This window comes from Pinus tabuliformis, chromosome J (assembly GCF_031772625.1).
Source record: "Pinus tabuliformis cultivar Carrire ecotype Pingquan chromosome J, CPIR1, whole genome shotgun sequence".
NCBI lineage: Eukaryota > Viridiplantae > Streptophyta > Pinopsida > Pinales > Pinaceae > Pinus > Pinus tabuliformis.
The window spans coordinates 1352551016-1353127731 of record NC_142295.1 but is presented as its reverse complement, the minus strand read 5'-3'; the positions used below and the strand labels follow the sequence as shown (position 1 = coordinate 1353127731).

The 576716-nt window shown below is 39.2% G+C and overlaps 1 protein-coding gene and 1 pseudogene across 2 annotated transcripts; both read left to right on the top strand.

The window, feature by feature from the left end:
• Positions 1 to 52193: 52193 nt before the first annotated feature.
• On the top strand, positions 52194 to 53140 carry LOC149232387 (polypyrimidine tract-binding protein homolog 2 pseudogene; annotated as a pseudogene).
• A 76898-nt stretch (positions 53141 to 130038) lies between these two features.
• LOC149232386 (uncharacterized) lies at positions 130039 to 409708 on the top strand. 2 transcript variants are annotated; one of them, XM_089379399.1, is made up of 8 exons: positions 130039 to 130821; positions 132397 to 132496; positions 205473 to 205541; positions 343688 to 343805; positions 356556 to 356638; positions 407961 to 408022; positions 408828 to 408924; positions 409203 to 409708. In XM_089379399.1, the coding sequence occupies exons 1-8, from the start codon at positions 130640 to 130642 to the stop codon at positions 409251 to 409253; spliced, it is 762 nt and encodes a 253-aa protein (XP_089235525.1). In that variant the 5' UTR covers positions 130039 to 130639; the 3' UTR covers positions 409254 to 409708. The 2 variants fall into 2 exon arrangements, with proteins under 2 accessions (XP_089235525.1, XP_089235526.1); XM_089379400.1 differs by having other exon boundaries at positions 130042 to 130821; positions 409168 to 409708.
• Positions 409709 to 576716: the final 167008 nt, after the last annotated feature.

Here is a 576716-nt window from a genome sequence, read left to right as displayed (position 1 = left end):
TGGGCTATACGGATGCCTATCAGCTCTTGCACCAAAATTTCTTGTTTGGGAAAATAAACAGATCGCGTTTCTAGGAGCATACGGTGTTTGTTTCATGTGAAACGAGTTGCGTCGGATTCAAGATGATGAGCACTACGCAGTATTTCAGGTTCCACACCATTCTAACAACTTTGATTTTTGAGCATAATTTTGAGCACCTGATCACTCCTCCCCATTGGAAGCCTTTTGGACCCCAAAATATCACTTTCAGTTGTCCAGCAGGTGAGGGTACAGTTCCCTCACCTTTCCAATCTTGATCCATTTATCACTAACTTGGAACTTGTAATTTACACAATGCTTGTCATGCCTTGCTTTGTACTTGCCTTTTCCTTGTTCAAGTTGATCTTGTACTGTTTGATGTACCATTTGGATTTGTTCAATGAACTCTTTGGCTTTGTCCATGTTACTATCAGTAGCAACATCCTTCCTACCAAGATGATACAACACATTATAATGCAAACGGTAAAAAAATTCCTCTACTTGATTCCTTTGACTCAAGCTTGAATTTACATCTTGAAAGTATGTATTTTTCTGAACATAACTTTCATGTAAAACAACATGATGCTTGAGGAAAGTAGTTATACAAAATATAGGCCTAGAAAGTACATCAACAAACTTGTCGTTTATACCTTTCTTATACCTTTTGACCATGCGGAATAGTATAAGAAAACCCATCCAATGGAATTGCCTTTGTCGCTGCAACTTAAACACTTCACCATTGAAAATTTTTGAATGGAAAGAAATGAGTTTACCACATTGCATAAAGATTGCGCCCGTGGCATAGTCGCATATATCAACCTGAAACTTAAATGACTTTTTCAAGTTTAGAAGAACAATTATAAAGGCTGAACTTATCTTTTGTCTTAAAGCATAAAATGCCTCTTGTTGTTTGCCTCCCCACTGGAAGACCTTTTGCACAACTTCCAAAGAATGCAAATGAGCTACAATAGAAGAAAAATTAACAAAATCTTTCCTCCAACATTGGGCTTCTCCCAAAAAACCTCTTATCCAAATGACTATCTTGAGCATTGACCAATCCATAATGGCATCAATCTTGGAGAAGTCTAACTTCAACTCATCTTCTCCAATATCATGGCCCAAGTACATCAAAGAAGTTTTATCCAACATATACTTTGACATCTTCAATAAAAAATGTTCTTGACATAAGACATCAAGTATTTCTTTCTCATACATGACATGTTCATACTGAAATTTTTTGAAAAATGGAAATGTCATCCAAGTAGACTATCATGTCTAGAACTGGCTGCAATACATATTTCTTCATATGCATGAAAGTAGTAGGAGCAAGGCAAAGGCCAAAAAGCATAACAAGTCATTCAAACAAACCTTGCTTGGTTTTGAATGTTGTCTTCCATATGTCTCCTTCGACAACTCTACTTTGATGAAAACCACTTCTTGAATCCCATTCAATGAAATTCTTACCATTCTTCTTGGGCATCAAAACAAGAGGTGCACCAGATGGTAAAGGAGAAGTTTGAATGATTCTTTTATTCAACAATACTTGGATTTGTTTTGTTATTTCTGCACTTTCCATTCTTAACATCTTGTGCATGTCAATGTTAGGAAGAATACACTTTTGCTACAATGGTATTTCATGTTGGATTCTTCTCTTGGAAGGAAATCCTTTTGCTTCTGAAACACCTCATCATCATGGTTAACTACATCAACCAAACCAATTTTCAAGTTTTAATTACTACCATCAAACGCTTCATAATCAATATCAACGTTGGGTTTGATCATAAGAACCATTAAATTCTTATTTGAATTCACTAGTCTTTTCATTTTCCCTACATTAACTAATGAAAGATTTAGTTTCTTGCGATGAGCTCTCACAATATACTCCACATTGATGGGTCTAAACTGCGGATGCAAATTAGAGTTTCATTTACTATCAATCCGAATAAGTAAACGTCGAGGATCATCCAATGTATATGGACTTCGAGACAAACTAAACTAAGCTAGGTGAAGAAATGCCAAAGCTCCCTTACAGGAGGTCTTTCATTGGGATCTCCAACACCTATTTATTCATTTAACAAAATCAAATCTAAAGACATTATGGCAAGTGTAAGAAATATTAAAGCTCCCTTACAGGAGACTGTTCATTAATATTTCTAATCATCTTAATCAACAAACTATTTAAACTAATGAAATCAAACATTAAATAACAAATCAGATTCATTGAAAGAAACATTAATACTTTCTTATGAAAGGTCATTCCTTAATATTTTCAAACATATGAACCTAATGAAATTTACAAACAAACATAAAATGAAAACTTATCAAAACAAAAGTGTACTTGCTAAACAATGGGGGCCCTTCCAAGGATTCACAAGCACATCAAAAGAGAAGTCAAATGTAGAAGATCAAAGAAGCTCCATTTTATTTATCTTCAATTGCAAATTGCAATTACAAGTTCTACATTCCAAGAGGTTCTAAAATCTCCATTACAATGATTCCAAATTCTAACTTCTCATTACAAACTTAGGTTCTAAATTCTAACTTCTCAATTCTAAATTCTAAATTCCAAAATTACAAATGAAGGAGATAACACTCCTATTTATACAAAAATTATGATAACAAACTCATAAATGTGGATCCACTATTCCCTCTTCAAATCCACATATCTCTCAACCAATGGTGACACATAACCCTATCCTCCATGATCTTCTCCATGAGGTCCATGATCTTATCCATGAGGTCCATGATCTCCTCAAATTCGAATTTGAACATAGAGTGCCACTTAAGGTTGCCTTAGAAGCTTCCTTTGTACCTACACATGTCAACAAACTCATTCTAATTGTTAGGTATAAGAATATGGATATTATTTTCCAAAGTTCAACCACAAATTCACATAAAAATACTAAGAATTAATAATGTTTTGGAAAACACAATGGTAACCCATTTAATGATGAAAGTGAAGCTGATGTGGTGACATGGTGGTGGAATAGAGGTGAGAAAATGTGTGAATGGAGTGAAAGTGGATGTATTTAAAGGATATTTCTTAGGCCCAACACACATCATCCTTGAACAAGTGGTACTTGTTTTCATGACGATATAAGATTGCTTTTCTATCATAAAGGTAAGGACTACCCAAAACAATTCCTGATATATCAAGTGGTACAACATCTAATTCAACTTCATCAATAAAGTTTGTTGTGATTGAAAACTGAAGAATACATTTTATTGTAACCTGTAAGTTTGTGTCCTTGCATATCCAACCCAATGGATATGGCTTGGGATGTAAATGATTTCAAGATTAAGTTTCTTGACTAACTCATCAAATATCAAATTAGCTTGAGACGCACTAACAAAAAGTGTGTCGATTTTCGTATGTTTGAGATTACCCTAACATGAAATAATTCAATCCTTGTTTCTTCATTTGGAGTACTAGTGTGACAATTTGATATGCTAGTGCTAACAATGGATTATTTTCCTTTGATACCCATGTCTGTAATTTTAGTTTCATCACCCGAATTGGATCCCAAATCCTCTTGAATGACGGCAGTTGTCTTTTCTTTTCCTTTGTTGTTGAATTTTTTTGGTTTCATTTCGGGATGAAGCTTCCAACAATGAGCTTCATCGTGATCCTCTCTGGAACAATGTTTACATATTTTTTTCTCTTCTTCGTTTTTAATGGATGCATTTTTCTTTCCCTTGAAACCCTTTTCTTTCTCTTTACCCTTAAATAGATTTTTACTACCTTCTTCTGGAGTGTTTTTCCCTCTTGCTTCAAGATGAGTGGCTTGCACACACACATCATCTAGATTATTGGGATTAAACATTAAGATAGTATGCCTAAGGTAACTGTGTAAACCCCCTATGTACTTCAGCAATGTGTCCTGTGATTGCAAATCTACACCTAACATCAAAGACCTTTTTCTGAATTCTTGGGTGTAATCTTGCACATTTTGACCTTTAAGTTGTCTAAAGTTCTGCCAATTCATGATGGCTTTCTGCATATAAGCTATAGGGTAGAATTGTCTTTTGATTGCAGCAATGAAATCATTCCAAGAAATTGAGATCTTACCGTGTTTTTAAATCTCCTCTTGGATCTTTGATTCCCACCATACTAGTGTTGCACCCTCCATTCCCAAGGAAGCTAACTGAATCTTTATGTCATCCTCTTGAAGGTTTTGAATCCTGCAATAGACCTCCAACTGATGAATCCAATTATCAAGATTCTCTGCATTCACTTCACAATTATACATGGGTAGCTCAAATTTAACATCAAGTTTAAAAAAATATGATTTACTGGTTCCTTTTGAAGTATGATGATGAGTATGAGTAAGGGTTGTGTTAGTGAAAGAGGGTGAAGATGCTTGTGAAGAAGAAGATGAAGAATATGGTGGAGAGGGTGGAGGTTTGTCTCCATTTCCATTATCTCCTCCTGAAGAGCCTTCTCCTTTGGGAGGTTTAGAACTTCCCCTTTCAACCTGGTATTCCTCTCTTCGTAGAGGACCTTTACCATCTCTATCATATCAAAGAAATCATTTTTGAAGGCCTTCTCATCTTCTATCATGTTTGTAGGCTCTCCTTCATGCGACATGATCTAGGAGTCTCAACTACAACTCGAGGTTGAACTGGTGTTGGAGATTGTGGTAACCTTGCTCTCCTTCCCCTTGACTCAACTTCAGTGCTTCCAACCAACTTCCCTTCTCCTCTTTTGAATTTTAACCTTGTAAGCATGACATAAACTTGTAAACATTTAAATCCTTCTTTAACAAAGAAAACCTAGATCTCTCATACCAAAATAATCTGATTTAGAATATTAGATTATTGTGCTAAGATCCTCCTCAGATTAGAAACAAAATGCTTTCATTGTGATTAACGATTCATGAATTTTTGCAAGTGAAATGATGAGTTTTTACGTTAATTTTATGAGCAATTTAACATAAATAAGGGACTAAACAATAGCATAAACATTTACAGAACAGCATCAAAAACACATTACAACAGGAACATGATAAAGGAGTTCACCCCTCCTGGGCTATGTCTCCTTGGTCCAGCTTCTAATGGCTTGGGCCTATCTATTATGCTCAAAAGTGTAAAAATATGTGTTTACAATGCTCAAATGCTTCTGCAACTTGCTCCAATGAGTCCAAAATGTCCAAAAATGGTACCCTAGCCTCTTTCTTCTTGTCATTTGGTGGAAAATTGCCTTAGTTATGACTTATGCCAGTCTTTCCACAATTTCCTCCTCCAAATCTGACTAACTACCAATTAAATTCATTATCTGGAGTTAATTCTGGTACTTCCATCGAAATTGGCAGTCCCACCAACTTCCCCGCCTATCTTGCGATTAAGGCTGAGTGGTCACATGCAAGGTGGTTAGGTCTGGTGGTTAAGGTGACGGTTATGGAAGTTCCATCACAAATCGCAATCAGTGAGAATCAGTGGATCTTATGCTTTGTGAACGTGGTCGTGGGCGATATGCGATTGCGATAAGCGGCGGACCCAATGGAACTATCAACTGCAGTATAATTTGTATCGTATCCAGGATATATCGCAATCGGCGAAGTAAGAGCTATATATATATATATATATATATATATATATATATATATATATATATATATATATATATATATATATATATATATATATACGGTACTTTGCAATGTGCAACCTGCCATTGCGAGATCGCATCACAACCTGTTGTATGTTAGTTAAGAATCAATGCATAGGTAGAGTGGTTAGTCCTTTGGTCGCGGGGTCGAGCCCGGCCTCTGACCTATCTTGCCAACAAAATTTTGATCAACCATTAGGAGGACATGTGGCAGCCTTCGACTTAGCCACGTGTCACTTCCTTATTGAAATTTTGACACTTGTCACCTTCCGATTCGCCACCTACAAGGAATATTCTGAGGATATTCCACACAATATTCTAAGGAATATTATTTTTGTTGACTGGGCTATACGGATGGACTATCAACATCCCTATTAGCTCCTGCACCAAATTTTCCTGTTTAGGAAAACAAACAAATCGCGTTTCTGGGAGCATACCTTGTTCGTTTTGCGCGAAATGAGTTGCACCAAATTCAAGATGATGAGCACTACGTAGTCACTCAGGTTCCACACCATTCTGACAACTTTTAATTTTGAGCATAATTTTGAGCACTTGATCAACCATCTTCATTAATTTCACTATATTTTGATCATGTTTTTCATCAACGATGTCTTCACGAGGGTGATATTAATGACCTTTCTTTAGCCCAACTCTGGTACCATGTTATCGCTCTCCTCTGCTACTGTGTTGAACGCGTGACCTAGCCTAGGCTCATGCTGCCCACCAACGGCCTCTTGTCGCATCAATGGATCAAATGGACTCTCCAGAAGATGGAGATCCATCATCAAATCATCAACAGGAGCATGAAGACTCTGCAAATGTGTTTGCATCCCTCATCTCTGCAACGGGACCTGCAAAAAACATTCCATCACTGACCAAGTTTGTAAAGAGACTAGATGATATTCCTGAGATCTCCCTTCCATCGACTCTCCCTCGACGAGCAGCGTTGTCCCTTGCAGAACGTGGCGTGGTTGGCTAGTTCACAGGTTTATGCCCATCAGCCAAATCTATTTAGAAATGGGTAGAAAGAAACTGGACATCATCAATCAATGGGAAAATGTCCATAAGGTTTTGTGGAAGAGGGTATTATACCTTCCATTTCGAAACAAAAGAAGATCGTGATTTAATCTTCAAGAATGGCCCATACTTCATGGACATGAGAGGATTATATTTAAATCGATGGACCCCTGATTTTGACCCTGAAATAGATGTCCCCGGTGCTGTGACAGTATGGGTTAGATTACCACATCTTCCTCTTCACTCCTAGGGAGATGAACCAGTAAAAGTTATTGGGAATGCAGTGGGGAAATACATTGATAGATGTGAACCAAATGAGAACATGCATGTGTGTGCCAAGATCTGCGTGTAAGTGGACTTAGGGAAAGGCCTCCCGGAAGCAATAAATATCAAAGTCGACCAATGGACACATATACAACAGCTGGACTATGAACAAATCCCCTTCAAGTGCAAGGTATGTCATGAATATGATCATTTTGCAAATAGATGTCCAAAAAAGAAAGAAAATGAAAATGCAGAAGAACCTGAAAACAAATGGGAACAAGTCAAGCAGAAGAAATCATCCAACAAACAGCCCCTTCCTTCCTCATCACAACCTCAAGCATCCACTGAACCTTCCCCGTCCTCACCTAACACAGAAATCCCCTCATCTCTTATAAACCCCAACCCCTTTGGTCCCTTGGAAGAGCCCTCAGCTCCCCCCTCTTCCCCCCCACATCCACCCAGCTCCCCTATCATGCCATCAATCCCTATAAACCTCTGCTCTCCCCCTCCCCCATCAGTGGATCAAATATTAACCAGAAATCAATCCAAGGAGTCCCTCCAAACCTTTGAACACCAAAAAAAGTAGGAAGAAAATCTAACAAGGAGCTGAGAGATGAAGCAGCAGCTAAGGAGATGGCACTAGGCACGTAGCAACCCATGGATTCCTTCTTTGGAAAAAGCTCTGGGAATAATGAAAAAAATCAAAATCAGCATAGAGGGAAAGGTCCCTCATCCCATCAAACAAACAAGTAATGATCGTGGTCTCCTGGAATTGTCGTGGACTGGGAACACCCTTCAAAGTGAATGCAGCAAGAGATATATTAGCAAAAGAAACCCCAGATATATTTATGATCCAGGAGACCAAAACAAGCAGCCAAGAATCAGGAAAAAATAAATTAATTAATTAAATAAAATTTAAAAAAATAATAATAATAATAATAAAATAAATAAAAAATAATGATAAAAATAAAAATAAAAAATTATGAAGGAACGCCAGTACAGGCCATAGGGGCCTCAGGAGGAATCTGTACACTATGGAAGAAAGGAAAATGGGAAATGATGCAGCAAAAAAATGAGCAACATTAGATCTGAACAGACCTAAAGGAAATAAACACCAAGGAGCAATACAACTTTATCAACATTTATGCCCCAAACCACTACAGGGAAAAAGAACAATGTTGGAGCACAGTGCAAGAAACTCTAAATCAAACTCAAAATAGAAAAGTGATCCTGGGAGGGGATCTTAACTTGGTTCAAAATATTGAAGAAAAATTTGGAGGGTCCTAAACCATCCAGGAAGGCTCTGGAAACAATCATGGAACAAAACAAGTTAATTAATATCCCACCAAGCAATGGGAAGTACACATGGAATAATAAAAGGGTGGGAAAAAGTAATATAAAAGAGAGGTTGGATCATATATTGGTTCAAGAAAACATCGTATCAAGTTTCAACTCAGCAAGATCAAAAATTCTTCACACCACGGCATCTGACCACAAGCCGGTGGCAATCATTCTCGGCAAAATGGATAACCAAGGGCCTTTACCTTTTAAATACAACCCAATATGGGACTACAATGAAGATTTTATAAATCTAATTTTAGAAGTGTGGGCACAGAAGGTCATAGGTTTGCCTCACTTTGTGTGGGAAACCAAATTAAAAAATTTGAGATTAGAAGTGAAAACTTGGGCAAGGGAAAATGAAAAGCAAAAAAAAAAAAACTAACTAAGCTGATTAAAAAAATGGATAGCATGCAAGAGGCAAAGAAAAATAACGAGGAGGATAAACAAGATTATTTACAAGAAAATGAATTTTTTTGGGAAATTTACAAAGAAAATAGAAAAGAAGAAGAAGGGATGAGATTGAAATCAAGAAGTCTTTGGCTGAATGCAGGGGACAAAAACACAGCATTTTGTCACAATTCCATGCAAATAAGAAGAGCAAGAAACCAAATTGACAAAATCCAAGTGGATGGACAAGAAATTAAGGGAGCGGAGGAGCTAAAAAAAGCAGCACATAATCACTTTAAAAACCTCATGACAATGAATGAAGAAATAGCAAACTATGAGAATTTCCTACAGCACATTCAAAAAAAGATAGGAGAAGGACAGAATGCAGAAATAATGAAAGAAATATCAAAAGAAGAAGTAAAGGAAGCAATATGGAGCCTCCACCCAGATAAGGCACCAGACCCAGATGGATTCATAATAGCCTTTTATAGGCAGCATTGGCAAACTATAAAAAAAAGACTTCTTAAGAATGGTAAGGAACGTATTCAAAACAAACAAACAAAAATTGGGAGGCAACACAAAATCTTCTTATTTGGCATTAATTCCAAAGGAATCCAATCCCTCCACTTTCAGTAGATTCCGACCAATCTCCCTATGCAACTCTTCCTATAATATAGTAACAAAGATCATAGCAAATAGAATCAAGAAAGTTCTTTTGGAAATAATATCAGATAATCAGGGAGGGGGAGGCTTTGTTCCAAGCACGCAGATCATCGATAATGTTATTGTTTTCCAGGAAGCCATTCACTCAAGCATGCAAAGAAAAGAAAAAGGAATTATCATAAAACTAGATATGGCTAATGCTTTTGATAGGGTCAGCCTACCATATCTCATGGTTGTTCTAAAGAAATTCGGGTTCTCAAAAGAAATTATAGAGGTCATCTAGGCATGCATCACGGACCCTTGGATAGCACCACTTATAAACGGAAGACCAAGTGACTTCTTCCAAAGTTCAAGAGGATTGAGATAGGGGTGTCCTCTATCTCCTTTCCTCTATATCATAATGGCATATACTCTAAGTAGAGCACTAGAAAAACAAAGGAGAGAAAGAACCATAGCTTGACTTCAAATCTCAAAAGGAATCAAAAGCATTAACCACTCTCTATTTGCGGATGACACACTCTTGTTGGGAGGTGGCTCAAGCATAATTGCTCGAAGATTTAAAAAAGTTTTGGGTAATTTTTTGCAGGTATCTGGCAGTCTCTTAAACAACACTAAGTGCAGACTTTATGGTTGGAATACCTCTCCTACAACCATGCAACAAATCTCACAGATCCTTGAGATCCCTATCCAAGAAAGATGGACTCACTTATTTTATCTTGGACTACCTATCTCAAAAGATAATCTGAAAGCAGAGCTATGGATCAAATAAAATGAAAAAATGAAAGAGAAAATCCAAAAGTGGGGTATGATGTGGCTAAACATGGTAGGCAAGGTAATTCTAATTAAATCCTTACTCACGGCGCTCCCAATATATCAGTATGCTACAATTTTTGCATCAGCAAGTGCACACAAGCAAATGGAATTAATAATAAGAGGCTTCCTCTAGCAGGGAGGGAAACAAGAGAACAAAAAGTTTAGTTTGGTAAAATGGGAGCAAGTAACTTTGCCGTATGAAAAAGGAGGCTTATCTATAAGACTGCCTGGCCTAATGAATGCTGCATTAGGAATGAAAATCATATGGAGAATGATAACAGGTAAGGAGAGTTGGTGGAAAAAAACTCTAGCCACAAAATATATGAACCACCCAAGAACAAATTTACTAACTGAAAATATTCCAACAAGACCATGCACACAAGTTTGGAAGCTTGTGAAGAAGATGATACCTCTAATCAGCAAACATATATCTAAAATTCCAGGCAATGGTAAAATTGTCTTGATATGGGAGGATAGAATTATGGGGAAGGAACCTTATCCCTCCACTCGGGCCATGAAGACATTCAAAAATGGATGAATGATAGAGGCCTGAAAACTCTACATTCAATCTCCAGATGGGAAAATCAAAATTGGCAAGAATGGCACATTACAAGAATTCCCCTACATCTGAAAGGTCAATGGGATAGCCTTCGGCAGCACCTCAAAGGAGCAGCACCAACAAGCATTGAGGAAGAAGACACTTTTGCATGGGATCCAAGTGGAGGATGCTACACAGTTAAGACAGGCTACACAGCCCTTCAAGAACAGCAAAACCAACAAGAGTGGACACCATGGAAGTCAGTATGGAAGATTGAAAGCCTCCCTAAAATCAAAATCTTCATATGGACCCTGTTAAAAGGGAAATTCTCACCACTGAAAACCTCAAAAAAAAAGTTTCTATGGTCCATCCAGGTGTCTGATGTGCCTGAAGGAAGAAGAGACTATTCAACATCTCTTTCTAGACTGCACGGTAACAAAAGAGTGTTGGAAACAACTATCAAGCCCCTTGGAAATCAACTTAAATTTCTCCAAAACTTTTTTGGATTTCTTCCGAGAATGGAAAAAGACATACCCCTACTCAACAAAGAAAAAGGCAACGATAAATAGGTTCTGGGAATGTCTCCCAGCAGTTCTTTGTTGGAAAATTTGGCTCTCAAGGAACAAGAGCATCTTCAAAGATCAGGCACCAAAAATAGGGAGAATATTATCAAAAACATGGGGTCTTACATCTGAATTCCTAAATATGAAAGGCACTATAGAAATTGACAACAACATCCTACAGCAAGAAGAAAGGGACTGGATTAGTAAAGCAACAATAAAAAACAACGGAAATAAAAGTCTCAGGAACACTCCTACAGCACAGAACTGGAAGATCTGACTAAATGAAGAAGAATTTACATCCTGGAAAGAAAACGAAAAAATATTTTGCTTGTTCTTTGATGGGGCATCTCAAAATAACCCAGGGAAAGCAGGTGTTGGAGGTATTATAATTGACCCCTGGGGGAAAATGATCGTCTTCTATGAATGGGGTGATCTGAAAATCACTTATGTATAATCTCAGTTAATTAATGTAGGTATTACAGACTCATCTGCTGGTGTGCCTATGTTATTTAAGCAACGGATCGATAAGATTGTGAAATACACAGGCATTGGAAAACAGTAAGAGAAACACAGCAAGCAAATGCAAAAACACAACAATTTAATAAGGAGTTCACCCAATCCTCCTAGGCTATGTCTCCTGGTCCAGCTTTCAATGGTGGCCTTCTTTCATTGTGTCTTTAAGCAGAGTTTTTACAATGAGGAGCTCAATTTGAATCTCCTATAATAGATGATGCTTAGTAGGGTGGTACTTGGATTCCCCAAGCCACTAGAGTACACAGACCCCCCCTTACCAAGTCTCGACCTCAACTGGTCTAATGGGATGAGTCCAATTTGGTACTCAGTTCTCGACAGATATCCTCACATGGATTGCTTGAACCTCTCAAGCCTTCTCGGTTATGTCTGCTCGATGCTACCTTAGCTCTGCAGGTCAGCTCGACTTCTCCATTCTCTGCTTCTTGCTCTTCTATCTCATTGTCTCCGCTCTATTCTCTGTCTGTTCATGGCTTAAAGCCAATCCGTCCCTTGACTGTTCACTTCCTCTTCTGGCTCTTCGGATCGCCTGCCTCTGTCCACTGGAATTCCCTGCTTCTGTGTCATCGCCACTGTGTAACATTTCACAGAGAGGTGGCCACTTGTCTCCTTACGAACTGAGCGCTAGCTCTTCCTCGAATGGTCGTTATTTCAGTTACTCTGCGAAATGATTCATCTGCCAGCTCAGCGGTCATGTCAAACCCCAAATTTCATATGCCTCAGCCTATTCTTCCGCCAAATCCAGTCTCCCATCGGGTGCAATCTCCGCCGTTTGATCTGGGGCCTCCAGATCCTACGGTCATCACTTTTATCGCGCGGTTGACTTGCTCGACTGTTAGCCCGCAATGAGAGTAGTTTTCTCTCTCATCCGCCAGACACGCGTCATTCAATGTATGGCATCACTCGGTCCTCTGACAAACCCGCTTACTGCCCGAAATGCCTCCAATATTCCATCGGTTTTGGAGCGTGGGACCCGCCTGTTGGTTTTAGCGCTTTTCCCACTGTTTTCCCTGTTTTTCACATGACCGGGTGCTGGGGATTTTCCTTCTCTGAGGTTTTTATCTTGCGATGTCGCTAATCACGCATCAGAAATGGCCTCTGTTTTCTTATCTGGACTCCCTATTTGCTAGTTTGCGCCATTGTGTGGTCTCCATGGGCCAAAGGTCAACGTGCTTTAACCAAGGGTCCTCGTTGTTCCGTGTTCGCTGCAACTGCCACTATCCAGAGGTCCTTCCTGATAGCTCATTATTTACAAGATTTTGAAGTTCGACATAATTTGAAACAGTCATAAAGACTCTGATAATTTTTAAGGATCCAATTCGGATCATGGGGACTGGGGGAAACTACAAACAACAAAGCAGAAGCCAACAATTTGTTGTTGGGCTCACAAATCCTTAAAGAAAGATCCATCAATGACCCTATAATATTCAGAGACTCAGCGATCATTATTGAAGCAATGGCAAGCAATAAAAATCCCACAAATGCAGCCATGAATAGGATATTTAAGCAAATAAGGAACAACCTGGACAATGCAGGCAAAGTCACATTTAAGCATATATTAAGAGAGCATAACAAAACAGCAGACCATTATGCTAATAAGGCAACAAACAGAAGGGAAGGATATATCAGAGAAAATGAGGAGCTCTATCACAATCCAATCCCTTAGTTATATCAAATCAGTTATCATGATAAAAAACACACTCCTCAAAAAAAGCCAAAAGATCAACAAAAATATTATTCAAAGGACAACAAAAAATCAGTTCAGAGATATTCCAGCAGCTCACTTCACAAGGAAATCACGTGAACCACACCAAAAAATCTTGAGAGTATCCAATTTTGATATCAATCCGAAGATTAAGGTGGATAAGCATCTCATTCACTGGCACGGTGGCACGAATCGTTTTCTCCATGACAGTCATTGTTGTAGCCTCCCCTCTTTAAATCACGAGCACTCCCCTTCATCTCTCAATAGCAGCCTTGTCAAAGAGAAATCTGAAGCCATTGTTTTTCATCCCTCTCATCGACCTCAAGAAATATTTGCCTCACACTCTCCCCATTTGATTAATACTCTGAGTCCCTCCCCCATTAATTCCCATCCATCAAGTCATCGCGAAGAGCCTTCCTCCATAAGTGTATACACTGGATATATTTCTCTGTGTGCAAAGGATCTTAAGAAGAGTTCATATGATAGTTATCTCCACTGCCCTCCCTTTTCAAAGCACGAGATTTCCCCTCCATCATTCAACTATAATTGCGCTAAGGAGATCATTGTAGCCTCTATTTCTAGTTTGCCCCATCGACTCCCCAGATCCTCAGTACATAAAAATCTGAGCTCCTCTCCCATCAATCCTCTGTCAGTCATCCATATCGACCACTCTGTCTCTCTGTGTGATAAGGATATTAAGAAAGAGCTCTCTTTCAATCTCGAAGTCTTCAGGGCAGCTCAACTCAAAGCCAATAGAGCTTCTAAGCCTAGCAGTAAGGAAGTTTTACAGCGCTCTTCAATAGCACAAAGGGAAAGGGAAAAATAAATCAGACAGCAGAAAGCAAAGGAAGAATCACCATTTCAAGCAAAGCGAAAAAAGACTAAGGAACAGCACACATAGGAAATACAGGAATCATTCCAAAACCACAGAGAAACAAGCTATAAACACGGAATTTAATCCAGTGGAGAAAGCTGCTAGGAATGACGGTTGTGCCACCTGCAAAGCCAACAAATTTATGATAAGCAGGCTCCAAGAAGCAACATAGGATCTCAGATCATAGATAAAGATGGAGAGTAGCTACCAAAAGAAGAACTTTGAAAACCAGAAAGCGAAAATCATTGCATTAAAAAGTGTGTGCATCTAGAAGAGGCTGTGGCTTTCAGCAAAAACTCCACTCTGAGTCAGGAGGGAGAAAACTCACTTTTTCAAAGCAAAAAGAAAAGATCCTATCAAGAGCACTCAATAAACAAATACTAAGCGATTTCAAGCACTACAATAGATATCAAGTAATATGTTTTGTAAATTTGTCTTGTTAGCAGGCCAATATGTAAGGCAATATGCCAGAATAGTCTTAGGCACTAAAAGAATTTTGGGATTCAAGCACTCAAGTATCAAGGACTACGCTCCCATTTCCTTCTAAAGCTTGACTCCAAGCTCTCTCAAATGTAACAGGAGCACGCTCCTCTTTTTCTTTTTGGAAATACAAACTTAACCGATGTTGTCAAAAAAAAAACTCTGGTACCATGTTAATTTTTAGGCCTAGATTGTTCTCTACTGAAGATAATTGCATTTATGAATTTTTCATCCATCTCACATTACATTTTTCCATATAACATTCACCCCATATCATATCTGTTATAGGCCATTTTCTCACATCTGGTTAATAGGCCTACAAACTAGATCAATCAACATCCATGAACACCTTGTCATCATCCTTACACAAAGCCCTAAGCACAACTCTCTCCAATCCTTTATTTTATGATCTTGACTGCTTCATTCTAGTTCTTTTAAGGCCCAGTGCACCTTGACCCTTTAGGGACCTGCGTTTAGCAACAAGTTTCTCACTTTTTCACCTCCTCTGATTAGAGCAGGTTGTCCCTTGCTAGGGGTGTGTTGATTCTAGAAATTCAGGAAAAATAAAAATATTCTCGAAGCTTCCTCTTCTAGAAGCTTCCAAGAGTTGTTACAACCATTTATCTTGGATAACAAATTCAAATCCTATCCCATCCTACCTTGTAGATTTCACCTCTTATCCCTTAATCTCATCCTCCCATCAAGAGTGGATCTCAAGCCTATATTGATATATGGATAAGAATTCCTAAATTACCATCCTCTCCTATATATTTATTGTCATCCACAAGCTAGATGTTTGCTTTTGGAGACTAATCATACCGTTATGTTATTGCTTTAACCATAAGAGAGTTATCATTCCCATGCATTAGGGTGACCTTGAGGTGTACATTATGGCAAGGAAGGACAAGTCAACTTGGGGAGATCTCTACAAGATCAACTTCCACTTTTGGTTGTAAACTCTCTCCCTTTCATATTAATACAAAGAGTATATTATTTTCCTATATGTGTTATGTTATGTTTACATTCATATATTTCAATGCTATGTTGATCCATTGAATAGAGTGATTGGATAATTCTACATAGGTGTCATAGATCTTTGGCTTAGGTTGTTTGTTTGTGCAGTGTCTAATTATAGCAATCAAAGCTACAATTGGAGCTTACAATCCAATAGGATAGAAGAGCTTGCGACGGGTCACAAGTAAGCACCTTTCAATTCTCCAATTCCTCTAAGGGGAACTTTATAATCTTTGATTTATGTTGTTCTAGACCAGGCCACTAGGTCTAGGGAAGATACTTTTTTCCACAATCATAGACTTCGTATAAAAAATTGGCGACTCCACTAGGGATCGATTCATTCCCTTAGTGGTTTCCTTGAATTTATCCCTTGTTACACCTCTTGAACATACCTCCAATGCCTCACTCAATTTGAATTGACCCTAGGAATACATTTCATTGAGTTGCATTTGATTTTTAGTATCGGAAACTAGCTTTTCCTTAATCAGTGCACCCCTTGGTCTACTGACAGAGCGTTGCAGAGCACTGGTAGCCTATATACACCTGCTTTGACCCTTGTTTCATGCAAAAAATTACCTTTTATGAGTTGTTCTCTAATTAAATTTGTTCCAGTTGGTCCTCCTTGTGTCTCTGAGTGTGTCCTTGTCTCTTTAAAGCCAATACAACACTTGATTTTGTGTGAAATTGATTGAATTTTCCTTTGGTCATTATTCAGAAGTTTGCTTCAATTTTGAGTGTTTTTGCTTTCATTTTTGCAAAAAAACATCCCCCTCAATCGTTCGGGGGGGGGGGGGGGGGGCCTAAATTGTGTATGAGTGTTGATCGCCTCTAAGTGTCATCACCTTTTTTTATTAGATTTTGTTTTGTTCTTTGTTTCTTATTGTCAAATCAAGTTTGTATCCATAGATTGATTGTTGAATTTGAAAAGTAACTTTTACATTATAGTTAAAGTCTATGTGGTTTCTTTTCGTTAGCGATCAAGTTACAATCATATGTTTCTTTGCATTTGAAACATTAAAAGAAAAGAAAAGAAAAACCATTGTTTGCATAACATATGGTGCTTTGGTTTTGATTGGAATAGTGAAGTTGAGGAGATCGATTGTTGCATCACTTATTTGTTGCATTGTTTATTGATTTCTTCTTCCCCTACTTAGTTAGGCCTTTCACTGTTAAAAGGAAAAATAAAAGAGTTATTTTTATCATATTAGTTGCATCATAGGTGTTTTTAGGTGACATCGAGTTTTGAGCCTTGAAATTGAAACCTACTTCAAGATAAACTCTAAAATTCACCTCAATTAACCTAAGGAGCATTTGAAACTTAACGACAAACATAGAGGTCTAGGCTAGACACATGTTCCAACGTCTTTAAACGTATGAGTTATCATTATTTTCAAGTGTTTCATTCCGGGGGTGATATCTCGTTCCACGTATGTAAGTGTATCAGATCATTCTCCATGTACCTTCGGGTATATCAGATAGCGTTCCACGCATGGAAAGTATATGGGAACACTCTCATCATACGGTTACACATTAGACAACACTACTATGGACTGCACTTCCACGTACCTCTGAGTATATTTTGGAATTACACCATAGGTTGTTATCCCGCCTTAGGTAACCGAATCGGTCGCCTTGCACACTGTGATACACCAAACACAATATTCAGGGAGATTTTCTATCCTTACGTAAATCCTTGGTTCACCAAGGTGGTATATTGCAGTTCACCGTTGCTTGGTAATCCGTTTTTCGTAGTTACCCCTTTGTTTTATCTTGTGTCTTTAATTTTTAAAATCAATTAATTGACCATGAAACAAAATCCTTACCGTGGGATGCCTCCTTAATGGATGTTAGGTTGATACTAATGGCGATAGTTCCTGGGTCTACCAATCAGGGAAACCCCTCTGATGGGAATCCTAATCCTTTTCCTTATTTTGGAAATATTGGTGCTCCTTATATAACAACGTTGTCCCTTCCCGAATTTAACATTGGTTTTCCAGTTTGGTTGTTCTCTACCCCTATGGTTCTAAATCCCCAAACTGCTCCTCAACTAAGTATTCCTCCACCTGAACAAAATCAACCTCAAGTTGATCCTAAAGTTGAACCTTTGCCTTCTTCGCATGTTTTTTCTTCATCACTTTCTTCCTCCTCACTTGGTGAAAGTCTTGATTCTAGTAACCAGGAGGCTAAGAAGAAAAGGAAGCAAAATAAGCAAGGGGACAACCAAGCAACCATTTCTACCCATGCAACTAGTATGGAGGAACTGTAGAAATTTTGAATAATTTAACACATATTCAATGGAGATTATCCTGATCATGTACTAATGCGGAAAACATACACAATACATCTGCTCCTCTACGTTGATCAAGAATATAGCAGCATCAATAACAATAAAACATCAAGAGCATTCACACATTAACACAGTATGTATCACGGGGAAAGCACCTCGCTAAAAACCCCACACTATCTGTATATTAATGATTGAGTCATGTAACATTACACAGCATAATACTTCTCACAAGTATCTCCACCTCTGTTACACACAATACAGCTCAGATCTGATCTCCAAATCTCTTCCACTGCTTGCCTGCCTCCACTGCTCAATACCTGCTCAAGAACTGATGAGAATTGCTTCCCAAACTCGATTTTCACCTGCAAAATAGTCACTCACTCTTTGTGGACGTGAGCAAAGGCTAAAATGCGGGCCAAATACGTGAGCAAACTCATTGGCATACTCAATCCCTTGATTGTGCAAGATCTGGTGCACAACTATAGTCACAACTGATAGCAATCTGATTCTCTACCACCTGTCCCTGTTGAACTGAACATGCACTGACATGCAATTGAGTTAACTGATGTATTCTTTAGTTGTATTATGAGTTAATAATTAGTTTAACAACTCATCATTAGTCTATCTGCAGTTAGACTAACTACAACCAGTTTAACTAAGTTAAACTGAACACAACTCCATCAACTGTACCTCCAGTCCACTAAACTCAACTCACTTGAGTTCTAACTGAAGTCATGCATGCAACGACTCAACTGACTCATAAGAAAAACGAATTTCCTTCTGACAGCTGCATGTGCCACTTCCGTAGCTCAAACTGAAGTGCTCCAAGAGAATAAGATTAAGTTTATAGTCCAAATATTATTGTGAGATAATAATATTTGACTTTTCTATTTTTGACAGCCAGTCTAAAAATAGACTTGATCACTCACACTTTCATCAAAAATAGAAGTCCATCTATTTTTCCCAACTTTATCAATCATCCATAAACATAGACATGATCCATATGTCTAAAAATAGACATAGTCTAAAAATAGACTTGCGCCAAAAATAGCCTGCGGGCCCACTTAGTGAAGGCGACTCTTTTCACTAAGCTCCATCATCTTGTTGCAATCTCAACACTCCCTCTCGACAAGATATGGATTATCAGCAACCCCTATCCTGCCTCGGTGGTACTCGAATTTGCTCCTGGTGAGAGCCTTCGTCAGAATATCAGCATCCTGATCCTCCGTTGGAATGTACGAAAGTAACATGATCCTCCGCTGCACACAATCTCTGATATGATGGTACCTGATGTCAATATGTTTAGATCTATCATGAAATACAGGATTAGCCGAGAGTTTAATGCAACTCTGGTTATCACAGTAAATCACAGTAGGATCCAAATGAGAACCGAACAAACCAACCAGGATCTTCCTCATCCATATAGCCTCGCATGCAGCCAAACTTGCTGCCATATACTCGGCCTCCGCTGAACTGAGTGCCACAGATCTCTGCTTCCTGCTGTACCAAGAAACTGTTGTCGATCCGATACTGAAGACCCCTCCTGATGTGCTCTTTTTGTCTGTTGGGCTCCCTGCCCAATCTGCATCCGTGAAGCCACATAGCTTCACCTCATCCTCCTGTCTGTACCACAAACCATATCCCGATGTGCCTCTCAAGTAGCGCAATACATGCTTGCCCGCCTTCCAGAAGAGCTTGGTAGGCTTAACCATAGCTTGTGAAAGCTGGTTAACTGCATAGCATATATCAGGTCGTGTATTGACCAAATACATCAGCGACCCCACCAACTGTCGATAAACAGTGGCATCCACTTCTTCTCCCGAAGTGGCATCCTCCTTCCTCCAACCTCCAGGAAGAGGAGTATCAACAGGCTTGCAGCCATGCATGTTGAACTTCTCCAGTATCTCCCGAGCATACTTGCCCTGAGAAACAAACAGTCCACCACTGCGCTGCCATATTTCCAATCCTAGGAAATAGTGAAGGAGGCCCAAATCCTTCATCTCAACCTCTGTAGCAAGATCCTTCTTGCATGACAGTATCAACAGCTCATCACCCGTTAGAATCAAATCATCAACATACAGTACAATGATAAGCAACTTACCCTCCACCACAATCTTGTATAGGTTCGGATCCGCCTCGCTCTTGGAGAATCCAAGTCCTGTGAAATAGTTGTCTATCCGTGTGTACCAAGCACGTGGTGCTTGCTTCAACCCATACAGCGCTCTCTTGAGCCTGCACACATGCGACTCGCTGCTGAAGACTTCAAAGCCTTCGGGTTGCTCAATGTACACCTCCTCCTCAATGACTCCGTTGAGGGACGCAGTCTTCACATCCATCTGATGAATGTGCCATCCCATCTGCGCTGAGAGAGCAAGAATCGTCCGTATGGAAGAATACCTTGCGACAGGTGCAAAGGTCTCCTCATAATCGATCCCCTCAATCTGTGAAAAGCCTCGGGCAACAAATCTTGCCTTGTACTTCTCCACACTCCCGTCAGCTGCCTGCTTAACTTTGTAGATCCATCTCGAACCTACCACTGATTTCCCTTCCGGTCCAGGAACAATCTCCCATGCACTATTTCTGACAATAGAATCATACTCTTCCACCATGGCGTCTACCCATGCGGGATCCTCCACAGCTTCCTCGAAAGAGGATGGCTCAGTCACAACACACTTGCTCATAAGAGCCATGTATCCAGTGTACCGATCAGGTGACTGTCTCTGCCTGCGTTGGGCTGTAGGTGGTCCTACAACTTTCTCTGCATCTTGAGCCAGTCGCTCAGCTTCTGTCAAGCGCTTTCGCCCTCTGATGGTTGGCGCTGCATGAGTGGTCTCTTCCACTCCATGAACCTCGTCCTGTGGCTGATCCACGTCCTGAAGCTCATCCTTAGGAACTAATAGCTCCTCATCTGCATGCAAGTGTAGCTCCCTCTCAAGCGAACACTTCATGGCTTTCTCCTCCTGAAATTTTATATCCCGTCGCACAACAGTTTTACCACTATCTGGCAAATACACACGATAGTTGTGGGGCGTATCAGTGTACCCCACAAATATCCCAACCTCTGCAGTCGGCTCCAACTTCTTTCTGGCATCCTTCGTCACATGCATGTAAACGTTAGCACCAAAAATCCTCAAATGAGAAAGATTAGGCTTCTTACCAGAATAAGCCTCCTCGGGTGTACTCATGCCAAGTATCCTATGAGGACAACGGTTCTGCACATAAACTGTTGTATTGCATGCTTCCGCCCACAAGTGAAGGGGTAGGCCCTGATCATGCAACATTGCCCGTGCAGCACCCACAATCGTTCTGTTCTTCCGCTCAGCTACCCCGTTCTGCTGTGGGTTATGGGGAGCTATGAGCTCTCTACAAATCCCTTCTGCCTTGCAGAAATCCTTGAACTCGTCCGAGATGTATTCACCACCATTATCGCTCCTAAGAGCCTTCACCTTCTTCCCCGACTCCTTCTCGACCAGTGCTTTGAATTCACAGAACTTTGAATATGTCTCGCTCTTCTTCTGCATGAAGAAGATCCAGCACTTACGAGAGAAATCATCAACAAAAATCACATAATACCTGTGTTTTGCTGTCGAAGCAACTGAGAAAGGTCCACACACGTCTATGTGAATTCTCTCAAGGATCGTCGTGGTGCGACTATCCTTCTCGTGAAAGGTGGCTTTCACAAACTTCCCCAAAGTACACCCCTTGCATTGATCTGACTGCGCAAGTGTGCCTTTAGGAAGCCCTGTAGTGATCTGCTGCAGTATCTTCAAGGCTCCATGGTGAAGGTGACCCAATCTCCTGTGCCACAACTCGCCATCATCCCGGCTCACCAATCCTTCTGCCTTGCCTGCCATTGCTGCGCATCCATCTACATGCAACTGATAAAGGTTCCTCACTCGAACCCCTATCTTCCGGGTCTCACCAGTTGTCTTGCTGCGCAGGAAGGCCTTTCCCTCGCTGAAAACAACATCATACCCCTTGTCTTCTAACATCGCCACTGAGATGAGATTCTTCTTCAATCCTGGAACATGCATGACTTCCTTCAATACAAAAGGTTTACCAGACTCCCTCTCAAAGGAAATGGTACCGATACCGGTCGCACTGTATCTACCATCATCGCCCATCTCGATGTGCACTCCAAGATCTTTGTCCTCCAGATCAGAGAACAAATCTCTATCTCCCGTCATGTGAAAAGACGCACCACTGTCCAGAAACCACACTGATCCCATCACACTTGAAACCAAGCATGCGATCAATGAAAAATCAAGCTCAAACTGAGAAGCTAAAGCCTCTCCCCCTGCAGATCCAGCAGCTTGCTTGTTCTTCTTCTTCTGCGGACAATTTGTGGCATAGTGTCCATGCTGGTGACAGTGAAAACACTTCACCTTGGACATATCCTGCTTCTTGCCTTTCGCACCAGACTGAGAAGCTTTCTTGCTCTTCCCTTTCTTTGCTTTGGCAGCCAAAGCACAATTCTCTTCATCAGCTCCCTTTGACGAAGATCCGTCCCTGGTACTCCTCCTGCACAAGATCTGACCATAGTCTTTCCCATCCTGGCAACTTCTCCCGACCATTGACAGAGTCCTGATAGGAATGCCAACTCTTCGGAAGACCAAGGAGAGCCAAGCTCACCAAGTCCTCATCATCGACAGTAACCCCCACACTTCCCAGCTCATCTCGACACTGAGTGAACTTCGTGAGATACTTGGGAATACTGTCTCCCTTCTCGCATTTGATGTTTCTGAGTTTATCTTTGAGCGCCAGCTTCCTCTGATCGCTCTTGCTTTGGAATAATTATGTTAATGATTTCCACATCAAATATGGAGTAGCCTTTCCATGGAGGCTGGACACAATGTGATCCTTCACGCCCTCCAATAGAATTCTTCGACATTTTGCGATCTTCTTTTGCCAAGCATCAGCTTGAGTAGCATCAGTAGGCTTTGGGATATCCGTATCTATGAATTCCTTCAGCCCGTTATCATCCAATACTGCCTCCATCCTGTCCTTCCATGCAATATAGTTTGAGCTGCCCTCAAGAGCATACTCCAATCGCAATCCGTTGAAAGACATTGCTGCGTTGTCACCAAGAAAACACTGCTGCAAATTCGAATTCCACCAGCAACCAACTCAACTGCTTCCGATCAACCCTCGCTTGATATCCTGTAAAAATCTCTTCTACAAATCAAGCTGCTCCGATACCATGTAGAAACTTTTTCTACAATTATCTAGCTCTGATACCATGTAGAAATTTTGAATAATTTAACACATATTCAATGGAGATTATCCTGATCATGTACTAATGCGGAAAACATACACAATACATAAGCTCCTCTACGTTGATCAAGAATATAGCAGCATCAATAACAATAAAACATCAAGAGCATTCACACATTAACACAGTATGTATCACGGGGAAAGCATCTCGCTAAAAACCCCACACTATCTGTATATTAATGATTGAGTCATGTAACATTACACAGCATAATACTTCTCACAAGTATCTCCACCTCTGTTACACACAATACAGCTCAGATCTGATCTCCAAATCTCTTCCACTGCTTGCCTGCCTCCACTGCTCAATACCTGCTCAAGAACTGATGAGAATTGCTTCCCAAACTCGATTTTCACCTGCAAAATAGTCACTCACTCTTTGTGGACGTGAGAAAAAGGCTAAAATGCGGGCCAAATACATGAGAAAACTCATTGGCATACTCAATCCCTTGATTGTGCAAGATCTGGTGCACAACTATAGTCACAACTGATAGCAATCTGATTCTCTACCACCTGTCCCTGTTGAATTGAACATGCACTGACATGCAACTGAGTTAACTGATGTATTCTTTAGTTGTATTATGAGTTAATAATTAGTTTAACAACTCATCATTAGTCTATCTGCAGTTAGACTAACTACAACCAGTTTAACTAAGTTAAACTGAACACAACTCCATCAACTGTACCTCCAGTCCACTAAACTCAACTCACTTGAGTTCTAACTGAAGTCATGCATGCAACGACTCAACTGACTCATAAGAGAAACGAATTTCCTTCTGACAGCTGCATGTGCCACTTCCGTAGCTCAAACTGAAGTGCTCCAAGAGAATAAGATTAAGTTTATAGTCCAAATATTATTGTGAGATAATAATATTTGACTTTTCTATTTTTGACAGCCAGTCTAAAAATAGACTTGATCACTCACACTGTGATCACTCACACTTTCATCAAAAATAGAAGTCCATCTATTTTTCCCAACTTTATCAATCATCCATAAACATAGACATGATCCATATGTCTAAAAATAGACATAGTCTAAAAATAGACTTGCGCCAAAAATAGCCTGCGGGCCCACTTAGTGAAGGCGACTCTTTTCACTAAGCTCCATCATCTTGTTGCAATCTCAACAGGAACCTTCCAATCGACCCCACATAGTTAAATTCCCTTTAAAGTTATGTAAGGGTGACCACCTTGATAGAGATTGTCCTGGCATTCCCAAGGTATTATAAGTTTGGTCCACCAGCTCAAATTCGCCTTTGTCGTCAACTTATGGAGATCATGCTGGTGACAGAGCATTGACTAGTGAGCATAAGGTTCACGGGAAAAGGGGTAAAGTTAATTTCCTTGTAATTTATGTGAAAGGAATCATCCAATTCACCTTTTCCCTTATTTGGATGAAGCATCCAAAGTTTTGGGAAATATTATTTTTCTCAATCGCAACTTCCAGCTGGCTACCGAAAGCTTTCCCCTAATCCTCCACTAGTTGATGAAGTGATTCATCAGAATCTATTTCGATTCAATCCCACTCTCTCTGAACATGAATCCCATGAGTCCTTTCCCGACCAACCATCGATTGAGAAAATAGTTGACTTGACTCTACCTTCAGTTGATCATACCTTTCCCATAAAGAGTGAACTTTGTATTGCTCAGGTTCTTCTTGCTTCTTCAGATTCTAATGAACTAGGGGAAATCCTCTTGTTCCAACGGCATAGGGGGACAATCCTCTTATTCCCACAGCATAGGGGGGAAATCTCCCCATTCCTATAGCATAGGGTAGAAATTCTCCCATTCCCATAGCACAAGGGGGCAGTTCTCTCGTTCCCATAGAACCCCATCCAAGTAGTATGGTCACTTCCTTTGATTGGAGTCGAATGGAAGGATATCATATTCCTCCTTACGTGCCCTTCCAAATCATAGTACAGGCTTATAATATGCCCATACCTGGAACAGTCATAAACGAAGTATCTGTTAGTATTTTGTCCTCAACTACTTGGAAGGCTTTCGATTCTCTGCAGCTTATGCATGTTACCCAGAATCTGTTGGTTTTTAACAGAGGAACCATTCAGCCGTTAGGGATCCTTCCTCAATTTCCTATTACTTTGGGAGGAAATATCGTGTATAAAGACATGATGGTAGTCCAAGGCCCTTTGGATTTTAATTTACTCCTTGGGCATGACCATGTTTACGACATAGGAGCTCTTGTCTCTTCACTCTTTCGTGTTATGTGTTTCCCACATGAAGGAAGAATCGCGACCATTAACCATCTTTCAGTCGTTAGTCCTAATTTGACTCCCAATCAACCAGCTTCCCTAAATGGTCCTTATGTGCAAGTGGTATCTCCCTCACCACAAGTTAATTATGTGGCAACATGTTCCATGCCCACGTCTACTAATAATCTAGTAGTTGATGTAGTGCATCATTTCCTAGGAGCATAGGAGTCTGATATTTCCATTGGATCCTTCGATACCTTCCATAACATTGTTCTCCCATCTGATGAGAACCTATTGGAAACCATTTCCTTCTGCAGGTCATGATCAAGGTCCCTGGGCAGAGTTCCTTTTGTTGTGTCAAGGTCATTAAAAAATAAAACAAGGTCCTGGAGCACAGTTCCTTTTATTATGTCAAGCTCGTTAAAAAATAAAACAAATTCCCTTGAGCATAGTTCTTTTCATGTGTCAAGCTCGTTAAAAAATGAAACATATCCCCTTCCAATTCGAGCCTTTGATTAGATCTCGTAAATTCCCAGTCGAGTCTTTCACTTGATCTCGTAAATGAGCCTTCATTCCATCCACCTATTAGTAACTAATATTTTACTTAGGCGAATGAAATGAAGCTTGGGAGGCATGTACCTTGAATTGGGTCATTATGCTGGGACATGCAAACTTATTTCAAGCATATTTTATCTATGTTTCAAGCTTGTGTAAAAATGAAACCATTCTCGTCCTATCTCCTGTGATTGCCATTTTTTATCAGCCTGCTTATTCCATATGAGCCTTGGTTTTCTCTTTCCAACGTCACCATCTGCTTGGTCAATCATACACTTTCACTTGGTTGTTTTTTACCCTTACCTGGGGAATAGTTGTGATGAGTGGTCTTATTAGCTAGCCTCTTAACCTTTGCATGTTTTGAGTAGTTCCATCATGTCCGAAACTAGTTGCTATTCTTTTATACCATTCATTCCTCCAGGTGGAGTCCTTTCTAGCTATTTTCAGACTACCAAAATATGAAAAGATTGTTTATCACTTGTCTTTTTGAACTCGTTAAAGTAAATGAAGATACTTCTACTCAGTATAAGTTTAACCCTTTTCAGAACTGAGATGGACTAATTACGAAAAAGGAATACCTTAGTCAAGCATGGCTAAGAGGTTCTCTTGAGTATTGTTTTCCACCTTTTTGAACTCAAGAGACTATTTACGAAAAGGAACCTTTGGAGTTTTATTTTCCCCTCTTTTTCAAACTCTCTAAACATGAAAAAGTAGATGAGTTAGACCTTCATTGGACTCGTAAAAACATCAAAAAACGATGGATTCGTCGAACATGACGGGACCGAACCACTCCTTCTCAGGGTTTGTTAAACATACTCAGAGGGATTCATCCAAAGGATGAACTTACAGATCAAGCATATGTTATCCTCCTCAAGCTTGTTAAAAAATAAAGAGGTATTGACCAGCAATGGTTGGGGAAATTGGGAAAATGGGATACTCCACTTATTATGGCAGTGAGTTGCTCTTGAACATGACACTCTTCCACTTCATCTCTGTGGTTGTTCGGTTGGGAAATATGCTTGTTTTTTGGTGCATCACAGCATTTTAGAGCCTCCATTTTCGGTTTTGGGTCATCCTACTAACTCCATTCAGTGTCACCAATGTGTTAAAGAGAAGTCACCCAGTTGATATCTACTACAATACTCTTAAGCCTTCATTCCATTTATGTCGTTCTTGAACCAGTTCCACATTGATGTCATTATGTCTTGAATCATGATACCCATTTCATGTCGTTGATGGAGGATACATCAAGGCCCTCCTGCAATGGGTCACTTCCTATCAACATCAGCTCATTATCTAGGAAGTTGACTTAGAAACTCTTCCTTCAATACCTTGGGGCTTGCATACATCAATAGAAAATTTCCTTGCTCTCAGTGATAGTTTTTCATCATTGGCCTTCGATTAATAGATTTTGTGTGGTGTTCAACTTCAACTCATGCATTCACACCATACAGATTGTAATGTGGTACCTTGAGAGCCATTGACCTCATCAGTGGTTTCTCTCACATCTGTTAATGACTTACATCATTGGTGAGTAATCAGATGGTGTCTTCCATGTTTGACTCCAGCTTCTTTATTCGCATGGTTAGACTCATACGTTGGACGATCAAGTGAACGAGATAGAAGACCTTGGATCTAGTTTCATCCATCTAGGCTGCGATTTCAGGATTAATGCGAGATTATAAAGCATGATGGCTATGATCATACAGACAATCAAATAATCATCATTCCACTCTTTGTCATCAGTGGACATGTCTTCTTGATCATTGTACATGTAATGTTATCTTATGTGTTGAGCATGGGTATCCCTCCCTCAGCAAAGATATCATGATGAAAATGCATTGTCACAGATGATGATTCGACCAGTTATTCTTGATCTGAACATGTCACAATGTAAATGACTTCAGTCATCAATTGTTGTTTCTGAATTTGTGCTTTAGGGGGAAATTTGTTATAATCCATTGTGTCACATATGGTCAATAGGCCTACAAAATAGATCAATCAACATCCATGAACACCTTATCATCATTCCTACACAAAGTCCTAAGCATGACTCTCTCCAATCCCTAAGTTTCTAATCTTGACTGCTTCATTTTAGTGCTTTTAAGGCCCAGCGCACCCTGACCCTTTAGGGACCTACGTTCAGCAACAGGTTGCTCAATTCTACACCTGCTCTGATCAGAGCAGGTTGTCCCTTGTTGGGGGTGTGTTGATTCTAGAAATTCGAGAAAAATAAAAATAATTCCAAAGCTTCCTCTTCTAGAAGCTTCTAGGAGTTGTTACAACCATTTACCTTGGATAAGAACTTTGAATCCTATCTCATTCTACCTTGGAGATTTCACCTCTTATCCCTTGAGCTCATCCTCCTATCAAGAGTGGATCTCAAGCCTAGATTGGTAAATGGATAAGAATTCCTAAACTACCATCCTCTCCTATATATTTACTGCCATCCACAAGCTATAGGTTGGATTTTGGAGACTAATCATACCCTTATGTTGTTGCTTTAATCATAAGAGAGTTATCCTTCCCATGAATTAGGGTGATCTTGAGGTGTACATTGTGGCAAGGAAGGAGAGTTATCCTTCCCATGCATTAGGGTGATCTTGAGGTGTACAAGATCATCTTTCACTTTTGGTTGTAAACTCTCTCCCTTTCATATTAATATAAAGAGTATGATGTTTCCTATATGTGCTTTGTTATGTTTCATTCTTATATTTCAATGCTATGTTGATCCATTGAATAGAGTGATTAGATAATGCTACATGGATGTCGTAGATCTTTGGCTTGTGTTGTGTGTTTGTGTAGGTTCTAATTATAGTGATCGGAGCTACAGTTGGAGCTTACAATCCAAGAGGAGAGAAGAGTTTGCGATATATCACAAATAAGCATCTTTCCATACTCCAATTCCTCTAAGAAGAGCTTTATAATTTTTTATTTTGGTTGTTCTAGACTAGGCCACTGGGTCTAGAGAAGATACTTTTGTCCGCAGTCTTCGAGTCCGTATAATAATAGCATTGTTAGAAATTATTTAGAGAGAACAATAAACATCAACAATGCAGTGAAATAGTAAAAAATAGAAGAAGAAAAGCATGCACAATTGAGACGCTAGGAGTTAGGTCAAATACCAAGGCAAAAATCCACAAGGGGGAAAACCCATATAGATTCTTCTTCTATTAAATTTCATCAATTGTTCAGCTGATATACATAGTATAATAAGAATACATCACATCAGGCCTCTTAGGTCCAACCTAATTCATTTCACAACTTCGTTTATGAACTAAACGAAACAAGTCCAAGAGAGTTGTTATCATGTCACTGTCAAGTACTACCACCAATCACTATTATGTACACACTAATATAAAAGTTTGATTCCATGTCAAGGTAATTGCAATAAATTCACTGTCAGGATCACTATCATATAGGGTTACTGATATGCCATGGTTCACTGCCATGTTGAAGTCAACACAATCTCTTTAAACATTGTCACCATCAAACCCTATTGTCTAGATCATCATCTTACTTCCATCACCGTCTCATTGTTCCTTAGGTCATTGTACCATTGATACATAGGTTATTGTATCATTTTTACTTACGTTACTTCCATATCTATGGTTACTTTTATACATCAAAGGATATTGTTATGTAAAGCATTGTCACACTAACTTATTGTCCATGATATTGTCTTAATGTATACAATATTGTCATCATACTTAGTCATGCTATCAATATAACCTACAGTTATGCAAGCTCACTTCAATATTGTTCATACACCATAATACAAGACACAACAAAATAGAAAACGAACAACATATGAATGCAAGCCATGGTAATCAAGCCAATGTAGAATAGATCCATTGTATACAAGTCAATGCAAAGAGAGCAACGAGCCACTGTGCGATGTAATAATGAAACACAAATATAAGGTGCCACATACGAACCATTGTAATGTCAGATCGTAAAGATCTTTGTATTATGGGTGACCTTAGAGTATAGCAACATATGACACCACAGAGTAGTGTATGATGCCACAACATAACAATGTATGACACCACTAAGTAGTGTATGATGTTACAACGTATACAATCTCAGTGTATAGTGTATGCCACATTGCATGACTTGCCAACATGCTACAATGTCAATCCACAAAGTATCTTTTGCCATAGAGTGATGCCATACCAAGTGTGATGCCACAGTGTGAAGCCATACCAAGTGTCATGCCATTAAACGATACAATGCCACAATTAGATCGAGTCTTAGAGAAAACCACCAAAATGTATATATGTGAGTCTTGTAGATTATAGAGAAGTGATTCAATATACAGAGTGTATATGTGAGGGGATGTGAGCCTTGATAAATCCAAGCCACTGTAAGAGTGTGATCTATAAAGTGAGTTATTTGTACATGAAGCATGCCACACACACAGAGTATACAAGCCATAAGGAAGATTTGTGAACTGCAAAGATGATATATGAACCACCAAGGATAAATATAAGCCACAATCATCATAGGTTCGAGCCACCATAAGATAACGCAATCCACAGTGAATATAGTGATGCACTGAATATATAGTGAGCCAAAAATATAACCATACAAGCCAGAGATAGAATGTGAACTTTTGGAAAGCGAGCTTTAGAGAATATTATTCGATACTCTATTTCAAATTAATCTCAAGGGCTCTCTTTATATGCAATTTGATGGGGTTCCTAATGAGGCACTTCATTTGAGGTCGACTTATTAATTTGGAGGGAAAATATAAAATACTCAAATTAAAAAATTGCTCATAACATTAAATATATTTTCTTTGACTAGTTTGGATTCTTCCTTGGGGCTTTTGTTGGGGAAGTTGGGTTCCTATGGGAAATTCATTCCATAACTACAAAAATTTCAATATTTCCTTCGAGAATATCATATGGTTGTCTTGAAAGTGTTTCTTCTAAAGGTCCAAAAATTATTCTCCTAAACATAGAGAAGAATCCATTTCAAATTTGATAGAAATATAAGGGGGCATTATGTCTCCACAAAGTAGGGTACTAGAATGATACTAGTTCCCTTTCAAAATCAACATGATAATAGTAAGTCTTTGAAGATATGGAAATATACTATTGCATAGACTAAATAGGGAGACACATAACATGTATTCATTCTCTGATGATTTTCTAGTTGAAATTGTAAGAATTGAGCATAAGCACAAGCGAGACAAAATGTGGGTGAAAAGGTTTAAGCCATTATCAACAAATTGTATTGATATCACGTTACAAATTTATAGTACATGAATTTGACAATTTTAGATCTCACTTACAACTCATTAGTGTATCATGACACCCCCTCAACAAAGATAAGGTTTACAAATCATTACAATGTTCTTTTAGATTTTGTGATTGTCTAAGGACTCATAATCTAACATTCCCTCCCCCTCCAATTGCATGGCTAAATAGTTGTGCCAATAAGATAATAATAACTAGTATCATCTTCAATCTAAATTTGTTGAATTGAGATTTGATGAAGATATGCCTAAAAACCATAAATATATAGAAGTGAACATCTTCCATGTCTAGACATTCCCAATGAATAGCTAAAATGATTTTTGATTTCCTATTGAGGATGTTAGTTGATATGTTGGAATTCCCAAATGTTGATTGAATTTTAACTTAATAATAGGAATTTAAATATTGAAGCCTACCTATCCTTAGTGATATCTAGTATTCCTCCCTTTTAGGTGCAAGGTGAGATGTTAATTAAAGGGATCCAAGCTTGAGCTTTAGATTCTTATGTTCTTCAATAATTCATTTTTGAAAGGATCCTAGTTGGAGATTTCGATTCTTTATGTGGTGGTTTTGTTGGTTTACCATAACCAGATTCACTTCATTTGGTGTTTTTTGGTTGATCAGTAACCATAGTCCATTGATATTGGTGGTTTTTGGTTTACCACTATTAATTTTCTTAAACAATGTGGTCGTTTTGGGTGACCACTAACCATTTTAATTTGAATAATGTGGTGGTTTTAGTTTACAAGTAAACATGTATACTCCCCTCCTTAAGGTGCAAGGTATTTTCATCATCGTACTCCCCTTGAATCTATAAGATAGTATCTTTTCAACAATGTGATCCCCCCGTTGTGGTGTGAAGACAACCATCTTTGAGTTTAGATAACATATAGAATTGGACCTAGGTCATGCCCAAAATTATTTGAAATAATTTTGTATAGCTTTTTACTTTTGTCATTTCTTATTTTTTCTATGTCTTTGCCTTTGCCTTAACTAGATGGTAAGAATTATGTAATTTCTTTACTTTCTAATTCCATCTCCAAGAATTTATCCATCCATAACGAATTGTAGTCTTAATCTACTTCGGTTTTTGACATTTTCTAGATAGGCAATTTTTCTTCCCACAATGAAGACTAGGATGGAGATCAAAACACTCTCTCCATATGACCAACTCTTTGACAATGTTGGCACTTATTACCAAGATTTTGAACATCTTCAAGAAATCCCACTCTCACAAACTAAATTATTTTGGGGTAATATGAAATATGCAACTTGTTTCCTTTATCATATCCCAAGTCATGTCAATTTATATTGAATGATAATTCTTCCGAGGGTCTAACAAACATATTGTAAATATCATCCTGTAACTCTTAATGTTGTTCCTTTGATTTTTCAAATTCGTTTTTGCTATCGCTACTAATATGATTATTTGCTTATCCTTGTGACCTATCCTTAATAATTGTTTTCTTCATCAATTTATTGGAAGAATCCATCTCCATTAAGTCTTATATCTCACAATCAACATCAACTGCCTTATTATGTCTTGTATGTCACAAGTCGCATCAACCTTTCATAGTATCTCATCTATATCATATGTTACATCAAACTCTTGAACAAGCTCATTTGTATCACATGTTGCAACAATCTTTTGGATAAGCTCCTCTTTAGCACAACTTACATCAACCTTTGGATGAGTTCATCTATGTTACAAGTTGCATAAATATTTAGTATTAAATCATCTATGTCACAAATTGAATCAAAATTTTGCATGAGGTTATTTGTTGCATCAATTTGATTCTTCCTTTCTCTTAATTTTAACTAAAGTGCATCAATAAATTGATCCTTCGTATTTATTTTAATTTGAATATTAATAAGCCAATTATGCAATTCATGTTTATATTCTTGTAATTTCTTGATTTCATGAGAGGCGTTTTGTAAATGCTTTCTTGATTTACCCATTTATTATTTTTCAATTGACACACTTGTTTGTAATGCTTTCCAATACTCACTTCCTTGTACTTTGTTTCACTTGTATCACAATCGGTTGATTTTAAATCACCTTAGGATGTTGGGTATTAATGGACCTTTCAATTACCTCCTAATTATTTAGCAGACAATTGAAGAGCTATACATTTTATTAATCATTTGAGGTTCATGTGGAACTTGCAAATTGTTGTGCACCATATATGCTATTACAATATGTTATATGCTATCGTAGTTGTAGTATTCTAAATGAATGTTAGAGGAAAATATATTAGGATGCTTTCCCAAGTCACCAAGTGAAAACCACACCACACTTGCAAACAAACCATTCTTGTAGGAAATTAAACACACTTGCAAGAAATTAAACACACTACCATTAAAGGGTGACTTCTTCAAGTGTTTAGATGATCTTGAATTTTGTAATAGGAATTGACATGAAATGCAATGGCTAAAAATTATAAAATAAATCACAAGCTATGAGATATTCAAAGCATGTCGTGCCACACATAATCACACCACGAAAATAATTGCAATTTGTGGAAAACAAGGTAAAATAGAAGGTAAATTTGTAAACTAAGAAACTAGCTAAAACTGCAAAACAAAGTATTGTAATGTTAATTGCAAAGTTGCAACAATAACCTAAACTATTGGTTACAACTATGATTTCACATAAATTACAACAATAGTCATTTCAATGTTAGAATAGTATGAGTTGCAACTATCTATATGATAAAGAGTTGCAAAAATATGTAAATAATTGAATTGAATGTGAGAGTTGCAACATTTTCTAAATAGCATAACTAAATATTAGAGTTTCATTTAGAAAGGAAATGCTATAAATTAAAGAATGTAAATGAAACTACAACTACACTATAGAGTTATAAACAATGACTGGCTAAGGAGGGGGATCTACCTCCTAAGGTAAGGTACTGATTAAAGGAACAACAGAGTGCTAATCAGTCAACACATCATCAACTCAAATCGGAAAGGAACAAAAATTCATATTGCAGAAATTAAATTAAAGTTACAAACTAGCTAATTTTCTCCCTCTCTATAGATATCTCTATTTATCCCCTATTGTTCTATTAGCGTTGTATTTTATCAAAATGTATAAAATAAATCAAGAATTCAATTGATAGTCGTGAGAATCTTGTCATTCCATCTAGTTACAACGAATTCATCAGAAGTTAGAAAAATCAAGAAAATGCTTACCCGTTCAACTGGATGACACATGGAAATTGGTGTTATAGCTTAAAAAGTTTGCCCCTTGGGTCTACTAGAAGGGAACAACATCATGGAATACATGATGCAATAGAGGCAGGAAAAACAACACATGATAAAGTGCTTCTAAATTGAAAACACAGAGGCTTCATTAAGATAAGTCATCACCATTGTCTGAGTGAACAATTAGTTATTTGTGAGAGGAGGACCATAGGCAAAGACTGTAGAGAGCACGACATTGTATCACATTGCTTTTGGTATAATATAAACATCACATGTTTCTCCCTATTCATTCTCTCGTGTTGGTTTTATGCTAATATGTTGACTATGAATATGTGTTAATGCTAACAGGTTTTTGTGGGACATAGTGTTTGGTAACATGTTTTTTGTGTGGAAGTATTCAGTATAGGAGCAAGGATGGAGCAAAGATCTCTGATGATCCCCCAATTTGGTTGCACCAATTGACGAACTTATCTCGATAGAAGGTATGTTTCCTTTTCCCTCTTTGTGATAGATATATATATATATATATATATATATATATGCATGCATGTTTTTGGATTGGCATGATTGACCTTGATTGCAAATCTTCCCATCTGGGCAAGCCTTGGGAAGGCTTGTTGGGTTAAAGTAGGTTACCATTGTAAGTGAAATTTCACCTTAAATAGAATTTGAAACTCCACTGGGGATATCTTAATGGGTGCTTTCTTGTAATATTTGTCTATGTTTGTAACAACATTTCTTCAATTTCCTCAATGTTATATAATGTTTAAGAGTCATAGGATAAGTTTGGATTTGAAGCCTTACTATTGGAAAACTCAAGATCTAGGTTTTCCCCTACCATTTCCCTCTACAGTTTAGATTAGAGCATTGTTAGGCCTTCAATTGCTCAGTCTACTCTACACCAAAGCATTGTTAGCCTTTTGTTGCTTAGTTTACTCTGTGACAGAGCATTTAAACCTCCAACCAAGGGTTTTGGTAGGGTTTCTTTTGTAAATTCTTCAGTTTTCCTGAACATATTTTTTCCCAGTTGGTGTTTTTATTCATATTCATTTTCTTGTGTCTTCTTTGTTATGTAGAACACTCATATACACTTCTAATAAGGGGATTTATTTTCCCTTTTCTAGGGTTTTGAATCCTCTTTGGTTTGATTCCAAACAAATACATTGGTGGATGGATACTTCTCTATCATCATTGTCCTACCAACCCTTTTCTTTTTGCTTGCTTTTGAATGTGTCTGAATGATTGGATTTTTTTCTATTAGTGCATGCTTGCTTGTTGCGAGGGTTTGGTTTTGAGTAGGTTTTCTGTGTGTTTCCTTTGGTTTCTTTTGCTATATTTTTGTAGCTATGATTATAATATGCATTATATGTCGAAGTGATCAATGACAGGGTGTAAGGATTACATTCATATTTGCATTTAAAAAGACCCTACCTTTTTTTAGCTAGTTTTCATTGAAAAGAAGAGCTTACATGAGCATTTTTGCACCATTTTTCCTTGAAGACAAATCACAAATACCATACAAGTTTCATGCCATATACATATGACTTAATAAACAACCCTTAAAATCAACACATAATAAAATTAATTCGAGATTTTTCTTTTCTCTGGTAACACACCCATAATAGCTTAGGCTAGGGTCTTGGAATAGATTGGTGTGGTAAACTTTCCATGGCCATGAAAACAAACATAGAATCTTGAGCTAGGAAGGTAAAATCCATTTTCAGTGGCATGTTTCCTGGGAAGCCCTTGTGTAATACCCCTAACCGTTTTATGATAATGTAAATATATGTATTTTTTTATTAGTCTGGTGAGCTGAAGTTACATTATGGGCCTATGTGCCTATGTATCTATGTTGTGCATTTTTGGGCTAGCATGCCTGGATATATATATATGCCTTTAAGGGCTACGAGGCCACAGAGCCAGATTTGTAACTATGATGTAATTAAACATTTATTAATAATAATAAATATAGGCTGGTTGCATAACACTCTATGGTAAAGAGTGATAGGGGGTGCAACTCCATGTTGACAGGAAATGGAGCATTTGGTGATAGGTGTCAGTGAGAGAGTGCATAGGGGCCCACGTAGCTTCAAGGGTGCCACTTAGCAGGGCAGAGCCATGCAAAGTGAAAAGTATATATATAATGTCTGTAGAGGACATGGATTATTATGATGACTATTATGAAGATTATTACTCTAAGGAGGAGGAGGATTGCACATACACGGTTATGACCTAGTTGGTAAGCCTAGTGAGGGGGTATGGAACTTACCAAGGATTGTTGTCGATGACCCTTGCACATAGACTCTGGAACCGATAGTATTTTTGGAAACTGGTTGGTGAGCCCTAGAAGGTGGGAAATCTAGAGGGATTTTCTAGTCCCAAAGAAGGTTGTGCCACTTAGGTCTTGGAATTGACCAACGATCCAGATTGCTTATGGCCTGGAAGCCTTGGAAGTAGCATGAGCTCCTAGACCCCCATTGTTAATAAGTTCTCGGCTATCCGTAAGGTGCCCTGGAAGGTGTCCCGAAGAAGGGTGTGCCACTTGGGAACAGGTTTAGGGAAGCAGAGCACAGAGATTGGAATTGTGGTTGTTGGGTTGTTGCCTTAGTAATGGAGCCGTTGTTACAATTGGTAACCATTGCCTATGGAGATTGCAGCCCCGACTTGGGGGTGACCTGTGGTTGAAATTGAAAAACCATGACGTTTGTGGTTGGGTGGAACATGGATATCCCGCAACCAATCAATATTTTTATGTAGATAAGTGTTTTTACCTGATGTTGTATTGATTTACGTTTTTATGGTTAAAACCTAGTTTCAGGGTTTTGTATTATTATGACTTAAATCCCTTATATTATATTGTGCATGTTTAATTCATGAATAAATAGTTACATGTGCCTCATTAAATGTTGGGCTATGGTTAATTAATTTTTTTCCTTGTGCCCTCTATCACGATCATTTATTTTGCTATTACATGAAAATAAATGATATGTTATGCAATTATATGTGGTCTAGTAATTACATATGTATATTATTCTAATTGCATAAGATTAATATGTTATATCAAAACCATAACCATGTGCAAATAATAATGGGTGAAGCGTAGCATTAATTTCTTATTAATTATACATGTTTTAATAAACAACCCAGGAGATAATTACAGTGAAAATTTACACAATTATTGGTGGGCCCTGGTAGTAAGCTAGGGATCATTACCGTAAATTAAGAATTATGAGCTTCCGCAGATTAATTGATGGAATTAATTGATAAAATTTGGGTCATGTATTACATAGTGTTTCCTGGATGGTGGTCGGGGACATTACAAAATGGTATCAGAGCCCAGTTTACAACACTAAGCTTGATTAGGCTAGGTCAGGAGGAAAAGTTTTACGGGTTACAAGTTACAAGATATGTTTTCGACAAAAGTGATAACAATGGGAATAAGAAAATTTTCTCCCTAAGTTTGAAAATATATGCCACATAAGGGTATTTGGTAGGTTTACAAGGAATGACAAGTTAAAATTTGATGGGTTCTAGGCTTGATTGAGTCAAAATTTAGGTCAGACTGAAGAATTTTAGGTTTTTCACCATTTATTCGACAAAATTAGGAATGTTGTGAATGGTGAAAAATTTGTTACACGTGCCAAGAAAATCTAAATTCCAACGTTCCCAATTTTATTTTGATATATATTTTATCAGAAGAAAAACTGTAATTTTTATTAAGAGAAATAAAAATTACATTGTGTATGTGCAAGATGCACTCAAGGCAAGCAAAGTTTTTCCAATGTCCAAATATACAAAACTAATTGGTTGTTCAAAAACAGGCCAAAACCTAAGAGAATATAAGACAATACATATTGTGATCATAATAAATACATAACAGGACTACAACCTTATTGACTTCAAAAAACCAACATACAAACAAACTGTGATGAACCTACCATAAGACAAAAAGAGCTCCAAAAAACATCAATAAAAGAATAGATCTGAGGAATTTCCACCTGTAACCCTTCAATGAAGAGTCTATGGAAGTATTATGTAGAAACCCCATTCAATTGCTCGATAACTTTCCATACCCCCAAAGCTTTTGCAAAACCTACCTTAGAGAGTGCATATGTGACATGGTTCCGCTCCCTGTAAATATGGCTACAACAAACCTTATCAAAAGATTGTTTGAGTTGTAAAACCTCCTTAAGAATGGGACTCAATGTGTGAATGTCACAACATTGAATCTCATTAAACAAATTAATTATGATCATTGAATCACCAAATATCTGCAAAGAGTGATATTATTTTTCAATTGCAAAGAGGAGAAGGAGTTTTAGGTTAAGAAGTTTCGCTAGTTGTTTGTTCCCCTCCCCAGACCACTTTGTATCTTATAAAAATGATTTTCATTGTTATATATAACCACCCCCCCCTTCGCATTCACCATTTTCTGAAGATGCACCATCAAAATATGCCCAAGTTTCAGACCTGACAACCTCCTCCATAACCACATTCCATGGAGCATGTGAAACTTCTTCAATAGGTATGAGCTGTTCATAGTTATCAACTACCTTGGATGCCAGCTTATCTAGAATAGAGAATTTCTCTTTGAATATGGCTATGTTCCTCGCATTCCATATGCCCCAGTATACCAGAGGCAGAATGTTCCTATACTACTTAGGAGAGACCTTGTCCCACCATTCCTTCGATACATGTCGAAAGGATACTCCTTGCCAGTTCTGAACAACTCCAAGATGATTATTTATGGAATTCCAAACTACCTTAATGAAAGGATAGAAAATAAATAGGCATTCAACAGATGCGTCTACACTTTTGCATTGAGCACACCACCCCAGACCCTTCATACACCTCCTTTGAAGGTTATCCTAGGTCAGTGCTTTATTTTCTAACAGGCACCAGAGGCAGAGACAAGTTTTTTTTGGGCGGGGGGGGTTAATTTCCAAAGTTTCTCCCACCACCATACAATAGCCTCTGGTTGTCTATCATTGCATATAAAAACATACCCATATTTTGGAGAGTATCCCCCTCAGGCAGGGTGTACCCAGCAAAGAGAATCAACTTCCTCTCTAAGTCGTACAAGTGCAATGTTTAAAGACACTATATAATTTTTTCAAAAAACATGAAATTCACAAGGTAAATTTAATTATTGAGTGTTGGCCCATTCTTGTGCCCAAATTTTCATGCTAAGCAAGTCAACAACATGATATAGGGTATGCCTACATTGGCCAATTAGAAATTGGACCATTTCATGTGGTAGTCAAAAATTGTCTCCACTTCGAACCCATGAATCAAGGCCTATTTTCAAATTTTTGTCATTCCCAACTTTCCATGCAAACACATTTTCCACAATAGGTAGAGAAGATAAAATTTCTTTCCAAATTATGGATATCTTGGGCCTCTTATTATCTAGATACCAGAGACAATCTTCCATGGAGCTAGGGAAGATATACTTCGTGTGGGAAACTATTGTCCAAAGACTTTCTATAGAAAACAACCTCCATCCAACTTTGCTAGCCAGAGCCTTTGCGAAAGAAGTGGGGCTTTACAAACCCCACTCTCTCAAGCCTTTGGGCAGTGAAATCATGTCCCACCTGACCCATGGGAAGACCTTTCCATCTTTACTTCCCATCCACAGGAACCTGCTGCATAATTTTCGAATGAAATTCAAAACCCCAAATGGAATCCAAGACAAAGACATCCAGAATATCAATTTTATTCCCTTGAACTGTGATTTCTCTAATATTATTCTTCCAAATTCGATTTCTTTCTTGATTTTGGAAGAATTTATAATTTCTATCGCATGCTTGAAACCAAAAACTATGGGATTTAAGCCTCCACCATTCTTCCTCTTCTTTCAACGCAGCATTGTAAAGTTCAAACTCATTTTTTTCTTGCAAGAGGAGCTCGTGGGACATAGTATTGCATTCTAGCACAATTATGTTGCTTCTAACCTACTTTGAAGATGGGAGATCTTGGACAGTGAATTTTCCTTATGTGCCTTAGCCCAAATTGTCATAGGTTCTTTGAGAAGTTTAATTTTCTTCTCCCAAATGGAAATTTGGCTACCTGTAATCCACTATCTCCAAACATTTTTGACTAAATCACTAAATCCTCTTACCTGATCCAAATGGGGAAAAATCAGAAGGGCATAGGACCGTAGTCATAGCTCTCAGTAATTTCAAGTGAAATAGTTCAATGACCCAAGTTGCATGAATGGGGAATTTTGGAAGAAAATAAAAGTCTTGTGCCAATAAGGAATTTGCCACTAAAAAATTATCTAATACGGCAACAATATGGTCAGGGCCCAACCTTCTATTGCTCCAAGTGAACTTATTAGAAGAGAGCTTGACATCCAGGAGATTTAATTTCCTAATCATATCCTCCATATGTTCTTGAAATTGGTCTCTAATTATAGAGCCTCCCTTTGTTTCTCATGGATGCAATGTAGTATTAAAGTCTCCACCAATTATATAATCTAGTCCATAATAATAATCTCCTAATTCCAAGAGAGATGCCTGACACTAATTCTTCACGAAAATGAACTAGCATATATAAATTGACCACATAACATACCTTTTGAGAGGAGAGGTGCAAGAATCTTGTTGTTATCTAGAAAGGAGGGTAGGACTGGTCCAAAAGTTGGAGAACTAAGGGTGCCCAGAGAGTGCAGAGGTGGCCTAAATCTCCTCTTGAATTAACCACCAAAATACCACTACCATGCCATAACTTAAATTGTTTTTGGAAGATCTCTTTGACCCAAGTGGAAAGTGGTATTCACCCATGGTATCCACTCGTGGTATTTACCTTTCAAAAAGATATATTATTCTTCCTTCATGATATAGTTGAAAAAGTTTTCATTCAATATAGAATTGGATTTTATAGAGTATCTTGTTCTCTTTTCATGACTGATATCATTCAATATAGAATTGGATTTACCAAAATACCTTATTCTCTTGTCATGGTAGATATAATAATTTTTTTCCTCCTCTCTCAGCATTCAAGCATTCAAGATCTTAACTTCCAAGATCTCAAATGAGTGGTATCAGAGCATGTTACCACTCCATGGAAACCATGGTTTGGACAAAGGGCGAAGTGGTTGAATTCATTTGTAGAAAGAAAGAAAGAAAGAAATTATTTTTAACGTCCACGAGGCTAAACATAGCCTATGGGATAGATTTCTTCTTCATCTGCTTGATGTATTCGGCCCTTTTTTCTGTGAAGCTTCAAAATAAACGCTCCCAACTTCTCGACAAACCCCTCGCTAAATAGATTATCCCAAGAGCTAGCTGCCAGCGTATCTGCATAACTTTCCTTGTTGTCTTTGAAAGCCTCACATTCTAAAATGAAATGTTTTTTCTGTTTCCACTTTTTTGGAAGAACAAAAAATGCATACTCTTTCCTCCCACATTTCCTTTGGCCTTTTTCAGCACCCTGTTTCACAACGTAGTTGATGAGAATTAGTCCTTAATTGAGCAATAAGAATTTTGGCTCTCCAAGAGATATTGGCCTCTATGTATGCCTTTGGTTGATGACTATGAGTGGGATTAAACACATGAGAATTAGTCCTTAACTGAGCAATAAGACTTTTGGATCTCCAAGAGATATTGGCCTCTATGTATGCCTTTGGTTGATGACTATGAGTGGGATTAAACACTTCAATATAGTAATTTCTTTCTTCCTAGCTCCTTATCCAAAATATGCTTGTGGAACTTTTCCATGACAAAAGCTTTTATCTCTTTGTTGTTTATGGGACACGCATTCAAACAAATACCCCATTTACTAAACCATTTGTTATTTTTTTGCATCCAAGTTTTTTTGCTCTTGCACAATCTATCATTAAAGACAACCTTAGGCCATCTACCCTCTTTCATTTGCTCAATTTTTTTAAATACCTTATGACTCACACCATAGCAATTGCTTCAATAGGAGCGGTCCCTTTTTCACTTAGCAAGATATCATAAGGAACTGCACTTTTAATCTTAAATTTGTTTGTAATCAAACGCTTCTGAATTTTCTCAATTTGTCTCCACTACATGTCGGATGTATTGTTGGCCCATAGTTCACAATTGTAGAATTTTCTCTACAAATCAGCTAGCTCACTGTTATCATGTAGAAATTTCACCTGCAGATCAAATTGATATATGCAATGTACTAAAGCATAATACTAGATCTACATCTACCATAAACTTAGCGGAGACTTAATTAAACATGAGAAACATCAAGCATGAACACATATAACTGATAAGAAGGAATCAATCACACATAACACAGAATATATCACTGGGGAAAGCACCAGCATAAAACCCCAACTCTGTATTATCAATCAAGTGGAAATCCTCAACAACATACAAAAAGAATCAGCTCAAAAGCTATCCTACTCTCTTTGTACTCTGATGATGTAGCTGATGGAATACCTAGCCCTGTATATAAAGGTTGCACCTCAGTTCCAAGCTCCTATTTCCTTGCGCAGTTTTGATTGGGGTCCAATTACAAAACACATGTAAATTGGCTTGATCATACCTGTTGTCACCTCGGGTCCAAGTACGCAATCATAGAAGGAAGAAGCTTCCTTCCCCATGCAAGGAATACTTACTAGAAATATCCTAGCATCTGACAGTACACTGTCCCACATCTGATCTCAACTGGGTCTCTGACAGAACTGACATGCATCAGTTATCCGTGAGTGAATATGCAGTTATCTGAAAATAACAATTGTCACATGCATGCAAGCATCAACAAACTGTATCTCATTAAATTAACAACTTGTTAAATTAATCTAATTGAACTTGACTAAGTTAAACTAAGTCAACTAATCCTCTCAATATAGAACTCATCCTTAATTCCTCAACCAGTGGAGCAAATCAAGGACACATCCCCCAATTAGTGGAGAAATAATTGCATGTTCTGACAAAGACTTCAAGTTTGCTTTTCCTTAACTAATTAACTCATGGAGAATTAATTAATTAATATTCCAAACTGTTGGTAAGACCAAATTCGAATTTACTTCATATAGATAGACCAGGGACTGCTATAAATAAGAAGGGACCGAGAAATGCTATTTTTAGAAGATGTTATTTTTAGCAGTTTCACCTCTCACCCAAGGTGGCCAAAATGCTCACTAGGCAAACTGCTATTTTTAGAAGTGCTATTTTTAGCACTTCCTAAATTTAGAATTTCTTGTTGCACACTTTTCAACACTCCCTCTCAACAAGAAAGGCTTCCTCTCGAACCCGATCCTATAGCTTTGGAATGTTCTGCATGCAAAACGTCTACCAAGTGCGGTTGCTCCAGCAACACTCAGATCAAAAAAACTCCAAACTGACCTCTCTGTTGGGCTAAAAACATACTCTGATGCTGAAGCTCTACTTGCTGCTGACAAGTGTTCCCTCTCTGACCTCTGCGCTAGTGCAACATCTCCATGCATCTCGCATCGTTGCACCCTTCTCTGTGCTACCCTGCACTATGCAACACACTTGTGCCTCTCGCATTGTTGCAGCCTGCATGCTCTGCGTTGTCTTGGGATTCCTTGCACTATAGCTCTCTCTGTCACTCCATCCGCATCTATCTCTACCCAATCAGTCAGTTCCTGCTACTCCACATTGGGGCTCCCATAGCAAGGTCTCATCCAAGAGGTTGGGTACCTCAATGATCTTGCCCTTCTTCCTTGGGACGATCACTCTATATCGCCCCACCTCCTACCTAGATGTATGGTTGCATGTGATCCCTCTTTCCACCTGGCTCGAAGTTTCCCCCTACTGGAGGTCTCTGCATGAGTATATGTCTCTACTCAATCTCCACCCAGCTTCCCCTGTTGTGGCTGCTCCACAACCTCCTGAAGCTGCTGCACCAATCGTGGCTCCTCCACAATCTTCTGAGACTTCTTCTGGCGCTGCATGTTGAGAGGTAACATACTCTCCCTCTCAACCACCAAGTCTCCATCAGTTTCATTGCTGCTCAAGGCTTTGCATGCATCTTGAACCTCAAGAGCATACAAGTTCTTGACCCGTGAACCAATCTTCTTCACCTGTCTAGTGATGATGTGTCTAAGGAAAAACTTTCCCTTACTGAAGACTACATCATAGCCTCTGTCTTCCAACATTGCGATTGACACCAAGGTTCTCTTCAGTCCTAGTACATACTTGACATCGGTCAAGGTAAGGCAAGCTCCATGCTCCCTCTGAAAAATAACCGTGCCTACACCTGAGACGCTATACTTTTCATCATTACCCATCACTTTGAGTATCTGGAGATCTTTCTCCTCCAAAGTACTGAACAAACTCTTGTCCCCGGTCATGTGGAAAGAAGCTCCTCTGTCAAGAAACCAACCACTTCCCACCATGGATGAAACCATGCATGCGAAGAGTGTGAAATCCAACTCGAACTATGAAGCAAGTGCCTCACCTTCAAATCCTTCCCCGTATCCCTTCTTGGATTTCCTTAGTGGACAATTTGTAACAAAATGGCCCACCTCATAACAACGAAAGCATCGCACTTTCGATTTGTCAAACTTCTTCCCGCCATGGGAAGAACTGGACTCGAAAAGAGAAACCTTCTCCTTCCCCTTCTTCGCCTTACTTGCTAAGGCACATTTTTCTTCATTGTCCATGGATGAAGAACCGTCTCTGGTGCTCCATCTAATCTCCTCCTGCATCAAATCCGACCATAGTCGTTCCCAATCTGGCAGTTTCTCCCTTCCATTAACCGAGTCCTGGTAGCTATGCCAGCTCTTAGGAAGGCCAAGGAGTGCTAGACTCACCATATCATCATCAGTTGTCACGACCCCTACACTTGCAAGCTCATCCCTGCATGTGATGAGCTTGGTCAGATACATAGAGATCGTCTCATCCTTTTCACACTTGATCTTTCGAAGTTTGTCCTTCAGTGCCAGCTTCCTCTAATCATTGTTATTCTGATATAAATCTTTCAATGTTTTCCACATTGCAAATGGAGTCTCCTTCCCATGGAGGCTCAAGACAATGTGATCTCACACTCCCTCCAAGAGAATTCTCCTAGCTCTAGCCACACACTTCTTCCATTCCGCCAGTTGAGTAGCATCAGTAGGCTTAGGGACTTCTTGATCAATGAAGTCCTTAAGGTCGTTATCTTCCAATACTGCCTCCATGTGATCCTTCCAAGCTATATAGTTTGAGTTGCCATCAAGGGCATACTCAAGCCTCAAACCATAGAACGCCATCAGTGAAATAGATGTGATAAGAACTTGAGATCTATATCACGAATAATAAACTTCGAATTCCTTCTTGTATACTATTCTTCCTTGATCACCTGTGCTCCGATACCATGTAGAATTTTCTCTACAAATCAGCTAGCTCACTGATATCATGTAGAAATTTCACCTGCAGATCCAACTGATATATGCAATGTACTAAAGCATAATACTAGATCTACATCTACCATAAACTTAGCAGAAGCTTAATTGAACATGAGCAACATCAAGCATGAACACATATAACTGATAAGAAGGAATCAATCACACATAACACAGAATATATCACTGGTGAAAGTACCAGCATAAAACCCCAACTCTGTATTATCAATCAAGTGGAAATCCTCAACAACATACAAAAAGAATTAGCTCAAAAGCTATCCTGCTCTCTCTGTACTCTGATGATGTAGCTCATGGACTACCTAGCCCTGTATACAAAGGCTGCACGTCAGGTCCAAGCTCCTATTTCCTTGCGCAGTTTTGATTGGGGTCCAATTACAAAACACATGTAAATTGGCTTGATCATACATGTTGTCACCTCAGGTCCAACTACGCAGTCATAGAAGGAAGAAGTTTCCTTCCCCATGCAAGGAATACTTACTAGAAATATCCTAGCATCTGATAGTACATTGTCCCACATCTGATCTCAAATGGGTCTCTGACAGAACTGACATGCATCAGTTATCCATGAGTGAATACACAGTTATCTGAAAATAACAGTTGTCACATGCATGGAAGCATCAACAAACTGTATCTCATTAATTTAACAACTTGTTAAATTAATCTAACTGAACTTGACTAAGTTAAACTAAGTAAACTGATCCTCTCAATATAAAACTGATCCTTAATTCCTCAATCAGGGGAGAAAATCAAGGACACATTCCCCAATTAGTGGAGAAATAATTGCATGTTCTCACAAAGACTTCAAGTTTGCTTTTCCTTAACTAATTAACTCATGGAGAATTAATTAATTAATATTCCAAACTGCTAGTAAGACCAAATTCGAATTTACTTCCTATAGATAGACCAGGGACTGCCATAAATAGGAAGGGACCCAGAAATTCTATTTTTAGAAGATGTTATTTTTAGCAGTTTCACCTCTCACCCAAGGTGGCCAAAATGCTCAATGGCCAAACTGCTATTTTTAGAAGTGTTATTTTTAGCAGTTCTATTTTTAGCACTTCCTAAATTTAGCATTTCTTGTTGCACACTTTTCAACAACAACCATAGAGAATTACCAGAATCACTAGAATCCCAAAAAGAGTTTGAGTGGTGTTCTAATCCCATAACTCTGTCTTTCTACACCTATTTTGAAAAGCATAAAATGCTTTCCAACCCCCCAAAGTTCTTTTATTTCTACAACCATTCCAGCTTAGATTTTTGTTGAAGTCAAATTTGAGGTATTTATAGTCCGCAACTTTTTCTAGAATGTTACCTTCAATAGTAAAACTTATGCTGGTTATGTTTTCTTTTCTTAGAGAAGACCACTACTTTCGTTTTGCTGATATTAACTTGCATCCCCACAGTTTTACAAAAATGCTCAAGGGATAATAAGTGCTCTTGTAAACCAAGAGCTGATTTAGCAATCAGATAAGGTCATCTGCATACAAAAGAAGCCTTATAACAAACTTGCCCAAATAGATACCATCACCCCCTTGTGAATTTAACCACTCCTCAAGTTTGTCGATGTATAAACCAAAAAGGGTAGGAGATAGTGGGCAACCTTGCTTAACCCCGATATCGCTTCTAAAACTTTCAGAAATGCATGCTAAAGTTGTAATTTTGGCTCTCACCTCTTCATACAGCCTATGCACAACTGCTCTCAAATGTTTAGGAACCCCAAGTTCCTCCATTCTATGCCAAATCTTATCCCTAGGAACCGAGTCAAACGCTTTTCTGAAATCAACAAAGCAACAAAAGGCTTCTTCCTTTTTCTCCCACCCTTTTTCAATGATGTGCCTTAAAGTTATACAATGATCAACTGTGGAATGTTTAGGTCTAAAACCGGCTTGCCCTTTAGCACGCTTATCTCTTTCTTCTGCCCACTTGCTAGTTTTGTTTTCTAGCATGCTTCCAAATAGCTTTGCAAACAAATGGTTTATCATGATGGTCCTATAATTGGAGGGATTATTGACATCACCGCTCTTGAAAAGAGGTATTGCCAGAGTAGTTGTCCAATCTGTGGGGAGCCCTTGTTGTATGATGTTGCTGAAGATTTTTGTAATGTGAGAGGCAAGAATCTTTGAGCCCCACTTAGATATTTTGCTTGGATTTCAGCTAAGTCTTTTTCTTTTCCAACACCCACCTTCTTGATACCCATCTCTACCTCTTGTACCATGAAGAGTTCAGTATCAGTGTTAACCAAGGGGGGAGGATCAACCTTGGGAACCTGCTCATAGAGTTGTCTTGCATAGTCAAACCATTTAGAAGTTGTAATATTATTTCCAATTTGCATCTTTTTCGGTTGGAGTTCCTTCCAAAATAATTTGGGATTATTTTTCCCAAGAAATATTAGTTCTTCCCTCCTTAAAGCCATGAAATCAGCATTTTTCTTGCTTAATAATTGCTTGTAGGCTTTGAGCTTTATGTTATCCTTGTTTGACTCTTTCCACATTCTCCTTGCCTTTGTGCATTCCTTGTCAAACCAAGCATTAACTGGAAAGAAATTTGTTTCAAACTTCTTAATTTTTGCTTTTTTGCACTTTGTGAGTGCACATTGAATTAAATATGTTAATTCATGACTATGAGCGCTGTGAATTGTAATTTTCTCCTTCCCGAAGAGCCTCTCTAGCATCATTTTGAAGGTATTACAATTTTCTGGGGTCAAAAGAACTCTGCCCTGTGGGAGATTTTGTGAGACATGCTGAATTTTTTACTCTAATTGTTTCTTTCCAATCCAAGAGAAACATAGATAAATTGGTTTTTGATCTGATTTCAAGTCACACAGCTGATCTCCAATCAAAACTTCCTCCATTTCCTCACACAAACCATGCGAGCAAAGTACATAATATACCACGCTTGCTCCATTGTAAGTACTGCAAGTGAAATTACCAGACTTTTCCCATCTAGTCAAGCCATTACAAATGACTAAATCAAAGGCCCCACATAGAGTAAGCAATTGTTCACCAAATATATTGCAGCCCTTGTCCTCTAAGTTTTTTTCCCACTGATGATTACTTTCTTCTGTAAGCCAAATAGGGTCACAATCATCTTTACAACAAAGAATGCTAGCTTGCTCACTTGTAGTCCTAGCATTGAAATCACCCACTATAAGGACTTCACCTAGCTGCGAATATGTTGCAATATCTGCTTTTAAAGCTGCAAATGGATATTTGTGATCAAGCCCTCTACCTTTGTAGATTTTTGAAACCTGCGGCACAAAATAGCATGCTGCAATTCTGATGTGGTTTCCATTTTCTGATATTTTAAACCAAATGAATTGCTTATTTGCGTCTTCTTTTTATACCTAAATGAGATGACCTTCTTTCTCCCTTACTAAAACCATGATACCCCAGTGCCCTTTGCCATTCCCTGCTGCCCTATTCCACACTACCATCTTCCAATATCCTTCAAACAGAGGTGTCTTCCACCCTTCATGCTCATGTGTTTCTATGAGGCAAATTATGTCTCTATCTTCCGCAATAGGCCCTAACCCAGGTCCTCGTCCCCATGGGTAACCTCTGCAGTTCCAACAAACTAATCTTAAGGAAACCTAGGTATGACTTGATTGCTATTTATTTTGACATGCAAGACTCACATTTGACTCTTTGTCCCTCCTTTCCCGTACTAACCTTGCTTTCTGATTTCCTATTGAAGAGTTTTTTGCCTCTTCTTTATTACCATCTTGCTGCTCTATTTTGGAAGGAGGTCCAATTTGCGCTATCACAGCTTTGCCTTATAAATCCATGCTCTCTTGCCTTCATCTCTTGCTGCCCTAACCTTTAAAATTTCCTCCCTTCTTTCCTCCTGTTGCTTTACAGTTAAATCTTCTTCTAGGAAAAAGCAAGAACCCCTCAAGAGATGCTTCTTGCTTAGAATGATGTATTTATCACCCAAGCTAGGCATAATGACTTTAATGGGCCTGGCTCTCTCCCCGTTAAACTTACCCACCCTCCATGCTTGGCATATTTTTCCTTGCCATAGCAACTTGTCTTTCAAGAAGTCTCTTGCAAGGTCAAGAGTACTTTCATTTTTCCCATATTCTTTCACCCCTTAATAATTATGTTTGCTACCCTATTTTGTCTTTCCTTGCCTTCACTATCTTGCATGTTGTCAACCTTAATATTTGTTTCTCATTCCTTATTAGTAGAATTGCTAATAACTTGAGCCCAAGTTTTTGAAACTTTGGTGGAATCTCCTTTTGTTTCTTCTCTTGTGTTCTCTTCGTGGTTGTTTATTTGGGCAATCATTCTCCCTTTATCTTGGGATGGTTTCACATTCACCACCTCTGTACTTTCCACTACAGATTTCTTTATGTTTTTCACCTCCGCCTTCATGCGATGCCATTCTGCCTTCCCTAGCAATAGAGATTCCTGTAGCAATGCCACTTGTTGTTTTAAAATTTTATTACTTTCTGCTAAAACCTTGTTCTCAACTGTTTCACATGAATATGTGTAATTCTCTTAGCAGAAGAATATGTGTAATTCTCTATGTTATTGATTTTATTAATATTGTTATGGAGTTTCAAGCATGGTGGTGCGAGAGGCCTCTCGAGTTAAAGGTTTTTGTTGGGAAGATTCCTCCAAGTCATGAAGGCCTCAGCATCTGAGGGAATGGAAAAGTTCAAATCACGACTGGTCAACTTCATCTATTTCTTGAGATCTTCCTCAATTACCTGGGATGCGTTCTATGACCTTACGGCCTCAATTCAATGAATGCAATGGGGGTTTGATAGCCCCCTATAGTGCATCCTTTGCATTCTATGTGACCTTCCAAAACCCTTCTCTACACTAAAGGGAAATAGGGGCTCGCCTAATCATGAATGGTCATTCATATAGCTACGCATTTGCATCTTTCCCAGGGCATTCTCTAGGCGCTCCTTGAAAACCCACATATACATGCTCTCCTATGTTGCATGATTTTCTAGAACGTGGGAACGTTGGGAACTTGGGTACGAGTGTCAGGAATGGCTAGAGGTTTCCCCAAAATTTACAGGAAACGGCTAATCGGGAACAGTAATATTATATAAAAGATATATATATCTATATATATATATATATATCTATATATATATATATATATATATATATATATATATATATATATATATATATATATATATATATTATATAATTATATGATAATCAAAATTAATATTTAATCAAAATATTCAAATATTAAAATCAATTTAAATATATAATCTCTCTTATATATAAATATATTCTCTGGGTGTCTCTCTTCCTGAGTCTCTCCCTTTATATATATAAAATATTAAAATGTCAAGTTCATTATCAGTTCTTTGACACATGACCAGTATTTGAAACAATCTGCCTTAAAAATACAAAGGAACAATTTCTTATGAGAAAAAGTAAAGCGACTCTAATGGTTAAGCATTGACTGGCACATACAATACGCACACAATCTTCTGCGATACATATATATAAACGAAAAAATAAATACTCATCAGCATGACATCCCAAATATCACCCTTACATTGAGGTGTCACACACTTCCTTAACCTATTAAGAGATTGCTCCAGTTTCTCAATTAAGGATATCGGTGTTAAGGATGTCTTTAGCCTTTCTTCCTATGAAGGTTTCAACAAAGCCTCATGTTTTGTGGGCAGTTCAACATATTTGTCTACATGCTTTGTATTCCCCAACCCCAGAGAACGTGGGAACTCCAAAAAAAATAGTCTTCAAAGCTCCCGGAACTTTCCCAAGCTCCCATTGCAGCTCCCATAGAAAATGGAACGTTCCCATACAATTCCAAAGCTTCCGGGAGTGCAGGAACCACTAGAACGGGTTTCCCACCTCTAGGGAGCGGTTCCCGTGTAACAAATATGCTCTCTATGTCATACTAGAACAGGAATAGGTCCAAGCGCAGGTTTACTTGTTGAAGACAACCATGGGTTTTACAGAAGGGTCGGTGCCAAGCTTGTTCTTGTCCTTGTCGGTCAAGGCGAGCTTGAAGTAGAAGCTAAAGAAGAAAGCATGGCGTCATCGACACACTAGATCCTTGTATTGTAAAGGCTTCTTATAAGTGGAAGAACAAGAACAATAATAAGGGTTTTATTATCTTCTTCCTGTGGCAGTCTAAGGTTCGAATCCCTCTTCGTTTCACTTGCAAATCCTTTATCCACAAGCCTTTTCCACATATCAATGGCTTCCTCAACCAGTTAGCCCAAATTTTGATACATGCAACCTACATTGAAGGTTCTACACCTCAAAAATATTCCCTGGGAATGCACTAAGCAGGAGCTTATTGAGTTGTGCAAACCATTCGAGAAAATTGTAAATACTAAGTGTAATGTGGGAGCCAACCATAGCTAGGATTTTGTTGAATCAAGCCATTGCAATAGTTTCGTATTATGCTTCATCACCAAAACCTGCTCAGCTTTTGGGTTCGTGCATAAGATTGCTATTTTCAAGAAGACTGCAGGTCTTCAGGCATTGGTGTAGTTTGGTGATGCAGATATTGTTGCTTCTACAAGAAGTGGCTCGGATGGACGAAGCATACCAAAATATTTGCTTCTAGAACATGTAGTATCATGCCATCTGTGGATATCATTTTCTACTCACTGACTTAAATGTCAAATTTTAGACTCATCGAAGACTACACAAATTCAAACCTACCTGTGAAGCCCTCCGCTATAGAGGAGTTGAGCAGTTTATTGTTGGACCTGATGGGAAAAGAAGGGAGAGAGAGTAATGTACTTCTTACATCCATCAAAAATATGCAATATGTAGTGATAGTTCACATTTTAACTGCAATATTTTCATCTTTTGATATGGTTCATAAAATTGCAATATTTGAGAAGAATGGAGGATTTCAGGCCGTCATACAATATGCAGATATTTCCTTCATTATGATAGCCAAGGAAGGCTTAGACTAACATTGCATATATGTTGGAGTATATTTTAAAATTCATCTATTTTATACTTGTAATACTAAACCCAATGTAAAAGGCAATAATGATCGAAGTAGAGACTACACAATTTCAGCATCTAGGATGCTTCAAGTTCAGCCCTCTTCTCTTGCAACAAATGCTCCAGGCACAATTGGTGGATGGAAAGGTCCCCCATCTACCCCAATAACGTACTCTGGAAATGAATTTAAGGGTAGTACTTGTTCACCACACTGAAGAAGCATTCCTAGCCCTCAACATTTGCAAGTATGGGAGTATGGTTGATCATAGATAACTTCTCAAACACCATGACCTGATGCTTTCTCATCTTCGACTTACGTAGGAAAAGATTTATCAAATGTTACTCTAGTCAGTGAGAGGAAGCTATAATGGAGCTATTGAGCTCCTTGGCTTTTGTGGCTTCTTCTCCAAAAGACACAATAAACAACCACATGCATAGGATCAATACAATCAAGCCTTTACTTGACTTATGTTGGTTATTTTTATTATGAGATGTTGCTATAAAATAGTGTTTGTTAAGTGGAATGTATGACGTTTCAAGCTACATTTTTGTACAAGGGACTTTATTTTACCTTATCTTCATTGGGACTTGATACATTGCAATCATCATGGTTATGGATCACCCACAAACCCACGGTTATGGGTAAACCACACAAAACCCTCTCTAAGCTTGCCATTGTCAACTTGATTATAGGTAATCCAAAAACCCACAGTTATAGATTAACCACACAAAACCTTTGCCTTCATTGGCTCTTGGCACATTGTAATCACTTAGTTATGGGTCATACACAAACCCACGGTTATGGGTTATGTTAGCTCTGCTACAGTTTAGCTCATTTTGGATTAAAATAGGTCAAACAGTGCTGGTTGGGTTGTGCAAGTCTGGCAGCAGTTTATTTAAACTCTCATTCATTGGTTTAGGGCTCTCTTAATTCCTTAATCCTCTGTTTCCTCCTTTTTCTCAAATTCCCCTTATATCCTTTTAAACCCTTCTATCTTTTTCCCACATTTCCCTTTAAAGCTCCCGGGCATATGTTATTTATAATGTTTTTAAACCCCCGAAAACCCTTATAACCCGGGCCCGCTCTCATCTGTCACATCACCTATCGCATCGCCCAAAGTGCGTGTCTTAACCCTCCACCATCCGATCCTCCGTTTGATGATCCAACCGTTATCGCTTTTCCCGCTCTACCAATCCGTTCGTCCTTTATCCCGCGGGGAAGCGGTTTCTCGCCTACCACGCATCTTCATGTTATCACATCACGCTCGCCTTTACGAAAACCGCCGCAGCACAAAGGTGGTGCGGGGAAACCACTTCCAGCCATCGTACCGGTTCCCCCACCCGTTAACCATCGCTCTCTTCTGACGCCTGATCGCCGTCAGATCTGCCCGGCCGTGATCCGATGGCCCTCTTTCACCCTGTTCATCCGCCTCCCAATAGTTTACTCTAAGCATGATCTCCACTGTCCATTTATCTAATCTAACGGCTCATATTCAAATCATGCCCTTGTGCCCTCCCATTGTCCTCCGTCAGCATATCTTAATCGTTCATGCAATCCATCCGATGGCCAGTGTTATTCCACGGCCCTTCGTTCATTGTTGATGTATATTGCCGTGTTTTTGGCCGATTTTGGGCGCGCGGAGAAGCAAGTTATCAGCCAGCTACCTGCATTTAATAATTAGATACCATAGTCAAGGAACAGCACGGTCCAAGACAGAAAGGACATCCTCGAGCAGTTCAACCATGCAGCAGTTATGGAAGTTTATCCAGTCAACATTCCACCTGTTCAAGGAGTACACCAAAGTGCCAATAAATGTCATTTGTCCATTAAAACATTCAGATTGTGGCAAAAGACCCATGTCTAACTGTAAATGCGGTTGGTGATCAATTAAGACACCTCCACGCATAACCCAGCAGAGATATTTTGTAAATAGACTCTATATATATCAAGAAAAACGATGTGATCAGTTTGATGAATGTGAGATGAGTGTTACTCTGTTGTAAGCTTCAACTTATGGAGACTGTAACTACTATGTAACCTACAGCTTCTGGTCTTCATTTCCAACTAATACAAGCTTCTTTTGCTGTCAGTTGCTCATTTTCCACTTCTTCTTCTGGTTCAAGGCTATGCCTGTTTTGCATCATTTCATGTGCTGTTGATTTTTAGCAGTAGAGGGGCTGTCATCCCACCTCTGTGTTAGAATTTAGCTGTTTCATTGAAATTGCTTGTAGGTTTCTGTTGTTTCAATGCATAGAGAGTTGTCATCTTGTCTGTGTGTTAAATAGCAGATTTACAGACCTCCTTACTAGTTGCAGCTAGCCATCACAGGGTCCTGTGTATCTGCTGGTGTAGTCAGTATTCTCCATCATCACATTTTGTTTAAACTGTGAGTAATTGGTGGTTAAAAGCCTTGTAGTTTGGGGGTGTTCACCCATGTCTGGGATCAAACATAGTAGAAGTGGTTATCTGGCTTGAATATGCAGCATTTCTTTCATTCATCCACCATTTATCCAACATTTTGTTGAATTTGTAATGTTCCTGAGCATCACTGATATACAACCTAGGTGAGTTTCTTGGGGTGATAACATTAATTAGCGCCGTTGCCGGGAGAGGAGAATTGAAGCTCAGATTCCCTGGGAGAATGACACAGTTTCAAGCTTTGATGACAGACAAGGTTTGAACACATATTTTGGTTGTAATCATCTGTATGGCGACTCCATTGGTGGACGACTATCCTTTGGCGACTCCACATTGAAGTTCTGGCTCAGTTTGTGAGACACACTCGAAGGAATCCTCAGAAATCTCCTGTTGAACCAGTGCCTAGACCTGAGAGGACTGCTAAATCGAAGAAAACTTCACAGAAAGGGGCATCAGGATTAGGTAAGCTTAAGAAGTCTCATGCATCTCTGAAAGATAAATTGAATGCTGAAGATTTACGGTTTGAAGGTTTAGAAGTCAGCACTGTTAATAAGGAAAAGCCTTCAGAAATTAGTTCAGCCCCTTGTGCAGTTAGTTCCCTTTGAATCTCAGTCCAAAGAAAGTCTCCCATTCAGTCCAGAACATCCCTTATTCATTGCCATCCATCACATTACGTCCTACTTCTTCATCTGTTAGTATTCTTCCAAATATTCCAATCATGGCAGGACAGCGAGCACCTACAAGAATAGAAAGAATTGTAGCTGCCAGATATGGACCTCTAGTGTTGCTTGTGCTGTTAAATCCTATGCCTGTGGGAGAATATCAAAAATATATGCCTAAATTCACTGGTACAGAGGGAGTAACAGCAGAAGAACACCTTGAAGCTTTTTACAGTTATGCTGATAATTTAGATATAAGTGAAAATGATGTGTGGATGAGAGTTTTTGTCCAGAGCCTTGATGGAGAGGCTAAGAAGTGGTTTAGAGAATTACCCCAGAGATCTATAACAGATATTGAATCATTAGATGATGCATTTTTGAAGCAATGGGGAGATAAAAAGGACTTATTGTATTATCATACTGAGTTTGGTAATTTGAAGAGGGAAAATGGTGAATCAATACCTGATTTTAAAAAAAGATTCAATCGTTTGTATAGTAGGATACCAGCTGAGGTAAAACCTACCCCCACCACTGCCAAACTCACTTATGCCAATGCTTTTGACTCTGATTTCTGCCTGTTATTGAGAGAAAGGAGATGTGCTACGTTGGCAGACATGTAGGATGCAGCCCTAGAAGTAGAGTCTAATATCATGGCTGCAGAGAAGCTAAAAGGTCAAGCTGACAGAAGAAGGCAGAGAAATCAAGCTTCTACTTCTTTTACATCTCCTTCAGAGCCAAAATTAGATAAAATGACTAAAATGATTGAGTCATTAGCCTCTGAAATTTCTAAGCTAAAAGTTGAACAGAATTCAGGGAAAACAAGGCAACAGAACACATTTGCTCCAAGAAATCAGAATCCGTTCAGAAGAGCAAATGAGCAGTTGCAGATAATGCAGAGGGGTGAAGAATGAAAAGAAGATCACAAAGTTAAAGCCCCTTTCCAAAATGTAGTCATGGAGGATGAACAATTTGAAGAAGATGAGGATGAAATTCACTACATGGAAGATAAAGGCAATGCTGCATTTTTGACATCGGCTAAGTATGAAGAATCCTTGCTGCATGAGCAAAACAGTCAGGAGTGGGATAGAGGAGTTGTTCTACAAACTGGTGACCAACAGAGATACAATTTGAGGCCCAATGCAAAAAATGTCAAAGATAATCCAGCCCAAAAAGCTGATGTCCAAACAGAACCATAGAATATCAAGAAGAGAAGACCAGCAACTGATCTAGTCATCCTCAAAGCTCCAGTTCAAGAGGTATTCTGATAAGTCATCTTCTTCCTTCAGCTTTGAGTCAGAGGTCCAAAAATTGAAAATATCTGTGCCTGTGGTTGAGTTGGTGAAGAGTGAATTATTTAGAAAGCCTATTCTTGAAGCCCTTGAGCTAGAAACCACACAAACCTCCACTAACTTTGTCAATTTGCAAGATGATAAGCCTGCCATTGTGCTCAGTCCCATGATTGAACCTGCTAATAATAATTCTCCATCTTTTTATGTCTCATTGACCATTCATGATAAAATACTCCACAATTGCCTGCTAGACACAGGGGCCAGCCACAATCTAATGCCTAAAGCTGTCATGGAAGAGTTGGGCCTTGATATCACTAGACCCTATCATGATTTATTTTCTTTTGATTCAAGGAAGGTGAAATGTCTGGGATTGATTAAAGATCTGGCCATTACCTTAACTCAGCTGCCTATGAAGAGTATCATGATGGATATGGTGGTAGCATATGTGCCTCCCAAGTTTGGCATGCTGTTGTCTCAAGGATGGATTAAGAGACTAGGTGGGACATTACAGAATGATTTATCTTATGCAACTGTCCCAGTTTTTGGAGGAGAGAGCAGGAGGCTATATAGAGAAGCACAGCTGGCATACATTATCAGTGATGAGAAGAACCCTACAAATCATCCTATATATGCAGTGGACACCGATTTTGGAGCATGTATTCTCCAAATAAAAGAATCTCAGAAGGCCGAAATGCAGATCAAGAAACCAACAACTCAGGCCGAAGAAGAGCAAGGAAGTCAGATTTGGGAGATGTTTTTTGATGGAGCATGTTCCAGAGAGACTGCAGGAGCAAGGGTGGTGCTAGTATCTCCACAAAAAGAAAGTATTCAGCTGTCTTTCAAGCTGGTTTTTCAGGCAACAAATAACATAGCAGAATATGAAGCTTTGTTGTTAGGACTTCATGCAGCAAAAGACAGAGGAATCAAGAATTTAAAGGTCTTTGGAGATGCTGATTTGATTATCCAGCAAGTGAATAAAACATTTCAAGCAAAGCACCCAAGGCTGAGAGCATACAGAGATGAGGTATGAAGAATCAGAGATTCTTTTGATTTCCTCTGTATTTCATATATTCCTAGAGCCCAAAATCAGCTTGATGATTCCCTTGTTGTCTCTGCTAGTATATTTATTCCTCCTATGCCTCCCAGACGGGTGTATAAAGTCCAAGTAAAGTACAGACCATCCTTGCTTGACAATGTCCTGCATTGGAAAGTTTTTAATAATGTGATGAGATTAATAGGTTCCTTCAAGTCATTGATGAATTTTCTGAGATGCAAATTGACCAAGAAAACGAAGCTTTGTTATAGAAACCCCAGTCCCAGCTTAGAAATAAGATTGGTAAAAACAACATAGTCCAGCTTCTTAGTAACCATATTCCTAAGGGCCTAATTCCTCTTGAAAGATTGTTTGACCAGAATGATGTGCCTTACAAGGCTGCCCAAAAAGAAGATCAATCTACAGTCTGTAAGCATGATATAGGAAGTCCTGGTCAGCCTAAATATTTGACTTTGTCCACTCGTTTGTCTGTTGATCAGAGTGCTGAATAGTGCAATTTAATGAGGCAATTTGCTGATGTGTTTGCGTGGGAATATAGTGATCTGAAAACATATGATAAGAATATAATTCAGCATAAAATCCCTCTGGAAAAAGACACGGTACCATTAAAACAGAAGCTGAGACCAATAAATCCTATGCTTCTTCCACAGATTGAAAAAGAAATTAAAAAATTGCTGGCTACCAAGATCATTGTCCCTCTCAGGTATTCAAAATGGGTAGCCAATCTAGTGGTGGTGAGGAAGAAGAGTGGAGAAATCAGACTGTGTGTTGACTTCAGAAATTTGAACAAATGCTCCAAGAAAGACAACTATCCTTTGCCGAAGATGGAGCACTTGCTACAAAAGGTCTCAGGAGCTAAAGTGATGTCATTTTCGATGGATTTTCATGCTTCAATCAGATTGTTGTGCACCCAGATGATCAAGAAAAGACTGCATTTACCACTCCTTGGGGCACTTTCATGTATGCCAAAATGCCATTTGGACTGATGAATGATGGAGCCACCTTTCAGAGAGCTATGGACATAGCATTTGTGGGAGAGAAGGACAAATTTTTCCTTATCTACCTTGATGATATAACTGTTTATTCCAGTAGCCATCAAAATCATTTGCAGCATCTGAAAAAAGTGTTCATGAAATGTAGGAAGTTTGGAATTTCATTCAATCCAAAGAAATCACAATTGTCTTTACAGGAAGGCAAGCTGTTAGGACATGTTGTGTCTGGTGCAGGTGTTCAGATTGACCCAGAAAGAATCAAAGCAATTCAGGCTTTGACTGTCCCTAGATCAAAGAAGGATATTCAGTCTTTTCTGGGCAAAATAAATTTTGTCAGGAGGTTTATACCAAATTTTGCAAAGTTGGTTAAACATGTGACCTCCATGTTGAGAAAAGGATCAGAGGTAAGATGGACTGATACAGCAAGGAAATCATTTGAGTCAATTAAAAAAGCAATTATGGAAGCTCCCACATTAACGAGTCCTGACTACAGTAAGGAGTTCTACATATTTTCTTTTGCCTCTAAAGACACTATTGCAGCTATTTTATTGCAGCAAGATGAAGAAGATTCAGAGCATCCAGTGGCATTTTTCAGCAAGAACCTAAGGGATGTTGAACTGAGGTATGATATTATAGAAAAGCGGGCATATGCTCTTATTAAATCCTTAAAGGCTTTCAGAGTATATATCTTGCATTCAAAAATAATTGCATATGTGCCTTCTGTTGCAATAAAATATGTCCTGACACAACCTGATGCTGATGGAAGAAGGGCTAAATGGATTGCTAAATGATTGAATTTAATATAGAGTTGAAGCCCACCAAGCTGGTCAGAGGTCAGGGGCTTGCCAAGTTATTGGCTGAAGAAAATTGCAGGCCATTAGATGTTGACTTCCTGTGCACAATTGCACAAAATGGTCAAGCATAAAAAGAGGAAATAGCTAAAACAGAGAAAAAACAGTCAGTGGCCGAGAATCTAGCTTCATGCAATTGGTATGCTGCAATAGTTAATTTCTTGCTGAAGCTAGAAATCCCTTCAGAATTTACTCAAAGTCAAGCCAGAACTTTAAAGCTTAGAGCAGAAAAATATTGCATTATGGAAAATCTGCTATACTGGAGGGATCCATCTGGAATATTTTTAAGGTGTCTGGACAAAGAACAATCAAAGGAAGTCATGCAACAATTTCATAACAGCATGTGTGGAGGGCATCATTATTGGAAAACTACAGCCCATAAAATTCTCAGAGCTGGGTACTATTAGCCCACTCTATTTTCTGATGTATTTGTTTTTATTAAGGCTTGTGACAGGTGCCAAAGATTTGAAGGAAAGCAGCAGCTGAGATCTCTACCCCTGAAACCAATAATTGCAAAAGGACCTTTTCAGCAGTGGGGCTTGGATTTCATTGGAGAAATCAATCCACATTCCAGTGGCCAGCACAGGTGGATATTAGTTGCCACTAGTTATTTCACTAAGTGGATTGAGGCAGTCCCTACCAGGAAGGCTGATCATAATGTGGTCATGAAGTTTTTGAGAGAAAATATTTCAGCAGATTTGGTTGTCCACAGAAATTAATAACAGATAATGCAGCAGCCTTTAGAGCTAAGGAATTGGTGGAAATGTGTGATTCAATGGGCATTAAACTTGTTCATTCCACCTCATATTATCCTCAGGGAAATGGTCTAGCAGAATCATCCAATAAGAGTCTGATCAGGATAATTAAAAAACTGTTAGAGGATAATAAAAAGAACTGGGATTCAAAGCTCAAGTATGCATTGTGGGCTGACAGAGTGACCATCAAGAAATCCACAGGGAGTTCTCCATTCAAGCTGGTATATGGCACTGATGTTGTATTCCCAATTCAATTAACTCTCCCGGTGGTAAAATTCCTTCAAGAAGAGTTGAATGAGGAAGAAGAAATGGCAAACAGAATCACTGATTTGACAGAGTTGCATCAGATTAGAGAACAACTGTTGGACAAGGCTGCAGCACATTAGAGAAGCGTCAAGGAAGCCTTTGACAAGAAGGCAAAAAGAAATAATTTTCAGACTGGTGATTTGGTGTTGAAATGGGATGCATTGAAGGAAAAGAAAGGCAATCATGGGAAATTTGATGCTTTGTGGACAGGGCCTTTCATCATTTCACAGGTTCAAGGGAACAACACCTTCATACTGAAAAGTATGGGAGGAGACACAGTTTTTGATGGCTCGGTTAACGGGCGATTTTTGAAAAGTTATGTGGTTTAAGGTCTTTGGCCTTAAAGGTTGTAAATATTTTGTTTTATCAGTTTTTGTGCAGGCAAGTAGACTCCATACCCAATGGAACACCAGGAATTTTTTCTAATGTGTTTTCAGCAGGAAAGGCAGTGGTCTGCAGGTTCTTGAGACCTCACAGGGAGGATTTCATCCCCAGAAGGAGCTAGTGTTAGCTCTGCTACAGTTTAGCTCTTGTTGGATTAAAATAGGTCAAATAGTGTTGGTTGGGTTGTGCAAGTATGGCAACAGTTTATTTAACCTCTCATTCATTGGTTTAGGGCTCTCTTAATTCCTTAATCCTTTGTTTCCTCCTTTTTCTCAAATTCCCCTTATATCCTTTTAAACCCTTCTATCTTTTTCCCATATTTCCCTTTAAAGCTCCCGGGCATATGTTGTTTATAATGTTTTAAACCCCCGAAAACCCTTATAACCCGGGCTCGTTCTCATCTATCACATCACCTGTCGCATCGCCCAAAGTGCGTGTCTTAACCCTCCACCGTCCGATCCTCCGTTTGATGATCCGACCGTTATCGCTTTTCCCACTCTGCCAATCTGTTCGTCCTTTATCCCGCAGGGAAGCGGTTTCCCGCCTGCCACGCGTCTTCATGTTATCACATCGCGCTCGCCTGTACGAAAACCGCCACAGTACAAAGGTGGTGCGGGGAAACCACTTCCCACCATCGTACCGGTTCCCCCGCCCATTAACCATCGCTCTCTTCTGACGCTCGATCACCGTCGGATCTGCCCGACCGCGATCCGACAGCCCTCTTTCACCCTGTTCATCCGCCTCCCAATAGTTTACTCTAAGCATGATCTCCGCCGTCCATTTATCTAATCTAATGGCTCATATTCAAATCATGCCCTTGTGCCCTCCCATTGTCCTCCGTCAGCATATCTCAATCGTTCATGCAATCCATCCGACGGCCAGTGTTATTCCACGACCCTTCGTTCATTGTTGATGGATATTGCTATGTTTTTGGCCGATTTTGGGCGCGCAGAGAAGCAAGTTATGAGCCAGCTACCTACATTTAATCATTAGCTACCACGGTCAAGGAAAAGCACAGTCCATGACAAAAAGGACACCCTCGAGCAGTTCAACCATGTAGCGGTTATGGAAGTTTATCCAGTCAACATTCCACCTGTTCAAGGAGTACACCAAAGTGCCAGTAAATGTCATTTGTCCATTAAAACATTCAGGTTGTGGCAGAAGACCCATGTCTAACTGTAAATTCGGTTGGTGATCAATTAAGACACCTCCACGCATAACCCAACAGAGATATTTTGTAAATAGACTCTATATATATATATATATATATATATATATATATATATATATATATATATATATATATATATCAAGAAAAACAATGTAATCAGTTTGATGAATGTGAGATGAGTGTTACTCTGTTGTAAGCTTCAACTTCTGGAGACTGTAACTACTATGTAACCTGCAACTTCTGGTCTTCATTTCCAACTAATACAAGCTTCTTTTGCTGTCAGTTGCTCATTTTCCACTTCTTCTTCTGGTTCAAGGTTGTGCCTGTTTTGAATTATTTCATGTGTTGTTGATTTTTAGTAGTAGAGGGGCTGTCATCCCACCTCTGTGTTAGAATTTAGTTGTTTCATTGAAATTGCTTGCAGGTTTCTGTTGTTTCAATGCATAGAGAGCTGTAATCATGTCTGTGTGTTAAATAGCAGATTTACAGACCTCCTCACTGGTTGCAGCTGGCCATCACAGGGTCCAGTGTATCTGCTGGTGTAGTCAGTATTCTCCATCATCACATTTTGTTTAAACTGTGAGTAATTGGTGGTTAAAATCCTTGTAGTTTGGGGGTGTTCACCCATGTCTGGGATCAAACATAGTAGAAGTGGTTATCTGGCTTGAATATGCAGCATTTCTTTCATTCATCCACCATTTATCCAACATTTTTTTGAATTTGTAATGTTCCCGAGCATCACTGATATACAACCTAGGTGAGTTTCTTGGGGTGATAACAAGTTAACCACACAAAACCCTTCTCTTCATTGAAACCTGCGTATGGGTCATCCACAAACCCATGGTTATGGGTTAACCACACAAAAACCTTGTTTTCAATGACACTTAGTTATGGGTCACCACGAACCCACGATTATGGGTCAACCACACAAAACCCTTTTCATCATCTCATATCATACTCAGCAAGGCATTTGGCTCACTAGGAGCCACATTCACCAAAAGCTTCTCATGAGGGAACTTGATGCAATAGAAACCATTGCCTCTTGAGGGGGAAGATTAATCTGAGTGGAAAGTGGTATCCACCCATGGTATTCACCCATTGTGTTTAAAATATCTAACTCATGGAGGCATTGAAAACATTTAAATATCGGGCCTCACCTTTCAAAAGGACAAATTATTCTTCCTTCATGATGTAGTTGTAAAAGTTTTCATTTAATATATAATTGGATTTGATCATAGTATCTTATTCTCTTTCATGGCAGATATCATTCAATATAGATTTGGATTTTATCATAGTATTTTTTCTCTTTTCGTAGCAAATATAATATTTTCTCTCCTCCTCTCTAAGCATTCAAGCTTTCAGGATCTTACCCCCAAGATTTGGATCACTCTTGATCCCCATTTTGGTCTTCTCAAGCAAGAGGATAAGGGGTTTTTCTTTTTTTACTAAATATTTAACCTCTGACATTCTCTTTTCAACCCTAAACCCCAACCATTCTAGGATATTATCCTCATCATTCACTATTGGATTTGGTGGAGGGGTTGAACTACCTCCTTTTCTTTGTTCTGATTCCATTTTATGGTATGAGGGTCCAAGATTCCTTGTTTTCCCAAGTCTTTATCCTTTTATGCTTTCAATCCAGATTTCTTTGTTTTTTTTGTCTCACCTTGTAATGAATCTAATCCTACTCATTTTCCTTCTCCATTTTTTATTTTTCATCTATGAAGCTACCAAGACATGGTCCCATACAAACCACCCTAGAGGATTGATACCCTTCCTCCTTAGTGGAGGAATCAACCTTGCCTAGTTTAGGGATGAGGGCATCTTCTTGCAGTGGCATGCCTTACTCATGAGACTTTGAATACTTTTCCAGGTGAAAATAAAACATTACTTGAGGGGATTTATCCTTCCTATTCAACCAAGTTTAAAGCCTTAAAACTATTGTTGTTTTCCATGACTACTTTTGGGTTACTAGGGCCTTCTTCGGGAGCTAGTTTTTCTTTTCCTAGGGATGTTGGACCCTTGCCCTTATTCCTAGTTGGATTCGTCTGCCTTATGTGGTTATTGGTTTGTTTAGCTAGACCCCTTCTTATTTTTGTTGTTGCCATTGATCACCTTCATCAACTTGCTTTTGTTGCTTCTCCATTTTATTTTTGCAACTCCTTACAAAGTATCCATACTCATGACAAACCATGCATTTGAAAGGAAGTTGTTCATAATCCAACTCTTAGATGTGTGACTAATTGTCCATATTAAGATTTATGGCAAATGGTAGTCCTTTGTCTAGATGTACCCACACAAAAATTATTGCATAATAAAGCAAACCCTCTTATGGTTAGGCACGATCAATACACTTACCTAAAGTGTTGTCAATGCTTTTGAAGGTAGCATCATTCCAGTAGTGCAAAGGGGGAATGGGATTATTACCCAAACCGAGATAGCAAATGGAACATCACATTAATGTTTAAAATTTGAACTCCAATGATCTAGATAGAGTCCCTGGGCACCCATGAAATATGATCTGCTCATGAAGATCGAGTCTTGATCCTCCTTGTGTTCAAAAAAAACTGTATAAAACCCTCTTCCGCAAAACGAAGGGGAAACCTGAACCTTGATAAGTGACTGCCAAGTTTTTTCGACCCATTGCTTCAAGGAGGGCAGGGATGGATAGGTCCCCATGAACTGGCCAACTAATATGCGTTGAGCAAGTTGTAAAGCCCTAGATCTAGACTGCAATGCATTGATCTCCACCTTGGGAATGTCCTCAAGTTTTTTAAGGAAGTGGGAGAGCTTTAGCTTCTTAAAATTCGAACCATTCACCACCACAACATTGAATGCATATATGTCTAGCATTAGTGGAGGGGGCGAAGAGGATGGGCTACCCAAGCTTGTAGCCATCAAGCTGCAAGAGACCTACTAAGCTCAACTGAACCCTCACAGATGCAAAGATGTAAGGCGTGACTTCAGATAGCTCTTAAAAGTGTTTGAAACCGATCTAATTCAATATATATGTATAGAATAAAAATTAATAAAAAAAAAATGTTGTGTGTTGTTGTGTGTGGGCAAGGGAGATGTCTGGCATTGCCCCTCTACCCATGGGGCTGGTGTGGGAGAGGGAAATGAATAACATCGCCCCTCCACACCATATTTTTAATGTTTTCTTTAATTTAAAAAAAAAAAAAAAACCAATAAATACATTTTTTTTATTTATTTATAGTCTTTTAAAATATAAATCATAATTTTATTTTTTTTATCTTTTATTTTTTAAAATTTGTTTTTACTTTATAATTTTTTTAAATATATTAATAATTTTTAAAGGTATTTTTATTTTTTATTTTTTAAAATGTTTTATTAATTTCTATTTTTTTGTTATTATTTCTTCCTTGATGGATGTCTTTATTGCAAAAGAAGGGTGAGGGGGGAGGCGATGGGTTACCACTTCGCCACCTAGCCTAGTAACCGAGGACATGGTAACACGCCCCCACAATAAGTTTTTATGACAATTGCAACTATGAAATCTCACATAAGACGAGTTGGCCATAGGACCATCAATCTCAAGCCTAAGCATTATCATAGCATTGAAGGGTCATCGTCTCTCCAAGACTGTGACGTTTCTGCTCATTTATCGATTGGTTTTAATTCAATTTGACTCATGGACCTCCCTTGGTGGTGATACTCTCATTTGGAGCGACTGGGTATTTGTTCCCCTTGCTTGCAATTTTTTTTGTCTCTTTTCAACACAAATTGGGTTCTTTGGCTGACCCACTTTTGTAAGCCTAGACTATGCCCTATCTCTTTAATTCATGTTTTATTAGGTTTTTTCAGGAATAGTCAATCTCCCCTCCTCATCTAGAGACCCAACAATGCTTTCCAATTGGATTCCTCATTTCTAGTCATGGTTCCAATGTTTCCCTTTCACAGTATGGCTGGTGCTCATGCCATGGATCATGACATAGATTCCTCCTGCATGTCAGTGTATAGTTCCTGTAGATACTAGACCTCTTCAACGGGAACCATCCTGATTGTTTAAGGTTTGTTATATTCTATTTGCATGAGTTATGTTTATATGGTTTTGAATTCCTCACTGTTACTCCTCTAGCCTACATTTTTTCCAGTCAATATCCTTATAATTCTTGGTCCACTCTTGAGGCTCTGTGTCCCTCCTATAGTATATTATTCACACCCTCTCATTTCCTTTTGCCCGCTTCCTTGATGGGCTCAAAATTCTCCTCGACATTCTCTCTCCCACTGACGTTTCCTTCCTATGGTAGGTTGACAATTTCCCCTTCCTCTGACTTCTAACATCATACAAATCCCTTCTATCAGGCCCCTTCTCCTCCCTACATGGCACACCTCTCTGAACTTGTTGCTTGTCCACTCGCCTCCCTGACAATTTGCCTTTGTATCCTTGTCTGGCCTTTCACTATGTCCCATCAACAAGCACGTCTCCACTAAGGGGCAGCTTACTACCAGGAGAGAGTTTCTTAGGGACACACATGTGCCCACCATCAATTGTATGAATTAACTACCAGGTTTCGAGATGTCATCCTGAGGCCCATCTAGGAAGAATTTGCTTGCATGGAACGTGAAGAGGCTTCCCAACAATAGTAGTTTTTAAAAACAGAGGTTCTCACTAAATTGACTAATTGGGTGTTTGATGTTGGACACATGCAAGGTCGTTTTAATTTGTACATGTACACCAACAACCTCTATTGGCATCTGAAGTTTCTCCTTGATAGAATTTTGATGAACCATTTCGAGCACCAGGAAAGCATCCTACACAATGGATCACCTACATCGTCAAGTGAGGGACATGGATCATCACTTGGACCGCATTGAGCAACATCTTAGCATTCCTCCCCTAGCAGGAAACACCCATGGCAACACTAAAGACCCCATTCAGATTTCCACTGCCGAATTTGATCCCTCAACATAGTCTTTTGCTATGCTTTGGTTTATTTTGCATTCTGACTACACAATTCACCCTAATGGCCAATCCAACCTGTTTTTCACTACATGTATCACCTATTTAGCCTTTTTCAATATCATGCTTTCCTATGCTTCTCTATGAAGAGTGCACTTTTGGTTATCGTATGACCTTCCGAATGAAAGACTAACTTAATATATTTAGTATGTCCATGTATATCTCAGTTTAGAAGGCAATACAATATTTATCCCAAAAAAAATTATTATTTTTAATTTTGAATGTTTTTTTGGTATTTTTTAATTTTTAAGTTAATTTTTTTTATTCTTTTATTTTTTGTATTTTAATGTTTTTTCCCTTAAAAAAAACTCGCTAATTTTTTTTAAATAGTGTTTTCAATATTTTTTATAATAGAAAGGTGATTTTTTTTAATTGTTTCCCCCCTTAGAAATGTGTGTGTGTGTTTCTTCAATTTTTTAATGTCAATTATTTTAAAAATAAATAATTAATCATTAAACAAAAGTTATGTAATGCCAGTTTTAGATTCACAATCTACTTTTTGTTTTCTATTTTGAACCATACCATTGGTTAAGGCTATAATGTCAATTAATTAGTATTTTTTTTTAACTAAAACGGTTATAATTTTATTGATTTGAAAACCTTGGGTCTATGCCCAAGCTGCTCCGGTTACATTACATTACATATTTCAGATTCCAGGGTGTTGCTGTTCTCAATCAGCGTGATGTTCAGGGCATTTGAATAGTGCTTTCAGTGTTTACAATTAGCAGTCCTTTCAGCAGGGAGCTGCCTTTGTTTGCAAGCTGGTCGGCTTCAGCGTTTGACTTTCTGAGTGTGTAGTAAAATTTACATGTATCAAAATCTAGAAGTACTCTCTTCAGCCTGTCCAGGATTTTATTGACGCTGGCATTTCTAAATAAGCTTCCCATCTTCAGGGTCTTGATTATTAACTCTGAGTCTCCGAAAACTTGAAGTTCTTTAACTCCTTTGTCTCTTGCAATGTGACAAGCTTTTAGCAGCCCAAGTATCTCTGCTTGATTGTTAGATTTATGGCTGAGTCCCCAGCTGAAGCAGTCTTTTGCTATCCCATCAATTGAGTATATGACCCCCCCTGCACCTGTGTCACCAGGATTCCCTTTGGATGCTCCGTCAAAGAAAATTTTGGTTAACTTTTGAGGCCGCCACCACAGTTGGAATTTGTCATTTTCTTCTCTTATGCACCAATCCTGATTTGCCTTTTGTGGAGAGAGGAGCTGCCTATGCGGCCTGGGCTCTAGCATGCCAATCCATCTTTTTTCTTCAGGCAAGAGCAATGGATCTTCTTTAACGTACTGTTGTTGAACTGCTTCTAGAAGGAATGATTTAGCTTTTGCTGCAACTTGCATTGGAGTGTGCTTTGTCTCTCTGAAGATCTGCTGATTTCTAGCAAGCCAGAGCTGCCAACACACGTACTTTGGGATTGTTGTCCATATTTTTTTCCAGATTGATTTAAGAGGGATGCTCTGGGGGTAGATACTGTTCCAAGTGGCAAATAGATCTGCAACAGAGGATGGTGAAGGCATAGTAATCTGAAAATTATATAAAATGATACTCCATACCTCTTTTGCAAAATGGCACTCCAGAAAAAGATGTTGGGTTGTTTCTGCATGGCTGCTACATAGTATACATCTGTGAGGTCCAGCTATGTTCCTTTTTTCGAGATTGTCTCCGGTCAAGACTTTATTATGGGCCAAAGTCCAGAAAAAGAAATTCACTTTTGGAAGGGCTAGAGGGTCCCAGACATTCTTCCAAAAGGCTGGGTTTTGACTACTATTTTTTGATTCTTGCAAAGCTCTATATCCTGCTGCTGTCGTGTACACTCCTGTCTGGCCCCAGCCCCATTTGTCGTTCATATATCTGTTGGTGGGCGCTGCTTCCTCCAGCAAGTCTTCTAGCATAGTTTGTTGATGTATTAACCTCTCTGGGACTCCATGGAAATCCCACCCTATCCAGTCACCACGTTGGTCCCATTTTGACAGTTCAAATATGGTATTAACTCCTGCCTGCTTCAGCCAATCGCTGAGATCAGCTATGTCCTCATTGTCCTTCAGAGGTTCTTTCCCCATAATTCTATCATTCCACAGTTGGGTGCACTTGCCATTGCCCGGAATCCTGTAGGCCTGTTTATTGAAAACTTGCTACTCCTACAGCATAATTTCCACACCTGCGTGCTGTTAGCTGCATTTACATTCTGGAGATTACTCAGGTCTTTGTTTGGTCTATATTTGGAGTTAAGCAATACGCTGGCTAGATGGGTAGGTTCATGGATCAATTTCCATAAAAATTTTCCTCCCATTTCTAAATTAACAAGAGCAGGATCTCTTATTTGCAAGCCTCCATCTGCTCTTGTTTTTTTGACAAATTCCCATTTCACCAGGTGCATTTTTTTTCATTTCCCTTTCCTCCTTGCCACAGGAAGTCTCTGAGCATTTTGGAAATTTTCTCCGAGACATTTCTTGGAGCTAAGAGAAAAGTTGCCTGATAGATTGGTAGCGCCGACAACACTGCTTTTATAATGATTACTTTGCCTCCTTTCGTCAGCCAATGGCCTCCCCACGCTGCAATTTTGGCTTTAAATTTCGAAATTATTTTTGTCCACAGCGTTCTTTTATTTGCACCTAATATTAGGGGAAGGCCCAGATACTTGAATCTTTCCCAATTTAATTGTCCTTTGAATCCAAGGAGAGAGGTAATGTCAGAGAGCTCCCTCTGTTCAACATTCCAACTATACACTTCAGTTTTGTTCTCATTAATTAATGCCCCAGAAACTCTGCAATAATTATTCAGGACTATTTTCATGGCTCTGGCTATTCTTAAGGATGCTCCGCCTAACAGGAGTGTATCGTCGGCGAACAGTGCGTGGTTCTGGGCTTCGGCTCCTTGGCTGGGCTTGAGACCTGGGATACTGCCTTTAAATTTTTCCGCAGACAATTTGCGACTGAGCGCTTCCGCCATCAAGATATACAGGGATGGGGAGAGGGGGCGCCCCTGTCTTATGCCCTTCTGGCTTTGGAAGAAATTCGTGGGGCGACCATTGACTAATGGGGCTATCTAGGGTTTGTCTATGCATGCTTTAATAAGGTTGACAAATTGTTGCGAAAATCCAAATGAGAGCAGGACTTTGCAGAGGAATGAGCGGTCCACTCTGTCAAAGGCACTTGCCATATCGAGCTTGACCAACATGCCTTTTTCACCCCGCAGCTTGCTGGAATGGATGATCTCCTGTACCTGAATTACGTTATCTATAATATGCCTGCCTTCAACAAAAGCGCCTTGAGGGGGAGAGATCAGATTTTTCAAGAGCGGCTTGATCCTGCCTGCAATCAATTTTGCCATGATTTTATAAGAGGCGTTGCACAGTGATATCGGCCTGAACCTTGCAAGGGTCTCCGGGTTGGTTTCTTTGGGGATCAGGGCGAGATATGTAGAGTTTGTTCCTCCGCCCACCTTTGCTTTACTCATGAACCAGCAAATCATCTTGCAGAGATTGGCCTTTATAATGTGCCAACACGATTTGTAGAAATGGATTGTAAATCCATCAAGCCCGGAAGCCTTGTCTGCGTGCATGGACCAGATGACATTTACAATTTCCTCCTTTGTGGTTGGCCTGCAGAGGGTTGCGTTCTCTTCAGCGCTGATAAGTGTGGGAATGTTAACAGTGAAGTCATCGGCTTCTTCGTTATAGCTGTGATTTTCAGTCCTGAAAAGGTTCCTGAAGTAGGTTTCAGTTGCTTATTTGATCTCTTTATAATCTTTGCAAATGATACCCTCTGGCGATTTGATCTATGCTATATGGTTCCTGGTTAGCCTCGCTCTATATTGACGATGGAAGAAGGATGTATTGCGATCTCCAGCCTTCAGCCACAAGCTCCTAGATTTTAATCGCCAATATTCTTCCTCTCTTCTGAAGGTTTGGTGTACTGTGCGTTGGGCTCTCGTTTCCTTCTCCAACAGCTCTGGAGTAATGTCTTTGTTTTCCATCCCTAATTGCAAAGTTTGCAGATGATCCGGATTTAAACAGGAACGCAACAAATTACAGAGATAACCATATACACAAAGATGCGATAACCATAAATACAGAGATGCAGCGGAAATAATACTTCATTTCATTACTGTAAAATACTGAAATGTGCTTACAAACAGAAATGGAAAGAAACCAGCTAGGGCGATGGTAGCTTATCTCTGAGAAGAGATGTGGCGGCTACATGCCTCTGAACTATTCTGAACCATATTACAATGAGGCTCGAAGGCCTATTTATTGTTGAGAAACAATGGAAAACCCTTCACATCCCGAAACCTAACCCTAGAAGATGAAACGCCAAATTGTGGGCCCCGTTTGGGTAAATTGGTACATCAATTTCCCGGGGTCGTAACTTTGGCATACGATCTCCGTTTGACGCGTACGATAGCTCGTTAGAAAGATCTATCCGAGTACTACCACTTTGGGAGGCAACATCAGTCCATGGACCCATGTTGCCCTAGAATCCCAAAAAAACGTCGTTTAGGGCCTCAAAACGGCTCTGGAAGTTCAGGACCCGAAAAACTGCTAAAAATAGTAAACTGTGCTACGATTTAGGAAACTGAAAAGACTGAAAGAGACAGTTGTGGGGGTCCAAATGGGTAGGTGGGTGGCCACCAACATCCACCTGGATCATTCCTCCCCCCTTAGGAAGCAATGGTCCCCATTGCGTTGAGTTCCTCCCTGAGATGAGGAAGCTTCTGCTGAGTTGGTTCTCTAGTGAGTTGTTCTGCAATCTCTGATGTGTCCAGAAATAGTGGAAAGCATGGTCGACGATGGTCCACATTGAATACTCGGTGCAAGCGAAGGAATGGAGGAATGTTGTGCTTCCAAGCATTGTTGCCCGTAGCCTTGGTACTGGTGTGAGGACCATGTCGGACTGGTCTAAGTTTCTGATGGGTTCTGGTAAGGCGTGCTCTCTGCAGATGCAACCAGACTTTGTTGCCCACCTGAAACTTGTGTGGTATCCCTGTGGATGAGGAGAAGTTGTTCCCGAGTTCTGTCATGACCGTATACCTTTTCTGCTGCTGCTGCGTAGAGGAACCCTTTGCAGGGGTCATGGATGTAGCAACGATCTTCCCCTTATTTTGGGAGCGAGCCAGACAGATGAATTTCCTGGTCTGTGAGATGAGCTTGCTGCCTTTCTTGGTAGTGATCAAAGATGTGGCGGTAGATGGGGCTACCTCTGGTATCCTGTATAATGAATCACCCAAAGAAATAATGATAGCGCGAGGCCTTGACTCATACACAGCATGTCGCCTCCACAAGTATGGTTGGCCTAGTAATACATCACAAACATCCAGAGGTGTAACATCACACAATACCTCGTCTGTGAACGGTTTGATGCTGTAGGAAAGGCGGCACTGCTGGCGAACTTTCAGATCTCGTCCTTTGTGAAGCCACCCGATACTGTATGGCTGCGGGTGCAGTGTAGTCGGTAGGCACAACCGCTTCACGACCTCTGCTAAAACCAGGTTCTTTTGGCTACCACTGTCGACAATGAATCACAGCGGTGAACCCTTCACCCACATCTGTGAGTGGAAAAGACGCTCCCCCTCCTCTGGATCTTCGGGCTCATTTTTCTTGATCTTGTCAGTGGCAACAGTGGCGCTGGGATCCGCATCAATGATCTGCTTCCCTTTGCAATTCCCCTTATCGGGTTCTGGCTCAAGGTCGGAACATGCATCTGATTCGGAAGCCTTCAACTCAGCCACCAGCGACTGCTTGGTCCGACACTCACTTGTGTTATGAGTGGGACTCTTGTGGAACTCACACCACTTTCCTGTGTCCTTCTTCGACTTCATGGTGTTGTTCTTTTCTTGCGGCTTCGACGGGTTGTCTTGGGTCACCCCGCCTTGGCTTTGTCCTTTGGGCTTCGGATTTGCAGATCCAAAGTCTCGCTTCTTCTGTTTGAACTTTTGTTCGATTTTGACAGCATATCGGTATGCTGTGCCGAGTGAGGAGATGTTCAAGAACCCCATCTCTTCCTGGATGTATCTGTGTAGGCAACCACGGTATTTGAGTACCAGATGCAACTCAGAATCTTTGATACCCAACTGTGTGCGAAGGGTATGAAAAATGTTTGTGAACTCTGGCACATCTTGGTCTCGTCCCTGCCGCAGTGTGGTCCATTTGATATATTTGTCCTCATAGCTTCCGACAGGGGAGTACTACTCCTTGATGGCATCCCGGAAGTCATTCCAAGTGGGCGCGGCTGAAAATAGTGAGCCTGTACTTTCATCCTTATGCTCGCAGTAGGTTTCCCACCAGTCCTTGACATGGGGGGCTGCTTTGAGAAGAGCAAAAACAATATTTTCCCGACTTGAAAATTCATGAACAGAAAAATACCCATCTAGCAGATTTAACCATTTATCTACGGCATCTGCGTCTATTTGACCCTCGAATATGGGGATTTCAAAATTAACTTGTACCTTGAACGGCGTGGTGTTTCCAGAGTCGCTGTTGGAAGCTGATGCGTCGCCTCTGGGTAGCCGCTGAAGGATCTGCGCAAAGCTATCCATCATCGCGTTCCTTTGCCGCTCGAGCGCTTCTTCGAGCAAGATTTTGATAGGATCTCCTGCCCCCTCGTCTTTCTTCTCATCCGCCATGGGAGGCCGTCGGGATTTGCGAGGCTGGTCTTGCAAAGGTTCGACCAGTTCAAGCCCTAACTCCTTATATCCCGACCTCGTTGGGGACATGCAAAGAAAAATAGAGAAAAAGCAGACCGCTCTGATACCACTGATCCGGATTTAAACAGGAACGCAACAAATTACAGAGATAACCATATACACAAAGATGCGATAACCATAAATACAGAGATGCAGCGGAAATAATACTTCATTTCATTACTGTAAAATACTGAAATGTGCTTACAAACAGAAATGGAAAGAAACCAGCTAGGGCGATGGTAGCTTATCTCTGAGAAGAGATGTGGCGGCTACATGCCTCTGAACTATTCTGAACCGTATTACAATGAGGCTCGAAGGCCTATTTATTGTTGAGAAACAATGGAAAACCCTTCACATCCCGAAACCTAACCCTAGAAGATGAAACGCCAAATTGTGGGCCCCGTTTGGGTAAATTGGTACATCAATTTCCCGGGGTCGTAACTTTGGCATACGATCTTCGTTTGACGCGTACGATAGCTCGTTAGAAAGATCTATCCGAGTACTACCACTTTGGGAGGCAACATGGGTCCAGAATCCCAAAAAAACGTCGTTTAGGGCCTCAAAACGGCTCCGGAAGTTCAGGACCCGAAAAACTGCTAAAAATAGTAAACTGTGCTACGATTTAGGAAACTGAAAAGACTGAAAGAGACAGTTGTGGGGGTCCAAATGGGTTGGTGGGTGGCCACCAACATCCATCTGGATCAGCAGACCATTAATTGATTCCTTTCTTTGCTCGGTAGGGGTGGATCCGGGTTTCTTAATCCAGTTCTTCAACGCAAATTTTGTTGCTTTTAACTTTTGCTCCCAGACATAACTAGGGGATCCCGTGAATGTATTGTCCCAAGCTGCCTTTACTGTCTCCGTGAAACCTTCCTTCTCGGTCCATAAGGGGCTGAATCGGAAAGGAATGGGCCCTAGGTCTTCTTCATCCTTCAGGAGGAGCTGGATGGGTTTATGGTCAGAAGCTAGCTTTGACAGGATTTTAGTAGTAATAATCTTCTTGTACATCAGAATGGAGCTTTGGACCATAAGTCTGTCTAAACAAGCTGAGATGTGGTCCTCTCCTGCTCTATTATTGGACCAGGTGTATAGGCCTCTAATGGGGTTTAAATCCAGCAAGTCCCACCGCTGAAAGAGTTCCTCTACTTCATCTAGCATGGGGTCTCTGTTACTTGCCCCTCCCCTCTTTTCTTTTGCTTTCATAACGATGTTAAGGTCCCATACTATTATAATGTTGCATGGGGAAGTCTGCTCTAGAAATGCTGAGAGGGAGTTCCAGCATTCTCTCTTTTCATTATAAGAAACAGGAACATAAAGATTGAAAAGGTTAATAGACAGCTTACTTGTTTTTTGGGTTAGTTCAGTTTGGATCCAGTGCTGAGTTTCCTTGTGGTTGTTCAACTGAAGGAGGTCGTCGTTCCAGAGCGTTGCCAGCCCTCGAGAGGTACCCCTTGAGTTGACCGCTTTACCTGCTCTTTTATTCCACTTTGTGCTGCTGATCTCTAGAGGGGCATGTCCTTCTATTTTGGTCTCTTGGAGCATGAGGATGTCTGAGGGCTCCGCTGTCATCAGATCCTTGACTGCTTCTATTTTAGAGGGGTTCCCCAGTCCTCTACAGTTCCAAGAGACTAGGTTCATTATTTACTTGAGGGGGTGTTGAGCCCTCCCTTGGAGGGCCTTGGTCTGGTATTTCGCCCAATAGACATTTCTATTGTAGCTTGGCTTCCTTGAGTTTTAAGTCTTTCTGCCTCCTCCTCCCTTTTTTCTTTACGGGATTTCCTTCCTGCTTTTTTCGGTTGGCGCTCATAGGTTTCGTCTTCTGAGGAGCCGGAGCTTTCGACTGGTTTTTTCCTTGCTATCTCTGCATATGAGGGGTTGGATGGGCTTCCCTGATTGGCCTCCCTTTGGATTGCTTCACCTACTTCTTTGTTTGGTGGGGGAATATCCACATGTTCTTCATTCTCTTGGGCTAGGGTATCTTGAGGGCTTTGAGCCTTCTCTACTCCTGTTGGGTTTACTTCTGTTTCCTGGTTTGCTTTGCTGCTGCTAGGGTCTCCTTCCTTGGTTCCTTTGCCGATGCCTTTTTTTTTATGTGTTCTTCTGGACCAGACTCCATTGTTCCCTGTTCTGTTTATCAGCTTGCTCCTCTGCTCTCTTCTTGCAATTCTTTGCAAAGTGGCCATGACTATGGCAATGTATGCATTTAAAAGGTAATTGTTTGTAGTCCAGTTCCTGGACATGCGTCCACCCAGCTACAGTAAGTTTGATGGCTTCCGGTAGCCCCTCCTCTAAATCCACTTCAACGCAGATACGGGCACATGAATACTAGTCTTTTCTCGCTGCCTGATCTATATGTTTTCCCAGGGCGTTGCCTATGATCTGAAGGGATTTTTGGTTCCAGCAGTGCAGAGGCAAATGAGGGAGTCTGACCCAGACCAGAACAGCTGATGGAATGTCCTGGGTGGGATCGAAGTCCGGGGACCATTTGTTCAAATAAAGGCCCTAAGGCCCCATGAAATACGGTCTGTTTCTGAAGATCAGGCCTTTGTCATCAGGGTTTTCAAAAACAAACACAAAGAATCCCTTACCTACGAAATAGCTTTTCACTTCTTCTTTGATCAGAGGCTTCCAGTTCCTTTGAATCCAATCCTCCACTGACTTAGGAGATGGCCAGAGGCCTGTGAACTGGCCTATCAGGCCTCTCTCTGCAAGATTCAACGCGGCTTTACAGGTTTCTTCTTCAGGTAACGCCACAGATGGGATCGAGTCCAGCTTTTTGACAAATTTCTGCTGAGAAACCGAAGGGGGGCGCTTTGGGCCTGAAGCGATCATTGCGCGAAATGCAATCACCTCTGGAGGAGTTGAAGGGGGATCAAGGTCCCCATTGCCCACCATTGGGGCGGTAGAGCGAAGCTCGATCAGCAGGACGCAGGGCACCGAGAGGAGAGACGGCCTGCAGCAGGCGGGGAGCAAAATGTTAATATAAGAAGCAACTCTGATTCTTAGAATCAAGAAGCAACTTCGAATCTAGAACACTCGAACTCCCAATTAATTAGTATTTTTAACCCAAAAAATAAAATAAAATAAAATAAAAGTTAGACATATTTGAAAAACACTTTTAAAAATGTATTACAAAAAGGAGGAGGAGGAGGAGGTGGTGGTGTTTAGATAAACTTTAGGTCCTAAGTTTTAGGATTTTTCATGCTCATGATAGTTGGTCTTTGCGCATAGTTGAAAAATGTTTAAATTTTAATCCTAAAGAAAAAGTGGGTGATGTTGCATCACCACTTTTGCATTTCAATGTGTTTTTTCGTGTCCTTCGTAGCCATGATATTTGGTCTTTAATGCCATGATCGAAAAATGTTTTAATTTAATCCTGCAAAAAAAGAGAGGAAATGTTGCATCACCACTTTTGCATTTTAACATGGTTTTTCATGTCGCTCGTAATCATGATATTTGGTTTCTAATTGCGTGGTTAAAAAATCTTGGAATATTAACCCTGAAATGAAAAAAGGGTGCCATTGCATCACCACTTTGAAGAATCAAGTGAAACTATAACTCAAGTCCTTCAAGTGGCCTCTCTCTTTCCATGCTTTGAAGAAGGTAATGACCAACTTATGGCTAAAGTCTCCAAGGCCAAATTAGGAGTCCTCCACTATTTTTAGAAGGGGAAGAGTCCAAACGTAGATGGGTTTCAAACAAAATTCTCTTTAGGCTGCTTTAACATTTTAGGAGATGATCTACTCCATGTCATAGAGTACTCTAGAAATTCAAGACAATTATTGGCTCCTTTCAACATAACTGATCCCTAAGTCAAACAACCCCACTTCCTTTAGGAAATTCAGGTTTATCTCCCTTTATAATGCAATCTACATAATTTATTCAAAAATCATAACCCTTCATTTGAAGGGCATCCTTTCATATAACATCTCTCTAGAACAATTTGGATTTTTATGAGGAAGAAAAATTCATGAGGCTATACGAATTGTTAAGGAAGGACTCCACACTATTCTCGTGACGCACTACAAAGTAGCAGTATGTAAGTTGGACTTATCCAATGCCTTTGACAAGGTAATCTAGCTCTATATCATATTTCTACTTCTTCATTTAAGCTTTTGTCACCCTTTTGTCTCATGGGTATTAAGCTACATCCATTCCACCTAATTCACAATATTTGTAAATGGAGCAACTTTCCCATTTTTTCATGTTAGATGGGGTCTAAAATAGGGTTTCCCGCTTTCCCCTCTCCACTCTATGTTAGTTGTAGAGAGCCTCAACAAACTCATTCATGATGCCTCTTGTAGACAAGCCTTCAAAGGAATATTGGTGGGGGGGAATTCCTCAATATCCCATCTCCTCTTCATAGATGACATCTTGATATTTTGTGAGGGAATGTGCATCTCCTTGAATAGTTGGGGATTCTTCTCGAAACATTCTACAATGCCATGAGAATAATCATAAAGAATAAAAAATGTTCCCTTTACACCCAATGTTCCTCTATTAAGGATATGATTGAAATCAACAATATTCTGGACTTGCGAATACAATAAATTCGAGACGGGTTCAAATATTTGTGTTTTACCTTGAAACTAAATTATTATATAAAATTAGACTAGTATTGTCTACTTGTAAAAATAGAGAAGAGGATAAACATTTGGTGCAACCACTAGTTATTCAAGGTAGGTAGATTGGTACTCGTGAAATATATCATTGAAGGTATACCAATCTATTGATCGTCTCTTGTTTGAATTCCAAAGGGCATATTATAAAATATTAGATGACTTTCTCTTCAATTCCTTTGGGAAGGCAGAGAGGAAAACATGCCCTTTGTTCTAGCCTCCTATAAATCTATAACAATTCCAAAAGCTCGAGGAGGATGTATTCTGAAATATATTCACATGTTTTCAAAGTCCCCCATGGTAAAAAGTTTTTGGCACCTTACATAAGGGGATGGTTTATGGACAAAATTTATCCACGCTAAATACATCAATCCTACCTCCGTTGATAGATTAGATCAAAAATTCCTCAACATCCTTTCGAAACGGTTCTATTTTCGAAAAAAAATACTACCAAAACCTTCTCCCTCGTATCAAAATGACTTTTTTTAAAAGTAGGGGATGTAACACAAATCCTTTTTAGGAAGGATCCCTAGATAGGGAATGAAAATAATCATATTTTTTACCAAACCAATTAATTCAATCTTTAAATAGAGAAGGCTACGTATATTTTAATCAAACTTCTCAAAGGGACATTATATCTAGCATCCAACATTGGGCCACTTGTAAAGAACTCCAACTAGAAGGAGACCAAACTTTGGCATGGGACTCTTACATTTATTATCTACATCTATCACATGCATCTATATTCGATCAACTTGAATAGCTCGTTTGGGCTCATGGCATTTTTACTAATTACAACCCCAAAGGCTTGATACACACACACACACACACATGTTAATTGCAGTTATCCCAGGTTCAATTCTCGCAAGTCACATGATGAACTTTGATGTAATAGATAGATTATATATATATATATAGATATATATATAACTTCTCTTATGTAGGACATTTGAGTTTCCACAATTTCTTTCCCCACCATGAAGGAGGTATATCACAAGAAAATCACCAGTAGCCTCCTTCATGGTGGGGAAAAAATTGTGGAAACTCAAATGTCCTACATAAGCGAAGTTGTTTATGTGACTTCTCTTAAACAATAAAGCACACACCTTAGATAATTTTTAGAATAAAACATTTCAAGGGTTGGGAAAATGCCCTCTTTGCTTACAAGCTTCAAAAACAATAGCCAACCTATTCGTTCATTATCCCTTTACTCAAGTTGTTTGGGTCGAGATCCAAAGTCTCTAAGGTCATAATTATACATGGGACAACCCATCTATAGAAGAGCGTATCAAAATTTGTTTATCTTCCCAAAAACAAAAGAAGCATTTACCCCTACTTCTCATAGTTGCTTGGGGGGTCTTGTTGGATAGAAACCAAACCATCTTTGAAGGAAAATATCCTTTTGCTCTCAAAATAGCAACTCAGAGTCTGAAAATACTAAAGGGGCATATCTAAAAATACAATCAAATAAGGAGTCTTATAGAGGAAGTTCAAATTCAATTTGACCACCCATGGAAAAAATTTGATGGGGTTGCTCAAGGGCCTCCTCTAATAGGTGGCATTTGGGGTGTCTTATTCATTTCAGATACACATAAATCTCCTTTTCAATTGGTATTGGCCTTAAAATTGTTTCGTTATATAGCACAAGAGTAAGCATTAACACACCTGCATATTTATGGGGATTATATACAAGTGATCAATCGAATGAACAAGTAATAGAGACTTCAACAAAACACACTTTAGCCACTTTTTCAAAACACATTATATCTTGAATAAAAAGATTCTAATATTACTTTTTGATCATATTTACAAGCACAATAACCAATTAGCTAACGATCTCTCCAAAATTGGTTTAGAATTATACCCTAACTATTAAAAAATTACAGCAAGAAAGGAAGGAACCCATGAAGGATATCTTCATGAACATTTAGCCCAGTTAGAGGCTCCTCAACACATATGATAGGGACATATGATAGGGGATTGGATTAGTCTACACTTTTAGATTTTATAAGGTCTTTTTTTCTTTTATATAGGAACATCTAAAGACTCTTTTTGAAGATGATTTTATAAGATTTTGTAAATACAGTTATATGTATATATGAATCTATGGGACATTCACACAAAAAGAGAGACATTTTACCTTTGCATTGTTTGTACACTTCGGGACAATATACAAGAGCTACAATATGCATCCAATTTTGAATGCCTGAGGTATGTATATATATATGTGTGTGTGTGTGTGTGTGTGTATATATATATATATATCACATGTTTTAAGTAGAAAAATAATAATTGTAAAAGCTTTTTTCTATTTGTTAGAGGTTTTTCTTCTTATTTTTCCTATTTCAATTTATTGCCTTTTAATTTTGATTTTTTCTATAAAAAAAATTTACATTTTTTCTATTTCTTCCTATTTAAAATTTAATAGTTGGTGCTTTGCAAAAAGGCTTTGATTCTCTCCACCAATAAAATTTTATAGAAATAAAATTTTAATTTATCACGAAATTTAAAAAATGATTTGCCTAATATTTTACATTTGTAAATAGATAATTATTTATAATTGAAACATAACTGATATAAAATCAATGACGAAGTGAACGCTATAGTCGCGACCTTCAAAGTGGACTAATAATGTTTATTACAGAAACATTATCTATATATATATATATATACATATAGAGAGAGAGAGAGAGAGAGAGAGAGAGAGAGAGAGAGATTTATAATTTACAATTGATATTAAATTGATACTTACATTTAAGTGATTAATTAATTTATTATTTGTTAAAGGTTATAACTTATATATTATTTTTGGGTTAATTGCATAAAGTAAGTCACTTATTTATGACCATATCCATGAGTATTAGTCTCAATTGACCAATTTCTCATGATTTTCTGATAGTCCATTTAGCACTCAATATATCAGGTGATGCTTATAAGGGGTGAAGAAGTGGGATTGATACTACTGAAATGAATCACGTAGTATCAATCATAATCTCTGAAGCTTGCACTTGGTAGGAGAAACTTCCCAAGAAGTCATTCATCTTAAGACTCCTCTGGCTCAAGCACACTTCATGGCAGATTTTTCCCCACAATCAAGCCCACTTAGCTTGCTACCCTATTTATAAAATCTTAGCAAGTATTATGCCTTATGAGCTTACTAAGGTTTTGCAAATGGGTTAGTAAGCTATGTGGGTTTGATTATTGGGGAAAGTCCACAGTTAAGTGCATTTGAGCTAGAGGAATATTGGGATGGGTGATGTCTTGAGAAGTCTTGGCTATTGGGTGCAATCCCTAAAGGCAATGGTTGATTCTACGTGATAATTTTACAAGTATCAATCCCTTTGCTTCACTGTTGTGGGCATCACCCAATGTAATGAGTGCTAAGTAGATTATTCAAAATCATGAGAAATTGGTCTACTAAGACTAATACTCATAGATATGGTAATAGATCAATACTATATGTAGTTACTCTGAAAATGGTATCTAATATTTGCACTATGAAACCCCTCAGTGCTTAAATAAAAGGATATAAGTTGATTTAGTTGATTTATAAAACTTGACAAGAATATTTTTATAATTCTTAAAGTTCCTGGATGAAATTTGTCATTTTCTGTTTACTTTCTTTTGATTTCATTTTATCTAACTCCTTGCTTGAAATTTATACCTACATTTAAATGATCTACCATTCTATTTGTAAAAGTTATATCACCATTTGTTCCATTATAAAACTTGGTAGGATATTTTTCTAATAAGTTGAAAAACACATGGACAAATGTCACTTTTTGTTATTTTTTCCTTTTTTCCTCACATTTTCTCTCAAATTCAATCTGCCTCTCATGGTTTCTCTCAATTTCAATCTAACTATCTCCTTTGTCAGGAATTGTTAAAGTTTTTATCACGTGTATTTTCTTTGCCTTGCTTAATTAAGTCACATGAATTATATCCCTCTTCAAATCCAAAAAATTTAATCCATGCCTACTCTTCCCTTTAACAAAATAGTATTATTTTTACAATGAAACTAATGAGATGAGAGTTGCCATCAAATCCATGGTAGTATCAATGTTTTTCCTACATCTTTTCAAATATCAAACAACTACATCTATATATATTTAATAGATAAATTCATATGTAAATTTATTTAATTTCATCCAAAAATTACCCATTTTCAAATCTTTATATATATAATTTAAATTTAAACTTATAACCTTCATATATCCATAATCAAAATACAACCTAACCTACATGTGGACAAAATATATATATAACTTCCCTAACACATCACAAATAACTTATAAAATATAAAATTTTCTAACATTTAAAATAAAACATCACTTAGTGAATCTAATACTTCGAACCATCTTATTACTTTTATAGGTATCTCTTTAAAAAATTCCTCAAAGATAAGGAGTCTTATAGAGGAAGTTCAAATTCAATTTGACCACCCAGGGAAGTTTTTTGATGGAGTTGCTCAAGGGCCTCCCCTAATAAGTGGCATTTGGGGTGTCTTATTCTTTTCAATACACATAAATCTCCTTTTCAATTGGTATTGGCCTTAAAACTGCTTCGTTATATAGCACAAGAGAAAGCATTAACACACCTGCAAATTTATGCGGATTATATACAAGTGATCAATCGAATGAACATGTAATAGAGACTTCAACACTACACACTTTAGCCACTTTTGCAAAACATATTATATCTTGAATAAAAAGATTTTAATATTACTTTCTGATCATATTTACAAGCACAATAACCAATTAGCTAACGATCTCTTCAAAATTGGTTTAGAATTATACCCTAACTATTAAAAAATTACAACAGGAAAGGAAAGGAAGGAACCCATGAAGAATATCTTCATGAACATTCAGCCCAATTAGAGGCTCCTCAACACATATGATAGGGATTGGATTAGTCTTCATTTTTAGATTTAATAAGGTCCTTTTTTATATATAGGAAAATCTAAAGACTCTTTTTGAAGATGATTTTATAAGATTTTGTAAATACAATTATATGTATATATGACTTTATGGGACATTCACTCAATGAGAGAGATATTTTACCTTTGCATTCTTTGCACACTTTGGGACAATATACAAAAGCTACAACATGCATTCAATTTTGAATGTGTGAGGTATATGATGTTGTATTTTATATATATATATATATATATCACAAGTTTCAAGATAATTGTAAAAGCGAGGTATATGATGTTGTATTATATATATATATATATATATATATATATCACAGGTTTTAAGTAGAGAAATACTAATTGTAAAAGCTTTTTTTTATTAATTGGAGGTTTTTCTTCTTAATTTATTGCCTTTTAATTTTGACTTTTTCTAATTTTTTTCTTTTTATATATTCTTCTATTTTTTCTATTTAAAATTCAATAGTTGGTGCTTTGTAAAAAGACTTTGATTCTCTCCACTAATAAAATTATATAGAAATAAAATTTTAATAATCACAAGATTAAAAAAAATGATTTTCCTAATATTCTACATTTGCAAATAGATAAATATTTATAGTCGAAACATAGCTAATACAAAATCAATGACGAAGTGATCACTATAGTCATGACCTTCAATCAGGGCTAATAATGTTTATTAAAGAAACTTTATATATATATATATATAGAGAGAGAGAGAGAGAGAGAGAGAGAGAGAGATTTATAATTTACAATTGATATTAAATTGATACTTACATTTAAGTGATTAATTAATTATTTATTTGTTAAAGGTTATAGCTTATATATTATTTTTGGGTTAATTGTATAAAGTAAGTCACTGATTTATGACCATATCCATGAGTATTAGTCTCAATTGACCAATTTCTCATGATTTTATGATAGTTCACTTAGCACTCAATACATCGGGTGATGCTTATAGGGGGTGAAGAAGTGGGATTGATACTACTGAAATGAATCATGTAGTATCAATCATCATCTTTGAAGCTTGTACTTGGTAGGAAAAACTTCCCAAGAAGTCATTCATCTTAAGACTCCTCTGGCTCAAGCACACTTAATCACGGAGTTTTCCCCACAATCAAGCCCACTTAGCTTGCTGCCCTATTTATAAAATCTTAGCAAGTATTATGCCTTATGAGCTTACTAAGGTTTTGCAAATGGGTTAGTAAGCTATGTGGGTTTGATTATGGGGAAAGTCCACATGTTAAGTGCATTTGAGCTAGAGGAATCTTGGGATGGGTGATGTCTTGAGAAGTCTTGGCTATTGGGTGCAATCCCTGAAGGCAATGGTTGATTATACGCGATAATTTTACAGGTATCAATCCCTTTGCTTCAATGTTGTGGGCATCACCCAATGTAATGAGTGCTAAGTAGACTATTCAAAACCATGAGAAACTGGTTTACTAGGAGTAATACTCATAGATATGGTAATAGATCAATACTATTTGTAGTTACTTTGAAAATTGATATCTAATACTTGCACTATGAAACCCCTCAGTGCTTAAATAAAAGGATATAAGTTGATTTAGTTGATTTATAAAACTTGACAAGAATATTTTTATAATTCTCAAAGTTCATGGATGAAATTTGTCATTTTCTTTTTACTTTCTTTTGATTTCATTTTATCTAACTCCTTCCTTGGGAAATTTATACCTACATTTAAATGATCTACCATTCTATTTGTAAAAGTTATATCACGATTTGTTCCATTTATAAAACTTGATAGGATATTTCTCTAATAATTTGAAAAACTCATGGACAAATGTCACTTTTTGCTATTTTTTTCCTTTTTTCCTCACATTTTCTCTCAATTTCAATCTAACCACCTCACATGGTTTCTCTCAATTTCAATATAACTAGCTCCTTTGTCAGGAATTGTTAAAGTTTCTATCACCTGTATTTTCTTCGCCTGGCTTAATCGAATCACATGAATTATGTCCCTCTCCAAATCCAAATTTTTTCATCCATTCCTACTCTTCCCTTTAACCTTTAACAAAATAGTATTTTTACCATGAAACTAATGAGATGAGAGTTGCCTTCAAATCCATAATGGTATCAATGTTTTTCCTACATCTTTTCAAATATCAGACAACTACATCTATCCTTATTTAATAGATAAATTCATATGTAAATTTATTTAGTTTCATCCAAAAAATAACTCAATTTCATATATATATATATATATATATATAAAATTTAAATTAAAACCTATAACCTTCATATATCCATAATCAAAATACAACTTAACCAAAAAAAAAATTGTATATATATATATATATATAATATATATATATATATATATATATATATATATATATATATATATATATATATATATATATATATATATATATATAACTTCCCCAACACATCACAAAGTAGTCGAAGGCGGAGGAATTCCTCGAATGGCCAAAAGTGGTTGGCATCCGGACAAAAAAATTTCAAAAAATCTTGTAGAAGCAGTGTTTGAATCATGTTTATGATAGTGGAAATAGATTCAGCACCATCAAAAACTTCTGGAACACCTAAAATCTTGAAATTTGACAACTTTAACTTGGATTTACAAAAATCCCTGCTAAATTTTTTCAAAATATATCATAACTTTCAAAACAAAAAACAATCTCGTTAAACTACTACTGCCATCACAAATAACTTATAAAATATATTATTTTATAACCTTTAAAATAAAACATCACTTAGTGAATCTAATACTTCGAGCCATCTTACTTTTATAGATATATCTTTAAAAAATTCCTCAAAGAATCAAAACCCTAATGCCACGTCTTAAAATAAAATATCAGTGTGAAGCTAATGCTTAGACGATCTTACTTTTTATGGAAATCTTTTTTTTTTCAATTCCTCATAAGAATCAAATCCCGAATGCACGTGTCATTAGCGATGTCGTCGTGTTAAAGATAAAGGGGGCACGTCCAAAAGTATCGGAGTGTTGAAGAAAAAATGGAGAATTTTTACCCTTCCCAAAAACGAAAAGCCAAATTTAACATTAAAATAAAATTATGAAGGGTCAAATATATTAAAATGTCGGACTAAAGTAAGCAAAAGACGCAGACCAATGGATGCCACGAAAAACATCGTAAAGATTAGCATTTAAAATTTACCTATTCATGGCTGTGCACCTACATATAATTTTATTAATGAAAAATTTAGTTATATTTTATTAAATGCTGAGCATATTTCATTTACTAATTAAGATGTTGAATATTGTTTATATATCTTTTTAAGGTGTAATTATTTAATTTGATAGGGTGGGTTTGATAATAACAAATCGTGCGTAGGGTGTACATCACTTTTTTAAAGAATCCACTTTGTGGAATATTTTAAGTTCATTTTACCGACTCAAATATTATTTCTTGTAAGTGTTGCTTTGAAAAATAGAATATTTTGATTTTATTAAAGAATATTGATTATTTATTTTAAATCGATGTGACATAAGAATTGCTATTGTTTAAGATTGGGAAAAAAATTCACTCGTTAGTTGTTTTTGTATTTAACATTTTGGTCGGTCCTGCTTAAATCTAATATAATTGATGATGACGATGATGAATCATCAAGACTAAGATGAATCACATTAGATGGTTTGAAACATAAAAATTCTATTGTGATTTTCGAAGTGAGTAATTTATATTACTCTCTGAAAAATATTTTATGAATAACCAATCTTTTACTGCCTTAGCTTGCCACTAGGGAAACCAGAACATTGACTAAAAAATAGATATTTTCTCTAAAATTTAACAAAAAGCAAGCATTGGTTAAACTAGTTGTCGTTATGCCTACTAACATCTATATAGTTGATAGCATATACATTAACATGTTGAGCATAAACAATAAAATATGACTTGCAAAAATTGTAAATCGATAACATATAATTGTTGAGATGGGAAATTAAACCAGCAAGATTGAAGCCCGTGAGAGCGATTCAAGAAGAGATGGAGACCCCAATGGGCTCAGCTAGGGTTCTTGGTGAAGTTAGACCTTTTCCACAATTCATAATGGCTTCAATTTGAGCCAACGAAAGAGCTATGTCCCTAAGTTTAAGGTCCATATCCCTATGCTCGATTTGGAGCACATCCAACCACAACATAATTTATCTTTTAGCCTCATTGCGCTCCAGAAGAACCTTGCTGAGAAGGACTTTGAATTTCTAGTAAATTTTAATGGTGCATAGGTATTGGTTTTGGCATCCTTGGGTGCGACCAGGATCGAGGACCCATTTGGGCACTAATGCCAATACCTATGCATCAGTAAGTTCATCCCTCTCTGTAAGAACCATTGTTAAAGCATGATAAATTTCTTGTTGAATGTTCTCGGGACTCTGGATCTAGTAATGGTGAGCCGCATTATGCACATGAAGGCGAGCTCTTGCGCTCCCTTCCACTTTGTTGGAGCAACCACAACAACTTTGGGCTCTTTTTCATGACATAGTAGAAGGGGAAAGGAGTGAAGGTGATCATGAGAGGGTGGATGCACAGAAAGCTTCCTCTGAGGTGCGATGAAGAAGAGATAGGGTAGTGAGGGGCTTGTGAAAGCTAAAACAAGGGAGATAAACAACTAGAAAACAAAGAAGAGAGAGGACCTCCCTAGGGCAATGACAATTGAGGAAGCGTGACCTCAATTAGGAAAAAGCTAACCTTCTGAAGCTTAGAATTAAGACTAGAGAAAATACCAAGATATAGATAAGCAAGGTAGCTAACTATCCAAAGCAATATAGAGCCGACAACAAGAGTGCCACCATACCAAACCACGATATTTCCAAAAATGAGGATGTTTCCAATAACACATAAATCTAGCAACCACAATAAATGTAAAATTAAGTACAAACATAATAAAGTCCTTGAAATACTTGAGTGCCAATGCATCCCTGAGTGTGGCCACCATGACAAATAGGTTATAGGGACCTAGTAGCCCTGCCAACCGAACTAGTAAGGGGCACTGCACACCTAGAGCAACCAACCTTCCCTCAAGAGTACTAAACATAGCCCAACAACCACCCTGGTCATAATCTCTGAAATTTCATTTTGCTTATCAAGTAAGAGTTGAATAACAACCTCAGTGGGGGAGCCTAGGTTAGGAGGACCTTCTCCTACCCCCCTCAGCAAAAGGGAAACAACAATGCAAGAGCAGAAACCAGGTCTGGATGGGGGATGTTTCCAGAATGAAAGGCACAAGAACAAATCGCTAAGGGTGAGAATGGTATTCCTTCGCTAGCCCAAGTTATACTTCACCATGTTATCATCAAGAGAGTTCTCTGGAATGCCACTTGGAGTCATTAAATAAGTATTGATTATGAGCATGTCGTGGATCATCATGGTAATGAAGGTGGTTCATGCAATGTGTGGGACAACCACACCTCCCCCCTCAAGTGAGCAGGGTGATGGCGGTGGAACCATCCCTTCCCACACTTCAATAATGTTTCTCACCCCATACATGGATGTTCATATAATTGTTGCATTTTTAAATACTTCATAATTTTATATGGTTGTTTTTTAAAAATAAAATTGGGGAGCATATATTATATAGAAAAGGATGCAACTAAGCTCACAACAAATTTACATTGTAATAGGATTCTAACCCAAATAAAACATAATTGTTTATTGCTTTGAAGTTGTATAGGATTTTCAATGATGGATAATTTCCAAAATTTTGGTGTTTTATAAATCCCGGATACATAAATCATACAGATAGTGTTGAAAATTGTAGTTATGGTTAGTATTTTCATTGTCAAAGTCAAAGGAAAAATATGTTGTTTTATAGTTGTCCAAGTCGGCTTCAACTTGGCAAGTTGGTCCCACCACTTGAAGGGGTTTCACCCAAAGATTAAAACCCACCACTTCACAATCATGTGTATTGGAATTCACTGGCCTTCATTTGACACCAATTTAACTCATCAATTTGACCTTCTACAAGGAATATTGTTCACACGTGCAAAGGAAGAAGAAGAAAAAAATTTCCAACAAAGTTTGACCTCTCTTATCTATGTTTTGACCAATGTTGACTTGGATCTTCTTGTTGTTGTTTGACCGAATTTTTTATTGAAATTGGAGGTCGAATATTCTCTGAATCTTGTGTTGATAAATGAAGTGCATTATAATATAACACTTAATTCCTCTTCTTGATAATTACTTGTGAATATTAGATATCTTCTTAATACTTATTATATCTTCTTCATCAAGCAATTATATATTTTTTCTATCATTCAAGAAAGATAGTGATTCGGATTTAAACAGGAATGCAAAAAATTACGATATAACCATAAATACAAAGATGCAGTAGAAATAACACTTCATTTCATTAATATCAAATACTAAAATATGCTTACAAACAGAATGGAAATAAGACTAGCTTAGGCGATGATAGCTTGTCTCTGAGAAGAGATGTGGCGGCTACATGCCTCTGAACTGCGTTACAATGAGGCTCAAGGGCCTTTTTATTATTGAACAATAAGAGCAAACCCTAAGCAACCAAAACCCTAACCCAGGGAGATGTAACACCAAGAGTTTATGGGCCTCGTTGGGGTTAGTTGGACAACCAACTTCTCGGGGTCGCGACTTGGTCATCTTATCTCTGTTTGACGAGTATGATACCCCGTTGGAAAGATCCCTCCGAGGACTACGACAGAAAAGACAATTTTAAATAATAAAATTGTTGGTACAAGATTTCCAAAAAAAAATGTCGTTTAGGGCCTCAAAACGGCTCTGGAAGTTTAGGACCTGAAAAATGTTAAAAATAGTAAATTGTGCTATAATTAAGGAAACTAAAAAACTAAAAGAAAAAATGGTGGGGGTCCAAGTGGAATTAGCGGGTGGCCACCAATATCCACCTGGATTATTCCTCCCCCTAGGAAGCAATGGTCCCCATTGCATTGAGTTCCTCCATGAGATGGGGAAACTTCTGTTGAACTTGGTCCCCGGTGAGCCACTTGCCCTGGTGAAGGAGTTGGCATGCTTTGACAACTCGATACAGTTGGATCTTCTGTTGGCGAGTGTGCTTGATTTGCGTGTCCATGATCCAATCAGTTGTGGCTTGTTCCATGCAATCTGGATTTAACTCTGTAGGTGTGAGTTGTTCTGCAATGTCTGATGTGTCTAGCAATGGTGGGAAGTATGGTCAAAGGCGGTCCACATTGAACACTGGGTGTAGGCCAAGGAATGGGGGAATGCTGAGCTCAAATGCATTGTCTCCCACAACCTTGGTAATGGTGTAAGGACCATATCAGAGTGGTCTGAGTTTCTGATAGGCTCCGGTAAGGCATTCCTTTTGCAAATGCAACTAGACTTTGTCGCCCACCTGAAACTTGTGTGGCACCCGATGTTGATCATGTCGCTGCTTGTACTTAGCATTTGATTTCTCTGGAATGTCATGGACCTGCTGGCAGATATGTTGGATGTGCTCAATGAAGCAATTTGCCTTATCGATTACGGATTGGACATGAGTCGAATTTCCCTGAGTCGCCGCAAATGGCATGGCCACATGAATGGGACATAGTGGTTAGAATCCCAAGCCCACCTGAAAAAGGTTGTGGACAATCGAGTAGTGGAGAGCCTGGTTATAGTTGTGTTGGACATAGGGGAGGCTCTGATCCCATGTGCGTGGATGCTTTGAGTTGTACATGTGCAAAATGTCTACGATCATCTTGTTGACGACCTCCGTCTGGCCATCAGTTTTGGGATGGAACGTTGTGGACTTAGTGAGCTTGGTGTCCAGCATCGACCAAAGACTGGACCAAAATGTACTAAGGAACCTGTTGTCCCGATCTGAGATGAGAGAATGTGGGATCCCAAAGTTTACCCACACTTGTTCAAAGAAGAGTTTAGCAATGGCTTTCGCTGTGATATTCTTCTTGCAGGCAGCCATAATGGCCATCTTCGAGAATCTGTCAAAGACCACAAAAACACAGTCATTGCCATGCTTAGTAGAAGGAAGGCCCGACATGTAATCCATGGAGATGGATTCCCAAGGTCAACTATGGGTACGTGGTGGAGTATAGAGGCCTTGCTTCTTGATGCTCAGTTTGGCAATGGCGCACACAGTGCAGGATCTGATGTACTTCCCGACATCCTGTCGAAGATTTGGCCAATAGAAATACTTCTGCAGTACTGCCATCGTTTTCTCGACCCCGACATTCCCAGTGGCCCGACTATAGTATGCTTCCCAAATCATCTTGGCACGCTCACTTGAAGGAACACAAAGGTGTCCTAGGTGGCATAATAGGGCATCCTGGAGGTGAAAATCTGGAACTTGTTGACCCTCCAAGAGCATCTGGTATGTGTGGCCGAATTATGGGTCGCTTTTGTAGAGAAGTGGCCAATCAGAAGTCTCGTGCCCACAAGAGTTGAGCACGGTGGTTAACGCCATGATCGGTGGTCGGTTGAGGCAATTGGCAACATTATTAGTGTTTCCCTTCTTATACTTGATGTTCAAATGGAACTGTTACAAGTATGTGGACCACTTCTGATGGCGATCATTCTGCAACTTCCCTTGCATCTATATGAACTGCAAGGGTTGATGGTTTGTGTGGATGACCGTTTCCTTCCCCAAAATGTGATACTTCCATTGTCGGCAGGCGCACAATGGAATACATCTCTTTGTCATAAGTGGGATACTTCCAGACTGTGTCTGAAAGTGTCTCACTATGATATGCCACTGGATGCCCCTGTTGAGTAAGGACTACCCCAATAGCATAGTCAAAGGCATTTGTCTCGATCTCAAATGGCTGTTGCAAGTCTGGTAATGTGAGCACTGGTGCAGAGTAGAGGCAATGTTTCAAATTTGTGAATGCCTTCTGTTGAGATTCAGACCAAAAGAATTATTCTTTCACTCCTCCCTTGGTGACTTGACTCAAGGGCCAAGTGATATGAGAGAATCCCAACATGAACCTACGATAGAAATTGGCAAGACCCATAAAGTTGTTGGCTTTGTCACAATGGTTGGAGTTAGCCAATACCGGATGACTTGGATCTTGGCTAGATCCACATGCACCCCCCATTCATCAATAATGTATCCCAGATACTGAACCTGGATCATGCCAAAAGTACATTTCTCCAAATTGGCACATAGCTTGTGTTGTCGCAGTGTTTGGAGAAGCTGTCAGATTGGTGGAGGTTCTCTTCCCAATTCTGGTTGAAGATCAGGATGTCATCCAAGTATACCACTACAAATGAGTTGGTGAATGGCCGCAACATGTCATCCATCAGCCTCATGAAGGTTGTAGGAGAATTTGTCAACCCGATAGGCATGACCAACCATTTGAAAAGGCCCTCCTTGGTTTTGAAGGCAATCTTCCACACATCGGAGGGTTCGATTGGTACCTGGTGATATCCCGATTTCAAGTCGATCTTGCTGAAATATTTTGCCCCCTTCAGTTGGTCTAGGAGGTCATCAATCCGTGGGATCAGGTACCTATTTCGGACAGCGATCTTGTTCAGCACCTGATAGTCAATACAGAGTCTCCAAGTCCCATCCTTCTTTTGTACCAACACGATCAGGCTCCCACAGGGTGATGAACTCAGATGGGTGTGACCTTTCTGCAACAACTCTTGAATCTACCTCTTGATTTCTTCGTTCTCCAAACAAAGTGTCGATAGATTGGTCCATTGGGCAGTGGCACACCTGGGGTTAGATCAATGCAATGCTTGACCTAACAGTGCAGAGGCACCCCTGCGGGGGAGGTGAAAATGTCCTCATACTCCTCCACGACCTTTTCCATATGTTGTTGTCGTGTGGAGGGGCCCTATCTGGAGGTTGTGGCCACTGTCTTCTTCTTTCCCTAAGGGCGTATCATCAAGAAAACAAATCTCCCAGTTTTGGAAATGCGCTTACTGCATTGTTTTGTAGTAACCAAAGAGATGGCGGTAGGAGGTGCTACCTCCGGTATCATGTACAACTTATTTCCCAAAGTAACAATAATAGCACGAGGCCTTGACTCATACACAACATGTCACTTCCATAAGTATGGTTGGCCTAATAATACATCACAAACTTCAAGGGGAGAAACATCACATAATACCTCATCCGTGAAGGGCTTGATGTTGTATGGAAGGCGACACTACTGGCTCACAGGCAAATCACATCCTTGGTGAAGCCACCTGATGGTGTATGGTTGTGGATGTGATGTGGTCGATAATCCCAACCGCTTCACGACCTCTGCCTAAATGAGGTTCTTTTGGCTCCCATTGTCCACAATGAAATGTAGCGGGGAACCCTTTACCCACATCTCGGAGTGGAAGAGGCACTCCTCCTCCTCTGGATCTTCGGGTTCCTCCTTTTGGATCTTCATAGTGGCAATGGTGGCGTTGGGCTCCGCATCGATAATCTACTTCCCTTTGTCATTCTCCTTGTCAGGTTTTGACTCAGAGTCGGAACATGCATCTAATTCTGAAGCCTTTAGCTCGACCACCAGTGACTGCTTGGCCCGACACTCACTTGTGTTGTGAGTGGAGCTCTTATCGAACTCACACCACTTTCCCATGTCCTTCTTTGACTTCGCAACATTTTTCTTTGCTTATGGCTTTGGTTGGTTGTCCTGGGCCGCCTCGCCTTGGCTTTGTCCTTTGTTCTGCGGTTTGGGGGCACCTTTCCCTTACTTCGGATTCACAGATCCAAAGTCTCGCTTCTTCTGTTTAAACTTTTTCTTGATCTTGACGACATATCGATATGCTGTGCCGAGCGAGGAGATATCCAGGAATTCTATCTCATCCTGGATGTACCTGTGCAGACAGCCGCAGTACTTGAGAATCAAATGCTTCTCAGAATCATTGATACCCAACTTTGTGAGAAGGGTATGAAAAACATTGGTAAACTTTAGCACATCTTGGTCCCTTCCCCGTCGCAGCGTTATCCACTTTATGAATTTATCCTCATAGCTCCCGATAGGGTAGTACTGCTCCTTGATGGCATGCCGGAACGAGTTCCAAGTGGGTGTGGCTGAAAACAGTGAGTTCGTACTTTCATCCTTCTTCTCACAGTAGGTTTCCCACCAGTCGTTGATGTGGGGGGATGCTTTGAAAGTGCAAAAGTGATCTTTTCTAGGATGGAATATTCATGAACGGAAAAATATCCTTCTAGCATATTTATCCATTTATCTACAGCATCTACATCTATCTGACTCTCAAATATGGGAATGTCAAAGTTAACTTGTACCTTAAAGGGTGTGGCACTTCCAGAGTAGCTTCCGGAAGTATATGTGTCGCCCTTGGGTAGCTGCTAAAGGATTTGGGCAAAGTTGTCCATCATTGCATTCCTTTATCGCTCGAGGGCTTCTTCGAGCAAGATTTTGATAGGATTTCCTGCCCCCTCGTCTTTCTTTTCATCTGCCATGGGAGGTCGATGGGATTTGCGAGGCTAGTCTTGAAAATGTTCAACCAGTTCAAGCCATAAATCCTTATATCCCGACCTCGTTGGGGACATGCAAACAAAAACAGAGAAAGCGCAAATCGCTCTGATACCACTGATCCGGATTTAAACAGGAATGCAACAAATTACATATATAACCATAAATACAAAGATTCAGTAGAAATAAAACTTCATTTCATTAATATCAAATACTAAAATATTCTTACAAACATAATGGAAATAAGACTTGCTCGGGTGATGGTAGCTTGTCTCTGAGAAGAGATGTGGCAGCTACATGCCTCTGAATTGTGTTACAATGAGGCTCAAGGGCCTTTTTATTATTGAACAATAAGAACAAACCCTAAACAACCAAAACCCTAACCCGAGGAGATGTAACACCAAGAGTTTATGGGCCCTGTTGGGGTTAGTTGGACAGCCAACTTCCCGGGGTTGCGACTTGGTCATATTATCTCCATTTGATGCGCATGATACCCCGTTGGAAAGATCCCTTCGAGGACTACGACAAAAAAGACAATTTTAGATAGAAAATTGTTGGTACAAGATTTCCAAAAAAACATCGTTTAGGGCCTCTTGGTTTCCCCTTGGGGCAAGTTGAGGCCACCCGGTTATCTGTGTGGTGTAAATTTGCCTAATATATAATAGAAAATGGATGGACATGTCAAGCTTTACAATATATATATATATATATATATATATATATATATATATATATATATATATATATATATATATATATATATATATTTCAATGTCAACATAAATAAACTAGCCTAATTATTATGCTCGTATCTATTTTAGAATAGGGCTTCCAATCTTTTTGTTTTTTGAATAAACATGGATGAGTGAGATTTAATAAAGAGGGTATATTCTTCATCGCCTTTAAACATAAAGCGATTAGATTAAAATCTAACCCTAATATTGGTATTTAATCAATTTTCCCTTTTTTATTTTATTTTAATGATTTCAACAATAACACATATGCACTTCATAACGATTACTGTAAAAAAAAGTAGGATTATATGAGTAAGATTAAAGTGGGAAGGAACCATTGAAAAAGTAGGATTAAAAGACAATATTGTGAGGGCTTTGCAGCACTCAACGAGTCTCCTGTAGCTCGATGGAAACTAGTTCAGGTGGCCTTACCTCCCTACCCCCTTCACCAACACCTGATATAGTCGCCTTCAATACTCTGATATTTAATGGGCCGAAATTTCAAATGACAAAGCCCTCACACTTTGTCAAAAATATTGAGGATATCTTGAAGGTAGAGATCAATGCTTCTCGGTCTAAAACAAGGGCTCTTCAACTTGCAAAATGAGGTTCAGTGGGCCAACTCATGGGAGTTTAGCCTTCCCTGTGCACCTTGAAGCAGTGGGTAAATAAAACTTGGCAGCCACTAATAAAGGGTCAATTTTCCTCTTTTTATGGGAGAGAGTTTTATACTTTCTTCTTCGAGAATAAGGAAGACCAAGAATTGATTTTCAAAACCGACCCTTCTTTCATGGGTGCCCGGGGTCTCAATATAAATTGATGGAGCCTAGATTTTCACCCAAAATGTGATGTTACTCAGCAATTCCAGTCTGGGTTAAACTCCCCTTCCTTCCTCTACATTGTTAGAACAATGCCACTTTTAAAAGTATTGGAAACACCATGGTTAAGTATATTTATTGTGTCGAGCCACAAGAACGTTTGTTTTTTGTGTCAATATTTGCGTGGAAGTAGATATGGAAAAGGGGCTTTGGGTCGCAATAAATCTCAACCTAGATAATTGGTCCCATATCCAAGAGATGGATTATGAACGACTTCCTTTTAAGTGCAAGGCTTATCATGAGTACAAACAGTTTGCTAGAAGCTACAAAAAGAAGATTGAGGAGCAACATAATTAGGTGGAAGAATGGGATCAATGGAAATGTCCCAAAAGGTGAAAAGGACCATAGAAACAGACTAATAACTAGCCATGACAAGCGATCTGATAGGTAACAAAGGCAAGGTATGAACCTCTCCAATCTAAGTGAAATTATCTCTAGGTGAGGTTACTAGCAATCATGGTGCAACAAAGGCTAATAACAATAGTTTCAAAGTGCTCAACCTGGTTGAAGAGGAATGTAATATTCCCTCAAGCAATATACCTCCCTCTCCTCATCAAGACTTTAAATCCTCTCTTGGTCTTCCCAAGTATGGAATTTTTCACCTTAGGGATGCCGCTGTCTATGTGATAACCGAGATTGACTCTTTCTCAGATGAGGCTGAATTCCACTCTCCTAGGGCGGCTTGAAATAACTACTCTCTTACTTTATCAACTGATGAAAAATTAAATACAGAGAAAGAGAAGGAACAAGATCACATTCATTCATTGCAATGTGGGAAGAAAATTGAATAGATAAGTTCGAAAAAAAAGAATAATAATAATAATAAAATAAACATTGGGAATACATGGTATTATGAATAGACACATCAGTGGGATATAAAGTACAAGGAAAGGAGGTATTTTAGGCCCCAATCAAGTGGAATTGGGAAGACGAGGTATTATGGATAGACACATCACAGGGAGATAAAGTACAAGGAAAGGAGGTATTTTAGGCCCCAATCAAGTGGCTACAAAATCTAAAAGACTAGGATGAAACTAATCTCCTGAAATTGTAGGGGGTTGGGGTCAAATAAAAGAATGTTAGAGGTTAAATAATTAGTTCAAAAAGGAAAACCACAAATTCTCCTACTCCGAGACTAAATTGAGGTCTTTGGTCAATAATTTGGTCTTTAATATGAAAGATTGAGTTGATTCTAGTAGGTCTAATGTTAGGTGTCTAGACTTGAAAGAGCTAGTGGATCTAGGGAAATATGTTGTAATCAAGGATTATATTTTGAAGTAGGTTATATGTACCACAAATTATGTTTATTTCTCGAGATCTATTGAAGTTATTCACCTCCAAATACCCATATATGCTTAGTATTAATTGTATTCCTTTTGAGAGGATAATTTTGGTTCAGGAGTTTGTAGATGATACTAAAGATGGGAGAAAATCATAATGTAACTCTCGAGGTACAACTGTCATCCATGCACATGTTTTGCAATTGATACAAATATTCTCATTAATACAAAAAATAAAAAGTAGGATTAGATAAATTTCACTTGATTGTATGAGGATACAATTTAAATCTAGTTGTTGGGCTAATTTATTGACTAAATTAACACAAGTATTTAATTATCAATCCGGGTTTGTAAAACTTGGAGGCAAATCCACTGTATATGGACATCAGATATAATCAAGTTTAGAAGATAAAATTTGAAGATTTAAAGAAGTACATATTACAAATATAAACCTATTTTAACAATTTCTAATTCACTTATGTAATATATGAGGGAAGAGGCTCCTAACTTAGGAGAACTAGGTTGTTCTTCCCTACAATACTACATTCATGAAGATAAATCTAAGAGCACTAATTAACAATGGCTTATGATGCAGAAGATGTAAAAGAAGATGCTCCTAACTAAGGAGGTCCAGATTGTCCTTCTTCACAATCCTACTATATCACAATCACCATTGCTTCAAATCAGAAATGCATAAATAACTTCAAATGAGAAATGGAGAATGAAATTCAGTTTTAGTTCAAGATCAAATAGAAGGAGAATTTAACTTAAATTCTTGTGTGTCCCTTCATATGTAGATTAGAATTAAACCAATATTCATTCAGCAATCATCACACATCTAAATACATTTGAAACAAAAACTAGTCTATGAAAACTATGAAAATTGAACCAAGAAGTGTACTTAGCTTGGTGTGGGAGCCCTCCACCCTTGCCTTGCACACTTGAAGAAATCTCAGCTACAGCAACTTTAGTAAATCAACCAAGCATGAACAACAAATTGGAATGAAAACAAGTTCTTCAAATTAGCTCCCAACTCAATTTATACAACAGTTACATACAAATTCCATTACAAAAGCCATCAAAGTCTTGGCTTTAAATAGAGGTTTAATGAAACAAACTGATCTATATTATCTCTAACACTCATATCTACTCATATCCACCTATCTAAGTCGAACTCATCCAATCCATCCCAAGAAATATGGTCAATCCCATAAAATCTCAAAACTGCCCTATTTCCTAGGGATTTTCTGGTGACTAGTCATGTTTGACCAGCCTTGACCGGGCCTAATAAAGCTTGTTCTGGCCGAACCAAGTGGAGTTAGCTTAGTCCTAGTTCCCAAGCTGTCCATCCATGCATCAAACTCGATCCCAAGTGTCCTGCAAATAGGTCATCCACATAGCTATTACGGGAATTTCTGATTCAGTCCAAAATTGCACTTGAAACTCAATTTTCATAAAAACTTCTAGAAATTGCAAAATTAAAATTAAACACCTGAATATGCATAAAATACATCAAAATGAGATGGATGTGATGGAAAATGGATGGAAAATATAAGGATTAAGTAGGTTTCCCTAAGCAAAAATAGACCAAAACTGAGGCCCAACACTAGTCATACTATACTTTTTTTCCATAGAAAAGTGACGCATAATATTATTCATCATAGAAGAAAAATTACATTTTTCATATGCGTTTCCGCTTTCCAAAAAAATTTACTACGAAGAATCCATCACCAAGAAACCCCAAATGGTTAGCATGAAAAGTTGTGGAAATTAGCCAAAACATTGGACTAATTTGATCCAAGGGGCGACACATACAAATCCCTAAATGGGCAGCTAGCAAAACAGGTAGGGCATAAACCTCAAAGAAACATCCACTAAAAAGTAGCAGAAAAATTACCCTTAGAAATACAATAACATGGCACGGGACACCTTGCCAACCTAAAAAATCATGCCCTAAAATGGGCGGCAAGAAATAGAGCCAAGGATCCCTGAAAAGACTCGACGAAGGAACATATGCCAACCAAAAATCCAAGGAGGAAAAGCTTGAAGTTGGGCATTGATAAATAGGTTTGGAAGGCCCAAAACATCCGATGAAAACCGCAATACCAGCAACCATAAATGCATCAAGAAATCCATAAAAGATTGTAGCCAAGGACATGGAAATGGTGAAAACCCAAGCAAACAACCCCATAGCAGAGCACACACAACTGCATAACACGACGAAACCCAAAAACACACAATTCTAATGCTCCACAAAAAGCCTCCACGAACCGTCATCCATAGCAACACTTGTAAAGAATAAAACTGTGACAGATAGAAATGCAAGGGAGTCATGAAACAAGGGTTAAGGTGGCTAGGGTTTAGTCATCCCGCCCCTGCTCCCTACAATTCAGTGATACTAGGCTTACCCACGTTAATTAATCCTCTAACTTATATGGTTCTTCTAGTATAAGTTAAATGGTTAATGAAGGTTAATAAGCTTAGGACATCAATGCAAGCAAGAAAGACAAATGTGGCAATAGGGTTAGCAAGAATTCAAATCTTAGTGTTGGAAGTTAGCTAAGCAAATACAAAGATCTTTTAATAAATAAAATAATCAAAAATTTTCATTTATGAAATGCAAGTAACATAATAAATTTAATCACAACCTTTCATTAAACCTTGACGATGAAGAATGTTCCTTTTATTAAATCTTGAACATTCACATAATATTTGTAATAAAAAAACTATAAATCTGAGCACTCTCTTTCTATTATAGACACACTTATCCACATAGGTATCTTTCTACTTTTCATATCAAGTAGATGTGTAACGCCTTCATTGTTTAATATGAGGTTAACATGTGATATCTAAAAAAAAAAAAATAACAAAACAAAATTTAATGTAAACCATAATAAAATATTTCAGTATCAATGTTAATTAAAATATCTTAATATCAACTTTCTAGATGTTTGTATGAGGCAAATGTGTAACTTATACCGTACTCAATATGGAGTTTGGCAAGTGTCATTTAAAAGAATTACAATGTCATAAGTAAAATAATTTTGATTTATTTTTCAATATGAGGGTTTTATTTTCTTTTCTTTTCAAATTTATACAAACTTTATAATCAGAATAATAATAATAATAATAATGGAGTGGTAGGAGCACGTGGTGGGGGGTGGGAAATTGAATACGAGTATCATGGAGTTTATAGGAATCCTCAAATAATTAAGAAGAGATGTATGTGCTCCTTCAAGGCTTTTTATTAGTCATGACATAATCAATAAGATCCATCATAATTATAGGTGATTCCAACAACACATTGAGGCATATTGCTCTCGGGACTAGTCCCTTTAATGCAAAATAATCACATTTTCACCAAAGAATCACCACACTAATAGATGTTGGAAATACTAAAGGTGGGGGGGTGGGGGGTTGAATCAATATTTCACTTTTTCTTACAATTGAATATCAAAACATAGATTAGAAACACATCAAAAGAAAAATCCAAAAAATGTATATATAAAATAATTTATTTATATTAGAAGGGAAGTTATGACTTTCGATTTACCAACTACAACTAGAAGGGCTCCAACCCTAATAAATTTACCAGCCACTCCTGGAAGGAATTACAACCCATGGTTTACCAACATCCATTAGAAGGAGGCGACAACCTCTTGAAGGAAGCTATAACTTCCTTTCCTAGCAACACCATACCACCCTTGACAATAAAATATAAAACAACAATTTTGCGCTCTCATACCAGAGACAATGGCCCACTTACATCAATGCTTACTCCTCTTCAACCAATTACGATCATGACACATTCACTTAACTATGTCATTGAACATCCATGCCTTCATTCATTCATAATTATATTGTTATTGTAATTCTTGTTTTTAACCAACTTCCACAAGTGAAATCCAATGTGCCATTGGTTTTCCCTATAACCAGTCTCTAGGTTTTCTCCAAGAAGTTTGCTTCCAAAGTTCTAAAAAATGCTCCAAATATGGTCTCAACTTAGCTCCAAAGATGGTCCTAGAAGTAACTTCAAAAGGTCTTTAGAATCAACTCTAAAACCAATTCCAAACTCTACTCCAAAAGATGCAAAGGGACTACTTCAGGAAAGTCCTCAAAGGTCTTCAATAAGGATTCTCTAAAGTGATCACTATTTTGTCCAACAATAATGATCCAAGTTTTTTCTAAGATTAAACCTAAAAAACAATGTCAATATTGAATCAATTTTTCTCCTTGAAGTCTCATTCAAAAGGTCCAAATTTCCTCATAGATGAGACTGAGTTAACAGACTTGCTTTCTTCCATAGAGAGGTTAAATTTTTGTCACAGATGAGAGGTCGATGTTTGTGCTTCCTCAGGGCCGAAGTTTGTTTGTCTCAAGTCCATAGTCTTCTAAATCTTGGGGCTGAAGTCTGAGGCTAATAATTGGTTTCCACTGACCTAAATCGGTCTTAAGGAGACTAATTTCTTATGATGGAAAGAGGTTGAATTCTCACCAAAGAGAAACTCCAAAATTTTCCAAAGACAAATCATAAAGCTCTTCAAAAAAATCTTAATCCAAAGATAGATTAGAAACCATAATTTATTCATTCAATTAGATCTAAGATTCATGGGATATGAACCTTCTCTATCTTCTCCACGGGTCTAAATCTCTTCTATTCTCACTTGCTTCAGGATGTGACTGAATGAGGGAGAAGAGCCATGAATTTATACAAGTCAAGTCACCATAAATGAGGCAGAACTTACTATAATCTTGGAGTCGACCTGTGTACCAGTTTTAATAGTTATTTTAATTTGTTTTAGGTAAATCTTCCACTGTGTTAGATGATTGCAGTTCGTTCAGACATAGATTGTTTGTATTTGATTTCAAAATTGTTTTTAATGCCTATTTGGGGATTGCAATATGCATATTGTATTTGATCTTACAATGCTTTGAATACCCATTTGAGTATTGTAATCTGCATCGATACGAACTAGACTAGCAAAAATATAAATTTCCCCTTTTCAGGATAGTTGAATTAACATTGATTGCCATGAAGTATTTTTTAGAAACAAGGCCCCCCCATGAAGCATCACCTTCAATAGTTATAGTCACTAATGTAGCTGCTAGAATTTTTCCCTGTGTGTAAATATCAATTAGCCTAAGACTCCCATTGAGTTTAGTCATGTTGCAATAAAGGTTGAGATGTTATAGGTGACCCCTTCTTGTAGGTACTACTGGTAGAAAGTAAATCCTTTTGCTTGGGCCATTAATTTCTCTCCAACCAGGAGGACCCACACATTGTGCCACCTATCAAACGAAATTGCACGAATAGGGAAAACTAATTAGAGTGATCTTGTATCCAAATTCATTGTCCTTTGCACACATATCGTCAAACAAGTGTAGGGGCATATTAGGGTTTCTTGATCTTTTTCAATGGCCCATTCACCCTTTGACATCAATGCTAACTGCATCCAACAATAGCTTTATTTCCAAACATCCATGTTAAGCACGTACTTAGAGTACTCAATAGTGCTTTCAATAATCTAGCCAACTAAGCAATCGAACTAGCACCTAGAACTATGATGATAAATGGAACCCAAAGGGAGGCTCTTATCCCATAGTCAATGATCATGACCACAAAAAATAGGTGCAAGCATCATAATGGCACTACATGCGTCGAGCATGGCATCAATGTAAACAAGTGGGAAGTAAGGTAATTACGTCACCAATTGAGGTTCACCCAAGATCATGTGACATCTGCCTCGTACCATGCCTACAACCATCCTCCAAATACAAAATCCTAAATAAAGCTAAGGACTAGCACTGTGTGACCTGAGTGGGATTTGTAGATGCACATATCCATTTTCACTGTGCAAATTCTTCATGGGGGAATGACGAACCAATGTGGGATAATAATGCAGGAGACATGGAGATTACGACTCACTAAATTGATAATGATGGTTTGGAATTTAAGATACTATGGATGATATGGAGAATGTAAAAATTCAATGGCAAAGTTGTAATACAGGGAAGGGGAACTTTCGGAGGGGGGGGGGCTTCACATAGCTGAGAGAAGTCGAAAATGGATGATTGGAGATAGGAGTCACATCACTTTTAGAGAAAATGGGGAGTAAAGGGAAGAAGCATCATGAAGCAACAAAGAGCCAAACGATCACAAAAGGGCTCAAAATGGAAATTGGTGTGGTTAACATGAAGGTGGATAAACTTGATGTCCTGATAGGAACTATGATTGGCATCCTCTCTTTGCATCGACAATAGCTCCACAATCTAAATCTTAAGCTCTAGTGCCTCCAATCTCAACTACAAAATTGGTTCTCCCAGAACTAGGGGGGGAACTTAGGGAGCGAGGGTGTAGGTTTCATTCATCAACACTGTTCAACTAGCTCAACCTAAGCATTTTGATCTCAACCGGGTAGCTCCCTAAATAAATTTCATAATTATAGATGATTAAACATGTAATTCATGTTTCTTTTGATTTATGCCATCTAAATGTGATTATATACTAGATAGATTTTCAATTTGTAATTGTATGGTGCACTTTAAGTGAACAAATCAGAAATTTGAAGGGTCATCCAATATTAGCCTTCAAATTATTTTCTTCTTACTACATTAGGAAAAAGTAATGTGTTCCTTTAGTGATCAAACACTTTTTTCTAACACAATTCTACATTGTTATTGCTAAAATAATAATAATAAGGTTACGACTAAGCCATACATAAAGTTGGTGTCTGAGACCATTTGTTTATGAGACAAATGACCCCCCTTCACATAATGATTTAATTGTTAAAGTTTAAGAAGGTGTATATGTTGTACCCCATTTCACTATTAAAGTTTACGAACATGTACATACTTGACCTCTTCTAGATACAAGAGAGAGATGGTCAAAAAAATATTTCAATATCATATATAGATAAAGTAATTGAAAAAAAAATCTTATATTTAAAATATTTCAATGGTGTGTCCTCGATGGGGGTGAGAAGAGAGATAATGGGTGGCCTAGACAATAGTTCCTACCACCTTCTGGATGTCAGCATTGAATTACATTAAAATGTGGGCGTGGCATGGCCACCCCCATGCTATTAGCCATATGATGCGTGTGATAATTTGGAAACTTTTGCGCGAGGTTTTAGTTTGGAGTTGTAGTTGGTGCAAAGGAATGTTTACTTTGTGTATTTAGGGTGGTAATCAGTGCCTCTCCCGTTAAGAACCTTAGAAAAGTATCCATGGCAATGTGGTGTAGCTAACGGGGGAGGCTGCGTGACCTAAAGACACTCCTTTGAAGGAAATTACATTGAGGATTAAGAGAGAATATTGTGCCTAGCCAAGAAATTTTTATTGGATTGGTGGTGCACCTCTGACGCTCAAAGACTATAGTGGGGACCAAAAGCGATAGAGTAGAGAAATTTAGGCATGACATGCCTCTAAAAGTGATGCACACCTTCATTTTTTGCAATTGCATCATCGTGCAGATGGTCTTTTTGTAACATCCCCGCGTTAAAAGTTCATGTAATAAAAGTTAATAAAGGAAAAATAAGACCAAGGTCAAGGGACACTTATTCCAAGCTGAATGTTGGGAAAAATATTTTAGTGGGCATCACTTTTGTGTTTATGGCCAAGGGTTGGCAAAGGCAATGACAAAGGCTTTGAAGAGGCAAAAATGAATTTTGGGCATTTTATTTATGGAAATAATGAATATTAGGAGAAAAGGGAGGTGAAAGGTCACAGGTTTCATGTGAGGAGGAGATTGAAGTAAAATAATGGAAAAATAAAGAAATTAGAGGCATTAATAATAAAAATACATCAGAGTATCAGTTGGTAGCCTTTTTGTCTATTCAATTTTGGAGTTAGTCTCAGAGAAGAGAAGAGCACCAAGAGGAGAATGAAATTAAGCAAGCAAAGGAAGGACAAGGAAAGCAAGGATCAAGCAAGAAAAAGTCAGATCAGGCAGCTTCAACAAGAATATTTGCAGGTAAGAGATTGCATGTATAGTCTCTTAATTGGTTTCAGCATGCATGGCATATGTATGTGTGTATTTTGGTTTCTCTGTTTTTGGTGGCATGGATTTTGTTGGATTTTAACAGTGGTTTCAGCCTTTCCTTGCCATTTCTGAATAGTCATGGTGTGATGGGATTCTTTCTCAGTTGAGCTATGGATTGACAAAAGGTTTTGGATCCGAGTGAGGTGGTCTCAAGAAAATCCCAAGGGTTGGGGGTGGAGATGGATTTCTCCGAGAAGCCATCAACAGGTGGGTGGAGATAGGAAGATTCCTCAAGGAATGGTGAAGATATTCTTAGGCATCCAAGCTCAGTTTGGTTTTGTGATCTCGCGATCGGTTTAAGTGATATCACGATATGGTGAGGGGTGGAGGTGGTTTAACCTCTAGATTCCCTTGGTTGTTTATGGATGGTTTTATCCCATGATATCCCATATTCATGCTTGGAATATGGCATGAGGGTGATTGGCTGAAAGAAAGATTTGGTTCAGCCCAATCTATGGTTGGGTGGTATGTGGAAGTCCCTGATTTGATTGGATTTTGCATATGGTTAATAAGAGCTAAGTTCCTCTTGCTTTTGATGAGTAAATGTACTTGTTATTATGCGGTTTATTGTTGTTCTCTCATTAGTATTTATCTAGTTATATGATGGTTATAAGCATGGTTAATTGACATATCTAAGTATGGATCTTAACACATTTCTATTAATCTATGTCTGGATAATGAATGCAAGACCTAATTGGTGTTATGACAACTATTTTAAAAAGGCATTGTTTCTTCTTGCTTATTCTTAGATAAGTTTTCAAATCATTATGTTCATATTTGCATTTATGACCTATAGGTTTCATGTTCACCATGTGTTTGATGGAATGTCAGTCCCGGTTGGGAGAGGTAAAGTCTTGTTTCAAGTTTTGGTTCATAAGCTTTGTTTATGTGTCATTTATCATTTCTAGAAGTTTTCATTAAGTTATGGGCAAAGTCCCAAGTCTCGGCCCTGGAAAAGTGGCTTAGAATTCAGGTTCGATGGCATAGAATTGAATGGAAAAGTCTACTTTCGCATGGAGGCAGGCCCATCAGTGCAACTGGAGGGATACAATCACTTCCATGCCTTAGCAAGGTAGCGATTGAGGCTCTAGGTCAGTGAAAAAGATAGTCAACTTAGGGGTTAGACACCTGGAGGGGTTGGGTAACTCCTCATGGTCTTGTAGCACTTGAGGAAGGTCAGTAAAGTCTTAATTTTTTGAATCCATTTCCTTAAGGTCACATAAGAGGTTGAGTCTTATCATAGTGACCATCAACTCATGTTTACCCCATGCAAACCGGTGAAAATGGGTAAATATGGGAGGAGGTGGGTTACAAAGTGGTATCAGAGCAGGTTGCACTCTCTTTGGGTAATATGTGATACCACAAGGTGGTATCAAAGTAGGTTGCACTCTCTATGAGTAAAGTATGATGTTATCATGGTTATGGTATGGTCATGCATGACGTTGTTATATTGATATGGTTATAATTATATATGTATCACGCTAATGTGGAATGATCTTGGAGATGAGATAAGCCTCCCCTTAAGATCAATGAGGTATGGATTTTATTTTGGTATCTATTTGGTTTATCTGACATGGCCTACTTGCAGGAAGAAGAGAATCAAAGATGATGAGAAAATTGGTAGACTACAGTTCCTGTGACTCTCATTATATATCAGTTGGGCAACAAGGGAGAGAGAATTATCCTTGTATAGTAGAAAGACTGAGGAGTTTGAGGGCAGAGATCAGAAGTTGCAAAGATTACAATGACAAGTTGGTTGAGGCTCAAGAAAGACTCACAAGGGCTCAAGAAAAGCAAGTAGAGGTCAATGTAGCAACTTTAGAGCTTGTTAGAGTTACAAAGACAGAGAAAGTTGAGGACTAGTCAAGAGAAGGAAGATAAAACTAATGGAGCCTATCGTAGCAGGTCTCAGTCCAGATGCAGGTTGGACAGAGGGTTGGATAGAGGGGATACAGTTAGAGGTGGTAGATCAATGGATACACCTAACAGGAGGACTAATATGTATGGGCATTATTCTAATTCCTCATCCATGAGACATCATCACAGTCATCATCGTCATCATCCTTATAGGAGGGTGAGTACTTGCCTGAGGAGTTCAAGAAAGTCAAGCCGCCTACGTTCGATGGAGATATAAATAAGTCAGAAGATGTAGAGGCATGGTTGCTTGGGATGAAGAAATTCTTCAGATTGCACAGTTATTCAAAGAACATGAAAGCCAAGATAACCACCTTTAGTCTCAAAGGGAAAGTAGATATTTGGTGGGAAGATGTGAATAATGCCAAGGGCATTCGAGAAGGAGAGTTGATATGGGATGATTTTGAGAGACTCTTCAAGAAGAAGTAACTATTGGAGAGGTACTATGATGACATAGCTAAGGAGTTTTATGAGTTGCAGATGGGTTCTATGACAAATGATGAGTATACTAGCAGGTTCCTGAAGTTGTTGAGGTATGTGCCTTATCTCAAGGATGAGAAGGCTAAGATTTAGAGTTTCATTATTGGATTTCCAACATCATATAGAGACCAGATTGACTTTGATGAGCCTAGATCATTGGAGGAGGCCATCAGGAAGCTAAAGAATTGTTATGAGTAGTCAAAGCGCAAAGCTGAGACCAAGCGTGACTTGAAGGGAAATGAGAAATTTAAAGGGAAGTGGCCACCAAAGCGGGGAAGACCTTGAGATGTAAGTGAGAAAGAAAATGTGGTTCCTTATAGGAAGGTTAATGCAGTTGAGAAGGAACATGGGTTGCAACCTAGAGAGCAGTAGACTAGAGGTGATGGTAGGGGACCATTGCAGTGTTGGATATGTGGCAAAGATCATCGCAAGAAGGATTGTCCATTGTACCAGGGTGGTAGGCCTCAGATCTATAGTGCTTAGGAGGTGCAGACAGTTGGGGATGTTGGTCATAGAATTCCTCATATTTATGTAGTTGTGGACAACAAGCAGGCAAATCATCAAGCATCCATTATTGAGATGGAAGGTAAACTCTGTGGTTGAGTTGTTTCTATTTTTATTGATCCTAGATCTAATTATAGTTATGTTAATATTGACCTGGTGGATAAGTGTAGCTTAAGAAAAGAAGTGAATGCAAAGTCTTGGTTGGTGCAGTTGGCTACAAGTACTAAGAAGAGAGTTCATCACTGGGTAAGAGCTTGTGCATTTGAGTTGAATGGTATGCCTACAACAACACATCTGAATGTACTTCCATTGGGATAATATAGTATGATTTTGGGTATGGATTACTTGTACCTTCATAGGACCAAAGGAGATTATTATGACAAAGCTACTAAGTGGTTGGATGATAATGGGGAAAAGATAATCTTGTAGGGAAAGAAGAAGCCTACATCAGTTAGGATGGTCACAACTATGCAGGTTAAGCGCAGTGGCAGGAAAGGGTGTGTAATGTTTGCAGTCCATATTTCCGGTGACAAGGGTAAGGATGTTAAGGATGCAAAAATATTCAAGAGGTACCTTGTATTACAATAGTTTTAGGATGTGTTTCCAGTAGAGATTCCAAATTTGCCTCCCCATAGGGAAGATGACTTTTCTATTGAGTTGGTACCAGGGGCAACACCAACATCAAAGGCACCTTACAAGATGAGCACTGATCCAGGTCCGAGTGTGACAAAGGACCCTTCCAAGACCTTTTACTTTCATGATGTGTTAAATTTCATTTTTTAAAAGAACATAAATGAATACATTTGCATGTTGTAAAGAAAAGGAACATGACATTCATCAACACATGAAAACATAAGCCGTTGATAACGGAGTTCGTCTAGGAGGGACTACATCTCCGGGCCCCGGTGTCAAGATGGTGTAGGCTGCTACATTAAGTGTTGTCAATAGTGATGATGTACATAAGAGGTGACGTCGCTATCATACAAGGAAAATTCCCTCATGCAGGAGTGGCTCCAAGAGATGTTCCGCTACAGGAACTCTCAGTCAAAAAAGGACTCCTATCAACATGACATAAACTCATGCATGATGATCATGAGCATCCCGCCAACATGGCATAAAAGGGATCTCACTGCGAACATACATAGCGACACATGAGTATCCCATCAACATAGAACAAAGGGATCTAAAAAAAAAAACATGACGAATCATGACAACAAGTACATCCCACAAATGATTTTGCATCACATCAAGCAGGAATCATGAAAACAAGTAAGAAAACAAGATCCCACATCAAACAAAAAACAAGGATCTATGCAGCATAATGCATAACAAAAAGAAGTACATGAACACAGTGCGTATACCTCACATCTTGAGGCCATCTGAAGAAAAGGATGTCATACTGCTGAAGCTGGCCGTACCATCAATCTCGCGGCGTCGAATCTCATGGAATGACTGCTTGCACATGGATGCTAACACCTGCACTCCACTTAGAAAAGTGGCCGAAAAATAGAATGAGCAAATGGGAAATCTGAATACACCATCACATTTGTGGCGTCGAATAGTGCAAATCGATTGTCAAATTTCTGAATTCTGAGAAAGTGGAAATCTGGGGCTTGAATCTTTTAGATTCCTCAATATTCCCTCCTCTGGGTCCTTTGCAAATCTGCTGCTCAAATCAGGAAATTGACTGCGCCATCGGGTTTGTGTCGCCGAGAGGTGTAAGATCGACATAAAATTTGTCCAATTTGGACACTGCGAAAATTTCACCCTCCTAAGAATTTTGCCCAATCATGGTTCCCCCTGCAATAAATTAATTAAAAAAATTATCGCCTTGATTTCCCTGTGCGCTCTTGCTCCTCCATGCTTAGGCGCATTAGGCAAATGAAGGTTTATATAAGTTTTTGGGTGGATGAAACAAGGAATGTCATTTAGGTGGATTAGTAAGGCAACAGATTATGAGGAGGAGGTCGAGTGGTCAAACCCCGACCCCTCCATATTAACCCAAAATCAATTTTAATAAACTGCATACCTTTTATTTTGGGGGTTAGGTCCGCATTGGGCAGCCCGCCTCCTATAAACTCCGCAGCAAAAGTCTTAATCGGGCATTGTTTGTATTAATGTTGCATATTACCGTTGGGCGCATTAATGTTTGGTTGGTGTGGTAGTATTATGGGGCCGCCCCACGTGAGCCGGGCGAGTTCAATCCCCGCCAGCCTCCACAAAAAACGTGATGGAAATTGTATGTTTATATGGAGAGGTGTGGGGTGGTGGGGGTGATGGCCCACCACCTCCTTTATATATTTTTTGTTTTTATATATAAGAATGTAATTTTGAAAATTCTTGAACATTGACTGAAGGAGTCTTTTTAACAAGGCGACAATTTCACCCTGAATCCGTCCGCTGGAAAAATTCTAAATTGTGTCTCCATTAAGCCTGTCTAGTCAACAAAAGTCAACCAAAACTTTGACTGGCTCATTCTCCCTCATACGATCTCGGATTGATGAACCGTTCGCATCGTTGCGATCAGGACAATGAGATTTACGCTCTGGTCCTAGTTCTAAAGCATCATGATCACTTTGATTTTCGAGCTTCCATAAGACCTCTTTGTCCTATGTGTGTCCCTGGAGCCACCTGGATCAAGCACACCAGAGTTAGTAGAGTTGAAGTTGCAACTAAAGGAATTGCTTGATAAGGGATACATTAGGCCAAGTGTATCACCTTGGGGTGCACCAATATTGTTTGTGAAGAAGGATGGTACTCTCGGGTTGTGCATTGATTATAGGGAGCTAAACAAGGTGATGATCAAGAATAGGTACCCATTGCCGAGGATTGATGATTTGTTTGACCAGTTGGAGGGAGCAGCAATGTTCTCAAAGATTGATCTAAGATCATGATATCATGAGGTACACATCAAAGAAGAGAACATCTACAATACTGCTTTCAGGACCAGGTATGGGAATTATGAGTTTGTTTTAGTTCCATTCAGTTTGACTAATGCTCCAGCTACTTTTATGTGCTTGATGAATAGTGTATTGTGTCCTTATCTGGATAATTTTGTTATTGTAATCATTGATGACATCTTGATATATTCTAAGAATGAGGAAGAACATGTCGAGCATTTAGCAGCAGTGTTAAGATTGCTAAGAGAGCATCAATTATATGCCAAGCTTAGCAAGTGCAATTTATTTTAGACAAAGGTGCATTACTTGGGACATGTTGTTTGCAAAAAAGGCATAGCAGTAGATCCAAAAAAGATAAGGGCTATCATGGAGTGGGCAGCTCCTAAGAATGTGGATGAAGTTATATCATTCATGGGGTTAGCAGGTTATTATGGGAGGTTCATCAGGAAATTCTGAAACATTGCCTATCCCATTACATCATTATAGAGGAAAGGTAAGAAATTTGAATGGACAAGGGAGTGTGCGACAAGTTTTGAGCGGTTGAAGCAATTGTTGACAAAATCTCTAGTTCCTAAGATTGTAGATCCAGATAAAGAGTTTGTGGTGTGTACAAATTCCTGCAAGAGAGGACTTTGTGGAGTCTTGATGTAGGAGGAACAGGTGGTATGATATGAGTTCAAGAAACTGAATGAGCACAAGCAGAACTATGTGAGTCATGATCTTGAGTTGGAAACTATTATCCATGCATTAAAGATGTGGATACATTATCTTCTTGACATGAGGTTTGTATTGATGAGCAATCACAGTGGGTTGAGCTATCTCTTTGACCAACATAATATGAATGTTGGGCAAGCTAGATGGTTGGCTACCCTTAGTTAGTTTGACTTTGAGATCAGATACGTCAAGGGTAAGGAAAACAGGGTTGCATATGCTCTCATCAGAGAGTGCATATGAACCATGTTGCAATAGTTAGCTCTTGTGGGACAAATTTACATGTTCAGATCTTATAGGCAGGATAACAATATAGGGTGCTTAGGCATAGGTTACAAAAATAGGGTACAGGTGATCATGATGTGGATTATCATCCCACATGAAAACATGGTTTGGTGAGATTTAGGAACAAGATTTATGTGTCGGGTGGCAGTGGGCTCAAGAAGCTTATCTTGAGGGAGTTTCATGTCAAGCCTTATTCAGGAAACCCATGATACTAGAAGACGTTGACAACTGTGAATAAGTTATACTATTAGCCAAATATGAAGAAGGAAGTGGCAGAGTTCATGGCTAGATGTTTGGACTGTTAGCAGGTGAAAGCAGAGTGTAATTATCCAGGTGGATTGCTTCAGCCTATTCCGATTCCAGGTCATGTCCATGGATTTCATTACAGGTCTTCCGAGTACATCGATGCAACATGATTCTATCATGGTTGTGGTTGAAATATTCAACAAGGTAGCTCACTTCATTCCAAGTGAAGACAACTTATTCAACTACTGAGGTGGTGATATGATTTAGAATCCACAATAAAAACCATTTTTCGTCAACGTTTCAAATCCCAACAGGGATCCATCATCAGGACTTCTTGAATGTAGATAGAAGAAGAGCTTGAATTAGGGTTTAAATAGTTTTGAGGAGAGAAGATTTAAGAGGATGTCGGCTGTTTTAATCTTTCATTTATTTTAATCATAATAAATAATTTTTAATAACTTATTATTTAATACAATTCTTAATGTAAAAATGAATAAATACTTTGATTATTTAATCTTTAACATCAATATTTATTATTGAATGTTTAATTTTTAATTTTAATTTTTTTTTAAATAATAATTAATAATACTAACAATTCATAAATAATAGTAATAGTTATTATCAAAATTATTATATTAAATATTTATTTTCATTTTTAATTATTTGTATTAATATTCAATATATATTAGTATGTGAATATATAAAAATGTACATTTAAATTATTATGACACTAAAAAGTGATATTGATATTAATATTAAATATTAAGTATTAAATATTAAATATTAAATAGTATTAATTATAATATTAATATTAATATTAATAATAATAATATTAATTATTAATATTAATATTAATAATAATAATATTAATTATTAATATTAATAATAATATTTAATATTTAATATTAATATTTAATATTTAATATTAATATATTAAATATTATTATTATTATTATTAATTAATATGCCCACGGGGCTTTGGATTGACGGTGAATGGGTGCGCTGTTAAGGCACTCCTTGCGATAGGTCACTGGTTCAATTCCCCGTGGGTACTTAGTTTAGTCTTAACCTAGCAAAAAAAAAAAATTAATATTATTATTATTAATATTAATATTAATAATAATATTATAATTAATAATATTTAATATTTAATATTATTAATTATAATATTATTATTAATATTTAATACTTAACATTTAATATCTAATATTAATATCAATACCAATATCAGTGTCATAATAATTTAAATATACATTTTTATATATTCACATACTAATATATATTAATAATTAAAAATGAAAATAATTATTTAATATAATAATTTTGATAATAACTATTACTATTATTTTATGAATTGTTAGTATTATTAATTATTATTTAAAAAAAAAATTAAAATTAAAAATTAATCATTCAATAATAAATATTGATGTTAAAGATTAAATAATCAAAGTATTTATTCATTTTTACATTAATAATTGTATTAAATAATAAGTTATTAAAAATTATTTATTATGATTAAAATAAATGAAAGATTAAAACAACCGACATCCTCTTAAATCTTCTCTCCTCAAAACTATTTAAACCCTAATTCAAACTCTTCTTCTATCTACATTCAAGAAGTCCTGATGATGGATCCCTGTTGGGATTTGAAACGTTGACGAAAAATGATTTTTACTGTGGGTTCTCCGCTTACTAAGTTAGAAGATATAAACCACAAAAGTCTTAAATCCATGATTTAGAATATTAGATTGTTGTGCTAAGATCCTCCTCAGATTAGAAACAAAATAATTTCATTGTGCTTAAGGATTCATGAACTTTTGCAAGTGAAATGATGAGTTTTTATGTTAATTTCATGAGCAATTTAACATAAATAAGAGATTGAACAGCAACATAAACATGTACAGAACATCATCAAAAACAAATTACAACAGGAACATGATAAAGGAGTTCACCCCTCCTAGGCTACGTCTCCTTGGTCCAACTTCCAATGGCTTTAGCCTCTTTATTATGCTCAAAAGTGTAAAAATATGTGTTTACAATGCTCAAATGCTTCTGAAACCTGCTGCAATGAGTCCAGAATATCCAAAAATAGCTATGTGGCCTCTTTTTTAATCCAATTTGGTGGAAAATTGAAGAAGTTATGACCTCTCCTAGTTTTCCCAATATTCGCTCCATAAATTGCACCATTCCCGGTATGATCCTACAATTTCGCTCCAAAAAAGCGCTAACTGGGCGAAAATTTCACTACACGATGACCATAAGCTATCGTCACTCACAACTCCATCGCAAATCACAATCGGCGAGAACCAACGAGCCTTATGGTTTGTGAACGTGACGTGGGTGATATGCGATTGCGATGAACGATGGACCCAACAAAACTATTAACTGAAACCCATAATCTTATCGCATCCAGGATCCATCGCAAATCGCAATCGGCGGAGTCAGGGGGTAACATATCGACGAGACTCTATATTGTGCGATCTATGATTGCGATTATTGCATCACAACCCGGTACGTTGGGGGCCAATTTCTGTAGTACTTCCCTTCTGTGATGTGTGATTGCGATTATTACATCGCACCCTGGCTTGTTCTAGGGTCGATTCTTTAACGTCGACCCGCCTGCAATTTGCAAAATGCAGGGCCAATGGTGGCCTGCCACTTGGTGCTTTCCCATTCGTTGAAGGGTCCTGCCACGTCATCTTCTCCTACCATCTGTCCAAGTCAAACCTTAACTTTGACTTGCTCTAACTTCTTCATATCAGCTCAGATTCGAGTTTTGTTCACACCATTGGAATCAGGATGACGAGCACTTTGATCTGAAGCTAAGTTTATCAAGATTCTGTCACTTTAAGTTTTGAGCCTGATTTTGAGCACCTGATTAGGTGGCACAGGTCTTTATGGGGGAGATTGTGAGATTGCATCGTGTTTCGAAGAAGATTGTGTCGGACAGGGATGCTAAGTTCACTTCCAAGTTTTGAAAGGAGTTGTTTGCAGGTTTGGGGACAGAGTTGGCCTTCATTACAACTTATCATCCGCAGACAAATGGAAAAGCATAGAGGGTCAATAGGATTCTAGAGGATATGCTAAGGATTTATGTCACACATCAACATAGGAGATGGGATGAGTACCTTCCATTGGTTGAGTTTGCTTACAACAATGGTAATCAAGAGTCACTAAGGATGAGTCAGTTTGAGGCACTGTATGGGCAAAGTTGTAATATTTCCATCAACTGGAGGGATCCAATGAACTAGGTATTGATAGGACTATACATGTTGGAAAACATGGAACATGAAATGCAGGTTATAAAGAAAAATTTAAAGGCAGCATAAGACAGGCATAAGAGTTATGCAGACCAACACAGGGCATTTAAGGAGTTTCAGGTTGGGGAGAATATGTATTTGCGCATCAAGCCCAAGAAGAGCTAGTTGAGGATTGGATCATGTGCCAAGTTGGCATCATGGTATTGCGGGCCTTTTGAGATCCTTGAGAGGATTGGATCAGTGGCCTACAAACTTGCACTACCTCTGACAGTGAAAGTCCACGATGTTTTCCATGTTTCATTACTTAAAATATATGTAAAGGATGTTGATCATGTTATTGATTGGTTTGTATTATAAGTGGAACCAGAAGGATAATTTCAGCCAGAACCTCAATGCATATTGCAGTGGAAACAACTCATGCTCTGGAACAGAGCAATCAAGCAAGTTAAAGTGTAGTGGAAGCACTTTGGGCCCGATGAAGCTACAAGGGAGATGGCTGATCAAATGTGGGCTATATGTTCTTCATTGTTTGCCAATGGAGGCAAATGAGTTTTTGGTATTTGTACATATTTATGTATGGTTTTTGTTGTAAATACCACAATGATTTGTGTTATAAAGCTCCAATAAGTGGTATGCTTGTCATATTATCATGTTGTCATGATGGTTTTTGCTTTTGAGCGTGTTGTTCATTGTAAATACTACAGCGAGATAAGTTATAAAGCTCCATGGGCATTATGTTTTGCTTTTCAGTGGTTTTTCTGGTTGTAGGTGTCATAGAACGCCGAGGATGATGTTTCGATAAGGGGGAGGGGTCTATAACAACCCCGGGTTAAAAGTTCATGTAATAAAAGTTAATAAAAACAAAATAATACCAAGGTCAAGGGATACTTATTCCAAGCTGAATGTTGGGCAAAATATCCTAGTGGGCATCACTTGTTGTATTTATGGCTAAGGAGAAATTGACAAAGGCCATGGAAAAGGCTTTGAAGAGGCAAAAAGACATTTTTGACATTTTATTTATGAAAATAATGGAAATTAGGAGAAAAGGGAGGTGAAAGGTCACAAGCTGCATGTGAGGAGGAAATTGAAGGAAAATAATGGAAAAATGAAGAAATTAGAGGTATCAATAATAACAAGACATCAAAGCATCAATTGGTAGCATTTTTGTCAGTTTAGTTTTGGAGTTAGTCTTGGAGAGGAGAAGAGCATCAAGAGGAGAAGGAAAGAAAGCAAACAAAGGAAGGAAAAACAAGCAAAGTAAGGACAAGGAAAGCAAGGATCAAGCAGCTTCAACAATAATACTTGCAGGTAACAGATCACATGTATGGTTATCTAGCTAGTTTTGGCATGCATGGCATATGCATGTGTGCATTTTGGTTTCTTTGTTGTCGGTGGCATGTATTTTGCCGGATTTTGACAATGTTTTCAGTCTTTCCTTGCCGTTTCCGGATAGCCATGGTGTGATTGGATTCTTTCTCGATTGAGTTATGGATTTTGAGAGATATTTCAGTAAAAATCACATAAAGAAACTATAAGTTGACACGTTTCGTACCATCTAGTGCAGTTCATTTTCAGGACAAGATGAAGAACCAAATCACTATTGTATATTCTTATTGAGTGGGAGGAGGAAGCTGCACCACCTTCTCTTAACTCTTTGGGTGGGGAAGGAAGGACAGCCGGGTTGAAAGGTTAACAGTTGGGTTGAAAGGTCGGGTTGAAAGGAAGGACAGTCATTCGCCCTTCTACCCCACTCTTCTCCACTAAAAGGAAGGACAGTCGGGCGGGGGCTGATACACCTTGGCATCAGATTAAATGGATGAAGAGAGATGTTTTCTAACCGTTAGAATATAACAACTAGTTTTGACTAAAGAATTATCATTAATTAATAAACATTTTTTTTAATTAAAATAAAGTAATAGATGGAAATTAGCTATAAATAAATAAATTTTTTTATTATTATTTGAATCAAAATGAAGCTCAATAACAATAAGGTCAAACTTAATTATTCTAAACAATGAATTTGGAAAATAATAAAGAAAGAAAATAATAATAATAAGGTCAAATTTAACTATTCTAAACAATAAAAATAAAAATAGTAATAAGAAAATGAAAAAATAAAATAAATAAAATATAAATCAAAATAATGAATTAACTCAATTTTATTATTTAAAAAAAAATATGGTAAAAAAAATGAATAGTAAATAAATAAGAAATAAAAGAATACCAGAAATTCTGATTAAAATAAATAAATAAAATAATTAATTAATTAATTAATTAGTATAAAAACTTAGGAATACAAGGTAGGGATCCAACACCTGCTAATACTCCAACCATCGTCTTTATTAAGATTGATAGGCCTCCTTTCAATTTCCAAGGCCTCCCTAAACTTACAATGATGAAAATGATCAATCCTTGCAATGATCCTCACCTTTTCAATGCAGATGTGATGATTTGTCTTTTTTGCATGTTCTGCCAAAGTGGAGTAGCGTGACCTTCCATGTTTGATGTCAGTTGTATGCTCAAGAATCCTTTGATTAATTAAGTGGCCAGTTTCACCAATGTACGGAGTCCCACATGAGCAAGAGATGACATAAACACCTTTCTCATCTTTAGGGTTCACAGGGTCCTTCACAGATCTTAGGGAGCTTTGTATAGTGTTTAGGGGCCTGAATGTCAAAGGAACCTTATGCTTATTTAGGATCTTGGCAATCTTGTGTGTGGTTCCTTGGATAAATGAAAGATGTACCCCTAAAAATCGATTTTTAAAATTATTTTTAATCTTAGGACCTTTTTCAACCTTAAGGAAGGCTCTAAGACATTGGAGCTTACTATAACAATTCTTATTAAAAACACTAAGGAAGGTTTTGGATCCGGGTGAGAGTGGTATTAGGAAAATCTCAAGGGTTGGGGTTGAAATGGTTTTCTCTGGGAAGCCTCAACAGGTGGGTGGCGACAAGAAAATTCCTCAATGGATGGTGAAGGAATTCTAAGGCATCCAAGCTCGATATGGTTTTGCGATCTCGGGACCAGTTTAGGTGAGAACACGATATGGTGATCGGGGTGGTGGTTTAACCTCTAGATTCCCTTAGTTGTTTATGGATGGTTTTATCCCATGAGATCTCATATCCATGCTTGGAATATGGCACAAGGGTGATTCACTGAAAGAAAGATTTGGTTTAGCCCAATCTATGGTCAGACGATACGTGGAAGTCCTTGACTTGGTTGACTTTTGCATATGGTTAATAAGAGCTAAGTTCCTCTTTCTTTTGATGAGTAAATGTACTTGTTATTATGTGGTTTAATGGTTCTTCTCTCATTAGTATTTATTTGGTTATATGCTGGTTATAAGCATGGTTAATTGACATATTTAAGTATGTATCTTAAAACATTTCTATAATGAATGTTTGGATAATGAATGCAAGACCTAATTGGTGTTATGACAACTATTCTAAGAATACATTGTTCATTCTTGCTTATTATCAGATAAGTTTTCAAATAATTATGCTCAAATTTATATTTATGACCTATAGGTTGCATGTTCACCATGTGTTTGATCAAATGTTAGTCTCGATTCAAAGATGTTAGGTCAAGTCCTAGTTCAAGTTTTGGTTTATAATCTTTGTTTTTGTGTCATTTATCATTTCTAGAAGTTTTCACTATGTTCTGGGCAGAGGCTTGAGTCTTGGCCCTAAAAAAGTGGCTTAGAATTTGGGGTCGCTAGCATAGAACTGAATGGAAAAGTCTATAGTCGCATGGAGGTAGGCTCATCAGTGTGACTAGAGGGCTACAATCATTTGCATGCCTTGTCAATGGAGCAACATAGGCGATAGGTCAGTGAAAAAGAGAGTCAACTCAGGGGTTGGACACCTAGAAGGGTTGGGTAACTCCTGGAGGTCTTGTATCCCCCGAGGAAGGTCAATAAAGTCTTAAGTTTTCGACTCCATTTCCTTAAGGTCACATAGGAGGTTGAGTCTTATCATAGTGACCCTCAACTCATGTTTACCTTGGGAAAATCGGTGAAAGTGGGTAAATATGGGAGGAGGGAGGTTACACTTTCCTCCTGGGGATTTTAATTTTCGATTTTAGTTGAAGTGTCTCTGGTAATATAGGTTGTGTCTGTCTAGTTTTTACCTATGGGGGTAGTTGTGTTTGGTTTCCCAGGGTTGTGTGTGCACAGGGATTTCTTTGGGTGAGAGGGCTTTCTTTTTTCTTGTTCTATTTGGAGAGATTGGTTAGGAGCCTAGGTATGGAATGTTTCTGGGGGGTGGTATGTCCTTTCCCCTTGACATTGACCATCAAGAAGTGTGGGTTAGCCACAGTGCAAGAACATAATAGAATCATTAGGGTTTTAATGCAAAGCAAAGCTAAGCAACCGCCTTGTTCAATCATTATACTCCTTGGATATTCCTTGGGGGTTGAGGCGCAAGCCAACCCACTTTGGGCGCATTGGTTGGGAATTTGCTCGCTCTTGCATTTGGCTCAAAGATGGAGTATATGTAGTTCGACCCCTGGAAAGTAATCTTATCTACCCACTAAGTGTACAAAGACTTATCAATGACACATCCCATGTATTTCTTTGTCACCAACACCACTGAGCTCTAGTGCATGAAACTTGGAGCCTATTAACTCGTATGATTGATCAATTTATGGCATTGTTTAACTGTTTTTGTTATGATAGTTTTGTAGACTCATTGGTAGATCTTTTGATATTATCTATGTTTCAATTTTGGACTTGCTACGATATAGACAAGTGACCAAAATTATATGGTTTCCCATTGGGCAGGTTGAGGCCACTTGGTGCAAATATGCATGGTTGATAATGAACATATAATGTAAAATTTTATCTTTTGGTAAATAGAAGGATCTACCCAGCTTACAAAAAAAATTCAATGGTGTGATGTGGGAGATGTGTAATTATCTCTATGGAATTATGACGTGACACACACATATAAAAAGAATTAGCATAACAATGGATTTATCATATATCAAGAGGGATTAAAACTTGAGAAACTGTTTGCACTTTTAGAGATTTGATTCCTCTTGACACATAATATATTTAGAGTTAAGATGATCTATGCTAGTTGAGTTGCACTAGAGGCATTCTCTAACCCATCATGGAAGAGATGTTGCAATGTCTTGTTGTTATGTAAATATTCTTACGTAGTCATATAAAAAATAAATTAAATTCAAATTATTTAATTTAAAAATATAATTTATAATTTATAACAAACTAATGCCTATAAATATTGTTACATAGTTTAGGTAAAATTGAAGTCATAGAGTCAATTTACTATTGGCAGTTTTTGGGCTCTAGGTTTTGACAACCCATGGTTTTGCTAATGGTACACACAAACAAACACACACGCACGCACACACACACACACACACACACACACACACACACACATATAACCAACTTAGATCCATCATAACTTCAAATCTATTAAGCATCCAGAGTGATCAAATCATCTCTAGAAGTAAGGACTTTTCCTCAAGTTTTGCACTAGAAAAAAAGGTTTTTACTTTGTGAGATTTGATTCCTCTTAACACTTAACTTTTCCTCAGGTTTTGCACTAAAAAAAGAGTTTTCACCTTGAGAGATTTGATTCCTCTCAACACTTCATAAATCTAGAATCAAAATGAATCTACACCGATATAATTTTACAGCTACTTTTTATTAACCAAGAACTCATCTTTTTTTTATTTAAAAAGATAAGTAATGATCTGAAATCCACAATATATAGCCAAGTGAAAACTACCCCTTACAGGAAGTTGAGAGGGGAATGGAGCGACGAGTGGAGAGCGGAGCACGAACAACTAGGGTTACAGATTGCTGAAGAGGTTTTTCTCAATGGAAGGGCGTAGAGGAGGGAGCTCCACTCCCTCCTACAAGGAGGCCGTGGCCAATAAGGGCAAGAAACCTCCAGAAAATGGTAGAGGTATTATTGAGGAAGGAAGAAGAAATAAGGAAGAGGAAATAGAAGGAACCAAAATGAAGGAGAATAAAAGCACAAAAGACAAGGAGGAAGATGACAAAAAACAGGGAACAAAAGACAAAAGACAAAAGGGACCTTGTAAACCCAAAGCTGAAATCACACCTAGAGTAGTTTTAAATGATCCAGCGCTGCAGGCGCACAGGGATCACATGCGACTTATGCAATCATCTACAAATTCATGGGTTTATGGCCCACTGAAAAAGCTTTACAAGCATGGATCAAATACCACTGGAAGCCTAAAGGGAGCATTGATCTACATCTGGGGTCCAAGGGATTCTTCACTAACATTGAAGATAAAGACATAGTGTTTGAAGGTGGGCCCTACTTCTATGCAGCAGCAGGTCTCTATATGTGGCCATGGATGATGAACTTTGTCCCAGAGAGGGAAACTTTTACGTCGGTCCCGGTCTGGGTAAGACTCTATTCTCTACCTCTTGATTATTGGCAAACGGAATCACTAGCTGCCATAGGCAATAAATTAGGTCGGTTTGTCAAAGCTTCTGAAGCCACAAGGAGGGGAAAATACACCTCCTTTGCAAGGATATGTGTGGAGATGGATCTATCCGGAGCTCTTCCGGATGAGGTAATCTTGGAGGTTTTTGATGAAGAATGGGTGCAAACAGTAGACTACGAGCATATTCCATTTAGATGTCGTAGATGCCATGAACATGGGCACCTACTCAGAGACTGCCCTCTCAGTAAAGCAGAGAACAAAAGCAAAACTAACACAATGAAAGACACTGACAGCTTTCACAAAGTAGTACATAAAGGAAAAAGCGGCAAAAGAGGGCCAAAGCAACACCAAAATGAAGGACAACAGGTTAGTCAGAACCAGTTCCAAGTTCTCGAAGAGGATGAAGAAATAACAGTAGAAGATCAAGCAATGAACGGATGTCCTGAGGAGAAGGAGAAAGAAGGAAACCAGAATCATTCACAGGAAAATGAAAAACAGAAAGGGATCATGATGAGTGATATAGAACTAGAAATGGATTAGGAAATGACTCAGAGTGAGATGGAACTGGAGGACCATGAGCTACAAGAGATTCTTGACAGAGAAAACCTAGATCTAGAAGGGTTCTTGATTCAGGGAACAACTGGCGGGGTAGAATCACTACCGCAAGAAGAGTTCAATAGAATACAACAGTTATTCTTATGGAAAACTCAGGCAAAGGGTTTGGAGGGAGAAAACAACATTGACAGGCAGAGTAATGAAGGTGTGAAAATGGTAAAAATGACTCTGGGATTAGCACCGAGAAATCCAGGAAAGAAAAGAGGCAGGAAAAATTAGAACGAGCTATTGATGGAGTGTGGAAAGCTTATGATAGACTCAGGTAAGATGAAAGATCTAACCAGTTACTCCTTTACCAATCTTTAATTATGAAGTTCACATCTTGGAATATTAGAGGTCTAGGCAGTAAAAGAAAACAGAGAATGCTGAGTAATAGAATGAAACAGGCAGCTCCGGATATAATTTTCATCCAAGAAACGAAATGTTCCATTCAAAAGTTAAGGCAAATTCATAGCAAATGGCTCAGTAGATTTGAGTTTCTAGAAGTTAAAGCAGAGAATACAGCAGGGGGTATCCTCACTCTCTGGAATCCCCAAAAAATTGGCATAATTGATGCGGAGGCATCGAGGAATTATTTATCAGTGGTTATACAACCTGTAGGAGATAGGGATACATATCTAATCACAAATGTTTACGGCCCTCAAAGGATAGATGACAAACTCAAGTTTATAGAGTCCCTTGTGGATCTACGGGTCAGACATGCAGGAATACCTTGGATCATGGGAGGGGACTTCAATATGATCAAATCACTCTCGGAAAAAAAAAGGGGGTACAAGATCTCTAAGTAAAGATTCTGTAGCCTTCCAAATCTTTTCAGAAAATATGAAGCTTGTTGACATTGAGACAAACAATGGCATCTTCACATGGAACAATAAAAGAGGAGGAGATTCCCAGGTAGCCTCCAAGTTAGATAGATTCATTATCTTTGAGGATCTCATGCTTATAGACAAGGAAATAATAGCAAGAGTTCTTCCTTTTGGAGGCTCAGATCACTGGCCGGTTCAAATGGAGATCCAAGGCATAGGCACCCCTAGGAATAAACCTTTTAGATTTGAGAATATTTGGCTTTCACACCCATAATTCATCAGCAATATTGAAAAATGGTGGGCAGAGGATTTGCATATTCAGGGATCAAGAATGTTCCTTCTACACAAAAGATTAAAGCACATCAAGCTGAGGTTGAAAGCTTGGAATAAGAATGAATTTGGCAATATTTTTGTAGGAAAGAAATCTGTGGAAAATAAAATTCAGGAACTCAACCAAGCTATGATCAAGGAAGGCTTTGATAAAAACAAAAATGATCAAGTAGAGAAGCATCATCAAGAATGGGAAAATTTGTGTAAACAAGAGGAAATTTTTTGGAGACAAAAATCTAGAGTTCAATGCCTAAAAGAAGGAGAATGTAACACTAAATTTTTCCACAGATCCACCATTGCGAACAGGACTCACAACAGGATCTCTTCGATCAAGGACGCGGATGGGCAGACACATCAATCCCATGAGGAGATAGAAGCAGTGTTAGTTCAGCACTTCTGAGGCATAGCTCTGGAAAACAATCCAGTAAGAGAACCTTTCATCAGGGACTTAACCAAACATATACCTAAGCTGGTATCTAGAGAGGATAACTTTAATCTTAACAGACCTGTGACTGAAAAGGAGGTCAGTGAGGTCCTCAAAGAAATGCAAAATGGCAAGGCTCGAGGCCCGGATGGATTCAATGTGGATTTCTTCAAAGCTTGCTGGAATATTGTTAAATAGGATATTTTAAAGGTATTGGAGGATTCCAGGCTAAACAGAACTATTTTGAAGGCACTCAATACCTCCTTCATCTCCCTGGTTCCCAAACAGGACAATGCTCAAACACCAGAAAGGTATAGGCCCATTTCTTTATGTAATGTAGTATACAAGGTAATATCCAAGGTAATGGCCAACAGACTCAAACCTCTGCTTCCTTCACTTGTTTCAGGGGAACAATCTAGTTATGTGGAAGGCAAACAAATACTAGATAATATCATTCAAGCTCATGAGGTGGTGCACTCATTAACTAGTAAGAGGAAAGCTGGTATGATCATGCAATTGGACATAGCCAAAGCTTATGATAAAGTGAACTGGGCATATATCAGAAAAGTGCTTACTGCGTTTGGATTTGATCATAACTGGGTCAGATGGGTCATGGCCCTGGTGACTTCTTCCAGCTTTTCAATACTAGTTAATGGCTCTCCCTCTGAGATTTTTCTTCCTTCAAGAGGCCTCAGATAGGGAGATCCACTCTCTCCTTTTCTCTTCATCCTCATGATGGAAGGACTGGGTCGGTCCATCAAGCATGCTAGAGTAATGGGAAAAATTCAAGGACTCCAACTATCGGAGAATGGACAGGCACTGACTCATCAACAATTTGTAGATGATACCATGTTACAGGGAATTCCCACAGTCAAGGAGGCTCTTGCTTACAAACAAATTTTGAATGACTTTTCTATGGCAATAGGTATGGAAGTTAATCTTTCCAAATCAAAAATATTTTTCTTTAACACCCATATTGCCATTCAGAGAAATATCTCCAGAATTCTTGGCTTTCAAAGAGATTCCCTCCCCTCTAAGTATTTGGGAGTTCCTCTAATGGCTAAACCTTTGCACAAGAGCATTTGGGAGCCATTAATCATTAAGATGCAAGATAAAGTAAGGAAATGGACCATCAGATCTTTAAATCTGGCTGGTAGATTGGTGCTAACAAAGGCGGTGCTCCAAGCTATCCCAGTTTTCATGCTATCAGCACTCCTAGCTCCAAAAGGAGTCTTACAACAATTCAGAAATATCCAAAGAGACTTTCTCTAGGGCAAGGAGGAAACAAGGAAAAAATGGGCTTTAGTCTCATGGGAGAAGATCTGTAAACCCAAGGACCAAGGAGGCCTAGGATTGGATGATCAAGAGATTCTCAGTAACGTTCTAGGGGCCAAACTATGGTGGCGTTGGGTCAAGGATCCAAAGGCTCAATGGGCAAGCATCTGGAAAGAAAAATATGCCAGCTCCTGGCAATCCTCTGATATCATAAGGATGTCTGGAAATATAAAGGGCTCTCCCATCTGGAATAAGGCCTGGGAGAACAGAGGTGTAGTTCAAAAAAACAGTTTCTGGGAAATCAGAGAGGGAGATCTAGCACTATTCTGGGAGGACAAATGGCAACAAGAACCAACACTATTAAAAGAGGAATTTTTGGGCCTCAAGCACGAGAAAGATACCCAAGGATTAGTTAAGGTAAAGGACTTTTGGGAGTATACTCACAATACAGGAAAATGGAGAACCTGGAGAAAAATAGATGGAAGGGAGGATAGAACCCTGAACATGAAAGCAGAGACCCTTAAGAGAATATTGGAACAGAGAATGATTTTAGTAACTGAAGGGCAGGATCAACTAAGATGGGGCAACAACAAAGAAGGAAACTTTAATATTAAGGAAGCAAAAGGTATTCTCCTTAGGTTGGAGTCCCATGCTCCGGATAGGATCTGGCAGAATCTATGGAGGCACCAAGGCTGGATGAAGATTAAACTCTTCATGTGGCTGGTTCATCACAAGAAAATCTTGACCTGGGACAATATTAGAAAGAGGGGTGTGCTGGGACCCTCCAGATGCCAGCTCTGTGAAGCCCAAGAGGAGACAATGGAACATCTTCTCAATAGTTGCATTTTCACCTCCAGGTTATGGGACACTTTTGCCACCATCTTCAAACAGTCCGACAGGGACAAAGAGAGTATCACTAACACCCTAAGCAGTTGGAGGAAAAATTTTTCGGACTATGAAGTTCTTAACTCTGCTTGGGCTCTTTTACCAAGCTTCATTATATGGAATGTTTGGAAAGAAAGGAACAAAAGGATCTTCAAAGAAGAGAAAAATCCCTCTCTTCGCCTGTTGGAGCAGATCTTAAAATAGCTTAAGGAGATGGTTGGCACCATAGTAAGGGATCTCCCCAAAAATCCTCCCTCAGAGGCTGAGATAAGGATTCTCAGGCAGCTAGGCATGCAAGGTCTCATTCCACAAGGCCTGGACAAGAAAGTAATCATGTTGGAAATGGTTAATGAGTTCTGGAATCCTCCTTCGAAAGGTTTTTTGAAATACAACATAGATGGAGCTTCAAAAGGTAACTCGGGAATGGCGGGCTTTGGAGGGGTTCTTCGGGATGACACTGGAAGCATTCTCTTCCTCTTCCATTGTCATTTAGGGAAAGCCACCAACAACATGGCGGAATTAATGGCTTTGGAGCAATGCTTAGAATTTCTGAAACAGGATAACTGCATAAATGTGATAATAGAAGCTGATTCGGAGTTAGTCATTAACTCGGCCAAGAGAATTAGTTGTGGAACAGGGCCGGAGAAAGTTTCAAAACACTGGAGGTTGATTCGGGTTCTCCATAGAATACAGGGTCATCTTCAGGGACTACGCATGGTTAGGTTCAACCATGTGCATCGAAAGGCCAACAAATTGGTGGATATTCTGGCCAACCAAGGTGTCAGCTGTAATGATAGCAGAATTTCGATGGAGTGGCAAGTAATGCCTCAGGGCAACCTAAAAGTACTATGCCACAACCAGGCGGAAGAGGATAAAGAAGTGTACTGGAACAAAGCTATGGAAGCTAAGTCTCAATGAGCAGCTATCTGTATGATTCACAAATTTTGGTTAGACAGGTCTATGATAGGAGGCTGGCCAAGGTCGGCCTCAGCAGCAATGGTAATTTTAACTCCAAAAATCCCCGGCATTTGTCGGCAGGTTTTCTCAGTCTAGTGGAAGGTTATGAGAAAAAAGGCGGGAATCATAACTTTTACGACGACAACATTATCCAAAATTACCATAGTCGGGAGACAAAACCGCTTCCCGAGTGGTTTATGGTTGATCACATCGCTCTCAAGCAAAAAGTGGTTTTGGAGATTTGGCAGCGATGCCATTCAGCTTCTGACACATGGTTGAGGGCCGGGACCGCAAACCACCCTCATCGCACACTAAAGTACGATGACATTGAGCCGTGCGATATTTATCTCATCCGTCCGATTTCGCAAGGCCGATCAACGATCAGGAATGATCGTGCGGTTTGGTGGGGTCGGGGGGTTAATCAACAGGCATCTTCTAGGGGCGATATGCATCTTCGTCATCAGATTGAGAAAGGGGAATGGATGGTAGCGATTAAAGAGGCAGGTTTGGCAAACGATTGCATGGGTATTTGCATGGATTTTTCTCGAGTCCCGCTTTTCTCGTAGCATAATTTTTGTATGTACTCTAAAGGGTTTGGAGGGTACATTTATAGGGTTGGAGGGTTATGTTTCAGGCGGGTAGCTTCCTGTTTTGCCTGAGTCCACAGGGTCTGTTGGACGTTTGTGCATTATGTAAAATAAGCTTGATTTAATGAAATAGAAGGTACGACTCTTGCTTTAGCAAAAAAAAAAGAAATCTACCCCTTACAAATATTGATAAGAATGAAAATCTTTTTTTTTTTCAGAAAGAAAAGCAATATATTATATTGAGTAAATATATACATCATATTCTAAGATAAGAGTGAAAATCTATCCCTAACAAACCATCAATAAATCATTTTAAATAAAATAAATTTTATTAAATAATAATCATTAACCACATTCCTTCACAATGTAGTAAAATTTACACATAAATCTAAGTGATGTATACCGTTAAATTGTAAAAATAAAAATCTATTTGTCACATACCATTAATAAATCATTTTAAATTACATATGTTATTTTAAATAATATTTTTTATTAGATTATAATAATCATTAACAATTTTATAAATAAAAATTAACAATAAGTAATGATTTTTTCATTTCCCCAAAACAAATTATAATACGCAGAAATATAAAATTTCAATAATTTTATCACTCCCAAAAAAATGTAATATAAAAATAATATAAAATTTCAATGTTACTAATTTATCTTGTAATATAAATATAATATAAAATTTCAATAATATTATTGTCTCCCAAAAAAAATTGTGTTATAAACCTGATATAAAATTTCAATGTTGCTCAATTATTTTAACGCATCACAATCCACAAATTTGATGACTATTTTGCCACCTTCAGCAGACAAAAATTGTATAAATTGTATAGTATAAATATAATATAAGATTTAACGCTACTAAATTATTTTGATACATCAAAACAAAATAAAAATTCAACGCAGAATTACACTGAAAACAAATCGAAATTGTAGAAAATTATCAAGGTTTATCTGCTCGTTAATATAATGGCCACATAAGCATTTCTCAAGTCAGAACGCATACTCGGTCACATGGTATGGGGTCCATGCGCACAAGACATTAGTTTCATAGATAGCACGATCAACCACACAAATAGAGCAAAAACTCTCCAGCAAATGATTACCAGAAGCCGAGTGTATGTACGACCTACGCTCTCTATATAAATTTCATTTCAGGTACAGTCGTCAATAGCTATCCAAATTTAGCACCAGATCCATGATAAAGACATCACAGGGTTTACAAATCCAGCTCCACAAAGCCTAGGGTATCACAATGGTACTACTAGGGTTTGAACAAAGTACTTGAAAGGTCTCTAAATGGACAATATGCCCTTCAACCGTTGGGGCAGTGCCCTTAAACTTGGAGGAAGTACATTATAAGTTTTCCTTGATAGCGTCAATTCCCGGGCAATGTCAGCTGCCTTGGACTCTCCTCATTTTAATTTTTCCCTTTTTCGGTTCCCGAAGACGGCCGCTGCATCGCCGAGGATGCTTTGCATTGAATAAAACCTTAAATTATAACTCCAATTCGTAAGCTGGAGTTGCACTGATGGTGGAGTTGACAAAATTTTCTCCTACGTTACGGCCCTGAATTTTTTTGGTCCAGGAGATTCTCAGGACTGGGTTAGGTTTTAACAAGAATTGGTGTGTAATGAGGTGACCATCGGGTGTTCAAGTAATAATGGCGGCCAATTGTGGCGCTGGTGGTCACCAGGGGTCTCCGTATAATGGAAATGCGAATAACAGCTCAAGTGCAGCAGCAGCAGGGAGTTCAGGGACTTCGCAAGGACTTAAACATAATCCGGGCCTTGCTATAGAGTGGTCAGCTGAAGAACAGTCCCTACTGGAAGATGGGCTTTCAAAGTATGTTTCTGAAACTCGACATCTTAGTACCCGTTTTTCCTTATCATTACTCTAACTTAGATTTATCTCAATCGTTTTTCAGTGTTATATGATTCAGTTGCATCAAAAACATCATTGCAGAACATTATTGACCATGTTTTATTCCCAATTATGTATGTTATGGCTTTTTTCCCCTAAACTTTTTAGTTTTTGCTGAGTCGATGCGTTAGCATTCTCCGTCACTTTGGTATAATGTTGTTAGCAGTTTCCATGGCATACTTTGTGGGTGGTCTTTGGCATGGCTTTGTGATCTAAGTGTTATGGTTTTGGGTTTGTGGTTGTTATCTATGTGATATTGTCACTACCTTAGTATTATTCTTGTGTATCTTTGTCTGGATTATATTTCACACTGATACTCCCCTTACATTTTTTAGTGGCTACTTACAAAACATTATTTCAATATGTATTTTTTTACCAATTATATTATGACATTATGACCTTTTTGGTTGAAGTTTTGACGTTTTAATGATATATAAATAAAATTGAGCTCACCCAAGGCATAATTAACTAAAAACAGTTATAATAAAAGACCATTTTCAAACCCTAGCTGGGTATCGGAACAGATCAACCTGTCCAACTATTTCTGTGCAGGTGGTGCTCCCGTGTATGTGTTTCCAAATTTGATTTAGATTTAGAGTTAACTTCTCTGTTGCTGTTGTCTCCTCTGGGAGGTGCTATACTCATTCCCTTCGTAGCTATTAGTGCATCTCATTGATCTATGTTGGTCATTCGTGAACAGTATCTAAATTTTAGATTTTCTAATGCGTTTGCCTGTCAAGAATAAAGACATTCAAGCTTCTGTGCTTTTACTTGCTCTATTGATGAGTTACCTACAATGGAAGTGACAAATGTTATCTTGTTCAAGCCCAGTTGGTGAATCGTTGATGTTCGTAAACATCTGTGATTCAGCGGAAGAATGAATGCATAAGTTTAGAAGTATAACAGGCTGGCGAAAACTATTTTTATTTATTTGTTTTTTTATTTTAATCTTGTCTAAAAACCTTTTAATTGCTCTTTTGAAATTTGATGCTTAATTGTTTCTCAATCGTGAAATTTTAGAGTCTAGAATGTTTCCAATTCAACTCCATTCAAGACTATTATGAAGTATCATTTTTGTCCTCCGTATCCATTATCTCAAACAGCCATCTTTCTTTATTAATGTAGCCCAGAAATCACTGGTGAAATGACAAACGAGAAAAGCAAAGAAAAGGATGACAACGCAGAAATATCATTACACATCTTCTTAAATAGCACATTTTGAGTTAAACAGGAGATTCTGTCTTGGTCTCCTTGAAAGTTTCATTGCCACTTATACATAAAAGTTAATGCTGTAAAAAAGCATATTTATTTTTGTTATTCTGCTATTATTTTATTGATTCTGCTCCTCGGGATGGTCATCTTAATATAAATTACTCTTTAAAGGGCAGAGCAAAATGGATAGTATCTAGAATGCTTATTATCTTGTGTTTCTTGGACTGTTTTCTCTTTAATATCAGAATGTACATCTTACCATTACTTTCCGTTGTACATTTTCAGATTTGCAAATGAATCAAGCATTTTAAGATGCATAAAAATTGCTGCACTGTTACCCGAAAAAAGTGTACGGGATGTGGCATTAAGATGCAGATGGATGTCAGTGAGTGCTTTTCCTCTCTTTTTTTTTATCCCCGATCAAATACATTATTTGTGGAAAGTTACATGACTTTGCTTATGTTTGATCTCTTTCATAACAGCAAATAATCAGGTGAAGCACTGATGTGTTCTTAGAGATCAACTCTAAATTGTTTTCTTTTTCAATTTCTTCCTTCTTTCATATCTGTAACTTACTAATTATGTCTTATTTGTTTAGCTAATATCCCTGCTCCATTCATTTCTGTGCGTCTATCTAAGAATGATGTTGATGAGCCAAATTATATCTTGATGTGTTCTAAATCCTTTTCTATGCAAAAGAAGAAAGTTACACCCATAGGAGAGTAGAATGCATAGTAGCTTCTTCTTGTCGTTGTTCTTATTATAATACAGGAAAAGTTCAGCATGTTATAAGTACCAAATTGTAAGTCAAAATGATGTCAAGCTGGTTGCGATCAAGTGGTTAAATCAACGCATTATTAGTGCTCTACCTAGGTTCAAACCCACCTAAAGGCATGTTGTCATGTTAAAGTGGTCAACTGAGTTAAGTTTTGCATCTGTGGTTGTCTGGAAATCCTGAAGCCCTTTGTTGTAAGATTTTTACATTCACATACATAGAAAACTTGTACAAAGAGAGGAAGGCATGTTGTTATGTTAATGTGGCCAATTGAGTTAAATGTTGCATCCAAGGCTGAGTGGAAATCCTGATGATCTTTACTATAAGATCTGTAGATGCAAATACATATATAACCTGGAGAGAGAGAGAGAGAGAGAGAGATGCTTGATACATCAATATATTATTCAATGTGTGATAACCAATGTAGATCCATCTTAACCTTGGATCTGTCAAGCATCAAGAGAGATCAAATCTATTGATGTGCAAACCTCTTTTAGGGTGCAAAAAAGGTTTACACCTTGAGAGATTTGATCCCTCTCAAGGCTTGATAGATTTGGGGTTAAGATAGATCTACACAGGTTATATGTATGTATGTGCCAATTCCATGTTGAGAATGAAAAGATTTACACATCTTCTTCATTTTAAAGCACACCAAAAATATTTTAACCATATGTTTTTTGTTTGTTTGTTTGTTTAAATTTTAAATTTTTATTTTCAATTGCTTTATATAATATATGCATAGCTAACATTGAAATATTTTACTTAACATTGGCATTGATTTTTTTTGAACTTTCTCTCTCTCTAACTATTCCCTCATACTATTTCTTTTTGTAAGCTTGGTGAGACATCTTCATCATGTCCAATATATCACCTCGATCAGGGCGGGGAATTGAACCGGTGGCTTTACATCAAGGAGTGCCTTAACAGAGCACACGATCAACGTCTATCCAAGACCCCATGAACAACTATTCACCCATACTATTATATACATTAAAATGTTTTGTTTTTTTGTTATCAATATTTTTAAATACACATCTCCCTCATACTGGGAATAGAAGGCATATATCTATGAAATAGAATCTCTCTCCCACCGCTCCCCCTCCCTCCCAACACACACATATATACATCCACACATATAGAAACACACATTTTTTAATTAATCAGAGAAAAAATTACATGTAGCCTAGCTTTTCAAAGTCCAGAAATTGCTTCCCCCAAGGAGGGTGCCCATAAAGAGGGGCATCCTCCACTAATTAAAATGAGTGTAAAGAAATTAATGAAGAGGGGCAAAGTTGCCACCAAATGGCACCTTGCATGTTCGATAGTTCACTTGCAACTGCGACATAACTTGTGTTGCGTGTGCGAGAGGACGAAGGCAATGGTTTTGGATGCATGGGAGTTCGAGAAGGGTAACTTGTTATGCACACAGACTCGAGGAGTTGATGAGTGATAATCATGAAAGAGTTTGGATGGATTATGTCATATGGTGATATTGGTTGGGCGAAGGTTGATGAGGAAAGGCGACCTGCAATTTATATAGTTGCTTGAGGACTTTCTTTTTCGCTAATCATGTGGGAAGTTGCTGTCCTCTGTGGACTTACAATTCTTGGGAAAGGAAAATTTAGGAAATAGTTGAACCAATGTGAGTTGGGGGATGGAGCTAGCTTTGCATGCATGGTTGGTAGTCGTTCTCAGTTGGAAGCTGGTTAGCCTAAAACACGCCATGTTGGGGGCACTGCAATTGCAGAGGAGTCGTCGTAGGCTCTCAATTTTTTTCTTTTCCATCTTGAACTTTTCCCGAGTCGTAGATGTGATGATATTAGTGTTTTTTGGGAATTTTGGTTTTATAGCATTTTGGTTTTATGTGCCCTCCCCGTGCTCTTTAATTTTGGTGGGGATTTATTGCATGGCGTTTTGAGTTGGTTTGTAAGCCTTGGTGCAACCTTTGTTTTTGCCTGGCCACCCCTTTTAGACTCTCGTCTTCCTAGTTTTTCTCTAGTTTTTCTTCCTAGGTTTACCTTTCCTTTCAATGGTCCCTCCTTGTGGTTTCCATCCCATTCTACCCAAACTCCCACCCCTCTTTGTGTTGTTTTGTATTCTATTTTCCACTCCTGTGTCTCCTGTCTTGAGGTGGAATTTGATAATCGGTTTGGCCTAATGACTAGGTGTCACTTTTCAGCCCCTCATTGTGGAGGGAGAAGATCCCCTCCTCCTATTGCTGTTCAAACCCGTGCACAGTTAGTTGCTCGTGTCACTATGGATAGATATAGAAGCATTATTCTTTAAGTAGTACAGAGAGCCATTCTAATGTGGAAGACCAGGTTCGATAGGGAAAAAGGTTTATTCCTGATAGACATGTTGAAAGAGAAACTTGAGATTGAATCCCTGATGTAGGTAGCTCTATTAGGGTTCGTTCCTCATCCTACACGCAGATGATCAACCTATGTTGGCACATTAAAACTCTGATGGGTAGGGTTTGTTATCTCAGTTTAGCTTCAGAGTATAAGGTTCAAAATTTTAAAATTTGTTTCTTGTTCAAAGGTTTAGGCGCGTTGACAGTTGGATTGCCAACGCTTATTTGAAAATATTGAATAAAGGCGATGACAGTTGGATTATCAATGAAAATTCAATAAAAGCAATAAACTAAAGGCATTGACAGTTGACTGTTGGATTGTTAGCGTAGATTTAAAATTTATTTATTTTTACTTGAAGATCAAAGCGTTGATAGATCACACATCAGGGAAGGAGCGAGTACCAAAACAAGCAAACACTGGCTAAATAAACCAGTGTTTTTAAAACCGGAACCGGTGACCGGACCGGTCCACCTAATGAACCGGTTTACCGACCGGAACCGGTCTAACCGGGACTGGTTTGGTCTAAACGAACCGGTTTTTAAAAAATACATTAAATAATTAATTTTTAATGAAACAAAACTATTTTTAAGATGTAAAACCATGATTCCAAGCCAATAGAGACAAAATATGCAAAGTTTGCTCATTTATATACCATGCAAAGGTGAATATATCAAAATGGCACCGAGTGCAATACATATCATCGACAAAATAGCAAAATACATAAGAAATGAGGCTCTAAATGGCCTATAAAGTCCAGAGGATCACAACTTCATAAAACTGCTGATCAAGCGCTGAAGGCATCTTGCTGGGTATCAGATCCTTCCTTTACTGCTGTTAGTACCTTGAAACCACTCTAGAACTAGCACTCTTTGCAATCAGATTTCTCGGGTGAGACATTGGAAGACAGATTTCATGACAAATCACTTTCTACAGCCAATATATTCCACGCACATTCTTATATAGCTTAGGCATTTGTAGCCCTGCTCCATGCAGATGTGCTTGCCTAGCATGCCACCAGGATGCAGTGCTGGGAGCTTTACAAGTGATCCATTCTCTGCCTCGAGGTACAATAAAGTGCCATCTAGTGATGGATTACCTCACGTTCCTATTTGAGCCCCCTTCATCTGAATTATCTATGCATGACATGCTGGGAATAATGATCGATTTTCAACCAACACTTAGATGTTCTTGCCATAAAACATCCTTCAAAAAGGGTTTGTCGAAAACAGCAGCCTTGTTTGTCTTTTACGAAAACCATTTACAGAGCTTTAGTGCTGAAGGAATGTCTCAAAAGATCATGCATTTTGAGGGCTAACAAGATTCATAGTGAAATGGTCATTGGAGTAACTTGAAAATGCCTTTGGGATGAGTAGATTGATAAAATTTGTGATACAAAGGAGGTTGAGAATGAATGTCTCCTTTCAATGTGCCATATCCTCAAAATGTAAGACATAACATTTACCCAGTTTCATAACTTAATTACTCTTCCGGATCTATTCAATTATGAAACCCATAATAACCTCGGTACTTTCATTTGCACCATGTTCAATTATAGAAATGACAATTTGAAGAATATTTATTTTGTTTCCCTTTATTTTTCTGGTAAATCTGTGCTCCATGCAGTCATATAGATAGTCTTTTACATCTAATTTTGATTTTATCAATCACTTACAAAAATCGTAAAAAAATCACGGTTTCCAAAGAACAAAAGAACAAATCCATGATATCTCACGTCAGATTACTGGACCATTGACCTGCAAAGAGTATCTTCGATCAAGAAAACCGCCCAAAACCCCTAAACCACCCCTAAACCACAAAACCGCTGCGATTTTTTCATTAATCGGCGGGCTGTCCATAAACCGGCCGGTTTGCTACAAACCGGCCGGTTCCGCCCTAAACCGGCCGGTTTTTACCGGTTAGGGCCGTTTTTTGGGCACACAAGGGTATAAACCGGGTTTGATAGGCCGGTTCGGACCGGCCAGGCCTCCAACCGGCCGGTTAGACCGGTTACCGGTTTTTGTGGCCGGTTTTTAAAACTATGAAATAAACGATGACATGTTGTTTCACGATTTTACATTGGAATTCACTTGAATTTACGCCATTGGAGGGTAATCATCATGGTAAATTAGTGGTGTAATTAATCATTTTTATGTATGATTGATTTACTGTCACGTTTAATCTCAAGTGTTTCTGGACAGTGGAAGTTATATTGTGTAGGGTTAAGAGTCGTGCAGGGTTAATCCATTATATTGTGTTATTCACCAAGGTTACTTTTTCAAACATAATGACACAAACTCAGCAGTGAAAGGGAAAAGATGCCAAAGCATGTTTTGTTTTCACTTGAAAAAACTCTGTTTTTTAGACTGTTTTAACTTTTTTCTTGTAAAAGACAACAACTTCAGATACGGTTTCTGAACAAATGTGAATGTATTTTTGAAAACCAAAAGAGGTTTTTGTCGGGAATGGACCCATTAACAAAAGCCTCCCTCAGATTTTACGCAACTACCATGTTTTGGAGATTCAAATGGCTCTTTGAAGCCTATTTTTCAGGAATTTGCTAGGAAAAAGCTCATGGACAGTTGTTGATGAGCCACCTCATCAATTCGATTTGGGCATAAAATCAATAGCTAGCACTAGTTGAGTATATCTTGGGCATTAAGATAGATCCAAATTCTCAGGCACAAAATCAGATCATCAAGTGAAGATTTTGATCCATATTTTAAGGCAGCAAGTGGAGCGCTATTGGCAAATGACAACTATGAGCATTTTTTAATCCAAGTAGATTTGACCAACAACCTTCAACGACACAACTATTCGAGGCCTTTTGCATCCATTTCTAACTATAGTTTTAGTTATTTATTATTTGACTTTCTTAACAGTTTGAGAAACTATTTTTATTTTTGTTTTTATTAAAAAAAACTATATTTACACTTGGAAAAGGCCTTGTAATTTTCCTTTAAATTCCAAAAATTGTAGGAGATCAGGCCCATATTCTTATCAACCTTGAGGACATTCGAACCAGCATTCCAGAAAACCTTGCAACTATTTTCCAAATTATCGAATTCCGGGTTAGACAACAAATGGCATAGTAGATCCAGTTTTCAAGGAAAGGAATGAGAAAACCGTTGTCACACCCCAGATTCAAAGGAATAATATTAATAGTCAAAGACACAAGTGGTAACATTTCAAGTTCGGCGACAGGTGGTGAAAATCAATCGATACGAAGAAATTTGTTTCAGATTTTGAGGCATAAGAGCAACTATAGTTCCACATTCAAAGGGCATTTACCTTAGTTTGCCTAGGCTTCTTGCAAACTGTTTAAGATTATTTTATTTTAAGTTTGTTGATAGAATTTGTTTCCGAGATGTTAGAGATAGATTAAGAATTGTTTTTCTTATAAATTTCATATTTTGGAATGTAATAAGGGTTGGGAATTTTTGGAGAAGAAAGATTGTGTGTTAGTCTTGATCAATATATTGCTATATGCAGTGTTACATATACAGTTTTGCAGAGATCCCTGTGTGTATAACTTCTTGTCTGTCTTTCCCCATTGGTATTTAGTTTCTTTTTATGCTACATATCTTGATCATTAAGTCTTCAGTACTTTGGATAAAGCATTATGAATTGAAATTCCTTATGAATGCTCTGATTTATGTTATCCGAATACTTTCCATGTTTTCTACTTAAATACCTATAAAAAAATCTTATTGCTCTGTTGTGATACTTATTTTCCGTATTTTGTCTCCAAATCTTGATGGTATCTTGTCGAAGAAGTTATATCCTATCTTGCCTTTATTAAGGGTTGTTTATGTATCTATACACCAAACTCCATGCCCAATGGTCCTTGTTCTCTTCTTTCCAAACCAGTTTCACCTTACACATTAAATCTGGCCAATGAGCTTAATGATCTACTGCTAAAGTGACCGTGAGTGATAGAGTTTTAAGGAGAGATCCCTCTCCAGATTGAAGGGCCTACTTTAAATATAAAGAGGTTAGAGGTTACCATAGTTTTTTCCCTCTACAGCCGGGGTTTTTTCTAAGTGATAACAAAGTACTGACTAACAAAGATGACACACAACAAGAGCTGATAATTTGCATGGCTGAAATTGTGGAGAAGGTTGATAAGCTTGAAAAGAAAGTCACAAGGTTTGCAAAGGCACTGGGGAATTATGATATTCCTTTTCTAACAATGATAGTGAACAACAACCACCTCTCTAGATGGATTCTCCTCTTGAATTATGATCGAGTGAGCCTATTGTCTGAAGAGAAGCACAACTCAGGGAGCTGTTATGTTTATGTTATTTATATTTCGTTTTAGTTCATAGTTTTAATTTTAGTTTGAAAGAAAATATGGCTATCCATAACACTTCTAATCGGAAATTTTGAACTTATGTTGTTGGTCTAGTTTCCCAAGTGGCAGACTGGTAGCCATTTTTGTTTTTCTATGTATATTTTCTTAGTTGTAATATAAAAGGCGTTACTTTACCAAAAAAAAGGTCCATAAACCACTGTTAATCATAAAAGGACTACAAATATTGTCTTATCAACCAAAGATACTTGTAAATATACTAATCGACAAAAAACTATCAGAGACTGACAATGACAATAATTACAACAAAGAACATACTTAGTCTCTGAAGATTCAGGAAGAAAACTTCATGGTTTTTTGGGTTGAGGAGGAGGAAATGCCTTCAACATTGGCTTGACTTTCCCTGAGTTGACTAGCTTTTCTCCATCTTCTTGGATCAAGGCTTTAATGCTCTCATGTCCCCTTTTCTATCCTCCTTGACTAGCTTGGTTGGATTTTTGAAAGATTACATATGAACTCCTAAATGGGGATTTGAAGAACTCAAACTAGATGAGCATTGTTTGTTTGACTCTTGGATTTGAGATATGCCCTATAAAGAGTCTCAACATGATGGTCTGGCATTGATTGCAGATCTTTATCGGGACATGCCTTTGCTAGAGCAAACAACCATGGATAATCTAGATCCTTGTCTTCTTGGAGGTTTTGAGTCTCATCCTCTTCCATTATTAAGCTAGTTGGCTCCTTTGGTAGAGAATTTTGCTGATTACCTTTTGGATTCTTTTTCTCGAGCTCTATTCGGGGTGGCAAAGACTTGCGAATACTTCCCGTAGTTGACTGGGGGACTGATAGATTATCTTCTTATGTTGGGGTCTTGTTCGAAGAGCAGAGAGACGTGAACCTATTTCTAAATCCGTGATTATAATTGTAATTTGTGGCTCTCTAAGGTCTCAAATTCATATTCCTTTGGGGGATTTTTTCAAAACTCTCTTGCTTTTTATGAATTGATTGATCTGCTAGTAAATCCTTTGTAATTAGAGCATAGTCTCTAAAAACATGTCCATATTCATGACAGCACTTGCATTTAAATGGGACATTTCATAATCTAGTGTCAATTTCCAAATTCTCTCCTAATAATAAATGTCTATTGAAGTTAGAAGAGGTTGCGAAGTATTCATGTAGACATTGATGCTTGCATAGGATGTGTATCTCCCTCTCTTTGTTGCCTCGTAATCCTTGGCAAAACTACTAATGGCATTGCCAATGCCTTAAGGATTTTTTCCTCTCAATATTTCTTTGGAAGAGAAAAGAGTCGAACCCATATTGGGGCAACAAGGAAGTATTCCTTCTCAGGATTGTATCACTCTTTCCAAAATTCAATGAAGAGCTCAACATTACTAAAAATGTAAAGGTCTCCTTTAAAAACCCTCATTCTATCCTCCAAGCTGGAAAAATTTAATGTGAAGAACCCATTTTCTCCTAGCTCCATATCTATTTGTCCATTGAGGTTCCATTTATTTTGGATCCAATTGATTAAGGACTTTTCAGAAGGCCATAATCCGATGAACTTGCAACTTAGAGCATGATCCTGCATATATTAGATGTATTCTGCAATCTTGTTGGATCTGACCTCATACTTTAGATCTTGCACTGCTTTTGGCAGGTAATACCCTTCAATTTTATTTTTCCAAAATGTTCCAAATAGTGGTTTCTCTGAGTGACCAAAATCTCCATTTCCTTCAGTTGAGGTTTGAAAAGGATGCGAATGATGAGGAGTTTGGGAGGGATTGTCGACCGATTCAACATTCCTACCAACTCATGAGACAATTTGATTGAAGGAGGGGGCCGAGCCCCCTCCTGTGCAAACTAGCCATGGAAAGTTATGCAGAAGAAACCCTAGTACGATCATTGAAATTTAACATTTCAAGTAGTCTTTATAATGTATCAATTGTTGTATAAGTTGTTTGATATAGCAAGTTGATATAATTTTTTTTTAAAGATAGGTGTTGAAATATTTTATTTATGGTTAATATTAAAATAATCATTATATAACAAGTCTCTCTCTATATAAGTATGTATGAAGTTGATATTGGAATATATTAATTAACATGGATATTCAAATATTTTATTTGAGCCTTGCATTAAAATATTTTTAAATAGTGAAGGAATTACACATCTCCCTTAAACTGAAAAGTGCAAATATAAGAATTTTTTCTACTCAATATTATTTTGTTTCTCTATTTTGTTAATTAATATGGACATTGAATTTTTTGGTTATATATATATATATTTATATTTTAAATACCACAGGTCAACTTTATATTGAACACAAAAGGAATTACACATCTCCATATTTGGGTGTAATATCAATAAAATTAACTAAATATGTATATTTTTTTTGTTTTGTTTTTTTGTTTATGACTAGACGAATCGACAACTGGACTGGTTTCGTACTCGCATGACACGGGGTTGATTTTGACCACTATTACTATAACCTCTAGGTGCTTACATATGCCTCTTTCACAGACAAAGGTAAATTGGGGGGATATGAACCTCGAATCTCTTGGTACATAACACTTCATTATCATGGTGATTGCCAATTGAGTTGCCCCTCGGGGGTTGTATATTTTTTGTTTTTGTTTTTTATTATAAGCTACATTGTTTTTTATTTATCGAGTGAGTATTTATCTTAGTTTTAAAAGTACACGTGTTAACGTCAGGTTGAGTACGGAAGGAATTATACATCTCCTTCATATTGGTTAGTAGAATGCACTTCTCGACGCAATGAATACGTCTATAATGATTTGTCTCATGAGTGATGTTATGCCTCCTTTTAGTAGGGGTACATATAGTAAAATTTTTGATGAACAAAGTAGTTTGTATCATGATCTAGTTGCATTATGATTTTTGGGTACTTTCACATTCCCCAATGTAGTTCACATTGTTTAAGGCACTTCACATATATCGAGGCATTGGTCACACCTCTCGAGGCAATTTTGGGGTTGTTAGTGGAATCTTGGATCTCTCCTATGCATGCCATGTGGAAGACCCATAAGCGTTGTCATATTTATCACTTTATGAGCTGATTTGTTCTTATTTTGAGGGCCGATTTGCACCTACAACACATCTGGCAGAAATTTGGGATACTTTGAATGATTTGGAGGGGTTGTATGGATGATGTGCCACTCTCTTAATGTGCTTGGATGATGTCGATGCGGCTTGGGCAAGATATCTTGAGGAGCAAGTGAGCTGGAAAGAGGACTAATTATATTTTGACATCACATGGTTGGATGGGGGTTTTATGACCCAAATTTTGACTTGTAGAAGCATCTTCCATGCTTCTTGGAGTGTCTTGACCTAAAGGCATGACCATGGGCCTTCATTTGGAGCATTAATTGGAGGTGTTTGATCATTATTTGACTTAATTTTGGAGTTGTTAGCATGATGCCACCCCTTTGATAGAGTATTGGCAAACTTTCTTGAGGTCGTTGCACTTGGAGTCTTTTTTACTTGGGAAGGCATTGGGCCATTCTCAAAGACACTTCACCATGTTTTGAGGATTGACTATGGACCATTTACATCAACTGTGGACCATTCTTGGGGCATATTCAAGTGAGCATTAACTGTTTGCACCAATCAAGGAGCCATTGGAGGAAAGGTGTTGGCATCCTGATCCATTTGTTCTCTTCTTGTGTGGATTGACCCCTCTTTTCAGGGTTTTACTCATCAAATCATTGTACATGTGGTTTGACCACTTTATTTTTATGTTGTGACATATCACTTGATTTTAGGAGTTAGTTAGATTTAGTTTTTCTAGGGTAGATCTAATGAATTAAATCAAATAATAATTTATTGTAAAGAGAGTAGACTTCACTCTATAAATAGAGAAGGGCTTCCTCATTTGTACTCATGGTTGGATTGTGAGAAAATTCCTCTCCTTGGAGCTCAATGGAAATATCTTTGTGGGTGTAATTTTAGTGTTAAGGGTTTATCTATATGGTGAATGTTTTGACTTAGAAGCTGCTCTTTCTTTGTTATTTCTTCTACATCATTAAATACATTATTTTGATTGTTCAAGGCTGCCATAAGACTACAACTATCAATTCGTTTGAAGGGCAACTTTGTCACTTTATGAGCTGATTTGTGTTGAAATGTGTAACTAGGTTCGGTCTTCACAATGTTTATTGTAATCATGATTTTCTATATTTGATATTAAAGAGAAAAGAAATTTATTATTGTCATTCATGATGCATGGGTTTCATGCTTAAGATAAATTTATCTGTAGGTCAAATGCCCATTGAGTGCCCCTAGGTTTGTCATAAAATTATGAAGTTAAAAGAGTCATTGTCATACATGTAAGACCCCTTTGGGCAATTTATATCTTGTAAATATATATATGTTTTAAAGTCAAAAGTGTCATAAAGACCCTCCAAGACCTTGTCAAACAAGTTGGCCTACAAGATGGATCAAGTCGGCCTCATGGACAACCATTCGACCTCGTAAGAAGCCTATATATAAGAGACGTCGACCTCACTTGAAGGCCATCCAAGCAACTCATAAGAAGTTCGATAAGGGAATAAAAAGAGACCTAAAAGATCAAAGAAGAGGAGGACTAGAAGAAGGAAAAGAATGAAGTCTTTGAAAGTTGTTTTTGGGCTATCATCTCGTCACACGTGCGAAGATTAGGGCTACATCACTACAACAAGATCAAATTGCAGAAAGGAGCTGAGTTAGGGCACCAAAAGGTTTACTTTGCAAGCCGAGTTCAATTGAAGGAAGAGCCAAGTCAAGCGAAGGAGAAGGTAGGAAGAAATCACCATCTTTTCCACATGTGCAAGAGCTAGTATTTTTGCAGTAATCGAAAAATTGCAGTTAAGAAGTTGTTGAGGTCAAAATTGTTGGGGTCCAAGTTGCTGCGGTCCAAGTTGCTGGAAGCTATGAAAGTTGACTTGGTCTTGGAGGGGTCTTAGGTTTTGGAATTCATCATTTGAAGTTCTATAAGAAGAGAAGAATTCTTGTGGGTTTTCCTCTTAAGAAGAGAGGTTTTGGCCCTGGCTTACAACCTACATTCTGTGTCCTCTTGTCTCATTGTTTTATTGTTTGGTAGCTATTTGATGATAAGAACACTAATGATAATCAAGTGAAAAAAGAAGCTAATCAAGTTAAGTAAAAATACATCACAAGTAGTTATCAAAATAAGAGAAATCACCTAATCTAGCTGCCCCTAGATTTCTCAACATGGTATCGGAGCTAAGGTGACAAGATAAGAAGAGGTAGCTTGAAAAAGATCACCCAATTGAAGAAGAATACTCAAGGACCGAGCACAAGGAGATCATCAAGAAGGACTAATCCACACATCATCTTGAAGGAAGGAACAAAGGAACATCAAAGAGGACTACCCATCTCACAAGGATCATATCATCTATAAGGATCAACACTTTGTAAAAGAAGAAGACCTCAAAGAACCTACCTCATTCAAAGAAGGACTCTATACCTGAAGCATTATTGGGAAGTTTACACATTCTGCGATTATTTAACAAGGAAGCAAGAAAGAGCACTTCATCATCAAAGTGATCTCCCTCACATTGAAGAAAGGATCACATCTCAATCATCCTTGTAGAAGATCATGAAGTCATCATCATCAAGAAGGCATCTTCAATAATCAACATCATCAAGAAGGCATTGAGGATATCATTATCAAGGAGCATCTTCACTTGAGAAGTATCTTTATATTTATGTTTGAATCTACTTTCAACATGACTTCATTCTACAAGGAAAGCAACAAACTGGTTGGGTCATCAAATTTCCTTGCATGGAAGAAGAGGATAGATTCGATCCTCATAGAAATGAAGTTATTGAATATTTAAGGGTTTAATATCCAAATGATCTCAAGAGCAAGCTTAAGCATTATCGACGTATATGAAAGGGGAAATAAGGGCTCAAAGAATCCTTATAGAATCAATCAAGGATTCCCTCATCCCTTATGTAGCAAAGTTGGAGAAATCGAAAGATATCTATGAAAAGTTGGTAGAATTGTTTTCCGTAAGCACTGCAGGAGAAGTTATATCATTGAGAACCAAATTATACAAAATGAAGGTATCTAAGGATGAAGGAGTAGCCTCATACCTTATGAGGGTATCTCAAATAAGAGATCAACTACAAGAATTAGGAGAAATAATGTTCGATAAATAAATGACCATTGTTGTGCTCAATGCACTAGCTGATGAATGGGGCAACTTTGTATCAAGTATCTATAAAGGAAGCCACTCCACTCAGTGAACTTTGGTCATTATGTAAGATTGAAGAGACTAGGTTGAAGACAAAAAGCGATGTTGGATCAAATGAACAAGTTCAAGCATATGCTGCCATGGCCAGGAGAAAAGGAAAGTTTGGAAAGTTCGATCCTTGAAAAAAGAAGAAGATCAATATGTCAAAGATACAATGCTATGTGTGTAATGAATATGACACTTTAAAAGGAATTGTCCTAAACTCAAGAAGGACAACAAGAAGATAAAGGAAAGAAATGAAGCCCATGTTACCGAAGAAGTGGAAGAATCAGAAAATAAGAAATCAAAGAAAGAGGAAGTGAAAGATCTCTACTATGACTGAGATAACCTCCTTCACTTAGTTCTTTTCAGTTACAGAATATGATATAAAGCATCACAAGTATGATAACATGCATTATAGCAAGGTAGAGATGGCATCATCATAGAGGCATGGAAGGATCGCTGAAGTAGAAAGTCTACATGGTTATAGAAAACATCATGATAGAAATGGCATCTCCAATGGAAGTATGCAAGGACAACAGAAGTAGCAGTATATATGGTTGGAGGAAAGTCATCTAGCAAGATAGAAGATAAAGAAATCATCATACATCATCATTAGGAAGGAGCATTTGCAGAATGAGGATCATCAAGATCCTCCATTGGAATCTTCATTAAAAGGTTCACCTCTACTAAGAAGAAGCAAGTGCCTCGCATATAGTTCACATTCCACCTTGTGTGGGATCCACTGGTAAGGTATGATGACGAAGATGTGCAACATGTTGAGTTGATTGAAGTACTTTCATCTTCAAGCAAGGAAATGAAGCTGCTTGAAGGAAGTCTAGATGACCAAAAGAAGTAAAATGTATATATATTTGATAGATAATGTCATGTCATCATATAGTTGCAGAACATGGTTGAATGCTCTATTTCATGAGCATGATCGAAGAAGAAGGATCTCTTCCATTAGAGTGATGCATGAAGGAATGTAGACAATGTGTCTTGAACTCTTCTACATATTGATAAGATGACATCAACATAATATGACCTCATATGGAAGATGAGGTGGTTGACAATTATGGTTCCTATGATGAAGGAGTTATGTATAGAAGTTCTTGGGGAAGCATTATGTGAAGAAAGGAAGAAGAGTTCGTGAAAGATGCAAATATAGTCATGTAAGATAAGATTGGTGATCAACATCCGATAACTAGAAGAATTAACTATGAAATCTCCAAGGAAGAAGAAGGTATGAAGACCCTTGGTATGAAGAATCTTGGTAATGAGCTTCTTGGAGATGGATCCATACATGTGCAGGATGTTGATATTGCAAGAAGCTGATGTCATGATGAAAGGCCATCATAAAGAGGTAACTTTGATTTATTGTTCATTTTGATTTTTGAAAGCATTTGGTTGGGTTGTTACAGGGCTACCGAAAAAAGGTTGTAGAAGTCACTTACAACTAATACTCATGTGATTGGATGAAAAGGTACTTGTATGAAGAAAAGCCAGATATGGACTAGAAAATCACTTTCCAATGAAGAGAAGGATGACATGACAATTGGTTCAACACTATGGTTCATTGGAGGGAAAGTGGTGGAGAAGATCGCTGATGCCCTACGATGAATAACGTTCCATGATGAAGAAGATGAAGTTCATGACATGATATCGAAATGAGGAGCCCTAAGAGAAACTGATAGTATGATGATCTCCACCAAAGAAGTAGAAAGTTGCTGTTGGAAACAAGTCCCTAGTTGAGAGGGAGCTTGGGCAAGTCCCTTGTTAAGAGGGAGCTTGGAAATATTCCTTTTATAGGAATGTGTAGATCCTCCCTAGTTGAGAGGGAGAGATAGACACAACATTCTTGTTTTCATGTTATGAAGAAATAATGGAGGATTGGGTAAGCATCTAAGATTGATTCCGATACTCTTTGAGGATGTGGTAGGGCATCCAATAGGCAAGAGTAGTCGAAGAGGAAATTCCTTGAGGATGTGTTATTCCAAGACAGGAATGGTCCTAAAAGGACATACCTTGTGAACATCCGGATGGGGTATGTGCCTTAAGAGACATTGATGATGGTGTCTATAGTCATTGCCTTGCCAGTGTTGTGCTGTAATCTTGTGGAGAGATAGAGTTGTTAGTCAAGGCCTTGCTATGTGACAATGCTGGTTGGTATGATGAGATGCAAAGAGATAAGCTGAAATAATAGCTTATAAAATGGCTTACCAATCCGACTCTTCTTATGAGAATTCTTTAATATGAGAATGTCCAAGCACCATGTATGGATTATGAATACCTCCCTAGTTAAGAGGGAGTGTTGAAATGTGTAACTAGATTCGGTCTTCATAATGTCTATTGTAATCATGATTTTATATATTTGATATTAAAGAGAAAAGAAATTTATTATTGTCATTCTTGATGCATGGGTTTCATGCTCAAGATAAATTTATTTGTAGGTCAAGCACCCATTGAGTGCTCCTAGGTTTGTCATAAAATTATGAAGTCAAAAGAGTCATTGTCATACATGTAAGACCCCTTTCGGCACGTTATATCTTGTAAATAATTTTTTTTAAAAAGTTAAAAGTGTCATAAAGACCCTCCAAGACCTTGTCAAACAAGTCGTCCTACAAGATGGATCAAGTCGGCCTCATTGAAAACAATTTGACCTCCTAAGAATCCTATATATAATAGACATTGACCTCACTTGAAGGCCATCAAAGCAACTCACAAGAAGTTCGATAAAGGAGGAAAAAGAGACCTAAAAGAGTGAAGAAGAGGAGGACTAGAAGAAGGAGAGGAATGAAGTCTTTGAAAGTTGTTTTTGGGCTATCATCTCTTGACACATGCGAAGATTAGGGCTACATCACTACAGCAAGATCGAATTGCAGAAAGGAGTTGAGTTAGGGCACCAAAAGGTTTACTTTGCAAGCTGAGTTCCAAAGAAGGAAGAACCAAGTCAAGCAAAGGAGAAAGTAGAAGAAATCACCATCTTTTCCACACATACAAGAGCTAGGATTTTTGCAGTAGCTGAAAAATTGCAGTCAAGAAGTTGCTGGGGTTGAAATTGCTGGAGAAGTTGCTGGGTTAAAGTTGTTAGAAAAGTTGCTGGACGCTGTGAAAGTTGACATGGTCTTGTAGGGGTCTTTGACAAGGGTCTTAGATCTTGGAATTAGTCATTTGAAGTTCTATAAGAAGAGAAGAATTCTTGTGGGTTTTCCTCTCAAGAGGAGAGGTTTTTGCCCTAACTTACAACCTACATTTTGTGTCCTCTTGTCTCATTGTTTTATTGTTTGGTAGTTGTTTGATGATAAGAACACTAATGATAATCAAGTGAAAGAAGAAGCTAATTAAGTGAAGTAAAAATACATCATAATCAATTATCAAAGTAAGAGAAATCACCTAGTTTAGCTGCCCCTAGATTTCTCAACATGGTATTAGAGCTAAAGCGACAAGACAAAAAGAGGCAACTTGAAGAAGATCATCCAATCGAAGAAGAGTACTCAAGGATTGAGCACAAGGAGATCATCAAGAAGGACTAGTCCACACATTGTCTTGAAGGAAGGAACTAAGGAACATCAAAGAGGACTACCCATCTCATGACAAGGATCCATACCATCTAGAAGGATCAACACTTTGTAAAAGAAGAATACCTCAAAGACCCTACCTCATTCAAGGGACTCTACACTTGAAGCATTCTTGGGAGGCTTACACATTCTACAATTATCTAATAAGGAAGTAAGAAGAGCATTACATCATCAAAGTGATCTCCCTCACATTGAAGAAAGGATCACATCTCAATCATCCTTGTAGAAGATCATCAAGTCATCATCATCAAGAAGGCATTCTCAATAATCAACATCATCAAGAAGGCATCAACTTGAAGATATCATCATCAAAGAGCCTCTTCACTTGACAAGTAAGTATCTTTATATTTATGTTTGAATCTACTATCAACATGAATTCATTATGTAAGGAAAGCAACAAACTGGTTGGGTCATCAAATTTCCTTGCATGGAAGAAGAGGATAGATTTGATCCTCGTAGAGAATGAAGTTATTGCATATGTTAAGGGTTCAATCTCCAAACCATCTCAAGAGCAAGCTCAAGCACTATCGAAGTATATGAAAGGGGAAATAAGGGCTTTGTTGTCGCACAGATTGTCTAAACACAACGACAACGCTCAGATTGAGGGCTGTCACCTTGATCCCGGATCTCTCCGTTTAAGCTGTTTCCCTACAACAAGCTAAGAGGAGTAGACCCTATGGATAAATGAGATGAAGGAGAACCAGCTGGGAATCAACCGGTTCGGGAGACACAGCGAGGCAACCAAATACTTTGATTAAGGCTCAGCAAGATTTATAATTTGATTTAAAAATGATTAATACCAGTGCCTTATGGAGTTAATGAAAACCAAGTGATTGATTAGCTACTGTTGCTTAGGAAATAGAAATATGAGAAACTCTTTAACAATTGCTTGAAAATATTTGCGGAATATGTAACAAGCCTTAAATGATCTAAGCAATGACGATTGATTTCACTAGATGCACAATGTCTTAGCAATTAAATTTCAAGATATATAGATCCCTTAATCAAACATGAAAATTAACAACTCACCGATTTTGATCCCTGAACTAAAAGACGTATGCTTAGAGAAGCAAATCCAGGAAAATTTCACCAGCTTCAATAGTTAATCTTTGGATAAAAAAAAAAATTACGCACATTTAACTATAGAGGAATGACAAAAATTACCTTTAGCACAAAGAAAATTTTTAAAATTTAACAACTTGATTACTTCTTAAGTAAATTTCTTCTAAATGTGCTAATTTTTTTTTAAAGATTATTTTTAATGATATATTTTTATTTTTTATTTTTGTTATATAAAAGTCAAAATAAAACAAAAATCAAAATCTAAACGAAAACAAAAAAGAAGTCGAAATTTTTTATGGAACCTAATGAATCCTAAATATAATGTTAATTTAATAAAAGTTAAAACATGTATGCGTAAACTAAACTAAAGTATATACAATACAAAAATGAAATCAAAATAAATGAACTAACCCTAACCCACGGTTATACAAATAAATTTTCATTGTTTTATTGCGTGTATGTGAAGGTGAGCCCGACGGCTTGGCTAGGGAGCTAAGAGCGACGTGGGGAGCAATGTAGCCACGGAGTGGGATTGCGTGTAGTTGGAATGGAGCCGCGTGAGGATGGCAGGCTGTCGAGGAGCGTAGGTGTAGCTACGAGGAAGGGAAGGGAATATTGTTGCAAGTGGACGGAAATGTTGAGGTTGAGGATTAATCAATGAATGAGCACCGCAGATGAAGAGTATGATTAGGCGAGGAGAGAAATGCGTGGGTAGGAATAGAGGAAACGCAGATTTGATGACAGGTATGCGATGGCAGAGAGATGCATAGAAGGGGACCGTAAGGAAGAGTGGTATAGGGAGGAGAACACAGGTTTTTGTAGGTATGGTAGTGTTGGAGAGCTGGGGCTGTGGAACACTGCGTGAGATGGACAGGCAGAAAGCGAAGGAAAGGGTAGACTTGCAGTGTTGAGGAAAGAAAGGCTGCGGGAGAAGGTGTGGTTGTTTTTGCAGGTTCGAAGAGTTCGACGGCGGTAGAGAAAAAAAAATCGAGCAAGGAGCCATGATGGAGTGGAGCTGCGGGTTGACTGTGTATGGAGACGCCGCAGAGGAGATGGGAGCGAAGCAGCACGTGGAGCAGTTATGAAGGTTGCGTGAATATTTGATTGCAAGTTGGATGACTTGGGAAAGGAGCTGCGCGGAGGGGTTGGCAGCAGATGAGTATTGATTGCGTGAGATGGACCGCGTGGGCAGGGTTTCGATGGCGATAGAGAGAAGGGATACACAGAGGAGAATGGGGGAGGTTGTAGCTGTAGGAAACGCGGATGAGTTTTACGCAGTACGCCTTAAAAGAAATTCGAATTTTTTCTGTAAAAATGAAACCCTAGGCAGCGGCAGATAGATGGCCCAGGAAACCCTTAAAACTCTCCAGAAATCTTAATAAAAATTTTAAATCCTTCTGCTTTAGATTCGCTTGATGAAAACCCCCAAATTTTTTTCCAGATCTGAAATAAATACTCTTGCAAGAGCTGATTCTGAGGCTAGATCTTACCCTCCAAGGCCTAGATCTGGCTTCAAACAAGAATTCCCCTTCAGATTTGCAATCTGCGATGACAAAAACAAAGCACCTAGAAAGAATATATACAATGATGAAATTAAAAACCCCCAAAACCCAGTTAAATAATTACAGTAGTTGCAAGCTAAAGGCTTTAAGTAGCCAGATCTATCATTATTATTATTATTTTTTTATTTATTTATTTATTTATTTATTTTTTTTTTTTTTCGATGTGGTTCACGGGGCACCGGAGGTGGGCCGCTACGTCCACGTAGACAGGCACGGCCATCAGGCCTACCCCCGAGGGCGTCGAGGAGATTTGACCCCGTGACCTCTCAAACCGGGAGAGTACTATCAACGGGAACTCGACCATTTGAGCTATCCCTCGGGGGCTCCAGATCTATCATTATGCCACACATATTTTTAAAATTTTTTAAAGTGAGGTACTTCAGAGAAAACTTTTCATGCATCAACAATGGAATTTCTAATGATAAGCTCGGAATTCAATCAAGCTGGGCTCTTCAAAAAATGCTGATCGGGAGTTGGCTGGTCCAATCCCCAACGCCCCACGATCTCAAAATCAAGAATTCCTTGCACAACTCAATTCAACCATTAACATAGAGAGAGAAAGCGATAATAAAATTCAGATTTAATGGAGATACCTGCCATTATATTTAGAATTTAAACTACCATTCAAACCCCAGTGATCAAACAAGATACCTGTGCTTAAATCACTCTTCATAAAGCTATCTTCAATGGCTGAAAAGAAATCTATGCATGAAAATAAAACATCTTACAACGTTTCCACGAAGAGTAACACCAACAGAAATTAACCCCAAAGTCTTTCTTTATTGCACATGAAAAATGATTACAAGAGAGCTTTCACTTAGCACATGACTCAAAGATCAAATGATCTCAACTGAAAACTGACCTCCTATTTAAAGACAAATCTTCCAACGGCTAGTTCGAGTGATCCTTGTCAAAGTGATCTCGACTGTTGATGAGATCAAAATTTCTTTTAATCTCATCCGTTGAAATTTTAAATTATTGAGGAAATTCGAAATTATCAATTAAATGCATTTTAATTAATTCAAAAATTAAATTTTTGAATTAATTTCTTCAAAATTTTGACTTTGACTTAACCCTAGGGACCAAGGGCATAAAATTTTAGCAAAATAATCAATTAACCTTAGTCCCTGGACCTTTTAAAATTTAATTTTTTAAAGGACCCTTGAATTTAACCTTTGGAAAATTTAAAATTACCTAGGACTTAGGACTTATGAGGGGATAAATTATTTTTCTAACCCTCAAGACATTTTACATCATGATTTTTTACATTTTTACATCTCAAGGGGGAAACCTGTTTGATATAGACCCTCCTAGACTACCCAATTCTGCGACACAAACATAATCTAGCAGATCAAGCAATTTGTAATAAAATAACCTAACCAAAAGAGTTAGGATTATTCCCAAATCACTTTTACATAGAATCAATCTAACACACTAGGACTCCCCTAAAATTGTAATGACAAAATCCATTCCGGCTTTGGGGTAAGGCTAAAGGAAAACTCTGTCGGTCATGGATTGGTGAGACAAAAAACCTTCCGGAATGTAGATCATCACTAGAAAATTAGGTTTACCTAGGCAATTACATACATGACACAGATCTGCTGAGATTATTTACAATTTACACATGCAAATTGGGTTTACAATATAACATGATCAGGCTGATGATGATAGTCGAACGACACGGACACATTGATCAAGCGCTATCCCTTTTGCGAAAAAAAGGGGGTGTACTGCTACGGGTTGTTGACACGTAGTGGTCAACAGGCTCAAAGGAAACTCATAGAATCAATCAAGGATTCCCTCATCCCTTATGTAGGAAAGTTGGAGAAATCAAAATATATCTCAACAATTTGTTCTTATTTTAAGGGCCGATTTGCACCTACAACACATCTGGCAACAATTTAGGGTACTTTGAATGATTCAAAGGGGTTGTATGGATGATGTGCCACTCTCTTAGTGTGCTTGGATGATGTCGATGTGGCTTGGGCAAGATATCTTGAAGAACACGTGAGCTAGAATGAGGACTAATTACATTTTGACATCACTTGGTTGGATGGGGGTTTTATGACCCAAATTTTGACTTGTAGAAGCATCTTCCATGCTTGTTGGAGTGTCTTGACCCAACGACATGACCATGGGTCTTCATTTGGAGCATTAATTGAAGGTGTTTGATCATTATTTCACTTAATTTTGGAGTTGTTAGCATGATGCCACCCCTTTGATAGAGTATTGGCACACTTTCTTGAGGTTATTGCCCTTGGAGTCTTCTTGACTTGGGAAGCCATTGGTCCATTCTCGAAGACACTTCACCATGTTTTAAGGATTGACTATGGACCATTTACATCAACTATGGACTATTCTTGGGGTATATTCAAGCAAGCATTAACTGTTTGCACCAATCAAGGATCCATTGGAGGTTAGGTGTTGGCATCTTGATCCATTTGTTCTCTTCTTGGGTGGATTGACCCGTCTTTTGAGGCTTTACTCATCAAACCATTCTACATGTGGTTTGACCACTTTATTTTTATGTTGTGACATATCACTTGATTTTAGGAGTTAGTTAGATTTAGTTTGCTAGACTAGATATAAGGAATTAAATCAAATAATAATTTATTGTTAAGGGAGTAAACTTCACTTTGTAAATAAAGAAGATCTTCCTCATTTGTACTCATGGTTGGATTGTGAGAACATTCCTCTCCTTGGAGCTTAATGGAAATATCTTTGTGGGAGTAATTTTGGTATTAAGGGTTTATCTATGTGGTAAATGTTTTTGACTTAGAAGCTGCTATTTCTTCGACATTATTAAAGGCATTATTTTGATTGTTCAAGACTACCATAAGACTACAAATATCAATTTGTTTGAAGGGCAACTTCATCACTTGGAGGGAGGACCAGAGGTGCGGCTCCCCCCCTTCGAATTGCGTCTAGAGCGCACTTCAAGTGGGAGCAACCCAAAAGCTTGCTCTCGAAATTCTCTCCCGCAAAAAAAAATCGCTCCCTGGTTTTTTCACAAATTTTTTGTCACAAAGATGTTCCAAACACAATTTTTTTCGAAGAAACAAGAGTTTTTTAGTAGGGCAACCTAATATTCAAGCTTATGGCCCTAATATTGATATGCAATTCATGGTAATGTTAAATTGTTAAAGTAAACTTTTACTTATATTTTTAACATTACCATGAAATGACTCGAGATGTTTGAGAAGGGTTCCAACCTCATTGGATTTCATATGGAGAAAGTAGAATTTTAGATCTCTCTCAAAATCCAACAGACTTATCAATTTTTTCAGTATTTCAAGATTGGGGGGAAGACAATGTTTCCATTGGATTTTGTCATGTACTATGGTGTAGGACTCATATTTAATCAAGAGCACCAAGCCTTCTATGTACCTTGATGTTAGTGACATTGGTTGTCGAACTCCTCTATTATGACCCTACTAAAAATGTACCCATCACTCAAACAAAATCTTGACTTGACATGCTACATTTTTTCTATCTTATGTTAATTTCTTAGAGGGTGATATTAATGACAGGGATCCCAAGATAGGCAATGCTTTTGATGATATGTAGCTATTTGTTGTAGCATGATATTTTTGGATGCTAGAGGCCATATAGAGCCTATTTGTTGACGTATTTTCGGTTCATAGATGGATTGCACTCTATGGTATTGTGGTTATGTGCATCCTTACATGTTATATAAATGAGAACTGGTAACTTGTGGACGTGGTTGATGAAGATTATAACTTCTATATGATTGATGTTACACAATTTCATTGATGTTTTTATGCTTTTTATATCTAATTCATCGTTCTACAGGTTTTTGTTGACATATATGCATCAAAATATATAAAAATTTGCTCCCGACCTGGGAACTTTTGAAAATGTCGCTCCCCGCTCTCGCTTTCCACTTCCACTTTCACTCCCCACTCTTGCTCCCCGCTTTCTCTCTCTGCTTTCGCTCTCGCTCCCAAGTAACCTTGGGCAGGACATCTAGAGGCTCTTCTCACATGCTCTCCTTTGTTGGTTTGGGGCAAGTTTAATCCTCCTTGCTAGCCGTTCTCCAAAGTTCCTTGATAAGGTTTTTTCACTGTATTTCATGCCATATTTGATTTTGTGGTTGGAGGCTTTCGCCTTGGAGGTATCCCTTTTGGTGTGGCCATGACTTCATGATTTTCCTTGATTAGTTGAGGGGTTAATTTAACTATTGGTTCTAAACTCTTATCCTAATCCAGTAGCACCGAGTAACTAACTTAAGAGGGTTTTCTTCATAATCTTATCTTGCATTTGATTTCTGTTGAATGCATAACCATAATAGGATATTGGCACTGATCTGCATATCCCTCCATCACCTTTTTTCCTCTTTTTTGCAGAAAACCCAAAAAATCTTTGAAAAATATGTTTTATTGAGGCTACCATGGACATCACCTTGTGCCTAATTGACCATGCCTTAGTGATCGTGATAGGGAATCCCCCTTGAGTTGGAGGAGATCAAACATAAAGCAAGAGGACAAGTTGTTGAGGTGACAGTGGGTGACCTTCCTAAAGGCTCCTGTTAGAGACACCAGGATTGGTCAAAGACCAGGGCAAAACTCACTATGGGGAAAACCCTTTCAAATTCTTCTTCTCCTTTTTAGATTGTCACTGAATGTTTCAACAAAAGAGAGAGTACAACAATCCATGTCTTCAACCATAATCCTATCCAACAATATCAACTAAACAACATTCATGAGATGAACCCAACAATGCTAATAATCAAAAGCCTACTTTAGAAGCTTGCGATCAACTATCACTGTTTGCGGTCAACAGTCGAACCCTACGGTCAATGATCGAAATTTGCGGTCATTTGATAAAACGAAACCTTAGGTCCCAACTGCACACAAAGAGTGATGTGCATGCGGTTGAAACCCTCCAACCGCACGCACAAACCTGCGTGCTTGCGGTTGTGACAGAAAACTGTCTGTGTCATGCTTGCGTACGTGCGAGCTTCGGATCCTACAATCTTGGACCTGTGCTAGCGAACTTCCACGAACCATCTCAGACCTGTGCGAGCCAAAACCAAAGAAAGAAAAATAGAAGAATGATTCATGGTGATATCCAAATAAGGGTCACTTGACTTTTATATATAACCATCCATGGGTGTCCACTTTATCTTTTGGGCTGACTTGATCAAATATGCACATATGGGACTTAATTCAAACATACACTTTCCCTTGTCCAAATTGAGTGCTTCAGTAGTCAAAATTGGTCTCTTGAAAATAGGAATCTCATCCCATGGTTGGAATTTGTCACTGAGCTACCAAAATTTTCACTCCTTCTCAGCTAGGGAGAAACTCCAACCGTATCGTGCAATCATCGCAAGTATCCTGTCCTCAAATCATATCCTATCTCAAGTATCTCGTCATCAAATGTTGTCATTGCTCATTTATGCTAATCTCTTGATTGTCTTTGCTCATACGCTGAACATTTTGAATCTAAAAGAAGAAGAATTTGATATAAGAAGAATAATTTGATATCGGAGGGGAGCCTAAGCTACCACCCTCTATCACGTCGGAGAGCACATCTCAATCCGAAATCACTGCCAGCGGGGAGCACATCTCAACCTGAAGCTACATCGGGGAGCAAATCTCAACCCGAAATACTGCAAGTGGGGAGTCCAATGCTACCACCCGGGAAACATCAGAGAGCTTATCATCAGGGAGCCTTGCTCAACCTGGAACCATATCGGGGAGCTCATTCTCAACCCGAAATCACAGTGAGGAAGGTCCTACGGGACACTCTCACCCCATGTCAAGCAATAGGCGAGATACCACTTACCAAGCAAGGATCACAACCATCCCATGATGCAATCAATGGGTGAGATACCACTTGCTATATGAGGTAAGGATCACAACCATCCTATTGCCTGTTGATCTTCCCAACAATGACACTCAATAGTCATGTGGTAGAACACCTGCATCATAATCAACTTGGGTTGTACACCTCCAAGCACTCTCTCAACCCGTTGGCTAGACGAGGAGCGGTATTCCCAACAAGCCTAGCTTGTGGGTATGATGCCAACTGGGGTATACTCTGCATAGACCAAGATAGGGGAGCTAACATCTCCGACCCTATGGGTGACAGATAGGGGAGAAACATCTATGACCCTATTGTCTAGAGATCCCTCAACCTTGTTGAAGGAAATGTAACTAGGTTCAGTCTTCATAGATGTAATTTTGATATTTGTATTTATTTAAGAAAAGAAATATTATTTTTATAATATATATCAATGAGTTTCTTGCTCATTGAAATCGGTCTAGCACATGACAAAGTGCTATAGGTGAGTCAAAGAGTCAAAAGAATTATGTTGAAGACCTTAAGGGTATGTTACCTTATGTATATTTATGTATAAAAGTCAAAGAAGACACCTCCAAGCAAAGTCAAGTCTCCTCCTATGCAAAGGCACCATCAAAGAGTCTCCTTCAAGCATGTGACATCACCAAAGAAACCATCCGAAGTAAGCATAACAAGTCAGCCCTCTAGTCAGCCTAAAAGGAGGGACCGTCCTTTATAAATAGAGGTTGTCCACTCCATTACAATGTCAACCAAGCAACTCTGAAATCTGCGAAGAGAAGAGGCTAGAAAAAGGGTAACGAAGGACGAAGAAGTGGTCTCCTAGGGCAGTGAAGGAAGGAGGAGAAAAGCTGAAGTGAAAAGGACCGTTTCTAGGGCTAGAAACAATCACATTGCGAAGAAAGGGTGGTCAAGTTTGCGGGTATGACAGCAAGGAAAAACAATCCATAAACTAGTGTTGATTGGGTTTTGAAACTAGGCATACAAGGCCTCCCAAGTCAAGCGAAGAAGCCTATCTCTCTAGCGAAGTAAAATGACTCTAATTCTCTAGGGTACCTCTCACACGTGCGAGAATTAGGGCTGCAGTGCTGTCACACTAAGGAAGAACAAAGTGCCGGGGAATGAAGTGCCGGAAGGAGGTGAACAAAGTACTGGGAAAACATAGTGCAGAGAAAAGGAAGGACTTGACTTGTGCTTGGAGGATCTTCTAATCAAGGGTCTAGGGTTTGGCATTAATCAACAAAGAAGCTTCAATTAGAGAAAATTTACTGAAGGGTTTTCCTCTCAAGAGAAGAGAGGTTTTGGCCCTGGCAGAGAGCCAACATCTTGTGTTCTTGTTTTATGTTTTGATAGCAATTTGATGAAGCACACACACATGCATTAAGAAGCAAAGAAGAAGATTAAGCTAACAAAGACAAATTGGAAAAAGACTTAACAAATTGTTATCTTGTCACAAAGAATCACTCTGCACCTAATTGCCCTAGATTCTTCAACAAACCCCAAGAGCCCTCCATTTCAATTCCTCATCTTGGGAGCTCAGACAAGGGGGAAGAGTTGGCTCAGTGTTCTCTATCAGCCCTGCTCTTTGTAGATCAAATACATATCATCGTGCTCATGTTTGGTATCAGAGTAATCATCATGTCGCAATAGTAGCAATCCCCTGTTCATGTAGGGAATCAGATCAAATATTATATTGGAACAAAATATATATCACAAAAAGGATACGTTTTTCATCTTCCCTCTTACGGAGGCGGCAACCACAAGCCTAAGTTTGCCTGGTACACCAACACTCGCTGAAGATATTGCAATCCCAGCTATATACGGGATTTTCTGCCAATCAAATCCCACTCGATATTATCGCAATGTATCCCTTTCATATCCAGATATGCTCAAACAACTCTCCAATGAGTTTCTTCAACTTGCCTCACAACTAGTCATGCCAACAACATCATACTCAACCTCGACTGTGCTTAAAGCTATGAAATTCTCATCCAAAAATATCACGGTAGATCTCATACTGAGGAAGCATCCAGATGTGCACATCTCATCAATAATAATCCCAAACAACATCATTACATCCATGTAGTCACATATCATAGGAAGAATATCTCAGACTAGAAACTGATCGTCCCATGCAAATATCTAGAAGGGTGTTTGGCAACAATCCAACGCGTATGAAGAGGCTCAAACATGAATTGACTTAGAATAAACAGACGGGTGTTCACACGAAACATCAATGCTTCAATCAACTGTCAGTTGTGAAGGCAAGTCGTACAATATTTGTGCGTAATTCAATCGGAGTGTCCAAGGATTTACCTTTCATATTTCCAACAACCCTTTAATAGCTTCACGATATAGATTTTCTTTTCCAAACTTCAGAAAGTTATTTTTCATGCCATCATTTGTCATTTCGAATTTTAGAGGCCAATTCCCTCTTACTTTGATCATCAGAGGCTCATTACCTGTCATAAATAGACCACTAGTATATAAAACCAAAATCAAAGTCATACCTTGGACCACTTTTGAAGTAGAGGTTTGGATTGGCACATCTTCCTTGCATCACTAGGTAACTGTCAATGCAGACATACTAGGCTTAGGGGAGCTCGCTTCATATAATGCCTTTTGAAAACATAACACTTGACCAAACTGATATACTCAACCTTGCACAAATCAACATTGTGCAATCAAATCAACTAAGTCAACTTATCAAATCAAAGCTAATATCAAAGTCATAAAAGTTTCTGCCAATATCACTGTGACAAACTCTTTGGACCAAGTGTTAGGTGGAGCTCTCATCCAAATACCAAGTTACAACAACCTTTTATTTACCAAGCATTATCCAATCAAACTTTATCAAGCCATCCTTATGATCATAGCATGAATAATTTCTGCCACTAAATATGAATGGATACATCAGGGACAAGTCATATAAGTTTCATGCATATACCATCCATTCATTGTGAGATTACTGCATATTGAATTACGACTGTTTATACTTCAACCAAAGTGGCAAAAAGAATGAGGCCAATAAAAAATCATTATTAAATACCAATATTAGTCACTGAAAGTTACTATGTCCACATAACATTGTCATCAAGGCAAATCATTAATTATCAAAAGTCCTAATTTGTTATCATAGTGAATTCAATCAGTTCATAACCCAAAACATATCTATGAGCTGTCAAGCATCATGCCATAACTCTAAAAATTGCTCATCTATACTAAGTTAAGTCAATAAGCCAAATTTTGTCAAACCCTTGCAATCAAATGTCATATACTAGCTTCAATGATCAAATCAAAATGGCATACGGATATGCATATTTTGGTCTCGTGCAAACACAAGTTTTGTCAACACATTCACATTCTCTATAGTAGGTCAAACATTCAAACTTCCTTGTTCACATGACTTTTTATTGTCTAATCTATGTCTGTAGGATTGTCATACTCCAGGTGCACTTGTGATTTCATGCATGAGGCTTCAAATTTTGTGACCTACAGGCACAACCGCATCCATAGACCTTCTTCCAAGCGGTTGTGAGGCTTATAAGCGCACTGATAAGCTTGCTTCCGTGCGGTTGGGGCTTAGACTCAGGGAAACCCTCTCTTCTCAGACCATAACTTGTTGCAGACCAACAATATCATATTTTTGTCTATTTATGTCAAAAATATTACTTAAATAGTAAAGAATCTTTTATACAAATGATAAATAGGTGTAGGGATCCTATGAAGGGTTTCTCCCTCTGAATGGGAATCCAATTAAGTCATCGTCATTCAAGTCATCAACCTGTTTATCATAATGCTATCATTCATCAACAAAACTGTTAGATCATAAAATTAACCTATATCAAGTTCTAAAAACATACATCCATCATGGTCATAACATGTTAGCTTCAGCTACTTCATCATGGCATCAAACTTTCATCAAGGGTTAGAGTCATATGATTAGGGCAACTGGCAGGTGTATCATCATACTTCAAAGATCATAATCACTACATCACTTCTTTATTTTATTATCCAATCATGAAGACAGGGCATCTAGATTTATCACATTGTCCAATTCACTAAGCTAATAAAAAATGAAGAGCCTGAATATCAATCTTATTGTTACTCTTCTATCATCATGGTTATTATGCTTATCACAAGCATTAACAATAATATCAAGTCACCATGTCAAAAACAATGTATCTGGCTTGCTTCATAAAATCTAGAAATCCATCAAGTCTAAAATGTAAGATGCTTTTCCAAATATCAAGTACACGAATATATCAAAAAATGAATGTTTCTAAGTAGCTTTACCATGACTTAAATAGAATGTAAGATACTTGTCCAATACCAAGTGCACCATCTCATGAATCAAACTTTCATATGCATTCATGAACCATTTGTGAAGGTGATATTCTCATCATACCTTAGAGCTTACCTTGCCATCCAATATTGCAGCTGAAACACTATACTATACATACCTTACAACATTCAAATACCTTTGCACTTCGTATCACTCACTTGTCATGGGCAACTGTAGCTCTTTTCTCCTTCCCTAGCCATCTTTTCCCGCACCACCAGATGATGCTCAAGAGGGATCTACTTAGCACATCTCATTAGAAGGTTAGAAGTATCCAAGGACTCAAATATACATGCACGAAGTATAATCAATGATCTAAACAAAAGTAAAGACATAAAAGAGTACATAAATTGAGAAAGTACTTATCTTCAATGAGAGGTGATCATCTCCCTCTTGAACCAACCTTCAAGAGTCGTGACTATCCATCATCCATATAACATTGCTGCCTTCAATATATTCATCAACTTCCTCAATAACCAAGGCCTAATTGAGGCCATTCCATCTAGGGCTACATCAAATCTATCACAAGTGCTTGAACATCTTCACATTGATCATGCTAGGTTTTCTAGATTGCATATCTCAAATCTTTTCCATAAATCTTTGCTTGTGGTGAAATTCCACTAAAGAGCAGGGGGGGAATTGCTGAGGTGATAGTGGCAATATCTTGTCATTGTTGTTATAGGGTTTGGCCCTTGTCTTTTGGATCCCCTCACAAGGCCTACTAGATTTTGCGGAAACAAGCACACTAAAAACAATTTAAAGGAACTCACATATAGGTAACAATCAAGGAGATTCATATGCAAGCACATGGAGAATTATTGAAATTGTACACTTATTGTACATTCATTTATTTTGTGGGAGAGTGAGCAATTTGGACCAAATTTCTAATAAAAGTTAAAACACAATAAAGTAGGTGAGTGATCAATTTGAACCAAGTCACTTAAAATGACAAAAGACAATATATGAATTATATAAAGTAAAACATCAACACATCAACAACTCCTTCCCATTTAGAGGAAATTGTCCCCGATTTTTATTGAAGACAAGGAATGAGAGTGTCTTTGTGACCCATTGAGTGATGATTTAACACAATCTAGTAGATCTCGTGCAAAAATCAAGAGGGCATCTATAGGAAGGAAACTTATTATCTTGATCCCTTCCAATGTAGCATGTGTGCTCTTATATGGCCTCGTGTTGACTTTGGCATCTATAAACCTACAAAGACAAAGCCTCAATGATGCACCTAGGACAAAATTCTCTTAAGAAAGAAACAAGGAACTTCACACAAATTAGAACAAGAAAATAGACAAGCTTTATTTCCAATACTATGCAACCATGATACAATGAGGAGGTGGCTCTTAGTTATAGATGAAGAGCTCAAAAACATCCAAATAAAATAATAATAAATCTCTAACTAATTTAGCTCAAAATACTAAATCCATCCAAATAAAATAATAATAAATCTCTAACTAATTAAGCTCAAAATACTAAATCCTTCGACTAGCTATAGAGAATGAGGTCAACAACAATTAAAAATGATGGAATAATGCTACATGTGCAATAACAAATAATAGATGGCTCAACGAAGTGAATTTCCTCCTCAAAATAGCAATAGAAGAGGCCAAACCAAAAACTAACTTTCTCCTTTTGGAGGTTTATGATATGAAACAGATTCAAACAAACTAACGGTTGTAAGACTCAATACCTACAAGATTAATTCGATAATTTATGAAGGAGGTTAGAACACTATGTAAAGTAATGCAAATGTAAAAGTTGAATTAGACATAATGAAAGTGACGAGGAAAAATGGGTGAATTAAATTATTAAAAATAAAATAAAATAGGAGAGAAGGTTGAGGAAGGGGAAACAAAAGGTCATGACTATTGTCCTTCCCCTTATCCCCTAACTCTCCCTAATTTTCCCTTCACTTTCACTCTCGATGGGTCTTTTGGCCAAGAGAGGAAGAGGCATAAAGAGCCATGAATGATTTTTAATCGAAGATTGTTGGAACGAATCACTGAGCCCCATTTGAATCTTGTTTTCCCATTTGGGTTTCTAGGGTAAAATTTTCAAATTCATGGTGATAATTGTGTTTGATTTCATTTTTGTGCAAATTTTGTGTATGAGATTATTGATGTCGTTACATATGTTTAATGGGTTTTTCTTAGTACTATTAATGGGTTAACATGATGAGTTTTGAATTTCATTTGATAGATTATAATTAAAAAATGTTTTATTTCGTATGTGATATGGATGCCAACAACTATAGAATATTCATTGTTCAATTCCGTTTGAAGCTTAAGATCAATGGCTATTAAAAAGTATCTATTGCAAATGTTCAAGAAGTTGCTAAATTGGTCTTTTCATCGCTGTTGGAGTATTTCCCTCACTTGCAAGTCACCACCTCACGAGTCACTTCTTGAGCTAGATTTTGTTTGCTAGTTGTGTTTTCACTTACCCCGTAGGTCGCTCACTCCCTTTGGGACACCATTTTGTTTTGCTGGCTGGTGTTTTATCCATTTCCTTGGGCGATACTTCCCTCTCACAAGGCTGAGTTTCTCATACCTGTCGTTCACTCTCTTTGGGCCACCATTTTGTTTTGCTGGCTGGTGTTTATCCATTTCCTTGGGTAATACTTCCCTCTCGCAAGTTTGAATTTCTCATAGTTGGGAATTAGTTTCTCATAGTCGGGTTGATTCCCACTTGCTTGGGCAATTTATTTCATAGTTGGATCGATTCCCACTTGCTTTGGTGATTCATCTCACAACTAGGATGATATCCAATTGTTTGGATTGTAGATACATTGTTTGAGCGAGCTCCACAAGCTTGGTTGATTTCCCTTTAGATTGGACAAGCCACTATTTACCTAGGTTGGGTTTTGCTACATTTTTCACTATTTCTTTGAGGGTTTTCTTCTACAGTTCTTTTCATTTGAATGGCGACAACCTCATTAAAGATTTTAGTGAATTTTATTGATTTCAAATTCTGGAAGAAACTTTGCATAATGTGAAGGTGTCTCTCTTGACTCCATGCCTTAAACCCAATCACTAGGGGTGCACCAACTCACTGCCATTGATTTAATTTACTTATCAAACCATCATCAAATTTATTAAGTACCAAATTTTCGAAAGCTTGTGTCATAGTTGTTGAAAATTGGTAGCTTTGGTTGGTATTTTCATTGGTAGAAGCAAGGAGAAAATTTGTATTTTTCATGGTGCCCAAGTCGGCCCCACTCATTGAATGGGTTTGACCCTATGGTCAAAACCCTCCTACCACTCATATAAATTGGAGTTTGATTGACCTCATTTGACACCTCACTCATCACACAATTCGAGCTGAAACAAGGAGAACAAGTCCATACGTGCGAAGGAGAAAAAAGAAGATCTGATCTGCGTTGACTAGCTATTTGACTTCTGTTTGACCATCATTGACTTGGGATTATTTGCTCATATAAATTGAAGTTCGATTGACCTCATTTGACACCTCACTCATCACACAATTCAATCTAAAACAAGAAGAACAAGTCCACATGTGTGAAGGAGAAAAAATATTTGATCTGCGTTGACCAGCTATTTGACTTTAGTTTGACCATCATTGACTTGGGATTATCTACTAAAGTTTGATTGACATCTTGAATGATTTTGGAGGCCGAGATTCTTTATGATTCGTTGACGCTGTTTGAATGAACTTTTGTTCTTGTTCTGGCTTGTTAATCGAGGGTTGACCACATGTCAACTTCTATGATTTGACCGAAATTCGATTGTGGTTCGTTGATTGTGATTTGATCGAATTTCAGCCCATGTTGACCAGTTACCTCAAGATGAAATTCGGCCTCTCTATTTCAAACTTTGACTTGGACCAACATTGACTATTTCTCTCTCTTTTGTGTTGAGAAATCGTTAGGGCAATAGTTAGTGTTTCTTATTAAATTGATTTCTCTTTTCTTGACAATTACTTGTGATTCTTTATTACTTCTTCTTTTGATTCTTATGTTCTTATCATCAAGATAATTGCCAAACAATGAAGATCACAAACAAAAGAAAGAGAGACACCAGAGATAGGCTCTAAGGCAAGGCAAAACCTCTCCAAGGGGAAAACCCAAAATAACTTCTCTTCTTATAGAATCACTTTCAAAGGAAACTTCCAAGACCTAAGACCCAAAACAAGATTTCTACCAAGACCAAGCTAGCCACCAAACAAACCTTCTTTAATGTCAACAAGGCAATATCCTTCTAAGTAAGAATTTCGTTCTTAAAATAAAGTCTGCAACCATTCCTGCACTTTTCGGCCCTGTGGAAACCTTAAAGACCACAGGGTATTTGTATGTATGGGCTGAACAAGGAGTAATTTTAGAGATCCGTTCCTTCAAGGCATTCTTTCTTCCTTTGCTGGACTTTTCCTTATCTTCTAAGGTTCTCATACTTCTTTTTCTATCATAGATCATATCAAGAGATATATGTGTTTTTCTTCTCCCAAGAGGTCGAAGTCCTCTTCTTTATATAGTCTTCACATTGCTCCTCAAGCCTACATTAGGCCGACTTCATGTAGGCTTAGCTGACTTGGTCTTGGGGTCTTTCTAGACTCATCTAAACATTAAAATATCTTTTTTTTCTTGTTACAAGTGCCCAATGGGGTATTTTACATCAAGATAATGACTTTGACTCAAGACAAAAACCCTAAAAGCACTCAATGGGTGCTTTGACCTAATGACCAGTGACCTTGAGCATGGAACTCATGCTTAAATAAATAATTTAAATATTTTTCTTTTTCTTCTTTTGACAAGGACATAAGAATTACATCATGTCATGAGCCAAATAGCAATTATGAAGACCGATACTAGTTACACTTCTCAAAACTCCCTCTTAACTAGGGAGGTATTCATAATTTATAAACTGGTACAAGGACAATACTCACTTTGAAAAGTTCTCCTAAGAAGAGTAACAACATATGCAATGCTAGGGATCAAGATACAATTACTACCAAGGTATCAACACAATAGAGACTAAGGTGTCATCAAGGCAACTCGCCACTATAGGTACCATCAGGCTACAACTCTAGTACCATCAATCCAACTAGATATAGATACCATCTAGGCCTCCATGCCAAGACACCAACCATCACAGGGATCTAGGTATCATCAAGTTCAAGATATCATCACTAAAACGAAGGTTCGCATCATCAAGACCAAGATGCCTTCCCACACAGGGATCTAGACACCATAAAGGCCAAACTATAACTAAGATCTCAATACCAACTAGGCCAAGATGTCCTCCCAAGTACCATCATACACGTTCGCAGCCTAAGTTACTCATCTCTCCCTTTCAACCAAATCAGAGATATCCACCAATCCAAGCATGCTTGTCAAATATTCAAACTTCTCAGGGAGAGATCAACACATACTTGTTCATCCATTAGAACATAATGTAGCTCCACGATCCCAACCGGTATTGTTGACACCTAATCCTTGTGATTGGGTAAATATATGTAAATAAATAAATGAGAAATATGAACAGTCATCGGGAGATGAACTGAACAGTCTCTCCCTCATGTATATAATAGACCTACCTGATGGAAACGGATCAATGTTTGCTTTGTGGAGTTATTGCCTAGCCTGACATGGTATCAGAGCCAGCTCCGTTTTTTAGCCTTCATGTCTTTGTAACTCCTGGTCTGCTCCACTGCTCCCCATATAATTCAGTGATTGAGTGTTTGTATGCATGTTGCCTGCGTTTTGTCTGCCATACCTGCGCTCTCTGTCCATAAACGTTCATAAATTCGCTGCCCATATAATTGTTGGTGTCAGTTGTCAGTTGTCTGACCTTTTCTGTCAAGCCTGCTACTGTTACGCTGCTCGCCTTGAATGCTGTTGCCTTTCTCCTAAACAAACCCTATCAGACAGCGCAACGGTATCGGTGTAGAGGAATTCATTCTAAATATCCATTAGCCGTAAATAATCGAAATTTTTTGTGGACTGAGGCAGCAGTTCCATCTGTGTCAAGTGAAATTCGATTTCAAACCATGGTGATTTGCTGTATTTTGGGTGAATTTTTTTGACAGTCAGATGTGATGTTGTGTGTTTCGGGAGAAAAAATCGAGTTTGCTGTAAGTTTTAGGCTAAATTACAAAAGTGGAGAGGTATTCTCTTCGAAAATCTGCACTCGAACTTCAGTTTGACATGCAGTTGAGTATATGTTTGAAGTTGTTAAATATGGTTAAAGCTTTCATTGTAGCAAGTCTCGGAACTTAGGCGGCATGAGATCAACAGGCTTCTTCAAAAACTTGCCCACACACCATTTGCCGAGTCTCAGTTTTGATCGCTAGACGCTTCTATTGTTGTGGTGTTGCAGCAGCTAGCAAATTGCTCCACCCCTCTGTCGCTTGATTTCTTGCTACTCCAGAACTTGCTCCAACAACAGACGCAGATTCATTCATTGCTGTGGATGCTAAGGACACTGCTGATTTCCAGCTATATTTCTTGTATGTAGCTGGGGCCAAAGTCTGTTCTTATAATGGTGCCATATAGTTGAACGCTGGCCTGAGGACACATCCAATAATTCCAAGATAATTTTCTCAGCAAGCATTTTTTAATTGTAGAAGTAGCATAATTGTTTTATTGAATTCTGACAGTACGCAATGCCAGTGGCAATATATAGTTCGCACTCAGAGCAAAGAAGGTCTTAACATTGTGAAAGCAAAACAACATTCAGTAACATTTTATTATATAATCCTATATTGGTATGGCAGAATGTTTGGTGGAGGCAAAACGTCCATGATGCGTTGAGATCTTTTAAAAGGAGGCCGTATGGTATGAAGAATTGAACTTAAGTGCTGTGTATGCATTGATTTTTTTATTGGTAGCCGTGTACGTTTTGAAGGTCATTTTTTCTCTGTGTATTGAAGTTGTGATGGCCGTGATTCAATGGGTACATGAAAGCCTTGTGTTAGAAGTTTTAGTGGACGATAATGCCCTTTGAGAATGCCCTTTTGAGTACATTTTTACTGTATATTGGTAGAAGTATTTTTTTCTATCAGCGAAAGTTTTTTTTACAGAATGCATTCAATCATATCCATGGTAGGAATAGTTCTCACTGGCAAGGAGAACTATCCTGAATGGTCCCGGATGATAAAACACACCCTCATTTTCAATGAGTTGTGGAAAGGAGTGTGTGTCGGAGAAGTAGACAATGACCCTGTACAGCCTACCTCAAACAAAGAGCTCGCTATTTGGGAAAACAAGAACAACAAAGCTTATGCATTAATCGCAGCATCTATAAATGAAGAGGTGAGTCGCCATATTTCGTCATATTCAACTGCCTTTGAAGCCTTACAAAAGCTGAAAGAACTCTATGACTCACATTGTGCACTTGAAGTTGTTCAACTCATGATTAAACTCTTCACTCTTGAACTGCAAAATAATGATCCTCTTGCTCTTGCATCTGAAGTAATCTATAATGCATGATATCAAATCCACTAAGGTTGAATTGGATATTCCTCTTATTGCTTTTCTCAAGGCACTTTATCCTACTTACTCCAATTATCTTGAGTCATTGCAAGCAAATGGAAACCTCAAAGATATAACCTTTGACTCTCTTGTGAAAAAGTTTTCTGAAAGAGAGAAAGCTTTTGGAAAGAAGACAGCCCCTGAATCTTCTGAAGAGACTGTGTGCCTTGCTCATAAAGAAAAGCATCCTGCTCAAGATTCTACAAGAGGAAGAGGTGGACGAAGAGGAAGAGGAAGATATTTCAGAGGCAGGGGGGTAGACATTCTCAAGGAGAAAAGGCAGATTTGCACTGCATTCGCTGCAAAAGAAATGGATCACATGATGTATCTACATGCAAGCTACCATGGGACAAAATTGAGCAGAAAAGAAATCAACAGAAAGGTAAAACTGATGATACAGACAAAGGTAAAGCACTTGAATCTGCTCACTATGTTGAGGCACAATGTAACATTGGAGTAAATGAAGATTTGTTTAATGCTTCACTTGCTTCTTGGAAAAATGATTGGTTGCTTGATTCAGGAGCAACCTGTCACATGACTCATAGAAAAGATTTTTTTGAAGATTTTACTGACAATGTTGATGGAGCAGTATACTTTGCAGATCAATCAAAAATCAAGCCATCAGGGCTTGGCACAATCAGGGTTAAACTGCCTGGTCTTCTAGACTTTCTTCTGGATCATGTTCTATATTTCCCACAACTCAAGAGAAACTTGCTGTCCTTGGTCCACATCCGCCAGCAAGGTCACTCCATTCATATGTTTGATGGCAAGCTTGAGGTAAGAAAAGTATCTGACCACTCACTTGTCATGAGGGGAATAGAAGAAGAAAGGCTTCTCAAACTGCAAGGAACCTCTGCTCATGCTCAACATTTCTCATACAATTCTCATCATGAAGAAGGTACACTTCCATCAAGTTTATTATGGCATGCTAGATTTGGACATTTGAACTATGACAGTCTCCGCTTGTTGAAGAAAAATGGTGTTGCTAGTTTGCCTACAATTCCTAGGAAACTTAAGCAATGTGATGCTTGCATTCTAGGAAAGCATAGCAAACAGTCTTTTCATGATTCACATTCGAGCACATATGAAACTTGAACTCATTCATTCAGATTTATGTGGTCCAATGCTTGTTCCTTCTGCAAATGGAAATAAATATATCATGACATTTATTGATGACTACACCAGAATGTGTTGGGTTTATTTATTGAAGAACAAATCTGATGCTTTTCAAACATTCAAGAATTTTCATAAATGGATTGAAAATGATGCACAATCTCATATTGGGTCTATTCGCACTGATAATGGAAAAGAATACACATCAAATGAATTTGAAAACTATCTTCGCCAACATGGGATCAAACATCAAACAACTGTGCCTTATAATCCCCAACAGAATGGTGTAGTTGAAAGAATGAATAGGACAATCTTAAATATGGTACGATCCATGCTCTTCTTCAAAAATGTAAAGATAATGTTTTGGGTTGATGCTGTTCTATGTGCTGCATATATAAAGAATAGATGTCCATCTAATGCTATAAGAAACAAGACTCCTTATGAAATGTGGTATGGACATGTTCCTTCGGTAAAACATCTCAGGGTCTTTGGTACCACCTGTTATGCTTTAATACCAAAGGTACATAGAAACAAACTTGGTGCTAGAAGTCGTAAGTGTATCTTCCTGGGATATTCAAACACCTCCAAAGCATACCGTCTCTATGATGAAGTAAATAAGAAGTTTGTTGTATCTAGAGATGTAATTTTTCTTGAATCATCCAAAACTGACAATGTTGTTGAGCGGAAACTTGATCGCTTGGATAGATTCGCAAAAAAAAATCATTTCAAGAATTTGATAATCAGATTCCACATCTTGAAGGGGGGATTCCTATATTAGATCAACATGTGGAATCTTCTTCTGAAGAACACTCTCCCCCGCATGAAACTCCAACAACGGATGATGCTTTAAGTGATGTAATTGATAGAATTGGGAGACTCAATCTTGATTCAGTCTCAACTCAATCAACGGAGCAGCCTGGACCATCTCAGAAAGGTCCCCCAAAGTGGCTGACAAAGACACTTGAAAGTGTTCATCCTGATGAAGTTGAAAAGACAGGAACCAGAAATTCAAACCGGCAAAATGGAAGTGATGTAGATGACTCTAATTCACCTGTTGATATGGATGTTTCTTATGATTGTGAATTGAACTTGTCTACAGATTTTGAACCAACTTCCTTCAAAGAAGCTGCTTCTTATGATGAATGGAAAGAAGCGATGCAAAAGGAGTATGATGCCCTCATAAAGAACGACACTTGGAAGTTGGTTGATCCTCCATTAGGAACCAAACCAATTGGGTGCAAGTGGGTCTACAAGAACAAGTATAAAGTTGATGACTCACTTGACAAGCACAAAGCTAGGCTTGTGGCAAAAGGTTTTGCACAGAAGCAAGGGGTCGATTATGAGGAGACTTTTGCCCCCACAGCAAAATGGGCTACCATCCGGACACTCTTTGCACTAGCAGCTCAGAACGGTTGGAAAGTCCATCAAATGGATGTAAAAACTGCTTTCTTGAATGGAGATCTAAAATAGAATGTTTTTATGTCCCAGCCTGAAGGATTTGCTGTGAAAGGACATGAACATAAAGTATGCAAACTTGTGAAGTCCTTGTATGGCCTCAAACAAGCACCGCGAGCCTGGTATGAAAAACTAACTGAGCATCTTCTGAAACTCAATTTCAATCATTTTGATCTTGATGATGCAACTTTATTTGTCAAGAAAGTTGGCAAAACAGTTGTATATCTTGTGGTATATGTAGATGATCTTTTAATGACAGGGAACAATGAAAGCTACATTGCATCCATAAAGAAGGAATTGGGGAAAAGTTTTGAAATGACTGATTTGGGCTATGTTCATTACCATCTTGGCATTGAAGTAACTCAACATCCAAAGTCCATATTTCTTTCTCAAAAGAAATACATTGGAGATCTGTTGAACGGGTTTGGCATGACAGAGTGCAATCTTCTTACTACTCCAATGGAACAAAACTTAAAGCTCACATCTATTGAAGGAAAAGAATTTGAGGATGCAACAAAGTATAGACAGCTTGTAGGAAGTCTCAACTACCTAACTACTACCAGACCAGACATTTCGTTTGCTGTTGGAATCCTTTCTAGGTTTATGCAAAAGCCTTGTGAGGGACATTGGTCTGCTGCAAAAAAGGTTCTAAGGTACTTGAAGGGAACTCAAGACTTTGGAATCAAGTATACACAGGTAGACGACTTCAGCTTGATTGGATACTCTGATTCAGACTTCGATGGAGACAAGGAAACTGGAGTATCAACTTCAGGATATGCTATGAGTCTTGGATCAGGAGCTGTCTCCTGGAGATCACGCAAACAATCAGTTCCAACAGATTCCACAACAGAAGCAGAATACGTGGCAGCAGCTGAAGCAACAAAAGAAATTGTGTGGCTCAGGAAAATTCTTGAAGATTTGCAGGTAAAACAAGTACAATCAACTCCACTCATGATTGACAATACCTCTGCAATAAAGTTGGCCAAGAACCCAAAGTTCCATGATCGAACGAAGCACATCAATATTAAATATCATCTGATTCGATATCATGTTGAGGCCAAAACAATCCATCTCCGTCATTGTTCCACAAATGAGCAAATTGCAGACATCTTCACCAAAGCGCTTGGAAGAGAAAAGCTTGAACGATTCAGAACGATGCTTGGACTCACCAACATCCCTTCAGATTAAGGGGGGGAATGTTGACACATAATCCTTGTGATTGGGTAAATATATGTAAATAAATAAATGAGAAATATGAACAATCATCGGGAGATGAACTGAACAATCTCTCCCTCATGTATATAATAGACCTACTTGATGGAATAGAAAACACGAATCAATCTTTGCTTTGTGGAGTTACTGCCTGGCCTGACAGGTATCAAACTTCCAATATATTGGTTCTTAATATCAATTTGCTAGCATAAAATCTAGGGTCCTTAACCATTCTGATGCTGCTTACAATATCCAATCAAATCTTGACAAACGCATCCTTTTCCAACTTCTCAAGCAACACCAAACTAAGGCTCAACACTTCTCAAAACAATCGAGTCTTATTCACGACACATCAATACTAACCACTGATAGTGCTTTAACTATTCTCCGATCTCATTCTCTCCTCATGGCATTTACTATATGTATGTGTTAAAATTGGCAACTAGGGCCAAACTCCATGTGGGTCATCTTATTAATGGAATCTGATATTTTTCTTGGATCCCTTTCATCGAGAGGTGTAGGATTGATCTAAAGATCATCCGGTTTCGATAAGTATTCATGGAGATATGAATTTATTTGTATTATGGGACAATTCATCAAGGTCGGCCAATGACCAAATAAACCCCACTTGTGCTCAACGTTTTAGTATAAATAGAGGTGGCCTTCAAGTCATTTCAACACACTTGGGATCTCTTCCTCTCTACTTGTCTTTGGGTTTTAGTAGGAGGAAAGATCCTAAGGGATAATGCTGCCTTAATCCAGAGGGCAGAAGCCGGAACTGCTGGGAATCGCTGAAACTGCCGGGAAAAGCCGAAACTACCGAGAATAGCTGAAACTGCTGGGAAAAGCCGAAACTGCCGAGAATCGCTGAAACTGCTGGGAAAAGCCAAAACTGCCGGGAATAGCCGGAATTGCTGGAACTGTCGGAATTGCCGGGAACAGCCGAAACTGCCGGAACTGCCGAGAATAGTTAGAATTTCCGGAACTGCCGGAATTGTCGGGAACAACCGAAATTGCCGAAACTGCCAAAACAGCCTAAGCATCTGTGTACGAAGGAGAGCAGCATGCAAGGGACAACTAACTAACATTGGGACAATTGTATGGTACTTAGTAGCAAATACACCAAGCATGCAATATTACAGCTAGCGTGCAAGGGACAACTAGCATACAACAACAAGCATGCAAATGACAACAAGCATGCTAGGGACAACAAGCAAGCAAGATGTAGCCAGCACATAGGTCAGTATGGCAACATGGTGCAACAATGGCACATAATGCGGTACAGTGATGGGTACAATCATGATTAATGAAGCATGATGAGATGCAACATAGTGATGATGGGTGCAGCATGGTGTAGCATGGTGAGGTGTAGCATGATGACGAAATGCAGCACAACGATAGGTGAAAGAGTCACCTTGGAGAATCAGTTGAAGCAGCATGTCTTCAACTGATCTCATGTATAATCTTCTTAGAGATGATCTATGCTCTTATCTAGATAAGTCAAAGTGTTGACTTCCATTGTAAACGTACTATCTTTCTCTCTCTCTGCTGAACTATTGAAGAACATATAAGAAGAATTGATCAAGGGTTTCCCCACATTGGGGCTTGTCCCTGGCTAGCGCCACATCTTGTGTCCTCTTGTCTTGGCTTGTCTTCTGCGATTTATGTTTATGTTCTATCTACAATTTACTTTAATGCTGATGTGATTGCTAATCTGGAAAAGATATTGAGCTAATTGTGAAAATTGAAATAAATTGCTCTAAGCATAGAACATACCTAAAATTAACAGTATGATTGTTAATCATGGCACATCATGTCTTCCCTCTCAACTATGAAGGATATATACTTTCCTTTATCCAAGCTCCCTCTCAACTTAGGGAGATAAATCCATAACTTTATTCTTCAAGCTACACAAGCTCTTTCTTTTGGATCACGATGTTATCGAAGAACTTCAGCCTTCTGGATCATCATTCCTTTTATCTTCATATGGCAACAAGGTCATTTTTCAATCATCAGTGTAAACTTCAATGTCACTAAGGTTCTTATAGTTCCCTCTTCCCATCATGCTCAACATCATCATAAAGTCATCATCAAGCACGAGGTAGACTTACAATTTTACAATTTTGTACTTGCAAATCTGTTAAAATTGGCAAATAGGGCGAAATTCTACTATTGGATAACTCATTTGATGGAGATGATTATTTCATTGAATTCCTCTTTTTCGATAGGACCAAAATCGACCTAAAGATCATCAAATTTGGACAAGAAGAAATGTGTTTTTGAATTTATGCCCACACGTGTGCAAATTGTTAAGGTCAGCGACATCTTCATGTAGGCTCACGGAGCCCAAGAGACATGTCACTTCATCCTCAACGATTTGAATAAATAATAGAGACCTCCAACCTCATTTGGCACCTCACTCACTCATACATCGTTATCTTCCCTCATTTGATTGGTTCGTACAACTTATTGGTCATCCCTTTTCCTCACACGTGTGGCAGCAGAAGGACGAATTACAAAGCCGAAATTTCAGACACTGTTGCAGGTTTGACCAGCGTTGACCGGGGGGTAAGTTTGACCTCCTTTCACTGCAGTTTTTGTACCAGAATTTCATTTTTGGCAGGCTACATCTATTGGCTCAGGGATCGAGGCATTTTGTTGACTTCAACCACAAACCAATCGCAGGGTTGACCGTATAGTTTGACCGATGTTTTCATGACTATTTTTGGGCTGACTTTGATCACTTCCGAAGGTCGAGTTTCATTGCATTTGACTGAGCTCCATAGAGGACTATTTGTTGATGCATTGACCATCATTGACTTTCTAGTTAGGGCAGAATTCAACTGTTGTTGACTGCAGATTTGATAGGGTTGTTTTGACTCTGATTTGGCAAGTCAATTTTGACTTTGGTACTCTCTCTCCCTCTGCTGAACATTTGATATAATAATAAGAATTGATCAAAGGGTTTTCCCATCTTGGGGTTTTTCCTTGGCATCCTCTTGTCGTGGTTTGTCTTTTGCATTTATGTTTGATGTTCTTTCATTAGTTACTGTCATACGATAATGGTTAATGTGATTGCTAATGGATTAATGGAATTAATAATGGGCTAGTAGATTAATGAAGTAACTAACCTAAGCAAATAACATGTTAACTAAAAAATTAACAAAATTTAATCAACAAATACAACAAACTATACATGTACAAGAGCATGAAGTTAACTCGTGTAAACATGTCATCACAAGGAGAGCATCTAGAGTTATAAAAGCTTTTAGATATCCAAAATCTAAACTTTGTTAGGGTTTTAGTCGAACGGAAGCATTTACATGTAGGGTTTCACTTTCATGCCCTAGGATCTTATATCAACCTCCACTAGGGTTTTGTCATAATCATCAAACCCTAAAAAGCTAGGGTTTCACTAAAGTGAACAAATAGCAAAAGATAACATTACAACGGTTGATCTAATCTAGAGATAAATAAGCCTGACAATCTAAGAATATTCATGATTCTATAGCAAAATCCTAGACATGAGAGAGTCATTAAAGTTTTAAAGATAGAATGATCATACCTTATTTTATGATGGAGAGCTGCTACAAATTTTACAAATTAAACATGCCTTGATTGGTTTCTTCTACAAACTTTGAAGGACTCCCTCTTGAAGGGGCTCCCTATGAACATCCTCATGGTCCATCTCCATATGAGCCTACCTTTATCTGAGTGCTCAAGGGATCACGTTACCATTCCTTCTATTCATCATGCTCTTCATGGCCTTAAGATCAACATATCTTTCTCATTTTGCTTTGTTCATTATGTACCTGTAATATTCATTGACAAGCACAACCAGGCAAAACATACAAGTACAAGAGCATGATGATAATATAGGGTTTTGATTAAATTTTAGAGGATGAATTCCTAGGGTTTTCAAACACAAACCCTGAATTCTTTGAAAGCAACAAATCTAGGGTTGTGATGTCATTTCATAGATTTTATTCAATCTAACCCTTGCTAGGGTTTACCATATACCCTAGATTATTTGCAAGCCCTAGGGTACTATGAAGGAACAAATAGATTAGGTAAATGGTTTTCTCACGTTTCTAGGGTTTCAAGCTTCATCAAGGGTTTACAATCCTTGGCTATCGACAACCTTCAACAAGATAAAGATCACAAACCCTAGAATCAAAAACATGTTATAAAAATTGTAATACATTTTTGTTAGACTCTTTATGCATAAAGTAATTATATGTACCTTAAGGACTTCATACCTTAGTCCACCTTGACATAGGCGCTGCTACAAAACCTTGTTTAAGATCTTCAAGAGTTTTTGCCATCTTGGTCTATCGGTGATCCTTCGGGATAATGATGTTTGTAAATTCACTTCAATAGGTCCCAAGATGCTTGATGCTTCCACCAAGGATTGCCTTCTGGAAATTTTAAACAAGAAAACTCTTTCAATTGTTTTCTTTCTCCCCAAGGTGATTAGATGCTGCTTGTGTGTACAATACTATTGCAACAACTGTTATAATTTTGTCTTTCTTTTGGATTTCAAATTATGGTTTGCTCCATGTCTTGATTGCGCTTGATACTCTTCCAAAGAATTGCCTTCAAATGATGTCAAATATAAGATGCTTCTTTTTTCTCTCCTACTTTTGATTTGAGAATACTATAGGAGATGCCGCAGGTCTTTGAATGACATTTAACTGTCTTTAGTAGAACTAATATGTATTCCTGGTCACTTGATTTCTGATATACCTGTGGCCTTTCACTGTTACTTCAATCCGCAAGCTAGGGATTTTCTTATAGTTATAAGAGTAGCTTTCTCTAAGACTGTGAAATTGATTCCTCTTTAGTGTTTCATAATTTGATGAATGGAAGGGATGTCAGTGGTTTTGAAGATGACTAATATCACTGAATGATGTGACAATGATCCTCTGGTTAGGCCTCACATATAGGCCTAATATGCCTTTCAAAGTCTAACCTTTAAGGTTGGCCTCTATGTCACTAATATGTCTCGGTCTTTCTTATATCAAAAATTTTCTTCCTTGATTAGTTTGCTTCCTTGATTAGTCCACAAGAGGCACCTTTGATTCAGTCAACCTTATGTTATTACACATAACCTTATACTTTTCGGATCTCTGAGATGATTTGAAGACCCTAATTCTTATGCTTAGGACTTCAGTCTTCTTCACAAAAACCTTGGTCTTAACTAGGCTCCCCGGATTTTCTGAAAAAAGATGACAAATGATGCTTAAGGAATGCTTCTCGACACTTTTACTCTCTTCGGCCTTCTAGCCTAGGTCTGTGGCCTAATCTTAGAGATAATGACTTGTGAACAAACCCAGAAAATATTCTTTTAGGTCTCGCTCCTCAAGGCTGATGTATATAGTGCACCCTTTATCCTTTCAAATAATGATCTTCTAGCTGCCTTATGCCACCGTCCTTGGCTCTGATACTATGTTGAGAAATCGTTAGGGCAACAATTAGTGTTTCTTATTAAATTGATTACTTTGTTCTTGATAATTACTTGTGATTTTTTATTACTTCTTCTTTTGATTCTTATGTTGATAAATGCCTTGTGGATTAATCACATTATTGGGATTTGGTCGACGTTTTGAACGAACTAATGTGGTCCAACCTCAGGACAAGGTGAAAAATCAATTGATCTTTAGGAATAAATAGCATGGATGCATCATTGCCAGAATTCGCTGTTGGTAAATTAGTTAATAAGGTAAGTAAAATATTATTTAAAAAATCAATGGTAAGGAGTTATCTATTAAAATATTATATATTTAGTTAAAAACTAGCTATTAGGAATAAATAAATATAAAATATTTTATTCCAATATTTTAATGATTAATTATTTAATAAGGTAAGTAAAATATTATTTAAAAATCAGTGGTAAGGAGTAATCTGTTAAAATATTATATATTTAGTTTACGCTTAATAACTTCTTTATATTTAAATAATAATATGTAACCTTTTTTTTCATTTTATATGTTATGATAAATTATTTCTAGAACCAACTCTTAACCTATAACTCTAGTTCTATATGTTGAAATTTCTAAGTATTACCCGTTAGAAATTTTATGTGTATTCTTCTGGTTTATTTCTCCTACTTGTTAATTATAAACAAGTTATTTAAACATATAAACATCGAAATAAACACAAAACAGTCTCAACCATCTACAGATCAACAGCTGAAAGAAATAGCAAACACACAAGTGACACCGTTATTTTTGGACAACTCGTCCCCAGAAAAACCCAATGGGGGAAATCGGTGCAACAATTCTGAGGGTTATATTATTATGCAGTGTATCCTTGAGTACGACTGGGTGCCAAATTGGCTCACCTGACAGAGAAAAATAAATGGCAGTAATACCTCTCTATTCGGAAGCAGATATTCATAAAATCTGCCCCACGAAACCCTCTCCAGCAACACTGAAGCACTGCGTCAGCCCTCCTGGCCTCTGCATCAGCGTCAGAACCCTCTGTGTCGCGCTCTGAGGCACTGCGCAGCCTCTGGGACCCTTTGCGTCACTCCTGCTGCACTTTGCGTGGATGGTGTAGGTCCTCTGGCCTTTGCATTGTCTTTGCTGGGCTCTGCGTGGCCTGCTCTGGCTTTTGCGTTTGCCTCTCTGCCTCTGCGCTGGTATCTCGACATTATCTCTGCCTCTTTGTCCAGTACTCACTGCCCCTCACTTTTGATCACTGATTCAACTTTACTTAGCAACCCCGCTCTATTAAATCGAATGACTGATCACTCTGGTGTATTCTCTAACTGACCCTCAAGCCTCCTCTTATACTTTTCCTGTTGGTCCTTCAACGACAGAGATTACATCTCTAATCAACGGCTAAGATTAGATTTGGCGTGATCCATGACTTTTGGAACCTTCTAACCCAGTTTTATATTAATACCCATTAATATTTTATTTTTCCTAAGTTTAGACTTAGGAACTCCATTAAAAATATTAATTATTTTAATATCTCCCAAACCGGTTAGAATCTGCCCAAACCATTTCTGGGTCTTGGATATCTCATGTGCTTTACCCTCTCCACCAATTTTCATGGCTGGAGCACATCCGATGCTACCCCAAATAAACACTCTCTCTTAGCGAGGACTGTGCTCTAGTAATACTCCACACTGAGCATCACTCTGATTATACGGCATCAGTACCTGTGCTGGTGCGGTACCTGGGTCCTGTGCTGATGCTAGGCTTCCCCGCCCAACATCCTCTGCACTGCTTCATCTTGTACTATTGACCATGGCCCTGCCACTGTCACTGCTGCATCCGTACGACAACTCCCTCGGCATTCATGCTGCTGCTGGTCCTTTCTCCCAACAATGCATCTACACTGCAACCCCCTCTCATCATGCTGCATCGTGCTACTGCTAACCGCTGCTGCATTGCAACTTAGTCACTGAGAAGTAAGTAACTGATCCACCTAACTACTGACATCCCTGTAAGGCTAGAAACACTCCTGATGCTGAAGCTCTCTCTATCGCTATCAAGTGCTCTCTCTATTGCCTCTGCGCTGCTTCAAAAACTCCCTGCATCTCGCACTGCTGCAAACCTCTTTGTGCCATCCTGCATTGTTGCAACCCTCTCTGTGCCTCTCACATTGTTGTAGCCTACTAGCCTTGCGCTGCCAGGGGACTCCTGCATTGTAGCACTCTCCACCGCTTCATCCGCATCTGTTTCTACCGATATCTGCCAGTCCTGCTACTCTCTCTTTGGGGCTCCCATAGCAAGGTATAATCCAAGAGGTTGGGTACCTCAAGGATCCTGTCCCTCATCACCTGTAGTCGTCCTGACTACAGCTCGATGTCTCCCCACCTCTTCTCTATAGGTACATGGGCACTCATGGCACAATCGTCGTCCTGTTCTACCTCCTTTTCCGCCTTTGCTGGCACTGCCTTGGAGTCAGATGCCTCTCCCTTGTTCTTCTTCCTCCGACACTGGTTCGCATAATGACCCAGTTCCCCACAGTGGAAACACTTAACATTGGAGAGGTCCTTTTTCTTCCTCTTCTCCTGCTACCCCCCCATATGCCAGAGTTGCATCCTCTTCCTCTTCCTTCTTGATCCGGGCTCCTTGGCTGCTACTTCCCGTCTTGTTCAACCGTCTGATCTCTTCTTGATGAAGAGCCGCCCACAAGTCTCCCCAATCTCGAAGATTCGCCCTGCCCATAATGCTTTGGAAAAATGTCTCCCACTCCTTGGAGACTGCGTTTAGAGTGGTCCTCACCAACATCTCTTGATCTAGCATGGCCCCTATGGAAGTCGGTCCCGGATCTCCTTCAATCTCCCGAGGAAGAGATCTATCTGCTCCCCCTTCTGCATCTGGTATGACCCCAACTGATTCTCAAGTAACATCTTCCTCTGCATGTAAGTATGCTTGTTAAGATTAGGTATGTTCTATGCTAGAGCAATTTATTTAAATTTTCACAGTTAGCAATCACATTAGCATTACGATAAACTGCAGATAGAACATAAATATAATATGCAGAAGACAAACCAAGACAAGAGGACACAAGATATGGCGCGAGCCAGGGACAAACCCCACAATGTGTGGGGAAACCCTTGATCAATTCTTCTTTTATCTTCAAAGTTCAGCAGAGAAAGAGAGAGAGAGTACATTTACAACAGAAGTCAACACTTTGACTTGTCTAGATCTAAGCATAGATCATCTCCTATAACAATGAGATCAGTTGAAGACATTTTGCTTCAACTGATACCTATCATCGTGCTACATCTGGTCCTCTAGTTGCACCACTGCATACTGCACCATGCTGCTGCCCATGTCCATGATCTTATCCATCATAATGCTGCTCAAACTAATGAGCATCATTATCATGCTGCTGCCCATGCTACTATATCATTGAACTGCCCATGCACATGATCTCATAGTGCTGCCCACCATGCTGCTGCCTCTGCCTTCTCGTTGCTTCATCATGCTGCAACAATTTGCCTCTGTTGATATCAGCCTTAACTGCTTGCTCATGTATCATGCTGCAACAATTTGCCTCTGTTGATATCAGCCTTAACTGCTTGCTCATGTATCATGCTGCTCATACTATTGATAATGTTGCCCATCATGCTGCTCATAATATTGCCCATCATGCCACTCATAATGCTGCCCATCATGCTATCTTTCTGTTGCTTCATTATGGAGTTGTATACATATCAGCCTTAGCTTCTTGCTATGGCTTGCAGGCTAGCAAAGCAGCTAGGCTATAGTTCCACGCAATACTCCACGCAGTCCCATTATTTTCCGTTTGCTGTGTTAATCAAGGATATGACTGTCTATATGACTGTATTCCATACACAGGTTATATATATGACTGTGTTCCATCATGAAGCATATATGTATGACTCTCTATATGACAACATTCCATACAACATATTCCTTACATTACGGCGTGTTCCTTACCTTACCTGCCCAACGTATACATAACCATGACTACCTAGCGTATATATAACCATGATTGCATTTACCTTTGATCATGAATATGACTGCGTCCCATGCGTTCACTGCGACTGCACCTCAGGACGTTAATATGAACCTGTGTGCTTCATGTTATTACTGCGACTTCCATGAACCTGCGTGCTATTATATTACTGCTCCTTCATGTTATTACTGCGGCTTCCATGAACCTGCGTGCTATTATATTACTGCTCCTTCATGTTATTACTGCGGCTTCCTTGAACCTGCGTGCTATTATATTACTGCTCCTTCATGTTATTACTGCGGCTTCCTTGAACTTGCGTTCACCATGACTGCGTATCACCTTCGCGCATCTTAGTCTCCAAATCCCTGAGAGTGGGCTCGATCAGTTCCCATCCGTTCGGATACTTAATGCGATTAGTTCGAACCTTCGGCATCGCAAATATCAATACAAATACAAATTTTACTCGAGAAAAACTCGAAAGAACTTGCAGCTAATATCCAACTCCAAGAACTTGTATTTCCTCAAGGCTGAGAGGGAGCAAGGGCAAGAAAGGTAGAGAGTACGTCCCGAAAGAAAGATTCTCATGCTCTATTATCGAACTGAAGGGTCGAGGGACTCACACGACTCCGCTCACGCCGATTTTCATGTTCTGTTACTGAAGCAAAGGGTCGAGAGACCCACACAGCTCAGCTCACGCAGATTTTCCTTCTGTATGAGTGAATCGAACTGTCAGGGGACGCATTGAACTCAGCTCACACCGCCTTGATAAATAACATATATAATAGCGAAGGGCCAGCGAAAAGCGTCAATATAATAACTGCTACCGCTGTCACCATAACAGTGTTTCACTATAATGCTACGGCTACCCAGATTACACACTGCCTGATGCGTAGGATTCTTCTTGCACTGAGTCTTCCATAGCTGTGTTTGGATTTAAATCATAATGCTACTGCAGTTAGGGCATCATAGCAAATACTCTTAGCGTTTTCTCCTTCTCCAAAAACCCAGACGTGGAGAGGAGATCACCTAAAGAGTGTCTCTAAATGACATCAAATCCTCTTATATTTATACTAAAATGAGGATGATGAATAGACACGTCGGCTGGGATTCTAGAGCCTACATAAGAGCTGGTCGGCTTGATAATAATTATATAAACAAAATAAATTCATATCTCCATAAATACTTATTGGAATCGGATGATCTTTGGATCAATCCTACACCTCTCGACGAGAGGGATCCAATGAAAATATCAGCTGCCATAAATAAGCCGACCCACATGGAGTTTGGCCCTAGTTGCCAATTTTAACAATGCTGGTACAATGTCTTCAAGGCGTCCCACATTTCCTTTACTGTCTCCTTCTCGGCAATATGTTGGACCACATGATCCTTGACCTCATCAAGGATGATACATTTCGCCTTGGCCATTGCCTCCTCGTACTTCTCACTATCAGCTGGGTCAACCGAGATCGTCACTATTCTCAAGGCGAAGGCCTTGATGTGATGTCTATCTAGAATGGACAGGATCCTTGCCTTCTAGACCACAGAGTTGGACGCCCCGTCTAGCCTGTCTTGATCCCTCAGCCCATTCATGGCCATCTCTCTGCTCTTTTTGTCGACTCCTTTGAGTCTCTATACTTCCCACTAGAAGTTCTTTCTTCGACTCCTGCTGAGTCTCTCTACTTCCCATCTGAAAGTTCTTTGTTAGACTCCCTCTGAGTCACGATTTCCTTTCTGGAAATCCTCCTGCTAATCGTCAAGTCGCACCTCTCCGATTTTCTGTGCACTTGCAACATTGATCTGGATTCCTTGGCTAGAAATCTGCATCGGTAGCGACTCCCTCTACCTTGGTTTTGCCCTGTTAAGTACTGTTCTGCCCACAGCTTCCTAAACCCCAACAACTGAAGGACTGAGCCTCTAGGCTTTGCACAATCTCGGCACTGGCTGAAATGCTCCCCCAGCCAATTGCGTCAACCCTCCTGGTCTCTGCGTGGCTCTGCGTGAGCCTTTTCTGCCCTCTTCAGCCTCTACGCTGGTCTCTCTCTTGCCCGGATTGATGATGCAGTCCCTCTGTGTCATCCCTTCTCCGCTGCTTTCTGCTAGGAACAACTTTTGTCACTCGAGACAGTGGTTTCTGCTGCAAATGCTCTGCTTCAGCTGGTGCCTTTAGCTCTTCTGTGATCTGCAACCATGCTTTGATACCATGTTGAAATTTCTAAGTATTACCCGTTAGAAATTTCCTCTGTATTCTTTTGGTTTATTTCTCCTACTTGTTAATTACAAACAAGTTATTTAAACATATAAACATCGAAATAAACACAATACAATCTCAACCATCTATAGATCAACAGCTGAAAGAAATAGCAAACACGTAAGTGACACCATTACTTTTGGACAACTCGTCCTCGGAAAAAACCCAATGCGGGAAAACCAGTGCAGAAATTCTGAGGGTTATATTATTATGCAATATATCCTTGAGTACAACTAGGTGCCAAACTGGCTCACTAGACAGAGAAAAAAACCGGCAATAATATCTCTCTATTCGGAAGCAGATATTTAGAAAATCTGCGCCACGAAACCCTCTCCAGCAACACTGAAGCACTGTGTCAGCCCTCTTGGCCTCTACGTCAGCCTCAGAACCCTCTACGTCAGTCCTCTGAGGCACTGTGCAACCTCTAGGACCCTCTGCGTCACTCCTGCTGCACTTTGCGTGGATGATGCAGGGCCTTTGGCCTCTATGCCAACTCTGCTGGGCTCTGTGTGGCATGCTGTGGCTTCTGTGTCTGCCTCTCTGCCTCTGCGCTAGTCTCTCGACACTATCTTTGCCTCTTTGTCCAGTACTCACTGCCCCTCGCTGCTCATCGCTGATTCGAGTTTACTTAGCAACCCCACTCTAGTAAATCGAATGACTGATCACTCTGGTGTATTCTCCAACTAACCCTCAATCCTCCTCTTACACTTTTCCTGTTGGTCCTTCAACGACCGAGATTACATCTCTAATCAATGGCTAAGATTGGATTTGGCTTTATCTATGACTTTTGGAACCTTCTAACCCAGTTTTATATTAATACCCATTAATATCTTATTTTTCCTAAGTTTAGACTTAGGAACTCCATTAAAAATATTAATTATTTTAATATCTCCCAAACCGGTTAGAATCTGCCCGAACGATTTTTGGGTCTTGGAGATCTCATGTGCTTTAGCCTCTTCACCAATTTTCATGGCTAGAGCACATCCGATGCTACCCGAAATCAACGCTATATAATTCAACATGGATATATTTTTATTTAATTGGAATATGTTAACCCCTAACAAATAATATTATATAAATTGATAATATCAATTATCTCTCACTACATAATTAATTATTAAAAGAGATGACCAATGAGGAAGGCCAAAGAGTACACTCCTTCCATCACATAGCATTTCTCGACGCATCTCACTTTAAAAATCTTTAAGACCCCTCAGGAAAGTAACTTTGGCATAGATCATTAGAGTGTCTAGCCTTTTTCCTTGCTTTGTTGATTAGGAGGCAGTCGAGGATCTCCTCAAGCCGGTTACGATGGGGGAGTGGGAGAATACTCTAAAATGGTTTAAGAGGGACAAGAGTCCTGGTCCCGATGGCTGGCCAGTTGAGTTCTATTTGGCTTTCTTTGACATTCTGGGGGAAGATCTGCTCCAAATCATTGAAGACTGTTGCTCCAGTGGTTGCATGTATGAGGCTTTCAATTCAACCTTCATAGTCCTCATCCCAAAATCTGATTGCCCTGAATCTTTCAACGAATTTTGACCTATCTCTCTCTGCAACTGCATCTATAAGATCATTGCTAAGATCATTGCCAATCGACTTAAACCCATTCTCTCTGCTCATATCTCCCTAGAACAATTTTCCTTTCTTAACAATTGACAAATACATGATGCCATTGGTACTGCACAAGAAATTTTACACTCCATCAAAATTAAGAAATTGAAAGGCATGATCCTTAAGATTGATCTTGCAAAGGCTTTTGATCGAACAAGTTGGCTTTACCTAAGAATGCTATTAACCCATTTGGGATTCCCACTAGAATTTGTCAGTTAGATCATGTGTTGCATCACTAAGGTATCTTTTAGTGTACTCATAATGGATCTGCCTCCCCTTTTTTTCATGCAGAAAGGGGTCTTCAACAGGACTCTCCCCTCTCCTATTCCTACTTGTTATGGAAGGTCTGAGCTGACTCATTACAAAAGAGCGCAGACTGGGACGTCTCTAAGGTATTAAGATCACCAACAATTGTATCTTAACTCATTTACTTTTTGTAGATGATGTTTTAATTTTTCTCAATGGGGGCATTGGCGATCTAACAGTCTTTCAATCTATTATGCATTTATTCTGTTTTGCTACTGGTATGGAGTGTAATGCCCAGAAATCTTCTATTACATCTTCTGGATGCTCAACTCATGAGATATAATTGGCTCTCCATAGATTCCCTTACTCTCTCCTATCTTTGGATGATGGTTTGACGTATCTTGGGTTTCGACATAAGCCCCTTCATTACAAGATTTCTGATTGGACTTCGCTGGTAGCCAAAGTTTCTGAGTTTACTTAGTTTAGAAACCCTTCATGCACTTTTTCTGATTTATTCCTACCTACTTGTTATTTTTTCTTTAACAAGTTATTTACAAAGTAAATACTGAAAATAAACACCAGTTGCATGCTCAACATATTACAGATCAGCGACTAAAATAAACAAGAACAAACACACCACATGACACCATTATTTTTGGACCAATGTCCCCGGAAAAACCCAATGCGGGAAAACCGGTGTAGCTATCTGAGGGTTTTCTTATTAAGCAATATCAGAGTACACTCTGGGTGTCGAAACTGGCCTACCCAACAGAGAATTTCCTTAGCAGCTATACCTCACAGTTTGAGAGAAATCTCTTGGCTGAAACCTCGGAAAATCCTTCCGGCAATTCCTCAGCACAAAACTGCTCTTGCAACCCTAGCGTCTGCCGAATCTAGATTGCGTCAGCCCCTCTCTGACCCACACTGGCCCTGCGTCAGCCCAGGAGGCCTTGCGTCAGCTCTGGGAACCTCTGCGTCAGCCCCAGGAGGCCCTGCGTCAGCTCTGGGAGCCTCTGTGTCAGTTGCGCTAGCCCCTCTGGTGCTCTGCGCAGAACTTGGCTGCCTCTGCATGGCCCTGCATGAGCCTTGTTGGCTCTGCGTCACCCTCCTTGGCTACTGTGCTGCTCTCCCGGCACAATCTCTGCCTTCTTTGTTTATCTGTACTCAATGCCCCTCAGCTGATCTCCCGATCACTGATTCTATCTCTCTTAGCAAACCCCATTCTAGAGAATAGAATGACTGATCATCTGGTGTATTCTCCAAGTCACCCTCAAGCCTCCTCTTATACTTTTCCTGTTGACATCTCAACGATCGAGATTAAGTCCCTAATCAATGGCTAAGATTAGGTCTAGCTTGATCCATGTCTTTTGGACCACTCTAACACAGATTCATATTAATACACATCAATATTTTATTTTCCCCAAGTTTTAAACTTAGGGACTCCATTAAAAATATTAATTATTTTAATATCTCCTGATTTGTTTAGAATCTGCCCAAACCCTTTCTGGGTATTGGAGATCTCATGTGCCCCAACCTGTCCACCAAATTTTGTGGCTAGAGCACATCCGATGTTACCACAAATGAACACTCCCTCTTAGCGAGGACTATGCTCTAGCAACACTCCTCACTGAGTATTACTCTGATCATTCGGCATCGGTACCTGTGCTGATGCTAAGCCTTCCTGCCCAACATCCTCTGCACTGTTGCCTCGTGTATGACAACTCCCTCATGGTTTTGCCACTGCCACTGCTGCATCTGTACGACACTCCCTCTACATCCGTGCTGCTGCTGGTCCTTTCTCCCAGCACTGCATCCGCACTGCACCTCCTCTCATCATGCTACATCGTGCTGCCCACTGCTGCATTGCAACTCAGTCACTGAGAAGTAAGTCACTGATCTCCCAACTGACCTCCCTGTTGGGCTAGAAACACCCTTGATGCTAAAGCTCCCTCTGCCGTTGACAAGTGCTCCCTCTTTGACCTTTGCGCTGCTGCAACAACTCCTTGCATCTCACATCGTTGCACGCTTCTCTGTGCCTTCCTGCATTGGTGCAACACTCTTGTGCCTCTCGCACTGCTGCAGCCTGCCAGCTTTGCACTGTCTCGGGATTCCTGCACTATAGCTCTCTCTGCTGCTCCATCTGCATCCGTCTCTACTCGACTTAGCCAGTCCTGCTACTCCTCTACGGGGCTCTTGTAGCAAGGTCTAATCCAAAAGGCTAGGTACCTCGAGGATCCTGCACCTCATCGCCTGTAGTCCGCCTGACTACAGCTCCATGTCTCCCCACTTCCACTCAAGTGGTGCGTGTGCACACATGGCACAATCATCATCTGTCAAAACTTCCTTCTCTGCCCGTGCTGACGCTGCCTTAGTCTCGGAAGACTTTCCCTTACTCTTCTTCCTTGGGCACTGGGTCGCATAATGACCCATCTCCCCATAGTGGAAGCACTTGATCTTGGAGGGATCTTTCTTCTTCCGCTTCTCCTGCTTTCCCTCAGATGCTAGGGCCACATCCTCCTCTTGTTGCTGAACTTTGATCCCTTTGTTGCTGCTACCTATCTTTGACTGCCGTCTGATCTCTTCGTAGTGAAGAGCTGCCCACATTTCGTCCCTAGGTATGAGAGTTCCTCTGCCCAGGATACTCTGGACAAACACTTCCCAATCTTCTGAGATAACATTCAGGGTTGTACTCACCATAAGCTCCTAATCTGGTGTCGTTCCTATAACAGTGAACTCATCTCAGATCTCATTCAGTCCTCTGAGGAAGGTGTCAATCAATTGACCCTTCTTCATCTGATACGACCTCATCTGGTTCTCAAGCAACATTCTTCTCTGCACACAAGTATGCTGGTACAGCCTACAGGTTCTTGAGAGCCTCCCACATCTCAAATGCCATTTCCTTCTCGGCTATATGTGGTACCACATGATCCTTGATCCCGTCAAGGATAATGCACTTGGCCCTCGCCATCACTTCTTCGTACTTGTTGTTATCATTGGGGTCGATTGGGATATCTATAACCTTCAAGGCGGAGTTCTTGACACGATTCCTGTCAAGCACTGATAAGATTATGGCCTTCGAGACTGCGAAGTTTGATGCTCCGTTTAGTCTATCCTGGTCTCTTACCCTGTATAGTGCCATGACACTCCTCTATTTCCCTCCTGGAAGTTCTCTGTTCAACTCCTCTGAGTCTCTACTTCTTGTTTGGAAGTTCTCTTCTGGACTCCCTCTGAGTCTTGATTTCTTTCCTGGAAATCCTTTTGCCGTTTGTCGAGATGCCCCCTACTCTGATCGTCTTGTGCAACTGCACTGTTGATCTTGGTTCCTCGTCTAGAAACCCTCGGTAACAACTCCTCTGGCCCTGCTCTGTTAGGTACTGTTCTGACTACAGTACCTCAACAGCTCCACTCTGCAATATTTCTGCAGCCTTCTAGACCCCAGCAACTGCCTCTCTGTGAATTGCGTCAGCCCCTCTTTGCCCCACACTGGCTCTGCGTCACCCTGGATGGGTCTGCGTCAGCCCTCTAGTCCTCTGCGTTAGCAATGCTGGCCTCTCTGAGGCTCTGCGCAGTTCCCGGCTTCTTCTGCGTGGCTTTGGCTGGCTCTGCGTCACACTTCCTTGGCTTCTGCGCTACTAGAAACAACTTCTGTCACCTCGGGACATCTATTTTCTACTGCTATTGCTCCGCTCGGCTGATGTCTTTTAGTCCTCCTGTGATCTACAATCACGCTCTGATACCATGTTGAAGTTTCTAAGTTTACTTAGTTTAGAAACCCTTCATGCACTTTTTCTGATTTATTTCTACCTACTTGTTATTTTTTCTTTAACAAGTTATTTACAAAGTAAAATACTGAAAATAACATATTATAGATCAACAACTAAAAGAAACAAGAACAAACACACCACATGACACCATTATTTTTGGACCAATGTCCTTGGAAAAACCCAATGCGGGAAAGCCGGTGCAACTATCTGAGGGTTTTCTTATTAAGCAATATCAGAGTACACTCTGGGTGCCAAAACTGGCCCACCCAACAGAGAATTTCCTTAGCAGCTATATCTCACAGTTTGAGAGAAACCTCCTGGCTGAAACCCCGGAAAATCCTTCCGGTAGTTCCTTAGCACAAAACTGCTCCTGCAACCCCAACATTTGCCCAATCTAGACTGCATCAGCCCCTCTCTGTCCCACGCCGGCCCTGCATCAACCCCAGGAGGCCCTGCGTCAGCTCTGGGAGCCTTTGCGTCCGTTGCGCTGGCCCCTTTGGTGCTCTGCGCAACACTTGGCTACCTCTGCGTGGCCCTGCATGAGCCCTTGCTGTCTTTGCATCACCCTCCTTGGCTACTGCGTTGCTCTCCCGGCACAATCTTTGCCTTCTCTGTTTCCCTATACTTAATGCCCCTCAACTGCTCACCCGATCACTGATTTGATCTCTCTTAGCAAACCCTGCTCTAGAGAAAAGAATGATTGATCATCTGGTGTATTCTCCAAGTGACCCTCAGGCTTCCTATTATACTTTTCCTGTTGACATCTCAACAATCGAGATTAAGTCCCTAATTAACGGCTAAGATTAGATCTGGCTTGATCCATGTCTTTTGGACCACTCTAACACAGATTCATATTAATACACATTAATATTTTATTTTCCCTAAGTTTAGACTTAGGGACTCCATTAAAAATATTAATTATATTAATATCTCCTGATTTGTTTAGAATCTGCCCAAACCCTTTCTAGGTATTGGAGATCTCATGTGCCCCAACCTCTCCACCAAATTTCGTGGCGAGAGCACATTCGATGCTACCCCAAATCAATCAAATACCTCTCCAGAGCTGGACGATTGGTTCTAATTAAATCCGTATTTGAGCGACCTCGGTTTACTGGATGTCCATGGCTTGGATCCCAAAAGGCATTCTCTCGCGGATCCAACAGTTGTGCTGCAAATTCTTATGGCAAGGGAGACAAGATGGTCACATCTATGCATGGGTTCGTTGGGATTTGATTGCACCTCCAAAGCAATGGGGTGGCTGGGGACTAAAAAACCTTGAGTCCTTCTCCAAAGCACTTGCAACCAAAATGAGTTGGCAGATTCTAACGACACAAAGCTTATGGACTGAGGTTGTTTATCAAAAATACCTCTGGCCCCTTCGCACACTTGAATGGATTCGGCTCCCTACTTCAAGATAGGAATATCATCCATATGAAGAGTTGTATTAAACTCTATATCATATGTTTGTGATGGACTCGCTTGGAGGATTAGGTCGGGCTCCTCAGTTTGTGTGGGTATGGATCCATGGTTCAGTAGTGGTAATGGCTTTAGACTACCACCTAAACTCATCCATTATTTATCTAATGCTGGTATTATCTATCTTGATCAAATTGCATACCCAAAAAACACTAATATTTCTTCACAGGCTTGGAAATTGGCATTACAACTTGGCATACCTGACATATGGCACCTAGACTGGCTCAGTTATACTAATGCTCTTACTGAATCACATGTCAAGATTCTTGAAGGTGAAGATGAACTAATTTGGGCACATGCTAAGAATGGTCATTACACTCCCAAGGATGGCTACATTGTTATATACTCTGCACATAAGCCACCAATCTCTGACTGGTGGTGGAGCTTATTATGGAAACTGAAAGCTCCCCCCCGCACCAGACTCTTCATGTGGACCATTCTTCGCCACAAAACTTCCACAGGGGATAACCTTATGAAGCGATATTTCCATGGTCCTACTTGGTGCTGTTTATGTCGACAAGCCTCTGAATCCATTGAGCATCTCTTCCTTCACTGTCCCATCATCATGGATTTTGGGCCTTGATTCTCTCCTCTCTCTCCATCACCTTCAGATGGCAGGGAAATGCCATCCTTGAAGCATGGCAAACTTGGTGGTCATCGGCCCAACCTCACAAAGCTAGAAATCTCCCATTACTGGTCTGCTGGGCCATCTGGTTGACTCAAAACAAATTCATATTCAATGATATTATGCCTCATTGGAACCAAGCTTGTGCTCATGTCTTGTCCATTTATTCCAATATACTTGAGGATGATAGACCTACCCCCCATCGATCCATTACCCCTGAAGTCATTGACAAAAGCATTCCATGGGCCTATTTCGATGGATCTGCCCAGGCTCAGGGCTGTGGTGGGGGAGCTTTATTACACCTATTAGAGAACCATTTCTTCAAAATTCAGATGGGTTTGGGCAATGGTACCAATAACTTTGCAAAATGGCTCACACACAGACATCTTTTGCAATTTGCTTTAGAAAAAGAGTGTAGGCACCTACAAGTTTTTGGTGACTCCAAGATTATCATAAATTGGTTCAACAACTTATCTATTTACCATGCACACACACTCAGGCACATATTGGATGATGCACTGCTTTTAAGGGCCCAATTTGACTCCATTGTTTGTCATCATATCTACAGGGAGTGCAACCAGATTTCCGACCAGCTTTCCAAGGAGGCTGCAGTCCGGCCTCAAGGTTCATGGATGATTTAGGAGCAGAAGGATATGGACCACTATTAGTACTATCATCGTCCATACATCAATCACAGAATATAGGGGCCTGAGAGGGCCTGTTTACATGAGTTTTGAGCTACTGCCAGTTCATATTTCACTGAACAGTTTTATGTATATATTTTATTTTTGATATGTAATTATGCACATACTATCAGTATACCTTACGGGTTTTTTTGTACATGAACATCTGAATGGTGGTCCGCCACAACATACAACATATGATTCTTCAAGCATCTACAACATGTAATTTTAAAAAATTAATGGAAATTACGATTTTTCCTTCGGAAAAAATAATTAATTATTAAAATATTAGAATAAAATATTTTATATTTATTTACTCCTAACAGCTAGTTTTAACTAAATATATAATAGTTTAATAGATTACTCCTTACCACTAATTTTTAAACAATATTTTACTTACCTTATTAAATAATTAATTATCAACTCCACGTGGCCCCTGCTTAGTGGTGACACGTGTCACACGGATTTGACCCATGAGGCTACCCAAAATGCCGAATCTAACTGTCACGTGTCCTTCGTATGGCCACGTCATGCTGACGTCATCTGCCACGGTCAGCCGCTGAGGACCAATCAATCGCCGCCATGTGTCCTATAGGAGGAGAGAGAAAGGGTTTCTGGTCCTTTGGTTTTTCAACGAATTCCTTTGTAATTCTTATTTCTCACAACCTCAACGCTTTCAAAGAATTGCAGTTATAAGGACTTACGAAAATCCGATTTCTGAAATGCCTAACTTCTCGAAGCTCCGAAGTTCCAAGGTTCTTGCCGGTTTTCGATATGACCATCTTTCTGAGGTTTCAGGCCTTCATGCCATTTCGGGTCCCTTTTAAATAAACCGCTGAGGTCCCAAGCCTTCGAGCTCTGATATTCAGCCCTTCCGATATCGAGTTCTGAAGTTCAGGATCCGATGTTCTGCCTGCTTCGATTGATTGAAACTCCTTCTGAGGTCTCGATATGCCAGCTTGCTCTGATATTTCGGCTTGCTTAGGACTTCAAGATCCTAACTGTCGCAGTCCATAACTTTTGATCCAGGAGGCCATTTGTAGACTTACACACAGCGTTGGAAATCTCTTTCTGAGCACTTTCCAATAGAGAGGGTTTGATGTAGGCTTTGAGCCTATTTGCTACCTGAGAAATGGCTACAAACTTTCTGTTGTTATTTGCACCTTGGCTCTTCTCTTGTGCCTGGAATCCTGGACTCCCAGCCACCATAGTCATCATTTTATGGCTTCTCCAATAAGCCTGCTATTATGGTGATTCTGTACCAGAGATTGCAACAACCATATGACTCCCTCTGAGCTTGACACATCAAGTCAAGCATATCAATGCTAGCCCAATTGCCATCACAGCTAGGCTAGTGGACATCAATGCCAACATATGCTGCCACAAACATCCATGCTTGTCTGGTTGACATCAATGCCAACACTCTTTTTAACAGACACACAATGCCAACTGCCCAACACATCTCCCAGTATGATTGTTGACATCAATGCCAACTTGCACCCACTAGCCATCCAGACAATGCCAATTGTCCAACAGTCACCTTCGATTAAGATACTGCCCTTGGGAAGGCCTGAGATCTACCCATTCCAAGGAAGGACAATAATAATGATGCTACAGAAAAACAAGATGAACCTCCTTCAGATGAACCTATGCCTGATGTTGAAGGGCCGATGGATCCCATTGATCCAACACCTAGTGATCCCTCTACCTCAAAGAAAAGACCTTTGTGGCTCAAAGATACTCTTGAAGATGCTGAGAGACATATTGCTCCAAGAGGGACATTTCGTGAAAGCAAGAAGCCAAACATGTATCAAGGGTACTTAGTTTTTATGAGTACTATTGTTTGATCTGAGCTGTGTACGTTCAAAGAAGCCATAAAACACCAAGTCTGGAAGGATGAACTGAATGAGGAATATGAATTTATCATGAAAAATGATGTCTGGGATGTGGTGCCTAGACCAAAGTACAAGTCCACAGTCACCTCAAAATGGCTATACAAAATTAAACATGGAGCTGATGGGAGTGCTGAAAAATATAAGGCCAGGTTCGTTGGTCGAGGCTTCTCTCAAAAGGAGGGAGTGGACTATGACGAGATAGTTGTACCGGTTGCTTGATATACCACTATTCGATCTATTATTGCTCTCGCCGCCTCTCAAGGATGGAGCTTACATCAAATGGACATTAAGACCGCCTTCTTACATGGCTCGCTTAAGGAGGAAGTCCTTGTAGAACAACCTGAGGGGTTTGAACTCTAAAGTACATGATCGAAGGACACACATATGTAGGTTGAAGCAAGCCCCTAGGGCTTGGTATGAAAGGATTGATAGCTATCTTATCAAGCTGGGATTTACAAGGAGCGAAGCTTATCCTAACCTATACTTCAAGGTTAAAAAGGACTTGCCTCTCATTTTTGTCCTTTATGTGGATAATCTCTTTCTGACAGGTACAGACTCTCTCATTTATCAATGCAAGAGGGAGTTGGCTTCCGAGTTCAAGATGACAGACATAGGTCTGATGCACTCAGTGTTGCAGGAATCGCCCCCCCCCGGATCCGAGGCCGGAATCGCGTCCCGTACGGAAGCGTTCCGGAACCTCTCCCCGAAGCGCGATTCCAATTTTCTGAAGCGCGATTCCGTTTTAAAAAAACGATTCCTGGAATTATGGAAGCGGCTGCCCGGATCCGCGCTTCGGAGGGCGCTTCGGGCCTCCGGAAGCGCAACGCTTCAGGCCCGGAAGCGCACGCTTCACGAGGCCCGGAAGCGCGCTTCCACTAACCTCCGCGCGGGCAGCATTTAACTTGGTTTTTTTTTTTAATTTTTTTAAAAAGTTCACTTAAGTTAGCATGAGGGGGTGGGTTAGGGTGAGGTTAGGGTTAGTTTAGGGTGAGTTTAGAAAAGAATAAAGCCCCCATTCTCTTCTCATTTTCTCACTTTGAGTTTATGAGAGTTGGAGAAGAGAAGAGAGGAAAGGAGAGGAGAAGAGAGGAGAGCTTGGAGGAGTGAAGAAGGAGGAGCTAGGAGAAGGAGGAGGAGCTTGGAGCAAGAGCTTGCAGGACTTCATCTACAAGAGCTAAAGAGGTAAGTTCAAACCCCAAACTCCCTTGTTTTTTTGAAAAAAAAATTGTATTTTTCTCCTCCCTCTCCTACTCTTTCCCATTGTTTCTACTTGCTCCTTTATTTACAGGTTGTCCACCACCTATATCCATATTCCAAGATGGTGTTCTTTTGGCTTCTATGTATCATTCCACTCTTGGTTTTAATGATGGCAAGGGTGAGGAATAGAGGGGAAGAGGAAGGGGATGAACTTGGTGACCCAATGTATGATGAGGAGGAAGGGTTTGAAGAGGAAGGGGATGAACTTGAAGGGGACACTGAAGCACAAGATGGGAAAGGTACAACAACACCCTTGTGGAACTATGTGACCAAACTTGATGGGGGAAAGGGTGGTGGATCTTACAAATGGATGTGCCCTCATGATTGTCATGGAGGAAAACCATATTGTGGTTCATATACCCGTCTGAGGAGGCATCTTTGTGGGGTGCTGGATAGTGATGAAAAAAAGGGTTCTGTGGGGGTACAAATTTGCCCAAAAATTTCAGCTGAACAAAGAACAAAATACATCCAAATAGAGATGGCTGCACAACAAAAAAACAAGAAACAAAAAACTCATTCTGAATCAAGTGCAACCTCTAAATTTGGTAGTTGCCCATCTCCTCATGGTACTTTTGCAACCTCTGGAGGTAGAAAAACAATAGGGGATTTCCTTAATGTTGCTGGGAGGGATGATGTGGATGGAAAGATAGTCCGTTTTCTTTGTGCTTGCGGTGTACCATTCAATGTGCTTCGCTCTCCCTATTGGCATGAAATGGTAAAGGCCATCAATGAAGCCCCAAAAGGATACAAGGCCCCCAACTATGAGAAAGCTAGAACAGTGTTATTAGAAAGAGAAAAAGCTAAGGTTCAAAGAGCTTTGACACGTTTTACACATGAGTGGGTGGATTCTGGGGTATCCATTGTATCAGATGGGTGGACAAATATTAGAAACCAACATTTGATAAATGTTCTTGGTGTTTCTTCTAGTGGTGCAGTATTTATTGCATCTCATGCCTCCTCCTCCATCAGTGCAACTGCACAAAACATTGCAGATCTCCTATTGAAATCAATCAAAGATGTTGGTCCGAATAATGTGGTTCAAGTGATCACAGATAATGCAGCAAATTGTAAGTTAGCAGGAAAAATTATTGAGCGTACTCATCCACACATCTTTTGGTCTGGGTGCCTAGTTCACACATTGAACCTTTTGATGCATGATATTGTGAAACACAAAGATTGTGGGTGGATTGCTGAGGTTTACAGGAAAGGGAAGCAGCTCATTAAATTCATCACAGGGCATACAAGGGTAAACTACTTCTATGGCACTTACTCCAAGTTGCAATTGCTTAAAATTGCAAAGACAAGATTTGCTAGTTATTACCTCACCTTTAGGCGGCTAGTGAGGGTGAGACAAGCTTTAACTAATCTGGTGTGTGCTGAAACATGGGATGAAATTAACACTGACACAGATGGTGCTAATGAAGTCAAGGACACTGTTCTTGACAGTTACTTTTGGTCACAGGTTAAATATGTTTTGCAATTCACCAAACCAATTTATTACATGATCAAGTTTGCAGATTCAGATCGACCAGTAATTGGGGAGGTGTATGAGCAAATGGATAGCATGTTGGGGCAGATTAAAGACATTGTTGAGCCTAGAGATACCACCTTGTACAATTATATTCGTGAAGAGGTGGAAAACCGATGGGATATGCTAAATGTTCCATTGCATGCATTAGCATATGTTTTGACACCTAAATACTATCATCCATCATGGCTTTCAAAACCAGCACCTGGGGGGGGAAGCAGGAAAAAACCACACCAAGATAAAGAGGTTCACGAAAAATATATGGCTGCATTGAGTAGATTAATCCCTGATAATGAGGAGGCTGCATTGGTACGGAGACAGGTGAGCAACTATACGAGCAACACTGGTCCATTTGGGAGCATGCATGCAATTCAAGATCGAGAGCATTTTTCTGCTCTTGAGTGGTGGAACATGCATGGAGGGCCTACTCCACTTCTACAGAGTTTGGCATTGCGGGTGCTATCACAGGTGGTAAACACTTCTTCTGCAGAGAGGTGTTGGAGCTCTTATTCTTTCATCCACAGTGTTAAAAGGAACAGGTTGAATTTAGACCGGGCAGAGAGCTTGGTTTATGTTCATTACAACTTGCGATTGTTGTCCCATTACTGTGAAGATGCAAAGTCTAATAAAGACTTGTTGACTTGGGACAAGAATCCAGAGGAGCCCAATTTGGAGGATGGAGTGTTGCGACTAGAGCAATTAGAGGATTCTCTTATCCAGGTATGTCCATTGTGGTATGAATTTTGCAATTTTCCCTTATAAAGCATTTCTCTAATTCATGTTTTTAATTTTTTTGTTAACTAGTGTTTTTTTTTTGCATGAATTTTTTGAGCGATTCTAGGATGATGACACGGGTGTTGATATGCCATTGCCACCACCCCCATCTGGTCCCTTGGTTTCTAGGTTCCATGGTTCAACACCAACGGCAGGGGGTTCTTCTTCATCAGTTCCAGTGCCACGACTTACACAGGGACCATCTTCTTCATTGCCACCACGTGGAGGCCCGCCATCACGTTCTATTCGTGGTGGAAGGAGGAGAGATTAGTAGATATATTCACAATCTACTTCTTTTTGTCATAGATTACTCATTAGACTTGTAGACTTGTGAATTTGAATTTTGAACCTTTTTGGCTTGGCGGTGACCAAGTGACATATTTTGTAAACATTATTATTTGAATTTTGGACATGACAAATGTTGACAGTTGCTCACTTGCTAGATAAATCATAATATGCTCTATGTTTTATGTTTTATAATATGCTTAAATGTTTTATGTTTTATAATATGCTTAAAAATTTGATGTATGTTTGTAATAGCTAGAATATAGATGATTGTTGTACATACTAGTAACTACAATGGAATCATGGATGCCATATCTATCTTGATTTATGCAAAAATATGCATGTTTTCATGTCTTCTACAATTAATTTGGTATTTGGGATGTTTGTTTTGAGTATAAATGCAAAAAAATATAAAAAAATATATATATATAGCAGACGCTTCCGCGGACGCTTCGCTTCCTAGATTTTTGGAAAATGACGCTTCCGCGCTCTGCGCTTCCGCTTCGCGCTTCCGCTTCGTGCAACATTGGATGCACTACTTCCTAGGTCTGGAAGGCTGGCAAAAGCCAGGTGAGATTTTCCTTTCTCAAGAAAATACATTGTGAAGTTGCTTGAGAGATGTGGGATGGTGGATTACAAGTATGTGTCTACTTCGATGCAACTCAACTTCAAGAAGCTATGTGGAAGCGTTGTTGGACTCGAATTGGAAAACCCTTCCGAATATAAGCAACTTGTGGTGGCCTTGATGTTCTTGGTAAACTCCCGTCCTGACATATGATTCACTGTGAATATGTTGAGTCAATTTGTGGTCAAGCTTCATCACATACATTAGATTGCTGCTAAGAATCTCTTGAGATATCTTCGTGGCACAATCAACTATGGACTGAGATACACTACCAAGAATTTGAGGCTACATGTATATGCTGATGTTGACTGGGTTGGTAGTGTTGTGGATCGTATGAGAACGTTTGGATGTTGCTTCTCATTAGGATCTGCTTCAATTTCTTGGATGAGTGGGAAGCAAAAATCAGTAGCTCTGAGCACTGCCGAGGCCGAATACATTGCAACTAGTATGGCCTGTTGTGAAGCTGTTTGGTTGAGGAAGCTCTTTAGTGAGCTATTTGAGCACATGCTCAATACCATTGTGATCTTCTACGACAACCAAAGTGGGATTCACCTTTTAGAGAATCCCATGTTCCACGACTGCTCCAAGCACATTGATATCAGGTACACTTTATTCTGGATGTGGTACAACGGGGAGCAATAAGGCTTTAACGCATCAGCACTAATGAGCAGGTTGCAGACATCCTCACGAAGCCCTCAGGGAAGGTCAAATTCTTAGCCTTCTGAGGGAGACTTGGAGTCGTGGAAAGATCCTCCTATGAGGGTCCTGCTTGAGTTGGACATTGAGCTCTAGGAGCTCCTAGGGGCTTGGGGTACTTCTTGGAGCTATATGAGCAACCATAGGTTGAGTGGTTCACCTTCCCCTATTGGTGCGTTGTGTGAAGGGTGAGTAGTTCACCTTCCCTTGTGATACCCCATGATGGTTGACTGTGTGTAGGGTGAGTGGTTTACCTTCCCATACGATTGACATATGCATAGGATGAGTGGTTCACCTTCTCCTATGGCATATGAGTAGGATGAGTGGTTCACCTTTTCCTATTGATGCCCCATCATACATCCTACCCATGTAGTCCGAGACTCATGGGAAGTAGCTCTCATCTGGCCAATGAGTTGGGAAACGTGGATAGGGACCATAACACTACCGATGGACGCGTCGTGTACTGTTGTACTACCTATGTATAGGATGCATAGTGTTCAACAACTTGATTTGGGATCAAGACTGGCATTTGTTAGTGGAGAGTGGTAAGGTCTTGTGACTCATTCTCGATCGATTCTTCTTCATTATTCATATCAGTGTTCAGCAGAGCAGAGATGAGATGAGACACAAAGATGGCACATGACGATAGGAGGGCATGATGATCAATGGAATTCTCCCTAGTTGAGAGGGAGTGTTAAAATTGGCAACTAGGGCCAAATTCCACCTTGGGCCAACTCATTTGATGGAGATGATGATTGCATTAAATTCCTCTTTCATCTCATTTGGACAAGCAGAAGTGTGATTTTGAATTTATACCCACATGTGCAAATTGTTCAGGTTGGCCACATCATCATGTAGGCTCATGAAGCCCAATGGACATGACTCTTCACCCTCTACAAATTGTATAAATACAAGTGACCTTTCACCTCATTTGGCATCTTCATCACTCACACATTCTCTCTCCTTCTCTCATTGGTTCATACAACATTGGGCATTCTCTCTCTTTGAATTTCAGAGCTAAATTACAGGGTCGAAATTACAGAGTTGACTGGAGTTTGACCAACATTGACTTTGACCTTCCAAGGAGAGTTTGAATTCAATTTTTTTGGGAGATTATCTGTTTGGGCAAGCCACATCTTTTGGCACAAAAACCAAGGTATTCTTAGCAATTTGACCGTATATTTCAGGACAACAATTTGACCAAGTTTCACTGTTGACTTTGTCACTGTTTTGACTTGACTTTGACCTCTTGATTAGGCCGAGTTTGACTAGGGAAGATCGAGCTGTTTTGAGGACATTCTATTGCTGCTTTGACCAACGTTGACTTTCTGGTTAGGGCTGTTGACTGCTGCAAAAAATTGCAGATTTGACAGGGTTGTTTTAAGTGATTTGGCAAGTCAATTTTGACTTTGACTCTTGTATTTGTACTCTCTCTTTGCTGAACATTTGATATAATAATAAGAAGATTTGATCAAATGGTTTTTCCCATCTTGGGCTTTTTCCCTGGCATCCACCAAATCTGGTGTTCTCTTGTCTTGTCTTGTGAGTGTTTGTTGGCTTATTATTATTATGTTATGTGTTTGTGTTATTGTGTTCTTCTTCATCAAGCAATTACCAAAATGTACATGAAGATCAAAAAGAAACAAAAGAACACAATATTTAGACACTCCAAGCCAAGGCCAAAACCCCACAAGGGTGAAAGCCCAAAAAAATTTCCTCTTCTTATAGAATCAGATCAAAGTGAGATATCCAAGGCCTAACATCAAGACCAAGACCTCCACATACGCCTTAAGTCATCCCTCCTTCAATCCTTCTTGCCGGTCAAAGTCAATGTTGGTCAAGCATATGAATTATGGTCAATTGCTGAAATTTTGGTCTCCTTGAAATCTTGGCCCTGCAATTCCGAGCTTGTAATACCACAAAAGCTGCCTCAGAAACTCACACGTGTGGACAGAAAAACTAGGGCAGAATAACAAACTTTATCTCTAGTTTGACTTCTCTCTTTCTCTCCTTTTACTTTGCTGAAATTCCCCTTCTTCTACACATAAATCGAAGTGGGTGATGTATGCTGAATGAGGTCAAAGTCTCTTGTATATATAGCTGTCCAGATGGCCAAATGGGTGCCTCTTTTAGGCCGACATGTCCTGGACGGCCAACTTGGTCTTGTGGGGACAATTTGGCTCTTTTGGCTCAATACTTTTTCTTTCTTTCTTTTCCTTACAAAGAATCTAGATGGACTTTAACTCAAATACATTTTCTTTTTGACTCAAATGACCCTAAGAGCATGAAGAACATGCTTTGACTAGGAAATAATAATCAAAATAATAATTCTTCTTTTTCTTCTTTCTGTCTTTTCATGAAATATGTAATGATACAAGTATAATAATAATTATGAAGACCGAACCTAGTTACATTTTTTAACAGTATCGACTACAAGGGTGCATTGTGGGTTGATTGATGATTCTGTCATGGCGATGTTTGAGCATTTTTTGGAGGACTTCATATCAACTTGATGTTGACTGTACCACTGTACAATCCTCATATCTCTCTTAGTTTTTGTAGCATCATATGTGTTCTAGTCATGAAACTTGGTGGAGGGGCTAGAATACATGAGACCTCTATAACCCAAAAATCGTTTCTGGAAATTCCACCTAGAGATGGCTTAATTAGATTATTAACTTATTTTTTAAAGTTTCCCAAGTCTAAACTTAGGAAAACTGGTTAATTGGTCATAATTAACTAAGTCAAGGTGAAAATTCTCTAGAAATTCACACTGATCGACTTTGATATAATCTTAGCCCTTGATTAAGTTTTAATCTTGGTTGTTGGTGCTCCAACAAAAGATTATAAGAAGTCAATGGGCGCTTGGAGAAGACCCTTGTGAGAACCATAGACAGTTCGATTTCCTTAGAGGGTTCGATTTTCAAAGAGCCAACAGTGCTAGAAGAATTCGAGCTTCAGTAGGGAGCCAAAGACAGTGAGGGGTAGGGACAGTGGGGTTGGAGGAAGTTTTCCAGATCCATCAAGTGCATTTGCAGAGAGGTTGAAGTTTCTCCAAGAAGGCAGTTCAATTTGTTGAGAAGGGAATATGTCTTCAATTCCAAAGGCTGGGAAGGAGTCCCAGAGTGTCGGAGAAGAATTTTCCCAGCTAGCAGTAGATAGGACGACTTGATTAGTCGACGAATGGGCCACAGTTGCAGCAGGTAGCTTTAGGTTGACACAAGGCCTGCGCAGACCCAGTTGGACGACTTTCTTTTCAGAGGTAGTCCAGTGCCAGAATTTCCCGGAGTGAGGGTAATTTCCCTCTAGATATTTTTGCCAGTATTTTCTATGCAGGGTAGCCAAATTTCGACATCCAAATTATTTTACTTAGAATTTCTCACTGCTGCATAATAATAAAAACCCTCATCTGTTAAGGGGGATTGTTGGGATGTAGTATTAACTTGGTCAAATATCTTTATGCCACCTTTTCCTTCTTTATCCCAAGTCGAGCTTAAAGAGGGATGTTGGTGTAATGATGGTTAAGCTTGATTTAGTCATCCCTTAGTGCTTATTAATGTCATTTATGTCTCACTCTTAGTGGGCAGTTATATCCCACATTAGTGGTTAGCAGGCGAGCTTTGTGGTCCCACATTTTATGGGTTTGGGGGAAGTCAATCTATATCCGAGACAGGTTGACGAGGATACTACTTTCTTGCCTCAATCTAGAAGGGTTGACCTTTCATAATGGAGGCTTTCTCTCATTTGTAATGTATCATGTGAGCTATCATTTGTGATTTCATTGATTATCTGGGTGTCAAGAATACCCACCAAATCTCTTTTTTCTCGGTTGTTCGTGTGTTCTGGGTGTGGACTTTGTAGACTCTACTTATGGCTGTAGCATTTTAAACTTCAACATTTTGACTTATTTGTAATTGTAATATTTTATCATTTACACAACTAATAGTTACATCATATATGACTGATATTTGCAGCTTTTTTGAGATGCCTTGGTTGGGAATCGGGATGTGTCTGAATGGATCTTGATTTGTCGAATCACCTCTATTTGAGTGTAGTTCTTGACATGATTGACTTCAACAACTCATTTTGAGTATATTTTTCTTAGAACAATTTCTACATCTAACAAAAATCTTGTACTAGAATGAAAATTTTATTAGATCAATATTTTCCCAACACATTTGTGAAATATTATTTTAATATGACCTTGCGTTTATGTGCTCAAGATAAGCAATCAACAAATCATGGATGCCGTGATAACTTGATGATGATGAAAATAAACCAATCGTATATGCAAGCTAATGTAATGCATATGCTGTTTTTACAATGAATCCATGAGAGACTAATGGTGCATAATTTGATTGCACCTTGCAATTTAACTATTAAAGGCCTACAGCTCAGATTTGGTAACATCCTTGCAACTTTTGCAATGGCGGTTATTGTTAATCTACTGCTATTGTTGCCTTGAAAAATGTATTTTGTTCCTTTCTACAGAGAGTAAAATCTTGCATTCTTTATCTTTGGTGCATGAGATGCCATTTTCTTTGGTGAATTGAATTTTGTTGTTGATTAGATATCCCTTGCTATTTTGAGGATTGTTGAACTTGAATCATGGTTGCAACTTGCAACTTAAGAGATGTTTTGTTGCATATTGCAAAAGTTAAGATTTTGTATTCCCACCTTAATCAAGACAGTCTCTTATCTTTTAAGTCTTTCTAAGTGAAAATTTTTCGTCTTTTGACTTCATCCTCAGTCCATTATATATAGCAAATTACATAGAAGGGAATTAATTGATTGTACTTCAAATATGATAAATCATAAAAGAGACATTATAACAAGTTTACATTGTCTACAGAGAAAGGAGAATGGGAAACGGCGGAAGGGAGAGGAGCAAAACTCAGCAAAGAAAATCAAGGACAAAAAGGTTTACAGTGATACATTGACTTGTATTTTTGAGGATAATTGTTTAACAAGGATGTGTCATAACAATCCTACCAGTAGTTTATAATTCCCTTTCTTGTCTCTTCTTTTCTGTTATTTTTATGGCTAGTTACGCCATTTTTGTATACTGTATAGTTGTACCAATTTATTGTAGAAGGATACAATAAAACGCAGCTTGATTTTCTCCTTTAAAGACCCTTCTTCCAAGTGTTCAGATTCATTATGGTTAGGTTAGGTTCAAGGTAGGGTTGATCTGCAACAAGTGTTGGGTCAATATGAAGCGAGGCTTCTGGATAAGAAAAATGTTTGCATGAAAGCTACTTCATGCTTCTATTATGATGATTTCTTGCTTTAAGTGTTTAATGATGGTAGCATGATTGGATGTTTCTCACTAAATGTAATACTTGTTTTTCATCATTTGAAATATTTTGGTCTTGATTTCTGTTTGATCAATAGTGAAGTTTTGTTTGTTAGATTTTCTAGATCATGGTAAACACACTATGCATTAAAATAGTTCTTTAAAAACTAGATAGCTGAAAGCTGAAAGCCATTCAAAACTTCGACTCTAATAATGCTCAAATCTATAGGTACATACTGCAGAAATATATAACAAAAATCAGTAGATGGACTCAAAACTGATTACTGCTTTTTCATTAATACTGTACTGAAATATGGTACAAGGAAAAAACAATGAATTAATTCACTGCTCACTGCTCAACTGAATGAATTGAACCTATACTGCTGTCTTCTCATTTATACATTAGAGGGTACAGTGAATCTGGACACATGTACAACAATGCTTCAATTGAAGGTATTAACTCCTAATTCTAATGCATCTTCATTGCATTGTTAGATGAACCAAGTAAAGTGCACATCTACTGGAGATGATATGAGATCCGTTTCCTTAACTGGACTGCATGCATCTTACCTAACAGAACTTAGACTTAAGTCAAAATAAAAAAACTGCTAGAATAAAACTGAACTAACACAGGCTAACAGTCATGCAAATGGCTGGGTATACGTGACATAACATCCTAACAGTTGAGGATAGATTGCTGGAAATAGAACAATAACTTGTACATAGTCTAATGTGATTAGCAAGTGTTCCCTCACTGTTGTTAGTTTTCCTGTGAACCTAGCATGCGACAAACCATTAACCTAGAAGATTACAGATCTACTAAATGAATTGCACAGCTATGTTCCCAACATTAATTAGTGGAAGCAAAACAGAACCATTCTCACAAAAATGATACAACAGATTCTGTTCAATCAAATCACTTCATCATTAAATTGATTTAGAACCTACTTCGGCTCCTGCCTTGGGATAATGGCCCAACTGAGAAAATACAAGTACAACACTGGATCTGATCCAACTGATAAAGCTCTCCTTGGCTGACCTGGATCTCCTTTCTGCCCCCCTTCCTTGGATTCAACACACTAGAGTATTGCACTCCTCACTGAGATGCCTCTCTCAGTCTTGTGCTTCAGTATGGCGTGTCTTCTTCTTCTCCTTAGCGTTGCTTTTATAACTCTTCGTTGAGCTAAATCCCTAACCCTTATCTCCAAAGGAATTGACAGCCGGGATTAGATCTCGCCTCACTTGAAATCCAGGGTTGAGATTAAACATAATGATAAAAGTAAATGCTTTAGTTTTTCTAATGTTCTTTTAGCTCAATTAGCCAATATAACGATTATGTGCTTTTCATGAGGTAGACTTAGGCTAAGTTACAAATGCAACTTGTTCACGCTAGAGCAAGTGTCTAAGGGGATCTTGGGTGACTTCTACACACCTAGACACTTCGGCATGTGCAGAAGTACCTTCCCGAGCTACAAACATCAGCAAATGTCTGGTTCGAACAACAGTAATTGATGCCCCCAGATATGTTCACAAGAGCACCTATGATTGCTGTACATGTGCCTCGGGTGTATAAGACTATTCGAGGTACAATCTAACACACCCTCTTATTGAGGAATCCAAGTGTCTCCTTGAACATCTTGAACTTCCCCTTTTCCAAGGGCTTAGTTAAGATAGTTGCAACCTAATTATTTGTCTGAATATTCTCTAGAGCAACTATTCCCTTTTAAACCATTTCCCTAAGAAAATGGTACCTTGTGTTAATGTGCTTGGAATGGTCATGGAACACTGTTAAAATTGGCAACTAGGGCCAAACTCCATATGGGTCACCTTATTTATGACAGCTGATATTTTTCTTGGATTCCTCTCTCCGAGAGGTGTAGGATTGATCTAAAGATCATCCGATTCCGAGATGTAAAAATGTAGATGTGAATTTATTTGTATTATTGACAAATTGTCAAGGTCAACCAGCAATCAAAACAGGGATTTTTACCCCTAGTTCATCCTCAACGTTGCATATAAAAGGAGGAGACCTCAAGTCATTATTCCATCATCTCATCTTCACTCATCTCTCTCTCCTCACTTGATTGGGTACGCAAATCGGGCAGCTTTCTCTCACACGTGCAAAGGAAGGAAGACTTTTCTGTTTGACTGCGTTGACCAGGTTTGACCAAGCTGCAAGGAGACTGTTTTGGGCTGCATTGACCAGCGTTGACCTCCCTTTGACTGCGCTTTGGGTGTGGTTGCTTCTCCTTGGTAGGCCGCAGATTTTGGCACGGAAACCGAGGTGATCTGACCTCTGGTTTGACCAGCGTTGACTGCCCTAGTTGCTGGCTACAGTTTGACTTTCGTTGACCAGCATTTGACTGGACTTTTGAGGGCTGTTTTGGACTGTTTGGGTTTATTGTTGGAGGCCAAAGGTCACTGGGTTTGACGGAGCTGCTTGAAGGAAGAATTCTGCCCTGTTTGACCAGCATTGACTTTTCTGGTTAGGGCTTTACTGCTGCTGTCATAAATGATCAGATTTGTAAATTTGTACTATCTCTCTTTGCTAAACTATTGAAGAATACAAGAAGAATTGATCAAGGGTTTCCCCACATTGGGGTTTGTCCCTGGTTGGTGCCATATCTTGTGTCCTTTTGTCCTGGCTTGTCTTCTACAGTTTATGTTTATGTTCTATCTGCATTTTACTATCATGTTGATGTGATTGCTAAACTGGATATTGATATTGGGCTAATTAAGAAATTGAAGTAAATTGCTCTCAAGCATAGAACATACAAAAAATTAACATGGTTTCAGAGCTAAGGTGAAGACAAAGCCCAAGCAAGAGTGAAAGAGCAATCACCGAAGACAGTTGGACAAGGACAAAGGCTCAATGGGTTCCTCATTACACTTCCCGGCTAAAGACAAGCTCCGTGAAAAGTCTGACTATCATGGATGGAATATGTCTCTTGATCTAACATTGGAAGAACAAAAAGTGTTGGACTATGTGGGGTAAAATCCCTGAGCCTCCTTCAAATGCACCGGCTGCTACAAAGAACAAGTACAAGGCTGAAGTGAAAGCGAAGAAGATTACCAAAGATTCCATTGACAAGCGTCTGGTGGCCTACATCTCCGATCTAAACACCTCCAAGGAGATCTATGACAGGTTGGTCAGCGTGTTCAAGGTTAGTGATGCAAATCAAATTTTATTTCTCAAAAATAAATTGAAGGATATTAAGAAGGGCAAGGACAAGGAGATTCAATCCTACTTCTTTAGGATCACTGAGATCAAAAATGATCTTCTATCGATTGGAGAAATCATTCCTGACAGGGAACTCACTATCACTACCCTTGGAGGACTCCCACCTGAATGGTATATATTAGAACCACTATTCTCAATAATGATCGAATTCCAGGATTTGAAGAAATAATGTCGAGATGCATTCAAGAAGAGTCAAGAATGGTGGAGCAAGAAATGCCTTCTAATAGAGGCAACCCAACTGCTTTCTCTGCTCATGCCAAAAGGTCATTTCAATGGAAAGCCTAGATCTAAGGGTGGAAGGAAGGGAAGGTGCTTTGTTTGCAATAAATTTGGCCACTATGCAAGGGAGTGTCCAACTAGAAGGGACACATCACATGATGATGATCACAATCCCTCCAAGGGAAACTTCAACAACAACAATCAAAGGAATGGCAGGTTCAATGGCAAAGGAAAAATGAATGCGAGACATCATGGAAATGGTCATCCCTCTAAGAAAGCAAGAAACTCCAGGTATGAAGAATCAAATGTTGTTAACAAGAAGCAAAAGGAATACTATCTTATATTGGCCCTCTCCACTACCTCTCCTCTGGACTCTTTGGGGAATTGGCTAATTGATAGTGGTGCCTCAAGGCATTTCACTAGGTACAAGGAAGATTTCTCTAATTTGATAGAGAAAGAGACAAACTTGGAGATTATTCTTGGAGACGATGCCACCTATCTTGTGAAGGGAGTAGGGAATGTTACCCTTAAATTGAATCAAGGTAATACGATTCTTTTACAAGAAGTTCTATATGTACCTGATCTCAAGAAGAATCTGGTATCCATTTCGGCAATGGAAGACAAATGATACAAGGTGGCATTCATCGATGGAAAGGTACGTGTTTGGAAAAGAAATTTTAAAGATGCTTTCTCTTGGGTTCCGGGTTGACACTTTGTATCAAGTTGGAGGAAGTCCATTGTGAGCCATGCTTGCGACATATCTCTTCAATCTGAGCTATGGCACCGAAGGTTTGCCCATCTTGTTGAAGTTTCTAAGTTTACTTACTTAGAAACCCTCCATGCACTTTATTTGATTTATTCCTACCTACTTGTTATTTTCCTTAACAAGTTATTTACAATGTAAATACTGAAAATAAACACTAGTGCATGCTCAACATATTATAGATCAACAACTAAAAGAAACAAGAACAAACACACCACATGACACCATTATTTTTGGACTAATGTCCCCTGAAAAACCCAATGTGGGAAAATTGGTGCAGCTATCTGAGGGTTTTCTTATTAAGCAATATCAGAGTACAATCTGGGTGTCGAAACTGACCTACCCAACAGAGAATTTCCTTAGCCGTAATACCTGTCGGTTTCTGACAAATCTATTGGCTGAAACCCCGGATAATCCTTTCGGCAGCTACTCAGCACCAATCTGCCCCAGAAACCCCAACGTCTGCCCAATTTGGACTGCGTCAACCTCTCCTAGACTAGCGCTGGCCCTGTGTCAGCTACGCTGGTCCCTCTGGTGCTCTGCGCAACACTTAGATGCCTCTGCGTGGCCCTGCATGAGCACTGGCTGCTCCTGCGTCTCTCTCTCTGGCTGCTCTGTTGCTATCCCGACACTATCTCTGCTTCTCTGTCTCTCTGTACTCAATGCCCCTCAGCTGCTCTCCCAATCACTGATTCTATCTCTCTTAGCAAACCCTGCACTAGAGAATATAATGACTCATCACTCTGGGGTGTTCTCCAAGTGACCCTCAAGCCTCCTCTTATACTTTTCCTGTTGACATATCAACAGCCTAGATTAAGTCCCTAATCAACGACTAAGATTAGATTCAGCTTGATCCATTTCTTTTGGACCATTCTAACACAGATTCATATTAATGCACATTAATATTTTATTTTCTTTAAGTTTAGACTTAGGGACTCCATTAAAAATATTAATTATTTTAATATCTCCTGATCTGTTTAGAATTTGCCCAAACCCTTTCTAGGTATTGGAGATCTCAGGTGCCCCAACCTCTCCACCAAATTTCGTGGCTAGAGTAGATCCGATGCTACCCCAAATTAACACATCTACATTATAAGGCTCTACTTGATGTGAGACAGATGGTGACAAGTAAGCCCGAATTCAAAGTAGAGCATGAAGGTGTATGTCTGGTATGTGCCAAAGGAAAACTTACAAGGGGACCATTCCCCTCAAGTAATAGCAAGACCACAGATATATTGCAGTTGATCCACTCCGACATATCTGGTATGATGCTCGTAAACTCTTTGGGAGGATACTTATATTATATCACCTTTACAGATGACTATTCTCGCAAGACTTGGATCTACTTCTTGAAAAAGAAGGATGAAGGGTTCACCTGGTTCCATCACTTCAAAGCCATGATTGAAAATCAATCTGAGAAGAGAATCAAGATATTGAGGATTGATAATGGGATCGAGTATGAATCCAATGAATTCCATGACTATTGCAGAGAAGCTGGCATTAAGAGGGAGACCACAACACCATACACTCCTGAGCAGTATGGTGTTGCTGAAAGGAAGAACCGTATTATTGTGGAAGTTGTTCATACCATGCTTTATGATCAAGGGCTTCTGAAGTTTCTATGGGCCGAAGCTGCGAATACCACTGTGTATGTTCAAAACCGATGCCTTCATCAAGCATTGGACTCCAAGACTCTCGAAGAAATTTTCACTGGTAAGAAACCCGATGTCTCTCACTTTATAATTTTTGGAAGTCCTGTATATTTGCATGTGTCGAAAGAGAAAAGAAGCAAATTGGGTGCATCTGGGAAGAAAGGAATCTTTGTGGGCTATAGCGAAAATTCCAAGGGCTATAGAATTTATGTGGCTGGTCAAAGCGAATTTGAGATAAGTAATGATGTGACCTTTGACGAAGATATAATCCTCAGCAAGATCAACAACCTTCGTATTCTAAGGAAGGACAAAGAAGCCAACACGGGAAAACAGAGTGAAAAAGAGGACGAGACAATGTCAGATGTTGATGAACCTATGGATCCTATTGATCCTCCTCCTGCAGGGCCCTCCTCCTTTAAGGGGAGACCCTCATGGCTTAGGGAGACTCTCAAAGATGCTGAGAAACATATTGCACCAAGGGGGACTTTCTGTGAAAGCAAGCAGCCGAACATGTATCAAGGATACTTAATCGTTATGAGCACTATCATTCAAAATGAGCCTTCATCATTTGAAGAAGCCGTGAAGCAACAAGTTTGGAAGGATGCTATGAATGAAGAATGCGAGTCTATTATGAAGAATGATGTTTGGGATGTGGTTCCTAGACCTTAGGACAAATCAGTTGTCACTTCTAAGTGGCTCTACAAAATCAAGCATGGAGTTGATGGAAGCGCAGAAAAGTTCAAGGGTCGCTTTGTTGCTCGAGGCTTCTCTCAAAAGGAAGGTGTAGATTACGATGAGCTATTTGCACTTGTTGCTCGATTCACCACCATCCGCTCGATCATAGCCTTTGCTGCCTCGCAAGGATGGAACCTACATCAAATGGATGTCAAGACCGCTTTTTTGCATGGTTCGATCAAAGAGGAAGTCTATGTGGAATAACCCAAGGGGTTTGAGGTTCATGACCGGGAATCTCATGTATGTAGGTTTAAGAAAGCTCTCTATGGCTTGAAGCAAGCACCTCGAGCTTGGTATGAGAGGATTGGCAGCTATCTGATGAAGCTGAAATTCACTAGAAGTGAAGCTGATCCGAACCTTTACTTTAAGGTTGAAGATGATAAACCTCTCATACTGGTACTTTATGTGGACAACCTCTTTCTGACAGGTGCAGATCCTATCATTCACAAATGTAAAAGGGAGTTGGCTTCTGAATTTGAGATGAAAGACCTTAGACTGATGCACTACTTCCTAGGGTTGCAAGTCTGGCAAAAGCTAGGAGAAATTTTCCTATCTCAAGGAAAATATGTTGTGAAGATATTGGAAAGATTTAGAATGGTGGACTGCAAGCCTGTGACTACCCCGATGGAGTTTAACTTCAAGAAGTTATGTGGTAGTGCTGCTGGACCTGAATTGGGAAATGCTTCTAAGTATCGTCAACTCATAGGAGCACTGATGTTCTTGGTGAACTCTTGTCCGGACATATGTTTTGCAGTTAATACGTTGAACCATTATATGGTTGAGCCTCATCATATACATTGGATTGGTGCCAAGAATCTTCTGAGATATCTTCGGGGCACAATCACTCATGGACTGAGATACGCTGTCGAAGATTTGAGGTTGCATGGTTATTCAGATGCTGATTGGGCTGATAGTGTGGTGGATCGCAAGAGCACTTCTGGGTGTTTTTTCTCTTTGGGTTCTGCTTCGATATCCTGGATGAGCATGAAGTAGAAATCGATTGCCTTGAGCACTAGTAAGGCCTAATAAATAGTTGCGAGTATGGCCTCATGTGAAGCTGTCTGGTTGAGGAAGCTCTTCAGTGCACTGTTTGGACATGTGCTGGATACCACCGTGATCCTTTGCGACAACCAGAGTGGGATTCGATTATTAGAGAATCTTGTATTTCATGATTGCTCCAAGCACATAGATATCAAGTACTACTTTATCCGGGATATGGTACAACGAGGAGCAATAAGGCTCCATCACATTGCGACTGATGAGTAGGTCGCCGACATTTTGACAAAGCCCCTGGGAATGGTCAAATTCTTGACTTCTTGAGAACGACTAGGAGTCGTGGAGAGACCCTATTCTAAGGGTCCTGTATGATATGGACATTGAGCTCTGGAAGCTTGGGGGGGCTTGGGGTACTTCTTGGAGCGATGAGAAACCATAGGGTGAGTGGTTCATTCTTCCCCTAGTGGTTTGCTGTGTATAGGGTGAGTGGTTCAACCTTCCCCTGTGATACCCCGTGGCGACATGTAGGCAGGATGAGTGGTTCATCCTTCTCCTGCTGAGACGTCCTACCCATGCAGTCTGGGACTCATGGGAAGTTCCTCTCATCTAGCCAATGAGTAGGGAAATGAGGATAGGGACCATAGTACTACCGATGGACGCATCGTGTACTACCGTACTCCCTATGCTAGGATGACCGATATTGATCTGGGATCAATTGGAACTGATTTCGGGTTAGTAAGAGTGGTATAAAACACTCTCTTTTGATTGGAACTAACTTCGGGTCAGTAAAAGTGGTATGACACACTCTCTTTCTAGGACTGACTTCGGGTCAATAGAGAATGGTATGATACATTCTTGATCACTTCTTCTTCTTCTTCATAGTTCAGTAGAGCAGAGAAGTGCATTGATGGAAAAGATAGTACCGACTGGTAGATGGATTAGCAGATGGAGTTCTCCCTAGTTGAGAGGGAGTGTTAAAATTGGAAACTAGGGCCAAACTCCATATGGGTCACCTTATTTATGACAACTGATATTTTTCTTGGATTCCTCTCTCTAAGAGGTGTAGGATTGATCTAAAGATCATCTGATTCCAACATGTAAAAATGTAGATATGAATTTATTTGTATTATTGAAAAATTGTCAAGGTCGGCTAGCAATCAAAACAAGCATTTTTACCCCCAGTTCATCCTCAACGTTGCATATAAAAGGAGGAGACCTCAAGTCATTATTCCATCATCTCATCTTCACTCATCTCTCTCTCCTCACTTGATTGGGTACTCAAATCGGGCAGCTTTATCTCACACGTGTGAAGGAGGGAAGACTTTTCTGTTTGAATGTGTTGACCAAGTTTGACCGAGCTGTAGGGAGACTGTTTTGGGTTGCGTTGACCAACGTTGACCTCCCTTTGACTGCGCTTTGGGTGTGGTTGCTTATCCTTGGCAGGCCGCAGATTTTGGCACGGAAATCAAGGTGATCTGACCACTGGTTTTACCAATGTTGACTGCCCTAGTTGTTGGCTACAATTTGACTTTACTTGACCAACATTTGATTGGACTTTTCAGGGCTGTTTTGGACTGTTTGGGTTTGCTTTTGGAGGCCAAAGTTGACTGGGTTTGACCGAGTTGCTTGAAGGAAGAATTCTGCTCTGTTTAACCAATGTTGACTTTTCTGGTTAGGGCTTTACTGCTGCTGTCATAAATGATCAGATTTGTAAATTTGTACTATCTCTCTTTGCTGAAATATTGAAGAATTGATCAAGGGTTTCCCCACATTGGGGTTTGTCCCTGGCTGGTGCCACATCTTGTGTCCTCTTGTCTTGGCTTGTCTTCTACAATTTATATTTATGTTCTATTTGCATTTTACTATCATGCTGATGTGATTGCTAAACTGGACATTGATATTGGGCTACTTAAGAAATTGAAGTAAATTGCTCTCAAGCATAGAACATACCAAAAATTAACAAATACTGAGTTCTTAGAGTTTGATACAGCTTTGATTGTCATTATGGATCACAACAAGTTCCAACATCTCACCTATTAGATATGCGATCAACTTGCAAAGTTGAATGGCTTCACAACTAAAGCAGTGTTGGTTGCCATGTACCCTCTTTCTGCTGAAATAAATGACAATGATTCTTGCTTCCCAATCACTTCTGAATCCAAATAAAAGCAACACCTTGAAGTACTCTTATTGTCACCTTCTCTCTTTCCCAGTGAGAAAATGAATCCATGTAGCGTCAACTCACCATAATGTCCTATGCCCTTTAATTATCATAGCGAATGTTTTGTAGCGATCTAGTGAATCTGCCTCTGCTCAACCATGAATTGGCTCAAGGCTTTCACTGTAAAATATATATCAGGTTTGGCATTGACTAGATACATGAAGGATCTAATCAACTGTCTATACATTGAAGGATCTACCAAAATTTAAATCCAAGTTACCTTGTAACTTTATATTTGACGTCATAGGTGCGGTCATGGGTTTATAAGTATCATTTGGAACCTTTTTAGGATCCCAGTTGTTTATTTTCCTCGCCCAAGGAAAACCTCACCTATAATTATTACTTTACCACACCTATACTCCCAAGAAATAGTGCATTGATCCAACTTCATGTCAAATTCTCATGCAAACTCAGCATTCCACCTTGTAATGAGCTTTTCTGAACTCACTATAAAAATACCTTCCTCTAGTGTCACCCTTCATTCACCTTCTAGTCTTCTTTTGGGTTCTTTGCTTGAAGGAACCAAATTTCTTTGCTAGAGTTTTAGATTTGAATGATTCTGTCTAGGAGAGGAGAGGAAATTCTATCCTTTCTTTGAATAGCATTGATAATTAGAGATGAGTTACCTAGGGTTGCAAATATTTTCAAAGCTTAGTGAGGATCTTCAGACCTTGTAGTGTCCCTAAAGCTTTAGTTTCACTGTTTGTTGTAACTCCAATACCCTAGGTGAATTGGACTTCTTTGTTTTCTTCAAGGTCAAAGATAATCCTCACCCTTCACACCCATGGCTGCTATTCGAAATTGTATTGCAGGAAGCTCCTCCGCCCTAAAACATTGTTTGGATTAGAAATAAAAATGAAATCAAATCTCCTTAGAAATGGCTCAAAAACTCATATAAATGTTTTTTCTTTGTTTCTTGGTTGTTTTCTAATTTGGAAATGTTTCAAGGCCGTTCCACTAATCGTTTCCTACTTTGAAAATATTTGCAAGCCACATTGCCTAACCATCTTCTATCGAGAGGAGGGTGTGCTTGAATCCCTACTGTTGGATTTCTATTAACCTAGAAAATGTATAGTGTTGATTTTTGGTAGTAGCGGACAAGTGTTCTAGTCTCTATAGTGTCTAAGAGGCTAAGGAGCACATTTTCTCTAGTACCCAGAAAAGGTTTCGCAAGAAACACCTCAATTAGATTAATTAGCCAATTAGTAAAAATTCCCCTAAATCTAACTTATGAAAATTAGTTAATTAAATCAAATTAATTGAGGGAAATCGATATTGCTCTAGAGACCTCTGGAAAGGTCACTTGATGGGGTCAAGATGATCTTAGCCATTAATTGTGATTAGATCATGGCCTTTGGTTGTTCAGCAAGAGATTATAAGAGCAAGTCGATGGGGCCTTGGAGATCATTCAAGTAGTTTGACTTACCAAGTTGCAACAAATAGCAAGGGTGCAGTTGAAGCAGAGGGAGACATTAACAATGGGGTTTCAACAGAGAATTTGGGAGAAAATTTTCGGAGAAAATTCCACAGATTTTATAGCGTTCCAGTGACAGGAAGGGAGGTCGAATTTATATGCAGAGAGGCCATACTAGGAAGTGCGAGTTAGCGAGTGTGGAGATCTAGGCAGTAGATCGATTTCCAGTTTTTGGAGATAGGTGCCAGAGGAAGTGCAAGTTGTCTAGTGCGAGTTGTAGGCAGATGAAGGGGTCGCAGGAACGATTTTCTTGTAGTAGTGCAAGTTCCAGTTTGGGCCGTTAGCATTTCCAATTTTTCCAGTTCGCAGAGCAGGAAGGAGGTGCGAATAACACTGAGGAGGCCAAGTTTGTTTTGCAGAGGAAACATGGGTTTCCAAATTTATTTGCCAATGGAGAAATTGTATGCCGGAGCTTTGCCAATAATGGGTGTAGAAATTTCTCATTTCCCACCCTGGTTTTCAGTTTCTCCTTATTTCTCCCATATAGTTAAATGCCCTTTCCCATAACCATACATTTAACCATAGTTTTTAAAACCGGAACCGGTGACCGGACCGGTCCACCTAATGAACCGGTTTACCGACCGGAACCGGTCTAACCGGGACTGGTTTGGTCTAAACGAACCGGTTTTAAAAAAAACATTAAATAATTAATTTTTAATGAAACAAAACTATTTTTAAGATGTAAAACCATGATTCCAAGCCAATACAGACAAAATATGCAAAGTTTGCTCATTTATATACCATGTAAAGGTGAATATATCAAAATGGCACCGAGTGCAATACATATCATAGACAAAATAGCAAAATACATAAGAAATGAGGCTCTAAATGGCCTATAAAGTCCAAAAACAATGGTGCAAGCTATGAGGCCATTGGCCTACAGTCCTTCCAATTTCACAAGTTCCTTTTTCACACCCAAATGTCAAAACCCTAGAGCCTTTGCTCATGTGATGAAGTCCATCACTGCTTCCAAATCACTGTAGCAACATTTTGTGCAAATAATGATCTTCATTATTCAGGCCTTAGCATTAGATTTCAGAACCTAAGTGTTCATAGTAGTAAATGCATATGGCATCAATCTTCAATCCAACATGTCCTTTATGTCTTTGGCCTGCTGCAAAAGATTTGACCTTTTCAAGGGAGGACCTTTGATTTCTCAAGTTTCAAGTTCATCATAGAACTGTAGAACTGCATGTACATCTTGTAAACCTTGACAGCCTTCTAACCAGTCACCAGTGGTATTTTATATGATCAGTAAACTGTTTCGTTTGGAATCTTCACCCGTGGTTTAATGCTGTACCTCGGCTACTTGAACCATCAGTGCCCTCTGGGCAAACTGAGAATTGTAATGAGGCTCTCCTGGAAAAGAAGACAAGTGACAAAAGTGCAATAGAGGCTGTGAAGAATGCTGAAGTAGCAATGGGAAATATCGCCATTGAAGGCAGTCAATCAGATGATGCCAGAAAGTCTATAAAAGTTTCACATGACAGAGGGAAGATGTCCACAAATTTAAGATAGTTTATCTCAAATTGGGGATTATGTCTCAACTTTGAAATGAAGGTAAAATCTGTGTTATCACACAACTATCTTGGATGGTGCTGCTGAAGAATTATAAGCCTCTCTTATTTTGCAGATAAGTTTGAAGGAAACAAGCATAATTGGTTGCTTTTGCATGGAATTTGGCACAACAAAGTGTAAGATCTGCCTGGTGTCTGCATCCCTTTTTCTCTTACCTGTTTAAGACTTGGAAAGTGTTAATGAGTGGTTTTAGGATTCTCAAGATCTTCTCCAGTTGTCATGATAACTTCAGACTGCATTCTGGTTCGCCAAATGTAAGGACACAACCTGTGCTCTGGCTTGCAAAGGGATCAAGTTGCAACCGTTTCCTCTTTGATAAAGATCAAGTTCTTTATCTTCTGAACATCCCTTTTTAAGGAAGTAGACTTACTGTTTGGGACATCCAGATAAGTTCTACAACTAGATGAAGGCATATTATTGAGTCTGAAGAGCATGCCTAAAACCGGCCGGTTTAGGACGGAACCGGCCGGTTTGATACAAACCGGCCGGTTCCGTCCTAAACCGGCCGGTTTTCCACCGGTTAGGGCAAAAACTGGGTGAAGGGGGCCTTCCAACCGGGTTTTTTGGCCGGTCTAGACCGGCGGCCTTGCTAACCGGCCGGTTAGACCGGTAACCGGTTTTTTAAAACGGTTTTGAAAACTATGCATTTAACAAGGAGGAAAAAATAAATTTGCTGAAAACACAAATTCTAGAAATTTTACAGAATGCTGGAAATTGCAGAAATAAAAATTAGCAGTAATAAACAGCCATGAAAACACATTTAAACACTGAGATTTTTGGTCAATGTGACCCTGGAAAAACCCCCTACAACTCTTGGGGAAAACCAGTTTGAGAGCTCTTCTTTATTTTTGGAAAATGCCTTTTTACAGTAAGAGTAATATTCAGCAAAAATCAGCAAGCAAACTTTTACAACTTATCTCAGCCTTGTTGAAACTCAGCCTTGTTGAAACTCCGCTGTACAGACTTGCTGAAACTCCGCCCTGCTGAAACTCTGCTACTGAAACTCCGCTTTGCTGAAACTCCGCTGCTGAAACTCCGCAGCTCACTGTCTAGAAATCTCCCTTGCTCTCTTGCTCTCCTTCTCTCAATCTGCTCATGAAAGAATGAATGACCTTTTCCTCATTTTCCTCCTTTAATCTAACCCCAAGTGACTTTTGGGTGATCCCTAAATCCAATGGCTGAAATAGATTGAGATCTAAGGCTGAGATTAAATGCTCATTTAAATCTCACTTTTTATTTTTTAATTCACCCCACTTTAATAAAGACCCACTTAGTCATTTATTTCCAAAGTCACTTTTCCTTTCTAATTTTTCATTGACTTTATAAAAGTCACTTTAAAATTAGACTTAGTAACTTTATCACTTAAAGTCACTTTTAAATTAGATTTAACTTTATAAAATTATAAAGTCACTTTAGGAGAAAAATTAAATTCTTTTGGACATTTTTCCCTAGGCCAAAGATCAAAGCCTAAGGGAACCATCTGTCCTCCGGTACCAAATTTCAACACTCCCTCTTACCGAGGAAGGTGTTCCTCACCACACCCATCTTGTCTCTGAAGTATACATGCTTGCCCCGTGGTAAGGCTTTGGTAAGAATATCTGCAACCTGCTCATTAGTGGAAATATACTCAAGCTTCACAGCTCCCTTCTGAACATAGTCTCTGATGAAATGATATCTGATCCCGATATGCTTTGACCTGTCATGAAATACTGGATTCTCCGTGAGTTTAATGCAACTCTGATTATCACAGTAAATCACTGAAGGTCTCAACGGCTGACCAAATAAGCCAAACAACATCTTGCGAAGCTAGATAGCCTCACAACTAACTAGACTGGCTGCCATATACTCTGCTTCCGCTGAACTCAGTGCTACTGACTGCTGCTTCCGGTTGAACCATGATACTACTGCTGAACCCAACCCAAAACAGCACCCTGAAGTGCTCTTCCTATCAGAAGCACAACCTGCCCAATTAGAATCAGTGTATCCTGCCAATCTCACTCCATCTCCCTGCCTGTAGTCCAGACCATAATCCACTGTCCCCTGCAAGTATCGCAAAATGTGTTTTGCAGCCACCCAGTGAACCTTCCTAGGCTCACACATAAACTGACTCATCGTGTTGACTGCAAAACAGATATTTGGTCTAGTGTTGACCAAATAGATCAAGGAACCAATCAGCTGCCTGTACAATGTGGGATCCACCAACTTGGAATCCGAAGCATGAAGCTTCTTCCAGTTGGTGATCATCGGTGTCGACATGCGTCTACAATCCTCCATGTGGAATCTGCTAAGGATGAACACAATATACTTCCCTTGCCCCAGGAAGAAATGCCCCTCCTCTTGCCACACCTCCAAGCCCAAAAAGTAATGCATCAAGCCGATGTCCTTCATCTCAAACTCCGTCGCAAGATCTCTCTTGCTGTGCTCTATGAGTCTCTCTGCACCTGTAATGACCAAGTCATCCACATACAGCACCAGAATGAGAGGCTCCTCACCAATCACAATAAAGTAAAGGATCTGCCTCACTCTTTGTGAAACCCATCCCCTGCAAATATGTATCTATCATGGAGTACCAAGCTCTGGGAGCTTGCTTCAGGCCATAAAGGGCCTTCTTCAGTCTGCACACATGGGACTCCTTCCCATGCACCTCAAAGCCCTGTGGCTGCTCAATGTACACCTCCTCTTGTATGAAGCCATTGAGAAATGCAGTCTTCACATCCATCTGGTGGATCTTCCAACCCATCTCTGCTGCTATCGATATAATGGAGTGGATCGAAGTATATCGAGCCACAGGAGCGAAGGTCTTCTCATAATCAACTCCCTCTACCTGGGAGAACCCTCTAGCCACAAACCTTGCTTTGAATTTCTCAATGCTGCCATCTGCAGCATGCTTTACCTTGTAAAGCCATCTGGAAGTAACCACGGATTTGCCCTCAGGCCTCGGCACCACCTCCCAAACATCATTCTTCATGATAGAAGAATACTCCTCCTGCATGGCCTCTCTCCAGACCTGCTGGCTAGCTGCCTCCTCATAGCTAGAAGGCTCAGAGTCAAGGATGCTGGTAACCATCGCCATATAGCTACAAAACCTCTCAGGTGGTCTACTCTCTCTGGCCGGCCTCTTCGGCTCAGCAACAGATGAGGCATCTCTCAAGGTGTCCTGAAGTCACTTGGGCTTCCTCTTCCCTGAGCGCACTTCTCCCACCGGAGAATGAAACTCCTCCTCATCATCATCAGGAGCTTGAACTCCTGACTGTCTGTCTGCTGTCCTCCTGCCTGCACTTGAACCTGTAGAAGCTGAGGTACCGTGTGAACTGTCCATCAGTGGACTCCCTAGTGAACTGCTCTACATGCTGCTTGGAGCACCACCCCTCTGGCTCGGTGAGCCACTGCTCACTGATGGACCTGACATCCTCATAGATGTACCTCCTGATCCTCCTGATCCTTGCCCACTGGATCCCTGCGACTGACTCAACTGCTGCTGAGGGTCTGGCTGATCCAGATACTCTAACTCCCGTGACCTCCTAAAGGCCCTGTCCTCCTCGAACTTCACATCCCGTCTGACAACAACTCTCCTCTATGCAGGAATGTAAATCCGAAAGGCCTTTGAGGTCTCACTGTAGCCCACAAAGATACCCTTTTCTACGGTGGGCTCTAGTTTGGTCCTCTTCTCCTTGGGTATATAGGAGTATGTAATGCATCCAAAGATATGAAGATGACCAATATCAGGCTTCTTCCCAGAGAAAGCCTCCTCCGGAGTCATGTGCCCCAAGGAACGATGCAGACTCCTGTTCTGCAAGTAAACAACTGTGTTGCAGGCCTCTGCCCACAAGAACAATGGCAATCCCTGATCATGTAACATGGCTTTGGCAGCCCCTATGATGGATCTGTTCTTCCTCTCTGCAACCCCGTTCTGCTGGGGGTTGTAAGGAACAGTGAACTCCCTCCTAATGCTTGCCTCCGCACAATAGTCAACAAACTCTCCAAGGGTGTACTCTCGTCCATTGTCCGACCTCAGGGACTTGATCTTTCGACCTGTCTGTGTCTCCACAAGAGTTCTGAACTCCTGAAACTGCTTGAAGACCTCACTCTTGGTCTTCAAAAAATAAATCCAGGTCCTCCTCGAGTGATCACCAATGAATAAAACATAGTACTCATATCCACTCAAGGAAACATGAGACATCCGACCGCTCACATCAGAATGAATCAAATCAAGTATCCCAGTCGCTCTGCTGTCACTGCTGGGAAAAGGGGATTTGGCAAACTTGCCCATCACACAACCTCTGCAAGTATCAAAGTGATCAGTACTGAAATCTGGCACACTTGTAGTGATCTCCCGCAATGTCCTCAAGGCTCCATGATACATATGTCCCATCCTGCGATGCCAAATCTCACACAGCTCAGAACTGCTAGCTCTGCTGTCGATACTACTGCTCAATGCCAAAAGGGGCTGGAATGCAAACTTGTACACCTTTGCATGGCGTACACCTATCACTCTAGCTGAATCAGCTGGAGTGCCCCTGGGATACATCAACACCTATCCTCCCCTGAACAGTACCTCATATCCTCTGTCCTCCAAAGCTGAGACGGATATGAGGTTCTTCCTCATCCCTGCAACATAAAGAACATCTGACACTTTCAAGGGAGGTTTGGACTCCCTCTGAATTGTTAGTGTCCCCACACCGACTGCTCTAACAACTCTGTCATCACCGAGTACTACCTCTATATCAGTGCCACTCTCTGAAAGCTCGGAGAAGTACTCACGGACTCCTGTCATGTGATGTGAAGCCCCACTGTCCACATACCAGATACCTAAAGATGCTCCGCTAATCGAGGGAAAAGCATGCTCCCTCTGAACCTGTGTGGCAGGTGATCCTGCACTACAGGACTCACGTACTGAACGCAAACTCCCGGTCAAAACGACCTGCAAAGTCCTCAATCTCTGCTGAAGCTGCCACGTTCTGGTTCTTCCCCTTTCTTCTTCTTCTTTTCCGGACACAACTGCATAGTGTCCCATCTTTTGACAATTCCAACACTTCACCTTGGAATAGTCCTTTTGTGTGTTCCCCTGTTTACCTTTACCTTTGCCTTTGCCCCCACCACTGCTTGTGGAACCCTGTTTCTTCCCTTTGCCTTTCTTGCCTCCTGCCACCAGTGCTACATCTTCATCCTGCTCAACTGGCTTGGCTGCCCCAAGCTGACCTTTCCTGATCTCTGTCTGAATGCAATCATCCCAAAAGCTCTCCCATGTGGGAAGGGTCTCACGTGCACAAACCCCATCAGCAAAGTTCAACCATGAACGGGAGAGGCCATTCACTGCAATCCGCACCAACTCAGTGGGTGGAATGGCCTCTCCAATCGCTGCCAACTCATCTCTCACATTAGTAATCTTTGTGAGATATCCAGCTGCACTATCATTACCCATCTTAATGTTCTTCAGCTTTTCCTTCAGGACCATCTTCCGGTTCTCATTGGTACTCTGGTAGAGATTGGACAATGCTGTCCACATCTCATGGGCATTGCTCTTTCCTCTCACATGAGGAATGCAATGGTCTTTGATTCCGTCTAGAATCAACCTCTTACCCTTGTTGTTCTTTTTATTATAAGCTGTCAACTGAGTAGCATCAGTAGGCACAACAACAGAGTTATGTGTGGTATGCACCATGATATCCCAGACTTCTGCCTCCTCAAAGATACTCTGCATTCTCTCCTTCCAAACGCTGTAATTTGTATGCCCATCCAGCCTATCCTCCACCCTTAATCCCAATGACATCCTGCTGTCCTAAAACTGAAAAATAGCATTGCAGTAGTAAAGATAAAACGTTTGTTTATGCAAAAAATCAGCTTGCTGGAATTTTTTGAGTGAAAAATCAGCAGCTGTAATTTTTCCTTTTGCTGTCCCAAACTGTCCATCAGCACTCAAGCTCTGATACCATGTAGAAATTTCTCATTTCCCACCCCGGTTTTTAATTTCTCCTTATTTCTCCCATATAGTTAAATGCCTTTTCCCATAACCATACATTTAACAAGCTGGAAAAAATAAATTTGCTGAAAACACAAATTCTGGAAATTTTACAGAATGCTGGAAATTGCAGAAATAAAAATCAGCAGTAATAAACAGCCATTAAAACACATTTAAACACTGAGATTTTTGGTCAATGTGACCCTGGAAAAACACCCTACAACTCTTGGGGAAAACCAGTTTGAGAGCTCTTCTTTATTTCTGGAAAATGCCTTTTACAGTAAGAGAAATATTCAGCAAAAATTAGCAAGCAAACTTTTACAACTTATCTCAGCCTTGCTGAAACTCAGCCTTGTTGAAACTCCGCCTTGCTGAAACTCCGCCCTGCTGAAACTCTGCTGTACAGACTTGTTGAAACTCCTTCTGCTGAAACTCCGCTCTGCTGAAACTCTGCTTTGCTGAAACTCTGCTGCTGAAACTCCACAGCTCACTGTTCAGAAATCTCCCTTGCTCTCTTGCTCTCCTTCTCTCAATCTGCTCATGAAAGAATGAATGACCTTTTCCTCCTTTAATCTAACCCCAAGTGACTTTTGGGTGATCCAAGTGACTTTTGGGTGATCCCTAAATTCAATGGCTGAAATAGATTGAGATCTAAGGCTGAGATTAAATGCTCATTTAAATCTCACTTTTTATTTTTTAATTCACTCCACTTTAATAAAGACCCACTTAGTCATTTATTTCCAAAGTCACTTTTCCTTTCTAATTTTTCATTGACTTTATAAAAGTCACTTTAAAATTAGACTTAGTAACTTTATCACTTAAAGTCACTTTTAAATTAGATTTAACTTTATAAAATTATAAAGTCACTTTAGGAGAAAAATTAAATTCTTTTGGACACTTTTCCCTAGGCCAAAGATCAAAGCCTAAGGGAACCACCTGTCCTCTGGTACCAAATTTCAATAACGGGCAAGTATTTGTATTTGTCAAATTGCTGAAAATTAATAATAAAACCCTCATCTACTGAATTAGTTTTCCCCACATTGGGGTTTTTCCAGGGACTATTCTACAAAATACATGTGTCAAATTTTTATGTGTGCTCATTATTTTCTTAGTTCCTGTATTTATTTGTGAAGATTGCGGTAGTGAATTAATCATTATTTGCCGAATTAATTTTTTGAAGACAAATAACCTACGTAAGTTAGAAGATTAAATTCCAGTTGCTACAATCAGGAAAATTTCACATATAATAGAGTGTTATTAAAGGCATTAACAAGTGGAGGAGACCTAGGGGTAAACAAAGATGATGTGTATGCCATGTGTGCAAGTCTATACACTAGTGAGACAACCCTCCAACAAAATTTTGTACAATAGTACAACAACTCCATAGAACCATCCTCTAACAATTTTATATACCAATAATGAGTACCTAGGGGCATTTATGGAGAGATAGATATAGGGTGCATGCATACATCATCCTCATTTTAGCTCTAGTTTAGATGCTTTTTATATTTAGCAGTTTCGTTCTATTTTTGGTTTTTCTTTAGTGAGTCTTTACATGCACAATCAAAGGATCCAATTCCTTAGTTAACCAAGGTGCTCATGCATGTGGATTCTACGTTGAGTTAGTGTGCATGTCTCTAGAAGGAAGCATGCTTGCATGTCTTAGTTCATCTCTAGAAGAGGTGCACTTTTGTTAGGCTCATCTATCTATGCACGTGTAGTATAAACTCAAAGATATAAAAGCAAGATGCATAATTTTTAATGGTGTGACGGATCGCATAATTCCTCACATATCAAGGAAGGATATTGGACAACAGATGTGGGTAGCTCTGACCAGTTTTTATCGGAGTTCAAATGTAAATAGAAAAATGCTGTTGCGAGAGAAATCAAACAACATAAAGATGAGCAGAATTGAGACTGCGACATCTTACCTCATGAGGATCCAACAGACTCGTGATGAGCTTTCAATTGTTGGGGAAATTGTAAATGATTCAGAGCTGGTGAAATTTGCTCTGAAAGGTTGCATTAAGGACTCAACCACCTTTGTGGATGGGATTTTTGCTAGGCAACAACTTCTTGATTGGAGCTGGTTGTGGGATGACTTCATCTAGAAAGAGATCTGAGAGAACTCATTGATCGAAGGACAACAAAATGGTGTTGAGGAGAAAGATGAGCTTGCTCTTGTTGCTCAAGCGAAAAAGGGCAAAGCGAAGGCCAAGCAGAACTAGAGTGGAGGAGGATTTTCACAGAACAAGAAGGAAAAGGACATGAGCAAAGCTAGTTGCTTTGCTTGTCACAAGTTTGGGCATTTGGCTAGTCAGTGTTCAAACAAGAAGAAAGGCAAGGGAAAGAATGCTACAACTACTACACAGATGGAAGAGATAACAAAGAAGTTTTATAAAAACCTTGCCTTAATGTCTTGCATTTATGGAACCGTCATGAGAGGTGTTTGGTTCGTGGATAGTGGAGCATTTCATCATATGACGAGTTCTCGAGACGTCTTCACTAGCATGACTAGGGGGCTCAGAGATGTACATGTGGAGCTTGGTGACAAAGCCAAGTATGCAGTAGAAGGCACTCAGAGTATGAGTTTTAGAAGGACTCAAGTGGCATCATGGAGGTGAACAAGGTGTTATATGTACCGAGGTCAAAGAAAAATATCCTTTAAGTTTTGGCCATTAAAGACAGAGGATTAGAGGTCAACTTTATAGGAGGTGAAGTGGCTGTTGGGCCGAAAGGAACTGATCTCAACAAGAAGCGGGTGATTGGAAGAAGGGAGAGGGATCTCTATCTGTTGAGAGGACAACCGGTGAAGGCTCTCATACATGAGAGTGACAACTAGAGTGAGATTTGGCATAGGATAATGGGACACCTACACTACAAAACTCTCCCTATGTTGCAGGGGATGGTTATTGGTTTTCCAAAGATTAGGGTGGAGCAGGATGCTGTGTGCAAAGGGTGTGCGCTTGGCAAGCAAGCCAAAGTTGTGCATCCTAACAATGAGACTAGGTCTAAGGGAGTGCTATACTTGGTGCACTCATATATTTGTGGTCCTATGTCTATGACATCGATCATAGGGTCCTTTTACTTTGTGACATTCATAGATGATTATTCCAGGAAAACTTGGATCTACTTCCTGAAGACTAAGGATGAGGTCTTCGATCGATTTTAGGAGTTCAAAGCTCTTTTGGAGAGCCAAACTATGAAGAAGGTTAAGGTGTTGAGATTGGATAATGGGGGCAAGTATACCTTCAACGAATTCCAAGATTTTTGCATGGAAGCAGGAATTAAGAAGGAACTCTTACAACCCTCAACACAATGGGGTTGCCGAGAGGAAGAAGAAGACCATAATGGAGGGAACAAGGGAAACGATCTATGATTAGGAATTTCCTATGTTTTTGTGGGCGGAGGCCTGCGATACAAATGTGTACGTGCATAATAGGAGTCCTCACAGGATAATGGAGGACGTGACTCCTGAAGAGCTGTTTATAGGAGTGAAACAGATTTGAGCCATGTGCATATTTGGTAGTCCGGTTTGTGTCCATGTTCGCACAAAGAAGAGGACTAAGTTGGAGCCCTTGTCATAAAGGGGCGTATTTGTGGGCTATAGTGAGGTCTCAAAGGCCTACCGAGTCTACATTCCAGGATAGAGGAAAGTGATCTTGAGTCGGGATGTCAGATTTGATGAGGGCAAGACACTTAGGAGATCTCATGAGAAAGAGCCAATAGTGGTAGAGGATCGAGAGTGAGAAGCTTCTAAGGCTGAACAGGGACTAGCAACAGGACACAATCAATAAATCCAGAGGATGAGTTGGATATTCCTTCGAGTTTTACCATAAGGAGGCGGAGATGGGTCGAGAAGACCTTTAGAGTTGTTGAGGAGCATGTGGAGGCTCTTAGTAATGCTTTTAGGCAGAGTAGACCACCTACTAGATTTTCCAGTTATTTGGCATTGTCGAGTAGCGCCAACGGGTCTAAGCTTTCCACTTTTGAGAAGGCTTTAGATGAGCATGTCTGGAGGCAGGCCATGGTACTCCAAACACCATGGTAGAGGAGTATAGCTCCATCATGAGCAATGATATATGGGATATAGTGTCGAGATAGGAGGGAAAGTTTGTGGTCACTTCTCGATGGATCTATAAGATCACACATGCAGCTGATGGCAGTATCGAGAAATATAAAGTGAGGTTCATTGTGATAGGGTTCTCCCAAAAGGAGGGAGTGGATTATGAGGAGATATTCGTACCTGTCACCAGATATGCATCCATTAGAGCAATTTTGTCCATTGCTTCAAAGATGGGGTGGAGGATACATTAGATGGTTGTGAAGATTGTTTTCCTCAATGGATTGTGTGAGGAGGTGTATATTGAGCAGCGTCAGGGCTTTGAGGTGTATGGGAGAGATTCCCATGTATGCAAGTTGAAGAAGTAACTTTATGGGTTGAAGCAGGCTCCACGTGCATGGTATTCCAGGATCGATGGATATCTTCTTGGTTTGGGCTTCACTAAGAGTGAGGCGGATACAACTTGTACTATGTACTTATTGAGGGTGAGCTTCTCATCTTGGTACTTTATGTGGATGATCTCTTCTTGACAGGATCGAAGAAACTCATAGGAATGTGCAAGGAGGATTTTGCTTTAGAGTTCGACATGAAGGACATCGACTTGATGCACTACTTTTTGGGATTGGAGGTGTGGCGACAACAAGGTTACTTGGGAGTGAGAGCGACATTTTCAGAAGCTCTCGGTTTGGGAGCAATTTCGGGAACCTTTTTTTATATAATAGATATATTTTTTATATTTTGATGCATATATTTCAACAAAAGCATGTAGAATGATGAATTAGATATAAAAAGCATAAAAAACATAGATTGAACCATATAACAACAATCATCTAGAAGTTATAATCTTCATCAACCACGTCCACAAGTTAGTAACATACAACATATTGAGTCTCATGATTCATCAATCTTAAAGTTTCAAGCTTTCAAAATTCAATATATAACATTTATCATAATTTATCACCAAAGTTGTACTTGTAAGCTAAGTGTAACCATTACAACAAAGAATATCTAACATGAAATGAAATGAAATGAAACAACTTTCAACTTTCACGAAGCATCATATTCATAATTCATTACCAATGGGTTATAATTGCTAACTTCAAACTTTAAACTTAAATTGTCATATATTGTTTACAAAAAACATCATAATAAATATGAAAGAGTCAACAGTTATTAAAACTACTAGAAACTAGAAAAGGCAAGTAAATCTATCATCTACAACTTCCTCTTGCCACCACGAGAAATGTTTAATTTCTAAGCAGGTCATGGTGGTCTTCTAGGAGTCCCCTCCCACACAGTAGCACGACCAGAACCAGAAGTCACATGCCCTCCATGTGAGGATGTACATGGAGGTGGTGATAGCAAAGGAACAAGACTTGGAACTCGAGCACTGGCACTGCTATTGGATGGTGGGGGTGGCATGGTTGTTGCTTTATCTTCATCTCTCATAAGTTCTGCTTCCAGTTCTTCAAGATGTATAGTGCCATCCTCCAAATTATCGTCCTCTTGGTGGTTGTCTTAAATTTTATATGTTGGATCCTCATAAGCCCGATCACAATAATGACTCAACAACCTCAAGTTGTAGTGCACATAAGCCAAGCTTTCTGCCTGGTTTTCATTGAGTCTATTTCTTCTCACATTATGTATAAAGCTGTAGGTGCTCCAACACCTCTCCGCAGAAGAAGTATTTACAACTTGTGAGAGAACTTTTTTTTGCCAATTTTGGAAAAAGTCCCATACCAAACAAACTAGTGCAACTGAAGTATCTGCCTAATTCAGAACGTAGATTAGCACGCTCCTCCCTGTTAGGTACCAACTAGTCTAAAGCTTGCATATATCTTGTAGATACCTCTGGATCTGTATGGGGTTTGACCCTAACCCCACCCCCAGGTGCAGGTTGGACCAACCGAGATGTAGAGTAGTATTTTGGCATAAGGATATACGCCAAGGCATGTTGTGGAACATTGAGTTTATTCCACCGTGTATACATTACAAGTTGGGATCATCTTTTTGAACAATATCTTTTATTTGCCCCAACATGGTATCCATCTGCTCATACACCTCCCCAATCACTGGTTTATCTGTATTTGCAAAAGGAATCATGTTATAAATGGGCTTGGTGAATTCCAATACTTGCCTCACACGTGCCCAAAACAGACCATCAAGAGTGGTCTCCTCCACCTGTTCAAAACCTTGCTTGTCAGCTACATTTGTAGCCCTTTCCTTTAATACCTGCCAGTGTGGACTTGAAGCCATGCTAGCCAATGACTCTTAGCTTCAAAAGGCGCTTGAAGGTGAGGTAATAGCTAGCAAATCTAGTCTTCACAATCTTCAACAACTCCAATCTTGAGTGACTGCGGAAAAGCCCATGGGTATGGTTTGTAATAAATTTTATCATTTGTTTGCCTCTCTTGTATAAATCACCAATCCATTTGTATTGTTGGTTTTTGTTCTTAATAATATCATGCATCCAAAAGGTTCATTGTGTGAACCAAACACCCAGACCAAAATATGTTGGGGTATATATCCTCAATGATTGCTCCCGTTGCCTTACAATTAGCAGCATTATCAGTGATGACTTGGATGGATGAAATTATATGGCCCAATACGTTCAATTGTTTCAAGTAATGGTTCTACAATGTTGATGCCAGTCTTGAACTTCTCTGAGTAATCATATGCTAAAAGAAAGATGGTACCACTAATAGACACAACAAGAACACTTATCAATGGCTTTCCTTTTACATTTGTCCATCCATCAGATATAATGGACACCCTATGCTTAGTCCAAGAATTTGTCATTCTACTCAAAGAATGTGATATTTTTTCTTTTTCATGATCAAGTCCAATGGTTCTAGCCTTATCATACCCAGGGCTCTTGTATCCTTTAGGGGCATCATTTATGGCAGAAACCATTTCATGCCAATAAGGTGAACGAAGAACATTGAATGGTATCCCACATGCATAGAGAAACTGTTAAATTTTCGAATCCACATCATTCCTACACCCTTCATCAAGGAAATCTGATATGGTTTTACGCCTTGAAGAGATGTTTGGTCCCGTTTCTCCATATCCACTGCCATGGGAGGATACTGAAGGAGTTCTTTGTGCATGTTGATGTGATTGTGAGCTATGTTCAAAGATACCCTTTGATTTTTTAGATTTGTATTGGGCTTCCCCCTCTCCCCTTATGTATTTGGCTCTATCTATTGCTAACACACTTGCACAAGTTTTGATTCCTATTGGTTTATCTTCATCCCATGGCCTTTTCCCATAGAGGTGCCTTCTGGCACGGGTGTATGAACCTATGTAAGTTTTGTTGCAATGGGGACAATCAAATTTAGTGGTTCTACCCCCTTTCACTCCTTCAAGCCTAGAAACATATTTCCACAATGGAGTTTGGTCTTGTTTATTTTTTTGGGCTGAATTATGTTCACTCTCTTCCTCCTCACCAAGATACTCCTCTCTGGGGTGTTGTAGCGGCTACAACAACCCTCCAAAATTTTGCCTTAGCCTGCTTTGGATCCTCCCCTACCAACCTTACACAAAACTTTGTTTTGCTTCATCAAGTACTCAAGCTTCAGTGTTTTCCTCACACAAGGTTAGCCTGTCGATCACAGTCGATCCATTCCCCTCATAGGGTGCTTACTCGGACTTGGTCCAGCTGCAGGATGAGCAACTTCCCCTTGAAAATTGTGCATTCCTGGAGGGCAACTAGCCTTCCCTCCAGGAATTGCGCAATACTCTCTGATAGCCTACTGGTCTTCAGAATTGTGCAATCCTGCTAGCCAACCCTCCCAGCAGGGTTTGCGCAATTTTTCCCAGCGGCAAGCTGTTCAACCTAGGATTTGCGCAAATCTGGGTAGCAGTCAGCTGTTGGGCCCAGAAATTGCGCAATCCCCTTGGGCAATCAGCCCAACTTACAGTGAGGAATGCACATTTTTCCCAAGCAGTTGAGCACTGGCATGCATGGACAAATTGGTTGACTAGTTCCACCAGGGAACGAGGAAACTTGACTTGCATGCATGCATGACTTCATCTTCCCGGAATAGCAAGAGACAACATGCAAAAATCATCCCATGATTTAGGGAGCTATGTTTAGTAGCTAGGGGTTACATGCAAAGTTGTTTTAGATGTTTCCCTCCAAGTGTCGCTTTTTCCTAGATTTGTGGCATGCGCGTCATGAAACTAAACTTATTTTTTCGACGCATGAAAGCTCATTCATTCACATCGATCTTGGAGCTTTGACATCCCACAGTGCTCTTCGACACATCCGACTCAGCTATTCACGGGTAAGTGGCCTCAACTTGTCTTTTTCAGCATTTCTGTCGCTTTTTGTGTATTCGGTTGTGTGAGTGTTGTTTGCTTGATTTCTTTGAACTCCTGCTGTCGTTTACATATATTCTAGCTTGTCCTAGCTCTGTTTCAATTTTCGTTGCTATCTCACTACTCTCGCATGCATGAAATTGTTTTGCACGGATGTTCACCCCACTGGCAAATGGCCTCACCCACATGCATGTTGATCTGTTTGCTCAATCTTTCAGTCATGTTTTGCATGCACTGTTTATCACTTTTGCTATCACTTAGTGTCACCATGCATTTCATCGACTTGCTTTCAGTTGCCTGTCGGTGAGTCGGGCCGACCTTGGCTCGGTCTCTACCTTCACCAAGGCTGCATTGCACAATCTGGAGAAGGAAGGCTCACATTCCTCTCCTGATTTGTGCATTCGGGCCCAGCACTGGCCTCTGGGACTGAATTGTGCATTTCTGGAGGTCAGTGGTTGCTTGGCCCAATAATTTGCGCAAATCTATCCCTGGGCCAGTTGTCTTTCTCAGCTGGAATCGTGCATTGTGCAATCCCAACAGCCACCTGCCCAATTGGATTGTGCATTTCGCAGATCCAGCAGCCAGTCCAGCCTCCTAGTTAGTCCAGACTGTCTTTTGTGCAGTCCTGGCAGCCAATCACTTAGCCTCCTAGTGAAATTTGCGCAGTCTTGCTCATTAGTTCCCCAGGTATGTGCTGTGTCCTTCCCCGAATTTGCTTTGTTTTCACTGACATATTTCTTGCCATGCATGTTGCTTGTTTCCAGATCTTTTAGGTGTTCATCTGTCTCAATGGCTTCCAAGAGAACAGGATCTCAGGACACTGATGGTATGGCAGCTAGAGCAGCAGCTGAGTAGGTGTCCTCTGGTTTGTCGATCTACGAAGATACGAAGTTGTATCTAGACAAGGACATCAAACTGAAGTGGCAAGAGGTGAATGAAACATTCGCAGGTACTTTTGGGGAAGACCTTGAAGACCGTCAGGTGTACGTGAACATTCATAAGTCTGGCTTGTACCAGATTGCATGTAGATACCCTGCGTTCCCATGTGCGGATATGATTCACTGGATCGTCTCTCACATTGACCCCGAGATGATGACCTTGAGCAGTGTCAATGGGACGAAGCTTGCAACCTTCTAGGCACGAGACTACGATGAGATGTATCAGATGAACGAGCCCATGACTGTCATGACTCCATTCAGCTTGCCCAACAGCAGAGGCCACTCTAGGGACATTCTGAAGGATTGGGTAAACAAGCCAGCTCGTTTCAAGATGACCACTAATCAGGTCTATAAGACGAAGATATTGAGGAAGGCATGCCAATACTTGGTCATATTTGCATGTCGACTGAGTGGCCAAGCGAGCACTGAAACCTTCCATCAAAGTTGGGTGGTCGCGCTGGACCAACTGGCTAGAGAAGGAAGACCATGCAACTGGTTTGGCATACTGGCTCATGAGCTGAAGGAGCAAGTCACGAAGGCTCGACAGTCACCCGAAGGCATGCATGCAGAGATTTACATGTCCGCCTACATTCTAGATGCAGTCTGTGCTCGACATAAGTTCCCGAGCTTAGAGTGGGCATGGTCACTGGGGGAGACTGTTGTGAGTAGATATTTCAAGTTATTGTCCGAGTGCAGCTTTAGAGGAGTGATCATACGGCTGTCCAACCATCTTGTCACCCTAGTGTACAGGTTGATATTCGAACAGGATCCACCCTGCATGTTAGAAGAAGTGATGAAGGCATTGTTAGGCATTGTGGATTGGTATGCCTCACCGGACGACACGTTCATCAGAGTGTTCAGTGCGGAGAAGCCTCCACATGTTCTGCCAAAGTTTGCTTTGGACGTGCTTGTCATGCAGGAAGTAGCGTATCATATCTCAGCAGGATTAATAGCTAGGCTGCAACGGAAGAAGAAGGCACCTTGGCCCACTCTTCCATTGCGGATTGGGTTATACGAGATCCAGAGCATCAAGCAAGCAGATGTCGAAGTTGAACAAATGAAGATGTACCCGTTCAAGCTCCAAAGCTTCAACATGTATGACCCACATTGCATTGTGCAGGATCACTGCATGAGAGTTCAGTTCAATTGGATCCATGGGGCATGTCATTAGGCCGAGGAGGACTCATGGAGGTATTGCTTCAATTCCTCCAGACCTAATGAACAGGTCGGTTTCACTGTAGAGTGGTTAGCACAACAGCGTAAAGCACCATCACAGACAACACCAGCAGTAGCAACAACAACAGAGGCAACAGAACCAAGCATACCTGTGTGCGACAAAGGGAAGAGAAAAATTATCGACTGCATGGAGGAGGAACAAAGCTGCAAGTTTCGAGTAGATCCACTTGTAGAACAAGCAACTATGGCTATTCAACAGAAGAGGCAGCAACATGACAAGCGAATCGCGCGAAGGCAAAGGGATAAGAAGAGAATGGAAGAAGCAGAGAGGGCGTTGCATGAGTTGAGGGAGCAACTCTGGAAAGAACAAGAGCTGCGCCAACATGAGAAGGAAGCGCAACAGCAACAGATTCAATAGGGGGCGCATCATGTGCAGACAGATGAAGCAGCGCCCATACAAGTAGTTGATTCTTCTGAACAGTTGGCATTAGGCGAACATGGTGAGCCCTCGTAGGGGCAAGACTTTGCTCATGAGATGGAATAGGCTCTTGAACAGATGGATGCAGACATGGAGTAGCAGGAGTTGGAACAGGATACCGACCTCATGCCTCACCATAGAGAGGTCGACTCACCCGCTTCAATTCATCCAGATGATGAGCAAGTCTCGAATGACTAAGGAGGCATTGAGATCCTTCGTGGTTAGTCAGAAGCAGAGATGTGTAACATCTCTTTTGATGAATCTCAACATAGAGTTGTACTTGCTGACAGAGTACCGACTCCGGAGGATCGAACATCCCCTGCGCAAGTTGAAGAACAAGTGATCGTGACTGATGTGCACAAGGACCCAACTACTTTGGCCGATGCAACTAATGTATGTCGAAGCCACTAGCTCCAGTGTTAGCTTCCTCATAGCTGAGAATGAGCGAATGACGAAGGAACTATAGGTGGCCAAGCAGGGAGGAGACTTGGTGAAATTGTCCGCCCGAGCTGAACTAGAGAAGGCAATACTGGATGAAGTATTGTCCTTGGACACAGTCATGCGAGCATTGTGCTCCAAGTTCGGTATTGTGCATCAAGCAGTCGTTCATCTTCACGGATGGCATCGATGTGTGAGAAGAGCTCACATCTTGAAGAACATACATGCTGCCATTGACAACATGCAAGCATGGATGATGAAGTACAAGGGAGCCCCACTTTATTTGCTGCCCAAGATGATGAGGGCCAATGCGGTTGAGTTGCAAGCACGTATCCGGAGTCAGATCCGGAACTATGAGGACCTACAACAACTCATCACTGGCATAAATGCTTCCCATGCACGAGTATTCAAGAGCAAGGAGGTTGTGGTGCACACACATGTGATTCCATCACTTGGGACTCTCGCCCAAGCGAAAACTAAGAAGCACGTCCAACGAGTTGATGCGCATCGCCACCGGCTCAGACTTGCCTATCAGTGCAGACATCATGTGCAAGTATGTTGTTGGTCCGACCACATTGAGGACAATGATGCGCATTCTTTCAGATGAGTTGGACAGAGGAGCCCGAGTAGTGTACCTGGATGCTATGGAGGCAAGGTTCAGGTTCTAGACTGATGTCACGGCGGACCACATGGACACTATCAGAGACTACCAATCTTGGCACCAATATGTTACTGTTGATCAGCATGAGGATGTCGAGCAGTTGGATTTCTATAGTTGTCTAAGTCAGAGGGGTGTCTAGTTTGGCTTGTTTAAGCCATTGTTCACATGGGTACATGTGCATTGTAATGTTGAGTCATGTCAAGTGTAAGTCAAGTGTGAAGAGTGAATGTAACAATCATAAGGTAGGTGAAGAGTCATGAGGGTAGTTGAATGGTCACAAAGGGGAATGTCAAGGGTCACCCCACCCTTTGCTATAAATAGTCCTTCATAACTCATTGTGTAGGCTTTTGGTCAGCCAAGCTTCTACTAAGACTATTTTGAAGAAGGCTTGGACAGTATTGTAATGCTCCTTGGCTTCTCCACTGCATGGAGCTAGTACATCTCTTTGGAGGAGCAGGCAGATGTGGCTGTAACGTTCCACTGTTGGGGCTAGCAGGTTTACATGGATGCACTGTATGATTGTGACTTATACTTCTTTATATAATAAGAGGCAACACATTTTCATGCATATGTTATTGTAGTTGGACTGTTTCGGTTGCCTTAATGATATATGTTGTTTAACTTACGTACTTGTGTATGAACTGATTTGTATGCAATTATATGAATCTTGTTGTTAATGTGTTGCATATGTTATTAATGCTGTCACCGTCCGTGTCGACTGCTTTGCCGAACATCAGACAGACCTTTCTCATGAACCTTGCTATATCAACCATCACACTCATCTCAGATTGATCCGTGAGTGTTGTTCATGTTATCTTACCTTGTATGTTGTGACTGTCGCATCCGAGTGGACTGCTCCGCTGGAAGCTGTGCATGTCCTTTGTGTGGTGTGTTCCTAGCCGAGTTGGGACTGATCCCTTTCAACCTGGAACTCACCTTCACCTTCCTCTCCCTTCGAAGTGTTGGAACCTCTTGTACACATTCCTTGACTCTCTGCATCAGTCACACCCTTGCTACTGACAGAGTTATCTTACTTGCCTCTGTGCGACATCGCGGTCAAGGCATTACCTTACGACCCACTGCTGGGACTCCTACACCAAACGGTCTGAGGTTTAATATGGACTTCTTACCGGGGAGATCCCCTTGACATGTTGGCGGGTCTAGCATCGTCAACACGGGGTTTTCATCAAATTCACTATAACCCACTTCTTCATCCTCTTCTTCATGATCAACCCTCCGTCTTCTACTCTCCAATACCATAATAACCAAAAAAGGAATGAAGAAGAAGAAAATGCCAAGCCATATAATCGTGATGTTTGAACTTTGAAGTTATGAGTCTGCAAAAAAAATGGAGGAATGGGAATGGGAAATAGAGAATTCTATTATTTATTTATTTAGCAATGAACATAAAAAATGCTAGATTAGAGTGTAGATCCTACCTCTTTCGCCTTCAATCCCAACCTCCAGTCTCCCCTTGGAAGCTCCTCCAAGCTCCAAACTCTCTCTCGCTCCAAACTCTCTTTCTCCTCTTGCGCGCAATGGATGAAGTGAATAATGGGAGGGGAGAGGGTCTTTTTATCTTCCTTCCGCCCCCTTTCCCTCCCATTCCTTTATCCTCTCCGCCGCTGGCCGTCGCCCTCCCTCTCGGTCACGTGGCCTTCTTTTTCGGTGTCGGCAGACGAGAGCGTCTTTTCAGAGGGGGAAGCGGTCGGGAGCGATTGCTCCCCGACCGCTCCCTCCTTTGAAAAAAAGCTCCTGGAGTGTATGGGAGCGGTCAAGGAGTGAACGCTCTGGACCGCTCCCGAATAACCAGGGAGTTTTTTTTTTTGTCGAGAGCGTGCTCCCGACTAGCTCCTGCCCAGGGTGTGAATTGGGAGGGGGGACGTGGGGGGAGGGTGCTCCCCTGCAACCTTGGGCGACAGTTAGGAGAGATTTTCCTTGGACAAGGTAAGTATGCAGTTGAGATCTTGAGGGGGTTCAAGATGGAGGATTGCAGGCCTATGTTTACGTCGATGACCACTGACTTGAAGAAGATGAGTGCTTATGAAGGTGAATTAGTGGATCCCACACTATACAGGCAACTAATCGGTTCCTTGATGTATGAGGTCAACATTAGGCTAGATATATGTTTTGTTGTGAACACACTCAGCTAGTTCATGGTGAAGCCGAGATAGGTTCATTGAGCCACAATGAAGCATGTGCTTAGGTCCTTGTGACGTATGGTAGTCTTTGGACTGAGATATGTTGGAGTTAGAGGAGTGGAGCTGTAGGGGTACATAGATTTTGATTGGGAAAAAAGTGTAGTGGACAGAAAGTCCACATTTGGATGTTGTTTCAGCTTCGGATCAACCATGATCTCATGGTTCAACACGTAACAACAATCAGTGGCACTCAATCTAACAGAGGTAGAGTACATGACAACGAGTATGGTGAGTTATAAGGAAGTGTGGCTTCGAAAGATGCTTGCAGGGCTATTTGATCTGTAGATGGGGCCAATAGTGATCCTTGGTGATAATCAGAGTTGCATTAAGCTCTCTTAGAATCTCGTGTTTCATAATCGGTCCAAGCACATCGAGATCTGATATCACTTCATTAGAGACAGGGTCTAGAGAGGCGTTGTGAGATTGTCGTACATTTCTATAGACGAGCAGGTGGCAGATGTTCTCACTAACCCTCTAGTGAAAGGGAAGTTTGTGAAGTACCAAGATAAACTAGGGGTGGTGGAGAATCCCTTCCTTGCTAGGAGGGAGTGTTGAAGCTAGTGGTAGCTTTGGAAGGTCTTTTACATAGGCTTGGTGTCTTAGCATGTGGAAGACATTATTTGCCTCTTCTAGGTACTTGCTTGGTGGAGTAAGTGATTTATGTCTTCTTTCCTAAGTCTAACTTAGGAAAAGTACAATAATTAGCGCCAATTAATTATTGTGGGCTATTAAGTTAGTTTTTAAGGATAACTATTTTAATTATTTAATTGAATTAGAAATAATCTGAACCGTTGATGTCCAAGATGTTTTAGAAGGGAGATTAGGGTTAGGAATTTGGGATTAACGAATATTATAAAAGAATCCCAACGAAGAGGTGAAGGCACACATAACTCATGTGAGTGAGTCATCATGAAGAGAAAGCAATTTTCTCTATGTGTGAGTGTCTCAGTGGACTGTAGCGTAGAGAAAGGGAAGTGCTATTGGATTGAGGGTGAATCCAGGAGGATGAGTGGAGGAGATTGCAGGGCTGAGTTGTTGGAGGGAGATCGATTTGATTTGGAGGAGGCCGAGTTGTTGGAGGGTCAAGTTTTCCTAGTGCGTAGTAGTGGTACGCAAGGAGGGCGTAGGTCGATTTTGCTGGTTGAGTATTTCGGTTGTTTTCTTCAGGCTGATTTCCTTGAGGCCGAATTCCTTAGGCCAAATTCATTCTATGGGAGCTGAGTTATAGGTTCCGGATATTGTATTTCTCCTTGTATCTTTGTGGGGCGAAAACCCAGATTTTCTAGATTAATAGATGAAAAAGAATTGTTGTGGGTGAATTTTTTTTGCAATGTATGACTGGTCTCTCTGATATAAATTCCGTTGGATATATTTATTTCTAAATGTAAAGAATACTAGTGATTTTATTTTTCCGTAATTCAGTGTTTATTTGAGTAAATAAATAAATTGTTGGGGATAAAATAAATTGCCGTGAGGAAATAAATCTAGCTGCTATTTGAAATTTAACAGGACCCTATTGTAAATACTGAGAGGGGGGTGAATCAATATTTCGTAAATTTTAACAATTTAAGTATCGAAACATTTAACCAATAACATCACATCAAATGAATACAAGATATGTATATATATATATATGTACAATATTTTTATATTACAAAGGAAGCTACAACTTCCAATTTACCAGCTACAACCCCATGATTTACTAGCTCCCACTGGAAGGAGGTGACAACCTTTTGAAGGAAGACACAACTTCCTTCCCTAGCACCACCATGCCACCCTATAGAATAAAAGATCGAACAAATCTTCTTGGGCTCTCGTACCAGGGACAATGGCCCAACTACAACAAAATCCAAGCACTACAGCAGTAGGCCTTTTCCTACTGCAGATCTGCATACCTTATATCATCAAAACATAGCTGCTCTTACCCTAGTCGACTTCAAGACTCGTCAAGACATCAATCTCTGCTTCTAGGGTTCCTTTAGACTTCAAGGTTTGCTCCAAAGATATGCCTCAAAACAAGTGTCAAAGTCTGCTACGGGAGAGGTTTGACACAACTATCAAGGTTTGCAACAAATCAAGTCTCAAGGTATGCTTTCAAATTAGCTCTCAAGGTTTACTTCAAATCATCAAAGGTTTGCTTCAAAAGACTTCAAGAATGCTCCAAAAATGCTGCTCCAAAGTGGTTATAGGACTGCTCCAAAAATATGCTTCAACAAGATTCAAGATTGCTCCAAAATTCTGCCTTAAGAATACCTCCAAAACATATCTAAAACCAACTCCATGTCTGCTCCAAACCAGGTCGAGTCTGCTCCTTCCACATGATGAGTCTACTCCTAAATGAAGGCCAAATATATGTTCTGATCAAAGCCCAAATTCTGTGGTTGTATATATCTAAACGAAATCGAATTTTGTGCCAAGGTAAGGCCAAATTATAGGGACAAATTCTATGAAAAGGTAAGGATGAATCACAGGAGCGAATTTTGTGAAAAAGGGGGCTGAGTCTATGGAAATTGCAGACTCTCCACAGGGTCAAGTTTCAAGCCTTCCATAGACCGAACCATAGAGCGAATTACAGAGCTATATGGAGGCCGAGATTTGAGTTGTACGAGGGCCGAAATCTCTTCAACAAATTATGCGAGTTCTCCTAAAAAATAGCCCAAAAGGGAGCTCCAAAATCTGATCTAAAGTGTCACCAAGAACCATAACCCAAGACCAAAAACTAGAAACCAATCCTTAGTATCTTCGATTTGTATTTCTTCAGATTTTCGATTTAGTGTAAGGTATCAATTTTTTTTTTTTTTTTGTTATCTCGGATTGCTCCTTGAACCTCAATAAATCACCGAATTCTCGCCCCTAGAATGCCAATGGCTGGTTTATAAACAATGATTGCGACGATCTATAATTGGGCTGAACTAAACCTTGAAAAGACACATTTATTCATTAGAGCCAACCTGAACCAATTAGGGTCGACATGAAGCAGGAGGATTAGACTTGATAAAAGAATTTGTTTTTCATAATGTCTCCTTTCTTGGATACTTGGCGATGGGAAGATTGATTACAAATTAGGCCTTCTTCTAAAGGCAATGATGAACCTTTGAAACTATGGCTTCTTGGGGCATGGACCAATTCGTTTGGGGCATCAATCTTTAACCTTCAATATTTCTTCAACCAAGATGACCTTTAAAGCATGTAACCTATCACATGAAATGGTCTGATGAGGGCTATCAATCTAGGTGGACATGCATCCAAAATCATAGACGTTTTGCAACCATATCGTTGTTGAATTTCCACGATCTTGGGTCTAGGATAGAATCTTAAAATCTCTGATGCTACCAAACCAAGAATCTCAACGATACTACTTTGCACAACGAAATATAAACTACAGTAAATCACATATGCACAAAATATAAACAACTTTTTACATTTTTCAACCCAACTTTGTTATATTAATCAATATATAACACAACCGTCTAGGGCTCTCATTCTAGGGATAATGGCCCTCATATATCCACTACTACAAGATACAAAACGGGGCTTGGTGTCAGTCCATGGAAAACCAATCTGCCCTCAACAAGATACTCCAACCATCTGGCTGATGAAGTCGACTCTCTCAGCTACCCTTGGTTGTACCCTGTACTTGTCCGGTCCTTCGGCTCTCGATTTGTAGCTCCTACCTCTATCAATGCTCCAAGCCCTTCTTGTGAAAATTTCTAAATAGAAATCCTATTGCAGTGATTAATATTATTTCTTCTACTTATTATCTCAGAAATAAGTTATTCACAGTATTCTTACGACAAATATCAAAATATATTCTACTGCAGCCTTCACAATTAAAACATTGCAGAAAGTAAATGTAAGGAAAAACACTGGCACAAATACAATCACAGTGACACAGTTATTTTGGATAATCGTCCCCAGAAAAACCCATGTGGGAAAACCCGTGCAACAGATGAGAGTTTTATTATTCTTCAACAAATTCTCATGTACAAATTACAACCGGCAAATTAGGAATGAGAAATTTTACAGACACTTCTTGATCAAGTTCTACCCCAGGTGAAGCACTTCTTCTTCTCTTGAATCCTTCTGATCCTCTCTGGGTCAAACTGCTCTCCCTGGCTCAGTGTCACGTTGCCCACGCAGGCTCTATGTCAAACTGCCTTTGCGCTGCCGCTTTCTACGTCACCCTATTCCTGCTTTGCGTCTCGCTGCCTTGCACTCTCTGAATATGTTGATGCCCTCTCTTCCTTTCTCACCTGCAACTCTCCCTCTGATTCGATTTTCTCTTGTCGAACTTCGACTAGTGAGAAAATCGATCTTACTCGGGTAACTGAGTATCTGCCTCTGGTGTGTTCTCCAAGTGCCCATCAAGTCTCCTCTTATAATCCTCTCGTTGATCAATCAACGACCCAGATTAGATTCTAATCAATGGTTAGGATCATTTGACTTGATCTCTGCCTTCTTCTAGAAGTTCCATCCACAGTTTAGATTAATACCCATTAATTATTTTAATTTCCTAAGTTTAGACTTAGGGTCCCATTAAAAATAATTAATTATTTTAATAAAATTGTTTCTGGGTGGAATTTCCCAAAACAATTTCTGGGTATTGGAGAATGCATGTGTCTAAGCCTTCTTGCAAATTTTGAGGCCTAGAGCACATCTGATGTTGCCCCTAATCAACACTCCCTCTTAGCGAGAAATGTGCTCTAGCAGTACATTGCTACTGTATACTACTTTGACTCTGAAGCATCGTCCTCTGCGCTGCTGATCACTGACATATTGTCCACCAACTACTGCGATGTTGCTGTAACTGTACTGCTGTTGACACTGTCACTGCCAACACTGCATCCGTACTACAACTCCCTCTAAATGTTTTCATCTGTGTTGCTGCTGGCACTGCCATTGCCAACTGTCCCTGCACTGCAAATTGCTACATTGAAACGAATTTTCTACAATACCCATCTGCTCTCTGAACTGAGTGAATTTTGCTCTTTTGAGAGCCTTTGTGAGTATATCGGCCAATTGCTCTCGTGTGGGGACATACTGTAGCTGTACTGCCCCATGCTGAACACAGTGTCTGATTATGTGACAACGGATATGTATATGTTTCGACCAATCATGAAATACTGGATTCTCAGAGAGTTTGATACAACTCTGATTATTGCAGTGAACCTTGGTCGCTTCCCTCCTTTTTCTGAATAAGCTCACAAGCAATTTTATGAGCCATATGGCTTCAGATGTAGCTATGCTGGCTACCATATATTTTGTTTCTGCTGAGCTCAGTGCTACCGATTTCTGCTTCCTGCTGCACCAAGATATCATCCCTGATCCAACACTGAAGCAGTACCCTAAGGTACTTTTTCGGTCTACTGAATTACCTGCCCAATCTGCATCAGTGAACCCATTCAAACTGACGTCCTCCCCTCGGGAGTACTTCAACCCATATCCAATTGTTCCGCGTACATACCTGAGAATGTGTCTTGCTGCTGCCCAATGCACCCTTTTTGGTTCCACCATGCACTGACTAAGAGTGTCAACAACAAAACAAATGTCTAGCCTAGTGTTGACTAGATACATAAGCGACCTAATGAGCTGCCTGTACAAGGTGGGATGTACTTCCTTGTCTTCTGATGCATCTATTTTCTTCCAGTTCGTGATCATGGGAGTAGCCATGGGTTGACAATCCTGCATTCTGAATCTTTTCAGAATTTCTGTAGTGTACCTTCCTTGTCCAAGGAAGATCTCCCCATTCTTCTGCCAAACATCCAACCCCAAAAAATAATGCATCAATCCCAGGCCCTTCATGTTGAATTCAGCTTCAAGATTCTTCTTGCAATCCTGGATGAGCTTGGATGACCTAGTTAGGAACAGGTCATCTACATACAATACCAAAATAAGTGGCTCATTCTCTACCAACAAATAGTAGAGATTGGGATCAACATCACTCTTGACAAATCCCAACTGCTGCAAGTAACTATCAATCCGACCATACCATGCTCTGGGTGCCTGCTTCAGCCCGTACAGGGCTTTCTTTAACCTGCAAACATGAGTTTTCTTCTCATGAGTTTCGAAGCCTTCGGGCTGTTCTATATACACCTCCTCTTCTATCACTCCATTCAAGAATGTTGTTTTGACATCCATCTGGTGAATCTCCCATCCCATTTGAGTTGCTAGGGATATAACAGACTTGATAGAGGTGTATTGAGAAACTGGGGCGAAGGTCTCTTCATATTCTATTCCTTATTTTTGAGCATACCCCTTTGCCATGAACCTTGCCTTGTACTGCTCTATACTATCGTTTGTTGCATACTTGATCTTGTATATCCATCGTGATCCTACAGCTGATCTATCTTTTGGTCTAGCTACTACTTCCCAAACATCATTCATCATGATGGAGTTGTATTCTTCCACCATGGCATCCACCCATTCTTGGTGTTGAACAACTTCCTGAATGCTAGATGGTTCTTCAACCTGAGCTACCAATGCTAGGTATCTATTTGGTTGTCAATGTTGCCTCTTCTTGGCTCTAGGAGCTCCAACAAATTCCTCTGCGTCCCTCAGTGTCTGCCGTACTTCTCTGCTCGTTCTACCACTGGTGGTGGGAAGCTCAACCAACTCCTCCTCATCCCGTCGTTCCGTCTGTTGAGAACCATCTGCATTTCCTGCTTCTGAGGAGATACTGGTACTGGTCACTGTACTCGATCCAGGTGTATGTCCTCCTACCTGTCCTCGTTGCTGCCCTTGCACTAACGGAACATCTCTTGATTGATCTTCTGCAGGCATCTCACGAGATTTCATGAAAGCTCTGTCCTCCATGAACTTTGCATCCCGTCTTACTACAATCTTCCTACTGTCAGGAATGTAGATTCTATATGCCTTTGAGGTCTCGTTGAATCTTACGAGATACCCCTTTTCTACAGTTTGATCCAATTTACTGTGCTTCTCGTCTGGAATGTGACAATAAGCCACACTTTCGAATATCTTGAGATGAATGACTTCCGACTTCTTCCCTGTGAAAACTCCTTCGGGTGTTCTCTTCCCCAATTCTCTATGAAGAGTTCTATTCTGGATATATACTACTGTGTTGCAAGCTTCTACCTATAGATACCTAGGTAGATCCTGATAATACAACATAGCTTTGGCTACCCCAACAATAGTTCTGTTTTTCCGTTCTGCTACTCCATTCTGCTCCGGATTATATGGAGCTGTCCACTCTCTTTTGATGCCCTCTTTTGCACAGAAATATGTGAAGTCTTTGTCTGTATATTCTCCATCATTATCTGAACGCAATACCTTCATCTTTTTCCCTGTCATATTTTCAACAAGAGCTTTAAACTCTCAGAAACTATCAAAGACCTCATCCTTGGTCTTTAAGAAATAGATCCAGGTCTTTCTGGAGTGATCATCGATAAAGGTGACGAAGTATTCGCCACCACTAAGAGCTCTCGTGGACATAGGACCGCAGATATCTGAGTGTATTAATCCTAGTACGCATTTTGCTCTATTGTTACTTCTGGAAAAAGTTGCTTTAGCATACTTTCCTAGCACACATCCTCTGCATAAGTCATCATGTTCACTACCAAGGACTGGTACCCCTGTAACAGTCTCTCTGAGCATACATTGTGCTCCATGGTGTAAATGCCCCATTCGTCTGTGCCATAATTCATTTCGCTCGTTTTCACCATTATAGTTGCTGCCTATCAATGCCATTGGTGATTTAAGCTGTAACCTATACAACTTGTTGCTTCGAATCCCAATTTGCCTTTTCTTCTTCCAGCTTGGATGCTTGACATATAGTTTCTTTCCCATAAAGTATACATCATATCCATTGTCCTGTAACTGGGACACTGAAATCAAGTTCATTCCTAATCCTAACACACGCAGAACATTGGTGGCTCGGATGTTGGTCCTTGCTTCCATCTGAAATGCTATGGTGCCTCTCCCTACTGGAGTACATTTTGCTCTGTTTCCCATTGTTATTTAGAAGACCATTTGTTCTTCTTGATAGCTCAAGAAATGTTCTCGTACTCCAGTCATATGGGCTGAAGCCCCACTATCAATGTACCGAACATCTACTGACTCTGAATTTGTTAGGCATGCAAATTCTTCATCTAATCTGGTAGATAAATCTGAGACACGAGTATCCATATTGTGCCTATTTTTGACGCCAACCTGTCCCAACAACTGCCGCAGGAAAAACTGCGTCTCACCTGAGACAACCCTCCTTGCTGAATCTTCTGTTGCGCTGCTCCTTCTACCACTGACAAATTTCGATTGGAAAGACTTACCTCTCCGTTGACTCACTCAAAGAGTTTTCCCACAAAATCCAATCCTCTCAGCTTGAACTGCCAACGCTCTGGGAGTTTCGAATTACTGCACCTGCAGGAATTTCGAATTCCCTTCTCCTTTCAACGTTGGGTCCTCCGACTTCTTCCTTTTGCTTCCCTTTAGCTCTAATACCATGTGAAAATTTCTAAATGGAAATCCTACTGCAGTGATTAATATTATTTCTTCTACTTATTATCTCAGAAATAAGTTATTCATAGTATTCTTACGACAAATATCGAAATATATTCTACTGCAGCCTTCACAATTAAAACATTGCAGAAAGTAAATGTAAGGAAAAATACTGGCACAAATACAATCACAATAACACAGTTATTTTGGACAATCGTCCCCGGAAAAACCCAATGTGAGAAAACCGGTGCAATAGATGAGGGTTTTATTATTCTTCAGCAAATTCTCATGTACAAATTACAGCGAATGAATTAAGAATGAGAAATTTTACAGACACTTCTTGACCAAGTTCTACCCTAGTTGAAACACTTCTTCTTCCCCAGAATTCTTCTGATCCTCTCTGTGTCAAACTGCACTCCCTGGCTCACCGTCAAGCTGCCCACACAGGCTCTGCGTCAAACTGCCTCTGCGCTGCCTCTTTCTGCGTCACCCTGTTCTTGCTCTGCGTCTTGCTGCCTTGCACTCTCTGAATATGCTGATGCCCTCTCTTCCTTTCTCACGTGCAAATCTCCCTTTGATTCGATTTTCTCTTGTCGAACTTCGACCAGTGAGAAAATTGATCTTACTCGGGTAATTGAGTATCTGCCTCTGTTGTGTTCTCCAAGTACCGATCAAGTCTCTTATAATCCTCTCGTTGATCAATCAACGACCCATATTAGATTCTAATCAATGGTTAGGATCATTTGACTCGATCTCTGCCTTCTTCTACAAGTTCCATCCACAGTTTAGATTCATACCATTAATTATTTTATTTTCCTAAGTTTAGACTTAGGGTCCCATTAAAAATAATTAATTATTTTAATAAAACTGTTTCCAGGTGGAATTTCCCAAAATGATTTTTGGGTATCAGAGAATGCATGCGTCTAAGCCTTCCTAGAAATTTTGAGGCCTAGAGCACATCCGATGCTACCCCAAATAACCACATCTGACCACTGAACCTCCACTATCAATCTGCTTACTATTTGTGCCTTAGTCCACCAAGGGCACAACAGACTCCTGTCGAGTTGTTCACAACTTCGTTTGTGAACAACTCTCAATCTGCCCATTACGGCTCCTTAGCTATTCAGGGACTTCAACCCACTATGGTCTTCCTGTGCTGCTCCAATGAAGACCAACATAGGGTACGGAGGGCTGCCAGCTATCACTTGAAGATGTCCATCTCCCACAATGAACATGGGCTAGGAGGACTACCCATCATCTGTTGTAGATGCCCTTCTCCACACACAAGTCTCGGGCTCCACAAACTACTCCTATTTGATTAGACCCTTGGGCTCAACAACTGCCTCTCTTGCAACTACCTTTGTCCATCAAGGTGTTGCTCACCGGGCTCCAACTTGGGCACTATCACGCTGTCCTCAAGCAGACCATAAGTGCTCAATCACGTCCACACTTGGTCCACTTTCACGCTACCCTCCAATAGGCCACGAGTGACCAATGTTGCTGTAGCATCTGCTCCTAGCTAGGGCATTCTCACACCTAGGAGATGCTTATGTTCGCTGCTAACAGACTTCTCCACATCTTCCCTTTGCTCTGCAATAGAGGAGCTATTGCACAAATCTAGGCTCCAATGTCCTGTTGCAACATCTGCCCATTGATTAGAAGATCTGACAATCCATGTGACCTCAATCACTTGGCTGCTATAGTCCTCCAACATTCATCATCCAAACTACTCAATACTTAACCCAACACTTGACCCAACATAAGTCACTGATGGAGGAGATACAAACTTCTGCAGTGTTGTTCCTGGGTAGAGTTTTGGTCACTAGTTAGGGCTCCCACTGTAACTTACAACAACCCAACCTCCTTACCCAAAACAACTTGTGAAAATTTCTGAATCTAACAAACTAGAAATCCTACTGCAGTAAACTGATTTGCCTTACCTACTTGTTCTTTAGTTTAACAAGTTATTTTCAAAACTATTCAGCAAATAGTAATTCAAATACACTGCAACCTACACTAATATACAGATCAAGTACTGAAAAATAAATGAGAAAATCACACAAAGGACACTTATTTTTGGACTAAATGTCCCCGGAAAAACCCAACGTGGGAAAACCGGTGCAATAGATATGTGGGTTTTATTATTAAGCAGATTTATGAATACAACTAGGGTGCCAAATCCGCCTCATCGAACAGAGAATAAACCCAACAGAGGTTCCTCTATACGGAGATAGATATTTTGGCGAATCCAACAACTGGATGAACAAACCCCACAGGTGACTGCGCTATCCATAGTTGTGTGTAGCGATCACTGCTCCCAACTCTGCGCTGGAACTATGTCATCTCCTCTAGGCGCTGCGTCACCTCCTCTAGGAGTTGTGTTACCTCCTCTAGGAGTTGCGTCACCCTCCCAGTGAGCCTTCCTGGCTCATAAATCGATTTGCTGAACTACTGCCTGATTTGCCTCACAAAAACCCTAGCACTGCCTCTAAGTGACTGCGTCAGCTCCTCTAGCCTCTATGTCACCCCTTCTGGAGCTGCGCTGTCTTTTACTGGTGCTGCTCAGCCTATTTGCTATGTATTCTCGGCCTCGGACGAAAGTCCCTCAGCGAAACTTCCCCTCTGCACTAGAAGCTCACTCTGAAATTCTCAGTAAACCATGCCCCAAAATTTCGATTTAGCGCTAGTGTTGCTCTCACTGTGTGTGTTCTCCAGCGGACCCCAAGCCTCCCTTTATACTTTTCCTGTTGAGAAATCAACGGTCGTGACCTAATCTCTAATTAACGACTAAGATTAAATTAGACTTGATCCTTGTCTCTTAGAAGCTTCTCACCCATAATTTTATTAATACCCATTAATATTTTAATTTTCCTAAGTTTAGACTTAGGAACCACATTAAAAATATTAATTATTTTAATAAAATACAATCCTAGTGGAATTTTGCCATACAATTTCCGGGTCCTGGATATCTCATGTGTTGTAGCCCCAGCACACACATCCGATGCTACCCAAAAATCAACACTCCTTAGCGAGGAATATGCTCTAGCAATACTTTCTAGCAGAAGTATCACACTGATCCATGACATCCTTACTCTGCGTTGCTGATGCTCGGCCTGCTGCCCTTCATCCACTGCGCTGTTGCAATCTTTATTGCTGCCCATGACACTGCCATTATCATCGCTGCATCCGTACTGCAACTCCCTCTCAATATACTGCATCATGTTGCCCATAGCACTGTCACTGCTAACTGCTGCTCTGCAATTCAGTAGCTGAGAAGTAAGCAACTGAAAAGCCACCCAAATGCTGACATGTTGGTAAGTCGGATGCCCCTTGATGCTGAAGCTACCTCTGCTACTAATCTGTGTTGACCCTTTGATGCTACTGCGCTGCTGTTGTATCTGCTTTGTGCCTTCCGCACTGCTGCAAGACGCCACTGCGCCGCTTTAGACTTTGGCACTCTAGCTCTGCCACTATTGCTCCATCATCCCTTGCACCAACTGACTCCCGTCATTCTGCTACTGTCATTAAGGGATCCCGTAGCCGTATGTGATCCAAGAGTTTGGGCACCTCAAGGATCCTGCCCCATTATGTAGTCCTCCCGACTACAACTCAATATCGCTCACCTCTTCTCTAGAGGTGCATGAGCACTCATGGCGCAATCATCATCGTCCTCTTTGTGAGCTTGTGCTGGAGCAGCCTTTGAGTCAGACTTCTCTTCTTTGACCTTCTTCTGAGGGCACTGTGTGGCGAAATTACCCTTTTCTCCACATCTGAAGCATCTGACTTTCGATATGTCCTTCTTTCGTTTTTGCTGCCCTTGTTGTCCTGCTGATGAGAGAGCTGCATCCTCCTCTTCCTCCTCCTTGATTCTGATCCTTTTGCTACTGCTTCCGGCCTTGGTCAACCGTCTGATCTCTTCCTGTCGAAGAGTTGCCCACATTTCCTCCCAATTGGGAAGAGAAGCTCTGCCCAAGATGATTTGGACAAAGGTTTCCTAGTCTTCAGTGACTGCATTTAGGGTAGTCCTGACCATAAATTCAGGATCTCGAGTAGCCCCTACAGAAGTTAGCTGGTCACGGATCCTTTGCAACCTAATGATCTGAAATCACCCCTAGGTGACCTCAGGAAATTAATGAAGGTATTACAGACTCATGCGCTGGGATATGCCTATGTTATTTTAAGCAACAGACCGATAAGATTGCGAAATACACAGGCATTGGAAAACAGTAAGCGAAACACAACAAGCAAATGCAAAACACAACAATTTAATAAGGAGTTCACCTAATCCTCTTAGGCTACGTCTCCTGGTCCAGCTTTCAGTGGTGGCCTTTTCTATTGTGTCTTTAAGCAGAGATTTTACAATGAGGAGCTCAATTTGAGTCTCCTGTAACAGATGATGCTCAGTAGGATGGTACTTGGATTCCCCAAGCCACTAGAGTACACAGACTCCCCCTTACCGAGTCTCAACCTCAGTTGGTCTTAATGGGATGAGTCCAATCTGGTACTCAGTTCCCGACCGATATCCTCATAGGGATTGCTTGAACCTCTCAAGCCTTCTCGGTTCTGTCTGCTTGATGTTGCCTTGGCTCTGCAGGCTAGCTCGTCTTCTCTGTTCTTTGCTTCTTGCTTCACTCTCTCTTTTGTCTCCCCTCTGCTCTTTGTCTGTTCGTGGCTTAAGGCTAATCTGTCCTGTGACTATTCGCTTCCTCTTCCGGCTCTTCGGATCACCTGCCTCTGTCCGCTAGAATTCCCTATTTTGTGTCATCTCCACTGTGTAAAATTTCACTGAGAGGTGGCCACTTGTCCCCTCACGAACTGAGCGCCAACTCTTCCTCGAACGGTCATTATTTCAGTTATTCTGTGAAATGATTCATCCGCCAGCTCAGCGGTCATGTCGGACCCCAAATTTCATATGCCTCAGCCTATTCTTTCGTCAAATCTGGTCTCCCATTGGGTGCAATCTCCGCCGTTGATCTGGGGCCTCTAGATCCTACGGTCATCGCTTTTATCGCACAGGTGAGTTGCTCGACCGTTACCTTGCGATGAGAGCGGTTTTCTCTCTCATCCGCCGGACACGCGTCATTCAGTGTATGGCATCGCTTGGTCCTCTGCCAAACCCGCTTACGCTTGAGGGGCTTGCAATATCCCGTCGGTTTTTGGGCGTGGGACCCACCTTCTAACGTTTCGGGTATTTTCGCACGTTTTTCCCTGTTTTTCACATGACCAGGTGTCGGGGCTTTTCCTTCTTTGAGGTTTTTATCCTGCGATATCAGAAACAACCTCTGTTTTCAGAACTGGACTCCCTATTTGCTAGTTTGCCCCACTGCGCGGTTTCCATGGGCCAACAGTTAGCGCGCTTTGACTGAGGGTCCTCGTTGTTCCGTGCTGGCTACAAACTGCCCTGTCCAAAGGTCTTTCTTGATAGCTCATTTAAAACAGTCATAGAAACTCTGATAATTTTCGATGATCTAATTCGGATCACGGCCTTCCCACTGAAAAAGCTTTTGGACCACCAAAAGTTGGTTTTCAAGCATCGACTGAGTGAGGATACAACTTTTTCACCTGTCCAATCTCTATCCATTTTGCACTGCTTGGCTTTGAACCCCTGAGCCCAATTCTAAGGTACTCAACATCTCCCCTGCGCGTCATTCTCACCTTCCTGTCTAGAACTATGTCTTCCTGCAATTCATTAAGATGTTCAGGTAACAGGTCATCAATAGAAGGTAATTGACTCTGCTCTTTAGGATCTTTAATTAACGAAGGTTCAAATAGTCTCACGCTGTCTGCACTGACGACTGAGTAGATGTGCATATAAGTTGGCAATTCAAGGCGAAAAGCATTCTCACCAATTTTCTCAAGGATCCTGAAAGGTCCATACCTTATTGGTTTTACCTTTTTACCTTCACCTTGCATCTTGTCCTTGCTGATATACAGCCAGACTTGATCACCAACTTCAAAACTATGCTCCATCCGATGCTTGTCATGCCTTGCCTTGTATTTGGCCTGGCTTTTCTAGCTGTTCCTGTACTGCATGATGGATCCCTTGGATTTGTTCAATGAACCTAGTTGCCTTGGCCACAACGTTGTGTCCCTCAACTATTGTGTCCTTACCAAAGACAAAATCCAAGGGAGTCCTTGGTGTGAAACCAAAGCAGGTATCAAAAGGAGATCTCTGTGTAGAAGAATGTTTGGCTCGGTTGTAAGCATGCTGCACATAACACAAATGTTCATCCCAAAGAGGATGCTTACTGCAATATCCCCTGAGCAACTGGATCACTGTCCTGTTGACTACTTTTGTCTGGCCATCAGTTTGTGGATGGAAAGCGGTGCTTTTCTTCAGTTTGGTGTCCATTAGTTCCCATAGACTTGACCAAAACTTTTCCACAAATCGGGTGTGTCGATCAGATATAATGGAAGTGGGTAATCCAAAATGAACCCATACATGTTGAAAGAACAGTTTTGCAGTTTGTTCAGCTGTAATCTGTTTATTACAAGGTATCAAAATACACATTTTGCTGAACCTATCCACAACAACATACAGATAATCATGACCTTTCCTAGATTTAGGCAATCCCTCAACAAAGTCCATGGAAACACTTTCCCAAGGATGAGAAGGAACTGGTAATGGAGTGTACAAGCCTAGTTTTCTATTGCTGGGCTAGCTTTGAGCACACATAGTACACCCTCTTACATATCTAGAAACTGTCTAGTTCATTTTTGGCCAATAACAAAATCTTTGCAGTTGTGCAACTGTTTTACTTACCCCAAAGTGACCTGATATTAGAGAAGTGTGTGCTTCTCAAATTATCTTTACTCTTTCAGTTTGTGGAATGCATAGCTTCCCACAATGATATAGGAGTCGGTCCTTAATATGATAATCCAATTCTTCTACTCGTTTGCCTTGACTTAAAGTTGTATATACATCTTTAAAATCTATATCTTGAGCATATTGTTCAATGTAGCTCTCATGTAACACAGAATTATGCTTAAGTATAGTAGATGCATTTATAATGGGTATAGATAACATATCTGCAACTTTATTGTGTATGCCCTTTTTATATCTGATGACTAAATGAAACTGTTGTAGAAAACCCATCCATCTATAGTGTCTTGATTGCTGCAACTTAGTTTGGGAGTGTAGATATTGAAGTGGTTGATGATCAGTATGTATAACTGTTTCTTTGCCCATTAAGTAATGTTTCCACTTTTTCACACTCTGTACTAATGCATACAATTCTTTATCATATGTGGGATAGTTAACTACTGCAGAATTAAATGTCTCAGAATGATAACATATGGGTTTATCGTGCTGTATCAACACTGCTCCCATGGCATAGTCATTGGCATCCGTTTGGATCTCAAACGGTCTTTGAAGATCTGGCAGTGCTAGTACTGGTGCTGTACTAATCTTTTCTTTCAAGGTGTCGAAGGCTTTTTGCTGTTTGCCTCCCCACTGAAACACCTTGTTCAATCCTGTTAAAGCATGTAAGGGAGCTGCAATTAAGGAAAAGTTATAAATGAACTTTCTCCAATATTGTGCTGCTCCTAAGAAGCTCCTAACTTCTGTAGCAGATTTGGGTTTAGGCTAGTTTACAATGACTACCACCTTAGAGGGATCTATCTTCAATGCACCACCCCCTACTATATGTCCCAAATAATTCAAGGATGTTTTGCCAAATTCACATTTTGAGAGTTTAACATAAAGTTCTTCTCTTTTCAAAACATCTAATGTCTGCTTAACATGCTTTAAATGTTTTTCCCACGTTTTGCTAAATATCAGAATGTCATCCAGATACACAATAACAAAATCATCAAGAAAAGGTTTGAGCACATCATTGATTATTCTCATGAAAGTAGCAGGAGCATTAGTTAAGCCAAAAGGCATAACTAGCGACTCATGCAATCCTTGCTTTGTTTTGAAAGAAGTCATCCATGCATCTTGTTCTGCAACTCTGACCTGATGATATCCACTATGAAAGTCTAACCTGGAAAAATAAATAGCTTCTTTCAATTGATCTAATAGATCCTTTATGCGAGGAAGGGGATAACGATTTTTGATTGTTATCTTATTCAGTGCTCGGTAATCAATGCACATTCTCCATGAACCATCTTTCTTTCTCACCAAAATGATTGGAGATCCACATGGTGATGTGCTAGGTCTAATGAACCCCTTCTCGAGAAACTCCTGCACCTGCGTCTTGATTCTTGCATTCTGTAAAGCGGACAACCTGTACATTCCAATGTTAGGCAATGGAGCATTTTGCTGCAAATTAATATCATGCACTATTTCCTTCTTGGGTGGTAGACCTTTAGGTTCTTGAAACAAGATATCATATTCTGAAACAACTTTTTCTAAATCAGCGTGCTGTTTAGCATCACAGCCCTCAAATACATTGGTTTTATTAGGTTTCTTTTCCTTTACAACCATCAATAAAAATTGTTTGCATGAATTTATAATTCGTTTCATCTGCCCTGAGTTTATGAGAGTGTAATTGTTTTTGAGCTTATGAGCTCTTACAAAGTATTCGATTCCATCTTTAACGAGTAGATACTTGTTCTCGACTTTATAGAAAATAGCTTTTCTGTCATACAAGTAAGGACTTCCTAAAACAATTCCACATATATCCAAAGGAATTATGTCTAACTCAACCTCACCTACAAAAGCTGACCCAAAAGAAAACTTGAGTTTGCATTGTCTAGTCACTTGTAGTTGTGCTGGCCAGCGGAATCTTGCTCTTATCTGAATCGATACTCTGCACTTTGCAATAAACATCATTTTGTTTAATCCAATTGTCCAGCTTTTCTACATTCAACTCTCCATCATATATTGGTATATCAAATTTAACATCTAGTTTAACCAAAAATGTCTTCTTTTTATGTTCAGGGCTATTAGGAGGTGTGAGAAAGTTTTCTTCTTTCCCTTTGCCTTTTGAATGGTCATGGAGGAGAGACTCTTCTTCTCCTTTATCTTGTTTGGAGTCTGATGAATCTTCATCTTTATGTTTTCTAAAGTCCTTATACATTTCCTCTACCATGGACCTTATGGCCAGGAAACTATCTATAAATTGAGGGTTTGGCCCCACAGAACCTTCCTCCGACATTGTCTTCTGAAGATAGACTCTTCCAATTTCAGGATTAGTTTCGACCAACTCTCCTTTTCCTAATTTGAGCTTTGATCTAGTTAGCATTCAACAGCTAAATCCAACACGAGCTTGTCTAACCTTTACAACCTATAGCTCTGATACCACTTGATCTGAAATCACCCCTAGGTGACCTCAGGAAATTAATGAAGGTATTACAGACTCATGCGCTGGGATATGCCTATGTTATTTTAAGCAACGGATTGATAAGATTGCGAAATACACAGGCATTGGAAAACAGTACGAGAAACACAACAAGCAAATGCAAAACACAACAATTTAATAATGAGTTTACCCATTCCTCCTGGGTTACGTCTCCTGGTCCAGCTTTCAGTGGTGGCCTTTTCTATTGTATCTTTAAGTAGAGTTTTTACAATGAGGAGCTCAATTTGAGTCCTATGTAACAGATGATGCTCAGTAGGGTGGTACTTGGATTCCCCAAGCTACTAGAGTACTTAGACTCCCCCTTACCGAGTCTTGACCTCAACTGGTATTTATGGTGTGAGTCCAATCTGGTACTGAGTTCTCGACCGATATCCTCACAGGGATTTCTTGAACCTCTCAAGCCTTCTTGGTTCTGTCTGCTCGATGCTGCCTTAGCTCTGCAGGTCAGATCGACTTCGCTGTTCTCTGCTTCTTGCTTCACTCTCTCTGCTATCTCCCCTCTGCTCTTTGTCTGTTCGTGGCTTAAAGCCAATCTGTCCTGCGACTGTGCGCTTCCTCTTCTGGCTCTTCGGATCGCCTACCTCTGTCTGCTGGAATTCCAGCTTTTGTGTCATCGCCACTGTGTAACATTTCACATAGAGGTAGCCACTTGTCCCTTCACGAACTGAGCACCAGCTCTTCCTCGAATGATCGTTATTTCCATTATTTTGTGAAATGATTCATCCGCCAGCTCAACAGTTATGTCGGACCCCAAATTTCATATGCCTCAGCCTATTCTTTCGTCAAATCTGGTCTCCCATCGGGTGCAATCTCCGCCATTGATCTGGGGCCTCCAGATCCTACGGTGATTGCTTTTATCACATGGGTGAGTTGCTCGATTGTTACCCTGCGATGAGAGCGGTTTTCTCTCTCATCCGCCGGACACGCGTCATTAAGTGTATGGCATCGCTTGGTCCTTTGCCAAACTCGCTTACCGCTTGAGGGGCTTGTGATATCCCGCCGGTTTATGGGCGCGGGACCCACCTTCTAACGCTTTAGGTATTTCCGCACGGTTTTACCTGTTTTTCACATGACCAGGTGTCGGGGCTTTTCCTTCTTTGAGGTTTTTATCCTGCGATATCAAAAACGACCTCTGTTTTCAGATCTGGACTCCCTATTTGCTAGTTTGCGCGGTCTCCATGGGCCAACGGTCAGCACACTTTGATCGAGGGCCCTCGTTGTTTCGTGTTGGGTACAAACTGCCCTGTCCAGAGGTCTTTTCTGATAGCTCATTTGAAACAGTCATAGAAACTCTGATAATTTTCAAGGATTCAATTCGGATCACCTGAGAAGGAAGGGATTGATTTCTTCTCCCTTTTGCATTTGAAATTGTCTCAGCGGACTCTCAAGCAACATCTTCCGCTGAACGAAAGGTCCCTCGTACAATGTGGTCAAGGCCTCCCACATTTCCCTTGCTGTGTCTTTCTTAGCAATATGTGGTATCACATGATCCTTAACCCTGTCCAAGATCATGCACTTTGCTTTTCCCTGAGCTTCCTCGTACTTCTTGAGAGGATCAACATCAACCAGAACAATAATCGTCCTCAAGACATAATCCTTGATGCGATTTTTATCCAAAACTACTAGGATCCTGGCCTTCCAGATGACGAAGTTGGATGCTCCATCCAACTTGTCCTGATCCCTCATTCCGTTAACGACCATCTCTGCTCAAATGAATGTCGAACTGGTTCTCTTTTCCCTCTTTCGTTGCTGCACCAACAAAACTCTGTTCTAGATTTCTTTGGCGCTAGAAATCCTCTAAGGAACAAGCTCCCTCTGAATTTCGATTTCCTTCACGAAAATCCTTCTGCCAACCACTGTCGAACCACCCCTCTGATCTCTCTTTGCTGTTGCTCAGCATTGGATCTAGATTTCTTGGCAAGAAATCTTCTGAGGGACTGGTTCCCTCTTCTTTGCTTCTGCGTCTCTAGGTACTGTTCTGCACCAACAAAATCAACACCTCACCAGCGACCTCAGATGAACTCTGCACTGCACCTCTAGCCACAACAACCGGAAAAACGAGACTCAATAGTCTTTGTGCTGGCCCAGTAGCCACTGCGATGCCCTCTGCAACAACAACGTCACCCAATTAGGCTGACACAGGCTCTGCGTGAGCCTTCCTTGGTGATTGTGTCACCCCTCCTCTGCCCTCTCGGCCAGAAACTGTGCTGTCTCACGGGACAACTGTTGTCATGCACAAATTTTCCACTGTCCTTTTGCTGATGGCTTTAGTCCTCCTTGATCTGCAATCGCTCTGATACCATGTGAAAATTTTTGAATTTAACAAACCAGAAATAGTACTGCAGTAAACCGATTTGCATTACCTACTTGTTCTTCAGTTTAACAAGTTACTTTTAGAACTATTTAAAAAATATTAATGCAAATACACAACAACCTACACCAATGTACAGATCAAGTATTGAAAAATAAATGAGACAATCACACAAAGGACACACTTATTTTTGGACTAAACGTCCCCGGAAAAACCCAATGTGGGAAAATTGGTGCAACAGATATGAGGATTTTATTATTAAGAAATTTTTTGAATACAACTAGGGTGCCAAATCCGGCTTACCCAACAGAGAATAAACCTGATAGAAGTACCTCTATCCGGAGACAGATATTTTGGCGAATCCAACAACTGAATGAACAAACCCCACAGGTGACTGCACTGTCCCCAGTGCTGTGCAGCGATGGCTGCTCCCAGCTTTGTGCTGGAACTATGTCACCTCCTCTAGGAGCTGCGTCATCCTCCTAGTGAGCCTTCCTGGCTCAGAAATCGATTTGCTGAACTGCTGCCCGATTTGCTTCATAAAAACCCCATCGCTGCCTCTAAGTGATTGCGTCAACTTCTCTAGCCTCTGCGTCACCCCTTATGGAGCTGTGTTGTCTCTCCCTAGTGCTACTCTGCCTCTCTGCTATGTATTGTCGACCTTGCATGGAAGTCCCTCTGTCGAACTGCCCCTCTCTGCACTAGAAGCTCACTCCGAAATTCTCAGCAAATTGCGCCCCAAAATTTCGATTTAGCTCAAGTGTTGCTCTCATTTTGTGTGTTCTCCAACTGACCCCAAGCCTCCCTTTATACTTTTCTTGTTGAGAAACCAACAGTCGTGATCTAATCTCTAATCAACGTCTAAGATTAAATTAGACCTGATCCTCGTCTCTTGGAAGCTTCTCACCCATATTTTTATTAATACCCATTTTAATTTTCTAAGTTTAGACTTATGAACCACATTAAAAATATTAATTATTTTAATAAAATACAATCCGGGTGGAATTTCACCAAACGATTATTGGGTCTTGGAGATCTCATGTGTTCTATCCCCTCCACAAAATTTCGGAGCTAGAGCACATCCAATGCTACACAAGAATCAACACTGCACCAAGCCGACCTTGACACTTCATTTGCAAACCCATTAAATAACTCAAAAATTCATATCTCCATTTCTACAACTCAGAATCAGATGATTCTCATTGCATCGGATTCGTCTTGACGAGAGCTATTATGTTCATCCATCACATGTCGAAATTTGCTCATGGTTTTGGCCCAAATCATGATGGGTGCGAAACCCCAAGATTGGGTTCCAAGCCCACAAAGCCACTTGTGGAGCTCCTTCCTCCAAACCCTCGATCCTCAAGGCTTGGAGTACCTCCCAAGCTACAAAAATCAGCAATTGTCATGATATCAAAAGCCCATTCTCCCTTTGACATCAATGACAAATTCTTCCAACAGACCCAACAGACTAGAGTCTCACACTCCTCATTTAAATGCCTCTCCCAATCTTGCACTGTTGTATGGTGTGTCTTCTCCTTCTCCTTAGCCTTACTTTTATGAGTTTTTGTTGAGCTAAATCCATAACCCTAATTTGCAAAGTCTATTGATGACTGAGATTTGATCTTTTCTAACTTGGATCAAGGGTTGAGATTAAAACATAATCATTAAAGTAAATACTTTACTTTTTCTAATGCTTTTTAACTCAATTAGCCATCATAATAATTTTTTTCTCTTCCTAAGTTAGACTTAGGCTAAGTTACAAATGAAACTTGTTCACATTAGAGCAAGTGTCTAAGGAGACTTTGGGTCACTTCTGCACACCTAGGCACGTAGACCTTTGTGCAAAAGTACTTGCTTGAGCTACAAACATCAACACTCTTTCTTAGTGAGGGAGGTACTTCTACCCTTTGGAACTGAGTTCGATCTTGGAATTGCATATGATGCCTTGGCGGCTCTCTTTGCAATGGAAGCCTTGTCTACCACTTGGTCTGGAAACATCGTCGAAGTCCTATTCCCCTTGGCCTCTTGGTCAAAGTTGTCATTGATGTCAATAGAATGATGTCATTGTTGAAGATAATGGAAACCCTTGGTCTATGCTAATTCCCCTGTTAATGCCCTAACACTTGCATTGCTCGTAAAGAAACCCTAACATGCCAAATTCACGATGCCCTAACCCTAGATCCCAAAGACATGAAATCCTGACATTGATGAAATTGATGAAACCCTAGTATTTCTTTAACATGAGCCTAATTAAAGATCTATCCCTAACCGTATTTTATAAAACCCTAAAAACTCTAATCTTGTCAAAATCCTAAATTCTTGTTCCTAATAACCTAAACCTAAAATTCCTAAAAACCAATGTTTTAAAACTCGGACTCCGACTTGGCCGAGTGTCGACTTCGACTCCAACTCTGACTCGGTTGGCTCGATTTCAATGACTCGATCGTTGTAAAAAATACATTATAATATATATATATATATATATATATATATATATATTTATAAAAAAGATAATTTTAAAGATTTTCATTCATGTTTCCAAACACAACATCACAATATAGATAGAAGACAACATATGATCAAAGTAGGCTCATGAATATATCCATTATATCAAAATGGCACCCAGTGCACTGTCCAATACATACATGATGATGATATAGAGATCAAAACAAAAACACGTAACCAAGGAGGCTAGAAATGGCCTCTACAACAAAAGTAAACTGTGACCAGTACTACTGGCTACTGCTAGAGGAGCCAAGATCACCTGGATCAATCTCTAGATCAGAGTCAGACAGGAGGCCCCATGGCTGCTCCTCATCATCATCTCCAACTGCAACTGTAAAAGTGGTAGCACTAGCACGCTGTGCAGCAGTTGCAAGCTGAGATAGATGAGACATGCGCTTCTGTCATGGTTGAGCAGAAGAAGCGCCTGCGATTGGAGGACTTGCTGGCTCTAAGGCTGAGACTGGTACAAGTGGATCAGGATCTGCATTCAACTGAACATGTTGTTTGAGTGATGCTATTGTCTGTGATTCATAATCAATATCCTCATCAGAACAAACTCTGCTGGATGACTCTCCACTACCCAATCTGATGTTGGATCAATGTCTTCCAACACAATGGGATCTGAATCAGGTCTTTTGTTCAGCAATTGGTTGTGTCACTGCCAGAGGTTGTATTGGACATAGACTAGATCATTTAACCATTTTTGATCCAAACGGTTTCTCTTCTTTGTGTGAATCCTCTCAAAGACAAGCCAATTGTGCTCACACCCAAGAGCACTGCAATTTTGACTCAAAATACGAATTGCAAACTTCTACAATTCAAAGCAATGGCTACCAAAAGCCTCCCACCATTGTGTTGCAAAAAACATAGGAGTGTAATGAGTTAGCTCAACAAAATTACAAATTATATCCAACTTTCAAATTATAAACGATTTAACAAAATAAGTATTAAGAATTTGAAAATTGAAATTTTTGTTTACCTGGCTCATCTGCTTCACTTGCAATCTTTGCTAGGTTCTTCCAAAAGGTACCTGAGGCATTGCTGAAGGTTGTGACTTGTCGGTTTATCTCCAGCTAATCACACTCCAATGGGATCATACGATCAATGCAGTCAATTAATCCATCTCTAACCCCCCCGTCCCCCCAAGCTCTTGTCGCCTTAGCTTTATAATGATACCATGGGTTCAAAAAATACCCAGCTGCATGTATAGGGCGATGGAGTTGATTGTTCCATCTTTTATCAATGATTGCCCAAATGGGCCCATACTTAGCCACTTTATCCTTGTATGCTCTCTTTATTTGCTCCTTTGCTTGATCCATAGCCTCATAAATGAAGCCCATAGCCAATCTTTCCCCATCCACCAACCGCAACACCTTAACCAGTGGCTCAGCGAGCTTCACAATCTCTGCTGCCTTTCTCCAAAATATTTCTTCATTAACTTTTTTTTTCAATTCTTAACCTTCCAGTTTGTGAGACCACTGGCTTTGATTCCATTCTTCATTGGAAAAAATCTTTTGCAAGTTTCTATGTTGTGAAAGCATAGATTGCAATGTCAAAAAATGAGTAGCAAATCTAGTGATGGCAGGCCTAATAATATCCCTGCCTGCTGTGTGTTTCCTCATCCGCCTCAAATACATGAATGATTGTAGATAAATTTTGTTATGCTTTTGGCATGATCTACAGTGTTTTTGACCCAATCTAATTTGACAATATCCTCAAGCATGAGGTCTATGCAATGTGCAACACATGGGGTCCAAAAGATGGTTTTGTGTTTTTCCTCTAACAATTTACCAACAAGAACATAGTTAGAGGCATTCTCTGTGATGACTTGAACAACATTAGCCACCCTCACCTCCTCAACAACCTCATCCAATAGCTGAAACAACAATTGTCCATCTTTTACCTTATCAAATGCATCAACTGATTTTAGAAACATGGTTCCTTGTGGGCAGAAGATAAGAAAGTTTATGATGGTACAGTTTCTTTGATTAGTCCATCCATCTGACATGATGGTACATCCTGTTCTTGCCCATGAGTCCTTTAAATCTTTCAAATACTCATTAATGGAGGCAATTTCTTTCTGCAAATGATACCCCCTTAGCTCATGCATAGTAGGGCCTTTGAGGCCTTTTCTAGCAGCATGTATGGCATCAAACATAGGCTCATAATATGGTGAACAGGAAGCATTGAAGGGGATATCAGCGTCATACCACCATCTACATATGTAATCACAAGCAGTCTCCCTCAATTCTTTCTTCCAATGGTCATCTAAAGTGGGCTGCATATTACTTCTACTAGCTTGAGGACCATGTGCATCTGATGGAGAGGAGGGTGTGACAGTGAAATAACTTTTGATATTCATTTAGCCCCTTTTCATTTTACCTTTACCCTTTTCTTGAATAGACTCAAAAGAGGGAGGAACATATCACAAGGGGTTGGATGCATCAGTACAAGGGATAGAGGAAGAACACTCAAAATCAAAATGGGGGTTGGTAGCCAACATATTTTGTATATTCCTCTTCCTCCCAATTTAAGCCTCTAACTCTTTTTGCCTAGCCTTATCTTTAAACTTCTTAGAGTTGGCTAACAAATATTTCCTAATCTCCCCAAATTCTGGTGAGGTACGTGGAGTAATTTGGCCTCTAATCCCTGCCAAGTGTTGTTACAGCCTATTAATGCCCCTAGGACCATCCTTAATTTTTCTATGGCAAAAATTTGCAGTGCATTTGACTATCAACCATTTCAACATATGCCCAAGTAGCATCTTTCACTCTAGGTGCCATTTTTTGACTTGGAAATGAAAGCAAAAAATCTGAAAATGAAAACAAAAAATATAGCATTGATTGAATGTTCATTTTTTTCACAAAAAACACTCTTTTCAATTTCCAAATTTGCACATAAAATTTAATAAGCAAAAGCGGATTTTTACAAGTGAAAAAAACCAACTCCTCAATGCTGCTCTAGATGGCTGCCCAAGAATCTCCTCATTCCAGCTACAATGCTTGCCCAAGACTCCTCACTGCTGCTCCAAAAAAGAACTCGACAACTCCTCACAAACTCTCACTGAAATTCTCACTCAAATGCATGAGATGGTTGTGAGGAAATGAGAGGGGTTGGGTGGGTTAAATAGGGTTTAAGAGAGGAGAATGGACCCCAAATACACAATAGACTAACTATAAACATGTTTGGAGTCCCCCAAAAGAAATATTTAAAAAAAAAATCATTGTTTTATGGGTTAATGGGCCACAGTTTCCAACCCAGCCGAGTAGGCCCGGACTCAGTCGAGCCGGTCGAGTTAATACCAAGCCGGCCGGGTTAACACCGAGCCGGCCGAGTTGTTAGACAACCCGGGTAGCTCGATATTAACTCGGCCGGCCGAATTGTTTCCTAGGCCGGGTCACTCGCGGAGGGTCTGGCTCGGACCAACTCAACCGAGTCGGTTCCGAGCTTGCCGTTTCTGAAAACATTGCTAAACACTAGCCTTAAATAATATTCATTTTGACTTCATAAAAAAAATAAAAAACTCTAATTTCTAAACCTTCTTATAAAATCCCTAAACCCTAACTATGCATTTACACTACCATAATTATCCTATGCTACCATATATTATCTTACATTATGCTACAATACACTACCATACATTTTAAAGAAAAAAAGAGCTTTATTACAAAGTCCCGTAATACCCTAAGTACATGCACATAAATTCCTTCCAACGTATACTATTCTGTTCCTAAAGAAAAATACACTCCTTATGTCGGCCTTTCCACTCACATGTCGACTTCCCTCCATACATATCAATTCGACAGTTAAAAGAATATAAATAACACATAAAGTCAATTGTTTGGAATATCTATCGTAGAGCAAGCTTCATTGGTCCATCGCAAAGCAAAATCAACGAGAACAACTTGAAGACTATTACACAACTCGTGAACTGCTAAAATACTAGTGGACCTGTAACAAAAATAATATTTTGGATCAATGGATTTTGAAATAGTTCTTGGACAAGAAATAATGACAATATTTTTTTTTGGACCACCGAATTTACTAGTAGCCCTGTGATATATAATTTTTGGAAGTGATATTTCTTAGACCTGCAATAAAAGGAAATTTTGGACCTATGGACTTTGAGGAGTATTTTTTTGAGATCTTTTGATAAAGATTTTTTTTGGATCTTTAGTCTTGTGATCTGAACCGACCAGTGTGAAACTTTGAAGTCCCTCTTGCAAATCTCTATTGCGGACTTGTAAAGTCACATACAAACCAACCTATTTATTGTGATTTCTTTGCAAGATTATAAACCTGTGGCTGGAAAATCTATCTTGAGGGACAACGTAGAACTGCTTGAGGAAGCTCGTTGATCTAAGGTGTCTTGGACTATTGAAAGCATTTGAAAAACCTCTTGTAAAATCCCTTGGAGAATTGGCTGAAGGCTTTAATGACATGATAAATTTTTGAGCATCTCAAGCATTGTGATATTGTGATTTGGAGCATATGTAGGAGAAGCCTTCATTGTCTTGGAGAACTCTTGGGGCAACGTATTGACACCTTGAGGTATTATTGAAGGCATTTGGAAGACTTATAGAATCTGATCTTAAAGGCAGCCTTGGAAACCTTGATGCATAACTAAAGGCCCTCATGGAGTAACCTTGAGAAGTCAACTCGTGTAAATATGTATTATGAAGAGTCATGGAGACACATTTTGAGATAGATAAAGTTGTCATTTAATGAGCCTAGTGATTAATTGAGAGAACTATTGAAGACATTGTTGAAGACATTGTCAAGGCTTGTTGCAGAAGTTTTTGGGAGGCCTTGAAGAACCATTCACCCTACATTGAAGAGCTGAAGCAGATTGATAGGGTTAGTGCCTTCGAGGATAGGTGTCCTCAAGAAAATCAGGTTGGAGCTTGTGCTAGTGGAGAGGGTGGGAGCCCTAGAGGTTGGAGCCTTGTGGAAGATAGGGTTGGAGCCCTAGAGGTTGGACCCTCATAAAGACCAAGTTGGAGCTTGTTATTATATAGCTTGGGGCCTAGTTGATTGAAGATTGGTGTCTTCATCTAGGGTTGGAGCTCTAAACATTATTGTACTTAATTTATTGTAAACAAGAGGATTGGAGTCCTCGTTATTTCTGATTAATAAAATTATTTATTCTATATTGTTCATTTTGTGTTCTGTTTATAAGTGATCTAAACTGGTAAAGTAACAATTGTAAAAGAAATACTGATTCACCCTGCCTCTCAGTATTTCCAACAATTGGTATCAGAGCCAATACCTTTAGTCTCAGCCTAACAGTTGGAAGGTAGATCCTTAGAACACAAATGGCAAGTTCAAGGAAGAAATGTTCCAAACCTTCTGAAGATGTCTCTTCCTTAGTAAAAAATTCAGATGAAAATCAGGTAGTCTTTTTGATGACTCAAGGTTTTGAAGTTTGGGAATCAGTGATTACTAGAAGCATGATGGAAGAAGAGTCCAAGGAACATAATGCAATAGCGATAAAGACAATCTTGAATGGCCTACCCGATCCTATAAAAGTCAAAATGGAGAAATGTTCATCAACGAAAGAGCTTTGGGAGAATCTTCAAGATCTTCATTCAAAAGGACTTTTGCTCATAACCCCAAATAATGAAATCCAAGAGCAAAAGGATGATTCAAAACCAGAGAAGATGGCCGAAAGCAAAGTTGAAGACACCAAGAGCAAGGAAGACCTAGAAGATAAAGAAAATCTCAAAAAATATCTCAAGGCAAAACTTGTAGCTGCTCTAGAAGAGATAAGCAGTTGAAATAGGAAAATGAGGAACTCAAGAAGTAAGCACAAGATGGGGACCATGACCTTGACAAGACAAGGAAGTTGACCTCTTCAAGCTTCAATTATAAGAAGCAGATAAGGATCTCACCAAGCTCAAGGAGAAATTGCATCAAAACAAGAAAATGCATCATGAAGAAGTTATATCCATGACAAATCAGTTGGATAAAGCAAAGAAAAGGGAAGACATTTTGTCAAGTCATCTTGAACAAAGACATGAGGACTTGAACAAACTTGAAGCAAAAATTGGTTAATACAAGGAAGAGGTCTCCTCCCTTAAATCTCAGCTGGAAGAAGCAAAGAAACAAGCACAAGGAGCTGAAAAGGTGATGGAAGTTTTGGCCCTCCTGGAAGGACAAGTTGATGAAGAAGAAAAGGAAAGAAATGACATGGCATGCCAACTAGAAGAAAAGGATGAAGAGATCTCCAAATTAAAATAAGATGTCACCTCTCTCAAGGCCCAATCATGTGAAGCAACAATGATGAAGAAATGGAGAACCATCTAGCAAAGAAGGATGAAGAATGCAAGAAGATGAAAGAATAAATTGATATCCTAAGGAAAGAATTTGATCAACTGAACAAGAATCTAAAGAGCTCTCAAACCCTAGATGACATCCTAAGTCATCAAATATCCCCCCTTGATAAATCAGGTCTTGGTTATGCAGGTGAACCCTGAAGCAAAAATGATGCAAACCCTAATGCATCAAACAACAAAGAGAATCTTGGAAGAAATATTGATGCCCCTAGTTCCAGCAAAAGCAAGGAGATTAATCAAGATAACCTTAAAAGAAACCCTACTCCAAGAAGGTGTGCAGAGGTTGTCAAGAATGCAAGATGCAATGGATATCATCAAAGGATTTCAAGGAAGAAAGACTTTAGAAGTTCATCAAGGCAAGCTCCATCCTTGAGGGTACCAAAGTATATTTTTTGGTTATTGCTATTCTTGTACAAATTTTGGGCACATGGCAAAGGATTGTATGACATACAATAAGGACAAATATAATGGCCCTCATCAGCCTCCTAAAAGAAACTTTGCAAGAAGAATTCATGCCTCCTCATTGATAAACAAGCCAAAATGCTTCAAATGCCATAACATCGGACATGTCACTTGACTTGGGTTCCTAAACAAGCTAAACCCATGATTACCAAGCAAGAAAATGAAAAACAAATTTGGAAAAGGAAGCATGTTGAACCAAAAGAAGAGCATGTGGAAAGTGTCAATCCATGTTGTTGATTTGATAAAAGCATCATAGGCAGATATGATATTCCAAGTATTGATGATGAGATTCTGCCTATCAAGAAAGATGATCATGCCCATTGTTAGGGGGAGGTTATGACATTGATTATTCTTACAAGATGCTATTGTTGGATGAACCTTGTGAAACCCTTGATGAGTCACACATGGACAATCATGCTATGAGACACATAAACATATCTCTTGATGGATCATCTCACAAAATTTTTGCAAAAAATCTTGTTTGACAAGTTGGTCTCTCTTGCATAAAAGATATCATTTACTTCATTCTTTTCAATGAAAGCATGCAAAGGCTTAGGGGGGAGTGAGTCCATTGAAGAAAAATCTTTTGTCTCCACTTCACATCCCATTGACCATTGCTGAAGATTCCTTTCACCCGAAGTAGTAATCTTTCTTGTCTTGGCTCCATAAGCAAAAAGGAGAGCAAGAAGAAGATTATGCAGGCAGAGGGAGTAGCTAATTGATCATATGAAGAAATGTAAATTGAGCATCTCTCTTGTTCCATATTGCCAAAAGAAGGGAAGCATGACGATAGGGGGAGCAACATGACAAACATGATAAGGGAAGCTCTTGATGTAAAAGGCGTTGTCAAGACACCCCATTTGCCATTGATGTCAAAGGGGGAGAAAGTGCTAAAAGGAGGAGAATATTGCCATCAATGACAAAGGGGGAGATTGTTGGTCAAAATTGTCATTGATGTCAATAGAATGATGCCATTGTTGAAGATAATGGCAACGGTAGGTCTATGCTAATGCCCTTGTTGATACCCTAACCCTTGCATTGGTTGTAAAGAAACCCTAAGATGCCAAATTCATGATGCCCTAACCCTAGATGTTGTGCAAACCCTAGATCCTAAATACATGAAATCCTGATATTGACGAAATTGATGAAACCCTAGTATTTCTTGAGCATGGGCTTAATTAAAGATCTATCCCTAACCCTATTTTATAAAACCCTAATCTTGTCAAAATCCTAAATTCTTGCTCCTAATACCCTAAACCTAAAATTCCTAAAAACTAGCCCTATATAATATTCATTTGACTTCATAAAACAATAATAAAATCCTAAATTTTAAACCTTCCTATAAAATCCCTAAACCCTAGCCATGAATTTACACTACCATAGATTATCCTATGCTACCATATATTATCTTACATTATGCTACAATACACTACCATACATTATTTAAAAAAAACTTTAGTTCAAAGTCCCATAATACCCTAAGTACATGCACATAATTTCCTTCCAACATATACTATTCTATTCCTAAAGAAAAATACACTCCTTATGTCGGCCTTTCCACTCACATGTCAACTTATCTTCATAGATATCAATTCGACAGTTAAAAGAATATAAATAACACATAAAGTCAATTGCTTGGAATATCTATTGTAGAGTAAGATACATTGGTCCATTGTAGAGCAAAATAAATGAGAACAACTTGAAGACTATTACACAACTCGTGAACTGATAAAAGACTAGCGGACCTATAACAAAAATATTTTTTTGGATCAACAGATTTTGAAGTAGTTCTTGGACAAGCAACAGTGACAAAATATTTTTTTTTTGGACCAACAAATTTACCAGTGGACTTGTGATATATATTTTTTGGAACTGTAATCTTTCTTAGACCTGCAACAAAAGGAAATTTTGGACTTGTGGACTTTGAGGAGTATTTTTTGAGATCATCTGACAAAGGTTTTTTTTTGATCTTCAGTCTTGTGATTTGAAACCAACCAGTGTGAAACTCTGAAGACCTGGGCAATGCCCCTCTTGGGAATCTCTATTACGGACCTGTAAAGTCACATACAAACCAACCTATTTATTGCGATTTCTCTGCAAGATTATAAACTCGTGGTTGGAAAATCTATCTTGAGGGACATTGCAAAACTGGTTGAGGAAGCTCGTTGATATGGGGTGTCTTAGACTATTGAAAGCATTTGAAAAACCTCTTGTAAAATACCTTAGAGAATTGGCCGAAGGCTTTAATGACATGAGAAATTTTTGAGCATCTCAAGCATTGTGATATTGTGATTTGGAGCGTATGTAGGAGAAGCCTTCATTGTCTTGGAGAACTCTTGGGGCAACGTATCGACACCTTGAGGTATTACTGAAGACATTTGGAAGACTTATAGAATCTGATCTTAAAGGCAGCCTTGGAAACCTTGATGCATAACTAAAGGCCCTCATGGAGTAATCTTGAGAAGTTAGCTTGGGTAATATGAAGAGTCATGGAGACACATTATGAGACAGATAAAGTTATCATTGATGAGCCTAGAGATTAATTGAGAGAACTATTGAAGACATTGTCAAGGCTTGTAGCAGAAGTTATTGGGAGGCCTTGAAGAACCATTCAACCTACATTGAAGAGTTGAAGCAGATTGATAGGGTTAGTGCCCTAGAGGATAGGTGTCCTTAAGAAGATTAGGTTGGAGCCTGTGCCAGTAGATAGGGTGGGAGCCCTAGAGGTTGGAGCCTCATAAAGACAATGTTGGAGCCTTGTGGAAGATACGGTTGGATCCCTAGAGGTTGGAGCCTCATAAAGACCAGTTGGAGTTTGGCATTATGTAGGTCGGAGCCTGGTTGATTGAAAATTGGTGTCTTCTTCTAGGGTTGGAGCTCTAAACATTATTGTACTTAATTTATTGTAAACAAGAGGATTGGAGTTCTCTTTATTTTTTATTAATTATTTATTCTAATTTTTCATTTTGTGTTCTGTTTATAAGTGATTTAAACTGGTAAAGTAACAATTGTAAAATAAACACTGATTCACTCCCCCCCTCAGTATTTCCAACATGGCCTAGTTCCTAGAAGCCTTCTCCTCTTGAACCTACTGTAAGGTCATGTCATACCTAGGGACCTTCTTGATAGATTTGAAGGAATCTTTCAACTGCTCTATCCCTTCTAAACTTGAAGGTTGACTCCCTCTGACTTGCTCAGTGACATGGGCAGTGTGAGAGCTAGATTCTTTGGGTCTGATCCATGCTTGCCCATCCTGGAAGGTTACACAAAACCCCTTCTTCTCAATCATTGTGACTGAGAGAAAACTCCACCTGAGTTCGAACACCCATAACGCATCTTTCACTTCCATCTTGCCCCCTGATTCAAGTCGAAATACCACAGTTCCAACTCCCTTTATTGCATGTTTGGCATCATCACCAAACCCCACATCGAATTTTGAGTCCCGCCTGGTTAGGCCTTCAAACTATTCCTGTGCTCTTGTCATATGTCTTGTGGCTCTACTATCTAGTAGCCACACACCAACTGGTAAGGTGTTCAAGAAAAGGTAGGAAACAATTGCGAACTTTGTTTCAAACTCCTGTTGAGCTTTTTCCAACACTATTAAGCTCAATTGTGTGCTTTTTCCTCCTTTCTTCCTCTCTGAACACCATGAAGCATAGTGTCATGTCTTATGACATGAGAAACGCTTAATCTTGGTCAAGTCCTCAATCCGATTCCTCTCATATGTAGTCATCTCTTAGCCTATCAAATGTGGGTATTTTATTTTGAGTACAAACTCCTCTGATGAACAGATCCCATGCCTCTGAGAATCCATGGAATGCCACATTTACTAGTTTTGACCCTTGAGTCTTCCACCTTTTCTTCCATTGCTATTAGCTAATCACAAATCTGCACAATCCTCATCAAATAACTCATCACTGAATCATACTTTGTCATCTGTGTAGTCTGGAGCATATCTTTCAATATCATCTTTTTGTTTATTGCATTGCTCTAGTATAATCCTACCAAGGCATTGGACATCTCCTTGACTGTTTGCTTCTCGGTTACGTGAGGGATCAAATGATCCTTCACGACATCGAGAGTACCCTCTGTGCCTTTATCTCCTTCTTTGTTAGGATGACCTCCGAAGGATATGACGGTTCCAGGATCTTAGTCTGAACAATCTCCTAGAGATCATTTTCCTTGAGAACCAAGGTGACACTAGCCTTCCAAGGTAGGAAGTTTGAAGCTCCATCTAACTTGTCTTCAAATTGAAGATTTTCTGCAGTCATCTTGCCAAATCTCCCAAAAGAATTTCTAAGGAATTTTTTGCTTGGTCCTTTAGGCTCCCAAATTTGCTTTTAAGTGTTACAATCCTTTGTTCCCTTTGCTTGATCACCATGCTACTATTTGGTGGTTGACACTTCTCTGCGACAAAATATCTGTCACCAGGATGTAGAAAGTGTCGCTAGGTTTGACACCTTATCCACCTTCTTGTTCTCCTTTTGTTTCTCAAAGAAAGTTTGGTATTGCTTGTAGTTATTTGCCACCTGGTTCTACAAGAGAGAACCCTTGGCTAGCTTCATTGCCCATTTGCCCTGCTACTCTGTTGCCCATGCTGCTGGCTAGTGGTTTCTTGTGCACATGACGCTGTTGTTCCCTACAATCTTATCACCATTGCCTTTGAGCTCTCGTCCTGACCTTAACCAATTGGCGACTGTTGGTTAGCAAGGCTTCCACCCTGATCTTTGTGTTGTGGCGACTTCCTATCATAGCCATGACCCTATCCTCGGTCGACTGCCATTTTTTGTTGCCTTGGCATCGACCAAACCCGTGCATTAATGTATTGACCTTTTACTGCTCATCCCATGCATTTTGTTGGTTGGTTGAGGACTTTGCGCACTGAATATCTTGGTCTACCAACACCCCGCAACACAGTGTGAACCATGTTGCTATCGACCACAAGTGTGTGGGGACCCTGACAGCTATGGGTGGGTTCGATGGGCCCATTAAGGGCTATTAGCCACCCCCCCCTTCCCCCCATTTTTATTATGTATATATATTTTATTCCCCTTTAATTTTTTTCCCAGTATATAAGTTGGCCTTGAGTCGTACAACGTATGGTACTATTTCTAGCCCCCTAAAAAAATTATGCCTTGTATGATTGCAGCCAAACTTGGCCTTGGCGGCCCTTTATGAACTTGGCACATTGAGATTGGTTCTCAGAGTTTATTGCCCTGATACGATGTTAATTCTCATGAAAACGTAGCACCCCAAAATCCATTGACCTAGTAGATTACAAGTAACAAATCTACTGAATGAAGGTACAATTAGGTTTTGAACATTAATTAGTGGAAGCAAAAACATAACCAATCTCAAAAAATGATAGAACATATATTTTGCCAATCATATCAGTTCTTCATTAGAAATATTTAGAACCTACTGGTGGTCCCGTTCTAATATAATGGCCCAACTGAAGAAACTACATGTACAACAACTGGAATTGATCCAACTATCCAAACCCTCCTTGGTTGATCTAGATCTCCTTGCTGCCCCGTTCCTCTGGCCCAACACACTAGAGTATCACACTCACTAAGATGCCTCCCTCAATCTTGTGTCACTGTATGGTGTGCCTTCTCCTTATCCTTAGCCTTGCTTTTATAACTTTTTGTTGAGCTCAATCCCTAATTCTAATCTCCAAAGTGTTTGATGGTCGATATTAAATCTCGCCTCACTTGAGATTAAGGGATAAGATTAAAACACAATCGTTAAGGTAAATACTTTACTTTCTAATGTTTCTTTAGCTTAGCTAGCCAACATAATAATTATATGCTTTTTCCTAAGTTAGACTTAGGCCAAGTTACAAATGAAACTTGCTCAGACTGCAGCAAGTGTTTAAGGAGACTTTGGACGACTTCGGCATGCCTAGACACAGGGCTATGTAGAAGTATTGCCTGAGCTACAAACATCAACAACTTTTCAGTTCAACTCTTAGTAGTTTCCTGTTTTTGTATTGCAGATTTCATTTTCAGAACTAACGAAGAGCACTAATAGGTTTTGATAATCAATTTATTGTGTTTTCGATATATAGATTCTATAGTATGTGTTGATAGATTCTAACATTAATTATAGATTGTAGTTTTGAGTAGCTATAAGTTGTTAACTTTTGGTTTTACTTTGAATGTGTTTTTTAGTGTGCTAGGTGTGCTACATGAGATTTGGGGTACATGCTGTTGGTTTAGCCCTTGGATTGTTTGAAATGGATTGGCACATGATAGATAGTCGTTGATGGATATGCATGTTTGAGATAACTTGCTTAGCGAATGGTTGACCTTAGATGGTTGCTAGCTTAGTGTCCTTCCATGAGGCATTGGAGTTCTCTTGATAGGTTAGTCTTAGCCCTTCATGGGGTCCTGTTACTGCAAAATCTAGTACCTTAGTGCTAGGTCGTGCTAAATCCCCAACAACAATGGGATCCACCACCACTATCACCTTACTAGTGAATTTTCCTGTTGTTTTGTGGGTAGATGTTATATTTGCAAGGGAGGTTTCCTTGGTAGGTATTGGAGATTAAGTAACCCAAGGATTCAAAGACTAAATACCCCTCCAAGGTTACTGCTATATAGACACCCCAAAATAATCTTCAATAAAATATGGCTCCAGGGGAGATGATGTAGTGAGGTGAAAGAACTGATGGCTCAAGATAGGCCTTGGATTTGCTCAAGCAAATTCCAAAACTCATGCTACTTTAAATTTAATGATTTTAAAGAATTGATAAAGTGATGGAGATAGGAGGATTAGTGCCCTAGCTCATTAATGAATTTTGTAATATCCCCAATTTTTATTTTCTGCATTAGAGAAGATTTTTGGAAGAGGGGGCAATTCTGACATTGAGACTTTGGAGGAAAAAGGGAAATTGCAACTCTAGTGGAGTGTGGGGCCCACAAGAGAGAGAAATTTTGCAAAGAAGGGAACTCGCATACTTGGAGGAGTGAGAGAGAGAGGAGGGGGTGTGAATTAGGAGAGAGAAAGAGTGGGGGTCACCAAGGGAGAGGAGGAGGCCAACAATTATAAATAAGGAGAAGGGGCCTTCATTTGTATCTTTTGTCAACATTAATTCTGAAGTTTGAACACAAGTTCTCTTGAGCTGTTTAGCCAAGACAACCAGTGTTGTTTAGCACAAGGAATTCCTAAGCAAGAATTCCACCTCTACCTTCAGTGAACTTCGAGTGTCACCCTAGGAGAGTAAGGGGGAGTTTGTTCCAGGTGTTTGAGGAGCTAATTTGCAGATCATTCATCAGCTTGGGCGTGTTTTTTCTTAGGGCGCAGAAAGGGAATTTGTGGGTTGAAAGGAGCTAGCAGGAAGTGGAGATTGGGTCGAAGATTTTGCAGGAATTTATCCATTGGAAGGGCAAGTTTCCTCTTGGTATTTTGTAGGGCTGAAACTGTTGTATTTGGAGGGCCAAGTTGTCTAAAATTTGGGCTTGCGTAGATATCATTGGACATCTACTAAGTAGCCATAGAGAGTAGGGACATTTCGTGGGAGTTGGGAAAGGAGAGATAAAGGGATTTAGAGGAGTGGTTGCAGGGGTTGGAGGAGATTTTCCAGGAATTGATTTGGCTTTCTACAACAAGATTCTTTCTACAGGGCATTTTTCCAACTAGTTGGATCCACACTCACTTCTTTGGGGTCATCGGGGCATGTTGGATTTAGCCCAAACACTTTCTAGGTTTTTGTGAGTTTGGTGGTAGGAGGCTTGGATTAATTTTACAGAATTTTCTGAGCACTTTTGAGGGAAGAATTCCTAGTTCCATTCAACAGGTAATAACAAAAGTTGTTGGAGGGGGGTGAAGTTTACTCTGGGACCATTTCCACCACTTGGTTTCGTGAAGTATTTCTAGGTTTTATCGGAGTTTGTGTGGAGAGCCTACATTTAATTTTGTAGATTTTTTAGAGTAGATTTGAGGGTCGAAATTTCAGTTCACCTACAACAATAGTGGCATTAATTTTTTGGGTTAGCACAAAGATTTTTTGGTGGAATCATTGCAACACTTGGGCATCACAATTCCTACTTGGATTTTGCCTAGCTTGCTATAGCAAGTCCAAGTTCTTCTGATCTCATTTATTGTACTCATATTTATTAGAATTAATACAATGGCTTAGAGGTTTTGTCCATATTTTCGTGTTCAAATGTGTATCGTTGTGCATTTATGATTTTAGTAGTTGTAGCTAGTTCATTGTTTCTGTTATCTATGGTATTTTTCCATTTGGAATATTTCAAATTTCTAGGCATATGGAGTCAGACAAGGAGTGAGTCAATGATTGAAGACCTTAGATGGAGTGGGAAAGAGAGAAAGATAACTTCTCATTCTAATTCTAGCAACTTTCCAAACTAGGAGACTTAAGGTCAAGCAATGCAATGCAATGCAGTTTCCTTAACGGATACTTGATGAAATTTTTTACATATGAAGAAATAGAGTTGATAGTAGATGTAGAATTTATTAAAAAGGTTAAAAAAAACACAAATTCAACAATTATACCAAAATGGAAGGTGCCTTTCATAACAAAATATCACTATTCATCCAAGCATCACTTCGTCAATCCAAAGAAAGTTCTTCCATTCAAAACATATCTTCCCCAAGACAATTCGCTCAACTTGAAATATACAAAGCCAAATTCTTACAAGGAAATATCCTAGAAAGTTTAGATTCTTGTGGTATTTCTCCTCCAAAATTCCATGAGAAAATTAGAGGAAGTGCACCTCTATTTATAAAGGAGGCGCTCAACTCCCCTTATGATAGAATAATAATTTCCCAAGTTAAAATCCCCTAAATTAGCCTTAGGAGGGGCAAAAGGCCCTCTTTATCAATCATAGTATTCAAACCGGAACTTGTGACTGAACTAATCCATCTATCAAATCGGGTTTTGAACCAAAACTGGAAAAACCGGGCTGGTCATATCTCAATGTGTTGAAATATGTAACTAGGTTCGGTCTTCATAATGACATATGTAATCATGATGTTTTGTATTTGATGTAAAGCGAAAAATAAAATTATTATTGTCATTCTTGAGGCATGGGTTTCATGCTCAAGGTTATTTGATTTATAGGTCAAGCATCCATTGAGTGCTTCTAGGGCTTATCATTGAGTCAACAAGTCAAATGAGTCATTGTCATGTATGGAAGACCCTCTTGGGCATCATGTATCAAGTTAAAGATATTTATTTGAGTTAAAATGGAGTCCGAGACCCCCTCCAAGACAATTCAGACTTCAGTCAAACAAGTCGGCCTACATAAAGTGACAAGTCGGCCTTCAAGCAGTGACATGAAGCCTATATATACAAGGAAGGTGATCACTCTTTAGAGCATCAATCCATCATCTAAGAAGTGCGAGAAAAGAAAAGAAGTCTATTGGGCCAACAACTTCACAAGAAGAAAACGAAGCTAATCAGGAACTGTTTTAGGGCTACATTACTACACACGTGTGAAAGAATTTTGGGAAACCTTCTATGGCAGCAAAATCATGAATTATAGTCACTTCAAGAGGTCGAAATAAGGTGTGAAAGGATCAGTTTGCAAAGTCGATTTATCAAGGAAGAAAGATTAACCCAAGCGATGAAGAGAAGTCTCACAAATATGCCTTGAATTGTCCACACGTGTGAAACAACAGAAATTACAGGCAAGCCGAGAATTGCATATTTGTAATAGAGGCCGAGATTTTGAAGAGGAGCCGAAATTTGTACTAAGGCAAGTTTGACTGCAATTGACCTTTAGAAGGAAAGCTCATAAGAAGGAGGTTTGACTTGGTCTTGGAGGGGTCTTGGTCAAGGGTCATAGGTCTTGGAATTCATCATTTGAAGTTCTATAAGAAGAGAAGAGTTCTTGTGGGTTTTCCTCTCAAGAGGAGACATTTTGGCCCTGGCTGATAGCCTATATCTTGTGTCCTCATGTTTCATTGTTCTTTATTGTTTGGTAGTTGTTTGATGATAAGAACACTAATTTTAGTCAAGTGAAGGAAGAAACTAATCAAGTTAAAGTAAAAACACATCACAAGCAGTTATCAAAGAAAGAGAAATCACCTTATCTAGCTACCTGTAGATTTCTCAACATGGTATCAAAGCTAAGGTGACTACGACAAGAAGAAAACGCAGCTTGAAGATCATTATTAAAGAAGGATACATAAGGGTCGGGTACAAGGAAATCATCGAGAAGGAATAACCCACTCATCATCTTGAAGGAATGAACCAAGTATCAAAGAAGACGTCAAAAATCCTAGCTCATTCAAAGAAGGATTTTACACTTGAAGCATTCTTGGGAAGTTCACACATTTTACAATCATCATCACAAGGAGAAGAAGACCTCAAGGACCCTACCTCCACTCAAAGAAAGAAGGACTACACATTGAAGCATCTTAAAGTCTCTACATCCAAGGGAAGCAAGAAGAAGCATTGCCATCATCATCATCATCAAGGTGATATCCCTCTCTTTAAAGAAAGGATCACATCTCAAAGTATATCATCTAAGATACACGTATTGTCATCTTTGAAGAAGATGTAATCAAAGAAGCAATCATATTCAAGAATGCATCTTCCATTTTCAATGTTATCAAGAAGTCATCAAGTTGAAGATATCATCATCTAGGAGCATGTTTACTTGACAAGTAAGTATCTTTATATATATGTCTGAATCTACTATCAAAATGACTTCATTTTGCAAGGAGAGCAACAAATTGGTTGGGTCATCAAACTTCCTTGCATGGAAAAAGAGGAGAGACTTGATCGTCACAGAGAATGAAGTTATTGAATATGTCAAGGGTAAAGTCTCTAAACCATCTCAAGGGCAAGCTCAATCACTATCAAAATATATGAAGGGAGAAATAAGGGCTCAAAGAATCCTTATAGAATCAATCAAGGATTCACTCATCCCCTATGTAGCAATGATAGAAACATCGAAGGAAATATATGAAAAGTTGGTAGAACCAAGGTTACTTGGGAGCGGGAGGAGAAGCGGGATTGGGGAGTGACATTTTCAAAAGATCCCTGTTCGAGAGCGAATTTTTATATAATATATATTTTTATATATTTTGATGCATATATGTCAACAAAAGCATGTAGAATGATGAGTTAGATATAAAAAACGTAAAAACGTGGATTGAACCATATAATGTCAATCACCTAGAATTATAATATTCATTAACCATGTCCACAAGTTAGTAACATAAAACATACTGAGTCTCATGATTCATCAATCTTAAAGTTTCAAGCTTTCAAAATTCAATATATAACATTTGTCATCATTTATCACTAAAGTTGTACTTGTAACCATTACCATTATGAAGTAACCAAACTATAACAAAGAATGTCTAACATGAAATGAAATGTTTCAACTTTCAACTTTCACGAAGCAGCATATTCATAATTCATTACCAATGAGTTATAAATGCCAACTTCAAACTTCAAACTTAAATTGTCATATATTGTTTACAAAAAATACCATAATATATACGAAAGAGTCAATGGTTATAAAAAGTACTAGAAACTAGAAAAAACAAGTAAACCTATTATCTAATGCTTGACCCTCTTGCCATGAGAAATTTCTAATTTCTTGTCTTGTGCTTTATTGGGAGTCTCCTCCTGCATAGTCGAACAACCTTGGCGCTCTTGATCATTGGAAGTCTCCCCCGCAAAGAGGGCTTGGTGTCTTGATTAAATACAAGTTCCATATCCTAGTACATGACAAAATCCAATGGAAACATTGCAATGCCCCACAATCCCGAAATCCTGAAAAAATGACAAGTCTGCTGGATTTTGAGTGAGATCTAAAATTCTACTTTTTCCATGTGAAATCAAATGAGGTCGAAGCCACTCTCAAACATCTTGAGTCATTTCATCGTAATGTTGATTCTTTTACTTTAAGAATTTAACATTACCATGAACTGCATATGTTGACACTAGGGCCATAGGATTGAACATTAGGTTGCCACACTCAAAAGAAATTGTAATAGCTCCCTCTATCACTCCTTAAAAGGTAGGGAGCAATTTTTTTTTTAGGGAGCGCGCTCCCGAGGCCTCTCCCGATGCGTTCTAAGAGAGGATTCGACCCGGGGGGGGGGCTGCCCAACAACCATGGGTCGAACTATTTTCCATAAGCACTGCAGGAGATGTTATATCGTTGAGAACTGAGCTATACAAGATGAAGGTATCAAAGGAAGAAGGGATAGTCTCATATCTTATGAGGGTGTCACAATAAGAGACCAACTACAAGAGTAAGGGGAAATAATGTCCAACAAAGTAATGACCACCGTTGTGCTGAATGCACTACCTGATGAATGGGGAAACTTTGTATCAAGCATCTATGGCAAGAAGGAAGCCACCCCATTCAGTGAATTTTGGTCATTATGTAAGATTGAAGAAACTGAGTTGACAGAAAAAGTGACGTGGGATCAAATGAACAGGTTCTAGTGTATAGTTAGGTAAAGTGTGTTTCTTTACTATGTACGTTCTGTAACTTACAATCTGACGGTCACAATATGTTCTAGACATGAAGTGATCCGACGGTTCATTCTCTCCTCGGTATTACAGATACTTGATCCGTGGCCTAACACCTGATTGGTCCATGATCTCTATTTAAAGAGCATGGAGGGTCATTTGTAAGGCGACCGTTCATGAGAAAAGCTTATGTAATTTTTCTTTCTTTTACATTAATAAATTGCCTGAAGTGGTCACGTTGGCTCAGGCCATGGACTGTTTCCCTCTTTGAGGGTTTTAACCATGTCAAGAATACTGGTGTACTGATCTGTGATCTGTTTGTAAGTGGTGTCCTTTGGTGTTCTATATAAGGAACTTACCCTATAAATTCCTACATCCAATGAGGTCGAAACCACTCTCAAACATCTTGAGTCATTTCATGGTAATGTTAATCCTTTTACTTTGAGAATTTAACATTACCATGAACTGCATATGTTGACACTAGGGCCATAGGATTGAACATTAGGCTGCCAAACTCAAATTGTTTTGTAATAGCTCCCTCTATCACTCCTTAAAAGGCAGGGAGATTTTTTTTTTAGGGAGCGCGCTCCCGGGGCTTCTCCCGATGCGCTTTGAGAGCGGATTCGACCTGGGGGCGGTTGGGGGGGGGGGCTGCCCCGCAACCATGGGTAGAAATATTTTCCATAAGCACTGCAGGAGATGTTATAGATGTTATATCTTTGAGAACTGAGCTATACAAGATGAAGGTATCAAAGGAAGAAGGGATAGCCTCATATCTTATGAGGGTGTCACAATAAGAGACCAACTACAAGAGTAAAGGGAAATAATATCCAACAAAGAAATGACCATCGTTGTACTCAATGCACTACCTAATGAATGGGGAAACTTTGTATCAAGCATCTATGGCAAGAAGGAAGCCACCCCATTTAGTGAATTTTGGTCATTATGTAAGATTGAAGAAACCGAGTTGAAGGAAAAAAGCGACGTGGGATCAAATGAATAGGTTCTAGTGTATAGTGAGGTAAAGTGTGTTTCTTTACTATGTACTTTTTGTAACTTACAATTTGATGGTCACGATATGTTCTAGACATGAAGTGATCTGACGGTTCATTCTCTCCTTGGTATTATTGACACTTGATCTGTGGCTTAACCCCTGATTGGTCCATGATCTCTATTTAAAGAGCATGGAGGGTCATTTGTAAGGAGACCGTTCATGAGAAAAGCTTATGTAAATTTTCTTTCGTTTACATTAATAAATTGCCTGAAGTGGTTGCATTGGCTTAGGCGGTGGACTGTTTTCCTCTTTGAGGGTTTTAACCATGTCAAGAATACTGGTGTACTGATCTGTGATCTGTTTGTGAGCGGTGTCCTTTGGTGTTCTATATGAGGAACTTACCCTGTAAATTCCTACATCCAATGAGGTCGAAACCACTCTCAAACATCCTGAATCATTTCATGGTAATGTTAATCCTTTTACTTTAAGAATTTAACATTACCATGAACTGCATATGTTGACACTAGGGCCATAGGATTGAACATTAGGCTGGCACACTCAATTTTTTTTGTAATAGCTCCCTCCGCACTGCTTAAAAGGTAGGGAGCAATTTTTTTTTTAGGGAGCGCTCTCCCAGGGCCTCTTCCGATGCGCTTTGAGAGCGGTTTCGACCTGGGGAGGGGGGGCGGCGCTTCCCTGCAACCATGGGTAGAACTATTTTCCGTAAGCACTGCAGGAGATGTTATATCTTTGAGAACTGAGCTATACAAGATCAAGGTATCAAAGGAAGAAGGAATAGCCTCATATCTTATGAGGGTGTCACAAATAAGAGACCAACTACAAGAGTAAAGGGAAATAATGTCCAACAAAGAAATGACCACCATTGTGCTCAATGCACTACTTGATGAATGGGGAAACTTTGTATCAAGCATCTATGGCAAGAAGGAAGCCACCCCATTCAGTGAATTTTGGTCATTATGTAAGATTGAATAAACTAGGTTGGAGGAAAAAAGCGACGTGGGATCAAATGAATAGGTTCTAGTGTATAGTTAGGTTAAGTGTGTTTCTTTACTATGTACTTTTTGTAACTTACAATCTAACAATGACGATATGTTTTAGACATGAAGTGATCCGACGACTCATTCTCTCCTCGGTATTACCGACACTTGATCTGTGGCTTAACACCTGATTGCTTCATGATCTCTATTTAAAGAGCATGGAGGGTCATTTGTAAAGCGACTGTTCATGAGAAAAGCTTATGCAAATTTTCTTTTTCTTACATTAATAAATTGTCTGAAGTGGCGGTGTTGGCTTAGACCGTGGACTGTTTCCGTCTTTGAGGTTTTTAACCATGTCAAGAATACTAGTGTACTGATCTGTGATCTGTTTGTGAGCGGTGTCCTTTGGTGTTCTATTTGAGGAACGAACTTTGTAAATTCCTACGCGGTATCAGCGCTATTTGAGGGCTGCATCCATTGGTGTTCCAAATCTGAAGTTGGTACAACTCCATCTGACTGTCATTTCTTATATCTACTATTTCTCACTGCTTTCGGGCTGAGAGGATTGCTCTATTGTGTTAGGAGCATGTGTCCCAGTGAGGAACCCCTTTTATTTCATGCGAAAAGGTTTCTGATAGCCTTAGTTACGACATTTTTAAGATCTGGAGGTATATAGTCTTTATTTGCAGTTTTAGTTATTTATATCTCTGTTTATTTCGGTTTTTTTATCTCTTTGTTTTTTATCTATACCTTTCATTTCTGCGTATCTCTTTGCCCCGCGACTATTTGCGATCTGGGCAAATTAGAAACAAAAAGGAAGGATTTTTTTTATGTGTATGCTCTTTTCCGCCTCGCCTTAGTGTGATCTCGGAAAATCAAAAACATTGAGGAAAATATTTTGTTTCCGGCGAAATCTAACTTCAAGCTGTAAGGTTTGGTTTTTTTCGCATGTCCATTTTGGGTTGTGTGTTTTTTTGTTTTGTAGGCAAAAAGGGCTTTCTCCAGTAAGCACGTACTCCAAAGCTTCAGTGACAAAAAAAAATGCTCTCTTTTCCAAAAATTACTAACTTTTTAAACTAGCTCACTTGGTCCAAAGTTACTTTATGAGAGCAGAGGTCTTGGGGTCAAGTCTTTCTTTTTGTTGAGTTACTTTTTAAAAAAACACATGTAACTTTTAAAAGTTACTTTATGTAAAAGTGTTTTTACCCATTATAAAAAGTGAGTCACTTATAATTCTAAAGTTTCTTTATCTTTTATTTACAACTAAGTTGCACGAAACGAGGAAATGGGTACGAGTTTCCGAAACGGGAAGCGATACGAAACGCGACCTCCCCAAATTTTGGATATATATATATATATATATATATGTGCAATCATAAAGCATAAATGATACATTATAATTTATTACACTTAAACATTAAGATTTAATTTACATCACATTTACTCATGAATGATCACATAATGAAAATAAAAATATTGGAATATCTGAAAGCAACCTTTATTATATATCCAAATCTCAAAATCAGCCTTTATTTATATTAATATATGAGGCTGCAAGTACAATAAAGACTATAAGGCTGCAAGAGAGAGATCCAAATCAGGATTTTTTTGCATCCACATCCCATTCTTTAGAAGGACCACTGTTGTATTGGGAGTCTCCTCCTACATAGTCGAACGACCTTAGTGCTCTTGACTAAATACACGTTTCATACCCTAGTACCCTACATGATCTTGATTATTGGGAGTTTCCCCTGCATAGAGGGCTTGGTTCTCTTGATTAAATACAAGTTCCATACCCTAGTAGATGATAAAATCCAATGGAAACATTGCAATCCTTCCAATCCTGAAATCCTAAAAAACAAATAAGTCTGTTGGATTTTGAGTGAGATCTAAAATTCTACGTTCTCCATATGAAATCCAATGAGGGCGAAACCACTCTCAAACATCCTGAGTCATTTCATGGTAATGTTAAAAATTTAAGTAAAAGGATGAAAATGAAAAATAAAGGAGAATATCACTTTTACTTTAAGAATTTAACATTACCATGAACTGCATATCCCTCAAACTTCCTGATGAACTGCATATCAACACTAGGGCAAAAATTCACTTTTATAACTTTAGACACGCATCTAGAAGCAACAAGAAGTCACTAACATACCCTAAAAGTAAATTAAAAAACAAATTAATTAAAAAAAAAAAAAACACAAAGTTAACAAGGAAACGTGGGTCGTACGGCCCTGAAACGCGTTTCCGGTCGTACTGGCCACGTTTCCATTTCGGGAAACGTGGCAGTACGGCCGGAAACGCGTTTCACGGCCGTACCAAACGCGTTTCCGCGTTTCGTACCCGTTTCCGTATGGAAACGGACCTCTATGCCACGTTTCCTGCAACATAGATTTACAATATAGTGGGTAGCTTATAAAGTACCATTGTAAAAGTGACTTTCACTTATTTATAAAAGTGGGTCACATAAAATATATATTTTTTTAAGAGAGCTAATTAGATTAAGTTTGGAAATGGCGGGTGGGTGGGGCATTTTTTTTTAAATATAACATTATCATTCACTTCTGCACATTTATGTACTTCGTTGGCATTTTCAACAACTTTTCTTCGAAAAGCCATAACTTCTTCATCTGGAAGCTGCTTTCAGAGCAATTTTTTTTAATCGGCCTAATTTTTCGAGATCTTTCCATTGGAACACTTAGCTTCAGCTTCTACAACTTCAGTTTTTGTTAAAATGGAAAGTCCATGCCAAGTTATTCTTGACAATACCAACTACTTCCAATGGTTGTCCTACATTGAGGATTTACTTAGAAGTAAAGGTCTTTATAGAATAGTCTCAGGCCTGGAGGCTAAACCTAAAGATGAAGATAAGCAAGCCAAATGAGAAAATAGGCAAGATCAAGCACGTGGGTTGATAGGGATGTCTATTTCTCTAGACCTTAGATTCCATATTGTAGAACTTGATACCCCTGATGAAGCAATGAAACAACTCAATAAAGTCTTTGGAATTAAAAATCAAATTAGAGTCTATCAACTCGAAAATGAGTTGCTTACGTTGGACTTCAATAATTTTTCTGCCATTGAAGATTTTTTGTCCAAGTTCAAGACCCTTATACTTCTCTTGGAAGGTGTTAAGGTTAAGAGAAAAGATGGTAGCCTTATCTGTTCCATTCTTACTAAGTTGGGACCAACCTACTCTGTTTGTTTCCACCTTCCATTCTACAAGAGAAGTCTTTATTTCTCAAGGACAAGACTACAAGTCCCTCTCTTTTGATGCCTTTTGTGATTCTTTAATAAGAGAACAAGAAAAACTCTTACATCTTGGTCTTCTTAATATTGGAAACTCTTCTAAGAAAGTCTTAGCAACAACCAAATTCAAAGAATCCTAAGAAGCAACATCCTAAAAAGAATGGTCCTAAACCAAACAAGGGTCCTAAGCAATTTCAGTCTCAAAATGAAAAATCAATTCAACAAAATGATAAGGAAAATAAAAACAAAGGGAAGAAGACTGATAGGCGTTGCAGCGTTTGTAATCGTGATGGCCACTTAGAATGCAAATGCTTTAAAAAGATGGAAGCCTTGGAAGCAGCGATGAAGAAGCATAACATCCATTTGGAGCACTCTTCAACTTCAACTTCATCTTCAGGAATAACACTTTTTGGATGTGTTTGTCAAGCATCTCGGTCTAGTTATGCACTAAATGTATCTTCTTCTTCTCATTCTCATGAGTGGCTCATTGATTCTGGAGCTTCTTATCACGTGGCCAAAAACAAAGCCATGTTTTCTTCTTTAAATGATTGTAACACCAAAAATATATATGTTGGTGATGATAGATCTCTTAGCTCTATAGGGATTGGAATTATTCATCTAGACAATGGTCAATTTAATGATGTATTATGTGTTCCTACCTTATTTTGCAACCTTCTATCTGTATATTAGATAACTCATTCAGATGAAGGTAAAACCATTGAATTTTCGCCTCATGGTGTTGTAATTAAGGGCCTAAGAGATCCTAGACAGATGTTAGCTACTGGCATTGTTGATGATTCTTCAAGGTTGTATAAGTTTAACAACTTTGGGTCATCAACTCTTCCCTCGGTATTTGTTGCTCATAATGATGAGGTGAGCAAACTTTGGCATAAGCGATTTGGTCACTTAAACTATTGCGTCCTTCAAAATCTATGTAAGGAAAATATGGTGTCAGGTCTTCCTATGGTATCTTGTAGAGATGGTGTTGTTCTGGATGTGTACTCGGTGTTTGTTCTGGATGTGTACTCGGAAAACATCATCGGGATAGTTTTGAAAAATGTGCCTCTTGGCATGCCTCAACCCCTTTACAGCGTGTGCATAGTGATTTATGTGGTCCACTTCCAGTTGTTTCATTCTTTGGCTACAAGTATTTCTTAAATTTCATTGATGATTTCTCCAGACGCAGTTGGATATACTTCTTAAAACTCAAGACTCAAGAGTGAAGTCTTTAACATGTTCTTGGCCTTTAAGGCATTTGTTGAGAAACAATCTGGACATCAAATTCTTAAGCTAAGATTTGATAATGGCGAAGAATATGTTAACAACAAATTCATCAACTTTTGCATTGAGCATGAAATTCAATTGCAACATACTGTTCCATATAGTCCACAACAAAATGGTGTAGCTGAAAGGAAGAATTGCACCTTAAAGGAAATGGCTAATTGTATGCTTCAATCTAAAGGGTTTAGTCTTAATTTTTGGGCATAAGCAATTAACTGTGCAAATTACATAGTAAATCGCACTCCTATTAAGGTTTTAAAGAATATCACTCCAAAAGAAGCATGGAGCTCAATTAAACCAGATATAAGTCACTTTCGTGTTTTTGTAAGTGAAGCATGGGCCCATATTCTTGATGAGAAACATAAAGCCTTAGAACCTAAGAGTGAAAAATGTATTTTTGTTGGATATTCTGAAGATGTCAAAGGATATAGACTTCTTCCACCTAAATCCAAAAATGTTATCATTAGAAGAGATGTAAAGTTTGCTGAAAATATATCGGCCTACGAGCTTAGTTCCGCGAATGTGCCACCTCTCTCTATCCTTTCTACTTTTGAAAATATTTCTTCTTCAAATGATGATAGCGAGGGTGACAAATCCTTCCCCACCTTCTCGGGATCCTTCTTCAGTTCCTCAGCTTCCAATATGGGTTCGTTCTACTCGGGATGCAACAGGGGCTCTTGCAGGTGATCCTACAGATCAACAACGCACACGTTCTTAGTTCGATATAGCCTCTTCTTTATTGGCTCAAGCTTTAGCGAATTATGATCCTGACACCTTTTCAGAAGTTTCAGGCCATCCAGATTGGGACACAGCTAATGAAGAATATTGTTCATTATTGGAAAATGATACATGGGATCTTGTTCCTCTTCCAAAGGGACGAAAACTTGTTAGATGAAAATGGGTTTACAGAACCAAGTTTGGACCAGATGGAAAAGTTGATAAACATAAATCTTGTCTTGTTGCTAAGGGTTTTTCACAAGTTGAAGGCATTGACTATACTGAAACCTTCTCCCCTGTTGCCAAAATGAGCTCTATCACCTTGTTCTTTCCCTTGCTGCCTCTTTCAAATGGGAAGTCCATCAGATGGATGTTAAATATACCTTCTTGCATGGGGACTTGCATGAAAAAATCTATATGGAACAACCTCTTGGCTTTATACAAACAAACTCCAACTTCGTATATCGGCTTAAGAAATCGCTTTATGGTCTCAAGCAAACCCCTCAAGCTTGGTATGCCAAAATTGATAACTTTCTTTTAGATACTGGCTTTTCTAGGTGTTATTCTGATAATACTGTCTACACTAAGAAAGTGGGTAAGTCTCTTATCATTCTTGTTTTTTATGTTGATGATCTTATCCTTACTGGTAGTGATCCCAACCTTATAAACCATGTGAAGTCCAGCCTTGAAAAGCAGTTTGAAATGACATACTTAGGACACTTGCATTATTTTCTTGGTCTCCAAGTCTTGCAATCCAAGGAAGGTATTTCCCTTTCCCAGTCCAAGAATGCTTGTGATCTTCTATGCCACTTTCACATGGAAGACTATAAGTGTTGAAGTTTCTATGTTTACTTACTTAGAAGCCCTCCACGCACTTTATCTGATTTATTCCTACCTACTTGTTATTTTCCTTAACAAGTTATTTACAATGTAAATATTGAAAATAAAAACTAGTGCATGCTCAACATATTACAGATCAGAAACTACAAAGAAACAGAAACAAACACACCATATGACACCATTATTTTTGGACTAATGTCCCCAGAAAAACCCAATGTGGGAAAACCGGTGCAACTCTCTGAGGGTTTTCTTATTAAGCAATATCAGAGTACAATCTAGGTGCCGAAACTGGCCTACCCAACAGAGAATTTCCTTGGCAATAATACCTCTTCGTTTCTGACAAATCTACTGGCTGAAACCCCGGATAATCCTTCTGGCCACTACTCAGCACCAATTTGCCCTAGAAACCCCAACATCTGCCCAATCTGGATTGTGTCAGCCTCTCCTAGCCCAGCGTTGGCCCTGCGTCAGCTCCAAAAGGCCCTGTGTTGACTCTCTGAGCCTCTACATCAGCTACGCTGGCCTCTCTGGTGCTTTGTGCAACACTTCGCTGCCTCTGCGTGGCCCTGCGTGAGCACTAGCTGCTTCTGCGTCACTTTCTTTGGCTTCTCTGTTGCTCTCTCGACACTATCTCTGACTCTCTGTCTCTCTGTACTCAATGCCCCTCAGCTGCTCTCCGATCACTGATTCTATCTCTCTTAGCAAACCCCGCTCTAGAGAATAGAATGAGTGATCACTCTGGTGTACTCTCCAAGTGACCCTCAAGCCTCTTCCTATACTTTTCCTGTTGGCATATCAACGGCCGAGATTAAGTCCCTAATCAACGGCTAAGATTAGGTCTGGCTTGATCCATGTCTTTTGGACCATTCTAACACAGATTCATATTAATACACATTAATATTTTATTTTCCCTAAGTTTAGACTTATGGACTCCATTAAAAATATTAATTATTTTAATATGTCTTGATTTGTTTAGAATCTGCGAAAACGTTTTCTGGGTATTGGAGATCTCATGTGCTCCAACCTCTCCACCAAATTTTGTGGATAGAGCACATCCGATGCTACCCAAATCAACAGTAAGCCAACCCCTTCTCCCTTTCAGTCTAGAGCCAAACTTTCAGTCACTTGTACTTCCCCTGAAGTTGATGGCAGATGCTACCTTATACCGTCAGGTTGTAGGAAAACTTTTGTATCTGACTCATACCCGTCTTGACTTTTCCTTTCCTGTTGGCGTTATTGCTCGGTTTGTGCAAAACCCACATGAAAGTCATTGGAAAGCAGCTAAAAGAATACTTTGTTATGTTCGAGGTACAGTTCAGTTTGGGATTCATCACAGTGTAGAAGCACCTCCTCTATTGGTTGGATGCACTGATTCCGATTGGGTTGGCGACCCTGATGATCGAAAGTCTACTGCAGGTTATGTCTTCACTCTTGGTTCTGGACCTATTACATGGGATTTTAAGAAACACAGTGCGATTTCTCTTTCTTTAGCAGAAGTAGAGTATCATGGCGCCGTAGAAGCTAGTAAGGAAGCCCTATGGCTTTGTCAGATCCTGTCAGAGTTTGGCTTTCAACGGCAGCATCCGACTACACTTTGATGTGATAATCAAAGTGCCATTCAACTATGCAAAGATCCAATCCAACATCAACGCAACAAACACATTGAACTACACATGCAACTCATCAGAAAGCTCATTCATGACCATGTTCTTGAAGTGAAATATTGTTCAACCGATGATCAAGTTGCAGGCATCTTTACCAAGGGTCTCATAGAGGCGAAGTTTACTAAACTTCGATTTATGGTTGGAGTTCAGGAAGTTGTCACTAAGGGGGGATAGGCTCTAATGCCTTCTTCCTTCTCCTATTGTGGCAAATTTGTACATCCTTCAATCCTATCTCAAGTTGTTCTTAAGGGGGGATGTTAGGATATTCTAACACATAGGAAATAGTTAAGTATAACTTGGTCCAGTGTATAGTTAGGTAAAGTGTGTTTCTTTACTATGTATTTTTTGTAACTTACAATCCGACGGTCATGATATCTTCTAGACATGAAGTGATTCGACGGTTCATTCTCTCCTCAGTAGTAGTGACACTTGATCCGTGGCTTAACACCCGGTTGGTCCATGATCTCTATTTAAAGAGCATGGAGGGTAATTTGTAAGGCGACCGTTCATGAGAAAAGCTTATGTAAATTTTCTTTCTTTTACATTAATAAATAGCCTGAAGTGGTCGTGTTGGCTCAGGCCGTGGACTGTTTCCCTCTTTGAGGGTTTTAACCATGTCAAGAATACTGGTGTACTGATCTGTGATTTGTTTGTGAGTGGTGCCCTTTGGTGTTCTATCTGAGGATCTTACCCTGTAAATTCCTACATCCAATGAGGTCGAAACCACTCTCAAACATCCTGAGTCATTTCATGGTAATGTTAATCCTTTTACTTTAAGAATTTAACATTACCATGAACTGCATATGTTGACACTAAGGCCATAGGAGTGATAGTTCCCTCTATCACTCCTTAAAAGGCAGGGAGCAAATTTCTTTTAGGGAGCATGCTCCTGGGGCCTCTCCCAATGCACTCTGAGAGTGGATTCAACCCGAGAGAGGGGGTGGGGGGGGGCACTCCGCCTCAACCATGGGTAGAACTATTTTATGTAAGCAGTGTAGGAGATGTTATATCTTTGAGAACTGAGCTATACAAGATGAAGGTATCAAAGGAAGAAGGGATATCCTCATATCTTATGAGGGTGTCACAAATAAGAGACCAACTACAAGAGTAAAGGGAAATAATGTCCAACAAAGCAATGACCACTGTTGTGCTGAATGCACTACCTGATGAATGGGGGAAACTTTGTATCAAGCATCTATGGCAAGAAGGAAGCCACCCCATTCAGTGAATTTTGGTCCTTATGTAAGATTGAAGAAATCGAGTTGAAAGAAAAAAGCAACGTGGGATCAAATGAACAGGTTCAAGCATTTGTTGCCATGGCCAAGAGAAATGCAAAGTTTGGAAAGTTTGGTCCTCAAAAAAGAAGAAGAACGACATGTCAAAGATCCATTGCTATGGATGTCAGGAATATGGGCATTTCAAGAGAGATTGTACTCAACTCAAGAAGGGCAACAAGAAAAGAAAAGAAAGGAATGAAGGCCATATCACGAAAGAAGTAGAAGAACCTGATGAGAAGAAACCCAGGACGGCAGAAGGGATAGATCTTCACTATTGAAATTTGAGACTTCTTACATTTTATCTTCAGGTACATAACAAGGAGAAGTAGGAGGTGAAAATATGTCTACTATGGTTAAAGATTGTAGTTAGAATGAGAAGCATTATAAGTATGACAGGATGCATCATATTAGAAGCATACGATTGAAGCAGAAAAGAGCTCATGACATTATTATAGAAGCTTGAAAGGTTAGCTGAAGTAGAAGTCTACATGGTTGTAGCAATCGTTATGATAGAAAGAAAGTAGCTCATGGTATCCTCGTTGAAAGCATGTAAAGGAAACCGAAGTAGTAGTATATATGGTTGGAAGAAAGTCATCTAGCATGATAAAAGATAGAAAGAAATCATCATACATCATCATCATTACGAAGGAGCATTTGCAGGATGAGGATAATCAAGATTCTCCATTGGAATCTTCATTAGAAGGTTCACCTCTACTTGGAAGAATCAAATGTCTCATTGATAGTTAACATTCCACCTTATGTGAGATCCATTGTTTAGAAGGATGATGGTATGGTGACAAGGGAGTGCAACATGGATGAAGTACTTTCAAGCAAGGAACGAAAGCTGGTGAAGGAAGTGTAGATGACCAAATGGAGAAAAGAGGTATGTATGTATTTGATAGATTAAGTCATGTGACCATATAGTTGCAGATAGCATGGTTGAATGCTCTATCTCATGAACGTGATAAAAAAGGAAGGATCTCTTACTTTAGAAAGATGCATGAAGGCATATGCCTTGAACTAGTTCACATATTGATAAGATGAAATCAACATAATATGTCCTCATATGGAATATGAGGTGGATGAGAAGATGAAGGAACTATGTATAGGAATTCTTGCGAAAGCAATATGTGAAGAAAGGAAGAAGAATATGTGAAAGATGCAACTATTGAGATAAGATAAACAATCAACCTCCAATGACTAGAAGAATTAACTATGACATATCGATAGAGAAAGATATGAAGACCTTGATAAAGTCTGTAAAGGAAGAAGACCCTTGACATTGAAATTCTTGGAGATGTGTTTATGAATGTGCAGGATGTTGATGTTGCAAGAAGCAGATGTCATGATGAAAGGCCATCATAAAAGGTAATTTTGATTTGTGAACAACATCTGGTTGTGTTGAAACATGGCTACCGAAAGAGAGTTGTAGATGTCACCTACAACTAGTACTCATGGGAATGGATGGAAGATCCTAAAAGAAACATGACTTGGAAGAGGTAGCTATATGAAGAAAAGCTAGATGTGGACTGGAAGATAAATTTCCGATAAAAAGAAGGATGACATGACTATTGGTTTTATCCTATGATTCATTGAAGGAAAGTGATGGATGGCTGATGCCCTACGAATAAGAACTAGAAGATGAAGGCTCCATAGTGAAGAAGATGAAGTTCATGACATCGAAAGGAGGAGCTCTACTAGCAGCTAATAGTACCATGATCTCCACCAAAGAGCAAATAGCTGCTGTTGGAATCAAGTGCCTAGTTAAGAGGGAGCTTGGGCAAGTCTTTGGTTAAGAGGGAGCTTGAGTAGATTCCTTTTATAGGAATGAGTATGTCCTCCCTAGTTGAGAGGGAGAATAGACACATCATTCTTGTCTTCATGTTATGGAGAAAGAATGGAGGATTGGGTAGGCATCTGAGATTGATTTCGATACTCTTTGAGGATGTGGTAAGGCATCCAATAGGCAAGAGTAGTCGAAGAGGAAATTCCTTGAGGATGTGTTATTCCAAGATAGGGATTGTCCTAAAAGGACATACCCTTTGAACACACAGGTGGGGTGTGCCTTGAGAGACAATGATGATGGTGTCTATTAATCATTAGTCTCGCCAGCATTGCGCTCTAATCTTGTGGAGAGATAGAGCTATTAGTCAAGGCCTTTCTATGTGATAATGTTGGTTAGTATGATGAGATGCACTGGTATAAGCTGATAAGATAGCTTATGAGATGGATTACTTATTTGACTCTTCTTATGAGAATTCTTCAGTTTGAGAATGTCCAAGTACCTTGTATGAATTATGAATACCTCCCTAGTTAAGAGGGAGTATTGAAATATGTAACTAGGTTCAATCTTTCTAATGACAGATGTAATCATGATGTAAAGAGAAAAAAATTATTATTATTCACTCTTGAGGCATGTGTTTCATGCTCAAGGTTATTTGATTTATAGGTCAAGCACCCATTGAGTGCTTCTAGGGCTTGTCATTGAGTCAACAAGTCAAATGAGTCATTGTCATGTATGGAAGACCCTCTTGGTCATCATGTATCAAGTCAAAGATATTTATTGGAGTTAAAATAGAGTCAAAGACACCCTCCAAGAGAAGTCGGCCTTTAGTCAAACAAGTTGGCCTACATAAAGTGACAAGTCGGCCTTCAAGTAGTGACATGAAGTTTATATATACAAGGAAGTCGATCACTCTTGAGAACATCAATTCATCATCCAGGAAGTGTGAGAGAGGAGAAAGAAGTCTATTGGGCCAAGAACTTCACAAGAAGAAAACTGAGCTAATCAGGAACTGTTTTAGGGCTACTTTCCTCCACATGTATGAAAGAATCTAGGGCAACCTTCTGTGGCAGCAGGATCAAGAATTACAGTCACTTCAAGAAGAAAAACAAGTTGTCAAAGGATCGGTTTGGAAAGACGATTTATCAAGGAAGAAAGATTAACCCAAGCGAGAAAGAGAAGTCTCACAAATATGCCCTGAACTGAAATGCCCACACGTGTGAAACCGCAGAAATTACAGGCAGACTGAGAATTGCAAACTTGTAAGAGAGGCTGAGATTTTGAAGAGGAGCCGAAGTTTGAAGGAGTAAGGCAAGTTTGACTGTGAACCTTTAGAAGGAAACCTCATAAGAAGGAGGTTTGACTTGGTCTTGGAAGGGTCTTGGTCAAGGGTCATAGGTCTTGGAATTCGTCATTTGAAGTTCTATAAGAAGAGAAGCATTCTTGTGGGTTTTCCTCTCAAGAGGAGAGGTTTTAGCCCTCGCTGATGGCCTATATCTTATGTCCTCTTGTTTCATTGTTCTTTATTGTTTTGTAGCTGTTTGATGATAAGAACACTAACTATAATCAAGCAAAGGAAGAAGGTAATCAAGTTAAAGTAAAACACATCACAAGCAGTTATCAAAGTAAGAGAAACTACTTAATCTCGCTGCCTCTAGATTTCTTAACACAATAAACCGACCTTTAAAAAATACATGAAATAATTAATTTTTAATGAAAAAAACTATTTCTAAGATTTAAAACCATGATACAAACTAATAGTGACAAAATATGCAAAATTTGTTCATCTATATACCATGTAACGATGAATATATCAAAATGGCATCGAGTGCAATACATATCAACGACAAAATACATAATTGATAAGGCTCTAAATGGCGTCTAGAGTCCAAAAGCAATGTTACAAGATATGGGTCCAATGGCCCACTACAAATCTACATATCAATGATCAACATGATCGCTCCTCATTGTTGGAAACACTGAGAGGGGGGTGAATCATTATTTCTTAGCAATTAGTATATTCTTAACTTCACAAAGCATTAATTGTTTTTTTTTTCTTTATCTGAATTTGTCTACTCCTATATTGATACAAAAATAAAATTACAGAGAGGCAGTGGCCTCAAGAAGTCTAGCCCAGAGATGCGGCATGCTCACAATACATCGCTTGAATACTGACCAAAAGATTTGCTGAAGACTGACTAGAAGAGCTTCCATGAAACAGAAAACACAAGTAACGACACTGAAGACTGACCAGAGGTATATCTAGACCAAAACAGGTTGACTGGGCCCGTATAAGTAAACAGTAAAGCGCTGCCCTTTCAAAACTGGAGTCTGACCCAAATAACAGCTTAATCCGAAACTGAGACCCAAAGACACAGTCAGGAGAGTGTTGCCCACGCAGGGAAACTGGCAATTTAACATTGGAAAAAAGGTCTGAGCCTGAGAACTGTAAATCATATAATGACTATAAACCAGGAGGGAATTGAGCATCTTCGAACAACAGAGAAACAAAAACCAATGAACGCAGACCTGATTAAGCTTCATGAGAGGTGGAAGGTGACTCTTCAACGATGCGACACCCATATTTGTAGGGGTCTTCATCCTCAGAGGGATGGCCCTCTTTGCCTGAAGAACCGCCATCAGTAGGGACGCTTGGACCGGCTTGAATGTTCATGTCCTAGGTTGCAGAGCCACCAGGATCCTTACTCTGCGTATTGTCAATCTGAGAAGTACCATGCTTGTCTTCCGCCCTCGTCTCCAGAGACACCCCTGGTGTAACAGCAACCGAACCAGAAGTATCCTCGCGAAGCTCAATGGTGACTGAAGCTATGAAGGAGGAATTACTGAGAGTGCAGGGGAACCGAAAACGAGCGGTGTGAGATTGGGAATTCTGAGAGCGCGCTGCTGTATTATGCTGCCCTCGACCCCGTCCACGACCACTCCTGGTAGCGGGATAGCTGTCATAGCAAAAGTCTGAGGCTTCAGACGAGGAGTCTGTGGTAGAGGAGGAGGGCTGGCGGGTGACGTGGCCTCGGGAACTTCCTCTCCTGCAGCTCATTCTCGGGCACAATCTAGGCATGTTGAAATGAGCAAGAAGGGCTGAATAGGTAGCAGAAGTGTAAAGGAAGGGGGGGGGGCGGAAAGGGACCTAACTTGAGCTTGCAGAGGAGCACTGGGAGAGACTGAGGAAGAGCGGCAGCTGAAATTGCAGAAAGTGCTATGTGAATCATAAAATCCTAGCGGAGAATTAGCACAACGTTCCAGAGCACGACGAATCCCTGGGCTGGCTCGAGAGCGAGGCTCTGCGACAACACTGGAACGACATGAGCGCAGGGGAGGAGCAAGAATGAAATTTAGGAGGGGCGCCATAACATATGAAATTGTAGGCAGAAGTGGGGGGACAAGCTGCATTAATGCAGCGTTGATGTTGTTGGCTGAAGACTTTAAAGCTGGCTTCATGCGAGGCCGGATGGCAGTGGTATTAAGCCACGCGCCAACCCACCAAGCCGCCCTCGTACATTTTGACAAGTTACACACCCGCATCCGGGAGAGATATATCTTGTTGCACCAAAAGAGTGCAGTCTTGTTTGAATTGTGCATCATTAGAACTGCTTATAGGACCGGAGAAGAATGGGAGCTGCTGATTGACGCCTTGACTAGCCAATCTGTCTGCTACCTTGTTAGCTGTACGCCAAATGTGCTTGAAGGTAATGCTACTGGATGCCCTGAGCCATTCTTCAATTTGTTCCAATCTGCTTAGAAGCCGCTAGCTCGAAGCGATCTTTGCTGCTGAGGTGCCTGAGTGAATCCGAGTAGCTGCTTCTATTAAGATTTGAGAATCCCCTTCTACTTCTAGAGGGAAATTTTTTTCTGTTTCTGCTATACAAATGCCTTTCCATAAGCCTTCAAGTTCTGCAGCGTTGTTGGTGTCTTTTCCAAGCGAACCATGATATATGTGCAGTGCTGAGCCAACAACGTCTCTGAAAATACCACCATAACCAGCCAGCCCAGGATTGCCCTTAGCAGCCCCGTCGAAGTTCAGTTTGTAAGAATGGGTGGCAGGAGGAGACCAGAATTGGGGAGAATCAGAATGGATGGAGGCGCTGGGCTTGACTTGAGCTAAAAAGGTGAGGTCCAAGTTCCAATTTTTCAGAATGAGGCATTCCTGGGGTGAAGTTGGCAAATCCGAATCTTGCCAGTGTCTTAGAGCTAGAATGTCTTGAAGGTTTTGTTTGAGAAGTAGCCACAGGGTGTCAAGGGGCTTATTGAGATTGTTAAAGATCCTGTTATTTCTCTCCTTCCAGATAATCCAATAGACAAAGCCCGGTAAGAGAATCCAGAGGGAATTGAGTAGAAGGCTTTGGAAAGGATGCCGAGGTCAGTTCCTGATGGTATTTATAATATCTCCCACACATCTGCCCGTTCTTTTGTTGCACTGTGCAGTTCTCTCCCAAAGTTGTGCTGCTAATGGGCAGGTGTCCAAGAGATGCAAGATGGTCTCTGTGTTAAGATTGCAATTAGGACATCTAGAAGGACCAGTAAATCCTCGCTTTTGTAGATTATCCCAAGTGAGGATTCGTTGTTTGCTTAGTAGCCAAAGGAAGGTAGAGACCTTAGGCCAGATGCTTGGTTGCCAGACTTGATCCCATAGCTGATCCTTTGTTATCTGCATGGGTTGATAGAGAAGATGGTATGCTTCCTTGGTAGTGAACATACCTTTGGGCGTATATCCCCATCGCACTTTGTCCTTTTGATCAGAGTGTTTAATTTTCCTGAGTTTGAGCTCTTGATCGATCTCTTCATATGTTTCCTCCTGCCAGTTAGCCTGCCAGGTGCCAGCTGATCTCCAAAGTTGAAAACCTTGAGGGGATTGCTGCTGCCAAAACTGATGGACATGGATTTGATTAGTATGCTGCATAGAAGCTTGCCACTTGGGTTTGTGGAAGAGTGAGGCTAGTTTGGGAAGTTGTTGCCAAGAGTCCTCCCAAAATCTTGCTGTGGTACCCGAATGGATTTCCTAGAAGCTGTGCGCTTGAATAAAGGCACTATGTTGCTTGACAACATTCCAAATCAACGAGCCAGGGGTGGTTGTGCTTATGCGTATGAGATCTTCCTGTTGACTGCCTGGAGCATATTTGGCCTGCTAGAGACGTGCCCAAGGAATGTGCGGTTTGGAGATCCAGTTCCACCAGATGCGGGCTCCCATGGTATTATTGCTGTGGAGGGGATCCCTTAGACCTAGCCCACCAACTGATTTCGGTAGACAAACCTCAGTCCATTTGACAAGAGCCCATTTTCTGTTGAGTCCTGAGGAACCCCAAAGAAAGTTTCTTTGAAGATTGCAAATTTTTTTAAGAACCCATTTAGGGGCTGCCAATATAGAAAATAAGTACAGAGGCATGGCTTGGAGAACGGATTTGATTAGGATAATCTTGCTAGCGATGTTGAGCGAGCGGTAGGTCCAGGCAGAGAGCCTAGTTTCTAAGTTGTCAAGGAGGGATCTCCAGGAAGCATGTTTGATGGCTGAGTCCAATAGGGGAGCTCCCAGATATTTCGAAGGAAGCACAACTATCGGGAAGCCCAAAATCCTGGCTATATTTCTCTGAGTAAGAATGGGAGTGTGGAAGAAGAAGAGCTGGGATTTGGAAGCATTGATGGTGGTGCCAGAAGCTTCTGAGAGGAGATTGAATAAGGACTTGAAGGCAGAGGCCTCTTGAGCTGACGGATGGCCGAAAAGCATGTTGTCATCGACAAACTATTGGTGGGAGAAGGGGGGTAGTCCATGAAGAGATATGCCCTTTAAGGAGTGTGAAGAGATAATAGAATGAAGGAGGCGACTTAGGCCTTCGGCCATGAGAACAAACAGGAACGGGGATAGAGGGTCGCCTTGTCGAATACCTCGGGAAGGACGAAAGGGCGCGGAAGGAGAGCCGTTAAGAAGGATGGAGAAACAGGGGGAGGAGATAAGATTCATAATCCAACGAGTCCAAGTAGCACTGAAGCCAAATGCTAATAACATTTGATTAATATAGGTCCAACTGAGTTTATCAAAAGCTTTAGAAAGATCTAACTTGAGAATCATACCTGGCTTTTTTAGAATCTTGAGTGAGTGGATCACTTCATTTGGGAGAATGATACCGTCCAGAATCTAGCGCCCTTCTACATAGCCTGTTTGCTCTGGCAAAATGAGGAGAGGGAGAAGAGGTTTGAGCCTGTTTGCCAGGACTTTAGATATGAGTTTGTAGATGACATTGCAAAGTGCAATGGGCCTATATTTATCAGGTGTATTGGATTCTTCCACTTTAGGTATGAGCGCTATGAAGGTCGTGTTAAGGGAAGGAAGGATCCAATGCATCGATCGCGATTCTTCCACTAGCTCCCAGACCTCTATTTTGATAAGCTCCCAGAAAGCATGAAAGAAATTGGCTGTGAAGCCATCAGGACCAGGCGCTTTTCCATCCTTGAGTTGGGCCATAACATCCTCCACTTCCTGCATAGAGATAGGCTGGAGAAGCATATTGTTGTGGTCCACCGTAATAATTTTAGGAATATGCTGCGTAATTGATCGAATGGCCTGATTTCTGCAACTCGGAGGCTCCCGAAGAATGTCCTGAAAGTGCTCTTTGAATTCCTGTTCCACTTCTTCATGCACCTCCAGTCGCTCCCCTTGCCGATTATTAATGAAGGCGATGTTATTGTGCATTCTCCTTTGAATAGTAGACCTGTGAAATTTTTTTGTATTTTTCTCCCCTTCCTTAAGCCATCTGACCCTGGATTTTTGATGCCACAGGATTTCTTCTTGTTGCCTTCGTTCTTCAATCTTGGTCAAGAGGGCCTTCTCCTGATCCGCATAGTCTTCCGTTCTTCCCTCAGAGATAATACACTGTTGCAATGTATTCATTTATTGCTCCAGCGCTTTCTGATGGTCAAAAATGTTTCCAAACTGTGTGTGATTCCATGATTTGAGAGCTTGTTTGAGGTGTTTTAACTTTTGTTGAAACTGGAACATCTTGGCTCCTTCAGGGGGAGTGAAGGATTTCCAGGCCTCATTGACTACTGCTTTGAAGTTAGGATGTGAAAACCAAAATGTTTCGAAGCGAAAAGGTCTATTACACCTAGAGCCCGGACGCGACCATTGTAGCATTATGGGCCAGTGATCAGAACCCACTTGAGGCATGATAGAGGCATGAAAGTCCCCGCCCAGGTGAATAGCATTATCTGACATAAGGAATCGATTCAGCCTGGAGGCTATATGATGTGGTCCCCTTCTTTTATTGGTCCAGGTATATATACCATTAGAGGTCTGTAGGTCCATTAACTGATTTCTGTGGATGAAGTCTTTGTAGCCAATGCTGTCTCCTTCCAACTTCGATCTTCCTACCGATTTTTCCTCCAAAGCTGTGATAATGTTGAAGTCACCACTGCAAATCCAAAGGGGAAAGCTCCTGACCAAGTTGAGAGCTGTGAGAGTGTCCAACAGATCCAACTTCTTTTGTAAATCTTGTGGGAAATACACATTAGAGAGATGACCATGGATATTGGTCCCGATTAGGTGGAAAGTTGTCTGAATAAAGTAGTGTGAGGCGTGGAAATCATGAAGGGAGAGAACTTGAGGATTCCAAATGATTGCTAGCCCTCCTGAAGCCCCTGAAGCATCCACTGAGATTGAATGACATCCAGACCAGGCTTTATTTAGGATCTTTTCCAGTGCTATGCTATTGCATTTTGTTTCTTGTAGATAAACTAATGAAGGCTTATCTTGCTGGATCATGTTTTTTAACATTCTGTGTTTTGCAGGGCTGTTAAGCCCTATTACGTTCCATGAGATGAGCTTCATGAGGAACCATGGGGAAGAGATTTGAAAAACTTGGTCAGCTTGGGGAATCTACCAGATTCCACCAACATATCTGCAATAATAATGGTCCTCTGTAGATCCGTTCTACACCCGCGTTTCTTCAATTCTTTCAGTATTTTTTTCCCGTCCCAAGGACTGCCTGCCTGAATACCAAGACATTTGTTTTGTTGTGCTCTGGCTAATACTACTTCAAGATTTTCAATTTGCCAGGGGGGTATAGCACTAAATTCTTTCTGTCAATAGGCTGTTTCCAGGCTGAGAATGTCCAGATCTCCCAGATCTATACTCTCAGGTTCCTCATCCATGTGAATCGGTATCTTCTTTTCTTCCTTGTTTGGCTTTTGATGGATACTGAGAGCAAGAGCTGCATCTATCTCCATGTTGGATGTTTGAAGGGCTTTATCTTGATCTTTATTATCAGAGGAGGCAGAGGCAAGGATGATGGTGAGATCGGAGGCTGAGAGCGGAGCTGAAGATTTTGGGAGGGGGGGGGAAGAAGTAGGAGGAGGATCTGAAGTAGAAGGGATAGAAAGGTGTTCCTCCAAGTTAATTTGAGAGGTCAGGATTTCGAAGCTGTTCCTTATGTCAGGTTTCTTGAGATTGTCAGGGGCGACTGGAGATTTCTTGGCATGCTTTCGTCTACTGGTGACTTTTGTGAATCCCTCGGCATCTTTGCTAGTCTCAGGAATAGGGGCTTTGGACCGAAGATTCAGAGGGCAATCCCTGAACAGGTGGCCATGTTCATGGCATTTCCTGCAGCAAAAAGGAACATGCTCGTAGTCTATTGTTTGAATCCATTCAAAATCGTCATGAAATAGACTTACCGAATCCGTGAGAGCTTTGGCTAGATGCATGTGGACGCAGATCCTGGCATAGGAGGTGTATCTTCGGTTTTTACTTTCCTCAGCGACTTTGATAAAAACCCCCAGGCCATTGCTTATGTCCTTTAAGGTTTCCTCGTCCTAGTATTCCAATGGGAGAGAGTACATACGGATCCATACTGGAGCCCAGTTGAAATCTTCTTTGTCTGGGTTGAATCTCTCTATCCAGTCCCGAAGGTACATGCCTGCAGAGTTGAAGAAGTATGGGCCTCCCTCAAAGATACGAGTTCTGTCCTCCAGATAGTTGAAAATACCAGTGAAGAAGCCTTTGGGACCAAGCTGCAGGGTAACTTGTCCTTTAGGCTTCCATTTGGAAGCAATCCATCCTTGCAAGGCCTTTTCAGTAGGCCAGAGTCCTAAGAACTTGCCTATGAGGGCATGATCCTTCATATATTGGATTTGACTGTTGATTCTGTGGCTAGGGAGATCTATTTTGGTTCTCTCTGAAGTTTTGGGGATGAATGTAGAAGAAGACGCCTTTGGCAGTGACGTCGAGTCATTCTGATCTATTCCTTTGTCTTTAGCGACTGCAGAGCCTGCAGCATTGTTGCTAGCATTGTCAGTAGCCGGATCGATGAAATGGGCGGCCGGTGGGGTGGAGCTGGGACTGGCATTCCTGTCTGCGCTTGCAGAGATGTCAGAAGAAGAATCGTTGGGGGGAGGGGAGGCCTTGCCCACCCCTCCGGAGGGCTGATTCATGGAGAAAGAATCAGCAGGAGAAGCTCGAGGCGTCGAGCGCCGAAACAGAGTGCGCGGAGGAACAGGGCATCAGGGTTTGCGCAGGAACCCTAGCATGAGCAGCGTCGGTGCATCACAAAGCATTAATTGTTATTAGCATTAGATAGACATAAATATTCATCAACACCATTCAATAATGAACAATAATAAAGACAGTAGACAAAGTTTTTTAGGTGGAAACCTCTTCAGGATAAAAACCACCGAACGGTTCTTAATATTTGTCTTTCAAAGATTTACATTAAGTTTTCAGCTCCAACCCCCTGATTTACAAGCTCCAACCTGTAGGACGCTCCAACGCCTTGTTTACCAACTGCAATTGGGAGGATGCTCCAGTGCCCTGGTTTATAGGCTCCAACCTGAAGGATGTTCTGACACCCTGTTTACCAGCTAAAACTGGACAAATGCTCCAACGTCCTATGCAAGCTCTAACTTGCTTTGCACCACCTTGCCACCCTAATTAGTTGACGGAACACCTTTCACCAAGGGTGAGGTCTTCAGTCGCTTTAAAGAGTTCAAAGCTCTTGTGGAAAAGCAGACAGGTAGGAAGATTTAGACCTCGAGGTCAGACAATGGTGGTGAGTACACCAATGGTGGGTTTTCTGACTTTTGTGCACAGGAGGGCATTAGGAGAGAGTTCACGGTTCCTTACAACCCCCAGCAGAATGGGGTGTCTGAAAGGAAAAACAGAGCTATTGTTGGGGCTGCTAGAGTGATGATTCATGATCAAGGGTTGCCTTTGTTTTTGTGGGTTGAGGCCTGCAATACTGTTGTTTATCTTCAGAACAGGAGTCCTCACAGAGTATTGGGGAATATGACTCCAGAGGAGGCTTTCATTGGAGAGAAGCCTCATGTGGGACATCTTCGTATCTTTGGATGTCTCACATATTCTTATATCCCCAAGGAGCAGAGGACGAAGCTGGAACCCATGGCAGAGAAGGGTATCTTTATGGGTTACAACGAGACTTCGAAGGCCTGTCAGAACTTCATTCCTTCTAAATAGAGAGTGGTGATTAGGAGGGATTTGAAGTTAGAGGAGGAGAGGGCCTATCGGAGATCACGGGAGTATGATGAGAGAGAGTCACAGACTTCTCCTCAGCAGGGAGGTCAGGTACAAGGAGCAGGACCTCAGGGTTCTGGATTGACTGGTATAGGAGGTACTTCAGTGTCAGTGACATCTGGGGCACCAGTGGCGAGTTCACGAAGCACTTCTTTAGGGAGTCCATTGGTACATAGTTCACATGGTACTTCAACTGACATAGGCACAGGTGCTAGTACAGGTTCTTCGAGGACAGGTGTTGATATAGGCACACTAGGGTCAGTTAGCAGACCTTCAGGTTCACTAAACTGGGGGGCAGAGGATGAGTTTCCCTATGGGGAAGCTTCTTCAGGGAAGAGGAGGCCCAAGTGGCTTCCAGACACCTTGAAGGAAGTGGAGTCTGTTGGTCCTTTGAAGATGGTGAATAGGGAGAGTGTGCCACCTGAGCAGTTTTGTAGTTATGTAGTCAAGGCTACCAACATTGTTGACTCTGAGCCTACTAGCTATGAGGAGGTTGCCAGCCAGGAGCTATGACGAGAGGCTATGGTGGAGGAGTATGCCTCTATCATTAAGAACAATGTCTGGGAAGTGGTGCCTAGGCCTGAGGGCAAGTCAGTTGTGACTTCCAGGTGGCTCTACAAGATCAAGCATGCTGCGGATGGCAACCTTGAGCAGTTCAAGGCGTGGTTTGTGGCTAGAGGGTTCTCATAGATAGAGGGAGTTGACTATGATGAGACCTTCGCTCCCATAGCTCGGTACACTTCTATTTGGTCCCTTATTTCTATTGCTGCAGAAATGGGTTGGTAGATCCATCAGATGGATGTGAAGACCACATTTCTGAATAGAGTTATAGCGGAATAGGTGTATGTTGAGCAACCACAGGGCTTTGAGGTACTTGGGCGGGAGACCCATGTATGCCAGTTGAGGCGAGCACTCTACGGACTTAAGTAAGATCCGAGTGCTTGGTATTCGAGGATTGATACTTACTTGCAGCAGATGGCTTTCACAAAGAGTGATGCAGATCCGAACCTATACTACATTGTTGTAGGGGATGATCCGCTCATTCTTGTGCTGTATGTTGATGACTTGTTCATTATTGGGGCAAAGAAATTGATTAGTGGTTGCAAGGAGGATCTTGCTATGTAGTTCGAGATGAAGGACATTGGGCTGATGGATTACTTTTTGGGGCTTGACGTGTGGCAGGAGGAGGGGCATATCTTTCTGCGGCAGGGATAGTATACTGTGGATATGTTAAGCAGATTTTACATGGCAAACTGTAGACCCATGTTTACACCTATGATCACCAACTGGAAGAAGCTTCATGCTTCAGATTCTAGTTTGGTGGATCCCACATTGTATAGGCAACTTATTGGGTCCTTGATGTATTTGGTCAATAGTAGGCCAGATATATGCTTTGCAATGAACACACTTAGCCAGTTCATGGTTGAGCCCAGGAGGGTGCAATGGGTAGTTGCAAAGCACATTCTTTGCTACATGTAGGGGATTATAGTGGACTATAGGCGGGGAGATGGAGTGAGGTTGGCAAGTTACCCAGATTCAGATTGGGAAGGGTGTGCTTCTGACGGGAAAAGCACTTCAGGGTGTAGCTTCAGATTGGGTTCGACAGTTGTGTCGTGGTTCAGTCGAAAGAAAAAGTCAGTTGTTTTGAGCTCTTCTGAGGCTGAGTATATGGCTGTTAGCTAGGTTAGTTGTGAGGCCATTTGGCTTCACAAGTTGTTGTATGGCCTATTTGATCAGGAGTTGAGACCGATCGTTATTCATTGTGATAATCAGAATTGCACTAAACTCACAGAGAATCTAGTGTTTCATGACAGGTCAAAACACATTGACATCAGATATCATTTCATCAGGGACTATGTTCAGAAGGGGGCAGTGAAGTTGGAGTATATACCAACACATGAACAAGTGGCCGATGTTCTCACGAAGTCCTTGCCAAGAGGCAAGCATGTCCATTTCAGGGAGAAGATGGGTGTGGTGAGAAACACTTTCCTCGGTAAGAGGGAGTGTTGATTTTTAATGTACCTTGGACAAGTGGTTTCCCATGGGTTAGTCTCTACCTAGGAAAAAGTGTCCAAAATAATTATTTTCCTAAGTGTGACTTTATAAAGTTAAAGTGACTTTATAAGTGGTAAAGTCAATGTTAAATTATAAAGTGAAAAGTGACTTTAGACGTAAAGTACAATGTAAGTACTTTATTTAATGGGTGAGTTAAAAAATAGAAAGTGAGAATTAAATGCACATTTATTCTCATCCCTTGATCTAAATGAATCTGAGCCATTAGATCTTAGGGTTGCCCAAAAGTCATTTAGGGAAACAAAATGCGGAAAAGAAAAGAGAGATTGTATTCATTCTTCATGAGCAGATTGTAGAAAGGAGGCTGAGGATTGGAGAAAAGTTTTGAAGGAGAAATTTGTTGTATCAAGTTGAAGGAGTGATTTCTGGGAAAGCTGCGCACAAAAATCAAGGCATAGAAGACAACAGAAGGTATAATACGAACAACATTTAATGTTGTGAGCTGCACACTATTTGAGAGAAGTTTTGAGATTTAAAAAAAATCCGTACAGCCTGTACAGCGGTACAGAAATCTATATAGTCTGTACGGAATCCATATAGTATAATCCGTATCCGTACAGTACATATTTTCAGCTTCAAGTGGGCATGAAAATCGAGGCAAAGTGGGCATGATTTTCAAGGAGTTTTGGGCTGAAGAGATGAGTTGTATTTTGTTGTTTTGTTTTGTTTGCAAATGTTTTTTCCTGAACTTGAAAGATAAATAAATTTGAAGACCTCTCTAATAGGGTTTCCCCAAAGAAAATTGAAGGGGTTTTGCTTGGGTCTAAGTTGACCAAAAATCTGTGTATTTTTATGTTTGTTGCTGGTCTTTTTATGTCCATATTTATTTTCAGCATGTGTTGACAGTCCTGTTGACCACTACGTGTCAACTTCCCAGCAGTACACCCCCTTTTCTTCGCAAAAAGGGATAGCACTTGATCGACATGTCCGTGCCATTTGACAGTCATCGTCGACTTGATCAATTTATGTTGTAAACCCAATCTGCATATTGAATTGTAAATAATCTTAGCAGAGTTGAGTCATGTATGTAAATTGCCTAGGTGGACCTAATTTTCTAGTGATAATCTACGTTCCGGAAGGTTTTTTGTCTCACCGATCTATGATCGGCAGAGTTTTCCTTCAGCCTAACCCCAAAGCTGGAATGGATTTTGTCATTAGAATCTTAGGAGAATCCTAGTGTGTTAATATGCTAGATTATAGTTTTGTCGTAGAACTGGGTGGTTTATGAGGGTCTATGTCAAATGGGTTCTCCTCCTTGAGATGTAAAGTTGTAAAAGTCATGATGTAAAGTGTCTTGAGGGTTAGAAAATGTTTTAATCCCCTCATAAGTCCTAAGTCCTAGGACCTAGGTGATTTTTCCAAAGGCTAAGTTCGAGGATCCATTTAAAAATAAATTAAAAAATTAAAAAAATAAAAAATAAAAATAAAAAATAATAAAATTTATAAAATAAATTAAAAAAATAAATAAAAATTTAAATAAAAAATAATAAATAAAGTAAAAACCTAAAAATAATAAAATAATAATATTTTTGAGTAAATAAATGCAGAATTTCAATTTTTAATGCATTAAAAAATTCGACGGATGAGATTAAGAGATGTCTTGATCCTCATCGACGGTCGAGATCATTTTGACATGGATCACTCGAACTAGCTATTGGGAATTTTTGCTTTAAATAGGGTGCTAGGGGTCATTTGAGATCAGTTTGGATCTTAGAGTCTGGTGCTAAAGAAAGCTCTCTTGTAGTCATTTTTTTTTTTTGTGCAATAAAGGAAGACTTTGGGGTTAAAAATCTTGCTGGTGTTACTCTTCTGAAAATGCTGTAAGATTGTTCTATTTTTTCTGCATAATTTTCTTTTCAGCCATTGATGATAGCTTAATGAAGATTGATCTAGGCACAGGTATCTTGTCTGATCTTTGGGGTTTGAATAATAGTTTAGATTCTGAAATATAGTGGCAGGTATCTCCATTTGATCGGGGTTTCACTATTGTTTTCTCCTTCTATGTTAATGGTTGATTTTAAGCTGTGCAGGAAATCCTTTTTTTAAATTACCGGGCGTTAGGGGAAGTTCTCGGCTGAACCAGCCAACTCCTGGGTTGTGTTTTGTGAAAGAGCCCAGCCAGTTCTTGATCCCGGGCTTATCATTCGAAATATTTTTATGAATGCATGCAGGGTTTTCTGAAGCGTTTTACATTAAAAATTAAAATTCTGAAAATATTTGTGGCATAACGAGAATCTGGCTATTTTAGAGCCTGCAAATTGTAAATGCTGTAAATTTGTAGCTGGTTTGTAGGGTTTTATTTTCAGTCCTTGCATATACTTTCTAGATTTTTTTGGGTTTTCCATTTGCAGGTTGCAGGTCTGAGATAAATTCTTGTGGAAAATTAGTTTCTGTTGCAGAGAGTCTCTGTTCTGGCTGTTCAAGGGTTCTAAATTTTTTGCCTTCAGATCTGAAATTCTATTGCGAGGGTTTTCATCTGCAATAAACTGAAGACAAAGGCTCAAGTAATTTCATCAAGGTTCCTGGAAAGTATCTTCTTGAATTGTGAGCTGCCTGGTGGAATTTGCAAAAGAATACCCGCAGTCTTTTATTAGTCTTCACGCATTTGCATTCTTCTATCTCTCCCACGTCCATCCTCACCACAGCAAGTCATATTTTCATTTGATTTCCCCAATGCTGCCCATTCAGTTGATCAAATCCGCATTTTAAAGAAAAGTTGCAGCCGTTTTTTTATTTTGAGGCCCTCCTCGACTTGCGTCTATGTTCATACTTTCTCCAGCAGCTTTCATTTAATTTTACAAATCCTGCGAATGTTCCCTTATCCGCCGTCACAAGTCTGCAAAGACAAATCCACGTTTTAATTTTTACAAGTCAGGGTTCTGTGCTGAGTTTCATTATACGTTGGATTTCTTATGCATCGCTGCTCAACTTACAGCCTTCTTTGCGTCCTCATACAGCCTCATCTCGCTGCATTTTTTCCAAATGCATGATCCCTGTGCATATCCCTGCCGTCTTGAAGCCTTCCTGCGTCTTCTACTCCCGTCGCCTCTCCAACTGGTAGCACGATTTCTCCATGAGCCGTCCAACAACTCTATCCTTACCGCCCCCGTCTCTTAAATCTGAGCCTTCACGCTGAGCATCGAAAACGCAGTGGTTTTCGACTTGTTTACTTGCACAAAGAAAGAAATACGTCGATTCCCTTTGCTCATCGAGCACAACCGCCACATCCGCGTACAAACAAGGGAGAATGCGGTAAAATGAAACATTAAGCGCAGGTGAGGTTGTTTATGTTTTACGGGTTAGTTTTCCTTTATGCGCACGCAGTAATGCAGACTTGAGTTTCATGTTTTTTTTTTGAAACGTAAGGTAATCGCTTTTTTCTTTTTGTGTTTTTGCTTAGGGGTAGGTTACGTCTTTTCTTTTAGGTATAGCTCAATTATCTTTTAGTTTAGGTTTAGGTTTCTTTTAATGGAATATATATATATATATATATATATATATATATATATATATATATATATAAATTTTAAAATTTATAAAAATTTTAAAACTTTACAAAATCCAAAAAAATCTAAAATATAAAAAGACATAAAAACTCCTTTTATTAGACTTTAGATTTAATGTAGATTTTAATAATTTTAAGTTTTTTATTTAGTTTAGAATAATTTTAAATTTTATTTTTTATTAAGATTTTAGTTTGTTTTATTCTTAGAAAATAAAAAATAAAAATATTTAAAAATATAAAAAATTAAATAAATATTAAAAAAAAATTGAAAATTTCAGTCTTGGCTCTGGAATTTCTTAGGTTTCATTCTTTTATACTGAGGCTAAAATTTTGACCTGGGAATTGGTGTTTAATATGATTCAATGTTCATCTGAGGATTAACTGCATGAATGTGATCCCTGGTTAATATTTTACGTGGTTGTTTAAAGCATTCATCTTTCGAAATTTTAATTGCTGAAATATTGTTAAACCATTGCGCGTTTATCAATTATCTCACATTTAGTAAAAGTTTGTTTGAGTTCTCTGATGATAAATGATTGTTTATGAGTTCATACTTCTGCAGCATTTGACAAGTAATCGTTTAATCATTTATCTCATAAGGCACTGGTCTGCTAATCTAATAAAATCTTTTAAGTGCTTGCTTCTTCGTGTCTCCCAACCCAACTGGTCCACAGTTGGTCTTCATCATCTCATAGGGTCTACCCTCCTTAGCCGCGGGAGATAGGCTTAAACGGAGAGATTGGGGATCAGGGTGACAGCCCCCGGTTTGAGCGTTGTCGTGACAATCTGTGCGACAACATTTTTTGGTGCCGTTGCCGGGGACAGAGTTTTTCTGTTCCTGGTGTTTCAACAACATTCATCTTCTCATTTCTCATCATTCTTTCATCTTTCTCATCTCTCATTTGAGCTGGCAGATTCAACATTTTTGGTTATCATTTGGATCTTTTATCGCCTTATCTTTCGTCATATCAGCAACTACTCTTCAGTTCATTTCTTGTTTGGGTGGCGACTCCATTTCTTTTCATTTTCCAGACAAGAAGCCTCTCTCATGTCTGCTTGTTGGTTGCTTTTTGGATCTTAGAATTAGATTCATTGTTCAAGTGGCGACTCCACTTCTTTCATCTCTTAATTTTCTTGAGCAGAAATCTCTTTCTATCATCCATTTGATCCTTTAATATTCATCATAAATTATTCATTTAAACCATGTCATTTTACTGATAATCTCCATGATTTTCCGAAAGAGGCCATTTCTAAAATATTTAAGTTCTCAGGTGGTGATTCGGTCGCTGTTAGACAGCATTTAAACAGGTTTACTTGTGTGATGATCATATATTGTAGACTTCCTCAATATAATCATGAAGATGTCAAGATGCGTCTATTTGTCCATTCTTTAAAGGGTGATGCTTTGAACTGGTTTAATAGTTGTCCTAAAGATTCCTTCATTTCTTTGCAAGACATTGTCGATGCTTTTAAAGATAGATATGGTGATCCAGATAGCTCGCCTTGTGCCCCTAAAATTGTGCAACAAAATGAAAGTAATCTTGTAAAAGGTCCAGCTGTCCAAGACAATTCTTCATATTAGAATGTGCCATCCACTTGTACCATTGCAGATCATAGTAGTGTTGACAATGAAAAGGAAGATCATAAGAAAATTATACAAGATCTATTGCTACTGGTAAGAAATATGGAGATAAATCAAACTAATTACGCCAATGATGTGAGAACTTTATGCACTCACCTTGAAAAGCATAATAGGGAGATGGAGATCATGCAAAATCAACATAGTAAGGAAATTGAAGCCATGAGGATTAATCATGACACAGAAATTAGTTTTATGCAAAGCAAGATGTCAGGCTTAGAGGAAAATATGATGACCATGCAAGCAAATCATAAAAAAGAGATAAACTCTATGCAACATTGCTTGATGACCATGGAAAAAGACCATGCTAGGGAAATCAGTGCTATAAGGGTTGAACACTCTAGTCAGATAGACGCCATTAAAATACAGTTTCAGAAATTTCAACAGCAGTCGGAAAATGAAGGGAACCAGGAAGAATTAATAGATTAAGAGCCTTCTCATCCGCTGCAACAAGCTCCATCTTACTATGAGGAGGTCATTGGTTCGATTGAAAGGTGGTTAATTGAAGGTGATCCAGATAGAATTAAAAATGATAAAGATCAGATGCAGGATAAAGAAAGACATGTCACGCATATCTTACATACTTCATCTGATAACTTTGAAGCAAAAAGTTCCATGTCATCAGTGATGCAGCCTGCCAGGAAGAAAAAGTGCAAAAGAAAGAGAATGAGAAGAAGATTTGATGCATCAGACAGCCGCTAGCAGCTTGATTTTCGGATAGGAAAAAGTCCTACCATATGTAGAATTGGACATGGCACATCCGACAAGCAGCCGACAGATTTGCCTGAAAGCAGGCAAATGCTCAATATACACTATATTGAACACATCTGATGCCATGGGGCATCCCCTGTATTTCTAACCTTACTCCTTGTTTTTTCAGCATTTTCATTTCTGTTTTAGGGTTAAGATTTACTTTTCATGTTACTAGATAGTTAATAAATGAAGAGCTTATATTTTTCCTGTGCTTAACGTTATATGATGATTTTTTGGATGGACGCTACTTATGTTTTGTTGTGTGTTGCATGCGTGTAGATTCTGGATTCTCACATTCCTACAGTGTAGCAACGTGTCCCCAAATGGAGCCAGATGTTGACCACTACGTGTCAACTTCCCAGCAGTACACCCCCTTTTCTTCGCAAAAAGGGATAGCGCTTGATCGACATGTCCGTGCCATTTGACAGTCATCGTCGGCTTGATCAATTTATGTTGTAAACCCAGTCTGCAAATTGAATTGTAAATAATCTTAGTAGAGTTGAGTCATGTATGTAAATTGCCTAGGTGGACCTAATTTTCTAGTGATAATCTACGTTCCGGAAGGTTTTTTGTCTCACCGATCTATGATCGGCAGAGTTTTCCTTCAGCCTAACCCCAAAGCCGGAATGGATTTTGTCATTAGAATCTTAGGAGAATCCTAGTGTGTTAATATGCTAGATTATAGTTGTGTTGCAGAATTGGGTGGTTTATGAGGGTCTATGTCAAATGGGTTCTCCCCCTTGAGATGTAAAGTTGTAAAAGTCATGATGTAAAGTGTTTTGAGGGTTAGAAAATGTTTTAATCCCCTCATAAGTCCTAAGTCCTAGGTCCTAGGTGATTTTTCCAAAGGCTAAGTTCGAGGATCCATTTAAAAATAAATTAAAAAATAAAAAAAAAAAAAAAAAAAATAATAAAATTTATAAAATAAATTAAAAAAATAAATAAAAATTTAAATAAAAAAATAATAAATAAAGTAAAAACCTAAAAATAATAAAATAATAATATTTTTGAGTAAATAAATGCAGAATTTCAATTTTTAATGCATTAAAAAATTCGACGGATGAGATTAAGAGATGTCTTGATCCTCATCGACGGTTGAGATCATTTTGACATGGATACTCGAACTAGCTATTGGGAAGTTTTGCTTTAAATAGGGTGCTAGGGGTCATTTGAGATCAGATTGGATCTAAGAGTCTGGTGCTAAAGAAAGCTCTCTTGTAGTCATTTTTTTTTGTGCAATAAAGGAAGGCTTTGGGGTTAAAAATCTTGTTGGTGTTACTCTTCTGAAAATGCTGTAAGATTGTTCTATTTTTTTCTGCATAATTTTATTTTCAGCCATTGATGATAGCTTAATGAAGATTGATCTAGGCACAAGTATCTTGTTTGATCTTTGGGGTTTGAATAATAGTTTAGATTCTGAAATATAGTGGCAGGTATCTCCATTTGATCGGGGTTTCACTATTGTTTTCTCCTTCTATGTTAATGGTTGATTTTAAGCTGTGCAGGAAATCCTTTTTTTAAATTACCGGGCGTTAGGGGAAGTTCTCAGCTGAACCAGCCAACTCCCGGGTTGTGTTTTGTGAAAGAGCCCAGCCAGTTCTTGATCCCGGGCTTATCATTTGAAATATTTTTATGAATGCATGCAGGGTTTTCTGAAGCGTTTTACATTAAAAATTAAAATTCTGAAAATATTTGTGGCATAACGAGAAATCTAGCTATTTTAGAGCCTGCAAATTGTAAATGCTGTAAATTTGTAGCTGGTTTGTAGGGTTTTATTTTCAATCCTTGCATATACTTTCTAGATTTTTTTGGGTTTTCCATTTGCAGGTTGCAGGTCTGAGATAAATTCTTGTGGAAAATTAGTTTCTGTTGCAGAGAGTCTCTGTTCTGGCTGTTCAAGGGTTCTAAATTTTTTGCCTTCAGATCTGGAATTCTATTGCGAGGGTTTTCATCTGCAATAAACTGAAGACAAAGGCTCAAGTAATTTCGTCAAGGTTCCTGGAAAGTATCTTCTTGAATTGTGAGCTGCCTGGTGGAATTTGCAAAAGAATACCCACAGTGTTTTATTAGTCTTCACGCATTTGCATTCTTCTATCTCTCCGACGTCCATCCTCACCACAACAAGTCATATTTTCATTTGATTTCCCCAACGCTGCCCATTCAGTTGATCAAATCCGCATTTTAAAAAAAAGTTGCAGCCGTTTTTTTTATTTTGAGGCCCTTCTCGACCTGCGTCTATGTTCATACTTTCTCCAGCAGCTTTCATTTAATTTTACAAATCCTGCAAATGTTCCCTTATCCGCCGTCACAAGTCTGCAAAGACAAATCCACGTTTTAATTTTTACAAGTCAGGGTTCTGTGCTGAGTTTCATTATACGCTGGATTTCTTATGCATCGCTGCTCAACTTACAGCCTTCTTTGCGTCCTCATACAGCCTCATCTCGCTGCATTTTTTCCAAATGCATGATCGCTGTGCATATCCCTGCCGTCTTGAAACCTTCCTGCGTCTTCTACTCCCGTCGCCTCTCCAACTCGTAGCACGATTTCTCCATGAGCCATCCAGCAGCTCTGTCCTTACCGCCCCTGTCTCTTAAATCTGAGCCTTCACGCTGAGCATCGAAAACGCAGTGGTTTTCGGCTTGTTTACTTGCACAAAGAAAGAAATACGTGGATTCCCTCTGCTCATCGAGCACAACTGCCACATCCGCGTACAAACAAGGGAGAATGCGGTAAAATGAAACATTAAGTGCAGGTGAGGTTGTTTATGTTTTACGGGTTAGTTTTCCTTTATGCGCATGCAGTAATGCAGACTTGAGTTTCATGTTTTTTTTTTGAAACGTAAGGTAATCGCTTTTTTCTTTTTGTGTTTTTGCTTAGGGGTAGGTTACGTCTTTTCTTTTAGGTATAGCTCAGTTATCTTTTAGTTTAGGTTTAGGTTTCTTTTAATGGAAATATATATATATATATATATATATATATATAAATTTAAAATTTATAAAAATTTTAAAACTTTACAAAATCCAAAAAAATCTAAAATATAAAAAGACATAAAAACTCCTTTTATTAGACTTTAGATTTAATGTAGATTTTAATAATTTTAAGTTTTTTTATTTAGTTTAGAATAATTTTAAATTTTATTTTTTATTAAGATTTTAGTTTGTTTTATTCTTAGAAAATAAAAAATAAAAATATTTAAAAATATAAAAAATTAAATAAATATTAAAAAAAAAAAATTGAAAATTTCAGTCTTGGCTCTGGAATTTCTTAGGTTTCATTCTTTTATGCTGAGGCTAAAATTTTGACCTGGGAATTGGTGTTTAATATGATTCAATGTTCATCTGAGGACTAACTGCATGAATGTGATCCCTGGTTAATATTTTACGTGGTTGTTTAAAGCATTCATCTTTCGAAATTTTAATTGCTGAAATATTGTTAAGCCATTGCGCGTTTATCGATTATCTCACTTTTAGTAAAAGTTTGTTTGAGTTCTCTGATGATAAATGATTGTTTATGAGTTCATACTTCTGCAACATTTGACAAGTAATCGTTTAATCATTTATCTCATAAGGCACTGGTCTGTTAATCTAATAAAATCTTTTTAGTGCTTGCTTCTTCTTGTCTCCCAACCCAACTGGTTCACAATTGGTCTTCATCATCTCATAGGGTCTACCCCCCTTAGCCGCGGGAGACAGGCTTAAACGGAGAGATTGGGTATCAGGGTGACAGCGCCCGGTCTGAGCGTTGTTGTGACAATCTATGCGACAACAAGTCCCATGTGTTTTAATCTGAAAAATTCATTTCCAGAATTCTATATGTTGAATGTATGTTTATGGGAAAGGGAATTTAACTGAATGGGAGTGATAAGGTGAAATTAAAACTGGGTTGGGATTGCAGGAAACTTTTTAGTCATCAAATTTCAACAACTCGAACCTTAGGAACAAAGTTATTGCCCTGGAGGGCCGAAACCACAAAAAAAGATAAAGAGATCACACAATTGGCAAATCCACACTTTAGATTGGTCTATTAATTGCTCAGAAATTTGCTCTTGAGGAGGCTGAGACCTTCTCCTTCAATGATAAGAGTAGCACATATATAGAGAATTAATGGAGTTGTAGAGAGATGAACTTTTATGCATAGAATGGTCATTCAACAAGGGTTGAAAAAAGGAAGAATTGCTTCACCTATAAAAGTATTGCCAAGCAAAATCCATACCAAAACAACGACAAAAAACGACCTTCCAGAAAACCCTCTTCGTTTGATCTTGCATTGTTCTATAGGAGTCATAGACATTTCAGACAAAGATCACTTCATAAGATATGGCATTTAATCCATGTCCGAGATAGTACAAATGGAACCCTTTAAATAGTTTTTGAAGGGTCATATGAAGACATCTGATAAGTTTTTTGGAGGGAGATTTTAATGATTAAAACTTAAAAAAATTGGAGGGAAAAACTCCTTTGGGGTTTTGACTTTTGACTTTTAATTTGTCTTTAAAAAAGAAAACCCCCCCTTGCTCTCGAAAATATTCACAATTAAGCCTTTCTCCACAAGATATGTTTTTTTAATTCTTGGTGAGGGGCCGCTTGACATGATCATTTGTTTTTGTTGACACCTGATCTTCATGATTGGGGAATTTGTAAAATAAATAAATCAGGAATGTGAACAGTCATCGGAAGATGAACTGAACAATCACTCCTAATGTATAAAACAATAACCTACCTATGGAATAATCAGACGAATCAGTTTTTTCTGCCTTTGGAGAGTTACTGCCTGGCCTGACATGGTATCAGACCCAGTTCTAAAAATAGTTGTAACTCCCTTCATTTCTGCCACTGCCTCTGTCCTGAGCGCTGCCACTGCCTCTGTCCTGAGCATTGCCACTGCCTCTTTCCTGAGCGCTACCACTGCCTCTGTCCTGAGCGCTGCTCTGCCTCTGCCTCTGTCACTCTCTGAACAGTTAGAGCCATGTCATAAACGTTTCAAAAAAAAAAGGGCTCTATTCCTCCTTTGATTATTCTGTGTACATTCCGTTGGAGAAACGGTTTGCTGCGCTACGTCAATGAATCGATTGGGTTAATTTTCCAGACATTGGCTCTCTGGAAACTGCAGCTGTAGACCTGAGCATTTCCTTGGAATGCAAAGATCGATATTCTTCATTCTGCATATTGATGGCGTCTCTCTGCCTCACCGGTGGTGAATCATGATTTATGTAACGAGCTGCTTGAAGATTTGAAGCGTATGTGAACTGATTGCTCGCACTGATAACTGGATTGCTGTGACTCGGGTCTACGTCGACGGAGTTTGCTGCGACGATGGTTTCGACTGCAATGTTAATATACGTGACATATGTGTAACTGCATTGTCATTGAAGACTTAGACACGGAGTTTGCTGCAACGATTGTTTCGACTGCAATGTTAATATACGTGACATATGTGTAATCGCATTGTCATTGAAGACTTAGACACTTCATGTTTGACATTACATTCAATGATGGCTGTCACTACAACACCCAAGTTCCAACCACGACTAGTTAACCGTTGGAAATGAATTTCGATGATATTGCCTTGTGATATGTGAATTTTGGGCTGCTCTCGGACTTCGAAACACGATATCCTTATTCTCTGTCGGCGTGACTGATGATTAGGTTTGGAATCCCAAGATTATTTAGTCTATATGAATTTTAATAATCCATGTTACAGAAGTTAGGTTGTCGAAATTACAGTGTCCAATTGGTGGGAATTAGATTTGGCAGGATCTTAAAAGAAAAAAAACCTAGTTATAGGTTAAGTTGTAGAGTTTAGGGCGCTCTACACGGCAGTGGATTATTATCTACAGATTGTTTGGTTGCAGAATTGTGGCTCTTAGCCTTACCTAGTGGGAAGGCGCTTCTTCAACGTGGGTCTTCATTGTAATAAGTATAAGGTGAAACCGAGTTTGCATCATTGTAATAAGTATTCAGATAATCTTGTAAGTATTGAAGTTATGTATGGATGAACAGCTGGTATTATTCTGGATGCTTTTATCTAACATTAGAGGGATTTGAAGAAAATATAGTGCATAAAGTTGTAGCGTAAGGAAGAGATTTGAAATCCTTTGAGAATGCCTTTTTGAGTGCAATTTCACTTTTTTATCAGCAGAAGTTTTTTTTTTTATCAGCAGAAGTAATTTTTTACAGAATGCATTCAATCATCTCTATGGTAGGAATAGTTCTCACTGGCAAGGAGAACTATCCTGAATGGTCCCGGATGATAAAACACACCCTCATCTTCAATGAGTTGTGGAAAGGAGTGTGTGTCGGAGAAGGAGACAATGACCCAGTGCAGCCTACATCAGACAGAGAGCTCGTCATTTGGGAAAACAAGAACAACAAAGCCTATGCATTAATCGCAGCATCTGTAAATGAAGAAGTAAGTCGCCATATTTCATCATATTCAACTGCCTTTGAAGCTTTACAAAAGCTGAAAGAACTCTATGACTCACATTCTGCACTTGAAGTTGTTCAGCTCATGATTAAACTCTTCACTCTTGAACTGAAAAATAATGATCCTCTTGCTCTTGCATCTGAAGTAAAGTCTATAATGCCTGATATCAAATCCACTAAGGTTGAGCTGGATATCCCTCTTATTGCTTTTCTCAAGGCACTCTATCCTACTTACTCCAATTATTTTGAGTCTTTACAAGCAAATGGAAATCTTAAAGATATAACCTTTGACTCTCTTGTGAAAAAGTTTGGTGAAAGAGAGAAAGCCTTTGGAAAGAAGACAGCCCCTGAATCTTCTGAAGAGACTGTGTGCCTTGCTCATAAAGAAAAGCATCCTGCTCAAGATTCTACAAGAGGAAGAGGTGGACGAAGAGGAAGAGGAAGAGGAAGATACTTCAGAGGCAGGGGGGGCAGACATTCTCAAGGAGAAAAGGCATATCTACATTGCATTCGCTGCAAACGAAGTGGATCACATGATGCTTCTACATGCAAGCTACCATGGGACAAAATTGAGCAGAAAAGAAACCAGAAGAAAGGTAAAACTGATGATACAGACAAAGGTAAAGCACCTGAATCCGCTCACTATATTGAGGCACAACGTAACATTGGAGTAAATGAAGATTTGTTTAATGCTTCACTTGCTTCTTCGAAAAATGATTGGTTGCTTGATTCAGGAGCAACCTGTCATATGACTCATAGGAAAGATTTTTTTGAAGATTTCACTGACAATGTTGATAGAGCAGTATACTTTGCAGATCAGTCAAAAATCAAGCCATCAGGGCTTGGCACAATCAGGCTTAAACTGCCTGGTCTTCCAGACTTTCTTCTGGATCATGTTCTATATCTCCCACAACTCAAGAGAAACTTGCTGTCCTTGGTTCACATCCGCCAGCAAGGTCACTCCATTCATATGTTTGATGGCAAGCTTGAGGTAAGAAAAGCATCTGACCACTCACTTGTCATGAGGGGAATAGAAGAAGAAAGACTTCTCAAACTGCAAGGAACCTCTGCTCATGCACAACATTTCTCATATATTTCTCATCATGAAGAAGGTACACTTCCATCAAGTTTATTATGGCATGCTAGATTTGGACATTTAAACTATGACAGTCTCCGCTTATTGAAGAAAAATGGTGTTGCTGGTTTGCCTACAATTCCTAGGAAACATAAGCAGTGTGATGCTTGCATTCTAGGAAAGCATAGCAAACAGTCTTTTCATGATTCACATTCAAGAGCACATAGGAAGCTTGAACTCATTCATTCAGAGTTATGTCGTCCAATGCCTGTTCCTTCTGCAAATGGAAATAAATATGTCATGACATTTATTGATGATTACACCAGAATGTGTTGGGTTTATTTATTGAAGAACAAATCTGATGCTTTTCAAACATTCAAGAATTTTCATAAATGGATTGAAAATGATGCACAATCTCATATTGGGTCTATTCGCACTGATAATGGAAAAGAATATACATCAAATGAATTTGAAAACTATCTTCGCCAACATGGGATCAAACATCAAACAACTGTGCCTATAATCCCCAACAGAATGGTGTAGCAGAAAGAATGAATAGAACAATCTTGAATATGGTACGATCCATGCTTTTCTTCAAAAATATAAAGATAATGTTTTGGGCTGATGCTGTTCTATGTGCTGCATATATAAAGAATAGATGTCCATCTAATGCTATAAGAAACAAGACTCCTTATGAATTGTGGTATGGACATGTTCCTTCAGTAAAACATCTCAAGATCTTTGGTTCCACCTGTTATGCTTTGATACCAAAGGTACATAGAAACAAACTTGGTGCTAGAAGTCGTAAGTGTATCTTCCTGGGATATTCAAACACCTCCAAAGCATACCGCCTCTATGATGAAGTAAATAAAAAATTTGTTGTATCTAGAGATGTAATTTTTCTTGAATCATCCAAATCTGACAATGTTGTTGAGCGGCAACTTGATCGCTTGGATAGATTCGCAAAAACGAAATCATTTCAAGAATTTGATAATCAGATTCCACATCTTGAAGGGGGGATTCCTATTCTAGATCGACGTGTGGAATCTTCTTCTGAAGAACACTCTCCCCCGAATGAAACTCCAACAATGGATGATGCTTTAAGTGATGTAATTGATAGAATTGGGAGACTCATTCTTGATTCAGTTCCAACTCAATCAACAGATCAGCCTGGACCATCTCAGAAAGGTCCCCCAAAGTGGCTGACAAAGACACTTGAAAGTGTTCATCCTGATGAAATTGGAAAAACAGGAACCAGAAATTCAAACCGACAAGATGGAGGTGATGTAGATGACTCTAATTCACCTGTTGATATGGATGTTATTTATGATTGTGAATTGAACCTGTCTACAGATTTTGAACCAACTTCCTTCAAAGAAGATGCTTCTCATGATGAATGGAAAGAAGCGATGCAAAAGGAGTATGATGCCCTCATAAAGAATGGCACTTGGAAGCTGGTTGATCCTCTATTTGGAACCAAACCAATTGGCTGCAAGTGGGTCTACAAGAACAAGTACAAAGCTGATGGCTCACTTGACAAGCACAAAGCTAGGCTTGTGGCAAAAGGTTTTGCACAGAAGGAAGGGGTCGATTATGAGGAAACTTTTGCCCCCACAGCAAAATGGGCCACCATCCGGACACTCTTTGCACTAGCTGCTCAGAACGGTTGGAAAGTCCATCAAATGGATGTAAAAACTGCATTCTTGAATGGAGATCTAAAAGAGAATGTTTTTATGTCCCAACCTGAAGGATTTGCTGTGAAAGGACATGAACATAAAGTATGCAAACTTGTGAAGTCCTTGTATGGCCTCAAACAAGCATCGCGAGCCTGGTATGAAAAACTAACTGAGCATCTTCTGAAACTCAACTTCAATCATTTTGATCTTGATGATGCAACTTTATTTGTCAAGAAAGTTGGCAAAACAGTTGTGTATCTTGTGGTATATGTAGATGATCTTTTAATGACAGGGAACAATGAAAACTACATTGCATCCATAAAGAAGGAATTGGGGAAAAGTTTTGAAATGAGTGATTTGGGCTATGTTCATTACTATCTTGGCATTGAAGTAACCCAACATCCAAAATCCATATTTCTTTCTCAAAAGAAATACATTGGAGATTTGTTAAACAGATTTGGCATGACAGAGTGCAATCCTCTTTCTACTCCACTGGAACAAAACTTAAAGCTCACATCTGTTGAAGTAAAGGAATTTGAGGATGCAACAAAGTATAGACAGCTTGTAGGAAGTCTCATCTACCTCACTACTACTAGACCAGACATTTCATTTACTGTTGGAATCCTCTCCAGGTTCATGCAAAAGCCTTGTGAGGGACATTGGTCTGCTGCAAAAAGAGTTCTACGGTACTTGAAGGGAACTCAAGACCTTGGAATCAAGTATACACAGGTGGACGACTTCAGCTTGATTGGATACTCTGATTCAGACTTCGATGGAGACAAAGAAACTGGGGTATCTACTTCAGGATATGCTATGAGTCTTGGATCTGGAGCTGTCTCCTGGAGATCACGCAAACAATCAGTTCCAGCAGATTCCACAACTGAAGTAGAGTACGTGGCAGCAGATGAAGCAACGAAAGAAATTGTGTGGCTCAGGAAAATTCTTGAAGATTTGCAGGTAAAACAAGTACAATCAACTCCACTCATGATTGATAACACCTCTGCAATAAAGTTGGCCAAGAATCCAAAGTTCCATGATCGAACAAAGCATATCAATACTAAATATCATCTGATTCGACATCATGTTGAGGCCAAAACAATCCATCTCCGTCATTGTTCCACAAATGAGCAAATTGCAGACATCTTCACCAAAGCACTTGGAAAGGAAAAGCTTGAACGATTCAGAATGATGCTTGGACTCACCAACATCCCTTCAGATTAAGGGGGGGAATGTTGACACCTAATCTTCATGATTGGGGAATTTGTAAAATAAATAAATCAGGAATGTGAACAGTCATCGGAAGATGAACTGAACAATCACTCCTAATGTATAAAACAATAACCTACCTATGGAATAATCAGACGAATTAGTTTTTTCTGTCTTTGGAGAGTTACTGCTTGGCCTGACAGTTTTGGCCAAGGAATAGGTGCCACATCTTCACCCTTTGGGGTTTTTGCCCACAAGTTGGGTCCATTATCTTCAAACGGGCATAACTCACAAACCGTGAGGGCTCTCGAGGCGTGCCACACACCACCGAAATCAGCTCGACGAGGATCTCCAAGGAAAATTCAGTGATTTTTAAAAAAAAACCTCCAACAAGTGCGAAGTCAACTCGACGAGGAGAATCCAATGGCAAGGATCTCCAAGGAAAATTCAATGATCTGCTTTGTCAAAAACCGCCAGCGAGTGTAGGGTATGTCCATCATCTTGGGAATCCAAACCTTAGAGCTAGGGTTTCTAGCCATCCTTTCATTGGAGCTTCCAATTTAATTTAATCCAAACATATATTAAGAGTTTTCATCAACGAACGTTGACATCAAGGACAACAACATTCAACAATCTTCCCCTTTGTCATTGATCGCAACACATACTCCCCTCGTAATCATTGCTCCCCCTGGCTTCATGCCTTGATCTCATTCTCCTGATTTCTCTCCCCCTTTGACGTCAATGGCAAAGCGTGACTCCCCTGACAATCTACCTGCTTTTCCTTTCCTGTAACATGCTAGTGTTCCCCGTGACAAATTGCCATCCTCTGTCTTCCTGCAAGATGCCTGTAAGCGTCGAAGTGCCTTCCTCAATACTTGTTGCAACAACCTGTCTCCCCTTGATATGCTGGGCTTTAAATGGTTTGGCATAGCTGATTTTACTTGTCAATATAAATCCATGACATGGGACCTTTTGTGATTCTGTCTTGCCAAAAATGCTCCATTGAAACTGCTCATAATGTTGAATGCCATCATAGAGACTTCTTCATATTTGCCAATTGTTAAGCTGTCAAAGATAGATCTTCAAAAGCATAGTTGCTGCTGCATAGACTCCCTCTTTTTCAATATTTAAAGGGAGTCAATATGTTGATCTTTCCAGAATAATGTGTGAACCAACTCTCCGGCTGGATCATCCTGAACTTCAACATATTCCATCGGAGATTCATCATGCCCTTTTGAAGCTTGACTGCTGAGAATTTCTCATTTGCTTGGTATTCTTGCATTTGTTTTCTTATCCATACCTTCCTGTAAGTGATGTTAGGGTTATCATTCATAGAAGATTCCATCATGTACTTGCAATTGTGAGCTATGTGCCCATAGTTATGGCATTTGTAACATTCAATGTTGGGCCTGAATGATTGAGCTAGTGACATGTACTTTCTACTGACGCGGTTTGTTTGAAATCTATTTTGTGATCTAGCAAGCCTGCTTCTAGGGTTTTGATAACGTCTTTGATAATCACACCTGTCATACATTCTACAATCGCTAGCCGTATGCCCATAGTTAGAACATGAAAAGCAATATCCATTAAATGCACTAAGGTATCTGGATGTGTTGTCTCATCTTGTGGATCTTTCAAAGTCGTCCTTCTTTGGAGCAGGTGCAGCTTTTTGTTGATTATTTCTTGGAGGTATAGTATTTTTAACCTTCTTTTGTCCTTCATTTTGATTTCGCCTCTAAGGGTTCCTGTTATCAATCTTGCGCTTTGGGTACTTGGAGCTTGTACCTTCATCGCATGGGACTTTACCTTCTTTTTTTACATTCATCTTCAATTTAGCCATGTCGTTATTCTTCCTTTCTTCATCCAACAATCTCTCCTTCTTGAGCTTTCTATTTTAGATAGGGCAGCGTCAAGTTCTCCTTGCTTTTGATCAATATCTTCTTGAAGCCAAATTTTAAGATTTTCCTTCTTTCTTCAACTTCTTCTACTTTTAGCTTTAAAAGAGTGACATTTCTTGCTTCTCTGTTAAGAACTTATATTTGTTCTTTCTGACTTTCATTTTCTTTCTTGAGCCTGTCTACTTCTGCAACAGTTGTATCTAGCTCCTTTTGCTTTTGGTTGATTTCTGCCTCATGCTTTTGAACAAATTCTTCTAATCGACCTGTCAAGATTTCCTCATTCTTCCTTGCTTCTTGTACTTGATGCCTTAGAAGGGAAACCTCTTGTTCGAGTGTCTGGTTTTGCTTCCCTACTTTTCTTAGGTCAGATACGGCGTTGATCAATTTTGCCTCTACATCAACTACTCCTCTTTCTTTATTGTCAGATTCTTCGACCTGAGAATGATCTTCATCATCATCTTGACTTAATGCTTTTGACCTTCAAAGAGATATTGAAGTTTCTCCCAAAGATGTTTGGCTGTTAAGCATTGACCAACTTTTGATTTCACAGTGTCTGGCAGAGTATTAAGGATTAGATTAATGGCTTTTTTTATTGTACCCTCTGGATTCGTTGGTAGATATTTCTCTACAGACAATAGAGTGTCGTACGTCATATTAGTGAGCTTGCAAATAGGCTTCCATTCTTCCTTTCCAAAATACAAAACCTAATTCATTGAATATAGCAATTGGATTAATCAGTTTCTCTTCATCAATAGTAATAGGATCTGAAATTATTTCAATACCTGGAACTTGCTTTGAATGCTTGGCGGCTTGCTTCTTTTGTTTTTCCATCTCTGCACTCTGAGATCTGCCTTCCAGCGGTTAAATTTGTTGGAGGAAATGTAACTAGGATTAGTATTCATATATGTAATTTTGATATTTGTACTTATTCAAGAAAAGAGAAATTATTTTGATATTATTTGTCAATTAGTTTCTTGCTCATTGAAAATAGGTCAAGCACATTTTGAAGTGCTTCTAGAGAGTCAAAGTCAAAATGTAATTATGATAAGACCCTTTGAGGGCATGCTACATCATGTATGACATCATACAAGGTCATGGGAACACCTCCAAGACAAGTCAAGTCCTCTACTAGCATTAACGAAGTCTCCAAGCAGCAAATAATGAATAAAAATGAATTAAAGGGCAATTTGTCAAGTCGGCCTAAATGACAGTCATGTCGGCTTGAATAGGAGGGACAAACCTCTATTTATAGAGGTTGTCCACTCCTCAAAAGGACAACGAATTCACTCTGAAATCTGTGAAGGAGTAAGGTAAGAAGAAGACAAGGGAAGAAGCCTCCAAATCAGTGCGAAGAAGAAGGAAGAGACACCGAAGGTTTAAGGACTATTGTAGGGCTAAAGGATAGTCACACGTGCGAAGAAGGAAAGGGTCTACCTGCTGCTGTAACAACCCTCTACCACAGATATACAAACTGCATTGTTTGGGTATAGATCATAGGCTTAAAGAACCTCCTACTCAAGCGAGAAAGAAAGGGAAGAAAGTGAAGTGAATAGGGCTAATCTGAAGCATATAACAACCACACGTGCGAGAAAAAAAGGACAACCTGCAGTCATCACAACAACACTGTCACAGTCATATATATCTCTTTGTTGAAGGCTCAAACTAGGCCTACAAAGCCTCTCTCTCAAGCATGGAAGAAGGGAATACAAGCAAGGAAAGTCTAACATAGTTTTGGAGGAGAAAACACTCTCACGTGTGAAGGATTAGGGCTTCACTGCTGCTGCCCTAAGTCTGCAACAGTTGCTGGAAGAAGTGCTGGAGGGAAGAAGACAAAAGTGCTGCAAGAAGAATCTATCTTGAAAAGACTTGACTTGTGCTTGGAGGATCTCATTGTCAGGGGTCTAGGGTTTGGCATTGATCAATAAGAAGCTTCAATAAGAGAAGACTTACCAAGGGTTTTCCTCTCAAGAGTGGAGAGGGTTTGTCCCTGGCAGAGAGCCAAATTTTGTGTTCTTGTTATTTTGTTTTGGTAGCAGTTTGATGAAGCACACACATATGCACTAATAAGAAGAAGAAGAAGTATAAGCTAATAAGAAAAGTAAAAAGACTTCACAAATTGTTATCAAGTCATAGAGAATCATCACAACACTACTTTGCCCTAGATTCTCCAACAAAATTGCTATTGAAGGACCTTGCTCTGATACCAATTATTGGATATATTGAGAGGGGGCTGAATCAATATTTCTTAGCAATTCTTATATTTTTAAATTCACATAGCATTAATTGTTATTAACATTAGATAATCATAAAAATCCATCAACACCATTCAATAATGCACAATAATAAAGACAATAGATAGAGTTTTTTAGGTGGAAACCCCTCTAGGACAAAAACTACTGAACGCTTCTTAATATTTGTCTTTCAAAGATTTACATCAAGTTTTCAGCTCCAATTGAAGGAGGCTCCAACCCCTGATTTACATGTTCCAACCTGTAGGATGTTCCAATGCCTTGTTTACCAACTGCAACTGGGAGGATGCTCCAGTGCGTTGGTTTACAGACTCCATCATGAAGGATGCTTCGACACCCTGTTTACCAACTGCAACTGGGAGGATGCTCCAGTGCGTTGGTTTACAGACTCCATCATGAAGGATGCTCCGACACCCTGTTTACCAACTGCAAATGGACATATGCACCAACGCCTTGTGTAGGCTCCAACTTGCCCTAGCACTACCCTTCTGCCCTAAAGTGTTCTTAGGCACCACCCTGAAGGGGACTCCACTCTCCTGTGTTGCACCACCCTGATTAGCCGATAGACCACGTTTCACAATTTACAGACTGGATCCATCTGCGCTTAAAATCAATATAAAAGAACTACAATACAATCATTGTCAATCTGCACATCAACCCTAGTACTAAATGTTGGAAAAAGTAACTATGTTCAGTCGTCAATAATGTGCTTGAGTCATTATGTAATGTACTTGTCAAAAGAATAAATATTTTTTTTTTATTATTATTGTTGTGACTTATTAAAGTATGGGTTTCATGCTTGGGTCACCATGTTTAAGGTCAAAGTCCCCATTGAGAACTTCTAGGATTTATTTTGAGTCTATAGAATTATTGTACATTTAAAGAGACTGTTCTTGGGCTTTTGAATCATGTAAATCAGTTTAGTATTGAGTCAAATATGAATTATGGAGCCTCCACACCATGTTGGCCCAAGAGAAGATCAACTCAGCAGAAGGACCTATTCTACCCCACAAGAAGCCTATAAAAGGAAGGACTACGAATTCATTTGGAGCATCACTTCTCATCTTCTCATCTACTCAACAGAAGTGCGAAAAACCTGTTGCTGGGCTGAAGTGCGAAGTGGATAGCTGGGAAAGTCTGTTGTTGGGAAGCTGAAGTGAATGTGAGTTTGGGGGATTCTAAGGAGAAGAGAAAAATCGAAATTTTGGTGGTGGTCTCACTTTGTTTCGTGCTTTGGATTAGGAGAACGAGGTCTTCCAAATTGGACTGCTGCCGGAAGTTGCTGGCTGCTGCAAGTTGCTCCATAGTTGAAGTTGCTGGGAAGAGGTCAATCTTCTAGAGGCTGACTTGGGGTGGAGAGAATGTCTGGTCTTGGTCTAGGGTGAGGAGTCTCAAAGAATACTATTGAAAGGAAAAATTACTTTGACTGGGTTTTCCCCTCAAGGGGGCTTTTGCCTTGGCATGTGCCTACATCTTGTGTCCATTGTTTTATGTTCTGCTGCTTTTGGTAATTGCTTGATGAACTAAAGAAAGAAGATATAAAGAATCGTAATAATAAAAAACATCACAAGTTAGTATCAAGATCGAGAAAATCTTTATTGGCTTTTTGATTTTTCAACACTAAAAAGTCTCACGTTCATGAACTATCGGCGCAAACAATGATCCTGCTCAGTGTGGCATTGTTAAACCCTAGTTCTGCTCAAACACAGTAACTAATGTGACCGCTCCACAACTGTCAACACAATTCTGCTTCTGCTTAGATTGTACTGTAAAAGCCTAGCTATCATAATAACAAGTCATACACTGTTGTCATATCACTGTCATCATCATTGCCATCTCTGTTATCATAGCTATCAAATCGCAATCAACATTATCAAGTCATGTCACAATCATATAGAACACTATTGACACATATACTGTCATAACTATCACACATCAAAGTTACTGGTCACCATGTCACTCATCATAATCAAAGGTCACTGTCACAATCAAAGGTCACTGCCATAGTCAAAAATCACTTTTACATCAAGTGTTATTGTTACATCAGGGGTACTGTCATCTCAAGATCAAGGTTACTAACACACATCAGAAGTCACTGTCATACTGCCATTGAGATACTGTCATACATCAATACTGCCTACAAGGTCACTGTCACAGAAATGCTGCGGGTCAATGTCATGCATAAGTTATTCTCAGATTAACCACCTCAATAATGCACTTTACTGTCTGAAACCCTATTCTATTAATGCACAAGTATAAGCATCTACTATTTGTAACAACTGTAATGTACAGTCTTAGTTGTATCAATATATCCAAGTACACTTGTAACCATAATACAAAGTTATTTCCAATTCACTGCTGTACTACCAGATCAATGTTACTGTCAAATGGGTTGTAATCATACTTACTGCCATATGAATGTCTCCAAGTCACTGCCTTACTGTCATTTCATAGTCAAGTCATGTCATGTATCATTGTCATTATTGTGTCACATGTCACCGTCATAATAGGTCAAGGTTCACTGCCATATGAATCATATGTAGATGCCTGTCATGCAACAAAGTCAATGTTGACAAGAACACTGCCACTGTTGTTATGTAACAAGGTCAGTATAGACTTGGTTACTGTTCTGTTCAACACAGTCTCACTGAAAAATAGATTACTACTTGTCTTACAGAGACATTGTCACACCATGATCAACCCGTACACCGTACACATTTGTAGTCTCACTTTAAAATCACTGATACTGTCAACTAAATCATATGTAACAATATTACTGTCATATCAGGGTTCTATTTCTGATGATTCTATCTTTGCAATGCCATATTCAAATAGGTCGTCTTGAGTTGTATCACTGGCACATATCCTTGAAGTTTCACAAATTTGCATTGGAGTATATTAGATTTAAGGACAGGCCACAGTATGTACTTCAAAGATAATCAGAGTGCAACCGAGTCAATGGGAGTTTCAGAACCGAGCACAAATATTCTTCCTTGTTTTCAATCATTGAATCTTGGACAAGTTTCTACAACTGATGCATAAAATTTACTGTAAGGCAGAGCTTTCAACGATGAGATTATGTAACCCTTGCCACCATAAAATTCTTATTACTTAGCCTCAGAACCAAGATCAACGAAGGATCTCAAAAACTACACTAGGCTGAGTGCCTTGACAACTTTCAAGTGCCTACTATTCAGCGAGATACTTATGCAATTTCCAGGGCAAGCCAACTATAACAAAACCCTTATGCAAGTTTCCAAGGAGAGCCGTGCTGCAAGAGAGCGAAACTTCTTCTCTGGAACCTTAGGAACAAAGTTATTGCCTTGGAGGGCTGAAACCACATAAAAAGATAAAGAGATTACACTATTGGCAAATTTGCACTTCAGGTTGGTCTATTAATTGCTCAGAAATTTGCTCTTGAGGAGGGCGGAGACCTTGTCCTTGAATGATAAGAGCTGCACAAATATAGAGAATTAATGGAGTCGCAGAGAGATGGAACTTTTATGCATAGAAGAGCTGCTCAACAAGGGCTGGAAAAAAAGAAGAATTGCTTCACCTGTAAAATAATTGCCAACCTAATGCATACCAAAACAGCTATTAAAAACAACCTTCCAGAATACCCTCTTCATTTGTTCTTGTACTTTTCTACAGGTGCCGGAGACATTTCAGACAAAGATCACTTCATAAGATATGGTGTTTAATCTATGCCTGAGATAGTACAAATGGAACCCTTTAAATAGTTTTTGAAGGGACATGTGAAGACATCCGATAGGTTTTTTGTAGGAAGATTTTAATTTAAAACTTAAAACAATTGGTGGGAAACACTCCTTTGGGGTTTTGACTTTTGACTTTTAATTTGTCTTTAAAAAACAAAACCCTCACTTTCCCTTGAAAATATTCACAATTAAGCCTTTTGCCACAAGATATGTCATTTTAATTCTTGGTGAGGGTCCTCATGACATGATCATTTGTTTTGGCCTAGGAAGAGGTGCCACATTATCACCCTTTGGGGGTTTCACACTCAAGTTCGGTCCTTTATCTTGAAACGCCCAAAACTCACAAATTGTGAGGGCTCTCGGGGCATGCCACATACCACTGGAATTAGCATGACAAGGAGAATCCAACGGTGAGGATCTCCAAGGCATATTCAATAATATGCTTCTTCAAAAACCTCCAACAAGAGCAAGGAATGTCCATCGTCTAGGGAATCCAAACCGTAGAGCTAAGGTTTCCGACCATCCTTTCATTGTGGCTTCCAACTTATTGCAATCCAGAAAAATATAAGAACGTTCATTAATGGATGTTGGCATCAATGACAACGTCAATCAACAATGTCCCCCTTTATCATTGATGGCACCACACGTACTCTCCTTGCAATCACTGCTCCCCTTGACTTCATGCCTCGATCTCTGTCTCCTGGTTTCTCTCTCCCTTTGACATCAATGGAAAAGGGTGACTCCCTTTTTGACAATCTACCTGCTTTTCCTTTCTTGTAACATGCTAATTGTCCCCCTGATGAAATGCCTTCTTCTGTCTTCCTGCAAGATGCCTGCCAGCTTCGAAGTGCCTTCCTCAATACTTGTTGTAGCAACCTATCTTCCCATGATATGGCAGGCTTCATACTAATTGCCATCGCTGATTCTACCTATTAATATAAATCCACGACATGGGACCTTTTGTGATTATGTCTTGCCAAAACTGCTCCACTGAAATTGCTCATAATGTTGAATGCCATCCTAAAGTTTTGTTCATATCTGCCAATTGTTAACCTGTCAAAGATAGATCTTCAAAAGCACAACTACCGCTGCATAGACACACACTTTTTCAATATTTATAGATAGTCAACATGCTAATCTTTTCAGAATAATGTGTGAACCAACTCTTCGGCCAGATCATCCTGAACTTCAACATCTTTCATCAGATATTCATAATGCCTTTTTTCCTTTACAAAACTTGAAAGCATGACTGCTGAGACTTTCTCATTTTCTTGGTCTTCTTTCATCTGTTTTCTTCTCCAAACCTTCTTGTACATGATGTTGTTCTTATCATTCATAGAAGATTCCATCTTGTAATTGTAATCATGAGCTATGTGCCCATAGTTATGGCTTTTGTAACATTCAATGTTGGGCCTGAATGATTGAGCTAGTGACATGTACATTTTGTTGAAAAGGTTTGTTTGAAATCTGTCTTGTGTTCCAGGCTCCAGCAAGCCCATTTCTAGGGTTTTGATAACATCTTTGATAATCGCACCTGTCATACATTCTGCAATCCCTAGCCATATGCCCATAGTTAGAACATGAAAAACAATATCCATTAAATGTGCTAAGGTACCTGGATGTGTTGTCTCGTCTTGTGGATCTTCTAAAGTCATCCTTCTTTGGAGGAGGTGTAGCCTTTTGTTGATTATTTCTTGGAGCAACAATATTTTTAACCTTCTTCTGTCCTTCATTTTGATTTTTCCTTTGAGGGTTCCTGCTATCAATCCGCTCTCCGGGTACTTGGAGATTGTACCTTCGTCGCATGGGGCTTTACCTGCTTCCTTTTCCTTCATCTTCAATTTAGCCATGTCGTTATTCTTCCTTTCTTCATCCAACAATTTCTCCTCCTTGAGCTTATTTATTTTAGATAGGGCAATGTCAAGTTCTCCTTGCTTTTGATCAATATCTTCTTGAAACTTCAAGAATTTTCTTCTTTCTTTTGCGTCTTCTACTTGTAGCTTTAGAAGAATGACTTTTTCTGCTTCTTTGTTAAGAACCTGTATTTGTTCCTTTTGCCTTTCATTTTTTTTCCTGACCTTGCCTATTCTTGCAATAACTATATCTAGTTCCTTTTGCTTTTGGCTGATTTCTGCCTCATGATTTTGAACAGATTCTTCTAATCGTCTTGTCAAGATTACCTCATTCTTCCGTGCTTCCTACACTTGATGCCTTAGAAGGGCAACCTCTTCTTCGGGTGTCCGATTTTGCTTCCCTGTTTTGCTTAGGTCACATACGGTGCTGATCAATTTTGCATCTACATCAACTGCTCCTCCTTCTTCTTTATTGTTAAATTCTTTGACCTGAGAACGATCTTCATCATCATCTTGACTTGCATGCTTTTGACCTTCATAGATCTTGAAGTTTCTCCTAGAGATGTTTGGCTGTTAAGCATTGACCAACCTTTGTTTTTACAGTGTCTGGCAGAGTATTAATGATTAGATTCATGGCTTTTGTATTATACCTTCTAGATTCATCGATAGATATGTCTCTAGAGAGAATAGAGTGTCGTACCTCATTTTGTGAGCCTACAAATAAGCTTCCATTCTTCCTTTCCAAAATACAAAACCTAATTCACTGAACCTAGGAATTGGACTAACCAGTTTCTCTTCATCAGCGGTAATAGGTGTTGAAGAATCTAGGACAAATTAAGTTTAATTAGATTTTGCTTGCCATGATAACTATTTGTGAGGTATTTTAACTTTTTCTTCTTAGCACAATCTTCACTTGTTATTATTAGAGTGTGTCTTCTTAGTTCATCAAATAGTTACCAAAACAAAAGAGACAAGAACACAAGATGTTGTCTTTCTGCTAGGGCCAAAACCTCTCACTCTTTGAGAGGAAAACCCACACAAAATTCTTCTTATAGAGATTCCAATTGACGAATACCAAGATCATGACCTTTGACCTAATAGCCACTCCAAGACCAAGACACCAATCCTCTTCTTTGTCATTGATGAGATTACCATCACTGCTACTAAAGTCATCACTGCTGCAACATAGAGATCATCACTACTGCACCACCGAGATCATTACTGCTGCATCCTCATTTATGGTGAAGATCTGATCTCGGTGGTGTAGTAGTGATGATCTCTATGTTGCAGCAGTGATGACTTAAGTAGTAGTGATGGTGATCTCATCAATGACAAAGAAGAGGATTGGTGTCTTGGTCTTGGAGTGGCTATTAGGTCAAGGGTCATGATCTTGGTATTCGCCAATTGGAATCTCTTATATATATATATATATGAGAGCTGCCCTTAGATTCACTGAGATAATGATCTTCTCCATCAAGGTCATGGACACCATGATTACATCTATGTCGGGATCATGACTTTATCTAGAATGTAGACTGAGACAGAGTGTTTTCAGTGAGATTACTGAGATCTTCATTATCATAATTATGCCGAGATTATGATTGTATTTTCTCCCTGCACGGAGGAGGTTGAGACTGTAATTATTAAGACAGTGTGGAGGCCGAGAACTTCATCTTTTAGTACCCATCTGAAGAAAGATCACTGAGATTGCAAGGTCTCTAGACTGTACTCACTGTAATTATCCACTAGATTTCAGAGGCATCCGAGTTCTGTACCTTACTGTACCCATCCGAAATATTGTATCTCTGTACTCATCTGAAATTTCAGAGGATCCGTGTTTTGTACCTTCTTCTTTTGCGTAGACCCTAGCTGGGTATTTATAGTAATTCATCCTCCATAAATTAGCCGACTTGTGTTCATGAGGAGATGTGTCATTTCAAGTGAGCTGACATGAGTGTATTTAATTCATTTTGCAGGCCGACATCAAGAGGACTGTGCTTGTCTTTTTGGAGGGCTTTTCTAGACACTAGGTTGACTCATATATATTTTACATATCCTCAAGAAGAGCTCTTCATACATGACATTGACTCTTTGACTCAATAATAAATCCTAAGGCGTTCAATGGGAGCCACTAACAAATAAACCTCTTTCTCATGAAACTCATGTAGCAAGGCATACAAAAATAATTGTATTTCTTTTATTTCATCATTTACAAAGATCATGTCATTATGAAGACTGAACCTAGTTACACTTTCTTCAACAATAGGATCTGAAATTATTTCAATACCTGAAACTTCCTTTGATTCCTTTTAATGCTTGGTGGCTTGCTTCTTTGTTTTTCCCATCTCTGCATTCCGAGATCTTCCTTCCAGCTGTTAAACTGCTATTGAAGGAACCTACTCTAATATGAATTGTTGGAAATACTGAGATTTCTTAGCAATTAGTATTCTTTTTAACTTCACAAAGCATTAATTGTTGTTAGTATTAGATAAGCATAAACATTCATCAATACCATTCAACAATGCACAATAAGAAAGACAGTAGACACAGATTTTTTGGTGGTTAGCCCTCGGGGAAAAAAACTACCAAACACTTCTTAATATTTGTCTTTCAAAGATTTACATTGAGGTTTTAACTCCAATGGAAGGAGGCTCCAACCCTTTGATTTATAGGCTCCAACCTATAGGACGCTTCAACGCCCTGTTTACCAACTGCAACTTGGAGGACTATCCAACGCCCTGGTTTAAAGGCTCCAACTTGAAGGAGACTCCACACTCCTTCCTTGCACCAACCTGCCAGCCTGATTAACCGACGGACCACATTTCACAATTTTAAGACTGGATCCACCTGCGCTCAAAATCAATATAAAATAACTGCAATACAATCTCTGTCAATCTGCACATCAACCCTAGCATTGAAAACTCTTGCGTTCATCAATTATTGACACAAACAATGTTCCTGTTCAGAGTGGCATTGTTAAATCCTAGTTCTGCTCAAACACAGTAACTGATCTGATCTCTCCACAACTGTCAACACATAACTCTGCTTTTGCTTAGACTCTATTGCAAAAGCCTAGCTGTCATAACAACAAGTCATACAATGTTGTCATATCACTGTCATCATCATTGTCATCTCTGTTATCATAGCTATCAAATCACAATCATCATTATCAAGTCTTGTCACAATCATATAGAACACTTCTGCCACATATATTGTCATAACTATGTCACATCAAAGTTACTGGTCACCAGGTCACTTATCATAATCAAAGGTCACTATCGCAGTCAAGGGTCACTGCCACAGTAAAATATCACTGTTACATCAAGTGTTACTATTACATCAGGGTACTGTCATCTCAAGATCAAGGTTACTAACACACATCAGAAGTCATTGTCATACTGCCATTGAGATACTATCATACATTAATACTGCCTATAAGGTCACTGTCCCAGAAATGCTGCGGGTCACTGTGATGCATAAGTCATTCTCAGATTAACCACCTCAATAATGCACATTACTGTCTCAGACCCTAATCTATTAATGCACCAGTATAAGCATGAACTATTTGTCACAACTATAATGTACAGTCTTAGCTCTATCAATATATCCAACTACACTTATAACAGTAATACAAGGTTACTTCCAATTCACTGTTGTACTACCAGATCAATGCTACTATCAAATGGATCGTAATCATACTTACTGCCATATGAATGCCTCCAATTCACTGCCTTACTGTCATTTCATGGTCAAGTCATGCCATGTATCATTGTCATCACTGTGTCACATGTGATTGTCCTACTAGGTCAAGGTTCACTGCCATATGAATCATATGTAGATGTCTGTCATGCAACAAAGTCAATGTTGATAAGAACACTGCCACTATTGTTATGTAACAAGGTCAATATATACTACGTCACTGTTCTGTTCAACACAGTCTCACTGAAAAATAGATTTCTACTTGTCTTACAGAGACATTGTCACACCATCATTAGCGCATACACATTTGTAGTCTCACTTTAAAATCAATGATACTGTCAACTAAATCATATATAACAATATTACTATCATACCAGGGTTATATTTCTGATGCTTCTATCTTTGCAGTGCAATGTTCAAATAGGTTGGCTTGAGTTGTATCACTGGCACATATAGATCTATACATATCCTTGAAGCTTCACAAATTTGCATTGGAGTATATGAGCTTAAAGGAAAAACCACAGTGCTTCAAAGATAATCAGAGTGTAATCGAGTTAATGCAAGTTTCAAAACTGAGCACAATTATTCTTCCTTGTTCTCAATCACTGAATCTTGAACAAGTGTCTTCTACTGATGTCAAAAAATTTACTGTAAGGTAGAGCTTTCAATGATGATACTATGTAACCCTTGCAGCCATAGAATTCTTATTACTTAGCATCAAAACCAAGATGAATGAAGGATCTCAAAAATTGCCCTACGCTGAGCGCCTTGACAACTTTCAGGTGCATACAGTTCAAAGAGATACTTCTGCAATTTCCAGGGCAAACCAACTATAACAAAACCCTTATGCAAGTTTCCAAGGAGAGCTGTGTTGCAAGAGACATTGAAACTTCTTCGCTGGAACCTTAGGAACAAAGTTATTGCCCTAGAGAGCTGAAATCACAGAAAAACATAAAGAGATTACACAATTGGAAAATCCGCACTTCAGATTGTTCTATTAATTGCTCAGAAATTTGCTCTTGAGGAGAGTCGAGACCGTTTCTTTCAATAATAAGAGCCGCATAGATATAGAGAATTAATGGAGCTGCAGAGAGATGGAACTTTTATGCATAGAAAAGCTGTTCAACAAGGGCCAAAAAAAGAATTTCTTCACCTGTAAAAGAATTGCCATCCAAAATCCATACCAAAACAACTACAAAAAACAACCTTCCATAATACTCTATTTGTTTGATCTTGAACTGTTCTACATGGGCGGAAGACATTTCAGACAAAGATCACTTCATAAGATATGGCATTTAATCGATGCCCGAGATAGTACAAACGAAACCCTTTATATAGTTTTTGAAGGGTCATGTGAAGGCATCCAATAGGTTTTTTGGAGGGAGATTTTAATGGTTAAAACTTAAAACAATTGGAGGGAAAAACTACTTTAGGGTTTTGACTTTTCAATTTTAATCTGTCTTTAAAAAACAAAACCCTCACTTGCCCTTGAAAATATTCACAAGTAAGCCTTTTGCCACAAGATACATTATTTTAATTCTTGGTTACGGGCCTCGTGACATGATCATTTGTTTTGGCCAAGGAAGAGGTGCCACATTATCGCCCTTTGGGGTTTTTTCCCATTAGTTTTGTCCTTTATCTTCAAACATGCATAAATCACAAACCAAGAGGGCTCTTGGGGTGTGTCACGTACCACTGAAATCAGCTCGACGAGGAGAATCCAATGGCGAGGATCTTCAAGGCAAATTCAGTGATTTGCTTCTTCAAGAACCTCAGAAAAGTGCAGAATCAACTGGATGAGGAGAATGCAATGGCGAGGATCTCGAAGGAAAATTCGGTGATCCGCTTCTTCGAAACCTCCAACAAATGCGGGGTATGTCTGTCGTTCAGGGAATCCAAACCCCATATCTAGAGTTTCGACCATCCTTTCATTGCAGCGTCCAACTTAATGCGATCCAGAGAAATATTAAGAACGTTCATCAATGGACCTTGGCATGAATGACAACACCATTCAACACTCATCATGTTCAAACTCATCACTACTACTAGACATTTGATCATCAACTGGAGCTACATAAACATTATTTGGCTCAGAGTCTAGGGACTCATCAAAATCCTCTTTAATCTCAATAGTATTAGTAATAGTTGCAGCAAAACAAGACATTAAAACTACAAATCACTGATCAACATGATCATTCATCAAACTCATCATTGATTCAACACTACTAGAAATGGGATCATCAACAAGAGCTACATAAGCATCATCTAGCTCAAAGTCTTCAGACTTGGATTGCTCAACCTTATAATATGGTAGAAATTGAAAATGTTTAACATGCCTAACCGATAATTTTGGTTTGAGTGAAGGGTACATTTTTGTGAAGGCCATGGTAGAGGAGTTCAACAATCAATACCACCAACATCAAAGAAGTTCAACAATCAATGGCTCCACCAACATCATGGTACTTAAAGGGCTTCATGGTCTTGATCAAATGCCAATCTCATACCCTCACGCATGATAAAATCAAATGGAAACATTTCAATCCTTAAATCCTTAAAACCATAAAGTTTGTTGGATTTTGAGTGAGATCTAAAATTCTAGTTTCTCCATATGAAATCCAATGAGGTTGATGTGAAATTTCCTTGAATTGCAGTGTCTGGAATTTACTCTTCTAACTAGTTAGAAATTTATTAATTTTCTGATTAATACCAAATAAATCACTCTACAATTCTTCACAAATAAATTTTGCGGAAGCTAAATAGAATGTTGGAATTGAGAAAATAGATTCACACACATAATAAAATCGACACATTAATTTTTGGACAATAGTCCCCGAAAAAACCCCAAAGGGAAAATCAGTGCAGTAGATGAGGGTTTATTTTATTATTATGCAGCAACAAAATTTGAGTAGAATAATCTGGATGCCTCACTGACAATCCTCCAACAAAAATATTGTGAAAATAATTTGGAGGAAATTTCTCCCTTCTGCAAATCAGTGAGCCTCCCTTGGCTTGCACTACCTTCTGGCTGCTCACACTCATGGTCTGCGTAGTTTGTACAACCTCTGGAACTGCGCCAAAAATGATCATCTAGGCCTCTCCTTCCACTGGAAAAAATCGCATTGCCTATTGGAATGAATTTATAGCCTCCGACTGTTGATCCAACCTCTTCCCCGCGATGTGCTCTACTAATCTGGCTAACTCACACCACTTGGACGACTTCCTTTGCAAAATATTTTGGCCTCCTCTCTGCTAGCTTTACGACACTGGAATAATCCTCCGAAACTATATATTGTTGCTCCCTTAATCACTAATACTTTCCTTCTGGCTCAAACTCTTATTCCTTGCTTGATATCTGCAACTGGATAGCTTGATCTACCAAGGAACTTGCTCTCCCTCTGTCTCACAACTGTGTCTATCTCCTTCCCATCCATCTGCTCTTATAATCTCTTGTTGGATTACCAACGAGCATGATTAAATCATTATCAATGACTAAGATCATCTTGGACTCGATCCGTGTGAGTCCCGAGAGCTTTCTCGATATTTCTCAATTAATCAATTTTCCTAAGTCAAGCATTTTTTAATTATCTATCAATCAATTTAATTGAGTGGTCTCTAAGTGTTTTCTTCCAAAACCTTTTCTGGGTTTTGGAGATCTTGTGTTTCTTAGCCTCTCTAACACAAATCGAGGCTAGAGCACCTATCCAATCTTACTAGAAAAAAATAACACTTCCTCTATGTGAGGAAGGTGTTCTGTCTTCTCCACAATACTCCTATATCCATCAATCTGATGAATAACTTGTAGTTGGACCACCTCACGTTGCTGATGTCTGACAATTGTGATACAACTAGCTCTCATTGTCCATCAACACTGCGCATACTCTGATTCATCTGCTAACCCTGTAGTTGAACCGCCTTGCATCGACGTTGCTGCTGACACTTTTCTGTGCCTCCTTGCATTGCTGACAACACAACCTGCATTGCATATAATCTCATGTTACTACTGCTGCAACTGAGAATTGATCTACGAATCCACTGTGTCCCTGTATTGGCTCTGCAACTGTCTCTTGAGTCTCTGACTGCGACAAGTCTCTGCACTGTCTACTGAGTAATTGTCTGCGCTCATCTGTCTCCGCACCTCTCTAGTTACTGACTGTAACTAGTCTCTGCACTGTCTCTCAAGATCTGACTGCACCTACTGGCACTCAATCCTCCTGCCACTGGAAAATGTGGGCCCTTGTAGCATGGGTGATGATCCATATGAAAAGTATGCTGCAACTGTTGTTGTTCTTCCATGGACCCTCCCTGGACAACAACTCTGAAGTTATCATGCTCCTCCTCCATCTGGAGGTATAGATGTTAATGCAAATTCCTCCATCTTGGAGGTTAACTCATCTATTTGTGCCGACGTTGTTATCTGCTGCTCCCCTTTCTTGTCCTTCTTTTTCTTGGGACACTTGGTACTGTAGTTGACCAAATTCACCACACTTGAAGCATTTAATTTTCGATAGATCCTTCTTCTTCTTTCCTCCCTTTGAGCCTTGTCCTTGACTGGGACCTTTCTTCGCCTTACCTTTACATGCAAGGGCTATGTTCTCCTCATCTTTCTCAACCTTTGGTCCTTTGCTATTGTTGTTGCTAGTACCCTGGACAGGACTGAGCCTTAGCTCCTCTTGTGTGAAATCACTCCACAGGCTTTCCCAATCAAGCAATTTATCTCGACCAGTGGTTCCCTGAATGAATGTTGTCCACCATATGGTAAACCCATTTAGTGCTATTCGCACAAGTTCACTGTCCTTTGGTTTGTCCCTACAGCTGCTAGCATCTCAAACATTCTAAATCTTGGTGAGATAAGGAGTCACATTCTCACCCTTCTGCGTTTTCACAGTCCCCAACTTCTCCTTGAGAAACATCTTTCGGTTCTCAGAAGAATCCTGATAAAGCTTTGCGATGGCATCTCACATCTGTTTTGTAGTTTTCTTGTCCGAGACATGCGGAACTATGTGATCTGTAACTCCATCGAGGATCATCCTCTTCGCTTTGGCCATCTCTTTGTTATAGTTCGCTAGCTGCTGTTGATCTGTAGTTACGGCTATAATGTTTTTTGCGTACGTCTTCAGGCCATGCTCATCTAGCAGGAAACCCATCTTGGCCTTCCAAACGTCATAGTTAGCGACTCCATCAAGCATATCCTGATCTGGGAGTCCTGTTGAGGCCATCTCTGTGAAACTAAAAAATTGGGAAAATGAACCGGGAAACTCCCTCTCTTTCTTGCGGCTCTGATGCTGCTACTTGCACTCCCCAAGGAATGCGCAAATCTGCTACTGGCTACTGCAACTGGAAATAACTGATCTCCTCCTGAGAACTAGAAACTAGAAATCCTCTGAGAAAACTGGAAGTGTCCTCCTCTGTGTGCTTTTCTGTTCCACCTAAGGCCGATCTTCTGCTGCAAACCAATTGCGCCCATATCTGTGCAATGAAATCATTGATCTGCTAACCGGAACTCTCTCCCTGACAGTTCTACTGCCTGCAAACTCTACTTCTGAGGCTGATAGAATTTTTCCTCAACATGGAATTGGAAATCGAACCTTCCTGCCTCTGCAATTCACACTACTGGCTGCCTTGCGCAGATCTGGAGAAATTGTGCCCAGATCTGCCTATAAAGCTGCAGAAATTTTCTCCTTCTACATCTGAGCTTCTGATCTGATCTTCAATGCTTTGATACCGTGTGAAATTTCCTTGAATTGCAATAATTGGAATTTACTCTTCTAACTGATTAGCAGTTTATTAATTTTCTGATTAATACCGAATAAATCACACTACAATTCTTCACAAATAAATTCTGCGGAAGCTAAATAAAATGTTGGAATTGAGAAAATAGATGCACATACACAATAAAATTGAGACAATAATTTTTGGACATAGTCCCCAGAAAAACCCTTAAGGGAAAACCGGTGCAGCAGACGAGGGTTTATTTTATTCATACGCAACAGTAAAATCTGGGTACGATAATATGGATGCCTCACTGGCAATTCTCCAGCAAAAATCTTGTCAAAATAATTTGGAGAAAATTTCTCCCTTCTATAAATCACTGAGCCTCCCTCTGGCCTGCTCACACTCCTGGCTTGTGCAGTTCATATGACCTCTAGAACTGCGCCAAAAACGACCTTCTAGCCCTCTCCTACCACCTTCTTGGATGTGGACAGCTGCTCGATCTTGGCCTTGACCCTCTCGGCTCTCCAAGCTTGCGACACCCTGTTGGCGTCAACCCCAAGTAAATCTCGGCCCTTCACTTGTGTGTTCCACTTGAAAAATTTGTGCTCACTCGAACTTCCAGCTGCACACTTTTCTTCTCTCGTTAGTCTTGAGTCTCCCACTCTTGAGAAATTTGCTGTCCCGATGAAATCAATCTGTCTTTCACCTCTCCCTTAGGCTCTTTAAAATTTCTCATTGAGCTAGATCTCAAACCTAGAGCTCCTAAGTAATGGATGGCTAGGATTAGATCCTAAGGCTCACTTGAGATCAATGGTAGAGATTAGATCTAGCTTACTAAAGTAAATTAATTTAGTTTTCCATAAAAACCTTAGCCCAATTGCTAACATTAGTTAATAAATTAATCAACGTGCTTTTCTTAAGTTAGACTTTGGAAAGAGATCATAAAAGTCCCTTACTCAACATGAGCAAGTACCTATGGACATATTCTGGATGCTTGACACCTAGTCTATGTAGAAGCACCTGTCTGAGCTATCATCATCAACACAGCTCAGGGATGATCATATTTTAACCACTTACAATTTCATTCACAACAGCCCTGGTAACCCAGGGAAATCTCCAAATGACTTCCTCCCAAAAGAAGGGGAGTAGATGTTAATGGCCTGTTTGTTTGTGTTTGCGTGCCCTTAAGAATTTAAGTGTCTGATCATGCAGGTGTTAGCTCGCTTTGACATGTGTTTCATTGACTCTAGTTAGCATGTCTGTAATAATCTTATGCCTAAAGTTATTAGTTTGTTGCATCAGGGTAATGAAATTCTAAGATTTTGATTTTGAGGTGGTGAAGCTCAAGGCTCAAATATAACTCCGTGCTTATTAAGAACCAGTGTTCTCACCTTGGCTTGGGAGGTATATATGGCTTGTGCCTTGGTGACTTAGGGAGTTTCATGGTTTGTTCACTTTACAACATTACTGAGATCAGTCCCAGTAACCTGGGGCAATCGCCAAATCACCGTTGTCCCAAAAGAAGGGGTGTGAGTGCGAAAAGCCTACTAGTTCCCCTCGGTGTGCCCTGAAGAAACAGCAGGCTCTGATCCTGCAGGAATTGGCTTACTTGTATGATGAAATATAATTCTTTATGGGAGCTACCCTATTACTAGAATTCAAAAGAATCTCTGTTAAGGCCCCTGATTTTCACAATAGGAACACACTTCTTACCTGCCTGACTTTACATCAAAGGTCACATTTTGTATGATGGAGGTAGTTTTTGACACAAGGCTGTTAATATGTAATGACCCCAACTTCTGTTTTCAGAGTGTCAATTCTTTATAATCTTTTAAAAAATTTCACCAGTGCATGCTATGTGCATAAAAAAGTGACTAGAACTTTGTTCTTTTAGATTATTTTTTGTGCAAATATTGTATTTCGAAATATTCAATGCAAATTGTGAGAAATGATTGGGACTAGCAATGGTGATTGACATTGTTTATTTGAATCATTGTCCAGGAGAAACTTTTGGATCCCTTGTCAAAGCAAGCCATTCCTTCAGTTCAACGAGCAACCATACCTGCATATGCTTTGTCAATGCTTTCAATAGATAATGAAAGCTTGCCGTCATTTGAACGTTAGTATTTTCCTTACTCTGATGATATATGCATTGAATTGATAGAGTGTTTGTTTGCAAAGAAATCTATTTTGAAAAAACAGCAGTTCCTTAAACTGTGGTTTTGGACATATACATTCCAGATATGTTGGTTAATGCATTCTTTATATCTTTATATTTAGTCAGTACTCAGAACTAACTAGATGGCATATTTTACAAGCTTTGACCTTGATTTAAACTCATTTTCTTAAAGGGTTTAAAAGGTATTCAATCAATGCATAATCTATCCCATTTTTTTCTGTCAACTCAACTTATCATCTCTGATTGAACTTGTGAAGTTATCAATTGACCTATACAAGCTTTTTAAGCCAGTACACCCATGTCACGAAAAGGAGGTATGCATGATATGGTCAGCTACAGTGGCTGATATCATTTGGTTTTCCAAGAAAGGCGTGACAATATTTCTATAAATTTTAAGTTGGAAGCATTACCTATTTGCAAATGTTACATCTTGATATTTATTTGCTCGAGCAACTTGCTATGTAGCTTTCCAATTATTATATGAGTTTAAATTCCTAGTTGTTAAATAAATCATAATAGTATTGGAAAGAAGCATTCAAAAATTGCTCTATAATTGTTTTCTTACTGTTAGAGTACTATCAATACTCAAATGGGTGACATTTCCATCAATTAGTTAGTGTTAGTGACTTAACATTTAGCCAACATGGAATGTTGGTTTAGATGGTCAATTCTGAGTCCATTTAATAACCTCTGAACAAGAGAATCAATATGTGTTTGATATCAATGTACATTACATTAATAAAATTTTACATCACTTGCATTCCCTCCCTCTTTCTTGTGAATGTTTGTGTGTTCATTAACGAACATTGGTATAGATCAATACTTGTTTGAGCTTGTGATTTCCTTGGAGTTTGTGTTGAGAAATTGTGATTTGTAGTGGTCCCCACACATGAGAAGCTATAGACATAAAGGTGAGTGTTTCTAACTTTTTAAAGAAGCATTTTATTTAAAAGTTTGTAAAGTTCAAGCCAATATTTACCTTGACACAAAGTAGGCATGTAGGTTAGTGAGCATGGGCAAATTTGGTTGCACGACTGACATGATGATGCACTAGCATCACTTATAGATGATAAGGCATCTTGTATCCCCTTGGCCATTTCTGATGTGGTCAAGCTACCAAAAAAGGAAAATGATGGTTTGGTGCCGTTGGTTTTCAATTAGCCACCTGTGATGATTGGATAACTCTCTAAGCCCAACGATGATGACATTTGAAATGCTACATCTATGAAAACATCATGTGATATTTTTTGTTTTGTTTTGTGCATGCTTAGCGCCTCTTAGGGAATAATCTTATGTATTGTCTCAGGGCCATTATTAGAAAGTTACAGGTTTGAAATGGTTGGAAATTTTGTATTTATGTCATACCTTGGCATTTTAGTTTTTCAAGAGTTCGGTGCTAAACCCCTCTTTAGTACTCTGCTTTACTTTCTGCACAGTGTTTTTTTTGGTTGGTTTATTTAGTATTCTGATGGACATGAGCAAACTACAATTGCCTTATTTTTTTATCTTTAATGGACAGAAACATCTTGCCATGCTACATACATCACCATTTGACTATGAGGCTGCTAGGGGGGGGGGCTATCTTTCTGCCAAAGTTGGCTAGGACTTGCACCTAGCCCCAGTTGTCTTCTACAAACATAGGGGCACACAAGCATGATCATAGGCTCAAGCATGTCATTGTATAGACATGGACCTTGACAGGGGAAATCACAATACCATGCACCTTGACATAGGAAATAACAATACCGCGCTTTCACTAACCTAGCAAGCCATTGTTGAGTCCACCTATATGTTTTCTAAAATGCCTGATCTACATGTTTTCACATTAATAGAATATTAGAAACATTTTGACCAGAAAAAATTGTAAAGCTTAGAATTACTCAAAAGAATAAAATAAATGGAGGTGTCCAAGTCAAAATCATGTGAAGAAGGCCTAAACTAGGTGGGATTTGTAGACGACACGCCAATTGAGTTTAAAGATGGATTGAACATAACAATTGAGATGTAGGATGCCTATGCTAGCATGCATGGTAAATAGAAAGGTTCTTGAAGCATACTAGACAAACGCCATTGAAACAACTTGTTTGAAGAAACATAGTCATGGCCCTTGCATATGGAAAACATTGACAAAGCTTTTTTCCATATTAGAAAACCTTTGAAGATGCCTAGACAAATGTATATCCATGTTGATGAGTTAATAAAATGGAAATATAAAGAAGACAATCCAAGGTCATTATTGGCTTAGTGTTGGTGGATGCACAAATCAACTATCTAGATTATCAAAAAACCCTTTTTGGGGATTGTTGTAAACCTTGTTCAGGTCAGAAGAACAAGATGCAAATTTTTTATTTGAAGTAAGATAAAAAAACATGTTTAAATAATAATACTTTAAGATCATCAATGTGCCCATTGACTAAGGTCGAGGGAGTATATCATTGAATTAAGACAATACAAAGTTTACCTTAAGTAACTTATCATTTGTGACATTGAAATGGATGATCTAAACCCTCATTTTGGAGGAGAAAATGATGAGTAGTGTGGAAGTAGAACATAGTGAACAAACATTCTTCGCTAGTGAAAAGAAAGGAAAAGTAGATAATAAAAGTTAAAATAAATCAAGATAAATTTAGAATTGATGAAAAGAAAAGAAAGGAAAAATAGGTAATAAAAGTTAAAACAAATCAGGATAAGTTTAGAATTGATGAAAAGGTGTGTTTTTATTGTAGAAAACTAGGCCATGTTAGGTGAAATTGTGAAGGGCACATTTGTTGAGTGGAAATGTTTTAAGATGGAGAAAAATACACTCAACTATAATAATTTTATTTGGTGAAGCCATTGTTGAAGTTGGAAATCATCATTGATGAAATTGTTGATAATGATTTTTTTTTATTGGTTGCCAAAAAGGTAGCCTCTCCAATGTGTGAAAATTCTATCACTGCAACAACTGATTTATTTTTCCTGCTTATTCCACAATAAGTTATTTATGAAATTACTTCACTAAACATTAAAATAAATATTGCTGCATATATCACACCGTAATACAGAAACGAAACATATGCACAAGAATCAATACATTGACATAGTTATTTTGGACAATAGTCCCTGGAAAAAACTCAATGTGGGAAAACCGGTGCAACGAGGGAGATTTTTATTAAACAAATTTTCACTACAACAGGGTGCCAAACTGGCTTACCCATAGAGAGAAAATACTCCAGCACTTCTCTCAATCCCAGCATCAGCTCGGTTGACCTCTGCGTGGCTCTCAGACCCTCTGTGTCAACCCCTGCTTGACTGCGTCAGCCCTGGGCCTCTTTGCGTCACTCACGCAGACCCAGTTAGTCACTGCGCAGTCTCTTGCTGCCTCTGCGTTTGCCTGAAATGCCCTGTGTCTGCCTCTCCTGCCTCAGCGCTGATCTCTAGTGACTGATCCCATCTCTCTGTTCCGTACTTGCTGCCCCTTGACTACTCACTAGACCACTGGTTCAATTTCTTAGCTAATCCCGCTCCAGAAATTGAATTGACTGGTCTCCCTCAGTGTGTTCTCCAAGTGACTCTCAAGCCTTCTCTTATACTTTTCTCATTGACAAATCAATGACCAAGAGTAAGTCCCTAATCAACGGCTAGGATTAGATCTGGCTTGATCCATGACTTTTGGACCATTCTAACACAGTTTTATATTAATTCACATTAATATTTTACTTTCCCTAAGTTTAGACTTAGGGAATTCATTAAAAATATTAATTATTTGAATATCTGCCAAACTGTTTAGAATCTGCCCAAACCCTTTCTGGGTATTGGAGATCTCATGTGCCTTAGCCTCTCCACCAATTTTCGTGGCTAGAGCACATTTGATGCTACCTCAAATCAACACTCCCTCTTAGCGAGGACTGTGCTCTAGCAATACTCCTCATTGAGCATCACCCTGATCATCCGGCATCGGTCCCTGTGCTGATGCTAGGCCTGCTGCCCATCATCCTCTGCACTGTTGCATCCTATACTGTTGCCCATGGCTCTGCCACTACCATTGCTGCATCTGTACAACAACTCCCTTTGCATCTGTGCTACTGCTGGTCCTTTCTCCGAACACTGCATCCGCACTGCAACTCCCTCTGCATCCATGCTGCTATCACTTCCATTTCTGCTTCTGAAACGTGTTCTTCATCATCCCCATCTTTTCCCTAAAGTAGTCAAACTTTGTCCTTTCAAGGGCCTTGGTGAGGATGTCCGCCACTTGTTCTCCTGTAGGAGTGTAGCTCAACTGTACAACTCCTCGTTGGACACAGTCTCTGACAAAGTGACACCAGATATCAATATGCTTCAACCTATCATGAACCACTGGATTCTCAGAGAGCTTGATGCAACTCTAATTGTCACACATGATCCTGGTCGCCTCCATATTCTTTCGGAATAGGTTCACCAACAGTTTTCTAAGTTATATGGCCTCACACGAAGCTGTGTTTGTTGCCATATATTCTGCCTTGGATGAGCTCAGAGCCACGAACTTCTGTTTCCTACTGCACCAGGAGGTCATTCCTGATCCAATGTTGAAACAGTACCCAAAGGTACTTTTCCGATCCACTGAACTTCCTGCACAATCTGCATCAGTAAATCCACTCAATTGATATCCTTACCTTTAGTGTACAAGAGCCCATAATCGACTGTTCCCTGTAAATACCTGAGAACGTGTTTGGCTGTTGCCCAGTGCACCCTCTTTGGTTCCATCATGAACTGATTGAGGGTGCTTACAGCATAGCAAATGTCTGGCCTGGTATTGACTAGATACATCAGGGACCCTATGAGCTGCCTGTATAGGGTGGGATCGACATCCTTCTCTTCTGATGCATCAATCTTCTTCGAGTTGGTGATCATTGGCATAGCCATAGATCTACAGTCCTCCATCCCGATTCTTTTAAGGATTTTTGTAGCATACCTCCCTTGCCCAAGGAAGATTTCTCCCTTCTGCTGCCAAACTTCCAACCCTAGGAAGTAGTGCATTCGTCCCAAATCCTTCATATTGAATTCTGTGGCTAGATTCTCCTTGAAGTCCCCAATGAATCTGGATGATCATGTTAGAAATAAATCTTCCACATACGATACTAAGATTAGCGGCTTGTTCTCTACAACCAGATAGTAGAGATTCGGATCCCCATCACTCTTGACAAATCCCATCTTCTGCAAGTAGCCATCTATTCGACCATACCATGCTCTCGGTGCATGCTTCAGCCCATACAAGGCTTTCTTCAATCTGCATACATGAGACTTCCTCTCATGAGTTTCAAAGCCCTCTGGTTGTTCAATGTATATCTCCTCTTCTATTACCCTGTTCAGAAATGTCGTTTTGACATCCATCTGATGGATTTCCCATCCCATTTGAGCTTCAAGAGATATCACGGTCCTAATAGATGTATACTTGGCTAACAGGGCGGAGGTCTCCTCATAGTCAATCCCTTCCTTTTGAGCATACCCCTTAGCCACAACCCTGGCCTTGTATTTCTCAACACTGCCGTATGCAGCGTATTTGATCTTGTAGATCCATCTTGAACCTACCACTGATCTGTCTTGAGGCCTTGGCACCACCTCCCAGACATTGTTTGCCATTATGGAGTTGTATTCTTCTACCAACGCATCTAGCCAAACCTGATGTTGAGCTGCCTTCTTGAAACTGGCAGGCTTTCCATCTTGAGCTACTAATGCCTGATATCTATTTGGCTATTTTCGCTCCCTCTTATTGTTTCTTGGCGCACCGATGAAGTCCTCAGCATCTTGCAGAATCTGATGAAGTTTCCTGCTAATTCTTCCTCTGCCAGCCAGTGCTTCTGTTCGCTTCTCCTCCTCATCCTGAGAATATTCTTGTCCCGAGGAAGAATTCTTTACTTCTGTTGGTTGAAGAGGCTTAACCAACGACTCCTCTTTCGACTTCTCTTCGGAAGGCATCTCGCAAGATCTTCTAAAAGCCCTGTCCTCTATGAACTTTACATCTTGTCATACTACTACCTTCCTGCTCCCTGGAAGATAGATTCTGTATGGCTTAGCATTTTCGCTATATCCCACCAGATATCCCTTTTCTGTAGTCTGATCTAGCGTCTTCCTCTTTTCTTCAGGTATGCGGCAATATGCTAAACTCCCAAATATCCTAAAATGACTGACTTCAGGTGTCTTCCCTGTGAAGACTTTCTTTGGAGTAATCTTGCCCAATGCCCAATGAGGAGTCCTGTTTTGAACATACACTGCTGTGTTGCATGCTTCCGCCAACAGGAATTTTGGCATATCTTGATCATACATCATGGCCCTAGCTGCTTCTACAATAATCCTGTTCTTTCTTTCTTCTACCCCATTCTGCTGCGGATTGTAGGGAGCTGTCCACTCTCTTTTGATGCCCTCCTTAGCGCAAAAATTAGTGAAGTCCTTATCGACATATTCTCCACCATTATCTGAGTGCAAAACTTTTATTTTCTTCCCAGTCAGATTCTCCACCAGAGCCTTGAACTCCTTGAATCGACAGAAAACCTCATCCTTTGGTTTTAGAAAATTAATCCAAGTTTTCCTTGAGTGACCATCAATGATGGTAAGGAAATACTCGGCACCACTACCAGATTTGATGGACATAGGTTCGCAGATATCTGATTTATCAATCCTCGTACACTCTTGGCCTTGTGTTTGCTCTTAGGAAATGCTACCTTGGCATACTTTCTTAGAGCACATCCCCTGCATACATCATCTTGTTCCGTACTTAGATCTGAAACTCCTATTACAGTGCTCCTAAGAATTCTCAGAGCTCCATGGTGCAAGTGACCCATTCTTCTGTGCCATAGTTCATTCAAGTCTTTGTCTTCATGATTTCCTATTAGTGCCATTGGTGATTCTAGTTGTAATCTATACAACCAATTACTTTTGATCCCGATCCGCACTTTCTTTTTCCAGCTCGGGTGTTTGACGTATACCTTCTCCTTAATGAAGTAGACGTCATAGCCCTTGCTTTGTAGTTGCGACACAGAAAGTAAGTTCATCCCTAATCCTGGTACATGCAGCACATTTGTAGCACGGAACCGTTCTCTCGATTTTGGCTGAAAGACTATGGTACCCTTCCCTACTAGAGTACACTTTGCCTTGTTCCCCATGGTGATCTGAAAGTTCATCTTCTCTTCTCGATATTCTGAGAAACACTCCCTGATTCCCGCCATATGTCACGGGGCTCCACTGTTATATACCATATTTCTAATGATGCGGCACTAGTTATACACGCCACTTCTTCTTCCAGCCTGGAAGCTAACATAGAGAAATCGAAATCTCTCTCTTGTGCAATCTTTTGAAAATCTGTGCGAGTCCCCTGATGTGGATGCCTTTGCCTCGTCTTGACCCATAACTGATTTTCCCTTCTTGTCTCTGATTACTCCCTCTGATACCATGTGAAAATTCTATTACTGTAGCAACTAACTTACTTTTCCTACTTATTCCACAATAAGTTATTATGAAATTACTTCAATAGACATTAAATTAAATACTGCTGCAGATATCACATTGTAATACAAAACAAAACAGATGCACATGAATCAATACATTGACACAATTATTTTGGACAACAGTCCCCGGAAAAACCCAATGTGGGAAAACCAGTGCAGTAAGGGAGGTTTTAATTATTTAACAATTTTTAAGTACAACAAGGTGCCAAATTGGTGCCAGGAGGTCCTTCTTCTTCTGTTTCTCTTGCTTTCCCTTAGATGCTAGGGTAGCATCCTCCTCTTCCTCCTTCTTGATTTTGATCCCCTTGCCACTGCTTCTTGCCTTGCTTAGCCTTCTGATCTCTTCTTGGCGAAGAGCCGCCCACATTTCCTCCCAATCTAGAAGGGCTGCTCTGCCCAGTATGCTCTGGACAAACACCTCCCAATCTTCTGAGACCGCGTTCAGGGCCGTTCTCACCATCAATTCTTGATCCGGCGTGGTTCCTATGGAAGTCAGTTGATCCCGGATCTCCTTCAATCGACTGAGGAAGGGGTCGATCTGTTCTCGCTTTTGCATTTGGTATGACTGCAGCTGATTTTCTAGTAGCATCTTCCTCTGCACGGAAGTATGCTGATACAACTTCTTTAGGGCCTCCCACATCTTATTTGCCGTATTCTTCTCGGCAATGTGTGGTACTACATGGTCCTTGATCCCGTTAAGGATGATCCTCTTGGCCCTTGCCATTGCATCCTCGTACTTACCCTTATCAGCTAGGTCAACTGGGACCGCTATTGTCCTCAAGGCGAATTGCTTGAGACAGTTCCTGTCTAGAACGGATAAGATTTTGGCCTTCCAGACTACGAAGTTTGAGGCTCCGTCTATTCTGTCCTAGTCTCTTACCCCATTCATTGTCATCTCGCTGCTCCTCTACTTCCTTTCTGGATGTTCTCAGTGTGACTTCCTCTGAGCCTCGATTTCCCTCCTGGAAACTCCTCTGCCAATGTCGAGATGGCCCCACTCTGATCCTTAGTGTAGCTGCACCACTGATCCAGATTTCTTGGCTAGAAATCCTCGTTTGCAACTTCCTCCTTGGTCTTTCCCTGTTAGGTACTATTCTGACCACAGTGCCCCACCGGCTTCACTCCGCAACTTACCCACAGCATCCTATGCCTCAACAAACTGAAGGTTAGATCTTCTAGGCTCTACGCAATCCCAAAACTAGCAAAATTTGCACCTCCTAGGCATGTCTGTCAATCCTTCCTAACTAAGAAAGATGACCGGGCACTGCGTAGGTCAAGTCTGCTCCCTTCTGCCACTGCGTTGATCCTCCTCCCGACGCAAACTTGATGACGCAGGAACTGTGTCACCCCTTCCTTGTTGCTTCTCCTCTAGGAACAACTTTTGTCACTCAGGACAACTGTTTTTGTTGTTGCTGCTTTGCTCCGCTGATGCCCTCAGTTCTCCTGTGATTTGCAACCACATTCTGATACCATGTTGGAATTTCTAAGTCTAACTGTTAGAAACCATTCATGTACTTTTCTGATTTATTTCTGCCTACTTGTTTTGATTAATTAATAAGTTATTTACCATGTAAATACTGGAAATAAATACAAGTACATGCTCAATACATTACAGATCATCAATTGAAGGAAACAAACAAGCACACAAGTGACACCGTTGTTTTTGGATCAATGTCTCTAGAAAAACCCAATGCAGGAAAACCGGTGCAACTATCTGAGGGTTTTAATTATTAAGCAGTTTCAGAATACAATCTGGGTGCCAAAACTGGCTCACCCAACAGAGAATAATCTCGGTAGTAGTACCTCTCCTTCAGAGACAGATATTCCGGTTGAAACCCCGGATAAGCACTCCGACAACTCCCAACTCCAATCTACCCCACGGAAACCCCAGTGTCAGCCTCTAGGGACTGCGTCAGCCCTTTCTGGCCCAGTGTTTGCCCAGCGTCACCCTAGCTCGCCCCGCGTCAACCTCTGGAGGCACTGCTCAGCCCTTAGAGCCTTTGCGTCACCCACGCTGGCTCTCTAAGGCACTGCACAACACTTCGTTGCCTTTGCGTGAGCCTTGGATGGCTCTACGTGAACCTCTGGCTGGCTCTGCGTCCCTCTTTCCCGACTTCTGCGCTGATCCTCCTGGTATTATCTTTGCCTCTTTGCTTCTGTATTCACTGCCCCGTCGCTGTAACTCTGATCACTCTTTCGATTTCCTCAGCAAGCCCAATCCTAGAAAATCGAATTCTTGATCAACTCAATGTATTCTCCAAGTGACCCTCAAGCCTCCTCTTATACTTTTCTCATTGACAAATCAACCGCCGATATTAAGTCCCTATTCAACAACTAAGAGTAACTCTGGCTTGATCCATGACTTTTGGACCCTTCTAACACAGTTTTATATTAATTCACATTAATATTTTATTTTCCCTAAGTTTAGACTTAGGGACTCCATTAAAAATATTAATTATTTTAATATCTCTCAAACTGTTTAGAATCTGCCCAAAACAATTCTGGGTATTGAAGATCTCATGTTCTTTAGCCTCTCCACCAATTTTTGTGGCTAGAGCATAACCGATGCTACCCCAAATCAACATCAAGGAACAATTTGAAAGCATTAAAAGATCATGGAAATTTACAAGTTATACAATTATATCTGACAAGTGGACAGATCAGGGGGGTAGAACAATAATAAATTTTGTTGTAGCTTGTCCTAAAGGAACCATGTTCCTAAAATCCATTGATGCGTCTGCAAATGTAAAATATGCACATTTGTTTTTTCATTGTTGGTTGATGTGGTGGAGGAATTTGGGGTTACAAATGTTGTCCAAGTAATCATGGACAATGCAACAAATTATGTGGCCGCTGGAAGGTTGCTTTGTGCCAAATATCCCACCATGTTTTGGACTCCATGTGCTGCCCATTGCATAGACTTGATGCTAGAGGACATTGGGAAGTCTGAGAGGGTGCAAGATGTTGTGCAAGAATGCAAGCAAATTACCAAGTATATTTATAATCATGCTTGGGTGTTGAACCTTATGAGGGAATTCACACAGAGTGAGCTTAGTCGCTCAACTGTCACACGGTTTGCTACAAACTTTCTTTCCCTCCAAAGCCTTTTGTATGAGTACAAAGCTTTGAGAGGAATGTTTTGTAGCCAACAACGGGTATTTTGGAAAGATAGCACAAAGCCGGAAGCATTGTCTATGAAAGCATCTGTCTTTGGTGATAGTTTGTGGGATAAAGTCACTGAGATTGTCAACTTCACTGAGCCCCTTGCGAAAGTCTTGAGATTGATGGATGGAGAAAAACTTGCAATGGGATATATTTATGAGGGCATGGATAGGGCCAAAGAGGCCATCATGACTTTCTATAAGGGAAATGAATAAATGTCTCCCTATATGGCAAAATATTGATTCCAAGTGGGACAGGCAACTACATTCACCATTGCATGCAACATGAGCATATCTCAATCTAAGCTCATTCTATAATGAGGGGTCTAGCATTCAAAGAGATCTCGAGGTGATGAGAGGTGTCATGATATGCATTGAGAAGATGTTCCTGGATCAAGATATTCAAGACAAAATCAACATACAATGAGATATGTACAAGGAAGCATCTGGCATGTTTGGATTCAGTGCAAGCCAACATCTCAAGAACAAGAAAATGCCTTGTAAGTGCAAATTGTTAGAACTTAGCTTGTAATTTTGCTAGTTCTCTTTTATATGTTTGGCATTGCAAACTGATAACCTTTGTTGTTATTTTTTACAGCTCATTGGTGGATAGATTGTGGCACTGAGGCACCACAATTACAAGAATTCGCCATCAGAGTTTTGAGTCAACCCTGCAGTGCTTCTTCTTGTGAGCGCAATTGGTCAATGTTTGAGCACATCCACAACAAAAAGAGAAACAATTTGGAGCATGAGAGGTTGGAGAAGTTGGTTTTCATCTACTACAACCTTCGAATGCTCACAAAACAAGTGCAACCAAAGGATACTGATCCAATCTTATTGGATACCATTGATTTAGAGTCTGATTGGGTTGTGGAGGAGGAGGCCCCTGATTTGAGTTGGCTTGATGAAGAAATTGAGGATCTCTCTAGTTTGCCATCTCAAATGGAGACTCCAAATACACCTGGCTCATAATTGCTTCAACCTTTCGATGTTACCACTAGCTCCATGAGGGATTATTGTAGGCGTGGTCGTCCATGAGTGATGAGACTCAAGATTGTTATGAGACAATCATTTATCATTTATGACATATGTATTTGAATTTTGAACTTGCTGACATTTTTTATTTTAATTATGGAATCACGAGTCCTTTTCTTATTCAGTATCTAAATGTTTTGCTTACAAAAATCGAATATGTTATGTTGTACTTTTATGGATATGAGATGATGTTATGAATTATTTGCATATATTGTGGTTTTTATAACTTATAAGGATTGGAATTCTCATTAGTTTCTTTTTTGTGCTTAAAATTTACCATATTTTAATGTTTTTTTGTATTTTGACGAGTTTTATAAGGGTTGTTCTCGAGTCTTATACGAGTCGACGAGTCAATGCCATGACAAGTCTTATACGAGTACGAGTTGTGCAACATTGGGTTAAACCCTTATTTGTTGTTATTCAGTCTCTGAAGAAGACTTTTCACATTATCAATCATGTTCTCAATTTGAGTACAACGAGATAAAAGAAGAGGTGTTTCAAGTTGATGTTTGAAATGATGAAATACTTCAGCTATCCAACGTGTAGGTTGAGACAAAGTAAAAGGAATTTTGAGCTGGTTTTCAAACTGATGGAATGCTTCATATATCTATGGCATAGTTGTAACACAAAGGAGGGGTACTCTCTTGTGTTTCAATGATATTGTACATTAATACCTCTTATTTATTGATTTTCAAACTTATACCCATATATGAAGGTCTTCCCTTGGCCCTTAGTAAAGGTCCTGGTGTTACATGGAAATGATTTTCTGCTTTTTGTAGCTTTTTACTGCTTAATGTTCATCTTGTTAAAGAAAACATGGCTAATATAAATAATGTCAGTATATAATTGAAGACAGGAAAAACCTGCCGGCTTTTAGTGGCAGAAATTTTATTTAATTGCTATGTGTAAATCAGAATAATTGTGTTATGCTTTTTACATTGCTTTACATATCTAGATCCATTTTTTAATCTGTAAATTTCCTATGAAATGCATTGATATTCATTATGCTTCTGTTATTCTTGATTTCCTATCAGAAATTGGAGGTACAACAGGACATCTCCTAGAACAAAATGCCAAGGCCTTTGAGCAAATTGCATCAAATCTCGCATCTTACAGAGTGAGCTCTCTTATGCTATTATGTTTTTTGAGACTAAAGATAAGCAAAGGTTACGGATGACTGAAATAAGTAGAGAAGACATCCATAAGGAAATGTTAATGAGATTTAAGCCTCTCATATCACCATAAGAGAATATAACTTGTCCTGAATATCGTGGTAATGTTTAGAGGTTGTCAATTCTAATCATTGTTCTCATACAGTACCATAACTGTTGTTGTTAGTCTCCTGCATATAGTTAATTATGTTGTCCTGTAAGTTAGTAGATAGTTAGTGATGAATTTAAGGGAGTACAGAGAATATTTCAATTACTTGTTTACCTCTTTGTCTTATTCTCTATGCTGATAAATTTATTTATAGCTTATGGGCTTGTTTTTTGCTGTTCTAGATCATTGTCTTTCTTCTTTCCATAATGCCATTTATTAGATTTTTGAGTCATCAAATATACTTGATAATTAATTATTGACTGGTCCATTCCTTTAATATTCAATTACCATCTTTGTCATGTTTGAGGCAGCATTCATAGCCTTGCAACAGGCTTCAGACCATTTATATATGTCTGTTGAGACAGATGTAACTGTTACCCACCAAAATGGGTAACCCCATAGGAGAAAACTTATTCTCCTATTTTGGACAGTCAGCCAACAGCCCTACACGTTTTCTTATTGATGACGATATGCCGGTTCCTCCACCATCTGCACCAGGCATACTCCTTTCACCATTTGACATTCTGTGAGAATTTCATCTATCACAACAATTGGAAATTATTTTTCTAATTGTTAATTTATTTGCAGTTTGCTACGACAAATACCAAATAATTCACATTGATTTTCACAAATAAAAACTGCGGAAGAAATAGCGCTGGAAACTGAAAAAAATCTAGCACACAAAATTTATACAGTTATTTTTTGACAATTGTCCTTGGAAAAACCCAACTTGGGAAAACCAGTGAAATAATTGAGGGTTTTATTATTATGCAGCAGTGAAATTCCAAGTACAATCTATGGATGCCCAACTAGCAATCCAAACAAGAAGAAAATATGGCCAAAATTATGTAAGGGGATTATCCTTCTTCCACAAGCAACCTCGACACAACTTTCCTTCAGGAACTCCTCCTCCTGGAACCCTTACGCCGACCTCTGCACAGTGCTTGTGCAGGCCCTATGACATCTAGCTCGCAACTACCTGTGATGAAGTCGTTATGCATGTCTCTGCTAAGGAAATCGCTTCTTTGAGACTCTAGAACCTTTGCCCGGCCTCTGAAACTGAAAACTGTTTTTCCTCCAGCTAAATCGAGTTGCTCTTCTAAAGCAACTGCGTAGTCCTCTGCGCTTCCCTAGTGGGAATAACTTGACCTCTTGCTGCAACCTCTTCGGATCTAGAAAACTTCCTCCGAATCACTGTCGGTGCCCCTTGCTCTCTGCTTCCATCTCTGGCTCTTCGAAAACTACTGTTGCTCTCTGGAAATTGATCTGCCAAGGAAATTGAATTGCTGATGTGTGTTCTCCAAGTGCCCATCGACTTCTTCTTATAATCCTCTGTTCAGACTCCAACGACCAAGATTAAAACTTAATGAAGGGCTAGGATCATCTTGAAGTAGATCCGTGTGAGTTTCTAGACTATTCTCACCTTGACTTAATTAATTATGATTAATTAACCAGTTTTCCCAAGTTTAGACGTAGGAAACATTAAAAAATAGGTTAATAATCTAATTAAGTCATTTCTAGGCAGAATTTCTAGAAACGATTTCTGGGTTTTGGAGATCTCATGCATTCTAGCCTCTTCAAATTTCGTGGCTAGAACACATCCGATGCTACAAAAAGTTAACTCCCTCTTAGCAAGGATAGTGTTCTAGTGCTGCACACCCTGCTACAACATTTTGTCTTTGTATCATCCTTAGTCACGCTGTTGATTTCTAGCCATATTGCCCACCAACCACTGTGCAACTCTGATGTTGCATCTGTGCTGCTGCTGACATTGCCATACTGCTGCCAATATTGCATATGCAGTGCAACTCCCTCTCATCTGTTGCTATTGTAACTGCAACAACTGCAACTGAGAAGCATCCAAAATACCGAATCATATGTGTTCTGTATAATGCATCTATCTCCCGAGTCCTCACTGCTACTAGCTACTACACTGTCTACTGAAGCATTGCGCTCTTCAACATCTAACTGCTACTAGTCTGCAACTGTCACTCTGATACTGACTACATCAACTGCCACTAATCCATCCTGTGGGTCCCCCATAGCCAAGTATTGATCCATGAGATGGACTCCTCAAGGACCCTGCCCATTCTCTGCAGCTTTCTAGGGCTACTACACCAAATCACCCCACCTCACTCTTAGAGGTGTATTTGTGAACATAGCAAACTCTTCCTCTAGCTCAGAGGAAAGCTTGTCTATTTTTGTGAATGTTGCTTGCTGGCCCTGCTTCTCTTGCTTGTCCTTCTTCCTGAGAGGAAACTGAGTATTGTAGTGGCCAAACTCGCCACACTTGAAGCACTTGACCTTTGTCATGTCATTATTTTTCTTATTCTGCTCCCCCTGCCCCTGACTAGGATCCTTCGATGCTAGGGCCACATTCTCCTCCTCTTTCACTCCCTTCGATCCACTTCTATTGCTGCCACTGATGGAGCTTTTAAGAAAGCCTCGCCTCATTTCTTGCTGCTGCAAATTGGCCTACATCTTGTCCCATCTAGGTAGCGTGTCTTAGCCTAATATACTTTGGAAGATGACTTGCCAATCCTTCGAGACATTGTTTAGTGCCAATCATACTAGCTCTGATGGTTGAGGTGCTGCCCCAAAAACTGCAAGCTAATCTCGGACCTCTTGAATTTTGGTGAGGAAGGGATCTATGTCTTCTCACTTCTGCATCCTAATGCATTTGGGATTTTCTTCCAGGAAAATCTTCCGTTGCTCGGAAGAAATCTGATATAGCATGGAGAGAGCTACCAACATTTCTCTGGCTGTACCTTTGTTTGCCAAATGTGAGACTATATGATGTTGGACTCCATCCAAGATCAACTGCTTTGCCTTTGCCATCTCCTTCCTGTATTCTTTGAGCTGATTTGCATCCTAGGGAACTGCGACCACATTATCTATGTAGGCAGTAGGCCATATTCATCTACAAGGAAGGACATCCTAGCCTTCCAGATGATGTAGTTGGAAGCTCCATCCAACCTATCCTGATCTCTAAGCGCTGTTGTGGCCATAACTGGATTTTTCGAAAACGCTCTCTTTCCCTACGGTTGGTAGTTGGTTCTGCTATACGCACTCCCTTCTGGAGTGAGAAAATCTACACTTGGCTATTGCCAATCTGCTGCTTGAAAAGTTGAACTTCTGAGACTCAAAGTTCCCCGAGAGAAATTTTCCCTCTGTGTGTGCTTTTCTCTTCCACCCGACATTGATTCTGCTGCTGCAAATCGCTCTGCATCCAACAAAGGAATCTGCTCAATGAAAATCTGAGCTGCTGCTGCTCCCTTTGACTGTTGGAATCTCTATCCCAGGCAACTCAACTTTTCTGCCAACCTACAACTGAAAATCGAATTTCTGCCCCAGCAATTCGGCTTGCATGTCAACGAACTACGCAGCCTCTAAGAATCTCGGCTTGCTGCTCCTTCTGAGCTCGGTCCACAGAATCGAGCATATTTAGTACATCGTTTCTTAATTTTTCAATTCCTTGACCCCTACCTTCTATTAACAACAAGTTGGGAAATCCAATATAGATTTTGACCTTAATCAAATCCTTCTATGGTGGTGGACTTGACAGGGTCAGTTTTGGTGATCCTGCTATAGTTAAAAAATACGCTAGACGTGCTCAATTAGGTGAAATTTTTGAATTAGATCGTGCTACTCTAAAATCTGATGGTGTTTTTCGTAGTAGTCCAAGGGGTTGGTTTACTTTTGGAAGGGACTCCATTTTATCGATAGGCAAGTTTATTGAAAAAAAAAACTTGAGGAAACCAAGAATTCTGGTCATATTATTGACAACTTCCCGATCATCCAACATGGAAAGTTAATTCTGAAAATGACCCTAAATCTTCGTGTACTGTCTCCTAATCGAGTCATTTGGGATTCAGAAGTACTTTGATCCTAAAGAATCCGCAAGTACGTTCAGAATTAACTCTGTCTGCATTGGGCCTATTTTTCCAGGAGCAGGAAGAAGGTGATGTGATCAGCTCCGCTATTTTATGGTACGAGGTCCTTCATCCTACATTTACCATATATGGATAAGTACCATTAAGACGATGGGGGATAAGCTTCATCGTCGAGAGGGGAACAACCCAGATCACCAGCTAAGGCCCCTAAATGACCGCTCAGTGATGAAGGAAGTGAAATTTTCTCCTCTGCTTTTGAGCTTCCCAGCTGATCATTCATGCTCTGATACCAACTGAAAATTTCATCTATCACAGCAATTGGAAATTATTTTCCTAATTGTTAATTTATTTAACAATTTATTTGCAGTTCGCTATAGCAAATACCAAATAATTCACACTGTGATTTTCACAAATAAAAATTGTGGAAGAAATAATGCTAGAAACTGAAAAATCTAGCACACACACACACACAAAATTTACACAAATATTTTTGGACAATTGTCCCTGGGGAAACCCAAGTTGGGAAAACTGATGCAGCAGTTGAGGGTTTTATTATTATTCAGCAACGAAATTCTGAGTACAATCTATGGATGCCCAATTGGCAATCCAAACAACAAGAAAATCTAGCCAAAATTATCTAAGGGAATTACCCTTCTTCCACAACCAACCCCAACACAACTTTCCTTCAAGAATTCGTCCTCCTGGTACCCTTACGCTAGCCTTTGTGCAGTGCTTGCATAGGCCCTATGATGTCTGGCCCGAAACAACCTCTGATGAAGTCGTTCTCCCTGTCTCTGCTGAGGAAATCACTTCTCCGACACTTTGAAACCTTTGCCCAGCCTCTGGAACTGGAAACAATTTTTCCTCTAGCTAAATCGAGTTGCTCTTCTAAAGCAACTGCACAGTCCTCAGTGCTGCTTCACTGGGAATAACTCGGCCTCTTGTTGCAACCTCTTCGAATCTGGAAAAATTCCTTCGGATCAATGTCTTTGCTTCGATCTTTGGCTCTCCGACAACTATTGCTGCTCTCTGGAAATCAAATTGCTGAAGTGTGTTCTCCGTGTTGTGAAATATAACTAGGTTCGGTCTTCATAATGACATGTAACTATGATCTTTGTGAATGATGAAATGAAGAGAATAAAATTACTTTTGTAATGCCTTGCTTCATGGGTTTCATGAGCAAGAGTTTTTATCTAGTTGGCTCCCATTGAGTGCCTTAGGATTTGTCATTAGAGTCAAAGAGTCAATGTCATGTATGAGGAAGCGCTTCTTGGGCATGTGTCAATTGTATATAAGTCTTTATATCCCCCCAATGACAAGCACACAGTCCCCTCTTCCTATGTCGGCCTCAAGATGTATGAGACACACCCATTCGAATGTTCATGCCGACTAAATTGTATGGACGAATTACTATATATATGAGGTGAGGCTTTGCGCATTAGCATAGTTCAGATTTCACATCTCTTAGATTTCGCAGAAAAGAATCTCGGATGTCTGAGATTTTCGGAGGCAGTAAGACGTTCGTATATATCATAGGAAGGAACTCAGATGGAGAAGGGACAACATGCTTCTCTCTATAGTTAACCGCTGTCAAGGGAATTCGGATCTCTCTTGTGATAATAGTGACAACGAGGGAGAATGGGATCTGTATAGACTACAGTTCGATGTCTTTGAGATAGTTACAGTTACGTATAATGAAGAACCTCCAGTTCGGTAGTATGTCACAGTGATTCAATATACATTACATCATGTAATGCATTTGGTGTCTCAGGAAGAAGATAACTAGCATGTGACTAACCCTTTAGTGATATTGTATTGAAGAAGGTCTCAGTATTATCTCAGAGATGAGGATTTGGTTCTACTATTGAAAGAAGAGGAGCATTACAGTGATCTCATATTGATATAACTACAGTGATCTCATATGATGCAAGATCTAAAGAAGAAGAAACCGAGAGAGAGTAATCGATAGTGGAAGAGGACTTGTGGCTTGGTCTTGGAGTGGCTAATAGGTCAAGGGTCTTGGTCTTGGTATTCATCAATTGGAATCTCTATAAGAAGAATTTGTGCGGGTTTTCCTCTCAAAGAGTGAGAGGTTTTGGCCCTAGCTCATAGCCTACATGCTATGTATCTTGTCTATTTATGTTCATGCATTGGTTACTGTTTGATGAAGAAGAACACTAGTAATCTAACAAGAAGAAGATCCTAATCTAAAGAAGTAAAAAACATTCACAAGCAGCCAACAATAAAAGAGAAATCACCTAATGCTATTGCCCTAGATTTATCAACACTCCAAGTGCCCATTGACGACTTCTTATAATCCTCTGTTGGGACTCCAACGACAAAGTTTAAAATTTAATCAAGGGATATGATCATCTTGAAGTCGATCCATGTGAGTTTCTAGACTATTCTCACCTTGACTTAATTAATTATCATTAATTAACTAGTTTTCCTTAGTATATATTTAGGGAACATTAAAAAATAGGTTAATAATCTAATTAAGTCATCTCTAGGTGGAATTTCAAAAAATGATTTCTAGGTTTTGGAGATCTCATGCATTCTAGCCTCTCCAAATTTCGTGGCTAGAACACATCCGATGCTACAAAAACTAACACATTCCTTTTGGATGAAAGTGGGTTACCACTCAAAAGGTACTTTGATCATTTTGCAATTGGGTGCTTTTACTTAATGTTTTGGGCGTTTAGTATGGATAAATGGGTGATCTAGATGATTGACCGATCTTGAATTTAAACTTGTTCTCTCACCTTACTAGAGGGGTTAATATTTAGCCCTAGTCCAGTGGACCTCCCCTAAGGTCTTAGGGTTATAGGAGGGGCAATACTTGGAAAACCTGGATTGGAATAATGTTTCAACTTTCCTTCACCATATTTAACATTTTCCATGACACTTTATCATCATTTGATATCATCTCCATTCTTTGAGTTAATTGCCAATGGTTCATCGAGACTTGGCACCCTCTTAATCACATGTGTAGGGTTGGAAAGCATTGCCCTGGAGGTTGATGCAGCTAAAGGAATGGAAAAGCATAAGACGACCACAATTAAAGAAAAAGAAAAGTTAAAATGCAAAAGATGGTCAGGACATAAGTTAGCGAGTGGGAAAAAGCCTAGCATGAACTTTACATTTTTTCATTAGCCATCACCTAGTTCCTAAGCACTTGGTCCTCCATCTCATCCAAAGGAACCCTTTCATGTTCCAACACTTATGAGCGATAAATTGACTCATATTAAGGGGTAAATTAAATGTTGTATCATAAAGGGAAAGATTTTTTCCTTGAGCTATGCACCAAATAAAAAGCATTATCAAAAAGAAGTAAAAGGTGCACTAGAGGGGTGGAAAAAACAGGCTGAGCTGGGTAGCTCATGCCTCCATGATCGCTCCCTCCATTACATCTATACAATCGGAGGTGGACTCCCATTAGCTAGTCCCTTGACCATGGCACTTGACCATGAAGTTCTTCTCTTCCATTCCCACTTACTTACACTAACACGTAGTGATTGAAGGGTTGACCTTGGAAATGCCACCTTCCCTTGGGGGCTACAAGTACCTAATAGGGTTGACTACCTAGCCAGCCATACAAAGGTTGGAAACACTTTTATGAGACTTGGTTTAGTTAGATATTTGAAGGTGATCTTGTTTTGATGTATTAACATGCCCTTAACACTTAAGTATGGTCCACTTAAATGCATTTATGGTCTCAGTGTCTAATGAATGGTTGCCTTCACTTGAGTTTGAATTTGTTTCTCCAAGTGGTCCAAAGTAGCAGAGGTCTTGAGGGCACCTGATGATGCTCATGCCATACATTGCATTTTCAAAGAGCATGATGACTTAGCATATGCAACTTTGCACACTAATAGCAGAACATTGGGCTTTTTGATGACTGAGTAGTTGATATATATCCTAGAGCATCACTAGGATCAAAACGTCGAAATTCTATTGCTTATAATGGAGGATTCTTGAGGAGATACTAGTGGACCCGGGTTGCCCCTAGGTTGGCCTTGACACTACTTGATGGACACACAATGATCTAGGGCGCAAATGAAGATGGCCATACTTAGGATGATTGGGAAGGGCTTGTTTCATTTGATGGAGCCCCAATGTTGGAGAGAGAAGGCACCACATTGCCTGCTTAACACCTGTTGACATGATGTGTGGCACCCCAGTTGGACCTTGAACCCTTGGAGTTGCATTGAGACTCGAATTGAGGATTTTTCTCAAATGAAGGGTGATCATGATGCTTGGAGACACTTTCTCCTTATCTTTGCCTTGACAGAGCATTTGGAGCCCTAAAGGGGCATGATGTCATAACTCTTTTAGGCTTACGACTCACACATGTGGGCTTATTTTGGCAAATTTCATTGTCAAACTAATGGGTTGGCTTGCAACACAATTTTACTTTTTGTCCACTAAAAAATCAAATTGATGTAGGGGCTTTTAGTCATAAATTAGTAGATGTAAACCTCACATAAATATAGAATCACCTCGCTCATTGTTTCGTCATCACTTCTACAGAATTTGGCCTCTCTTAGAGAAGTCAACCTAGATTTTGTACCTCACTACTTTGTGGAGATGTGATCTCATGTGGATTTTGGCTATTGGAGGCTAGTGTTTGTTGTGGAGATGTGATCTCATGTGGATTTTGGCTATTGGAGACTAGTGTTTGTTGTGGAGATGTCATTTTGGGATTGATAGAAGGCATGTTCTTGGATCTATTGTGAGTACTTTTGTTGAATATCATTTACGGTTATTGCATATAATGAAATATTGCTAGGGTTTCCATGTTCCTTTTTTAAATGCTTATGTTTATATGAAATGCTTCGTAATTTTTGCATGATCTAATCTTGTATCCTTGAACTCCATAGAAGATCTCTCTGAGAGCATTTTTCTAGTGAATTGCTCCCCTTATAAAGTGATATCTAGGGTTAGCAAGTGAAAACATAGGGTTTTCCCTCTTACTCCCTTCAAGGGTTTGATATTTCCATGGTAAAAGTCTGTAAGACTCCATCACCCAAGTAGATAAAAGGCATTGGTAACCATCTTGTTGTTCAAAAACTGTAAAATTGTCCCTTTTCCTCTCCTAAAATTTTGGCCATTCAAGGAAAGCCGCTAGGGATATGGTTTCAAGTTGAATTCAACCAAAGCTTGAGCATTCACTTGATTTGGGATCCTTTCACCTTGCTTGGCCTTATAACATCACAAGCTAGCAATTTTCATGGTTAACAGTGTCCCCCTAGGGTTGATGTCATCAACCCTAAGAAATTCTAGGGTTTGAACAACTGTAATTTTGCATAAAGGTTTGAACTTAGGGTCATTTGAAGGTTTCTCATTCTATTTGTTGATCATATCTTTCAAATAAATAGTTTCTCCTTCACTTGTTTGCTTAGATGTGCCATTGTTAAACTACATCTTGAAACCCTAGGCCAAGGTTACTTGGGGGCGGATTTTTATATATTTTGATGCATATATGTCAACAAAGGCATGTAGAATGATGAATTTGATCTAAAAAGCATAAAAACATGGATTACACCATATAACTTCAATCATCTAGAAGTTATAATCTTCATCAACCATGTCCACAAGTTACAAGTTTTCATTTATATAGCATGTAAGGGTGCACATAACCAAAATAGCATTGAGTGCAATCCATCTCTAAGCTGAAAATACATCAACAAATAGGCTCTAAATGGCCTCTAACATCCAAAAAAATCATGCTACAACAAATAGCTACATATTGTCAAAATCATTGCCTATCTTGGGATCTTTGTCATTAATATCACCCTCTAATCAATTAACAAAAGATAGAAAAAATGTAGCATGTCAAGTCAAGATTTTGTTTGAGTGATGGGTACATTTTTAGTAGGGTCATGATAGAGGAGTTCGACAACCATTGTCACGAACATCAAGGTACATCGAGGGCTTCGTGCTCTTGATTAAATACGAGTCCCATACCCTAGTACATCACAAAATCCAATGGAGACATTGCAATCCCCCAATCCTGAAATCTCGAAAAACTGATAAGTATGTGGATTTTGAGTGAGATCTAAAATTCTACTTTCTCCACATGAAATCCAATGAGGTTAGAAGTTGGAACCACTCTCAAACATCCCGAGTCATTTTATGGTAATGCTAAAAATTTAAGTAAAAGGATGAAAATGAAAGATAAAGGAGAATGTCACTTTTATTTTAAGAATTTAACATTTCCATGAATTGCATATCAATACTAGGGACATAATCTTGAATATTAGGCTTCCCTACTCAAAAAATCTTGTTTCTTTGAAAAAAAATTGCATTTGGAACATCTTTGTAACAAAAAAATTGTGAAAAAACCAGGGAGCGAAATTTTTTTTTTTTTGGGAGTGCGCTTCTGGTTCGCCCCCGATTCGCTCCCGCTCGGAGCGCACTCTCGGAGCGATTCAAAGGGGGGAGGGAGTTTCTCCCCCACAACCTTGCCCTAGGCTACAAGCCTTATCTCATAGGCCTTTTCATTGGTACGCTAATCTTTATTACAAAGATTTCAACCTAGTTCAGAGTTCCTTGATTTAGCCTCTCAAAATGTCACCTCTATCCTACTGATATAGAAATACCCTTAGGTGACCTATACTGGGAAGCCTCCCATTGTTAGAAAATCAGAAAGGCAAAAATATTCTCCTATGTTAATAATTGCTTGTGATATTCTTGTAGTCTTATTAACTTTTCTTCATGTTCTTCTTTTATCTTCTTTCCATCAAGCAATTATCAAATCAAAACATGAATATCAACAACACCATATGTAGGCACTCAGCCAGAAACCCCTTTATAGGGGAAAACCTAGTCAAACTCTTCCACTATTAAGTCAAATTGAGATAGACCAAGAACTTAGGCCAAAAGACCTTCCTCCTCCACCAAGTCAACCCTCAAATTGTCCTTCCAAGCATCAAATATCAACTGCAACAATATTGCATCAATATCGCATCAAAGACAGAATTTCGACCTTACTGCTTTAGAATTTTGGATGATGCAGAGGGTCTTTTACATAATTTCGGTGGATTGTCGTGTAGTAGCACACACAGTCTCGACATATATATATGACGGAGAGGATCCCTGCATAGCACACATAGTCTCGGTTATCCAACAGTGAGACTTTGTCTCGGCATGCATTTTGGATGATGGTCCTCGTAATTTCAGTGATGATCTCGGCATAAATATAGTCATAATCCTAAGGGAGACATAGATACAATGATGAAGATCTAAGTGGAGCAACTATGGTGCAACAACAATGATCTCTTTGTTATGATGAAGTCCTCAATGAAGGTGCAGTAGTAATGAAGATCTCACTGGTGTAGTAGTGATGGTCTCGGTGTTGTAGCAATGGTGATGATCTCAACAGTGACAAAGAAGAGGATTGGGGCCTTGGTCTTGGAGTGGCATAGTAAGTCATGGGTCATGGTCTTGGTGTTTGTCAATTGGAATCTCTATAAGAAGAATTATGTGTGGGTTTTCCTCTCCAAGAGGGAGAGGTTTTGGCCCTGGCAGATTGCCAACATCTTGTGTTCTAACTTCTTGTCTCTTTGTTCTTTGGTAGCTATTTGATGAAATAAGAAACACACACTCTAATAATATCAAAGAGAAGATTGTGCTAATAAGAAAATTAAAATTCCTCACAAATAGTTATCAAGTCAAGAAGAATATCATTAACTACATGTGCCCTATATTATTCAACACTGGGGAGATGTACCTTTTCTTCTATGCAAGCTCTCTCTCAACTTAGGTAGAACAACAACATCGAATATACGTCATTCTTTCTCATGTCATAAAGATCATCTTGATCATCATCATTCTTGTAGCTTTCTTTATCAAGCTCATCATTATTATTGTCTTCAATTATGAACATTTTCAACATCTTGAAGATTATGTACTCGAAAAACTTTAATAGCAAGTACAACCAAATACAAATATATAGAAGCATGAATTTAACTATATCAAAATCATGTCATTACAATGGAAGCATCAAAACATTCAAGCTTTTGACATCAAATACATAAACCTAGTTACGTTCATAATTTTACATAGTATACTTCAATATCTTGCTAGGGTTTTGTCATAAACCCTAGACTCCATCGTTGGGACATAAAGCCTTAGATATCAATCAACATTTCGACAATGGGATTTTAGAATTGCATCTCACATTCTACTAGGATTTGTTGCAAACCCTAGATTTCATCATCAAAACTAAATCATATCAATAATCGAAAACAATATACCTCTAGGGTTTCATTATCATACCCTAGAATATCAATCTCTGTTAGGATTTTGTTACAAACCCTAGATTTCTAAAACATGAATACAACAATTAGGTTAGCATACCAACATTTCATCTCCAGAGTTTTATTCCCTATATCAATTTCTTTCTATGTTGTAAACCTTAGATGCAAACATCAAATTCCAAAATAAGATAACAATTTTGACCAGGTTAGGGTTTCGATAATACGAAAGAATATATACCTAGATTTTCATTCCTAGGATCTTACTATAATTATTACGAGGGTTTGTTCATAAACCCTAATTCACCAAACCATAAATATCTAGGGATTCATCATATAACCTAGACATTAACAACAAACCTTAAAGAACTAGGGTTCTACCACGACATTACCAAAACCCTAAAATTCAAAAGAATAGGGTTTCATCATATGTTCTAGACTTTATCAACAAACCCTAAGAGGACTAGGGTTTCTTAATCAACATTGGCATACCCTTAGCATCAAGAGGCTAGGGTTTTACAGTGAACCCTAAAGGTTAGGGTTTCACAACAAGAGATAGAGTGATAAGGGTAGAGTCAATCTAATGATTAATCACCCTAACCTTAGACATAAATATGTCAGTAATATAAAGCAAATTTCAAAAGAGAATGATCATACGTTTTCTATGAAGAGAACCTTGTAACAAAACTTGTAGTCTAAGACATACCTTGAGTTGTTCTTAACAAACCTTGTAGAGTATCATTCTAAAAGGCTTTCTTTGCAACATAGCTTCTCTTATGACTCAAACCTTCTTTTGAAGTTTCTTTCATATCCTCGGTGTATTCTACAAGCTTTCATCCCAAGGAAAATATAAAGAAAGATTATGAGTATACAATATAAACAAATCTTGATGTGAGGAGGAAACCAAACATGAAAGATGAAACAAAGAACAATATACTTATCTTTTGGTAAAATGGTGAAGGCTCCCTCTTAATCTAGTCTTTCTGAGGGATACCTACAATGTAAATAATCAAAAAGTTCTAATTGTTAGAAAATGTAACTATGTTCAGTCTTCAATAATGGACTTGAGTCATTATGTAATGTACTTGTCAAAAGAATAAAGAAAAGTTTTTTATTATTGTAACAATGACTTATTAAAGCATGGGTTTCATGCTTGGGTCATCATTATATTAGTCAAAGTCCCCATTGTGGACTCCTAGGATTAATATTGAGTTTATAGAGTCATTGTACATTCAAAGAGACCCTCATTGGGCTTTTGAATCATGTAAAAAGGTTAAGTATTGAGTCAAATATGATATATGTAACCTCCACATCATGTCAGCCTAAGAGAGATCAAGTCGGCATAAGGACCCCCATTCGGCCCACAAGAAGCCTATATATACAAGGAGGTCGAAATCATTTGGAGCATTGATTCTCACACACAAGTTCGAAATCTCTTGTAGTTGGGATGATCTGAAAATGGGGTTGCTTAGGCTTCTTGTCAAACTTACAAGAACCTCTCACACTTTCAAAGCTTAGATATTCCCAAGTCTTATTGATTAACCAATGCGAAATTAAGAAATGCTTGAAACTATAGGTGTATGCTGATATTTGTTTTTAACTGTTCAGGTGTTGTAAATTAATGTGCTGAAGCTGATCTATAAATACATACAACAATAAATAATGCAGCAGTAAAACAAGCACATAAGACAACAATTTAATCTGGAGTTCACCCAAAACTCTTGGGCTACATCTCCTTGAGCTCTAGTCAACTTGACTAGGCTCTCTGGGATTATGGCAGGTCCTTTTACAAGCTCTTTGTTCAACTCCTATTGTTTTACACAGAAACAGTGGGTTCAGACACCATGTCATTCCCCGGCTCTTGAAGCTCTGGCTCTTGGCTCTGGCTTTTGGTTCTTGGTTTTGGCTCTTGGCTCTGACTCTGGCTCAGGCTCTTTCTCTTCGGCTCTGACTTCTTTGGCCCTGTATCAGTTTACAACTCTCTTGGCTTTTCACTTGATTTCCAAGTGACTCCCTCGACTGCTCTTTTTGCTTCTGTGTTGCCTCCTTCGCCTTAGCTTCCTGCTTTGGCTTCACTTTCAGCAACAAAAACCTCAACAACCAACTCCCTCTGTCTCTGTCGTTTTGTGGCTTTTAAGCCAAATCGGTGCTATCTGTTCATTTTCCCTTTCGGGCTCCTTGCCTTCCAGTCTTTGTCCACTCAAATCCCTTCTTTGAGCGTTAGCAATCATTGCTAAATGCCCTCAGGGATGGTGGCCACCTGTGCTGTAACAGAAGGGGCCATCGGGCCTTTGAAATCCCAAATTTTGGCATTCTCGGCATACACAGGAAAATACACTAAACATGGGAAAAATCCGTAGAGAACACTGTTCACTGGACCTCAAATCTTCATAAATGCGCACTATCCTTATCGGGTCTGCCTGAAATCGCTTATCGCAAATTCGCAATGCCCATGTTTCACGGTTTCCCCTTTGTATTTTAAAAATACATTAAAACGTTGAAAATCCCGCAAAATGGCCTTATGGCGGATTTGAAACATTATGTATTTTTATTCGCAGACCCTTTCGAGTCCGGTCTTCATCGCATCGGTGCTTTCCCATCATCTTCGTTTATTAAACGAAATACGTGGAAACACAATGAAACTGTAGTTCGACGGATCTGAAACTTTATAGAATATCGTGTGTAATGTTATCAGGTCCGCGGTTCATATATATATATATATATATATATATATATATATATATATATATAGATATAGATATATATGTCCCGCTCCTCTGCGTGGCTTCGATGCGACTTTGCAATGTGACCTGTCGCAATCGCATGTCGCATGAGCCCTGAGTCGTGGGTAGTGCTCCGTTGTAACGCCAATTGTAAAAATTTCTCATTTCCCACCCCGATTTTCAGTTTCACCTTATTTCTCCAAAATAGTTAAATGCCCTTTCCCACATCCATACATTTAACAACTGGAAAATAAATTTTGCTGAAAACACAAATTCTGGAAAAATTACAGAACGCTGGAAAATGTAGAAATACAAAATCAGCACATACAAACAGCCATTCAACACATTTAAATACAGTAATTTTTGGTCAAGGTGACCCTGGAAAAACCCCCTACAACTCTTGGGGAAAACCAGTTCGAGAGCTCCTTCTTATTTCTGAAAAATGCTTTTTACAGTGAGAAATATTCAACGGAAAATCAACAAGCAAATTTTACAACTTATCTCATTTTCGATGCCTCACAGCCAACTGGAAAAACTAGCAACAACAAAACAGAACAACAATAAATGTTGTACGGCCTCCTCGATTTTCGTGCCAAATTTGCTGTATGGCCTCCTTGATTTTTGTGCCCAACTGCTGTACGGTTTTCCTAGAAAATCGTGCCCAACTTGCTGTACGGTTTTCCTAGAAAATTGTGCCCAACTGCTGTACAACTTTCACAAATAAACTGCTGTACGGATTTCTAGAAAATCGTGCCAAATATCTGCCTTTCATTGTGTGCTCACTCAGCTGTACTGATTTGATAAACTGCTGCCTTGGAATGTGTGCCAAGTTACTGCCTCCTCCTCCATGTCCAGAAATCTCCCTTGTTCTCTTGCTCTCTCTCTCAATCTGCTCATGAAAGAAAAAAATGACCTTTTCCTCCTTTTCCTCCCTTAATCCAACCCTAAGTGACTTTTGGGTAATCCCTAAATCCAATGGTTGAAATAGATTGAGATCTAGGGCTGAGATTAAATGCTCATTTAAATCTCACTTTCTATTTTTTAATTCACCCCACTTTAATAAAGACCCACTTAGTCATTTATTTCCAAAGTCACTTTTCCTTTCTAATTTTTCATTGACTTTAATAAAGTCACTTTAAAATTAGACTTTAGTAACTTTATCACTTAAAGTCACTTTTAAATTAGATTTGACTTTATAAAAATTATAAAGTCACTTTAGGAGAAATATTAAATTCTTTTGGACACTTTTCCCTAGGCCAAAGATCAAAGCCTTAGGGAACCACCTGTCCTCCGGTACCAAATTTCAACACTCCCTCTTATCAAGGAAGGTGTTCCTCACCACACCCATCTTGTCTCTGAAGTAGTCATGCTTGCCCCGTGGTAAGGCTTTGGTAAGAATATCTGCAACCTGCTCATCAGTGGGAATATACTCAAGCTTCACAGCGCCCCTCTGAACACAGTCTCTGATGAAATGACATTTGATCCCGATATGCTTTGACCTGTCATGAAATACTGGATTCTCTGTGAGTTTAATGCAACTCTGATTATCACAGTAAATCACTGAAGGTCTCAACGGTTGATCAAATAAGCCAAACAACATCTTGCGAAGCCAGATGGCCTCACAACTAGCTAAACTGGCTGCCATATACTCTGCTTCCGCTGAACTCAATGCTACTGACTTCTGCTTCCAGCTGAACCATGACACTACTGCTGAACCCAACCCAAAACAGCACCCTGAAGTGCTCTTCCTATCAGAAGCACAACCTGCCCAATCAGAATCAGTATAACCTGCGAATCTCACTCCATCCCCCTGCCTGTAGTTGTTAAAATTGGCAACCAGGGCAAAACTTCATGTGGGTCATCTTATTCATGGCTAATAATATTTTTATTAGATTCCTCTCGTCGAGAGGTGTAGGATTGATATAAAGATCATCCAATTCCGATAAGTATTCATGGAGATATGAATTTATTTTGATTATGGAATTATTATCAAGTCGACCTACAACTCATGTAGGCTCAGAAGCCCAACAGTCGCATCTATTCACCAACCAACGTTGTGTATAAATATAAGAGGAATTTTCCTCATTTGGACTCACTCATCTCATCACATCTCTCTCTCTCTACTGCGCAGATATGAGTCTCTTCTCTACTGCGCTGAAATGGGTCTCTCTCTCTCACACATGTGAAGCCGGAAGCTGTTGAATTTGAATCTGAAACTGCAGAAGTAAAGATTGACTTGCGTGGCCTAGAAGATCTCCTCTTTGGAACTGCGCTGTAGGTTCATCTGAACCTCCTCTGAAAGCCGCAACTTTTGGTGGTGGAATGAAGTCAATCCGATGAACGGTTTGCAAGATATCGACTACCCTAGTTTGAAGCCGGAAACTGCTGAAACTGAAGCTGCAACTGCAGAAGTAAAGATTGACCTGCGTGGCCTAGAAGATCTCCTCATCTAAACTGCGCTGTAGGTTCATCTGAACCTCCTCTGGAAGCCGAAACTTTTGGTGGTGGAATGAAGTCAATCCGACTGTCGGCTTGTGAGATATTGTCTGCCCTAGTTTGATAATGAAGCCGCTAATGCTGATGCTACTGATCTAGGGTTTGCTACTGCTGATATGAATCAGATTTATTGTACTATTTCTCTCTGCTGAATTATTGAAGATAAAAGAAGATTTGATCAAAGGGTTTCCCCACACATTGTGGGGTTTGTCCCTGGCTAGCCGCCACATCTTGTGTCTCTTGTCTTGGCTTGTTTTCTATCGATCGTTTAATGTTCTATCTGCACTTTACTTTATGTACATGTGATTGCTAATCGGTGGAATATAATAAGAAAAAGAAGTAAACTGTTATAAGCATAGAACATACCATAACTTAACATGTTATCAGAGCTGAGGTGAAGACAAAGCCCGAGCAAGAGCAAGAGCAATCATTGAAGAGAAGATTGGCAAGGCTATCCCAAAAGAACTATGGGGTCCTCAACACTCTTTCCTGCCGAAGACAAGCTCCGTGAGAAAGCTGACTATCACGGATGGAAGAAGTCTATCGATCTAACCCTTGAAGATCAAGGAGTGCTGGACCATGTAAGAGGCAATATTTTTGAGCCTTCATCAAATGCATCTGCTGCTGCCTGGAACAAATGGAAGAATGGAGAAGTCAAAACAAAGAAGGTCATCTCGGACTCTATCGACAAGCGCTTGGTGGCCTACATCTCTGATCTAGACACCTCCAAGGAAATCTACGACAGACTGGTGAGTTTATTTAAAGTTAATGATGCAAATCAAGTTTTGTTTCTTAGAAATAAGTTGAGGGAAATCAAGAAGGGTAAAGATGAAAGTATGCAACCATACTTCTTAAGAATCACCGAGATCAAGAACGATCTCCTATCTATTGGGGAAACCATTACTGACAGAGAAATGGCACTCACAACTCTCGGAGGATTACCATCTGAATGGTATGTGTTCAGGACTACTCTTCTGAACAATAATGTAATTCCTAGTTTCGAGGAATTAATGGCTAGATACATTCAAGAACAAACAAGGGTAGAAGAGCAGGAAATGCCCTTGCCTAAAGGTCCTCCTGCTGCTTTTTCTTCTCATGCTAAGAAAAGAAATAATTCTGGGTCTAAATCAAAAGGAAAGGCTGGACCTAAGGGTGGAAGAAAAGGATGATGTTACATCTGCGATAAAGCAGGTCACTATGCAAGGGAGTGCCCTGATAGAAAGGACTCACACCGGGACAATGATCAAAATCCCTCTGATGGCAAATCAAAGGAATGACAAATTCAACAGCAAAGGTAAGAGGAGAGATGGGGATCGAGGAAGAGGACAACCATTCAAGAAGGCTAGAAAGTCCAGGATGTATTAAATGCACCTGACCTCAAAAAGAACCTAGTGTCCATCTCGGCAATGGAAGACAAAGGCTACAAGGTCACCTTAAGCAATGGCAAGGTATGTATATGGAAATGCCTTTACTCTTGGGTTTAGTGTTGATTCATCATATCAGGTCGATGGAAGTCCGCTAGGTGTCATGTTTTGTGACACAACTCTTCAGTCCGAACTTTGGCATCAGAGGTTTGCCCACCTTCATTTCAAAGCTCTACTTGGTGTAAAACAAATGGTGACAGGGATGCCCGAATTCCAAGTAGAGAAAGAAGGTGTATGTCCAGGATGTGTCGAAGGAAAGCTTAAAAGGGGACCATTCCCCTCAAGCCAAAGCAAGACCTCCGATGTATTACAGTTGGTTCACTCAGGCATATCTGAGGCTGGCATTAAGAGGGAGACTACTACACCACATACTCTTGAGCAGAATGGTGTGGCAGGAAGGAAGAACGACACGATGATGGAAGTTGTCGGGGCCATGCTACATGATCAAAGACTTCCAAAGTTTCTATGGGCTGAAACTACAATCACCGTCGTATATGTACAAAATTGATGCCCTCATCAAGCATTAGGTTCCTAAACTCCTGAAGAAATGTTCACCACCGGTCAAAGGGAAGTCGTGATTAGTCATGATGTCACCTTTGACAACGATATGGCTCTCAGCAAGGTGGACAATCTGCTGACTTTGAGTAGCTCTTAAGAAGCTGACACCAAGGAACCGAAAGAAAAGGATGATGAATCAATGCCTGATGTAGAAGAACCCATGGATCCGATTGATCCTCATTCACATGAGCCTTCCTCTTCTAGGAAGAGGCCTTCATGGCTTAGGGGGATACTTGATGATGCTAAAGGACATGCTGCACCCTGAGGAACCTTCCGTCAAAGTAAGAAACTTAATAGGTATCAAGGATACCTGACCATCATGAGCACGATCATACAAAATGAACCTTCATCATTCTCAGATGTCATCAAGCATTAACTATGGAAGGATGCTATGACCATAGAATATGAGTCTATTATGGAGAATGATGTCTGGGAAGTAGTTCCCAGACCCTGGACAAGACAATTGTTACTTCAAAATGGCTTTACAAGATAAAGCATGCAACAAATAGAAGTATGGAAAAGTATAAGGTTCATTTTGTTCCTCGTGGTTTATCCCAGAAGGGACGTATAGACTATGATATTTGCACCTATTGCTAGATATACGACCATGCGCTTGATCTTAGCCCATGTGGCTTCACTAGGATGGAACCTACATCAGATGGATGTCAAGACTGCGTTCTTGCATGGCTCGATCAAAGAAGAGGTCTACGTGGAGCAACCCGAAGGATTTGAGATTTATGATCGAAAATCTCATGTATGCAGGTTGAAGAAAGCTCTCTATGGGCTGAAGCAAGCACCCCGAGCATGGTATGAGAGGATCGATAGCTACTTGATGAAGCTGGGATTCACTAGGAGTGAAGCCGATCCTAACCTTTACTTTAAGGTTGAAGATGACAAGCCTCTCATACTGGTATTGTATGTGGATGACCTCTTTCTAACAGGTGCAAACCCTCTCATTCACAAATGTTAGAGGGAGATGGCTTTTGAATTTGAAATGAAGGACCAAGGACTTGAAGTGTGGCAGAAGCCAAGGGAAATTTTCCTATCTCAAGGAAAATATGTGGTAAATATATTGGAAAGATTCGGTATGATGGACTGCAAGCTTGTGACTACCTCGAGGATCTTAACTTTTAGAAGTTATATGGTAGTAATGTCGGACCAGACTTTGGAAATGCCTCTGAGTTTCAAAAACTCATTCGCATTGATGTTATTGGTGAACCTCCGTCTGAACATATGTTTTGCAGTTAGCATTGTGAGCTCATATTTGGTTGAGCCTCACTGGATTGATGCCAGGATCTTCTGAGATGTCTTCAAGACACAATCTCTCATGGATTAAGATACACTGTCGGAGATGTGAGACTACTTGGATATACTGATGTTGATTGGGCAGGCAGTGTGGTGGACCGTAAGAGCACTTCCGGGTGCTGTTTCACCTTGGGATCTGCTTCGATATCCTGGATGAGCAGGAAGCAGAAGTCGGTGGCTTTGAGCACCGCCGAAGCAGGATATATTGTTGCTAGCATAACCTCGTGTGAGGTCGTCTGGTTGCTCTTCAGTGAGCTGTTTGGATTTACATTGGATACCACTGTGATTCTCTATAACAACCAGAGGTGGGATTCGAGTATTGAGGAATCCCGTATTCGTCGATTGCTCCAGCAGATAGACATCATCTTGGATATGGTAAGTTGATGGGCAAGGAGGCTCCATCGCATTAAGATGATGTACAGGTTGATACACCTTGTCAAAGCCCCGAGGAAAGATCTAATCTGTGATTTTCCCAAACGACTTGGAGTTGGTAAGAAACCCTTGTACAAGGGTCCTGCTTATTGCATACATTGAGCTCTAGGAGCTCTGAGGGCTTGCGGTTATTACTGGAGCAACATACGACCACAGGGTGACTCACCCTACCCTGGTGGTGCATACTGGAACAAGATGATTCGCTCTCTTGTGGGACAAGATGATTCGCTCTCTTGTGGAACAAGATGATTCGCTCTCCTGTGTAGCAGGATGATTAGTTCTCCTGTGAGGTCTGGATTGATGTGTTCTCCATGGCGATTGTAGCAGGATTGATGTGTTCTCCTGTGAGGCCTGGATTGATTTGTTCTCCATGGCAATTGTAGCAGGATTGATGTGTTCTCCTGTGAGGCCTGGATTGATGTGTTCTCCATGGTGGCCTGGATTGATGTGTTCTCCATGGTGGCCTGGATTGATGTGTTCTCCATGGCAATTGTAGCAGGATTGATGTGTTCTCCTGTGAGGACAGGATTGAGTAGTTCTCCTGTCGAGGCATCCTACCCATGCAGTCTGGGACTCATGGGAAGTACCTCTCATTTGATCAATGAGCAGGGAAATGAAGTTAGGGACCATAGTAGTACCGATGGACGCATCGTTTTAACTACCGTACTCCCTACGCTAGGATGACCTCCATTGATCTGGGATCAATGATACTGGTTTGGGACCAGTGGTAGGAGTTGTACCATACTATGACGCTGACTTCGGGTCGGTTGAGACTGGTCTGGGATCAGTGGTACATACTCTGAGACTGACTTTGAGTCAGTGGAGGATGATATTGGTCTGGGACCATTGGAGTTGTACTCACTATGACGCTGACTTTGGGTTGGTTGAGATTGGTCTGGGACCAGTGGTACATACTCTGAGACTGACTTTGAGTCAGTATGATACATCCTCGATCATTTCTTCTTCTTCATAATTCAGACAAAAGCAGAGTAGAACAGAACAATGCAAGAGCAGAGAAAAACAGAACAAAACAGTACAGATCAGTGCAGGGCAGAACAAGACAAAGCAGCACAGAAAAAATAGAGCAGAGCAGGGCAAGGGTCAGGCTGTACAAGGAAGTGCATTTGATGGATGAATAGTAACGACCAATAGACAGATTGCAGATGAAGTTCTCCATGGTTGAGAGGGAGTGTTAAAATTGGCTACCAGGGCAAAACTTCATGTGGGTCATCTTATTCATGGCTAATAATATTTTTATTAGATTCCTCTCGTCGAGAGGTGTAGGATTGATATAAAGATCATCCAATTCCGATAAGTATTCATGGAGATATGAATTTATTTTGATTATGGAATTATTATCAAGCCGGCCTACAACTCATGTAGACTCAGAAGCCCAACAGTCGCATCTATTCACCAACCAACGTTGTGTATAAATATAAGAGGACTTTTCCTCATTTGGACTCACTCATCTCATCACATCTCTCTCTCTTTACTCTGCAGATATGAGTCTCTTCTCTACTGCGCTGAAATGGGTCTCTCTCTCTCACACATGTGAAGTCGGAAGCTGTTGAATTTGAAGCTGAAACTGCAGAAGTAAAGATTGACTTGCGTGGCCTAGAAGATCTCCTCTTTGGAACTGCGTTGTAGGTTCATCTGAACCTCCTCTGAAAGCCGCAACTTTTGGTGGTGGAATGAAGTCAATCCGATGAACGGTTTGCAAGATATCGACTGCCCTAGTTTGAAGCAGGAAACTGCTGAAACTGAAGCTGCAACTGCAGAAGTAAAGATTGACCTGTGTGGCCTAGAAGATCTCCTCATCTGAACTGCGCTGTAGGTTCATCTGAACCTCCTCTGGAAGTCGAAACTTTTGGTGGTGGAATGAAGTCAATCCGACTGTCGGTTTGTGAGATATGGTCTGCCCTAGTTTGATAATGAAGCCGCTAATGCTGATGCTACTGATCTAGGGTTTGCTACTGCTGATATGAATCAGATTTATTGTACTATTTCTCTCTGCTGAATTATTGAAGATAAAAGAAGATTTGATCAAAGGGTTTCCCCACACATTGTGGGGTTTGTCCCTAGCTAGCCGCCACATCTTGTGTCTCTTGTCTTGGCTTGTTTTCTGTCGATCGTTTAATGTTCTATCTGCACTTTACTTTATGTACATGTGATTGCTAATCGGTGGAATATAATAAGAAAAATAAGTAAACTGTTATAAGCATAGAACATACCATAACTTAACAGTAGTCCAGACCATAATCCACTGTCCCATGCAAGTACCGCAAAATGTGTTTTGCAACCACCTAGTGAATCTTCCTAGGCTCACACATAAATTGACTCATCGTGTTGACTGCAAAACAAATATCTGGTCTAGTGTTGACCAAATACATCAAGGAACCAATCAGTTGCTGGTACAATGTGGGATCCACCAACTCGGAATCCGAAGCATGAAGCTTCTTCTAGTTGGTGATCATCGGTGTCGACATGGGTCTACAATCCTCCATGTGGAATCTGCCAAGGATGTCCACAATATACTTCCCTTGCCCTAGGAAGAAATGCCCCTCCTCCTGCCACACCTCGAAACCCAAAAAGTAATGCATCAAGCCGATGTCCTTCATTTCAGACTCTGCCGCAAGATCTCTCTTGCAGTGCTCTATTAGTCTCTCTGCACCTGTAATGACCAAGTCATCCACATACAGCGCCAGAATGAGAGGCTCCTCACCTATCACAATAAAGTAAATGTTCGGATCTGCCTCACTCTTTGTGAAACCCATCCCCTACAAGTATGTATCTATCCTGGAGTACCAAGCTCTGGGAGCTTGCTTCAGGCCATAAAGGGCCTTCTTCAGTCTGCACACATGGGACTCCTTCCCATGCACCTCAAAGCCCTGTGGCTGCTCAATGTACACCTCCTCTTGTATGAAGCCATTGAGAAATGCAGTCTTCACATCCATCTGGTGGATCTTCCAACCCATCTCTGCTGCTATCGATATAATGGAGCGGATCGAAGTATATCGAGCCACGGGAGCGAAGGTCTCCTCATAATCAACTCCCTCTACGCGGGAGAACCCTCTAGCCACAAACCTCGCTTTGAATTTCTCAATGCTGCCATCTGCAACATGCTTTACCTTGTAAAGCCATCTGGAAGTAACCACGGATTTGCCCTCAGGCCTCGACACCACCTCCCAAACATCATTCTTCATGATAGAAGAATACTCCTCCTGCATGGCGTCTTTCCAGACCTGCTGGCTAGTTGCCTCCTCATAGCTAGAAGGGTCAGAGTCAAGGATGCTGGTAACCATTGCCATATAGCTACAAAACCTCTCAGGTGGTCTACTCTCTCTGACCGGCCTCTTAGGCTCAGCGACAGATGTGGCATCTCTCAAGGTGTCTTGAAGCCACTTGGGCTTCCTCTTCCCTGAGTGCACTTCTCCCATAGGAGAATGAAACTCCTCCTCCCCATCATCATCAGGAGCCTGAACTCCTGACTGTCTGTTTGCTGTCCTCTTGCCTGCACCTGAACCTGTAGAAGTTGAGGTACCGTGTGAACTGTCCATCAGTGGACTCCCTAGTGAACTTCTCTGTGAACTGCTCTGCATGCTGCCCGGAGCACCACCCCTCTGGCTCGGCGAGCCACTGCTCACTGACGAACCTGACATCCTCATAGATGTACCTCCTGATCCTCCTGATCCCTGCCCACTGGATCCCTGCGACTGACTCAACTACTGCTGAGGGTTTGGCTGATCCAGATACTCTAACTCCCGTGATCTCCTAAAGGCCCTGTCCTCCTCGAACTTCACATCCCGCCTGACAACAACTTTCCTCTGTGCAGGAATGTAAATCCGAAAGGCCTTTGAGGTCTCACTGTAGCCCACAAAAATACCCTTCTCTGCGGTGGGCTCTAGTTTGGTCCTCTTCTCCTTGGGTATGTAGGAGTATGTGATGCACCCAAAGATACGAAGATGACCAATATCAGGCTTCTTCCCAGAAAAAGCCTCCTCTGGAGTCATGTGCCCCAAGGCACGATGCAGACTCCTGTTCTGCAAATAAACAGCGGTGTTGCAGCCCTCTGCCCACAAGAACAATGGCAACCCTTGATCATGTAACATGGCTTTGGCAGCCCCTACGATGGATCTGTTCTTGCTCTCTGCAACCCCGTTCTGCTGGGGGTTGTAAGGAAAAGTGAACTCCCTCCTAATGCCTGCCTCCGCACAATAGTCAACAAACTCTCCAAGGGTGTACTCTCCTCCATTGTCCGACCTCAGGGACTTGATCTTCCGACCTGTCTGTGTCTCCACAAGAGCTCTAAACTCCTGAAACCGCTTGAAGACCTCACTCTTGGTCTTCAAGAAATAAATCTAGGTCCTCTTGGAGTGATCATCAATGAATAAAACATAGTACTCATATCCACTCAAGGAAACATGAGACATTCGACCGCTCACATCAGAATGAATCAAATCAAGTATCCCAGTGGCTCTGCTGTCACTGCTGGGAAAAGGGGATTTGGAAAACTTGCCCATCGCACATCCTCTGCAAGTATCAAAGTGATCAGTACTGAAATCTGGCACACCTGTAGTGATCTCCCGTAAGGTCCTCAAGCCTCCATGATACATATGCCCCATCTTGCAGTGCCAAATCTCACACAGCTCAGAACTGCTAGCTCTGCTGTCGGTACTACTGCTCAATGCCAAAAGGGACTAGAATGCAAACTTGTACACCTTTGCATGGCGTACACCTATCACTCTAGCTGAATCAGCTGGAGTGCCCCTGGGATACATCAAAACGTGTCCTCCCCTGAACAGTACCTCATATCCTCTGTCCTCCAAAGATGATATGGATATGAGGTTCTTCCTCATCCCTGGCACATAAAGCACATCTGACACCTTCAAGAGAGGTTTGGACTCTCTCTGAAATGTCAGTGTCCCCACACCGATGCTCTAACAACTCTGTCATCATCGAGTACTACCTCTATATCAGTGCCACTCTCTGAAAGCTCTGAGAAGTACTCACGGACTCCTGTCATGTGACGTGAAGCCCCACTGTCCACATACCAGATACTCGAAGATGCTCTGGTAATCGAAGGAAAAGCATGCTCCCTCTGAACCTGTGGCAGGTGATCCTGCACTAGAGGACTCATACGCAGTGAACCCAAACTCCTGGTCAAAACGAACTGCAAAGTCCTCAACCTCTGCTGAAGCTGCCATGCTCTGGTTTTACCCTTCTTCTTCTTCTGCTCCGGACACACAACTGCATAGTGTCCCATGTTTTGACAATTCCAACACTTCACCTTGGAATAGTCCTTCTGTGTGTTACCCTGTTTACCTTTACCTTTGCCTTTGCCCCGACCATTGCTTGTGGAAGCCTACTTCTTCCCTTTGCCTTTCTTGCCTCCTGCTGACAGTGCTACATCCTCATCCTGCTCAACTGGCTTGGCTGCCCCAAGCTGACCTTTCCTGATCTCTATCCCAAAACCTCTCCCATGTGGGAAGGGTCTCACGTGCACAAACCCCATCAGCAAAGTTCATCCATGAACGGGGGAGGCCATTCACTGCAATCGGCACCAACTTAGTGGGTGGAATTTCCTCTCCAACTGCTGCCAACTCATCTCTCACATTAGTAATCTTGGTGAGATATCCAGCTGCACTATCATTACCCATGTTAATAGTCTTCAACTTCTCCTTCAGGACCATTTTCCGGTTCTCATTAGTACTCTGGTAGAGATTGGACAATGCTGTCCACATCTCATGGGCATTTCTCTTTTCTCTCACATGAGGAATGCAATGGTCTTTGACTCCGTCTAGAATCAGTGTCTTACCCTTGTTGTTCTTTTTATTATACTCAACGAACTGAGTAGCATCAGTAGGCACAACAACAGGGTTCTGTGTGGTATGCACCATGATGTCCCAGATTTCTGCTTCCTCAAAGATACTCTGCATTCTCTCCTTCCAAACGCTGTAATTGCTATGCCCATCCAACCTATCCTCCACCCTCAATCCCAATGACATCCTGCTGTCCTAAAACTGAAAAATAGCACCACTGTAGTAAAGATAAAACTGCTGTTTATGAAAAATCAGCTTGCTAGAATTTTCTGAGTGAAAAATCAGCAGGCTGTAATTTTCCTCCTTGCTGTCCCAAACTGCACTTCAACACTCAAGCTCTGATACCATGTAAAAATTTCTCATTTCCCACCCCGGTTTTCAGTTTCACCTTATTTCTCCAAAATAGTTAAATGCCCTTTCCCATATCCATACATTTGACAACTAGAAAATAAATTTTGCTGAAAACACAAATTCTGGAAAAATTACAAAACGCTGGAAAATGCAGAAATAAAAAATCATCACATACAAACAGCCATTCAACACATTTAAATACAGTAATTTTTGGTCAAGGTGACCCTGGAAAAACCCCCTACAACTCTTGGGGAAAACCAGTTCGAGAGCTCTTTCTTATTTCTGAAAAATGCTTTTTACAGTGAGAAATATTCAGCGAAAAATCAGCAAGCAAATTTTACAACTTATCTCGTTTTCGGTGCCTCACAGCCAACTGAAAAAACTAGCAACAGCAAAACAGAACAGCAATAAATGCTGTACGGCCTCCTCGATTTTCGTGCCAAATTTGCTGTATGGCCTCCTTGATTTTTGTGCCCAACTGCTGTACGGTTTTCCTAGAAAATCGTGCCCAACTTGCTGTACGGTTTTCCTAGAAAATCGTGCCCAACTGCTGTACAACTTTCACAAATAAACTGCTGTACGGATTTCTAGAAAATCGTGCCAAATATCTGCCTTTCACTGTGTGCTCACTCAGCTGTACTGATTTGCTAAACTGCTGCCTTGGAATGTGTGCCAAGCTGCTGCCTCCTCCTCCATGTCCAGAAATCTCCCTTGCTCTCTTGCTCTCTCTCTCAATCTGCTCATGAAAGAAAAAACTGACATTTTCCTCCTTTTCCTCCCTTAATCCAACCCTAAGTGACTTTTGGGTAATCCCTAAATCCAATGGCTGAAATAGATTGAGATCTAGGGCTGAGATTAAATGCTCATTTAAATCTCACTTTCTATTTTTTAATTCACCCCACTTTAATAAAGACCCACTTAGTCATTTATTTCCAAAGTCACTTTTCCTTTCTAATTTTTCATTGACTTTAACTTTAAAATTAGACTTTAGTAACTTTATCACTTAAAGTCACTTTTAAATTAGATTTGACTTTATAAAAATTATAAAGTCACTTTAGGAGAAAAATTAAATTCTTTTGGACACTTTTCCCTAGGCCAAAGATCAATGCCTTAGGGAACCACCTGTCCTCCGGTACCAAATTTCAACACCAATTGCGATATCGATCCATTGTAATTGTCGATTGTGATGTCGCGATCACAATAATCATATAACCTATTCCGATATCCTCCGCCTGCCACCGCCGATTGCGGTTTGCCGATCGGATCTGGACTGTTGATCGGCCAGATTCGACGGCTCCTGTTCATTGCTCTGTTGACCGCCGATAGGCCCATTTTTCAATGTTTTCTCTATGGTTTTGCTTTCCGATAAGTCTAAAACTTCTCCTTTTGCGATGGATTCTTGGATTTTTAGAAGACTTGAAGATTTAGAGGGTTTTTAGGATCCCTTTTTAGGGGATTTTGCTCCTTTTTCCAAAGGATAGAGGCAGTTTCACTTTATGATAACTTCTGCATCCTAAGTCAGTTTTTGCCCATTCAAGTTGCAGTAGATTCAGAATGAGACGATCTCTGCAATGGGGCTAGTTCCTGGAACTTCCTTGGACTTTCATTTTTCATCTATGAGGACCACTAGACTTAGGAGCCTATCCAAAATCAATTTTGGATCATGGGTAAAGTTTGCAGTCCTCTTGTAGCTAGGAAAGAGTGCGAAGTTTGTGTTGAAGGAAATGTAACAAGGTTCAGTCTTCATAAATGTACTTTTGATATTTGTATTTATTCAGGAAAAGAAATATTATTTTTATAATATATGTCAATGAGTTTCTTTCTCATTAAAATAGGTCTAGCACATGTTAAAGTGCTATAGGTGAGGCAAATGGTCAAAAGAAAATGTTGAAGACCTTAAGGGCATGTTACTACATGTATATGTTTGTATAAGGTCAAAGGAATACCTCCAAGACAAGTGCAAGTCCTCTCCATGTGGCAACGTCCTCCAAAAAGAAGTTAAACAATGAAAATTGACAAGTCAACCTACAGTCATGATCTCGGCCTAAAGGAGGGACAATCCTTTATAAATAGAGGTTGTCCACTCCCTCAAAAGTCAACGAATCATCTCTGAAATCAGCGAAGTACATAAACCGAGAAGAAGTGACAAAAAGGACGAGGTTAAGGGTCTTCTAGTGCAGCGAAGGAAGGAGGAAGAAGACCGAAGTGAAGAGCACTGTTTCTAGGGCTAGAAATAGTCACACATGCGAAGAAAACGAGGGCAAGTCTGTAGCATAACAACAACTAGAGAACAGTCAATGAATTATCATTGTTTGGGTGAGAAATTAAGTCTACAATGCCTCCCAAGCCTAGCGAAGGAGTCTCTCTCTCTAGCGAAGGAAAAAGGACCCTAATTCTCTAGGGTTCCTACCACACGTGACAAAACTAGGGCTATTGTTCAGTTACATCAGTTTGCAGACCTATCTCAAGAAGAACCTTGTTGGATGAAGGGAAGGGTGTCTTCATAAGTGAATATCATCTCTAAGTAAAGAAGAAGTATATCTCATCAAGAAGCTCACATAAGAAAGGTCTATCTCTAGACAAAGATCGACGAAGGAGGACGAAGTGCTGGGGAGAAAAGTGTCAGAAGTAGGAAGCCTATGTGCCGGAAAAAAAGTGTTGAATAGAGGAAGGACTTGACTTGTGCTTGGAAGACATCCTTGTCAAGGGTCTAGGGTTTGACATTGATCAATAAGAAGCTTCAATAAGAGAAACTTAACGAGGGGTTTTCCTCTCTAAGAGAGAGAGGTTTTGGCCCTGGCAAAGAACCAACATCTGTGTTCTTGTCTTTATGTTTTGGCATCAGTTTGATGAAACACACATGCTGATAATATAAAGAAGATCAAGCTTAAGATAATTGTAAAAGTGCTTCACAAATTGTTATCAAGTAGAGAAGAATCCTAATATACATACTAGCCCTTGATTCTTCGACAGTTTGTTGTCGGGAAGCTGAAATGAATGCGAGTTTGGGGAAGTTTGAGGAGAAAGGAAAAATCAAAATTTTGGTGCCTCTCTCTCTCTGTTTCATGGTCTGGATTGGGTGATCGAAGTCTCCTAAGTTTCGCTATTGCCGGAAGTTGCTACCTAGTTGAAGTTGTTGGAAGGGGCCGAAGATCTGGGAGGCTGACTTGGTTTGGAGAGAAAGTCTGGTCTTGGTTTAGGGTGAAGAGTCTCAAAGAATACTACTGAAAGGAAGAATTATCTTGACTGGGTTTTCCCCTCGAGGGGGATTTTTCCTTGGCATGTGCCTATATCTTGTGTCTCTTGTTTTTTTGATCTTCACACACAATATTGTAATTGCTTGATGAAAGATAAGATAATAAGGAAGTAAAAGAAGCCAACACACTCACAAGTAATTTTCAAGAAAGGAAAATAATACCCTAATATAATTACTTTGATTTTCCAACACTAACAAGATATATTAGATCAAAACATAAAATACAAACTTTACAAAACCTTAAAACAATAATCTAGAAAGATATGTAAGGAAAGACTTAATAGTATATGTCTTTCACTTTAGATTCTTTAATCTTGTTCTTCCTAGGTGGAGCTTCATCAACAACATTTGCATCTTCTCTTTCTCTCTTTTTATTCCTTGGATTTTCAGGAAATTGACTTTTGTTGTGTACCATCTTATGACAGTTGTAGCATTCAACCTTTGATAGATCGACTTTCTTCTTTGGTCCTTTGAATTTCTTATATCTTCCCTTCTTCTTGTGATGAGCGGAGTAGGCATTTGAAGTGTTGTTTTCTTCATCCTCTTTTTTGTCACTTACTAATGAGATGCAAGCTTCTTCTTGACTGCAAAAATTCCACATTTGATCAAATGTTGGAGTATCTTTCCAATTGCTAATTCTTGATGCAAAAGAGCTTCAAGATTTTGGTAGACCTAGTAGTGCAACAATCATGAGTTTTTCTCTGGTACAACTTCATCAATAACTTGGATTTCATCTCTTATTTTAGAGATTCTTACAAAATATGTTAACACAGTATCATCTTTTGTCATCTTTATTGTTCTTAATTCATTCTTGAGACTAGCTATCTGACCAATGTTCTTGATGGTAAATAACTTGGAGAGGGCTTCATACATTTCTTGTGCAAATTCTATATTGGATATGTATGTGATTAGATTGTCCTTCACTCCATCTACTAATAGATTCATGGCCAATATGCCAATTTCCTTGTACTTTTCCTTTCCTGGATCATCTGTAGGTTTCTTAACTTTTCCTTGAGCAATTGACCTTCAAGCTGTCTTTCTCTTTCCTCTTTCATCTTAGCTCTAATACCATGTTAGAAAATCAGAAAGGCAGAAATATTCTTTTATGTTAATAATTACTTGTGATATTGTTATTAACTTTTCTTTATGTTCTTCTTTTATCTTCTTTCCATCAAGCAATTATCAAATCAAAGCATGAAGATCAACGACACCAAATGTAGGCACTCAGCAAGGGCTAAAACTCGTCTATAGGGGAACCCCAGTGAAAATCTTCCACTAGTAAATCAAATTGAGATAGACCAAGACCTTAGACCAAAAGACCTTCCTCCTCCACCAAGTCAGCCCTCAAATTGTCCTTCCAAGCTTCAAAGATCAATTGCAACAATGTTGCATCAATACCGCATCAAAGACAGAATGTCGACCCTATTGCTTCAAAATTTTGGCCTAGCTTCAAATCTGCAACTTCAGCCCTCCAGCAGCTTCAGCGTCTTCACACGTGTGAGACAAAGAGAGAAAATTCAACTTCTTTTGCTTGACAAAGACATCCTTCTCCTTTGCTAGGTTTTCCTCCTCCTTCTTGGGAATTTTGCTCTCCTTTTCTACTTCCAGTTGCTGCAGATCAAACTTCTTGATTGATTCTCCAAATGAGGTCAAGTTGTTGCCTTTATATAGTGAATCTGTGAGGTCATATTCCCTTGATGAGGTTGACTTGTCCTTCTTTGAGGTCGACTTGGTGGAGGAGTCCTAAATGACCTAATTTGCAATAAAATAAATTTCTTTCTTGATAGATAAAGCCCAAGGAGGGTCTTTTACATAATGACAAGGACAAGAACTCTTGACATAAACCCTAGAAGCTTGCAATGGAGGTCTTGACCTATTAACCATTGACCCAAGCATGAAAGCCATGCTTTAATAAGTCAATTTCTTTTAGAATAATTTTTTTTCTTTCTTTTTTTTGACAAATACATTACCTCACGACTCAAATACAATTATGAAGATTGACACTAGTTACATTTTTCAACACCCGTGTGGTGAAACTCCACTAGAGAGGAGGTGGAGTGCTAAGGTGACAATGGCGTCCACCTCATTGTTGTATCTTAGATTGGTCTTTGCCTTATGAGGCATCTCACAAGGCCTTCCTATATTTTGTGGCAACAGTAAGATAATGACATTTCTTGTGATTTTCAAATGACAAGTTTTTCAATTATTTAGAAACCACCTCTTTTTGTAGTTGCTACATGTAAATATGTCAAGTTTTTGTGTGGATCATAATTCTCAATACAATTCATTGGAATAACCACGGCATTCATTGAATGATAGGTTTTTCTTCATTCAACCTAGTTAAAGTAGATAGGATAATTCTATTCATGCCCAAGAAATGAATGTTGGAATTTCTAAGTCTAACCGTTAGAAATTCTTCCTGTACTATCTCATTTATTTCTTCCTACTTGTTCAATTACTTAACAAGTTATTTACCATGTAAATACTGAAAATAAATACAAGTACAGTATCAACACATACAGATCATCAACTAAAAGAAACATGCACACAAGTGACACCGTTGTTTTTGGACTAATGTCTCTGGAAAAATCCAATGCGGGAAAACTGGTGTAGCTATTTAGAGGGTTTTATTATTATGCAGTTTCAGAATACAACCAGGGTGCCAGAAATGTCTCACCCAATAGAGAATGCCCTCGGAAGTAAACCTCTCAGTCGGAGACAGATATTCCAGCTAAATCACTGGATGAACGATCCCACAACAACAATACAACTTCTGCTACTCTGCGTCACCCTATCCAACTCTCCAGCTCCAGCCTGTCCCACGAAAATCTCCCAGCGCTACCTCTAAGGCCTGCGTCAGCCTCTCTGGCCCAGCGTCAGCCTAACATCAGCCTATCTGGCCCAGCGTCAGCCTCTTGGGGCTCTGCATCATGTTAAAATTGTAAACTAGGGCCAAACTCCATGTGGGTCATCTTATTAATGGAAGCTGATATTTTTCTTGGATCCCTCTCATCGGGAGGTGTAGGATTGATCTAAAGATCATCTGATTCCGATAAGTATTCATGGAGATATGAATTTATTTGTGTTATGGGACAATTCATCAAGGTCGGCTAGCAATCAAATAAACCCCACTTGTGCTCAACGTTTTAGTATAAATAGAGGTGGCCTTCAAGTCATTTTCAACACACTTAGGATCTCTTCCTCTCTACTTGTCTTTGGGTTTTAGTAGGAGGAGAGATCCTAAGGGATAACACTGCCCTAATCTAGAGGGCACATGCCGGAATTGCCAGGAATAGCCGAAATTACCGGAACTGCTGGGAATAGCTGCAATTGCCAAAACTGCCGGGAATAGCCAGAATATCCGAACTTGCCGGAATTGTCGGGAATCGCTGGAATAGCCGGAATTGTCGGAATTGTTGGAACTGTCGGGAATAGCAAGAATCGCTGGAACTGCCGAGAACTGTCGTAACTCCCAGGAAATGCCAGAACTGCTGGAACTACCGGAACTGCCGGGAATAGCTGGAATTACTGGAACTGCCAGAGTAGCTGGGAACTGCTGGAATTGCCAGAACTTTTGGAATTGCCGAGAACTGCTGGAACTGCCGAGAACTGCTGGAACAGCCAGAGCATCTGTCTCTGAAGGAGAGCAGCATGCAAGGGACAACTAACTAACATTGGGACAATTATATGGTACTTAGCAACAAATACACCAAGCATGCAATGTTACAGCTAGCATGCAAAGGACAACGAGCATGCAACGACAAGCATGCTAAGGAAAAAAAGCATGCTAGGGACAACAAGCAAGCAAGATGCAACCAACACAAAGGTCAGTATGGCAACATGGTGCAACAATGGCACATAATGCAGTACAGTGATGGGTACAATAATGATTAATGAAGCATGATGTGATGCATCATAGTGATGATGGGTGCAGCACGGTGAGGTGCAGCATGATGAAGAAATGCAGCACAACGATAGGTGAAGGAGTCACCTTGTAGAATCAGTTGATGCAACATGTCTTCAACTGATCTCCTGTATCATCTTCTTAGAGATGATCTATGCTCTTATCTAGATAAGTCAAAGTGTTGACTTTTGTTGTAAACGTATTATCTCTCTCTCTCTCTCTGTTGAACTATTGAAGAACATATAAGAAGAATTGATCAAGGGTTTCCCCACATTGGGGTTTGTCCCTTGCTAGCACCACATCTTATGTCCTCTTGTCTTGGCTTGTCTTCTACGATTTATGTTTATGTTCTATCTGCAGTCTACTTTAATGTTGATGTGATTGCTAATCTGGAAAAGATATTGAGCTAACTGTGAAAATTGAAATAAATTGCTCTAAGCATAGAACATACCTAAAATTAACACATCGGCGTCTACGTCTCACACGCTGGCCCTCACTGGCTTTGCGCAGCTCCTGGCTGCCTCTGCGTGGCCTCTAACTGGCTCTGCGTCAACCTCTTCCGACTTCTGCGCTGATCTTCCTGATACTAACTTTGCCTCTTTGTTATGTATTCACTGCCCCTCAGCTGCAACTCAGTCACTTCACTCAATTTCCTCAGCAAAACCTGCCCCATAAAATTGAGTTCTTGATCTCTCTTGGTGTGTTCTCCAACTAACCCTCAAGCCTTCTCTTATACTTTTCTCGGTGGTCCATCAACGACCAAGATTAAATCTCTAATCAACGGCTAAGATTAGATTTGGCTTGATCCATGACTTTTGGGCCATTCTAATCCAGTTTTATATTAATTCACATTAATATTTTATTTTTCCTAAGTTTAGACTTAGGAACTCTATTAAAAATATTAATTATTTTAATATCTCCCAAACTAGTTAGATTCTGCCCAAACCATTTTTGGGAATTGGAGATCTCATGTGCTTTAGCCTCTCCACCATTTTTCGTGGCTAGAGCACATTCGATGCTACCCCAAATCAACACTCCATCTTAGCGAGGACTGTGCTCTAGTAATACTCCTCACTGAGTATCACCTTGATCATCCAGCGTTGGTCCCTGTGCTGATGCTAGGCCTCCCCGCCTAACATCCTCTACACTGCTACATCATGTACTGCTTCCCATGGCCCTGCCACTGCCACTGCTGCATCCGTACTGCAGCTCCCTCTGCATCCATGCCGCTGCCCATGGCCCTGCCACTGCTCCATCTGCACTGCATCCCCTCTCATCATGTTTCCTATAGCACTGCCACTTCTAACTGTTGCACTGCAACTCAGTTTTTGAGAAGTAAGTAATTGATCCTCCCAACTCTGACATCTTTGTTAGGCTAAAAACACTCCCAATGTTGAAGCTTCTTCTGTCACTGACAAGTGCTCCCTCTACTGACCTCTATGCTGCTACAATAACTCCATGCATCTCGCACTGTTGCCTCACGCTGTCCCGGGACTCCTACACTGTAGCATGCTCTGTCACTCCATCCACATCCGTCACTACCGACATCCGCTAGTCCTGCTACTTCTCTTCGGGGCTCTCGTAGGAAGGTATAATCCAAGAGGTTGGGTACCTCAAGGATCCTGCCCCTCATCGTCTGTAGTCTGTCTGACTATAGCTCGATGTCACCCCACTTCCTCTTAAGTGATACATGAGCAGTCATGGCACAGTCGTCATCTGTCTCCACTTCTTTATTTACCCTTTGTTGGCGCTGCCTTTGTGTCAGAAGCCTCTCCCTTGCTCTTCTTCCTAGGACACTGGCTCGCATAGTGACCTAGTTCCCCACAATGGAAACACTTGACCTTGGAGAGGTCCTTCTTCTTCCGTTTCTCCTGCTTTCTCGCAGATGCTAGGGCAACATCCTTCTCTTCCTCCTTTTTGATTCTGACTCCCTTGCTGTTGCTTCCTGCCTTGGTCAGCGGTCTGGTCTTTTCTTGACGAAGAGCCGCCCACAGTTCTTCCCAATCCGGAAGGCTTGCCTACCCAGTAAGCTCTAGACAAATACCTCCCAATCCTCTGAGACTGTGTTCAATGCGGTCCTCACCAACATTTCCTCATCCGACGTGGCCACTATGGAAGTCAACTGGTCCCAGATCTCTGTCAATCGCCCGAGGAAGATATCTATTTTCTCTCCCCTCTGCATCTTGTATGACCACAACTAATTTTCTAGAAGCATCTTTCTCTGCACGGAAGTATGCTGATACAACTTCTTCAGGGCATCCCACATCTCATTTGTCATGCCCTTCTCGGCAATATGTGGTACCACATGATCCTTGACCCCGTCAAGAATGATGCACTTAGCCCTAGCCATTGCTTCCTCGTACTTCTTATTTTCAGCAAGGTCAACTGGGATCGCTATCGTTTTCAAGGCGAAGTGTTTGATGCGATACCTGTCTAGAATGGACAATATCCAGGCCTTCTAGACTACGAAGTTCGAAGCTTCGTCCAATCTATCTTAATCTCTTATCCCATTCACTGCCATTTCACTACTCCTCTTTCGAGTCTCTCTACTTCCCTCCTGGAAGTCCTCTGATCGACTCCTGCTGAGTCTCAACTTCCCGTCTGGAACTTCTTAGTTTGACTCCCTCTGAGCCTTGGTTTCCCTTTTGGAAATCCCTCTGCCAATGTCGAGATGCCCCACTCCGATCGTTTGTGCAGCTGCACAACTGATCAGGATTTCTTGGCTAGAAATCCTCGATAGCAACTCCGTCCTCCTTGGTCTTGCCCTATTAGGTATTGTTTTGACCCCATTACCCCACCAACTTCTCTCCGCAACTTACCCACAACCTCCTGTGCCCCATCAATCTAAAGGTTAGAGCCTCTAGGCTCTGCGCAATCTCGGCACCGACACAATTTGCACCTCCTGGCCACAGTGTCGATCCTTCCTAATTGAGAAAGATGATCGAGCACTGTGTAGGTCAGGTCTGCTCCTCTCTGTGTTAGCGCTGATCCTCCTCCTGGCTTGAGCTGATGATGCAAGCTCTCTGTGTCACCCCTTGCTTGCTGCTTTCTGCTAGGAACAACTTTTGTCACTCGGGACCAACTGTTTTTGTTGTTGTTGCTCTGCTCGGCTGATGCCTTCAGTTATCCTGTGATTTGCAACCACCCTCTGGTACCATGTTGGAATTTCTAAGTCTAACTATTAGAAATTCTTCCTGTACTATCTGATTTATTTCTTCCTACTTGTTCAGTTACTTAAAAAGTTATTTACCATGTAAGTACTGAAAATAAATACAAGTACAGTATCAACACATACGGATCATCAACTGAAAGAAACAAGCACACAAGTGACACTGTTGTTTTTGGACTAGTGTCCCCGGAAAATCCAAATGCAGGAAAACCAATGCAGCGATTTAGAGGGTTTTATTATTATGTAGTTTCAGAATACAACCAGGGTGCCAGAAATGGCTCACCCAATAGAGAATGCCCTCGGAAGTAGAACCTCTTAGTCAGAGACATATATTCCAGCTCAATCACCGGATGAATGATCCCATAGCAACATTACAGCTTCTGTTGCTTTGCGTCACCCTATCCAGCGCTCCACTTCTACTCTGTTCCACGAAAATCTCCCAGCATTACCTCTAAGGCCTGCGTCAGCCTCTCTGGCCCAGCGTCGACCTATCTGACCCAGCGTCAGCCTCTCGGGGCTTTGCGTCAGCCTTTGGAGCCTCTGTGTCTCACACGCTAGCCCTCACTGGCTCTGCGCAGCTCCTGGCTGCCTCTGCGTGGCCTCTGGCTACCTCTGCGTCAACTCTCCCGGCTTCTGCGCTAATCCTCCCGGTACTAACTCTGCCTCTTTGCTATATATCCACTGCCCCTCATCTGCAACTCAGATCACTTCATTCAATTTCCTCAGCAAACCCTGCCCCAGAAAATCGAGTTCTTGATCTCTCTTGGTGTGTTCTCCAACTGACCCTCAAGCCTCCTCTTATACTTTTCTTGTTGGTCCATCAACGACTGAGATTAAATCTCTAATCAACTGCTAAGATTAGATTTGGCTTGATCCATGACTTTTGGACCATTCTAACCCAATTTTATATTAATTCACATTAATATTTTATTTTTTCGAAGTTTAGACTTAGGAACTCCATTAAAAATATTAATTATTTTAATATTTTCCAAACTGGTTAGATTATTCCCAAACCATTTCTGTGTCTTGGAGATCTCATGTGCTTTAGCGCCTCCACCAATTTTCGTGGCTAGAGCACATCTGATGCTACCCCAAATCAACAATGAACACAAATAGGTCAACAAGAATGTTAAGGACAATAATATCGATGCACTATGGCAGTGCAAAGCACCCCTTCTTTATAAATATTAAAAAGACTGAAAGAACAATGAATCTAGGATCTATAATCTAGAATATGGAAGAAAAGTGCCAATGGGAAATCTAAAGTGATACATGTACCGCCGAGGGAGACAATCAAAATGCCTCAGACGAGGCTACAAGGGAAGGGAAGGAGCCTCTATGCACATTGGACATGTCCGCTGAAGATGAGGAGGAAACATTGCAGTACATGAGTCTGAAAAGGTAAGGCTTAGAGGAAAATCAATTATGTCAAAGGCACGAACAATGAGCTCCAACTTAGTATTAAAGATATCTTTGATATCATGTGAACTTTATGCTAGTAGACATTAATGTTAGTGGTTGTTATTTATGTGACCAATGTAACATTTAGATGTTAAGGTCAACGGTTTGCAGGTTAAACCAGGTTATTTGTGAGGTGGTTAAACCAATGTTGCATTAATCGTTATCGGGACTAAATCGGTGTGGGGAGGAATTATCGGGAAATTATCGGAAAAAATCGGGAAAAAATCGTTTGGTACAAAAATATTCATTTTTTATTTTTTATTTTTTTTCAATTTTTTTAATATCTAAACCATCTACAACATAAAATAAATACATTGACACATAAATATGATAAAAAAAACTAATATATAAGATGTTTAATATCATTTCTAGCGCTAAAATCACACATAACATTGAATCATGTCCTGAATAGTAAGTCCTGACTCTTGAGTCCCAACTCAGCCTCAAAATATCAACAAAAAATATGATAATGTATCTCATCGTGTCATAATGTCATATACAATAAAATGAAAGTCTAATCCTATTGATTTTCTCTGCCCCTCTTGCGAGAAAATGCCATAGCTTTCCCTTTCCCTCTAGATGTAGATGCTGGTGCCTGTGCTGGTGGAGATGGCAGTGGAGTCTGATGTGTTGTGGAAGCTGAAGAAGTAGAAGTAGGTGGTTTAACCGTTAAACCACCATAACCATCTTAGGGTACCATATATTAATGTAATATGTTGGAAGAACAAATAATGAGCTCCAGCTTAGCAAAGACATCTTTTTTGTTTTGTGAACTTTGTGTTAGTGGTTAATAGATATTTGACATGTTACTACCTAAATTAGAAGCTTAGTGGAAAATCCAACCATTGTTGTTACTTTTGGGCAACAAGATGGGAATTGCACCACTATCACCTCAATACAATATCCCCTTCACTTTAGGCTAGTTTCAAAGGCCAAGGAGGGTATCCTTATCTACCCATGATTTATCTTTTCTTTTGTTTGCTAGGTTTTGTGAGTCCTGATATGACAGTCGCACCTAACCTGTGGCATGAGTAGCCGCGACCTAGGCGCATCTAAGTTGTCAAAATTAGCCAAGGATCACACTGGCCTGGACCATACCAACACTTAGCATGATTGGATTTTTACCCATGGAGTTTTGAACTGGTGACCTTTACACCACATAGTGCCTTAACAGAGCACCCTGACATTGTTTGCTCTATGCCCCATGGGCTTAAAAATGATCTATCTTTAAGTAAATCTCTTTAGTGAATCAATCTCATGCAAGCTTATGATTTACTTTTGTGAATCCACAATATGTAAAACAATGTAAAGTACAAGGATTCTAACTAGTACTTAAAGGCTCTAAGATAACAGTTGAAGATCAATACCATAAACCACAATTATTCCATGTAAGAGCGAAAAGTTAGGAGCAAGTAGATGTGTGTGCCAAATCTGATTAGAAAGTATGCGTAAACCACAACTTCAAATTTGCGTTAAGATGATCAACATTCCAACAAATGGAACTTGTAAGAGGCTACTTGAAATATGTTGATTTTTCTACAGAATACACAATAGAATTCTATTTTCTGCCAGATAATTACTCCTAATGATTTTACACAATATTCTTATGCCACTGATATCATTGAGGAATCACACATTAGAAAATATCAATATTAAATGCATTGGAAACAGTATAGATCATAGATGGAAAACCATGCACAATAGAGACAATACTTTTACCCTGGGAAACCCAACCTTGGGAGAGAATCCAACAACTTTTCTTTAGGAAAAATTAGTCTTCAACAAGGTTTACAAATCCAATTTGTCTAAAAGTCTGTGCCAATGTCAATGTCAAAAAATACCAGTCAAACTTGGTCAAACTCCATCAAGTCAATGCTAGTCGAAAGAGCCAAAAGTCAACGTTGGTCAAACAATCATCTTATGGTCAAATCAGCTTTGTGGTCAAAGTTCAACTCTACAGTCAATCCTATGGCTTGTAGTCAACTCTTGTGGCATGTGGCCAACTCCTGTGGCCTGCGGTCAATTCTTGCAGCCTATGGTCAACTCTTGCAGCTGCAGTCAACTCCTGCAAGCTGTAGTCAACTCTATAGCCAGGTCAAATTTCAGTCAAGTAGCTCGGTCAATAGTCAAGTCGTCCTCCTTTTCTCTGCATGTGTGGCTGTCCAAGAGGCCTTAGAAAGATGAAGACAACTTGCTTGGTGGAGAAAAATGAGATGTCACATTGTCTATATATACTAGTCAAATGGGGGTAAATTGACCCAAGGGACACACCGTCTCTTGAGCTGGGCCCATTTGTCTTCCTGGGCCAACTTCGTGCCCCCCCAAAAAAAATTATTTTAATTTTCTTAGTTTGACTTAGATACCTCTTTGGCCATTCGGGAATACCTCTCGATGCTACAAAAATCAACAAAATAGACCACCAATCTACTTTGAATCACTATGAATGAAATCAACTAGTGTAAGGTAATGGTGATATGTGCTATAGGTTCCAATCAACTATATTCTCAACTAGCTTAAGGATATCCTGCACTTCTAAATTGGCTATAATGATAAATAAATACAGAATGCCAAATTTGAAGTGAAGAAAGAACCATCTAACAGAGATATTTTCCATTTGAATGGAAGACGTTTTGGATGATTTCAATAGTGCTTGAGATATGCAACAAATAAATAGCCCACAATTGTTAGAATCATGCTCACATTAGATATATCAATGGAATAAACAAGAAATTGAAACAAGATGGTAAATTCCGCTTTTGGTTATTCAATGATAACATTAGAATTCAGCAAAACAATTCCCAAATGAATGATTGCAATTATAAATACTTTAGAGATGAACACCACTAGAAATGTAAGATAAACTTGTAGCAATTATTCTAGATAATGAAATAGAAGCAATGCCTAATAATAAATGAATTTTCAAGCACATAGCCTAGTCATCGGGTTTCCTCAAATATGATTTTTGTTATTGTTATGCAATTTCCAGATTTGGGAGAACCTTGAAATAAAATAAAAACAAAACAATTAATTTCTTGAAGCACAATAGTATTGGGTTGTCCTCTATCTTTAGAGTTGTTAGGTCCCTATAATACTAGTGTATCCCCCTTATTGTTATTGTTGTGCCCCATAGAAGCCCACTATTGTTATTGTTGTGCCCTTACATTATTATTGTTATTTAAGCTCTGATTATATTGTGACCCCTTAGGCTCCTATATATACAAAGGAGGTGTTGTCATTTGTATCATCAAAGAATTGTTCATTTATGTAATGTATAGGAGGTTTCCCCCTCGAAGAGAATAATTTTTAAGTCATTGATCTATCTATTTGTGAGCTGGTTGCATAACATTTGGTATCATAATTTTGGATTCTAGGGTTTCACAGTTTCAAATAGGTCATCGTGGCATTTTCGCTATATTTTTTTTTACAAAGCTTCAGAAGTTGAAATTGCAACCACGTGGAGCTGAAATCTTGATGAACTTCGTGTACGAATTTTAGATCTTGTGTCACTATATTTTCAGAGATATGATCTGAGGAAGTTAGGGTTTTTGTAGGCTCCAGAATTTCATCGCAAACAGGTGACCTAAGGAAAATCGTCATAAAAAGTGACGGAAAGAGGACAGAGTGTAGTTTTTTGGGTGTCATTTTCAGGGTCGAAAGTCGAAACAGTGACAAGTGGCACACCGTACAAGTTCGCTCTACCGAACCAGTCTATAATCAGGTCATCGTGGGAGATTGGGCATAACTCCAAGTGACCTAAGGAAAATCGTCATAAAAAGTGACAGAAAGAGGACTGACTGTAGTTTTTTGGGTATCATTTTCAGGGCCGAAAGTCGAAACAATGACAAGTGGCACTGTGTACAAGTTCGCTCTACTGAACCAGTATATAATCAGGTCATTGCGGGAGATTGGGCATAACTCTTTCTTGAAGAATCCAATCTTGGTCTGACTTGATGGGTTGGAAAGAAGACTCAAAGGGCTACTACAGGACGGAATTTCAAATCTTGGAGATTTGCAATTACAGAGGTACAACAACTGCAATATCAAGCTCCTTAAAAGCAAGAAAAATGTGTGTATTTGTTTAAATTTTTTTGTATAACTTTTGTTTGAAAAACCAGTTTGAAGTGATTCAAGGGGCATATTGAAACATATATATCATTGTTTGATTCCAAAATGCCTTGAAACAAAAAAAAATGGACACACCTAGTAAGCAACCAGAAAGCTCTTCTATGACGCATGAAGAAGAGGAAGAAATGCAGCATGATATATCAAATTTACGAGACCAAGTGCAACAAATTTCGCTCTCGCAAAAAGTAACAAAATATGAATTAGAAGCCATGATGAATGTTAAGATAGATGGTAGAAAAAGGGACGTGGGATTTTTGAATGAAGGTTTGGCAAAGTTGCTAGAAAAGAGGCTTCTTAGTGGTGAGAAGGCAATCCATGAAAATCGTGATGAAGAGAAAAGGAATATGAATTACGATTTTAGAGACTCCAATGGTGGGGTTTAAGAACCACCACATTCCAAAGATAGATATGAGGAAGTTTGATGTCAAGGATCCGGTAACTTAGATACTTCAGATGGAGCAATAATTTGATCTACAGGATGATCAACCTTCACAAAAGGTACGTATTGCATCTTTATATTTAAAACCCAATAAGTTTGTATTGTATAGATGGCTTTGTTTTTGTAAACCACTTGTCACCTCGTCAATTGTTACGGAGGAAATGATAGCACATTATGAAGATACAAAGAGCAACACCTTCTTTAGCCAATTGATAAATCTCAAACAAAAAGGTTCAATGGCGGAGCACATTGAAGACTTCCAAAAATTGAATATTAGGGTAACCGATATTCCAGAAGAGCATAGGATTGATGTCTTCATAGGGAATTTAAAAGATAACATCCAACATGAGGTTTGCCTTTGGGAACTTGATTCATTGGAGAAGGCATTCAGGGTGGCAAGAAAAGTTGAAAGCAAAATTATGGCAACAAGGAAGTCTACCACTCACAACTATAAATATGGAAGTGTTGCTGCTCCTAGTCTTCCACAACCTACAAGGTTGACACCACAACAATTGGAGGAAAAAAGAGAAAAAGGGCTTTGTTACAGTTGTGATAACAAATATACTAAAGGTCATAAGTGTGCTGAGAAGAAATTATTCTACATAGATTGTGAAGAGGAGGAAGAAAAGGAACAAGAAACATCAAAAGAGGAGGATATACACCAGGAACCAACCCTAGAGAAAGAAGAAATGAATCTGACCATATCTTGTAATGCATTGGTAGGAATTATCACTCCTCAAACTCTCAAGATAGAAGGATATATCAAGAAGAAAAAGGTAATAGTGTTGATTGATTCAGGTAGTACCCATAATTTTATTCATTATAAGATAGCCTAGGAATTGAATTATTTCCTATATTCAGCACCAGAGTGCCAACTGAGGGTTGCAAATGGAGGAACTATAAATTGCTCTAGAAAGTGTCATAATATCAAGCTAACCATGGGGGAATATGTATTGAATAGTCTAATGCTTTCCATTCCAATGGGTGTTGTCGATGTTGTACTAGGAGTCCAATGGTTACAATCTTTGGGGATGATAGTTTTTAATTTTCAAGAACTTTTCTTGAAATTTTTTGGGAGACTGTAGACCTATGGCTACACCAATGATCACCAACTGGAAGAAGATTGATGCATCAGAAGACAAGGATGTCGATCCCACCCTATACTGATAGCTCATAGGGTCCTTGATGCATCTAGTCAATACAAGGCCAGATATTTGCTACGCTGTCAACACCCTCAGTTAGTTCATGGTGGAACCAAAGAGGGCTCAGTGGGCAACAGCCAAGCACGTTCTCAGGTATTTACAAGGAACAGTTGATTATGGGCTCTTGTACAACAAGGGGAAGGATATCAAGTTGAGTGGATTTAGTGATGCAAATTGGGTGGGAAGTTCAGTGGATCGGAAAAGTACCTCTGGGCACTGTTTCAACATTGGATCAGGAATAACCTCTTGGTGCAATAGGAAACAGAAGTCCGTGGCTCTGAGCTCGTCTGAGGCAAAATATATGGCAGCAAGCACAACTTCGTGTGAGGCCATATGGCTTAGAAAACTGCTGGTAAACCTATTCAGAAGAAATATGGAGGCGACCAGGATCATGTGTGATAATCAGAGTTGCATCAAACTCTCTGAGAATCCAGTATTTCATGATAGGTCAAAGCATATTGATATCCGGTGTCACTTTGTCAGAGATTGTGTCCAACGAGGAGTTGTACAGTTGAGCTACACTCCTACAGGGGAACAAGTGGCAGATATCCTCACCAAGGCCCTTGGAAAGTCAAAATTTGACTACTTCAGGGAAAAGATGGGGATGGTAAAGAACCCCTTTCAGAAGTAGTGTGTTAGCAGCACGAATGAAGAGGGAGTTGCAGTGCAGATGTAGTGTTGGGAGAAAGGACCAACAACAACACATATGCAGAGGGAGTTGCAGTGCAGATTTAGTGTTGGGAGAAAGGACCAACAACAGCACATATGCAGAGGAAGTTGCTGTGCGATGCAGTGTTGGGAGAAAGGACCAACAACAACATGGATGCAGAGGGAGCTGTCGTACAGATGTAGCAGTGGCAGTAGCAGAGTCATGGGCAGCAGTACAAGAAGCAGCAGTGCAAAGGATGTTGGGTAGGAAGGCCTAGCATCAGCACAGGTACCGATGCCGGATGATCAGAGTAATACTCAGTAAGGAGCACAGTCCTCGCTAAGAGGGAGCGTTCATTTGGGGTAGCATCGAATGTGCTCTAGCCACGAAATTTGGTGGAGAGGTTAGGGCACATAAGATCTCCAATACCCAGAAAGGGTTTGGGCAGATTCTAAACAGATCAAGAGATATTAAAATAATTAATATTTTTAATGGAGTCCCGAAGTCTAAACTTAGGGAAAATAAAATATTAATGTGTATTAATATGAATCTGTGTTAGAATGGTCCAAAAGACATGGATCAAGCTAGATCTAATCTTAGCCGTTGATTAGGCACTTAATCTCGGTCGTTGAGATGTCAACAGAAAAAGTATAAGAGGAGGCTTGAGGGGCACTTGGAGGATACACTGAGGGAGACCAGTCAGTTCAATTTATGGAGCGGGTTTGCTGAGAAATTGAACCAGTGGTCTAAAGAGCAGTCAGAAGGCAGCAAATATGGAACAGAGAGACGAGAGATCAGTGTAGAAGAGGCAGATGTAGAGCCAGAGGAAGCCCCGCAGAGGCAACAGAGACTGCGCAGAGCTAGAAGGGCTTGCATCATCCACGTAGAGGTTGCAGGAGTGATGCAGAAGCCTAGAGAGGCTGCACAGAGCCTCAGTACGCTGACGCAGAGGGTTTCAAGCTGTGGCAGAGGCCAGTAGGGCCTACCCTGGGTTTAGAAAAGTGCTGGAAGTTTGTCTATCTGTGGGTAAGCCAGTTTGGCACCCTGTTGTACAAGAAAATTGCTGAATAATAAAATCCTCCCTTTCTGCACCAGTTTTCCAACATTGGGTTTTTCCGGGGACATTAGTTCAAAATAACTGTGTCAATGTGTGCATATGTTTGTTTCTGTATTACAGTGTGATATCTGCAGCATTATTTATTTTAATGTTTGTTGAAGTAATTTCATGAATAACTTATGATGAAATAAGTAGGAAAATAAATCAATTGCTACAGTGATAGAATTTTCACAAAACTAGGAGGGGATCCCTAAAGGACAAATGTTAGACCAAGGGCAACAAATGGAGACTTAGTCCATTGTCACCTTAGATAAGACTCCCTACTCTTTGCGGACATTCACCGATGGGAGGAGACCTGGTATATTATGGAGTAACCAATGAAGGATAAATCAATAAGTGGATATGGAGTGACCCAAATAATCCCTTTCCAGAAGAGTTTGAAGGACAGAGCTTGCTTGCTTTCTAAGAAAGGTACAATTTCTTCTAGGAGAAGGATGAAAGGATTTGAGGGTTAGGTTTAGGGAATATGACTTATGAAAGAGTTTTCCAATACCTAAAATCCTTGTTGAAATTGGTATCCTGGATGGTTCTCGAAGAATTGTCTTTTAAAGGAATGGGACCACACGGGACCAAGTGGACCCATCCTAGGTTAATGAGGTAAGAGTTTAGCAACCAATGATGTTCTTAACCCAGACAAGTAAGGGGAAAGGATCAAAGAAAGAATATTCACTTAAAGGTGTTGAGTTGATCCTATGGGGCACTAGCCTTGGGGATACTAGGGAAAAGTTTGATCTTGGAGCTAGGGCTTGGATTTTCTCACAACTTCACCACCGGAATGGCTTCAAAATTGGAGGAGGCCTTGAGGAGACACCAACGCAGGAGAAGCTAGGAGATCGAACTTTTTGGAGGGCTAATTCGTCGGGAAAATGATGTTGTAGGTGACACAACTTGGCTAGACCTTGGAAAAGGTGAAAAAGAGTTGATTTTAGGTGACCACCTCTTGGTAGATCAGTGCCTTAGTCTTGGGACAATGGAGTCTATGATAAATGCGAATAAGGGCCTTTGGTTCTTAGTCAAGGAGGCCTCAAGACTACTGCGCTAGCCTTCTAGGTCAAAGAGAAGCAATCTTGCAGCGTTTATACTTCGATGTGCAAAAGGTAATGGCTTATTGAGATAAATTCATTGATAGAATTATCCCTAGGAGATTTCATTCAAATTACATGGCCCATACATTGAGAGATGTTATATAGAGACAAAAGTCCACAATTTAAGCAATAAATGCATGCAACAATGAACCCTAAAAATAGTGAAAATCCCAATCCAATGTATATGACAAAGTAAAACAAGAATAGCATTAAAATCATGTATTTACATGTAATAGAACATATCCAACCATCCACAATTTGACACTAGAGAAGCTCCAAGATAAGATAAACCAAATCCACATATCAAAATTCATCCATAAAGCTCCAATTCACCTCCAAGAAAAAGTGTGAAATTATCAAGAGAGAGGAGATCTAATCCAAAGTGATGATGAGCAAATGGAACTCACCTCACTTGTATTTATACACTAATGAGGAGTTTGAATTAGACGTTGTGGCCTACATAAGCCCCAAAAATAAAATAATGTGCTAATAATCTAACTTTTGATGATAAGCCCACCAAACTAGCTCACAAATGAAAGAATAAGTCACTTAAGAGGTCAGATGATGAATAATACATGTCATGGGGCCCTCCAAGAGGCTTGATGAGGTCCATAGGTGCCATAATGAAAAATAGGACCCTCAGAAGTGATGGACAAGGGGTTGGCCCCTTGTTCTCCAAACAATAAACTTGTGGTGCTTCCAGTGGGTGTGGGGGCACAATAACAACCTCATGGGTCTCCAAATGAGTCAAAGATGCATGTAGATCATCTGCAAGGACTTTGATAATGGTGTAGGTGATGCCACATCATCTTACAAGTCCGAGGTCAGCTGTCAAGTGTATGGTATATTTGTGGGGCTGGCTGGGAAAAGGTGAACCAAATGCATCTTCCTCATCCAATAATTGAATCTCGAGCAATCTATGAACATCATTGGGGATCCATGGAGTAATTTTTACTGCTATGTAGGCCCATGGCTCCAACACACACCCTACATGTGCCAATATAGCCCTCTAGAGGATTAGGACCCCGTTTAGTGAGACCAAACCCAAGATGGAGACCATCTGCAATCTTGCATAAGATCCAATGCATCCTTTAGCCTTCCAATACAACAAGTCATTATAGAAATCAAATAAATGAGCTTACCAACCATGGACCACAGGTGGGGACTTCATAATGGCCTGCCCTTCCATAATGGGCTTTGAGATGTGCCAATGTCTCCTAAATTCCAAATGGGGTTAACCAAGTATCCTATTAGGTGGTTTCTACTTCTAAAGGGGATAATATGTTCAAGGTACATCCTTCAAAAGGTGGTGGCATGTGACAGATAGGTGAATGAAGTAGGGGATGAGAAGGGGCAGCCCTGGGCCACATGCTGGGGTACAAGGGTAGCTAATAAAAGGGAAGCCCACACTTGGGTTTATAATGTATAAGAGGGACAATCGTGGTACATGAGGTGCCCTCTTTGATTTTTCCACCCTTCTTTATATGCATTTTTCCCTTTTATGATTTTGTTTGATTAATTGCTTGGGGCTCAAGGGATAAGAGCATGATGCATAAGATATAGTAGTGAATACCCCCTTTTAAGGTAGGGTGGTTCATTGCCCACCAGGGGTTGGGACAATCATGGGTTCCTATATGATGAAGGAGGCTCATAGAACCTATAGGAACCAGGGTGATGGCCATGATGATAGGGTAGAGCTCATGTATTGGCTTTTGGCCACGTGCTAAATGTGTTTGTCCTAGCTGTCTTTTGCATTTTGTGGTACATTTTCCTGTTGAATGTGACCAAATAAGCTTTTATCTTTCTTTTTAGCTGCATCAACCTTCCAGGCATCATTCCAGGCCTGACCCATGGTGAGCTAAGCTTATGTGAACCTAGTGGAGAAATTTGGACGGGGTAATAATGAGTGAAAAGGGGGCAATATATGCGGATACGGAAGCGGGGCCCCACAACCAAAATCAGGGTTTCCCGTGAAATACCATTCCGAAAGCCAAATGGTCAGTAAAAGAGATCCCACGGGACTAGAATCCAAAGTTAATATCCAAAATGGGTCTAGGGGACAAGAGCACAGACCTAGCCCATTATTTTCCCTGAATCCCCCCATTATTTCCGCCGAATCCCCCCATTAATCCATGCCCAGAAGTTTCCATGATAAGCAAACTACAATACTCAATTACCAAATGACAAGGCATACCTTTAGGTTTGGGAGGCCCACCTTCAAACATACGATCATGGTAGATGGATGAGGAAGCACATGGCTGGCTCGGGTGGTAGAGAAATGGCACAATGAGCTAGCTGGTGGCTGCAAGGTGCTGCTGGCTTCCGGCTGAGGACCATCTTTGAGAAAAAATTTCTCTTAGGGATATCACCCACAAAATGGTGGGTAACAGGCTGGAAGAGATGAATAGGAGATCACCCACTTTTGGTTGGTAACAGGGCCGAAAGAGCATTGGCTGAAAAAAACAACAAACCAGAAAACAGTCCCTTTTTTTTTCGTTTTTGAGGTAGCTTTGGCCCCCATTGTGACCCCCCTACCCCAACCTAGGTGTATATGAACAGCGCATGGAAATAACCATTGAAAGAGTAACGGTAAATTCTTTCTTTCAAAGTTTCATTATAATTTTCTTTTTGTGAAATAGCACTTGCACACACACACACACATATACATTTTCCTTTCCCTGTATCATGCAACTTGGATAGTTTGTGATTTCCAGCTATGTGCTTCTTGCTGATTTGATAAATTAAGGGTAATTATGTGAAGTGGTTTAAACAATATAATTGAAGGAAATAAACACTATTTTACAGATGTATTTATTGTTGTAAATAAGAGTTTTTCAGATCTGGTTTATGCATGATAACATTGCCTGAGAGGGATGAGAATCATCAAAACACTTTGGTGTCTTTTTTCTTGCATAGCATAGACGTTTGGAGTTGTTAAGTATTGGAATATCGTTTATTGCTGCTGCTGTTTTGTTTATATTTCATAGCAGCCCCAAGGCTGAAAACTTACAGGGTTAAGATCATGGAAACCTGTAGTTAAAGAGGTGAAATTTCTGAATTTGGAATTCTGAAAAATTTCCACATCATTCACACCTTTGACTTCTTCTAGAATATTGGCCATCAAATCTGTACTCATACAAAACCTGAATCTTTGTAATCTCATAATAAACTATCAATGTTTTACTTATATTCATATTATACTAATCACTTCTTTACAAGAATAGCTACTGAAATATTTTCTTGTGCAGAATCTCCATGTAGGAGGAATGTGATAAACTATTTTGTAAATACTATCTACTATTTATTTTTCGTTGGAATTGTTTATTGATCAGAATTCCCATTGCTTTCTCAGAAATTTAGGTCCATTGCTAAAAGCAGAATAAGTTTGCTGCTGTTCTTTATGAATCATTCTTTACTATTATCTAATATATATATTTTTTGTCTGTCAAACAGATACAAGAGAACATGAACCTCCTCTGTCGGACCCGAGACAACATTGTTGCGATTTTGAAGGAGTAAGTAGTTATGATTACAGCTGTTTCATCCTTGATTTAGGGTTTGAATTTAGAAGGACAACATAATCTGAAGTAAACGGTACCTTAATGTGACTCTTCCTATAAGTCATCCTGTTATTCAAGTTCAAAATATAATGCTCTGCACATTTTGATTTCAACCATTGTAAATGCCTTTTGCTCACTTTTAGCCATCGTGTTGATGTTTTTTAAACTCAAATTTGTAAAATATCTGAGCAAGCATGATTTGTTGCATGAAGATAAGAATGTACATTATATGCTAAAATGCTATGTTATGTGTGTCACTGTTGCCAATTGTGATTTCTCCATTTTTTTTTAATCTTTTTGAAGTTGCCAAAATTTGCCCATTTTTTTAGTTTTTCATGGCTGTAGTCTATCTGTTATATGTTTTGGAGTTTTTCTGGGCATATTTTTCGGTCAAATATGCCCCGAATCTTGCAGGGATTTGTTGGAATCACAAGTTTGAGTTGTGAACTCTTCAAAATCTGAGTGTCCCAGGGGTTTTTCAGAGTGCTGAGTCCATGTATGCAATCAAAACAGTCAAAAACGCATTTTCAACAACAAAAGATCACAATTTTACTAGAAATTGTTTCGCCTGATTCCTGCCAAAATCTCCAAAATGTATAATAGTTAGACAACACTGTTTTTCATATCCAAGTTCTGCTTACCAATATATTCCAGTATTTTCCATGATATTTACATTAAGTTTCTGTCCAGACCCTCGGCAGTACATTTCTTGAAATGATATTTGCAACAATAAAGCGTATTGAACTGCTTTCTTGTGCAGCATGGAAGATATGCCTGGGATAATGAGCCAGATGCCACCTCTTCCTGTTAGGCTAAACGAAGATCTTGCTGATTCAATCCTTCCACCTCTGCCTCAGGTACCAGCTACATTACATTTGTAGTAGCTTGAGAAAGTATATCTGTGCTTGCAGTTGACAGGAACCAGAAATCCCTAGGTTGCTTTATCCCTGTATTGATTGTAGTTATTTTTGGAATGGATGTATGACATAGAACAAAAAATGGTTACTTTAATGTGATTAAATCTTATATTTGATTCTCTCACAGTTATCAGTCATTTTAATCATTGCATTTTAATGTATGTTGGGTTTGAAACATGAAAGGATTACGCATTCTGAAAGGGCTATGCGATATGCAGACCGTTGTACTGGATAGGTCAACCATACATTTCAAGTCAGAATTGAGATGAAAGATGATGATAAATGGTTATGGAAAGCTAACAGTCTCTTTTGTAAAGGTACTCGGCCAAAAGAGCCAGGTACTTTTGTAATCTTACTAGATGGAAAGCACCAGGTTCTTTTGTAAATGAACTAAAGTAAAAGGGCTAATTGTTTTTGTGAGAAATGTATTTTTAAAGTTTTTCACTAACCTTACATGTGCTATGTAAGTCGTATAATTTGTGGAGGGAAAGAATGGTCAATATTACTGAGAATCTACTGTGAAGTTACTCTTGATATGTTGACATTGAGGTTTCAATTCCCTGGAGCCAGTAGGAAAAAATATCGGCTTCAAGAGTTGGGAAGTAATTTTTGCCCTCTGTCCTGGACAATGAGTTCTGGCCATATATGGATTATATTGCAAAATATGGTGAAAATTGTGTTGAATATAGTTCTAGAAAAGACTGATTTAGATTGTAGTGAACAATGGGTTCTGGCCTTATATGGGGTATATTGCAAAATATGATGAAGATTGTGTTGAATATAGAATGAATGAATGAATGATATTTTGATGTCCATGAGACTAAAAATAGTCTATGGGACCACCAGCCTCCCTGCTTTTCGCCTTTTGCAATTCATTTCTTTCTTATTCAAATTAATTATCAGTTGGCATCCCCTCGCTGAAAAGACAATGCCAAGGGACCAATGCTATCATATTGCCATAATTTTCCCTGATGTCTCTTAAAGCATCACATTTCAAAATGAAATGTTTTTCCGATTCTACTACCCCAGAAGTGCAAAAAGTACACACCCATTCTTACCCAGCTTCTTTAGGTCTTTTCCACTGTCCCATTTCACACCGAAGTTGATGCAAGGTAGTTCTTAATTGAGCAATAAGAATCTTTGCTCTCCATGGAATGCTAGCTCCAATGTACTCTTTTTGTTGGAGATCACAAGTGGGGTTGAATTCCTCAGCATAGTACATTTTCTTTCTACCCAACTCTTTTCCCCATATACGCTTATGGAACTTCTCCATAGCAAAATTCTTTAACTCCTTGCTATAGTTCTAGAAAAGACTAACTTAGATTTTAGCGAACAAGCATGTTCTGGAATGAATATTTTATGGGTCAAACACGGACCTTCTTAACCCAATGATTTAGTTTGCCAATTTTGTCTTTTTAAAACCCACCTTGGGTACATATGTGTATTAGGTGAATTTAAGTTGGCGTTGTGCCTTGGCGTACACATGACCGGATGAGGCACAAATGTCTTTCTTTTGCTTTTGCCACTTGCTGAATTTTCCTCCTCGGTGAATATATTTTGTTACATCTTGGCCCTCAATATGGAAACTTTTCTTTGACATCTTACTTTCAGAAATTAAAATTCAGTTAGCTTATAGTTGGTTTAAGGACTTGCATCAAAATGAAAACATATGGAGTGCCAATTATTCAGACTTTCCAAGCTTGACATCTCTAAAATGTTTGGGAAGGACAATTCATAGGATAGGAAATAAATGTATATGCAACATTTTAGTGCTACTTAAAGTGTGTTGATGTGGCTTGTAAACCTTTAACTCACCCAGCTTAGTTTTGCTTTTGATGATATAAATAAATAAAATCTGGTTGGTTTAAACTTTAAAGCAACCCTGCTTTCAAAATTTATTATTCAGAATAGTAATATGACAAGATTTTCAAAGACGATCTGTTCCAAATTGCAGCAACAAAATGGGGTCATATACTTAATTCCATGACAAAACGTGACGAAGATAAATTTTGCCAACACTTACGTTAAGGAAACATTGTGCAAGAGAGTTTTAAAATGAGAAATTAAAATTTCATCAGAAGCATGTAGGTAAACTCGACAAACTTAGTCCACGGGGTCTTGGAGACGGTGATCGGGTGCTCTGTTAAAGCACTCCTTGATGTAAAGTCACCAGTTCAATTCCCCGCCCCAATCGGAGTGATATATTGGTCATGATGAAAATGGCGTCCTGCCAAGCTTACAAAAAAAACTCGGCAAACTTAGTTCTTTTTTCGATGATATAGATAAATAAAAACTGGTTGGTTTTAATCCATGTGCTTCCAAAATTTATTATTCTGAGCTTGTATCATAACAAGGTTTTCAACGGCATACAAGTGAACCACAAATTTGATGACAAAGTATGGCGAAGGTAAATGATGCCAACACCTTGGTTGACAAATGATATCAGTACCTTGGTTGATGAAATATTGTGCAAGAAAGTTTTAAAAATAAGAAATCAAAATTTCATGAGAAATATGTAGGTAAAATTATGTTGCACAGAATTTTGGGGACTGGGGAATAGGGACAAAGAATTCAAAGACTGCTGGAAGGTACCCAAATTATCGAAGGACAAAGAAGACAGTGAGGAAACAAGTTATTAAAATATTAAAAAAATAAAAAATAAAACAGAGATTTTATAACAGAATCTTGATACAAGTCAAAAATAGTAGCCCTTACATAATGGCTCTGAAGAATATGAGACATGAGACACACAAAGTGAAGTGACTGAGTAGGATTGTCTCCGCCCAAGTCAATGACCCTTTCATAAAAAGGGGATTGCCAAAGCAACGTTAAGACCACCTGTTGTACCTCTGAGATAGTAGTAGGTTAGCTAGCAATGCCAGAGCATCTAAAAGAATTGTTTTGGGGTTTTTGGTTTTGGTTTTGGAAGACCAATGAATGAAGACAAATGTAGAATTGAAGTAATTAATCCTTTGGGTTATATTAATATCTCAACAAAGGGCTGCTATAAGACTTTACACAATGATATAGATCAAAAATAGTGGTGAGAAGAAGACAGAAAATAATATGATTATCACAGTTTCCAGACTGTAAAACAGAACAATCATAAGTAGGAAAACCTTCTAAACTACGTTCCAAAGGTTCAAGGCAGTATACTTAAGCTTACACAAGATGCTGATGATTTATTGATTAGAGGGGATTAGCTAAATAGACAGTTCATTAATCCATTCTCTTAATAGATGATCACTTCAGGAGCTTATAGGAATAAATTGAGACACAATTCTTCCTACCTAGATATCTCTATAAGTCATAAGCATATGAAGAAAAACATAATGATTGATAACTGGAAAAACTTATAGGATAACACAAACTGTGTAAAACCAAATTCAGAATCCTCTGCTTTGTATTAAGGTTCCAGAAACACTGAGTACATCAAGTGTCTAGAAAAGCTTCCTTCAAAGGTGGCTTCTAAGTTCAAAGTAGAATAAACAGTCACAACTTAATAAGTAATGAACAATGAATCTTGAACTTCGAACCTATAACAACTCGAGAAGAGAGTTATTTATACAATAATGAAACTAATAAAATATCCCAAAACTAATTAAGGTTTATTCTAGGAAAGGAAAGATCTTCATACAAGAAGATGGTGGCAGCGATTGCATTGCTTCTTGTTGTCCCTTTTATTCAGGTTGTGCTGGCTTTGTTGTTTAATATTTTGCCCTTTAAGCTGCTTGACTGTTTAAATCCTTTACGCTGGTGAATTTCTTCATTTGATCTTTCATCTGATACTCTTTTAACTCTGTAAATATCCTTCATCTGATACTCTTTTAACTCTGTAAATATCCTTTGACCCTGCTGAGTAACTTTCACTGTGCATTTCAGGTTTTTACTGTGTTTTTCAACAGTAAATCCCTTTAGATTTGTCTTCAAACTGTATGTAAGCTTTTTATTTGTAAGCCTGGAACAGGGGTCTTTACCTGCAAAGCACAGAAACTGTTAAGAAAAACATAGGTGACAGAAGCTCTTCAATGGATTTATTGAGCTTGAGAGGATATTGGAAGGAGTTCGGAGGGTATCGGAAGGTAAAACCATGGCTTAATTGGTCGTAGAGGCTCACAGAGGGTTTACTGTGAAAACAGGCGAAACAAAGGAAAAATGGTAATTTTTGCATTTAAACGGAGAAACGACTTTCTTTTTGAAATATGGGGCAAATGAACAGTGGTCATTTTGTCGTTATGCGGGAGGTGGTTTTGGTTTTCTTCGCATCGCTTTATGAGGCATGGGCGGTTTTGGGAGGGGTCACCCGAAATGACCTGAGTCTGACACGTAGCAAAGGGAGGTCAGTGGAATACCGCTTTTTGGGTGGGTAATGCTCGTACAGAGAGCCAACCCGAAATCATTGAGGGTTGTTGGATTTGAATACCTTAGATTGGACAATGGTGGAGCGAAGGAGCAGTACGGAGAGGCTCAATGATCAATTATGGCAGCAATGGCTTTATAATGGGTTAAAATTGAGATTTAGTGGTTAAATGGAGGTTAAGGTTATTTCTTCATTTAAATCATAAATACGTTTTAACAAAGAAATCCTTCACAAAACATGGTTTGGCGGATTTGAAAAAATATGAACGCGAGCGGATAAATGTCGTCGGGTCCGATTTTATCGCATATCGCAATTGCGGTTTAGCAGAGGAAGGCCCATCGCAAAGGAATGCGATAGGGGCCAGACACGACGTGGAAATAAACCATGTATGATATGTGATTGGGTCTGGGTTCCAATCGCATATCGGAGATCACAATAGTGGAGGGTTATGCTTTAACCGGGATTTGCGATGGACGCTGATCCGAATTGGATCCATAAAGAACTGTCAAAGGAACCATGACTGTATCAGGTCGGGACAGACTTCAAAGAATTCAAAACAGTGGTCAAAAAGACCTCCAAACCAGTGGCAGTGGCAGCTAGCATGGAACGACGAGGACCTCGGTTAAAGCGTGTTGACCGAGGCCCATGGAGACTGCGCGGGAGGCGAAATTAGCCCCTGGGAGGCCTAGATCGGGAAACAGAGGAGGTTTTTGATGCGCGATTCTGGGCGAAAACCCTCATAATGGAGAAGCCCTGAGTGTCGGTCGCATGGAAGAGCTGGGAACTGTGAGGAAAAGGGCTAAAATCTAAAAGGCGGGACCCGCTCCGAAATCGACAGTGTTGATCGGGGGCTCCTTGAATGGTAAGCGGTTTTGGATGAGAGCAGAGTGATTCCACTCAGCGCCCGACGCGTGGCAAGCGGAGGAGAGATAAAACCGTCGCTCATCCCGCGCTAACGGTCGAGCAAGTCAACCACGCGAAATGAGCAGACGACGTTGGATCTGGGGGATCCAGATCGGATGGTTGAGATCACGCCCGACGACAAAACCGGATTTAACGAGGGAATAAGTCGCGATCTGGAAGAATTTGAGGTCCGCTTTGACCGCCACGGTGGAGGAAGACTCATTCCACGACGTAACCGAAGAATTGAACCGACGAAGTAGGCTGGCGTACTTTCAAGAGGACATGTGGTCACTCCCTGTGAGCCTGATGATGACGCCGAACAGGGAACTCCAAGCGCAGCTACAGTAGGCGATTCGACGGAGGTGGAAGAGGAATTGAACAGACATGGGAACGAATGGCCTTAAAGCCATGAACAGAGACAGAAGACACACAGAGAAGAGGAACTAGAACTCCGAGAGGAGGACAGAACACAGAGAGACATAATACAGAGAAGCAAAAGTAGAAAGAAGACCGAGGGCCGAGCTGACCGGAGGCAGCGTCGAGCACCAGAGAGCTTGAGATATTCAAGCCATCCCCAAGAGGATCTGTCAGACCATAGAGGTCAAAGAGCTGGTAGGCAAAAGAGTCTGTGCACTCCAGTGGCTTGGGGAATCCAAGAACCACCCTGCCAAGCAAATCTGTTCAGGTGACTCATATTGAGCTCCTGCATTGTAATTCTCTGCTTGAGACACAATAAAATAAGGCCACCACTGAAGAGTTGGACTGGAGATGTAGCCCTGAAGGATAGGGTGAACTCCTTATTAATTTCTTGTGTTCTTGTATTTGCTTACTGTATTTCTCTGCTGTCTTTCTATTTCAAGTGTCTGTGTATTTGCAATCTGATCGATCCGTTGCTTAAATAACATAGACACATACACCAACACATGAGTCTGTAGTACCTTTGTTCAATAAATCTTTAACTGAGGTCACTCATAGGGTGATTATCAGATCAAGTGGTATCAGAGCTTTAGGCTGTAAGGTTAGACAGCTTGTGTTGGTTTAGCTGTTGAATGCTCACTAGATCAAAGCTCAAATTAGGAGAAGGAGAGTTGGTCGAAACTAATCCTGAAATTGGAAGAGTCTATCCTCGGAAGACAATGTCAGAGGAAGGTTCTATGGGGCTAGACCCTCAATTCTTAAACTTCCTAGCTATAAAGTCCATGGTAGAAGAAATGTGTAGGGACTTTAGAAAGCATAAGGATGAGGATTCATCAGGTTCTAAACAAGATAAAGAAGAAGATAAGTCTCACTCCCATGACCACTCCGAGGGAAAAGGGAAAGAGGAAAGCTTTCTCACACCTCCTAATATCCTTGTGCATAATAAGAAAGCATCTTTGATCAAGCTAGATGCTAAATTTGACTTGCCTATATATGATGGAGAGCTAAATGCTGAATAGTTGGACAATTGGATTAGACAAATCGATGTGTATTGCAAAGTACAAAACATAGACTCAAATAAGAGTAAGATTCAGCTGGCAAGCCTACGCCTAGGAGGCACTGCCTTGGTTTGGTGGGAAGGCAGAACCCAAGCTGATATGAAAAGACATGGTAAGACCATCTACATCTGGAGCGAATTTGTTTCTGCAATCAAAAAATAGTTCTATCCACTGGTCTACATGCAACAAGCCATGATGAGTTGGCAAACCCTTCGACAGTTGAAAGGGCAAAGTGTGCAAGGGTACACTCAAGAATTTAGAAAGAGAGCATTGATGTTGGGTATCTCATTAGACTCACCAGAGACTCTTTTGAAGTACATTGGTGGTCTACACAGCTAGATGAGGCATACCATCCTCATGTTTAATCCCACTAGTATAAATGAGGTATTTGTACAAGCTACTCATCTAGAAGCTAGAGGAAAGAATGGAAATCCAGAAGTTGGGGGACCATCCCAACCCACTACAAGCAAGAGCAAGGAGAAAAGAAAGTAGAAGTGGAAAGCAAGGAAGGCTAACACTGCACAGAAAAGCAAAGCTTCATGCACTCACTGTAAAAAGGATGCGCATGATGATGAGCATTGTTGGATTCTGCATCCAGAGCTGAGACCTAAGAAGTCCGAGGGCAAGAAGAAGAAGACTGCTGCAGCTATTCAGAAAGATTTGGGGTCAAACTCAGGAGATGAAACAACTATTGTAGCCACAGGTATAAAAGGTAAGAATTTTGAAGCATCTATTAGTAATTCTGCTCAATCTATTATTAATGAAAAAAATGAGAGGAAAAGACATGAGCTTTTCCATATTCGAGTTGTTTCCAAACATCAAAAGATTGATACTTTGTTTGATAGTGGCTCACAAGTAAATTTAATTTCTGAAACAATTGTAAAGAAATTGGGATTAACAACTACACCTCATAAGAAACCATACCCATTAGGATGGTTGAATGATAAAGCACAACTACAAGTGACTAGACAGTGCAAACTCAAGTTTTCTTTTGGGTCAGCGTTTGTAGATGAGGTTGAGTTAGACATAATTCCTTTGGATATATGTGGAATTGTTTTAGGAAGTCTTTACTTGTATGATAGAAAGGCTATCTTCTATAGAGCTGAGGACAAGTATCTACTTGTTAAAGATGGAATTGAATACTTTGTAAGAGCTCATAAGCTCAAGAATAATTATACTCTCATAAACTCAGGGCAGATGAAAAGAATGATAAATTCATGCAAACAATTCTTACTGATGGTTGTAAAGGAAAAGAAACCTGATAAAACCAATGTATTTGAGGGCTGTAATGCTGAACTGCAAGCTGATATAGAAAAGGTTGTTTCAGAGTATGATGTCTTATTTCAAGAACTTAAAGGTCTGCCACCCAAAAAGGGAATAGTACATGATATTATTTTGTAGCAAAATGTTCCATTGCCCAACATTGGAATGTACAGGTTGTCTGCTTTAGAGAATGCTGAAATCAAGAAGCAGGTGCATGAGTTGCTTGAGAAAGGGTTCATCAGGCCTAGCACATCACCATGTGAGTCACCAATCGTTTTGGTGAGAAAGAAAGATGGCTCGTGGAGAATGTGCATTGATCACCGAGCACTGAATAAGATAACAATAAAAAGTTGTTATCCCCTTCCTCGCATAGATGATCTTTTAGATCAATTGAAGGAAGCTGTTTATTTCACCAAGCTAGATTTGCATAGTGGATACCATCAGGTCGGGTTTGCAGAGCAAGATGCATGGAAAACCGCTTTCGAGACAAAGCTAAAAGAATGTCGAATGAATTAATTAATTTTGAGCAAGCAGAAGCTCAATAATAATACAATGAATTTACAATAATAGAAACATCAAGTTTCTATGTAGAATATGGAAACAATCAGTTTCAGCTAAGAAACTGCCTAAAAGAATAAAGATAACAGAATAGATGAGTATTAAATACTAAGTAGGAATAGGATACTAAATAGGAATATTCTAATACCCTCCCTTAATACTCAATCTATTTACAACACCAATAGATCCTCTGAATTTTACAAATTTATCAGGACCAAGAGGCTTGGTGAAGATGTCGGCAGGCTGCTCTGTTGTGGGAACATATTGCAACTGAACTGAGCCGTCTTCAACAAGCTGTCGAATGTAGTGGCAGTGAGTTTCCACATGCTTTGTTCTTTCATGAAAGACTGGATTTTTGGCAAGTTTGAGCACTCCCTGATTATCACAAAACAAAGACGTAGGCCCTGTCTGGGAGACATGCATATTTGCAAGCATACGTCGAAGCCAAACTGCCTCACAGGATGCCTTAACTTCTCCCCGATACTCTGCTTCTGTTGAGGAGAGAGCCACTACCTGTTGCTTCTTACTAGTCCAAGTAACAACACCTGATCCTAGACTAAACACATACCCAGCTGTAGATTTACGGTCATCAACCGAACCGGCCCAGTCAGAATCAGTGTAACCACTGAGTATAGGATTGGAACTGCGAGTATATAGGAGGCCATAATCAGATGTACCACGCACATATCGTAGCACACGCTTTGCTGCTATCCAATGATCAGCTTTAGGTGCTGACATAAAGCGGGAGATATAGCTTACTGCAAAACTGATGTCAGGTCTGGTGGCAGTAAGATAGATGAGACTGCCCACTAGTTGCCTGAATAAAGTTTCATCCACAGGAGGAGAGGATGACTGAGATGATAGTTTGAGCCCTGGTTCCATAGGAGTCGTGGCCAGTTTGCAATCCTGCATTCTGAATCTGTCCACAAGATTTTTGGCATACTTGGACTGAGAGAGAAAGATATGATTTTCAGTCTGCCAAACTTCAACCCCCAGACAGTAATGAAGAAGTCCCAAGTCTGTCATCTCAAAAGTTCTGCATAAATCTTGTTTGATCCCATGGATCAAATGTGCAGAGCTGCCAGTAATGATAAGATCATCCACATATACAACCACAAGCAAGATATCATCACCAGTATGCTTGATATACAGGTTTGCATCAAATGGACTCCGCTGAAAACCCTGATCTGTTAGATACTGATCAATTTTCATGTACCAAGCCCGAGGAGTTTGCTTTAATCCATAGATTGCTTTAGTTAATCGACACACTTTCTGTTCTTGACCAGCAACCTTGAATCCTAGAGGCTGCGTCATGTAGACTTCTTCTTGGAGATCACCATTTAGGAAAGCACTCTTTACATCCATCTGATGAACTTTCCAATTGAACTGCGCTGCGAGAGCAAGGACAAGCCTTATGGTACTCATCTTCGCTGTAGGAGCAAAAGTCTCTTCATAGTCGATGCCTTCCTTCTGTGAGAACCCTCGAGCCACAAGACGAGCTTCATACTTGTCTAGGGTGCCATCAGCTTTGTATTTCACTTTATACACCCATTTGCAGCTTATGGGTTTTTTTTCTGCAGGAAGATCAGAAAGTGTCCATGTGTGATTCTTTTGAAGACTCTGAAATTCGGCGTCCATAGCCTGTTCCCACTCAGATGTACCCTTAGCCTCTGAATAGGTTTGAGGCTCAAAAATACTGTGAAGGTTAGCCATAAGAGAAAAATTGACTGTAGACTGTTGTTTGTTCTTATGTCTAGAAGTTCTACCTTCAAGAAGCTCATCATCCCGGAGATCACCAATGGTTTTAGCCCACCATTTGGGCTGAAGAGTAGAGGAACCAATATCAGTAGAGATGAAGAAGACTCAAGATCAATAGGAGCAGCAAGAGGAGGGTTATTTTCTGGAGGAAGCTCAGATAGAGTGTTATCAAATACTGATGCTACATCATCCCTCCCATCAGGTGGACCGACCGGAAGAAGAACACTGTGAGGCTGATCCTCAGAACACTGCTTAGAAGAAGAAGACTGAAAAAATCCTCTGTCTTCATCAAATACTACATCCCGACTGAAGCTAAGACGACCGGTGGCTATATCTATCAGCCTATAGGCCTTGTGATGATCACTGTAACCTGTCATCATGAGTTTCTGGCTTTTGGAATCCAACTTAGAGCGCTTAGCACGTAGAATCCAAACATATGCAACTGAGCCAAATACTTTGAGGTGATTGATCTTAGGCTTACGACCAGACCAAACCTGTTCAGGAGTCTTCCCTTTAACAGCCTGAGTAGGTGATCGGTTAAGAAGATAAACAGCAGTAAATACTGCTTCAGCCTAGAATTTGTTTGGAACACTCCTGTGTTGTAACATGGAACAAGCCATTTCAACAACCGTGCGGTTGTGACGCTCGACAACATTGTTCTGCTGAGGAGTGTAAGGTGTGGTTAATTGACGTTTGATGCCATGAATATCACAGAAGTTGGCAAAAGCTGAGGAACAAAATTCCCCTCCATTGTCGGTCCTAAGGGTCATGATGTTACAACCAGATTCTTTTTCAACTAAGGTTTTAAACTTCTGAAAGGTACTAAGAGCATCAGATTTACTTTTTAGAAAATACACCCACATCTTTCTACTGAAATCATCTACAATAAGTAAAAAATATTTGCAAGCAGTGATAGAAGCTGTATTCATAGGACCACAAATATCAGCATGAAGTAACTGGAGTACCTTAGATGCGCGCCAAGATTCTCCATCTTTGAATGAAGACCGATGTTGCTTTCCCGCTTGACAGGCGCTGCATACCCCCAACTGTTGAGTCTGAATATCAGGTAATCCTGACACAAGTCCCTCCCGAGAGAGCTGAGAGAGATACTGCATATTTAGATGCCCATATCGCTGATGCCATAGAGTGCTGATGGGAGAGACACGTGCTGCTAGAGCCACTTCTGGAGAGTCACCGGTGTCAAGTAGCCTGTATAGACCATGGTCCTTTAGGCCAACATCAACTGTTAGACTAGTCTCCCTGTCAATAATGGAGCACTTGTGTGCACTGAACACAACATCAAGCTGAGGAGAATTCCTCATAATCTGGCTGACAGATAGCAGATTAACTTCCATACCAGGAACATAGTATACATTCAGAAATATGAGTGTGCGCCCACCAGACTGAATTTGAACTGTACCTCTGCCAGCTACTGTGTACTTTTCACCTCCGCCAAATACCACGGAATCACTGAAAGGTGAGAAGTCAATAAACCAGTCACGCCTGTGAGAGAAATGGCGTGATGCACCAGAATCAATGTACCATGCAGGGGAAGGAACATGATCTGAAGACCTTTTAGCCATAAAGGCGTAAAAGGCAGAGTCTGTCTGTTCGGAATGTTCTGCAACATTTGCTGTCTAATGTGGCCCTCCCTGTTTCTTCTGTTCAGAAGCAATCCTCTGTCGGCAATCTTTCTTCATGTGACCGAAACTGTGACAGTAATTACACTGCACACTTTTCTTCCTAGCAGGATCAAAAGGCTGAGAAGAGCCTTTCTGTGAAAGGACTGATATTTTGCAGCAAATGCATTTTCCGAGGATACTGATGAAGCACCACTACCAAACTGCTGTTTCCACCGATCCTGCTGCAGAAGTTTGGTACATAACTCTGGAAACTTCAGATCAACATTTGTGGTGGTAATGTTGAGTGTTTCTATGAAGTGTTCATAAGATTTCGGTAGACTTTTCAAAGTAATGACTACCATATCTTCTTCCTCCATGGTCCGACCAATGGCTTCGAGCTGATCTCGAATGTCTTTAATTTTGTTGAGATGTTCCTGTAAAGACATATGTTCGTCCATCATGATGGAGAACAACTGATTTTTGAGAAAAAAGGCTCTGCTTTTGTCAGATGTCTCGTGCAGTTCTTTCAACTGTTGCCAGATTTCGGCAGCTGTCTTGCCAGAAGGAATCTGTGGTAACTGATCATCAGCGACAGAGAGCTTGAGAAGCATAACAGCCTCTCGATTTCGATCATCAAATTTATCTTGATCGGTACCAGCTGTACCGGGACGAAGCTCTTTGCCCAAAATGAGCTGATCAAGACGCCTGTATTAAAAAATGGTCAACATTCTTTGTTTCCAAATGTTATAGTTGCTGCCATTAAAGTGTTGATTTCCTTCTAACATCAGATTGGTGAGCGTGGCCATTTTCCAAAAGACAATACAGAAGTCCAACAAAAATATATCTCCACAGTCTAGAAAAGGTAGCAATAGAGCAGGTTCCACTGCACAAAAATTAACTCAGTTCTTTGCTAGATAACAGTTTAGACAGTTCTGAATTTTTCAAAAAAAAACTGTCTCAGGCTGAATTTTTCACACTCTGTTCTAGAAAAGAATATGTGCCAGTGTCAATCAACACCATGCCTCAGATCTGTATCAGTCCACAGATATGTCGGCTTCAGCTGTTATAAGTCGGCTCCTTCACAAGTGTGACGTTGACATTTCTCAACACATACATATAAAGCTTGGACATTCGTATGAGGATTTATATAGCATTGAGGATCAAAATATCCGACGAAGAAGAATTAATAATTCAGATCTGCGGAGGGGATCTATTTTCGGATCCTTTGAAAGTTCTGTCGAGATTTTCCATGACAAGAGGTTGCATGCATCCGCATAAAATTAAAGCTGAAAATACGTAGACTGAAAATACGTGAGCCGTCGTTTTGATAAACCGAGAATGCCGTCAAAGTTTCACGTCTCGGCCTTTCGATTTAGCTTTCTATTCCTTCCTGTTCCGCTTTCGTGCAGACTTCTTTGCATACGATTGACCAATAGAAAAGACGAGGACCACGATGAGACCGGTGTCTGGAGCACGTCACTGAGAGGCAAACAGCCCCCCAACCCAGCGACACAAGGCTTCAAACGACAAATAGACTGCTGCCCATAACACCACGATCCAGCTCCTGGGGTTTCTGATCGTGCAATTGATTCCGGAAAGCCGTCGGAATTGACGTGTATTACGAGAATGATGCAATAAACAAGATCATCAAAGAGCTTTGTCAACAAACTTATCGCGGGCAAGATAATATAGGTATTCGTTCAGATACGGAAGGTGCGAGCACCCGATCTTATAGTTACCGGGTTGTGATGCAAACTGGCCAGCCAGAAAACGAATCCCGCGCCCACGAAACGGTCACCGCCACAAAGTTAATTCCTCAGAAAAAATAATAATGCAGGAAAAGAATCCATTTCTGTATCGAGATAGACGACTGTAAGCTTTTATCACAGTGAGCAAAGCCGAGGCTAAGACTCAGTGAAGGCTACCTGGCTTACAGAGGGCTCGACCTTAGAAAGGAATGAAAGAAAGAACTCAAGAGATTAGGATGCAGAGAGAATAACTGTTCAAGAAATCTCTTAACCAGGCTCTGATACCATAAAAGAATGTCGAATGAATTAATTAATTTTGAGCAAGCAGAAGCTCAATAATAATACAATGAATTTACAATAATAGAAACATCAAGTTTCTATGTAGAATATGGAAACAATCAGTTTCAGCTAAGAAACTGCCTAAAAGAATAAAGATAACAGAATAGATGAGTATTAAATACTAAGTAGGAATATGATACTAAATAGGAATATTCTAATAAAAGCAGGGATTGTATGAGTGGTTGGTTATGCCTTTTGGCTTAACTAATGCTCCTGCTACTTTCATGAGATTAATGAATGATGTACTTAGACTTTTTCTTGATGATTTTGTTATTGTGTACCTGGATGACATTCTGATTTTTAGTAAAACGTGGGAAGAACATTTAAAGCATGATAAGCAGACACTAGATGTTTTGAAAAGAGAAAATTTTTATGTTAAATTTTCAAAATGTGAATTTGGCAAAACATCTCTAAACTACTTGGGTCATATAGTAGGGGGAGGTGAATTGAAAATAGATCCCTCTAAAGTGGCAGTCATCGTGATTGGCCTAAACCCAAGTCTGCTACAGAAGTGAGAAGCTTCTTAGAAGCAACACAATATTGGAGGAAGTTCATTTCTAACTTTTCTTCAATTGCAGCTCCCTTACATGCTTTAACAGGATTGAACAAGGTGTTTCAGTGGGGAGGCAAACATCAGAAAGCCTTCGACACCTTGAAAGAAAAGATTAGTACAACACCTGTACTAGCACTGCCAGATCTGCAAAGACCATTTGAGATCCAAATTAATGCCAGTGACTATGCCATGGGAGCAATGTTGACATAGCATGGTAAACCCATATGCTATCATTCTGAGACTTTTAATCCTGCAGTAGTTTAACTATGCTACATATGATAAAGAATTGTATGCATTAGTTCAGAGTGTGAAAAAGTGGAAACATTACTTAATGGGCAAAGAGACAGTAATACATACTGATCATCAACCACTTCAATATTTACACTCCCAAACTAAGTTGTAGCAATCAAGACACTATAGATGGATGGGTTTTCTATAACATTTTCATTTAGTCATCAGATATAAAAAGGGCATACATAACAAAGTTGCAGACATGTTATCTAGACCCATTATAAATGCATCTACCATACTTGAGCATAATTCTGTACTACATGAAAGCTACATTGAACAATATGCTCAAGATATGGACTTTAAAGATGTATATGCAACTTTGAGTCAAGGCAAAAGAGTAGAAGAATTGGACTATCATGTGAAGGGCCGACTCTTATATCATTGTGGGAAACTCAGCATTCCACAAACTGAGAGTGAAGATAATTAGGGAAGCACACACTTCTCTGATATCAGGTCACTTTGGGGTAAGTAAAACAGTTGCACAGTTGCAAAGGTTTTTTTATTGGCCGAAAATGAATGAGACAGTTTCTAGATATGTAAGAGGGTGTGCTATGTGTGCTAAAAGCAAGCCCAGTAACAGAAAACTAGGCTTGTACACTCCATTGCTAGTTCATTCTCACCCTTGGGAAAGTGTTTCCATGGATTTTGTTGGAGCACTGCCTAAATCTAGGAAAGGTCCTGATTATTTATATGTTGTTGTGGATAGGTTCAACAAAATGTGTATTTTGATTCCTTGTAATAAACATATTACAGCTGAACAAACTGCAAAATTATTCTTTGAACATGTATGGGCTCATTTTGGATTACCCACTTCTATTGTATCTGATCGAGACACTCGATTTGTGGTGAAGTTTGGTCAAGTCTGTGGGAACTGATGGACACCAAATTAAAGAAAAGCACAACTTTTCATCCACAAACTGATGGCCAGACAGAAGTGGTTAACATGATAGTGATCCAGTTACTGAGAGGATATTGCAGCAAACATCCTAAGCTTTGGGATGAACATTTGTATTATGTGTAGCATGCTTACAATAGAGCAAAGCATTCTTCTACACAGAGATCTCCTTTTGAGCCCTGTTTTGGTTTCACACCAAGTTCTCCTTTGGATTTTGTCTTTGGTAAAGATACCATGGTTGATGGACACAGTGATGTGGATAGGGCAACTAGGTTCATTGAACAGATCTAGGAGATCCACCAGGCAGTACAGGAGCAGCTGGAAAAGAGTCAAGCCAAATAAAAGGTTAGGCATGACAAGCATCAGATGGAGTATAGTTTTCAAGTTGGTGACCAGGTCTGGTTGTATATCAGCGAAGACAGGATGCAAGGTGAAGGTAAAAAGCTAAAGCCTATCAGCTATGGACCCTTTAGGATACTTGAGAAGATTGGTGAAAATGCTTTTCGCCTTGATCTACCAACTTACATGCACATCTACTCAATCGTAAATGTAGATTGCTTGAGATTGTTTGAACCTTCAGTGATTGAGGACCTTGAAAAACAGAGTCAATTGCCTTTTATCGATGACCTGCTACCTGAATATCTTAATGAATTGCAGGAAGACATAGTGTTGGACAGAAAGGTAAGGACGACGCATAGGGGAGACGTGGAGTACCTCAGGATTTGGCTCAAAGGTTCAAAGCCAAGCAGTGCAAAGTGGATCGAGATTGGACAAGTGAGACAACAATACCCTCACTTAGTGGATGCTTGAAAACCAACTTTTGGTGGTCCAAAAGCTTCTCAGTGGGAAGGCCGTGATCTGAATTGGATCCATAAAGAATTGTCAAAGGAACCATCACTGTATTAGGTCGGGACAGACTTGAAAGAATTCAAAACAGCGATCAAAAACACCTCCAAACCAGTGGTAGTGGCAGCCAACGTGGAACGACGAGGACCTCGGTCAAAGCGCACTGACCGAGGCCCATGGAGACTGCGTGGGAGGTGAAATTAGCCCCTAGGAGGCCCAGATCGGGAAACATAGGAGGTTTTTGATGTGCGATTAGCGTTAATTGTGCATCGCTGGGTGAAAACCCTCAAAATGGAGAAGCCTCGAGTGTCGGTCGCATGGAAGAGCTAGGAACTGTGAGGAAAAGGGCTAAAAGCTAAAAGGCGGGACCCGCTCTGAAACCGACAGTATTGATCGGGGGCTCCTTCAGCAGTGAGCGGTTTTGGATGAGAGCGGAGCGATTCCACTCAGCGCTCGATGCGTGGCAAGTGGAGGAGAGAGAAAACCGCCGCTCATCGCGCGCTAACGGTCGAGCAAGTCAACCGCGCGAAATGAACAGACAGCGTTGGATCTGGGGGATCCAGATCGAATGGTTGACATCACGCTCGACGACAAGACCTGATTTAACGAGGGAATAAGCCGCAATCTAGAAGAATTTGAGGTCTGCTTTGACTGCGACGGTGGAGGAAGACTCATTCCACAACGTAACCGGAGAATTGAACTGACGAAGTAGGTTGGCGTAGTTACAGGAGGACATGTGGCCACTCCCTGTGAGCCTGATGATGACGCTGAACAGGGAACTCCAAGCGCAGCTACAGTAGGCGATTCGACGGAGTTGGAAGAGGAACTAAACAGAGATGGGAACGAATGGCCTTAAAGCCATGAACAGAGACAGAAGACACACAAAGATGAGGAACCAGAACCCCGAGAGGAGGACGGAACACAAAGAGACAGAAAACGGAGAAGCAAAGAAGACAGTGAAGCAAAAGTAGAAAGAAGACCGAGGGCCAAGCTGACCAGAGTCAGCGTCGAGCACCAGAGAGCTTGAGAGATTCAAGCTATCCCTGAGAGGATCTGTTAGACCAGAGAGGTCAAAGAGCTGGTAGACAAAAGAGTCTATGCACTCCAGTGACTTGGGGAATCCAAGAACCACCCTGCTAAGCAAATCTATTCAGGTGACTCATATTGAGCTCCTGCATTGTAATTCTCTGCTTAAGACACAATAAAATAAGGCAACCACTGAAGAGCTAGACTGGAGATGTAGCCTTGGAGCTTAGGGTGAACTCCTTATTAATTTCTTGTGTTCTTGTATTTGCTTATTGTATTTCTCTGATGTCTTTCCATTTCAAGTGTCTGTGTATTTGCAATCTGATCGATCCATTGCTTAAATAACAAACACACACACCAACTCGAATCTGTAATACCTTTGTACAATAAATCTTTAACTGAGGTCACTCATAGGGTGATTATTAGATCAGAGGCAGATGCTATATGGGAATGAAATATGAAATATATTGCGTCGGGTCTAGGGCCATTGCAATCAGAGATCGCAACGACGGGGAGAGTGGATGCACGTTGAAAGGGGCTTGCGATCCACCGATGCGGTATTTTATTAAATATATAGTTTTTGTAATAAAAATAAGGGTTTCGGGGTATTTTAATAAAGGAGTTAGTATATACTGGAAAAGGAACTTTTAGGGGTTTTAATACATTAAATTAGTGTTAATATGAAAATATGAGCGGAAAGGGAAAATATACGCGATAAAGGGGAAATAGACTAAGTATAATGCCTTTTCATGGTTTATTTGCTTTTCGCATATGCATCAATACTTAGGCTAAACATATTTTTGTGGGTTTTTGGGTAAAAAGGTATTTTACATGGGATTTTCACTTTTCACCAGAGAGCTTGAGAGATTCAAGCTATCCCCGAGAGGATCTGTCAGACCAGAGAGGTCAAAGAGCTAGTAGACAAAAGAGTCTATGCACTCTAGTGGCTTGGGGAATCCAAGAACCACCCTGCCAAGAAAATTTGTTCAGGTGACTCATATTGAGCTCCTGCATTGTAATTCTCTGCTTAAGACACAATAAAATAAGGCCACCACTGAAGAGCTAGATTAGAGATGTAGCCCTGGAGGATAGGGTGAACTCCTTATTAATTTCTTGTGTTCTTTTATTTGCTCACTGTATTTCTCTATTGTCTTTCCATTTCAAGTGTCTGTGTCTTTGCAATCTGATCGATCCATTGCTTAAATAACATAGACACACACACCAACACATGAGTCTATAATACCTTTGTACAATAAATCTTTAATTGAGGTCACTCATAGGGTGATTATCAAATCAGAGGCGGATGCGATATGGGAATGAAATATGAAATATATTGCGTCGGGTGTGGGCCCATCGCAATCGGAGATCACAACGACGGGGAGAGTGGATGCACGTTGAAAGGGCTTGCGATCCACCGATGCGATATTTTATTAAATATATAGTTTTTATAATAAAACTAAGGGTTTCGGGGTATTTTAATAGAGGAGTTAGTATATACGGGAAAAGGAACTTTTAGGGGTTTTAATACATTAAATTAATGTTAATATGAAAATATGAGCGGAAAGGGAAAATATACGCGATAAAGGGGAAATAGACTAAGTATAATGCCTTTTCATGGTTTATTTGCTTTTCGCATATGCATCAATACTTTGGCTAAACATATTTTTGTGGGTTTTTTGGGTAAAAAGGGATTTTACATGGGATTTTCAATTTTCATAGGTAAAAAGGGTTTTGACCTTAGGAAAAGGGGTTTTTATGGAAAATGAATGAATATGAATGCATGAAGGTGGGAAGGGGAAATTAGTGAATATGGGGATGAATGGGAAGTTAATAAATTGATCTTGTAGACCTTCATTTGCTTTGTGTAATTGCTTCATGGACATAGAAATATATGGTGAAACATGATAAATGTACATTTTGTCCAATGAATAATCAAACTTCTGCAACCTTTGCTCTACTCACACTTTGCTTCTCCTATCATTTTTTTTTCACTTAATGTGTGCATTTAAGCTAGCAAACCCTTTTTCTTTCTTTTTATTTTACAAAAACAAACTATCTAATTCTAACCTTATAACCTCCAAGGGCTCAAATTAAACTGATGAGAACCTTATTGTTCTCTACCTAACTACTGATCTTTCAAGATTAAACTGTTTGGCCAGATCTTTATTCTCTAACTATAACATCAAATTTAAAGCATGAAGCAATCAAGATTAAACAATGTGACTGTCATGGGTTGTGGCATTTAAGACAAGCTGTACACAACCATTATTTTGCAGAAAAATAGTAGTGGCATTTAGACTTGCTCACTTTCAGAGTTTATTTGTTTTCTTTTCTTTCTAATTTAACATTTTCTTTTTACCTTGATTTTTTAGGACATCTAACATAACATTTTCTTTGATATGGACATCATCATTAAGATATATTTTTTCACTAACATTTTATTCACTATTGTTATGTCCATATCCTAACTTAACATTTTTTCAAAATATATTTTTTATTTTTTGAATATTTTATTCTATCTTATCAAAACCAAAAAATGTTACAACATTGGCTCCAACTAGGTATTTCTTTCTCCTGTAGAATGCAGAGACCCTGTAGATCCATGTGCCTTCTCCTCGGGTTATGGAGTCCTTCTGTAAAGAAAATCACATTGACATCTTGAAAGGTAAAAGAAAACCATAGTATTTACAATGAAAACTATTTCAACTTCTTAGTACTGAATGTAATGTTTGAGAAACCTTCCATTTACAGGGTAAGTAGAATATAGCCCCTCAAGATTCTGCAGCACAAAAGTGTTGTTACCCTTCACTTCAGCAATTGCTAAAGGTCCAAACCATAGATTGTCAAATTTTCCATGCTTCCCTTTCTCTTCTCTCTTGGCATCCCATCTTAGAACTAGATCACCTTCCTTAAAGTCTCTTTCCCTGGCTCTTCTGTGAAACAAGGTCTTCATCTTATTCTGATATTTCATCAATTTATATTGAACTTCATCTTTGTTTTCATTAAGTTCAATAATCTGATTTATTCTCCTTGAAAAATTATCAGGTTCATCTATTGAATCTTGCAGGAATTTTAAAGCAAGGAAGGCCAAATTGGTAGGGAAAATTGCATCTTTCCCATAGACTAATTGAAATGGAGATTTGTCAGTTGATCTCTTTGGAGTAATTCTGCTTGCCCATACTGCATAAATCAAATGTGAATCCCAGCTCTTCTTATGATCAGTTAGAGTCTTTTTGATTACCTTTACTAGGCTTTTGTTGGATGATTCTGCAAGGTCATTACCTTGAGGGTAGTATGGAGTTGAATGATGTAACAGAATCTGATATTTCTGGCAAAAGTCAATCATTTTAATGCTAGAAAAAACTGTTGCATTATTAGTGACAATTTGAGTTGGGCAACCAAATCTAGATAAGATATTCTCCTCAATAAACTTAATTACACTTGAATCAGTAGCATTTCTGACTGGAATTGTTTCCACCCATTTAGTGAAGTAGTCTGTTGCAGTGAGGATCCATCTATGCTGATTACTTGAATTGGGGTGAATCTCTCCAACAAAATCTAATCCCCATTGAGAAAAAGGTGTTGAAACTATTGATGGAACGAGTGGAAGAGCTGTTAATTTTTGTTTACCAACAAACATTTGACAAGAAACACAACCTTTGACCTTCGCCCCTACTTGTAAGAACAATGTGGGCCAATAAAATCCTTCCCTCAGAATCTTGTATGTTGTTGCTCTCCAAGCATAATGTCCCTCACAAAACCCTGTATGAAACTGATCAATGATTCCTTCAGTTTCTGATTCTGTTAAACATAATAACAAAATATTTAGTGGATATTTCCAATATAAATTTGCATTTATAATGCAATACTTGCTTGATTTTAACTTAAGGGTTTTACAGTGGATTTTGGAGAATGATGTTGGACACTCAAAATGGATCAAGAAATTTACAATATCTTGATACCAGTTTGACAACAAGAATTTTGCATCAATGTGTATAGCACTGATTTGCTCTGAAGGTAGAGGTTCTTGTGGATTCTCCCCTTTAGGATAAAGGGAAGGTTCTTGTGGATTCTCCCCTTCTGCAAGGACATACGTTTCTTGTGTATTCTTCCCTTATATTTTTAAAACAGAATTGATTCCAAGTACTTTGCAGTTGGATTCAGCTAGAAGCTTGGCTAATCCTTGACCTTTTACTAGCTTGGTAGTCTTGATAGTTAGATCAAACTCCAAAATTTGAGTGATCCATCTACCTCTTTTCCCATCAATGTCTGGTTGGGTTAGGACAATTTTCACAACACTATTAGGGACATAAGCAGTAATAGGTGAATGTAAAACATACATCTTGAATGATTTCAGGGCTTGAATGAGGGCATAGGCTTGCTTTTCAATGATGTCATACTTAAGCTCAGCATCTCTCATAACCTTGTTGAAAAAGCTATGGGTTGGTCATGGGAATCTTCATTTTTCTGTAACAGAACGACATCAAGGGTTGTTTCAGAGGCAAAAGAGAAAATATTAAATGGTTTAGTATAATCAGGGCTGGCTAAGGTGGGAGCTTTAAAGATAACCCTTTTTATTTGTTCAAATGCATGCCTAGAAGAGGGAGTCCATTTGACTTCATGGTCCTTTCGGAGCATGTCAGTTATATCTTTTACAATCTATGCATAATTTGGAATAAACCTCCTTAGAAAATTAATCGTGCCTAGAAAAGATTGAATCTCCTTCTTGTTTCTAGGTAAGGTCAATGATTCAATGGCAGATACTCATTTATGATCAATTACTACTCCCTCCTTTGAAATAATATGGCCCAACAGTTTTCCTTATTTGACAACAAACAAGGACTCCTTAGGGTTCAATGATATTCCAAATTTTCTACACCTGTCAAAAACCTTTATCAAGTGCTTTAGGTGTTTCTAATCAGATTTAGAAAAAACAGTTATGTCATCAAGATAAATAACCACAAATTTATTTACTTGACCCATAAAAGCTATGTCCATAGCTCTCTGAAATGTTGCACCAACATTGGTTAAGCCAAATGGCATCCTAGCGTACATGAATGTACCCCAGGGTGTAGTAAAGGTTGTCTTCTCTTTGTCTGTTGTATCAACATTCACCTGATTGTACCCTGAAAAACCATCAAGCATAGAAAGTCTTTGTGCCCCTGAAACCATTTGAAGTAACCAATCCATCTTGGGCAAAGGATAATTATCTTTTAATGATGCTTTGTTCAAATTTCTAAAATCCACGCAAAGTCTTATTTCTCCAGTTTTCTTTCTAACAAGAACTAGATTTGCAACTCAATTAGAATATCTAAGAGGGAGGATGATTTGAGCATCTAGCATTTTCTTAATCTCCTTTTCTACAGTGGGTAGAAGGGCTGGATTTATCCTTCTAAGTTTCTGTTGATAAGGTTTTGCTTCTGGCTTCAAAGGAATCTTATGTTGTATTAATGAAATATCATAGGTCTTTAGATCAGCATAAGTCCAAGCAAAAACATCCTTATAATTTTGTAGTAAGTTAAGATATTGAGCTTTAATCTCATGGTCTAGAGATACACATAATTTGATGTTTTTGATATCTTCATCAGTTCCAATGTTAATCTCTTCTATGTCATCTTTTGAAGAAATGGACTGAGGGTTTCGGAGGACATCATTTTGATCAAACAATCTTTCTAAAAGAACGAGTCCTTTTGGAATAAAATTATTTGATTAATGAATAATGTCATGATTAGCAATTTGGGTTTTAAAATCTGAAGTATCATTTCCATCTGCATTTTCATTTATTTCAGTTCTATCTTCATCAATTTGTAGAAATGAAAAATCATCTATTACCTGTAGAAATGATTTCAAATGTTCATCATCTTCGAATATTTGCCAATGTTTCAGATTATCTGGGATAGATGGCCTATATTTGACTTGTATCTGATAGAGTACATCAGTATGATCAGGAATTTTAAAAGAGCTAGCAAAGATAGGTAAGGCATCTGCATGAATATTATGATCTTTGGGAATATGAGTCAAATTAAAAGCATAAAAAAAGTTTTCAACTGAATCCCATACTTCATTTTAGTAGGACTTAAGTCTAGGGTGTTTGGTCTGGCAAGCATTTCTTGTTTAACAATAAGTTTTGAATCAGTGAAAACACTTAAGTTTTGAACTTTTAAGCTTTTGGCTAATTGCAATCCTAAAAGGAAAGTTTCATATTCAGTAACATTATTGGTAACTTCAAAATCTAATTTACATGATTGGGCTATATTTTCTTTTTCAGGTGAAATTAAAACTGCTCCAGCTCCTACCCCATCTTTTTGTGCAAGAGTCATCAAAGAACAATTTTCAAATATCAATTTGGTTTGGTTCAAGACTTTCAATTACTTCTTCAATTTTGACTTGAGTTTTATATTGTTTTGAAGTTGAGTTGAAAACAACTAAAGTCTTGATCTATTGCATAAATTGGATGGTTCCTTGGCCGGTCAGTTTTACAAACAGTGTGTACAAATCTTACCTCTCTATATAATCTTAATTGCTCTCCTCCATAAACAGGAATAATAGCATATGACATATCCATCTGTAGAGTTCCCCCTAATTTGGCACAACAAGATCTAGAAAGGAGCATTCCAAACTTGGGAAGGATATCTGTGACAACAATATCAAGTACTACACTTTTCACTAGAATTTGGGCAAGGGTAACCACTAGATCCTTTATCAATCCCAAACAAGGCACTTTTTTAGAATCATAGGTGTCTAGGTCACGGTAGGATCTAGTTATGTCGAGTTTCAAATGTTCCATGATAGATTTTGGCATAAGGTTGTGTGATGCTCCTGAATCAAGCATACAATTATACAACATGGAATCATTTGCTTTAAGAGTTACATAGAAAGGAGGCACTATCTCATCTATCATGTTTGAACTAGGGCCAAAAGGTACTGCTGGTTTTTCATATTGCAGACTTCTGACATCACTTTCAGTGTCAACCGAGGTATTTTGTATCCATTTTGTGACTTGGCTCTTGTAACTAGGACTATTAGAAAGTTCTGACAGTGGAATTGGGATTTTAACCCTCTCTAATTCTTTTTCAACATTAAATGTAGTCAAAATGTTTTTACCAGCTTGGGTAGTATCTATTGACTGATCTAAGGGTTGAATAAGAGTTGTTTGAGCTTCAGCGGTATTGGTACGTGGTTCAATTATTGGAGTTTCCTTTGGAGGTCTCCCAGGACCAGGCCTAGGCCTAAGATCATACCTCTTGTTTAATTCTGCAATTAAAAATTCAGAAAAAGCATGATATTTAGAGACTTGTGAAGCTTCTTCATCTTCTTGAACCTGATTTTGTTGTGAGAGAGGAATGATGGCTGTTTGATTGGAAGAAGAATCCATACTATTAATATCTTCATTAATTGTCATAGTATTATTATCAGGTTTTTGATCATCTATCAATAGAGGAGTAGGAACATGGTGATCATTGCTAGGTCTCTGAAGAATTTGTAGTGGTAGATTTATTTTATACTGACCTTGATTTTGGTTTTGAGGTCTAGTAACATTTTGTTGTATTGTCCTAGGTTGGGTTTCAATCTTTGAAATCCCATTTGATAGGTTTCTAAGAAGAGATGTTATTTCATCTATTTTTGAGTCTTTTGATTTAGTCTTAGAGGAACTAGAGGCTTCTTGAACATATTTGAATTTTCTTTGAGCCTTTTCTTCCTTAAGTTTTAAAGAAGTTGAGGCTGCCCTATTTGCTTCTACTTCTATAGCGTTTGTTTGCATATCTTCAAGAGTTCTTGAAGTTCTCTCTCATAGCATAACAACAAAGTCATCATCAAAAGCTTTAGAAAATCTAGACTTAGCTACTGCTACAGGGGGCTTACAATCAGTAGGCATCATGTGATAGAAGTTCACCGAAGTTCCTTTTAAGCTCTTCAAACTCTGTGAGGAAGTAAAGAGGATCATTTTTCACACCCCATTGATTTTTAAATATGGTTGTAAGCTCTTCCCAATTTCTAATTGAAGCTGCTGGTAACTGTCTAAACCAAATCCTTACATTTCCTTTAAGTGATTGTACAAACAATCTCATATAAACATTTTTTTGTTCAATATTCATGTTGTTTGCAAAGTCTAGGAAAGCTTGAAAATGGTCTTCAGCTAAGGGACCAATTTTGTTGACACCTAATCCTTGTGATTGGGTAAATATATGTAAATAAATAAATGAGAAATGTGAACAGTCATCGGGAGATGAACTGAACAATCTCTCCCTCATGTATATAACAGACCTACCTGATTGAATGAATATACAAATCATTTTTCTGCTTAATGGAGTTACTGCCTGGCCTGACATGGTATCAGAGCCAGCTCCTTTTTAGCTCTCATGATCCCTGTAACTCCTCTGCTTGTCTGCTATATTCTTTTTATACAGACCTGCACCTGACATTGCAAACACTCCTCTGCCTGACATTGCCAACGCTACTCCTTCATACTGTCCTCACTGTCCTAGTGTTTCATGATAATTGTTAGCGCTGTCCTGGTAGCTTGCTCCACGTATTAGGTGGTAGCCTGAAACGTTCCTCTGCTCTCTGGTGGCCTGTTCTGCACACACATTTGAACGCTGCCACATTTTAATGCTGGACTGAGTTGAACACTGGACGCTGGATGCTGTCACATTTTTGGTAATCTTTACACCTTCGAATAAATGCTCTAGTATTTTTTAACGCTGGCTGACAGAACGTTACTGTGTTTTTGATTGTGAGAAGATGGAACGCTGTCCCGTTGCAACATAAACCTAATATGCGTATGCGTGGTCATGTTTTGGATATGATATGTGTGGTTGACATGGTATACATTGCTGCTAAGCACTAGTTTTCTTGTTCTGTTGTGCTGTGAAAGTTTATGGGAGATTGACTTGTAAAATTCCGCGTTGAGGTAAAAATGATTGTGAGCTTTTCTATGAATTTATCTTTGGAGGAGTGTTCTGCATTTATCTGTGTTCTGAATTCTGAGACTGTGAAGGCGTTTAAATGGCCGTGATATACGTTGAAAAATATTTCAAGGACTGCGTTGAATGGTATGCGTGCATTCAATTCTTATGTGCGTTGAACCGTCGTTCACATGCTGTTGTGCGATTGTATTGACACTGCATACGCCATATATTGGAGGACCTAATGGTCAAAAGAGTCATTTGATTTTTCTAGGGAGGACTGAATGGTCGAAGGAGCCATTTCATTTTTCTTGGGACGTTTTCTTCATGGCACGTTCTTTAAACCAAGGTGAAGTTCTTTATTGTTTCTGCGCACACAAGCTTGGAAGAATGTCAGTTTATACTAACTAACAAGGAGACAGAGCTGGGCTTTGCGTCTTTTAAGAAAGGATCTGTTGATGGACTTTTGAATGGTGTTAAAATTTAAACTATGACAGTATATGCGTGTTAGCCTTTTTTCACATTGCCTTTTATATGATGGACATATATGATGGACATGGCATATAATGCATTAAAATGTAATATGCGTTGAAGATTTTTAGGGCAGCGAGGTATAATAATACATACATATGTATTATACCTTAGTGTTGTTTGGACTACCATAGTGTTGTTTTCATAACGCTGTTTTCAAAGTGACTAACATAGTTAATGCTCCTGCGTTTGACTGTGTTTAATATATTGTTTGAGGCCAGAATACATTTTGATATCAGAATCAATTTTCTTTTAGCAGCAGAAATATTTTTACAGCTCTTGGATTTTACATTGCATTCAATCATATCTATGGCGGGAATAGTTCTCACTGGCAAGGAGAACTATCTTGAATGGTCCCGGATGATAAAACACACCCTCATTTTCAATGAGTTGTGGAAATGAGTGTGTGTTGGAGAAGGAGACAATGACCCAGTACAACCTACCTCAGACAATGAGCTCGTCATTTGAGAAAACAAGAACAACAAAGCTTGTGCATTAATCGCAACATCTGTAAATGAAGAGGTGAGTCTTCATATTTCGTCATATTCAACTGCCTTTGAAGCCTTACAAAAGCTGAAAGAACTCTATGACTCACATTCTGCACTTGAAGTTGTTCAACTCATGATTAAACTCTTCACTTTTGAACTGCAAAATAATGATCCTCTTGCTCTTGCATATGAAGTAAAGTCTATAATGCATGATATCAAATCTACTAAGGTTGAATTGGGTATTCCTCTTATTTCTTTTCTCAAGGCACTTTATCCTACTTACTCCAATTATCTTGAGTCATTGCAAGCAAATGGAAATCTCAAAGATATAACCTTTTGACTCTCTTGTGAAAAAGTTTGCTGAAAGAGAAAAAGCTTTTGGAAAGAAGACAACCCCTGGATCTTCTGAAGAGACTGTGTGCCTTGCTCATAAAGAAAAGCATCCTGCTCAAGATTCTACAAGAGGAAGAGGTGGACGAAGAGGAAGAGAAAGATATTTCAGAGGCAGGGGGGGGGCAGACATTCTCAAGGAGAAAAGGCAAATTTGCACTGCATTCGCTGCAAAAGAAATGGATCACACGATGCCTCTACATGCAAGCTACCATGGGACAAAATTGAGCAGAAAAGAAACCAACAGAAAGGTAAAACTGATGATACAGACAAAGGTAAAGCACCTGAATCTGCTCACTATGTTGAGGCACAATGTAATATTGGAGTAAATGAAGATTTGTTTAATGCTTCACTTGCTTCTTGGAAAAATGATTGGTTGCTTGATTCAGGAGCAACCTGCCACATGACTCAGAAAAGATTTTTTTGAAGATTTCATTGACAATGTTGATGGAGCAGTGTACTTTGCAGATCAATCAAAAATCAAGCCATCAGGGCTTGGCACAATCAGGCTTAAACTGCCTGGTCTTCCAGACTTTCCTCTGGATCATGTTCTATATCTCCCACAGCTCAAAAGAAACTTGCTGTCCTTGGTCCACATTCGCCAGCAAGGTCACTCCATTCATATGTTTGATGGCAAGCTTGAGGTAAGAAAAGCATCTGACCACTCACTTGTCATGAGGGGAATAGAAGAAGAAAGGCTTCTCAAACTACAAGGAACCTCTGCTCATGCACAACATTTCTCATCCAATGCGCATCATGAAGAAGGTACGCTTCCATCAAGTTTATTATGGCATGCTAGATTTGGACATTTGAACTATGACAGTCTCCGCTTGTTGACGAAAAATGGTGTTGTTGGTTTGCCTACAATTCCTAGGAAACTTAAGCAATGTGATGCTTACATTCTAGGAAAGCATAGCAAACAGTCTTTTCATGATTCACATTCAAGAGCACATAGGAAACTTGAACTCATTCATTCAGATTTAGGTGGTCCAATGCCCGTTCCTTTTGCAAATGGAAATAAATATATCATGACATTTATTGATGACTACACCAGAATGTGTTGGGTTTATTTATTGAAGAACAAATCTGATGCTTGTCAAACATTCAAGAATTTTCATAAATGGATTGAAAATGATGCACAATCTCATATTGGGTCTATTCACACTGATAATGTAAAATAATACACATCAAATGAATTTGAAAACTATCTTCGCCAACATGGGATCAAACATGAAACAACTGTGCCTTATAATCCCCAACAGAATGGTGTAGCTGAAAGAATGAATAGAACAATCTTAAATATGGTACGGTCCATGCTTTTCTTCAAAAATGTAAAGATAATGGCTTGGGCTGATGCTGTTCTATGTGCTGCATATATAAAGAATAGATGTCCATCTAATGCTATAAGAAACTAGACTCCTTATGAAATGTGGTATGGACATGTTCCTTTGGTAAAGCATCTCAGGGTCTTTGGTTCCACCTGTTATGCCTTGATACCAAAGGTACATAGAAACAAACTCTGTGCTAGAAGTCGTAAGTGTATCTTCCTGGGGTACTCAAACACCTCCAAAGCACACCGCCTCTATGATGAAGTAAATAAAAAGTTTGTTGTATCTAGAGATGTAATTTTTCTTGAATCATCCAAATCTGACAATGTTGTTGAGCGGCAACTTGATCGCTTGGATAGATTCGCAAAAACGAAATCATTTCAAGAATTTGATAATCAGATTCCACATCTTGAAGGGGGGATTCCTATTCTAGATCGACGTGTGGAATCTTCTTCTGAAGAACACTCTCCCCCGAATGAAACTCCAACAATGGATGATGCTTTAAGTGATGTAATTGATAGAATTGGGAGACTCATTCTTGATTCAGTGCCAACTCAATCAACAGATCAGCCTGGACCATCTCAGAAAGGTCCCCCAAAGTGGCTGACAAAGACACTTGAAAGTGTTCATCCTGATGAAATTGGAAAAACAGGAACCAGAAATTCAAACCGACAAGATGGAGGTGATGTAGATGACTCTAATTCACCTGTTGATATGGATGTTATTTATGATTGTGAATTGAACCTGTCTACAGATTTTGAACCAACTTCCTTCAAAGAAGATGCTTCTCATGATGAATGGAAAGAAGCGATGCAAAAGGAGTATGATGCCCTCATAAAGAATGGCACTTGGAAGCTGGTTGATCCTCTATTTGGAACCAAACCAATTGGCTGCAAGTGGGTCTACAAGAACAAGTACAAAGCTGATGGCTCACTTGACAAGCACAAAGCTAGGCTTGTGGCAAAAGGTTTTGCACAGAAGGAAGGGGTCGATTATGAGGAGACTTTTGCCCCCACAGCAAAATGGGCTACCATCTGGACACTCTGTGCACTAGCAGCTCGGAACGGTTGGAAAGTCCATCAAATGGATGTAAAAACTGCTTTCTTAAATGGAGATCTAAAAGAGAATGTTTTTATGTCCCAACCTGAAGGATTTGCTATGAAAGGACATGAACATAAAGTATGCAAACTTGTGAAGTCCTTGTATGGCCTCAAACAAGCACCGCGAGCTTGGTATGAAAAACTAACTGAGCATCTTCTGAAACTAAATTTCAACCATTTTGATATAGATGATGCAATTTTATTGGTCAAGAAAGTTGGCAAAACAGTTGTATATCTTGTGGTATATGTAGATGATCTTTTAATGACAGGGAACAATGAAAGCTACATTGCATCCATAAAGAAGGAATTGGGGAAAAGTTTTGAAATCACTGATTTGGGCTATGTTCATTACTATCTTGGCATTGAAGTAACCCAACATCCAAAGTCCATATTTCTTTCTCAAAAGAAATACATTGGAGATTTGTTGAACAGGTTTGGCATGAAAGAGTGCAATTCTCTTACTACTCCAATGGAACAAAACTTAAAGCTCACATCTATTGAAGGAAAAGAATTTGAGGATGCAACAAAGTATAGACAGCTTGTAGGAAGTCTCAACTACCTAACTACTACCAGACCGGACATTTCATTTGTTGTTGGAATCCTCTCTAGGTTTATGCAAAAGCCTTGTGAGGGACATTGGTTTGCTGCAAAAAGAGTTCTAAAGTACTTGAAGGGAACTCAAGACTTTGGAATCAAGTACACACAGGTGGATGACTTTAGCGTGATTGGATACTCTGATTCAGACTTTAATGGAGACAAAGAAACTGGGGTATCTACTTCAGGATATGCTATGAGTCTTGGATCAGGAGCTGTCTCCTGGAGATCACGCAAACAATCAGTGCCAGCAGATTCCACAACAGAAGCAGAATATGTGGCAGTAGCTGAAGCAACAAAAGAAATTGTGTGGCTCAGGAAATTTTTGAAGATTTGCATGTAAAACAAGTACAATCAACTCCACTCATGATTGACAACATCTCTGCAATAAAGTTGGCCAAGAACCCAAAGTTCTATGATCGAACAAAGCACATCAATACTAAATATCATTTGATTCGACATCATGTTGAGGCCAAAACAATCCATCTCCGTCATTGTTCCACAAATGAGCAAATTGCAGACATTTTCACCAAAGCGCTTGGAAGAGAAAAGCTTGAATGATTTAGAACGATGCTTGGACTCACCAACACCCCTTTAGATTAAGGGGGGGAATGTTGACACCTAATCCTTGTGATTGGGTAAATATATGTAAATAAATAAATGAGAAATGTGAACAGTCATGGGGAGATGAACTGAACAGTCTCTCCCTCATGTATATACCAAACCTACCTCATTGAATGAATATACGAATCATTTTTCTGCCTAATGGAGTCACTGCCTGGCCTGACAAATTTCTCAATTGTACTTGGGAAGGTATTTTAAGTATCCAGCGGGGAATGCATCAAGGTTATTAGGTAAGATTAAGGCAGCATATCTAGCCTGTACAATAGGTCAGAAAGCCATGACAACAGGTGGTGTATGAGGTGCTTGAGATATATGAGGTTGTCTAGGTAGAGTATGAGGTTTTTGTGTGGATGTAGAGAATGAAGAAGAAGTAGAGGAAGAAGATGGTGATTTAGGGGTTGATGAACTAGTTGGAGGTGAAGGAGGAGGAGATCTCCTAAAAGACTTCAAAGGAGTCCTAAGAACTAACTTTGGGACCTGTAAAGGAATACCTTCTTTTGTTTCAAAGAGAGGATTGGAATATATAGAGAAAGTCTCCTTAGATTGTTTAGAAGAAGAAGCTTCAGGTCGGTCAAAAATGGAAGGAAAATGATAGGTGGTAGGGGATATGAAATTTGTGGGTTTATATTCTGGTAGATTAACACCCAAATTAGATTTAGTTTTAGGTGATCCTGGTGGTAATGTGAGTATTGGATGAGATTCTAATGAATGAATAAGGTACGCTGAAAATCAACTCCTCTATTAAGAAGTTCAGCAATCCTAGGTGATAAATGGGAATAATCAGGATCAGATGGGATATTACTATAGGGGTCAAATGATTCTGATTCTTTAGACTGTAGGACTGAAGAGGAAGAAGAAGATGGATGGCGTCCCCTTTTAGAACTGGCTTTTCTCAGAAACCTTTTAGGATCTGACAGAGGACTAACTATGTCAGTTTCTGAATGAGATCTAGTATGTTTAAAAGGTGCCAGCTTGGGAGTGTGGAGTCACCTAGGCGAATGATTTTAACCTTTCTAAATCCTTTAATCACCTTTAAAGGAAAATAATGAATGAATATCGTTGTCCCAAGGGAAACCTAAATGAAATTCGAATCCCCGGCAACGACGCCAGTCTGATTTTGTACCTCTGAGATAGTAATAGGTCAGCTACCAATGCCAGAGCATCTAAAATAATTGTTTTGGGGTTTTTGGTTTTAGTTTTGGAAGACCAATGAATGAAGACAGATGTAGAGTTGGAATAATTAATCCTTTGGGTTATATTAATATCTCAACAAAGCGCTGCTATAAGACTTTACCTAATGATATAGATAAAAAATAGTGGTGAGAGAAAGACAAAATAATATGATTATCATAGTTTCCAGACTATCAAATAGAACAATCATAAGTAGGAAAACCTTCTAAACTACGTTCCAAAGGTTCAAATCAGTATACTTAAGCTTACACAAGATGCTGATGATTTATTGATTAGAGGAGATTAGCCAAATAGACAGTTCATTAATCCATTCTCTTAATAGATGATCACTTCAGAAGCTTATAGGAATAAATTGAGACACAATTCTCCCTACTTAGATATTTCTATAAGTCATAAGCATATGAAGAAAAACATGATGATTGATAACTAGAAAAACTTACAGGATAACACAAACTATGTAAAACCAAATTCAGAATCCTCTGCTTTGTATTAAGGTTCCAGAAACACTGAGTACATCAAGTTTCTAGAAAATCTTCCTTCAAAGGTGGCTTCCAGGTTCAAAGTAGAATAAATAGTCACAAATTAACAAGTAATGAACAATGAATCTTGAACTTCGAACTATAACAACTCGAGAAGAGAGTTATTTATACAATAATGAAACTAATAAAATATCCTAAAACTGATTAAGATTTATTCTAGGAAAGGAAAGATCTTCATACAAAAAGATAGGGGCAGCTATTGAACTGCTTCTTGTTGTCCCTTTTATTCAGGTTGTGTTGGCTTTGTTGTTTGATATTTTTCCCTTTACGTTGCTTGACTGTTTGAATCCCTCTGGTGAATTTTTTCATTTGATCTTTCATCTGATACTCTTTCAACTCTGTAAATATCCTTTGACCCTGTTGAGTAACTTTTACTGTGCATTTCAGGGTTTTACTGTGTTTTTCAACAATAAATCCCTTTATATTCGTCTTCAAACTGTATGCAGACTTTTTATTTGTAAGCCTAGAATAGGAGTCTTTACCTACAAAACACAGAAACTGTTAAGAAAAACATAGGTGACAGAAGGTCTTTAATGGCTTTATTGAGCTTGAGAGGATATTGGAAGGAGTCCAGAGGGTATTGGAAGGTAAAACCATGGCTTAATTGGTTGCAGAGGCTCACGGAGGGTTTACTGCGAAAACAGGCAAAACAAAGGCAAAATGGTAATTTTAGCATTTAAACGGAGAAACGACGTTCTTTTTGAAATATGGGGCAAATGAATAGTGGTCATTTCGTCGTTATGCGGGAGGTGGTTTTGGTTTTCTTCGCACTGCTTTATTAGGGGTGGGCGGTTTTGGGAGGGGTCACCCGAAATAACCTGAGCCTGACACGTAGCAAAGGGAGGTCAGTGGAATATCGCTTTTTGGGCGGGTAATGTTTGTATAGAGAGCCAACACGAAATCACTGAGGGTCGTTGGATTTGAATGCCTTAGATCGGACAGTGGTGGAGCGAAGGAGCAGTGCGGAGAGGCTGAACGATCAATTATGGTGGCAATGGCTTTATTATGGGTTAAAACTGAGATTTAGCGGTTAAATGGAGGTTAAGGTTATTTCTTTGTTTAAATCATAAAAACGTTTTAACAAAGAAATCTTTCGCAAAACATGGTTTAGCGGATTTGAAAAAATATGAATGCGGGCGGATAAATGTCGTCGGGTCCACTTTATCACATATTGCAATCGCGGTTTACCGGAGGAAGGCCCATCAGAAAGGAATGCGATAGGGGCTGGACACGACGTGGAAATAAACCATGTATGATATGTGATCGGGTTCGAGTTCCAATCGCATATCGGAGATCGCAATGGCGGAGGGTTATGCTTTAGTCGGGACTTGCAATGGAGGCGGATGTGATATGGGAATGAAATATGAAATATATTGCGTCGAGTCCGGGCCCATCGCAATTGGAGATCGTAACGACGGGGAGAGTGGATGCACGTTGAAAGGGTTTCGGGATATTTTAATAAAGGAGTTAGTATATACCGGAAATGGAACTTTTAGGGGTTTTAATACATTAAGTTAGTGTTCATATAAAAATATAAGTGGAAAGGGAAAAGATACGTGATAAAGGAAAATAGACTAAGTATAATACCTTTTCATGGTTTATTTGCTTTTCGCATATGCATCAATACTTAGGCTAAACATATTTTTGTGGGTTTTTGGGGTAAAAAGGGATTTTGCAGGGGATTTTCACTTTTCCTAGGTAAAAACGATTTTGACCTTAGGAAAAGGGGTTTTTATGGAAAATGAATGAATATGAATGCATGAAGGTGGAAAGGGGAAATTAATGAATATAGGGATGAATGTGAATGAATGGGAAGTTATAAATTGATCTTGTAGACCTTCATTTGCTTTGTGTAATTGCCTCATGGACATAGAAACATATGGTGAAACATGATAAATGTACATTTTGTCCAATGAATAATCAAACTTCTGCAACCTTTGTTCTACTTACCCTTTTCTTATCCTATCATTTTTTCTTCACTTAATGTATGCATTTAAGCTAGCAAACCCTTTTCCTTTCTTTTTATTTTACAAAAGAAAACTATCTAATTCTAACCTTATAACCTCCAAAGGCTCAGATTAAATTGATGAACACCTTATTGTTCTCTACCTAACTACTAATCTGTCAAGATTAAACTGTTTGGCCAGATCTTTATTCTCCAACTATAACATCAAATTTAAAGCATGAAGCAGTCAAGATTAAACAGTTTGACTGTCATGGGTTGTGGCATTTAAGACAAGCTGTATGCAACCATTATTTTGCAGAAAAAATAGTAGTGGCCTTTAGACTTGCTCACTTTCAGAGTTTATTTGTTTTTTTTTTTTCTTTCTAACCTAACATTTTCTTTTTGCCTTGATTTTTTAGGACATCTAACCTAACATTTTATTTGATATGGACATCATCATCAAGATATATATTTTCACTAACATTTTATTCACTATTGTTATGTCCATATCCTAACTTAACATTTTTTCAAAATATATTTTTTATTTTTTGACTATTTTATTTTATTTTATCAAAACCAAAAAATGCTACAACACCACCACCCCACGATTAGTGACCAAGAGTGATTGTTAGGCCCCTATACTACTAGTGTAACCCCTTATTGTTATTAGTACAACCCACTTATTATATTGATGTACCCATGTAGTGCCCATATTATTACTATTGTGCCCCATAGAAGCCCACTATTGTTATTATTGTGCCCTTACATTATTATTGTTATGTCGGCTCTGATTATGTTATGACCCCTTAGACTCCTATATATAGAAATGAGGTCTTTTCATTTGTATCATCCAAGAATTGTTCATTTATGTAATGTAAAGGAGGTTGCCCCCTCGAAGAGGCTGAATTCTAAGGCGTTGATCTATCTTTTCTATCCTTTCTTGAGCTGGTTTCATAACATTTGGTATCAGAGCTTTGGATTCTAGGGTTTCGCTGCTCCAAATAGGTCATCGTGGCATTTTCGCGATAACTTTTTTTCTGTGACGTTTCAGAAGTCGCAAAAAAACCCATTTGAGAAGAAATCGCGCTGAACCTTGGGTCCAAATTTCAGATCTTTTCGATCGATATTTTCGAAGATATGATCTGAGGAAGTTGGTCTTTCTTCAGACTCCTGAATTACATTCCAAACAGGTGACCTGGGGAAAATCATCATAACTTTCTTTCTGAGCATCGGATTGAAATTTCGCAAGAAGGTACAGAAAGAGGACGGACTGTAGTTTTCTTTTATATATTTTTTAGAGTCAAAGCTTGAAACAGTGACACGTGGCACTTCATACAAGTTCGCTCTACTGAACTAGTCTACAATCATGTCACTGCGGGAGATTGTGCATAACTCTTTCTTGGAGAATCCAATTTGGATCAGACTAGTGGCATTGGAAAGAGGACACATAAGGCTACTACAGGTTGCAATTTCAGAACTTAAAGATCGAAAAGTACAGAGTTACAGTCATTTCAAGGTCGAGCTCCTAAAATCAAGAAAAAGCAAGATGAGGAAGTTTGATGGCAAGGATCCGGTAAATTGGATACTTCAGATGGAGCAATATTTTGATCTACATGGTGTACAACTATTACAAAAGGTATGTATTGCATCTTCATATTTAGAACCAGATCCATTTTTATGGTACAAAGGGCTTTGTTCTCGTAAACAACTTGTTACGTGGTCAATTTTCACGGAGGAAATGATAGCACATTATGAGGATACAAAGAGCAACACCTTCTTTAGAGCAACACCACAACAATTGGAAAGAGCAAAAGGGCTTTGTGACATAGTGGAAAGAAAAATTATGGAAACCAGGAAGCGTACCCCTCACAACTATAAAGATGGAAGTGTTGTTTCTCCTAGCCTTCCACAACCTACAAGGGTTACACCACAACAACTGGAAGAAAAAATAGAAAAAGGGTTTTGTTACAATTGTGATAGCAAATGAACTAAAGGTCATAAGTGTGCTGAGAAGAAATTATTTTACATAGAATATGAATAGGAGGAAGAAAATGATCAAGAAACATCAAAAGAAGAAGATATACGCCAGGACCCCACCCCAGAGAAAGAAGAAATGAATCAGACCATATCTTGTAAAGCATTGGCAAGAATTACCACTCTTCAAACTCTCAAGATAGAAGGACATATCAAGAAGAAAAAGGTGCAAGAAGTGAAAGATCACATTGAGAAAGAAGAAATGAATCCAACCATATCTTGTAATTCATTGTCCGAAATTACCACTTCTCAAACTATCAAGATAGAAGGACATATCAAGAAGAAAAATGTTCAAGAAGTGAAAGATCACATCGAGCATCAAGAAATGAATCCGACCATATCTTGTAAAGGATTGGAAGAAATTACCACTCCTGAACCTCTAGAGATAGAAGGACATATCAAGAAGAAAAAGGTTCAAGCAGTGAAAGATCACATCAAGCATCAACAACAAGTTCTCCAACTTTTAAAGGATAACGTCACTTCGGTGCAAAATCAAACGAAACAACAGGTAGATCAACATCGTAGTGAAAAATGTTTTGATGTAGGTGATTGGTTATCTTTACCGCTACATCTCAAGCAAGCTATTTATGAGAAGGAAATGTTGGCAATACTACATGCACTTAAAAAATGGCAACCTTACCGAATGGGAAGACTCTTCAAGGATGAGGATGTGGAAGCATTGTTTTGTGCTATTTCTATTATCCAACCAGATTGGATAAACAAAGCAAGGGATGAATGGAAGAAGGACGAATAAGTATGGCTACTTATTCAAAAGTTGCAAAAGATCCCAATTCAAACAATATTGTCAGAAATTGAAGAGGAACGAAAAATCATATTGGAACCTGGAGCAGTCATAGAAACAAGAACTCGACAGCTACGAAATCGATCAATTTCAGAGTATCTCATCAAGTGGAAGAACTTACCCGCTGAAGATTCCACATGGGAGGACAAGAATTTTATACAGAAGCATCAAGAACTACTCAAGCGTTGAGGACAACGCTTTTTGAAAGAGAGGGGCATGTTAGGCCCCTATATTACTAGTGTAACCCCTTATTGTTATTAGTACAACCCACTTATTATATTGATGTACCCATGTAGTGCCCATATTATTACTATTGTGCCCCATAGAAGCCCACTATTGTTATTATTGTGCCCTTACATTATTATTGTTATGTCGGCTCTGATTATGTTATGACCCCTTAGACTCCTATATATAGAAAGGAGGTCTTTTCATTTGTATCATCCAAGAATTGTTCATTTATGTAATGTAAAGGAGGTTGCCCCCTCGAAGAGGCTGAATTCTAAGGTGTTGATCTATCTTTTCTATCTTTTCTTGAGCTGGTTTCATAACATCGAGAGATCTTGATGAGAATTGAACATAAGACACATAGCATGGAGTGAGTGAGCCAAATGGTTGGTTTGTCTCCTTGAGACAATGAGTCCCTCTAAAAAGGGGATCACGAAACCAACGCTAAGACCACCATCTAATTGCACTATATTTTTGGAATGTGGATACGTTGGGTATGTCAGTGTACTACAAGATGTACCGAAATTTGTGAGAACAAGAAGTTGGAAGTGATGATAATATATATTAAAAAAAAAAAAAAATTGAAGTTGGAAGTGACAATCTTGAAAAATTGAATAGAACATATTGAACTAATTTCATAACACCTATTTTGGCCTTTTTACCACTCTAGTAGTGGTCATGTGTTCATGTGTTCGGCTTTGTAAATTTGCTACACTCCAATGTCCATAGATTGGATTTGTGTGACATTGAACTATATATCATGTATTTGTGTTGTCAATGGTAATGGTATGTTTTGTCAATTTGACCTACAACTTCATCCTACTATATGGGTTTATGAAAGCAATTTGCATAGCTATTAGTGTAAAAACCATCAATATTGTCATAAACGATGTGATTTTTTATTTTTTAATTTGTATGTTTTCACTCCAACTCGATTGTTGTTCCCAAGAGTGGTTGGTACTTCGGTGTCTTTGCCTTTTTTAGTTTTAACTAGTGCATATTTCTCATATGAATGAATTGGGTTGTTTCAGCTAACATCAAACTTCTAAATTCTTTGAAATGAGTTTGATTTTGCTTATGTTTCTAAATTCTTATATTAATAGGAATGATGTTAGCTAGCTGTAAACATTCGAGACATGGAGTAGAATAGTTCAATATCTTAGTATTGGTGTAGAAAGATCCATGTTTACTCACTTATGGGTTAAGCAAAGTACTGACTCATATTTTTTAGTGTTAAGAAATAGAAATATTTAAGAGATGTTAGCCTTCTTAATTCATTTATCTTTGAAATTTTGAAAAATGGTATGATTTATGAAATCAATTGCTTTTAATTTTGCACTTTTCTATCACGAAAGACAATGGTGATTCAATTTATATTTAGTATTTTTCTTTGGATTTTGAGTCCTCTTACCACAAAAGTTAGGACCTTAGTGCAAAGCCTCACCAAACATTCTAGATTAAAATTGTTTCCTTGTTGTTCTGTGGATAGAGATTTTACCCACAAGAGATGCTTTCTCAACATATCTTGGAGATTAGAGAATCCAAGAACTTTCAAGCTAAATAAAACATCTAAGGATAATGTTTAATAAAGTACAACTCTAGGTGAGATGAGAGATAGTTTAAGGTAACGAGTTCAAAAGACTTATGGCTAAATCTAGAGGGCTTGAATAGTCCTAGAGAGGCTCAAATATGTCCCAAACACATGCTACCTTTAAATTATCAATTGCTATTATAAATTAGGGTTTTTAAACAACACAATTTACAACATGCAATATTTATGAAAACAATAATAAAAAAGCATATAATCGATGATAAGCAATAAACAAACACATGTTATTGAATGAGTAAATAAGGAAATACGTTGCAATGATTTTTAATCGCTAAAAATGCATAAAAAGCTATAAAACTCTAGACGTTAGCCCTAAAAGTCATTGAAAATGCATAAGAAGTGGTGTTTTTGCTTTTCCAATTTGATGTATGCAAAGCCTAACCCTATTGTTGATACCTAATCATAGGGATTGGGTGAACAACTGTAAATAGTGTAAATAAATAATAGAGAAAATGGAGAGTCATCGCGAGATGAAACTTAACAGTCGCTCCCTCATGTATATAATAATGAACAGCCTAAATGAATAACATAATCTCATTTGAGGAGTGACCTCCTGGCCTGACATGGTATCAGAGCCATTTCTAATTTTAGCTTTCCTCCCTTTGTAACTCCCTCATGTTCTGCCTATTTTCGCAGAATTGTCACCTTCTTTGCATCTTGTACACTTGTGCTGGTGATTTCTCTGTCTTGTCCCTGCAAGATTCCTTGCATTATTGAATTCACTAGTCTAAATGCAGTGGGAGTGTTGAACGGTCGATTTGCTACATTAAGGCATTGCTTTACCTACTGTGAAGACTGGAGCTAGTTGCTGCGTGGAATGGTCATGTGATGCCAGGAAGTGTTGCAACTGTGTGCTGGAAGGGTGGCGCAGCGGGAAGCGTGGTGCTATGGCCAACACTATCACTGCAACTGAATTTGAGTCTATTATTCCCTAGAGCGTGGTGTTGGACTGAGTACGCTCTATCTGAGTTTGGTAGAAGACCAAACGACCCTCTATTATATCGATATTTGGAAACTGCTGGAAAACGATGCATACTGCCGGTATGAATTATTTATATGAATTGAATGATTATGTTGTTGGTCTGATATCAAAATGCTGCATACAGCTAGTACGAATTATTTATATGCATTGAATGATTGTGTTGTTGGTCTGATATCAAAACGTTGCATATGTTGGTCTGAAATCAAAACATTGTATAGGTTGATATTTCAATATGAATATTTTGAAAACCTGCATATAAATCCCTGTCATATATAAATGCGTTCTTTTACCGTGACACCACTGCCATATACACGCTCTCGACATCGGGTCATACAATCACACAGTTACACTATCACAATGGACTGTTGAATGGTCATTCCCATTTCTCGTCGAACTGAACCATTTATGTGAAAGGAGATATCATCCTAGCCAAATTCTATCGCATTTGTGCCTGTTCCTCAGCACCTCTCCCATAGCTCCGGTTGTCACAACATCGAAGATTGTTGGGGTATTTTTCAAACTTGTTGCAAATTCATTGCTACAGTTCTGCAGACAAAAGTTCCAGGTATGGTGAATGCATATGGTATGAAGTGCAATCAACTCCTTTGAAAATGGTGGTAGTATTAAAGTTCGTTGAGATTTTTGAATGGTGATAATAGAATGAGAATTTTGGATGGTATTTTCTTCAAATATATATTATATGGTTTATATGTTGAAACCATCATATAATATATTTGTGAGTGGAGGAATATATGCTACATTAAAAGTATTAATATAGTGAATTCTTTTCCAGCTAAACATAAGATATCCAGAAAGGTTGTGTTTGTTTTGGAAATCAAAAGCATATATTTTTTGGGGGAATTCATTCACTAATATCTATTGTTGGAGTAGTTCTCTCTGGGAAAGAGAACTATCCATAATGCTCAAGGAAAATTAAACACACTTTCATTTTTAATGAGCTGTGGAAAGGAGTGTGTATTGGAGACGGAGACAAAGAACCAGAACGACCTACCTCAGACAAGGAATTCACCATTTGGGAAAATAAGAACAGCAAGGCTTATGCATTGATTGCAGCATCAGTAAATGAAGAGGTGAGTCGCCATATTTCCTCATTTTCAAATGCTTTCGAAGCCTTACAAAAACTGAAGGAACTCTATGACTCACACTCTACACTTGAAGTTGTTCAACTCATGATTAAATTGTTCAGCCTTGAATTACAAAATGATGATCCTCTTGCTTTTGCATCAGAAGTAAAATCTATTGTGCATGATATCAAAGTCACTAATGTTGAACTAGACATTCCTCTAATAGCTTTTCTCAAGGCACTTTATCCCATCTACTCAAATTATCTTGAGTCATTGCAAGAAAATGGAAACCTCTAAAGATATTACCTTTGACTCCCTTGTGAAAAAATTTGTTGAAAGAGAGAAAGATTTTGAGAAGAAGACGGCTCCCCATTCTTCTGAAGAGGCTGTGTGTGTTGCACATAGAGAGAAGAATCTTGTTCAAGATTCTGCTAGAGGAAAGAGGTGGTCGAAGAGGAAGAGGAAGAAGAAATTTCAAAGGCGGGGGGGCAGACACTCTCAAGGAGAAAAGTCAAATTTACATTGCATACATTGCAAAAGAGATGGATCACATGATGCATCCACATGCAAGCTGCATTGGGACAGAATTGAGCAGGAAAGAAACCAACCCAAAGGTAAAACTAATGACAAAGAAAAAGGTAAAGCACCTGAATCCGCTCACTATGTTGTGGCACATTGAAATATTGGAGTAAATGAAGACTTATTTAATGCTTCAATTGTTTCTTAGAAAAATGATTGGTTGCTTGATTCATGGGCAACTTGCCACATGACTTTTAGAAGAGATTTTTTTAAGAATTTACTGACAATGTTGATGGAGCAGTATACTTTGCAGACAAATCAAAACTCAAGCCATCAGGGCTTGGCACAATCAGACTTAAATTTCCTAGTCTTCCAGACTTTCTTCTACATCATGTTTTATATCTCCCACAACTAAGGGGAAACTTGTTGTCCTTGGTCCACATCCACTAGCAAGGACACTCCATTCACATGTTTGATGGCAAGGTTGAGGTAAGAAAAGCATCAAACCACACACTTGTCATGACAGGGATAGAAGAAGAAAGGCTTCTCAAGCCGCAGGGTACCTCTGCTCGTGCACAAAATTTCTCATACAATTCTTATTATGATGAAGGTACATTTCCATCCAGTGTATTATGGCATGCTACATTTGGACGCTTGAACTATGACAACCTCCGCTTGCTGAAGAAAAATGGTGTTACTGTTTTGCCTACAATTCCTTGAAAACTTAAGCAATGTGATGCTTGCATTCTAGGAAAGCATAACAAACAATCTTTTCATGATTCACATTCTATAGCACATAGAAAACTTGAACTCATTCATTCAGATTTATGTGGTTCAATGTCTGTTCTTTCTACAAATGGAAATAAATATATGATGACATTTATTGATGACTACACCAGAATGTGTTGGGTTTATTTATTGAAGAACAAATATGATGCTTTTCAAACATTCAAGAACTTTCACACATGGATTGAAAATGATGCACAATCTCATATTGGCTCTATTCGCACTAATAATGGAAAAGAATACACTTCAAATGAATTTGAAGACTATATTCGCCAACATGGGATCAAACATCAAACAATTGTGCCTTATAATCTCCGACAGAATGGAGTAGCTGAAAGAATGAATAGCACAATCTTAAATATGGTGCACTCCATGATGTTTTTCAAAAATGTAAAATTGATGTTTTGGGTTGATGCAGTTCTATGTGTTGTATATGTAAAGAATAGAAGTCCATCTAATGTTATTAGAAATAAGACTCCTTACGAAATGTGGTATGGACACATTCCTTCGGTAAAGCATCTCAGGGTCTTTGGTTCCACATGTTATGCCTTGATACCAAAGGTACATAGAAACAAACTTGGTGCAAGAAGTCGTAAGTGTATCTTCTTAGGGTATTCAAACACCTCCAAAGCATACTGTCTCCATGATGAAGTCAATAAAAAGTTTGTTGTATCTGGAGATGTAATCTTTCTTGAATCATTCAAAACTAACAATGTTGTTGAGCGGCAACTTGATCGCTTGGATAGATTTTCAAAAGAAAAATGATTTTAAGAATTTGATAATCAGATTCCACATCTTGAAGGGGGGATTCCTATACTAGATCAACCTGTGGAATCTTCTTCTGAAGCACTCTCTCCCTCGCATGAAACTCCAACAACGAATGATACTTTGAGTGATTGGATTGATAGTATTTGGGAGACTCAATCTTGATTCAGTCCCAACTCAATCAACTAAGCAGCCTAGACCATCTCAGAAAGGTCCCCCAAAGTGGCTGACAAAGGCACTTGAAAGTGTTCATCCTGATGAGGTTGGAAAGACAGGAACAAGAAATTTAACCCGGCAAAATGGAGGTGATGTAGATGACTCTGATTCACATGTTGATATGGATGCTTCTTATGATTGTGAATTGAATTTGTTTACAGATTTTGAACCAACTTCCTTCAAAGAAGCTGTTTCTCATAATGAATGGAAAGAAGCAATGCAAAAGGAGTATGATGCCTTGATAAAGAATGGCACTTGGAAGTTGGTTGATCCTGCATTGGGAACCAAACCAATTCGCTACAAGTGGGTCTACAAGAACAAGTATAAAGCTGATGGTTCACTTGACAAGCACAAAGCCAAGCTTGTGGAAAAAGGTTTTTCACAGAAGGTGTTGTGAAGGTAAATCCCCTATGCGAACAGAGGCGATCCCTACTAGCCCAAATGGGGTCTAGCAATAATCAAACAATGCTAACACGCAGGTTCCTAATTGCAAACCAAAAATCGATGATGAGGGCCTACCTGGATTCCAACGCTAGTACTTGTAGAAGAGTCGTCGCTCCCGTTTCTTTGCTTCGGCTGGTCACAATCCCCACGATCCTCGTGAACGGACACCTGCACATGCAAAGAACGACACAAATACAAGCATAAAATCCAATAGATGCAACTATATATCAGTCAGAAAGGATATAACTCGATCATCATTACAAAGACAATAAGAGTGGAACCATAATGATAGTCTTCTATTATTGATAAACAACAAAGATGAATACAACCATAGTTCTGACGTCAAATCCTCCTTTGGCTGGGTGATCAGCAGCACATGCCTTGCAAAGCTTGTTGGGAATGGGGAACAAGCCTCTATCTCCTTGGTTACTTGGACAAGAATCTCCTCACTTAAGATATAGCCTCATGGCAATGAATAAGGCTCCTTGCAGCATGAACTTGGCAATTCTCAGACTTTGGGACTTAGAATTTGGAACTTGGAGACTAACTTGTCAAAGGCAAAAGGACAAGCTTTTATAGATAGAGGAGAAGGAGTTAGGGTCATCCATAAGATTCATGGGATTGGCTTTATCACTAAGAAGCTTCCATGAGAGGTGGAGAACTACTTCCCTTCTATGGAGATTCGGAGCCCAACTGAACTAACTCAAGATGGAATCAGTTCATGAATAGGTTAGGAAGAACCTTCGTAAGTTTGTTTGTTAAAAACTTTACCCAACTGGGCTAGCGCGAGTGCGACTCTGAGACAGAGCGCCAGCTGGCGCACCCTCTTTGGAGGATTTCCCCCATTGGCCCGAGTGATACACAGTGAGCCCGCGCCAATGGAAAAAGGGCTATTTTTATGGGTATTTTACAGAAGGTGTCTTCAGGGCATATGAAGTACATACTGAAGGGGATACAATGCAAGTGTTTTCAGGTTATGTCACTTCTCACAAGTCCCGGAACAAGTCCTCCAATGTGCGGGAGAAAGGGTAACAGGGACGGTGACAAATTACTGTGTAACAGAAGGAAGGGCTCGATTATGAGGAGACTTTTGCCCTACAGCAAAATGGGCTACCATCCGGACACACTTTGCCTTAACAACTCAAAATGGTTGGAAAGTCCATCAAATGGATGTAAAAACTAATTTCTTGAATAGAGATTTAAAAGTGAATGTTTTTATGTCCTGGCCTGGAGGATCTGCTGTGAAAGGACATGAACATAAAGTATGAAAACTTGTGAAATCCCTATATGGCCTCAAACAAGCACCGCGAGCTTGGTGTGAAAAACTAACTGAGCATCTTCTCAAACTCAATTTCAAACATTATGATCTTGATGATGCAACTTTGTTTGTCAAGAAAGTTGGCAAAACAGTTGTATATCTTGTGGTATATGTAGATGATCTTTTGATGACAGGTAACAATGAGAGCTACATTGCATCCATAAAGAAGGAATGAGGAAAGGTTTTGAAATGACTGATTTGGGCTATGTTCATTAATATCTTGGTATTCAAGTAACTCAACATCTGAAGGCCATATTCCTTTTTCAAAAGAAGTACATTGGAGATCTGTTGAACAGATTTGACATGGTTGAATGCAATCCTCTGACTACTCCAATGGAACAAAACTTAAAGCTTACATCCATTGAAGGAAAAGAATTTGAGGATGCAACAAAGTATAGACAACTTAGAGGAAGTCTCAACTACCTAACTACTACCAAACCAGACATTTCGTTTGATGTTCGAATCCTCTCCAATTTTATGCAAAAGCCTTGTGAGCGACATTGGTCTGCTGCAAAAAGAGTTCTAAAGTACTTGAAGGGAACTCAAGTCTTTGGACTCAAGTATACACAGGTGGGCGAGTTCAGCTTGATTAGATACTCTGATTCAGACTTCGATGGAGACAAAGAAACTGGGGTATCTACTTTTGGTTATGCTATGAGTCTTGGATCAGGAGTTGTCTCTTGGAGATCACACAAGCAATCAGTTCCAGCAGATTCCACAACAGAGGCAGAATATTTGGCAGCAGTTGAGGCAACAAAAGACATTGTGTGGCTCAGGAAAATTCTGGAAGATTTGCAGGCAAAATAAGTACATTCGACTCCACTCATGATTGATAATACCTCAGGAATAAAGTTGGCCAAGACCCAAAGTTCCATGATCGAACGAAGCACATCAATACAAAATGTTATCTAATTCGACATCATGTTGAGGCCAAAACAATCCATCTCCGTCATTGTTCCACTAATGAGCAAATTGTGGACATCTTCACCAAAGCGCTTGGAAGAGAAAAGTTTGAAAGATTCAGAGCGATGCTTGGACTCACCAACATCCCTTCAGATTAAGGGGGGAATGTTGACACCTAATCATAGGGATTGGGTGAACAACTGTAAATAGTGTAAATAAATAATAGAGAAAATGGAGAGTCATTGGGAGATGAAACTCAATAGTCACTCCCTCATGTATATAATAATGAATAGCCTAAATGAATAACATAATTTCATTTGAGGAGTTACCTCCTGGGCTGACACCTATGACTATAAAGTTCAAAGTATTTTATGTTATTTAATGCAGATTTTGTAAAATATAATCCTAATCTAAATTAAATTAGGGTTTTAAGTTTTTTGGCAAAGGGTTGATACATTAAATAGACGATTCCATTTCTCAATCCTAGGCATATAAAGTCAAAATTGAGGTCAAAAGCAGAGGACCAATGGAACAAGAGTCAAGAAAGAAAAATTATCTTGATCAAAACACTAGTGACTTTCAATCAAATGGAGATAAAAAAGCAAGGAAACTATAATAAGGTTTCTTAATGAAAAAATGCATATAATTTTGCAAAGGAAATGTTAGAGCCATAAAAGATTTAATACATAAGATGAAAATCTCAATGAAATCTCAATTCTACAACAATGGCAAAATGAAAGAAAATAAAATAAAATTGCACAAAATCAGCATAGAAAATTCCTTCCAATCATAATATACTCCCCAAGACAATGTGCTCAATCAATGCTCCATCATGTCCAAGAGAAAAGAGAAAAACAATGCACACTTTTTCACTAATGAGTAAGTGTTACAATGAGTTGTCTCAAAATCAACCTTATTTATAGGAGGGCAACCAAGTCTATTTATGAATAAAATTGACTAAAATGCTTAAAACTAATAAAATATGTGATTACAAGTTATGTTACATGTTAATCAAAAATATAGTTAACCCAATGATAAAAAACATAACAATAAGCCTCTTTTTAACCCATACATGTGAGTAAAAAGGCCTTGAAGTGTGACATCATTCTCTAAAAATGAATATCTCCACCAAAATATGTCATGGATGGGTTAAAGAGTTCTCTTCATTCAAAATGGCCTTCCCCTCATCAACAAGGTGTCCAATCATCAAGTAAAACCTTCCTCATCAATATCACACCATCAACCAAGTCCATGTCATCACTCAAAGTTACATTTGTTTAAGAAAGTGTAACTAGGTTCGTATTTACAAATGTAATTTTGATCTTTGTACTTGTCAAGAGAAAGAAATATTATTTTTGTAAATTATAAGAATAAGTTTATGGCTCATTCCATAGGTCTAGGAAAGTCAAAGAATCAAAGACATGTGTAAAGAGCTCTTCTTAAGCATATATGTAATGTATACAAGTCTATAAAATGGTGTCTAACATCCCTCCACTAATAGCAAGAATCCTCTTCGCGTCGGCCAACAGATGAATTAAATAGAAGTGACGCTGGCTTGAAAAAGGAGACACAACGGTTCAATTGGTCAAGTCGGCTTAATATGGAGACATAACCACTATATATACCCAACTAGGGTCACCGAAAAAGAGCAGAGCAGAAACTCACATTTCTCTGAGATTATTCGGTTGGGTACAAGTCTGCAATCCGCATTACAAGAGGGCACAAATTCAAACTTCTCTGCAACTTTGGGTGAGGACAGAGACTCGCATTCTCTATGACTTTTGGATGGTTACATGATGGGTACAGGTCTGAGATCCTTGTAGTTCGAATGGAAAAACAATGAGACAATTTCGAGTGGATGCCACAGAGATAGTCTCAGGTGCGATAAAGAAGGTCTCAGGTCTTTGTGTCGGCATATAGCCATGATCTCAATATACCTTATGTATAGTCCTCACAGTGACACACACTGTCTCAGCGTACATATTGTCTTGACCATGTTCTTGGCATAATAGTCTTGATCATAATCCTATTGAAGACTAAATCATGATGAAGATCTCAGAGCGTTACATGAACCAAGGTCATGATGAAGAATGGTATGATGACCTCGTTGAAATGGTGAAGATCTCTATGAAGATGCAGTAGTGATGTTCTCAGTGATGGCAACAATAATGAAGATCTCAGTTGTGCAATGATGATGATCTCAGCGATGACAAAGAAGAGGATTGGTGTCTTGGTCTTGGAGTGGCTCAGTAAGTCAAGGGTCATGGTCTTGGTATTTGTCAATTGGAATCTCTATAAGAAGAATTTTGTGTGGGTTTTCCTCTCCAAGAGGGAGAGGTTTTGGCCCTAGCAGAAAGCCAACATTTTGTGTTCTTGTCTCTTTATTATGGTAGCTATTTGATGAATTAAAGAAGACACACTAACATTAAAGAATATGCTAATAAGCTAAATGCTAAATATCTCACAAATAGTTATCATGCTAAGAAGAATCTCATTAACTCCATGCCATAGATTCTTCAACATCATTAAGGGGATATTACAGGCCTAGGGCATGATGTCATTATCCAAAGAAGTGTATCATCCCCTTTAGAGGGGTCTCAAGTCATTATCATCATCAAAGTAGTTTAGAAATAGGGTAACATCCATCAAGAAGGTGCAATGCTAACCTGGGGTGTCATCTATGGGGTACTTTAGCTCTTTGATTAACATCATGGCTCAAATGTACAATGTTTTAGGCTTTGGCAGGAGAAGAGTAGGTCATCACCGGTGATGGATATGTCCCAAAGTCAACACTCCTCAAAAGGTGGTCAATGTCCTAGCTATGGTGCTCGAAATGGTCATTAAATGGTGTTAAATGTCCTTTTTGAAATGTTGGAGAAACATCATATAATCACTCAAGGGATGGCAGTTGTACGTAGGAGTAAACATTTGAAACATATGCTCAAAATCAAGTGAGAACATTATCATAGGTAAAATAATCATAAGAGTGTCATTGTAGATCATATTTAATGCAAAATTCATCAAAGTACTTCACACAAGCATCATCTTCAAATATATTCCTAGCTTATGATTTGTAAACAAGTTACCATGGTTAGATATGGGAGGGTTATTAGAAGTCCCTGTTAGGTGCTTCCAACCCTAAAGGGAGAACAATTCCTAGGTTGACCCAATAATTAGCAAGTGCAAATGGTTGGTGATATATGGTAAGGGTTTACTTAATGGAGGATGTGGTAGTCTTTGCACCAACTATGAAATTACATCATCCTTGAGCATTATGATGTAAAGAGGGAGCGGTCATGGCACCTGATTTACCCCTTTCCTCAGCGTATTTTTATTTATTATTTTTCTTTCCCTTGCATAGCTCAGGTTAAAAGCTTTCATTTAGATATGGGAGGGTTATTAGAAGTCCCTGTTAGGTGCTTCCAACCCTAAAGGGAGAACAATTCCTAGGTTGACCCAATAATTAGCAAGTGCAAATGGTTGGTGATATATGGTAAGGGTTTACTTAATGGAGGATGTGGTAGTCTTTGCACCAACTATGAAATTACATCATCCTTGAGCATTATGATGTAAAGAGGGAGCGGTCATGGCACCTGATTTACCCCTTTCCTCAGCGTATTTTTACTACCCCTTTGATGCACCTTTTTATTTATTATTTTTCTTTCCCTTGCATAGCTCAGGTTAAAAGCTTTCATTTATGCATCATCGACCCCTTAAAGATGATGTGGTTTATTGTTCATTAGGGTTGGGATATTCATAGTTCCTTTCATTTTGATAGTTGATGCATTAGCCAAGTATTAGGTGAGGGCTAATGAGGGGGGTCGAGCATAGGCTAGGCTTTTATCCACACACTTCATTATATCTGAGCCAATATTTTGCATTTTATCATTATGGCTCATGTTATTTCTCTTTCTTCTACTACACCAACCTATTAGAGTAAATTTTCCAAGTCCCTACTCAAGGATGACGAAAACAATGAACCAGTGGTAATGGTAAAAAACAATCAACCCAAAGATGGGATGTGGAGAGAAGGGATAAATGGGAAGTGTAAAGTATGGATTATCATGGACATGCAATATCAATCAATACCCCTATTTGTGCCCCTCTTGGATAGTAGAAATAAAATCCTCAAGGAAGGCCACACTAGACTATGTGTAAGGGATAACCACCTAGGTGAAGCATGGGAACAAGAATGCAACCAAAAGAAGTTTATCATCCAATTCAACTTGTGATCCATACTAGAATGCCCTTAAACATTAAATGAAAGCACTTGATTATAAATGGTTGATGTACCTTAGAATAGATGACCTAACTTCATGTGATGAATAAGCTAGATGGAATAAAGCACCAACTAGAGCATGTATGGAAGGCCTTTGAGGCTAGCTATCTATGGATCATCATAGAGTTGTTGGTTGGAAAACTGAACAAATAAGATATATTTTTTTCTCATAAGGCTTACCCACTTGGGTGGGTAACAAGCCCCACATGGTTTGGAGCTTGCAAAAGCTCCTTGACTAACAAGGAGTTTCTAAACGTTCCTAGATGAACATGGAGTTTCTAGAAGCTCCCAAAAAGAAGGGAGTGCCCAAATCAAGCTTCTAAAAATCTCCTAAGCTCCCAAAGAAGCTCATGACAAAAGGAAAGGTTTTCAACAAGCTCCAAAGCTCTAAAGAGTGAGGATATGACGAGTATGGGATAATCAACTCTTAGTATCTGTACCCATACTATTATGACCACCATCCCCCAATCAAAGCCACATAATTATTCTATTATGAGCTTGCATGTGTACCCACTCTTATGAAGCCCAAACTCAGACTACAACCATATTTGGTCAAGAGACCTCCATGAAAATAGAACATGAGACACACACAATGTCATGGTCTATCCACCTAAGTTAACGACTCCCTTTTGAAAGGGGGGTTGTTAATCAAGTTTTACCATGCCCAAATGGGGGACAAAGAACTATGTTATTACCAACATACACGTGCACACTACCACCAAAGCGAAGGTTAAGCCCTAACCTACTTTGGTCAAGGAAACTCTAGAGGAATAGAACATGAGGGACACACAATGTGAAGTGACTTAGTAGGATTCTTTGTCCCCTTGAACTAGTGAAACCCTTAGAAAGGGGATCACTAGACCAACCTTAAAACCACAACCCACTAGTCATAGACCAAGAGCTACTATATTACTAGCATAGGCACACGCCCTCTCCTGCTAGGCCCAAAGTTGAACATATCACACTTTAGTCAAGAGACCTTCATGAGAATCGAGGATGAAACACACATAATGTGAAGTGACTTGGCGAGATGGTTTATCCCCTTGAGATAATGACTTCCTCTAAAAATGGGATCACTGAATCAATGTTAAGGCCACTACCCCTCAATTAGGTACCAAGAGTTGCTTTATTACTTGTGTACACATGCACTTACTCCTATTGAGCCCATGGTTAGCCCACAATATTGGTCAAGAGACCTCCATGAGAATATAACATTAGACGCAAATAATGGGAAGTGAATCAACAAGATGGTTTAACCATGTGAGCTAATGACTCCCTCTCAAAATGGGATTGCTAAACGAATTATGACCACCTCTCCCCAATCAAGGATTTGGATTTGTTTTATTACTAATGTATACACACACCCACTTCTATCAAGCCTAAGATTAGGAAATAGTATGGTTTGGTCAAGAGACTTCCACGGAAATAAAATACAAGAGACCCACAACGTTAAGTGACTTGGTGAGATGGTATATTTACTGAAGCCAACATCTCCCTCCAAAAGGATACCACTAAACCAACCTTAAAACCACCACCCTCCAATTAGAGACCAAGAGCCACTTTATTACCAATGTACGCACATACACACTCCCACTAGCTCAAGTTTGGGCCACAATGTGCTTTGGCCAAGAGATCTCCATGGTAATAGAACATGATATAGACATAAAGTGAAGTGACTTAGTGGGATGATCTATTTACCTTAGTTAATGACTCCATCCAAAATGGGGATTGTTAGGCTAGCCTTAAGACCACCACCTCTAATTAGGGATGAAGAACTACTTTATTATTCTTGTATGCACTCCTACTAGGCCATAGCCCGCTTTGGCATGACATGACTTAGTGGGATGGTCTTCCACTTGAGTCAATGACTCTCTCTAAAAAGGGGATAGTTAGACCAACCTTAAGACCACCACACTCCAATTTAGGACCAACGATCACTTTATTACTACCATATGCATCCCACTTCCATTGGGCCCTAGGTCAAGCAACATCACATTGTTCAAAAGAACTCCATGGGATTAAAACATGAAACACACACAATGTGAAGGGAATTAGTGGGATGGTTTGTCAACATATGCCACCTTAAGACCACCACCTCCTCAATTGGGGACTAAGAATCAACCTATCACTGAATTACCCCTCCATTTTCGAATTTCATATGTCAACCTATTTTATATTTTGATATGGTTTGGACAACCACTAGAGTGGTGAGATTGATCAAACCCAATTGTATGTATTTCATTGAGACATATTGTGACATTATGAATAAGAGGTGGACATTGTTATGACATGAAGTCATGAACCTATATTTATGAATATACTTATGTTGTTATATGACGCTAATAGATTTTTGGGGTTTACCATGCTTTACACTTTTATGGCTTCAATTTATGACCCTATGGAAGCATGCTATCTCTTATGTTGATAATTACATTGGTCAAATTTTTAAACACTTAATTCATGTACATTGTAAGTGCATACTCCAATGGGTGTGCTGATTGATATTCAAGCTGGGATGGATGTTGACTAACTATCAACAGGTTACAAAGCTTTGGTGATGATGATGATAGTGAGGAGGTTATTTCACCCTTGATCGGTGTTATGTATATTTGATGACAATGATGATAATGAGAAGGTTATCTCATGGATCAAATGTGCAATAGCCTCCTCAATATCATCACCATCATCCTTGATTTATGGTATGTGTATTTGATGTTGAAGATGACAATGAGGTCATCACACACAATGAATATCATTATATATATGTGTCAATATTCTAGTATGTTTATTGTTTAACATTGTGTCATGTAGGATACAGGGGCTTGCTTGGGGAATTATAGATGATAAAGGTTAGGGGTTTGAAGGGTGTTCCCTTTGACTAGGTATGGGATTTCCATGAGGTGTGGAGATCCATTCCCATTGAGTTCTTTGTTATGAACCTTGGAATTGAGGGATTTAACAAGAAGGCCTAACCCTTCAACATATGTGTCATATCCTAAAATCCCCATGCTGAGTTCAAACAATGTAATGGCCTCCTTCTACTTTATATGATACATACTATTTGATAAATACACAAGTTGGAAGGGGGGCTTTTATGAACCAAAGGAAGTAAAACATGTATGTTTTGGTTTACTTTGGTGTGTAGTCAAAGTTGTATCCTCTTTTTTCATGCTCTATTCATGGACTGTAGTTACAAGAGGTCAAGGGTATCTCTTGTATGGAAGAGTGGTGAGATAGGTTTCTAGTGTGCATTGAAGTTAGCACAAAAAGCATAAGTAAGAGCAATAAATAAATTTGTACAAAGTAACAATATCAAATCTGTAAATCTATACATGAAAATTTGGTTGTAGCTATAGGTATTCTTCTTAATTAAGTTGCTTCATCCTCATCTTACATGTGAAGTTTCAACTTCTCCCATTATGTAACCTACATATTGGTTGGCATTTTGGTTTCCCTTGTGGAAGGAATGTTAGGTGTAATAAGTTATTATGAATTTATTTATAGTAATTGAATTAATATTGATATTGTGGATATGAAAACATTCTTTTTATGTGAAGAATGATTTCTAAGAATTTACCTATGTTGCATGGGGCCATGTCCCCCTAAAAAATTCGTCTCACTATTTTTATGTTTCAAATAATTGGGGACCCTTGGGAAACATCACAAAACTATTGAGGACTTCACTGGGGACTCAAGGAGTTGTTGGTCATACCAAACATATTCTAGAAATATTTCAAAGACATTCTAAATAGATTTCATTTATGGTTTTGGCATATTTTGTTTATTTTTCAAGTGCGATATAGACAAGCACAATGTTTTTCTATAGATAATTACTTCCAATGATATTATTCTTACTTTAGCACATTCCAGATCATTAAGAAATTATACTTTAGAAAATTTCAACGCAGTATGATAGTAGAAATCTTAGTAGAAGAACAATGCACAATAGACACCATAATTTTACCCTAGGAAAACCCTAACTAGGGAAAAAACCCAACAAAATTTTCTTAGGAGAAATTATCCAATTAAACAAGAGATACAATCAGATTTTCCAGTCAAACTGACCACAAAAACTACACAAGTCAAACTTGGTCAAACAAAGAAATTTTCGGCGTTCTACAATAGTCAGTCAACTGTAGTCAAACAAGTTGAATTTCGGCCTCTGCAACTTCCTCATAAATTCGTTCAACCTGCAGTCATCTTGCCCATAAAAGATTTGGTCAACAATGGTCATACTGATCAAAACAAGTTCAGTCAATGCAGGTCAAACAACCCAAAAAAAACCTCAGTTAACGTTGGTCAACATGAGTCAAACTTCAAGTAAAACTTCACTAGTCTTGTCTCTCTCTCTCCTACACATGCGTGGAAAGAAAATAGAAGAATTGATGATTTGAATTGCTTGTCAAATGAGAGAGATCGAATGTCAATATATAGAGGTCAAAGTAGGAGCCATTTGTATAGTGTGGTTGAACTATCTTTTTGGAGTGGACATGAACTCGAATAATATTTTTCTTTCTTTTAATTTGGTTGACTTGAATACCAACCACAACTACAAAAATTCAAAATATTTTAGGGATATTCTAGGGAAATTTTGGGGTTGTTCCAAGCATTTATCTTTAGTTTTGACTATGGACATTGATGGTCGCAAATATGATCATTTTCCTTATCCAAATTTGTTTTCTATTATCTCAAATATAAATTTAAATTTCTACAAATTGCAACTCAAAACATGGGTTTTGTATGATGGGTTTTGATTGGGGTTTCTATTGATTTAACTATTTCTTTTTAGCAACAAAATTACAACAAAGGCTCCACATCAACAACTAAGAAATGGAACATCTCAAAGGTCTGATCCTTGTGGTTATTACTCTTGATCTTCTCATATGTTGGGGTCATGTTAGTTTTGACATGTTGTACATGGTTGTCCAAGATTTATGCAAGTCTTCTACTGTCCCAACCTTGAGCAATATGAAAACAATCAGAGAGTGGTGATTCAGATAGGATATTCCAGACTCTATAGGATATGTGTGAACCGTTATGACGAAGAATTTTTTTTATAGAGACAAGAAATCATCTCATAGACCCTTCATGGAATTTATTGCAAATTGCAAATAGTTACATTCAAGTTTTCTAAAGCCAAATTGTAGTTAACTCATGTCTAAGGGCCAATAATGTAATGTTGCTTGGCCATTAAATTTATTGAGACTTTTCAAAATTAGCAATTATAAGGGTTCTACATAATACAATTTTTTTTAAATATCTTTATATTCCATATGAGGAATATACCTGTTTCAATCCTTGAGGGATTGCTCGGACTCAACAACAAGGTTGAAGCCATTATAACACAAATCATCATTTCATTTGTTGGAATTGAACATGGGTAGGGAGGATAACAATTGATGGTTATGCATAATACAATACATACATATTCATATGCATTTTATCATTTTCCACGACCCTATATCTCCTAAAAAAATTGGGTTGTTCTTTGGCAATTTCGAGGATGCATCCCCTATCTGCATTGTTCCCTTTTCTTGAAAACTAATGCAACATAAGAATTTAGTATACTTGTTGCATATTGGAATAAAGGATTTGGTAGATATATATATTTTTTTCTCCCCTCTAAATTTTTGTGCTAGAGGAATCAACAACTAGGCCATACTTGTACTCACATGACTCAGGCTTGATTCCAACTACTAGCATTATAATCCCCCATTGCACATTTTTCAACCACGACACACAAGCTAAGTGAGATTTGGACCAACAATGATTTTGGTAGATATGTTAACAGTGCCTAATTTCTTATTTTTATTTGACTAATGGTTTTAGGCATGAATATCAATTATAATTTCATGCTTATAACTTGAATATGGAATGAACTTAGAAACCATCAAGCGTTGGAATTTGTCATTTTAGTGCAATGTCATGCAACTATGTTAAAATATAGATAGAATAAGCCTTGCAAGGTGGGAGTACTACATAATGATATCAGAGCCTTGGTGCAACTTGGTGTGATATTATGGTTATCCCTTTTTGGAGAAATTGTTTCATTGAACACCACTGTGTTTGTGAAAAAAAATTGTACACTTTGTGAAAAAGGAAAAGAAAATTCACATTAAATATTCCCTATAACAAGCCTTTGAGGCAATGTACAGTGTAAAACCATTTTTTTTACATTTTCTATATATTATGTGATAGAGAGGTATTTATCTCATAGAAATAAAGTCCAAAATGCATAAATTTTAGGCATATCTAACTAAGAAAATGAAAATTGTTTTTTGTAAGGCATGTGAAAATGGCACTATCAAGTGCTATGAGTGAGAAAAAAAACTATCGTGGTAGGATTTGAAGATTTATAAGGGAGAAAAAGAATAATATGATGCATTGCAATTATGGAAATAGAAGCATTATTACATAAAGATGTATTTGTAGGCTTTATCCTTATACAATTAATTGTTGCAAACATATTATTAATTAAAATAGAAAATATGCAATGGAAAACACACATTAGCATAGAGATTTTATCCTAGAAACCAAAACTAGGAAAACTAACAAGATTTTTTCCATATATATTCTTCTGTATAGTATTACAATACAATATATATCTTGTGGTATCTATGAATTGTCAATCCATTTACCATGGATTAGAATACAATCATAATTCCTTAATCAAAACTACAAAATCATGGGAAAAAACACCGTGCGCCACAAAATCACTTTTAGCAAAAATTGTATGCAGAAAAATTGCCTAAATTGATGTAAAAAATTGCCCCGATTTTTTTTTTTGGGGGTGGGGGGTCTTTTGCCCCCTGTTGAGCAACATGCATTTTATCAATGTGTGTGGATATTCATGCAAATAATATAACACATACCCAACATTTGTCCACTTGTTGTTTTCTTTGCACATAAGGGGTAACATGGGTACATGGTCAACGATCTAGGGTAATAATGCCCATTATTTCTCTACACCAAGAGAACTTCTTAGTGCTCACATATTTTGTTAATGAATTTGCAACATTCTTCAAAGTTTCCACTTTTTCCAGCAACACCTTCTTGTCTTCAATCATATCTCTCATGAAGTGATATTGAACATCAATATGTTTTGTCTTTGAATGATAAGATGGGTTCTTTGCTAGTAAAATTGCACTCTAACTGTCACAAACTATACTTACAGTTTGTTGTACCAACCTAATACCTAAACACAATCTTTGTAACCATACTACTTCCTTGCTTACATGAGTGATTGTCATGTATTCAGCTTTTGTAGTTGAGAGTGCCACTACAGATTGTCTTTTGCTCATCCAACTGATTACTCCTTGGAATAGGTTAAACATGTACCCACTTGTAGTTCTTCTACAATCTAGATCTCCATCCCAGTATGCATCAACAAAGCCATGTATTTCCAACACTCTATCTAATCTTGATTTTCCTTGCTAGCATAATCCATAGACATTAGTGTCACGGAAATACTTGAACGCCCTATTTATTGATGCATAATGCTCCTTCCCTGGTTTTGACATATATCTGCTCAATACTTCCACCACATGCACAATGTCTAGTCTAAGTAAATACCATTCCATACATCAAGCTTCCAGTGACACTAACATATGGAACACAAGACATGTCCTCTTCCTCTTCCTTTGTCTTGGGACATTGTTCTATAGATAACTTTATACCTATAGGAATAGGAACCTTTACCAGTTTACATTCTTACATATTAAATCTCTACAATATTGTCTCTACATACATCCTTTGACTTAACCAAAGTTTCCCATTTGGTTGATCTCTTTTAATTTCCACGCGCAAGATAAAATTTGGAACACCAAGGCACTTTATATCAAATTTAGAGGACAACTGATTTTTCACTTCTTGGAATTTTCCCTATCATTTCCAATCAACGACATATCATCCACATATAAGATCAAATAAATAAAATGATCAACAACTAATTTGAAATATACAGTGATCTGCTTTTCTCCTTGTAAATCCAAGTCCCAAATATATAACTATCAATTTTTTTATATCACAACTTTGGTGATTACTTTAATCCATACAAGGACTTTTTCAGCTTGCATACTAGCTCTTTCTTTCCTTTCACAACAAATCCTTTTGGCCGCTTCATGTAGATTTCTTCTTCAAGACACCCATGTAGAAATTGTGTCTTCATGTCCATCTATTCTATCTCAATATCAAAAGCCACAATAATAGATAAAATAAATCTAATAGAAGTTAACTTTGCAATAGGATAAAAATGTTGGATTAGGTTGTCATTGATGTCAAGCCCTAGCATTGTTGAAGGTAGACCTAGTTGAAGTAAGCCCTAATATGCTCTAGATGAAGAAGTATATGTTGATGGTGATGAAACCCTAGGTGCATGAAAAATTCCTAAGTATTGAGCCCTAGCAACTAGTGGCTCTATGTGCACTTTTCATGGTTGGAAAGTATCAAGAAATATTATTTCCACCAATTGACAAAGTTTTGCTTCTCATTGGAGAGAAATATAAAGCATATCGGATAATATCCATGGAAGCAGCAATATCAAAGGTTTTGCAACATATTTTTGGTTTCCCAACTCAATTTAAATTCCTATAGATTTCCATCGACCTACATAAAGTCCATGTTTATTGGGTTCCAACTATGACTAGTAATTTAGAACTGTTGTTGTAGAATTTCTCTCATGGCTCTAGGTATATTGTGCTTACATGTCTTTCACTTTGCATGCATATATTACATGTCCATATTTGAAACCTATAAAATTATTCCTATATGGTAATAGGTTGTGAGAGAATAAAGCACTAGTTATGGACAATATGAACCCTATAGGTCCACTATCTATCAACACATAATGAAGTACCCTCTGGGCTACAAGTGACCAACTAGGTTTGCATTCTTTTACAATATTAGCAATCCATGTTTATCAGATTGGAAAAGAGTCTTGGTCAGTTAATATGAAATTTCTTGCATTATAAACAAATCAATAAGAGATAAGTGAATAAACCCTACCTTCAAAACTACATACATGTTGCTTACTAGTATCTCAAACTTGAAATAACGCCATATATGTATAAAGATGAAATTATTCATCTAGTAAATCAAATCTTTCAACTCCATGATCAATGCTAATGAAATAAACACAAGCTTCCACACCAAGCGGACACAAGTAGGTGGGATGTTGAATTCCTCAATATTTTAAAATATAATTTAATATATGTTGCATGGGTCAGCTTCCAAATGCTCATGTTGGCCCTCCTAAGAGACATGAAGGTTCAAATAGACTCAAACAAGTATAAATAAAAGGTTTGACTTCTCCAATCATTCACCAACTTGCTTAAGTAAAAAGATAAAACTTGGATATGAGGTGAGAAGATGTAAATGAGGACGAAGTCTAGAGTTGGGCTTGGTTTTTGGCATATTTTTCTAAGGTTGGGGCTTGAGCTATACTTTGTTGTTGTAGAACTACTTGGCTTCTCTTTGACTTTTGTTGAAAAAACAAACCTGGATTCATTCACTTCCTAAGAAGATCAAACCTATGCCAAAAATATTTCATTAGTAAGTGCAAATCGGACCTATGGCTTTAATTTTCAGACCTATGATTCTCAGACTTGTTGCAGACCTATAATTTTCGGACCTGTGGCCGACTTGTGCACAGCATCCTCGGACTTGTGGCTCTATAATACTTGGATCTGTGGCATATGAGAGGTTTGAATCTGTGCTAGACTTGTGAGAATTTTTTAGGAACTTGGACCAGTGGCAAAGACCTATGGACAAACTTTGGATATGGAGAGAGAAGGAACCTCAGGCATGTTCTTACCTTGTATTTGGGTAGAGAAGGAACCTCGAACCTGTGGACAGAGAAGTCTTGGACTTGTGGCATAATTCATCAAATCTTGTGGAAAGGAAGGAGTCTTGAACCTATGCTATATATTGAAAAATTTGTGGCAGAATAGTTGTTCAGACCTGTGACCAAGCATCTTGGACGAAATTGAAGACTTGTGTTTAGAACTTAACTCTTGCTTGATCCTTCAAGGCTTGGAAGAATTCATGTTGAGGCATAGTTTTATGAGTCCCTTGGAGAAGCTCTATTGAAGTGAGTTGGAAAAACTCCAGAAAACCTTGAAAAGTATTTGTAGACTTGATGAAGTACTATTGAAGATTAGTTGTTGAGGCTTGGAGCACCCCTTGAAGAGTATTTGAAGGCTTGTTTGGAGAAGACACATTGTGCACCTTTGAAGCAGATGTGTTGAAGCAGCATCAAAGGCAATATTGAAGGAGTCATTTATAAATAATGAGCATTGTTGAAGCCTTGATGAAGTAGCTTCAAAGAAGATTGTTTGTGCAGATATGAAGAGTCTTGGAGACACATACTAAGCTTGTTGAAGTTGACCTTGATGAACTAGCCTTTGAAGTATTTTGGAGATTGTTTCTAAAGCAGATCTTGGAGTTGTTTTAAGGACTTGTTGAAGAAGATATTGGAAGTCCTGAAGTAGCACTAAAACCATTTTGAAGAATTGAAGAAGAGGGTTGGAGCCCTAGAGGATTGGAGTCCTCACACAAGGTTGGGGCCTTGTAGAAAACCAAGTTGGAGCCTGGTTTGAAATTGAAAATTGGAGTCTTCATTTAGGGTTGGAGCCCTGAAGTGTTACTGTACTTGAATAATTTTAAAAGAGGATTGGATTCCTCATCACTCTTATTAATAAAATTATTTTTTTGTTATACATCATGTGTTTTGGCTTTACTTAGTGATATTAATTGGTATAAAATAACAATTGTAAAAGAAATATTGATTTCCCCCCTTTCAGTATTTCCAACAAAAAATATCACCAAAGTCAATTCCCTCTACCTAAGAATAACATTTTTCTACTAACCAACTGTATATTTCTCCACTTTTCCTTCTACATTCAACTTCATCTTAAACGCCAATTTTCTACCAATGGGATTTCTTCGATCTGGAAACTCCACTATATTTCAAGCCTCATTCTTTTCCAAGGCTAGCATTTCTTCAACCATGACCCTTTTCTAGAGTTTTCCATCCTCTGAATCCACTTCCTTTTTAATAATTCTAGGATCATCATCGATAATGAAAAAAAGAAAAAATTGAACAAAAATCAGGTGGAGTATATCTGTCTCGTTGCCTTCATCCCTAAACCGATCTCCTATGTGCAAAAGACGGTGGTTCTTATTCTTATTATTGTTCTTAAATAGAGTTTGATTCATCATCCTTAAATTCAAACTCTATTCTTTCTATTTATTTCTTCTTGTGTAGGACTTCATATTTGACATCATCTTTGACTTCTTTAAATACCACATCTTGGTTACACACAACCTTCTTAGTTTATGGGTTCCAATGTTTATAACCTTTCATTCCATATTTATATCCAATAAATATGCACTTTTCATATTTCTTACCATCTTACTCATATTATCCTTTGACACGTGTACATAAGCATCACAACCAAATAACCTAAGATGTTTAAGAGAAGGTTTTTTACCAATCTATAACTTGTGTTGAGTCTTGTCATCCAAAGTTGAGGGTGATATATTTACTATATAACACATAGTGTCCACTGCCTCTTCCTAGAATTCTTGTCCTAACTTGGTACCACTAGGCATGCTCCCTTCTTTCTCCATCAATGTGGTGTACATCATTTCTACAACTCATTATGTTAAGGGGTGTATGGATTAGTATTATGCATTTCTATACCACACTTCTTATAGAATTATTCTAATTTATTCCCACAGAATTCTCCACCATTATTTGTCTTCAACACCTTAATTTTATTTTATGTTTGATTTTCCACAAGAGCCTTAAATTCTTGGAACTTGTCAAAGACAGATTACTTCCTAGGCAAGGATGTATTCCTGAAGAATTCATCTATAAATTAGACATAGTAAATAGATTTACCTGGTGATTAAACCAACACAGGTCTAAACACATCATTGTGCACCAACTGTAATATTCCCTCTAACCTTGTAGAACCATAGGAGAATCTTACCCAATTCTAGTTCCCAAATAAACAATGTTCACATAAATCAAAATCTAGAGAGAAATTAGACATACCTTCTACCATAACATAGTACTTTCATGCCATTCTCCCTAATATGTCCCAGTCTTTGATGCCACAACATATTCTTTTCTCTAGAAGCTATAAGAGTTTTTCCTTCTTATGCTCCATTCTCAGGAAAAATGGAACTATTGTACTCATCCCTAACAGTGCTTCCCAAGTTTTTATACAAGGTTCCAATCTGAACTCACCTTAGCAATAACGTTTCTTTTGAACCATCCTACAAGTATCCTTTTCAAAAGCTATTTTTGCACTTGCATCACTCATCTTGCTTACATAAATCAAATTTATGGCTAATCCTAGGATATGTATACCACAAGGGAGTGTTTGAATCCTCACATCCATGAGATTCAACTTGACTTTTCATTGTCCTACGATTCTGGATATCGAGTCATCTCCTAAGAAATCATCAACACCATCAAATATTTCATAATCGCAAATCCACTTCTCATGAGTCATATCAAAGGATCTTCTTGAGTTTACCAACCATGGATCATGATCTACATGTGTACTTGAAGAATCCAAGCACACATCCCCTCCTTCATCTAAGGGGATTTTTTTCTTTTGAAAAAAGATCATATTCAAATCCCTTCCCTTTCTTAAGAATTTTAGATCTACAAAATTTCTTGTATTGACCTTCTTTTCCAAATCTCCAACATATCTTAATTATGATTTTTCTGGATATTTAGATGTTCCTCTAGATTTAGATCTCCCACTCAATGACTTATTTATGTTTCTATTTTGGTAGCATACTCTTCTAGACAAGGTACCTTTCTTTGGCTTTCCATGCTTTTCTATCTCATCTCCTTTGATTACAAGGATGATACTATTTCATCGAAATTTAAAGTAGTTGCATTACTACCTATGGAAACAACCAGACTATCCCAAAAGTATAGCAGAGAACATAAAAAACTAATTGATCTCAATGTTGGGCAGAGTTTTTAATGCTATGCAAGCTCTCTCATCAGTATAAAAAGAAATGTGTTTAGGATTGTCTCATATTAACCAAAATGTGAGGATTTGTGTCAAGTGTTGAGTGTCTTTTATGAGAAATTTATGAGATTAATTAGTTGTTTAAAACACATATACAACAAGTAAATTGTAGAGAATTAAAACACAACAACTCATAACACAAAGCTGATAAAGGAGTTCACCCCTCCTGGGCTACATCTCCTTGGACATGCTTCAATGGTTAGGCCCTCTTTGGATTAATGGTCAATTCTCTGATTACATGCACCTGCAGTGCTCCAATGGCTTTTCAACTTGCTCCATTGGATTCATAAGACCCAAAAACCCCAAAAATGACTATCTAATCTCTGCAATTGGATTTCAGTTGATCTAGGCTTGATCTCCTCCCTTGGTGGTCCTGAGCTTCCTTAAAATTCAACGTAGCAAAATCATGTACAAAAGTGTCTTTTTGCTTCTGCAACATGTTCCATTATGTTCAGAGCATCTAAATCATCTACGAATGACTCTTTTTGAGCCATAATTGGTCTAATTTTGCAAAAGTTATGGTCTCTTCAGTTTTCCCTAGGAAAACTCCACCAAATCTAGAGAAACTCCAGTTAACCCTGCCAAATTTGGAGCAATGTCGGATTTTTCGGACCTACTAAAACCACGACCAACTAAATCCACACTTAGTTAAGGGTTAATCATGTGTTAATTAGTGCTAATATCCATTTAGCACGTTAAATGCGTGGTTAGTGTTAGTGTTGACCTCCGATTACAGTGTTGGTCACATGCGGAGGGGTTGGCCCTCTCTTTCCCCAATCTGCCACGTATTGTCTTGAAATACAAATTACGCCCATTGTTTGTTAAGAAATGTTGTCACAACATAGTCGTAAGGCATTGGGTTTGTGTGAGCGAGGTCGCGGGTTCGACTCCGCCGACCTACCAAATAGCATTTTGTCATTGCGCACCAATTCTGATAGGCCCTTGAGGAGGGACACGTGGTGGCCTCCGGGCTTGCCACATGTCATCTTCTCATTGGCCCTTCCCCCGTCCAATAAAAAAACACCAACTCATCAAAATATCGACCAATCATAAAGCGCCACTTGGCGTGATCTCACTAGCTGTTGACCCAAAATATTGACATGCACGTCACCTGCCACGTCGGCAGTACGAACTGTTGACTGGGCAGTCACTGTACTTTTTTTGCAAAATTCTTATGTTTGGCAAAGCGGACAGAAGTCTCTATTTTTCTCATATGAACTCTGTTTTGAGTGAAACGAATTGCATTGGGATTGTATCGTTGAGACGGATGCAGATTGTTCAATTTTTTAGTGATTCTGAGCACTTTGATTTTTGAGCAAATTTTTTTCCCTTAATCTAAATTCTGATCACTCCTTCCCACTGACAGGCTTTTGGACCCACAAAATTTGGTTATCTGATGAGAGCTGAATACTCTTATCCTTCCCAAGTTCTATCAATTGATTCTACTTGGAAAAATCTCCATAAAATCCACTTGGGTTCACTGACATGCCTTGCCTTGCAGATGGCTTGGCACTTAAACCAATGTTATCCTTTTGATGTTGACCAATCCGATGCTTGTTGGTTGCTTGTTGATTAAACACCCTGCTATACCAAAGCGATCCCTCGGTGCTTGGAAATTTGACTGATGGCCTTCCCACTGAGAATCATGTTCCTCCTTTGCAACATATGCATTCGATGCAAGCTTCTCTTTGGAAACCACTTTTCCAAGTTAAGCCCATCTGAATGAACTACAACAATGAGTTCCAATATCAGTAATAACAAGAAAATAAATGACCATTATTTTACCTCCACGGTTCCAAATACCACATCTGGAAGAATGCATTTGCCATATCTTTCACTTCTTAGCGTCAACGCATCAAATGGTCTACAATGGATGTAATTTTTTTTGCCATTTTTGTCCACTTTCGCTTCTTGATTCCATCATCCTCCAGTATTAACATGTTGCTCATGTCATGATTTGAGAATGAAGTCTAATCATGAGCCTCTTGCTCAAGCGTGGACCTTCCAAAATCTTGCAACATCTTGTCACAAGAAACACCATTAATCTTGAAAAACACTCATGCAAGAATATAACTTGATGACCTCTTCCTTTTGCTTCTTCAAAGCAACAAATGTCACATCATGTGAAGATCGCCATGTACTATTACATCTTGGTGTATAAACAATCAAATAAACACAAGTCGACAAAACATTCTTCTTCAAACCACTCACTTTCAAGTCAAGCAAAAGCATGTACAACAACTTGACGATTTACAACAAGAATTCCACATTCTAATGAAATAATTCGTCACATCTCCCTTTCGTCTTTGGAGAAAAAATCAATTCTTCTAAGTCAATATAACATACATGTAACAACCAATCGACCACACAAGCCAACACTCATGCATGTGCAAATGATCAACATTCTCAAGTTCACAACATACATTTTAACAAAACAATCAACCAACCCAAGTTGACACTCATGCATGTTCAAACACAATGAAACTATTAAAAATTCCACTGTTCACACACACAAAAACTCATGCATGTATAACAATTCTCAACTCACTCACAAGTACAAGAATCCCATTGGTATGTACGAGTACCTAAAAAGCTGAAATGACCAAATTTGTTGCAATAAAGTGAGTCAACATACTCCACTTTCGAACACCTTCCTAGCATAAACATGCAAGTTCAAGAATGCAACATGCATGCAAATTTGTAGTTGCAAATTTCCATCTTTGTTGCATCTAGGTGAGCTAACATAACTCTACTTTTCCAACATCTTGCTTCATGCAATATGCAACATACTTTTAGGAAAAAAGAAATGCATCCAAATAACAAGGAAATGCATCAATAAGGCAAGATTTGCATCAATTATCAAAAGAAATGCAAGGCCTTAATTGGTTAAGAAATCTAACCATCTCTTTCCAAACCATTTCAATGGTGCTTCTTTCAATTGCACTTCATCATGTGTATCATCCTAACCCACATCAATTATGGAATCATCTTTTCCATTCTTGCCAAAAATCTCTCTCCACCTTCTTCAAATGTCATGGATGACTTGTTAGATGCAAAGTCCAACACTTGTCTACAAGATCACCCTACTTATGGAAATGAGTGCAAAATAATTGCATCTTCTTTTCAACATGGTTTCCATTATCCAATGGACCTTTGGCTTTTTGTCTCTTTTGTTTTGAAAGTTTCATGTGTATGGCTATCCTCTTCCAACACCTCGAAACAGTATGGTTATTCAAACCACAAAAGGGACATGTAAATCTTCTCTAAATCTTATGTGAAGATTTACCATTTTTATCATAATCAAAAGAAACTTGATTAAAGGCAGATTTATACCTTGCACATTCACCTTTGTCGCCTTCTTAAAGAGGTGAATTTGATGAGTTAGTGGCTCTCTTCAGAATACCAACAATGGTTTCAATGACCTTAGAGCTTTCAACATCCTCTTGTTTTCCATTTCCACTAGTTGCATGCTTATGAGCATGTTCTTGCAAAGTGGGTATAAAACTTTTGCATTCCTCATGAACACAAACTTCACAAGCTTGAGTTAATGAACATGTAATGAAAGTCCTTCTTGGAACACCTCCATGTGCCTCCTTGGCTTTGGATCATTCTCCATCATGTTTTCCATAACCAAGACCCAAATACTTAGGCCTTTCCTCAACAACAATTGGCTCAACTATGCCTTGTGCATGTTTGCCTAACCCTTTACCTTCATAACCCATCTTCAATAATAATTTGGACCTTATTCCTCTAGTGTGTCTTTCAAAAGCACCAAAACATTCATTTTGAGAGGAAATTGAAGATAAACTTGAACTACATACCTTATTTTCATGCACATACTTGGCTAGGGTTTCCTTGGCATCATGGAGTTGAATCCCCATCTCATGCATCTTTTCAAGAAGCTCTTGCTTCTCCTCCTTCATGGCCATCAACTCTTCTTGAAGTATAGTGTTCTCCTTCCTATATTCATTCATCTCTTGCACCATATCTCTCATGATCATAAGCTCTTGCAACATATCTAAATCAAAGAGTCTTGCTAAGGAATATGGATTAGAAACATCACTTGTTGAAGCTGTCATCGCACCTGTAATGCATAAAAAGGCTTCAAAAAGTTTCTCAACAAAGAATCATCTCAGACCATCTCCCTTCTTCAGCTTACACACATAAACATGCACACAACTAAATTCTCCTTGCACAAATACAAAACCAATAGCTAATTTTCTAGCTAACCTTGGTAAACCATCTTAGGGTTAAAATGAGCTAACAGTGCTCTGATACCAACTTGATCTAAATGTTGGGAAATTTTTTTAATGCTATGAAAGTTCCCTCATCAATATAAGAATAAATGTGTTTAGGATCGTCTCATATTAACCAAAATGTGAGGAATTGCGTGTCAAGTGTTGAGTGTCTTTTATGAAAAATTTGTGAGGTTAATTAGTTGTATAAAACACATATACATCAAGTAAATTACAGAGAAGTAAAACACAACAACTCATAACACAAAGTTGATAAAAGAGTTCACCCCTCTTGTGCTACATCTCCTTGGACCAGCTTTAATGGCTAGGCCCTCTTTGGATTAATGGTCAATTCTTTGATTACATGCACCTGCAGTGCTCCAATGGCTTTGAAACCTACTCCATTGGATTTAGAAAACCCAAAAACTCCAAAAATGACTATCCAAGCTCTGTAATTGGACTTCGGCTAATCTAGGCCTGACCTCCTCTCGTGGTGGCCCTAGGCTTCCTTAAACTTCAACGTAGCAAAATCACGTACACAAGTGCCTTTTTGCCTCTGCTTGTTCTATTGTGTTCATAGCATCCAAATCATCTAGGAATGACTCTTTTTGAGCCAAAATTGGTCAAATTTTGCAAAAATTATGGTCTCTTCATTTTTCCCTAGGAAAACTCCACCAAATCTGGAGAAACTCCAGTTAACCCTGCCAAATTTGGAGCAGTGTCGGATATTTCGGGCCTTCTAAAACTGCCGCCAACTAAATCCGCGCTTAATTAAGGGTTAATCATGTGTTAATTAACATTAATCTCCATTTAGCACGTTAGACACGTGGTTAGTGTTAGCACTGGCCTCCAGTTACGGTGTTGGTCACATGCGGAGGGGGATGACTCGCGGGGCTAGCCTTCTCTTTCCCCAATCCGCCATGTATTGTCTTGAAATACAAATTGCGCCCATTGTATGTTAAGAAATGTTGTCGCAGCATAGTGGTAAGGCTTTGGGTTTGTGTGGGTGAGGTTGCGAGTTCGACCATAAGCCCAAGTGAAAACCCTTAGCCACAAAAGCATCCACTTGAAGCTAAAATTGTTTGATATCAAATTTAGGTTTTAACCCTATATAATAAATTGTTGCAAACAAATTCTTAATTAAAGAAAAAAATATGCAATGGAAAACACACACATTAACACATAGATTTTATCTTAAAAACCCAAATCGGGAAAACCGACAAGATTATTTCAAATATATATTATTTTGTATAGTTTCACAATATAATATAAATCCCACAACATCCATGAACCACCAATCCATTTACCCTAGATTAGACTAAAATTGTACTCCCTTAACCAAAACTACAAAACCATGGGAAAAACCAGCATGCACCATAAAAATGCTTTTAGCAAAAACTATGTGCCAAAAAACTGCCCAAAAAAAATTGGGGGCACTGCCCCTGAATCCCTGTTATGAAACTAGCTCACAAGAAGATAGAAAAGATAGACGCCTTAGAATTCAGCGTCTTCGAGGGGCGACCTCCTTTACATTACACAAATGAACAATTCTTTTATGATACAAATGACAAGAGCTCCTTTCTATATATAGGAGTCTAAAGGGTCATAATATAATCAAAGCCAACATAACAATAATAATGTAAGGGCACAATAATAACAATAGTGGGCTTCTATGGGGCACAATAGTAACAATATGGGGACTACATGGGTACAAAAATATAATAAGGAGTTGTAATAATAACAATAAGGGGTTACACTAGTAGTATAGCGGCCTAACATGCCCCTCTCCTTCAAAAAGTGTTGTCCTCAACGCTTGAGTAGTTCTTGATACTTCTGTATAAAATTCTTGTCCTTCCCTGTGAAATCTTCAACATGTAAGTTCTTCCATTTGATGAGATGCTTTGAAATTGATCTATTTTGTAGCTGTCGACTTCTTGGTTTTGTAAATGCTTCAGGTTCCAATATGCTTTTTCCTTCCTTGTCAAGTTCTGGCAATATTTTTGGAACTGGGATATCCAGCAACTTTTGAATGAGTTCCCACCCTGCTTCGTCGTTCTTCCATTCATACCTTCCTTTGTTTATCAAATTTGGTTGGATAATTGTACCAACCTCTACCATTTCTGCAACCATATGTTCAATTTCATTCCTTTGGGCATATGGATATCTATAAGGCTTGACATTTGGAGGAACACTTTCTAGAATAAAATGAATAGCATGACCATGATCACGAATACGTGGGAGACCTTTGGGAGTCTCAAATACCTTGGAATGATTGTCCAAATTTTTTTGGAGATCTAGAGAAATACATGATTTCGATGTGCGAATAGTTAACAAATATAATTGTGCAATTATGCCTCATTGTTCTTTCTTTAGAAGCTTTCTCATTCCGTCAAAGTTGATTATCTTTCCTGGTTTCCCTGTGATACCCCTTAATTCAACTTTCGTTCCTTCCAAAGAAAATTTCATAAAAATTTCTTGAAAATTAAAAGCTATTGTACCCAAGGATTGTAGCCATTGGACTCTTAGTACAACATTAGCACCACCCATTGGAACGGAAAACATTGTGCTATTCAATACATATTGTCCCATGGATAGCTGGATCTTATGGCACTTTCCAGAGCAATTTATGGTTCCTCCACTTACAACTGTCACTTGACACTCTGGTGTTGGATCTAGGAAGCAATTCAAGTCCTTGGTTATCTTACAATTAATAAAATTATGGGTACTACCCGAATCAATCAACACTATTACCTTTTTCTTCTTGATATGTCCTTCTATCTTTACCGTTTGAGGAGTGGTAATTCTGACGAATGCATTACAAGATATGGTCGGATTCATTTCTTCTTTCTCTGGGGTTGGTTCCTAGTGAGTATCCTTTTATTTTGATGTTTCTTGATACTTTTCTTCCTGATATTTCACTGTTTGAACCTTCTTATTCTTGATATGTCCTTCTATCTTGAGAGTTTGGGGAGTGGTAATTTCTTCCAATGCTTTACAAGATATGGTCGGATTCATTTCTTGATGCTCGATGTGATCTTTCACTTCTTCAACATTTTTCTTCTTGATATGTCCTTCTATCTTGATAGTTTGAGGAGTGGTAATTCTAGCCAATGCATTACAAGATATGGTTGGATTCATTTCTTCTTTATCGATGTGATATTTCACTTCTTGAACCTTTTTCTTCTTGATATGTCCTTCTATCTTGAGAGTTTGAGGAGTGGTAATTCTTGCCAATGCTTTACAAGATATGGTCGGATTCATTTCTTCTTTCTCTGGGGTTTGGTCTTGGCGCATATCCTCTTCTTTTGATATTTCTTGATCCTTTTCTTCCTCCTCTTCATACTCTATGTAAAATAATTTCTTCTCAGCACACTTATGACCTTTAGTGCATTTTCTATCACAATTGTAACAAAGCCCTTTTTTCTCTTTTATCTTCCAATTGTGGAAGGCTAGGAGAAACAACACTTCCATTATTATATTTGTGAGGGGTAGACTTCCTTGTTGCCATAATTTTACTTTCCACTATGTAACAAAGCCCTTTTACTCTTTCCAATTGTTGTGGTGTTTCTCTAAAGAAGGTGTTTCTCTTTGTATCCTCATAATGTGCTATCATTTCCTCCGTGAAAATTGACCACGTAACAAGTTGTTTATGAGAACAAAGCCTTTATACCATAAAAATTGATCCGGTTCTAAATATGAGGATGCAATACATACCCTGTGTAACAGTAGTACACCATGTAGATCAAAATATTGCTCCATCTAAAGTATCCAATTTACTAGATCATTGCCATCAAACTTCCTCATATCGCCTTTTCTTGATTTTAGGAGTTCGATCTTGAAATGACTATAACTCTGTAATTATGATTCTTCTAATTCTGAAATTGCGACCTGCAGTAGCCCTCTGCATCCTCTTTCCAATGCCACCAGTGTGATCCAAATTGGATTCCCTAAGGAAGAGTTATGCCAAATCTCCCACGGTGACCTGATTATAGACTAGTTCAGTAGAGCAAACTTGTATGACGTGCCACGCGTCACTATTTCGACCTTTGGATCTGAAAAATGTACACAAGAAACTACAGTCCGTCCTATTTCTGTAACTTCTGATGAAATTTCAATCTGATGCTCAGAGAGAAAGTTATGATGAGTTTCCCCAAGTCACCTGTTTGGAATGTAATTCAGGATTATGAAAAAAGACCAACTTCCTCATATCATATCTCCACAAATATTGTGTGAAAAGCTCTGAAATTTGGACCCGAGGTTCAACGTGATTTAGTCTCAAATGGGTTTTTTTCGCTTCTAAGTTATAGTGAAAATTCCACGATGACTTATTTGGAGCAGCGAAACTCTAGAATCCAAAGCTCTAATACCAAATGTTATGAAACTAGCTCACAAGAAGATAGAAAAGATAGATCAACGCCTTAGAATTCAGTTTCTTCAAGGGGGCAGCCTCCTTTACATTACACAAATGAACAATTCTTCTATGATACAAATGACAAGACCTCCTTTCTATATATAGGAGTTTAAGGGGTCATAATATAATCAAAGCCGACATAACAATAATAATGTAAGGGCATAATAATAACAATAGTGGGCTTCTATGGGGCACAATAGTAACAATATGGGGACTACATGGGTACAACAATATAATAAAGGGGTTCTACTAATAACAATAAGGGGTTACACTAGTAGTATAGGGGCCTAACAATCCCCACACAAGGGGGCATCTTCCCCCCTTATCCTCATTGAACACTTTTACAATACATGGGGATAGTCATGGAAATAATATGACACATACCCAATAGTATCCATATGCATAGGGGAGTGACATTGAGTGTCTAATTCAATAAATGTTAGAGGCCAACATCATTCAACCTAACCAAAGTGCTTTCTCTTCAATAATGGTGATGGTTGCAAAAAAGGATCGTTCATGGTGTATCTGTCAAAATTATAGACATCTCAACAAAATGACCTTCAAAGATAAGTTTTGTATTCCTATCATCGATGAATTATTAGATGAATTTCATGGAGCATTGCTCTTTACTAAGTTGGACCTTTATTCAAAATATCATCAAATCGAAATGAGGCAAGAATACATTACCAAAACAAATTATAGAACACATGAAGGTAATTATGAGGGTATGTTGTTTGGGCTTACTAATGCACCTTCAACATTTCAAAGTTTGATGAATCCTATTTTCAAACACTTCCATGGAGAATTTGTGTTAGTATTTTTTGATAACATACTAATCTATACAAAAATCATGGAAGGGCATGCACAACATGTTAGTGGGGTCTTAAAACTATTGGAAGAGCTAAAAATATATGAAAATCCTTGTACATGTGCTTTTGGGGTTCAAGAACTAAATTACTTGGGTTATATTATATCTCATGAAGGTGTCAAAGTGGACCCTATCAAAATTAAAGCTATGTTGGGATGGTGAATCCCCAAAACCTTAAAGAAACTTAGAGGGTTCTTAGGATTGACAGGTTATTACTACAATTTTGTCAAGAATTATGTTCAAATAATAGCTCCTCTAACAACATTATTAAAGAAGGAAACATTTTATTAGACTCAACAAGCAACCAAAGCCTTTGAAAAGCTTAAGGAGGCTATGTACACGACTCTTTTCTTGGTCACAATTGACTTCACAAAAACATTTGTTGTAGAGTATGATTTCTGATGCTATGGCATTGGTGTAGTTTTAATGGAATGAGGAAGGTGCCTTCCCTTTGAAAGAAACCAACTTGAAGGAAAGTATTTTCTCAAACCTATTTATGAGAGAGAAATGTTGGCCATACTACATGCGGTTAAAAAGTGTCACCTTTGCCTAATAGGAATACACTTAAAAGTAAAAATATATCATGATTGTTTGAAGTACTTCTTGAAGCAATGATTATCTTTGGAAGAGAAACAAAAATGGATTACAAATATGCTAGGTTATTATTTTTGAAATTATCTACAAAAAAGGAAAAAATGATATGGTGGTAGATGCACTTTCAAGAAAACAAGAAGAAACAAAGGGTTTATTATGTGTTATTTCTATTTCACAATCTAACTAAGTGGAAGAAACAAGGACAAAATGGAAGAATTATTAGAAGGTATAAAATATAATTCAATAAGTGCAAGATGACCCAAGTTATTTAGATAAATTTTTGGTAGAATGATTTATTTTGGAATCAAGGTAGCCTATATTTATGTAAGAATTCCCAACTCAAAGAAAAGGTCATTTTCAAGTTGTAGACTTTTCCAATAGGAAGACATTCAAGTTCCTGAAAACTTACTATCGGATTAAAAAGACTTTTCTAGAAAGGTCTTAAAGTTGATGTTCAAACTTTTGTGGTAAAAGGTGCGGTCTACTAACAAAATAAGGGAGAGATAATCAAGACCCTAGGTCTCCTACAACCATTAGTTATACCAAGTCAATGTTGAAACTAAGTTTCAATGGATTTTATTACAGGTTTATCTAAATATGAAGAAAGAATGTTATTATGGTAATAGTATATTAACTAAAAAAGTATGCCATTTTTTCTTTGTTTTTCACCTTTTTAAAGAAAGTACAGTGGAAAAAACATTTATGGAAACAATCCAAAATCTACATGAAATACTGAAGATTGTTGTAAGCGACAGAGATCATATTTTGACTACAAAATTTTGGACTAGATTATTTTCTCATTTGGATATTCAATTGGATCATAACTCATCTTATCATCCTAAATGAGATGGGAAAAATGAGATTGTGAATAAATGTTTAGATATATATATCTTCATTGTTTTTCATCTTATAAATAGACACAACAGGTCTAGTGGTTTCCCTCTGGAGAATGGTGGTACGACATAGGCTTTGATACTTCATCAAAAATGTCCTTGGTTTTGGCACTTTATGGATATCATCCTTGTTAAAATTGGCAACTAGAGCCAAATCCATGTGGGTCATCTTATTCATGGCTCATAATATTTTTATTAGACTCCTCTCATCGAGAGGTGTAGGATTGATCTAAAGATCATCCAATTCCGATAAGTATTTATGACGATATGAATTTATTTTGATTATGGAATTATTATCAAGCCTACCAACAATTCATGTAGGCTCAGAAGCCCAATAGTCGCACCTATTCAATTATCATCAGATGTGTATAAATACAGGAGGGCTTTTCCTCATTTTGACTCACTCAACTCGTCACATCTCTCTCTCTCTCCTGCACAGTAGGTGACTCTCTCTCACACAGGTGGAAGGAAGGACGCAAAATTTAGTGCTGCAACTGCAGAAACAAAGTTTGACCAGCATTGACCTGAAGACTCCCTCCTTAGAACTAAGTTGTAGGTCCATTTGGACCTCCTCTGAAGGTTGCATTTTTTGGTGGTGGAATCAAGCCGATCCGACGGTCGGTTTGAGAGATATCGATTGTCCTAGTTATGATGATGAAGCTACTAATGCTGATGCAGCGGATCTAGGGTTTGCTACGGCTGATATAAATCAGATTTTTGTACTATTTCTCTCTGCTGAATTATTAAAGATAAAAGAAGATTTGATCAAAGGGTTTCCCCATATTGGGGTTTGTCCTTGGCTAGTCGCCACATTTTGTGTCTCTTGTCTTGGCTTGTTTTTTGTTGATCGTTTAATGTTCTATCTGCACTTTACTTATTCACATGTGATTGCTAATATGTGAATAATAATAAGTAAGAGAAGTAAATTGCTCTAAGCATATAACATACCATAAATTAACATGGGATCATAGCTGAGGTGAAGACAAAGCCCAAGCGAGAGCAAGAGCAATCACCGAAGAGAAGACTAGCAAGGCTATCCTAAAAGAACTATGGGGTCCTCATCACTCTTTCCTACTGAAGACAAGCTCTGTGAGAAAGCTGACTATCACGGATGGAAGATGTCTATCGATCTAACCTTAGAAGATCAAGGAGTATTGGACCATGTGAGAGGAAATATTGTTGAGCCTCCATCAAATGCAATTGTTGCTGCCAAGAACAAATGGAAAACCGGTGAAGTAAAAAAAAAAAAGATCATCTGGGACTCTATCGACAAGCGCTTGGTGGCCTACATCTCCGACCTGAACACCTCCAAGGAAATCTACGATAGACTGGTAAGTTTATTTAAAATTAATGATGCAAATCAAGTTTTGTGTCTTAGAAATAAGCTGAAGGAAATTAAAAATGGAAAAGATGAGAGTATGCAAGCATAATTCTTAAGAACCACTGAGATCAGGAATGACTCCTATCTATTCGGGAGACTATTACTGATAGGGAAATGACACTCACGACTCTTAGAGGATTACCATCCGAATGGTACGTGTTCAGGACTACTCTTCTGAACAATAATGTAATTCCTAGTTTTGAGGAATTAATGGCTAGATGCATTCAAGAAGAAACAAGGGTTGAAGAGCAAGAAATTCCCATGCCTAAAGGTCCTCCTGCTAATTTTTCTTCTCATGCTAAGAAAAAGAAAAATTCCGGGACTAAATAAAAAAGAAAGGCTAGACCTAAGGGTGGAAGAAAATGACAATGTTACATTTGCAATAAACCAGGTCACTATGCAAGAGAGTGCCCTGATAAAAAGGGCTCACACCGGGACGATGATCAAAATCCATCTCATGGAAATCAAAGGAATGGAAAATTCAATAGCAAATGTAAAAGGAGTGTTGGTAATCAAGGAAGAGGACAACCATTCAAGAAGGCTAGAAATTCCAGGTATGAATCCAACATTGTTGAAAATAAGCAAGATGAATATTATCTACCAGCTACTCTATCTACCTCTGCTCCTTCGGACTCAATGGGAATTTGGCTCATTAATAGTGGTGCCTCAAGGCACTTCACTGGTTACAAATAAGTTCTCCATAATTTGATAGAGAAAGAAATCAACCTGGAAATTATCCTTGGAGATAATATGAAATATCTCGTGAAAGGTGTAGGCAATGTCTCTCTTAAATTGAATCAAGGTAACATGATCCACTTACAGGATGTATTATATGTACCTGACCTCAAAAAGAACCTGGTGTCCATCTCGACAATGGAAGACAAAGGCTACAAGGTGAACTTCAGTGATGGTAAGGTACGTATATGGAAAAACAATGTTAAAGATGCTTTCACTCTTGGGTTTCGAGTTGATTCATTATATCAGGTCGGTGGAAGTCCACTAGGTGTCATGTCTTGTGACACATCTCTTCAGTTCAAACTTTGGCATCGGAGGTTTACCCACCTTCATTATAAATCTCTACCCGATGTAAGACAAATGGTAACAGGGATGCTCGAATTCCGAGTAGAGAAAGAAGGTGTATGTCCAGGATGTGCCGAAGGAAAGCTCAAAAGAGGACCATTCTCCTCAAGCCAAAGCAAGACCTCCGACATATTACAACTGGTTCACTCAGACATATCTAGTATGATGCCTGTGAACTCCTTGGGAGGATACTTATATTACCTTACTTTTACAGATGACTATTCTCGAAAGACTTGGATATACTTCTTGAAGAAGAAGGATGAAGTGTTCTCTTGGTTTGGACACTTCAAAGCCTTGGTTGAGAATCAAACCGAAAAGAAAATCAAGATCTTAAGGACTGATAATGGGACTAAATATGAATCTAACGAGTTTCATGACTTTTGTAAAGAGGCTGGCATCAAGAGGGAGACTACTACACCATATACTCCTGAACAGAATGGTGTGGCAGAAAGGAAGAACCGTACGATTGTGGAAGCTGTCTATGTCATGCTCCATGATCAAAGATTTCCAAAGTTGCTATGGGCCGAAGCTGCTAACACCACTGTATATGTACAAAATCGATGCCCTCGTCAAGTATTGGGTTCCAAGACTCCTGAAGAAATGTTCACTGGTAAGAAACCTGGCGTATCTCATTTTAGAATCTTTGGAAGCCCTATATATTTTCATGTGCCGAAAGAAAAAAGGAATAAATTAGGTGCATCTGGAAAGAAAGGAATCTTCGTGGGCTATGGTGAAAATATTAAGGGCCGTAGAATCTATGTTGCCGGTCAAAGGGAAGTCGTGATTAGTCATGATGTCACCTTTGACGAAGATATGGCTCTCAACAAGGTGGACAATCTTCCAACTTTGAGGAGCTCTCAAGAAGCTGACACCAGGGAACCGAAAGAAAAGGATGATGAATCAATACCTGATGTGGAAGAACTCATGGGTCCTATTGATCCACCTGAGTCTTCCTCTTCTAGGAAGAGGCCCTCTTGGCTTAGGGGGCTACTCGATGATGATGAAGGACACACTGCATCCCAAGGAACCTTCCGTGAAAGTAAGAAACCCAATAGGTATCAGGGATACCTGACCATCATGAACATGATCATACAAAATGAGCCTTCATCATTCTCAGATGTCATCAAGCATAAAGTATGGAAGGATGCTATGACCGAAGAATATGAGTCTATTATGAAGAATGATGTCTGGGAAGTAGTTCCCAAACCCCAGGACAAGACAGTTGTCACTTCTAAATGGCTTTACAAGATAAAGCATGCAGCAGATGGAAGAATGGAAAAATATAAGGCTCATTTTGTTGCTCGTGGCTTCTCCCAGAAGGAAGGTATAGACTATGACGAGATATTTGCACCTGTTGCCAAATATACCACCATTCGCTCAATCATAGCCCCCTTGCATTTCACAAGGATGGAACCTACATCAGATGGATGTCAAGACCGCGTTCTTGCATGGTTCAATCAAAGAAGAGGTCTACGTGGAGCAACCCAAAGGATTTGAGATTTATGATCAAAAATCTTATGTATGCAGGTTTAAGAAAGCCCTCTATGGGCTGAAGCAAGCACTTCGAGCATGGTATGAGAGGATCGATACCTACTTGATGAAGCTGGGATTCACTAGGAGTGAATTCGATCCTAACCTTTATTTTATGGTTGAAGATGACAAACATATCATATTGGTGTTGTATGTGGATGACCTCTTCCTAACAGGTGCAGACCCTCTCATTCACAAATGTAAGAGGGAGTTGGCTTCTGAATTTGAAATGAAGGACCCAGGACTGATGCACTATTTCCTAGGACTTGAAGTTTGGCAGAAGCCAGGGGAAATTTTCCTATCTCAAGGAAAATATGTGGTGAATATTCTAGAAAGATTCGGTATGGTGGACTGCAAGCCCATAACTACCCCAATGGAGCTTGAATTCAAAAAGTGAAGCGGTAGTGCTACTGGACCTATTTTACGAAATGCCACCAAGTATCGTTAACTCGTCGGAGCATTAATGTTCTTGGTGAACTCCCGTCCAAACATATGTTTTGCAGTGAACACACTGAGTCAACATATGGTTGAACCTCACCACATACATTGGATTGGCGCCAAGAATCTATTGAGATATCTTCATGGAACAATCACTTATGGGTTAAGATACACTGCCGGAGATGTGAAACTACTTGGATATACTCAGGTTGATTGGGTAGGAAGTGTGGTGGACTGTAAGAGCACTTCCGGGTGCTGTTTCACCTTGGGATCTACATTGATATCCTGGATGAGCAGGAAGCAAAAGTCGGTGGCTTTGAGCACTGCCGAGGTAGAGTATATTGCTGCTAGCATGGCCTCCTGTGAGGAAATCTGGTTGCATAAGCTCTTCAGTGAGTTGTTTGGATTTGCATTGGATACCACCGTGATCCTATGTGACAACCAGAGTGGGATTCGTTTGTCAAAGAATCATGTATTTCATGATCGCTCCAAGCATATCGATATCAGGTACCACTATATTCGAGATATGGTGCAGTGGGGAGCTATAAGGCTCTAACATATCGGTACAAATGAACAGGTCGCCGACATTCTGACAAAGCCCCTAGGGAAAGTCAAATTCCTGACTTTCCGAGAACAACTTGGTGTTGTTTAAAGACCCTCTAATGAGGGTCCTATGTGATGCATTAAGCTCTGGGAGCTCCGAGGGGTGCGAGGTAATTCTTGGAGTGACATATGATCACAGGGTGATTCACTATCCCGTGGTGGTGTACATGTACACCTAGTGGCGATTATGTAGCAGGATGATTAGTTCTCCTGTGAGGTCTGGATGATGTGTTCTCCATGATGATTATGTAGCAGGATGATTAGTTCTCCTATGAGGCCTGGATGATGTGTTCTCCATGGTGATTGTGTAGCAAGATTATTAGTTCTCCTGTGAGGATGGGATTGATTAAGTTCTCCTGTCAAAGGCATCCTACCCATGCAGTCAGGGACTCATGGGAAGTACCTCTCATCTGATCAATGAGCAGGGAAATGAAGTTAGGGACCATAGTAGTATTGATGGACGTGTCGTTGTATCTATTGTACTCCCTACGCTAGGATGACCTTCATTGATCTGGGATCAATGATAATGGTCTAGGACCAGTGGTAGGAGTTGTACCCACTATGATGCTGACTTCGGGTTAGTTGAGACTGGTCTGGGACCAGTGGTACATACTCTGAGACTGACTTCGAGTCAGTGAAAGACTGGTCTAGGACCAGTGGTAGGAGTGGTACCTACTATGACATTGACTTCGAGTCGGTTGAGACTGGTCTGGGACCAATGGTACGCACTCTGAGACTGACTTCAAGTCAATGGAGGATGTTATTGTTCTGGGACTGGTGGTAGGAGTTGTACTCATTATGACGCTAACTTCGGGTTGGTTGAGACTAGTCTGGGACCAATGGTACATACTCTGAGACTGACTTCGAGTCAGTGAAAGACTGGTCTAGGACCAGTGGTAGGAGTGGTACCTACTATGACATTGACTTCGAGTCGATTGAGACTGGTCTGGGACCAATGGTACGCACTCTGAGACTGACTTCACGTCAATGGAGGATGTTATTGTTCTGGGACTGGTGGTAGGAGTTGTACTCATTATGATGCTAACTTCGAGTTGGTTGAGACTGGTCTGGGACCAATGGTACATACTCTGAGACTGACTTTGAGTCAGTATGATGCATCCTTGATCATTTCTTCTTCTTCATAATTCAGACAAAAGCATAGCAGAATAGAACAAAGTAGAGTAGAGCAGAACATAGCAGAACAATACAGATCAGTACAAGGCAGAACAAGACAAAGCAGAATAGGCAGAATAGAGCAGAGCAGGGCAAGGGTCAAGCTGTACAGGGCAACGCATTTGATGGATGAATAGTAGCGACTGACAGACATATTGCAGATGGAGTTCTCCCTAGTTGAGAGGGAGTGTTAAAATTGGCAACTAGAGCCAAACTCCATGTGGGTCATCTTATTCGTGGCTGATAATATTTTTATTAGACTCCTCTCGTCGAGAGGTGTAGGATTGATCTAAAGATCATTCGATTCCGATAAGTATTTATGGAGATATGAATTTATTTTGATTATGGAATTATTATCAAGCCTACCAACAACTCATGTAGGATCAGAAGCCCAACAGTTGCACTTATTCAATTATCATCAGATGTGTATAAATACAAGAGTACTTTTTCTCATTTGGACTCACTCAACTCATCACATCTGTCTCTCTTTCCAGTGCAGAAAAGAGTCTCGTCTCTCCTACGTAGTATGTGACTCTCTCTCTCACATAGGTGGAAGGAGGGATGCAGAATTTAGTGCTGCAACTGTAGAAACAAAGTTTGACCAGCGTTGACCTGAAGAGTCCCTCCTCAGAACTGCATTGTAGGTCCATCTAGACCTCCTCTGAAGGCCACATTTTTTTGTGGTGGAATCAAGCCGATCTAACGGTCGGTTTGTGAGATATCGACTGCCCTAGTTTTGATGATGAAGCCGCTAACACTGATGCAACTAATCTAGGGTTTGTTACTGCTGATATAAATCAGATTTTTATACTATTTCTCTCTGCTTAATTATTGAAGATAAAAGAAGATTTGATCAAAGGGTTTCCCCATATTGGGGTTTTTCCCTGGCTAGCTACCACATCTTGTGTCTCTTATCTTGGCTTGTTTTCTGTTGATCGTTTAATGTTCTATCTGCACTTTACTTATGCACATGTAATTGCTAATCTATGAATAATAATAAGAAAGAGAAGTAAATTTCTCTAAGCATAGAATATACCATAAATTAACAATCCTCCACTTCTCACCACCATTGAAATGGAATACAAAGGTTCAAGCACTGGAGAACCAAGTAGGACACCAACAAGAGGTTCTCAAACTATTTGAAGGAAAATTGAGCTATAACATTATTATAGCAAAATCTAGCAAGTGTAGTGCAAAGCCTCTCACCTATTGTTTTATGGTTGGATGTTATCCCCACAAAGTAGGCTTCCCTAGCATGACTTGGAGGTTATATGGATAGGATTCCAAGCCAAATGGATCTCTAAGGGACTTGCAAATAAAATCACCTAAACAAATCTTCAACAAAGGATAGTTTAGAGGTGATTAGAGTCCAGTGCTTTTGGGAGAAGGTACTTGTTAGGTCCCTATACTACTAGTGTAACCCTTTATTGTTATTAGTACAACCCCCTTATTGTTATTATTGTGCCCCATAGAAGCCCACTATTGTTATTATTGTGCTCTTACATTATTATTGTTATGTCGACTTTGATTATATTATGACCCCTTAGACTCCTATATATAGAAAGGAGGTATTGTCATTTGTATCATCTAAGAATTGTTCATTTGTGTAATGTAAAGGAGGTTTCCCCCTCGAAGAGGCTTATTTATAAGGCATTGATCTATCTTTTCTATCTTTTTGTGAGCTGGTTTCATAACATTTGGTATCAGAGCTTTGGATTCTAGGGTTTCACTGCTCCAAACAAGCCATTGTGGCATTTTCGCTATATCTTTTTCGCTACGAAGTTTCAGAAGTTAAAACAAAAACCCATTTGAGAAGAAATCGGTCTTCACCTCGGGTACAAATTTTAGATCTTGTCTTGCTATATTTTCGGAGATATGATCTGAGGAAGTTAGGGTTTTTGCAAGCTCTAGAATTTCATCTCAAATAGGTCATCGTGAAATTTTCGCTATAATGTGTTTTCTACGAAGGTTCAGACTCTGAAATTTAGACCCATTTGAGCCAAAATTGTGGGGAAGCTTGGACTTGAATTCTAGATCTTTTTTCGCTATATTTTATGAGATACAGTCCAAGACATTTAGGGTTTCTGCAGGCTCCCAAATTACATCCCAAACAGGTGTCCTGGGGAAAATTGTCATAAATGTCTCTCTGAGCATCATATTGAAATGTCGTAAGAAGTTACACAAAGAGGACGGACTGTAGTTTTCTGTGTATATTTTTTAGATCTGAAGGTCAAAATAGTGACAGATGGTACTTCATACAATTTCGCTCTTCTAAAAAAGTATATAATCAGGTCATCTTGGGAGGTCATGCATAACTCTTTGTTGGAGAATCCAATTTCGATCAGACTGGTGGCATTGGAAAGAGGACGTAGAGGGCTACTACAAGTCACAATTTCAGAACTAGAAGATATGAAGTTACAGAGTTACAGTCGTTTCAAGATCGAGCTCCTAAAATCAAGAAAAGGCGATATGAGGAAGTTTGATGGCAAGGATTCGGTAAATTGGATACTACAGATGGAGAAATATTTTGATCTACATGAAGTGAAACTGTTACAAAAGGTACGTATTGCATCTTCATATGTAGAACCAGATCAATTTTTATGGTATAAAGGGGCTTTGTTCTCGTAAACCACTTGTTATGTGGTCAATTTTCACGGAGGAAATGATAGCACATTATGAAGATACAAAGAGAAGCACCTTCTTTAGCCAATTGATAAATCTCAAACAAAAGTTTTAAATGACAGAGCACATTGAGGACTTTCAAAAATTGAATATAAGGGAAAATGATATTTGAGAGAAGCAAAGGATTGATGTCTCCATAGGGACTTTAAAGGATAACATTCAACATGAAGTTTGTCTTTGGGAACCTGATTCATTGGAGAAGGCATTCAGGTTAGCAAGAAAAGTGGAAAGCAAAATTATGGAAACAAGGAATTCTACCCCTAACAACTATAAAGATGGAAGTGTTGTTTCTCCTAGCCTTCCACAACCTACAAGGTTGAGACCACAACAGTAGGAAGAAAAGAGCAAAAGGACTTTGTTACAATTGTGATAACAAATACATTAAAGGTCATAAGTGTGCTGAGAAGAAATTATTTTACATTGATTGTGAAGAGGAGGAAGAAAAGGATCAAGAAACATCAAAAGAAGAGGATATACACCAGGAACCAACCCCAGAGAAAGAAGAAATGAATCCGACCATATCTTGTAAAGTATTGGCAAGAATTACCACTCCTCAAACTCTCAAGATAGAAGGACATATCAAGAAGAAAAAGGTTCAAGAAATGAAAGATCACATCAAGAAACAAGAAATGAATCTAACCATATTATGTAATGCATTGGCCAAAATTACCACTCCTCAAAGTATTAAGATAGAAGGACATATCAAGAAGAAAAATGTTCAATAAGTGAAAGATCACATCGAGCATCAAGAAATGAATCCGACCATATCTTGTAATGCATTGGAAGAAATTACCACTCCTCAAACTCTCAAGATAGAAGGACATATTAAGAAGAAAAATATTTAAGAAGTGAAAGATCACATCGAGCATCAACAACAAGTTCTCCAACTTTTAAAGGATAACGCCACTTTGGTGCAGAATCGAAGGAAACAATAGGCAGATCAACATCGTCGTGAAAGAAGTTTTGATGTAGGCCATTGGATATTTTTACGGCTACATCTCAAGCAAGCTATTTATGAGAAGGAAATGTTGGCAATACTACATGCACTTAAGAAATGGTGACCTTACCTAATGGGAAGACACTTCAAGGTAAAAATGGATCACGATAGTCTTAAATACTTTTTAGAACAAAGATTATCTTTAGAAGAACAGAAAAAATGGGTCACAAATATGTTGGGTTATGACTTTGAAATCATTTACAAAAAATGGAAGAAAAATGTTGTTGCAGATGCACTCTCAAGAAAGGATGAGGACGTGGAAGCATTGTTTTGTGCTATTTCTATTATCCAACTAGATTGGATACACGAAGCAAGGGATGAATGGAAGAAGGACGAAGAAGTGTGGCTACTCATTCAAAAGTTGCAGAAGATCCCAGTTCAAACAATATTCCCAGAACTTGACGAGGAAGTGTTGTGGCCGGCAACAACCCCCCTTTTTATTTAGTATTAGTAATAAAACTAAATAAATGGGGACCCTTCTAAAAAAATAAAAAGTAGCACCTATATTTCCCTTGGAATAAAACAAACTATCATAAACTTAGGAAAAACATTTGCAAACCCAAAAACTTAAGTATTATGATAAGTCTCAAATAAAATTGTTCTCTTAACAATAAACATCACATCGCAAAAAGGTAATGGAGGATATCATATAAACAAACTTTCGAAATTGCGAAAACGCGATGATGCAAGATCGCACGCTTTACAGATTTATCACACATCACAGATGTCATATGTCGCAAGTACCACCTAAGATAAAACATTCTGATTTTTGCGATATGCGATAAAGCATCTCGTAGTCACATAAAGAAATAAATGATTGATAACGAGAAGGATTAGCGATATTGCGAAGCAAATCGCAAAATCTCTTTATCACAGATCAACAGGGCTCATTGTTCAATGAAATATTTCTCGTAATCTGATACCGCGTTATGGGCATTAATGTCAATTTAGTTTTTTATTGATGGTCATTTATGAGAAAAGATTTACATCTGATCGAAAGGTTGTTTCACGTAGGGTGATATATTTGATATGATTTCGAAATTAAAAAGTTTTCCCGTCACCTTATCACTTACCATTATTCTTTCTTTACTTGTGAACTTGCAGGAGCGACAAGCAGAATAATATACAGACTAGTGTGCAAAACGTAATGGGAAAGAAGGAAAAGCTCTGGTTTTTGAGAAAACAGAGATGACACCCTTATTCACAGACACCACCTATACCAGAGAAGCCGGCATATCCACTTGGGAAGGCATGTACAGTCTGCTAGAAGAAGAAAACCCTAGAGTTATGGAAGTTACAGTTACAACCAATGCACGCAGGTCATTTGAAGCATCACTTACTGAACTTGCATGCTCATTCTTGCACCGCATAGTAGCAAGGCCTAAGATACTTCCCTATACAGACATGGTCAAGTGGGTATTGGACAACGCTGATATAATAGACAGGCAATTCAAGTCTCGGAGCCAGGATCTTATTGGGTCATTCACCCCACAAGATTTAAGACTCATGTATCATTTACCAGAGCCACAGGCAAGCTACAACAAGCAGTTCATGGAGAAATTCGCCAAAGAAAACGAAGACTTGGCAAAGTGCACCAAGAACTGGTCGACAAAGGAAGAACCATTGAAAAAAGACAAACATGGTATGAACAGTACTGGTTCCCTCTCCTCCTCGTATTGTTTCGATGCTGCTATGCTATGTAAGCTATTTGGAAGGCCTGATATCAATAAGTTTTCATCCAAATGGCTACCCCTATTAGATGCAGCCACCAACGCCACTATTATGGATTGGGCCCAGATATTGTCTGATAATTTAGCCTCGACTATTTGGAATTACCGGTCTAAAAGAACTCCCTCTTAGAGGATTTATCCTCCTTTCTTGTTAGTTGCTTATGTCATGGATGCAATCTGTTCTGTTTCTAGATTTCCTCTAATGGGTTGGAAGTGGACTATGCAGAATCCCTTGCCCATTCAGGTCTACCATAAGGAATTGTGGGATTCCAAGTTTACCCCATATTTTTACAGGATTTGTCATGGAGTTATGTTACCCCTTCACAGAATGTTGTATAATAAAGACGCCCCAAGATTTTCCCCTGAAGCTGAAGTTGATATTCTCCCTGTCGGAAGATTGTTTGGAGAAGAGTTTTTCACACACATCAGAGTATTTGGAAGCATTGCTTCCCCTCATGTACTTCCATTGTATGTTCCTAATAAGTTATTGGCTCGTGAAATTGCTTACTAGACCTGCAGGGTTGGAGGAATGAGCAAAGAATTGAAAGACAAGACAAAGGCCATCTTGTCGCAATTCATTATCTCCTGTGGGGCCTTTTCACTGTTTGATTTAGGTCATGCTTTCAAAGAAGTAGACAACATGTTGAGTCTACGACTGTTTAAATTTCTAGGGAGACAATTCGATCCCTTTGATGTAATTAAGAATTTTACTATGGCTGTCAAGATAAAGGTATTCACTAAAGAAGATGATCTCTTTGATGATATCTTCCAGCAGAAGAATACACTGAAAGACATTTTGCATATGGCTCAAATTCAATTTGGCCCAGTGGAATTCCAGGAATTCAAACTATACAGAGAGCGGAGATTAGAAAGCATCCCCTTAGATAAGTTGTGCTTAGAACTAATAAGGGAGCCAACTCCCAACATCAGTTTAAGTGGAAGCTTGGGTACAGACAAGTCCAGGTCTAAGTCTGGGAAAGAATCACCAGAATGCTCTAAACGGTCCGAGAGTGACCATAATAAAAGTGAAGGGTCAGTTAGGGATACTGCCCAATCTAAAGAGCACCCAGAGCAACAAGTGTTGTCAACACCACAGGTGAAGGTTCCCGCTCCCCTCATCCAGCCACCAAAGCCAGTGAGAACTGAGCTGGAGAAAGAGTGGGAAACATTTAATGAATTGATCAATACCGAGGAGCAGAACATGAAGACACCTGAGAATACAGTGCAGACAATGACAGATATGGTCATTGAAACAGTCAGCAATGCTCCAGAAACAGAGCATATTCCCATAGCCCCATCGTCTGAAATCATGCTGAAGATAGAGGAGATTCCTCCTATAGATGTATTTTATAGTCTGCAGCACAAAGCAATGGTAAGAAGACAAAGAAAGAAACGAAAATTAGACAACATGCTCTCACCTGAGGCAGAGCAGCTAGATGTCCTTTGGCAAGACCCTACCACTGATCCTACAGAAAATTTGACTAAGTTATCCCAGATCGCAGGAGCCTATGCTTCTGCTACTATTGATAAAGCGTCTGAAGTACAGCTATTGCTCAAGGATAAAGAGGAAAAAATCTTAGTTTTGCAACAACAGTTACAGCAGGCTAGCACTAACCAGGAAGCAGAAGAGAAATTAGAAAAATTACAACAAGACTTTCAACAGATGCAGCTGGGGTATCAAAGCAGTTTGGCCGAAAAGGAACATCAATTACAGGCCATGTTAGAAATGCATAAAGATGACCCCAAAATCACAGAATTTGTCTCAGAAGCCCTTGCCTTGAATGACCAACTCTTGCAATAGCAAGAGGCACTCTGCCAAAAAATATCACAATGGAGTTCCCATTGCGAGATGAGCGATAAAATTACAAGTCAAGTCGTGGATTTGTGACTCGATTATGATTTAATTGATAAGAAAATTTCTGATTATTTGAAATGGCAGGAATCAGAAGAAGGCAAGAAAGCAGGGTTACTCAGGATCAATGAATCACATAAAGAAATGTTGTTCAATAAGTGGGATGCACAGATTAAAAAGGCAGAACAGGCAGCGGAAGAAGCAGCGACAGCAGCGAGCAATGTCATTGACTGTGTCAATGAAAATCTGCATAGAGCAAACCTGATATTAGAAACTGCTCCAGGATTTCTCCCAAAAGCACAACAACTGCAGACAAGTTGGAGACAGAGAGCTGAAGAAAAGGCAGAGTCAATCAAGAAGTTAACCAAGTTGAATTGGGACACTTACTGGCAATACTTGGTTAAACCGCATAGTCAATGTATGACTCTAAAATGCCTCACAAACTCTGCCGAAAAGATAGCGCCAACACTTGCCGATTCTATTTTCACAGGACAACTAAAATCAGAGGTCGGCCAACCAACGCTCCTGAAGCCGATTCTGAATGCTTACGATCAAAGAGAACATATGCATAGTTAATTTTTCAGATACAATTTTAGTTTTATTTTTGGTTTATTTTTTCCTTAGATGAGGACGGTCATTTAAACCGCCTCCTATATTTTTCTAATAAACTATTTTTAGTCTTTAGTTAGTAGTATTTTAACCCCTCTCATGCATTTAGAGAGGGGTCTAGAAATTTGTTAAAAACATTTCTTCATAACATGCATTTCTGCACCCTCTAAGGAGGTTTTGATGAATGAATGGAACGATATTTATTGATATCTGTGTTTAATGTCTGCTACTGAAATGCACTTTTGTACTCTTAGTAGATGCTGAATTCTTAGAAGATAAATCTATATTGCTAAAGCTCATGAGTAGGACTTGTTATCAATGGTACTTTTATCTCTTAATGATTTCTGCTTATGTGTCAAGTAATATGTTATGTTTAGTTGTTTATATATGAAAGCTTGAATGTTTAAGTTATCATTTGGCACTTTTGTACGGTGGTGACTATTCTATTTATGCTTAATGTATGAATAACTTATTATGCGATATGTTTCTCACAATTGTTTTGGCTAATTTCTTATACAAGACAATTCACTTTTAATGAATTCTTTTCTTGTAGCAATTGAATGATATTTATTACCAATTGCTGTTAGAAACTATTTTAGATCACATAAGTGAAGAGTTAGTCCCGGGATAGTTTAGAATTAGATATTTCTGTTCATTAGAATAAAATTGCATGTTTTAGATTAGGATTAGATTAAAAGCATTTTATTTAGAAACTTTTAGGAAAGGAAACATCAACCCTTAACATCATCACAAACAAATTGGGAAACTGGTCCCATTATCCCCAGTTAGACTCACCATCCCAAATGGAAAAGGAGCTACTTTCAAGGTCCAGACCGAGTGGGTATTCCCCTTGTTGTAGACTCGATTTTCGGGGCTTCAACATATTTGGCGCTAGAAGGAGGGCAAGAACTGTGAATGGCTAGTGAATCTAAATCTAAACACCATTCTGAGAGTAAATCGCCCTCAATATCTCCCCCAACTTCTCCATCACATTCTGAGTCTTTAAATCTTAAGCGAGAAGTTGAGAAAACAACAACCACTGCCATAGACCTAAACATTTCATATAAATCTACTATCGAACCTCCTGAAGTTGAGTCTTTGATCCATAAACTTCAAGGATTTTCCATATCACCGCAAAAATCTGAATTATCTCAAGGTAGTGTGACCTCGCAATACAATCCTCCTCATCCTCTTACCAGATTACAGAGTGAAAAGTTTGGTATCAAACCAACTGAATTATCTCTTCCTAAAAGGAAAAGAGAAAGGAAGACACCTCAAGAGTCTGATAGTGAGACTCTTTCATCATCATCATCCATTTCATCTTCTCTGTTGCGAAGTCAACCATCCACTCCCCCACTCCAAATTGTTGTACAACAGGGTACTGGAACTTCAACATTTGCTTCTCAACCATCTAGAACTGTAATATCCTCTTCTTCCTAACCACAACGAACTTCGTCTATGCTTTCCTTTGTTAGTAGTTCAACGATGGCTCAAAACCCATGGAATAATCTAGGGGCAGTCTCAATGCCTGTGCCCTTGAGTCAATTACCAGCCCATCCTAAAAAATCGCTGCCCAAGTTTAATCATGAAGTAGGCATGCTAGCAGAAGAACACATAAACAACTTTATGTTATCAATAAATTTAAATGGGGTTACAAATGAAGACGTTGTTGTTAGACTTTTTCCTTATACTTTGCAAGCAGCAGCCAGGTCCTGGTATTTTTCATTACCATCAGGATCCATTACTAGTTGGGACATTTTCCAAGAGCAATTCTTAACAAAGTTCGGTGATGATAGGTCTACTGCAACATTGATCAACGATCTATCAAATCTTAAGACTGAATCAAGAGAACCTATCAAAGATTTTAACTCGCATTTCAACAAGCTTTTGAATAAAATTCTGACCGCTTCCAAGCCTAGCAAAGAAGTTCGAAGTGAATGGTACATATCTGCTTTACCATCGAACATAGCAATCTTTGTTGATAGGGCTGCCAAGACAACATTGGCCGACAACATGAAGGAAGCGATAGTGGTAGAAAAGCATATCTTAACTTTAGAAAAGAAAAACGTTGTTGAGGAAAGAGAATCTAAGAAGGTTACTTTTAAAGATGACCCTAAGAAAAAACAATCAAAGGACCCATTTGATTTAGAAGGATTGCACAAAGTTTTAAAAAGCATGTCTAAGGCAATGGTTGACATTAAAAGACAAGTAGCAGAGACTTCTTCTAAGAAACCCTACAAGCCTTATAGAAAAAATCCTTCAACTGATTCAAAGCCTCCCAATGCTATATCAAATGCAGAATCTGAAGATGAAGAAGAGGAAGTTTCTAATGAAGAACCTATAGACGAAGATGAAGTTGTAGAGCCACAGGAAATGTGGGATTTCATCCTTCCAGATGAAGAGGATCAAGAGGCATTCCCATTCAGTACTAGAAGTAGAAATCAACTCGATCCTCCACAACCTAGTTCTAAACAGAAGAGCGCAAGCTCAATATCCAAGGATAAAGTCGCAGGTAAGAAATCATCATCAAAAGCAACTCAAACAAGCCCAGTCCAATCCGATTCATCAACTCCATCTAAAACATTGATTGTTTCTGATGAGATGGAGTATAAAATCATTAAAGACATGAAGAAGACTAGGGCTAACATTACTTTTCATGAACTGAGCAAATTAAAACATCAAAAGGAAATACTTTTGAAAGAGTTATATGCAATACCTGTTGCACCTCTTCCAGTCATTGTAATTTCACAAGCTTCTCACAAGATGGGAAGACCTCCAACTAATATGGAAAATAAAGTTGACCCAAATGATATTGATTTAATTGGAGGTAGGTCAAAATCCCATACTCCCCCATTCCTACTTATGAAATTTTCAATAAAAATTTGCATAATTGTTTGGTAGATTCAGGTGCTTCATCTAATATTTTGCCTAAAACAATTTGTGCAAAGTTAAACGTCCAAACTCAAAAATTTGCAGTACGCATAGTTCAGCTAGACTAATCGTAGGTTGAAGTAATTGGTGAACTAAATCAAGTGACCATAAAGCTCTCATCGAATCCAAAGGTATGCCAAGTTATTGATATTTTAGTAGCAGACATTCTTGAATTCTATGGTTTAATTCTTAGCAGGGATTGATTCGAAAAGCTTCATGGATACTTTGCGACCGACTGATCACATATGTGGCTCCCTTACAATGGTAAACCAAATCAGATAAAGGTTGAGCGAGAAAGACATCAAAAATACATAGTGACGGAATTGGAAGGAGAAAATGAACCTATAGCATACAACAACAATATAATTGGCAACTATTCTGTTGACTCTTTCTTAGGAAATTTTAATGCTCATACTTCACCTTAGTTAGAACATTTTGTCTTGTCTCAAGTAGAAAACTTTTCTCAGACAGATAGTTCTAAATGCATTAATTTTGTAGATAGTCATGTAAATAACTCTTTATTTTGGAAATTATTTTTTAACGGTTCTAAGTCTAATGATGGAGCAGGATCAGGATGTGTATTAGTTAGTCCAGAAGGAAATAAAACCATGCTAACCTGTAGACTTGAGTTCGAATGCACAAACAACACTGTAGAATATGAAGCTCTAGGACAAGGGCTTTACAAGGCAATTGGACTAGACATCAAGTATCTACAAGTCTTTGGAGACTGAGATTGTTATTAAACAGGTAAAAAATACTATACATTGCCTATCAGGTCATTTAAATCATTATCAATCTTTAGTGCAAGATTTGACTAAACATTTTATAGCATTCAATATTTCATCCATTCCCAGACTCCAAAACGCTAGTGCTGACCTCCTGCCTAATGTAGCTTCCAAGCTCATTCCCTCAGAAGACTATAGCCCAGACAAATTCTCAATCGAATTGATCTTTAGGCCCTCCATCCCTGATAATGTTACCAATTGGAGAATTTTTAACGATGACCCTGATATTGTAAGTTTCCTTACATCAGAAGCATCTTACACTAATAAGATAATTGATGAGGATCAACATGACGAGCAGTTACAACAAGAGAGCACTAATAACGCCATACCAAAATCTGTAGTCAAGTTGGAAGACCTATACGATTTGAAAGATAGATTCAAAAGGTCTACTAATTCAAAACTTCAGAGTTCAACTCTGAACTATGAATTACTAAATCTAGGAACGGATACTAAGCCACAGAATATCAACTTAGGTCTTGGCCTAGCCCCAGAAGAAAAATTAGCCTTTGTTCGGCTCTTGAAACAGTATAAAAGTGTATTTGCCTGGAATTACGATGACGTTAAGACTTACGACACTTCAATCATTCAGCATACTATCCCCATGATAGCTGATGAAAAACCTATCCAGCAAAAGCTGAGGAAAATCCATAGTAATTTAGAAAGTCAGATTAAGTCTGAGCTCAATAAATTGTTGAAAGCCAAAATTATTTTTCCAGTTCGAAATTCTAGGTGGGTTTCCAACATGGTTCCGGTCAGAAAGAAAAATAGAGACATTCAAATTTGTATTGACTTTCGAAATCTTAACAAAGCCTGCCAAAAGGATAATTTTCCCCTACCTCCTATGGAACAAATATTGCAAGCAGTTGCGGGATCAAAATTGATGTCCTTTTTAGATGGTTTCTCTGGCTACAACCAAGTTTTGGTTCATCCAGACGATCAGCTAAAAACCACATTTAGAACCAAATGGGGTACTTATGCATATCAAAATATACCTTTTGGGCTTATTAACGCTGGCGCCACATTTCAAAGGGCCATGGATATCGCATTTAAAGGATTAGTAAACAAATCGGTGGTGATTTACTTAGATGACATAACAGTATATTCTAAAAAACTTGGTAATCACCTCAGAGACTTAAAATAGATATTTCAACGTTGTCAAAGGTACGGGATTTCACTTAATCCAAAAAAGTCCTTTTTTGCATCAAGTGAAGGAAAACTTCTCGGATTTATAGTGTCAAAATCTGGAATCCATATTGATCCAGATAGAATTAAGGAAATTTATGAAATATCCTTACCACATAATAAGAATGCAATGCAATCTTTCCTTAGCCAAATTAATTTTGTTAAAAGGTTTGTCCCAGACTTCTCAAGAATTGTGTCACCATTACAAGCAATGATCAAGAAAAACTCACTTTTCAAATGGGGTCAGGCAGAATATGAAGCGTTCAATCTGATTAAGCAAGCGATTATTAATGCCCCATCCCTAGCAACTCCAAATTTTTCTGATCCTTTCATTTTGTATACATTTGCCTCTGAGAAATCATATGCTGCAATACTCACGCAAGCCAATCAAGATAAAGCGGAAGCCCCAATTTCCTTCTTTAGTTCAAATTTGCAAGGGGCTAAATTAAATTATTCGGATGTTGAGAAACAAGCTTATGCTGTTTTCAAAGCGATCAAATACTTTAGACCCTTTCTTCTCAAAACCCATACAAAGATAATAGTGTCGTTTCCAGCGGTAAGAAATCTCTTGGTGCAGAAAGACGTGGGTGAAAAGAGAGCAAATTGGGTCACTGCCCTACAAGAATACGACGCTGAGATCAAGCCAACAAATATTGTAAAAGGTCAAGGCTTTTGCAAGATGTTGGTTGGAGCATCGCTTATTTCTGAAATACCATCTCCTAATCAAGAGGTACAAATGTATGAGGTAAGCCTAAACGATATTGAATCGAGATATGCTGATATCATGTTTTATCTAAAAAATGGATATGCTCCTTCAAATCTAAATTATACAAAGAAAAGAGCCTTAAGATTGAAAGCCAAACAGTATCAACTCATAAACGATGTGCTTTTTAGTATGAATTATGATTCTGCTCTTCTTCGATATCTTAAGAAATCTGAAGCTGAAAAAGTGTTGCAAGAAATCCATGATGGATGAGCAGGTGGACATTATGCAGGAGATGCAATAGCTCACAAAATTTTGCACGCAGGATACTACTGGCCTACACTATTTAAAGATGCACATAGCTATGTAAGAAATTGTCAAGTTTGTCAAACTGCTGCTGGAAGACAGAAGAAACCATCATTGCCATTGCAACTAGTCAATATTGATCAACCATTTTGTTGACACCTAATCCTCTGCGATTGGGTGAATTTGGAATGTGAACAGTCATCAACAAGATGAACTGATAAGTCACATTCATGTATATAACAATAGCTACCTAATGAAATAAATGAATCAGTTTTTATGCCAAGTCTAGAGTTACTCCTGGCCTGACATGGTATCAGAGCACAGGTCCCAGGTTCCTTTTTTGGCGTGCCTTGTAACTCCTCTGTCCCATATTCTGCCATAACGCATCTGCCTGCTATTGTGCATCTGTTGGTTAATGCCTCTGTCGTTCTGTCCACTGGAGCCGTTCTCAAGACACCTCTCAGCCTGAGAAAATCCGAATGGATGGGTCAGGCCGTATGGTAAACATTGCAACTGGTTTGTTGTGCTCAATGCCTTTGAATTGGTTGTTTTTACTATGCATTAATCGAAAAATTGTTTACGCATAAGTGATTTTTGTTGATTGAGATTTTGTATTCAGTTATCTGCTACAGTCCTGTTGGATCATGAAAAATCTCCATTGATTTGTGAGCATATCAAATCATCATTTCTCGAGGTATCTATGGAGCATTGGAGGTATACGTATCCTGTTGCAAACCCTGATCAGAACTGCAATTTTTGAATCTTTTGTTAAGTCAAGCCGAGACTGTGGTGTGAGACCGTGGTGCGCAGCGGAACCGTGGTATCCCGAGACTGTGGTGTGATACCGTGGTGTGCAGCGGAACCGTGGTATCCCGAAACCGTGGTATTAATAAGCGTTGGAGCCGATTACTAGTTGTCGAAGGACTTGCTGTGTGTGTTCATGAAATCTCGAGACGAGCATGGGTTTTGTATTCTGAAAAATTCCTGCGAGACGTTTGCGTAAATTTTATCTTTGCAGGTCGTGACACAACGTCTGTAGCACTCTCCTGGTTCTTCTGGCTGCTCCTCCAACACCCCAAAGTCGAAGACGGGACTGTGGTGTGAGACCGTGGTATCGAATCTGATTCGTTGGGTTTGAGAGAGCATGTATACCGGTCCACGAATACAAATATGTGCATTGGTCCTTTGATTAAGCATTGATCTATATTATCAAAGCGTGGTGCAGAGGAAGCAAGGTGCATGTCGTAATATATACCAGTGAATGGTTGAAGCATTGATTCTGTATGCGCATTGGTGGAATGAAGACCGTGAATTTTAATTGTGATATATGTGTTCTTGCATGGTGCTCTCCATAAGTTGCATTTTTTGAATTCGTATATGTGTTGGGCACATACATGTGCATTTTTAAGATGATCATCCATTTATGAAACCTGATTGATGTGTGAACTAGTGCAATGGGGATACTTCAATGTGATAAGCTGCAGGCTTCATTAAAAATTTTCATATACTGAGATAGAGGAATACTCTGTTTGCTCAATACATAATTTGTATATTGATATAGTTTATTTGTAACGAAGGTCTACAGTGATGTGTAATGCTGATACTTCTATCAAATATTAGAGGGATTTAAAATATAGTGCATAAGGCTGTAACGTAAGGAAGTTTTTTTTTATCAGCAGAAGTATTTTTTTTACAGAATGCATTCAATCATCTCTATGGTAGGAATAGTTCTCACTGGCAAAGAGAACTATCCTGAATGGTCCCGGATGATAAAACACACCCTCATCTTCAATGAGTTATGGAAAGGAGTGTGTGTCGGAGAAGGAGACAATGACCCAATGCAGCCTACATCAGACAAAGAGCTCGTCATTTGGGAAAACAAGAACAGCAAAGCCTATGCATTAATCGCAGCATCTGTAAATGAAGAAGTAAGTCGCCATATTTCATCATATTCAACTGCCTTTGAAGCTCTACAAAAACTGAAAGAACTCTATGACTCACATTCTGCACTTGAAGTTGTTCAGCTCATGATTAAACTCTTCACTCTTGAACTGAAAAATAATGGTCCTCTTGCTCTTGCATCTGAAGTAAAATCCATAATGCATGATATCAAATCCACTAAGGTTGAGCTGGATATTCCTCTTATTGCTTTTCTCAAGGCACTCTATCCTACTTACTCCAATTATCTTGAGTCTTTACAAGCAAATGGAAATCTTAAAGATATAACCTTTGACTCTCTTGTGAAAAAGTTTGCTGAAAGAGAGAAAGCCTTTGGAAAGAAGACAGTCCCTGAATCTTCTGAAGAGACTGTTTGCCTTGCTCATAAAGAAAAGCATCCTGCTCAAGATTATACAAGAGGAAGAGGTGGACGAAGAGGAAGAGGAAGATACTTTAGAGACAGGGGGGGCAGACATTCTCAAGCAGAAAAAGCAGATCTGCATTACATTCGCTGCAAGCGAAATGGATCACATGATGCTTCTACATGCAAGCTACCATGGGAAAAAATTGAGCAGAAAAGAAACCAGCAGAAAGGTAAAACTGATGATACAGACAAAGGTAAAGCACCTGAATCCACTCACTATATTGAGGCACAATGTAACATTGGAGTAAATGAAGATTTGTTTAATGCTTCACTTGCTTCTTCGAAAAATGATTGGTTACTTGATTCAGGAGCAACCTGTCATATGACTCATAGGAAAGATTTTTTTGAAGATTTCACTGACAATGTTGATGGAGCAGTATACTTTGCAGATCAGTCAAAAATCAAGCCTTCAGGGCTTGGCATAATCAGGCTTAAACTGCCTGGTCTTCCAGACTTTCTTCTGGATCATGTTCTATATCTCCCACAGCTCAAGAGAAATTTGTTGTCCTTGGTCCACATCCGCCAGCAAGGTCACTCCATTCATATGTTTGATGGAAAGCTTGAGGTAAGAAAAGCATCTGACCACTCACTTGTCATGAGGGGAATAGAAGAAGAAAGGCTTCTCAAACTGCAAGGAAACTCTGCTCATGCACAACATTTCTTATATATTTCTCATCATGAAGAAGATACACTTCCATCAAGTTTATTATGGCATGCTAGATTTGGACATTTAAACTATGACAGTCTCCGCTTATTGAAGAAAAATGGTGTTGTTGGTTTGCCTACAATTCCTAGGAAACATAAGTGATGTGATGCTTGCATTCTAGGAAAGCATAGCAAACAGTCTTTTCATGATTCACATTCAAGAGCACATAGGAAGCTTGAACTCATTCATTCAGATTTATGTGGTCCAATGCCTGTTCCTTCTGCAAATGGAAATAAATATATCATGACATTTATTGATGATTACACCAGAATGTGTTGGGTTTATTTATTGAAGAACAAATCTGATGCTTTTCAAACATTCAAGAATTTTCATAAATGGATTGAAAATGATGCACAATCTCATATTGGGTCTATTCGCACTGATAATGGAAAAGTATATACATCAAATGAATTTGAAAACTATCTTCGCCAACATGGGATCAAACATCAAACAACTGTACCTTATAATCCCCAACAGAATGGTGTAGCAGAAAGAATGAATAGAACAATTTTGAATATGGTACGATCCATGCTTTTCTTTAAAAATGTAAAGATAATGTTTTGGGCTGATGCTGTTCTATGTGCTGCATATATAAAGAATAGATGTCCATCTAATGCTATAAGAAACAAGACTCCTTATGAATTGTGGTATGGACATGTTCCTTCGGTAAAACATCTCAGGATCTTTGGTTCCACCTGTTATGCTTTGATACCAAAGGTACATAGAAACAAACTTGGTGCTAGAAGTCGTAAGTGTATCTTCCTGGGGTATTCAAACACCTCTAAAGCATATCGCCTCTATGATGAAGTAAATAAAAAGTTTGTTGTATCTAGAGATGTCATTTTTCTGGAATCATCCAAATCTGACAATGTTGTTGAGGGGAAACTTGATCGCTTGGATAGATTCGCAAAAACAAAATCATTTCAAGAATTTGTTAATCAGATTCCACATCTTGAAGGGGGGATTCCTATACTAGATCAACATGTGGAATCTTCTTCTGAAGAACAATCTCCCCTGCATGAAACTCCAACAACGGATGATGCTTTAAGTGATGTAATTGATAGAATTGGGAGACTCAATCTTGATTCAGTCCCAACTCAATCAACAGAGCAGCCTGGACCATCTCAGAAAGGTCCCCCAAAGTGGCTGACAAAGACACTTGAAAGTGTTCATCCTGATGAAATTGGAAAAACAGGAACCAGAAATTCAAACCGACAAAATGGAGGTGATGTAGATGACTCTAATTCACTTGTTGATATGGATATTACTTATGATTGTGAATTGAACTTGTCTACAGATTTTGAACCAACTTCCTTCAAAGAAGCTGCTTCTCATTATAAATGGAAAGAGGCGATGAAAAAGGAGTATGATGCCCTCATAAAGAATGGCACTTGGAAGCTGTTTGATCCTCCATTTGGAACCAAACCAATTGGCTGCAAGTGGGTCTACAAGAACAAATACAAAGCTGATGGCTCACTTGACAAGCACAAAGCTAGGCTTGTGGCAAAAGGCTTTGCACAGAAGGAAGGGGTCGATTATGAGGAAACTTTTTCCCCCACAGCAAAATGGGCCACCATCCGGACACTCTTTGCTCTAGCTGCTCAGAACGGTTGGAAAGTCCATCAAATGGATGTAAAAACTGCATTCTTGAATGGAGATCTAAAAGAGAATGTTTTTATGTCCCAGCCTAAAGGATTTGTTGTGAAAGGACATGAACATAAAGTATGCAAACGTGTGAAGTCCTTGTATGGCCTCAAACAAGCACCACGAGCTTGGTATGAAAAACTAACTGAGCATCTTCTGAAACTCAAATTCAATCATTTTGATCTTGATGATGCAACTTTATTTGTCAAGAAAGTTGGCAAAACAGCTGTATATCTTGTGGTATATGTAGATGATCTTTTAATGACAGGGAACAATGAAAGCTATATTGCATCCATAAAGAAAGAATTAGGAAAAAGTTTTGAAATGACTGATTTGGGCTATGTTCATTACTATCTTGGCATTGAAGTAACCCAACATCCAAAATCCATATTTCTTTCTCAAAAGAAATACATTGGAGATTTGTTAAACAAATTTGGCATGACAGAGTGCAATCCTCTTTCTACTCCAATGGAACAAAACTTAAAGCTCACATCTATTGAAGGAAAGGAATTTGAGGATGCAACAAAGTATAGACAGCTTGTAGGAAGTCTCATCTACCTCACTACTACCAGACCAGACATTTCATTTACTGTTGGAATCCTCTCCAGGTTCATGCAAAAGCCTTGTGACGGACATTGGTCTGCTGCAAAAAGAGTTATAAGGTACTTGAAGGGAACTCAAGACCTTGGAATCAAGTATACACAGGTGGACGACTTCAGCTTGATTGGATACTCTGATTCAGACTTCGATGGAGACAAAGAAACTGGAGTATCTACTTCAGGTTATGCTATGAGTCTTGGATCAGGAGCTGTCTCTTGGAGATCACGCAAACAATCAGTTCCAGCAGATTCCACAACAGAAGCAGAATATGTGGCAGCAGCTGAAGCAATGAAAGAAATTGTGTGGCTCAGGAAAATTCTTGAAGATTTGCAGGTAAAACAAGTACAATCAACTCCACTCATGATTGACAACACCTCTGCAATAAAGTTGGCCAAGAACCCAAAGTTCCATGATCGTACAAAGCACATCAATACTAAATATCATCTGATTTGACATCATGTTGAGGCCAAAACAATCCATCTTCGTCATTGTTCCACAAATGAGCAAATTGCAGACATCTTCACCAAAGCGCTTGGAAGAGAAAAGCTTGAAAGATTCAGAACGATGCTTGGACTCACCAACATGTAAGGACCACAATGAGACTATATACATTTTTTTATTTTTTATTTTTTTAGAAACAGCAAATACAACCAGAAAAACAACGCATTGAAATTCAAATTTATTTTGCACACACATTCCTGCCACTCATTCAGGAAACATATCATAACATTTCATACTTTTAACTAAGATCAATAGTCATGAAATACATATGTACCGTTCACCAGATGGCGAGACTCCACTTGCTTTGCTGTTGTTGGTATTCCCTTGTAGCTGGTCACCTCCGCGCGTGAATGATGACGCACTTGATCCGGATGTGAAGACTCACCGGTTAACCTCCCAGCCTACTCCTTGGGTACTCTTCTTCCCTGCGGACCCCCGAGCTGCAATGGGGTTGTACAATGGAGACAAGCACTAGCTAGTAGAGGAGAGCACACCTTGGCTCAAGAGTCCCCTCTCTAAATCCTCTACCTCACCAAACTCACTATAGCTTCGTAATCACTGCTCTGACAACATCTCATCCATCCAACAATAGGGTTCCCAAAAGTCCCCACTCCCATGGCTTGCCCCTTCTTTTATAAGAGTCCTCCTAGATGACACTTGGCATGTCATGCATAATTATATTTTTTTTATAATTTAATAGTTTGATTATTCACCTACTCATGTGTCACTCTCTCATCAAGGGTCACCCAAAATTATTTACTTAACTTTTTATTTAAAACTAATATTTTCCTCACCTCAACAAGATTCCTATTTCTTCTCTTAGTTGTCTCTTTATTCCCCCCTTTTATTCCTTAATTTGTGTTCATCACTTGAAGTCAATTAATGAGTCAAGATTTTATCCCCAATCTACTCCCTAATTTAACTCAGGTTATCTCTTAGATGGGTATTCTTATGTTGGTTGTTGACACATGGAGCTTCTCTACATTTCTCTAAATTTAATTTATTATTCTCATTTTAATTCACTTTCCTCTTTTCTTAAGTAGGTTTAAATTAGTTTAGGATTAATCTTTTTCCTTACAATTATGTTTGTCTTGCCCCTTTTTCCCAATTAAACCACATAATCTTCCTAGCACTTTCCAACATGGGAAGGATAGAGTTTTTAAGGTACTCTATTTTAATTCTTCCTATGATCCTCCTTATTCCAAGTTTTATTTTTGGTTTAATTACATTGGTTTCTAATCATCATTTACCCTTGATGTAAATTTACCTAGTTTTCATTCCTTGCTTATATTTATTTATTATTTTTTATTTTTAAAGATTCCAGGGGTGCCAAGTTTGGTTGTGCCCTTCAAGAACTTCCCTAGAAGTTCCAAGGGTGCCACACCTAATAGTTTATTTGTGATGTCAGGGGTGCCAGTTTGGTTGTGCCCTTCAAGAACTTCCCTAGAAGTTCCAAGGGTGCCACACCTAATAGTTTATTTGTGATGCCAAGGGTGCCAAGTTGGTCGTGCCCTTCAAGAAATTCCACTGAAGTTCCAAGGGTGCCACACCACTTGCCCTTCAAGCATCCAGTGACTACGAGGGGAAAATATAGTGCAACGTCATAGACTGCTATCATCTCTTATGTTGCCTGCTATAGTGAGACTAATGGTGTCGGGGATCAAGGGATCCGCCTTGATGCGCGCCCCCCGGTAAAGTCCTCATGAGCGACCCAACTTTCGGACCTGCTCTCATGGCATCGTGATCTTCAAGGCAAAGGTGTTTCAACCCTTCCAACCCAAGTCACGGCGGGAGTGCTAGTGGGTGAGTTCAGGGACTCTGTCCCACCCCTCCCATGTAGTTCCATCCACTTGTACAACCCCATCACCCATATGTGAGTCATTCGGTCAAGCAACTAATCTGTGCCTGCAATCATATCATCAGAACATAGTTAACATATATGGCAGATTTCAAAATCGACTTAGACTGTCAAATATAAAAATAATATGAATTTTCATCAAACCCGGTGTCATCAACTCGTCATATGCGAGTGCCTCTGATGGTTTCCTGCCATACTCAATAATCATCAGTAACAAGGTTTCTCAATGTTAGTCATTGTCAAAATAGCATCATTGCCAATTCCTAGTCATTCACATCATTTTCCATTGTAAGCCTGAACTAAAGAAAGTAGGTACACATCCATCCTGGCTATCATCATTAAACATCAATGGAAAAATACATAGTTATTAATCTATCAACATCGTAACAGCAAATAGAAATATACCTATCCATCAAATTTATCATCATCATGCTTTTAGTAGAGAGCCTACATATTCTTTACTACCCTCATCATTATAAATTCAACTAGAGACCAAACTTAACTATTTAATGTTGTAATCATCAGAACACCAATAGATAAGATACATAAACTATTTAATGTTGCAATCATCAGAACACCAATAGATAAGAGACATAACCATTCATGCTATCATAATATCAACGGAAAGCATTCATAAACATCACAACCATGAATATCTCAATCACTAATAATAGTGTCAAGTGCCCGGATCCTCAACCTGAGGTCCTCAAAGAATAAAGTGTGGGCCTCATGGCTAAATAAATGTTTGTGTCATATCACTGTCAGTCAACTAGAGCGGGCACTACATACACCCCCTCTTAATAATAGACTTCATCTCGAAGTCACTGGAATAGGTAAGGAAAACGGTGACGCATCTCCTCGGTGTCCTCCCAAGTAGCTGAACTAGGACTATAATTGTCCCACTGGACCTTGACCTGGTCCACAAACCGTCGTCTAAGCTGCAAATTTCTCTGGTCCAGTATGCAAACTGGTTCAGTCATCACTGCTCCCTCGTCCGAAACCTACAAATGACCAAAATCAATAATATGCGAAGGATCTGAAATATAATGACGTAAAACAGACACATGAAACACATCATGCATACGTGCTAAAGATGGAGGTAAGGCAAGCCTATATGCCACTGGACCTTTCCTTTCTAAGATTTCAAAAGGTCCCACAAACTGTGGAGACAATTTTTCTCCCTTTCCAAATTTTATAGAGCCTTTTTGGGGCCTTACTCTCAGGAACACCTTATCCCCCACTACATAACTTCGGTCTACTCGATGAGCATCAGCATAGCTCTTTTGTCAATCTTGCGCTTCCTTTAGCCTCCTCCTAATCATGGTCATTTGTTCTTCCATCTCTGGCACTACTTCAGGTCCTATTAATACTCGGTCCTCTATTCGGTCCCAACTGAGAGGTGTTCTGCAAGGTCTTCCATATAAGAACTCAAATGGCGCCATCTTTATGGAACTCTGATAACTATTATTGTAAGAAAATTCTACGAGTGGTAAAAACTCCTCCCATCTCTTTTGTTGGTCCATTACATACATCCGAAGCATGTCTTCAAGGATTTGGTTTGTCCTCTCTGACTGCCCATCTGTTTCCGGGTGATAAGCAGTGCTGAAGTTCAACTGGGTTCCCAAAGCTTCTTGGAAACTGGTCCAAAATCTTCCAGTAAACACTGCTCCCCTATCGGATATGATCTTTCTAGGCACTCCATGTAATCTCATAATCTCATTAATAAAAACCCTCGCAATTTCTGGTGCCTTATATGTAGTCTTAACTGGTATGAAATGGGCGCTTTTGGTCAACGTGTCCACTACCACAAATATGGAATCATGTCTTCTTGAGGTCATTGGTAGTCCCACGATGAAGTCCATTGATATAACTTCCCATTTAGATTTTGGTATCTCATGGGGCTGCAATAAGCCTGCCGGATGCCTGTGCTCGGCTTTTACTCGCTGACACTCTAAGCATCTAGCTACCATGTTCACGATGTCCTTCTTCATCCCTTTCCAAAAGAAGAGTGGCTTTAAATCCGCACTCATTTTCTTAACACCAGGGTGTGCCATGTATACAGCGCGATGTGCTTCATTTAAGATTAATTGGCGAATATCTTCATTTGGTGGTACATATATCCTTCCTCGAAATCGTAATAGCCCATCATTATCAAGGGAGTATTCCTCATATTTTGGGACCCTCATTTCATCCTCCCTCAAACTTTTTCTAACCTCCTGATACCAGGCGTCTTTAATTTGTAATTCAAGCAGTTTCTCCCTCAAATTTGTCTTCAAGGGAATGACTGAAAATATCCGCGGCCTCCTACTTAAAGCATCATCGACCCTATTTATTGTTCCTTTGATGTAAGTGATATCGAAATCATATTCACTAATTAGCTCAGACCATCGTCTTTGCCTTGCATTTAAGTGATCTTGAGTGAATATGTGTTGTAACCCACAATGGTCAGTCCTAAGATCAAACTTCCTTCCTAGAAGGTAGTGTCTCCAAATCTTTAGTGCATAAACAATTGCTGCCATTTCTAGATCATGGGTTGCATAATTTTCTTCGTGGGTTCTGAGTTTCCTTGATGCATAGGCTATTACTCTTCCTTCTTGCATCAACACACAACCCAATCCTTCTTTGGAGGCATCAGTGCAAACCAAAAATTCTTGTTCCATATCCGGCACCTTCAAAATTGGTGCTGTTGTTAATAACACCTTTAACCTTTGGAATGCCTCTTCACATTTTTCAGTCCAGATGAATTTCTTGTTCTTTCTTTGGAGCTCAGTAATGGGGCTTGCTATTTTTGAAAACCCTTCGACAAATCTACGATAGTATCCTGCCATGCCCATGAAACTTTGTATTTCATGAACATTGGTTGGTGCTGGCCATTCCATGATGGCCTCGATCTTTACTGGGTCTACTGCAATACCCTTCCCAGAGATAATGTGTCCAAGATAATGAATCTTGGTTTGGTAAAAGGAACACTTTGACAACTTCCCGTACAATTGGTTTTCTCTAAGACAATGTAGAACTATCCTCAAGTGTTCATCATGCTCTTCTAGGGTCTTTGAGTAGATCAAAATTTCATCGATAAAGACTTGTACAAACTTGTCTAAGTAATCCCGAAATATTCCGTTCATCAAACTCATGAAAACACCCGGGGCATTTGTCAGTCCAAAGGGTGAGACTACAAATTCATAATGCCCAAATCTTGTTTTAAAGGCTGTCTTCAAAATATCTTCTTCTTTGATTCTCAACTGATGATATCCCGACCTCAGATCTATTTTTGAAAACACCGTTGCCCCTTTCATTTGATCAAATAAGTCATCTATCCTAGGCAAAGGGTATTGATTCTTTATAGTCACTTTATTCAACTGGCGGTAATCAATGCACAGTCGCCAAGACCCATCCTTTTTTTTAACAAAAATCACTGGGGCTCCCCATGGAGATGTGCTAGGTCGTATGAACCCCAAGTCTAGTAGTTCCTTTAATTGGAACTGCAATTCCTTTAGCTCTGGAGCCGACATCCGATAGGGTGCCTTTGCAATAGGCTCCGCGCCTGGTTTAAGGTCGATGGTGAAATCAATTTCCCTCCTTGGGGGTAGCCCGGGTAGTTCTTCGGGAAATACATCCTTAAATTCAACAAGAATTGGGTGTTTATCAAGACCTTCAGAGTCACTCTTTTCGTTTAGAGTGACCACTGAGAACAATTGACACCCCTTTCGCCTAAATTTCATTAGTTGCAAGGAGGAGATGAACCTCAAGGACACCCCTCGGTTCTTTCCCCTTAATGATTTTCGTTGGCCATCATCATCCGTGAAATGTAGAATCTTGTCCTTGCAGTCTAGGAGTGCCTCATGCCGCTCCAACCAATCCATTCCTATAACTACATCATAAACTCCTAGAATTGTCGAGTACAGGGATATCTTGGTCTTACATACACCCAGGTCCACCTCACAATCCTTTACCATTTTTCCTACAGTTCTTTTCATACCACATGCCATTTCTACATGTTTAAATTCATATTGAGGAGTTGCTTTATGTTTAATCTTTGATAATGCATTTATAGAAATAAATGAATCAGTAGCCCCTGGATCTATTAAAATGACAAAACTCATACCATCAATATTACCTGAGGTTTCTAACACAGTGGACTGGTGTTCGACCTGGCGATTGTTCACCGCTGCATGGATGCGATGAGCCTTCCCCAGATCCCCCACTGTAGTTGCATTCTTAGTTGAGTTGATATTACCTGTCTTTTGAGGGCAATCCCTCTCGTAGTGAGGACCCCCACAATTCCAACACCCCTTCCTAGGGACTTGGCTCCTACTACCAACTGAACTGTGAGTTGGTCTAGAACTTTGCTGGAAAGAAGATCGGTGCTGAGGTGGTGTGGCTTGGTGCTGTCGCATAGGCTGGTGCAGTTGTGGTTGACGAGTTTGTTGCAGTACCCTGCGCGAACGCTGAGTTGGATGCCTATATGGTGTTCTTTGATTTCTTCCTGACCACCTTTGATGATTTAGCACAGGACCCCCTTGTAAATTTCCACGTTCCATATTGTTTCTACCTGGTACTCCTGATTCTGTGGGCCTTGATGACTTACTATGTGCACTGCTCATGATCTCCTCCTCTGCAATGATTGCCCGCTGAACTGCCTCGTGCAAGGTGCGAGGCATTAAGATTCTAACCTTGTTACGAATGCCAACATTTAATCCATACACAAATTTGTTCACCTTGAGCTTCTCTGTGTTTAGGTGAGGGGCATAACGAAGTAATTCCATGAAACGTGCCTCATACTCTGGTAGGGAGCGACTCCCTTGCTTTAATGAATTGAATTCATTTAGCTGTCTCTCAAGGAACTCTTCTGACAGGTAACGCTCTCTAAATTTTTCTTCAAATAGCTCCCAAGTTACTTCTGATATATCCATCCCCAATTGGGTTAATAATGTTTTCCACCAGAGCAGTGCGTTTCCCTTTAGCTGGAATATACCCATCTTGGCCTTCATGTTTGAGGTGTAATCTCTAAGGGTAAAACACATAGCCATGCTTTCCAACCATGCCTCTGCAGATTGACCATCAGTGGAACCCCAAAACTCTGGAAATTTTACTTTTTCCAAGTCTCGACGTACATCATTTCTTGTGGTGTTTTGGGGTGTTTCATTTTGTATGACCCGTCCTCCATGCTCCCGTTCCAAACGGTTTATTAATGCCTCAGACATGTGTTGGAATGATCTCATTAAGTTCAACACTTCTCCTGCTGGTATTTGTTCCTGTGTTGAGATGTTTTCCCCCTCAGTAGGTGGGGTTGTAGGAGTAGGTTGTTGTGGTGGCGCCATGTTGTGCCCTTTAACTGCCCCACTCCTTCTTGTACCTCTTCTAACCATGGTTTACCTGCCACAATTTAATACGATTTTTTTTTCCTTATAAGTTAAAAACCAATCAATTAAAAATTTTAACCAACGTGAGTGGTTCTATAATTTATTGCTATTAAAACATACTTAAGAATGCATTTCTAAGAGAAAAATCATTTTTAAAATGATTAAAAGAGAAATGATTTTCCCAAAAACTAAAATCCACTCCAAAATAATTACACCCAAAAGGATGATGAGGGTTATGAAACCTTTAAGGGGTTACAAGATGAGAAATTTAAATGCCCTTTCCTCAATTTAATAATGGGAAAAACTTTTAAAATGATTTTTACAAATATTTTAATATGACACATTTTTCCTAAAAGTGGAATATACTTTCTTCAAAATATAAATAAAAAATTTATAGTGAAAAGAATTTACTAATGAAACTTTTACCAATCAATTTCCCAAAACTGACATTTGAGAAAATTCTATCATATAATTAAATGAGAACCCAAAATAAAAATTTAAAAGAAGCAACTTTCCAGAGTTAATCGCTTCACTCTTCGCCCAGGAATTTTGACATCCAGGTAAGGAAGAACCCTTCCATCAAAATTTGCTCTAGTTTTAAAAATTAAAAATAGAGTAAGTTAATAAATTAATTTAAATTAACACAACGTCACTTCATCACTTTAGTTCAATGAATTTAAATGACAATTAGGAAATCATGGAATGTAAAAACATAATTATGTGAAGGGCAAAAGAATTATAACAATCAATTGACACGCGAATCGGTTGCTCTGCAGCTCCAAGAGGCGGTGAAGGTTTTCTTACAACCAATTTACAGAATCCGTTTATCCATCCTTTCAGTCTGCGTCCATTCTGCAACAAATATCATCGACTCCGACGCCAATAAAAATGTCTTACGATGACATAGAGATCGAGGATATGGAATGGAACGAAGAATTACAGGCCTTCACATATCCATGCCCGTGCGGTGATCTGTTTCATATCACCAAAGCCGAATTGCAGATGGGAGAAGAAATCGCACGTTGTGCCAGCTGTTCGCTCTACCTAACGGTTGTCTACAACATGGAGGATTTTCAGGAGAAATCTCAAGATAATAAAAGACAGGGTTTGGAGCGAGGCAAAACCCCTGCAATTACAGTCGCGTGAAGGAAAAATATAGGGTTTTGTAGAGATTGTGTTTTGGGTACCCAAACCCCAGGTCTGATTCCGGTACCGCATTATCATTTATGTTGAGATAAAGTTCGAACAATCGATTTTGATAGCATGCTTTACCCTAAAGATTCGAACACTGCATGGTTGGATATGGAAGTGGTATAGTTTTCGGGATTTAATACCTTTTTTTTTTTTTTTTTTAACAGGTAAAATCGCAGAATTATTTATATGTGACAGCATGTGCTATATATTCACAGTAGTAGTAATGATCTGAAAATATAAAGATTGATTGGCAGTGTTGAATGACAGTATGGAAACCCTCCGGGTTGCGGACATGGAATCTCTGCCATATTTCCATAACTTAAGTGCCTATCAACAATGCATTCAACAGGAATAACAAGGAATTAAGAACCGAGAACAAAGAGAACAAATAATAGCTTAACTTCCACCAGGCATGTAGGAATATACAAAATCTGGAATGAGTGAGCCGAAGTAACAAAATGTTTGGACACAAGACTTCGTGAAGTTTAGCGTGCACATAGTACTACAAATATTAGACTGGAGAACACCATCTTGACTTCTTAAAACTCCACTGCCAAACAAATTATATGATTTACTAAATAAGTTGAACGATTACAGAGCTCTCTGTCTCAGACTTACAATGGATACTTTCTGGCAAGTACATCTGGTCACTATGAGTTTGAAAGCTAGGATCCAGAGAAACACCATCTTGGTTTCTGAAAACTCTACTGCCAAACAAATGATATGTTTTACTAAATAAAGTGAACGAATACAGAGAGCATTGCCTACGCATGGTAGAGCTGTTGCGGACTAAGAACTCTGTTCAGTCAAGCTCATGAACTCTACACAGAAATGACAAGCAAAGGTATCTCCCCGGATTCTTCTACTTTCAATTTCATAGTCATTTGCTTCTGCAAACAAGGGAATTTGCAACAGGCCAACAATTTTTTTTTTTTTCAAATGGTTCAGAAAGGGTGGGTGCCTGGTCAGAGCTTAATGTTCGAAACATCATTCTTGAGCATCCTGGTATTTTCTACCTGTCGACAAAGGGAAAATCTTGATTGTTTTCCTCCGGAAGACTTATATCCGCTGTGGATTGATAGAGTCCAATCCAGTTTATGCGGTTCGGAAGAAATTTATGGACTTGATTCGGTTGCGTAATCGTCATACCAGAATTTCGAGGTCTAGAAAAATCAACATTTTGTAAAAGTTGCTCCTGCGCTGCCAAAAAAATAACTAGGAAAAAAAAAAGGTGATCTTTATGCTTTCGGCTCAGTGAAATTTCAATGAAATTTTACCCCAAATGCTTACGGCTTCCTTACAGTACTCCAGATCTGTAAAATATGTTGTAAAATTTTTTTACAAAGGTTTGTAAGAAAGAGAGACTGGGGCAGCTGGCATAATTTCAGGGGCTGAAGTGAGACTGCCTAGGCAAAAGGACGATGGTTGTTGAGTCACGCGCAGGTCATTTTTCTGGTTTTGGGGATCCCATTCATTTTGGGGGCTTCTCCTTGGTCCAATGAAGATAAATGTGTGATAACATCGTGTTTTCGCTAGCTGGTTGTGGTAGTTATGATTTGTGCAACCAGAACGGAGATCCGGTATGGGAGACTCAGCAAAAGCTGAAAAATACGTTGTCTAATCAAGCAGTGAATTAATGTGGAAGAATACCTTCTCAATCGACTAAGCACGGCACAGGTTTTACTCTGGGAAACACCTCCCAAGATCAGTTTTCAGCTGGCAAGCATTGTAAATCAAGGAAAACTGGTACCAGATGACATCATTGTTAATCTATTATCGATGCGTCTTAAAAAAAAATGCGCTGAAGGGTGAGACGGGATTTATTCTTGATGGATTTCCAAGAACAACAAGACAAGCTGAGTTTTCCTTTCTTCTTACTGGAGGAAATTCTAGAAAAAGTAACAGAGATTGATCCGCTTATCAACCTCAAGATCAGAGAAGATGTCTGGCTTCAAAATGTTTGGGAAGGAGAATCTGTGGCCAGAGTGGGAACAATTATAATGTTGCTTCAATATTTAAAAGATGGACACCCAGCTATCTACACGCCTCCTCTTCTGCCACCACCAAGTTGTGAATCGAAGCTGATAACTAGGGCAGATGATACTGAGGAAGTTGTGAAAGAAAGGCTTCGTGTATCCTGAAGGAAGGCTCAATGAAATTTTCAGAGTTTCGTCCTAAAAAAAAAAAATTGTTGAAAAGGGTTTGCGATTTAGAAAAAATAAAAATAAAAAAAATTAACACCGAACAAAATTGGCATAACCCCAAACCACTGTAAAAATGATTTTATAAGATCTTATAAATTTAAACTCCTGAAGATCAAGTTGTAGAGATATTCTGAAACCTAAGAGTTTGATGGTAATCCTCATACAAAATTTAGAATGTAGTAACTATCTATCAAAACCAGTCACGTATGCATGGGCCCATAGGTTTCGAGGTTTCAACTTAAGCTCTGATACCAAGTGTAAGGACCACAATGAGACTATATACATTTTTTTTATTTTTTTTTAAACCGCAAATACAACCAGAAAAACAACGCATTGAAATTCAAATTTATTTTGCACACACATTCCTGCCACTCATTCAGGAAACATATCATAACATTTCATATTTTTAACTAAGATCAATAGTCATGAAATACATATGTACCGTTCACCAGATGGCGAGACTCCACTTTCTCTGCTGTTGTTGGTATTCCCTTGTAGCTGGTCACCTCCGCGCGTGAATGATGACGCACTTGATCCGGATGCGAAGACTCACCGGTTAACCTCCCAGCCTACTCCTTGGGTACTCTTCTTCCTTGCGGACCCCCGAGCTGCAATGGGGTTGTACAATGGAGACAAGCACTAGCTAGTAGAGGAGAGCACACCTTGGCTAAAGAGTCCCCTCTCTAAATCCTCTACCTCACCAAACTCACTATAGCTTCGTAATCACTGCTCTGACAACATCTCATCCATCCAACAATAGGGTTCCCAAAAGTCCCCACTCCCATGGCTTGCCCCTTCTTTTATAAGAGTCCTCCTAGATGACACTTGACATGTCATGCATAATTATATTTTTTTTATAATTTAATAGTTTGATTATTCACCTACCCATGTGTCACTCTCTCATCAAGGGTCATCCAAAATTATTTACTTAACTTTTTATTTAAAACTAATATTTTCTTCACCTCAACAAGATTCCTATTTCTTCTCTTAGTTGTCTCTTTATTCCCCCCTTTTATTCCTTAATTTGTGTTCATCACTTGAAGTCAATTAATGAGTCAAGATTTTATCCCCAATCTACTCCCTAATTTAACTCAGGTTATCTCTTAGATGGGTATTCTTATGTTGGTTGTTGACACATGGAGCTTCTCTACATTTCTCTAAATTTAATTTATTATTCTCATTTTAATTCACTTTCCTCTTTTCTTAAGTAGGTTTAAATTAGTTTAGGATTAATCTTTATCCTTACAATTATGTTTGTCTTGCCCCTTTTTCCCAATTAAACCACATAATCTTCCTAGTACTTTCCAACATGGGAAGGATAGAGTTTTTAAGGTACTCTATTTTAATTCTTCCTATGATCCTCCTTATTCCAAGTTTTATTTTTGGTTTAATTACATTGGTTTCTAATCATCATTTACCCTTGATGTAAATTTACCTAGTTTTCATTCCTTGCTTATATTTATTTATTATTATTTATTTTTAAAGATTCCAAGGGTGCCAAGTTTGGTTGTGCCCTTCAAGAACTTCCCTAGAAGTTCCAAGGGTGCCACACCTAATAGTTTATTTGTGATGTCAGGGGTGCCAGTTTGGTTGTGCCCTTCAAGAACTTCCCTAGAAGTTCCAAGGGTGCCACACCTAATAGTTTATTTGTGATTCCAAGGGTGCCAAGTTGGTCGTGCCCTTCGAGAAATTCCCCTGAAGTTCCAAGGGTGCCACACCACTTGCCCTTCAAGCATCCAGTGACTACGAGGGGAAAATATAGTGCAACGTCATAGACTGCTATCATCTCTTATGTTGCCTGCTATAGTGAGACTAATGGTGTAGGGGATCAAGGGATCCGCCTTGATGTGCGCCCCCCGGTAAAGTCCTCATGAGCGACCCAACTTTCGGACCTGCCCTCATGGCATCGTGATCTTCAAGGCGAAGGTGTTTCAACCCTTCCAACCCAAGTCACGGCGGGAGTGCTAGTGGGTGAGATCAGGGACTCTGTCCCACCCCTCCTATGTAGTTCCATCCACTTGTACAACCCCATCACCCATATGTGAGTCATTCGGTCAAGCAACTAATCTGTGCCTGCAATCATATCATCAAAATATAGTTAACATATATGGCAGATTTCAAAATCGACTTAGACTGTCAAATATAAAAATAATATGAATTTTCATCAAACCCGGTGTCATCAACTCGTCATATGCGAGTGCCTCTGATGGTTTCCTGCCATACTCAATAATCATCAGTAACAAGGTTTCTCAATGTTAGTCATTGTCAAAATAGCATCATTGCCAATTCCTAGTCATTCACATCATTGTCCATTGTAAGCCTGAACTAAAGAAAGTAGGTACACATCCATCCTGGCTATCATCATTAAACATCAATGGAAAAATACATAGTTATTAATCTATCAACATCGTAACAGCAAATAGAAATATACCTATCCATCAAATTTATCATCATCATGCTTTTAGTAGAGAGCCTACATATTCTTTACTACCCTCATCATCATAAATTCAACTAGAGACCAAACTTAACTATTTAATGTTGTAATCATCAGAACACCAATAGATAAGATACATAAACTATTTAATGTTGCAATCATCAGAACACCAATAGATAAGATACATAACCATTCATGCTATCATAATATCAACGGAAAGCATTCATAAACATCACAACCATGAATATCTCAATCACTAATAATAGTGTCAAGTGCCCGGATCCTCAACCTGAGGTCCTCAAAGAATAAAGTGTGGGCCTTAGGGCTAAATAAATGTTTGTGTCATATCATTGTCAGTCAACTAGAGCGGGCACTACACAACATCCCTTCAGATTAAGGGGGGGAATGTTGACACCTAATCCTCTACGATTGGGTGAATTTGGAATGTGAACAGTCATCAAGAAGATGAACTGATCAGTCACATTCATGTATATAACAATAGCTACCTAATGAAATAAATGAATCAGTTTTTCTGCCAAGTCTGGAGTTACTCCTGGCTTGACACATTTGATCAATGGGGATTGGATATAATAGGTGAGATCGTTCCTCACTCTTCTAAACAACATAGGTACATCCTTACAACTATAGATTATTTTACTAAATGGATAGAAGCAATTCCTCTCAAGACAGCTAATGCTGAACATATCATCGATTTCATAGATTAGTTCATAATTACCAGGTTTGGCCTACTTTCTACTTTAATGTTTGATAATGCATCATATTTTTCTGGCAATGCTATGACTGAATTGCACTTAAAATAAGTTTTAAGCTTAAATATTCTACTAATTATTACCCACAAAGGAACGGGTTGGCCGAATCAACAAATAAAAACCTAATCAGAATCATTAAGCAAACTATTGATCAAAATCATAAAAATTGGCACAAATCTTTGATGTATGCTCTTTGGGCAGACCGAATAACTCAAAAGGCTTCCATTGGCACTTCTCCCTTTAATTTAGTTTATGGGAAAGAAGTAGTTCTCCCAACTCATCTAGCAATTCCTTCTTTGGCCTTAGTTCAATTTATTGAGGAAACACCATCTTCATCTTTACAACTAAGACAACTACAGATTCTTAAGCTAGAAGAGCAACAAGAAAAGGCTAAAATTACGCATGCTCATCATCAAGCATTAGTAAAGGCTTCCTTCGATTCAAACATGGTATCTAGAAAGGATTTTCAAATTGGAGATTTAGTATTGAAATGGGATAAGGCTCACGAAGAAAAAGACAAACATTCTAAATTCAAACGAATGTGGCTTGGACCATTCCAAATTGTTGAAATTATAGGTCCATCGACTTTCATGTTGCAAGATTTATCAGGGAAAAGAGAGTCTTTACCTGTTAATGGGAATATCCTTAAAAATACTTTCCATAGAAGATAACCTCTTCTATTTTTGTAAATTATTGTTTATAGCTTTATTTTGGTAATAAAACGGGTTATAAATGATTACCTTTGGATTTCACGAAAAAGATTAGTGTTTCTTTTAAATTTTGTTTTTTCGCTTGTATAAATAGAACTGATTTGGAAAATTAATCATTATTATTGAAAGATACAGTCAAATGCTACAAGCCTGAAAATTTTACTAGTTTCAGCCTTACGAATTTTGATAAAAACAACCTTTAGTGGGAATTTGTTTTATATCAGTCATGAAAAGCATCAATAACAAAACGAAGGTTCTCTATAGAAAAGTTGTCTTCAAAAACTCTATAATTGTCGTCCAGAGCTATTCTTAAGGAACCAATGACTTCCTCCCCACCTAGGGAATTACAAGTTTCAAAGAGTAATCCAATGATACACTATAGACTTAAAGAATAAGAGGTCTCATCACGAGCCGACTTATCATGATCATAGAGATTATAACTTGCTGACATTGCTAAAACTGCATACCAAAACAGGGCAATGACTCAAGATTGTCGCAATCAAAAGACAAGGGGTCTCATCACAAGCCAGCTTGTTCACCAAAGTTATAAATCAAGTGAATGGCACTGTCATAATTTGGCTACCAAACCAAGACGATGTTATTTAAGAATTAAAAGAAAACAAAAGTGTGGATATGGATTTATCTTTGAAAATTGTATACTTATTGAAGTAGGATACAGGATCATTGTTGGGTAACTGGTAACCCTGTCGAGGCTATGAACGCCTGCTGCAGCAGAGGCTCTACCTACGACAAATGAGCATATTTAAAACTGATCTACAGAGATGTCTTTTTTTTTATCTTTATAAACCAAGTAGTGACTGATGTTTATGCAATGACTAGCTTTGGGAAGAAAATAATCAAAATTAGTATGAAAGAAACAATCTATTATTAACGGCTAAGAGTATCATGCACTTTATATTTCTATAATAATGTTTGATTTTCTAGAAAACTTTTCTGTTTTGGAAGTTTTAGAAAACTCAAAAAATAATCAGAGATAACTGGTTCTTCTTAGTGAATCGCCAATTGTTATGGCCAACAACAACCCCCCTTTTTATTTAGTATTAGTAATAAAACTAAATAAATGGGGACCCTTCTAAAAAAATAAAAAGTAGCACCTATATTTCCCTTGGAATAAAACACACTATCATAAGCTTAGGAAAAACATTTGCAAACCCAAAAACTTAAGTATTATGATAAGTTTCAAATAAAATTGTTCTCTTAACAATAAACATCGCATCGTAAAAGGGTAATGGAGGATATCATATAAACAAACTTTCGAAATTGCGAAAACGCGATGATGCGAGATCGCACGCTTTACAGATTTATCACACATCATAGATGTCATATGTCGCAAGCACCACCTAAGATAAAACATTCCGATCTTGCGATATGCGATAAAGCATCTCGCAAATCGCATCTCGTAGTCGTATAAAGAAATAAATGATTAATAACGAGAAGGATTAGCAATATTGTGAAGCAAATTGCAAAATCGCTTTATCACATATCAACAGGGCTCACTGTTCAATGAATATTTCTCGTAATCTGATACCGCGTTATGGGCATTAATGTCAATTTAATGGTTTATTGATGGTCATTTATGAGAAAATATTTACATCTGACCAAAAGGTTGTTTCACGTAGGGTGATATTTTTGATATGATTTCGAAATTAGAAAGCTTTCCCGTCACCTTATCACTTACCATTATTCGTTCCTTACTTGTGAACTTGCAGGAGTGGCAAGTGGAATAATGTACAGACCAGTGTGCAGAACATAATGGGAAAGAAGGGAAAAGCTCCGGTTGTTGAGAAAACAGAGATGATGCCCTTATTCACAAAAAGCACCTGTACCAGAGAAGCTGGCATATCCACTTGGGAAGGCATGTACAGTCTGCTAGAAGAAGAAAACCCTATAGTTATGGAAATTATAGTTACAGCTGATGCACGCGAGTCATCCGAAGCATCACTTACTGAAATTGCATGCTCATTCTTGCACTGCATAGCAGCAAGGCCTAAGATACTTCCCTATACAGACATGGTCAAGTGGGTATTGGACAATGCTGATATAACAGATAGGCAATTCAAGTCTCGGAGCCAGGAGCTTATTGGGTCATTCACCCCACAGGATTTAAGACTCATGTATCATTTACCAGAGCCACAGGCAAGCTACAACAAGCAGTTCGTGGAGAAATTCGCCAAAGAAAACGAAGACTTGGCAGAGTGCACCAAGAACTGGTCGGCAAAGGAAGAACCATTGAAAAAAGACAAACATGGTATGTACAGTATTGGTTCCCTCTCCTCCCCGTATTGTTTTGTTGCTGCTATGCTATGTAGGCTATTTGGAAGGCCTGATATCAATAAGTTTTCATCCGAGTGGCTACCCCTATTAGATGCAGCCACCAATGCCACTATTATGGATTGGGCCCAGATATTGTCTGATAATTTAGCCTCGACTATTTGGAATTACCGATCTAAAATAACTCCCTCTCAGAGGATTTATCCTCCTTTCTTTTTAGTTGCTTATGTCATGGATGCAATCTGTTCTGTTTCTAGATTTCCTCTAATGGGTTGGAAGTGGACTATACAGAATCCCTTGCCCATTCAGGTCTACCATAAGGAATTGTGGGATTCCAAGTTTATCCCATATTTTTACAGAATTTGTCATGGAGTTATGTTACCCCTTCACAGAATGTTGTACAATAAAGATGCCCCAAGATTTTCCCCTGAAGCTGAAGTCGATATTCTCCCTGTCGGAAGATGGTTTGGAGAAGAGTTTTTCACTTACATTAGAGTATTTGGAAGCATTGCTTCCCCTCATGTGCTTCCCTTGTATGTTCCTGATAAGTTATTGGCCCGTGAAATTGCCTACCAGACCTGCGGGGTTGGAGGAATGAGCAAAGAATTGAAAGACAAGAAAAAGGCCATCTGGCCGCAATTCCCTGTGGCCTGTGGGGCCTTTTCACTGTTTGATTTAGGTCATGCTTTCAAAGAAGTAGACAACATGCTGAGTCTACGACTGTTTAAATTTCCAGGGAGATAATTCGATCCCTTTGATGTAATTAAGAATTTTACTATGGCTATCAAGATAAAGGTATCCACTAAAGAAGATGATCTCTTTGATGATATCTTCCAACAGAACAATACATTGAAAGACATTTTGCATATGGCTCAAATTCAATTTGGCCCAGCGGAATTCCAGGAATTCAAACTATACAGAGAGCGGAGATTAGCAAGCATCCCCTTGGATAAGTTGCGCTTAGAACCAATAAGGGAGCCAACTCTGCGCATCAGTTTAAGTGGAAGCTCAGGGATAGACAAGTCCAAGTCTAAGTCTAGGAAAGAATCACCAGAACGCTCTAAACGGTCCGAGAGTGACCATAAAAAAAGTGAAGGGTCAGTCGGGGATACTGCCCAATCTAAGGAGTACCCAGAGCAACAAGTGTTTTCAACACCACAAGTGAAGGTTCCTGCTCCCCTCGTCCAGCCACCAAAGCTAGTGAGAACTGAGCTGGAGAAAGAATGGGAAACATTTATGAATTGATCAATACCGAGGAGCAGAACATGAAGACGCCTGAGAATACAGTATAGACAATGACAAATATGGTCATTGAAACAGTCAACAATGCTCCAGAAAAAGAGCATATTCCCATAGCCCCATCGTCTGAAATCATGCTGAAGATAGAGGAGATTCCTCCTCTAGATGTATTTTATAGTTTGCAGCACAAAGCAATGGTAAGAAGACAAAGAAAGAAATGAAAATTAGACAGCATGCTCTCACCTGAGGCAGAGCAGCTAGATGTCCTTTGGCAAGACCCTACCACTAATCCTATAAAAAATTTGACTAAGTTATCCCAGATCGAAAGAGCCTATGCTTATGCTACTATTGATAAAGCATCTGAATTAAAACTATTGCTCAAGGATAAAGAGGAAAAAATCTTAGTTTTGCAACAACAGTTACAGTAGGCTAGCACTAACCAGGAAGCGGAAGAGAAATTAGAAAAATTACAACAGGACTTTCAACAAATGCAGCTGGGGTATCAAAGCAATTTGGCCGAAAAGGAACATCAATTATAGGCCATGTTAGAAATGCATAAAGATGACCCCAAAATCACAGAATTTGTCTCAGAAGCCCTTGCCTTGAATGACCAACTCTTGTGACAGCAAGAGGCACTCTGCCAAAAATATCACAATGGAGTTCCCATTACGAGATGAGCGATAAAATTACAAGTCAAGTCATGGATTTACGACTTGATTATGATTTAATTGATAAGAAAATTTTTGATTATTTGAAATGGAAGGAATCAGAAGAAGGAAAGAAAGCAGGGTTACTCAGGATCAATGAATCACATAAAGAATTGATGTTCAATAAGTGGGATTCACAGATTAAAAAGGAAAAATAGGCAGTGGAAGAAGCAGCGACAACAGCGAGCAATGTCATTGACTGTGTCAATGAAAATCTGCATAGAGCAAACCTGATATCAGAAACCGCTCCAGGATTTCTCCCAAAGGCATAGCAACTGCAGACAAGCTGGAGACAGAGAGTTGAAGAAAAGGCAGAGTCAATCAAGAAGTTAACCAAGTTGAATTGGGACACTTACTGGCAATACTTGGTTAAACCGCACAGTCAGTGTATGACTTTGAAATGCCTCACAAACTCTGCCGAAAAGATAGCGCCAGAACTTGTTGATTCTGTTTTCACAAGACAACTAAAATTGAAGGTCGGCCAATCGATGCTCCTGAAGCCGATGCTGAATGCTTGCGATCAAAGAGAACATATGCATAGTTAATTTTTCAGATACAGTTTTAGTTTTATTTTTGGTTTATTTTTGCCTTAGATGAGGATGGTCATTTAAACCACCTCCTATATTTTTGTAATAAACTATTTTTAGTCTTTAGTTAATAGTATTTTAACCCCTATCATGCATTTAGAGAGGGGTCTAGAAATTTGTCAAAAACATTTCTTCAGAACATGCACTTCTGCACCCTCTAAGGAAGTTTTGATGAATGAATGGAATGAGATTTATTGATATCTGTGTTTAATGTCTGCTACTGAAATGCACTTTTGTACTCTTAGTAGATGTTGAATTCTGAGAAGATAAATCTATATTGTTGAAGCTCATGAGTAGGACTTGTTATCAATGGTACTTTTATCTCTTAATGATTTCTGCTTATGTGTCAAGTAATATGCTATGTTCAGTTGTTTATATATGAAAGCTTGAATGTTTAAGTTATCATTTGGCACTTTTGTACGGTGGTGACTATTATGTTTATGCTTAATGTATGAATAAATTATTATGCGATATGTTTCTCACAATTGTTTCGTCTAATTTCTTATACGAGACAATTCACTTTTAATGAATTCTTTTCTTGTAGCAATTGAATGATCTTTATTACCAATTGCTATTATAAACTATTTTAGATCGCATAAGTGAAGAGTTAGTCCCGGGATAGTTTAGAATTAGATGTTTCTGTTCATTAGAATAAAATTTCATGTTTTAGATTAGGATTAGATTAAAATCATTTTATTTAGAAACTTTTAGGAAAGGAAACATCAACCCTTAGCATCATCACAAACAAATTGGGCAACTTGTCCCATTATCCCTAGTCAGACCCACCATCCCAAATGGAAAAGAAGCTGCTTTCAAAGTCCAGACTGGGTGGGTATCCCCCTTGTTGTAGACCCGATTTTCGGGGCTTCAACAGGAAGGAAAAATCATATTGGAACCTGGAGCAGTCACAGAAACAAGAACCTAACAGCTATGAAATTGATCAATTTCAGAGTATCTCATCAAGTGGTAACTCTCTTTGGTCCCTGATGATGGATGGAGTTACCATTTGAAACATTAGATGAATATCTAAGATTACATGGCTCTACTCCAAAAATATCCATCAACAAGAGTTGATGTTTGTTGTGAGAAGGTTGTACAATAATGTTATTTCCAAGATTAGGACCATTGAGGGTTGGTTGGAATAAATTAAACACAATATTGGAATCAAGCAAGGGTATCCCCTATCCCCTACCCTTTTGGCTTATACATTGATAACCTAGAAGAGTGTTTGGAAAATGTGGGTTGTGTTCGTCTCATGCTCTCACTAGTATGGTCATAACTCTTCTACTTTATATTGATGATATTTCTCTTTCGACAAGGAACCATTATGATCTTGGCAAGAAACTCAAAATCCTCCAAGATTTCTACTCCAAGATGGGTATGACTGTAAATACCAACAAAACTAAATTCAGCATTAGGGGAATTTGGAGGTCTAAAATGGGTCTCCTAAGGAAATTATAAAATAATAGTGGAAATAATAAAATAAAGATTAGATTACATCATCAAATTTTAGAGGGAAAAAGGAAAAATTATTTTTTCAACTCGTTTTTTCAACTTATCTCCCTATGGGTTTACTCAAATTTTGACCGGAAACACTCGTTGGATGCAGAATTTGATTCCTCATCCAAGGCGTACCCATGTTGCATACTTTCGATGGACCTTGCTACACAAAAAATGAGAAATACATGAAAAATCATTATTGCAATCACGTTTTTCATGTATTTCTCATTTTTCATGTAGCAATGTCCATCAAAAGTATGCAACATGGGTAATCCTTGGATAAGGAATTAAATTTTTCATCCAATGAGTACTCCCACTCAAAATTTGAGTAAAACATTAGGGAGATAAGTTGAAAATACGAGTTGAAAGAATAGTTTTATTATTTTATTATTTTTTAATCTTTTTTTTCTTTTACACCAAAAATGGTGAATCGTCCCCCATGGTTGACATCATCGTATTGAGTCTTATTGGTTCTTATAAAGTTTATTTTGGTTGTACATTTTTTTAGGAGACCCATTTTAGACCTCAAAATTCCCCTAATGGATAATTAAATCCAAAATTATCACCTATAATACTTTCATTTATGATAGCAACTCCTTGGAGGAAGTTCCTTCATATAAATATCTGGGAATAAATACCCATCATAAGCTCAATTGGAATTATAACATCAAGAAAAGGAAAATGGAGGTTGGAAAGCTTACTTTGGCTTCAAAACAATAATAATTCAACAAATCTTTGGATTTTGGATAATAAAAAGCTCCTCTTTGAGACTCTTGTCACTCTTGTTATTTTATATGGAGGTGAGATTTGGAGTAGCAATATATCCAGGGAGTCATGGAGGAAGATTAAATAGATCCAAAATAAATTTATAACCTACAACCTCAAGATTAAAGGAAATACTCCCTTCCCTATCATCGTGATTGAAGCAAGCCTTTCTCCCATTGAAGACATGGCTATGACTAAGTATCTTATGTATAAGAATAAGTTATACAACATGGAATTGAAGAGGTTTCATAAAATTACTTCTAACTCTAGCTACAACCCCCACCTTCGACTCAAGTAAGGGTGGCATAAGGATTCCTAGTATTCGCTGGACCATTGGGGAATAAAGGAGAAGATCATCCTACAGAATTTGGATAATATTAAAAATATTATTACTTCCAAATTTAAGGAGAAATTGTGAGGACATAAAGAGGTGGAAGGAAAAAGGAAACTATAATATTACGAGGTGATCAACCCCAATCTAGAAACCAAAATTATCTCTTTGTCTTAACTAGTTGATATGGATTTATGAAGGAAAAAAATGCAATAGAGATATAAATAGAAACACAGAGACACAATGAAAACAAAACTTCAACTCATTAATAACAAATTACTGAAAATTGTTTACATGCAGAATGGAAATAAATTAGCTCAGGAAATGGTAGCTTATCTCTGAGAAGATATGTGACAACTACATGCCTTTTGAACTATGTTATAATGAGGCTTGGAGGGCTATTTATTATTGAGAAACAATGAAAAATATGAAACATCCAAAAAACATAACCCTAGGGGATGAAGCGCCAAAATTTTGTGGGCCCCATTGGGGTAAATTGGTACATTAACTTCCCAAGGACGTAACTTTGGCATACGATCTTCGTTTGATGTGTATGACACCTCATTAGAAATATCTATCATAGGAATACAACTTTCAACTACAAACCCCTATTGCAAGTCGTGGTTTTTCCTATTTTCCAAAAAATCGTCGTTTAGGGCCTCAAAATGGGTTTGGAAATTGAAGACCCGAAAAACAACAAAAAATATTAAATTGTGCTACAATTAAGGAAACTGAAAGAAACAATGGTGGGGTTCCAAGTGGAATAGGCTAGTGGCCACCAATATCCACTTGGATTAATCCTCCCCCCTTAGGAAGCAATTGTCCCCATTACGTTGAGTGTCTCCATGAGATGGGGAAACTTTTATTAAACTTTTTCCCTGGTGAGCCACTTGCCTTGGTGCAGGAGTTAACCAACATTGACAACTCGATACAGTTGGATCTTCTGTTGGCGAATGTTCTTGATCTTCGTGTCTATGATCCAATCAATTGTGGTCTATTCCATGCATTCTAGGTTTATCTATGTTGTTGTTAGTTGTTCTGCAATGTCTAATGTGTCTAGTGATCTGCATTGAACACTGGGTGTAGGCCAAGGAATGGGGGAATGTTGAGCTCAAAAGAATTATCTCCCACAACCTTGGTGATGGTGTAAGGCTCGTATTAGAGTGGTATGAGCTTTTCATGGGCTTCTTCAAGGCATTCTTTCTACAAATGCAACCAAACTTTGTTGCCCACTTGAAACTTGTGTGGCATTCGATGTTGATCATGCTGCTACTTGTACTTGGCCTTGGACTTATACAATATGTTGTGCACCTGTTGGTGGATGTGTTGCATGCGTTCAATAAACTCGGTTGATTTATCAACCTTGTAATATCCATGTGTGGATTATGTTTGTGTAGTCGCATGAGGCATTGCAACATCAATCATACACAATGGTTGAAATATCAAACGCACTTGAAAAATATTGTAGCCAATCGAGCTATGGAGAGCTCTGTTATAACTATGTTGCGCATAAGGAAGGCTCCCATCCTAAGTTCATGGATGCTTAGAGTTTTACGTGTAGTATGGGCACTGTCATCATGTTGACGACCTTTGTTTGGCCATCAGTTTGAGGATAAAATGTATTTGAATTGATAAGCTTGGTGTCCAATAATGTCTGGAGGCTCGACCAGAGTGTGCTCGGGAACTTTCTATCTTGATCTGATATAATGGTCTATGGGATCCCAAAATGTACCCATATTCGTTCAAAGAAGAGCTTGGTATTGTCCTCTTTTGTGATATTCTTTTTTCAAGCTGCCAATATAGCCATCTTAGAAAATATGTCCATGACCACAAATACATAGTCATTACCATGTTTGGTAGAAGGGAGGCTTGATATATAGTCCACGAAGATGGATTGCCATGTTTGGATGGGAGTAGGAAGAGGAGTGTACATGCCTTGCTTCTTGATGGTTTGCTTGGTGATCACACAGGAAGTGTAGGATCTCATATGTTTTTCAATTCATGTTGGAGTGTTGGCCAATAAAAATACTTATATAATAAAACCACAATTTTCTCCACACTAGTGCCTTCCGACCCGACTGTAGTGTGCCTCCCAAATCAGCTTGCCACGCTCGCTTGAAGGAACAAAAAGGTGGCCCAGGTTGCATAATAATGTGTCTTGGAGGTGGAAATCTATAAATTTCTTTCCATCCACTAGCATCTAGTATGTGGTGGTGAACTTTGGATCATTTTTGTATAGTTGTGGCCATCCAGAGGTCTCGTGCCCACAAGAGCTGAGAATAGTAGTCAGTGCTGCAAGTGGGGGCTGCCTGAGGAAATCTGCAACATGATTGGTGCTAACCTTCTTGTATTTAATGTTCAAGTGGAATTATTGTAGGTATGTAGACCACTTCCGATGTCAATCATTCTACAACTTCCCTTGTGTCTAGATAAACTAAAGAGGTTGGTGATCTTTTTAAATGACCATCTCCTTCCCTATAATGTAATGGTTCCATTGTCACAAGCCTATACGATAGAATACGTCGCTTTATCATAGGTGGGGTAGTTCTAAATTGTGTCGGAAAGTGTCTCACTATGATAGGCTATTAGATGCCCTTATTGGGTAAGAACTGCACCAATATCATAGTCATAGGTGTTTGTCGTTTGTCTCAATTTCAAATGGTTGTTGCATAAATGTGAGTAAAGGTGTAGAGAAGAGGCAATGCTTCATCTCAACGAACTCCTTTTATTGGGACTCGGACCAGAAAAACTTTTCTTTTGCTCCGCCCTTGGTAACTAGACTCAGAGGTCAAGTGATATGAGAGAATCCCAACACGAAGTTCCAATAAAAATTTTCAAGGCCCAAAAAGATGTGAAGCTCAATTAGAGTGGTTGGGACTAGTCAATCCCGAATGACTTGGATCTTAGTTGGATCCACATGCACACCTTTCTCATCAATGATGTAGCCTAGATATTAGACCTAGCTCACGCCAAAGGTGCATTTCTCCAAGTTGGCACATAGTGACATTGCTAAGATCAAAATCATGCTCTTCTCTTTTAAATAGAAAAGACAAACCAATCACCTTTATTTTCGAAGGCAACCCATTGAAGATAGTGAGAATACAAATATTGGGATTGACTTCCAACATATGCTCAGTTGGGAAACTTGTAGGGTGACAAGGATACAGGGAGGATGGAAAGCCTCATACTTACTCCAAAACAAGTGTAGAAAAGTTGAACTTTGGGATTGGAAAACAAGAAAAAAAAACTTTTTGGTTTGCTGGATACACCAGTTGTGTTGACGGTGTTGTAAATCCGTCAACTAATGGGGTATCCCCGGTATGAAGTCCCAACTAGACCTCACATTGTTTGGAGTAGGAGCCCAAATTGTAAAATAAGGTCGGTTACCATTATCCTTAGGAATTTTCCTTAGTTGTACTTATTAACATATGAGATTATGCAAACAATCTTTGAAACAAGCAAGTTGACACTATGAGGCATACAATTGCAATGCATATATTGTACTTTCACAGAAGGAAAAGAGAGAGTGAGCCTCTAGAATAAAATTAATAGTACTATCATAAAAGAGACACACAAAAGCCTGAAAGAATCATTGATTAACCTGAAAATTAGTTCAAAAGATAACAATGATAATAAAAACAAATAACAACACACATTAAATAAGATTCATACCAAATCCAATAGAATAGTTCATTTTCATTAGTATGTGTTAACATAAACATACACCACAAACAATGAAAGAATAGTCTTGCAATCATTCACAACATATGCATGAAAGTATGTTGGCTCAAAGAGATTCATGTATTAAGTGAAAGTACCAAGATACACAGTTACAACAATGCACCATAGCCCCAATAGTGGAACATTAATTCACCACTTGCTCCTCCAAACAAAGATATTCTCTACTATGCCAAACTAGAGAAGCCAAAGTGAAAATTCCCCCAAAATTCCCATGCCCTTTGCTTGAGTTATGAAGGTTTATTTATAACAAATGACGTGACCTTTCATCTCCCATGCAACTCTTGACCTCCCTCATGACTCTTGAGCTCCCATGTGACTTTTCAAATTCCTATGTGACCTTTCAGCTTCTAATGACTCTAGGACTGTCTAGTGACTCTTCATATTCCATGTGGGACCCTTGGGATTCCACACATTTTACATTTTCTCAATTTTGAAATTACATAATTACATTCCACAAATGATGTGGCAAAACACATTAACGCATATGACTTTGTAATGAGAGTTTGAGAAGCCATGGCTTTGCGATAGTGACATAGGACTTCATTACATCAAAGCTAACTATTTTCCTTATTGCTATCACTTTGACTTCTTCATGATAGATCTTTGCTTGTTCTTCATCTTTACTCTCCAAAGGGTCTTAGGTGAGTGTCGGAACCTTCCAACTTAGCATGAGCTACCATCTCTTTGTCTTAGTCCAAGATTCTTTCATGTCCTTCATGATGGCTCTTTCTTTTGCTCCTTCTCCGCAAGTGCTCTCTTGTAGCTTCTCTTTGATGACTTCCCTTGAGGATCACCTTGCCATGTTGAAATTATATCACCTATAGATGGAGTCCACTCATGACAAGCCAAAATCTGTCTGGAAACCACCTATTCTACCTTTTCTTGCTCATGGAAGATGTTGATTGTGATGAGGCAATGGGAAATGGTTTTGAAAGTAAGAAGCTAAGGATTGTGCAGTTGAGGACTATAGGGACCTAGGGATGACCACATTATCCTATAGAACTGTACAATTTGCAATTAAGAAAGTCTTATCAAGGTTCTATGCATTGGGGAAGTCCAAGAGACAAGGTGATGAGCTTGCTGACAGAGGATGTGTAGTGTTCAAGGAAGAGGAGACAAAGATTGCACAGTTGAGCATCAAAGGGACTGAGGAATGACCTCACTATCAACTAGAACTACGCAATGTGCAAGAGGAGGCAAGATGGTACAATGTAATATGCATTAAGGGGTTTCAATATGCAAGAGGGACAAGATTAGCCACTGTAATTGTGCAATAAGCAGTGATTGAGGAGTAGATCCCAAGGATTGCATAGTTGAGGATATCAGTGACCTAGAGGTGACCCAGTGTTCACTAGAATTACACAATGCATAGTAGGAGGTCCACTGGATGAAGGGATTGCACAGTTGAGCAAGTTAGGAAGATAGGAAGGCGAGTTAGAGCATTGTAACTACACAGTGTGTAGTAGCTGAAGAGGAGGCTTATATGACATCACAGATGGGTATGAAAATGAAACATAAAGGCTCCACTGTCCACTGCAACTGTGTAAGGTGCAATATAGAGCAAGCGAGATCATGAACTGTGCAGTTGACAAGGCCATGCAGCCATATTGATGGTCTGGATTCCAAGTTTACTCAATGTGCGAGTGGAGAAAGAGATTATCTTCTAGGACTGCATAGTGCACATTTCCAAGAGATGGAGGATGCTTCAATGTGACGTAATACTATGTTATGCGCAGTTCCAAGAGAGAGAAAAAGTTAGCAATTTGCGAAGACAATGAAAGCTCCAAAAATGACTAAGTGTGGGATCAGTGAAACAAGAGAGAAAAAGACATGCAAACAAGTCCTGAAATAGTGATCTCACATTCGCATAACATCCACACAAGCCAGGGGAATGCACAGTACTCAAAATCCACATGCATGCCTTGAAACGATAGCAAAGCAACACTTATTTGTAAGTGCGACAGTTGAAACGTAGCTTTACAACACTTAGAATACAAGTTACAACAAAAGTGTCGACTGCAACCCAAAAGTGCATTAAGTTGTGGGAGAGTATCTAGCGCATATTCTTATGATGTATATGATAAACTAATGCAGAAGAGTGCACTAGAGTTGCCTCTAGTGATGTGCTAGAGTGCAACACATGCAAGAGCGAAAACAATCAAAAGCAACACTTGTGACCGTGAGAAAAACGCGAAAACGACACTTGCAAACACTAAAGAAAGTGAAAGTGACACATGCTAGAGCAAAGAAAAAGAAAAAGAAACACTTTTTAAAGTGAAATCAAGCAAAAATGGTAGCTGCTAAAGTGAAATCGATACTTGTTAAAGCAAAATATGTGCAAAAGTGATAGTTGAGAAGAATCATTGGAATGATGATACGATTGCCACTAAGAGTGAGAGAGATTTTCGAATATTGTTGTGCACTGACTATCGGCATGGATTGCGAAGTGCAATATCCTTATGGAATACACAATCACTATCAACAATGACTATGTAAGCATTGTAACTAAACATTGCGCAAGCACTATTCCTAGAGACTGTGCAAGCCTTAATCTCAAGAACTTTACAATGCCTATCTTCAAAGATAATCATGGACTGTTATTCTTGCTAGAATGAGGTGCACTTGTTAATGCATCAAAAGCTAAGCATGTGTAAGAAAGTGACTTCGACAATTAAAATCTCAGAAGAAGACTTGAACACTTAGAAAAACATCAACCAATCATGAAGCAATTGTGATTAAGTTGGAATGACAGATCATAGGATCACAAGGAGGCTCCAAAATTCAAGCGGAGGAAAAATTTTGGAGGATGTTTGTCACAGAGACAACAAGTTGTGAAGTATGGGGAAGTAGCATGTCAACTTGCAGCTGGAGACAGTCAGAAACAAGCTAGAAGCAACTAATTACTAGCAATCTTAAAGTTAAAGCCATAGTACCATATGAAATTCTGTTAGCCGAAGTAGGTACTTTTATGTTGGAGGAAACAACGATAATTGTGTTAATAAGTTATTTAATGAAGGTTGAAAACATGGATAACCAATGTTATCTGAACATAGCTATGAGGAGAAGTTATACCATAGGAAGAAAACAAGGATGAAGTAAAACAAAAATTGGTTGATTAAGTGGAGTATCAAACTGCATGAATGTCCTAACACCAAGGAAGAAATAAAAAAAATTGTGTTTGAAAAATTTAGGACCGCCATGTGGACCAATCACAGTGGGTATAAAAAATCATATTACATCAAAGAGTTTAATATAACTTATGACCATGGTGAGATAACATATTTAGGGACAACTATTAAAGGAAAAGCAAGGTTATTATTTTCACAGTTAAGGACGAGATCACATCACCTTAGTTGTGAGACTGGTAGGTGCGAGGTAGCTAAGGAAATTTGGGAAGAGAGACCTTGAATATTCTAGAATAAGGGTGTGGTGGAGACAAAATGGCACTTCATCAAGGAATGTGTAGCCTACAAGGATATCCACATTCGTTATGAAAACAATTTAAAGGTCAACAACATGCATCATCTACTTTACAATGATAAGAACAACCAAATTGCTATCCTTCCAGTCAAGATCCATAGCAAAAGATCTAACATTGAAAGGAGTATGAAGATGAGGCGGGATTGTTATTCTCTTGATCCCTTAGGATATTTAGCCTTGTGGAGGTCATTAAAAATCAATCAATCAATAAATTCCTATTAAATGTCGACATATTAAACTAGATTATTACTAATAGAAAAATAATATTGTGGTTAACCACGCATAGCCATTGTAGATATCCACCCTAGCACGAGATCTCATTAAATGTAATTTAAATGTTTCTGACACAATGTGACCAATAGATAATGATCCTATGAAGATTCGTTGCATGCACCTTAAAATTTGAAATTGTGCACTACTTGGGCGAAAACTTACATGTCTAGTAGCATTGCTTTGGTAATATCAAGTTATGTTTTAAATTTATTTTCAATATTGAAAATTACTATTAACAATATTATACAAATTTTTTAAATTAATTTTTTTGTAACGATCATATATTTATCCAACAAATATGTGACTACTTCAAGTAAGGTCCTTTTTTTTGTGGGATAACATCCTTGAAAAACTAGAAACAAAAATATAAAGTCATATAAGTATTAGGGGATAAAATTTAAAATGTTTAAATTAAAATTAAAATAAGGTTTATTAAATGTTTACAATTTTATGGATAATTATTAAATTTAATTTTGACATAAAAAAGGAAAGGAAAAAATCATTGGTAGAAAAAAAAAAAAAAAAAAACAAAACAAAACAAAACAAAAAAACAAAAACAAAAAAAACGAAAACAAAAACAAAAAAAAACAAAAACAAAAAACAAAAACAAAAACAACAACAACAACAACAATCAAAACAAAAACAAAAACAAAACAAAACAAAAAGTGAAAATTACTATCAATTATTGAGTTTTTTTAGATTTAATATTAAATTTCAACATTGTTGTTTATATATATATATATAGATGTTCTTAAGTCGTGGTTTTTCAAGCCAAAGGTTAAGCTTTTAGTCGTCTACTTGAAAAAAAAAAAAAAAAAGAGAAAAGGAAAGGAAGGAAAAAACACAGTAATTACTAAATCATGAAAATTTCTTCCAAACTACTAGTTCGTTGAGAGATTTAAGAATGTTTATCTTTTTTCTATTAAATAACTTCAAACTTTATTACAATATAGCCTATAGAAAATTTAGCAACAGATTTTAAGCACAACAAGAAATATTTCACAAAATAAGCAATAAAATGTCAAAATAAAAAATTTAAGCAAATATGCAAAACATTCAAACCTTTCACATAAGATTTATTAGATTACTAGATTTCAAAGAGTAAATGGGGGAATGCCCATTAAATATCAACCAGATTCAAGAAAATGAAGTGAGATTCTAAAAAATTGTGTTATTTTCCATAGCCAAAGAAAAATAACATCTAAGTCATCTATTTGCCATAGCCAAACAACCAAAAATAGCAAAGCTCGGAAGAAAACTGCTACTTTATCCACATTTACAAAGCCTAAAAGCTTGTCACAAGAAAAAAGAAAAATTCAACAAAGCCTCTCCTTTCAATTTTATTTGATAAGCTAAAACCACTGAAAAATATCAATTTCCTTCATTTAAACCCTTTATCAGAGCATTCAAAATTTTAGAAGCTTCATGAAGCGAAATATTAACCAGTCTCCACTCATTTAAATACAACAAAACCAAATTTGAGGTGTTGTGTATAGTAGCCAAAGCTACAAAAAGGAATATTATTATAAAAGTATGTAATAAACCCTAGGCAACTTTATTCTACATATATGATCTAAATTTATACAACCAAAAGCAAACAACCTACGGAAAGCAACAGAAGGGCATGGCATTGTCTATAGAGCTTTATAGAGCTTTAATTTTGTTTATATTCTATGTACATACCTATATGCAATAGGATTAGGGTGAAATTCTTCTTCTTATAAATTGGTAAATTATTTATTTTTTATCTTAGCCATCTCCTCTATAAATTTAACTCTGTATTTATTTTCTTACTTTTTTATTGTATTATGGATGACAAATATATGAAACTAAAACAGTATTTCAAATAGTTAAAGGAGAGAGAAAATTAACTGGTGAAAAAGAGAGACTAAAAGAGGCAAATAAGGGTTTTAATTGGGGGTTATCGAAATGGGTGGATGCCTTGCTTAAGCCATTAATCCTCAAACATGTTTCTACTAGTGCTCCATAGGCAATGTTTCAACCCGATATGTGTTAGGATTCTTTTGCATTTTTATTCCTATCTTCAACCACAATCTTTATGTCGAGATTCATCTTTCTAATCTTGCTTATTGTCTTTGCCATAGTGCAAATTATGAAGCCTGCATAGATATCACTATGACAACTAATCAAAGCCCCAATATTTTCTTCTTAATCATAGAACCAGAAAAATATCTGCCTCCAAGTGAATTACTTTTTTTTTGTAAGTTTTCATTGTATTAAACCATGAATAGATTTACTTCATGACTAACTTCTATGGTCATGGCCTGCCACAAGGGAAACCAGAACAACAACAAAATAGGAGTGTTTTGTCCAAAGTAATGTAATGAAAACATCATAATAACTAATTTTATACAATCTAAATCTACTACAAATTGTTCTGAGTATGTTTTTCTGAAAAGTATAATTAAGACATGGCTTAGATTTCTCTGAATGAAATAAAAAAGATATATCTTTTCCATCTACAGAAGCTAGTAAAAGCTGGAAATTACTAAGATACCAAAAACATCTAGAGACCATCACATAGATAATCAAGATGAGATAGAAACCTCAATAGGAATAATATCTATAGGGATATCCAAATACATTGGTCCTTTCCCTTGTGAGAGAGAGGATTCAATACGAGCTATATGGTTATCCATCTCCCTGTGCTCCATTTGAATTTCATCCACCTATGGTAGAATTTTTTCTTTGGCCTCATTCCTCTTAGGGATTACATTGGCCAATAAGGATTCAATTTTCCAGCAGAGGTTTATGGCATGCAAATATTGATTTTAATAACCTTTGATATGCCCAGGATCAAGCATATGGTCAACAACTATAGCGAGTATCTTAGAATCAAAGTGGCATTCCCTGTCATTTATAATTTCTTCTTCTATCGCTCAAATTTCCTCCTGTACCTTATGATACAATCTAGTTTAAGATTGAGCTCTTTCTTGAGCTTTAGAGCTCCCCTAGCCCCTCTAGCACATGCCCCGCAGTAGGAGTGAGATCTTTGTTGCAACATCAGGGAAGAGGAAAAAAGATTAAAGAGACAAAGAAGGGAAACACCACAAAGAATAAAAAAATGTGGTTAAGACCAGAAGGGTGACGAATAGAGGAAGAACACTCTCTGACAAAAGGTTGTTGAGGCATGAAAAAAGTAGAGGCAATAATAAACTAGTCTAAGAACACAAGGCCATGCAAAATTCTTGAGGGGCTCCCTTCTTGGGAAAGAGAAGTGATAGGGAACCAAAATAAAAACGTCGAAGAAGAGAATAAGAGATCTATTGATTATATCCAAAATAAAATGGAACCACCGCTAATCCTCGAAGAGGATTGTGTGGAAGAGAATCAAAACAGAATAAGGCTAACAAATATGGATGTGAGGCCCTTTTTTTCCTCATAACACTTAGAAACCTTGGAAACTAATAATAAGTTGAAGCTGAAACTAAAGATTGAGAATACAATGCATGACCAAAGAATTAAATGTCTAACCAACATAAACACTTAAATGCCTAAACTTGCCTCTCTTATGAAAAATAGAGATCATACTCCTTGTGTTTCTTGTGAGCATGGGAGCATGAGATTTCCACTTGCTTAGTGATGAACCTTACCATAATTGAAAGATTGAGGGTGAAAATTTATGGAGGAGAAATTTACAATGAGGGGAAAGAAAGGGGGAGGCTAGGGTAGGATGGCTTAGTCCTTTCCCCAAGGAGAAAGAGGAAGTCACAAAATGAATAGGAGATGAAGCCAACATACTAGTAAGGGGAACCAACCAAAATTTATGTAACATAAGAGCATAGAGGTAAAATCCTTCAAAGATGATAGTTACTATAAACCATATATCGATGCTATCATCCACTATCATCATAGCTCAGGAATGACTAGGATCCAAAAAATTCCTCTCAGGTTGTCCTACCTTTATTAATTCCACGACATGTTGAGCCATTGTGGATACAATAATGATGCAAGATTCCCATGTGAACAATTAGCGGGGAGGTTGGTATCCATGCCTTCCTCATATATGACATGAGATGATAATGGGGATATCCCCCACTCCTCCTTTGACAAAATTATCCACCCTATCTGAGGCCTTTAGGTCCTTTGCTAATAGATATTTACAACTATCTAGTAGGGGAGATAAATATATATCTTCCCAAAAAGAAGATAGCTAGAGGTCAATGTTTGAGCATCAAATGTTCACCATAAATCCACAACCTCATTCCTAGATCTTTGCACATGGTTATAAATAATTAACAGGAGCCGAGGAAGGAGATTAGTTATGCAAGATAGATAATTCTCTAATCTCCAATTGAAAAATACTTGTTTCCAATTTTGCTCTATTAATAACTTTCTTGAGGATTGAGATGACCAATTAGGAGTATCCTTATAAAATCAACTTAGAAAATACTTGTGATACTATTGCTCAAAGGATTGATTCAAGCGCAAAGAACTATATTGTATTGTTACTATTGTGCCCCATAGATCCTACAAATAGGTAGAGTGCTTGCTCAAAATTATTGTGAAATATCCACCATATCCTACTATACTAGGATTTCCTTTTGAAGCTCCATCAAAATTTACCTCAATAAAACCTTTAGAGGGAGGATTCTAGAATTCATGGGAGACAGACAATGAAGGATGGGAAGGGAAAGAGGGAATAGTTGGAGTGGGGTCAAAGATTAAGTTTGAAAAGAATAGGATTCTAAGGAACTTGAAGACTAGTCATTTAAAGACCAAGGAGTGATCCAGATTGGATCATTATATTATTTTTTATCCATCTTGATGCTTTCGAAGTGGAAAAATTGGAGGAATCAACTCACGGGACTAGTTTTACCAACAAGACCCAGTTTGGAAAATTGGGGTTTGAAACCTTCCAGGAGTATTTTGAAGCATTAAACGACATTTATTGGGAATAAAAAATTGTTTCTCTAACGCAACACTTTTTTTCACATTCTAAACACAGAGACATTTCCAACGATGTAAAAATCGCCTCAATCATATTTTGTATGCAAAATTTATGCCACTTGAAAGTTTACCTTCTTGTTTTCACCACCATAATTCAAAATGATGCCATGTAAGCCCCCCTAACTCATGGAAAAGGGGCTATACATGTGGTTATGATGACGAAGACTCTAGAAAATTCCATATTGTAACTATGGCTAAGAGTTGAGGTAGTCGCCCACAGAGGTTTGGTCTCGTGGCCAGCGGACGATCTGTTAAGTCGTCCCTGCCGCTGTGCAGGTCACGAGTTTGAGTCTCGTCTTAACCGAGGGCCGTTCTTGCGGGTTGGGCGGTTCCTCCTAGAGGTTATAGTGGCAGTCGGTGGGATTCGACCCCGTATAACGCGAGTACGATACTACCGCCGTTGCCGATTCTGTTAGTCAACAAAAAAAAAGAGTTGAGGTAGTCAAACCTAACCACTAGTAGGTTATCGGGTTGTCTTATAACCGAGCCACTAGGAGGAAAAGGGGTTCCATTTGATAAGTGAATTTGCTGCAAAGATGAGAAAAATAGCTTAGAGGAATATGAGGAGAGCACATAGAGAGGATTTGTGTAATGTAATATCCCACGAGCCACAAGCCTTACTTCTTTGTCCTCGCATCCATTTTTTATTAAGAGAAATAAAGCAGAGAGGCCTCACCTTCCATCTCGATATTCTCCTCAAAGGTTTCCCAAGTTATATCTTGTTTCAAATCTTTTTTTGTGATTTTTTATTTTGTTGTTCTTTATTTCCTACATAATCTTAATTTGCATGCATATGCAATAAACAATAATCTACAAATCCATAAATCTAAAAATAAATAAACCCTAATAGTGTATATTCCATATTTTTAAATATAGTTTTATTAGATCTATTGTAATGAATTGTCCAATGGGATATCCATGAAAGTTTATGGATTAAGGAGTAAAAAAAAATGGTTTCACAGATTCCCTAAAGAATTTTGAACCAAGTCACTCCCTTATATGAGTCTTGGTTATGAAAAATGTGATTTTTATGCTCTTTCCATGTGAACCATAGCAAGAAAAACTAGGATAAGCACCTAAGCTTGATTGACTATGGGATCTCGAAAGGTTGAGGATCTCCAATTTTCCATTGTATCTAGGATGTTGGAGCAATTTCTGTCAGACTAGCCAAAAAGAAATGAGGCTTGGGTCCATAGGTATTTCATAAAAGGGAAAGAGCTAAACATATGCTCTGCATTTTCCTAATTCAATCTATAGAGATAGCAAATTGGGGACCCTTCAAATCCTTTACAAATGATCCTATCCCAAGTTAATGCTTAGCATCATGTCATAATCTAGAAAAAAGTTTGCAACTTTGAGCGAGACATTTTGGGTTAATATTGGTCTCCACATAACCTGCTTGGGCAACTGGTCATGCCCTGATACTAGATGATATGCTTCTTGAACTGGCAAAGAAAAACAAAAACGAAAACGAAAACCAAAAAACCTTTCATTTTATATCCCTAGTATATTTTATATAATCCTTTTAAGATCAATATTTTCCTCTGATGTAATACTGTTAAGAGTCATGTCCACCCTTCCCAATTTGGGATTAGAGGCCAATCCTTAATAGTTTTCTAGATTCTCTTGGGTGTAGCTGTGATGCAGGCAAGTTCCCTCTACGGGCAGAGGCAACCCCTCTAGCCCTAGAGTGGGTCTAGTCACAGAAAATACAATACCAAAGAAAATTTCCTTAGATAGTTGATTTCATTAAAGCCTACCTTTGAATCCTTGTTTGATGAAGTTCTTGTTGTGTTGCTCCAGTTGTCATTCTTCTAATCACTTATGTACCTGAAAACAACATACAGACAACAAAAACGAACATAATAGAATATGAAAAAAACGATCTACTTAAAGGGTCAAGGAACTTCAAGCTATCAATATGAAATTTGACATAAGATATATGAAATAAACCATTGATTTGTATTAATATGAACTGAAGTAAAACTTACAACCATGCCTTGATGTTGTAGGTCTCCTTGAAGGGTCCTGTCAGCATGTCTCCGCAAGTATTCACTTATGAAGTATCTCCCAAGAGGATGAATAAATCTCTCTCCTACCCAAAGGAAAAATTATGATGCTAGGACACTCATACAATCAAGCCAACTCCACTCAAAACCATCCCAGGCTAAGTTACATAAGAGGCTACTTCCAAACTCTAAAATCTACCAACTTCAAATTCCACTTGCTACTAATTCTTCACTACTAGATTGAACTCAGCCATGAAGGATATATTTATAATAGGAGGAGCCTCCATAAGAGATGGGAGAAACAGCTTCTCCCTTTGGGAGGTTGCACAAAAGGCAGAACAACCATCCCAAAGGGTTAATCCAACAACCAACCCCAGGTCCGCTAATTGATAATTTGTTAAAACAAACTCGCAAAAAGTAGATCGTCGCGAGTGAAATGCAGAGACAGAGCGATGATGTCGCTAGGCTTATTTCAATCTTGGCCATCTTCGCAGGTGGTATAACGGATGACCCGCGACGACCCAAAAACATAGGTAAAAAAGGATCTGCTTCAGGAGTAATGAACTGAGGTATTCTTCTTGAGATGACAAGGAAGACACTGACACATATTTTGCAACATGACACAAAGCAGATGTCAATAACACAGATTGATAGTTTCCGGGATCAGGGAACACAAGGTCAATGACAAAATAGTGTAACATATGCCCCCTAAAGCATGAACCCCGAGAGAGTGGGAGGGGTGAAATGCTTTACAAAACCATAACTGGAACAGAACACCATCGCGGAGAACCTGCAAACACAAGTACAACTGATATCTCTGATACGTGGGTACATAGTGAAAGGAAATACATGTGCATAAGGCATGGGCACAGCCATCTAGAAGATAAACATAAACGATATGTGGTATGGACACAACCATCCAATCAAAAGGACCATATAAAAGACTCAGGTATGGTCGCAGCCATCCAATCAAAAGAGTCATGTAAACAATCATGAACCAATCCGCGCAACCTGGACTTGTGTAATCTAAGCCCAGGGTCTTGAATACCATCCTGATCATGGTACAAACTTTAATATGTGAATAAATGTGCTGAAGTCGAGCATACTAGAAAATCACTTGATTACTGGTCAATGATGTAAACCGTTAACAAGCGCGAGAGAGACCACCAGTAATGTTAATGGTTCTCAAGGTACTACTAGTACAATCCACGAAGAGGGAAGAATGATATGAAGTCGAACACCCGTGAAATCACCAGATCAAAGGCCAATAATGAAAGCCTGTCGTCGAATGTGAAGAACTTTCCATTAAGGCATGCAAGCTCCAAGGTACCAGAAAGGAGTCTCTAAATCAACTCCTCGGATAATGAGCTGAAGTTGACAGGAAGTGATCAGTCGAAGGAGGGCTATAATGTTTCCCACATCATCGATGCGAGACAAAGGAACAAGATGTATGTGGATGAGGCAGAGAATCTGAGGAATGTGTGTAAGGATACAAACTGCAAAAGGATTAAGCTCTTGAACATATCGGCGACGCGACTCCGGAGTTTGGCAGCATTTTGGTACCAAGAGGTCATGATGATGCAGCAAGGATCAGTTGGAATGAGGCAAAATAAATAACCCAAAACCCTGAAGGTCAACGATAGAGTGAGGATAACCCAACCCGACACGAAGCAGAAAGAGTGTCGATGTTCAAGAGTGACAAGTTGCCATAATAATTAATACAACCAATGGAATACTTCCAACTTTTCCCCCACCATTTCTGGCGAGTACCCCAATTATTTTTGAAACACAAGCTTGAAGGGGATAGCATATGCTTGTAATATAATATTTTCCTTCAGACAAATCCGACCTAGTAAATTTTAGCGAGCCCTAAGAAGGAGAAGCTCGGTCTTATCATGATGACAAGTCCAATGTTGTCAGGGTTTAACGAGTCCGACATAGGTAAAACATGAAGTCTTTTTCATATTTAGAGAGTTTGAAAAAGACACGGAAAGGAAAACTCCAAAGGTCCCTTTTCGTAAATTTGTTCCTCGAATCTGAAAGGGTAGAAAACAATACCCAAGGGAACCTATTGACCATGATAGATCAACGTATAACTTTTTCACAAATAATCTATCCCAGACCATAAAAGGGGTAAACTTATACTAGGTAGATGATGCTTCGCAACCTTTAACGAATTCAACGCGATAAAGGCTCGACAATCTTTTCATGTTTCGAGAGTCAGAAAAGAGCTTAAAGATGACTCCAAAAGTAACTTTTTCGTGTTTTTACCGAGTCCAAAAAATTATAAAATACAACTCGTAAATCATCATCACCAGAGTATTTGGAACTTGTCACTACACAAAAAAAAAGCGTAAGATCTGTTTTTGACATAAATACGCATAAAATATTCAAAAATAGACCTAAAACCCTAATTTTCCAAAAAGAGCTTATAAAAGGGCCAATTGGTAAAAAACAATTCACTTTTTACTTTTACCTTGGAGTGAAGAAATTTCACCCTCGTGCACTTGCGATTTTCGGCGATCGATTGGAGGAGATTCAGGAGCTCGTTTGCGAATCTGTCTATTCTAGGTAGGCACCACATCTTTTTCCTACATTTTTAGATAGAATATATCTTGTTTTTGAAGATTTTAGCTATGATTTAAAGGAATTTTGTGGATGGGAATGTTTGCAGTAGTCGTCGTGGGTTCCCAACTCGGGACCGCGAAGAGCCGGATTTTGCAATGGAGGGAAAATAAGCTCATAGCGATTGTACACCAAACGGTCGTGAAGAGCCCAAATTTCTCGAACCGCAGATTTCGACTCATGGCACGTGTTTTAGAAATAGGCACGATGAGCGCCAAGAACAAAAATTCCTCATAATTTAAGCAAATTCAAGGGGTTTTAAGCACAATCATGGCATTTACAATCAAATGTTTGTGTTTTTGCAAGGAGAAATCATGGTGATCGAATGGAAAGAGTGAGAACATAGCAACAATGATGAGGTAGCCCTAGGGGATCTAAATTGTTTGGATGTGCTCAGGAATTGCAGGCTCCTAAAGTTCTTCATGGTGTCGTCCCTAAGAGCACAACCGGATCTACTCCAATATCTTGTTGGAGCGTGGGATCCAAATGAAGGGAGATTCAACATCCGGGGACAGGAACTAGAGATTGATGCCACTGATATCTACTTCTTGATAGGGCTATCACAGAGGGGAGAAAGACCCCAAATGACAGGGACTCGCATCATAGGAGAGATGATGGACATGCTCATGAGAAGAATGTGTCCTGAGGCTCGGAAATTAGACAAGGGAGGCAAGCTAAAGATTGAAACAGTAGCTAACTTGTCACTACGAGTCCTCCTATCCACCATCACCAAGGCAGCTGGTTCGCAGGCCCCGTATGAGGCCACCAAGACCCAACTCCGACTGGCAACAGACTGCTTAAACCCCACTGTATTCAACTAGGCATAGGCGGTATCAGACAACCTCAAAAGGCAATTGAAAAAATGTTGACTAGGTGATACCAAACAGTTCGGGTATGGTTCGATCCTCATACCGTTCATCCTAGAATGGCTCCCTATCTTTCAGAGGCAAGAAGTGGTCGTGGCTAGGCCACCACCATGGGAGCCACAGATCACTCACTGGGCTATGTTGATGTCTCGAGTAGGCGGCGACCAACACATGTCATGGAGACCGGAGTTCTTCGAGTGGCTAGATCACCAACTCGTTGTGGTAGAGAATTGGCCATATGCTGGGACTAACTTCATAGGTGATCCAGACCTAACACTCCCTATTGGGGAACACTGGGATGATAGAGGTAACAAACTTATTTTTTTATTTTTAAAGAGTTTTGTAATTTTTTGTTTTTTTATATATGTCCTGATCATTACGTTTCAATCTTGCAGATGTTGGACCTAAAAGACTTGCAGGCTTGTCTCCCATTGCTCGGAGAGTCGAGAGGGAGTTTGAGATGCCCCCTCCTGGCGGAGACGTGGAGGATGAGATCGCCCGTGACCTGGAGGGCTTGACAGAGGGGATTCCAAATTATGCGGGATTTGAGGATGTCCCTTGGTGGTACCAGCAACACACAGCAGGGGTGTCAAACAGGATCCACCGACTGCTTAGACGTGTTGTTCGAGCAATGGTGTGCTATAGAGAGCATCACGCAGATTAGACCCCTAGGTTTATTTTCTGCAATTTTGAGAGACATGTTGTCTCATGATGTAACTTGAACACATATTTTTTGGGCACTACGATGTGCAACACATGATATATATACATGCCTATGTTCTACTTTATCAACTTATTATGTCTCAATGTCTACTTTTACAAATGTCGCAAATGTCTATCTAACACATGATTTTCCAATGCATCTATTAATGTATTTATTCTTCTAGGAATATGTTGATATGTAATGTAATCAAAATTCCTTTCCAATAAACGAACATGTAAATACAACCTTAAAATATGAGGGTTTCTGATGGAATAATGCCCATTGAGCTGAAGAACAAGCTGTGAATCTAGATTTACAATCAGTGTGTGAATATTGAGGGCAATAGCCTCAATCAATAGCTCAATAACTGCACTATATTCAGTGACATTGTTCGTAGTACATCCTAGACAAACACCTTGAAGATCTACCAACTCACTGTGAGGATCATAGATAACCCATGCCGTGGAGGAAAGATTTTGAATACTGCGACAGACACCATCAGCGAAATTGACATAAGGTGTGACAAATATCTGCATAAGAAGAAAAAGGACACAATAAGAGAAAAATGCTTACACACCACACCAAACATGTACAGAAATGAAAACATACTTATGTACACAGAAATGCACGAAAGACTCATGCATGATACTTCTTGAGATAAAGCCTATTTCAGGGCTTATCTAAAGGATTGCCTTCATAATCAATCAACTCTATGGGCCTACTAAACCTCGGTTAAGGATTCCACCGGATTTACACCATTTCAGCTTGCTTATGGTCTGGAATCTACCCTTTCGATTGAATGTGAAATTCATTTTCTTAAATTAGCTATCGAATTATTGTCGAATACCACTCCAGTGGAGGAGCATCTTCTTTATTTAGAATGGCTTGATGAGACTCATCGACTTGCTTCATTGGTCATTGAGGCACAGAAAAAGGGAGTGCACCAACTTGTGATGCAAGCAAGTTTCCTCTACGGATAGAGGCAACCCCTCTAGCCCTAGAGTGGGTCTAGTCACAACAAAGACAATACTAGAGAAAATTTCCTTAGATAGTTGATGTCATGAAGGCCTACCTTCAAATTCTCATTTGATGAAGTTCTCGTTGTGTTGCTCCAGCTCTCATTCTTCTAATCACTTCTGTACCTGAAAAAAGCATATAGAGAACAGCAACGAACATAATAGAATACGACAAAAATGATCTACTTAAAGAGTCAAGGAACTTCAAGCTATCAATATGAAATTTGACATAAGATATAGGAAATAAACCATTGATTTGTATTAATATGAACTGAAGTAAAACTTACAACCATGCCTTGACATTATAGGTCTCCTTGAAGGGTCCTGTCAACATTTCTCCGCAACCATTCACTTATGAAGTATCTCCCAAGAGGATGAATAACTCTCCCTCCTACCCAAAAGGAAAAATTATGATGCTAGGACACTCATACAATCAATCCAACTCCACTCAAAACCATTCCAGGCTAAGTTACATAAGAGGCTATTTCCAAACTCTAAAAGCTACCAACTTCAAATTCCACTCGCTACTAATTCTTCACTACTAGCTTGAACTCGGCCATGAAGGAGATATTTGTTGGCATTATGGCACAGGTTTAGAGCTATGGCACAAGTGTTGTCCTTGATGGAAACTCTCTCTGGTGACAGATCTCAGTTCAGGCTTTCAGAATGAAGGAAAAGACATATACGCAGGTTCACCTAGACAAAGGCGCGTATACACGCTGGTTAGACGTTACAAAGGCACGTATGCGTATACACGCACTTTCACACAAGGAAAAGCGCGTATATGTTGGAGAATTTACTTTTGGTCCGTGGTAGTTAGTCCTTGGTATTTGAACCTATGGTTTTGGACCATGGTATCTCATCAGAAGTGTTGATCCCAAGTATTGGGTCCATGGTATTGTTTTATTATGGTTTTGGACCGTGGTATTGTGAAAGGCCTAAGACTATAAAAGAGGAAGGAGATCATTTGGAAAAGGATGATCTGAATTAATTGAATATCTAATAAGTGCTAGATCTGAAATATTGGTGATTAGGGTTATGGTGCAGATCTGGATCTGAATGAAGGAGGAACCTTAGCGCAAAGAGGAGGACAAGTTCTATTGATGGGTCATAATCTTTAGGCTTGAATGATAGTATCTTTGTATGATTTTGATTTGTTATATGTGGCGCATGCCTGATCTATAAATCTGGTAATCTGGGTTAACTAATGTCTAAATGTTTGAAAAGAATGAATTATCCTTTATAGATCTATACGCAGGTTCAGTGAAGCGAAGGCGCGTATACACGCCATTTTGGTAAGGGAAAGAAGCGTATACGCAGGTTGGCGTTGACACAGAAGCGTATACACGCAAGTTTCTGAATAGTGAAGTAGCGTACATCTCTTGATTTATGTTCTAGCTGCTTCTGTTTATTGTTGTAGTGTTCTAGGTTCAGAATTGGTGTGTGGTTACAGTTACTATGTTCTGGGTACAGTTGTCAGAGAAGTGTTTATTTTTTATTCAGTTTTGATTGGTGTAAAGGTGATTGGTTAATGCAAAAATTCTTGATGATTGATTGATATTCATGGATCCAGTCTGAAAATTTATGAAACGTGGTCCCTGGAAGAAAGAGAAGGTTGTAGCCTTCTGTAGGCCAGCACCTACGTACTAGTATCTTGGCTAGTGCAAGAGCTAAGGGGGTTGTAGCTCCCTTCCAGGAGAAGCTGGATAACGAGAGAGGGTTGTAGCTCTCTGTAGGTTGTAGCCTGCATACTGGTAAAGGACTGCACCAGTACATTTTAAAAAGAAGTTTCTAATTAAAAGAAGATAGAGACGAATTGCAGCAGGTGGTTTTCACCCACATTGGGTTTCCACCTTATATCTTGTGTTCTTGTGTGTGATTGTCTTCTGCTCTGTTTTACTATTTCTGGTTACTGGTTATTTAATTCGGATACTCAAATTAACAATTAGCATCTAAAAGATAAAGTAAATTATAAGTTTGCATTGTATACGTGGGTTTCCTTCTACATAGTTGTGTATATACGCGAGTTCAATTAACTGAAGTAGCATATATTATCTGGATTTGAAAAAGGGAATATTTGACTTGATAATACTGATTCACCCCCCCTCTTAGTATTATTTCCAACAATTGGTATCAGAGCAGGTCCTTCTGAAGAAGCTTGATCGCTTGAAGGAAGATCCATCATCATGAGCAACTACAAGAGAGAAGCATCTATCAGGCCACCACTTTTTGACAGGACAAACTTCGTATATTGGAAGGTAAGAGTTACTGCCTATCTTCAATCTCTTGTTACAGAAGTCTGGGATATCATAGATACAGAGTACACTTTTCCATCAGCAACTCCTACAGATCCGACTGAGAAGAAGAAATATGAAACAAATGTAAAGGCTGTCAATACTCTATTAGGATGTCTATCTCAATCAGAATTCGTGAAGGTTATGCAGTATAAATCCGCAAAAGAAATATGGGACAAGATTGTTCTGAGCTATGAAGGAGATGAACAGGTAAAACGAGCAAAACTTCAAACCCTCAGAATTCAGTATGAAAATCTCAGAATGCACAATGATGAAAGTGTGGCTAACTATTTCCTTCATGTAGATGAGATTGTTAATTGTATGAAAAATTTGGGTGAAGAAATAAAAGAGGTTGTTGTGGTTGAAAAGGTTCTAAGATCTTTGTCCCCTATGTTTGAATCTAACGTTTTTGCAATAGAAGAAAAAGAGAATCTACGAAACCTTACCATGTCACAGTTGCACGGAATTCTAACTGCTTATGAAATGAGGAAAGGAGGACCATCAGACAGGAGAGAAGCTGCCTTCAAGGCTTCAGGCAAAGGAGATTACTATGAGTCAGGACATGTGTCAGAAAAAGAAGAAGAATCAAATTTTGTCAAAAACCTTCAATGGGATGCTGGACGATTCCGAGGTAAGTTACCTTTCAAATGCTTTGCTTGTGGAAGAGTCGGTCATTATGCTGCCAAATGTCCTCATAAGGATAAAATTGACAAGGGGAAGGAAGTTGTTAGATGGAACAAGAAACAAAATGCAAATAAGAAAAGCTATTACACTCATGAAGATAGTGATGGACTTTCAAATAGTGACGAAGATGAACGAGGTAATAATTATAAACTTTTAATGGCTTTTGAAGATGATGATTACATGGATGTTATAGATGAAGAAGGTCTTTATGAAGAGATTTCTAAACTCAAAATTTGTTTAGAAGAGAAAAGTGTGATTATTGATCAATGTCAACTGGCTAATAAGGAAAAACTTCTTGAAAAGGTAGAATGTGAAATTGTTGGTCTTAGAAAAGAGATTGAGAAAAGAAAAGCTCTTAATCTTAAATTTGTTAAAGGATCTGAAACTCTAGATGAGATTATCAATGTGCAGCGTTCTCCACTAATCAAGACAGGTCTGGGATATAATGAAGAAGCATCTCAAGCATCCACCTCCAAAAATTATCTTGATGCAGCAAGGAGGAGCGAGCAAAGGCCTAATAGAAATCATCAAGTAAATCAGGGACAGTTTACCTCAAGAATGAACAAAGACTATCAGGAAAATCAAGGGAAATCTACTTTAAGGACAAACAGAAGCCACAACTAGCCACAGGTAAAATCTTCCCAATTTGCCTCAAGAATGGATGTCAGTAGAAACTACAATCGGTTGGTTGATATATTTGATAATCGCAGGAGTTGCTTCAATGGCCAATGTTTCTCTTGCCATAACTTTGGCCACAAAGCAGCCCAATGTGTTGCCTATAAGACAATGATGACTAGAGAAGCTGAAAAATAAAGAAGCATGACTGGAATCACGAAAAGGACCTATAACAACTTTTCCACCCTTGAAAATGAAATTGAATGTTCTATTTGTAATCACTTCGGTCATGAAGATTCTGAATGCAGGAGCAGGTCGGAAGACAACTCAGAAGGAACAAACCTCAAATGCCAGAACATGGAGAATGAAGGAACCGCAACCAGAAAGATGTGGGATAGCTTTATATGCAGAAGGACAGGAAAATCAATGGTACATCGACAGTGGATGTTCGAAGCATATGACAGGTGATAAAGAAAAACTTCAATCATATAGTGCCTTAGAAAAGGGAAAGAAAGTTTCTTTTGGAAATGATACCCCTGCAGTCATAAAAGGAAAAGGCATTGTTCAGTTGAAAGAAAAAGTCAAAGCTGGAAATGTTTTGTATGTTGATGGCTTCAAGCATAATCTATTGAGTGTCAGTTAGATGTGCGATCAAGGAACTGAGGTAATATTTCGATCAAATGGATGTAGTGTTCGTGATCTTGATACAGGAAAAACAGTGATCAAAGGCATAAGAACTCCAAATAATTTATACATATTTGAAGAAGGACAACAACAATGCTATTTGAGCAAAAATGATGAACACTGGTTATGGCACCGGAGGTTGGGGAATCTAAGCTTTTCACAGATAAGGAAAGCATGCAAATACCAGGCAGTTCGTGGTCTTCTAGACATCAGAATTCCAGACAATACAATATAAAAATCATGTCAGTTTGGTAAGCAAACCAGAACTAACTTCCCTGAGAAGGAAGGATCAGCTAGCAGGCCTCTTGAACTAGTCCATACAGATGTATGTGGTCCATCTAGGAAAAGGTCACCTCGAGGAGAAGAATAATTTATTTTATTCATTGACGACTTCTCCATGATGGTTTAGATAGGACTTATGAAGCACAAAGACGAAGCCTTCGAAAAATTCAAATCTTTCAAAGCCTTGGTCGAAAACGAATCAGATCACAAAATTAAGTGCCTTAGGTCTGATAGAGGTGGGGAGTTTACCTCAAATGAATTTTTTGATTTTTGTGAAGAACATGGAATAAGAAGGGAATTATCTACAGCTAGGACTCCTCAGCAAAATGGAGTAGTGGAAAGGATGAACAGAGCGGTTCAACAAATGACTCGTGCTATGCTCGATGAGTCTGGAACTCCCGCAACCTTCTGGGGTGAAGCTGCATTTGCTGCGGTTTTTATTCTCAACAAAACAAATGTCCGGGTGAACAGCACTCAAACTCCTCATGAGCTCTGGTATGGTGAGACTCCTTCGGTAAAGCATTTCAAAATCTTTGGAAGCAAATGCTCTATTAAGAATAATGATGAACATCTTGGCAAGTTTGATCCTAGAGCAGATGAAGGCGTTCTCCTTGGTTATTCTCCTCACAACAAAGCATATAAGTGTTACAACAAAAGACTTGGAAGAGTTGTTGACAGCATTGATGTAGTGGTTGATGAAGAAGGAAACATTCCTAAGCAAGTGAATTCCGAAGATTTCGAAGATGATGAGGACTATCCTTCAACATCAAATCAGAACTGTGATGAAGAAGAAGCTCAAGAGGCACCAGAAGAACCGATAAGAATAGAAGAGAAGACTCCATCCAAGTACGTTCAGAAGAATCATCCAGAATCTCCAATTTTGGCGCAGAAAGAGGCAGGTATACAAACAAGAAGAACAATTGCAGAAGCATCAAGCTATTTGGCCTTGCTCTCCTCTACTGCACCACAAAATGTAAAAGAAGCATGCAAGGATGAATGTTGGGTCAAGGCAATGGATGAAGAGCTTGAGCAGATCGAAAAGAATAACACTTGGGAGTTGGTTCCTAGACTAAAAGATAAGAATGTCATAGGGACAAAATGGATCTTCAAAAATAAGTTGAATGAAAATGGGCAAGTGATTAGAAACAAGGCCAGACTTGTTTGTAAAGGGTATGTTCAACAAGAAGGAATAGACTTTGAAGAGACTTTTCTCCCGTTGCTAGACTTGAGGCCATCCGAATGTTCCTTGCTCTCTCAAGCTTTCAGAAGTTCAAAGTATTTCAAATGGACGTGAAATCAGCCTTTCTGAATGGAGACTTAGAAGAAGAAGTGTACATTGAACAACCAGATGGTTTCATTCTTGGGAATGATCTAAATCTTGTATGCAGACTAAAAAAGGCTCTCTATGGTCTTAAACAGGCTCCAAGGGCTTGGTACTACCATTTGGACAAATATCTTCATCAACAAGGTTTTTCAAAAGGATCAACAGATAGCAATCTTTATATAAAAATTGAAAATGACAAATTGCTAATACTTGTTGTGTATGTAGATGATATTATCTTTGGCAGCAATGAAGAAGCTATGAGTCAAAGCTTTGCCTTGGTGATGCAGAAAGAATTCGAAATGTCTTTGCTTGGAGAACTGACATATTTTCTTGGATTACAAATCCAACAAAATGAAGGCAGTATCTTTTTGTCTCAAACCAAGTATCTCAAGCAGATCTTGAAGAAATATGGCATGGAAGATGCAAAACCAGTATGTACCCCCATGGTTACAGGATGCAGCCTCAGTGCAAATGATGAATCAGCAGCAGTGCATCAACCAACCTATAGATCCATGATTGGAAGTCTTCTTTATTTGACAGGTACCCGACCAGACATCATGCACGTAGTGGGAATAGTGGGAATATTTCAGGCAAATCCTAAGGAAACCCATCTTCAGGCAGTAAAGAGAATTTTCAAGTATCTTCAAGGAACTCAAAACTATGGCTTATGGTATCCTAGAGATACAGATCTCACTCTTCATGCTTATACAGATGCAGATTGGGCTGGAAGCGTGGATGACAGAAAGAGCACAAGTGGTGGTGCATTCTTTATGGGTTTCAAATTAGTATCTTGGTTCAGCAAGAAACAGAGTTCGATTGCTTTATCTACAGCTGAAGCGGAATATGTGGCTGCTACATCTTGCTGCACTCAACTCCTTTCGATGATGCAGACCTTGCAGGATTTTTAAATCACTTGTACACCACCTATATCCATCTTATGTGATAATACAAGTGCAATCAGCATTTGAAAGAACCCAGTCATGCATTCAAAGACCAAGCACATACCGATCAAGTATCACTTTCTCTGGGAACAAGTGTTGGAACAAAAGGTCAAATTGGAGTATGTTCCTTCTAAGGAACAAGTTGTTGATATTCTCACCAAACCACTACCCATGGAAACTTTTGAATACCTCAGACAGAAGCTGGGAGTAGTTGATGCATCATCTTGCTATTAAAACTTGTCTGTTTCAGAGAAAAATGGGTGTACGCGAGTTTCTTGAGGAGGATCCGCGTACATACACTGGTTTGTGCAGAGACAGTCGCGTATATGGAGGTTTGATGGATATTAGTAGGGACATGCTCTGGTTGAAGATATTCTGATATGGGTCTGACAGAGACCATTCGGAACAGGTTCAGGGGGAGCAGATAAACTTCTAATGATGCATTGTTGGCATTATCTTAGAAGCTTTTGGTTCTAGTTCACAGCTGTTGTTGTTTTCAGGTGGAACAAAGGCAGAGGGAGAACAGAAGGAAATCTTGGTTGCTGATCTGAATGGTGATTGACAAATGCTGCTGATATTAGTTATTGGTGACTTTCATAAGTTTTTCTCTAGTTATTTCATCTCTATGTCATGTATCTCTTTTAAGGTGTCAAGGTCATGTAACGGCCTATTTTGGTTTCCCCACTATGCCTGGGATGAAGATGTAATGTACTTGGTTGTCATATGTAAATTCTGATGTATCCCCACTTGGTTGGGTCGATGATCCTCACTTAGTTGGGTGATGGATGTATGTTTTGAGTCTTTTGGTGATAGGAAGGTCTTTTATGATGTATATGTCATGGTTCTTCTTAAAGAACATCTTTTTGCAGATCTTGCCTACAGTCAGGGGGAGCATGGTCAGCTCAGCAGGGCAGAGATTTTAGCATGTACTCAGGGGGAGCACAACCCTTTGCCCTTGATGACAAAGGGGGAGAATGACTTTGAGGATCTTGGGGTTGCCATCAAGTCCAAAGGGGGAGATTGTTGGCATTATGGCACAGGTTTGGAGCTATGGCACAGGTGTTGTCCTTGATGGCAACTCTCTCTGGTGACAGATCTCAGTTCAGGCTTTCAAAATGAAGGAAAAGACATATACGCAAGTTCACCTAGACAAAGGCGTGTATACATGTGGGTTAGACGTTACAAAGGTGTGTATGCCTATACACGCACTTTCACGCAAGGAAAAGCGCGTATATGTTGGAGAATTTACTTTTGGTTCATGGTAGTTAGTCCTTGGTATTTGAACCTATCGTTTTGGACCATGATATCTCATCAGAAGTGTTGATCCCAAGTATTGGGTCTATGGTATTGTTTTATTATGGTTTTGGACCGTGGTATTGTGAAAGGCCTAAGACTATAAAAGAGGAAGGAGATCATTTGGCAAAGGATGATCTGAATTAATTGAATATCTAATAAGTGCTAGATCTGAAATATTGGTGATTAGGGTTATGGTGCAAATCTGGATATGAATGAAGGAGGAACCTTAGCACAAAGAGGAGGACAAGTTCTATTGATGGGTCATAATCTTTAGGCTTGAATGATAGTATCTTTGTATGATTTTGATCTGTTATATGTGGCGCATGCTTGATCTATAAATCTGGTAATTTGGGTTAACTAATGTCTGAATGTTTGAAAAGAATGAATTATCCTTTATAGATCTATACGCAGGTTCAGTGAAGCGAAGGCGCGTATACACACCGTTTTGGTAAGGGAAAGAAGCGTATACGCAGGTTGGCGTTGACACAGAAGCATATACACACGCAGGTTTCTGAACAGTGAAGTAGCGTACATCTCTTGGTTTATGTTCTAGCTACTTCTGTTTATTGCTGCAGCGTTCTGGGTTCAGAATTGGTGTGTGGTTACAGTTACTGTGTTCTGGGTACAGCTGTCAAAGAAGTGTTTATTTTTTATTCAGTTTTGATTGGTGAAAAGGTGATTGGTTGATGCAGAAATTCTTGATGATTGATTGATGTTCATGGATCCAGTCTGAAAATTTATGAAACATGGTCCCTGGAAGAAAGAGAAGGTTGTAGCCTTCTGTAGGCTAGCACCTACGTACTAGTATCTTGGCTAGTGCAAGAGCTAAGGGGGTTGTAGCTCCCTTCCAGGAGAAGATGGATAACGAGAGAGGGTTGTAGCTCTCCGTAGGTTGTAGCCTGCATATTGGTAAAGGACTGCACCAGTACATTGTAAAAAGAAGTTTCTAATTAAAAGAAGATAGTGACAAATTGCAGCAGGTGGTTTTCACCCACATTGGGTTTCCACCTTAGATCTTGTGTTCTTGTGTGTGATTGTCTTCTGCTCTGTTTTATTGTTTCTGGTTACTGGTTATTTAATTCTGATACTCAAATTAACAATCAACATCTGAAAGATAAAGTAAATTATAAGTTTGCATTGTATATGCGGGTTTCCTTCTACATAGTTGCATATATACGCGGGTTTAATTAACTGAAGTAGCGTATATTATCTGGATTTGAAAAAGGGAATATTTGACTTGATAATACTGATTCACCCCCCCTCTCAGTATTATTTCCAACAATATTTATAAGAGGAGGAGCCTCCATAAGAGATGGGATAAAGAGCTTATCCCTTTGGTAGGTTGCACAAAGGGCGAAACAAGCATCCCAAAGGAGGGAGTTGAGCTCATCTGATCCAACAACCAACCCTAGGACCACTCATTGATAATTTGTTAAAACAAACTCACCAAAAGTAGATCGTCGCGAGTGAAATGCAGAGACAGAGCGATGATGTCGCTAGGCTTAGTTCAATCTTGGCCATCTTCGCGGGTGGTATAACGGATGACCTGCAACGACCCAAAAACATAGGTAAAAAAGGGTCTGCTTCAGGAGTAATGAACTGAGGTATTCTTCTTGAGATGACAAGGAAGACACTGACACATATTTTTCAACATGACACAAAGCAAATGTCAATAACACGGACTGGCAGTGTCTGAGATCAGGGAATGCAGAGTCGGTGACAAAATACTGTGTAACAGTAGCCTCCAACAAAATTTTCCAATAATATGCTATTGAGTAGTAGCCCCAAGAGTTCATGAGGTTTTCCATTTCTATATAATCCACATGCCCACTAAGTTTTGGGAGATATTGTTAAGGTTCCTCCTAGAAGAGTGCAAATTTTCCTTCCTTGATCTCCCATAAATAATGTTGTCGGATGATGCGTTTGTTGTTGCTAGCTAGATTCCAAATTGAGGGGTCTGGAATATTATGCTTTTATCTTAAGCATTGTTTAAGAGATAAGTTGGGACTATATTTCTTGTTCCATAATTTCTTCCACAAATCATTTCCTTCTTAAATCCAGTGCCAACATATTTTAGTCCTAGAACTCTGTTAAGGGTTTTTGGATCTCTTAAGCCAAGCCTCCTACAAACTTGGGTAGGGATAATTTTTTTTCAAGCTACCAAGGACCATTTCCTTTCATGAAAAGAACCTCTCCATAGGAAGTCACAATATAGATTTCTAATAGAGCAGAGAACCCCTTTAGGGGCTATTAGGGTCGAGTAAAGATAAAGAGGAAGAGCTTGAAGAACTGACTTGAGAAGGACTAGTCCACCATCCAAATTAAGGGATTAAAAAGTCTAGAAATCTAACTTGAAAATTATGTTTTGAAGAAGATCTTATTAATGCATTGTTTGTAGGGGGTTGCCCACCATCAGAACCCGTAAATATTTTGCAAGAAAATAAATATATTGATAACCTAAAAATATTGAGAGATGACCTTGGAGAGTTGGATAAGTGTTAAATAAATAAATCTAGGATTTGGCTAAGTTAATAAAAGTTCATGAGGCATTCATAAAATCCTCAAGGATTCGTTTAAACATGTTGTTATGAAACCAGCTCACAAAAAGATAGAAAATATAGATTAACGCCTTAGAAATAAGCCTCTTTGAGGGGCAACCTCCTTTACATTACACAAATGAACAATTCTTGGATGATACAAATGACAAGACCTCATTTTTATATAGGAGTCTAAGGGGTCATAATATAATCAAAGTCGACATAACAATAATAATGTAAGGGCACAATAATAACAATAGTGGGCTTCTATGGGGCACAATAATAACAATATGGGGACTACCTGGGCACAACAATATAATAAGGGGGTTGTACTAATAACAATAAGGGGTTACACTAGTAGTATAGGGACCTAACATGCCCCTCTCCTTCAAAAAGTGTTTTCCTCAACGCTTGAGTAGTTCTTAATGCTTTTGTATAAATTCTTGTCCTCCCATGTGGAATCTTCAGCGGGTAAGTTCTTCCACCTGATGAGATACTCAGAAATTGATCTATTTCATAGCTATCGGGTTCTTGTTTTTGTGACTACTCCAGGCTCCAATATGATTTTTCCTTCCTCGTCAAGTTCTAGCAATATTGTTTGAACTGGGATCTTCTGCAACTTTTGAAAGAGTGGCCACACTTCTTCGTCCTTCTTCCATTCATACCCTGTTTCATTTATCCAATCTGGTTGGATAATAAAAATGGTGCACAACAATGCTTCCACATCCTCATCCTTTCTTGAGAGTGCATCTGCCACAACATTTTTCTTCCCTTTTTTGTAGATGATTTCAAAGTCATAATCCAACATCTTTATGACCCATTTTTGTTGCTCTTCAGAGGATAATCTTTGTTCTAAAAAGTATTTAATACTATCATGATCCGTTTTTACCTTGAAGTGTCTTCCCATTAGGTAAGGTCGCCATTTCTTAAGTGCGTGTAGTATTGCCAACATTTCCTTCTCATAAATAGATTTCTTGAGGGACATTTGTTTGTATGTATGTAACCATAAAAATACCCAATCGCCTACATAAAAACTTCTTTCATTGCGATGTTGATCTTCCTATTGTTTCATTTGATTCTGCACCAAAGTGGCGTTATCCTTTAAAAGTGGGAGAACTTGTTGTTGATGCTCGATGTGATCTTTCACTGCTTGAATCTTTTTCTTCTTGATATGTCCTTCTATATTTAGAGTTTGAGGAGTGTAATTTCTTCCACTGCATTACAAGATATGGTCGGATTCATTTCTTAATGTTTTATGTGATATTTCACTTCTTGAACATTTTTCTTCTTGATATGTCCTTCTATCTTGATAGTTTGTGGAGTGGTAATTTCTTCCAATGCATTACAAGATATGGTCGGATTGATTTCGTGAGACTCGATGTGATCTTTCAATTCTTGAACATTTTTATTCTTGATATGTCCTTCTATATTGATAGTTTGAGGAGTGGTAATTTCGTCCAATGCATTACAAGATATGGTCAGATTCATTTCTTCTTTCTCGATGTGATCTTTCACTTCTTGAACCTTTTCTTCTTGATATGTCCTTCTATCTTGAGAGTTTTAGGAGTGGTAATTCTTTCCAATGCTTTACAAGATATGGTCAGATTCATTTCTTCTTTCTCTGGGTTTGGTTCCTGGTGTATATACTCTTATTTTAACGTTTCTTGATCATTTTCTTCCTCCTCTCCACAATCAAAGTAAACTAATTTCTTCTCAGCATACTTATGACCTTTAATGTATTTGTTATCACAATTGTAACAAAACCCTTTTTCTCTTTTTTCTTCCAATTGTTGTGGTGTAACCTTTGTAGGTTGTGGAAGGCTAGGAGAAACAACACTTCCATCTTTATAGTTGTGAGGGGTAGACTTCCTTGTTGCCATAATTTTTCTTTCCACTTTGTAACAAAGCCCTTTTTCTCTTTTTCCTTCCAATTGTTGTGGTGTTTCTCTAAAGAAGGTGTTGCTCTTTGTAGCCTCATAATGTTCTATCATTTCCTCCGTGAAAATTGACCATGTAACAAGTTGTTTACGAGAACAAAGCCCTTTATACCATAAAAATTGATCCGGTTCTAAATATGAAGATGCAATACATACCTTTTGTAATAGTGGTACACCATGTAGATCAAAATATTGCTCCATCTACAGTATCCAATTTACTAGATCCTTTCCATCAAACTTCCTCATATCGCCTTTTCTTGATTTCAGGAGCTCTATCTTGAAATGATTGTAACTCTGTACTTTCAGATCTCAAAGTTCTAAAATTGTCTCCTACAGTAGCACTCTGAGTCCTCTTTCTAACCCTGCAAGTCTGATCAAAATTTGATTCTCAAAGAAAGAGTTATGCCCAATCTCCTAAGATGACTTGATTATATAATGTTTCATTAGAGCAAACTTGTGTGACATGTCACGTGTCACTGTTTCGACCTTCGGATCTGAAAACTACACACAAAAGAATAGAGTTTGTCCTCTTTCAGCAACTTCTTATGAAATTTCAATCTGATGCTCAGAGAGAAAGTTATGACGATTTTCCCAAGGTCACCTATTTAAGATGTAATTCGGGAGTCTACAAAAACCCTAACTTCCTCAGATCATATATCCAAAAATATAGCGAAACAAGATCTGAAATTCGGACCAAGGTTCAGACCGATTTCTTCTCAAATGGGTTTTTGTTTTAGATTCTGAAACTTCGTAGCGAAAACATTATAGTGAAAATTCCACAATGACCTGTTTTAGTTGAAATTCTAGATCTTGCAAAAACCCTAACTTCCTCGGATCATATCCCCGAAAATATAGCGAGACAAGCTCTGAAATTCGAACCTAAGGTTTAGCGCGAGTTTGTCTCAAATGGGTTTTTTTTTGCTTCTGAAACGTCGCAGAAAGAAAGTTATAGAGAAAATTCCATGATGACCTGTTTGGAGCAGCGAAAACCATAGAATCCAAAGCTCTAATACCAAATGTTATGAAACCAACTCACAAAAAGATAGAAAATATAGATTAACGCCTTAGAAATAAGCCTCTTCGAGGGGGAAACCTCCTTTACATTACTCAAATGAACAATTCTTGGATGATACAAATGACAAGACCTCCTTTCTATATATAGGAGTCTAAGGGGTCATAATATAATCAGAGCTGACATAACAATAATAATGTAAGGGCACAATAATAACAATAGTGGGATTCTATGGGGCACAATAATAACAATATGGGGACTACATGGGCACAACAATATAATAAGGGGGTTGTACTAATAACAATAAGGGGTTACACTAGTAGTATAGGGACCTAACACATGTTTTCTTTTCTTCCCTAGCCATAGGAACACCCATCATCATCGTTTCATCCACAAATTGTTGATGAGACATTGGTAGATCATCCACAAGATGACACAACCCTTCAATCTTACCTTGAATCGTTGTAGCCTGCAAGGTACATCTCAAACCCTCTACAAATAAAATAAAAAGGAAAGGCAAGAGGGTGTCTCCTTGGTGAATTCCCCTAGAGAATTTGAAAGCTAAAAAAAGGGAGAAATTGAGTAACATCAAGAAGAAGGGGGAGGAAAAGAGATAGCTTACCTATTTTGTCTAGGAATCAGAGAAGAAAAACACTTTAAGAACATGGAACAATAGGCCCAACTTAACCCTTCAAAATGTGTCTCTAAATGATGGAAAAAGACAAATTTTGGAAGTTTTGAAGTAAGAGAAACATCCCTTTGACTCTTTGTGTTCACATCCAAAAGGAAAGAGGGAGAAGGAAGGAAAGTCAAAGACTCTTACTAACTCTTATTTCTCACTCTATCCCCCCTCTCTCAAACCTAAAAACTTCATTAAATATAAATCGAATTGATTTTTACACATTTGGGCCAGACGATGAGGCTAAAGGATTTCCATTACAAAAAATATAGAAATATATGATAAAAAAAGAGCAGAGGAGGAGTCATAGAGTTGGAGTAGAGTAGGTGCCAAAGTGTAATGTAAGTGCAGGAAAATGATGAGATACGACCATAACTAGCAAGAGGATGATTAATTTCTAGAAGGGTGTAGGTAGACATGGATTTAATAATGACATTGATGGGTTTGGAAAACTATTTAGATCATTAGTAAATGATATCCTAGTAGATAGTTAATGTTCCACACATAAATTCGTTCTCTTGCACCTTCTTTACAATTCTCTTAATGTGCTACCATGGGCTACCACTAGCAATGGCGGAAGATAATTTATTGCACTCGAGGATAAAAATCAATGCATAAAGTGGATTGACTCTTGGGTATTTGATGGATGACCTTTGAAATTCAATGTATCATTGGATTTGATGGTGATCAAGTGGTATTCAAAAAAACTATGGCTTATGGAGATGTAAACTACTTAGAGAATGAAAAATGTAAGCATGTGTTCCATTAATGGAGATGAGACTTCTGCATAAGTGGATATTTTAGGATTTTTTTTTAAATTGTTTTATTAAAATATTTTGCGTTTAATTATCACCTCCACAAAGAGAAATTAATCATTTAATCATCCTTCGCCAATCTTCTTCTTCTTCTTCTTCTTGTGACTAGAGGAATCGACAACTAGGCCAGTTTCGTAATTGCATGACATGAGGTCGATTCCAACTAATACCACTATAACCCATAGGTGCCTACGCATGCCCCTTCTACAAACACAGGTAAGTTGGGGGGGATTTGAAACTCAAATCTCTTAATACATAACACTTCATTTTCATGGCGCTTGTCATTTGAGTCCCCCCCCCTAGAGGCTAGAGTCTCAAATATTGAAAAAACAAAAAATACTTTATTTTAGTTATAATATTTAGATCAATAGATGTTTTTGTGAAAACATGACAAAATACATTTTTTTTTGTAAATTTATAGAAGTCAACATAATTTTGACTTACACCTGATTTTTATATTCCTTGTTTTGGTAAGGACTAATAGGATAGTGTTATAGAAATGAATATATGCCATTTAGAATAACTTAAAGGAATTTGCATCATCGAAGGGTGGACATATTCTTTTGAAGAGTTGCTTGAAAATATGTATATAATTTATCCATTGTCTATTGCTTGCAATGTTCATGCTCGCTTTAGAGAATATTCATCTTAACTCTAGATATGTCTTATGTTGAAAGGGATAAAATTCCTAAAGGTGAAACGTTTCCTCCAATTTTTATCCCTCTTGACGCATCAAAAATCTCAAGTTAAAATGGATTTATGGTGGTTCTCAAAATGTCTCATTTCAACTCCATGGTGAACATGAAAGGAATTTCACATCTCCCTCCTAGTTTGCAACACATCATTGAAATGTTTTAACTATCATGCATCGAGGGGGATCAAATCCCTAAAGGTGCAAACATTTTCTCAAATTTTGATCCCTTTTAGAGCATTATATATTTGGAGTTGAAATGAATTTATGTTTGTTCTTCATATACCATGTGTCAACTCCATATTACCCATGGACATAATTACACATCTCTCTCAAAGTTAACAACACACCGTTGGTGCAAAACTTTATTCCCTTTACCAGATCTTGGCGCTCATAACCTAATCCCTATGTCGGCACTCTTCATGGCCTCCCCTAGCGCATCTGGTTTGGGCCTCACTGTGCCCCAGCCGTCATGGTCGAACCGCATCTGAACCTTGGTGCCCACTCTTTCAAGGACATGGTCATTGGTCGGCCTCTAGACCAGGATTCATTTTTCACAAAGTTTGCCTCCATCTCGGCCTTCCTCTCTCTGGGATGAAACTCAAATAAAGATGAAATAATACACTCTCAGCAAAAAGAACCGCCTCAGAGGAATAGAGAAATAGAGAAAGGGAAAAACAAAGATACTCGCACAGCAAATGGAAAGGCCTCAGACACACTACAAAAACTCAGGAGCAGACGCAATAACAGAGGAAAAAGACTAAGAATAATTGCAACCCCATAGCCAAGAAAATCCTGGAACTGGAAATCTAGGACCCAGGAGTAGTAGTCTACAGAGAATACATGCAACAACATGCAGTAATATGCAATTTTATGGGCATCTGGCCAACTGAAAGAGCCTTGAACTGGTGGATACAAAGAAAATGGACACCCAAGGGGGAAATAAGACTTCAGCTGGGATCCAAAGGATTCTTCACAATCATCTTTGACCTCTTAGAAGACAGAGATAGAATATTTGAAGGAGGTCCCTATTTCTATAACTCAACTGGATTATACATGAGATTTTGGAAGGACAACTTCACACCAGAAAAGGAGGATTTCACAAGAGTCCTAGTCTGGGTTCGCCTCTACTCCTTACCTACTGATTACTGGGCTCCTTCGGTCTTAAAAGGTATAGGAGACCAGTTGGGGGAGTATATCAAAATGTCTGAAGGTACCAGAAATGGTCACTACGTTTCCTATGCCCGTATCTGTGTATACATAGATGTCTTTGGAGCCCTTCCAGAAGAAATAAAATTAATCTTCAGGGATGAAGTCTGGCTTCAAAGTATAGACTATGAACATATCCCCTTCAGATGCAGGAAGTTCCATGAGCATGGTCATCTCTTCCGAGACTGTCCTCTAAACAAAACCCCTCAATCTCCTGAGTAGGCAAGCAAAAAAAAGATAGTGAAGGATACACTAAAGTCATCTCCAGGAATAAGAACAACAGGAAAAAGGTGATCCCCAAGAAGAATCAATACAAAGAGGCAAGTCAGAACCAGTTCGATGCATTGAACATCACTCAGGAGCAAATGGACCCCAACTACCTGACAGGAGATGAAGTAGGAGAAGAGGGACTGAACCAAGCAGACAGAGAATATGATGATAGGGACACAGTCTACACTAATAGCGAGAAGGAGCACTCACAAGAGGACACAGAAATGGAGCAAATAGGGTCAGAGGAAACACTAGAGGAAAGCGCCATAGAAGAAGCTCTGGAGGGGGTAGACCTAGCAACCATTGCAGAGGAATGGAAATTAAATGGAATAAATGCCATATCAGAACACCAGCTACAAAAAATTGAAGGTGCTTACCTCCTCCAAGAAGATTTAAAACTCAAAGCACTCCACCCCGCACAAGATAGCATGGCATCAAAGGGCATCTTAGCAAACATTCCAGTAGGAGGACTCAACCTCAAAGGCCCAAGTTGGAAAAGAGGCCGAAAGACTACCAGACAGCTCCTCCAAGAACTGGGAGCCAAGCTAATCAATGAAGGGAAGGTAAAAGCTCTAGCCCTAAACCCCTCTCCATGTCAATGAATTGCATTTCTTGGAATATTAGAGGACTGAATAGTCCTGGGAAGAAACGAATCTTGAAAAATAGAATCTTGTCTGATAATCTTGATATCCTTCTAATTCAAGAAACCAAACTTGAGTCGGTTCACCCTCCTCTCCTTCTCAACTCCTGCTTCAAGCCCTATAGCTTCTTAGCCAACTCGGCCACAGGTTCGGCAGGAGGAATAATGACCTTATGGAAAAACTCCAAGTTCGACCTCATATCCTCTTTGGCCACTCATCATTCCATAACAGTGGTCCTGAGAATTATTGGCACCAATGAGAGTCTCTACATAACCAATGTCTATGCCCCACACAAGGTGATAGACAGAATAAAAATGCTCCAATGCATCTCCAACCTTCTTGACCCCATTCACCTCCCTTTCAAAATCATAGCAGGTGATTTTAATATGATAACTAATCTGGATGAGAAGAGAGGTGGTATCCAGAAGCTCAATAAGGATTCAGAGGCTTTCCTTACAACCATAGAAAACCTCAACCTCATCAAAATACCCACCAGCAATGGAATTTTTACCTGGAATAATAGAAGAGGAGGAGACCGTCAAATTGCCTCATGTTTAGACCGCTTCCTTTTATCAGAGGAAACTTATCTTACCTCATGGGAAATGGAGGCGTGAATCCTCCTGCACGCAGGCTCAGATCATTTTCCTATCTCTCTCAAGATTCAAATTTCCAATGGTCCTAAAAATAAGCCTTTTAGATTCGAAGCCTTCTGGATGGATCACCCAGACTTCATGGATAAAATGAAACAATGGTGGACCAACCCTCCCACCAGATCTGGCAACAAAATATATATGTTCCAAAAAAAGCTAAAACATATCAAAGAGGAAATCAAAAAATGGAACAGAGAATCGTTCAACAACATCATCATGAAAAAAAAAAAACAAAAAACAAAAAACAAACAAAACAAACCAAAAACAAAAAACAAACAAAAAAAAAAAAAAAACCAAAACAAAAACAAAACAAAAAAAACGAAAAACAAAAACTTGGAGCACCAATTGGAACTTCTCCAGCAAAACATAATTGAAGAAGGGCTCACGAAGCGCAGCATGCAAGAGGAACAAAGATTACAAAAATGCTGGATGGAAAGAGCCATCTAGGAAGAGAATTTGTGGCAACAAAAATCTAGAATCAATTGGCTAAAATGTGGGGAAAAGAACACTGCGTTTTTCCATAAATCAATGATACATCACAGGAGAAACAACAGAATTTTGGCTCTAAAGAACTGAGAGGGTCATCTCACTCACTCTCAAGAGGAGTTGGAAGCATATCTCACTCATTACTTCATCTCTCTTCTCAAAGAGCCAAGGAATGACCAGGATCATGATATTAAAAAGATCACCAACCACATCCCCAAAATCCTCACTGAAGAGCATAACAAAATGCTCCTAAGAAAAGTGTCCCTCCAAGAAGTGGAAGATGTGGTCATGGGAATGCCTAATGGCAAAGCCCCAGGTCCGGACGGTTTCACCATTGATTTTTACAAAGCTTGTTGGCCCATCCTCAAATTGGAAGTCCATGCCCTTGTGGAAGAATCCCGCATTCAGAAGTCTGTCCTAAAAGCCCTAAACTCCACTTTCCTAACCTTGATTCCCAAGGGCAAATCCATTGACTCCCCGGACAAATTTAGGCCCATATCCCTCTGCAATGTCATCTACAAAATTATCTCCAAATTCCTCACCAATCGGTTAAAATCCATCCTCCCTCTCCTTATCTCCCACCACCAATCCGGCTACGTGGAAGGTAGGAAAATTATGGATAGTATCATCCTTTCTCATGAGCTCATCCACTCTCTCAAAACCCTAAAGAAACTTGATCTAATGATTCAATTAGAAATTTCCAAAGCCTTTAACAAGATTAGCTGGGATTACATGAGACAAGTATTGGATGTGTTTGGGTTCCATAAAGACAGCATCAAATGGATCATGGAAATGGTGTCAGGAGCATTTTTCTCCATCCTCATGAATGGTTCCCCTTCGCCACCCTTCAATCCTTCTAGGGGTATCAGGAAAGGGGATCCTATCTCTCCCTTCCTCTTTGTCAGCATGTCTAAAGGGCTACGCCGCTCAATTATTTCTGCTTTGCATGCTAAAAGGCTCTCAGACCTCTAGCCTCATGCCTATTCTCCCCCCTCCACACACCAACAATTTGTGGATGACACCCTGGGAAGCTTCCTCTTTTAAGTCCATTTTGCCTTATTTCTTTGCTGCCTCTAGCACCACTATCAACCCTGAAAAATCCAAGTTGTTCTTCTTTAACACTGCACTAACAATCCCCAAGAACATTGCCAGACTCCTTGACTTCCCCATCAACACCCTCCCCTCCAACTACCTCGGGGTTCCCCTGATAGACAAGCCACTCTCCCGGGCTACTTGGGAAGACCTGATCAATAAGTTGGAGAAAAGAATTGCCAATTGGACCTTCAAATCCCTCAATCTGGCAGGTCATCTTGTCCTTGTTAAATTTGTCTTACAGGCCATCCCACTCTACTTGTACTCATTTGTGGCTGCCCCTAAAGTGATCTCAAACAAAATCAGAAACTTGCAAAGGAATTCCTTTGGACAGGGACAAAGGTTAAGTAGAAATGGGCTCTAGTTGCATGGAAATAAATTTGCAAGCCCAAAAAAGACGGAGGCCTTGGTCTTAGAGACACATACCTCCTGGGGAAGGCCCTGGGAGCCAAAACCTTATGGAGATGGATTGCAAATCCCAACTCCCCTTGGGGAATCCTTTGGAAAGCTAAGTACACCCCTTCCCTCTCGCAGGAGCAAATTATCAAGCTAAATGGAAGCATCAAAGGATCAGTTATATGGAATCAAGCATGGGAGAACAGGGATATCATTCAAAAACATAGCTTCTGGAAGATTGGAAATGGAAATAAGGCTCTTTTCTGGGAGGACGCTTGGCAACAAAGGTCGGAACTTGACCAAGATCAATACCAACAAATCAAGACCGACATGCAAAACAGAGGGAGGACTAGAGTTAGCCAGTACTGGAAACCGAGTGAGGCAGAGGATAGATGGAGAATCTGGTTGAATCAAGAGGACTGGGCTCCCCATATTAATCCTCAAGCCTGGTCTGATCTCTCATCAGAACTTCAAAAAATACAAATCCTCCTTGACTCCGCTGAGGATAAAATCAGATGGGGCAAAAATTCAGTAGGACTCTTCAATTTAAAAGAATCCTACAGATATATTGCCAAGCTTGATCAACTTCAACCAGACCCAAAATGGAATTCCATCTGGGACAGGAAACATTGGCCTAAAATATCTATTTTTCTATGGTTAGTTATGCACAGGAAGATCTTAACGTGGGACAATCTAAGGAGAAAAGGTTTCATTGGTCCCTCCAGATGCCATCTCTGCCAACAAGAGGAAGAAACCCCTAATCATCTTCTGAATGAATGCTCATACGCGTCCAAACTTTGGGACTGGATATTACTGGTCTTCAACAACTCGGATTAGGATCCCTCCTCCATATAGAACACCATCATGAACTAGAGATTATCCTTCTCTTCACATCCTTTGGTAAACCGAGCATGGAACTTAATTCCTGGTCTGGTCTGCTGGGCACTATGGAAGGAGCGCAATGCAAGAATTTTTCGTGGCATCTCCACTCAGGAGGAAATCATATTATCGAAGATCAAAAGTGAAATCTGGGAGACTGTGGCTTCTCTACCCACTCAGACTTCCAAAGCCCCTCCCACCAACTCCAAAGTGAGAATTATCTCAATGTTGGGCCTCCTCCAAATCAAGGTTCTCGAAGTCACCTCCCTCTCCAGGAATGACAAACTAAAAGACATATGGAGGTCGTCGAAGCTGGGTGCCTATAAGCTCAACTACGATGGCGCAGCTAAAGGTAATCCAGGCCAAGCCAGTTTTGGAGGGGTCTTGTAGTGGCCAATCTAGGGTGCTAGATTAGATTAGATTTATTATCAACCAAGGTAAGTAAACTTTGAGGCATGTGTCTAAAGTCTATAGACATAAAGGATTCCTAACTAAGTGTTTATTGTGATAGGCTACAGTACTTCTTTACAGAAGGTTAAGATATGTTTCCTCTCACCTTAACACTCAGATCACCTAACTTATCTAACTGTCCTAAGGATACAGCGTATTGCTAGACTGAGATTTTAATCCTCTTACAAGGATGCTATGCACAAAAGCTCTGTCTAGTTAACACTTGAGCATTCATGAAAAATCAAGAGCACACTAAAGTTTAGATGCATTAAAACAGAGTCTATGGAGATGCTTTAAAATATAACGATGGATCAAATCTCTTACAAGATATGGTTCAATGATCTAACGATAAAATCTTCAAGCTATCACCATAAATACCATTTGTGAGAATTTCTAATCAAATCGACAAAGTCATAAACATGGAAATAACACTAAACACTATGCGTTCTATTCAAATTCAAAAACTGCTAAGGAAATGAAATTAACAGTATACCAATCCACGCAGGGCCCGTCCACGTTTCAATGGTACACTGAAGTAAACTCAAGCAATGAGAGTATTAACCCATAAACACTGCTGGAGTAAAACCGTGACTATATTTAAGTGCTGAAGATTGAAATCACATACAAGAGTCATGTTCTCAAACGATGCACAGAGATAATAATCATAACTGTTCTTGAAAAAAAAAAATACGCAGTCTTTATCTGTCTATCCCTATCTGAATCGAATGTACATTAATTAAGCAGATGTTTATGCTTTTACAATGGAATGATTTTTGGTCATTTCTAATCTAAACCGATTTCCAAAAAAAAACAAAACGAAACCGGTTTGGGAAACCATGGCTTTTACTGCCTTTGTAACCAAAAGGCTAGGGTTTGACCAGCGTGGATCGCATAACCAGGAGCTTTTGATTTGTTGTAGGATCGATTTTTCACCATGCATGTACATTCTAGGTTTCGTTCCTATCCATTGCTTTGCCGTGCCTGTCATGCCACGTGTCAGATGATAAACCATTTACAGGATGTTATGACTTCCTGTAATATTTTTATTGAAAATTCCTAATTTCTAACATAAAAATTCATAAATTAACTTTAATGCAAACTAACAACTATAATGCTATTAATTAATCAATTTCGAGGGATATAAGGGGTCTATGGAGGAAAAAGGTAGACAAATGATGGTGTTTCTAGAAGAAAAATATGGTAATGGAATGGTACCAACATCTCCCCCAAGCTCAATGACTTAGCATGTCCTCATGCTAATCCTGATGTGTTGCCTCTATACTCTGTTCCTGCCTGTACCTCTGCTGCTTTTAACAATGCATCTATGTTCTTCTTAGCTTGGGCATCTTTCTGAATGTGGAGCTCATGTTTCAAACTCTTGTATTTCTCCTTGAGGGCTTTCTTTTGGGTATACCATTTGGTTGCGCACTTGAAAATGTCAGTTTTTTCAGCCTCGAGTTCTTTGATTTGCTCCTTCAGCTTCTCATTTTTCTGTTGAGTCTCCTTACTTTGAGTTCTCAACATTTCGTTCTCCCTCTTAATGACTTTCTCCAGCATGTTGGCCTCCATCAGTTCTTCTTTTAACTTTTCAATTTGCTTTTCTAGCCTCCTTTGTTTCTTGATTGCAGGTGGTGACTCTTTTCCTTGCCTATTGTTGCTCTCAACCTCCATTTCAGCTTCTGGTCCAAGCTGTGAGTGAGCACTGCTCTCGATGTCCATCAGTGCATGTGCATTTGATTCTGGTTGATCTTCTTGTGGCTGGGTCTTTTGTGCTCTCTTTGATCTTCTTGTATATGTAGTGAAAATTTTATCTTGCTCCATTTTCTAGGCAGCCTCTTGTCTCATCTTTCTCGTCCTCACACTACTACTGGGTGGAGGGACATTGCTTGATTTGCGCACAGGGATATCTTCATCAATGTCAAGCATAAATCCTGAGTGCTCGTGTTGTTCTTGCTCATCCTCTCCATCTTTGATTTGATTGGTAGCCAGAAATTCCTTCCATGTTTTTCCCCTTCTCTGTAATTCAAATTCAATTAGAATTTTAATTAACCCAAAATGACATAAACTTTTATCTTCATTACCCTTTTGCTTTTGGATAGTTTTTGACATCTTGGTCAAGCTCTGTAAGAGGAAATATGGTAAACTAATGGTGCACTGCCCTTTTAAATGTAACAGGAGTTTGATGTGGTATAAATAGACTATGTTGTAACGACCCTCACACGTAACAAATTTTTGAATGATATACACCATTTCGTCCCATGGATGCATCAGCCAGCTCCTAGGGACACCCTTCTTCCAGTTAACAGATGAAACCCTCGACCTGGACATGAATTGGGTCCATGATTTTTCTTTGAATTGTTTTGTTTTGAAGTATTTTTCTCCTTCTGGGCTGATCCCCAAGGATTGTGCTATGGTGTCTTCTGAGATCCTAAATGAGAAATTGCCTATCAATGCTTTCTCCCCATTAAATGTAAAGGCAAACTGTTTAGTTACTTCCTCATTGCTCCCATTAAACTTCTCCAAGAAGGGTAGCCATTGTTTTTCTCTTAAAATTGCAATGCAGTCATCGTGGTACTGAGAACTATCAAATGTGTTTGGCTCTACTCTATTAGTCATTTTTATAGAGAAACTCCTGCTCTAACCCTCTTCGTTTATGCTTACTAATTTAACAAGGGTATTTTGGTTTGTTACCTTTGCTTTTCGCTCCACACAACTGACCTGGTGGCGCCCTCTGTTCTTCGAGATCAGCTCCTTCAATGGCTTAAGCAGTGACCAAATGACTGTCCTTGAATTATGGCGGAGGTGGAAACTTGCGAGCCCAATTATTGTGCTTTCCTTTTGTAGCACATGTTGTTCTTGGCCTTTGTTTTTGAAATCATAGCACTTGAATTGCTAGTATGGAACGCCCTTTTTACAACTGAGAATGAAATGGAATTTTAACAACCGACTTGACCTAATTCACTATAATAATAACAGAGCGTATTCATATTTCAATGACAGAGGAGTAGCTGTACTGGGTTGTATGAGTACCATCATGAGAACGACGTAAGCATGTATGGAGTACTAGAGTATAATAACGGATAGTTGTTTGCATGAGTCGACTTGGTCGAACAATCATGTTATAACTTAGCCAATTCAA

Excerpts from the sequence above, each read along its gene's own strand:
- LOC149232386 (XM_089379399.1), top strand. The coding sequence starts at position 130,640 with ATGGCGGCCAATTGTGGCGCTGGTGGTCACCAGGGGTCTCCGTATAAT. Across the intron at positions 130,822-132,396 it reads CTGGAAGATGGGCTTTCAAA|ATTTGCAAATGAATCAAGCA; the intron begins GTATGTTTCTGA and ends GTACATTTTCAG. Across the intron at positions 205,542-343,687 it reads AGAAAATCAAGGACAAAAAG|GAGAAACTTTTGGATCCCTT; the intron begins GTTTACAGTGAT and ends ATCATTGTCCAG.